The 576716-nt window shown below is 42.6% G+C and overlaps 17 protein-coding genes, 1 long non-coding RNA gene and 1 other non-coding gene across 39 annotated transcripts; 7 read left to right on the plus strand and 12 right to left on the minus strand.

The window, feature by feature from the left end:
- The first annotated feature begins 18167 nt into the window (after nt 1-18167).
- On the plus strand, nt 18168-90524 carry fbn2b (fibrillin 2b). The gene is made up of 65 exons (XM_030050163.1): nt 18168-18225; nt 21331-21666; nt 29222-29304; nt 29449-29550; nt 35952-36047; nt 37111-37206; nt 47503-47700; nt 51004-51129; nt 57411-57536; nt 61069-61221; nt 62592-62834; nt 63295-63438; nt 63775-63894; nt 64117-64242; nt 64404-64526; nt 65103-65378; nt 65586-65639; nt 65739-65864; nt 66053-66178; nt 67602-67721; nt 68610-68747; nt 69276-69326; nt 69558-69683; nt 70346-70573; nt 70666-70791; nt 70924-71052; nt 71265-71390; nt 71764-71889; nt 72062-72184; nt 72297-72422; nt 72675-72800; nt 73386-73508; nt 73701-73823; nt 73956-74081; nt 74243-74365; nt 74935-75057; nt 75533-75694; nt 76006-76074; nt 76318-76443; nt 76625-76750; nt 76903-77052; nt 77161-77232; nt 77390-77515; nt 78195-78320; nt 78657-78782; nt 79038-79154; nt 79528-79656; nt 79805-79924; nt 80139-80264; nt 80699-80851; nt 80988-81053; nt 81251-81376; nt 81938-82057; nt 82149-82271; nt 82423-82554; nt 82692-82817; nt 83322-83528; nt 84555-84680; nt 85172-85294; nt 85571-85687; nt 86048-86176; nt 86427-86546; nt 87254-87485; nt 87752-87905; nt 88235-90524. The coding sequence occupies exons 2-65, from the start codon at nt 21488-21490 to the stop codon at nt 88610-88612; spliced, it is 8667 nt and encodes a 2888-aa protein (XP_029906023.1). The 5' UTR covers nt 18168-18225; nt 21331-21487; the 3' UTR covers nt 88613-90524.
- A 980-nt stretch (nt 90525-91504) lies between these two features.
- LOC115357441 (cortexin-1-like) lies at nt 91505-108585 on the minus strand. Its single transcript, XM_030048869.1, has 2 exons — nt 108476-108585; nt 91505-94645 (listed from the first exon to the last, which is right to left on the minus strand). Exon 2 carries the CDS (start codon nt 93107-93109, stop codon nt 92729-92731), a length of 381 nt encoding a protein of 126 aa, XP_029904729.1. The 5' UTR covers nt 93110-94645; nt 108476-108585; the 3' UTR covers nt 91505-92728.
- Nucleotides 108586-126375: 17790 nt separating this feature from the next.
- On the minus strand, nt 126376-139535 carry timm44 (translocase of inner mitochondrial membrane 44 homolog (yeast)). Its single transcript, XM_030050066.1, has 13 exons — nt 139442-139535; nt 138745-138849; nt 137423-137596; nt 137215-137295; nt 136904-137053; nt 136140-136276; nt 135308-135393; nt 134045-134137; nt 131901-132025; nt 131223-131273; nt 130922-131011; nt 129998-130108; nt 126376-128471 (listed from the first exon to the last, which is right to left on the minus strand). The coding sequence occupies exons 1-13, from the start codon at nt 139469-139471 to the stop codon at nt 128352-128354; spliced, it is 1353 nt and encodes a 450-aa protein (XP_029905926.1). The 5' UTR covers nt 139472-139535; the 3' UTR covers nt 126376-128351.
- Nucleotides 139536-139893: 358 nt separating this feature from the next.
- hnrnpm (heterogeneous nuclear ribonucleoprotein M) lies at nt 139894-147313 on the minus strand. 3 transcript variants are annotated; one of them, XM_030049430.1, is made up of 16 exons: nt 147057-147312; nt 146286-146467; nt 144569-144621; nt 143806-143813; nt 143577-143670; nt 143151-143450; nt 142809-142962; nt 142595-142644; nt 142428-142488; nt 141804-141911; nt 141667-141711; nt 141519-141587; nt 141316-141417; nt 140595-141181; nt 140450-140501; nt 139894-140321 (listed from the first exon to the last, which is right to left on the minus strand). In XM_030049430.1, exons 1-16 carry the CDS (start codon nt 147125-147127, stop codon nt 140158-140160), a joined length of 2100 nt encoding a protein of 699 aa, XP_029905290.1. In that variant the 5' UTR covers nt 147128-147312; the 3' UTR covers nt 139894-140157. The 3 variants fall into 3 exon arrangements, with proteins under 3 accessions (XP_029905290.1, XP_029905292.1, XP_029905293.1); XM_030049432.1 differs by lacking the exon at nt 141316-141417 and having other exon boundaries at nt 147057-147313; XM_030049433.1 differs by lacking the exons at nt 144569-144621; nt 147057-147312 and having other exon boundaries at nt 146286-146415.
- Nucleotides 147314-149928: 2615 nt separating this feature from the next.
- Nucleotides 149929-170022, plus strand: LOC115357674 (uncharacterized). Its single transcript, XR_003928132.1, has 3 exons — nt 149929-149940; nt 159173-159180; nt 169953-170022. It is a non-coding gene; the product is annotated as an uncharacterized LOC115357674 (long non-coding RNA).
- LOC115357673 (ras-related protein Rab-11B) lies at nt 163505-167934 on the plus strand. Its single transcript, XM_030049281.1, has 5 exons — nt 163505-163662; nt 166120-166315; nt 166416-166609; nt 166759-166839; nt 167174-167934. The coding sequence occupies exons 1-5, from the start codon at nt 163623-163625 to the stop codon at nt 167317-167319; spliced, it is 657 nt and encodes a 218-aa protein (XP_029905141.1). The 5' UTR covers nt 163505-163622; the 3' UTR covers nt 167320-167934.
- Nucleotides 169683-177419, minus strand: marchf2 (membrane-associated ring finger (C3HC4) 2). Of its 2 annotated transcripts, none has more exons than XM_030049280.1 (5): nt 177270-177419; nt 175732-176034; nt 174727-174922; nt 174119-174328; nt 169683-173879 (listed from the first exon to the last, which is right to left on the minus strand). In XM_030049280.1, exons 2-5 carry the CDS (start codon nt 175911-175913, stop codon nt 173721-173723), a joined length of 747 nt encoding a protein of 248 aa, XP_029905140.1. In that variant the 5' UTR covers nt 175914-176034; nt 177270-177419; the 3' UTR covers nt 169683-173720. The 2 variants fall into 2 exon arrangements, with proteins under 2 accessions (XP_029905140.1, XP_029905139.1); XM_030049279.1 differs by having other exon boundaries at nt 174718-174922.
- Nucleotides 177420-178298: 879 nt separating this feature from the next.
- Nucleotides 178299-182497, minus strand: rab11ba (RAB11B, member RAS oncogene family, a). The gene is made up of 5 exons (XM_030049679.1): nt 182355-182497; nt 180668-180863; nt 180374-180567; nt 180171-180251; nt 178299-180045 (listed from the first exon to the last, which is right to left on the minus strand). Exons 1-5 carry the CDS (start codon nt 182392-182394, stop codon nt 179900-179902), a joined length of 657 nt encoding a protein of 218 aa, XP_029905539.1. The 5' UTR covers nt 182395-182497; the 3' UTR covers nt 178299-179899.
- Nucleotides 182498-185427: 2930 nt separating this feature from the next.
- Nucleotides 185428-235065, minus strand: pip5k1ca (phosphatidylinositol-4-phosphate 5-kinase, type I, gamma a). 5 transcript variants are annotated; one of them, XM_030049275.1, is made up of 19 exons: nt 234730-235065; nt 216140-216171; nt 214744-214830; nt 213964-214094; nt 213534-213651; nt 209591-209743; nt 206046-206345; nt 204924-205132; nt 204264-204347; nt 203219-203267; nt 200513-200597; nt 199628-199789; nt 199371-199512; nt 198802-198834; nt 198296-198415; nt 195326-195542; nt 191177-191245; nt 189622-189711; nt 185428-187757 (listed from the first exon to the last, which is right to left on the minus strand). In XM_030049275.1, the coding sequence occupies exons 1-19, from the start codon at nt 234860-234862 to the stop codon at nt 187755-187757; spliced, it is 2217 nt and encodes a 738-aa protein (XP_029905135.1). In that variant the 5' UTR covers nt 234863-235065; the 3' UTR covers nt 185428-187754. The 5 variants fall into 5 exon arrangements, with proteins under 5 accessions (XP_029905135.1, XP_029905132.1, XP_029905134.1 ...); XM_030049272.1 differs by having other exon boundaries at nt 195326-195671; XM_030049274.1 differs by lacking the exon at nt 189622-189711 and having other exon boundaries at nt 195326-195671.
- Nucleotides 235066-236977: 1912 nt separating this feature from the next.
- On the minus strand, nt 236978-242308 carry gpx4a (glutathione peroxidase 4a). Of its 3 annotated transcripts, none has more exons than XM_030049770.1 (7): nt 242152-242308; nt 239238-239332; nt 238989-239133; nt 238443-238594; nt 238176-238200; nt 237748-237807; nt 236978-237362 (listed from the first exon to the last, which is right to left on the minus strand). In XM_030049770.1, exons 1-7 carry the CDS (start codon nt 242215-242217, stop codon nt 237330-237332), a joined length of 576 nt encoding a protein of 191 aa, XP_029905630.1. In that variant the 5' UTR covers nt 242218-242308; the 3' UTR covers nt 236978-237329. The 3 variants fall into 3 exon arrangements, with proteins under 3 accessions (XP_029905630.1, XP_029905629.1, XP_029905631.1); XM_030049769.1 differs by having other exon boundaries at nt 242125-242292; XM_030049771.1 differs by lacking the exon at nt 242152-242308 and adding an exon at nt 239682-239889.
- A 31-nt stretch (nt 242309-242339) lies between these two features.
- Nucleotides 242340-245994, plus strand: polr2eb (RNA polymerase II, I and III subunit E, b). 2 transcript variants are annotated; one of them, XM_030049768.1, is made up of 8 exons: nt 242340-242531; nt 243236-243410; nt 244074-244189; nt 244289-244369; nt 244505-244563; nt 245024-245102; nt 245571-245643; nt 245810-245994. In XM_030049768.1, exons 1-7 carry the CDS (start codon nt 242475-242477, stop codon nt 245634-245636), a joined length of 633 nt encoding a protein of 210 aa, XP_029905628.1. In that variant the 5' UTR covers nt 242340-242474; the 3' UTR covers nt 245637-245643; nt 245810-245994. The 2 variants fall into 2 exon arrangements, with proteins under 2 accessions (XP_029905628.1, XP_029905627.1); XM_030049767.1 differs by having other exon boundaries at nt 242341-242531; nt 245571-245681.
- A 646-nt stretch (nt 245995-246640) lies between these two features.
- arhgap45b (Rho GTPase activating protein 45b) lies at nt 246641-265178 on the minus strand. 4 transcript variants are annotated; one of them, XM_030049937.1, is made up of 24 exons: nt 264613-265178; nt 263142-263391; nt 262585-262767; nt 260028-260171; nt 258608-258692; nt 257318-257390; nt 256621-256696; nt 255816-255947; nt 255182-255243; nt 254898-255008; nt 253347-253427; nt 252961-253128; nt 252417-252554; nt 252000-252199; nt 251653-251762; nt 251194-251280; nt 250945-251046; nt 250587-250750; nt 249588-249776; nt 249363-249500; nt 248541-248812; nt 248174-248417; nt 247683-247788; nt 246641-247487 (listed from the first exon to the last, which is right to left on the minus strand). In XM_030049937.1, the coding sequence occupies exons 1-24, from the start codon at nt 264886-264888 to the stop codon at nt 247018-247020; spliced, it is 3861 nt and encodes a 1286-aa protein (XP_029905797.1). In that variant the 5' UTR covers nt 264889-265178; the 3' UTR covers nt 246641-247017. The 4 variants fall into 4 exon arrangements, with proteins under 4 accessions (XP_029905797.1, XP_029905796.1, XP_029905798.1 ...); XM_030049936.1 differs by having other exon boundaries at nt 254898-255011; XM_030049938.1 differs by lacking the exon at nt 264613-265178 and adding an exon at nt 263965-264287 and having other exon boundaries at nt 254898-255011.
- Nucleotides 265179-266061: 883 nt separating this feature from the next.
- Nucleotides 266062-287687, minus strand: tjp3 (tight junction protein 3). Of its 3 annotated transcripts, none has more exons than XM_030048879.1 (30): nt 287504-287687; nt 280964-281020; nt 280342-280466; nt 279798-279900; nt 279252-279552; nt 278915-279018; nt 278147-278336; nt 277735-277816; nt 277085-277182; nt 276550-276646; nt 276229-276408; nt 275734-275837; nt 274752-274836; nt 273504-273592; nt 273076-273178; nt 272621-272709; nt 272406-272475; nt 272117-272190; nt 271974-272037; nt 271678-271834; nt 271477-271585; nt 271109-271328; nt 269876-270072; nt 269611-269706; nt 269368-269447; nt 268488-268698; nt 268202-268302; nt 267019-267669; nt 266793-266854; nt 266062-266702 (listed from the first exon to the last, which is right to left on the minus strand). In XM_030048879.1, the coding sequence occupies exons 2-30, from the start codon at nt 281009-281011 to the stop codon at nt 266588-266590; spliced, it is 4005 nt and encodes a 1334-aa protein (XP_029904739.1). In that variant the 5' UTR covers nt 281012-281020; nt 287504-287687; the 3' UTR covers nt 266062-266587. The 3 variants fall into 3 exon arrangements, with proteins under 3 accessions (XP_029904739.1, XP_029904740.1, XP_029904741.1); XM_030048880.1 differs by having other exon boundaries at nt 287485-287687; XM_030048881.1 differs by lacking the exon at nt 287504-287687 and adding an exon at nt 281200-281248.
- A 945-nt stretch (nt 287688-288632) lies between these two features.
- Nucleotides 288633-357017, minus strand: sbno2b (strawberry notch homolog 2b). Of its 5 annotated transcripts, none has more exons than XM_030048875.1 (32): nt 356881-357017; nt 340684-340910; nt 338103-338191; nt 328487-328601; nt 309328-309504; nt 308195-308281; nt 307238-307343; nt 306836-306996; nt 306577-306710; nt 306254-306344; nt 305898-306041; nt 305511-305628; nt 305265-305370; nt 304922-305075; nt 304618-304794; nt 304243-304340; nt 303138-303220; nt 302610-302792; nt 302175-302296; nt 301782-301913; nt 301328-301463; nt 299854-299966; nt 298364-298435; nt 297817-297925; nt 297621-297692; nt 297370-297513; nt 296883-296977; nt 295870-295962; nt 295527-295658; nt 294673-294749; nt 293929-294119; nt 292257-293467 (listed from the first exon to the last, which is right to left on the minus strand). In XM_030048875.1, the coding sequence occupies exons 2-32, from the start codon at nt 340789-340791 to the stop codon at nt 292257-292259; spliced, it is 4830 nt and encodes a 1609-aa protein (XP_029904735.1). In that variant the 5' UTR covers nt 340792-340910; nt 356881-357017. The 5 variants fall into 5 exon arrangements, with proteins under 5 accessions (XP_029904737.1, XP_029904736.1, XP_029904738.1 ...); XM_030048874.1 differs by having other exon boundaries at nt 356863-357006; XM_030048877.1 differs by lacking the exon at nt 308195-308281 and having other exon boundaries at nt 288633-293467; nt 356863-357006.
- Nucleotides 357018-360509: 3492 nt separating this feature from the next.
- Nucleotides 360510-376571, plus strand: tm6sf2b (transmembrane 6 superfamily member 2b). Of its 2 annotated transcripts, none has more exons than XM_030048762.1 (11): nt 360510-360645; nt 360889-361016; nt 362931-363034; nt 366984-367081; nt 367990-368093; nt 368849-368931; nt 369470-369594; nt 369898-369999; nt 370939-371031; nt 375173-375292; nt 376200-376571. In XM_030048762.1, the coding sequence occupies exons 2-11, from the start codon at nt 360937-360939 to the stop codon at nt 376434-376436; spliced, it is 1146 nt and encodes a 381-aa protein (XP_029904622.1). In that variant the 5' UTR covers nt 360510-360645; nt 360889-360936; the 3' UTR covers nt 376437-376571. The 2 variants fall into 2 exon arrangements, with proteins under 2 accessions (XP_029904622.1, XP_029904623.1); XM_030048763.1 differs by having other exon boundaries at nt 360514-360645; nt 360892-361016.
- A 3285-nt stretch (nt 376572-379856) lies between these two features.
- On the minus strand, nt 379857-379929 carry trnaa-agc (transfer RNA alanine (anticodon AGC)). Its single transcript has one exon. It is a non-coding gene; the product is annotated as a tRNA-Ala (tRNA).
- Nucleotides 379930-380448: 519 nt separating this feature from the next.
- On the plus strand, nt 380449-389523 carry hapln4 (hyaluronan and proteoglycan link protein 4). The gene is made up of 7 exons (XM_030048778.1): nt 380449-380564; nt 382952-383084; nt 384178-384367; nt 384808-384980; nt 385464-385579; nt 385964-386150; nt 387934-389523. Exons 1-7 carry the CDS (start codon nt 380562-380564, stop codon nt 388320-388322), a joined length of 1191 nt encoding a protein of 396 aa, XP_029904638.1. The 5' UTR covers nt 380449-380561; the 3' UTR covers nt 388323-389523.
- Nucleotides 389524-403927: 14404 nt separating this feature from the next.
- Nucleotides 403928-493519, minus strand: ncanb (neurocan b). Its single transcript, XM_030049711.1, has 17 exons — nt 493494-493519; nt 490917-491208; nt 490122-490290; nt 482058-482232; nt 478544-478671; nt 474718-475011; nt 472644-473531; nt 467153-467534; nt 466278-467116; nt 450645-450761; nt 429868-429981; nt 416084-416242; nt 412597-412679; nt 411887-412031; nt 405600-405782; nt 405203-405205; nt 403928-404064 (listed from the first exon to the last, which is right to left on the minus strand). The coding sequence occupies exons 1-17, from the start codon at nt 493517-493519 to the stop codon at nt 403928-403930; spliced, it is 4134 nt and encodes a 1377-aa protein (XP_029905571.1).
- A 17147-nt stretch (nt 493520-510666) lies between these two features.
- Nucleotides 510667-515708, plus strand: LOC115358124 (general transcription factor II-I repeat domain-containing protein 2-like). The gene is made up of 2 exons (XM_030049966.1): nt 510667-511487; nt 515698-515708. The coding sequence occupies exon 1, from the start codon at nt 510767-510769 to the stop codon at nt 511478-511480; it is 714 nt and encodes a 237-aa protein (XP_029905826.1). The 5' UTR covers nt 510667-510766; the 3' UTR covers nt 511481-511487; nt 515698-515708.
- The last annotated feature ends 61008 nt before the right edge of the window (nt 515709-576716 follow it).

Genomic DNA, 576716 nt, shown 5'->3' on the forward strand with positions numbered 1-576716 from the left:
CAATAGCGCATTAGCAGCTGGTGCCTATACTGACTATATGGCTGCAATATAGACCTACATATCTGTGCGCAGACACTGTTTAACTCTCCAGAGGACTGACCTTAAAGAGGAGCACCACTCGGTTCAGAAATCCTCAGCCCAGTAAATATTTGCAAACAGTCCCATTAGCGCTCCGTCGACTCAACAAAAACTGACAGCCATGAATTGTCTGTGTGTAATGGCATGTTATCTGTATGATTTTGTACACATAAAATATCTAATATGTGTTGTACGTCTGTTTTTAGTTCGTTTTTTTAACGACTGAGGTGAGAAAAAATACATTTCCAGCCTTAGTGTGACAGAAAGGTTCTGTTTTATTCAGCTCTAAACTAGAATCTATCCCAAATCCAGCAACCAGAGAGTTAAAACTCCAAATTGCTGCTGTGCATGCACATAATGTTGGTTGTAGTTTTAATTCCCTGATGAGATTCCTTTAAAAATGTTCCCTTATTTGGAGAAAATTCGATCCCAGTCACCTTTGTCATCTTTCCCCAACTCATTCTTTAACATTTCCCTCAACCGGTGGAAAATTTCTAATCTTTATACCTGATTACATTTTTTTTTACTACCTGGAATGACCACACACCATATGGAAAAAAAAAAAAAAAGCAGAAGAATGTGCAACTTGAATGGCGTTCCCCTTTAAGTCTCCCCGTCTCTGCACCTTGTGATTCCTCGCTCATCCCAGCTGCCCTCAGCGCTGTCCCTTCACTTTACAGGTTGGGACGCGCACAGCTGCCTCTCCTCACCTCAACTTCTCATTGTCTTCCAGTGACATCATTGAATTACTCACAGAGACACATCTTTCATCGTCTTTTCAGTAATGATTATCATTATCAGACGGCCATTAAGTTCTCTCCGTCTGCATCATATTTGGCTGATCTCCTCTGCAGCGATGAGAGGGAAAAAAAAAAAAAAAAAAAAAAAAAACCTTTGCGGGAGTAACAAGAAGTGAGGGGGCAAGGCTGGGCTGGGGAATGAGAGGTGTGTGTGTGTGTGTGTGTTTGTGTGTGTGTGTGTGTGTCAGAGGTGAGGGGATGGGATTGCACACCTCAGCCCAATGGACATACCCTGCTGCTGCTCCTTAGCTGTGCTCCTCTGAGGAAAGGGCGTGACTGCCACCTGGTTGAAACACTGCAGATGGCTCTTGTTTGAGGCCTCTGCTTTAATAACCGTATGACATCATCATCATCACCATCACTGCTTTGGCAATCATTATCACCCATCACAGCTTATCACCTTTGTCACCAGGCCCTGCTGCTTTGACTCGTCCCGCGGTCATTTGACTGCCTGGTTTCCAAGTGGCTCAGGGCAACTGCATACCACATCCTTTACATTATCTCACAAGGTACAAGCCAAACTCTTTTGTTGGGGCAGATAATGGCCGTGTCGTTTTTACAATGGGCGGTGTAATGGCTTGCTGACCGCTGCAATGATAGGAATGGTCACCCCGCTGCAGCAGCCTTATCTCGCATCGGTAATGACAGCCAGGAATGTGTGGGAATCACTGAAGCTGTTACCAGCCTGTTACATCGTTTTCCTACATGCTACATGTCAGAAAGAAGGCGGGGCTGCTTTCTTTTAGCTATAGTCATGGAATTAATTGATTTTTTTGTTTATTAGTATTTCAGCACATGGTCTACTAATGCGAATATCCAAATTAGAACATAATTACAGAGTGCAATTAATTTATTCAGATATGATAGTGCGGCTTCCTACTGCTAGATTAGCTGTTTCCATACTGTTTCTAGGACTTGTGTACAAGTGGTGTCTGTATGGCTCAGTGGGAAGAGCTTGGCACCAACATTGCTTGGGTTTGATTCCCACTGAGGCCACCCATGGTGAATATGTACTGTAAGCTGCTTTGGATTAAAGTGCCTGCCGCACGGCATAAATAAATGGCATATGTTACCTTCGTAGATGGTCGCCCATGCTCCCCTCAGCAGCAGCAGCGGCGGCGCAGCGCTCAGGCGGCTGTTTTGCCGTGCTGGCCCGCGCTCTCTGCTGAGGTCTTGTGTCAACAAGGTATAGGAGGTTTTGTAAAACTTCACACCTCTCGGAGAAAACCAATGGACTTGGAAGTGACTATCGCTCTGTTTAGCTTTTCTCTTGTTCTGTCTGAGTGGCTGCTAACCTGCCCTCAGCCTCCCCTGTAACGTCCTTAATTGTTGCCATAAAAAAGTCACATACCTCCTGTGGTTGCAAGTGTTAATCAGTCCCTCATTAAGATAAACGTCTAAGGCCAACCTGACATTCAGAGGGGAGCCATGTTGCCTGAAAATGACTGCAAAAAAGATCCATTACTTATTTCCTTGGTCCCACATTTATCTAACTAGTTTCACTTTCCTTTCCTTTCCTTTCCTTTCCTTTCCTTTCCTTTCCCTCTCATCTCTGTAAGGTTATTAAAGCTCTTTGGCTCGGTGTGGTTGGCTGATTGCAGCTTGTTATCTCCTTCTCTCCTCTCTCCTTACCTTCTAACGTCCCTCCTTTCTCCTTGGCTCCTGACCCCTGCTGTGTGCGAGGAACTTGACTGATCCCGGTCAGGAATTTGCCCTATATCTCCCGAGTCGGGGCCGGTGGCTGTAAATCACATGACCAGTATGTGGGAACTGCCATAATGGAGATGGACGGGGTAGAGAGCGGGCTGACAGTGGGAGTCGCATTCCTCATGCTAGCCCTCTGATTAGGGCCATCACATACACAAGCACACACACATACACATAGACACATACACACACATTGGTATTACTGTACTTGTGAGGACAGTACATTCCATAATGCATAAACAATGACCTTAACCCTTTAACCCGATGTTAAATCTAAATCTGATCCTACTCTTAACTCTAAACCAAAGCCCTAATCCTAAACAATCCCCGTGAAAAACTGAAAACCAGCTAAATGTTGGCTCACTCTGAACTGTGTGAACAAGACATGCACACACACACATAGACACACACAGAAAAGCACATTTGTGTGTGTTGGCAGCGTGCAGACCTGTGAGGAGGGGAAAGAGGCTGAGGGCAGGGATGCTCTTTCTCGCACTCAGCTCATTCTCATGACATCAACAGCTCTGAACGCCAAAAGGCGACCACACTTACATTCACATTTGCTGTCAGCAAATGTGTGAGGAAATGCATCACTCACTTGGCCTGCGCTCGAGCACCGAAATATTTTTCACAATCAAGAGTCCTTATTTGATTTAGTTTTCTGCAATCCAACGGAGCGCCATCCGCTAATGAAGTCACACACACACACGCGCGGCACTGACATGGCTGACGCTCTCGAGCTGAGCGGAGCACAATCAAACTGCCAGCCTTCAACTAGTACCAGATGCTGGAGACCACGCTGGAGAAAGGCTTACACACTTCCTCAGCGAGACCACACACCTCCACAATCACATTTCTGCTCTTTTTACTTCCAAGTAACATTATAAGAAGTCTTAGTGAACCAGTTGCCAGGTTTACACTCCCTCAGTGCTCCAAGAGTTTAAAGAAAAACATCAACTGGCACCTCAAAGACCTCAAACACCCTCTCAAGAGTTCACAGAGTCCATTCCCGACTCAACCAAGAGGATTAAATGACAAATATTGGCTATCTGATATTTTGTATCCTCCCTGGCCGCTGGGCAGAGCGGGCAAACAGCTGGAGTGCTGCAGCAAAGCCCCCCCATCCCTCTGTCAGCCCCGACACCCACTGCCCTCCTCTGTGTGGTGGGGCCTGGACACTTCAAAGCCCCCCATGTGGGAGACAACCAGCTAAGGGCCAGTTGAACAGGATCACACTTGTTAATGCCGAGTAAACACACGTTGGGTGTGAGTGAATCTAGCTAGGGTGATAAAATGGAGCTGTGTACACAAGGCACAGATTTACTCAAACTAATGTTCAGGAACAGCATGAAAGGGATGGTAAACTAAAATGTGTGATGCTTCATTGCAAATGTGAGTTACTGTCATCACTGGGTGGAGAGGCCATCATGAAACTGCAAGAATCTGAAGTCCTTTCTAACTGGGTAGATGCCTATCAGCTGATTTCTCCTGAGTCACAAAATGTGGTTTTGCTGGGGATTAAAAGCAACTTTCACATGTAAGAGTGAAGCGATCCAATGTGAACACAACCTCAGTATTTATTCTCCCCGCCTTCGTTTGATTGACTCTTCAGCTGACTCCTGAGCCTGTTATCCTCAGCAGGCCTCAGCAAAAGGTACCAAGTAATAGAAAGTGGCTGTGAGCTCGTTCACAAGGCACACTGAGGATTAGTTCACCAATCCAACATTATATCAATGGAGGTTAGGGCTAACAAAGCATTTCAATGTGATATGGAGCTTTAGGAATGGCTGCAGATGTAGACTTCCTCACATCATCTCTACGTCTACAAGGCTCCACAGGTTGAGTGTTAAGCAAGTGAGATCCACAGAAATATTAGCATTGAAAACATTTGCTATCATCGTTGCAGGACTAGTAAGACCCAAAGCTATTTCAATCACAACAAGTGAGATATTTCCACTTTGCTGTACAGCCAGTTGGTCTTACCAGGGTCCAGACAGTGTTACCCTATGTGAACTACCCAATGTGAGCCAAACCCCACCCAGCCCCGCTGGAGTGGGCAGCCCCTAAAACTCCATTTTACCACAGTTACTGACTTTTAAGAACACTCAAGTGTTGGTAGATGTTGAAGACAGTACTCAAAAATAATCATAAATTAGAAAAATCCCTCTTTTTCGCAGGGCTTAAAATCCATTTAAAACATGTCATTGGTGCAAGCCATTATAAACAATTGGGTTATGTCATTGGTTTGCACACATTAAAGGCTTTAGTAAATCGGGGCCTTGGCTGGGTAAATCTTTTTTTTTCCTGTTTTGGCCTCTGTCCACACTAAGCTGGCGTTTTCCATCCCTGAGAGTGAGGCTTTTTGAAAATTTGAAAATGTCACTCTGTTGCTGTGGTGTGGAGGGGAAAAACTGAGAGTTTTGAAAACACTGGTGTTGGACTGTCATGTGATCTAGGCTGATGCCAAGTATCGAGTGTGTCATGCCATGAGGACCTGGACGTGCTCGATAGGAGACTCGTTTGAGCGAAGATGGCCAGCTTTTGCAAAATGCTCTGAAATCGCGTGGTGCAGTGTGGATGGAAAACCAAAACATGTTTTTTAGATTTATCATGCTTAGTGTGGCTTGAGTGTGTGAGTGAGTGACTAAATGAAAGACTGGAAGTGATCAGCTGTATCTGAAGGACACTTTTGATGAATCCTGATAACCCATCTTGGTTCCTCTACTTTTCCTCAGTTTCCTACAAGAATGTACAAAAAGGAAAGCTCAAATGACCGGTCACTCATGTTGACTTAACCACTAAAGTCAGCAAATGACAAAGACCATCCCACAAACCTGACAACAGCAGATAAACAATACAATCAGAGCTTACTGTAAATTGGATTAACTGAATTAGAGTGTGAAAACAGTGTGTGTGTTTCTCTGTGTGTATGAGAAAGAGAGAGAGACACAGACAGACAGAGAGAGAGAGAGAGAGAAAGGGGAGGTAGCATCCTGACGCCCCAAACACAGCTGGCCACCTGATGCCCTCGACGTAAACTGGCCCTCAGAAACCAACGCCGGCAGTGACCACGCGGCCACGTGTTGTGATGCTAAGCAGCGTGCGCGCGCTTGTTTGTCTAAGAGTGTGGTTTCCGTGCGAGCGTGTGTGCGCAAAATGTGTGTGTGCCCGTGTGTGAGGGGACCATCTGTGTACATTAGCAGTTCAGAGCGTGAAAATTGACTCATAATCTCTTCAGATCTTCCCCCCTTGTCACTACGTGTGCTCCGCTCTCTGTCTCTAGACTAAATCCTCCGCCCTCCCTCTTTGGTTTGTGTAAAACTCCTGGGTGGTCCATTGATACGCGGCTTTAATAGGCTTCAGAGCATATGCGTGTCTTACAGCAATAGAGGTTTGACCCTAAACAAATGTGTCACAGACAGTCGCAGGGACGGGGGAATGCGGCTGATGAACAGCAGGATCTGTTTGTGTTGATAACAGGATGTGAATTCAGTTTCCCATAAAGCGGATCAGAGAGGCATTCTATCTGTTTGTTTTTCGGAGCTATACAGTGTATACATGCTGTCTCACTATTATTACACGAGAAGGAATTCGGGATTTCTTTGGATGATCCATCTTTTGATGATGTTCCTTCACTTTTTATCAGACTCCGCATCAGTTCCTGCGCTCGCACTCGGTCTTGTTTTCTTTGTTTCCCTCTGTCTTCCTCTCTCTCACCACATGTACACCTGCAATCGGGCAGATCTTCCTCTCCTCTTCTTTCCTCCTTCATCCCTGTGAAAACAGCTGCAGCCAAACAGGAAGAGTGTGCGTCGAAGGCAAGAAGGAAAGGGGGAAATGTGGATGGATGAAAGGTTGAAGGAATGCTGATGGGCAGGTAGGTTGAAAGGACGTTCCAAGTGTCTTAGCATCTGTTGTCCAAACCTCTAATGATCAGAGCCCGGCAGCGGGGCAGGCCAGGCTGGCCGGCCATCCCACTGCCCCATTTGTCCCGAGTACACCTGCTTTACAAGGGTTTCAAACTCATAAAAGGCTTTTTGTGGCTTTTCCAATGCACACGCTGACAACACAAATAGAAACGCACGCTCTTGCACCTACACGTTTATATGCAATCAAACGCACGCACCCACTTCTATGCACACATTCGCATATAAAGATAAATAGAAGCAGATGAGATTGATGGTGTGTTGTTGTGGTCAGACAAAAGTGAGGTCACACAGGATATTCATGTTATTTGGCCTGATTATAAATCATTAGATCACCTTGGTAGCTGGAATGATAATAAAACTGAGGACGGGGTTCAGACTTCTTGAAAGTAAAGCATATTATTTTCAGTCCTTTGGCTTTGATGATCAGAGTTTCCTACGTCTATCTTCACCTGTTCGGCAGACGGCAAGCTAACATTTACGGATAAACATTTATTCCTGGCTGACGGAGATTGAGACGTGTTTGTTATGGGCGAGCTCCAGTGTCCAGATGGAGGACGCTGGTCAATGTCCTGCTCTTACTACAAGGACCGGCCGCTCAGAGCGGTATTTCTCTTTGGTAGAGTATTTTCAAACACCTCCATGGGAGTTGTGGAGCGTCTGGCTTCTAACATTGAAAGCACAAGAGAGAAGACGTCACCACTGGCCATTCATTTATTCAGAAACTCATTAAAACAAGTCATAATGTGAATCTCCCGCGACCCTTGTGAGGATAGGCGGTTTAGAAGACGAATGAATGAATAATGTGAGTCTCTCTGTGTATGTTTGAGCCACATTCTCTCACAGATCTTTACTGTTTGTTCTTATCATCAATAATTTTGCTTGTTGATAATTAGGAACTATTTTTTATTATTATTTACGTTAGCTTTTGCAGCAGAAGAAGGGCTTGTCATGCCAAGATAGATAAAGAGAGTGCAAGGAAAAACAAGCAGCCATGGGAGCCCAGTGAGACTCCAGTCAGCTGGTTTATTATGACTGAGGGAGAAGATGTTGCCTTAAGGTCCATTCACTTAAGAACCTACTTCCTGCTCACTGCTTATTACCTTTTCGCCTTTCTTTCACCCAGGCAGGGCAAACGGCACAAGCAAATACAGAGGAAAATATAGGGAAAAATACATGGATATTGTCGGGGTTAAGCAAGATAGATCCATTTAAAAGAGGGAGATGAGATCATATTTACAGAATGAAAGACTATCTGACAAAAACACACAGTGCAGAAGAGTGTGACAAGCAAAGACAAAGAAAACTGATGGACACTGAGAACAGATTCGACAGAGTGATGAGCTATAGGTAACAAAAAGAAACAGAAACAAGTTGTTTACTTCAAGGAATGCTATGTCGAGGCTGATGCTCGGAGCAATCCACTGCGCTCCACCTCATTATTCATTCCTGCACTCTGGTTAGATCATGTCTACGAGAAATGGGAACGTGTGTGGAAACTGGAAATGAATAGGGATGAAATCTCTGAAGTATTGTTTGACTGGGATGCAGAAATCCACAGACACACACTTCATCATTCTTGAACTTTGCTTTGCTGATTTGCCTCAGCCCTGCTTCCCCCGGCAAACCCCCTACAGACAACAACAGGTCCTTTTCCCACTGCACTAAGCCACGGGTAACAGCATTGCAACGCCTTTCCCGGCCCCAGGTTAAATAGGCAGATAAATAAAAATCCATCCAAAAACACTTCTTGATGGTGCATTTTTCTTACTCCTGCAGATAACTGGCCAAACACAGATAGCCTTGAACAAGAAATCTATCACAGAGGAGCAGGACGCACCAATTTCTCCACCAACAGCACCCTCATTAGACCATTACAGCCACAAAATATGCTTTGAGTAAGGGGCTCGACTTTTCTTTTACTGCTCTCACCACTGATATCGCCATTATACGCCTCGCCTCCAGATATAACCCCTAGTTAAATGGGTTCTGACACAATCACTGGGGGGTTTGGAGAGGCACTCTGGGAAATGTAGGAAATGAATAAGTAACCTAGAAGCAGCCAAGCCACGAGGGACAGTATGTGTACCAAAAAGGATGAATTAGAGCACTTCAATAGAGCGTGACTCTTGGAATGAACATCATTCACTGATGAACTGCACAAGAGAAACTGCGAGCGAATATTTCTTTTAATTCTGGACTCTCTAAAGTACTAACCTAGTTTTGGCCCAAGAATTAACAGACCTTTTCTTGAGAATAGTCGGCTCTGAATTCCAACAAAGGTAAGCGATAAATTGTAGCGCTCAACTCCTGCCTAACAGTGTGAAAAGGGGCAAAGTCTTAAGCCAATACTTTGCTCGGGGATACGGATCCACTAAGGCAGAAACGTGCCATGTGAAATCCAATACGTCATCCCAGATAGGGTCAACAGGGACACGAGGGAGAGAGCATGCACCAGGACTGTAGAACTTTACAAGCCTATCTTTATACCTTGGGGAAACATAATCCCTACTGAGTGAATTTTGAACGTTTAAAATTTTAACATACAGCATATAGCCTTTAAAACATGAGACTACAGTAGAATTTAATGCGTACAGGTATATTATGTACCTCACCAGTGGGCAAATTACTGCACCACTGGAATGGAAATGACAATTTTATGGCACGCTAAAGTGCAAACATTTCAAGAGGAGGGGAGGGAGGAGGGACATATCAAAGTTGTTAAACTTGGGTTCTGCTTGACAGATTGTTCTAAAATCCAGACACCATTTCCTTTGTCGCTGCCCTGGCCCATCCCCCCTGTGCGCCAGGGAGAGGGGAAGACGGAGGATTAGGGTTCATTTTTCACCCTTTTCCTTTTTTACTCAACGGCATAAGTCAACCCAAGCAGACTGGAGGACCACACCTCAATACAGACAGTCCCACAAACTCAGCACAGATGCTCGCCTCAGGGGCAGGACTTGAAGGGTTTTGTGCTAAAATGGCATGCGTGCACTTTTTGTAAAAGTGCCCACATGTTTTGGCACAATAGAGCTTCATCATAAGTTTCTCTAATTCAGCGTCACTGTTTTTCTCATGTACCTGAATATAGCTTTTACAGAGGTGTGAGTACTTTTGCTCTTTACAACTCCTGAGTGGTGAAATGTAAAGACGATTCTATCAGTACAAGTGTTTGGTTTGCTATCACATAGCAGGTAACTCTAAGTATGTTTATCTTTCCAAAATGAGTTTTATTTTCACTTCAGCAGTTGTCTTTGATGAGTTATGCTTTTTAAAATGGGTTATGTTTTATTTTGGAAGCCTAACTGATGATAACTTACAGGGCTTGGCGCTCACAGAATATTAAAAAGCATTTCTTGGGATGGGGAAGCTTGATAAGGAGACAGGGAGGAGGTAATTCATGTTGAAAACAGTTTCATCCTTCAGTAAATACAGCAAGAAAAAAATCAGGATCAAGTGAGACAATTTGGATCTTGATAAAAGGTTCTTATGAACATGAGGACGGCAGATGACTCTGAGTAGATTTTTGTTTTTTACAGCAACAAATGGCCATTTTCCACTGCGTGGCATGGCCCAACTCGACTTTATTTGCTTTATTCGCTTTACTTTTGTGGATTTCTTTTCCACCTGCAGATAGCACCCCCTTCTCACCAGGTTTCACCATGTAAAAATGTATTTTTTTTACATGGATAGATTATCAACTACCATACAGGTTTGATGAGTCCCATTTTGGCATTCCCAGGTTGTACAGAGAGATGTCCAGTTTCTCTCTGACCTGTCATTGCTCTACAGTTTCACCTTTTAGTATCGGCTCGCTTGGAACCTCGTCAGAGATGATACCAAGAAAAGTATTGGGTACCATCTGCAACTTTTGCCCAATGGAAAACCAAAAAAGGTGAGTAGCATCAAGTCGACTTGAGTTGTACCATGTAGTGGAAAAGGGGCCAAAGCCAGAATTTCTATGTATATTTATTGGCCTGGCATAAGCTGACATGCCATTATTTTTTCACATGCCTTTATTTTCACTGCTCATGTTTCTGACACAGCTGACAATGGGAAAAAGCTGAACCCCTTGTCCCTCATGGGCAGCCTTCGTCTACACGTGCTGGCGGGTGGACAGGGAAACTATAACACTCCTCCGTCTCCCCCTTCTGCCGTTAGCTTTACAGTTGGAGAGAGAAATGACCTCACCACGTCCAGCAACCCCAGCACCCCCAAGGTTTGAACAGGAAATATAGAGAACACCCCAGCAGCTCCTTACACCCGTTAAAGCGCTGCAGATGAGAGAGCATTCGCATTACAGAGAAGCATGGAACCCAAAGGTTTGGATGACCAGGAAGAATAAGATATGGAGGCCAGCGCGCAAATACAAAACACAGAATACTCGTAATGTAAGTGAACATAAGATAAATATTTAGTTTCGACTGCTGTTATGACTTTTGGTCTGTGAATTCCAGCCATTATTTGGATTCCTCCGAGACGGAATGTTTTATGCTCCTTTGAAAATAAAAAGACGTCGCGCACATCTGAAAGCCATTAGCCCCTCAAACTGTTAGCAAGCAGTCTGAGGATTCTTTCCGCTCTCTTGGAATCTTGCAACATTTCTTTCTTTTGCTTCTTTTCTCTTCTCATTTCTTTCTTTCTTTTTTCGTGAAGGGGTCCAAGCTCTGTCTTCTGCAGTTACAAGGCTTATGGAATTTCTTATTTCTCATCCAGGAAGTCTTAGTGCATGGCCCACTGAAACCAAAGTCCTCCATAAGTCAGCTATAACCAAGCAAATCAACCACCCTCTCTCTCTCTCCCTCTCTCTCTCCCTCTATCTCTCATCCCTCTTCCCTCTGTATGTATGTACAGTCACTTAACCGTGGCCAAGAGGGCGGCACAGAGTGCAAGTTACATTGTGCCCTGTTGCTGAGGGAAAAAAACCTCACGTGTATACCCGCCTCTTCCTCATCTTGTTCTCACAAAGCAAAGACAACATGTGAGGCAGGTCTTCCTCCTCTTCCTCCTCCTCCTCCTCCTTCTCTGTAGCCTAACCTTGCATAAGTGGACCAATGTGTTTGTGTACTGTTTTATGAGATGACACATTCTCATCCCCCCCGAACACTGCCGTCCTTTGTCTCCTCTCATGTTGTACTTTGAAGTGCTGCATTCCTCTCCCACTGCATCACTGGGGCAGCACAGCTGCTCCGAGCCAAGGCTCACAGTGCAGGGGAGCGCTGCCCTGGGTAAGGTGAGGCAAGTGGAGATGCCTGTCTTGTAAGCAAAGGGATGGAGGGAGGATTTGAACAGGCGATGGAAAAAGAGGAGGAGACCAACAGCTGGGCAGTGCATCGTATCTGTGCATTAACAGCCAGATACAAAGGTGTGGTAATGGAGCTGTGAGGAAGAGTGGATCGCAGGAGGAGAAGGAAGAGAAAAAGGATGGTAAATATAAGGAATGGTGAGGATGAGAAGGAGGCGGGGAGGGGGGTAGGAGGATCTTCCTTTGCTCTGCACGTGAGGAGATGTCGAGGACTTTGTATTCCCCATGAGATCTTTAAAATCACAGAGCGGCTGCAGATACAATTAGGATGATGTCAGAGGCAGTGATGGGCCGAAAATACCCCCGTCAGGCCTGGGGACACAGCCGAGGACACGACACTCATCCAGCCAGCTATATTTGGCCCGTACTGTTTTGGTGTTTTTAGGAACCTGGACAGACAAAACAAGGTCAGGTGAATTGTTGGCGCACTGTGCACCAGTCAAAGCAAGTTGGAGGGCAGCAAGCTGGCCTTGGATTCTCATTCACAAAACTCTGCATATAAAATAAAGGTTAGACCAACAACTCAATAACTCTGTATCTATCTGTTGAAATAACAATTATATGAAATAAAATATCAGGGCGGGTTCAGGCATATCTATCTATCTATCTTTCTATCTATCTATCTCTCAAATAACTGTTAGGCTACAAATGGTTGTTATTTTTTCCCCAGTGAATGTGTTTTTTGCTCATATGAGTGTGTGTGTGTAAGTGTGTTAGTGTGTTAGTGTGTGTGTGTGTGTGTGTGTGTGTGTGGTGTAGTGATCGTATTTTCATCCACCCAGGAAAAAACCACCAGCAGACCACAAGATTCCCAGCTGGGATCATCTCTAGACCGGGCCACACTCCACCCTGACCCCACAGGCTCCAACCACAAACCCCAAGACCATGATGACACTACCAAGCCAACCTCCATTCCCTCAACCCTATCTTACCACACACACACACACACACACAGACACAAACACAAACACACACACACACTCTCATGTTTGTGCTCCGATGACCTTAAGGCTACCTCATCCTAACCGGACCAGGAGCGGTGTGAAAAATGCGAGCAAGAGTGTACAAACTACAGAGTCATCTGGTTTTCTTCTTTTGTTTTCTTTTGAGAACGTAAAGGCTGAAGTGAGTCTTACCGTTGCGTCATTTGATTTGTCTTGCTTTGGATAGATAGAATGAAAAACATGTAATTCCCCTCTTGTACCCAACCCTGTGAGCTACAGATTCAAACAACCCTTCCTCTTGTTCTGCAGCTTCTCTTTTCCTCATGACTTTGTGTGCTTCACCTCACGGTCCCCTCTCTTTCTTTACAGTAATGAATTGCAAAACTGTAGGACATATACTCAGTGATCCACTGGTAACTGATCTACCTTGTATCTTTGATGCAGAACAACTCCAGGCAAGCTCAAACATCATTTTCTGGGTGGGCATCCCATGTCAGGCGCTTGTCTAAAAATATGTGAATTACAGTAAGTCTATATAGAAAATTGAGTTTAACAGGGGTGGTACACTCAAAACATGTTCCCTGCACTCATATGACCTTTACATCTTTCTTGTGTTGTCAACCTTGCAGGCGAAAGACCTTTCTCAAAGGCAAGTTGGATTTCTCAGAAAACTTCCTCTGGGCAAATTTTTCCACGTGTATGTGTATCTATGCGTGGAAAGCTTTATGAGTTATGAGGTTTGGAGATTTACACTTCACATCACAAAGGAAAACAAAGTGGCGTGCATTTAATTCCTTTCTGTTGCCCCCCTAGGACGATCAGAACTATATTACACAGCTACATCAAGAAAACGCAAGCTGTAATATTTCCTCATGGAAACATCTAAATCATGGAAACATCTAAATCTTTTAACATAACTCTTCTGGTCCTCTCATACCTCTGATGACCCAGATATGTACCGGTTCACCCCTATGAGGAGCAGCAAAGTGTGACTAATGCTGGCTATGGATCCCTCCCTGCTGAGAAGCTGTCATGCAAGTGATTTGGCCAAGTGATGTATCTTCTGGCTGGACCAGAAACGGTCTGAAAGCCCCCTCAGGCTCCTGAAGGTCCCCAGTGGTCTCGATCTTGGTTCTTTCCATCAACACTGGGAGAGACTGGGCATCACATCAAGTATCCAGCGAATGTACAAGCACAAGAGTACACAAAGGAGCGCGCATACCTCCAGCATCACAATGTTTCTCCCATCGAGGAATAATACCGAGAACCAAAAGTGACATCAGTGGAATCCTTCTCGTGAGGCGTGGGATCGCAGTGGTGGGCGGGTTTTGTGTGGGTCTGCATGTGTAAATGCACATGTGTTTGAGAGTCTCGCACGGGGACAAAGGCGATCCTCATCTGGTTTTCGTACTAGCTTGTCATCCTTCATGTCATAAGCACGGCAAGAGGGACCCCAGCCTCCTCATAGCAGCAGCCACTCCCAAACCCCCCACTGCAGCTCCACGCCGGCCAGGAACATGTTATTTTGTCGTCTGGTCCATGTAAAACAAATAGCTTTTTTTTTAAATCCAGAGTGGGCTCTTGTAATCACTTCAGTGCTTTTCAGTCAGTAAGGGCATTATCCTGCAATGGAATAACAATCACTAAAACCACCATCTTGCAGAAACATAAGCACATAGGGTTTCGATTTATGTTTGCATTGTTTAGTTCTACTAAAACTTTAACAAAAAAAAATCAGTATACAAATAAAAAACAAACATCTGCTCATCTATTTAAAAAGTCAGTGATGTCACAAGCATACATCAGACTTGGGCCTGTTAGGCAGCACATGTTCCTCAAGCCTTATTGTATTTACGACCAGTAGACATATGGTGTATTTGTGTGTGTGCATGTTTATGTGTTTACATACATGCGCACATGTGTGTATGCTTGAAAATAAGATGGAAAGACGGAGGGAGAGAGAAATGAGGGCAAAAGAGAAAGAGGGGAAGGGAGGGGTAGCAAAAGTATTTCCCTGCATGGGCTCCGTGTGTACAATACACACACAGACAGTGGTGTGTTTTCACTGTAGTCCAGATCACTGCTGGCGAAATGTGGTTCTGTTTAGTGGGGAGAGGGAGGGACTGCTGGGAGAGGGAGAGAAAGAGAAAGGGGGGCACACGCACACACACACACATACACACACACACATACACACATAACCTAGAGACTCCTTAAGGGTCTAATTCTTTGTTCCCATCCATCCTGGTCTTTCATGGTGTCAGTGTGAGACTATGAGACTCCCAGGGAGCTTCTGCAGCACACCACAAATCATCCTCTGTGACTGTGCTGCATGTTCAAGGCTAATCCTACAGCATGCTCCATGTTCCACATTACAGCGAATTGCCATGTTCGATAGAATGAAGGGGTGGGGTGGGGTGCAAACATGCCGTTGGTCCCGCTCTGGTCTGTGTTCGGCGTTGCAGCGAGAATATGAGAGCGCTAAACTTGAATGGAAATTTCCCTGATTAGTGTGAGCATCGTCCAAACCAAGTAGTGGCACCAAAGCTGAACAGTGTGTTTTTTTTTCCCATAAAGAGAATCTGACAGTGGGCACCAACCAACTGAGTGCCAGCTTTACATCATTTCAGCTTTACACCCTACAAAGACAAACTGCATATGCAGGAGTGTGATTATCCAGCTTTGTTCATCTTTGCTCCAAAAAGTGGTCGATAGCTCCACATCCCAACATATCAAGCTGTAAAGGAACACCCCAGCATTTTGGGCAAAATATTCAAAATACTACAAAAAATTTCAGACTTATCTAGGCTGAGACACGATATTTGGTACTATTTTCACCTCTGTACGTCCAGTGGTTTGGTTCCTATTGTTAGCATGTCCTGATAGCTTAGCATAAAGACTTGAAGCCTATGGGAGTCGTTAGCCTAGCACTCTCAAAATGAAAAAAACAACCTCACAGCAGCTCTGAAGGTCTTTTATTTACATATTGTATCATGTGTATTTCAAATACACATCTTGGAATTAAACAAAAAAGAACAAGAATCATTTCAGAGGAAGTTAGATGGTGAAATACAACCGCTGAGCACATTTATCCTTCTGTCTATCGCAGTGATCTGTGCACCACTGAAGGTATGGGAAGATCCAGCACAAATTAACTTCTAAAACAACTCTGATTATTTTTTTCAGCATCTCAGTCCAGTCTGAGTTAGAAGGAAAAAGAGTATTTTGCCCAAAATGTGGGACGGATCTGCTGTGTTATGAGAAAGTTACAGAAAAAAATGAAGGAGGAAGATGTAGAACATTTTGAGATGGCTGTGCAGCGCCCAGGTGTGTGAAGCAGTTCAGTATTTATGACCGTGGTCCTTGCAAAACCTGTGTGTGTATGTGAACAGAAAGAGGACAGGGGACTATTTTAGCATTGCTGTCCCTGGCAAACACTCTGCTTGTTGTCCTCCAAACCTGTTTCCTAAGACAAACAGGGGCCCACCACTCTCAAAGCCAAGGATCCTTCAGAGGTCCTTGGTGGGGTGAACTGAACCTCTCAGTGCATTTTTACTTCTGTTGGCAGAAGCATTAGTGGTGCCGCATAAAGCCTGGTGGTTCCTCGTATAGTAAAATGGTCGTTCAGAGGTTTTGGCTTCAGTCGTTCTTAACACCAACCGACCGAAGTCACACTGACAGTTTAATAGTGAATTTCTCTAAACCTCTGCCCTCTGAGGACATTACAACCCAAGATCGAACCCAGCTTGAATTCAAACTGTTGGGTCTTTATAAAAAAAAAATGTTTTAACATGAAAACACACAAATCGGGATTAAGACCCACTTCTGGTATTTTAAAAAGTCTTTGTGCATCTGATTTGACTCCTTGAATCCTGATCTGAATTTGGGGTTTTTTTTCCATATTGGACAACAATGTCACATACATACTGTGTAGCTGCTGGTTTGCAACGCTTCACGGAAGCTACATCATGCTTATACCGAGTAAAATATTCAAACCCAAGACACCATTGTTTTATGGCTGCACCATTACATCATATAGAAAATATCTAGATGTCTTGTGCATTATTTTATGCACATGTCCCAATAATTTAGCATGACAGTTTAGCATGACATGTTTGGTATCTTTGGAAACCTTGGAATCTCCACTGCAAAATAACGTTCTGTGGGCTTGAACAAAGTTTGGCCACACAAACCCACTAATAGGCCCAGCAGCAAAATATTTTACATATTAACATGTTCATAACGCCATGCAGGATCTACAGTATATGTAACTTTTGGTATAGTTCTGCTGAGAACATCTGTAGCTGCAAATGTGTGTGTGTTTTTTATGGTAATGGTTTAATCTTACACATTCCTTAGAAAAATACTCTTCACCCACTGCCCTCCACAGGCAGACAAGAGAACACTCTGTTTCAAACCTGTAGCTGGTAGAGCTTCAGTGTTTTTGCTCCAGGACACTTCAGCAGGACAGAAGTTTCCAACATGGGCCTTTTAACCTCTGGTTTAAGGACAGTGGACCCACTCTGTGCACCCCTTCGCCGTCCCAGCTGTAATCTCCTTTGTAGTGCTACTCTGAAGCGCTTTTGTTGAGAGTGTGGGAGTCAGCTCGGTAGGTAGCAACATGTGAGATGTGCTCAGCTGTCCTCACCCATATACCACCCAGATGGCCTCTCGCTTAATGTTAACTTCCTATCAGCACTGGTGGCAACAAAAGCACAAGGATGCGTCAATCACAAGCCCCAGTGGGCCCGGGCAGTAAATAGCAGGACTATCTAAATAGTAAGCGTAAACTTGTCACACTGTGAAGGAGCAACACGCTCTTCAGGCTTTGCTTTTAACATTCATTTACAAATTGACTGACTGTCATTGGTCGATAATAGGTGTCAGCCACTTGCAAAGCCTCTGAAATTAGATTTAGAAGTTTAAATAATGGCTGTTATCAGGAACGTATGCCAGCATGTCACTTTCATTCTTTTTTTTTTCATTGTCATAATGAGCCATCATAACTTCGAAACATTCTTCATGATGCTATTTTTTTGTGCTGGTAGATGTTGTGGGCTTGATTTTACGGCTTGCTGGAAATGCTAATGCTGACACAGTCAATGGGATGAGTTACTTTGATGAGATCTTTATCCTCTCACATATCAGGTAGCCTGAAGAGCAGTGTTGCTGCAGGATAATGATAGTGAAGGCATGTAAGCCACAGTGTGAAGGTTTAGCTGCTTGGCCCCTGTTATAACAGCTCTGGGAGTCTTGAGGAATGTGGGTTTGTCCTGCAGTCCGTTACTACCCCCCTTCTCTCTCTCTTCTCCCTGTGTCCCCTCCCCTCTCCCAATCAGGGCAATTCCCTAACTTTTCTCTTTTTCTCACAAGGCTATAGTTCAATATTCCGTTCTCGGGCACATATCCTGTCTCAAATTCCGACTGTGGGCTCCTCGACGCCAAGGCACTCCAATTGTTGCAAGGTAGTGTGCATTGTTATTTTATGACAATAGTTATCAGATGCCTTGATAGCCACCACATAGGAATCTGCTCTTCCACGGGACATTAGCGCTTTGTGCACGTGAGATAGATAGATAGAATAGGTGTGTAATCTCGTGATTAACGCGCAGGAAAGTGGGAAAAAACAAAGTTTGGGCAAAATGGAAAATTAGTCCCCGTGCGGGTAAAGGCGCGGAAGTCGCATCTGTTTTTACCGGCTTTTAGAGAAACCTCAAGAAAAAAAAAAGCGTCAGGCTGGTCACGTTTTACAGTTTGATTGTTCGCTTTGTTGGATTTCCATACTTTGGGAAGCGGTTCCTGGCAAGTAGAATGGAATTTTTAAAAAAGGCGCACTAACCCAATTTCCCTTTTGGTTTAACTTGCGTTTCAGGGAGCAGGAGCTGATGTTGCGTTTTTTTTTTTCCCCATTCATAAAGTTGCGGTGACATGCAGAGCTCAAGTCAGTGCTGCAAAATTGGGGAAATACCATATTTGTCTTTCTGTCAACCTGCAACAAGCAATTGCCAAAGCCGCTTCATGCTATTCAAGTGTAATAGATGGGGACCGTTGCGGGAAAAAAATCCCTATAATATTCCTATAGGCACTAGTGTGTTTGTTTTTCTCAGTTTCTAGTGACCTTATCCTACTTTATATTACACATGGCATCTCAGCATTCCTCAGTTGCTGTTTCCCCTTGTAGCCGACAACTTTCAAAGAGTTTGATTTAAAGCACATGTGCCGCTGTGTCTCTCCGGTGTTGGGCGGACTGATCGATAATACAGGATGAAAACTTGAGCGGTGTTAGTTTGACAGCAGGAGGCTCAGCGGCACATCACTGCCCTGCCACCAGCCGCTAATTGATGAAGCCTTTCTTTTGTTCCGTATTGATCCCGTCCTCATCCACTGCAAACAGCTGAGGCCACAACTTTGCTCTTGGTCCTTGTGTTGGTGTTGAAAATCTGTGTTTTACTTTTTTTTCTTTACTGATGCCTCTACCTTAACAAATAAGCATCCTATAATACATATTTAGAAGGATGTTACATAGAAATTGCAGCCTATCTGCCAGAGAGAGGAAAAGTACCATTAAGTGTTCTAGGCTATAGGGCAGTGTAAAATTAAAAGAGTGCAGGCGCAGACAAATCTCTAACTAGGCTATAGAAATATTTGAGGATTTTATTGTTGGTCATATCTTCTGCCTTAATAACTTATGACAAGAGAAAAAAAAAGAAGGAATACATTTTTCAGTGGCTGGATTATCACAGTTGCTTAGGATTTACTCAAATCTTTGTTTCCTTCTGTCTTGCTCATTACAGTATTCTCTCTCTCTCTCTCTCTCTCTCTCTCTCTCTCTCTCTGTGTGTGTGTGTGTGTGTGTGTGTGTGTGTGTGTGTGTGTGTGCCTGCACGCTTGAGTGAGCCCACTCCTTATTCATCTCTCATCCTCCATTAAAATTAATCTGAGTCAGTGGGATGCGGGTCCATATTTCTTCCCTCCTCCTCGGTGTCTCTCCAGCCTAGATGGTGTGGTTGGACCAGCTCTGCTCTGTGGCTGGGAGGCAGGCTGGAGGGCTGCAGGCCTGGAGGCTGGCTCTGCTGAGGTTATATATCACCAGGGGCCCACAGCTCAGTCTTAAAGCTGGCCTGTAATGAGGCGGAGAAGAGAAAATAAACCTCATGGCTGGCCAGTTGGACTTTGGATGCTTTTCAATTTAATATGCCCTAATGCAGCCAGGGCAGGCTTGTAAGCCTATGTGTGTGTGGCGAGTAATCGCAAATTAATTAGATTTTCGAAATCTAGGCACTGCTAACTCACACAATAAGTAAATAATGCAATAATTAGATTTAGGTCTCTATATGGATGGTTCCTTGGCTTTTTTGTTTCTTTAAAACCAAGTCTCTCTGTCTTTCTCTGTCCATGTCTTTTACCCTCAATCTCTGTCTACTTTTCTGTGTGGATGTGTTTTGGGAGCATTATAAGTTTATTGTTGGCCCTCAGCTGTATTCTTCCTTGCATCCTCCCTGTGTTTTGTCTCTCTAGCTCCCTCTAGGCACAGCGCTGCCACATAGGGGCAGGAAATGTCAGGATGGATGGATAGAGGCATAAGAGTCAAATGACACTGGCAAATTTAGCCTGACAATGAGCTGTTCTGTTCTAAATAATGTCCATTTGGCCAAAATAATCCTTATTTTGAAAATGTTACCAGTAAAAAACAGCACATTTGGTTTTATATGACAAAGATTGTTATTAATATCCCTTGTACTGAGCGGTTTTGTTACATAACACTTTGGATGTTATTAAATATCCCTATCCTGCATCTAACACGCCTAACTTTTCATAAAACTGGTACTGAGATGTTTGGAGAATAGTAAATTAGTGTCTTTGTGTATTATATGGCTTCCTCCCAGCTTCATTTCTCCACACCAGTTACACTGTCATCAAAACAAGACTTCATCAGTTTTGCAAGATGCTCCTTTTAAAATTCAATCACACAAGTCATAAACAGAAACCATGTCAGGTCTGTTCAGTAGAGATCAGTGCAGGATAGTCAGGTACATGTACATAGTTAGTGTCACATGGATGTATTTGATGTTATCTGTGGATGCATGAGATCTCATGAGGCTACTTTGGATTTCATTAAAAGGAAAAGAGAGATCACAGGAGTCAACTGAAGTGGCCTTTCCATTTCCCTGCTTATTCGTCTGCATTCTCCCCTCAGTTATATTTTTATATTTATCATCATAACCACTAAGCATGTCACAAATCAAACTGTGGGATACTTCCAAGACAAACCATTTTATACAAGAATTACATTGTGTCATGGACACAAAGTTTTTTTGGGTCAGAAAATTTACGAGGAAGATCATCATTTTCACTTTTCTTCAAAAAGTAATTCCCTCAATATATCACTGCAGAAAAAATGACTCAGCCAATTCCCAGCTTTCTCAGTTGTTAGGAGAAGTTACTCTTAGTTCCTGGGTCATGAATTGGTGGACAAGAGTTCTGTGTTTGCGTTCCAGTGCAGGTTTGAAGGGAACTGCGTCTCACAACATGTGTTTCTGAGCTTTCATCTCCTCTCTTTCTCCGTCTAGCCCCTGCTCTGGAGTGCACACCAGGACTTGGTCTGGATCCAGGTCTAGATCCCTCAGCATTTGTGCCGTTCTGCTCACCCTGGGTCCCATACGGTGAACAGTCCGAGTCAGTGGTAACTGGAGGGTAACGTGGTCAGAGGGACAGCCAGACTGACCAATGGGATCAGGGAAGCTGGCCCAGGTGCTGCTGGGATGGGCGGCCATGTGTTTAGCGGCGGTCCACGTAGGGTGCGCTCAGACGGGGGACGGACCGTACCAGGCTAGCCGCTTCACTGGCGCTGTGGACCAGAGAGAGGTGCAGAGGGTTCGGCGCCGGGGTCAGGAAACACTGAGAGGGTGAGTTCAAATATCTGTGTGTCTGTGTGTCCTTCTGTTTTGTTGATGACGATTGTCAAAACGACACTCCCTGAATGCTGAGTGTGCACAGTATGATGCTTGTCTTTTGATTTCACCTGGATTATAATTGTACACAGGTCACGTGTAGCGATGACAGAGAGCTGCAGTAAATAGGATCTTTGTTGTTGTATCTGGAGTAGGTCTACAACATAAATGTCTTCCCCCTCTCTGCTTTCCTGGCAGCTCTCTTTCAACTGCTGTGCTTCCTGGGCTAAGGCCAAGCTAGCCTTATACCAAATTATGCTGCTGAATACTACCACATTGTTTTCTCAAAAACAGCACATGTTCGAAGTTAACAGGCTGCTTGCCACACTGAAAACTCCCAGCGTACTCTCAGCAAATTGACATTTTCATGGGAAAGGGAGGAAAATCCTTAAGTCTATACGTCTAATGAGGGGATGATGAGTGAAAAGCATGACCCAAATTCCCCTGGGTGTATTAGTTTGAGAAAGCGGTTCAGGACGGCCGTGGGGAGACTGCTGGCCCCGCTGTTGGTGTGTGTGTGTGTGTGTGTGAGTATGGATGTAAATGTACTCATGTATGTGTATTTAAAGGCTGTGTTTCTTTGAGTTCATGTGTGTGTGTGGGGGGGGGGGTCTGCTGAAATTAAGGTGACCTCATCACCTCTCATCAGCAGCACCTCGCCCACTCGCCCTCCCTCTCCTCGCTCTCCTCCCTCCTTCACCACTCCGTCCCGTCTCTCTCTGTCAGTGCAGCCCCTTCATTTTGATTCCAAACCACCACAAAAATGGGTGTGGGATGTATGTCAATGAAGCAAGGAGCTTTTTACAGTATATTTCCCCCCTTTTGAAAAAAAAAAAACAAAAAAAAAACAAAGGATGTTTTGTTGGGGCCCGTTTTGAGTGTCGGCATCAGTTATTCCAATCACACTCTCATGGCTCCCCTGGTGCCAAGCCACAGGAAATGAGGTATTCGTATCACCCGAGGGGGGTGTGACAAGGAGCGTTTGTTTCACTACTGTAGGTGACAAAGCAGGAGAAAGCATGACAGAGGACAGAAAGACAAAATATATGAAAGAGAGAGTATATGAAGAAATTGAAAGAGAGAGAGAGAGAGCACAAGAGAGGAATAACTAGCCTCCATGGAGAAATGAAGTCAGTAGTCTTCAATTATGGCTTAGTAATGGTGCAGGGTTAAGCCCACCGAAGTCATAGCACCGGTGTTTTCTCTGACAACATGTCCAGTGACGATTCCTGCTGCGTAATATAAATAGGCTTGTCTGTGCTGTCACTCATCTTGATTAATATGGCAGGCATTGGTGCACTTTAAATAAAGAAAATTATACTCTGTCTCCATTTAGGTGAGCCAGACGTATTTTAAAGGAGACATTTTGCACCAACACCTCAGTCCTGTGCCATTTCCACTCGTGTACATTGCACTCTTCAGGGTCAGCATGACAGGCTTATCCTGAGTGAAACATCCCAGGTGCCCTGTGAGCCACACATGTGGCGAGCGGCATTGGAATCAAAATGTTAAACAAGTGATCTGAACAAACAAGAATTCACATTCACAGCCCGTCTAATAATAGACAGTCAGAGGCTGGATGAGAGAGTCAAGGAGGCAGCAGAACTTGCACAATATCATATTGTTCCCATCAAATTGTGCATGGTTTCTCGGGAACAAGTAACAAAAGCCTGCAGACTTTTTCCATTACATTGTTAAGTTCTGGAAACACTACTGTGTAGGAAACGAACGCTCATTCAATGATAACTTTACATACTGACGTAAATAGGTGATTGGATTACATGGAAGGTCTGTCAGATTGCTGCAACTTAAAGGATAAGAAGCTATATTAAAGTTGAGTTAGAGCCTAAATATTAGTACTGCAAATTCGCCTATTTGACAAACTCTTTGAAATCTACTTGATTATTTTTATTGGAATTCTAGGTGTTGCCTGGTAACTGTCATTTGAATCGTCCCGAAACTCAAAGTGCCTCCCATGCGCTGCTGCAAGTTGGCCAAAGGAAATACGCCAAACGTGTTGAATTTATTTTCAGTCACTGTTTGACTGTTGTTGGCTGGAAACTATCATAGTTCTTCTGAACTCGGGCAAAGTTAGTCATCTCCTTACAAGCATGTTTCATCTGACCACCTCTGGAAGGAAGCCGTGGGGTGATCAGACCACATGTTTGCGATGAGTAACTCTGCTGCAGTATCACTCAAGTGTGCTTTGGCTGTGGATGAGGCTTTGCTTAATGTGAGCCCATTGTTTCTTACAAATAGATCTTGAATTTACTCCCGATCAGTCCCTCCAATCTGCAGTACAAGCATAGCCAAGATTGTATCTTAAGGTTTCCGTCAGAGCTAAACCAATCACAGTGGACTGTCCATAACACAGTATGGGTTTCAACGATTCTCTATGTGGGAGATGCAGGGAGTTTAGTTTAATGATGGTCATTACGCTGGCCTTGGGATTGGGAACAGTGTTTATTTGCTGGCTGGAGCTCCATATCCCCTGGTCTGTCTCTGGTAGCACTGGGTTTGATGCTTACTGACTCTGATTTATTGGCTCCCACAACACACTGCAGCCTGGCATCAGTCCACTCCGGGCCAGGATCTGATCAGACCCGAGGCTGAGTGGCTGGCAGGTCAACAGGATGGATGCTAGACTGTCTGGTTGGTAGCATGAGAGAGGAAAAGAAAGAAGTAGAAACATTTGTTTTCTCCCTCTCTCTCACATGCCCTACTTGCTCAGAGAGCTGAATATTTATAGTCTAATAAGATCTCTTGTATGTTATAGTTGAGGAATCCAGCCAGGGTCTTGTTTTTTTTTTTCTTTTCTTTTCTTTTCTTTTTTTTTCTTTTTTTTTTTTTTTTTTTTGCAGCCAGACCTGCTTTCAACCCACCCTATTAACTGAGCCCAGCTTGGCCCAGCTTCACCCAGCTCTGCTCAGGAGACGCCTTGGACACTGCCTAACTTGGCAGACAATCAGCCCCAAAGCAGAGAATTGCATTCAGCCACTGAAGTCCCCCTCCAGGATAATGTCAATACCACCCCCCGGGTCTGGATGGGGTCCTCAAACTCACAGTCCCCGGAGAGTCTGCCCTGGCATATGCCTAATTTGAAAGAAAATAAAAGAATTCTCCTGTCTCGGATGTCGCAAGCCTCTTTATGACAGGCCCGTTTGAGTGTTATGAAGACAGAGGGAAGAAAAAGGGGGAAGCTGGCAATTTTTTTTGTGGAAAAGAATGCATATGAGAGACGGGTAAAGGAAGGCCAGATTCCTTTTCTGTTTTATGCGCATTAGGTTTCCTTTCAGATTTTTATATTTGTCTGCATTTTATGCATATGTGCAGGCTTAGGCTAAGCAATAAAGACAGGATTATCTGGGACAGCTGATTGGCACGTGGTCTGTAAATAATGTGGTTCCTATTTCATGTCAGACTGTGTGAGAAGATATAGCCGTCATTTGATTAGCCTCATTTGACACAGTGGCACACATAACACTGCAACATGAGAGTATGTACACTCAAAAGTTACACACACACACACACACACACAACAAAGTACTGGCTTATTATTTATGCAAGAGTTGCATTTGATTTACAATTTATTCGGTAAAACTCTGCTCATGATTAGAGCTGATCACAAACAACAAGGGGTTTGGCAACAAAAACATCTGAGCTCAGAAAATAAAGAGCTTGGATGATGACATTTATTTTTACAGAAAACAGAAAAATAATGGTCAAATATTCCCTTCAGGGACCGTGAAATACTATGGCAGTGGATGACTGTTTAAAGTCATTGTGTTATGGAACTTTCTCTCTCTCTCTCTCTCTCTCTCTCTCTCTCTCTCTCTCTCTCTCTCTCTGTCTCTCTCTCTCTCTCTCTCTCTCTCTCTACCAGCTGGGGGGGTCCTGCTTCACATCAAAACACACAACACCACAGCATTCATGTTCTGTATGCCTGCTCACTGTTAACCTGCCAAAACTCTCTCTCTCTGTCTCTCTCTCTGTCTCTCTCTCTGCCTGTCTGTCTGTCTGTCTGTCTCTCTCATCATCATCTGCTTTACATTCCTTTATCACTCCTCCTCTGTTTTGACTTTAACATACCCCATTCCTGCATCTGATAGCAGAGCAGCAGGCCCAGGTGCTGCTGGGGGCAACGATACGTAACAGTCATCCGGAAGGGGTCAGATGCCAGGCAGATGACCTCTGACCTCTGACCGGTGCAGTGACAAACACACACACATGCACGCAAGCCTACACATACGCAGACACACACCTGACCTGCAGCCTTACCAACTGTGAACTTCTGGTCTGTGTCTTCATAGAAAGAGACTGAGCCGTAGTCATTTTTCCAGGCCTTGTGTCTCGGTGGCGGCCTGCTGCTGTGAACTGCCCTAACCTTTGACCCTCTGGAATCCCTCATGTGAAGTGGACCCTCTGGCCACAGCCGCATAACCCGTTGAGTTTGCACATTCTGTCAGAGAGGGCGTCTTGTGGTCGCCTGAAGGCACTCCTGCTGCGTGGTGGGACTGCTGTAAGACCTAAAAAAACTCAACGGCTTTCAGAGAATGAGAGAAAATAAAACCTATGGGCTTAAAATTGTTAATGTGGGCAATCACTTGGGGAACAGTAAAAAAAAAAATCGCATTCATGCAGTTATCTTGCCTATTATTTTACAGCATTGTGTGAATTTGTTTAGAAAAGTGCCGTGCCAATATTTATCTGGCAGTTATTTGGCTTCCTCCATATCCGAATATTGTCCCTTCATCTTTGTTTGTGAGACTGCTCCCACCCTGTCGCACTGTAGTTGGGTTCAGACTAAAATGGCCTTTTGTCTTCCAGTCTTCATATTTCTTCCTGGATGAGGTGGCAGCCATTTTCCTTTTATTGCTATTAATGGCAGTTAATGAGCAGGGAGGCAACTTCAAAGGCTGTGACACGGTCACAGAAGAGTTAATCTCCTTTAGATTGAGCCCCGAGAACAGTAGGACATTTCAATATTGAGGAAAACCCCTGGGGCTTAAACTCTCTTTTTTGTGTCTGTCTTTCGTTCTCTTTTAGTTCAGCTCTCTCACTCTGGCTCCTCCTCTCTCTGATAGGAGACCAAGCTTTGACCTGGAGGGAAGAGAGAGAGAGAGAGAGTGAGAGGGAGAAAGAATAACAAACCAGAGCACCTCAGGGTCAGAGCCCTAATCCTTCATATATTGACATCCTCCAGCTCCCTAACAGTGGAAAATCCTCAGCCCTTTGTGGAGAAATAGATCGCGGAAGAAGTTGGTTTCACCCCTCATTAAGTATTGGAATGCTGATCTCTTGCTCTGTGCATTTCAAAACTGCTTTTTGGACCCAGTCCCTTTAGATCTGTACAGTATGTTTGGCCCAGAAATGCAACCCCCCCCCCCCTCCTAAGGGTCTGGCCTCTTCTTGCTTATGCTGATCCCTCCTCTGTTTCCATATCTGTTGCTCTGTTTTCCGCTCCCACTCCTCCTCCTCCTCCTTCCTCCTCTTCTCAACATAAACTTGTTTAGCTTTCCCTCCCACTGATCCCCTGTTCCTTTCCCACCGTCCTGTCTTCCCTCATCCTAACCGTCATTCCTCTCTCTCTCTCTCTGTCTCTCTCTTTCTTCACACTCTCTCTCTAAAGCCAAACCTCACGTTTCAGTCAAAAAGGACCCAGCGCTCTTCCCTTTCCCAACCCTCCTCTTTTTTTTTTATTTATCATTCATTCCACAATCTCATATCTGCCTGCCCGCTTGCCTGTCTCTCTCTCTCTTTCGCTCTCTGTCCGTCTATCTTCTGTCCCCTTGTGCCATCTGGTAATGTGGTTGGAGGTGCACTCTGCTCTCCGTCCATCAGAGATCCAAACCCCAGCTGTTGTCTCCCCGGTGACAGCCGGGGGTTACTACGGTTACCGTCTGGTGAGGAGGAGAAGGAGGTTATCTTAAGTTTCACACAGGAAGAACTCGAGAAGGTCATCCGAGCTAGTGTTTAATTTCCCATTTGAACTCTGGAGCTCTAATCCAGTGTCCTCGGCTGAAATATCCCGCCAAAAGTTACAGATTTCTGTTGAAGCTTTTTCACAAACACAAATGTTTTTGTAAAAAAAAAAAAAAAAAAAAAATCGAATGTAATCCCTTGACATGCTGAATTGTAGTCTTGCATCTATCTATATCCCTTGGTTTCTGAATAATCAGAATAAAGCTAACAAGCAATTTTAGGGAAACCAAATGACATTTGTGGAAAGTTTTTCTTTTTTTCCCCACAATGTCACAATAACAAACCAAAATCCAACATGTCCAGGCTTCCTTTCAAAGGCTTGAGGGGTCACTGAACCAGATCTTTCTATGTTATGGCTATAGTCAAAACACTGGGTCGTCTAGATGTAGTTTAGCCTGTCTTCAATAATGTGCAAGGGGCAGAAATTGTCTAGACCAAAGAGATTCGATCCCTATGGTAAATGACTTTACCATGAACATCTGGATTGAGCTTTACTCCGTTTTACCAAGTTGTGGTCCCTCAGTCTTTACTCATACCATCATCAAACTCAAACAGCAAACCACCAACACAGATGACCATACATACCCGTCATTATATGCTTTGAAAGGTCACCAAGGATGTCATTATTGGAACCACATAAGTTGGAATATAAGGGGAGTCCCTTCAGCTTGTTAGACAGCTCCTGCCGTGACTTGGTTTATTTCACTTGAGTGAATTCCCTCACTCGCACACACAAACAGACACATTTCCTTGTAGCACAAGGATTTTGTGTCCTCGGATTGCTGTTTGCAGTGAAATTGACTTTAGTCTGATTTTAAATTAGCTAAGTTATAGCCAAGTATTGATTGGAAATGGAGAGATGATAAAAGCTGAAGTAGTCTTCCCATTTGCTTGTATGCCAGCAATAGACCTCACCTCCATTGTGTGTGTGTGTGTGTGTGTGTGTGTGTGTGTATGCATGTGTGAGAGAGCAGAGCCAGTCATCCCTAGATGTGGTTTAGCCATTTCCTCAGAGGAAAGCTTGTGGCTAACCTGTCAGGCCAATCAAGCGCTCCATAAGCTGTGATGACTCTTACATCTGTCAGAAGGGTTCAAAGGTCGCTGCAGGCTCTCCACCAGCAAGAATCAGACTTGACTGCGGAGTGCACAGCTATGGGGAATAAAGCTGGACATTTGCCAAGGCACAGCACAGCCAGGCATGGGATTTGGGGGCAAGCAGGGCTTTATACATCCTTTCTTGCATCGTTTGATTTTCAGCCATGACTAAAAACAAACTGCTACTCTTGACAGTGTAGCAACAACAGGCCCCCTTCCACTTTCCTGCTCGAAAATGCCTCCATCCATCATCCAAGGGGGCTTTTTATCAAAGTTAGTACTGTTTACACAGAAAGTAGAAGCTGTGCTGGTCTAAGAGTCCTCAGCAAATAACTCATAAGTCTGTGTATTTGTTTAGGGGTTTTGCTAAATGATTTTCGGGAGGTCTGGGTGAGCACTGAGTTTGCTTTTTCTGTCTCTCCGACTCTGGCAGGCCCAATGTGTGCGGCTCTCGCTTCCACTCCTACTGCTGTCCCGGCTGGAAGACCCTGCCTGGGGGGAACCAGTGTATCGTCCGTGAGTATCTCTGCCTTAAGTCATCTTTTATACATATAAAGTGGATAAGATAAGAATAATAAAGAGACGTGGGAATTAGTTTGTTCATTTAATCATGACATGAACACTCCATGACATTCCTCTCCTTTCCTCTCCTTTCTCTAGCCATCTGCAGGAACTCATGTGGCGAAGGTTTCTGTTCCAGACCCAACATGTGTACCTGCTCTAACGGCCAGCTCTCTCCCAGCTGTGGAGCAGGAGCAGGAGGTGAGTGCCAGTGGCAAACAGCAAACATACATCTTAAACCTCATCTTAAAGTTCATCATTATCACTTGCTAACTGCTAAGCCACATCCGATTCCCATCAAGTGATGTAGGCAGGGGAAAAAATCATGTAGATCCAATACGACAAGGCTATGCTTTTTAACAACTGAACCATGTAAGAAACTTTTTGAAACCTTGAGAGAAACTGGCAGAGGTGGGACCAAGTCATTGTTTTGCAAGTCCCAAGTAATTCTCAACTCCTGGATTTCAAGTCCCAAGTACAAATTATTGCACATAGTCCATTAGCAGACCCCATTTCAACATACCAGTGTGGTAATCAATTTAGGTATGAAAAAGGTCCTGAAGTGACAAGTTACCTCTGTATCTGGTGTATTCCAAAGAATGGCAGCGCCTACTTTTTATGCATATTTGTAGTCCTTATAGTGTTGTTTTTCTCACTTACTACTATGATTTTAGGGCCAATCCTCTCATCCCGTATTGTGTAAGGCGACTTATTATGGGCCAAACTTCTAAAAGGCCACCTTTACTTGTGCTGAGGTGTTCTTGAGAATTAACATTATTTTGTGATTATGCAAAATCCTGCTAAGTGGCCCAGGCTACTGACAAAGTGATACTGGTGTGTTGACTGAACATGTTTAGTTGCTCCTAACCCAAATGCCAGGCTACACTTCAGCCTCGATGCCCCTTGCCTTTCTGTCATGGGAGTGAGTGTGGCAGTGAAGCCAGTATGACAGCAGTGTAGAGGGTCCCAGGCCGGTGCTAAAGCATGTGGGTCACAGGGTTTGTCAGGATTAAAGCGGAGGGTCTGTCTGCCCGGGTCAGTCCACTGGGCCTAGTTACACACCACTCAGGATGTGGGCTAGTGTGCATGGAGAGGAGCGAGGTGTTTTCCTACAGAGTGTGTGAAATCATGTTTGTCGCTGTGCGATTAGTAGAGTGTGTGCGGGCTTAGAGAGTATGGGGCTAATATGTGTTGAGCAAGCAGAAAACATTGTAGTTAAGCACCACTTAGGGAGTGTGGAAAGTATGTGTGGAAGTGTGTATTAAGTAGCGTGCAATGTGTTCAGCTTCACTGCTTTAGTAGGCCAGAGTCATCTCGTCAGTCACGCCTGGCCCCTGCCAGAGCCTTTGCACACACCCGCATTCCGTTCAGCGCCCCAACACACACACTTGCACATGCACAGGCACACACACACACATCCAGAAACACACAGACACGTGCATATACAGAAACACTGAAATGTATGCAAACAGACAGACAGATACACAAAAACACATACACCAGAGCTGACACAGAGAGAGAGAGAGAGAGAGAGAGAGAGAGAGAGAGAGAGAGGGAGAGAGAGAGAGAGAGAGACAGAAGCTTTATGTGCAGAGAAAATAGCCTCTGACCTGTGAGAGTGTGAATATATGGCAGGATACAAGCAAATCTCCTGCAGTGTCAATACTTGGGAAAGAGCTATGAAGTCATGGTCCTTGGGGAGAAAGTGGGAGAGGGAAAGAGAGAGATGATAAATTGGAGTGAGCGCTTCCCAGAGCTGGAGCTAACTGATTGTCATACTCTGTGATTCCCAGCTCCACAGCGGGGATTTATGGTGGCTTTTTACAGTGTTGATTTACAGGCAGCAGTGAAGCAGGACAGGAACCTCTGGTCCGGAGATGGGTTCGGTTCCCCTCTCTGTTTGTTGTCACACGTGACTTTATTGTTCCGCAAAGCCCAATTAGTTAATGGGAAAGATGTTTTAGAGGTGTGTGTGTGTGTGTGTGTGTGTGTGTGTGTGTGTGTTGTTTAGTGCGGTGAGCATCACTGTGGAAGACCTTGCTCTGCCCTCTGTGGCAGCTTTATGATGGTCAGAGGTCAAACAGGTTTATGACCTGAGGTAAACAGGCATAGGTAAATATATGCCCGTCAGTGTACCAAATGACATGGAATGGCTTTGACTAACCATGACGATGACCTCTGTTGGTAAAGGTTAGCTATATTCTGTTACCTCATGTGTACTCGCCTAAAAAACTTGTGAATTCCAGCTAAGCCTTTGTTTGTGATTGATTCTCCAAGTGGGATGTATTTCCAGTGGCCTTTAGTCGATTTAATCTTTGGTCGTAAACTTTTGTTTTGATTTGACTTTGACTCCTATTCGCTGTGTAAGGTGTGTTAAACAAAATACTAACTTGAAAAACTGTATTTTCACAACATTATGCCTCTCCGAGGCTTTACACCATCCCAACAGAAAGGGAAACACTTTTCGCTGTAGATCTTGTCTTCCAAAATGTGCAACTCCCAAATGCTGCCTTTGGAGCGAGTCCACCATTTAACAGGATAATTCAGTGCAGTTGGAAACAAATTGCAGCTCTATGGAGATCTATTTGGAAACGCTAATTTCCTCTGCCTTAATTATACGGGATAATTCTGGCACCCTGGTCCGCCGGTTTGGGTTGTAGATAGCATCGTTATGTCTCGCATCTTGCCTTTGGAATGCAGAGGGTCGAATAAATCAGCAACACGTTTGTGATTATATTGTTTTGTGTATATAATCCACATGTCTGTGATTATTGTTATGGATCCACACAGATGGTTTTCTATGATAGTTTTTATGACTCTTCCTGGAATCCGTGCTCTTTGCCAGTGAACGATGCACATGTTTCTGTGGACGGACTGGCAGACCTTTAGAAACGTACGCATGTCCGCAAATAGAAAAAGTAAATCTTTGTCAAGTCAGTGAATGTCACTTTCTGCATGCTCATGGTGAGTCACACTGATTGATACCTGAAGACACATATTAGCTCTCAGACACAGTGTCCAGACACGGATGAGGGTTCAGACCACGCTTTAAGTCGCCCTTGTAATAAACTCACTGACAGTTCAGGGCAAAGCAGCTGTGCCGAGGATCATATAGGGTCATCTTTATAACCTCGTCTTCCCATAACCATAATTACCCAATGATTACCGTGGACATTCCCTCCCAAATGCCCAGAAACAGCTGTCGTTCGGCCAACAAGCTTCCACTGGCTGTAGACTTGGGGCACCGGTGAACCCTGGGAAACGCAGTCAGGAGAGGAGCCTGTTTAATTAGAAGCCACGTTGTTTCAGCGCCGTCCATCTGGACCTCAAAGCAATTTAATGCCACATTATGTTAGATTTGAGGTGTGTTACTCATAAGTGAGGAAATTGGTCTAATTTACAGGCAAAACTGATGATGTATGTGCAGCATAGAGTTAACTCAGCTAAAAACAAGGTACAGCACTGTGAGTCACCTGGAAAGGAGGAAAAAAAAAAACAACAACTTCTGAACATCAACCTGCCTTGACAGCATCTCAGCATGCAGTCTTGTATTTCCTTACACTGCCTATCCATGCTAAAGTGGTGGCTGGCTTGTCACTGGTCCCAGTGGTGTGTGTAAATCAGGAGGAAACACAGCTATAAAGCTCCTCAGTGTTCCATCAGACACATATGCACACACACACACACACACACACACAGAACACACAAGCCTGGACTTCCTGTGTTTCCCAGCCTCTCGTAAAAAACACCCAGATGTGAGCAGCTCACCGACAACACGACCAGAATACAGAGGTGCATTGTGGTGCCGTAAAGCTACACCCAACCCCTCGCTCACTCACGTGTGGAAGTCTCAAACACACACACACACACATGCACACATGCACACACACACACACACACTCCTCCCCACTCTGTTGCTCTGCACTTGCAGCTTTCGAGGCTTGGGTCATTGGGGCAAACCATCTCTCTCCACCTGTGGGGGATGGAGTGCCACGAGAATGGGGAGGGGGGGGGGGGGGGGGGGGGGGGGGGGGGGGGGGGACGAAGTTAGCCAGTGAGATCATCCCCCACTGTGTCCAAATACCCCTGTTTGCTTCCTCCCGTTCCTCCCTCTTCCCCTCCTCCTCCTCCTTCTCTCCTCCAGTTCCTGTTACAGAGAAAACACATGACATGAGTTGAATCTTGTCCCTCCATCTCTCTATCCCCTTATCCCTCCATCCGTCATTCCAGAGGGTAGAGAGTTCAGTCTATAAAGCAAACGGACAGAGAGGCTCTTATTGCTGCGTCTGATGTCCCTCCAGCCCCAGCTCTGCCTCCTCTCCCTCTATTCTGACCTATTTAGCAACAGGTTTTTTTTTTTTTTTTTTTTCATGGGTTGGGGAGAGGACCTGTTGAAAAATGGATGAGTTTACCCAAGTTGCCCTCGGCTTTGATGGAGTTCGCATTACGCCACGCTGGAACCGCTTCCTCCAATAGTTTGTTCCATGGCGGGGAAAACTGTAATCAGTCACTCCAGTCATTATTCATGTTTCGCATCTCCACTTCTATTGTTGGCTTAAGCAAAGAGAAAGAGAGAGCGGGGAATAGAGAGAGTCTCATCGGAGTCCAGTGTTAACTACAGTGTCTTGATCTAAGTTGACCTGTTGCTGGAACCTGAGAGAAAATCTGGCGTCGTCTCCCAAGTCCATGAGCGGAGAGAAAGAGAAAGAGAGAAGGAGCGAGTGTGTTAGTACACTAACCCATAAACTCTCCCCGAGTGTCCCAGAGTCCCAAACACATTTACTGTAATCCATCACGGTGTGTCGTCACGAGACGCAACTCAGACAATAACAAGTTTCTGCCAAATCTGTGCGTACCGCCTGCCAAGATGTCTTGCACATGAGAAAATTAGTTTGAATAACATAATCACATGGAGAGGCAGACGGATTTTCATGAGTTTCTAGACATTTGATTAAGTAAAAATACATACGCAGACAATGCGAGGCTTGTTGTCTGAGGATGAATAAATTATGCCGCTGCCTCGCGTTTACTGAAACTCCACTGGCACCAGAGCCAAGATTCAAGATGCTGTTGTGATTTGACTCATTGCTTGAGATGTGACTCAGGCCACTTCTGTTTGAGCGGCCAATAAAGTAATCACCTGAGAGTATACTCAATCATCCAGACTCATACAGTCGTACTTGCTGTGTTTGCGTACAGTCAGAATAAGTGGGTGGATTACAGTGGCTGAAATGCCTCCTGTTGGCAAGTGTGCAAACTCAGAAAATCTCATTAGACAAGCTCAGCTATGGGGAAGCTCAGTCATTTCCCCTCTGCAGCTCAGCTCTGCGTGCCAGAAATTTTAAAGAGAGAGGGAGAAAGTCAGAAACAGAGATAAAGAAAGAGAGAGAGAGAGCAAAAGAGAGAGGAAATTAACAAGAGGAAATTAATGTCTAATTGATGATTAGGAGAGATAAACAGGAAAGACTTAAAAGTTAAGGCTAGAACGTGCAAGAAAAGAGAGTAAAGAGGGGAAGGGGAAGAAGAAGGAATAATAAAAACAGATAAAAAGCTAACAGACAGTGAAAAAATCGAGGACGGAGGAGCAGTGAGTGAATGGAGTCCTCTAACACCTGGTGCTGTAGGCGTCATTTCTCCTCTTGTGCTCAGTCAGAGGCTGGCTCAGCAGAAATCTGAGTGTCTGCCAGGAGGGCCAATTAGTCGCTCTTATGAAAGCTGCTCTTACATGTTTGAAACAGTCAGATGGGCCTTCTCCCACTGTGCCATTGCAGTCTACCAGCCACAAGGGTCCTAATTCACATTAAATTGCCTGTAATTTGCCAACTATATGACCATCCAGAGTCCTTCCTCTTTCCCTTGCATTCATCCTCCATACATCTGTTATTTTTGGGGATTTCATTTTATTTTTTGTTTTCACCGAATCTGTCTGACTCCACAACTGTGCACTTATCTTTTCATCCCCCCACCCTGTCTCTCTCTCTCTTCTCAGCACATTCCTGACTGACTGTAGCATACAGCTGGCTCGACTTATAGCCTACCCCCCAGTCTGCTTGATTAGCTTTGGTTTTGTGGCCCGGGGGCCTTTGAGTCCTGTCTGTTGATCTAAGGCTTCAGCAGAAACACCAGTGTTGCAAAAACCAATTGAAGTGGAAGGAGCCTCTTTATGTGCTAAAGCGTCCAGGCAATCCCCAGCGCTCAGATGTCTGGAGACAAATCTTTATGTGCTTTTGGATTAGGTGCTGTGAGGCACACCAGCCAGCCATCCTATCCTCTGCCATGCGCCCTCTCATTCCTCATTGTTATTCCAGTAGAAGTGTAGCTTTCAGATGCCCATGCATTACCAATAAAACACCAAGCTGTAGTATATGATAAAACTTTGCATGTAAAGAACTAATTCAGTCAAGGCAGATCTTTGATGTTCAAAGTTCTTCCTTTTATTTATTGTGTGGTAACGGGATGGATTGTATTATTGAACAGATGGTGAAACGGGGGATCTGAAGGCCTCGTTTTCAGGTTTGAAGCGCATCTGTTGACTCTCCATCTGCCCCCTCTCCCTGTGCCCCCCCCACCCCACCCCTCTCTTCTCTTTGTCTCCCCAACAGTCCAGTCCTGTAATGTCAGGTGTATGAACGGAGGCAGCTGCCAGGAGGACTCATGCACCTGCCAGAAGGGCTACACAGGCAGTCACTGTGGACAGCGTGAGTGCAAGCTGCTGCAGAGTCAGCACACCTGGTTGTGAACGTGTGTGTGTGTGTGTGTGTGTGTGTGTGTGTGTGTGTGTGTGTGTGTGTGTGTGTGTTTTGTTGTATTTCTGTATTATTTTGTTGTATTTCTGTACTTATGAGAACCAAAAAGTCACCTTACAAACGTCGAAAATTGAGGAAAACCAACAACTAGCCTACAGAATAAAAAGGGCCTGTGTTTCAAACCAAGGATAGAATTAAGATTAAGGTTAGGGGATGAATTTAGCAGTAGTTCTCAACCTTTTTGGTGTTAAGGACCGCTCAAATTGATACACATCAGGCTACAGACCCATATTTGATAAAATCTCAGTGATTCCCACCTCATAAGATTTAGTTGTCCCATAATTGTTTGTACTGTAGATTGGCAGATAAACAGTGAGGAGTGTGAAATCTATGAACACAATAGTTATTCTTATATAGGCTAACTAATGAAATAACAGTGAAATTCAAATATTCCCCATTTTTCCGGGGACCACCCGTAACCCTCTCAAGGATCCCTGGAGGTCCTCGGACTCCAGGTTGAGAGCTGCTGATCTAAAGAATGACCAAAAGATCACAGAAAAAAAATAGTAGTATGAAAAAAATCAGAATTTTGCATATTAAAAAGTTTTGTTGATTGGCTTATGTCTCACTCATCTGGTGAGGCCCAAAAAGGATCTCATGACCCCCTGGAGGGTCCCGAACCCCAGTGTGAGAACTACTGGAATATAGTTGACGAAGGTCCTCACAAACACAGTAAAGCAAACGTGGATGTGGGTGTGTGTGTGTTAGTATGGAAGTGGTGTGTATTGTGGTATTGAAAGGTGCCTGTTTGAATTTTGTCGTGGATTTATGATTGTGTGCTTGTGAGAAAGTGAACCTGTAAGCTTGGGGATCAAAGTGTGTGTGTCCATGTGTGTGTGTGTGTGGAGAAAGAGAGAAGGGAGAAAGTGAGAGAGTTCGTGCTTGTCTGCTAAGTGTAATGTATACTTACCTGTGAATCTTCACCACGCTCTCTCTCTTCCCCCGTCTCCTATAGCTGTGTGTGAGAACGGCTGCCAGAACGGGGGGCGCTGCATCGGGCCAAACAGATGCGCCTGTGTCTACGGCTTCACTGGCCCACAGTGCGAGAGAGGTAGGACCCCCTCCTGACACCCATGCTGACACAGCGCAGCCTGCTTTTCCATTATTTTCATAACAGTTCAACACAGACCAGGATGTAGCAAGACACAGCTCAAAAAAAGTTCAAATGTCAAGGAGAGAGTGCAAAGATCAACAGAAACTGAAATAAACTACAAATCAAATGACATCCAAATGCACCAACTAATAGGTCTACAGTCGAGGTTTAGTCGCAAAGAATTGGCACAATAGCAAAGAAGCCTATAAAACATATCTGACACCAGTGTTCAAAACAGAGAAAGCCACTGATGCTGACATTGTGCCATAATCATTATAAGGCATTATATGTTTTAAAGCAAATATTGTCTGTCATATAGCATCTTATAGCCTTTACACTCAATGCACTGTTTTGTTGAAGAGTGTCCTGTGTGATGTCTGATGTGGGGTTTGTCAGGTGCCACGGCAACAGCGATGGCTTTGGCTATCTCAGCCTGGGAGTTAAAGCCCCAAACCAGCACATGTCCTGTTACAATGTGGCTAAGTCAGTGTCCGTCGGGAGTGCAGCCCACGGTGACTCAGCTGTTTTGTGGTGACCGGAGTGTCGCATGTATTGCAGACTGGGGCTTCATGGCATTTCTTAAGATGTTTATGATCTGCTTTACTCGATTCACCTGATTCACTTGTTGAACCTTCTCTGCCAGGCATTCACAATTGCAATAACTAAAATACAAAAAAATGAAACTCAAATAAAAAAAAAAAAAACAACTCAAACTTAAACTCACTTGATTTTTTTTTCTCTTTACAAATAACTTTATTACAGAACAACGAGCTAGGTACTCAGTTTTGTTCTAATATGCATTATTTGGTTTGGGATTTATCCACACCAGTTACTGTCTTCCGTTTGAGGTGAAGCAAGCAGAAATATATGCAAATAAATCAAATATTGGTCAACAACATATGTAGATGATCATTTTCCTCTCAGTAGTAGCCTGGTTCTACTTTCCCCGTCAGCTATTAATACTACTTGTACTTGATAAAGCAGAACATGTGTCTGCATTGTTTCAGTTTTCAGGAGGTGCACGACATGTGTTTTACGTCTTGTAAGACCTTAGAAATTACAGAAAATGAGAAATAAGCAACAGAAAATAAGTAGTACAACATTCGATCCTAAATTAGCAAATGGTGCCAGTGTGGTGGAAAAACCTTACAGTTAACCCCTGTGGTTGTATCGATCTTTACCCGTTTCCCTGGGAGTCGACCCACCAGTGATCTGACTGGGCAAGAGATGGACGCCATGCAGTCAGACTGGGGGTGGCTCGCCAGTCCTTTTCTCCACATACACACACACACACACACACACAGAGAGAGAGAGAAACACCCTCCCATGTGTTCTGGAAGATATCTCAACAGGAAGGCATTCAGGCTTTGATGTTTTGATGCAGTCACACAAGATGTTCCTATCAGTCCAGACTCGCTGTGTTAATTCATTATTTCAGCACTTAGAGAGTGTTCAGAGTGCAGAGGCTCTTCTATCTCAGATGACCTCACACCGTGTGTATGGTAAGCACAGACACACAGAGGGTGTTTGTCTTTGTGAGCCTTAAATAGAAGCTGTGATGCATGTGTGTATGAGTGTTTTTAGATGGTCAGGAGGCCCAGATGGGACCTGACAGTAGTGCATTGTGGGCGGCTGACACTCTCCTTTGGAAGAGTGTCTGGAAGCATGGATGGATGGATGGATGGATGGATGGATGGATGGAGCCTCTCAAACCTTTCCCATCACCTAACTCACCTTTCCCCTGACCCTTACCTTTCACCTTCCCTTGCTTCCTGGCTCCTCCCTCCCCTGAACTGCTTCATAAAGCTGAGGAAAGTTCCTGGCCTGCAGCTCCCCTCACCTCATTTGCCTCTGGCCTGACCTTTTGGCTTGGCTGCCCTTCTTCCTCATCCCCTTCCTGCTTGTTTAGAAAATGCCACAAACCCTCATCACTACTGCGACCCTTAGCATCCCTCTCTCCAGTCTTTCTTCTGCTCTTAACTTTGGCCACCAACTTCTAGAACGTCTTTCGCCCCCCTCTCTCTCCTGACCTTTCTCCTTTCTTCTCTCATACCCCCTCCCCTCCTTTTTTCCTCCATGCAACTCTGGGGTCTTGTTTTCTTGGAAAACACAACACCAGAAGGGGGGTTGAGTTTTTCAGAGGGAGTATTGCAGACATCTGGCAATAAATACCCCTCCACCCCGATCCCCAAAGGACCAACAGAATAGACTTTCTTTGTGGAGCAGTGGACATTTCCTGACGAGGAGTGGAGCAAGGTAGGGAGGCAGAGAGAAAAGGATGGAGGGATGGAAGGAGGGCGGGACAAAATGAAAATGGACTACCCAGCTGTGTACACACAGCCTGGCGGAGGCGAGCACAAACAATCTCATCTCCGTGTTAGAGAAGCGGGGAGACCGCTGGACCCCAGTAGCCACACGTGAAACACCCACTTTTGAATCCTCATGTGTGTGTGGTGCCGCTAGTTTCACTGTGGTCTGGGTAAAAATATGGTTAAAGACCACTTGTCACAGTCGTGTATAGATGCTACAACTGCCATCTTTTTCTTTTTCTTTTCTGAAGATGCCCCACCTATGTAAACATCAGAGCAGACTGCTGTAGTGTTGAATTTTTAGTTATATTTTTTCTTCTCATTTTCTTTGTTACATTGGGAAAAACTATTTCACCTTCAAATGTTCTTTCTCAAGGAGATGCATATTATTTGATGGCACATGTTTGAAATTATTTCAATGCCCTGCAAATTTCTAAAGTATGGGTTTTGGATTGAAAATATTCAAGAACCACCAGAGTGGCCTCCTGGTAACCTCACAGTTCTGTATGTAGATTGTGGTTTTAGAGTTTGTGTAACCGAAGCCATGAGTCAGGACTGAGTCAGTAGATTTACCGCGTGATTCAGAGAGAGAACTGTTGATCAACCCAGATAATTAAGGCAGTGAAAGTTAACCAGTATCGGTGAACCGGGTTTATGTGAGAGAGTCATGGGAAACTATTGCACGTGTGTGTGTGGGGGGGGATGTGCATGTGTGTCTGTGTGTGAATGCATATGCATGTGTCTGAGGCTTGCTGACTTTGGCAAACTTGGGAATGAGTTACAGTGTAGACTGACAGGCCCCTCACTGATCAATTACATTTTCAAACATCCAACACCAGCTCTCTTTAATTATGCAACATCCATGTGTGTGTGTGTGTTTGTGCACACACTCCGTGCATGCATGTGCCTGTGCATGCACATGCACAGACATTTGTGAATTTGAATTTGCGACACAGATACATGTGCAGCATATGTCAGTGCCTGTCCTAAAGCATGTGTTGGTGTGTGTGTGTGTAATGCATGTATTCACACCATTCCATTTCACATGCAGGCACAGTAACAGGGAGTTGTGCTAATGTGTGGGTAACACTTTTTAATAACCATCATTAATAAACAGTACATAGTAAATTAAACTTTAGTTAATAGTTATTTACATTAAACAAAAAAAATGAAATAATAATGAATAATTTGTTAAACCATCTATGAACATTATTTATATGGTTATTATAAAACTGAAAGGTAGATGAGAAGAAGTTATCATAAGGTGTTGCCTGTGTGTTTGCTGTGCTCTAAAAGTGCTCTGTCTAATCTTCCTCAGTCGGCCTGCTCAGCCTCTGTGGTCAGACCTAATCCCAGCTCACTGCCTAGTCCAGCCCAAATAAACCAAGACTCGCAGGGGAGCTATTCCGCCCCCTGCCAGTGACATCAGGGGCATGTTGAGATGCTGGAAATGCAGGAAGTGTTGCTATTTCTGCTCTGTTGACTCTGGATGAGAGTGGACAGAACATGGCTACACAGGAGCGGACATGGCTGCCCCCCCCCCCAAAAAAAGGGGGCAACCACGGGTCAATCTGTGTATCTCAGTGGAAAATATTCCCAGTGACAATTTGCTCCTCAGTCAGCCAATATGGAGCCCTGCTAAATTTGAACTACAGGAAAGATATAAATTTTACACAAATGCAGTAGGACATGCTCTCAGTAATATGGAAAAAGTTAATATGGAAAAAAATGTTGTTTAGCATACAGTGTGTGTGTGTTTCCCATGTGGAGAGAGCAACGGCGTCCAGCCACCCAGCAGCAAATGTGAACAGCAACAGAGAGAACAACTGTGAGTCCCACAGTACTACGTTTGAATCTGTGTCTTGAAAAGTGTCTCACCGGACTTTCTCCACAAAACGAGCCGCCCTGCTTCATCCAGATGTTGTCTCTGATTATGTTCTTCTAGCGACATCAACATGTTACTTTTAATGTGTGATTAGGAAACTCACATTTCACATGCTGCTTTTTATTCTCTGCTTTTTATGGGGCCACTAAATTTTAATTATTCATCTCATAAACAAAAACCCAAGGGGAATTATCCAAAGGTGCACAAGCCAAATGTAGAGACTCTCTTTTGTTCAAATCAATATCTGAGTGGTGTCTTGGGATCGCGGTGATGGCTGCCTTTGGTCTTGGCTGATGGAAAATCGGTTGATTTACTCTCACTACAGTGAAGACGGAACTACAAAGACTTCCCTTCACTGAATAGGGTCCTCCCTTGAGTAGTGGGTGTTGATGGAGACTGGAGCCCACTTGCCTGACTGTGTTTGCGCGGCCGTGTCTGCATTCAATAATGGATTATTGTTCCACTTCTCAGCACTGATTTGACAGAAGGTTTCTCAAAACAGACAAAAATAGCCACAGAAGTAGGAATAGACTTTAAAGCACAATGGGAGAGACATTATAGAAACAATGAAGACCTAGGCAAACTGTTAATGCCACTAAGATGTTGCTGTGACACCATAGTCCCAGTGTGGGTCAATACATGCACATTAGCAAAAGTATTGTGTTTAAATAGTCAGAAATGTTTTTTTAATTTTGCACTTTATTGCACTTTAGGGAAGGTCCTTAGAGCCTGTGTCGATTAAGTATAGTTTTTCCACATACGTGCATGTGGAAATGTATAATAACCCTCAGTGTTTTTATGTTTCACAATGCTCTCCGTTAACATCATGTTCAGTATAGCAGTCAGCCAAAGAGCCAGGCTGGTGCCAAAAGCATTTCAAATGGCTGCAGATTATGATCCACTATTGAGGGCTTATCTTTCCCACAGCCACTCTCCTACAGATCTTGCCCTTCCCGTGTGTGTGTGTGTGTGTGTGTGTGTTTTAAACATTTAGTCACGTTTGGGTGACTTCCTTTGGTGTGGGAGAAATGAATGGAGCCAAGACTTCTCCAGGGATGATTGGGGCTTAGGAAAAGAGAGATTTAAAGCCAGTTGATAATGGCTTTGATAACACTAACAAAGATGGCTATAGTTGGCCCAGATGAGAATACACACACACACACAGAGACACACACACAGGCATGCCCACGCATGTGCACACCTATACACATATGCACAAACAAACAAGCCCACGTGTTTGAATCATTTATTTATATCCACATCAGCAGAAGGACGCAGGGACACAAACAACTCGATGCAATCAGATGTTCCACCAGACCCGCCAGCTAGACATGTGCTCTGTGCTGAATACACACACACACACACACACAAACACACACACACACATGTACACACCGAGGATAATTAGAAAATTTGTTTCTCAACAGGTGAAGTAACGCAATGACTTGTGGTGAGGTGTAGATGCTTGTCTGTTTAGATCCGGAGTAAATCTTCCATCGTCCAGCTGTATAAAGTCTAGAGAGGACATCCGGTTAGGAAACACACACACACACACACACACACACACACACACACACAGACAGTGGCCAGAATATATTTCTTCTCTTTATTCATCTGACTAGTTGACCCCTTCAGACCAAAGTGTGTGTGAACAGCGCTGGCTCGGTTCCCATGTAATCAACTCATGTTTCATGAATTCCTTATCTTCGAAAACACTCCCATCGCGGGAATACTATAAATATATCACCCATTATTAATCTCTCCGAAATGGGATTTCTGTTCTCTTTCACACACACACACACACACACACACACACACACTCTCTCTTTCTCTCCTCGGTGCTCCTTCCCAGCTCAGGTCAGCGCTCCCTCCCGTCTCTCTGATCTCACAACTGGACAGGTTCGATGGGAAAGTGTTTTCCCCGAAGACTTTGCGTTCCAGACAGGATTAAAGACTTTCTCACTTTGGCCTTTACAGTATTTTATCTTCTTCCCGTCCAACTTTGATCAGAGCAGGAGGAAAAGTCAATAGGCTTTGAGGAACGATCACGTTTGTCTGCAGCACCAGACTCTTAGTGTATGGTTGGCTTGACTACAAAAACATTATTATACGCGACTGGCCTGATCACATTAACGGTGCCATACGTGATTGGCCGGCTAATATGGGAGGACTGATTTGGTTGAAAGGTCGCGGGGTGCATGTGTGACCTTTTTAACCATATTCTGGGCTGTGTTGCAGCTGGCCAGCGATTACTGGCAGCTTTTATTAGAACTGGCGATGATTATGAAATGAAAAGGCAACACAAACCCATAAGAATGAGGAGACTCCATTAGGTTTGACACAGGGGTGGACGCTGATGATTTTTCATTATGGGAAGAAGAGGATGTTGATTCATAGTGATGTATGCTGGATGTGCTGGGTGGTATAGAGCTTATGAATGAAACTGGAGACACCTGGATGGGAGACAGAGGTTGCTATTGCTAAATGTGGAGTTAAGTTGAGTGTGTTTTTTGGGGGGAGGAATAAGACGTAGAATGATTGAAAATAGAGGAGAAAAGGGAGGATCTGGTGAATGTTTTGATCTATTGAGCAATTTGAACTGTAATCAGACCAAATTGCTTCCGAATGTTGTCGACTTGACCGAGCCAGGCTGTTGGATCGCTCTCCTTTCCTAACCTGCACGCACACTGGATGTACATACATACATACATACATACATGTACACACACGAGTGCCCAGGTGTGCGTGGTCATGCCATCATGCACTGACACGTGTGTTAAAACACTGGCCAAAACTCATCAGGCGAAAATGTGTTTTTCTCCGCACATGATTTTACTCACTAGACAAGCCAAAGCCTGTACGATGCACACACTCTCATTCATTCACACAATTGCACGTGTGTGGACTCGTGGTCAGTGTGCCAGCTCTGTCAGTCAGGCGGTGAGAGCTCTTTGTGGGTGTCTGGGAGACAGAGAGGCAGGCGGCCCTTCCTCGCTGTTTGTTATTCAGTCCATTAAAAGAAAGCTGGGATTGCTGCTCCAGTCTTTTGTTTGGCCCGACGCTGCAGCACGGGCAGACGCTGTGTTTTCCTTCAGGCGCGTGTGTGTATGTGCGTGACACCGAGACAGAGAAAGAGAGTGTGTGAGCGATTGGGAGACGGCATGTGTGTTGCATACGTACTGAAACAAGCACACACACACACACACACACACACAACTTTGCTGAACTTGGCTGCTGCGATGGGTCGCCTTGTGTTGTTGGATGGTCAGAGTCCAGTCTTCTCTTCTCAGCATCAAAGACTGCAAGGCTGGCATAAATACTGAAATATCAATCTTTATCCTCTAATTTTCTTCCTTTTAAATTTCTTTTCTTGTCCTTTTCTTGCCTTATTTTTCTCTCAAGTTAATCATCTAGCACCAAAACATGACACGCTGTAGACTAAGTGTGTAGTAAATACCATATTAGCAGCTCTTATCAGGAGACCCAACAGCATTAGGTTTCAGCTGAGCGTAGCGTTATCTGTACATTTGCCAAAGACTGAAGGAAGAATGGAAGAAGAGTCACCGGGGTTGGGAGGGAAGGTGTGTGCATGTGTGTGTTTGTCTGTGTGTACGCAGGTGTGTGTGTGTGCATGTAACTTGGTGCATTGGTGTCTGGGATATGAATAGACACATCTGGCCTCGAGGTTGTCCCTCTGCTGTGCCGACCAGGCCGCATTAACCCGAGCCAGATGTGAGCGGCGGAAGACTCAGCAGTGGGTCTCAGCAGCTCAGAGGGGAAGCCACATTCCTTCACTCAAATTGTGCAGGAAAGATTGTCAGGTCACTCGTGAGTGAGAGAGAAAAGATTAGATAGTGGTAGGTAGACAGGCAGGGAAGGGAGAGAGGAAGACAGGCAGACAGAGAGAGAGGGAGAGAGAGAGCAGATATGGGCAGAGAGAAATAAAGACAGATGGACAAGAGAGACAGCTGGCGGGAGCTCCAAGCTTCACTCTGCATGATCAGTTTGACCTACTTTCTTCCCTTTTTCTCTCTCTCTCTCCCTCTCCCTCTCCCTCCAGTACCTTTCATGTAGTACAAGGAACCAATAAGGCCAATAAGAGAAGGAATCCCACCAGAAACCACCACTGATTCCTATCTGTCAGTGGATCCGTTCTGTCCTTCACAACCAAACACGGGACTCTCTCTCTCTGCACATCTCCGGTTCCCTCGCCCCTGTCAGAGCCTTGGCTAACCAACCATGCAGTTTCTCTTTCATCTCCACTGTGACAATCTAACAATCTACCTTTTTTAATGAGGGCTATATTAACTTTGGCGCCACTGCAGTGAACTTAATAAGGGTTTCACCCGTAAGGGAGGCCGTCATTAGGCACTTTGCTGAGATTGAAGGGACAGACATAGTATTGCTTAGATGATTCCAGCATGAGGTCATTGTGTCTGATTTGCGACGTGCAGTTAACAAGATTATGCCGCGGGTTTTTTCGCTGGCAAGCAGCAGTGCAGTAAGGAGGCAAGGTGGTCTCTGGACTAAAGGACATTTTGTTCTCATTAATGTGCTTGCACTTGCACAATACGAGTGTGACTGTACTGCTTTACAGTCAATAAACACTCATCAGCTTACTTGGAATTTCGTAGTGAACAAGCGGCTTTCCAGTAAGCGTCCACCTTACTGAAGTGTTTTTGAGCAAAACACTGAATTCCCACCAGCTCCAGACCCTGAACTCTGACCTCCCAGAGTGGTGGGACAAACAAAAAGAGAATTAAAAAAAATGAACTATCAAGTCATCAGTAAAAAAAATCTGTGATAAATCTAGTGGGGCTGAAAAAATTAATAGAAATATTATCAAAACTGGCGCTATCCACACCATTTTTTTAGACAGTTAAAATTTGTGACAAAGTGCCATTATAAATGAAGAATTGTGGTGATGTAGAAATGCCCAGGCCAACAAATTGTATACTCCACACGTTAAAAAACATGTTTGTTTGATACAGACCCCAGAAAAAAAAATATATTTTAACATTTTTTTAGGGATAATAAAAATTATAGTGTGAACATTAGCCTTCCCACTCAAATTGTGAATCATATCGAAATTCTATCTGTCTTCTATCTGGATTTTTTAGCACAGTGCAAAGCCCTAAATTTTACTAAGTTGGCGAAAGTACCTGAAGTTTAGCAGTTTTATTTGTATAGCTTTTGCTTGGTAAGTGGTGTGAAAATACCTTTGCTCTAGTGTCTTCACCAGGAATGACAGTCATGGGATAATTGTTATTGATGGGTAGCAGGACTTATACCCTGCCATTATCAGGCTATACGGTTACATGGGAACAGAAACCATCACTGTTCAGCTCACCACCAACCCATAGTTAATGCACTGGAATGTGCCTCAGTGTATGTCAAACCAACGGGTTCACTTCTTATCACACAGATTAAATTCATAGCAACCATTCCACTCCTGTCAGGAAATTCCTGCTGAAGGCCACTGTGTGGATGTGTGTTGCGGTTTAGTTTGACATTGTAGCTGAATAAATGAGAAAATGACTTAATTAAATCATGCCTCCTCACATGGCCTGTAAGGCTGCTTTCAGCTCTGTTTAAGTCCTGCTAAACCTGCTGTATGAAAATGCATCTCACCTCAGCCCAGCGCTTAATCCAGAGTTTAAAAACTCCAATAAAACTGTGTGGAAGTTCAATGTGTTTAACATTCCTGTGAGTCGTCACTCCTCATCTCACCCACTAATGGATTTTTTTTCCATTTCCATTCCTCCTTTTTTCTCTCTCAAGAGAAATAATTTCTCATACAATATATGTGCCCTGTGGAGTGCTATTGAATATTGCTCAGGAAATGTCAGACCAAATGAATTAATGGACTATTGAATCAGTCAGTTGGGTAATGAAGGAATCATGCCTCCTCCTTGAGGAACAACTACTCATTCATTCACACAGTTGCAGGTCTGTGGGCGAACAGTGTGCCAGCTCAGTCAATCAGGCGGTGAGAGGTCTTTGCAAGTGATCAAATAATCAATAAGTTAACAAAGGATTCATGCCTGTGTCCCACCCCAGACTACCGGACCGGGCCGTGCTTCACCCAGGTGCACAACCAGATGTGCCAGGGACAGCTCAGCGGCATCGTCTGCACCAAGACCCTCTGCTGCGCTACTATTGGCCGGGCTTGGGGCCACCCGTGTGAGCAGTGCCCCGCCCAGCCACACCCCTGCAGACGAGGCTTCATTCCCAACATCCGAACCGGAGCCTGCCAAGGTGGGAACAAAGCACACACACATACAACTTTCCGCCTTCCTGTCTTTCTCTTACGCACTGACACACGTGGCAGATCTTTTTTGTAACTTGATAGAAACACTCAGACACAAACACATGCATGCTCACACACACACCATCACCGCAATAAACCCTGTAACCATTACTTTGACTGTCATCAGCTCGACTGAAATTCCTGCCAGCAACATCCTGGACCTAATGTCAGCAACACCACGGGTGTTTACATGCACACAGAGTGCTGGTTGATGCTTGTGTAGCAGAAGCCACTTAAATGCAAGTGTTCCAGTCACAAATATTCCAGTGAACAGACATAAATATAACACTTTAATACGGGATGTGATATCGGTAAATAGGTCAAGGCATTATTTATATCAATCCCGGCTGGTATCAACATATTCCAGCTGTCATATTTGAGTGTCTCAAAGTCAAGATGTGAGCTCATCCCGGCTATTGTAAACAGGATACAGTGCAAACATGTATCACCTCTTAAAGGTGCATTGCGCAAAGTTGCTGAGGGTCATTTGAAGTGAGGACACTTTAGACTCAACTGACAAAAAAACTTGAAATAAGCATGCAATCTAATAGAGAGCATTTGTGACTCAGTTATCAAATGATGTGCTTATTCCATAGTTTTTCTCAGTTGAGCCATAAGGACGGCTCTTCATTATCGCATGGTGCACCTTTAAACGAAATACTTAGTATCCCAAATGATATCACAACATTAACGGCCATTTAAATGGAATTTTTATAAGAGAAATAGATACAGCTCACAGCACTATTATACATGTTTTTCACTCAAATGACATAGTTGCCAGTGTTTACGTGATTACAGTATACTTAAAGAAGAACCAAACATCAGAATGAGGCTAAGTGGGCACAAGAGGGAAGGAGAGACACATAAAGAGCGATGTGTGAGAGCAAATATGAACTGAGATTCACCTTCCTTCATCAACATTCCTCCTGCTGGTGTCCCAGAACCCCCCAGGCCAGGGTCTGTCTGTGTCAACTCTCTCTCTCTCTCTCTCTCTCGCTCTCTCTCTCTCTCTCTCACTGTGTGTGCATGCCTCTCTAATATCCTATGGGCTGACCAGACTAAGCCATAAGCCTGCATCAATAAATGACACATGTGGAGGTCATGTCCCCTGCTAGATGAGCCCAGCGAGGCGCTTTAGTTCCTCCTCTGGAGCGGACCCACCCAGTGTCCCCTTAGGGAGAGTTTAATGGTACGTGTCTAGCTGACGCCCCCGCAGAAGGCCATCGTGGTTTTGTCTAAAAGTGTTTTTGAAGCTCAAAGCACCTGGCCACGCTTAAAACACATCGCCAACAGTGCAATTATACCATACTTACATAGTATTTAGTGACACGGCCAGAGATATAATGTCACTTCCACATGTAAAACGAAGCTAAAGGAAACATTTTACAAATGCAGTTAATTTGTAATTTAACGTGTATTTTAATTCTACGGCATGTCAGTTTTTAATTTGATGTATTTCCAGTTGAGACGGGTTCTTGGGACCAGGCCTAACAAATGGAGGCATCTTTCAAAAGTGTAAACCAATGCTTGGCATGGAAATTAGCTAACAAGTTGGATAAAAATCATTTTTCATTTCACTGGGACTTAAACAATTATTATTAATGGAACACCATGGAGGGAGGATATTCAAATTTTCTGTCCATCAGTGATTAATGTCCACCTGGCAAACACGCTTAAATTCATTAGCAAAACACGCCAACGTGATGTCACACTTGGCTTTGTTTGAGATATAATAGCACAGCAATTGTACCTCGATATCACTTTAGGTCTGCACTCATTATTTATGACAGCAGTTCAAGAAGGTAGTACATCTGGCAGCAGGCGATGGTTCATATTTAGCCCTCTGACTTCCTTCCTTCTGGACATGGTTGCCAGGTTTCTCATCTGCTAAAGGTATGCCAGTATGAGACTTTTTTTTTTTTTCCGCCCTTTTCTTCTCCCATCAATCTCTCGCTCTCGTCCATCAATCACTCATTTCTCTCTGACTCACCCTCTCTCTCTCTTCCTCTCTCTCTCTCTCTGTGGTTCCCATTTTGCTCCTTTCTGTATCTATCACTTGCTTCCTCTCTCTCTCTCTCACTCTCTCTCTAACACACACACACACACACACACACACAGACTAAAGGACACCTAATCGCTTGAGAGCCTAGAGCAAAGTCTTGCTGGCAGCAGTACAAAGCACACATGACCATGAATCCAAATGTAAGGATTGCATTCCAGGCTCCGCATCAGGATGTTGGCCAGTACACACACACACACACACACACACACTCTCGCTCTCTCTTTCTGTCTCACTCCATGTCTCACTCTCTCAGCCTTTGGCATAGAGTGTTCCCCCACACCAGACCATATTTTCAGCATTTGTTAAAAAGGGAGCAGAGTTCGAAGGTATTCAGATGATTAGAAACAGCTTTGAGTGTGTCTTTGAGTGTGTGATTGTGTGTGTGTGTGTGTGTGTGTGTGTGTGTGTGTGCGCGCGCGTGTATGCACACGTCCGCATATGTGCATGCATTTTTTGTTTTTGGAGGCTTTGGCTGCACATCTGCAAGTCCTGCCAGCATCCCGCTCACTGACTGGCACAGAGGTGAACTATTATAAGCCCACTGTGTGTGTGTGTGTGTGTGTGTGTGTGTGTGTGTGTGTGTGTGTGTGTGTGTGTGTGTGTGTGTGAATGTATACTGGATCAGAAGTCTCCCAAGTCCCTCACTCACGATGACTAGTCCAGAACCCACCCTCTCACATATCCCCAGTACCGACAGGAGTGACTCACATTGAATGCTGGGAAATTCGTGCATTTATGAAGCCATTTCTTGTTCAAACAAGAGCTGTAGCTGCTCTGTCTGGTAGTGGTCTTACAAATCACAGCCAGTACCAAGTAATTCCACATTTTCCGCCCCACCCTCTTCACAGAATGGCTTAGTAGGTGAATAAAAGACAGTGTTTTGTCACAGAAAGGGAATCTTGGGTCATCTGTCACATTCATGACTGAATACAGCAACATGTCATAGTGTCCACAGGGACAAATGATGTAAATTTTGCATTTCATGGACTGGGGATTGTTTGGACTCAGTAGGCACTAAAGGTTTTAGTAGTTTTTAGTACATTAAGAGCATAGTATAAAGCATCTCCTCAACCAAAGTCCAGATGTCATTTATTATTTGAGCTAAGGGTCTTATTGCCCTATTTCTCCCTGTCGCTCGCCCGGGACTGTTCTCATCCTTTCTCTCTGTCTCTCCTCCTCCCTCTCTCAGATGTGGATGAGTGCCAGGCTGTGCCAGGCCTGTGCGCAGGAGGAAACTGTATCAATACAGTGGGATCCTACGAGTGCAAGTGTCCTGCGGGCCACCGTCAGAGTGACACCAGCCACAAATGTGAAGGTGAGTCTGTTCTGTCCGTCTCAAACACCTTTTGCACATGTTTGCACAGGAATAAGTGATTATGGAAAATGGATGGATGAATCAGTGTCTACAGGATATGCTAAACACATAAGTCAAGGTTAGCATACCCCATTTCACTCCCGTTCCTCCTCAAACATTTCCGAGTCTTTCATCAACTAGAGACAGAGGCGGTGTTTGCGATTCATATGTCTGGCTCAGGCAAAAACCTTGAGACGTTGGACGTTAAGAACAAGTGGACCCAAAGTCCTCTTCCAGCTTTGAGCACGGAAAACATTAATGAACATATTTCAAGTCATCATTAGAGCTAAATAGCAGTTTTAATGAACGTACATACAGTCCAAGTAGTCACAAGATGGAAAAACCTAAGAATAGTAACTCTGTCATGGTTTCATGGAACAGTTTGTCACATTTATTAAACATGAATGGGAGTGAATTGGAGTACTGTAAGTTGGCTTTGACTAATAAACCACCAAAGTATGATTTTGTACACCCTTAAGCAGACGATACTGACGGACAGATACACAGATACACACACAGCACAAGTCGAAATAGGACAGGTATCATCCTTTAAATGATAAAAAAAAAGGGCCCAAGATATTTTGTAATTATGGAGAATGTGTCATGCAGTATAGATATTGCTGTTGTTTGATGTTGGAGTATATAGCCTCTTTTAACAATGCTTTAACTGACCTTTTGGAGAAGTTTTTCATCTAACCTTTATTGTACAGCAAAATGTGCCTCACACGCAACAGTGGACAACATGCCGCACACGCACTGGTTAACAATCCCAGTTAAAGCATCAGTCATCATACAAAAGTCTCTTGTACTCTAATATGAAGCACATTAATGACCATGCTTGATGTATTATGTACATTATTATCTTTATTACAAAGTGAAGAATGATGAGAGAAACATACATGAGGTAGGTCCAGCAGCACAGCGTGATCTGGGGTTCAAACACATATTTCTTGGAAGAAAGAAAGTAGTAAGTCTCCATGTCCTGCTAAAGTGTCCTTGAGCAAGACACTGAATTCCTATCAGCTCCAAGATGCCGATCCTCCACTCATATGTCCGTATGGAAGGACACGCACAATGAGAACCGCCCCAAGGAACAAAGTGTCAATAAACTGTCACAGTGTTTATTATCACACCAGTGACTGGTCGTATTGTAGCGGGGCAGCTCACACATTACACAACATGTGAACTTTGCATATTTGAGAATGTTATTCCACTGCTAATTCAACACAATTTGAAGTAGGTTTAATGTAGTTTTTAATTAGATTGTGTTGAATAAATAACGAGACAGTGGTGGCGGTGGATTTTATGTCACATATAGGCCGCTGGCATCGGTTGACAATCCCCTGACGAGGCTCACGGTGTGATGATATGATCAGAGTTAAAGCACTCTGGACACACACACACACACATGTGAGCACACACAGCAGCATGGGTTCACATTACAATGTGTTGATTGGATGGAATTTAAACAATGCCCAGGCTAAACAGTCTGATAGTTTTCCAGGCAGGGGTTGTGGCTGTTGGACCGAGGCCTATGTGTTCTTAGTCTTTAGGGAGGATTACAGAGAGCTCTTAAACCGATTCAGCCAGATGACATCCATTCTGCTGAACAAGGCCAGCGTTGGACCGCCTGCTGTAGTTTTGTATCACTGTTGGAATGATTGGCTGTACACTCCCCTTGATTAACCTCTAGCATGGCTGCGAGCCGCACCAGATAACAGCGGGAGTGCGCCACACACACACATCCCGACCAGACTATGGCTGCGAACCGGCGTCGCCACCTCCTCAGTCATGACAAGCCGTTAGCGTGAGATGCACAAGGAATGATTTACATGTGAACGAGTCCAGGAGGAAACAGAGACGATGACTTCAGTTAATTCATCCGAGTCCCAGCTCAGTTGTGGCTTTGGGCACCAGCCATGATTCAGGACTTACAGTAAGAACAGTGCGAGAGCTTCCAGGGTTGCTCAACAACGCTGCTCTTGGTCGTGTGTTTGGGTGTGGGTCTTGTTGTCGCATTCCATCCGCTGACCGCAGCACCCAGAGGAGCCGCGCAAATTCGACAAGAGCCAAGGACACTTTGACTGATACAAGGTGGAAACACATCAGGGTCAGGAGCGGCACAGAAACCAGAGAAATGTGTCTGCGCTGACAACAAGACAGAGAGACGAACACACACACAAACACACACTTAAAACGAAACAGCGTGTCCAAGCAAATTGTAGACCTCTGTGCCCGCTCTGTCCTCCACAGGTCACCCGCCCCTCTCTAATCTCATTACCTCGTCATATAGTAAACAGAATTTGCAACTGATGATTATGTGATGAGTGACAAGAGAGAGACAGGCTAAAGAGAGAGAAAGAAAGAGAGAGAGAACAGCTGGTTGGGACGGGACCCTGAGGGTTACCCAGGGGTGAGCGGCTGTTCCTCCTCCACACTGAATGGCTGGATTGTGACTCTCATGTCGTCTGTAGGCTTTCTTCTCTTCAGACGTGGCCCTGGACTCTGAAGTCTGCGGGGTCACGGGCTGGTAGGCGGGATGAAGGGGGGTGGCGGGGCAGCAAGAGGACAATACTGCCCTTGAAAGTCACAATGAAACGAGAGCCTATTGCATCCCTCGTGTGATGCGCTTCCTGTTGAAACAGGTTGTCGGGGCAAGGCTTAACACAGAGGGGCATCTCTCAAAAGTTAAAACCAATGGAATATCAATTAACCCTATAAAGCCTGAACTATGAAAGAATTGGCAGAAAATTCCAATATTTTGAAACTGAACCCTTTATTTAGTCCTATAACAAAATGTAACAAAAAAAATATGTTATTACATATGGTTTTTCTGTTATATCATATCTGACAGTACTTGAAGTGCCAATGGTATGGTCCAGGGTGAACAGGGGATGTGTTCAAAGGTATACAACAGTATTTTGGTCAAGTATTGATTAAACTGAAACAGAATGTGTTATTTTATAACGTGTATCATATATGATACAAATGGCTTCATAGAGTTAAGGAGAGAAAAAAAAGAAAAGGTTTTTGTCCATGCCTACTAGTTCAGCATGATGTCACCAGATACACTGTGGTTGCCCAGGATGTGGAAATAATGGGATTTTGATACAAAAGTTAAAAAAACAAACAAGCAAAAACAGAACATTCTTTGGCATTATTGGTATGTGAAAATTCTGGCATGGCAAATCAGGTAACAAGTAGAAAAATGTCATTTGATAGTGACTTTAAAGGTCGAAACTCATGATATAAGTTTTCAATTTCATACATAACAAAATTATAGCCACATACTTACATCAGATTCCATGCCAACAATTTGTTTAGTGTGATCTTAGAAGACATTTTCAGCTTCATCGCTTGTGCAGTTGCCATGATTCGGTTTTGCTGGACAAAATGGAGACCGTCTCAGATCGACCCACACAGGCCTGGAAATTGCATCATTGTGCTTATTGTTTAGCGTCCACATCACTCGATTCAGGAAATGGATCCTCCGCAGGATTCTGGAAATCTTTTGCCTCAAAACGTTTCCCATGCTGGAGAGCACAAACATTATCTTGCCATTTCAATTTACATCTGGAACTGAATAAGTGCAAAGTGAGCTGAATCTAACCCTGATGTGGTAGTCGCTTTCAGGATTTATCATGTGATTGCTGCAAATGAGGCCTGCAGAATGAGAGCAGAAAGGGCGCTTTATGTCTTAAGGCTTGTAAAAAGAAAGCAGTTGTGACCTATATCTTAAATCACGGGATCTGCGGAAAAACCCACTTTCTATGAAATCTCACATACAATCAGCCCGCGTCCTATGGGAGAGGTTTTTTTTATGGAAGTGCCCTCCTAGTTGATGCACAAACACAGCCCCTCTGAGAGCGCTCCCAGTGAAATTAGTGAGGTTTTGGAGCAGTTAAGATAACGTGCTGTTAAGATGTCAAGGGTGTCTGATCGTTTAAGACACACATCAACCCACCTGGTTTCATAGCTCTCTCAACAGTCTCTCCTTTTTTCTTTTCTTCCTCCACCTCATTCTGCTTCTTTTTCTGCTTCTTCTATTTTCCTTCCATAAATACAGTCGTTTGGCTCCGAACCAGCTGTTACCACTGAACAAAGAAACACTTACGACATCTGGGAGACTTTCTCATTACATACAAGCAGCTCCTCGTTGCTTTGCGTTGACACTCACACACACACGATCTCATACAAAAGATTAAATTAAAAAAAAAAAAAATAGGACACTGGTGCACAAATTGGATACACAAATAAATACATTATCTACAACTTTGGTGCAATATTGCATGCTCACATAAACAAGCAGACACATTTTTGCAGCCATGACAGCTCAGAGGTGAACATTTATCCAGGTGACGGACTTTTCCCTCCACACACACACACTCACACACATACACACACACTCACACTCATACACACACACAGCCAGAGCCACAGCCCTGCCCTTGTGAGTGTAATGTCTGGCCTGCATTTGCTGCTGCTGACACAAGGTTTATTTTACCAGGCTTTTAAAGCTTCACCTCGGCCTTTTGCCATCGATGTCGCACAGGAGTCAGCGGGGGACGAGCAGCCTCTTAGCTTCCCACGGCAGGCGTCATCACACACCCGGAGACCCACCGAGACACACGCACAAACAGAGAAAGACGTACGATGATATACTGTCCGCGCTTTCTCTTTTGGTTGCCCCCAGAAACACAAACACGAGCACACCCTTCACTTTTCCACGCCAAACGGTGCTATGTGTACCACACTGACTGCACACACACACACACACACACACACCGCAATACGCCACACGCACCACGTCTACACTTATACTGCAATTATGCCCTGCAGTGGTACGGTAATTACGAATGCGTATAAATAAGTGTGACACGTCATAAAAACCCAATACCTTCTGGAACTTCACTTTGGGTTTCCCCGTCACGGCGCAGGGAGGCCCCTTCCTTCTGACTAACACGACTTCATGCTGTCATAAAGCGCACCACCCCGAGCGCTGTGGCCAGGTCCTCTCAGGCTGCTCTGCACGGCTTGGCACGCGGCCGCTGGTCACTTCACGTTACTCCCTTGGGTTTATGTTCCTCGTCTAGATTTATCTCCCTTTTTCTACACGGATTTGCCAACCCTCCCGAATTCCCTCCACAGAGTTAACTTTCTCTCTCTCCTCTGATTTTCTCCCGTACTTTAATGAAACTTCAATCTGCCCATTTGCTATACTTGTTATGAACAGTAACACAAAAAAAAAAATCTCACCCCTTCACTATCACTGTTGTTGACAAACAGCCATTTAAATCCGCTGCACCAAAAAATGCAGTCTCCATGGTTACCTCGCTGGCCTCATTACTGAAAACACCACAAGGCGGTGGACCGCCTCTGTTTTTTCCTGTGGCTTGATGACTGAATTTATTGCCTGCTTTAGACAAAATAAGGTTTAGGTTTTGGTCTTGGTGAGCTACAGATAGCAGCAGGAGGTCCAGACAGGACTTTAGAAGTAGAAAACAACTTTATTTGTTTAGCATCTGCTTCTGTTTGACACACGCATTGTCATTGTCATTTCTGAATTTGTATTTTTTTTGGATACATTAAGTTTTTAAAGGAAATTAAAAAAAAAAAAAAATGCCAATGCGGTTTTTGTACTGTGTTTTCACTTATATGTACTGCAGGTTGTCTTTATGCTTAAAATCGCACCAGAATGCAAGAAATCAACCCCAACATCCATCTCTCTATTTCTGGACTCCACTATATGCGACATTTGCACTGATAATGGGGACAAATGATCAGCAACACAGCACATTTGAGCACATGCTGCCGTGGTGGGAATCAAACCCCGGTTCCTTGCAGTGTTAGTGCCATATTTTCACCCACTGAGCCACACAGGACTGCACTTTTTGCCGATTACACGATACTACAGGGTGACTCACCGTCTTGAGTTTTGTGCTCACCACAACACAACAAAAGACGGCTCCGCATGAGGTAATTCCACACAGGAGGACTGCAGATTTCAGATCCTTTCAGTTTGCATCATTCTCCCGAAGGGCAGAAGTTTTGTTCGAAGTGCAGTAAACTTTTATTTTAGCCGTGCTACTGCATCAGGCACATCCGGAGCATTGTGAGATGTTTCATCAGTGGCGTAAAGTGCAATCAACAGATGCCAAGAACTTTGTGTCCTGTGATGTGAGGAACTGTGGAATTTATGATGCAGCTCTGCGTGTGTGTGTGTGTGTGTGTGTGTGTTTCAGATATTGATGAGTGCAGCACCATCTCGGGTGTGTGTGATGGAGGAGAATGCACCAACACTGCTGGCAGCTACGTCTGCACCTGTCCACGAGGCTACATCACCAGCACAGATGGTTCCAGATGTGTGGGTGAGTAACACACACACACACAGTCATACACACAGACATACACACAGACATACACTCATTTCCCCTGTTTCTCCATCTCAATCACATTCTTCCTCACCCCCTGGCTAGCTAAAACCCTCACATCTGGACCGTAACTTCTCTCCTTCCTGCGAATGGCGTTGTGATGAGTCAAGCTGGCCTACGGAGCTGCGGTCACCATGTGCAGGCACACACACGTGCGCTCACTATTTGGCCTTGACAACATTAATCTGCTCTAATGTAGTGCCCCTCTGTCTCATTCACACACACACGCACACGGACACAATTCACGGACATCCACCGTGAAACATTACCAGGTGTTAATGCGCTCCTGCAATCCTCACCCTGCAGTTTGAACCAAAATGGCTGCCACGGTGAAATACAACCAGGTGTTAATATATTATTTCAAGCCTTAGGCCCAAAATGGACAGCTCGGGGCGGCTCTGTTTCCCTCTATCAGCATCAGGGGTCTAACCCGGCTTGCCTCTCCTAAAGGCTATAGCAAAGCAGAACCATTTGATTGCTGTAATTGAAAATGCATGTGGCCAGAGCCGCTTTCAATCCCATCTTTCGTTACAAATATTTTTTTCTTTCCTCGGTTATTTTGTAGTTCTTCACGCAACGCATCCTTTCTCATCTGCGGGCTCGTCTGGTGATGCTTTGGGGAAAAGACGGGGTGGTGTGTGGTTGGAGATGCCAAAAGAACAAGCAGGCAGGGACACACAGTGTATACACAAACATGCACATGCACCCACACGTGTGTGTGTGTGTGTGTGTGTGTGTGTGTGTGCACCCACAAACCGGGTGGGAGCCGGTCTCGCAGGTAGTCTGGGTGCTCGCCCGTCATGTAGCAGATTCAAGCGTCAAGGTAACGATCATCTGGTAGTGTTTAGGCGAGCGAAGGAAAACAAAAGATGGCACCGCTAACCACAGTGAGGTGGAACCAATATAGACGAGAGAGAGGAGGAGGGGGTTCAGCGGCAGAGGGGAAATGACAAGAGGGAGAAAAGAAAATCAAAGCAGCAAATGAGAGGGCCTCAAGCCAACATATGGAGGGAGAGGAGGACAGAGATGAAGAAGGGGTGATGGAGGAGGCAAACTATTCCAGCTATTTGGGTTGTGTGCGCCTAAACAAAGCGACCCAAGTAGGGGCTGATTTTCGGAAATGAGCTGCTGGCTGGCTGCTGTGTCGGCGCCTGTGTGTGTGTGTGTGTGTGTGTGTGTGTTTGTGAAAGAGAAATGGGAGCATACCTTGACCCAGTGGTCTAATGACCCCCCTCCCTGAACCTCTCCATCTGTCTGTCTTTATGTGTGTCCATATTTTTCCTTTCTCTCCCTCTCCACTGTCCTACAACAGTATATCACGCTCAGTCACCCCCTCCTCCCCCCCTCTCTCTCTCTCTTTGCTTTCTGTTTAAAGAGTGGGTCACACCAGAGTTATTTCCCTTTGCTAACATTCCAGTGATCTACAGTAGAAATTCTCTGTTGACTCTGGCACATCTTCATCTCCGTTTGGCCCATGTCTCTCCCGCCTCTCTCTTTTTCTCTCTCTTTCTCTCTCTCTCTTTTCATTTTAACTCCTTATCTCCAACTCTCACTTGTCTCGCCGCCTCTGTCTCTCTTGTTCTCACTTTCTCGTCCTCCTTCTCTCTCCGCCGTTTCCTCCGCAGTTTCACGTTGTTCGCCTCCAGCCGAGGGGAAATAGTAGAGAGAGTGCAAATAAAACAGGTGCCAGACGCAAACCCCCATATATCCTTCCCCGTCTCTGTCCCGCTTCCAAAACGGACAAGTCCAGGTTGGACGAGACGGAGGTAAAGCAAACCCAAACCAACCCAGACTAGACCAGGATGGGTCCAAGCCGTCTCTGGATACTCCACAGTGGCCTAACCCCGACTGAAACCCAAACTCACACTAAAGAGCGAGGCTATGGTGGACTGTTTCTCTGTTATGACACCAGCTCCCATAGTTTTGTTTTCCACCATTATGAGCGAGAAGAGGACACTCTGCGTTTGGCTTAGCACTCTGGTGGATTTCCCTTAACATGACTCACATACTTTGATTAAATTCCCCTTCTATCCATCCTGTTTTTCTTTGCGTTTCCTTTTTTATGGGCGAACTTACGAGGGGAAAGAAAGGGAGAGTGAATTGCTTTTATGGGGCTGATTTCTTGGCTTTGCTCACGTGCGATTTTTTTTTTTTTGCGGCACCGCTGCACCAGGATGTATGGTGTTGGACCGGAGGCTATCCAGCTCCAGGTGTACCAGGCTGATAAAGTGTGTTTTGCGGGATGTAGCGTGGTAGAAATAGGCCAGTGGGAGCTGTTGGGGGGCTGACAGTAATCAGAGCCTAATGCCCTGTCACATAGTGAAAGTCAAAAAAAAAAAAAAAAAACCCCAACAACACCCCGTCCAGTCAGTCAGTCTGTAAAAACGTCTTAGCAAATGAAAGCATATGCTCGTGTATTAGGGCAGCGCTAGGGAGCAAGGCTCAGTCTGGATCCAATTTAAATCATCATCATCCCCATCAGCAACCCCCTCACTGCTCTCTCTCTCTCCCTCTTTCTCCCTCTCTCTCTCTCTCCGTCATTCCTGCCTTCTCCCCCTCTCTCCCTCCCCTCCATCATCCCCCCAACTGGGCCAGTCCTATGGGATGTTTTGTGTTTGTGCGCTCCTATGTGTGTTTGCACGTGTTTGTGTATTGGCTCATTTTTTGTGTATGTGCCTTTGTGTGTGTGTCTGTATGCATGTGTGCATGTAAGTGTGTATGCTGCGTGTGTGTGTGTGTGTGTGTGTGTGTGTGCAGCTCCCAGACACGGTGCAGCCTTTCGTGTTCTGTCTAATTGGCAGGGATTGCTCCACATGGAACTGATTAATTCCAGACTGCTGGCTCATTAGCGAGTTAATCGACTTGCAGTCCTCTCTCCGCCCCCCCGATTTACTTTTTTTTTTTTTTTTTTTTTTGTCTTTCCTCCCCCACTTTTTCTGTCTTACATGGTCAAAATTCTCTTTCGCATACGTCGTTCACTTTCTAAAACAACACACTGCGTTCTCTCCTTCTCACTGTCTCACTCTCTCTCTCACACACACACACACGGTCCAGATGCCCAGGGACCCCCTTTCCCCCTTCTTCACTTACCCCGTACACACGCTCTTTGAACCTCCAGCCCCCACGTCGCTCCACTGACCCTGACCTGGGAAACTGTAACAAATAGGACCCCTTTTAGGAGGCCCTTCAGATGCCTACCGTCAGCCGGTACCCCAGGCAACCTTTCCCATTTGTGGCCCATAAAGAAGCTTCCTTCCCAGCTACCATGGAAAGGGCAGGCCGCCCTCCTGACTCCCAACCTGGAACCTGTTCCCTGATTTACATGCAAATGTTTGTCATAAAAGACGCGCGAGGAGTAAACATGTTCCGCTTGGATTTGTCAGCCGTGTGTACGTTTGTTTTGATTGATTTATTGTTGACCTTTGGCTGTGATCTCACCCTCTCGCCGTGTGATGTCGTCTTTCATCAGACCAGCGTGTGGGGACGTGCTTCTCCGCCCTGGCGAACGGGCGCTGCGCTGCCGAGCTGACCGGCCAGTTTACCAAGATAAAGTGCTGCTGTGACACCGGCCGCTGCTGGGCTTTGGGACAGATCCCCGAGATGTGTCCTGTGAGAGGGTCTGGTGAGTTCAACACACACACACACACACACGAAACACACATTAGACACTAACATTTCATTTTTTGACAGCCACATACAGTCCAACAGTCTCTCCGTTAATTAATCCCACCACTGAACAAAGTGTTGCACATGAAGTCGAAATCTGGACACACTTCCCATCACCTTTTTCTTCCGATGATCAAAACAACTGACAATCTCCACGATGGATTCTCTGTGGTTTGGCACGAGCGAAGGCGCCGTAAATAAAGGCTTGACAGTGTAAACGGTCTGCAGACCAAATGCCTTTGACACAACAATGGTGAACTAGACAAGACTGACGCCGCTGAAGAGGGGCTCCTCTGTGTGTGTGTGAGTGTGTGTGTGTGTGTGTGTGTGTGCATGGCAGAGAGAGTGAGACCAAAAGGCAAGCACATCCACTCAAACTGATGAGAATGATGTCATGAGCGAAAACCAAACAGAGAAAGATGGAAAAGATTTGTGTGAAGATAATGACCCTCGTCTCTTCAATCAGGCTGGAATACGTTGAGCTCTTCCCCTGCGTGAGACTGTGTGATCCATATCTGATCCGTTACAGAATGTTTCTGCTTCCCCCACTGGCACATCTGAGCTACGCCGGTTTTGTGTTGTATGTGTATGTGTGTGTGTGTGTGTGTGTGTGTGTATGTGTGTGTGTGTTTTTGGTCTGTATCCACATGTCCATGAACATACTCACTCCCACTCGTTCTCATTATATTGGGTGGCCTTGCTTTGGCTCCAACTGGAGTCTTTTACATCCTCTGAGGTTTGTTCACTCAGTGTGTGTGTGTGTGTGTGTGTGTGTATCCCTAACTGTCTGCCTTTGTGCATGCATGTGTGTTTGCCTTTCTGAGGTGTTCAGCTGACATTTCGTATTTCAAGGCTGCCAAAGCAAGAGGAAAAAACACTCTCACGCGCAAACGCAAGCACAAGCGCACACAATCATGCACCAAGTCCATGCCTATCAATAAAAAAAAAACAACACACAGTAGACATAACATGAAATATATGTCAAAGCAAGGCAGGGGTTCTTGCATATTCATGCACATTTTTCAGCCATTACTGGTTCAGGCAGCGCTCCAGTCATAGCACATGTGAAACCTGTGAAACCCTCTCATAGAGAAAGGTCAGTTTTGCTACAGGCTTCAGCAAAAGAATCTAAAAATTCAATGCAAAGTGGACTAACATGAGAGAGTCAGAGGGAATATAGGAGAAAGGGAATAACATCAAGCTCCTGACCTGGATTCAAATTGACAAGCACAGTTTGCAGAACAGGACTGGCCAGCTTCCTCCAAATATACAAGTAGTTTGAACCATCCACTAACTCCTTCCCTGTGACTCCTGTTCTCCCTGCAGATGAGTACAGGCGTCTGTGTATTGCGGGCGTTCCTCAGGGACACGGTCTCCCTAACGGCTACCCCAATGGTCACCTCCCCAACGGGCACTTCCCCAATGGTAACGGCAACGGCTACGGCTACGGATACAAGTTCCCCAACGGAAACGGGAATGGTGGAGGTATTGGCGGGAACGGAGGTGGAGGAGTTGGGGGAGGAGGCTTTGGCGGCAATGGAGGAGGACTTTTGACCCCACCAAACATAGGTGAGTCAATCTGAGTGTGAATTATTAGTATGACGCTTATCTTCAATTTTAGTTTTTAACCCTATAAAGCCTGAACTATGAAAGAATTGACAGAAAATTCCAATTTTTTGAAATTGAACCCTTCATTTAGTCCTATAACAAAATATATATAAAAAATAAAAAAATATATGTTATAACACGACCTTTCTGGTGTATGAAATATGATATGTACTTGAAGTGCCAATGGTATGGTCCAGGGTGAACAGGGGAAGTGTTCAAGGGTATACAACAGTATTTTGGTCAAGTATTGATTAAACTGAAAACGAAAAACGGAATTGAAAATGTGTATCATATATGATTCGAATGGCTTTATAGGGTTAACTAAGTCGGCAACTTTAAAGGATTTGGCTCCTAGAGTGTCCAAGAAATATGCACGTGTTCTCTTGTAATGTGTTTATGGTGTGTTTTTGTCTGTTGTCAGGCACGGTCTCAGTGAACAGCACCATTGATGTGTGCAAACATTTCACCAACCTGTGTCTGAATGGGCGCTGCATTCCCACACCCACCAGCTACCGCTGTGAATGTAACATGGGCTACAAGCAGGACGTACGCGGGGAGTGTATCGGTGAGAAACACACTGCACACCAGCAAACGCACACACACTGTGCACACATTTGTCACAAACACTAAACTTTACACAGGTCTCACTGAGACGTCGAGGCAGAGAGTGTGACAGTGCCGTGGCAGATTACATGCACTGCACTGCCATCTCCTGCCTGCTTAAGGAACTAGAGACAAGTGCTGCATGAGGCTCAAAATGTTCACTATTTAAATCCACTAACCGTGATTGTTGGAGTTATGCTTGTGTCATATACATAATTAGCCGTATGTTGATGCGCGGTGTGGACAGTTTGTGTTTCTTCCTCTCAGTTCCATGTTTGCTCTCTCCTCCTGTCTCCAGATGTGGATGAGTGTGTCAGTAACCCGTGCATCAATGGAGACTGCGTCAACACACCTGGATCATACCACTGCAAGTGTCACGAGGGCTACCAGGGAACCCCAACCAAACAAGCCTGCATCGGTACGTTCTGCCTGTCAACTTCCCCTAAGAGAAAATGTGCCTCATAATGTGATTGTCATCAGCTCTCTAAAATGTTTTTGATAGTCATGCGTCGCCGAAGTGGCATAAGCGCGTTGCACTAAAGCATTTGTGCCAGGTTAGCATGATTAGTAGCTAAAAGGATGAACTGAATCAAATTAATTTCGACTCGTCCTTCTCCTCTTGTTGCTCTTTTCGGCTCAGATATTGACGAGTGCATTGTGAATGGAGTGATGTGCCGTAATGGACGCTGTGTCAACACGGAGGGAAGCTTTCAGTGTATCTGCAACGCCGGCTTTGAGCTCACCCCTGATGGGAAGAACTGCATTGGTAAGGAATGAAAACAAAAAATAAGACAGTGATGTTTCCACATGCTTGATTGCAAATAAACCCAGTAGATTTGACCATACATGTGGTAAAGGGATACAGTCACTTGGTGCTGAAAGCAACACCTCAAACCTGCCCCAAATTATTTTCCTGTCCCCCTCCAGACCACGACGAGTGTGCCACCACCAACATGTGCCTCAACGGCATGTGCATCAACGAGGACGGCAGCTTCAAGTGTATCTGCAAGCCCGGCTTCGCTCTGGCATCTAACGGACGCTACTGCACTGGTATTCATGATCCACAGTAAACACAGACCTCAGCTCTTGGACGAGCACCAAGCGGGTCAAGTGTTGGCAGACCTGTTTATTTAAAATCTACAGATGGTGTTTTAGATTAATCTCTACAGACTCATCAAAGAGCTGTAATTAACTTTTAAGCTGCAAAAGTATTTTCTAAAACGTATAAATATTTGTTCTTTTGTTTAATGAGGTTTGCTGGTCACTGAATTTGTAATCCTATGATATCACCAAGACAAATGTAATCCTATGACATCACCAAGTTGCATCGCCCGAGACAACTGAAATAGCCGCTTTAAATATAACTTCTGCAGTAATAAAAAAAAAAAAAAACATGAGGATGGTGTCATGGGGAGCATAAAATTGACTTTCCCATAAAACGTCCACTTTTTCATAGTTACAGTTATAAGTAATTTCAAGTGGTTTTATCCCTCAAATTAACAATCCAATTAATAGCACATTGGTAATTAAACAAACCACTCAGATGTGAAGCAGATGTGCTAACAGATCTGCTTCCTCTATTAAACAGAAATCAACCTTAGAAATGTTCTGCCCTCTCTCCATCAGACATCGATGAGTGCCAGACACCGGGCATCTGCATGAACGGCCGCTGCATCAACTCTGAGGGCTCGTTCCGCTGCGAGTGCCCGCCCGGCCTCGCCATTGATGTGGATGGGAGAGTGTGTGTGGACACACACATGAGGACCACCTGCTACGGTGCCATAAAGATGGGCACGTGCTCACGGCCGTTCCCCGGTGCAGTGACCAAGTCAGAGTGTTGCTGTGCCAACCCTGAACATGGCTTCGGAGAGCCGTGCCAGCCCTGCCCCTCTCGAAACTCAGGTAGCATCTGTGCTCTGTTTGTTTGAGTGATGGTTTGCTTTTTTTTTTTTTTTTTTTTTTTTTTTTTTGAAACCACGGTCATTAAAGCTTACAGTCTTTCACATTAGGCGAAAGTAATTCATTCTTCTAAATGAGAAGAAAATCTGCAGCTGTTATTCTCATCAGTTCAAGTGTGGCTGAGGCTTTTCTTCTCCATGTTTGTTCCAGCTGAGTTCCAGGCCGTGTGCAGCAGTGGCATTGGCATCACAGCTGATGGCAGAGGTGAGAAACATGTTGCTCATAATCATGTTCAACTCGAGTTTGGCGACTAACTCCGCTCATGTGACCGATAGTTGATGGCAAAACGTTTCTCCCCGATAGACATCAACGAGTGTGCCCTGGACCCAGACATCTGTCAGAACGGCATGTGTGAGAACCTGAGAGGAAGCTACCGCTGCATCTGCAACATCGGCTACGAGTCCGACTCCAGTGGCAAGAACTGTGTTGGTGAGTCTGTCGGGGACTGTGTGTGTGTGTGTGTGTGTGTGTGTCCACGATCTTAAATGACCCTCATTACATCCCATGGAGAAGTTAATTAAACCATGTATCACTTCATTTTGCCAGTGTAACAGTTGTAATGAAGCAACAGTGAATGATAATTGTTAGTTTGAGCCTCGTCTCTCCTCCTCCTGCAGACATCAACGAGTGTTTGGTGAACCGTCTGCTGTGTGACAACGGCCTGTGTAGAAACACCCCCGGCTCATACACCTGCTCCTGTCCTAAGGGCTTTGTCTTCAAGCCCGACTCAGAGACGTGCGAAGGTGACTCTCCCTTTCTCTCTCTTTCTCATGCGCGCACTCACGCAAGTATACACTTTCAAGGTAATTACGTTGACATCATTATTACCAGATGTGGCGCGGTTTATTTCCAGTAAACATGCGGCTCAAGGAGAGAAGACATGCATACGTAGTGCTTCTTGCTGCCAAATGATGATGACGATGATCCATTTATAACAGCCTCCCGGCCCTGACCTGAGGTGTGTTTGTGCAGTCAGGCAGTCAGTCAAGTGTTCATTGTCCCATGAGGAGAGATTCAGTGCCAGCAGGGTCAAAAAACAAACAGCTAACACTCTGGAAACAGCACAAGAACAATAGGACAGTGGAGCAGAACTGAACAAATAGCTGGATTCCTGAAATGCAAGTAAGATTAATAAGCCTCAGCTATTTTGACATGAAATAGCAGGTAAACACTAATGACATTTACATGCAGCCAAGCCTTTACAATGAACCTGAATACACAACACAAGGCCGTGTTAGACCTAAATGGAACAGAAACCTTCATTAATGTCATAAGTAAAATCTATGTTTACCTGCTATTTCATAAGACAAGTAAGATTATATAAAGAGCAGTAAAACTGGTTAGCAGCAACATCGGCGTGTTCAACTTCAGCAGCTCAGTGGCTTTGGAAATGAAGAAAATCCCAAGTCATTTCGTGCTTTTTTATTTATTTATTTATTTATTTTCACGTTTCGAACTCCAAACTGACTTTCATGAAGCTACAGACCACCACCTGAAATGATTTTTGCCCTCAGGACCCATATCACAAGATGTTTTAGGCTGTGTCGAGTATTTAATTGTTTTAAGATGTTGTACTTGAACATTCAAGTAGATTCAAAGAAGTGCAGTTGAAAACATAATGTTAAAATAATCACATTTTTGTAACTTCTCGTGAATTACAGTGAAAGTAAACTTTCTAATTGTGCTGATGACGCTCATGGAAGCCTCTCAAGGACACCTAGAGGTCCCTGGGCTCCTAACCCTAACCCTGTATCAAAGAGCACAGGGGAGTGACTCAGACTCCTTCAGGACTGTGTGGCCTGAACAGGACGATGTGAGCCTTCCTTAGCACAGGCTTTTTTTTTTTCTTTTTTCATTAATATCACTGAGCTGGAGCTGATTTGCCCCCAATCTTTTTGCTGGCCACATTGCCAAAGCTGGCAAGCCTTTTTTTTATAGGCCAGGGTCAAGTTTTCAAACCAGATAACAATCAAACAGGTTAAGAGTCGTCAAAGTATTTCACGCCTTACAAGAATTCATTTTTCTGGATTGAAGCACAGCTTGTCCACAGATTCAGGTGTGGGTGTCATCTTTCTAAGATGTCCTTGGTTTTTGTGACTATTCTGTTCAAGGCAAGATTCTCTGCACCATGTGATGAAATCACCCACCTCATACGTTGTGTTTTAGATATCAACGAGTGCGAGTCCAGCCCGTGCATCAACGGAGCGTGTCGAAACGTGGCCGGGTCCTTCAACTGTGAATGCTCCCACGGCAGCAAGCTGGACTCCACTAACACCATCTGCGTGGGTAAGACAAGACACAAATGACATCAGCACCGCAGGGCCCTGAGAAGAGCCTGAGTGAGATACTGATTACACACCGAGAGATAGGCGGCTAAAGGGAGGCGTGTCAGTGGGAAATTATTTGTGCCAGAGTCTTTTAGCCTAATTATTTTAATCAGAGTTTATTCCTCAGTATGATAAATAAACACTGAGGTCGTTCAGGTTTTCAGAAGCCATCCAGAGACATTATCAACTTCAGATGTTAGGCAAACCGGCATGTACGGATGTTTCATTAGATAAACACTTGCGTGCATGGCCTTGATTCACATGGGGATTGTTTTACTTCATAGAGATCCGCCGCAGATTCAAAATGACATATGGTATTTGTTTAGGATCTTTGACTAAGGTTAGAAATTCCACTTGTTTGGCGGTTTGTCAGGTTTTGTAAATCACTCCGAGATATCTATATGCTAATATATAATACAGATGTCTCTGTAACTGGAATGGAGTATGATTCATTGAATAAATAGTCATACATACTGCATGATCTGGCTCTGTCAGAGGCTGAGAAATTCCCCTGGTGTGGTTTGTTTCTGTTTTATGTTTAAAAGCCCATCAATCAGCAGTGGAAGAAAGAGAGAGTAAATTGTGGTCTTGTGTTTGGGTGGGCTTGTGGTTTTGGAGAAAAGGTGTCACTGTCATGACTGTGCACTCACTCAGCCCATTAGGAATGCAATAGCATGGGATCAGACCTAATGATGCATGGGCTTTAGTCAGCTTTACTCACAGATGGATTTTTATTGAACAAATTTGTAGGTGACTTGCTGATGTTTATGCACTCGTGTTGCCGTTATTACTTTCCCAAGTGTTCGGTTATGTCAATCGTTTCTCCCCCCCCTCTCCGGCTCCACAGACAGTATGAAGGGCACGTGCTGGCTGAACATCCAAGATGGCCGCTGCGAGGTCAACATCAACGGAGCTACGCTGAAGTCCGAGTGCTGCTCCACGCTGGGAGCCGCCTGGGGCAGCCCCTGTGAACGCTGCGAGATCGGTCAGTTCACAAACACACACACACATTCACCAGCGAGGACCACACCATCAGCAAGAGGCACTTAAGTTATTTGTTGATGAGATGATGATGATGATGATGATGATGATTGTTTGAGGCTTGAACTTGGATATGAGAGAGGAAGAGTAGGAGAGGGTTAGTTTGGTATTTATAGGAATGCCAAAAGAGGTGTGGTCTGCTAGAAAGCTTCAATACACATATTATCAGATATGAAAATTTAACAATTAAAAAAAAAACACAAGGATTCAGTGCTGCCCTCAGAAGAGTAATGACCCTGGGATACGTTGCAGCTTTTAAATGAAGAAATAATTTACAGCAAATGTTTAAAAGGATGCGTCAGATTTCATTGGAAGGAGTCACCATCGCATCATGGACAAAATGATGGGCCAGTGTCTGCTCCATGTATTTCCCAACCACTGTATTTGTCAATCACCAGTGCGTAAGAATACATTTATTTCGTGCACACAGTGTTTTTTTATCAGATCCCTGCTTCTCTTCGTCTCTCCTCAGACACCGCCTGCTCTCGAGGGTTTGCTCGTATGAAGGGAGTCAACTGTGAAGGTGAGACAACCCGACGACGTCACAGCATCTGAGCTGTGCAGTCAGCTGTGGCAGACCTGTGGGTTTTTGCCTTCACCCTGCACTCATGTCCTTTTTGTCCTTTACGTCCTTTTAACATGAGGATTTCAGTTCAGTGCACAGGTGTGTGTGTTTGCATGTACGGTGTGTGTGTGTGTGTGTGTTGAGGTTCACCTTGACACCGCGGTTGTCGTTATGCTCTCCTCCCTGCAGACATTAACGAGTGTGAGGTTTTCCCTGGAGTGTGTACAAACGGCCGGTGTGTGAACACCCAGGGCTCCTTCCGCTGCGAGTGTGCTGAAGGTCTCACCTTGGACGGCAGTGGGCGCACGTGTGTGGGTAAGAGGACAACAACAACAAAAAAAAAAACTGTATCAACTGGGGTTCAACTTGTATGGCTTTTTTAAGACCAATCTGACATTTTTAAAACTTTTTAAACCTTTCTTTTGACTATCGGCAGCAACAAAGCTACCAATAGATGATATTTTGCGCTGATATTCAATATCTTTAAATTTGACAATTGCTATGCAGGCAAATAAACAAGAAGGCTATTATTAGAGTAAGTTCCTTTTAATGAAATGTTCTAAATAAACAATGAACAAAGAGAGCAATGCAAATGAAAAATGAAAAGATGAGAGAGATACAGTCAAACATACTAAAAATTACTTTTTTAAAATGGCTGGAGAATAACCTCTTTCATAATGAAGAGGAAAGACATCGGCATGCTGATATCTGATATTCAAAAAAAGGCAGATATTGGTCTGATGTATCAATAAACCAATAAATCGGTCTAACCCTTTCAAGAGCTCTTATCAGCTAATGAAACATCAACTTCCAGTGGAGAAATGTGCAGCTGCGCACTGAACACTGGATATTGTGATGTAGTGCTACTTAAAGGACTCTCTAGCTCACTAGCTTCATCATCAGATCGTGTGTGTGTGTGTGTGTGTGTGTTTCTCCAATCTTTCATAACTTAACCTTCATGACGTCTCCATGCCTAGACATCCGCAGCGAGCAGTGCTACATGAAGTGGCACGAGGATGAGTGTGGCCAGCCCTTGCCGGGCCGATACCGCGTGGACATGTGCTGCTGCTCGGTGGGCGCCGCCTGGGGCATCGACTGTGAGGAGTGTCCCAAACCGGACACGCCGGAGTACCGGGCCATCTGCCCCCGAGGGCCCGGCTTCGCCAACAGGGGAGACATTCTGACCGGCAGGCCTTTCTACAAAGGTGAGAGCGGGGCCCGAAGGTTGTGAGGAAACAGATTACACCCGTGAACTTGGTGCATTTTCAGTGTTAACACTGCGTTTCGGTCTCCCCAGATGTGAATGAGTGTAAGGTGTTCCAGGGTCTGTGCACACATGGAACGTGCCGGAACACCATCGGCAGCTTCAAGTGTCGCTGCAGCAGTGGTTTCGCCCTGACCGCCGAAGAGAGGAACTGCACAGGTACGGGAGGAGAGAGAGAGAGAGAGAGTGACATTGATTTGAATTGAACTGATGCTGTGTTTAATTTCCCATGCGCTTATAGAAATAGTCCTTATGAGCTGTGTTATGAAACGTTCTCTGTTTGTGTTACAGACATTGACGAGTGCCGTATTTCCCCCGACCTGTGTGGTCACGGTACTTGTGTCAACACGCCTGGCAGCTTCGAGTGTGAGTGCTTTGAGGGCTACGAGAGTGGCTTCATGATGATGAAGAACTGCATGGGTAAGCTGGAAACACACACACACACACACACACACAGAGTCTTCCACTCGCACATACACAAGCACAGACCCAAACGACGCTATCTTAATGGCCTCTCACCTCTTCCCCCCCTTTTCTCCTGTCTCATCTCCTATTTCCACCTTGCACCCTTGAACCATCACGCACCTTTTCCTCCTCCTTTGTCTCTTTCCTCCCTTCCTCTCTGCTGACAGACATCGATGAGTGCGAGAGGAACCCCCTGTTGTGTCGCGGAGGAACCTGCCTGAACACAGAGGGGAGTTATGAGTGTGAATGTCCCCCTGGACACTCGCTCAGCAGCGATGGATCTGTCTGCGAAGGTGGGCCATACATCACAGGCACACACACACACACACACAAATACACTCACACTGGATGTTATACATCATCCTCTGCTCATCTGGAATCTATTTTAAAAGCTATACTAGTTGCATCAACAGGGTCTTGGAAAGCTACATGCTGGTGTTACATCTTTTGCCTTATAAGGAGCTGATTAGAAAAAAAAAAAGCTCTTTGGAGCGGCTCAAGATTTAGAAAGAAAATGTGGAAGTCTTGAGATAAATGTTTATAAACCTTTCCCCAACCATGAATATTAGTCTTCATTACCCTGACGCGCAATGTATATTTTGCATAAACATCTAGACAAAACATAGCTCCCGAATCGAGCCTCTGATTCTCTCTGCCTCCTCCCAGATGTGAACGAGTGCCAGCTGAGCGATAACTTGTGTAAGAACGGCCAGTGTGTCAACGTGGTGGGAACCTACCAGTGCTCCTGTGACACGGGCTACCAGGCCACACCCGACCGACTGGGCTGCGTCGGTGAGTGGGACGTGAAAATGTATAAAAACATGAAACTGAAATAGGGATTTGAAGTGCCTGCGAAACACTGGACAGATGGTTTTTTTATGCTTATGTGATGATTACTTATTTGCTTTGCTCATTTTTGCCATTATAAGAGTCCTCACGACTTTGCTGGAATTTCCCTTTGCAGATATCGATGAGTGCACCATTATGAACGGAGGCTGTGACACCCACTGCACCAACTCGGAGGGCAGCTACGAGTGCAGCTGCAGTGAGGGCTACGCTCTCATGCCTGACCTCAGGACCTGCGCAGGTAAGGACACGCAGGATATATCGCTGCCGTGCATGTTTGTATATTTCATTCAGCTCTCTGCTTGCAAATTCTATTCCTCATTTAAACAATTTGTCCACATTTAATCGTTTAGATATCGATGAGTGTGAGGAGAGCCCGGACATCTGTGATGGAGGGCAGTGCACCAACATCCCAGGGGAATACCGCTGCCTGTGCTACGATGGCTTCATGGCTTCCATGGACATGAGGACTTGCATTGGTGAGAGAACTTATGGTTTGATTGCATCGTTATGGGACTCAGTGTGTCTTCTTCTCTCCTGCCTTCCTCTGTCTCTTTTGTTTCTTCCTCGGCTTCATCCATATATTCATCCGGTGTCTCTGTGTGAATCTGTTCCTCCGTCCGTCTGGGTGTCGGCGGAGCTCCCTCTGTCACTCTCATTCTCTGTCACTCTGCTCTCTAAGGCCGAAACGTTCACATATTGTCTGCGTCTCCCCGTCTCTGTCTGCCCAGATGTGAACGAGTGTGACTTGAACCCAAACATCTGTCTCCACGGCGACTGCGAGAACACCAAAGGCTCCTTCATCTGCCACTGTCAGCTGGGATACTTTGTCAAGAAGGGCTCCACGGGCTGCACAGGTACGCAGACACACTGACACAGCGGGGGCTGAGATATTGCTGAGAGGTCTGGGTCTGCGTGTCCGTATCTGTGCCAGCTGTTGAGAGAGAAGGTTCATCCATGCATACAGTAGAGCCCCTGCTCTGGAGTTTTGGACCTGATTATTTATTTATGGCATATTGTATCTGGAGACTCAGCCACTGGCCTCTTTACAAACAGAATTAAAAACTCTTGGCAAGGATAGCTAGTTCACGGCAGTTTAAAAATGACTATCAAGAATAACAGTTCAAGTGTAGATGGAAAAGGGCTTTTCAAAACATTCACAGCTCATTGCATGTCATAAATAAAGGAGCATGTCACAACAAACAGTGAAATAAAAACCTCTCACTTAGAGAACTGTCATTTCTTTCAGCAAGCTCTGTCAGTCAGACGGAGAATAAAAGCCAATACCATCATTTGGAGCTCTTGGCAGGGCTACCCTATTATTAATATTGGGACCATAATCAGACTTTTAACTTTTTGTGTCTTGCAAACAGAAATCATTCGTGCAAAAGTCTGCAGTACTCTCTGTTAATTAATTGGCTAATTGATCCATATCGTTCCAGATGTTGATGAATGTGAGATTGGGGCTCATAACTGCGACATGCACGCCGCCTGTGTCAATGTTCCCGGAAGCTTTAAATGTCGCTGCCGAGACGGCTGGATTGGAGACGGCATCAAGTGCGTGGGTGAGTACATCTCCACATTACCACGCATGCAAAATTAAAATGCTTTAGCATGCAGAGCAGATTGTTTAATACTGTGAGACCAGTTTCACTGGTAAAATAAATGTCCAGAAATGTCTCTTGTGACCATTATTATTTGACTGTTTTTGACTGAGTTGGGATGTTTTCTTATACTTTTTGTGTCTCCGTCTGTAGACCAGGACGAGTGCTCTGCAGAGGACCATAACTGCAACCCCAACGCAGACTGTGTCAACACACCAGGGTCCTACCGCTGCACATGCAAGGAGGGATTCAACGGAGATGGCTTCTCCTGCTCAGGTAAGACAGCTCACACACTGACAGAGCAGTGCTCATACAACTGCATAACGACTGTAACGCTGAAGAATACTAGCTCTTATATACAGAATATATATGCACTCACTTGCAATCCACTCGTCCACTCCGTTTCAGATATGGATGAGTGTGCGGACAACGTGAACCTGTGTGAGAACGGCCAGTGTCTGAATGCTCCAGGTGGCTACCGGTGCGAGTGTGAGATGGGCTTCACTCCCACAGAGGACAGCAAGGCCTGTCAAGGTAAGAGATGAGCAAAGCATTATATTAGTCTAAGCTGAGAAGATACTGTATATGCAATGTGAAAATCCACTTTGTTTTTTTTGTCCTTATGTACTTTTTGGCTCCACCATGTCTCTCTTCTCAGCTGCTTAACATTTCCCCCTCTTTCCCCTCTGCCACAGACATTGATGAGTGTAATTTCCAGAACATCTGTGTGTTTGGAACGTGCCAGAACCTCCCGGGCATGTTCCGCTGTGTGTGTGACGACGGTTACGAACTGGACCGCAGCGGAGGAAACTGCACAGGTCAGGACGCCACTTCTGCAGCCAGAGCCGTGGAAATATTACACACTAGAGGGGGCTTGACGCTGTTTCATTGACTGTTCATGCAGTCATACATCACATTCCCATGCGAAATTCTAGTATTTACCTTCAATTTAGATAAAAAATGACTAAATAAGCAGGCATTTAAGTGACAAACAGTTTCATCTACTGAGTCAGCTGTGGATTTATATTAACTTCATAGTTACTTCCTTGAGTGAGACCGTGTCATTCATATTTATGTTTTATTTGGGCTGTAATTGACACTTTGCCAACTATCATATATTCATGCTGCAGTTTGGCAACCATTATGTATCTACTTTAGCCATCCGTTTATCCCCTTCATTTCTCAATCTCTCTGCAGCTCACCTTCAAATGTGCACCCTCAGCTAGTTTGTGGCATAAACAAGAGTCACTTGTGTGAATAATGGATAGTTGAAAAAGTATCTCCTCTTTCTCCTGTCGCAACAGCCTATCAACTAATGGCCTCACATAGTTCGGAGTATGTCTTTGCGTATTATGTTTGAGCTTGTGTGCGTCATTGCGTGTTGCAGACATCAACGAGTGCGCAGACCCGGTGAACTGCATCAACGGCCTGTGTGTAAACACCCCGGGGAACTACATGTGCAACTGCCCCCCTGACTTTGAGCTCAACCCCACTGGAGTGGGCTGCGTGGGTGAGTGGCGCCGTGAGCTGCCCAGTTTAGATTTATGGCAAAGCGGAGATGAGCCAAATAAGCAGAACAGGTTTTTAATTAACAAAGAAACATCAACAAGTAAACATGTTGTCCTCCATGAGCGATGCAGGCAAACCTTGGGCCAGTCAGTCACAAGATGCATCATCTGCCCAGCCACACTAGTGGTGTCTGGGATATTACATTTGACTTTCAAATTCTGGTCTTTAATTATAGTGCACTTTTTAGGTAAGTCAGTGTAATTGGGCGGTGTAGGAATTCCAGAGTTTAACATTTCAACCATAAATTAAAGTTTTTTTTTCAAAATCTGACCTAGTCCCAACCTTTCAAAGTTCGAAATTTTGATAACTTTCCCATTTAACCGCTGGTCATTTTGTTAACTCGCAAACACACAAAATCCTGTCAGACAAAAATGTAAACCTCCATGCACTGATGAATATGCATTTATGTATCTCAGATACTCGCGTTGGCAACTGTTTCCTGGACACGCTGGCTCGCGGTGACGGAGGAATCTCGTGCAGCGCGGAGATCGGAGTGGGCGTGACCAGAGCGTCCTGCTGCTGCTCCCTGGGAGGGGCCTGGGGAAACCCCTGTGAACTCTGCCCTGCCCCCAACTCCAGTATGTGCTGCATTCTGTAATATTAGTCGTTCTGTACAGTACAATAGAGACACAGTTATCCCTCATAACAAAATAAAAGCCTTTTCTAGCCTCACTGAAAGTCATATTCATATTCATATATACATGTTGTGTGTTCATTGTTGTTTACCCTTGTTCTTTTGCTGTTAGCCCATTTTTTCTTAGGTTTTAACTTGTTTTTTTATCTGATTTTTGTTTTATCTTGTTCATTGCTGCTGATCACCAAACATAATTTTGTTGTGTACCAACCATGAAATGTCTCATCTCATCTTTTCTACTTGTGATGTCTGTAGCTGAATATAAGACTCTTTGTCCTGGAGGAGAGGGATTCAGACCCAACCCCATCACTGTCATCCTGGAAGGTTAGTGACCAGTCTCTTTATTTTCCAGTTCTTCTATCATTGAATGAACAATGGCAACTGCAACTACAGATTTATGCAGAATTAACAGTTTGAAAGTAGTAGTGGTAGTAGTAGTAGTAGTAGTAGTAGTTTTATCTTTACTGTGTATCATGATTAAGGCAATACATAAGTCATACAATAAGCTATCAAATCAGCCTAATTATGGGCTTGTCGATCTGAATGATCCTCTCTTGTTTGCTCCAGATATTGATGAGTGCCAGGAGCTGCCAGGCCTGTGCCAGGGTGGAAACTGTGTCAACACCTTTGGCAGCTTCCAGTGTGAGTGCCCAGCAGGCTACTATCTCAACGAGGAGACTCGCATCTGTGAGGGTAAGGACTGAGAGAGAAACTTTGCAGCATGACTTCAATGTATGCTTTTTAGTTTTTATCAACTCCAAAATGTGCTCTCTATCTTTGGGTCATGTGACATTATAAAGCAGAGAAACCCTCGGTGCCCTCCTTTTGTTTAGCATCTGCCATCATCTCTTATGTCTTCTCTTTTTCTGTACAGATATTGATGAGTGCACAACACACATTGGCATCTGTGGGCCTGGTACCTGCTACAACACCCTGGGCAACTACACCTGTGTGTGTCCCCCTGAGTACATGCAGGTCAACGGAGGAAACAACTGCATGGGTGAGTGTGAGAGACACTGATCATAAAATCAGGCTTTTTAAGGATGCTGTCAGCACGTTTCTTAGGATAAAGGCCAAAACAGCATTTCTCAGAGGCACGCTAATGTCATCACCTGAATGTAGACTGACTGTGTTGTTTGCTTTGTAATGCAGACATGAGAAAGAGTGTGTGTTACCGCAACTTCAATGACACATGTGAGAATGAGTTGTCCTTCAACATGACTAAGAAGATGTGCTGCTGTGCCTACAATGTGGGCAAAGCCTGGAACAAGCCCTGCGAGGCCTGTCCCACACCTGCTACCTGTGAGTGCCACCACCAAACACTTCCAGCATCAGTTTACACTGAAACCCAAATGCATGCAGTACATTCTGCAACACACTCATCTCTCTCTCCTTTCCTTCCTGTGCCAGCGGAGTACCAGTTGCTTTGTGGGAACCAGGCTCCCGGCTTCATCATTGACATCCACACAGGCAAACCAATCGGTAAGTTTTGTAATCAGAGACCATACTTCAGTGTGTGCTAACCTGTGAAACATGACTTTGTTTTGATGCACAGTCTGTCTATTTGCACTTTAAGATCAGTATTTTCCAGGTTGCATTATATCATTCTCTGAGTGGTGTTTTTTTTTTTTTTGTGCAGATATTGATGAGTGCAGGGAGATCCCTGGTATCTGTGCCAATGGAGTGTGTATCAACCAGATAGGAAGCTTCCGCTGTGAATGTCCCATGGGTTTCAGCTACAACAACATACTGCTCATCTGTGAAGGTACGCCTCACACTTCTCTGTCACTCTCTCTCTCTCTCTCTCTCTCTCTCTCTCTCACACACACACACACACACACACACACACAGAATTCTTAATCTATTACTCATGCTTTCATGCTCTCTCATCTCCTCTCTTGACCCAGATGTTGAATCATTGTATGCACATATTTCTCTCCCAAACTTTCTGTTCCCATGTACGGCACTCAAGTGCAAACACTTAGAATTTCCATACTAATGTACACACACACACACACACACACACACACACACACACAAATTTGCACACAAAGAGGCATATACACACATAAATACAATCATATACTGTACACACACATTCACATTCACCCATGCTCATAAATCCAGTCACATTCTCTCTCTGGCAGGGAGGAAGTTTTACAAGCACTCCACTCAGTGGAGTTAATACTGCCCTTTCCCACATGAATTATCCCCTTGTAAAGACAAGTATATTGGCTCTGTATGGGAGCCCACAGTCGCCTGCCAGGGCCTTCAATCACCCAGATGCAGCCAGTGACTGGCGGCACTGTACCAAAGCCAAGATGGCGCCTCTGTTTGCTCTCCTGCTGCCCACTTCATACGCTTCCTCACGGCCTGCTCCGCGCAGACAGTTATAGACTCTGTGATTGATATCCATTGTTTCTCTCTTTCTTCTTCCCGCTCAGATATTGATGAGTGTAACAGCGGGGACAACCTGTGCCAGCGCAACGCCAACTGTATCAACATTCCAGGCAGCTACCGCTGCGAGTGCTCGCCGGGCTTCAAGCTGTCCCCCAGCGGGGCCTGTGTAGGTGAGTCCGGCCTCTCTGACAGGCCTAGCTGGGTTTTACCATCTCAAAACAACAGGGGGTGGACAGATAGAATTATTGTGTTGGTGATGTATGGGAAATATGACACGGGTAAACCCTATGGAGGCTAAATTATTAGAGTTTACCTTTACAGGCCAGCAGGAAAGCATACTGGGATGATATAGAGTGCTGAAGGGCATCAGTTTACATCACACTTTAACTAAATACTATTAAAAGAGTGGGATTAATGTTAAATACTGTAAATATTATAAAATATGTTAATCCTTTTCCATCTCTCTTTCTCTCTCTCTCTCTCTCTCTCTCTCACACACTCTCCAGACCGTAATGAGTGCCAGGAGATTCCTAACGTGTGTAGCCATGGAGAATGTGTCGACACCCAGGGAAGCTACCGCTGTGTCTGCCACAATGGCTTCAAGGCTACTGCTGACCAGACCATGTGCCTGGGTGAGAGGGACAGCATGACACCAAACACACCATGTTTCATATCATCTCGCAGAATGAATCACATAATGCACACAGTTAGCTATATCGCCATTTTGTTTGTCTTCTGATACTAAATCCAGGATTATGTGTCTTTTTGAATGAAGTACACAACCACAAACTGTGTCTGATTATGCCATTTACAATCCAGATGCAACGCGACTGTCTGATTTTCACTGCTTAACCCTCCGTCAATGTTGTTCTCTGTGTGTGTTTTAGACATTGATGAATGTGACAGGCCTCCATGTGGTAATGGCACCTGTAAAAACACAGTGGGATCCTACAACTGCCTCTGCTTCCCCGGTTTCGAGCTCACACACAACAACGACTGCATGGGTATGTATTCTCGATCATAAAATCCAGGCGTCAGTGAGTGCTGTGATGCAAAGATCAAAGGTTATGACAGGTTTACATTCTATGTCAACAAAAATGACATCTGCAAATTCTTTCCAACCAAACCCTGAACCAGTGATGCATCTGGCCAGACACAAGATAAACTTTAAAGTCATTTTTGCGCTATTTGTCTGCGCCTTGTAAGAATGTATATAGGAGTGATACAATGGGGCAATTTTTCAGAATCTCTTGATGCCAGGAAAAACAGGAATAATATGCTTGAATTTCTGCCTGTGTGTCTCAATTTATTTTCTGTTGCTGGCACTGTCGCCCAAAAATCAAAGGTGTGTTTGAATGTGTTGCGTTTTCCACACAGACATCGATGAATGCAGCGCCCTCCAAGGCCAAGTGTGCAGGAATGGACAGTGTATTAACGGCCTGGGCTCCTTCCAGTGTCTGTGCCAGGAGGGTTATGAGAATACTCCAGATGGAAAGAACTGTGTCGGTAAGGCCGTCATTACACATCCAGCGGTGCCGTTGGCAGGGTGCGCCGTTTCTGTTTCTGTTGCTATTTTTGCCGCTGCATCTGTCGTTCTTTCTTCCAGACAAACGCACACTCACAGACTTTCACATTTGCCCCTTTTTTTCATTAGATGTCAACGAGTGTGTGAGTCTGCCCGGCACTTGTTCTCCGGGGACTTGTCAGAACCTGGATGGGTCTTTCCGATGCATTTGCCCTCCTGGGTACGAGGTGCAAAACGACCAGTGTATAGGTACGACACACAAACACACATGTAAATGCGGCGATATACACCCACTGGACACGTGTTTTCCCTACATAACTCAAACACACCTGTTCAAACAGCTAGAGTCGTGATACACACCTACACTTGAACATCAGGGTGTCGGAGACATTAGTGACCCGGCCATCTGGTGCAGCACACACTCACACCTCACATTCCTCTCCTCTCCCCCCTCCCTTCCCAGATATCAACGAGTGTGAGGTGGAGCCCAACATCTGCCAGTATGGCACGTGCACCAACACCCCCGGCAGCTTCCAGTGCATCTGCCAGCCCGGCTTTGTGCTGTCTGACAACGGACGGCGCTGCTTCGGTGAGAGAGCCTGCACAAGCCGTTAACCACAGCGTCGACACGCTGCTGTGTGAATGATTGAGATGTGTGTTCTGTTTCTCTCCAACGTGGAGAAACAGGGTTTAAAAAACAAAACGGCATTTGCTTTTGTGGGTCCATGTCTGGCTTTCTCATTTGCAAGGAGGCTTTTTGTTTATTGTTGCACACATTATACAATGTTAAATACTATAAATTGATTTGTAATCCTTTAAGAAATTGTTTAGAATCATTACATAGCTGAATGGACCAGATATTTTATAACACTTTGTTACTGGGTAATAATTAGTTTATAGACTGTCTAAACAGTGTTGATTAGGTTACCATGGAAACCCGTGGCACCATGGTGCTAGTTATATGATACTGCCTTGTTAGATTGTTTCATTTTGTGTTTTGTTTTCTGACGCTTCTTCATGCAGACACCAGAGAGAGTTTCTGTTTCACCAAATTTGAGGCTGGGAAATGCTCCGTCCCAAAAGCCTTCAACACCACCAAGGCCAAGTGCTGCTGCAGCAAGATGCCTGGAGAGGGCTGGGGACTGCCCTGTGAGCTGTGCCCACGAGAGACCGAGGGTGAGGGAAACACACACACACACACACACACACACACACACACATTGACTGAGTTATAATTTAATTCAGACATATGTTCGCACACTAATGAAAATTGCAAATTAACTTAGCCAAAATGTTGTTGGTCTCGTTCCAGCTGCTTTTGACAGTCTGTGCCCCTACGGCCATGGAGCCTTGCCTGGACTGGGTGATGCCCGTGAAGGTGAGCGGTGGAGGAGTACGATGATTGGCTCATGCAGATCAGTGAAAACTGAGACAAAAACTGAGACAATCCTTTTTGTGTGTAACTGGGCTGCGTTTGAGACGTGGTCTTTGTTCCAAACTTCATCTAAAATAAACAATGCCCCTGGTGGAGATCTGTAGACTTGTTTGCAAAAAAGCTTCTCTGTCTCTCTGTAGATATGAATGAGTGTCTGGACAGCCCGGGCATCTGCCAGAACGGCATCTGTATCAACACAGACGGCTCGTTCCGCTGCGAGTGCCCCTTCGGCTACAACCTGGATTACACTGGAGTCAACTGTATCGGTGAGATGGCCTCTCCTGTTTAATGGAGGTGTAATGGTTTGTTCATCGCATCAGTATTGATCATAAAGTCTAACAGTTCAGCTGCTCAACCTGCTGGACAAATCAATAGAATGAATGGCTCTGACTTTGGCCTGAATTGATATAAAATGCTTTGCACTGATTTAATCATCACAGTTTGTTTGTCTGTTTCTGAAGGAATAGAATCTTTTCTTTTACTTTTCAGAAAATAGGGTGGTCTTATATTATTGCACATTTATATGACGGTTACAAATTTTTGGCTATCAGTGTTGAATCAAATTGTTGGCTCAAATAATTTTTTACACTCAAATAGAATTGAATCATTCAAAATAAAAAAAGAGAGAAGCCAGATTGTAAAGATCTTTCTAAACAAACAACAGTATCACACAGATTACCACTTTCAGCTTGGATGTTATTATCCTAGAACTAGAACTCAGCTTTTTCTCCATTGCTGCTTGCCTTATTTGTGGTCTAACACTTAACAAAGCTGATGACTGGTTCAGCTACATCACTGTCTGTCTCCTGTCTCTGCATCCTCTGCAGACACTGATGAGTGCTCCATAGGAAACCCCTGTGGAAATGGAACCTGCACCAACGTGGTGGGAGGATTCGAGTGTTCATGCCAGGAGGGCTTTGAGCCTGGACCAATGATGACCTGTGAAGGTTAGTCATACACACTCTAACGCACATTTGCATAAGTCATTTTAAATTAGAATTCACCTCATATTGAAACGACCACCCCCCCTCCTTCCAGACATCAATGAGTGCTCCCAGAACCCCCTGCTGTGTGCTTTCCGTTGCGTCAACACCTTTGGTTCCTACGAGTGCACGTGCCCCTCTGGCTACGTGCTGCGGGACGACCACCGCATGTGCAGAGGTGAGGGGACACGGCAGATGCGAAGGACTCACCTTTACCTGGCCATCTCGTTCTTCTCTTATGTCCCAGCATATTAATTAATTCTGATCATTCTGTCTTCAGTCTGGCTTTTCATTTCACTCACTGTCCATGTCTCAATGTCCCGCACCAGACCAGGATGAGTGCTCGGAGGGTCTGGATGACTGTGACTCCAAGGGCATGACCTGTAAGAACCTGATCGGTACCTTCATGTGTATCTGCCCCCCTGGAATGCAGCGCAGACCGGACGGGGAGGGATGTATGGGTGAGTCCGAGTGTTTGAACTAGAAGGGGAGAGGTTTCCCCTCAGTATTCACACAATACACACTGCTGTTCCGATTTCTGATTGCTTGCATGAATCCTTCTCTTCACCGTCCTTCCCTTCCCTCTGTTTACTGGCAGACCTGAACGAGTGTCGTGCCAAGCCTGGTATCTGCAAGAACGGCCGCTGTGTTAATACAGTGGGTAGCTACCGCTGCGAGTGCAACGACGGCTTCGAACCAAGTTCCACTGGCACTGAGTGTATCGGTAAGAGCACGGCTACTGAAGAACACACTACTGAGCAACAGCTTTGTAACTCTGGTTTTGGTGATATTCCTGTTTTAACTTCAGGAATACATGGTCCTTTATGGGTTGGAAAAATTATATAACTCACTGGTTTACTTAATTTTGTAGCATATGGTTTATACTCTATTTTATTGCTTTGTTTTACCAATTTAACTCTTTTTATTACATATTTTGTGCTCATACTTCCGTTGTATTCTTTTGTTCCTGGCTGAATCCTATTGCTTTTGCAGCTGCAACGATGTAATTTCCCCACAGGGATGAATAAAGTTTTATCTTACCTTGTTTTCTACATATTTTCACACACACACACAGATAAAAAAAAATACATAAAGAGTACAAACACACGGAACCAGTATTCCTCTTGGGATCTCCTGTGCATATTTACATTTTTATGTTGATTTATTCCTTCCTTTCTCTCCGTCCGCTCCCCCCAAACCCTCCTCGTCTCCTGCCTTCATCCTCCAGACAACCGACAGGGCTTCTGCTACACGGAGGTTCTCCAGACGATGTGCCAGCAGTCGTCCACCAACAGGAACAGTGTCACCAAGTCTGAGTGCTGCTGTAACACCGGCCGAGGCTGGGGGCCGCAGTGCGAGCTCTGCCCGCTGCCCGGCACCGTGCAGTACACCAAGATGTGCCCTGTTGGACCTGGCTACACCACCGATGGCAGAGGTTAGAAGCTCAGTAATATTGTTTAATTGATAGTGTGGAGTATAAGGTAATCTATACTATAAAATTAATTAAAATGAATGATGAAATCTCCATAGGAAGTGTGGTCACAATGAGATGAGGGCTGCGCTTTAAAGTGTAAGTCTAACATGGCTCAGTAGAGTTTTCGGTAGCACTTTACAATAAGACTACCCGTATACAGGGTTATGAATGGTTTATGATTAGGTTCATAAATCATTAATAAACAATTATAAACAGATTATAACACAGTTTCAACAGTGCAGGCTCATTATTTGGCAAGATCAAGTTACTGCTGTGCTGCATCTATTCAGTTAAATCTCAGATGTTGCCAGTTGCTTAGCTTACTCTATTTGGTCTTGCCAAATAGTGAGCTAGGATTTATGTATTGAAAACTGTTATAACTTGTGTGTAATTGTTTATTAATTATTTATAAAGTCTTTACAACCTAATTAATAACCTAATTGTAAACCATTCATAAACCCCTTTATAAGGGTAGTGTAATTGTGGTACTGGATTTTCTCATGGTGAATAATAGGACATAAAAAAAATAAATGAATAAATAAAATAAATGTGCAGGACAGAAACAATAAAAATGTTTGTTCTGGCCCATTGGCCGTCGTCAGACTCCATCAGTAGCTTAATAAACCATTTGCAGTTGATTTGCAGCTGTGCAGACGTTTTACACATGCTTTTTTGGCTCTATCTTTTTTGACTGGATTCCTCCTCCTTTAGGTACTGCTCATATCATAAGTTTAATGTCTATAGTTGAGAGCGCAAATGGACCTGCTATAATAGCCCTGAATTTATATACAGGAGTGCCGGGATGCACTGTGGTGCTCGGAGGAGCAGAGTTGAGTGGAGGAGGAGAGCACTTTTATCACTTTAAAGTTATTGACTCTCATAAAGGGGCTTAATGAGACTAAGAGCTCTTCACTGAATTATGTGTTTGGCAGTGGGAGAGCCCGTCTTCTCCAGATCGTTTTTTTAAAAATGTCTTTGTGCTTCCAGACATCAACGAGTGCCACGTGATGCCAGATCTGTGTAAGAACGGCCAGTGCATCAACACCATTGGATCTTTCCGCTGCCACTGCAACATCGGCTACAAAACGGACTTCACAGAAACGTCCTGTGTTGGTATGACTGATCTCAGTTCTGTTCTACCTAATGCAGTTCAATTACATCCTCATAAATACTACACTGCTTGTCTATGGGAAGCCCTTAACCTGAATTGATTCTGTCATGACATTAAATTCCCCACAAGTACGCTTTGATGTGTTTAGTATACCTCATAGTAGTTTTAACAGTAATATTGTCATCATCATCATCTTCTTCACAATGGTGGCTGTCAGAGGATAATTTTAGTGTCCCTTAATGCTTTTCTGTGGCTTTCCACCAACGATAAAATGGTGGAAACACTGAATCACTGAAAGTGTTTTGGCATAAAATGATCACATTGACAGATACTGAATACTGCCACAAAATGCCAGCCATCAGCAGCTTCAGTCCATAAAAATAAAAATTTAGTCCTTAAACATCCCATTTTTGGTCAAACCCTGTCTCAAACATTCCCTGCAGCATCCCTGCTTACATGCCTGGTTCTTTGTTTCCCTGTCTGCATTTTCCAGATATGGATGAGTGCTCCCAGTCTCCGAAACCCTGTAACTTCCTGTGTAAAAACACCGAGGGCAGCTACCTCTGCTCCTGCCCCAGAGGATACACCCTGCAGCCAGATGGAAAGACCTGCAAAGGTGGGTGGACTCTGGATCTAAGCAGAACTGGGCCTCAGCCAGGGAGTCAGTTGTGCCCCTGGGACTTGTTGTCTGCAATTCTGATGTTGGGAACAATTTGTCAAACTGAACTCTTCTTGTGTTTCTTGTAGGTCCATAAAACTCATGAGGTTATTTCATAGTCTTTTTAGTTATCTGTCCAAGTCATCCTGCTGCTTTAAACACCCATTAGTTTTGGTTCTACGCTTTGCTGTGCTTTCGCTTTATGGTACTAAGTGTTTTCTTCTGTTTCCCTAGATCTGGATGAGTGTTCAACCAAGCAGCATAACTGTCAGTTCCTCTGTGTCAACACCATTGGTGGCTTCACCTGCAAATGTCCGCCTGGCTTCACCCAGCATCAGACCGCCTGCATCGGTGAGCACCAGAGGACAAGAGCAGATCAGTAGTGTGGTATCTCGCAGCCAAGTGTCATCTGGAGCGAGCTGGAAAAAGGAAATGAATAAATAAATCAAATGACATAAAAACCTGCTTGCACCTGCCAGGAGATCTTCAGTACCTTCAGTTCCTGGGCCCAAAAATTGGGTGGGGTGGGCAATCACAATGTCACCCTTAGTGAAATAAAACCTTCCTCAAGATTTTGCAAGAAATGATTTGGACAAAATAATGTAGCTCTCTCTGGCTTTAAAATGAGCCGTGAGCTGGCTAAATATTGCTGTTTTGAAAAGAGAGAGGTTATAGTTGGATGAAAGTCTGAATGATCTGTGTCCCCTGCAGACAATAACGAGTGCACAGCCCAGAACTCTGTGTGTGGGTCCCGCGCCTCCTGTATCAACACGCCTGGAAGCTTCAACTGTGAATGCTCTAAAGGTTTCTCTCTGGACAGCACAGGCCTGGAGTGTGAGGGTAAGCAGATCTAACCAAAACACGGGGATGTTACAGCTTTAAGGTTCAAGGCTACACAGGCAGTGGAAGACTGCAGTTGTAGCAGGCAGCTCCAAGAGACGAATGTGTTGAAATGCCAGGATGCCAGAACTTTGTTATTTCTCTGTGTGAGACTTTGTAGATATTTAATGGACTATGGGCACAGTTGCATTCCCAACATTACAGTGTAAGAAATTTACCAGCCACTATTTGTTCATGTCATTTTCCCCAGATGTGGATGAGTGCAGCAGTAACCACCGCTGTCAGCACGGCTGTCAGAACATGCTGGGAGGCTTCCGCTGTGGCTGCCCTCAGGGCTACGTCCAGCACTACCAGTGGAACCAGTGTGTGGGTGAGTTACACTGACTCACACTGCACGTTTCACACACTGAAAGTTATAAAAAATGAAGGATCAGGCTCGTGTAGACAAGCTGGCAAATTCATTTTGAGTTCATGTGTCATTTTAAAGGACTTTTGGTTTCTATTATGGGGATGCAGCAGTGTGTTCAGACCATGATATAATTCGATATGCAGTGCAGGATATGTGTGGGAATGTTAGTGTAACAGAAATGTGGCTGAGGTGGATTCAAACACATTTGGTGGTTACAGCAAAGTTTTAAAGAGGCTGCTTATTCATATCAACTTTTTTGGCTCATTTTGATATCAATAATAGAATCATCTGTAAACATATGCAAAATCAGATCTTAAGTAATCAAATTAATATTCAATGCACTAAACTGAATGGTAATATTAATTATTGTGAAACTCAGTAATAATATTCCCAAAATGGTTATTTATGGCAAAATTTTGATTTGTATTGGCATCACAAAATGCTTAAAAACTAATTGTGATAAGATTCCATTGAGGGATGATAAGCATTAATAATTAATTATTGTCCAGCTGTACAAAACTGCAACTCTTCCATAATGTGGATGTGTCTGTCAATCTGTCATGATAGTACTGATACAGACTGTCACTAACCTTGAGTCACCCCTCCACCACCCCTCCACCACCCCTCTCCTGCTCAACCTCTCTCTCCTCTCTCCCCCTGCTCTTCAGATGAGAACGAGTGCCAGGCAGCGGCAGTGTGTGGCTCCGCGTCCTGCTACAACACACTGGGCAGCTACAAGTGTGTGTGTCCCTCTGGCTTTGACTTTGAGCAGAGTGCTGGCGGCTGCCAGGATGTGAACGAGTGTGCCATGGGCAGCAACCCCTGCAGCTACGGCTGCTCCAACACAGACGGAGGCTACCTGTGTGGCTGTCCTGGAGGTTACTATAGAGCTGGACAGGGGTGAGGCACAACACACACACTATGGCTTTCAGCAACTGGCACAGCTCGAGTGAAAAAAGGACAAAGGCCTGATACAGTCCTTATGACAGTGACACACTAAACAACTTTTTGGCTAATGCTGATGAGCCACTTGAATGTCCTTACTTTGACTGTGTTTCCCTTTGCTCGGACTATTGCCCGTGAATTTAAAATAAAATTAATTCTGTCCCCTCATACTGTATTTGGCAGACATTATGACCCCTCTCACTGTCTGTTTCTCCCTCCAGTCACTGTATAACCGGCCCAGGGTTCCCAGGCCAGTTTGGTGAGGGCGATCAGGATGACAGTCTGTCTCCTGAGGCCTGCTATGAGTGTAAGATCAACGGAGGAGGAAAGGCTGGACGACACAGACGCAATGCTGGTGCTAATGAGCTGAACCAGGTATTGTATTCACATAATGCTTTCTTTCTGCTCTTCCCTGTTCCTGTCAGTTTTGTGGTCAGGGGTGATTCACTTTAATTTCACTTAAATGTCAAATCAGAATGTTTCTGCAGAATTTGAAATAAAAAGGTTGTCTCAGTGAAAGTTTTATTATAATTACTGTATGTGAGCTGAAGTTTCAGTTCTCCTTAGCAACAGAGCACTTTTTTATTTCTTTCAGTTTCCAGTCCTGTAAATATGAGGGAAAACCATCAATCTGTCAAGGTCTATTTTTGAATGTTTTTCCTGTTGACTCATCTCTCCCCTCCTCTCCACCTGTCCCTCCTCAGGAGCCAGCAGTGAGTATGGCCAGCATGGACACACTGGCCTCCATCCCCATGAACCTCTCCCTGGCCTCGGTGCTCAACAAGGAGCCTCTGCTGGAGCTCCTGCCCGCCCTGCAGCCCCTGGAGCACCACGTACGCTATGTCATCACCCACGGCAACGCTGACGAGCACTTCCGCCTGCTGGAGCGTCGCGACGGGAAGAGCGTGCTGCGGCTCGGCAGGAGGCCGCCTCCACCGGGCGTTTACCGGCTGGAAATCGCCAGCCTGCCTCTGTTTGGGCCCCGAAAACTACACCAGCTGGAGGAGCAGCACGACAGCGACTACCTACTGGGAGAGATAGGAGAAGCCCTGCGCATCAAGCTCCACATCCACCTGCACTGAGCTGAGCATGCTCACACTCCTGCCCTGGACTGAACCCTGAACCCTGAACCCTGAACCCTGAACCCCTGACCTTTTATTCCCTAACTCCCCTCCCCACTCCTTCTGCAGGACCATCCCCACCAGCCAGGGGGAATCAAGGGCTATGAAAGACTGAGTCAACCAGCCCAACTCTACCACCACTTTGTTACTGTTTATTTTATTGTCTGTTGTTTCATGTTTGTTACCCTGCCTACACTTCCCCTTGTGCCCGTCCACTCTCACCCGACCCAGCACTCATGCTCCGCTGAGAGAGCCAGCGGAGGAGATGGCAGAGAGGTGCCCAGTGTACAGACCACAGCCCCTTCCAGACACACACACAAAAAAAAAACGTCTGACAGGTGGCCAACAGGTCCATGAAGCACTTCCAGAAAACAAATTACTCACAAAAGGGTTTTTATTCGAAACTGATAAAGTGCTGAGAGTGGCCAAAAACTGTCTTGATGCAACAATGTGTGGTAGTCTTAAAATTTCAGCACAGGAGCAACAGTGTCAAATCTTGTTTTAGCTGAGTGGAAATCAGGGGTCTGGCCTTACAGCAGGCCACCTGCGGTCCGAGCACTCTCACACCTCTCTGCGATCTAGGTGAAATCACAACACTGGGGAACAAGGTTTGTCACGTCCGCCCTACTCAGTATTGTAGCGTACCAATTAATGTATTTGTACTGTTCGAAAAATGTTCACACGAAGGACTGCGACATTTTACACAGCATTTCAGGTTCTTTAGTCCACAGCGGTCTGCTTAGCTTCACACCAAACAGTTCTCTTCAGATCAGAAATAACAAGCTGGATTCTGTTGACTTTTGTCATGCCCTCAGGCGATGACAAGCAGGGATTAGTGCGTTTGCGTGTGTGTGTGTGTGTGCTGTCATGTTTTGGTTACCTCGGTGCTTCTCACTAAAGTATACCCCATGATGGCAAATGGAAACTATGCTGTGATGCTGGCTTTATAACAAAAGAGGGTGCTATTATCCCTCAGCATCCATCATGTCCTAGAAGAACAGCAGTCAGTGGCTCATAGAATTAAAAGAAGATAGAGCAGGTCAGATTTGTATTTATCCTTTAGAGATTCAGACTTCAGGTGCACTGATTTTGGACCTGGGAGCCAGCTTCATCATTACGTTCTTCATTTAAGAGCCTTTTAGCTCCTCATGGTGCAGCAGTTTTACCACACACTTGACAAAGAGAATAAGCTGATTTTATACGACTTTACCATGAGCTAAAAGTCTGAGCGTTCAGCCTCGTTTACATGGGTGAACCATCTCCCACGCACGGAGAGAGACTCAACTGGAGACTGAAAACAGTAACGACCTCAAAGGTACATGACATCTTAACATTACCTAAGCTGTCACTAAAGCTAGAGTTTAGCTATTTGACACACAAGCACAAGGGCATGCACAGGTGAACACCAAACCTCACTCAAACCAAACGTACGTCAGGTCATCTTTCATTTCTCGTGATTTTTTTTTCTCCAAGAGAAAAAAAAAAGGTGCTAGAGTATACCATCTCTTACGCTGTACAAAGAAAATGCAGTCTTGAATCTGGATTGCAAAAGTGACATTTTTGCTAGGTTTTATTGTTGTGTGTGTCTGTCTTTTGTATTGTCTCAATGCTGAAAAACCAATATTATCAAACTTGCTTCTTGAAAATTAAATTGTATATTTTTAAGTGAAATGTAGATGGTTTTTTTATGTTTTGTTGTTGTTGTTATTTTTTTTTTTTAATGTCAAGGCTGCCAAACCAAATACTTATTGTCAACCCAAAATTGAAGGCCTTAAAGTGCTGGTGACTTGGTTTGCTCAGAAAAAAAAAAATAGAAATGCAGCATCCTTTTTGTTGATAACTGAAGGTGTCCTGTCAAACCACGGTTCACCAATCCAGTCGCTAATTAGTCTCTAAGCCTGGCTCCATTGGAATTCCACTGAAATAGAGGATTGCATGTCAGAACATAGGATTATAATTAACATTCCCATTGTGTATTATCTCAGAGCTGGGAAGCTGACACTGTCTTTACAATGCCAAAAGGATCAATGCAAACTTGACAATGCCATCTCACATGCTAGTATCTATGGTGCTATACTATAATCTTTTTTCTCTGAACATCCAAGGTTGCTGCACTGTCCCACAGCCTAGGCAATATTTATAATACATAACCATTTTTCTAACCTGGCAACCTTTGTATACTTTGTATCTTTTTTTATGTCAGTTTGTATTTGTTTTTTTTTTTCTCTTCCTTTTATTTTATTTGCCACATTTTAAAGAGAAGAATGTTGCGTGTGCATACTGTATCTCAGCTTCAATGTCAAACTTGAAACAATCGTGCTGTCGTCACCGTCGACTTTTGATCAAACTGTCAAATGCTTTTTGTATTGCAGAAAACAAGGAGCCTGAAGTTCTAGCTGTTCAAATGTTCTCGTGATTGTGAAGACAACAAGCCGTACACCTGTAGATACCAGAGTCCAACTGACCGTTGAAATGACAATCACCCAGTCACGCCATGTCTGCTAGCTGAGGATAAATTGATCAGCCTTCATGGAACATCTTGTAATATCCTGAATGATTCTTCTATGTGCAAGGACAAAACCAAAGATTTATGAAACCAAATGCCAATCTGTAAAATTAGAGTGATTCACATAATAATGTAAACTTTTGTCCAGTGACATAAATGGCAATAAAAGTATTGTGGGTTATATTTTTAAACGGTTCGTGTCTGAAGTCTCCTTTTTTCTTGGTCTTTTGAATATCCATGGACAATTAAAGTGATGAAAGGTGATCAGTAAGGAATAGTAAATGTTTTATTGATTTTCCAGGGTGGACAGGCCACCCGGCTCAGCTAACAACGGAAATTAGAAGGAGTAATTGAAGAAGAAAATCTTTTATTGTCACTGATTCAACCCAGCATAGCAAAAACAAAGCAGATAGTCAGAAAAATATCTACTTACAAAACACAAAAAGCAAAGCTATACCTGCTTTGCCTCCCAGTGTGGCCTCCCAGTACTTGGCTGCATGACTACCTCAAAAATCCACAGTCCAAAAATAAGACTGACTCAGAGATACAATAAGAGGGGGGACACTGAGAACAATAGCAAAAAGGGGACTCCCAAACTTGAGTCAAGAATAGAAAAATAAAGCTTTTTTTCCCTTTTCCATCACTAGAAGTTGCAGTTTAAACGGTACACACAACATCATCACCACACTTGGCAGGTTGACTAAAGCAAAGAGGGCAACCAAACTACTAGTCTACTTGCATTAATAAGAGATTATATAGTTTAGATATGGCTTCTGAGTTATACATAGACACAGTTAAAACACACAAAACACACGCTAACAAGATTTTATGGAGACACAAACTACCTGCCTGGGCCTTCATGAAGCATCTGGAGCTGGAGTGCTGCTCGAGGATCACTCTCAGAAATCGAATACAAATTGAGGATTTGCTCTCCTCGGTTAGCACTTCTCTCTGCGATGCTTCATAATGGACCCTGGTATCTTAAAGGGGCAGCTGCTCATGTGTAAACACCATCATTTAAGATCTGCCTGTATTTTCTTGCTCTGCATGTTGGGTGTGCTAGTCAACAATGTACATCAGATATCATTAATTAGATCATGACTGAAGATGGGTTTCCCAAAATCATTCTGTGAGTGTTTTACCATGTAAAAGCTCTGGAAATTTGGAAAACCTAGCCCTGGAAGTGATGGAGTGATGCGGTTGCATGTTAGACTAGTACAAAGATCGGGTTAAGGCAGCTGTGCAGCTCGATCGGATCCTCTTTTTCCCTCTCTCTTTCTCCGTCATGGTCCTATATTTGGGTTTGGGTGAGTGTGTGGCTCCGGTGTTCCATTGGTCTGCTGTTGTAATTTGAAAGGGTTCTCATATTTACACCAGTAAACAGACTCTAATACGGGCATATTTAACCAGGCTTACGCCAACCTCCACACCTCTTACAGTGCATTCTCTTTGTACATTTTTCATGCCTCATTATTGTCCAATTAAAATGGTCAAAACCATCCTCCCATGTTCAGATACACACCAGTGTGCAATTAAACCTTCCCTTCTATGCCCCCACTTCAACCTTCGCCCTATACCAGTGCATAATCAAACTGGCCCCTCTCTAGCCCCTCCTTGTGGTCGGTCCAGGATGATGCAGGCATACGGCTGTAGGGGTCCAGCAGGATCCTGAAGCACCTGACCAGCAGGAAGACCAGGAAGAGCATGAGGAGACCTACAAAGGCCAAGGCAGTGCGCTGCTCAGCGTCCACCCCACCCAGGGCCAGGGGAGGACTGCTGCTGCCGCCGCCGGGGCTCCCAGGCAGAGAGGACCCCGCCGGGGACAGCAGCAACTCATAGTCCAAGGTGGGGGCATCGTTCATCCTCCACGGGGCCCGAAGGCAAGGCTTGCACACTGACTGGATGGTTGGTGTGGTGGGTGGAGGTGCGGAAAAGGAAGGGAAGCTGTTCATGAGGCGTGCTGGGACACAACTGGTGTTTGGGAGTTTGGCTAAGCGGACAAGAACCCAGAGAGGAGTTGATGTATTATTAGCATACGCGCTGACTGAGCGGGAGCGATGAGGTGGAAATACAAAGAGCAGTTTGGAAAGTGCTTAAGACTCTAAGACCCTGTTTCTTGGGAGAAGCGCCGCTGATGGATTTCGATCCTTACAGAGCGACTGGCCTACGCAAGAAGGTAGGAAAGTATGTAGGTAGGTAGGTAGAGCAAATAAGAAGACAAGAGCACAATCCCCAGTGGAGAGACTGTGATGTTATTTGCCTCGGCAGTGTGTTTTCTCATCAGGGACAAATCTTGCGCATACAACTTCCAAGGCCGGCTAATTTATTTTTTCAGATCTAGGTCACCCAACGTGACATCACCAAGACAGGCCTGGCCCTAATCTGCTCTGACAACGTGATAGACACACCCAGGCACACACACCTTTCGATTTATACGCGTTACTTTTCGGCGTCACGCATTTTGAGCAGCCGACTAAGCGGTCCGATAAAGTGGCCAGCCCTTAGGCAGCTAATGCTATGCGTATTTATTGGAGCCAATCTGCCACATCAGGTTTCATTCTCAGTCTTAGTCAGAGCAGATAGGACATGACACTGCCACCTGCTAGCACCAACACACACACACGTGCAGAGATACACCGGCCCACATGCGTGCAACTCTAAACACCAGCCGACTAATCACAGTGGAGGTCAGTGTTCTCTATGGGAGATAATTGTGTGCAGATGGGCCTCTAACACCCAGGTGGGTATCGCTGAGTGTGTGTGTGTGTGTGAGTGAGTGTGTGAAACGCAGCTTGGCTAGAAGAGACGGGTGTTGTGTCAATGAACTGACAGCAAAACCCAAAGTGTTACAAACACAAGGCTATTTATAGCATCTGCTGAGCCCTGCAGCACCAAGTGAGTGTCTGCCTGCTTGGACCTATACGTGTGCGCGAGTGTGTGTGTGTGTGTGTGTGTGTATATATATGTCAGATCAGGAGGTCAGTGGATCAATGGCTCTGAATGTATAAAGGCTCACAGGTGTTGCCTGCTAAATAAGCTGTTTTCCCTCGGCCCGCCTTGGACTGTGGTAAGTGGGTCAGACTCTGCAGAGCTGTCAAGTGTTCAAATCAATCCTTTACTTTACCATCTCCCTTTGGGACGTGCTCTTCCAAAATAGCCTCTTTTGACAAGAGGAGAAGCAACAAGAGGTAGAAAAAAAATGAGGTGAGAGGGTATTGAGAAGGTGAGTTGTCCAGCAAGTTGAGTCCTGTGTTTTTGTCGTGTCAAGTTATTGTAAGTTGTCAGCTCTTAATGAAAACTGCCTGCAGTCGGCGTCGCCTTGCACAGAGAGCGCAGTCTAGTGACGAGAGAGAGTGGCTCGGTGCTGCTTTTCCAGCAGTCTTCAGCGGGCCCGACAGTGAGACTTGGACAGAGTTGTCGTCTTCAGAGGAGCCACGAGTGAGTCACCTCAGCTCCTGTTAACTCTTCAGGCTGTTTGTCTTCACCGCCTGAAAGCAAAAGAGGCACCAGGTTAGCACTGCCCCAAGTTACCTGCACAATGTGATTAAAAAAAAAAAAAAAATCATAAAATAATAAAAAAGAAAACAAGCCACATGAACAAACTCGTTGATTTCACTTGAGTGTGCATACTGAAGGGTGGAACAACTACTACATATTAACCATGATAAAATACCTCATAGTCTGTTCCATCGTTTCAGTTTTCAATTATCTTCTTGTGAATCATATTTTTTTAAATATGATTTTGCAGTACATTCTGACTAGCATCAACCAAAGTCATAATCATCAAGTCAAATCTGCTTAACACTACTGCTGTGTTACTCTTACTGTATATGTTCCATGCACTTTTGATTTGTTTTTTTGTTTTTTTTATGGCTGTGTTCTTTTAAAGCTGCTCCAGTGAACCTGTAAAGTCTTTTTGCTCGCTGTTTTGTGTTATCTGCTCTCGTAGCCGAGACACTTGTGTTGTGTGTTTCATATGGCAAAGGAAGAATGAGTAGGATTTCCCTAAAATCTTGGTGTGCAGCTCTCAGCCAATAACAGCACACGATGGCACGACATCCAATGGGAAGCTACGAAAATCGCAGTCTGTGGAAAAAAGGAAGGGATGGCTTTCACTCGTTGGCGAGCACTGAAGGAGAGGATGAGGATGAAGAAAATTTTACATTTCTTTCCATCGACGTCCTAGGAAACAAAAGCTCACCAATGGCAGTTAGCCGGGGAGGAGGGACCAGCTTTGAATGCTGCATTTACAAACTGACAAATCCTGCTCATTCTGCTTTAACATATAATATGTGGCATCAGTTAAATGCAAACAGTTCAAACTGCTGATAATGTGCGATTTCTAATACGAAACATGGCAACATGATTTTAATTTTTAGCATGCTTTAACAATAAAATACTGTCAATTTTCATTTTATCACTCAAAATGAATAACATAAATATTGCACAACTTTTCCTTCAGGCTTTGTTGTTTTCAGCTCATTCACCAGGAGAAGATTGAATCTTCTCTTCCACATCTCATGACATGATATAATTATTATGACCCGCCACTCGATGCATAACAGTGACACTGACATTTGCCATCTGCGGTGAGAACAGAGCACCAACATCTCATGTAATGACAGTCAATTAGTAAACTGATTACAGCGTCATTACGGCCGCATTAGAAGTAATGAATACATGATTATAAACACTGATGCGGCATTACAGCGCTCTCGGCTGTCAGTGCCGTGTTACCGAGGGCCATTTGTTCACATGTTGACCCCTTCATTCATTTGCTCACTTGACGGAAGGAAAGAAAGAAGCGTTGTGGAACCGAATGATGCCTCATGAATAATGTAAAGTCGCATGCCCCGTAGAAGACTAGGTTTCAAATCAAAGAGGAAATGTGATATGCAATCCATTTTTACCAGCTCACCCACCTGAAGAGCGCAGACAGACATGGTGCGGAGAGCAGGGTCGGAGGAGGGGGGGTTGTGGATAGACAGGAAGGCAAGAGGATGGGTAGAAAGAAAGAGGGAGGCAGGGGGGAAAGGGTAGAGAGAGGGGGATAGATTTATAGTAGCTTGTTTAAATTTGATTTTAATTTATTATAATAATTACTTTGTCATAAAACTGATTAATTCGCAAGAAAGTATTAGGCAGAACACTGCTGAGATAATTGAGAGACAAGATGATGGATAGAGAGTGAGGATGACAGAAAATGGACAGAGGTGCAGAGATTAATATTTACTGTTTTCTAAATTGGATTTGAATTTGGTATAATGATTCATTTACAATGACATTGTTACAGATGTTGTCCTGATAGGGAGAGTGCACTGGGATGACAAGAAATAAACAGAGAGAGAGAGAATGTGAGAAAGATTGGGGGACAAGGGATGTGGAGAGATGTATGGAGATTGATACCACCAAAGCAAAAAGGACAGGGAGAGGAGGAAGACGGAAAGAGAGTGATGAAGATCAATAGGTGAGAGAAAGATGGATGGACGGAGCAGAAGTGCCTGTGGTGAACGGGCAGGCACACAGAGGAGGGGAGAGGACTGAGCAGAGGCGAGCTGGCACAAACCGGACCCACTCTCCTCTGCACGACCATGGCAAAGTGCCTTTGCCATGGTCTGTTTCCCCCCCTGTCTCTCTCTCTCTCTTTCTCTCACTCTGTCTGTCTCTCTCCCCACTGATCAAAGGTTTCTGTGTGCCTCTTCATCAGCCAGCGTCCCCTGGGTGCTCCATGCACCAGACTCAGAGCGGTTGTTGCTCAGGCTGGCTGCAGTGTGACACACCTGGGAGGCGGCACTCGCAATGTGCCTGACCTGTGTGTGTGTGTCTGTGTGTGTGTGTGTGTGTGTGTGTGTGTGTGTGTGTGTGAATGTGATTCCATTTTGCTGCTGGCACTGACTGGGGTGAATTGCAAAACTCAAATTAGAACAGAAAAAAAATATACACTTTCAAGGTCACTATTATAACCGCCGTTGTCAGAGAGATCTGCGGCTGTTTTCCAGATCAGAAATACTTTCAACCTCTTGCTGGTCGGCTTTTAGGCTGATGATTTCCATACCTGACTTTCACAGCACTGATCTACCTCTTTGACTGTTTTTGTTGTAGCTACTATATGTTTTTCAACTCGCTAATGTCTGTTTTTTCCTCACATTATTTCATTATTCCAGTCGGAACGCAACCTCAGTTTTTATTCCCTCTACAGCAAAAGATAGAAAACATTTACAAACATATTTGTTGCAGGACTAGAAGGACCCGTAGCGAGTTCAGTTCCAAATAGCAGGATATTCTCACTTTGCTCTACAGCTGGTTGGTCTCACCAGAGTCCAGACAATATTGTTACCCTACAAGGGAAACTAAAGCAGCCCCTAAAACGCCATTTGACCTTCACAGAACTCTCAAATGTTAATGGATGTTGAAGACAATTCTCAAGAGTAAAGATTTTTTTTTAAATTTGTTCATCATCGCCTCAAGAAGTTGTATCAAGCTTGTCAAGAGACATGCAAAACAATTATTCAACTTATTAACATTTGCTACCAAGGAACAACAGTAGGGTTTTTTAATATAACAACAACAACAACAACAACAACAATAATAATAATAATTGTCAAGAGACATGCAAAACAATTATTAAACTTATTAATATTTGCTACCAAGGAACAACAGTAGGGTTTTTTAATATAACAACAGCAACAACAACAACAATAACAATAATAATAATAATAATAATAATTGTCAAGAGACATGCAAAACAATTATTAAACTTATTAATATTTGCTACCAAGGAACAACAGTAGGGTTTTTTATACAACAACAACAACAACAACAACAACAACAACAACAATAATAATAATAATATATGTTTTATATTTTTGTATTTTAATCAATTATCCTGTAAGAACTGGTAACCCCGATAGCCAGGGTCTCTGAGGAGCTGATTTTGATTAAAATTGTTCATTATCAGAATTATCTTTCATTCTCTTGTTTCTCCCTGTGATTGTTCTGTTCAAACTGTGAATGTGGACATGCCTAAACTATTTGTTGAGTTATTTTCCTTATCTCGCCGCAGGAATTGCAAAAAGCAATTGGCTATGTACTATATGTTGTATATTATGGAGCATATTTATAAAAACAAAAATTAAAATAAATTAATTAAAACAAAAAGTTCCTAACCACCATGTTACAACACACCGACCACCCAGCCCTACTGTGAGCTTGTCTCACTGCTGACTAATGAGCCACATAAATAACACAGATAGACATGAATTCACACACTTGACACACAAGCCTGAGCGGCAGCCCACATGCAGCACACCGGCTGAAACACACACACACAGGCGAAGGCAAACACTCACACTCTCTTGGCAAAACCCACGCACTGGGACCATATCCATTTTGAGTGTAGGAGGAGCGGCTTAAAGGTACAAACATAACCTTCTGATCTCATCTCATCCGCCCCCTAATTATGTAGTGGCAGCTTCTCTCCATTATCTCTCACTACCTCATCACAGAGAGAGGGAGAGAGAGGGAGAGAGAAAGACTATGATAAGTAGAAAGGCAAGAGAGGGGAGAATGGACTACTTAAATAAAGATGAGAGAGTAACCTCGTCCTATCCCATTGAAAGGAAGCGGGGAAATTTGTCATATGTTAAATAGCCGGGCTACTAATTTTGGGACGAGTGATGAGAGCGAACGAGTCGGGAAAGTCAGGAAAGAGTGTAAAACCACGGTGGACTATTTTGTCAAATGGAACCTGAAATAGGTGAGATAACTCCGACCTTGTAACACCACCTCACCGGTCAGATCACTCAATCACGCTGCAAGGCTCCTGTGTGTGTGTGTGTGTGTGTGTGTGTGTGTGTGTGTGTGTGTGTGTGTGTGTGCCTGCAACACAGTGTCATTCTAACTAGCTACCACTGAGCAGGATCCAAGTCACATTGAAACACCCATCTACTTGACTGTCTGTGTTCCAGTGAGCAGCAAAGTATTCACATGAGTACACACACCCTAAATCACACACACACACACACACACACACACGCATGCACGACCCTAACAAAAAATGGATTCAGTCAAATGAGACTCTTGTTGTGGGGGTGTGACAACAGATCATGTTTCACCTCATCTCTACGACTTTATTTTGAAACTTTCAATCTTTCAAAGTGCTTTTGGTTTAAGATTTATCTCTATTTTCAGATTATATACCACACCTGACTATGGCACACACCAGATACAGAGGAAAGAGAGGCAAAGGAATTACAGAATGACTGCTTGCTTGCCTACTTGAACAGAAAATTACTCAGATTTCGTGTTACTGCAGTAATTTGTTCTGTAGTTTTTGTTTTTTTTTTAGCTGCTGAAGTGATCTGAGTAAGTCTGGAGCAAACTTCTGCACCGCCGTCTACAGTATGTGTATTGATCTGTAGCGGTCAGCCGGCCAGTTACTCTGACTGTGTGTGTGTGTGTGTGTGTGTGTGTGTGTGTGTGTGTGTGTGTGTGTGAGAGAGAGAGAGAGAGTCTGTCTTTGTGCCAGTGTGAGTATGTATGTCTGTGTGTGTGTGTGTGTGTGTGTGTGTGGATGTCTACGTCTGTGAGTTCGTCAGTGGGAGGCAGAGGGAGGACAGACAGAGATTGCTCAGCTTATTTTCCTCCTCGTTAAGTCTCACTCCCACCACCACCCTCCATCAGCTTCACACGCACGCGCGCACACACACACATACACACAAACGCGCGCGCTGACGTCCATCAGCCTTGTCTCGTTGCGCTCGCATTAGTTCTCGCCCACTCCATTTCTGCTCCAGAACACTTCCTCGAAGCACCGCCGATCACAACGAGACCCCCGAGACGAGCGGAAGGGAGGCAGACACACATCAGTCTTCATAGAAGAGCCCTTACACAGACACCTCACACACACACACACACACACACACACACACACAAAGGCATGTATACTCATTCACATACAGCACAAACACATGCACACACACAGACAGAAACTCTCACACATACACATAAACAAATCTGCACACAGACATACACTTATGCCTAAAGCCACACTGCTCACACACACACACACACACACACACTCGTGCTCTCGCTGCAGGCTGTCTCTTCCTTTCAGAGCCATCGGTCAAACTAACATTGGCAGAACTCATCAGGATAAATGAGGAGACAGCTGAACATCATTTAGTTACCTGTCTGTGGCCCGCGGTGTTACCTTTCCCTTCTTTTTTCCCCTTCTCTTTTCATCTTGCTTCTCTCCCTCTCCTCCTCCTCCCACTCTCCTCCTCGGCGCTTTAACCCTTTCCTCTACAATAAAAAAAAATCAAACGCTACAGAGCTGCACCGTGGTTTAAAACACACCTTCACACACGCCAGCCCCAAATGGAAGTGGAAAGCAACAGACTTGGACTTGGAAGCTTTCGAAACCCAAGAAATCATCTAATGGGACGTCGTAAACGCCACTCTGCTCTGACCTGCACTTCTCCTTCTAAAATAGCTGGTTAAAGAGGACGCATTGGGAAAATTCAGCCGCTGTTGGTGAGGCCAGGTGTTTAGCGTGCTGCTGTTTAAGAGACAGTTTCGAATTTTTTCTCTGCAAACTGCAATTTGTCGCTTATTTTACACAGAGATGATTTTCTGCCAGTGATCGTATCCGACAGCAGAATCTGAATTGTGGAAACAGGCCAAATCAACAGCGTCGCATCCCATTTAGGCAGGATGGGATATTTTTCTCTGTTGCAGACCTACTTCATGATTTAGTCTGGTAAGGCAGTGTGTTTTTTCCATAAAAAAAAAATATATCGCCTGGTGGAGCTTAAAGGGCATTTACACAAATATAAAGCCCTGTCACGCAGCCTCACTGCCGATGACTGCAAGTTTTTCTAGATGTTTGGGAAATGTGTTTTTTTGGGGGGGAGTGTGTTCTCTCTCTCTCTCACACACGCATACAAACATATTTCTCGTCAAAACAGAGCCAAGCATTATCTTCTCATCAGGATGACCAAATACCACAGTTAATCCAATGTCCTCCGCCATCAAGCCCTGAGATGTCCAAGCAAGCCATTTTGCAAGGCTCAGTGGAAAAATAGCAATCGAGAGAGCGGCCTTGATTTGTCATTATTTATAGCTTGAGTAAAGCTATTCTCTAAAAGTAATTAGACTTCAGAAACAAAGGGAAAGGAATAAAAGAGAGCAAGAGAGAGAGAGAGAGAGAGAGAGTAAATGTTCCCTACTCTCAGCCACAGGCCTGCTGGGAATTGAATTAACCCTTTCCAACTGGCTGCTTATAAAGATAAAGTGGAAGCAAAGAAAAGGCACAGAGGAGCCATTTATCTGTGAAATCCACACACTCAGATGGGTATCCCCATTCGCATCACATTAAACGTAATGCTGTTTATAGTGCAAACACACAGCTAAGAGCACCTCTCTCTCTCACACACACACACACACACACAAACACACACAAGCACACATCCAAAGGTAGCAGGCCCCTGTGAGAACGTATTGATACCATCCATCATTGAGCCTTATTGATAGTGGCTGTTTGATTTTCTCCTTGTGGAGATTCGTGGGTGTTAGTCTGGTTTCATTCATCACCCCAGGGGCCGAGCCCTGCTGTGCGTCTGTGGCTAATGAGGACGACGGGGACCGGGTCACCTTGAGTCGTGCACAACAACAAGCATTCCCAAATACCGGCCTCACCTAACCTAACCTAACGCGCGGAGCTTAACCCGCGGTTCACAGTCACCGGGCTATTTTTAAACGAACGCTCTGAGGGGAAGATTCGCGTGCATACACACACACACACGTATGTAGGCATGCACTAACTCACAGGAGGAACACAACAGCCACCTCTTAGACATATTTTTAGGAGGTACAAAGACAAAGTGGCCGTAGAGTCATTTCTCTTTACACTTAGCAAGCAGCTTAGCTCGCCGTCAGCCTGTTCCTCATATAGCCCCAGTCATAATTAGGCTGGCAGACAGTCAAAAGCTACAGTAATGGTGATAAAGTTGGGCAATTAAATATTCTGCTGTTCCAACACAGCCAGCCGCTCAGCTCTACCGTACGCACTTGAATATATACAGCGAGAGGTGGGTGTTTGTGTGTGTGTGTGTGTGTGTGTGTGTGTAAGAGCGATAGACAGAGAGAAAGAGAGAGAGAGAGAGAGAAATCGCCCTGCTCTTTCACTGAGCGTCCATGTAAATGAGGCTGCAATGCTGTGAGAGTGGAAAGCACTCAAGACTGCTGACCTTTTAAAACAAAAAGGTACAGCGACAAAACAGCGAGGGCGGGATAAATTTTGTATTAATGCATTCTTCACGAAGCTGTCCGCCGTCATATACACATGTACTTTTCCACTGCTCGCTCCTCATCAGTTTGAAGTATCGACTTCGCGGCCCGGCGTTTTTGCAGAGAGCACAAGTGGCCGCCTGCGAGACCGTTCACATCCGTTCACAGGGAGGCTTCTATCACAGGGAACCAGGAGAAAAAAAACGGATAGGGAATGGAGACACAGAGAGAAAGACAGATGGAGCTGTAGAAAGATGAAGGAGCGATGGGGGGAAAACAAGCCCTCTGTGATTCTCAACAGCAGCAATACAGCTGAGCAATTCCATCTTCGAACCTGCCTACAATCTATCATTTTATCACCAACCCCCAATGAACACACAGTCTATTTTCTCTATCAGCATATTTAGGGATTTTCAAGGTCATTCCTGCATCGGCATGTGAGACATTCAAGATTCTGGATCAGTATTCATTTTGCTCAAGTGCTCTCCGGTTTACTTAAATACAGTGGAGCCTGATTAAAATACAGAGCAAAGCATTTCCAGCTGAGCGGAGCATGTTCTCTCCCTGATGGGGGGTCACCTGCTGCAAGGGGCACTGATTCCCCACAAAACCCCCGAACTAGAACATCAGACCTCCAGGCAGGACAGAGGAGGAGGACGCTCTCCTCTATTTAGTCTCCTATCTGCTTCCTTTTCCCTTTTGCCTGTTTATATCAGTCCCCTGACGGCCTCACGCTCCTGTGTGTCTGCCTGCCACAGGGGAACGTTTGGGGCAATCCTGAATCCCCACGAGAGGAGTAACAGAGCTGGATAATGGGCTTTCTATAAGAGCTGGACAATATATCCACATTACGTTTTGGTATTGTGACATGAGACTAGATATGTTTTTTTATAGTATAACACATTGATATGGCATAAGCATTGTCTTTGTGTGGTTTTAAAGGCTGCATTAAAGTAAAGGGGTGCAATTTTATCAACTTTTTAGACTGTGGCTGTTCTATTATTCGCCTCTACCTGCTCGGTCATCGTATCCTATTAAAGCTTATGAGAGCACCAATAGATATCCCTACAATGTCATAACAATGTCAACATATTAAGGATCGCAAAAATATTACCCTTGCTGATCAGGAATACTGGATGCAGACAGAAGTCACATATGGATACACAGATACTAATAGTGCAAAAAGTAATACAGACACAAATGTGGGCGTCAGTGTGTGTCAGAGGGCTTAGTTGCCGTGCATTCACTTGAAATGTAGCGGGTCTGAATCTGGGTCACGACCTGCGTCGCACAGCTTCCACTCCCTACCACTCCCACCTTTGTGGCTTTTCTCTGCCGTGTGATGCTCAACAAAGCAGACATGCCACGAAAAGAGATTAAACGCTATTAAAAATATATATTAAAAAAAAGAGCAAGGGCAGACACACTCGCATGGTGAATATATTTACGGATATCTCGCTTCTCATTTTACAGAGTCACGACTGTCTCTGAGCTCCAGCTCTGATTTTCCCTGTTATGAAGCACCTCGGGGCTGCCTCCAAGGCAAGAGAGAGCTGGAAATACACTCCTCACTTCAAGCCATCTAACTTGCCGAGGCTGGCAGGCTGACAGGCAGCCTGAGAAACCACCACTTTCTTCTCAGACACTCCTTTCTGTCCCGTTAAACCCCTCTACCTTAATCAAGTCTGTCATATCTGGCCATCACTTCTATCAATCCATCTTCTGTCTCTTATTCCTCTTTCAAAATTGGCTCCTCCACCCTCCCACTTTCTCCCTAAATCCCCCCTGTCTGACCAGTCAGGGTGAATAAGTGTCTGACCAATCAAATCCACCTACAACCCATCTTTAATTCACAGCCCAAATCATGGACATGAAATATTCACACATTGATGAAGGTGAAAGGAGACCTGTCCACGAATGGTAGCCGGCCAAGAGCGACTGGGTGGGTGAATGTGTGGATGAGTGAATGAGCGAGGGAGCAGGCGAGAAAGAGAGAGAAACAGATGCACAGCAAAGCTGTATGCAGGGGATTTTGTGTGGGACACCAACACAAGAGAGACAGAGAGTGCATGTGTGACAGAAAGAGGAAGATCGTATGAGACTATGAGGAGCCAGAGATCGTCTGACATGGTCAATCTCCCCAAAGACCCCTACAGGTCACTTTCAAAGACCTCCTGCTGCCAGGCTAACGGCAGAGGAACAGACCACCAGGAAGACCCATGCCTGGGCGGAAGGGTGAGAGGAGGATAGATGAGAGATGAGGTAAGCACAGACCGAGAAGATGCAGAGGCAAAGTGGTGAAACAGAGAGAAAAAGGACAGAACCACGGAGGAGAGGTGGAGGGCAGAATGTTAATCCCTATGATTCACGTCTGTATTCATACAGCGGAGAGGTCTGTGGCTACCCGGGGAGCACAGGGGGCGGCTGGCATCAATCAGATAGATCTGGAGCTAGAGGAGGGAGAGAATAAAAAGAGAGAGGTGAGAGAAAGAGAGATGAGATTCAGAGAGAGGCTGGGCTGGGCTGGGGTGGGGAGGGTGGGGGGAGGGGGATATGGAGATGTCAGCACTCCCAAAGTCAGAGGACAGCACTTTTCTTTCCATCAGCCCGGCCGTTCTGTCAGGTCCACTGGGACAGAACAGAGTCTGTGCCAGGCAGCCAGCCCACAATGGAGGCCATATGCGTATATTACATGCCCTGCCCACACAACACTTGTCCATACAGAGGCGGCAGGGCTCGGAGTCAGCATTTAAGTCAGAAACTTGGTGGAGACGTCAGGGGGGAATAATCTGAAAGGTTAGAGTAACTGCGAGCCAGGATACAAAACAATACCTATCAGTCAGTGATGCAGGAAAAAATAACATGCTGACAGATTCAAAGCGGATAGTCCACACCCATGAGCAAAATAAATAAAGGACCAGGCAACAATGGCCACGCAGTCCACACCACCTTTTCATCAAAAGTGGAGCAGTAAGTGGAGCATTTACTGAGACTGGAGCTGCAGAATTAACCACAATACAATGATATGGTTAAGAGGAGAGTCCGCATGGTCCCCATTCCCCGAATCTGCCGGACCGGCAAATTAAGTCCATATTTGACCTTAATTCGATCAAGTTTGATTCAACATGGTCCACACTGCAGTCTTAGTGAATGTAGCTTTGGCTACAGTATAGAAGGGTAAAATGCTGATTTGTACAATCAGTCTGAAATGACTTTGCTCTGCTGGGTGCTGCTGACTGCTCTGATCTCCACTGACAATTGGAGCTACAAGTTGGGCTCCTGAAGCACAGATTAAACCTCGAGTAAAAGTCATCACAAAGACACGGACGTATCACTTTGCTAAAGCGAGGTAGTCTGTTCAGCTGATTTGATTACTGAGCTATAGGAGGGAAAATCCTAAAGCCTCGAGGACCAGAAAAGGGCCACTTCTGATAGCGTCGGCCTATCAGAGGGCCGAACACATCTAAAGGATAGGGGAGAAGAAAGGAGAGCTTAACTGCACGCTTGACTTTTCAGTCCGTCAGCAGATTCCATTCCAGGAAGTCAATTGGCCTCACCTCTTTCTCTCCTCTAGTCCGTCCAGACAAGTTAATAGCTTTGGGCTGGGAGCTACCATGGGGTCCAGAGGGCTATCTCTAATGGCGCTCCACAAGCTGAGATGGAGCGGGATGATAATAAATCCCGGACTCTGTGTCAGTTACCAAAGCGCACCAGATTATGGGGATGATGAATATTTGACGAGCGATCTTCGACAGGAAATCAAAACCACTGCGTCCCACAGGATCAGCTCGCTCTCGCTGCCAGGGGTTGAAGCCCTGTGACAGCTTCACCACATCTCCTCTACACCGAGTCACAAGTCATTTGCCATATTGGGATCAGTTTCACCTTGTGGCAGCCCCTGTTTTGGTACAGCTAACCCAGGGGTTGCCCTATTTGAGTAAGCAAATAGGATGTGTATGATCCTGCAAGGACTGTTGCCACATTATACAGAGACAAACTGAATCATATTCAAAGCAACACACCCCCATTCCTATTCATGTCAGAAGCAACACACTCTAGTGCCAAAAAAGGTGATTTCTCTCACTCATTAACCCCATATTAAGTTTCCATGATTCCACTTGAAAAAGCAAATTCGTGACTGCAACTGAGCCCCTCTACTGCATGAAAGTTAAATAAGGTCTGTGGGAACAATGAAAAAAAAAAAAAATACAATATGGAATATGGTGACTTTTCTTTTCTTGCTCACTTGCTTTCCAAAAGGCTTATGGGCCTGAACAATGCAATAATGCAACAACCTATGTGAGCCACAGAGAATAAAGGATATTAAGTGTCTGAGCCAACAAGAGACAGAGGCAGTGACACAGTGAGACAGCTGTGTACCGCCTGATTTGCTAATGTATACTGTATATCCTGTGTAAGAAAGGCTTTGTCAATAAACCCATCCGGTTTACTCTTTCCTCTCCGTCTCTCCTTTCATTACAGGTATGTGATGACACTGACATCCCTCCATGCCGATCAGCATTACCGTGCCATCTCTGTCTTCGCTTGGGTACCACATAATTTTGTGATTTGAAAACTCAGAGCCGGTCTTGGCTCAGTGCCGGACCTCGGGTCTCTGCTCAAGAACCTCCATCATAATCCAAAAACTCAGATTACTCATTACTGTTAACAAGACACGGTTAATTATTCAGCGGTTGTTGCTGTAATGTGAGACAATGTGGATAGAGGGCAAAGAAGCCAGGAAGCCAGTGATGAGTCCAAGGCCTAGCACAGATTTCAGATAAGAGTCCAGTGGTGAGTAAATGATAAGACGTAGCATGAGCCAAAGCCCGCGCCTCCCCGGCCACCTCCAGCCGTATCTAATTACACAATATAACTGACAGGAGACCAGCAGAACAGGCAGAGTATACTGAACTGATAACGAGCTGCCTATGGACTTTTTCCGACCAGTATCAGTTACAAACCTGACAGAATAAATCAAATGCAAACTCTATGGTGAAGACCAAATTAGATTTTCACCCTGACTGACAGTTTTGAATTAAATTAAATTTCGCACTCTAGATGTTTGGTTTGCATGCACCTAATGAAACATATAGGGGTTTGGTGGGGGGCGGGGTGTCCTCATTTTTTCAGCAAATTAGTGCAATTCATATTTTCTGAGAGTGCGGCCTTGCTGGGGGCAAAGAGGAGAGGGCAGTATTGCCTTGCCACACAATCATAGTCATTATTATTTCATGGCATACTGGTCCATGCACCTTATATGGCAACCTGGTGCTTTTGTGATTTCCAATAAATCAAAGTAAACAGGTTTGGTAAAAGGAGCCACTGCCCCTCTGCTATAGGGCTCCCTGTTGCACTGCATATCCTTCAGGTTGTATTATTTCCTGCTGCTGACTTTCACGGCAGACTCATAAATCAACATAAAGCATAGGCTGTGTAAAAGTTAAAACAGGAAATTAATGCAGTTATACAAGCAAAAGGTTTATTCAAGTTTATGTCTACATATGAAAACTATTTGCTTCATGCCTTGCAGGAGCAAAAGCAGGAGAATCCACCCCCTTGTAGCTCATATTTTGCCTTTTTAAGACAGTCTCAACAAGCTCCCGTCCTCCACATCTCTCTCAGTCCAAACCGTTCACAGAAGCATTTATTTCTCCTCTTTGGCAAAGGGACTTGTGATTAGCTAATTGTAGCTTGGCATTTAGATGAAGTGACATGATACAGCCGACTGGAGAGGCTGCAAGAGAATATGGCATTTGGACGGAAAGGATAATTTCAAAAGTTGAATACAAATGACCATGGTAAGAAATGAAGTCGGCGACCGTAAAATTAATTCCACGGGGTTAGACACTAATCATAGACGCAATATTGATTAGCGCTGACAGACAAGCAAGTCGGATCTCGCAGTCTGATAAAGTCACACTGGATGCACATTTGCCTGTTTTTTACGCTCTGTGGTGAAAAAAAAAATAATGCAGTCATTATGGGTAATATGTTACATTATCCTGATATCGAGATATTGCACAAACCTGATTGCACATTCAGTAGGTTGTGTCCTTTTCCAGCGGACAGCTGCAGCTCTCAAACTTTCTGTGGCTGTGATGCGCTGCGCTCCCCTCCGCCGCTGCTGCTGCGCGTCGCTCTGCTCGGAGGTGGGCAGGCGGGCAGACACCGGCTCTTAAAGCTCCCCACCCACCCAGCACTGCCAGAGGCGCCCAGCCAATCAAAAAGGCCTCACAGAATACAATAATACATACATAATGCATGGAAGAAGTGCCTATTGTTATTAAAAACATGTGCACTTGGCTGAGAGCGCCCTGGCGGAAAAGATCTATTAATGCTTTAGTTGATTTTTGCACGAAACTGCACGGTTTCTATAAGGATATTATAAGAATATGTGGACCATAGTAAAGAAATAAGTTCTTATATGTATTCTATATGAATCTTACAGTGATTTTTGTCATGGTGATGATATAATAAATAACTGATATTAGCCTAAATGCGCACAATAAGCACCTGTTCTTGCCTGATCTCTCTGTCGGAAACTTCTGTGTTACAAAGTTCAGTCTGAGACTAGGACGTAAAATCCAAATGCTGTGGACAAATATGTAAATGCAAAGGCCATGTATGTTATGTGCTATGAAAATGTATCTTATTTGTTCGTGCCTATGCAAAAACTCTTGTGAGTGTGACACACAATAAATACAGGCTGCTGTAATCGTTCTGCCCTTCCACTCCTCTCTCCTCCGCATTCTGCTCTTTAACCTTTTCCAGCCTCCATGTAGTCTCCTCCTTCTCTGCACAACACTTCCTCTCCATTCGCTCCATCACCTCACATTAAAGGACTAATTGTTGCAAAGACTTGCCACATTACATACTGGACTGACTTGTTTTTTTTGTTTGTTTGTTGTTGTTTTTTTCAAACCCTTACTCGCACTTAACACAAGGAATGAGAGAATGGCAATAAACACGTGATTTGCATGTCGTCAATTTTAAGCCTGAAAAAACTCTGATGGCATTTATAACAAACATGAAAAAGCTTCAACTTGAACTGAGGCTTGATATCCACAGTAGCCAACATGTGTCCATAAAAAGCCATGACCTTCTCCAGCAAGACAACAAACTTATACCTATTAATTGTGAGTCAGAGCATATATATATATATATATATATATATATATATATAGATAGATAGATATAGATATATAGATAGATATAGATATAGATAGATATAGATATAGATATAGATAGATAGATAGATAGATAGATATGTATGTATGTGTATATATATGTATGTATATGTATATATATATATATAGATAGATAGATAGATAGATAGATAGATATGTATGTGTATATATGTGTATATATATATATATATATATATATATATATATATATATATATATATATACATATATATGTGTGTGTGTGTGTGTGTGTATAGAAGTGTTAAAGGCCTTCATCTGGGCTCTCCAACACATCCATACCCATTTACACGCCATCTCTCCTTCCATCTGCACAACTTCACTTCCACCTCTACCTCATTCCTCTTTTCCCTCATTTCTCAACCCTCATCCCACCCAGCCCTCCCTTTTGCTCCTCCAGGCCGAGGCCTCCATGTGGGGGTTAGCAGTGGCATCTGCACAATCTGTGCCACCTGCTGCCATCCCACTGCCAACCAGTTGTGATGCCAGTCACCTGGCCTGTGGCCCCAGTATGGCGGGTCAGGGCTCGAGCATAGCGGCAGGTGGGGGACGGGGGCCTGGTAGCAGTTGCAGACGGGTCCTGCATGTGGACAGGCCATAATTAGATTTATGACTGTAGCTCTCCTGCTCCTCAGACTCACCTCCACAGTACCAGTGAGAAGTTATGTAATAGGTGGAGATGTTTGCCAACTTGTTTCCTGGAGCTATTTTTTGCCAAGAAGTAAGAGCTTATTGGATACTCCATTTGTAAATATATGTTCAAAGCAGATTAACACCTCTTCTCTTCTTACCTAACTATTACCGACTCTCAGCACCTATGCCTTAATGCTATTATCTCTACCATAATTTATCAGCAATCAGCCAAAGGGCTGAATCTGAATGTGTTTAATGTGCCCAGTTGGAAAGGATTTGAGCAGCCAAAGCCCAGCTTTGGTTTAATGACATTTTGAGATTTGCTCTCATAAAAATTTTCTCTGTCTGATCCTAATTTTCATCTGTTTCAGAGCAGATGCTAACAAACTGTATGAAGGACAGGTTTCAGAACAATGTCAAATATTCCCACTGGCTCATTTCACGATGGGGAGAGTGTGTGCGTTTAGTGTGTAGTGCCTAGACCTTTAACAATCCAGCTGGACATACATGTATTATCACTGTGCTAGCTCTAATTAAAGCAATTTGCTCTGGGAACAAAATGGCAGCTTCACATTCAGGGCTGAAAATGTCTATGTATTTTAATGTGTGTGTGTGTGTGTGTTTGTGTGTTCATTCCCTCTGGAGTGACTGTGTGGGTGTGTGCAAGTACATTATGGTCGAGTGTGTCACTTTCCCAGGTGTGTTTGTTGAGGTTTGTGTGTGTATGTGTGTGTGTGTTGGGGGGTAGTCACTGGCAGGCTGGCTGGCATCTCCCACCTTGTTAACAAGAAAAGGATATCTGTATTTATGCGTTGAGAGAAAAAGTATTTGTTTGTCTCTCTCTCTCTCTCTCTCTCTCTGTGTGTGTGTGTGTGTGTGTGTGTGTGAGTGAGTGGTGGGAGGGTGGAGGGGCAGGTGGCCATGACCAATCAATAAGCCTGATAATGAGATCTGAGGGGTGTCATTATGACGGCCCCTCGGGCGTGCAAACGCCTCCTCTTCCGTAAAGAGCATCGTTGTCTCCTCTCCTCTGAGCGAACACACACCTCATTAACCTTTAGAGCCAACACAACACTGACCAGATGCCATTTACTTACCCAACATGCCATGTTGTTTGTTCTCACAATTAAGCAAATAAGCCTTTTCTCCCCTTTTGAAGTGTGTAATTTCTCAAAAAAAAAAAAGGTCTCAAAAACAGTAGGGGTTATGCACAGTTGGAGATATATTTATTTTCTTAGATAATCATTGTTTTCCAAGCATATACATCAGTCTGGAATGCACTATCCATTGCAACTTACTATCTCTTCATGTTGCAGCATGTCTCGGGAGAATTTACTAAATAAAGTGATTTTCTGTGTGTTATGTGGACAGAGGAACCTCAGAGTAGTGGGGTTGGGGGGTATTACTGTGACTGACAGCAGTGGAAATTACTTTCTGAAAATACTCCATAATAATCCAAGCATTCCAACCCTACAGCTCAATAAAGCTCATAGAATCTAATAATGTTCATATATAGACACAGGATTAGGCATTACATCATATAGACAAAATTTACAGTTGACATCTTTGAAGGGTTCTTCATTCTGAGCTTGAAAACTTTTCTCTTCCTCTTGGGAGTCAGCTGCCCCTCATGGCTGTAATCCCTCGCATGACCAGCACATGGATTATCAGAGTAATATGCTGAACACCAGTGGCTGTTTTCAATGTGAGACCAGGAAAGTGAACAGAGTGACTCAAAGTCATTAAAACCACTGGGAAGCATAGCTGTTTTGTAGCCAGTGACCTTCAGGGGCATGTCATTTCCCCTGTGGAGTGTGTGTGTGTGTGTGTGTGTGTGTGTGTTCCTGTGTGAGGGTTTGTCTCACAAAGTACCGCAGCAGAACCTTTGCTAAACCAGTAGTGTGGTCTTGTGGCCAGAGGGGCCGTCCTGCAACTGGAAGGACAAAGGTTTGAGTCCATTTGACTTCACTAACAGGTGTGTGTTCTGCTGAAGTGCTCTTGAGCAGGATGCCGCAGCCCCGCGTGCTCACTCATCATAAGATGCTCTGGATAAGAGTGACAGCTAAATGTAAATGCAAATCAAACTCATTGGGAATGGAAGCCATTACAGCCCACTAAATGCTTTGATGGCAGGGACACAGTGCTGGGTCAGCACGTTCTCCCAACATTGCATGCACATGCATTGAGCAGATTAGTTTTTTTTAATTACACGCAACTACCAGTGTGGAATTTTCCAACCAATGTGGTTTCACATTGCTGAATAATTTCATTACATATGCACATTTATTTAACCGGTCACTGTAGACATTTGATGCTTGAATCAATAAGGTTCGACAATTGAAAATTACTGTGTGTGTGTGTGTGTGTGTGTGTCCTCTGATGTCGTGACTGTTGAGAGCATAAGGTAAGTTTCCCTGGTGGATTCTTCCAGGCTGCAGGGGAGGTGATTGGTGCAAAGGTTTAATCGTTCCCTCTCAGCCTCGGTTATGGAGTAACATTCATCATACAGTATTGCAACTAGACCCCGGACTGCCCCAACCACACCACTCTGCCACTGCTCCTCCCCACCTCCGGCTCCCCTCCACCCGCCCCTCCTCCACTCTTCCTCTAGCTCCTCTTCGCTGATCTACACTTCATGGCCCATTTGCTATTCTATTTTTGTTTAATTACTCCAAAGTGGCTGGCCAGGTAGCTCCAAGGTCTTGGTGTGCAGTGTGTTCTCAGTGTGTGTGTGTGTGTGTGTGTGTGTGTGTGTGTGTGTGTGTGTGTGTGTGTGTGTCAGGCAGAAACCACTAGAACTTACTGTTTAAACCAATGTGGAAGTGCCTTATAGTGCAGTTCAGCCTAATGGCCACCAGATGGCAACTAGGCCGCCGTACAAAATCCACCGTAGTAGCTACTCTGTGCATGTGCAAGTCAAACACTAACTGTCAGTATTTTAATATGTAGTGGAAATGTTTCTTATAAGCATGAATGGACATAATCTACAGCTATAGGCCCAAGCAGAGCAGATGAAGAAGGTGAATTAACATTCTCGACATAGTTAACATGTAATTATTCCGTCAAGTCATTATTCCATAGTTTCAGTGTAGCAAATCATTGCCAACTTACTTTTTTAAAGCACATCATCTTAAAATGTGTTTGAAAAAATAATCAAATATAAATGAGTGTAATTTACGCTGTAGAACAAACTCTTCAGCTCATGTTGAGCATGGATGTTATTTTTTTGCAAACATTGAAAACACTACGGGGGAAAAAAAAGCACTGGGTAAGCAGTAGGACCATGAACTGCAGCAGTTTACCAGAATATGCAGGTATGGAAAATGTGTGTATGCACGGATGTAATAATTGTAACTTTAAGGTGAGAGGTACTGATCAGCTGTCAATTGTGCCATCAAGTCCTAGCCTGATTCCTTCCACTTCCTCAATACTCGCTTATGACTGGTTTATGAAATCCACATTTAAAAGCTAGTATTTTGTTATGATAAATGCATGAAAGCTACTGGTAGGCCTATTTAAAACTTGTCTTATTTTGCCTTAAACTGTGCTAACCAATGGTGGTCAGTAACAACATCACTTTACTTGAGTATTGTACATACATTTTTCCAAGTATCTGTATTTTACCTGAGTTTTTTTTTTTTTTTTTTGGAAACATGACTTTTACTGAAAATGAAGTCAGCTCTTCATTTTTTTTTTTTTCTGAAAGTGTGATGCACCACACACTGTGTTCCTCACAGGAGAAACACCAATCACAGCACCCGATCTCAACTGAGTTTGATGTTACTATGGAAATATGTCAACCAGCTCTGTGAAACAAGCACAGGCAAGACATCCACATTCAAAGCAAAATGCATCTGTTCAATTTTGTTCGCAAAGAGCAAACAACTAAACCAGTGGTGGTACCAGAGTGCTTCTACAAGCTAGTCAGTGCAATTTATTAGGTGGTTTCAGAGAGTTTTGAGGTTCTGTCAACGCACTGTGAAAATGATACAGCAATTCATTGACATTAAATAGAAATGTACTTTTGAGTACTTAAGATTTTTTTAAAGCAAGTACTCTAGTACTTTACCTCAAGTAAAAATCTGACTGAGCTGCTTTCACTTGTAGTAGAGTAATATCTGATGCAGACTATCTATACTCTCACTTTTGTTATTAGCATTATGAGCACTCCTCCTCCTCCTCACCTCTAACCCGTAGTCCAGACTTGGGTTTTCTGCATTTTCCGACTTCAGGAGACAATAAGCTGGCAACGACTGTAAAGGGAAACTTGTGGCTTCAAAAAGGCCATTTGGAAACGAGTGGGTGACCTTTCAGCAGCTATGTCCATTTATTTTACAGTCTGTGGTGTGTGTGTGTGTGTGTGTGTGTGTGTGTGTGTGTGTGTAGTCCACAGCAGGGCAACTTTGTGGCTCAGAATGATTGAATGTCGGATTATTGAAGAAGGTGGGCAACAATCGAGCTATTGTGGTATGATGTAATGTGATGCAATAGTGTGTGTGTGTGTGTGTGTGTGTGTGTGTGTGTGTGTGTGTGTGTGTGTGTGTGATTTCACATTCCCCGCCACATAACGGCCCCTGACTTCCATTGTCTCCATTTTTCAGCAGCTAAAAACTGCAGATCAATACCATGAAGCTGTCCATCAGTCCTCATTCTCCCTTGGCATGATGGGAAAATGAGTTTTTAATGACACATTAACTCAGCCCCTGACCTTGATAAGAGCATTCTGCAGATTTATTCTCTGCCCTGAAGGGGAGTGTAACGTGGTTAAAGTCATGGTCTTAGTTATTCATAAGATCTTTAATTATTCATGGCTGTTCAACAGTAGTAAACAATCTCTCTGTAGAGTGAGAAAACACTTTCTTCGGGGAAAGATTTTTTAACTGTTTGATGAGATCCTGAGCCAGGAGGTATTTATTACTCCAAAACTAAACAACAAAGTGATTAATGACCACTGGATAGCAGCTTTGGAAATGAAGTGTAAAACTGTAAAGGTCTGTTCGCATTAAAAAAATAGGCAGTGATTGGAGGAGTTTGTCAGACCAGGTTGCCAAAGTCATTTTGCACTGCTGCTCACAGTGTATCGCTCCTTCTAGGAAGCACGGAAGACAGAAGAAAGAGAGAGAGAGGGAGAGAGAGAGAGAGTGGGGAAGGAGGAGTGTGTGTGGAGAGGTGGGGCGGATGAGGGGATGAAATTAAAATGAGAGGACACTTGGTACAGATAACAGAGCCTGATGGAGCCAGTTGACTGATGATGCACCATTTCAAATTTTCTCCACACGATTAGCATCACCAGAGGATTAATTCTGGCTACATTTATAGTGACTGATCATTTTTATAAATTAATGAAACAAATAATAAATATGTTAATAAGGAATGAGGGGCTAAAGCCTTGCCAGAAAGGCAGCCAGCTATGCCCATGTGATGCATCACTTTCAAATTTGTTCTTTCCATTATTAATTTTTTTTTTTTTTTTTTTTTTTTTTTTTTTTTTTTTTTTTAACAAGAGTTGCCGGTCTAGGGAATTACACATCTCTCTCTCTCTCTCTCTCTCTCTCTTACACACACACACACACACACACACACATACATTTACAAACACATGTAGTATGACTCTCATCAACACTTGCTTCCTCATGGGGAATCTCTCAATAGGCCCTGACTCGACGTGCTCGCTTTAACCCTTCACCTCTCCACTTCAAAGCCAATCAGTCAATACCGTCGCTCTACCTGTGATTAAGTATTGGAGCGCAGCAATCAATTTCCTCTAATCCCTGAGATGACTCCGGATATTGAATTGAAAGTGTCAGACAGAGTTACTCCCATACTAATAAAGATATTGGAGTTTTGACTGGTTGAGTGATTGACTAATTGAGTCATTGACCCTTCAAGCCAATCGCACGCCGGATCCCTGCTGACCCAAGAGGGAAGAGCAGGATTTCCCAGGGAGCAACCAGCCAGGAAATTACATGTGCAGGTCCGCTTCACCATCCCATCACCATCAGCGCTCAGGATCAAGCCTGCATGAAACTTGTCCACTCATCACACTGGCATCACGTCGGCCCAGGAAAAAGTAATTATTGGGCTGCGTTTACGGTGACAGTTGAGAAATTAAAATGGGAATTTCCATGTTATTATGATCACTTGCAAAAATAAAGCAAAAATGAAAAATGAAGCACAAATGAAACACAATATGGCTTAAGACTCAGAATCCAGCTGCTGTGTGGAAATTACAGGATTGAAAAATTGATTCATAGATCTTCATGTATTTGCTTTATGTATTTATTTTTGCATTTATTTTTCAAAGTGGGGGTTGGATGGAAGTTTCCAGGGGATGGTGTGCCTCCAGTTTTTGTTTAAAACAAAGTCTGGGCCTGCTCTGATGTGCGGTTTGAGTCATTTGGACTGGTTCCTGTCAGGAGAGAGCTCCACCACTTGGAGGACACAGGTTGAGGAAACTCCATTAGCAGCAGTGGAAATGGTCTGGAACCTGGTCGAACTGAGTCCCAGTGTTATGTTTCAGAGAATGATTCACAGGGAGAGTAAAAAAAAAAAAAAAAATCTCACCATTAAGAACACATTCAGTCGACTAGCTCCAAACAGAAGAAAGGTAGACAAAATGTTAAATTATAACCCTGTCTATATTTAGGAAAAGATTAGGATTAGTAGTAGATAGGCACTGATATTTTTTGGGGGATCCTAAGATCAATAATTACAATTTCAGGAGTTACCTTGGCTCATTTGTTAGGAAATTTAATTGTTTTTTGAGATATGAGATACATATCATGAGCCCATTCTGGAAAGTGTTTCAGAGAGAAGTATGGGTTAAAGCATCGAAAGCCTTTCCTGAATTACCCATAATGTATCACATTTGCTCTATATTGGCTCCACTGTGTAGTAACCAAAGCCTGCCCTCGGCTCAGTCAAAGAAATGTTATTACATTGAGAAATAGTGCAATTTGGCTTAATTGAAATGGGGGAGAGATCATCTTAGAAGCGATATTGGCAAAGCTAAAGGACAGATTACTACTGCACTTTCCATAGAGAAAGCTATGTTAGTTGTTGTGTTTGCTGTTTTATTAATCAGCTGATAGAGAGCAGTTATATAGGTAAGCAGCTATACCTAGTTTGAGTAGTTTTAATGCAGTTTAGGAGTTGTTAAGCTGGACGTTTGAAGAGTTTTATTTCACTAAGGGACAAAAACTGCCTGTCACCTTGTAAATCTGTGAATGAAATGCATTCAGAGATTTACGGGTCACGGGTAAAATCTGAATATTGCCTTTGGGAGCACACCTGAACTGTGTGAAGTGAAGCAAGTGCACAAGAAACCCTCCGCTGAGGCTAAGCAGCATTTATAGAGTAGACGTTGGGCTGGGGCCTAAAGGGGACTTATTAAAAATTCAAAATTGCCTGTGCTCTCTTCATCAGTCACTAGAAATGGAAGGTAGCGGAGAGAGAGGGGCGGGGGGAGCTATGAAGAAGGTGGTACCAGTTTTGATATTTTTGTCTGGGATTTAATTTCCTCCCTTTACATATTTTATCAAAAGCCCTCTCCTCCGCCTCCTAAATCCTCCCCCCCCTCCTTCCTTCCTTTCCTCCTGTCCTCTCCCTGCTATCCATCATGCGATCTGACTTTAATATGCTTTACGGAGGGATATAAGCCATTCATCATGGTGTGGCGAGGCCCGGGACACTGCCATGCTGCACATTTCATACGCCAGTAAGCCTCAGCAGTAGCGTGGGCCAGCTGTAGAGCTGCTAATGCCTCTATTTATTCCACCAGGCAGACCTGGTACAATCCGTCACTCCCAGCCCGACTTCCCTGACTCTGTGCCACGCCTTTTATGGAGCCATGAGCTGCTCCTTAGTAAACATCTCTCTAGTCACCTGATTGGCCCATTGTAAGGATGGATGGAGGAGTAGATGGATGCAGAAAGAGAAAAAAATGGACCACAATGAGAGGGAGAGGAGTAAAAAAAAATAGAGGAGAAAGAGAGATAGAGGGAAATAGCGGCACCATGTACTAGGAAATTTCCAAAAGCTGCGCATAGCACCATTTCCTAATCTTACCTTCATCTTAGAAATACATAATCTCAGTACAGATATGCATAATCCTTGATTTCATATCATCAAGGTTAAACTCTGCCCACTGACAATCTGCGAAATCCAGACCACCACCGGCCTCCATACAGCAGTAACCATTCACTAACAATCTGTAGATCCCATGGAGAGTCCTTGCCGTGGGCAAAGAATAGGGCACAGAGGATCACTGGGAAATAGGAGTCTCTTGGGAAAATGAACTCATAATATCAAATAACATTCACACATCGCTTTTAAATGACTGCAATTAGTCTTTGAGGCGTGATTAGCGCACGGAGGCTCCTCATGGGAACAGTGCGGTGGATTAACTATGCCAGTATGACACTTATGTAATTTGGCAGGGGATTGCAAGGAAGTATTGAGAGGCTATTAAAAAAAGAGGTTTTAAAATATGGCACATGTGTGCAAGGTTCCATAGGATAATTCGAAATCATCAATCAATGAGGTGAATGGTGGGGGCGCCCCGGTGGCTCACCTGGTAGAGCGAGTACCACGTAACAAGGCTGAGTCCTTACTGCAGCCGAATCTCACCCAGGCCCTCTGTCACCCCCCCTCTCTCCCCTGACCTCCCCGTCTCTCTTCATTGCCACTGTCAAATAAAGCAGAAAAACCAAACAAATAATCTTGAAAAACAGAATGGTTAATGTTAAATAGAAAAACATGAAAGTGGAAAAGACATGAATCTTTGGACCTACTGCCTATGCTAAACTCCACAGTCCTCACATAATCTAACATCAGTAATCCTTAATGAGGTGAGGTGTGCTGCTTAATGAATACTGATCACCGGTGGACACCATCAACATACTTGATTAGGGGAGTCATCCAAACATTTGACTGTAAGTTTTTGATGACCAACTGCAATGAAAATCAAATTTACACCTAGACTGCACATGGGGAGTTGTTTAAGCCGCAGTATCTGAACTTACCTCAGCCGGCCTAACTTTTCACAGTTCACCATGTCACAATTAGGCACCTTTACTCCTTTGTCATTTGCACTGAAGGTAGGTCATTTCTCGGTTTGGTCCCTAATGTTCCTCCCCAGGCTTTATTCCTCCTTGTCGTGTGCCCTCACCCTTCCCCACTTTCCCTCTTTCACGCTCCACCCTCTGCCTCCAGTAATAAATCACCTTACCTGTCCGTCTCTGTGACCCTGACCTTGATAACTATTGATGAGAGGATGGAACTCTTTATTCACAGCCTCATCTACCTGTCACGCTGATGGAAAGAGAAGAGCAAACCAACCATAGAGTGTGGACACTCACACACACGCAGAGGCAAAGAGCCAGAGAAGGAAGTGGGAGCGACACGCAGGCTTGCACAGACGCCGCCTCCTTCTCCTGACCATCTCTGTGTGTTCTGTGTCCCGGGGTAACCCCTGATTTCTCCAAGGACGACCAGGGGAGCCTCTTTGTAATGATTAACAGTCTATCACTTCCCTTATGCTAATGCAACCCTTGACAAGTCAACATGCATTTCCCCCGCCCCGCCGGCCCCCCCTGACTGATCGGACATGCCATGTAGCAGTGTGGAAAGTTAATCTAACAGAGCCTCCATCATCATTAGAGTTATTGATAGGCTATGGAGAGCGGAGCAGGCAGGGTGGCAGGGCAGTCCCCGCGGCCCACCCCTGCTGTCCTTTAGCCTCAGCCCCGCACTGATTTACTCCTATAGATTAGCTGTCGCTGGACCACGGCAAACAATCACACAGGTGTGGGGGAGGTCGGATGTGAGGCAGCCTGTTACAGTGTCCGTTCACGGCGCCCCAGCAGGAGAGAGAGGCCATGAAGCAAAACACATGACTCATTTTCTACATCACAGGAAATGAGTCAGTTTATTTGTTCTCTGGACTGGTTCTAACATGCCCCTCTCTTCTCCTCTCTTTTCTTCTCTCCTTTCCTCTCCTCTCCTCTCCTCTCCTCTCCTCTCTTCTCTTCTCTTCTCTTCTCTTCTCTTCTCTTCTCTTCTCTTCTCTTCTCTCCTCTCCTCTCCTCCACAGATGTCTTGCACACAAGCCACTCCCTCACCACCACACACTGCAGAGTGTGATAAATTTCTTCAGCTTGTCCCCCATGTTGTCTGCACTGTGGGAGTCCAACTTTCAGCCAAAAGTTAACGGCCATGTTTGACGCCCCTCCAGACAACTTATGAAGCCGTTTGTGTCTGGATACAACAGGGATCTGTATTTACAGCCAGGGCTTGCCTTTGCTCTTGCTCTGAAATCCTCCCTGCAGAGGCTGATATGGGCAGCTGGGCCACTAAATCTTGTGACATATCAGGCCCCTGAGCAGGAGCAGCAAACACAGCAGGCTGAAGCGAGGGCAGAGACACCGGCTGATCAATAGAAACAGCATTTGCTTCCATTGTTTTCCTTCCTCTCAGCAGAATCGCAGATTCTCATAAAGAATCTACCCGCGCAATTAGAGTGGGCTGGCTGACTGTGTCTTCGGTGGATTCGATTTAGAAAGAAAGAGAGCGAGAGAGGTAGAAAGAAAAAGAGAAAGGTGATAAAGGAATAGAAAGAGTTGGAAACTGGCTCATTAATGAGACAATTTGTCACCTGATATAGAAGAAATGCATGCATATGTAAACACATTTAACAAACCTCTCTGCACTCACATTTCTCACATTTACATCCCAGGCATACACATGGAGGACATCCTAGTTCAGCTGAATGGATCAGCTGAATTGACTTGAACTGAAATGCATTTTTATAATTTGCTGCTGGCACTGACATTTATTGTTTTTCGTCTAATTACTACTTGTCATCCATGAATTTTATGATTTCATGAATTTTTCTTCTTACCGTCACACCAATAAAGCAGCATCGAATTTCAATTTTAGAGAGAGGGTGAGAGAGAGAGAGAGAGAGAGAGAGAGAGAGAGAGAGAGAAAGAGAGAGAGAGGTACATGGAGAGAAAGGAGGAGCAACAGTCAATAAAAGGTGGTGAGGTGGTGAAGCATTGTTTTGTGTCCTGAGGCGCCCTCACCAGGCTCAGGCTGCGTGAGAGGCTGTGTTGGTCAGTCTTGATGAGTGCCATCATATGCAGACACACAGCGCCCCGGCCGGCATAGCCATACTGTAAGAGCCCTTGCCCCATGTTTCAGCTCTAATGTGGGGCCGGGGAGCTCCAGCACGTCCACCATCTCCTCCTGGGCTCTGGATACACATGTTTGGGGGAGACAGGAGGCTGGTCAGGGCACTAACCCAGCCTATTACTGCTGAACAGACATGCCTGACCCTCCATAAATTTACCGCCTGCTTGCCACTCATTTACAATGCAAAACAAGGAGACATGGTGAATTCAAAGTGAGTCTGTCTGCCTGTCAGTCCTTCCATCTCTCTTTCCCTCTTTCTCTCTCTAACTTCCCCTTCTGTCTCTACATCTCCTCTCCTCTCAGTTTTATCAAAGGTAGCAGGATTTTTCATAACACATGTCCAAAATTAGCTCCTCCCTCCGAATCTGATATCACTGCCTGATCTTTCGGGATTGGTGCAATATATGAAAATGAGATAGTGATATATTGGCCACATGCTTTCATAGGGAGACAAAGAGCTCCTCAGTATTAGATCCTGGACATCAGAGTAGCAATAACTAGGAAGCTTTATGAAAAGATAAAAAGGATAACCTTTGGGAGAAAAATGCCATTTTAATGTGGAGCAATATCCCCAAACAAACCCGTCGGAGATCCATTATTGAACTCTTCTCCGGCCTAAAAAGTAATTGAGCTACTCCTCCATGGTGTCACTGTGTTTGAGAACAAAATAAGAAAATTGCATTTTTGAGAGAAACATAAAAATATTGTGTTCATCGCAGCATAGATCATTTGTAAGTAAAAACTGCTGTCATATAGTGTCGCGTGATTTATTAGTAGTGCTAGGTGATATATAAATATTACATTGATACTGTGATATGAGATAATGTGCGGGATATTAATTCACAAATTTAAGATGTTATATGACAGTTACATATTACTAAGGATTATTCGTGGAAAAAATCTCCCAAAAGCACCAATGGTCATCCCTAGAATATAACACAATTGGTCAAACATATTGTGATATTTGATTTTGCCCATATGGCTCAGCCTTAGGGGAAAGGAATGTAATTTAGATATATTTAACAAATTGGAAACTATTTTACGCGGACAAAGAAGCTGTGGACTACAGAAGGTGGCAACCGCCAGTGCAAACAGATCTGAGGAATATGAGACTGTAAAAGTCTTACAGACCAAGACTGGAGAAAGATGCAGGGCAACAATCCTCGGGTGATTAGCAGGTTGCCTGGGCACTGGGCCGTCGTATCTGATGGAGATGCAGAAAGAAACATCAAGAGAAAACAAAGGGATAAAAACACAGATGCACTACGCAGAAAACAAGAGTGTGGGAGTTTTAATATAACCCCCAGGCCCTCTACCCACCGTCAGTCTGTCTCCTCTATCTCAGACATACAGCAAAGGGGAAAAGGATCACCACAAAAACATCCCACCTTTCATTTGTTTTTGCACTCAAGCCAAACAAAGTGCTGCGGCGAGGCCCCCCTGGTACACCAGACTGCCCTCCAAGCTGCCTGAATAATCCATCTCACCTCCGGACACACCCCTGACCTTTCCCAAGCACTGGTGTCTGACTGCCTGTATGAAAACGAGTGTGTGTCTGTGCGTTTGCATGTGTCCATGCATTCACATTTTGACACAGTGGCCCTCTGCGCTGGTGAATTGGGATCGCGATCAGCACAAACATACACACACATGTACACAACACATTCACACACAGGCTTCGGTGACCTTCATCTCCTGTTCCTCCCAAAACACTTACTGTGCACCGGCGCACATCAGAGTTCCTTCAACAGCCAGCGCTCAACTTCAGATCAAGTATGGAAGATGTCACCTTCTATTTAGGCCATCTGGAAACATCTGATGCATGAACAAATATTTTCTTTGTCAGCCGAAGGAGTAAGATGGTTGGTGCTAATCATATTCATTCACAAATTATCCAGCAGGCTTACCTGTATAACTTTGCCAATCTACAAAAAAAAAAAAAAAAAAAAAAGAATAATCAGACGAAAGGAGGCATTAACGGAAAAGGGAGATGGTAGTAAAATCGCCTAACGGGGGACTGGGTGCCAGGGGAGCTCAAGGACAGCACACTTAATGGAGCATCATTCAGACGATCGGGAAGAGGGGGAACGGGGCAGATGTTGAATGAAAGGAGGGATGACAGGAGAGAAATGCTTTACATGTGTTGGAGAACTTCCATTTGTGAAATCAGGATGAATACTAAACGTAACTGCCATGAAATAATATAGCCTCAGTCATAAGTGGTCGGGAATTGAACTCCACAGTCCGTTTACTTTTACGGTATCACTCTGACAGCCTTCACTGTCGATCCGGCATTTACACTTTCTCCCCCCGTTTGTTTCGCGATGAATTCAAACAGGAAAGATGCAGGGGTCAAAAAACTCAAACACAGTGCGAAAGGTGTGTGTGTGTGTGGGGCGAGGGTGACCTTGAAGCTAATTCAGCGGCATCATCCTTTCCCCTTAGGGAGTTCCTCTAATGTGGCTACCAGTGCACATACAATACATCAGCTACATAGATGTCGACTAACTGTACATTCAAAGTGCAGCAGAGTGTGTATTTGCACCGTGAGTGGGTGGGATTTGAAGGTTGTGACTCCTTACTGAGCATGTTTCACAGCGTGTGTGATTTATTTGTGTGTATGACTTGGCTCTTTTTTGAGCTGTTGTCACTTAGCTTGTTAGTCCTGGTGCAGCTGCCAACCTGGATCCCTGACCATGATGATGTGTCAGCACTCAGCCGTCAAGTGACAGAGTCTATGTGACACTTGTGCCCTACTTCCTTGGGACATGACCCAGCACGGCACTGAAAGGGGATGGGGATAGGGAGGGGGGTGGCAGGGGGCATTTAAAAGTAGCCCTCAGTTGGCCAGTTGCATAGCTTTTAACTTTTTGGCTTCCAGACCAGTGTGGTTGTTATTCTGGGTGTGTGTTGAAGGAAATTTCACCATTCTGTGTATGTGCTGTATGTGTGCACCGGCCAACAGCCTGTGTGTACATGTGTGTGTCATCAGCATTAAAGTCTCCCTAGTGATTTCATGACCTCAGCAAGTCTCATATGAGCAGCCTGTTAATCAGGGGTTGTGGTTGAACACTCTTTTTTTTGCTTCAGAGGGTTCCTCCCTGAGTGAAATGACCCGGATGTATCTAAGTGGCAGCCATGGTAAGAGCTGGTCAAATTCTCGAAATGTTAAGGAAATTTGCTTCAATGCTTCCTCTCATATCTCCTTTTGCCTAGGATGCACTGGACCCTCATTTATGGAGGGAGTAACACTAAAAGACCAGCAGTTCACATTTCTAGGCATTTACTGAGTTTTGTTGTGGTTCATAAGCTCTTATATGCATAGGGTTGTAATCTTCATAACCAGAAAATTAACCATAACACAGAAATCTGTATCTCAAAACAATGGACATGAGACGTTTTTGGTCAGATGATATTTTGAATTCAACATGACTGAAACATGAGAATGCTGACATGCACAGTAGTAGATCTGTAGGCCTAACACGTTATAGCTATCTTGCAGGAATCTAGCAATTATTTTCACATCAAAAAGCAAAGCATTTGGGGACTAAGTAGATCAGACATAAATTTATGTTTGGAAATTTTAGCTGTGGATAAATGAGGCATATTTTCAGATTAAGTGCTTTATTACTCATAGAACACTGTGTGGTGTGGGCAGCCGTGTTGAAATGTCACGGCTGGCCATTTGGTGTTACATCTGAAATCCCAATTTACTGGACTTGATTGTATGACTTGGTCGGGTGTTCGTGCACACTTCCTGCTGGGAAACTGGAACAGGGCCTAAACAATAAACCCAGCACCGCATGAATGGGCGTGTACATCGGAGAACTGTTTATAAAGGAGGAGTGTTGAAAAGGACTGAGGTCATGAAAGAGGGCCTTTAAGCATACTTTGTGTGTGTGTGTGTGTGTGTGTGTGTGTGTGTGTGTGTGTGTGTGTGTGTGTGTGTGTCAGATCATAGAACATAGAATTTGAATTGATAAAATGATCCTTCCCATTCAAATCTAAGACTGTCACTGAATGGTCATTTGGCTGCTACACTTGACAGCTGCCACAGAATGTTTCACAGGGTTGCCATGGAAATTAAAATGTTTATTCGGTGCATGAGACTCAAAAAGCTGGCGTGTCTCCATGCCAACAGTATCATTTGGATGAGAATTCCATTTGCAGTTCTGATTCTAACTTGGTTTCTCGGTGTGCCTGTGTGTGCAAGTTGGTGTACAATGTGTGTGTGTGAGCATGCTCCAGACGACGTATGAAGGCCCAGTGTGTGCATGCTAATGACTGTGTGTGTTGTGGTTGAGCATCCTGAGTGATGAGGGGCTCCACTGGGGAGCTGCAGCCTCAGCATAGCTCACTAGGAAAGGGGATCCATCATCCACGACAGCCGTGGACCAGTGTGGCTGCTAACCAACATGTAGAGCCACACATACCTACACACACACACACACCTCCATGTATGAATCAGTGCAGGCTTGTTTGTAAGCCACCCTGCCTACGCTCCCAGGGCCGGTGTCATCAGTCCTGCTGTGTAAGAGCGAGCCAGTCCAAATGCACACAGCCCTGTCCTCAGCAGGCCCCGCTGCTCTGCCCTCTGTTCTGAGCTGCCTGTCCGACTGCTACTTAGCGACCACCAGCCACTGTGGTGTGATCACACCCTTTCATTTGTGCCGTATGCCCGAAAGCATCTTGACACATTGTAAGTGAATAGCATGTGTCCTGATTCATTCCACTGAGAGTCCCCAGGGGAAGCCAGCCCTGTGTGTTTGACAGTTTTCATTTGCTGTTTCATGAACACCACAGCCATATGGACGTATAAGAATTGCCTCTGATGATATGGAACGGTCATAACACGATGCAATGCACCAAAGCAATGGTATGCAAAGAAGAGTTGATTGAAATTCAGGCATTTTAATCAGAAGTCCATATTGTGCACCTTTAAAATGGGCAGTAGAAAAAAATAGTAGGCATAAAACTCACTGTTCACATACATTCACTACTGTCCAACAATGGCTTGACAGGAGAAAAATTGAATGTGCATGTGATGTACCTTTGTCTGCAACCTACATTCTGCGACCTTGTAAAAACTATTTTGGCAGCAACAAATCACAGCAGGGTGGGTTGCCAGCAAACAACGAACAATAACTCTCCAGCAGAAGACAGACTTGAACATAAACAGCTGTCTGTATTGTGGTGATGAACTCTGATTGGCCTTGTGTTATGAATTTAAACAACTTGTTCATGACTTATTTGTCACTGGAGGACACATGCAGAGACATGCACGTCATGTGGTAGCAGGAAACATTAGTCCTCACATCCAGCAGAGGGTTTTCAAAAATCTGTAATGTTGCAGGCCGTGTCCAGATGTGACCTCTACCCCCATCAGCCTGGACATGCAAGTAAAAAATGTGAGAGGACGGAGTTAATAATGTTAAGTTTGGGTGAACTGGGAAAAATCTAGCCTCTGCAACCTGATTACTCTCAATTAGATGAAAGGTCCAAGGGGCTGTGGTGGTTGATTGAGGACAAGGCCATATGGATCGGGTGTGGAGAGCAGCAACATGGTACATTTTACACATGTGGCAGTGACTTAAAACACTTCACATCAAAACATGTAATGTTGACAGAATATGAATAGCACAGCACCATAGCGTATACTGTCCATTTTAATTTTAACCGCATGTAACCAAGATTTTATTGCCATTTCATCGAGGAAAATTGGTTGTGGGTAAAACATGACTTAGGATCTGATTTGTTTCGTCACCGTGCAAAACAACCAACCAAAATGATCCCATCCCAATCCAGCACGTCTATGTGTGCTTCACTACAATCAAGTTTGGTAAATTTCACTCAAACAAAATGAGTGCTCGAGCTCTGCTCTGGAAAATGATCTGTAAAAGTCATCTCAAAAGTACCATTTTTTTCTACAAAGGAGATTATTTAGGAAACACTGAAATCCCACTCGAGGATTTAAAAATAAATAAAAGGGAAGATTTTCAGGTTCCCTATTTTTAAGGCAAGCTTTTTGATGGAAATGCATGTTTAAAAATGTCTGGAAAGGTGAAAAACAGGGGTAATCTTTATTTTTGTAATAAATATAGATTTTCTTGAGATTTAACAATTACAATTGGACTGATGTCATACAAACAAGGAACCAAGAGAGCACTGGTGGATAACCTCCACAAACATCCATGATGGTATCGCCATAGAAAGCAATAGAAAAATGAGAGCTTGATGGAGAGGAGAGAAGTCTGTGATTCTGTTGACAAACTGGTGCCATTATAACCTGCTAAACCAAGCCAGGAGGCTCAACAGGGGCAAAAGGACTTGCTTGATTTTGTACATCAGCTTTCTTCATCGTTTCAAGTAAACCAAAACGCTGAACCTCAGATATTTCTCTCCAAGCTACAGAAAGATGGGAAACCTTTGCGTTTCATCTCTTGGGTAAAAAGATAACGTCACCTTCCCTGAACCATTCAGGCAGAGCAAACAGTCAGACAGTGTGCAAGGTACTGTAGATTACGCGAGAGCTCTTAGTAGTCTACTGCCCCCTAGTGTAAGCCAGAGGAATGACCAGGATATCCAGAGAGGTCTGTGGGGGTCCAGCCTGTGGGGGACACTGTAGCATCTGTAGTGATCTAACCCAAAGCCAGAGCATCAAAAGGACACAGTGGAGCAGCTGATGTTTAGTCACCCTAATTGACAGTGTTTCTGTGGTGGGCATCTTGTCTGGCCCTCACGCCCACATGGCTTCCTCTTCTCCCCTTTTCCCCAACCTTCAATGTGTCTCTCTTCCCAGTCAGCTCCAGGGGTGTGCATGTTATGTTCTCTCCATGTTGTGTTGTGATGTGTGTGCGCATTTCAAAGAGTTTTAGAGGATCTGTTCGGTGCTAGAGGCAGAGATGTCCAGTAGTCTCCATGCAGCATACGGGTTGAGCTCCTCCTGGTCTCGACACAGAGCCCACACGTACATCATCCTCAACACTTTGTCCTAGGAAAGAAAAATCAGAGAAACACTCTTTAATTTATAAATAATTGTCCCACGCTAGCACAACAAATAATCTTAGATTGCCTATGAACTAATTCTAAACCTGTATTTTGTTTTTGCTAGCCTGATTTAAGTCATGTTGAGTTTCACATATTTTTTTTTGTCTCAAACTGGCAACAAATCAGTAAGCTGATATGAAGTAACTCTGAAATCCTAACCATAATTCTCACACTCACTTTAACATCAAAATGTAGGACCTTTCAGGGACATTCAAGGTTTTACTTAGCGAAATTCAAGGGCTCAACAGTATATATTTTTGCATATGCTATAACATTGGTCAAAATTAGCTATCATTTTATGACACATGATCTTCTGATGGTGATCCTTGTGAAATCCATTTTAAAACTGCTGCTGCATCAGCACAAATACCAATCATTTTCTCTCAGGATGTGAAGTGTTCGTCCTCAGACAGAGGTCCAGAATGCTGAAACATATCGATCAATCTGGGTGCTAGGATCAAGTACGTTTAAGGCCAAAAAAATATTTTCATAATGTTAAAGGATTTTCAAGGGCTGTGGGAACCCTGTCAAAGGGAATCAGTTATGTTAGGCTCTATCCAGCCAATATGATTTTAGATTGTCAATTAACCAAAACATCCAACCTATTTTAAGTTTTTGCTGATGATGATGTGAGCCACGTACAGTTTTACATAGTTAGCTGAATTTATATCTTTGCCCCAAACCCTTAAAGACTGCCTTCTTGCATTGTTATCGAGTTAGCTGTACCCTTCAATTACCCCGATGGCCCATGTGAATCTAAAACCAAAAGGATTTTAAACAAGGAGAATGATTTATGAGCCTGCGACCAGATGAGGAATAATAGAGAGGAGTGATACGCAGGAGACATGACTTAGTCCGTAAGGGCAGAGTCTGTGGTTGGATGTCCAGACATTAGGATTCAGCCCATCAAACACAAAAGAACAGTACATCCACCATTAATCCGCTGGCAGTAACCTTTCACTCTGATCACTGGGCAGATGCCAGCTGCATGGTGCTGAGTGCATACCTTGACCCCTTCACCAATCACAGGTGTCCCTGAGGTGCCCTGAGTGGACAATAAGGCTGATTTACAGCTCCAACAGCTTTTATCTGGACCCTGATTCTAAATGTTTAAAAAGAGCCACGGCCAAATAGTTAAAAATGGCTCCATCGTCTCATAAGCCTCATTTATGACATGCTCCTGCACACACATTTTGTGCTTACGGCCAAATATAAGACAAAGTCATTTTTTCCAGAAAATAATCTCTAGGAGGTTACACCAATATTCACTAATAAATCAAAAACTAAATATAAATTATGGAAACTTCCAAGGCACGAATCCCATTTAATTTTACTTTGTTGTGTTTCATCATGTTGTGTCAACTGATTGTTGGACAAAATCTGATGCTGATGTGAACGGAGAGATAATGTGAAGAGGAACGGAGCATGATGTATGTAACCACAGGTGTGTGTGTTTCCAGTGTGACCTACAGGGTCTCCTTCCACCACCTCTCCTTTGGTGTTACGGATCACCATGACCAGCTGAGCCTGGAAGGTAATGATCAGCACTGGACCCTGCTCCATTATTTTACCCATGGCCAGCTGGGGAGGGACACACACACACACACACACACACACACACACACACACACACACACACACACACACACACACATAGGAAAAAAAACTTTATATAACTTTATATTATAAAGAATTCAAAAATTACAGACAGCTCAAAAACATTTTAAGATATAAAACTTATGGTCTACAAAGATACTGGCACTGCAGGGAGTCCATAAGTAACATCAACCAGGAACCAGCAACACTAGCCACTAACTTTATTGGATTTTAACAGTTACCTTGGTTATTAATATGCAGCATTTGTTCTTTGAATAATCTCAAACTTCGTCCCTGCTGGTCACAGTGCACTCTTTTTGTCCATGAGCCAATTAAAAGCAGAACTATGACTGCATGTGTCAAACCAGCTCATGACTGGCTGTCTTTTACACCAGTTCTATATAACAAAATAGTGCTTTTCTCCGCTGTCCAGATGCTTAACTGAGCTAGAAGACAAATACAAAAACATTCGCTGTATAAATGAGCTAGTTTTAAATTAAAAATCTAAATCTACTCACACGTTACCTAATTCTGTACATAAATTAGCAGTGAAAGTGAGTATGAGTATGTGACAGATTAATTAATTTGGCCAGTAAAAATTATACCTGGCATGTTTTAGGATACCAGCTCTTGGCAGACAAGATAAAAAATTCATTTTGGACACTGGAGTCAAGTATTTTGGAAAACTGCACACCATTGAACTACTGGATTGCCAATACTCAGAGGTGGGAAACAGCAGCCTCTCATGATTAAGAATCCAGTCCTTATCCTTAGAATCCTTAACCTGGACTAACTTACATCAATATTGTCAATATCCAAGATCTTGGAGTGGAACTGTAGCCCCATAGCCTTTGCTTGCTGGATCGGGTGGGCCAACTGGCTGTATGTCTACACACCCAAAGGACAGAAAAAGAAGAGCAGGTTACACTTAATAATAGCATTAAAAATGGTGTATCTGAGAACAATATGCGCACTGTTGTACTGTGACCTATAACCGCGCTGTCTTGGGAGTCTAGTTTCCATCTTTGCAAGTCAATATCAAAACAAGCCTATTTGTTTATTGACACCGCAAGCACAGAAACAGTGTGACAGGTTTTACCGCTTCATAGCACCAGTCCTTCAGCACTTCCAGCTCCCCTCTGATCATGGCCTGCAGACAGACAGAACATTCACCGGCTTAAAAAAAAAAAAAAAAAAAAAAACACAATAGGAAAACAGATAGACTTGAAATAAAATCTTGACTCTTTGCTTGCTAGAGTAAAATGCCTTCAGTTATTCAAGAATCCAGGATTTTGGATAAAATTAATATTTATTTAAAGCTGACACTGCACAAGTTATCCTATTTAGGTGGGTTTGCACAGCCGGAACAATATATCCTCTTTTACACCTGTAACAATGAGACACTAACTGAGACCTAGAAGAAAGTGACCAATTATTTGTCTTTATCTCTCTTTCTACTGATTGAATGCACAACACTCAGAGTTACTTTAAAAAAACAACAACAGCTTAGCCATTAATTATCCAACTGTGGTATTTAGCTATGATCAGAAACACTACTACCAAAACACAATCACATAATCATTTCTATATGAAAATGCATGCTGTGGTCTTCAAAAAGCCTTGACTAGCTCTGGCTACAGTCTTGACTTTATCTCAGCAACCTCAGCTTTTGTCTGCAGCCCAGTTACACAAAGCTGAGAGGACAGACAGTATTCGGACTAGATGAATGACACCCTGAACAGATGTTAGCACCTGAGGAGTCTGCAGTCTAACGTACCTCCAGTATATTTGGGATAATGTCTCGTTCACACAGCTTGAGGAAGGAATCCTTGTCGAAGGACGGGTCCACCTTCAGAATCTCTGTTAAGACCTCGGACATCTCTGTCTTGGAGAACAGGCCGCCTGATCACACACACACACACACACACACACACACACACACACACACACACACACACACACACACACACACACACACACACACACACACGTATGTGGAAATGAAACACACATACATGAAGACAAATGGAGGTTACATTTTTTAAATTTTAATTTGAAAGACCGATAACATACAAAACACCTTGTCCTTATCTCTCCATAAGTAAGAATATTGTCACTGTTATTTAACAGAGAAAAAGAGAAAAAGTGAAATTAGAAAAGCGCATGGTGTCCTTATTTGAAAATCAAGCGATTCTAGAAGCTATTTGGATTTTGAGACTTTAATGACATCACCCACGGCAGACAATCTGCAACTGACCCCCTCTAAGGAGCATAACTAATCCCACGCACAGGAGCTCATGGTATAGCTCTTCTTGTCAGAGCTGAAAGCCCAGTGCCCCAGTGAGACGGTCAACAGAAGCAGTCATCATTAGCATAAAATCAAACACCCACAGAAAACAGCTTGTTCTTTATAACAGTGACACAGGGGCTGGAACACAAACTCTACTTAAGCTGTATATAGATACAGTCTAGACACAGCCCCCACCACAGGGAACTGTGTTGAATTGCTAACAAAAGAGTTAAACATGTGCAACATACGTAAAACACACAGAGGTAAGCCTATTTCTGAGGGAACACAACTAATGACAATTTTTTAAGACTATAAATTAAGAAAAGCACATACTTAAAAATGTTTTTTTAATTAAACCTTTGATTAACCAGGCGAGTCTCATTGAGATTATAATATCTCTTTTTCAGGGGAACCCTGGCCAAGATAGCAGCATAAAGTGTTTCAAACAACATACAAGCAAACATTAAAAACTCCTAAAGGAATACATACAGTAGCAACTCACACAATTATATGCCTAAATAGACAGATAAGAGGAAAAAGATCTAGCTAAGAAAGCAATTACAATTTCCAATAGAATTTGCCTCCAAACCCTTTACTATATTTTTTAATGCCCCAAATGGCATCAGCTGCAAATCTGTCTGCAAGGATGGACTTTTAAATAAAGATGTACCAGTGAGCGAGTCTGCTCAAGGCCAGTGAAGGCCACCGAACTCAGGTGCATTGGTGAATGAGGACTTTGCAGCCTTTGACAACCCTTAGAGCAATGTGGTACAAAGCCACAGTGGTGTCCAGCCAATGCAAGCACTGAGCAGAGGCGTGCATGTACAACAGCTCACTATGGTCAAGTATGTGAAGGTATTAAGCCTCAACCAGTTTTTTTTCCTGGCAGCACACGAAAGCCAGAATTTGTTTCTGAAGCAAAAACCTAGCTTGAGCTTCAGTTTCTTCACTACGTTTTCAATGTGGGATTAAAAGTTAAATTATCATCAGTTAAAATACCAAAATACTTGTACAGTGACACCAATTCAATCTGACTGCCCTGCAAAGTCACAATGCTAGGAAGAGAAGCTGATGTCTTCCTAGCAATAGAAATACCAATATCTGTGACTCTACAACACCAAAGGCAGACTGCAAACACCCAAGTGATTGAACAAGGGTTGCACCACAGCAGTAAATAACAGGATCATCAGCATTAAAATGAAACTGCGCATTAGGAACATCTTGACACAGGTTGCTAATACAGACGGTAAACAAAAGTGGACCCAAAACAGAACCACGGGGGACCCCAGACGCAGCACATAGTACACTGGAGGAAGTGCCATCAAATTTAACGTTGTGTCCATTCAGGGAGGTAATTTTTCAACCAACCAAGTTTACTATGATCAACTGACTTGACTGCTGCTCCTGTACACTTCACTGAGACTTCACTTGTCTTGCATTCAAACTCTCTGCCAATACTTCTATTCTAATACTTGCAACAGAATCATTCATGTTACATATATATTTTATATCAAATTTAAAAATGCTGTCTTTACATTATGAAAAAAATGAAACCTAAAAAACTATATTTAACATGTATTAACGTGTTAAATTTATATATATATACCTACAGAAACCCATTAGTCTCTTACCTATGAGGTCAGTCATTTTGTCAGTGACAGCACGAGATGCTCTGATGAAGGCGTTGTCACTCTCATCATACTTCATCTTCATCTCGAAAAACCCTGAGAGACAGACAGAGAATGAAGGAGACAATAAGCTCCTATTCAAAGAGGACACACTAAAGGGTAAAAAAGGTAATTCCCACAGATCAGCCCATCCAACTTTTTAGATCCATGGAAAGTGCCCAAACTGAAGTTAGACATGATTTTTCCTGTCAAACATCCATTCATTCCCAAAGGGCCTCCTGATTAGACAGTCAAAGTGAACGGTCTGAACACTGAGGCTCAGCAAAAGACTGCTGTATGTCTCTCCTGGGTGAAGATGGATGAATCGCAGTACGTTTTTGATATGTCCTAATAAATAAACATTAGAAAAATCCCTCTTCACACACACACACACACACACACACACACACACACACACACACACACACACACACACACACACACACACCTGGCAACTCACTGCAACTATATGTATTTAGGATAGACCAGTTGCTGATGGATCTCCATACAGCTGTAAATCTGTTGACTTTGCACAATGTCATAACTGTAACAGTGAATTTTTTTCACCTGCCCAAAAATGATTAATCATCACCACAGTTTCCCTACTAAGTAATGCATAATTGCTTATTGTGCTACACAGTATAACATTGCAGAGCAGAGCTGACCCACCAACAAAATCAGTGTGGGCCCCTGGTTAATACAAAACTTTCCTCCACTCCTCCTCAGTCCCAGGGGAGTCCCCCAAGCTGCCTCTTTTAAGCCAACACTTAATAGTTGAGCCTCATAAGCACTGAGGTTAACAAGTGTTTAATTGGACATAAGCAAAGCGCTCAATCATTTGGACAACTTAAAATGAGCTCATAACTCATCTTTCCAGACCCTTAAAAAAGCCTCAAAAATAGTGGTTCTTTGTTGCTCATGTTTGTCACCCTTTGACAACTGGGTCAAGGGTTTCCCTGTTTTCCCCGATAAAAAGACAGATTTCAAGTCATTGATTTACACTAGCTGACTCAACCACCAAATAACTTACATGGAGGGACAGCTCTATCTACTGGTCAAATCTGTAAGAGCAGTGATCAATGTCGGATACCATGTGACTGGAAATACCTGCGGTGTCACAATAAGGAAATCTCCCTGAATTAAAGGTGGAATGCTTCACAAATATGACCATGAGCATGCCAAGCATGCAAACAAAAACAAACAGACACATATAGAGTAAGTCCTTACTGTTGAAGACCACGTTGTTGTCTTTGAAGTCCTTCCACTGCTGGTACCATTTTGAATCTTTGTGAAGTACCACACCCATGGCTTCCCTGGTAAACAAACACACACACACACACACACACACACACACACACACACACACACACACACACACACACACAACAAATGACTATACATCATTGTTATTACTAGCAAGAAATATGAGGCAACAGTTTGCCTTTTTCCCATTACTGCCTGTAACACTAAGGTGGAGTTTGACAGAGTATATGTATAACACCACTCTAGACTCTAATCTGGAGGAAGGGGTAGAGACTAAATGAATTTTCCTTGGACAGCTATGTTATCACTAAAAAAAAAAAAAAAAAAAAAAAAACACAATCCTCAACTGGAGTTTTAACTTGCACTTATTTTAAGATACACTTAAGAGCATATAAGTATAAAAGTCTGTGTCTTTTCAACTATCAAGACAGACACTCCAGGACCTCACAGGTTAGTGTCTCAGCCCAGGCCACACTGTCACCTGACCAGTGCGTGTGTACCACAGATCCTCTTGATTTTTATTTCAACACCCATCTTAAGCACATCTCAACCACTGCTGTCTGTGCGGACACGTGTGTGTGAGCCACAGCAGCTCAGCAAGGCAGCTGTCACACAGAGGTAGAGGTAACCAGTCTGACCAGGGCATCAGGTTTGTTTTGCAGCTTTGGTCATATGTTGTTAATGATTATTAATACAGACTGGGATTGTGCGTGGCCACAAGAACACTACTTGTGATTTTATAAGCTGAATGGCATTGCTGTCTGACCAGTGTTAGGGAAAAGCAGTGCTCACATACTCATTGGCTTCGAAGACCTTTCTGTCATCTCCTGCTCCCTTGGAGGAGAACTCACTCCTTTTCCTGAGTCTTTTGGGGGGCCGATAGGGGCCAGTATGGCCCAGGTCATCAATCTCCTTCTTTACACTCTCCATACCCTGAGGGCAGACAGGTAAGTACATGACAACGAAGTTCCAATATTGAGGTTGCAGGTATAGTACTGACAAAATAACGCAAGGGATGGAAGGGTTTCATGCCATGCTTAAATTGAAAGTATTTGAAATAATTAAAAAAATTACATTAGTCTGTTTCCAGTATTTCCTACTTCACCATTTTAATTGTAGTTAAGTCTATACTGTTTTTATTTAGTGTATTTAATATTCTTGGGCAGCTGTTAAAATACCTGGGTGAGGCCCCCAATGTAACATTGTTATTTGACAAATTTTAATCTAACTTTTTTCAGTGGACTACGAATGTTTACTGACATCCCTGTGATACAGAGTGATGTAAATAAACCTGATTAGAGTTGTGATATGGAATTTTCAGAATTAAATTATTTTTGTTGTGTTGCACAAATGTGTTTTACTCATTTTTCGGGTGTGACGTATTGTATTAAGGTGATCTTAATGTGTGCTAAACAATTTTGGCAATTTTTTAAGTCCTATGATGTAATTTCCTTAGCATGTATATATAGATTCTGTTTTCATGTGTAAATCTACCTGTTACATTTACATTTGTAAAGCAGGAAAAACATCAATACTAGAGTAAAAGTAGAAACTTCCTACCTGTGATATTGCTTTGAATGCCCCCGTCTTCCCCAGTATCTCTCCACTCTTGGATACAGTCTCTGCTGAGGTCTTGGCTGTTTTGGCTGCTTCCTCCACGCCTTCTTTGATCTTCTTTCCGATGTCTGTACGACTGACCTCCTCAAGCCCCTGCATACAAACACACACATTGATTTAGTGGAAACGTGTGAGAGTGGATGGGTAAATTTGGACAAATACATGGATGAAAATCTGGCATATCTAATCTATCTAACAAAAGTCTGTCTGTCTGTCTGTTTGAGGTTGTATTATACAGCTCCCTGCGATTTTACCTCTTTAACTGTCTCCGAGATGGTCCCCAGCTTCTTCCTCAGAACTTCAGAGGTCTTGACTGTTTCAGATTCTATAGTTTTCTGGGAGAAAAACAACCAGGGTGGAGGAAACAGGGGTAAATAATGGACAAGTGATCTTTTAGAGCTAAAGCCATTTTTTAATGTGCCACAAAGCTACAGAACTTGAGAAATGTGTTTCAGTACTAACATATTTCCTTCGAGCTTGTTTAAGTGCATCTGACTCCTCTAGTTTCTTGGCCTCTTCCCGAAACTTCTTGATGTTCTCCTTCATCTCCTTGTTCTTGCTCAGCTCCTGCTTCAGGTTGTCCAGAAACTCCCCCAGGAAACCTTTTCTGCCACCGCCTCCTGACGAATACCTCACCTACAGAAATGGGAGATGAACTCATCTGTTCGGCTATCAAGTAAAACAGATACATAGGGAGCTCCTTAAAGAGGTTTGAATAATGCGACTTAAGCTGATCCTGTATGACTGCACCAAGACCTCAACAAAATGCACGTCTCAGCACCTTCCAAAGGAGTGAAGGAGTCTGTTAGGAGTGAGAGTATAAGGTTTATACTCTCACTCCTAACAAACTTGGTTTATACTATAAACCAAACCAATGTCAGGGAACAATCCAAAAACACAAGGCTTTACTGGTACAAGAAGACAGAGGAAATTCCTAACAAAAGAAAATGAATTAAGGGAGAAAAAAAATCATGGTGCGGACTTATGCTTAATTTTTTATTTTTTTTATTTATTTATTTATTTATTTTACCAGAAATACCAAATTACAGAAAAAAAATGTAAGGGCCAATGTGGTCACCCCAAAAACAAACATCTTTTTCTGATGTGTCACTCCTCAGTTGAGAAGCTTCAATCAAAACTTCTGTTAAGAAGACTTACCATAGCATCACCAGCACTTATAACCAGTGCAAACATGTGCCAGCTACCTTAATAAATATGTTCTGGATATGCCCTACTCTATGTGCATTTTGGCTAGCAATTTTCAATTTGCAGAGCTTTTAGCACAACTATTGACATCCACATCCCTTGACTGTTATGTTTCGCGTGAGACCTGAAGACTGTGAATGGTCACCAATGAATGGTCATGTATAATGTGGTGGCCTAATACTAATACTTTTAAACGAGAAGAGCTCAAAACCTCCATCACATATTCCATAAACAATAAATAAATAAAATAAAAAAAATACAATGAATTGCACTCAGGAAAATCTCTAATGTTGCACAATGAAAGAAATGAAATGTAGGCGTGATCACACCCTTACCATTCATATAGAACAGACTAAGTACTGGGTGCCAGAAGCATTTCTTGTAACTTTAAGACAGGTTAGTGAATCGCTGAATCGTGGTAACACTGTTTCTCAAAGCTACAAGTCTTGTTAAAATACAGTAACACTACTTGGGAAAGTTGTAACACAGTAACCGATAGGACTGACATCCACATCCAGATGCAGCAACACACCAGTGCACAGTGTGCCTCATGTGCGAAGGAGGCAACTAATGAATACCTGTGGGGATTTTGAGAGGGGCCCGCATATCCTGTAGACATGAGGTCTGTTGTGAAGGAGCAGGTAGGAGGAACAGGAGGCCAACAAGCCTCTTCTGACACACATCTGATGGAGAGAGACGTGCAAACACAGCCTTAATCAACTTCTGCATGCCCTTTAACAAACAAGTGTACACAGATTCAAAGATCTGGAGACAAAAACTACACAGTTATTTATGATACTGATATATAATTTACGTACGCAGCTCTACGACATTTAGATGACAATTAGAGCAACATTATAGGGGTTACATGGTATGCCATGCCTGCTATTGCAATGATATTACGCCGGCTGACAGTCGGCATACAAAGTACTCAAATTCACTGTAATGCTGTTCATTTCATTAAAACGCATTGCTCCAAGTTAGGACGAATACCTAGCATCATATTTTGAGGATTTGCCGTTTCACAAACTTTCTGTTGTACAGTAATGAGGCCGAAACAGCGGCTGTGGCTTCTCTCCATTCAGGCAGCTAACATTAGCTTAGCTGTCTAAAGCAGCGTTAGCGTCCCAGCCGTGAGAAAAACTCTGCTTAACAACGGCGGGGAAGCAGAGAGCTGACAAACCACGGAAATTATTTGTTCACCGTCACCTCCAACGAGTTATTACTCATGTTAGTCTGCAGAAAAAATGCTCCAAACAGTGTTTACGGACTCACCTGGTAACACTGACACAAGGAGGTCGCCATCTTAGTTATGTCGCCGGTGACCTTTTCCGGTGATGACCTTCGACGCACGCAGGGGGAGGGGCTTGACAGGTTCACGTATCATGCAGACGCAGACATGCAGACAATGTATACGTGTGTGTGAACGGCTCTAGCTACAGGTACCTGCACCCTCATTACTGGACCAGTCTCTGATTACTAGTATTGCAATCTATGTATTGTTCAGGTCTTGTATCATAGACTTGAATCCATCACTTAAAGATCTGCAAAATTACTAAGTGGTCTCAGACTTAGACCTTTGAAGAAAAAAAAGCATTCATATAAGCTTTAAAACTAATAATTGGAAGCTTGTCTTCATGACAATCAATTGGTCAGCAACTACCCCGCTCATATCTGTAATTATTTATCTATATCTAGAGAGATAAAGAGAGAGAACAAAAAACAAAGTATTTCAAAATGTTGAGGTTTATTTATCAAAACACCTTATAGAACAAAGGCAATGACAGGTGCAGCATGACAAATAAAAGAAAATAAAATTTTGGTCACTAAAAAAAAAAACCTAAAAATAAAGACTCCAAACAATAACTAAAATAACACATTTTCACTTTTAAAAATGTCTAACAAACTATGTGAATATGATGAGGTCATACAGATGTATACAAGGGGTTGAATAGTAGGGTTATAATGACGTAAAATAAGAGACAAATAACTTATGCATTCCTATCAATCCTAACATCAATCTCTCTTCCGTTCAGTCGATAGCCATTCATGCTCCGGCAGGCGCGCTCAGCGGTCTCAGGGCTATCAAAGCGGACCACGCCACAGCCCTTGGACTTGCCGTTCTCCATCTTAATATCAGCATATTGGACCATGCCTGTAAAGGAAAGATAAGAGTGTTGATGTTAGGAGCGCTCGTCCAAATATGCTGTAACAAACATGAGTGGATCTTATTACTCTGTTTGCACACAAACAAAAAAGGACAGGATGTATGACTGTTCTTACCGCATGTATTGAAGGTATCCTTCAGCATCTTCCATGTGAAATCAAAGGGGAGCTGAAAGACAAAATCCATTTCATTTAAATTCATGTATGAAAAGTTGAAAATAAACTGAATCAACCCTAACAGTACTGTAGAGTAAACACTCACATTTCTGACAAAGATCTGGCATCCCTTCCTGGCATTGCCTCCACCAGCTCCGGACCCTCCAGCTCCTCCAAAGGAATTGCCTCCAAAGCCTCCACGATCCATGTCAGCAGGACGATCAAACTGGCCACCAACGCCTCCAGTTCCCATCCGGTCCATGCTGGAGCCCATGCGGTCAAGTCCTCCGGTGGGGAAGCGGTCAAGACCTCCTGCAGATCCCATGCGATCGAAGTTGCTGGCCATTCTGTCAAGCCCGGTGTTGCCCATGCGATCCATGCCCATTGGGGAGCCAAAGTCCAGCCCGGCACTCATGCGCTCCAAACTGGACGGGCCTAGGCGGTCAAACCCAGCTGGGCCAAGGCGATCCATGCTGGAGCTCATACGGTCCAGGCCTGAACCAAGCCTGTCCATAGTGGGCCCCAGCCGGTCCAGCCCCGCACCCATCCGGTCAAAGCCTGAACCCAGCCTGTCCAGATCGGACACACGCTCCATCCGGTCCATCCCCATCCGGTCCATCCCTGCCAGGCGGTCCATGCCAGCACCCAGACGGTCCATGCCAGAACTCATGCGATCCATGCCCAAGGAGTTTCCTTTAAGATTGACAAAAAACAAAAGATGAAACCAAAAAGTAACATTCAAGCCCAAGATGTTATCACGAGCACACCTTATGAGACACAGCAGGGGAATTTTTTTTTTCTTTTAACAAAATCCTGAAAGTACTAACCCATTCCTCTTTCAAAGGAGTCTCCAAAATTATTGCGAGACATGCCCATTTCATTTCGACCAAACTCCCTGTCAAAAGCACCACCAATTCCACGGTCCATCTCTAACAATGCAAGAGATGAAACCATTAGAAAAGTCCAGCAAAACGTGAAGATGTTCCACGCTCGCTTTGGAATGGCTGACATGTCTCAAGTGAGTTCTTACCGTTCATTCTGCCCATTCCAGATGGTCCAAAGCGATCCATGTTGTTCATGCCTCCAAAGTTGTCCATTCCTAGAACAGGAGAGAGATTAAGTCTCAGATGCCACCAATAGAAATGAATGCCAACAGGGGCTGCACAGAACATACATACCTCCCATACGGCCTCCCATGCTGCCAAAGCCCATTCCATCCATTCCTGAAAGTGAAAGAGTGACAGTGTTAAGACTGAGACTTCACTGTGTTACTCCTGGGGTTGAGGGAAACAAACAACTATAGAGCAACTGTTACCTCCAGGGCCCATGTTGCCCATCCCAGCTCCTCCACCTCTGTTGAGTTGAGCAGCATCAATGGGCTGCCCACCAGGCCCCAAGCCCAGACCAATGCCACTCAGGCCACCTGGGCAAAGAACACAGGTATATGAAGGTCCATTCAATCCCTTAAAATCTTAAAAGCTCCTGAGCCATTTCAAATGTACCCGCTTTTGTATGAGATTTCAATTAGGGCTGTGCCAATTACCATAGAAACGAGTGATCACGATTATGTGACTTGTTATTTTACATATATATAGCCTTTGTCCAATTAAAGTGGAAAAATGATGGCTAGGATACAATATGGCCTGTTATAAACACAGTTATCAATTTATATTGGCTAAATTGGTAGGCAAGTATTGCTAATGCCACAACTGTACCATGTACCAGTTATTTTGGTTTACAAAGCAAATTCAGTCGTAGTAATGTTCATTACCAGTAAATTGATCTTGCTTAAATGTGGAAATAACAAGCTTATACTGTCATGTTAAAACAGAATTAAATAATTTATCAAGATTTTTTTGTTTGACAATTAAGTCAGCAGCTAATATTTTATAACAGTTAAAGCCCTAACCTTGATTAAGTAAAGCAGGTTAACACTTACGGGGAAGAGCAGCAGGTCTCTCAGGTGGTCCAAAATCACCTTTAGGCAGGGACTTCTCATCCTGAAAATGGCATGTAAACACTTTAACATATTCAAACAAAACCCTCATATCAAAGTGTAATTTGAGTATAGTCTCTCTTATGTATGGTGACATTTAAGCAACATACCAGTTTGACGTGCATGACCCTGTTGAACAACAGCTGCCCGTTGAACATAGCTGGGGAAAGTTAAGGAAAAGCACTGACAGAATCTAATTCTACATCAATACAAGAATGAACCCATGTGCATACTTCAGGCAGACCTGCACAAAGTGGCAGATTTAGTAAAATGTTTTTGTTGATTACTGTGTCATATCAAGGTAACCCTGCTTTTTAAGGATACAGACAGCTTGGACTGCTTCAATGGGCATGTCGAATGTGACCGTGCCCATGCCTCTGCTCTTCCCGTCCTTGTCCTCCAGGATGTCAGCCCTCACCACCATGCCTGCCATGCTGAACACCTCTTTCAGCTTCTTCCAGCCAACCTTGTAGTCCAGCTGCAGTCAAAAAGCAAGATTGGAGTTAGTATACAATCTCAATATGTGGCAATAACGTAGACTAGCGAAACACAAAGCTATAGGTTTTCTTGGCATCTTTCATATGGATAAAAATCTAGTTGGATGATTCCAGGAACCATTTTATACCAAGATGGAAAAATCTCATCTGAAATGTAAAGCACCCTTACATTGGCCACAAAGACGGTGCTGCCAATCTTGCCGGCCTGCAGACCATGGATGATCTCATTGGGGATGTTGGGGTTGTTCATCAGGCTGGGAGGAATATTGACCATGGAAGGGCCACTGGGTCCAGGGCCCATGCGGTCCATGTTCATGCGATCCATGTTCATGCCACCCATACGGTCCATTCCCCCCATGCCACCCATACCTCCCATTCCCCCCATGCCTCCATGGCCCCCAGGAGGGCCACCACCACCTCCACCCTGAGCCTTGTGGACTTCCCTCTGAGCAATCACACCATCAGGGTCCTGTGGAAAGACATGAGTAGGAGAAATGACTTGACAAAAACCCACAGCTGACAGTAATACAATTAAAATAACAGGCAAAGGGCACAGCAGAGGTTTCACAGGTTATGATGTCTTGCTGTAGCCTACCTCTTTGACTTTCAATGGACGACCATTCAGGTTGTGCTTGTTGACCTTCTCCACCGCTTTCTTCATCAGTTCTTCAGTCCTGAACTCAACAACACTAGGAGACAGAAATATCCACTTAGAATGTTGAATGCAAAACATTAAAACGGGATGCCAAGCATCTCCATAAATTTAGCAATCCGACACAAAAATGATAATACATTGAGATAATAAATGAACAAAGGCTACTTACGCACAACCCTTTGTTGATTGAAGACAACATATCAGCCCGGGAAAAAGTACACAAAAAGTAATCGTTAGTAAAAGCCATGGTTATAAAAAAAGATGGATATTTATTTGGTACAAGGAGTTAATACAAGGAAATTTCATGCACATTCATAAGTTTAATTTCACACAACTTACTTTTAAGGCCTTGGCCTCAACTCTTTACTTGTCAGTAAGATTACACATCTTAACACTTCACATTTCTCACCACCAGACACTAACACAATGCCAACAAGTCTGGTGCATCCTAAATCCTTAAAAAGTATTTTCCAACATCCAAAGGCAGAAAATCCACAATGAGATGGGATTCCCTACTGCAGAGATATTGGAAGTATCTATCCCGGTAAAGCAATTGAACAAAATGTGTTATGTTTAACAACCGTCTAACCACCTTGTTACAACCTCTTGCAGACTAGACCCCATTTATACTGAATTCATATTGAACGAATCCAACAACCAAAAAGGGACATTGTCAGCTACTGCAAACCCACGGGATTGACTACTGAGAAACCTGAACTCCTACTATAAAAGCATCAGCCCTCAAGATGACCTCAAAGTCAGTGCCACAGACGACACCAAAAAAACACCAACGTGTCACCGTTTGACGCACTCCATCAGGTTTCTGAATCTGAACAATCCCAATGAAAAGTAAAATAAAGAAACCCAGTCTGACAAACACGTTTGCCTAGTTTTATTCATATTTTTTTTAATTCATGTGTTTTTGCACTTACCCTCGATTTGCCTTCTGCGTCCATTAAGTGTTCCACGTACGTTACCTCACCCACTACAAATCAGATTCCAGAGACGACACACACCAAGGGGAGAGAAGCCGAGAGAACAATGGGGGTTTAGAGCAGACACACAAGCGGGGCAGCCGGTGACTGAGCTCAGACTGCCAGTCCTGAGCCTTCCCCCAGCACCTCAGCATCAGCAGCAGCACAATATGGTACAGGTCTACAAAAAGCAAGCTTGCGTCTTTAAAAAAAAAACAGACTTCTTAGCCCGTCCTTGTTGGAATCCCCCAAAACACCATAAGCAATGGATTGAGGACAACAACTATTTGAATAACTATAAGCCTTCCTGTTTGGATAGATTTCCCTAAAAACCACCTTCTCTGTGAGAATAATTGACCAAATAGCAATTTCAAGTCTGCAAAGCCCATTCAACGCCTCAGCCCATTTCATAGCAACCCTATTAATACTTTGCCAAATGTCTCCATTTGAAACCTCAGGCTAATGCAACAATATATTTGCCCATCTGCTACATCTAAGAAGAAACATACACTAGGAAAATAACCATTATCTTACGGACGGCATAAGTATGGGGGAGCAGAAACTGAAATATCTACAAACATCTGTTCTTGAAATAGACCTGTAACTGAAACACACAGAATCATAATTTTGATTCAGTGTTGACCACAGCCATGCCTTCATTCCGGTTACTGTGTCTGTTCGATTGGACATCAAGGACCAAACCTCTAGGGACAAGGACCGGGCATAAGAAGTTGCTTCATTTTGTAGACCTGTACCCCCAAATCCCCAACGCACATCTGTGTTTGGCACAACATGGAGATCTGCTGAGAAAACATTTGCTGTGTCAAGGTCAAACCTAAAAAAAGAAAATGCAATTTAACTCCACAGTGAATTGTAATACAACCAATCCTAGGTGCTCCTTCCTTTAAAAAGGATTTGTAACCTCTTTAAAACATGCTTTAACTTAATTAAAGCAAATGCCATTTGGTGCATTTCTTCTGATACACCTAAAACTTTCCAAAGCCATATAAATGAGCAACTACTTTCCAATAGGTCTGAGTAACAGCACATATTTTTAAGTCTGCATTGTTAAGAAATGGATCAGGAGATCTAGGAGAATCCAAGCTGAAATTCAAAAAAGTTGCATGACAAGAACATCACACTTAATTTGGAATATCTCCATATGATCAATAAATCATAATAGCACATGTTTTACCATGAATGCCGTTTTGCACCTGAGCTATTCATTCCTTGCCTCTGGGCAAAATCATGTCACCATTGCAATGTATAATCTTTCATGCATTTCTTTAAAAACTGCAGCTCATTGCACCATTCAGAATGCCAAGCCAATGAATTCGCACATTTCTGGCACATCTTTACACATGTGCCGCCCAACTTCCTGAGATCCACATGGGCTTTGGTAATCTCATTAGGGAATAACTTCTGTTTGAAACCCATGTTCACAGCAATTCTTCAAAATCTGCAGCTCAGTTAATTGACCGGACACATGCCTCTCCATTAAAAAAAGAACCTCTGCCAATCCTTTAACTCCAAATAACTCCGATACAAGAACTCAAGACACATTGTACAACTTGAGTCCCTGAACAAATTCCCCAAATCTCTTCAAAGCCACAGTGGCCCATCAAAATGACCTTGGAGAATGCATCTTTTGGGATCTCTAATTTGGACACCTTACCTTTCTCTTTCATCAGGTCTTTCAGTGCTTGCCATTTCACATCATACGGGATGTTGCTGACAAAAACACGGTATCTCTTGTTGGCGTTTCCGTAGGGCTCGAAGCGGCCGCCTCCTCCTCTCTTCTGGGGCCTCTCCTTTCGGCTCGGCGCGGGCTCATGCTTTGCTTTCCCATTCATCTCCCTGTGGAAACACATGCATTTGTTTCATTAATGCTCGCTCATCCTCCAAACTTAACAGACATAGTTGTTGCAATCCACACTATTTCTTCATCACAAGGATGCACCGCTGAACACTGAAATTAATAATGAAACTTTAACAGACACATTGCTGGACCCGACTGGGTTAACTTTAACCTACATTTAAGCTACTCAAGTTTTAGCTGTTAAATTTCAACTCGAGTAGAATGTCTGCGCGCAGTATTAAAGGGTTTATTCATCAGTAACGCGTGCTATGCTGAAGTGATTTTTAGTAATTATATAATTACAGCAAATAGCATCAGCCTAGTTAGGTCTATCCAGCAAATAGACGACGCCGCACACGCGCGGCCTTCTGTTGACGGTACCGATTAAGAAGGAAAAAAACGCCTGATACGGCTACATTGCCCGAGTTGTACAAAAATGCAGTTGTTTTCAATATTCATGGTTCAAGACTGGATTTAACTGTAAGAAAGTCAAATGTTAAGACAAGGTTAGCCACGGTCGTCGTCACACGGCTAAGCAGCTAGCAGGCGCTAACAAAGAGAGCCGGATGAATGAGACAAAGTGGTTACCCCTGCTGCGGCGGCGGCTGCTGCGGCTGGCCCGCTTTCTCTGCGGCGGCTTCGGCCTGCTCGGTCGACATCTTCCTGCGCTGTTTCACCGAGTTACGTCTCGTTAACCACCTGAATGGATATTAACCGGTCCCCCACACTGTTGAGCTTACTGTATCCGGGAAAAATAGCAGATGTGTGACTGATTCCGCGGCTCGACTCCTCACGACCCAAGCTAACGAAATGGCGGAGCGCGAGGGGCTGTGCCTATTTATTCACCGGCGCTGAACAGACGAGAGGATGCTGGGAGCCCGCGGGAGATTAACCTACATCCGTTTTACTTCAAAATAAAAGGCACCATGCTATAGTTTAACCCTTTAACGTCTCTAAATACATGACTAACATCGTTTTTAATAATGTAATGGTGACAGGTATATGGTTTCCGTACACATATTGCGTACATTGGTGTGTCTCTGGGGCCAATATGATCCCAGGCTGTTTTAGCTGTATAAAACACATAAAAAAAATTGCAACATTTTACACATATTTGTTTCAGTTGTTTTGGAGGACACTGAGGAATTATAACATACCATATATAATTGTGAAAAAAACTTCACAAAAACTTCATTATGCTTTAGGGCCCTAACAGAACACAAACACACCTGTAGTATTATAAGAACCACTGATGGCTGATGTGACATTTAGGGGGGAGAAACATGATTCCCACAAGAACACAAGCTTTGTAGGTAGTCAACAAGACACATTAGTACCTGACACATACACTTGGGTGAGTAATTATATTAAAATCATTAAAATTAAATAGCTGGGGTCAGTTGATAAAAAAAAAAAAAATGTAAAGTTGAAGGTAACAGGAGGTTTAAAGAATGGTAACATTTTTTTCTTTATTTGAATACAATTACAATTACAAGTCACGTTTGGCAGATGCTTTTATCCAAAGTGTCACACATATGAAATTTTATACACCACAAGCAAAGATCTATTCAGGAGAGAGCGACGACATCAGGTGCCATACAGCTCTGGTTCTGGTCCAAAGGGCATGCTGGTGCTACAAGGCAGTGCAAAGAGGGAATATATAGAGTGCATGAAGTGCGTGGAGGAAGGAGGAAAGCATTGAGGCAGATTTTTTTAATTCTTTTTTTTGGATTACACAATCCATTAGGTGAGCAGGTGTTCCCTGGTGTTTCACCTTTCTCTTAAAGATCGAGAGGGACTCTGCAGATTTAATGTTGTTTGGTTGCTCGTTCCACCACCGAGGAACCACAGAGGGGAAATGTTAAAAAAAAAAAAAAAAAATCAAGTTCATGAAGTACATATACATACTTTTTTTTTTTTTATTAGAAGACTTTTTGAAAATATACTTCAGTGTAAAAAGAATATGAAAATAAATGACAATGAACAACAAATTACAAAATGTACAGAAAGGAAAGGAAAAGAGAAACAAACATAAAACCCTCAGGGTCTGCTAAAAATTAGAATAATTCTGAAATGTCAAATAATGGAACAATTTTTTCCAATTTGTGATTTCTGAGTTACATTTTCAGTCATAATCAAATATGTTTTAAAATCTGAATCTTAAAAAATTATACAAGGAGGGTAATTTTTTAATCCAAACATCTATGGATATATTTTGCCAAAATAAAAACCAAGTTTCATCTGCCAAAAACTCAGGATTGTTAAACATGAGTCATTTATCAGTCTTTGTTTGCATGAAATCTTTGTCTAAAACTGTAGTCACTATCTATTTCCTCCCAGATATCCTCCAAGCAGACAAAATCTCCGATGCTCAACAAGCGCTGAGCTTGAGAGGCACTACAAAGTGTGTGTGTGTGTGTGTGTGTGGCTGTTATCATCACAGTAACAGCGGCCACAAGTTAATTGGCAAAGGTATTCAGAGCCTGGAAGAGGCCGTGTGGTTGATATTACCTGACAGTTACTATGTTATCGGACCAGCCCCGCAGCAGGTACGCTAGCCTGGTGGTCCAAATAAATGACTTTTAATATTTCCTTTAGATTTCACACCCAGTATCGAACCCCAGGTGGATACATTTTATTTTGAAGAAAATAAAGCAAAATATGGAGTAGATTTCTGATCCCACCGTTCACTAAACCGCATGAACCACCAACAAGATAAGTTAAGCAGATAGTTAGCCAAAGGGCTGTACTACGAAGGAGGCTCAACATAGCCAGGCTTTGTGTTAACTATCAGGCTCAACAAAACCTAAAGCTCCAGTCAAAGTTAAGTGGCTGATTGATTGATTGATTGTGTGGACTAGCTAGGCTACACTGATTGGATGAGAAAATGCGTCTTGGTAACTTTGCCTACTTATATGTCTTCATCCTGAACTAAATAGTCTTGAATGTCACCATTCACCACACCAGCAATAACAGTAGGCTAAGTCAGCATTTTAACTTCATCACCACACTATTATTACTATTATTTGTTTACTATTATTACTTATTATTTGTTTTTATGTAGGCTACCCCTGGTTTGGTACAATGTACAAAAATGAAAGAAAAACACTTTTTAAAATTAGGCTATATAATTTTGTCTGTTGCCTGTGCCAAATGCAACTGTATGCCTCTTTACAAGAGAGTCCAATAATTCTTGGGGTATTTGTAAATAGGCAGTAAGCCACCATTCACCGAAATGAAAAGTGAGTCAGCATTCTGATTTTGTGCTATTAATTGTTTGCCTTGCCTAGTAGGCCAAGGCAAAGCTACTTATTAGGCCAGAAAAAATGTTTTGGGTAGTTTTTATGTAACCTAGGTGGCCTAGGAGAATGTTAGCTATAAGAAAATAAATTTTTTTAAATGTGACATTAAAACAAAATTTAAAATGACATCATCATTTTGTTCATTGCTAGTGTCATGCCAATGTAGCTGTGTTTCTGTTTATCAGATAATTCAATGGTGCAATTCTGGAGCTGACTGCACGTTTATGTAAAAAAAAAAAAAAAAAAAAAAAAAAAAAAGAATTCCACATAACCCCACAGTCTCTGTTAATGTGTTGTTGAGCTAGGTTGAGAAAGCATCCCCAGGAGAAGAGAGTGTTAGTGAGAGAGAAGAGAGACTCGGCAAGAGAGAGAAATGTATCAGTGAGGGAGAGGAGAGTGTCTGCGCAAGAGAGGAGAGACATAGCGAGAGTGATGAGGAGAGACACAGCGAGAGAGAGGAGGAGAGACACAGCGTGGTGGTGGGCCGGTCTGGTCCAAAATGCCCGGGCCGATTTTTTTGCCCCAGTCTGCCCCGGTCAAAACGTTATAATCCTACCGGAGAAAATAGAAATAAAACGGCTCGTAATGACTACTAATGAAAATACCATAAAGTAAGTTATTATCATTTGAAGGCTTTCGTGAAATATCAAAGGAATATTCTGAAGAGTTTTAGAGAAATCTTATTTAAATTCTCTTAACGGTTTTGTAAGAGCAGCTGTAAGGTTATGGAGGTCTCATTTTCCAAACTCTGAAATGTTCCCTGTGCTAATCTCCGCCCAGAGCTCATTCCACAACAAGGTCTGCTTGCTGGCATTGGTCTTTGTGACGTCACAGAGGCTTGTTACGCTACGTCATCAATCGAGACTATTGAAGGGAGAAACATGCAGCGACTCCCGTGTAGTTTAGGGAGACTCTGCTCCCAAAACTAAAAGAAAATATAGGTAAGTATACCTTTCTTTCAGATTACCATATATACCGGTAAGTACTAGTGCTGCGCGGTATATACGGTATGACGGTAGAAACGATATAAATAGAGCCACAGTAGAGATTTGTGCTCTACCATGGTATCCTCAATTTATCGATCACGGAATTGCAGACGGAATCGCGGAATTAGCCAAATAAAACGGAATCTATTTTTAAGTCGGAATTTGACATAATAACAACTGCACCGGCACCGCACGAGCCAAAAGGCAGAGAAACTTTCCAGGCTGCAGCAGCGCACTGATAGATTGTGTAACAAAGTGAAGAGGTGCCACTCTGCTGTAGTTTCACTGGCTAACAGCAGCACACTGGCTTAGCTTGTCTATTTAGAGAAGAGGTATCACTTCGGCTTATTTTTCATATTCAATCTGTGTTATCACAGGCATACTCCTGCTCATTCATTGGTAGTTGAATTGTTAGGTCTGTTTGATAAGTAATTTGCATTTTTAAAACAAATAATAATTTAACATATTGTTAAATTATTGGAGTCAAGCTTACTGGTAAACATCTACTCCTTCAAGATAATTTATTATGTTCTACAACTCATAAACATAAACTAAGGGCCCACTCACATTGGCAAGTTTGAGCCCGTATCGTGCTAAAGCCAAAATCCCCCCCTCCCCAGTCCCCGGCTGGCCTGCACTCACATTACCTTTTTCCCAAACGCGCCCAAGCACGATTGCCCCCGGTGTGCACGTCATCACGTTGAAATACGACAACAACAGGCATGGCCCGACGTCATTATAAATAAATGTAGTTCAAATACATCATGTCTTCCTTTTAACTAAAAAACGTTTTTGGTCCTTTTAATCAGACATGGGATGTTTATTTACCTTGACAGTTTCGGAGGTAACTTCCTCCTTCTTCAGAAAGGTCCAACTGACAGCCGGAGCGGCACCTGGCAGATCCGGCAGATCCGGCAGACCGGGTGGCCGCACACCGCGCGGTGCCGCGGCCAGTGCCGCCCGGTGCCGACGCGGTGCCGGCCAGCACCAGGTCTGCCGGATCTCCGCACACAGACTGCTGTACTTTCATTATAAACCGACTTTTGTTTATAAGCGGTTGCAGCAGCACAACGGACAATGACACAGACAACATGGTTGATTATTGATTGCGCAACGCGGCCATTCGCCGGTAATCGCGCTGTGCACATTAAACAGTTTTGCAGAGGCAGGAGGAAAGTTGCATGATTTACATCCGCGCACTGCGTGCGTGACCGTGCATGTGCTCATGTACGCGCCCGTACCGTGCAGAAGCACACCCCTTCCAACCGTGCCAGAGCGGGGGAAGTGTACTGTATTCAAGCACGATACGGAGCGATCACACTGGTCAAAGAATCCGGATTTTAAGGGCAATCGTGCTTGGGCGCGGATCAAACTTGCCAGTGTGAGTGGCCTCTAATACTACATACCGAGTGTTTGAGCAACATACCTCCTCTGTGCTACAAAAGATCCGTCATAACCCCCCAAAGTCCTCTAGTCCAAAATTTTGCACTTTGGACTAGAGGAACCAAAGTTCAGTGTTTATGTTTGCAGCTAATTTTAAATATTAAACCAAATGTTCTGTGACACTTTTTGCACAAGAGAACTGTTCACAAAATTCACTTTATTTTTGTGAGAATTTTTGTACTTCTAAATCTGTACCTCTCTTGTTCTTTGGACAATAAATGCTCAAAAAATGATATCTTTGCTTTTTTTTTTTTTAGCCTTGCAAAGGGTCTAAAAAACCCATTTAGAAACACTTCCATGATAAGTTTTACACTGCAACATTTATACCGCGATATATACCGTTACCGTGAGGGATGCAATTTATACCGTGATATGAATTTTTGGTCATATCGCCCAGCACTAATAAGTACCTATATATAAGTACCGGTGTCTATCTATGTACAATGACTGCCACTGAGTCACTGAGCTCAACACACAGTTGCTTTCCACTGATATTTGAGGTTGTTGGGTCACTACAGTGCTGCCTACTCGCCAAGTACCACCAAAGTTGGCAAGTCATCGGAGCAGGTTAAACTCAAAATATTCATGATAATAAAAATGTCGGTGATAAATTTCCAGAAAAATTACACAACAGTCTTCTGTTGTCAGGTGTACCATCAAATATTTTGCTGACATTTGATCAGACATTGGATGAAACAGAAAGCAGGTAAACATAGTACAATTACATTATATTACAAGGCAAGACATTATCTAAAATACCATACAGTGCATAGCGTTCCATTACAAATAAATAAATAGACACTTTTAATACAAGATATAAAGGTTTTAAAAATACTGGTCAGGCTTTTAAAGGTTCAGGGAATTAATCTTTTGAAAGAATCTTTTTAATGAACTGATTGAAATGTTTCAGTATACTGAAAAGAAGTGTTTGGCCCATCACTAATGGTGCAGACCGCCTGCTGAAACTGAAGAAATTGAAGCAGCCAATCAGAAATGAGAGTTTTGAATACTGAGAACTGATTGGTGGGAAGTATAGAGTGAACTGTTACATCATCCTCTCTAGGCTGGGTGATGACATCATCATCATTTATGATGTCATCGTCATCGTCATCATCGAGATGGTGATGTCACCAACAATGATGAATGCAAGGTTATAAAATCCAGTAGCATCAGCCTGACCCCTGACCCTAACTCTACAACTTGAGCCATGGGTGGGAGTTTAATCTCAAAAGCCCCCAAACGGGAGAAGCCTCCCAAACCCCCCTCTGAACCCCCTCCCAAACCCCCTTCTGAACCCCCTCCCAAACCCCCCTCTGAATCCCCTTCTGAACCCCCTTCTGAACCCCCTCCCAAACCCCCTTCTGAACCCCCTTCTGAACCCCCTTCTGAACCCCCTCCCAAACCCTCCTCTGAACCCCCTCCCAAACCCCCCTCTGAACCCCCTCCCAAACCCCCTTCTGAATCCCCTCCTGAAACCCCCCAGGAGGTGAGCCAAACAGCAGCCATCATCTGCAGAAAAGGACATTTTGAGCTTAGTCAGGCCTCCCTTCATCCCATAATATTGCATTTAATAGATAGTCTGACCAAACAGCAATGGAGAGAAATATGTGTCGGCGACTATGACCAAGTCAAGCAGCAGCTGATTGCAACAAGTGGGGACCTGACTAAGTTTGTTTCCAAGGCAATGACTGAAGCTTTCATCCCTGCCATAGAGCAGCTTGGAAGGTCACAGAGCCACCTCACCCCAACAGGCACCAACTGCTCACTAAGCACCAGCACCACAGAAGTGTCAGGTGAAGAAGTTAGCCAGATGTCCTCAGAGCCTCTCAAAGAGTCCTTTGGCATCACAGAAGAAAAAATCCAAAAAAGCTTGGAAAGCTACTTTAGCCAGGCTCTCTGCCATGTAGTTGGCGAAGACAGCGCTGATGAAATGGCAGCTAATGAATTTGCAGAGGTCATGGTGGGAGAGGTTGTGAGACAGGTGAACTCCACCCTTTCCATGGCCATCCAGTCCTCTCTAGACAATGACCCTACCCATGTCATAGATCCCAACAGCAACCCTTTAACCCTTCAAATAGCTGAGCAGATGCTGGATGGAGTTACCACCACCATGATCTCCTTCCTGAAAAGCAAGTTTGCTGCAATGAAGACTGCTGGGATACACAAATTGTTAACTATGTGTCATCATGCCAAACCCTCAAAGGGTTTAAACACTGGCAAAGATGACCCTGTGAGGATGGAGCTGCCTCACAACAATCCTAGTCAGACACTTTTTCATCAGCACAGTTTCTCACATTCATCATCTTTAACACCTGTGGAGAGCCCAGATGTTGACTTACTTTATTCATCTTATTATGACAACCTCAGGATGGAGGGCACCAGTCACTCTGCTTTCAATGTGAAGCCAGCCACAGACTCTGCTCTCTGCATAGACAACAAATATCATGATGACCAAGAAATGGCAGACTTCATGGACAAAAGTCACAGTCCAACTTTTATGGTTACTTGCCGTCAGACCTGCAAAGATTTACTGGCACAGGTTCTGAAGTCAATTAAAAATATGGTTGGACAAAAAACAAGGTCAAAAAACAAGGACACAGCTTCGAGCAGAACAATAGCATCTGCTGTTGACTCCTTGGTATTGCTCAGTGAAAGAATGAACAGAAAACAGAAAGAGAAATCATTTTCACCGACTTTGGAGACATATTTGGCTCCAAACTCAGAGATAGAGGACACAGCTTCCATGGGGCGAATAGCATCTGCTGTTGACTCCTTGGTATTGCTCAGTGAAAGAATGAACAGAAAACAGAGAGAGAAATCATTTTCACCGACTTTGGAGACATATTTGGCTCCAAACTCAGAGATAGAGGACACAGCTTCCATGGGGCGAATAGCATCTGCTGTTGACTCCTTGATATTGCTCAGTGAAAGAATGAACAGAAAACAGGAAGAGAAATCATTTTCACCATCTTTGGAGTCATATTTGGCTTCAATCTCAGAGATAGAGGACACAGCTTCCATGGGGCAAATAGCATCTGCTGTTGACACCTTGGAATTGCTCCATGAAAGAATAAATGGAAAACAGGAAGAGAAATCGTTACCATCGACCTGTGAGTTATCTTTAGCTTCCGAATCAGAGACAGCAGACACATCTACCATGGGGCTGGAAACAGAACAGGCAGAGAGAGATATTTCAGAGATTTTTCTACCTGCATCTCGACATGAGAGTCCTCTGTCCTGTGCCATGTCTAAGCAGAATTTCAGTCAAATCAGAGATTACTGCACGGATATGGATGAGTTATGCACTTCATCGTGGTCCTCCGTTACGTCGGTACAAAAAACAATGTCCCAAATAGCAGACACCATCATGGCGGAGACCTTCACCAAGGACACCACCCAGGACATCCCAGCCACCCAGACTTCCTCAACACAGAAACCTCAAACGCTCCTGTCAACTGGAGTAACTCAGTGTTCACGCAGGCTCACTGACAGAATCTGCTCTGTGATTGAGGAACAGAACTACCAGACTCAGCAGATGTTCATTATGGCCAGAGGAGCATTTTCTGACTCTGCTTTGCTAGAAACCACAGGGATGGATGTCCCAGGGAAGGCCCGAGACTACTCTAAAGACATCATGTACACGTTTGTTGAAGAGATGGTAAAACGTCTCCTTCGACAGGTCGTCTCTCACAACCCATCCCAGAGCCTAGTTCATCACCTGACTGCCGGTCCTGTTGATGATGAAACAACTCAAAACAGCCCACCCCTGCCTACTGAGACTGAAGATGTCAAAGGGGAGGGGATGAGTTCTTGTGATGAGATGCAGGAAATTCCACTTGAGAACCACAGTGTTTCTACAGATCAGGCCTCTAGGTCCTACAGGAAAAGGCCTTCTGTGATGTCAAGAATTGGTAAGTTCCTTCGAAGTCTGTGCTGCATCAGCAAGCAGCAGCCAGATGAGGACGTGCACACCTACTCCACCAGGAGCCAGCTGACCAAAAAGAAGCACTCCTTCTTCTCCAAGATGTTCAGAAACAAACAGATAGCACCTGAGAGTTAGATCAACTCCTAACCCCAGGCCATCCACCCCCCCACCCCCCACCCCCATGCATAAAAAAAAATCAATTAAAAAAATCAACAATACACCAACAAAACTAAACAAAAATCTTTTTTTTTAGTCATTTTATCTTTTTAAGATCTGTTTTGTGTCCTGCAAAAGTTTAAAATGCCACATAAAAACTAGAGATATCACATGTATGTAATATATTATATAATATTATATGCACACACACACACACATACACACACACACACACACACACACACACACACACACACACTCACATATACCTATAGTACCTGTACCTGTGTCTATCTATGTGCAATGACTGTCACTGAGTCACTGAGGTCAATATACAGCTGCTGTTTCAGGGTTCAAGCACAATAAGCAGTCTTCAACTTAATGTGAACTTCAGGAGACTTTGAATTTGAAGGTTTCCTATTTTATAAGGTTTAACAATGCCTCAATCAGCTATATGCATAAATTCACCTATATGAATAAGTGTAAATATTATATGCACATACACACACCTACAAGTACCTGTGTCTATCTATGTACAATGACTGGCTCTCTCAGTCACTGAGCTCAACACACCATTGCTGTCCATTGATATTTGAAGTTGTTGTGTCACACCACGCTACAACACCGCCTTCTCGCTAAGTGCCACCAAAGTTGGCAAGACACCGGAGCAGGTTAAATTTAAAATATTTTGCTGACATTTGATCAAACATTGGACAAAACAGAAAATATGTATACAGCTTGCTGCTTTGTCGAAATTTGCTACCACCGCATAAACCGACAGGTTAATCTATTGATATCGGCATTAAGTGGGCAAAGTTATCTTGTCTCGTGTGTCTAGGTACAAACACACACACACACACACACACACACACACACACACACACACACACACACACACAGGCTCCCTCTGAAACGTTAACGTTAGCTCCAGCTGTAGTGTCCCCCGAAATATGGTCAAAAAGAGCCGCTTCGTAACACAGAGAAGGCGACTTTATGAACGGGAAAGTGAACATTATGTCAAAAAAAACATACTGATACGTATCTTTGCACATTTTTAAGTGGTTATACGGAAATGCGGGACCTTTTCTAGTGGGTATACGCCGTATACCTGTGTATCACGTAGACTACACCACTGGCTACCGCTACTTTATGCATTCATAGAAGACTACTGATCACCTCACTAACACTGTAGGATGAATGGCAGCATATTTAGACATACTGTTTTACTATACTGTTTATAATCAATATTTCAGGGGTAGCATATTTCGATAGTACAGTAACAGCGTATCAAATAATGCTACCGCTACTCTATGCATCGGCTTTGCGCACGCGCAGAAATGCAAGGCAGCATTTCTCGACAAGTAGCAGAAATCAACAGAACACCGGAACTTCGGGGTAATTTTACGGGGCCGTGGCCGTTGTCGCGTGTCTCCACCGCCGGAACTATCCCGAAGGAGAGAGTTCAGGAACCTTTACAGGGGTAACTGTAAAAAACGGCCCTGCCTTGGGGTAGGGACTCTGAGCAGCCCCGAAAAACTCCTGGGTTTACTCACGGCACAATGTGATAGAAAGCAGGCGTCCCTAGCAACACGGCCAACACTACCAAGCTAACGCTAACGTGCTAGCTAATGTTAACAACACACTTTTAGCCGGTATTTTTAGGGGTGCTAACGTTAGCTTTAGCGGACGTTAGCTAACGCTAACAACACACTTTTTAGCCGGCATTTTTAGGTGCGCTAACGTTAGTTTTAGCGGATGTTAGCTAACACTAACAACAGGCTTTTTTAACAACACGCATTTTGATGCCCCGGTCATGGTCGTGCAACCTCCTGGTAACTTTACTGGAAGCTTCCTCCTACTCGGCCCTCTCAGTGGAGACACGGCAGGTTAGAGGGCCGAGTGAGAGGACGTTCCTGTAGCAGCTCCTGCCCCCCAAATACTACCAGGAACATTTTGGTGGAAACGGGCCTATTATCTAAAATACCATACACTGCATAGCGTTCCATTACACTTTTAATGCAAGATATAAAGGTTTTAAAAAATACTGGTCAGGCTTCTAAAAGTTCAGGGAATTAATCTTTTGAAAGAATCTTTTTTATGAACTGATTGAAATGATTCAGTATACTGAAAAGAACTGAGCAGTCAGTACAGGTAGCTGACCATTATGGCATTAGTGTGAAACGCAAAGGTGAGATTAAAGATGAGATTTTAGCTTGTTTGTTTGAGCGAGGTGTGCTGAAGAAGGACTGGCAAGTGCCGACGCCTGGGCCTGGTCCATCGCGTAAGCCTGCATTTACTAGGTGACCTAAGGGTAAAGTGTGTAATTACTGCCACATGGAGGGTCACTGGAGGGATCAGTGTCCCCTGCGTCATTCACTGTTCCATGCTCTACTGTTTTGAAATGGAGGCCGGTATATGTTGACATTAGTGCCTGTTCTGGTTGTGAACCAGTCATCACGGATGCATTTGTGTCTCTGGTCGGTAGCTGCAACCTTTTTCACCTGCTACAGAAACAGGGGATTTTGCGCTGGTGTAGGGTATGGAGTTGGGCAGGGTTGCCAAGTCCGCGTTTTTTCCGCCAAATTGGGCTACATTTTAAGTGTTGCCGCGGGTAACAAATTTTGTCCGCGGGTTGGGCTTGGGCAGACGTGTGGCATACAGATGATGAATAATGCCTATGAATAAAGATTTATATTTTGAATGACTAATGAAATTTGATGCCACGAGTTTGAGCCCACCAGAGAGATGCTGGCCTTGTTCAATACAGTTCTGTATGACAGGGACCAGGGCGGGGGATCTCAACATGTCTAAAAAGAAACTGGACAACGCTGTAAATAGTTCAAGTTCATGGAGTTTTTTCCCGTTCTTTTTTATGTTGGAGACAACCAGCAGTTTAACAGGTGAGCTGAAATGATTTTCAATTGCCTTTGCCTGGGAAATTGCCTTTAATGTTTATGATGTTATTTTGTAGATATTATAGTGCATTTTGCAATTATAGCAATGCTGTTGGACTTTAAAAGTAACATATATGGATTTTTATGGGCATATTTTGAGTTCTGGTATTGGGCTGATTTTTGGGCCGTTTTTATACCTGGTTGGGCGGGTTTTGGGCTGGTTTTGAGTTGCTGTTTGGCTGCTTTTGTCTCACAGATCTGGCAACCCTGGAGTTGGGCTTGCTTCCAATGCCACCTCATTATATTGTGTTGGATTGTGAGCTGGTACTGGGTGTTGTTTCTGTCGCTTTGCGCCCTGCCTTGCCGCTCGATGATGTGGTTGTGATTTTGGGCAAGAACTTGACTGGCAGTGATGTGTGGGCTGATGTGCCTCCCTCTCCTGTGGTTATTTCTAAACCGATGGTATCTGGGGAGCCTGAAGAGAGTGGTCGGTTTTGTCTGGGGGTTTTTCCAGCCTGCCCCATTACGCGCCCACAGAGCCATAATGTGTCTGCTCCTGACCTGCATGTTTCATATAGTGTTAAATCTACAGTGCCTGTAGAACTTGATGAGGTCTTCAACTGCAGGCGTAATGCAAGCAGCAGCATCAGCAGTGTGTGTCTGATCCAACCTTTAAAAGTCAAGTCAAATATTTTTCTGAGTTTTCTGACTTAATAATCACTGAATTATCGAGTTTTTTCTTTACATACATTTCAGAAATTCTGATGTTTGGTCTTGTAATATTATGCCTCCTTAACAACTCTGTAATTCTTTTGTCTCTTGAAAAGATAGAGTTGGGGGCACCCTGGTGGCTCACCGGTAAAGCGTGCACACCATGTGCCAGGGCTTAGTCCCGATCACAGTGACCGGGGTTCAAATCCAACCTCAGGTCCTTTGCTGCATGTCATTCCCTCTATCTCCACTGTGACTGTCAAATAAAGCAGAAATGCCAAAAAAAATTGTCTTAAAAGAAAACTCCTATGGAGTTACTCCTTTCTAGTGCTTTTTCAACCACTGTTCACCTGTCTTCCACACATGCACTCAAGAAAGCACGCATGCACACACACACTTAAAGAATTGATTCACACTGACCCAACAAACTTGCACACTCACTGCATCGCAGTGAGTGAGCTCTCTCTCTCAGATGAAGCCTTTGTGGGACACCTGCCCATCATGGGAGCTGGAGGAAGGACCAGGTATTTGGTTCCAGCCTGATTGAGTGGCAGCTCACGGCCGCCAATCAATTGTTTAAGTGTGTGTGTGTGTGTGTGTGTGTGTGTGTGTGTGTGTGTGTGTCTTCGCACACACACACACACACTGTACCAGTAGACTGGTACTGAGTGAACGTGAAACCATGTGGCAACCTCTGATGCCCGGGACTGGGTGGCAGGAGCTGTCAGACTTGAGAATCACCTCATCATCTTAGTCTTTTTGCGTTGCAACAAATCAGACTCCTATGTCCTGTCAGATAAGCTACATGTATTGTCAGTAGGAAGATAGGGCCTGTGGTGAGGGTTCTGTGTGGATTATAAAACCCTACCTTGGTTAAGGTTATGGTCAGATTAAGTTGAGACTGTGTTATTTCAATCCAGTTTTGAAATGGCTATAGTTAGGGTTTCAATTGGTCTCGGTTTAGTTTGACAATTATAAAGATCTGAGTTCGGTTGAGGTTAGGGTCACATTATGGTTAGTCTAAAAATCTACCTTAAAAGGGTAAAGGTTAAGGTTTGGGCTGGTTTGGGCCTAGTTTAACAATAATTTAGGGTTAAGGTATGAGTTTTCATCCTATTTTGAAATGGTTAAAGGCAGAATAAGCAGGATTTTCCTTAAAAAAAAAAAAAGAACAAGAAAAAGAAAAAAAAAGAAACATTGTATAGATCCATAAAAAAACCCTCTCAGTTATCTCGTATGACCCACTAGAAGTGTTTACCAGATCCAATAGGACGCTACAAAAAGTAAAAAAGGAAACATAGTGAAACACAGTGAACCCTAAAATCACCAGGATTTCCTTGTTACTGAATCCCTTTGAGGAGTAGAACTTGATGATGTCTTACACTGCAGGTGTAACGAACAGCAAGCAGCAGCATCAGCAGTGTGTCTAATCCGACCTTTAAAAGTTATTTGATGCGTCTTTGACTAAAGGTAAATTAAAATTAGAATAATAATAATGATATTTTTCAGCGTTTTCTGACTTAATATAAATTTCCTATGGCCTTTTGAAAAATAAATATATGTATTTTTTAATTCCAGCATTGTTTAAAGTTTGTTGTTTACTGCATATATGATTTGCATTACCAAATCTTGGATATTAATTTTAATAGGCCAGTATAACCCAAATAATTTAAATGTTTACTTGGTATGTGTAGTCTATTGAAATAACATTTTTTACAGACTTTACTGTAAGGATATATGAAAATAATAATAACCTGTTTATGAGGTAGAATTAAGCCAACACTCAGGTGAACCAATACTTGGCCTTTAAAAGGCCAGCGCCAGAGGACCTGAATGATCTAGAGGGAGCTTACTTTAGAAGCATGTCTGACAAGTATTCAGGTGCTAGTCCATTGGGTGATTTGAACAGCAATGAAAGTATTTTCAAATCTCTTCTAAAACTGACAGGTAACCAGTGCAGAGGCTTTAGGACAGGTGTGCTATCATTCTGGTCTTGGTCAGTACTCGTGCTGCTGCATTCTGACTGGCCTGTAGCTTATTCATAGCTTTCTCAGGTAGACCAGAAAATAGAGCATTGTAGTAATCAAGCCTGCTGGTGATAAAAGCATGTGTAAGTCTGTCAGAATCTGTCTGAGAGAGAAACATTTGCACTTCAGAAATACTTGGTGGTAAAAAGCATTTTTAGTAACATTTTGGAAATGGGATTCAAACTTCAAATCAGGATCAGGAAGATTTTTTGCTACAGGCTTGATGTTTTGTGCCAGGGATTTTAAGTTAGTGCACAGTATCTTTCTCTGCACTTTTCTCAAATAATTAAAACTACAGTTCCACAAAGCACTGTGCCACAGCATCTAATATCATAATTATACTGATAAGAACAAGACACTTTTGATTTACACTGTTTGACACCAGACATACAAGCTGTGGACAACACCAACTAACATGAAGGTCTGGCCTTCACCAAGGGAATGGATGTCCATGCGGCTCTAGTGTCCTCAAATTACAGCCGCAACACTGGTAAATAAACACTCAGCTGCCTCTGTACGTATAAATAAAGGACATACATGGGGAAAACAAAGAACAAAAACGCATGATAAATCATATGTATATATGTAAAAATCTTTGCAAAATTTTTTTAGGCATTTATCCTTTCTTGAACAGTGACCCATACAAGCAGATGAAATTTTCATAAAGGTGTTCAGGTTGAGCCAGGGCCATTCCTAGGAATTTTGGCCCTGTTAAAGTACATTTCAGCGGGCCCCCACCCTGACACCTCACCCGCACCACAACCTTTTATCATCAAAAATCAGTTTTGCATGACTTTGTAGGCTATTAAAATGTTTTATATATTTTTCTATTCATCTAAAGTCTTGATATTGTCTTAAGTAGTACACCTAATTCGTTTTCTTTTTTAGTTTAGATTTTAGTTTCCAAAATCATCCAGGAACATATTCCATCACTGGATGGAGCAGAGCACCATGTGATGTGTACTGGCACAGGTACACAACTTGCATATGTAGGCATACATTCATGGAAAACACAAAACACAGAGACATGAAGAGGATAACTTAGTCACAGTTCTATTACAGCTGCTTGCTGGTGTTCTTGCCTTGAGTGATTTACAGTACGTGCAGCAGTGGCATAAGCTTGAAAATCCTAAAACACGGAAATAAAAAAAGAAAGTGGAAGGATCAGATCAGGATCACAGCCGCTCAGCCTCCTCCAGCAGGGCCCTGATGCTGCACCCGATCCAAACGTCATCACACCACTGAATGGACAATATCCATCATATTCACCTCCACATGTATGGCTTAGTAGGTCCCTGCTGCACCTTCTAGACTTGACTGTGAATGAATGACTGTGGCATCATTGGAATGGGTGGTGTGGGTGCGCACACACACACACACACACACACACACACACACACACACACACACACACACACACACATTCATCTATACATCTATATCTGTCTGTCTCTCTTTGGGCAAACTTCTAGAAATATTATCTCCTGGGGGTGCCGGACCCCAGTGGAGACCCTCTGCCCTGTACCGGAGTGTCCCCTGGGCCCTCTCCTCCCGGGGCTCCTCCCCTCTGCGGAGCCGGGATGCCTCCCCTCCTGCGGTCGCTGACAGCCCAGCGCATTGTCTTGTGTTGTTGGCGCAACAGCCTGGTCGGGGCAGGACAGGGACCTTTGTATCTCCACCGCAATCTCACACGGGAGATTGTCTGAAGCCATGGGAAACAGGGACGATGAGTACGATTTCTTGTTCAAAGGTAAGCGGGGAGAAAAAAAATCATTGTTAGACTGCACGGCTGCGTTTGTTAACTAGCTAGCTGGTTTATCTTGCTAACGTTAGGTCCGTTAACATTAGCCGCCGTGCTAGCAGCGGGCTAGCTCTGTCAGCTGGCGTTGGCAGCTAACGTTAGCCGTCGGCTGCTAAACTCCCAGCTAGCGCCCGTGCTATCGAGTGTGGACTTCGTTAAAACAACACCGCCATTTCCTTTGGATAAGTTCTGTTTCTAATTTGTTTGAGCCAGGGTTTACTAAGGAATTTTGTTTTGACGTGGTAATTTAAGCAGCTCAAACCCAGCTATCCTGATTGTAAGGCATAGCGCCAGTGTAACGTTATGACGGTTTGTTAGTAATGCAAGTTAAACACGCGTGGAGAGACTCCCTTTAATTCACTTTAGTTATGTTGGAAAATCCCTTTGGAGTGATGGGCATAATCGAGAGTAAACTACTGTGTCATGGACTAAGAGCATCGATGACACACAAGACACAGGTTAAATGAAACTGCACTAACTCTTGCCTAGCTCATGAGCATACACTAACCTAACAGCACAGGAAGTTAGAATCCCACCTCTGTTGGATTTGTCCTTTTTGTTTTCTGAGATTTGCTCAGTCTGCTTAAAGATATCAGGTAGCTGTGACATCAAAGATCCACATTGTATCCTGCGGTTTAGTTTTGTTGTCAGAGGGGACATTTCCCTGTGAAACACTTGTACCAAAGATGACAGCTGATTTGACCACTACCTGAGTCATAAAAAGTCACGAGCCCTCCACACCTTCAGTGAGTTCATCTTCCAGAGACAAAGTTGCTGACCTGTCATCTACACTGCAGTGATACTCTGATCAAATGTCAGCCTGTTATCAGTAAGGAACCACAGTATTTACAGCACACCACTGCCACCACCAGAAGCTTTTTGCTGAAGTACTTTTGGATGTGTTAGGTCTCTAACATGTGTTCTCCATTTTTTCTGTTAACCTCACAGCCTGTAGCTTGTAGAGCTAAGTAACCATCAGATACCTATCACTAATATGGAGTGGAAAACTAAAGACGATGCTTGCTTGGTAATGATTCAAAACAAATCGATTCACTACTGAGTCTTCACCCACACGTAAACCACTAGTACATGACAGGAAAGAAATCTTTTCCACCACCATTTCAAATGTCATGATATGCCAGATCCTCGACTGAACTCCCAAAGGACACAGTGTTTTAATACTTGAGGATTTGACAGTAAAGTTATCAGAAAGCTGCATCACATCCATCCAGCAAATCATAACAACCTTAAATGTCCAAGTCAGAGACAGATTGAATAATTGTACAGAGTAAAGCTGATGTGACAGTGTATGCAATATGAAAGAGACTGAGTGCCAGACTTTGGAGATACTAATGACTGTAAGTAGCAGGACAGGAAAGGAGGCCTTGAGAAACTGTTGAGTCAGATTTCCCAGTGAGCAGGTTGTTGGCAGCTTCCTGCTGCATGACTCCCAGTGGGGCAACGACGGAGAGAGCTCTCTTTACAGGCAGAAAGCAGCAATCCAGACAAGTCCACTGCTTCACTTTGACAGAAAAAATACTAAAATGATGACTGCTGTGTTCTCAGGGATCATTTAGTGATCTGTGTTTAAATGCACTTGGCTTACCGTAGTGGATAGTGGCAAAATAAACATACACACTGTCAAAAACAGCTCTTGATAGTGTATTTTGTGTTTTGCTCCCACTTGTTGTTTGGTGTATCATTCATATTCCCATAGATAACTCGCCAAATGTATAATTGTTGACAGTACAGTAGCTACAATGGAGTGTAAAAGCTAATTTACTTAATACATAAAATAGTCCACCATGCAATGCAGCCTCAAGACATGTTGCATTTTGTGTAGGACGACTTTCTGTTTCTCTGTAGTAAAATGTCACTCAACTATCAGTATGGGTCTCACCACCCATATGTGCTGTATGCCCTGCAGCTGAAATGATCAGAAATCACTAACACAAGTAGAAGTAGACTAGATGAAGAGGAGGAAAACTAGTGCAACAAAAAGTGAAGTTACAACACTTTATCACAAAATAATTTCAAAATGCTCAGTAACAAAGACTTTGTGGAGGATACAGAGCAGTTTGTTTTAACACAGATGTCATTAAAGTGTTATCTGGCATAGTTTAGAATAGCACAAACCACAACTTCATCAATTCATATCACTACTGAGGAACTTTGCTCTGTGCTGCATCTTCTCTCTGAGCTTCAGTGCACTTCACTGGGGTAATGTTTCATTTTCAGAAACAGGGAACTCAGTGTAGTCAAGCATGAAAAGTGTCCATTTGTTAGTTTTACCCACAGTAGTTTACTAGGTAAACAAACTTGCTGGGTTAAAAAAAAAGGGAACTGATCTTTTCAGTGCCATTGTCTGAATAAAAGCTGAAAATTCACTCTTTGTTTTGGCTCTAGTTGTACTAATAGGAGACTCCGGAGTGGGGAAGAGTAACCTGCTGTCCCGTTTCACAAGGAATGAGTTCAACCTGGAGAGCAAGAGCACCATCGGGGTGGAGTTCGCCACCCGCAGCATCCAGGTGGATGGCAAGACGATAAAGGCTCAGATCTGGGACACGGCTGGACAGGAGCGCTACAGAGCCATCACCTCAGCGTGAGCTTGTTATTTTGTGTTAGCGTGTCAGGCAGTGTGTGTTCATGTCATTATTGTGTTGGATGGAGACAGGGGATGATGATGGCTCTGCTGTCACCAGGTATTACCGGGGCGCGGTTGGGGCTCTCCTAGTTTATGACATTGCCAAGCACCTGACGTACGAGAACGTGGAGCGCTGGCTGAAGGAGCTGAGGGACCACGCCGACAACAACATCGTCATCATGCTGGTTGGCAACAAGAGCGACCTCCGCCACCTCAGAGCCGTGCCCACTGACGAGGCTCGAGCCTTTGCAGGTACTCCACCGTCTGCTGCCACAGGGGGGAAACACTTCACCATGAAGTGAAAATTTGAGAATTCAATTTAAGATAAGTTTGTCAATTTTTCATCTACCAAACTAGCCATATAGTCTGTGAAATGTATCTTACCTCTCTCCCTGCCTCAGAAAAAAACACACTGTCATTCATTGAGACATCGGCGCTGGACTCAACAAATGTAGAAGAGGCCTTCAAGAACATTTTAACAGGTAAGAAGAGCAAAACAAGTACACTACTATATCTGTAGCATCCTATCCACCTTCAATTAAGATAGTTTCAGCACTCAAAATACTAACAATAATCAAATCTATTTGTAAATGGATTTGATTATTTGGATTGAAATAAACGGCTGGTGGCTTAAACCAAGGAATAGCTATTTCTGGCAGATAATTTTCTTAGTATGAATCTCCAAAAAGTTCAAAAGCATTTAATTAACCGATTTAGCTGCATTAGAGTGTGTCAGGTTAGTCAGTTTCATGGGAATGCAAATCAAGAAACTTCTCCATAGATGAAATATATCTGCTGTTACCATTTCTCCCATAGAAATCTACCGCATCGTATCACAGAAGCAGATAGCAGACAGATCTGCACATGACGAGTCTCCAGGCAACAACGTAGTGGACATCAGCGTCCCCCCGACCACCGATGGCCAAAAAGGCAACAAACTCCAGTGCTGCCAAAGCCTGTGACACTCCACAATGCTGTGACCTCCCGCTGCTCCTCCTCATCCACCCTGACATCATGTCTCCCCTCATGACATCCACACGCTTTCTGTTCCTATAGCCTCTGTTCATGGGCCAGTGCTCACCTCACTCCTCTTTTCCTCTCATTTGTTCTTTCTTGTACAGTACTTTTACTATTGAACTCACTTGTGCTCTTCTCTTCTGCCATGAAAGAAACTTTAAAAAGCCTTTATGTCTCTTGGTCAGTCAAGTTATTAATGGAGTCAATGTGAAGGTTCCTGCAGTGTAGGAACAAGGCAATTGTTGCTGTCTGACTGAAGCCTGTGAAACTGAAATTGAACTCTACTGAGATGCTGTCATGCACGGGGGGGTTGTTGAACATTTCAACTGTTACCACTAGATGGTGCTGTGTAAATACAGTAAGTTCAGCGCCTACTGGTGAAGCAGTATTAATGCATTTGAAAGAGTGGTTCCTCTTGCTTTGTTTTTGCAACAGTTAAGTTATCATGCCAAAATCACACCGTCATTGTGTATTTATTAAAATATATTTGGCTTAAGTTGTCATTGTTTTACTTTCAATATAAGCACTGTAAAAAATTTACAATAAACTCCTTAACAAAAGTAGTATTTAGTTGGTATGTTCCTGGTGGGGAGGTGTTGCAGGGCTCTGCTGGAAGCCGGCGTTCTTGGAAGGTCTGTCTGGAAGGAGGTCCCAAAACGAAGCCTACGCACAAGTTTGACAATTTGAAGTGTCACGATATTAACCTAATGAATGTTACAGTCATATAAAAGTGTTTCATGTTTGTTCCTGGAGGAGGTGTAATGAGTTGGATGGCACATTTTTGAACAGATTCTTCAATTTATGATCACGTATCAGGTTTTCTCTTATCTTTATTGCAGAGCTGGTGTCTGGGAAACCAGCAGCAGACTAGTGATAGCACTTGGTAATAGCCATGGTAACAATTATTTACTGTGCTTACCATCCTATTGTTTAATTTCACTACTGTTTTGGGATTATTCTTTCATCATTATGTCTGAAATAAAGGCCCTGTCAATAACCATTTTTTGTTTAACAGTTTAAACCACTCGACAATCCTTCCAAAAGTAACAGTTAAAATTTGCTAAATTCTCAACATGGAATGGGTTTTGTGCAATAGGACTGGCCTTTGAAAATCAAGCATTCCCTTTAAATGTATAAAGGAGGATAAACAAAGGAACCTTTGACAGCTACTTTACTAGTTTTTTGTTTTTGTTTTTTTTTAAAGGCCCCAGCACCAGGTTTTTATATTGTTACCTGGAGGATGTCAGCTGTTTACCCCCATGCTGGGTGGCAAAGACCCGTCCCATCAGAGCTGACCCAGCTGTGACCTTTGCTGATGCAACATACAGAAATCTTGTGTTTACTGTAAGTAAGCCTCTTATGTTTGCCAGGGCTGTGGCTGGGCTGAGGAGATCCCCTGACTCTGCCCACCCGTCAGTGGCAAGCTGTTGGCAGGATTTTGATTCCAAATGTGCCCCTCCCAGCCTGCCTTACCTCATTTGTTTATTCCAGCATTTCTCTAATGGGTGTGTAGAGCCACGGTCAAAAACAAAGACTTATGACAGTGATACCTCATTCTCCAAGCTCCTAGTCCTAATCATGTCCCAGTTCTTGGATGATATACATATCAGAGCTCCCTCAATCTAACAGAGAAGATTCACATTGGCAAAATATATATATATATATATATATATATATATATATATATATATATTATATATATATATATATATATATATATATATATATATATATATATATATATATATATATATATATATTTATTTATTTATTTTATTATTTTTTTTTTTTAACCACAAAGTAGGCCCATCTGCAGTGGTCTCACATGAAAAATACAGCATCAGATCAGAGAAAGGACAAAGATAGCCATTATCGTCAAGTTACAGGTATTTAAGCAAGAAAATAAATGACCCAAATAATGTTCACATTTTATCCTCATTTTTTTTTTTTATTTGCTTTGCAAACAGTTCTTGGCAGATTTGCGGGTACTAGTACTTTGGTGAAAACATCTTTCTTTTTTCCACTGCACAACATAAACATTGTATTTAAAATGTGAATAATGAGGAATTGCAAACATAATTTACAAATGATATACAATAACATATTTTCCTTCAAAAGAGTGGTAAAATTCAAAGATTGAAAAAAAAAAAAAACAACAAAAACAGGTCTATATATGTTCCAACACAAAAACAACTCCATGTCATCCCTTTCTGGATTTGAACTGTAGAAGCTATAGAAAGAAACTATTCCTACTACATTATGGTCAAAGTGCCATGATGCCTTAAATACAAGATTTAATGCTTCTTTGGAGATTAGAGGACTGTTTTCAACAGCTCGAGTAACACTGAAAGCAGGTCAGAGCAGTGTTGCATATTTTGCAAGCAACTTTTACAGACTTCCTACTTAGAAGAAGAGCTCTCTTTGCCTGCCCGAGTCTGAACACCTGTCCATAGTCCTTGCTAAACAATCAATCTCCTATATTATCTTACAAATTCTGTTTTGCGTAAGGTTTACTGTTAGAAATAATTAACTAACTGCACACCGACGGGGTACACTCGTTGAGTGCAGCATCCCACAGATCTCAGCACTTCAAGGGGGTAAAGCCTAGCTTACAACAAACAGTAAACACATGGTTGGCAAAATGACTCATTAAGCTTGCAATGCAGACAAGCCCTCTGGGTGCATCTCAATACTGCAGTCTAGTCATCCTGTGATTCTTGTTCTTTTAAAACTCATCTCAGAACAAACAATTAGTGACAGAAGCATGTGGGACAACCCACGAGGAGCTAAATGTGCCCATCTAGCTTACAGTTTGTGAGGGAGGGGGAAATCCAGAAAATGTTTGATCCAGTGGATCCAAGAATTCAAATGTACAAATTATGGTCGGTCACCTGAAAATATTTACCATTATCTATGGCTGGTGTTAATTTCCTACCACTGAGCAGGACTACTGAAATGTAAAATCTGTTCCTCTGACTGACCAATAATGTTCATGATGGCCCAAAGCAGCCACACTGCTGACAGAAAAGATAACGACCAATTTCATCATACTTAGCTTGCATATTAATACTATTGCACAGGTTTTATCTTGTCTAGCCATGTCAAATCATTTTTACACCACAGGATTCATTTAGAGTGAAATCAACACTTTGCAGAAGGAGAGAAAAAATTATTTGTGTTGACACCTATCAGCCGGTTCGCCAAACTGGTCACTGAACTGCTCTCATTTGTCTGCTAATCAATATCCCATTTCTTCCCACTAGGAAAACACATTTATTTAAGATACAAGTAATTTTCTGACCAACACATCTCCCACTTTGTGGCTAGGAGCTCCTACTGTTGAGTTTGCAAAGCTATGCTGGCCACTACACACAGATTTAGGTAAAGAGTTGGGCATAACGATATAAAAATAGGTAAAATAACGTTCGAGCATGATTGCTGTAAAATAAAATATGAATAAAAATCATTCATTAGATTGTGCATAAAATCCCAACTTTTGGCCTCTGTACACCACAGGTATGAGTTTCCTGCTTAATATTTCTGTTTGCACTGATTCAGTATTGAATGCCGATGAGCGGTGGACCCAGGCCTAAACTTTGACACTAAGCAGAAACCTACAACGAACAGCACATCAGGAGAACAAACCAAGACCAGACTGTGAGAATCCAGAGCATGGTCACCCATGAGAGGTGCCATCTGTCCAATAACTACAGAGAAACCCAATCCAACTAGTCATGTTTTTCACCCAAGAACTAAAATGGTTAGTGTGTTTTGGCCTCGGTGGAGCTTTGGCATTTGCATAATGTGTCCACAATGAAAATCACTATTGGTGGGGTAAGTTCATAACGTGATTGGCAACGGCACCCAACACCAACACTGCCATATTCTAAAATCAACTTGTTTCTATCTATAAAAACAATACTTGACAATTCCTTACACAGTAAAAGCAGTGTAGTGGAATCAGAGCTGGCCTTGATGAGTTGTTTTTTTATTTTACATGAAGAATACAGATATTAAAGGCTCCATGCTGTACACTTTTCCAGGGTTTTATTTTAACTGCTGATATCCCTGCAAGAAGTATTTGTGGTTACCTGTGGACCGCTAATATAGTGTTACAGCTCCTTTCTCTTTCCTTTCTCCTGGAGCTCTGGCAGCACGGTTCGTTTAGCCAATCAGAAGAGAGAATCAGCATCTCCACTGATTGGCTGACTGTTTTCTGAGTGGCATATGGTTGGGCTAATCGCAGGCAAGTAACTGAAACCTGCGCTGCTAAACAGTGCTAACCGGTAAACAGGAATTATCATCTTATATAGATCTATAAGATTGTCATGGCTACCGCTGAGCGTGCTGTTGTACGACCGTACATGTTTGAGCCCGACTCTCATCTCGAGCCACAGACGGCAGGAAACACCGAACCACCTCAAATCCATTTATTACAGGATGTTTCAGAATGGTAAGTTATGTTTGTCAAACATGTTGTAACGTTAACAAGCAAATGTCACAGTACGGAGTAACGCTAATCAAAATAACAATGTCTGGTAAAAAGGTAACGTGTTTTTGCAAAAATGAATGTGAAAACTCCATTGACATAACGACAGTCTTAGTCACTATCCACTCAATAAGACACAAAGCTACTCTGTCTTCAACACTGCCTACTTAAAAATTTCGCAAACACCGATGGTTCAAAGTCTGGCGTTTTTAATTGTAACGAACATTTGTGTGTGAGCTTGTTGCCTGGGGAGCGGAGGCGGGCTGTGGGCGGAGTCACGGTCTTCATGACATCATGAAGTAACGAAATGCAATCCGCTTGTTTTACAGGGCGAGTTTCAAAAAGCGGGCCGTGTGCACTTCTCCATTTATCACAGGTTTAATGCATGGGACAGTATTTATGTGGCCCCAAGACCTTCCCTATCACGCAAAAATGAAGGAAATTGCGTTTTTCATGCCATGGGGCCTTTAAAATAAAGGTAAAGTATGTATCAAAACAGGTGCAACTGCTACTACAAAATATGAACTCAGAATTATATGAATTCTCTGTATGCCCAAATTCTTAATGGGACTGCTAAAACCAAACCACACACACACACACACACACACACACACACACACACACACACACACACACACACACACACACACACACACACACACACACACACACACACAGGTCTCATGTCATGATGGAAAAAAACATCCTGCTATGATTATGTACTTCATTTTGCCTTTAGAAATATGGTTTTAGTGCACTGCATCGGTCACTAAACTGAACATCTTCGGGCTTGTGGAAAGGCCATTTCTGACGGTTCTTACTTTTGATCTACAGTATGTTATGTATTCACAGATCTGCTTAAGTGCTGATAACATAGGAACCTCTATGAGGACACTGTTATGCTTTACTTCAGTGGGAATACTATGTCTGTCCGTTCTTCATTGGTTAGAAAAAAAGGCTTTTACAATACACTCAATAAAAAAAGTAAGAAAAGAAAAAAAGAAATGTCCGTTCCTAAGAAATTTTAACAGTGCATGCATTCAAAAACTGTGCGTGTTGGTTGAGGTCTCATCACATACTGTGAGGACCACAGTGTCCACAGTGTTTTATTGCACAATCTCTGGCTTTACAAATGTCACATCATCATCCCTTCTTGGATGAGAGATGGAAAAACAGAGGCAGAAAAACAATAGAAGTCCAATAGACTTCTGTTAAAAATGAAAGGTCTTTATCTCAGACCGCATACTGTCAGCTGGCTGGAGAAACTGAGACGACAGCTCTGAGCTTCTCATTTTTCCCTCACACGTTAATGTGGGACGACCCAAGAACTGACTTGAATTTTGCATTTTATACATCTGGGCTGCTGCAGCAAATGAATGAACCTGCTACACCTGGCAGTCCACTGTGGACCACCAGCAACACAAGTGGTATTTAAAGCAAAGCAGAACGATCATGAGAAGATTTCACAGTCCACTACACACTTCAGTTTGGTCATCTTTTTAACTATCATCATCACCATCATCATCATCACTGCCATAATGATGAGACTGTTCCCATGCCTCTGGACATTGCCGTGTGCTGTTCCACCCATCTCCGCTTTTGCATAAACTTGGCAAATGCCCTGGTAAGAGGCTAGACAAACTCCATTTGTATTTGCTCATTTCTGCAACCACAGGCTGCCACTGCTGGAGACATAATAAAAGACAGGATGTAGAAAAAATAAGTGCTGATGGGATAAGAACAAAAAAGAAAGAAAGAAAGAAACACAAGCGTTTCTTTGAAGTCTAGCTGGCAGGCGTGATGAATCAAGAATCAGCCCCCACACTTTAGCGATACCTTCACCGTCCCCTCCTGAGCTCATACTATGCTCTCATCTGCTGACTTCTTCATCAGTTTGGTGGATAGCAAGGAATGCTGGGTAGAGTGAGCCCCCTTGGCGTCAGGAATGAGCAGACGTACTTTCTGATTTGTTCTTCTCCATTCAGAGTACAGCTGACAGTGGTAGCGGAAAGACACCTGTGGACAAAAACCAGGGGAGATGAGAGGAGGAGAGAAGGATGAATTACATACAAACACATTTGAGACCAGTTGACTGGCAAAAACAATGTTTCTGAAGACGTACAGCAAAGTAGCAGACAATGTAGAAACACTGGATCATAATTCCTCTAAATAAATGCATTCAGCTGAAAAGGATGGTGGTTTTGTCATGCCATAGCTTTATTTAGTGTATATGTAATATTTATTTATGTTTTTACCAGGGTCCAAAGGACATAGATAGTGAAGAGGGCGATGGTGAGGGCTATGAGGCCCACAGCCTTCAGTCGGCTGTTCAGCTGAAGATGGTCCTGAGCCCCCCTTAAGCACAGCCAGCCTGAAATGGCTGCTAGGGGTGTGATGAACAGGAAACACACCATGTCACAGAACAGTGTCCTCTTCTCATTGCGAGGGCCAGGATCCCGCAACCACTGTGGAGAAGGAAGAGGATGCCAGAAAAACAGAGAAGAATGAGAATATATAAGGAGAAAGAGGGGAGTACAGAGACAAAGGCATAAAAACAAGAGAGAGGTAGAAAAATGTGGGAAAGAGACAGCAACAGACCCTGAAGTCAATCAGAATAATAAAAAGAAAACACTGCTGGGATTTTTAAGTGAGGTTCTCCTCCAAGAATAAGCAAGCAGGCAGAAAGACAACAAAATCCTGCCCTTACTCTCATATACTCGTACATGAAACACCCACTTTGTCACTAACGCACGCACGCACGCACGCACGCACGCACGCACGCACACACACACACACACAAGCAGACTAAAAGGTAAGCAAAAAGAAACATGCAGACAAGGCAAAGGGCATTGACCTTTGTTACCTCTGTGAGAGGCCTGGGCCGGCGCTCGATAGTGAACTCAGTGTGACAGAGTTCACAGTAGCTGGTGTTGGAGGACGACAGCCACTTCTCCAAGCAGCTCTTGTGCACCGTGCCCAAGGTGCCGGTGCAGTCGCACGGCGACAGCAGGCCCTCGCCATAGCCTCCTTCATGGCAAATACGGCAGATCGGGCCATCACTGAGACAAACACACAGAATGAGTAACCGCTTTTTAGGCAAATGGCACTGTACTGGCCCCAGTTATTCATTCTGAAGTATACGTCACTTTTCCAATATATTACATAATTGCAGGAATGTCATAGGAGTAGCTACTGCTATATATATATATATATATATACACACACACACACACACACACATGTATGTGTATGTATGTATGTATGTATGATGTATTTTTTTCCACACCCCAATTTCGTGTTGTACAGAATAATCCAATGTAATATAAGTTCCTGCTCTAATTTGGACATTAAATTCAAGGACTTTTCAAGGATTTTTAAACAAGTCCAAGTCCAAGTTCAAAATTGTTTTTATGACCACACTGAGTCAAGAAGTCATGGTGAGATTATTCATTTTATGACTGCTGCTTTGTCAACATGACTCTCCATCGAGGGCTTTCCTCTGAATGTGAAGTGTTGATGCAAGGAAGGATAGGCCCAGAGTACCACAGCATACTGGCATAGTAACAAATTTGGGTGATATATTTCAATCAATAAAAGCAAGTACTGAACAGCCATCTGTTGATTTTTCATGTACTTCCAACATCTTATATGATTTTCAAACTTTCAAGGAATTTCAAAGCCTGTGGGAAGCCTTTGATAGCAACACGAATAAGGCCTTCAACATGTGACCTGTACATTCAAACTGAACAATAATCTGTTGAGCACCTTCCCAGACATTTTTTGTGACATTAGCAATATTTTCCATTCTTTTCAGAGTTTTGTAAAACCCCTGAAATTCCTGTCAGATGAATCTCAGTGTGAGCCTTACCTCTGTGTGCCCAGGGGTTTGAGGACAGTGGACAGCAGCCGCCCATCTTTGGCTGTGACCTGGGTGACATACTGGGCCTGGCACCCATCACTGCCCGCCTCCTCCACACTTTTGGACAGGGCCGTGTTGCCGGCACAATCACACAGCGAACCGGGCAGGTGACAGCACTCCCCTGTTGTCATGGTTATGCTGTCCAGAGGCTGACCGGGGGTCCACGGGGGTGAAGGGTCAGAGGTGAGGGAAGAATGGGGGAGCAGAAAGCATAAACTCTGCTCTCCCACAGGTTGGAATGGTTAAGCCCAACTAGTGAAGAAAAGGAAAGAGAAACGGTCTAAGAGACAGAGAAGCTATGCAAATTACTGACACACTTCCCCTAAAATAAAAGATCTGTCACAGAGGGTAATTTTGTAAAAATGAAAAGTTAGACTTAGCATTAGGTCATGAAAGAATTTATACTAAATAAATAAGTGACCCAGTTAACCCAGCATACATTTAATGTCCTGTGATAATATCTAATAGTATCTGCTAGGGAAATTTTATCATTTACAAGAAAGCGCTTTATTTGGTGGTGTGCCAATTTGCCCCAAGCAGCTGTACTCATCCATCCTAAAAGCAGGTCTGACCGTCAGCGGCAGTCACAGTGATGTGCAGCAGAGCACAACAGGCTGATAAATGTCTGGCTCCCCTCAGATAACCCTCCATCAAGATAAAACACACACACACACACACACACACACACACACACACACACACACACACACACACACACACACACACACACACACAGCTGAGAGTGCCACGGCCGTTCCTTTGTTTTATCCCACTCCGTGCAATAAATAAATCACAACAAAACAAATAATCTATGGAAAACTGATATTGTCAAAGTGTTTTCATTTTGCTGAGGCTGTGGTTCGGATTAAAGTGACTAAATGAAACAAACAGTAGGCGTGTAGGTGCTCCAGTGTCTTTAAGGGCAGGGTGTTAACGATACTGCTTTGTTTTTAATTCAGTGTACAGCTGACCACATTCAACCACGATGATAACCACCAGAGTAAATTCATTTAAGTGTGTAATACTATAAACAGCGTGTGTACATCAGTGTGGTGGAGTATTGAATCGTCAAAATAAGGGAAAACACGGGCTGAAGGACAGACCTACACCACTGTCAGCTTCATTAACACCGCAGCCAGCTGTTAGGGCTTTGATTCAGACTATAGTCTGGAGTGGACAGAGGTGTGTTTGTGTGAGTGTAACATGTTACACACCACAGCACAGACGCTACAGGATTCAAAGTGAAACTGTGTGGCGTCGTACAACAACTAAAACGTATCATTTTCACAACACCACTTACGACTCTCAGGTTCTTTCTAATAACCAGATAATATATGATCTACGTCCAGCAAATACTCGCAGTCGATACGTGCCATTACTTCTCCCAGCTGTGTTGTTAGCTAGCAGGCTAGCTGTCTGTCTGCAGCTAGCCTGCTAGCCGAGCGGCTGCTCTGCTGAAAACTGGCTCAAAACCGTGCTCCACTCACCTCGTGTTTCTGTCCCCTTTCATTGTAGTGGTTGTTGTATCTATGTGGATGAAAAACATGGGTGAAAACAACAAGTGTAAGTCAGTAACACTCGCTGTCGCTGCACTGTCCAGCCTTTTCCGCTAGCTGCCAACACATTAGTTGCTCCCAGCTGACAACAAACAGGCGAGGTTTCCGCTTCGCCCGGACTCAATCACAGGGCTGCAAAAATACACACGGGGGTCATGATGGGCCGTGGGCAGGGGCCAGACGAGTGGAAAATAAAACCCCGACGAGTTCAAATGTAATTGTGACTAATATCGATGGCCATAAATCGGGAACTGACCTAAAATATCACATACGCAACACAGCCAGCCCACTCATAATTACAATAAAATTAAACTTCTCATAAAAACTGAGTAATGAAACACGGTGTTTGACCACGCAGTTATGACATTTTATTACTCATACATGAGCAGTGCAGGTCGAAACTTACAGGCGATTGCACGTTAAAAAAAAAAAAGTGGATATTCTTTCAGTATGTTGGTGTGGCTAACCGATTAATCGGTAATAGTCGTGTAGGTCGACTAACCTGCAAAGAAATACTATGACCATTTAGAAATTAGCAAGTGATATGTGACACTTGCGGTTTTAAATGTGAAATTGATAGATTTTTTTTACTTGCATTTAAAAAAAAAAAAAAAAAAATCAAGAGAAAAACAAACCGCATTCACTTTCAAAAAATTCGATGATGTTGGAGCAATTAGATCAGAGTATTCTTATTGAGACTGGAGTTTCCAATGCTGAATTGATCATCATCCAAGGAACAAGCATGCTGGTGTGATTTTAAATTCTCTCAAACTGAATCATGCTACAGGTTTTCAAGAGCAGCATGTCATCTGGTGGTGGTAGCTGTGAGAACAAACTACAGCGACAGGCCACTGGCTGTCACACACATCAGACTGTTAAACTACAGCAGAGGATACAGCATCATCTTATGAGCAGAATGGGACAGCAGGACTCCTAAAAATAAATCTGTTTTCCAACCGACCATGTGGATTAGGTTTATTTATGATTAGGTATTTCTGTATGTGACGTAAAGGCAGCAAAACGGATTTTAGTTATGTATTTTTGAACAAACAGGAAATGTCACAAAACATTAGGTATAGTATGAATCACACAGAAAAAAAGGCATTTTTACCACACAAGACACACAAGGCATTTCAGCCAAACCATAAACTGTTTTTTTTTTTTTTCTGCTCCTCAATCCAATAGCTGAACCAACAGCTGTTTATGTGGCTGGGTTTCTCAAAGTGTTAGGTAAAGCATATTTTCATTGTTCCAGTTTTGCATTGGAAATGCTCTTCTCTTGTAAATACCCATATCCATTCATTCCCCTTGCAACTATTAGATACAAATGACAGTGAGAGAAACTAAGAAAACCGTTTAACAGCAGCCAACAGGGAATTTCCAAACAAACACCCTTGCCTTCACAACCAACCACAAACTGTTAGGTATTAATGATACAGAGTGACTTGCTAAAACAGTGCGGTGATATGCTCTGTTGAAATTAATGGACATAAGTGCAAAAAATTACATAGGTTTTCTTTCCAAAAAAAAAAAAAAAAAAAAAAAAAAAATCCTAAAGAGGTCATGGCCTGAGCCAACACAAGAGGAACTAGAGCTTGTTGCAGGCTGACATAATTGCTTATCACATCACAATTTAACAAATTAATCATAACCTTGCTATATGGTGTGATGCATTTTTCCAAGTAACTGTGATGGTTTGTCAGGCAAGGTGAGCAGCCTGGAACAACTTCAGTGAGATAGCTGAGCACTGACAATGATTGCATTTTTATCTCCTTTGGTATCTTTATGCACTACGATTAACATAGATTAAAATAAATCAACAGAAACTGTTTCACACTTTTTCATATAAAGTTAGAAAGTTTCTATCGGTCAGGTCCCTGGCTCATGCTCGTTTCATGCCACACCGGGCACAGGGCTCAGAAAGGATCATTTAAGAGGCAACCGGAACTTCTAGACTAAGGGTGCACATCAATACTCCGAAGCTACCTCCTTCCCGTGTCTCCTCTTCTTCACTGGTCTCACACAGCGTGAGAATTAGATTAGCCAGAAATCAAATTAGGACTCCCCCTTGACAGAGTGTCAACAAGTCAGCATCAGTGCAGGTGGAGAAAAGGAGGCGAATGGAAACAACTTAGAGCAATGACACACAGCCCTACTGATCCCTCACCACTCCTTCAGCGGGAGTGGGTCACATGATCAAGGCCATATAGGCTAGTCAGTTAAAAAGAAAACAAGGTTGACTATAGCTCAGAGATCAGCCCCATAATAGTTGAGCTCTTTCTTCCTCTCCATGTCATCACGAGGCTGCATAGAAAAGTTACATAGAAACAGGCTCTTCTGGGATTGGAAGACAACTGAAACAAACAAACAAACAAACAAACAAACAAACAAACAAGAAAGGCAGAAAACAAAAAGGAATGTTGACTAGAAAAGTCCTGGCAACTGAGAGACTTCTAAACACGTGGAGGTATAAAGACAACAGCAACATGACACTTGGAGTAAAGCAGAGATGAAGGGAGGGGAGACTGGGAGGAGTAAGACGGGGAGCGCAAAGATGAGTGTCACAGGCTTTGGCAGCACTGGAGTTTGTTGCCCTTCAGCCCGTCGGAGGTCGGGGGGACGCTGATGTCCACTACATTGTTGCCTGGAGACTCGTCATGTGCAGATCTGTCAGCTATCTGCTTCTGTGATACAATGCGGTAGATTTCTGCAGGAGAAAAGTATGATAGATAAGTTGAATTGTAATGTAGCGCAGACTTACATTTGATTTTGTCCATATTGTCCGGGCCTAGTATATAGTGCAGTATCTGTCACCAGTTTTCCTCTTCCTACCTGTCAGAATGTTCTTAAAGGCTTCTTCTACATTTGTGGAGTCCAAGGCTGATGTTTCAATAAATGAGAGAGTGTTCTTTTCTGAGGAAGAGAAAAGAGACAGAAGTTGCATTTTTTTTTGCTTTTAAGCAATTTAAAAACATGGCTAAATCAAACATCTCTTTATTTTAACTGCCCCCCCATGGCAGCAGACGGTGGAGTACCTGCAAAGGCTCGAGCCTCGTCAGTGGGCACGGCTCTGAGGTGGCGGAGGTCGCTCTTGTTGCCAACCAGCATGATGACGATGTTGTTGTCGGCGTGGTCCCTCAGCTCCTTCAGCCAGCGCTCCACGTTCTCGTACGTCAGGTGCTTGGCAATGTCATAAACTAGGAGGGCCCCAACAGCGCCCCGGTAATACCTGGTGACAGCAGAGCCATCATCATCCCCTGTCTCTATCCAACACAATAATGACATGAACACACACTGCCTGACACGCTAACACAAAATAACAAGCTCACGCTGAGGTGATGGCTCTGTAGCGCTCCTGTCCAGCCGTGTCCCAGATCTGAGCCTTTATCGTCTTGCCATCCACCTGGATGCTGCGGGTGGCGAACTCCACCCCGATGGTGCTCTTGCTCTCCAGGTTGAACTCATTCCTTGTGAAACGGGACAGCAGGTTACTCTTCCCCACTCCGGAGTCTCCTATTAGGACAACTAGAACCAAAACACACATATTACAACAAAAGACACATTTATCCTGGAAAAGCTGTATAAAATGAGTGAATCAATGTTAATTTTGGATTGCTGCCCAGCCAATCAGCATTTGCACTGTACAAACAAGGTGAGCCAGTGAAAGAGATCAGTCCAGCTATTGGAGAATTTGAACAGCCATTTCCTACCTAACCTTTGCAGGAAGACACAGCAAAAACAACAACAGTCTTGTGTGGAAAATAAAGATAAGAAGAACAAATCTCCCTTTTCTTTCCTTTTATTAGAATCTCACGCTGTAACTAATGTTATAGTTAGGGTTGGAGTCGTTGTCTTAACTCTCCTGTTACCTTCAGATTTACTGACATTTTTTATCAATTGAGGTCAGTTTGACCCCGGTGATTAAAACCTCCAGAAACTGATTGTAATAAAAACTGATACCCAAGTTTATGTGTCTTGTCGACTACCTAAAGAGCCCTTTAAATAAAACTTAAAGCATAAACATAACTTCCCCACTCACACCTCCTTATACATCAGAGTTATTGTAGAGTCATCTTAGTATCACATTAACTATAAGTGGTTCTCACACAACTACAGCTGTGGTTATGGAGGTTAGGGCCTTAAAGCAGAGGGAAGTTTTTTTTGAGGATTATCAGTGGCATGTTATAGTTCCTCACTATCATCCATAACCACTAAAACAAATGTGTGTGTAAAATGTTGCCATTTCTTACATATTTTATGCAACTGAAACAGCCTGGGGTCAAATTAAACACTAAAGAAACACCAAATGCGTACAAATCGTGTGCATGACATTGAAAACATACCATGTTAATTTCATGTTTATCCACTTATCGCGATTAAATTAGATAAAGCCATTATATATGACGCAAAAATGATGTTAGTCATTTATTTAGAGGCACTGAATGGAGTCAAATTGACACCAAAGATCACAGGAGGGTTAGCAGCGGCAAACAGATCGTAAGGTTAAAAATGTCTCAACAAGTTCGCTGCAAGAAGTTGTCAAAGAGCTAACTTAATGTTATCCCATGGAAACAGCCATGACAGCGAGCCGGACATGATTTGCACCTCTTTATCAACTACCCCGTCAGGGCAGCGGCTCGTAAAGTCAACATCAGCTAACGTTAGCTCCTCTCATGTTTTCACGAAGCCAGGCTGCTAGTTTGTTAGCTGCTTACTCTTCACCAAACAGCATAACTAGCCTATCTGTTCGGCTAGCTTGTAAAGTAATGGTACAATCCCCTGGTTTAAAGTCTAAGCTACAGAAGCAGGGTGGGCGCAGCATTACGTAGACTACAGCAGAGTTACTCATTAACGTTACATCTGGGGTTTGGCTAGCCGGGCAGGTATCATGTTATCGATAACGGCAGCTAGCAGCGGAGCTAGCATTAGCCTCGCTGACTTCCTCCCTCTGTGTCAGCGAACTTTATCTACAGCAAAAACAACCTGTCACTCCTCCACATTTAACTAAGGCCTTACCTTTGAACAAATAATCGTACTCATCATCCCGGGTTCCCATTTTAGAGCACTATTTTTCTACTTTCAAAGAAAGTTTCCAACAAACGGCAGCCCTCTCCTCCCCTCTCCCTGTCCCTGTCTGCGGCCACCGGCGACGAGTGGCGTTAAAGGAAGGGAACGGGCACATGATATGACGGGCAGCTGCTTCAACCAATCGGAAACGTCTACTCATTGATTGACACATATGTTGACGAATCGTATGCTTCGCGATATAGCTCTGCCCAATCATCGTGCTTTGGCCGAGAACCGTGCACCTCCCACTTTGCGTATGGAAACTATTAAACATTTTGTCGCCCTAACTTTATGATACACGCTATCTTTTTGAGGCTTCTGAAACATCCTAATGACTTGACCTGCGAATATGGGCGCTGTTTAACTATGTTTTCGGAAAGGAGAGCATATTAGAAAAGAAAACCAACTATTTATTAAAACACTATTATTTATTCAATTGTTCAAGTCAACAAATTGTTTCTTGAACATTAAAGCTCCTACGGTGGCCCTTGATATCCCACTGGAAATCCACTGCAGAAAACCCAAATAAAATAATTTCAGTCCAGAGAAGGTCTTCTTTAACTTTACATTATACCCAGAAAATATATATCACAGACAAGATGGTGCATGATTTGCCATTTAAGTGATGTACATTTTTTAAAAGAACCTATGTGAAAATAAATACACAAAACATGGCAGACAGTAGGCTGATTGCCTCTGATTGCCCTTCACTATGCAGCCCATCCTACTGTTAATTAAGCAGGTTAGTATCTCCATAATGTGCCATTGTTGTTTTGCATTCCAGTGGACTCTGCTGTCTTTTGCAGACTGACAGGTTCCAGTCATCTCACTCGACTGGAAGTGATTCAGCTTCCTCTGGTCTGCTGCCGGATGTGGCATGCATTCAGTATCCAATACAGGGAACATATGGTTAGGGTTCAGGTTAACTTGAAATGCCTCTAAAGCAGTGAGGCTACCAACGTCCCCAGTGCAGTCACACATTCTGTACATTGTCCCCACCCAAAGTATTACATAACCACAATTTAGATTTCATTATTGCCCATTCTGATTTGCCTGATACTGTCAGATGCATGTCATTACCCATAAAGACTAATAAATTTACTTTTCACTGAAGAAAAGCTCCCAGTACACAGCCTTGGCTGCTCTTCAGCTGCTCTGCCTGTAGATGGCGCTGCAACATCTCCACCTCACTCTCAGATCTCCTCCATCTGTTTGTTTTCCATGTTTGACAACTCAGTTTCTGCCTGAAAAAGAAGCCATGAGAGATAAAGCTGGTCAGAGGGGTCAACACTGTGAATATTAGTTTGCTTTGACTGTTGTGGTCATGCAACAATTTGCCTGAGATTCTTGCAGCTCTTTCTCCTGCACCGTAGTTGTCTCAGGTTCTCTCTTTGCCCTTATTTGCAGCTCCATGTGGTTTTCAGGACTTACTGAGAGTGCAAGGAAAAAATATGCAAAATAGCTAAAAGTAGTTTTTCATCTCCATGGTGACTATTGCACTATTTCAGAGACCTGGATGAGGCTGTTATTCCTCCATGTAACGGTGAGATTAAGACATATTGACTTTACAAAGGTGTAACTGCTCAGTTTTAGCTCTTTTTCACGCTGGCCTTGTATCACTTGTGTCTTAGATGACCCATCTGTTTGGCGTGACTGGATTTCGTCTTGCTCACAATATTCTGTAAAATTTTGCAACTTCTCCCTGCCACTCTTCAGGTTATTCTCCAGGCTCTTTATTCTGCTGTGACGCTTGTCCACTGAGTCAATGAGTCTTGTATGGCTCCAGAGTCTGATGTCGAGCTGTAGCTGTGTGGATGTAACTCTCTCTGACCACCTGGGCATCCTGAGGGACCTGCTAATCCTCTTCCACACACAGGAGCCCATCCTCAACTGCTTTGGCTTTCTGCTGCTCAGATCTGGGGAGAATTTGGTGTCCTCTGCTCCTTTTTTTTTGGCAGAGATGACTCGCTGCTGCAGACTACAGGCTTTTTTCTTGGGTATCTTGTAGTTTTGTTAAAGGAAAATGACTCTCTCTCTCTTCTAAAGTGCTCAGAATCGCCCACGGTGATGACACCTTGTCCTCTGCAGCATTCAGCCTTTGTGTCAGAGTGTCTCTCCTTCAGCTGCCTCTGACATTCAGCAGGACATGTTTGGTATCTTTGGAAACGATCAAATGATGGGCTCGGCTATAAAGCTCCACATCTACATAATGACCTCGTATATGCAGAGAAAAAATGTCTGAGATCCTCTATAAGTGCAGCCTTTGTGGTAAGACGTCATACCAACCATATTTTGGTTGAAACTTAAACAGGAGCCCCTGCAGTGATGGGACAAGCAGGACTTCATGTTTGGTCTGCTGGTCAGTTTCCCTCATATCATTGTAGCTCAGCATGACTTGGATTATTCACTGATGTATTTCCCCCAACATAGGCTGAGGATATAAATGCAACCTTTTCATTAAAAAAACAAAAAACAAAAACCTAATCACATCAACACACATGAAGTGTAAAGTAGCATGAAATAAAAATGGGCAGTAAATGAAGATCAAGGAAGCTCTCTAGTTTCACTGTCGACTTTATCAGTGAAGTCTATTTCATCATACAATTGGGTGAATAAAAGACTTTCAGTTTCTGGAAGATGGTGGAAAATCATAATAATCATCAAAAAACATTTGACTTAGATGTCCCAGCACTTGCTTGGGGTCTCTTACTAGGAGACACAAATGCAGCACTCCGGCATTTGCTCTGACTTGGGGGTGACATTTAGTAAAATGCCACCTTTGTTACTTTGTCTGCTGTGTTATTTTTTTTTTTTTTCAAGCAGAAGCACTTCAGCGAATTTTACCAATGTACAATTTTCAATCCACTGATAAGAATTTACAAGGAGCACTTAAAGGCAGCGTTTAGTTTTTCCTCATAAGTCATTCTTTCAACTAATTGGGCCATCCTGGTGCAAAAGGTAGACCATTTCCCCAAAAGGGATGAATAAAAATATCACACCACAACATCTGCATGGACAACAATTCATAGACATAGAACTGCTTTATTTTGTATTCATTCTGATCGAGTCCAAACACACACACACACACGGCCATCTATTTATCTCCATGTATAAATAGATGAATATACACAGATATACATAAATACACATTTCTGATATGCATATTCATTTTTAAATCATGCTATGTCTCTGTAAAGGACTCTCCCTATAGGATGAGGGCACACGGCGATTTGAAAACACGTACACAACACAGCTGAACAGTCGGAAGAACCCCTACTGATTTGCATGTACAGTAAAATCGACAAATCTTTCAGTTTCGGATATCTTACAAAGAAACAGCTGCGATTTACAGACCATAAATATAGCTGCATCTCAATAAACACGCTGAAGGATATGGTACAGTAAATTATGTAGATCGCAATCATTTCTTGCCCAGCAGCAAAAAATAAAACCAAATAAAAATAATATTCTCCAATTCAAATGGAAAATATATTTATATATCTTTATATATGTATTTATAATTCTATGTACACATTCTCAGGAGCACGACTATTGGAAAGAAAAAATAAATACAACAGCACGAGTGAAAAAAAATATAAATCATAGGCCTACCTTTAAAATTTTCCCAATAAGGCAATTAAAATGAACTTAAAAGCTAAGACTGTACAAAATATTGCTGCTATGGTCTCCGGGTGATGAACGACAGCAAACTGATTACAACTGGCCACTGCACATCATGAGGATGAAATGATCTCTATTTTACAATGTCTGACACTGATGTGTTTCCCATGGCCGTACACACACAAACATACAAACATAGCAACCAACTGAAGCAACCTGCTACTTGTGGTGAAACAGAAGAAAGAAAAAAAAACAGGAGAAATAAAGTCAGTTTGTCAAACCTTAACGTATGTCTTAGTTGAGAGTCCTACCAAGTCAGCCACAGAGATACTACAGTAAACACTAATCCTATGATGATTGTGATCGACTTCACCTTTACACACTCTATAATCCTAAAATAAAGTGCTGTCTAAAAAAAAAAAAAAAAATCAGCCTGTGAGAGGAGAATTTCCATATTAAAAAAAAAAACAAAAAAAAAACACAACACAAAGTATGACTTTTGGAGAATGTGACAATGTGTGTTATTTGGCCTCTATCACTAGTTCATTTTCAGGTTTCTCTTCTTATGTGCAAACAACATTCAATCCACTTATAAACCGTCTCACCAAGTCAACACTGCAAAGCACTGTGTCCATCCAAAGATACTGGAATAGGTACGATATCGACTGCAAATACTACGACTGATGCTCTAAATCTACAAACGTTTTGTCCAGTCAGTGAGTTCCTGCGAGTGAGGAGGCGAGGGCAGCCAGATGTAGCAAATATTACTGATATGTTGATGTTATTCCACAAAAAAACCTCTGTGTATTTATATTCTTTAAAAAATTATTTCTGTGCATCTGTCCAAAAGCAGGTCAACATTGGAAGACATTGTAATGATGTGAAGATTGCTCTAATAATCGACAATGTCTACTGTCTAGTGTTGCGATTGATGCCGTCTGTTTAGAAGGCAAGAGACGACAGGCCTCGGGCATTTTCATGAGGGCGTGGTGGAAAAAAAAAAACGTGGTAACACTGAATTTACAAGATAAACACTTCAAAACAAAAAATGCTAAATTATTAAGGATAGTATTTAACAAGCCATCAACTGCAGGTAAACGATGAAAACACAAATGAAAAGATCTTCTGATTCACATCAGAAAAAATGTTTCAGCATAAAAGAGAGGAGCTCTTTCTTGGTAACAAAGTACCGTTGATAGTGAAGACAAACAAACAAACAAAATAAATAGGCGTTCACAGTAGTAAAATGGCTGGGAAAAAAGTGCCTGAATACAAAAATTGTAAAAACAAATGAACACAAAGAAAATGATTTGATATAAATAAATATGAACTAAAAAAAAAAAACCTTTCAATTGCTGTATGTATTCAGTAAATGTAATGTAAATGTGACAGTGGCAGAGATGTCTAGATGTTTTGTTTTGACTGGGCAAACATACAGCCTCATATGGGTGGCAAACATACAAGTGGCTCCTGTATCGCTTTTTTCCTGTTTGTTTGTCAAGGGTGAAAGGTGGGGATGGTTGGATATCAGTGATGTCATCACTGAGAGGATTTTTTTTTCTCCTTCTGGTAGCCAGTCACTTTTGTTCCTCGGTTTGTTCAGTTTTGTTGGTATTTATGTTTAAAATCCAGGTTTGGACCGGGATCCTGCTGCCACCGCTGAGGTGTGTGCGTCAGACCGCTGAGTCCTCTTCACTGGGGCGTTCCCTCTCTGCCACACACCAAGGTTTACTGTTAAAAACACAGACAGGGAGAGAGAGAGAGAGTGTGAGAGGGAGCGCACACAGCACCGAGTCTCCTCAGGATGACATGCAAAGTCTGTCCTTTCATGCATTGTAGGCTAATGAAAGTGAATACACTGATCTGGCCTATCAGACGCTCTTTGGGCAAGGAAGGAACATTACAATAAGCAAAGGAACAAACAATAAACGGAGTATATTTGTAAAAATGAGCGAGAAAATAAGAAAAGGTGAGCAGACGTCACATGAGCACAAGAGATAACACAGAGTACCTGAGGATCAGGAGGAAGACGATGTGACAATGCTTTCATGTATGTCACATCCGTGAGTGATAATAGAGTGAAAGGCTCTGATGCAGCTGGCAGCTTGTGTTCCCAGCGCTCTGTGGCATACTGATTGGTGTGATCTGCTGTTTTCATATGAGAGTGTGAGAGGAAGCACCAACACACTGCTGTCTTATAGGAATCACTGACAAGATGGTGTAAATTCAGTGGAAGATTTTGGATCAGGTAATGTTGTGAGGCTGTATCTTTGAGGAGGTGGATAACAAATGAGTTAAAAAAAAAAAAAAAAAAAAAAAAAAGGAAAAATCAATGGTCAATGACATCTTGTACAAATGGGTATAGTCTGGTGAGAAATGTGTTGTCTTATTGCACCGGTTTACCAAGCCACAACCGGCTGGATACCAGCCTTATGTAAAAGCTGTGGCAGAGACAGGTGTATTAATATGCCTTTAATTGTCTAATTTGTCAGATTCACTGAACAGAGGAAGCAGCTCCCTTATCACTTTGCCAACAGCTCTTTCTGAAGTGAGATCCCCATATCAAATATGTCTGCGCATGACGTGCAAGTCTGCTCGATAAAGCAGATAATGTGCATGCAGAACATTTGATGTGTGAATTTTAACACTGGAAGTCCCCACATAGTCTCAGCAATAAAGGTTTTGCATCAAACCAAGGCAGAACCCTCCTTGGTGCAATAACCAGTGTTTAAGACTCTAAAATGCTTTACATCAGTACAGAAGGAACTTCTAGAGAACTGCATTAGTTTTTTTTTTTTTTTTAAATGATTATTTGCTGGTTTTTAAATTTTTAACAAATAAGAGGGTTCTTTAACTCATGGTTTCATATTAACCACAACAAAACAAAAAGCCCTTTAGGAACTACGCTTTTTCCAAACCTTCATGTTTGTCATCTCTGGAATGCTTAAAGAAGGTATTTCCAGATAAATATACTGGAGAGCAAAAAGCAAAATCTATTTTCACAAGAAGAACACTAAAGCAACAGACTACCTACCTAGAATATTAAATGGATTCATTACTAGATAAACTGTCATTCACATTTGCAACCAATCACAGCAAACATTGGGAATCGACTCCAGGTGTAAAATATCACTTATCCTCAAGGAGAATGTAAGGGCGGTTCTGGCAGTGTGCGCGTGGGAGTCTGATGATGCATGAGGTGAGGACACGTGGAATGGCCTCATGCAGGCAGACAGCGGGACGCGGTGTAGTAAATATTGAGCATCTTGCTGTTGGAGGGATGCAGGACGGCTGGTGATGGACCAAATGGTCATACTGGCAGCCAGTGACCATAACCACCCACTTATATACAGTATGATGTCTGTGTATGGGTGGGTTCCTGGACACAGACCAAGCTTACTCATGGAGTAGTCACAGAGAATTCAGCTTATTCAGTGGAGAAAGTGGAGAGCCAAGTCCAGTCAGAGATGAGTCTTTCCACCCAGGCTGTCGTTAATAAAGAATCGCCACTAAACAATGGACAACATGGTCAGGGCCTGACTTTATTCCTCAGCTAGGGAATCTTCCTGACGTATGTTTTGGTCTTCTCACTTACTGTCTCACTTTCCCCATCCCCATCCGGCAGGGCCTTAGACTCTGAGCCATAGTGAAGCGGAGAGTACACCCAGGTCCTGTCCTCTGGAGGCTGTTTTTACACACCCATCACAGCAGAGGGGGCCAGAGGGGCAGAGGAAAGACCAGTGGCATAGAGAGAAGCAGCAGGGGCAGGCAGGAGACACACACAGAGCACAGGAGAAGAGAAGAGAAGACAGGAAATGAAAAAATTAGAGATGCATAAAGGAGGAAATGTTGCTGAGACACATTAGAAGGTGTGAATTTGTCATAACACTTAACTGTAGGAATGCGAAAGTGTTAAAATTGATGTGTGGGGTCCTTTTGGCCATAAGCAGAGTCGACTACATGTCTAGATAGACAAATATTGCCATGTAACTAGTTGTATTACTATAGAGACTGCTGCTCTTAACACTCAGAACTTACTACCGTTATTCAAGTAAATACTGAGATGAGTGAAGTCTGTATGAATCATATGCGTTAAGTGTTCTTGCACAATTTGGACTAGCTCCTAGAAAGAAAAGTAAAGTGGACAGAGTGAGGGATGACTCTATGCATCAGCCAAACATGGAGGAGGAAGAGCGGGAAGAGGGAGGAGGAGGGGGAGGAGGTTGCAATGGCAGTGGGTATGGGAAGAAAGCCAGGATTGCCAGCCGAGTCAATGGCACAGAGAGCATCCTCAACCAAGGCAAAGCACCAGAACAGGATGAGTTTCCTTTCCAGCAAGGGCACGTGCTCTTGCGTTACGTGGATGTGCAGAAGGGGCAGCATTCTGTTTTAACTCAGCGTTGCCCAGGCTCTCTTCAAGCTCCCGGTAAATTCCTCCTCGGTGTGGCACCAGCCCTTTAAGAGAGCAAAGCAGCTGCAACATGGTGTGCTGGCAATCATGATGGAGGTGGAGGCGCTGTGGGTTTATGTCACACACGATGCAGACACACAAACACACACGTGCTATCCACTCAGCAACTACTCAGGTGGAAAAAGGGACAACGCAAGCCGCAAGTGACTGAGGTCATAAATATAGATTGAAAAGAATGTGTGAGCGGGATGAATACGAGCGTAAAAAAAAAAAAAAAAGGAAAAAAGGCAGATGCTGTCAAATAAGGAGCTGAATATCATTTTAGTTAACCACCCTCCCACACTTGGTCCTTTTACGAGTGGGAGGCTGGGAGTGTAGACAGAGCGCAGACATGTTTTTGTCTTTCAACACACTCACTCAAAGACCTGTAGTCTTTAGGGTGTAGTGAATAAATCACACCAATTATGACAACCTACACAGGCTGTTATCACGGGGCACAGCCGAGCTACTGCAGACTGAAAATCCTGTTTCCTCTGAACACTGCTATCATATTGTGCTTGAAAATGAGCTTAGGAGTCACTACACGTACCATGAAGGCAGCGACAGACACGAGCTGGTAAGGGGTTGGCAGCAAAACTATGAACACATCAAACTAGCTGCTACAACTGAGAGCATTTATAAAACTACTTCTATCTAAATAAAGCGGGGGATTTACTACAGCTAGTCCGGGCGCACTTACTAGACAATAAGACTGAGATTTCCCCTTCCGTCGGACAGGAGAAACCACCCAGGTTCTCCCATCTGGAAACTGATGACGGCAGGTGGAGAAAGATGGAGAATGGATGGACACATGAGAAGAGAAAAGAATTAAGCAGGTGGAAAACAAAAAGGTAAGAACAATGAGACACAGAGACAGGGATGGAGGAGAGAAAAACACATAAGATGACAGGGTGAGCAACACAAAGGACGTGCATAAAGGTGAAAAGGCAGAAGTCTGCTATTATGGCCCCAAAATGGATTCAGTGGATGAGTCAGTGGTGATAAATAGATTCACAAGTCTGGTGGCCACTCTTTCGGTTCACCCTTCTTCCTCCTTTCTCCACAAAAAAAAAAAAAAAAAAAATCTCACCATCTTTTATTTTGACTCGAGAGATCAATCACAGGAGAGAGAAAAACAGAGAAAGATGGAGGGCATAGAAAAGGCAATGAGAGAAGACGGAGGAAGTGGACGAAAGCAAATTCACAACTGGAGAAATGGGGGCAGGTGCAAATGATTTAAGAGCCAGCAGAGTGAGTAGAATGAGAGGAGAGCAGAGGAAGACAGAGTTGAAGGTGAGTGAAAGCAGATGAGGGAGGGGAAAACAGATGGAGAGGACAGAGGTGAAGGAGAAGAGCGCTAGAAATCATGAAAAGTGAATGTAGTGGCTGTTGATAGCGGCTGAATAATTCAGGCAGCAGCCACTCAGAGGAACTTGTGAAGTGAGGAGAGCCACACACCCGTCTCCCTCTGAGCCTTCAGCAATCACTCCAGTCTCACAGCCTAATGACATGCTGCTATTTCCCTGGGGAGCGACGTGATACAGTATCTCACACACCGCCATCTTTTGGCTTTTGGCTGGTTCACAATCCAAAGTTACTCCTGCTTTTGCCTATTCATACTGCATAAATTCCAACTTGAAAACAGACGGTTTTTAAACCCAAACTGTATGCTTCAGCAGTTCGACTGAGGCATGCACAGAGACCTATAGGAAAGAATATGTCTGTTGTATAAAAATGTAACTACAGGAGTGAAATTCTACCAAATATATCTCTATAATTATTTAGTTGTACTGCATACTCTTAGGCAAAACCTCCAGACTGTGCTTGCCTCATGTACAGCACATCTGAGAGCAGACAGAAGTGGAGCAGAGATGACCCTTGGGCCACGTTCACACCAGGCATGTTTAAAATTGTTCATTCAAAGTGAATGTGAAAACAACAGTGTTCTAACTATGGTATACACTAAATAACCGCACCGAGACTGCCTAAAACTGAATTTCTGTCTTCTTCCCAGCAAATTGCAACACGGTACATTCGCAGAAAGAACATAATCCAAACCAAAAAGAAACAACCTCAAAATATGTTGTTCCCCGCAGCAAACACTAGAGAATTATAGCAAGAAGACTAGTCCATCAGGCTTATCTTAAACGTCACTGACTGGAATCTGATTAATTTTGCAATCAATATGTAAAAACAACTTCAAACAGTAGAACTGACGTCAATATGCAATTGTTTTCTCCCCTCAATACCGGTATAATCTGCTCTATTTGAGCTTGTTCTTCTCCACGATCAAAACAGGTTTTATGTTACATCTACAAGCAATCAATAATTACTTTTTCCGGGGAATTCTTTGTCTGGGGAAAAAACTGTGCTCCACAATGCCGAGAGATCCAGCGCTGTGATAGCTACAAGACAGGTCTGGTGACTGATGCTGAAACTACTTAAGCTCTTAATGCTACAATCAGTAGAGTGAAGAGGAGTCACAAATGAGATATCTGACAGAACAATGTCTTTTCTGTGTGACTACACTGAAAACGAGAAGATTGTGCACCATGCTTTTGCATAAAGTCTGACTTAGTTTGACACACAAAACACTCTGATCATAACTTAAATATGATGAAGATTTGTATGATCAAAATGTTCTGTACGTCAAAATAATTGCTTTTGACAACATGACAATATTTGGGACTTTCCTTTCATCCCATGTTTTTGATGTCCAGCACATGGTACCCTGAGACAGGATGTGTACATTTCAACCTTTTTTTCCTTTAATGAAGTAGACCAGCGCATGAAACATTTATCAATACACTGGATCTGTAGCTATCCCTTGAACAAGAAAGAGCACCAGACTTCAATGGGATGTCAGAGGAAAGGATCGACAATGCTTGAGGAAGCCTGAGGCACCAAGAAGAAACGTTGAGGCAGAAGAGAGGGTCACTAAATAGCAGGGACGTTCACTGACTGTTAGCAGCCGCAGTCTTCATTGTTCTCTGAGCCTCCATGCAAGAATAGAGATGCTGGAAGTTTAAAAATGTATGTGTCCACTTCCATATAGATATATGCCATGCAGGGCTTTTATACTCCACTTTGGGTCTTTGGCGCTGCATTTACAGTTGATTCAACAGACCACTTACTTTCACCTCACCACTCCCTAGATACCAGTGGTGGCTCTGCATCTCCTACAGTGCCTGTTGTGTAGTTACACTTTAGGACGTGTGTTACCCTCATACAGTTGCACAGAGGGTATGTTTGTCTCCTCTGAAGCATGAATTGGGCTTTGGCCGGAGCAGGGCAGGTGAGAGGGCTGTTAAATAAATGCCATGCCACATTAGATTCCTGATAGGAGACACCCATCTGGTGCAGAGCCAGGTGGGACACCTTGCTATCTGTGACTGGGATCACTGGCTCTACTGCCAATCCTCTACCTGACACTCATACATTCATTTATGGCTCACTTTTGGGCACATTTAGACCTGCCAACAGAACACCATCAAGACGATCTGATGGCAGCTAGCGCATTTAGGGGGCTAATTCAGACAGAACACACAAACTGACAAAACAAACAAACAAACAAACAAACAAAAAAGCTTTTTTCTAACTTTTATCACAACATGCCCTGCTGAGTGTAGTATATCTGTTGCCTTGATGATACACTTTTAAGATCTTATTAGACAGGTGGACATGCTATTATCACTCTGCAAACACTCCAAGCCAGAGCGTACACTGCAACACACTGTGTTGAATGCACTGCACACTGCAAGCAGCTGAGGTCGTCCCCATACCAGTCTCTATGTCTCCACTGCCTGTTTGTGGTCCTTCTGTCTCTGGAGGAGAGCATCACACAACTCAGCTCATAGGCAATAAAGCTATAAATACATACAGGGTGTCAACAGGTATCAAAAAGTTACACTTAATACTTCTTAAGAACTTTTAAGACCAATATTTATAAAATGTAAAACTGATTTTCGGACAGTCTCTGTGTCAGTCAAGTATGCACTGCAGTTACTAGAACAATAAGTACTATACAGTATTGTTGGTCCAGAGCATAGTGGGAATATGGTAGGTTATTAGCTAGATGATTTCATTAACTTTTATTATAACAGTTTCCTTTGGGTTCAGTGACAAGGTGCTGCTGTAATAAATGTATCCATTTGCTCCACAGAAACTGGGACAAGCAAGGATTTTATTTCTTTCTTTCCATGGGTACGTATAAAGTGAGCTGGATTACAGCAATCTAAAATAGGCATTTCCCAACAGGTAAGTGTATCAGGTAAGTATAAAAGCAATACTAGCTTTGGCAGCGGGTTTACATTTTATAACATCAAAGATGTTGACTCTGATGCAGAAGAACTTGATTAATTTTGACAAGAAGAAACTAATGGATCAACTGAATTAGACGAAATGTTTGTTGGAATTTAGACCTCATAAATTCAAATATAAGGTGATTTAAAAATGTTTGAGGCCTGGTACTTATAAAGTTTAATTTAAGACATTTTAAGACCCTGCAGGCACCCAGTACACAGTAAAATATAAACTGTGGTGTTAGTTATATTATGCATAGTTATGAAATATGTCCTACATTCATACCAAATTTCCCCCCTGGGGACAAATAAAGTATGATTGATTGATTGAATGTAAGAGTTGCATTCAGGACAAATGAATGGCTCAATAAAAATATCAAACTGAAAGAGATGAGAGATGGGGGGGAGCTAATTCTGTTCTGAGCTGTGCTAAGTTGCATCTTAACATGAGAACATACAAGCAGCTACGAGCAGCTAAGAGTGTCTATGTGTGTGTGTGTGTGTGTGTGTGTGTGTGTGTGTGTGTGAATGTTGAGGCTTTTGCTTACAAAGTAGATATCTGTGATTGGCACGTCATCGTCGTCGTCTACTGAAGCCTGACTTGTACACCCAGAGCCGGACACCTGGCTGGCCCTGTCCGCCTCCACCATCACCACCCTGGGGCTGGACGGAGCCTCCAGGGCATCAGAGGCCTCTTCTACCCCAGGAGAAGAGGAAGCAGCTTGACCGGGGTGTGAGGAACAGGCTTCAGGAGCTGGGGAAGAGCTGGAAGGGACAGCAGTGGCATTGGCATCATCATCATCATCATCAGCAGCAGCAGCAGCAGCAGCAGCAGCAGCAGCAGCAGGAGCAGCAGGAGCATCGGCATCGGCCTTCACTGGTTCCTTAACATCACTGGGGGAAAGAGGTTAAAAGCTGAGTATCATACTGAAAAATGTACAACATCTTAACTGTGTATTTGTGCACATGCAAAGAGATTTTATAGAGATTTTTTTGCACTATTGATTGCATTTCATTCATTTCACTACTGGTTACTAACACACACACACACACACTCACACATAACTGTGGACACTATTATGACCCATTAATTAGGTCACTTACCGTAAGCCACTTTGGTTTTACGGCAGAGGAACAGGACCAAGCAATTAGATTAGAGGAAACTGGCTCCAACTAAGATTTAGCAGCTGTGTGTGTCTGTGTGTGTGTGTGTGTGTGTGTGTGCATGTGCATGTGTGGGGGTGTTCATGGTCTAGCTGCCTAAGCTCTAAGATTTACCAGCTGGCTGTGCGTTGCCGCAATCCTTTATTGTTCCTGGCCAGATCATCAACTATTAGGAAGGACTTAAGCTTATCCAGATTGCTTTCTCAGCTTCTGTGTCTGAGCTTAGCTCCACCAGAGGAAAGGCCCAGCAGCTGGCTACTGAGGCAAAAAAGCAAAGTTGGCATCTCTCATGGAGAGAACTGATTGGCTGAAGCAATAATAGAGGGCATGGCGGGGTGGTTGCCATGCAGAGGGTCTCTCTTTCACTTCATCTCTCATTTCCTCTACTTATGTCTTCCTCAGACTCTTCATCATTCATTTGCTCCTGCTCTGTTTCGATTGGTCTCTCTCTCTGTCTGCTTGTCTGTCTCATTGACAACACTTCTGTTCCCCAGATCCCAGACTGTTCTCTCCTTCCTTCCCTCCCACTCTGCCTATCTTTATCCATCTCTCATTCTCCACACCTTCTTCAGACATCAACACACTCCTTGCTGCTTCTTTCCAATCATTTACCCCCCCCCCCCCTTCCTCCATCTATCTCCTTCCTGTCCACCATCATCCATCCATCAATCCACTCAGAGCTCCAGCACCAGGTGAGGTTGAGGCTGCTTGGAGGAGTGGGGCCATCCAGATGGCTAACTCAGTCGCTTGTCGCTGTTTCTGCCACTTTCACCGCCCCTTTCCCTCCTCCCCTCCCAGCTCCCTCCAGACCTCCAGGCCATATGTCTAGTCACTGCCCTCTCTCTCAGCATCAGACCCAATTACTCAGTCGCTCTCGCTCAGCAGCCACACCCTGATCCTCCAAACTCAACCCCAAAACTGATCTGAGCTCCACTGTCATGCTCATCAATTAGGCTAACTCCAATATGGCTCACTTCAATTTAGCTGAGTCAATTTCATTTCATTTCAATTCAGTTTGATCAACTGCATGAGTGATTACTCTTCAGCTTGTCTGGTGTTCTGATGCACCAAGTTTTTAGTTATTCCCCCCCCCCCCCCCCCCCCCCCCCTTTTTTTGCCTCACCTTTGTGATCTCCACACAGGTCACTTTCGACTAAAGCTGAAATGCCAAAAAAGCAATCTTTAAAAACCAGGTTGGGGATGCTTTGTGTGACCAGCCCCTGCCCTGCAGCCTCTCTGCCCCACTGCCCTACTTCTACTGGCTGGTTCCCCCATGTCAGGGCTCCTCTGAGCCCGTCTCTGCCTCATACTGCCGCCCTATAAAATACAGACACTGCACACACACGCATATACACACACCCCACAAATATTGATACATGCACACACGCTCTCTTAACCTAATTAGAAGCCTGCTCCAGATAGTTCCTGCAGTATTTATCTGCCCATAAAAGGGGACTTTGCCACCCCTGGACCTCAATAAATAAATGGGTTGAGCCGTGTGTGTGTATGTGTATGTGTATGTGTATGTGTATGTGTATGTGTATGTGTGTGTGAGTGTGTGTGAGTGCATCTGTCTGTCTGTGTGTACATAATGGATCTGTGCTTGTGTGTGTAAGCGTGTGCATGTTTATTCCACCAGTGTTTATCTGACTACAACAAGGAACACTGTGTGACTTCAAAAACTCAAAATGATTGGAAAGGTTGTGTGCGTGTGTGTGTGTATTTTTTGGGCCAACGGTGATGTGAGGTGTGCTAACCCAACAGCTGGCCTAGCCTAGGTGAGAGACTCACAGCAGGTTATTTATAGAGCCATCACACTGATGATTGGGGTCATGAAGTTCTCATTATGGCTCTACAGATTAGCTAACCCCTGTTCATTGTGTGTGTAGTGGGATCTCTTTGTAGTGCTGGCCTCTTTTTGTCACAGCTTACGACAGAAAAGACACACTGTTACACGGTTCTGATGGCACAGTGTGTCAGGGCGTGTGTGCTCTGTCTGATGTAGGGAGCAACACATATTTAACATCACAGAAAGCTGGTGTATTCCAAGGTGTGCCCAATCTGTTGAAATGTCATGAGACAGACTAGTGCACACACATTTTCATTTTGATGTATTTTCATCTATTCCAGAATATCCTTCTATGTGTGAATAAAGGTAAAGAGTGAGGGCGGCCGAATATTATTATTATCATCATTATCATTATTATTATTGCTTTTGTTGCTGGTATTATGGTATATGCTGGTATTATATGTAAAGTTAGCAGTCTAAGCAGTCTCACATTGTCAAGTAAAACTACATGTCTTGTTGACATGGAGACCATTTTAAACCATTCTTCACAGTGCCATTGGTGTACCTGGCCTCAGTTGAGGGCTGGGGTGCAGAGATGGTGGGTTCACTGTCATGTCTCTTCACCTCCACCTCCACTGTGATGGTCTGCTGATCCTCCTCACGTACACGCAGCTCCTCCTGGGTCCTGTTCACATACACACACACGCACACACACACACACACATACACACACACACACGTGCAAATGTACACAAGCGCACACATACACAAACGCACATAAAAGCATGCACAGCGGAAATGAAACACATCAAGCATGGAATAAAAAATGAGTGAAAAAACCCACACACATGGATCTCAGCAACAGGAAGGGTGGGACTACTCGTAAACACAGACCAACAGACTGACCTAAGAGTTTTCTCACACACACCCACCACACCCAGAAATGTTTAACGCTGTAAAAACATGGAGAGCAACCCTAAACTAAATTGTGGAAAAACAGCTGAGCTCATTGTGCTTCAACAGTAGAAGTATTATTATTAAGTGAAGGTAGCATTCATGGTCCAGATTTACCTTCCATCATGGCTGAGAGACTGGGTGTGCCTCCTGGGAACAGAGACAGAGAAAATAGTGTCAATACACACTTTATGGAGGTGTTGGCTACCTCATGTGGGACAGAACCTTAGGGAGGGGCTCTTTAAATTTCTTGTTAGCCATTACCATTGATGTAATCTGTATATTCTATGCTAAAAAGGATAAGTTCAATCATTTTATGTATATATATATATATATAGAGAGAGAGAGATATAGATAGATAGATAGATATAATTTATCTAATTTGTCTTTTTCATACTAATATCCCTGTGTGAATGACTACTAATTAAAATGTTTTTTTCAGGACTTATGCAATATCTACCCACCACATTTAGATAACATGGTGGGGTATCCATTCATCTCTCATGTCTCATGTTAACACCGTGGAGAAGTGCTGATTATCATGTTATATAATCCACGATACCCAACATGTTTTCATTGTGAAGTAGCAAAGCAGTAACAGGGTTCAAATTGCAATGGATGACTCAAGCGATTCTCAGTATGTGTGTGTGTGTGTGTGTGCGCGCGCACACGCGCTGTTTGAGCACCTGTAGCGTGGGTGCTCGGCTGTGTCGGAGGGGGATCTCTCAGGGATGGATAGTGAAGTGGTGGAAGAGAGAGTGGTGGCAATCGATGCGGTTGTAGCCTCTTCAAACGATGGAGGGGTGCAAGGGAGAAGATCTGGTCGTCCTGTTAGGGGGAGAAAGAAAGTAACACACACTTTTCTTCTGTGCTGTGTCTAACGCAACTTTTCCTGTGTTTTGTAGGCATGCACATCAACATGTGTGTGTATAGGTGTGTTTACCCTCATCCTCCAGCGTGGGGAAGCTGCGTGCTCCTCTCAGGTCGTAGATATTCTCGTCTCTCTCACAGGGCAGCTGACTGGCTGACCACGCTGCCCCCGGTCCGGGATACTTAGGCACCGTCAATGACACGCGACCTTTCTTGGATGGGGATGACTTCAAAGCTAGGGGAGGATGCACACTCTTAGACATAAGGGTTTGTAAAACCCCGATAAGCCCCTATACACCCATCTCTGGGAAACAGGAAACCAGCTAAATTAAGTAAAATTAAAGAGGCAAGTTGAGGAAAGTGGGTACTAAAAAAGGAAAATTACAACACTTCATTCCAAAATAACTTCCAAAATAACTAACACTGCAAATTAATAAAATTGATAAAATATAACATATAATATAATGCGGAAGATGTTTTTATTTCTTAAAATTGATGCCCTTGAATTTCCAAATGGTAATAAATATTTCTCAGTCATCTTTGGGTGTAGATCATAGAACTTCCGATAGTTATAAAAGATTTTAATTTTCAGTTCAAGGAAAAAATGTAATAAGTAAAGAGGGTTTTTACATTACACCAGTGATATTGCGGTCAATATGTCAAAATGGACACCACTCAATGAATGCCATTTCACTTGGCAATACGTGCTCTGGTATTGGAAATCTTTCTTTTCATGTGAAAATCAATTCATCACCCACAAAACTGTGCTAGGATCAAATCAAGGCATTTCTCACATGGCATCAAGCAGCACCTAATAAGGCAGTTAACAATCAAATTTTTCCTGTCAGGACTCGGCAGTAAAAGAGAGAAAAGCCTGGCATCTGACATTTGAGTCTGCGGCTCATCTCGGAGCTCTGCTTGACTATGTAAGGCAGTGTCTCAATGAGCGTGAACTCACAGGAACTCTTCTTGAAAACTGTGTTGCTCATGAACTTGAAGAACCTGTCTGCATAGAAACCTGGCCGGTGGACTGACACCGTGTCCTGAGAGAGACAGAGACAGAGAGACTTATGAGAAAAACTGCCAAAAATGATCAAACCAGTGCTTAGATTACTGTTCATCTGATAATGTCCCACTTCACTAATCTTTTTCTCTGAGGTCACACTAATAGATGTGGCAACAGATACAAACCAGGACAGGTGCAGGTAGACACAGAGACAGAAACACAGACTACAAACTATTGCAACCAATTCATTATTCATTATCATTACGATCACACTGCCAGTGACTGACAGACGACACTTGGTGTTTGGTTCAGGCTGTTACAAGGATGGACAGGAAGGACAGGAAAGGACTCGGCAACTCCTCCACACATGGCTCTATGCATCAGCAGCAGAAATAAAATATAAATAACATATTTGCGTATGAGCTGAATCTATTCAACGGAGCCTACTGTATCTAGTGTGTCACTCAACTTGTCTGAGCATGTCAGGGAGAGAGAGGGAGAGATAGAGAGAGAAAGAGAGAGAGAGAGAGAGAGAGAGAGAGAGAGAGAGAGAGACAGAGAGCATGCAGTGTGGCTCCTTATCTTCAGCAGCAGTGACGCACATAAGATTATTATGGGGTTGCTACAGCACGCATAGCTAGTATGTGTGTGTGTGTGTGTGTGTGTGTGTGTGTGTGTGTGTGTGTGTGTGTGTGTGAGAGTAGAAGAGTAGGAGAGTGGGATAGAGAGGAAAAAGACGGGGGAGAGGGAGTGATAGAGGGAGCGATTCTATCTTAGGAACAGTCTGGTGCTGATGTATGGTGTTAAAGGCTACAGGGATGAGGAAATGGGAGGTACATTAGAACCACTGAATCCGAAGGTGATGGAGACGAATGAGAGAAACAGCACTAATACCATCCCAGACTGTGTCTCTGTTGGTGAACAGAAATCACATATTTGCAAAAATCAACCTTCTCTTGAATGAAGAGAATTCTTATTAAGGTGCTTCATGTTGCATTAAAAACATAAACATAAAAACATAAACATATTACGCTCAGTACTGTAAATAAATGAGGCCATGGTTGAGACAACTGGTGGCCTCCATCTCATGTCAGTGGTACTGGTATTGCTAGTGACTCACTCAAAATCACATTTTTCATAAACCCTGATGTGTTCTGTGGCAAAGAGGATCTTTTCCTTTTCTGAAGAGGATTAAAATTGTAGAAATGATTTTTTTCATAAGCCTTTCGCTTGTTCTGCCATCTACTACTGGGAGAAACTCTGAAAGCTTTGGCTACATTTGTGCTGGAAAACAGCAACCCCCCAAAAAACATAGACATGTTTTGTGCTGTAAAGCAATCCATCAGATTTCCCACAAAGTCATAGTTGGTGGTGCACAGTGTCAAATACAGTGTAGAGACTGGAAGAGGTTGTCAATCTTCACAGCAATAGTCAAGTCAGCTTATTAATACACTAATGTCTAAAGTAATGCTATAATAATTTGTTGACATTAAAATGCTGTGCGAGACACCTTTAAAGAGAATGCCATGATCCTAGTATGGTTTTTATATTATACAATGGGGGCTTTAAATGTTTCACGAACCAAGAGCTCATGAAAGTTACTCAGTACATATAAAGGACTGTGTAAACTTCCACTTCAAATGAGGAAAAGAAAAAGTCTTATGTTTTTTCCATGCCAGCAGTGAAATTGGTAACAGATTCTCTGTGTGCTTGTACAATACCATATGTGTGCCTTTTTCACTCACACTGACATAAGTACTGTATGTTCCAGTTTACTGAGTCACAGTGAGGGCAAACCTTGACAACCATGACAGAAACAATAGAGATGAACTTGTCTGGGGTTGAAAGCAAGTTCAAAACACAATTAATGCACTGCAACTGATGCTAGGCAAAGGCATACTATGTAATTCACATTTTGATAATCCTTGGGTCTATCGAGATGTTCTAAACCTGGCCTAAAGCTGCGCTGTGATCAGGTTTAACACACAGAAACACAAACAAGCCCACAAATACAAATATCTCTAAACAATAATTGTATGAGGAGAGCGAAAGGAGTGGCAAGCTGCTGCAGCCTCAAGGCATCTTCAACTTTTCAGACCACAGAGGGACAGACACAGACAGAGACACACAGATGGAGGAAGAGAGGGGCTGACAGAGACAAGGCTATAGGCAGGCTCTTTAAAAAGGCAAGTCAAGTATGCTGAGCTTAAATCTAAGAAAAGTTCTCAAGGGCACAAAGAGCTCGAGGCTACAGTAAAATCAGATCCAGTACAAGGCAAATGATACACTAACTGTTGTTCCTTTGTCTAATCTCCCCAGAGACCAGGCTGTATCAGGCGGACCAGACTGTATGCAAACACAGCCTGTCATATGTCTGGGTAATATGATAATATGATAATACAGCATAAGATGGAGATTATGACATCCGCAGACAGCGTTGAGGAATAAACCTATTAAAATCATGCTGTTGTTCAAAGAGTGATCTGATTAGGAAGAGTCAGCATGTTGTGTTTACCTAAATACATACTGTATATGAGCCCCAGTGCCTGTGGATGTGGACTTATCTGCGTACATTTGTGTGCTACAGTGCGTGTGCATGTGTGCCAGTCTTCAACTGGCCATATTTCTAAGTAAAGCACTGCTAAAAATGGTGCTCACCCCGTCGTGAACCAACGCCTTCCACGTGTGCTCCAGTTTCTTGATTAGCCTGCAGATGCAAGAGTAACAGATTAACACAGTAATGTTAAATGTGTGTCAGGGTCATAGGGAAAGGGAAATAAACACTATATGCAACATGCGTGCAGGCTGATGGATTTGAAATGTGCTGTCTGAAATGATTGTGTCACTTCAGTATAAGTGCTATTATCTGTATTATTGTGTTAAATTATTAAAGGCAAACTATGCGGTTTCAAATGGAAGGGCATCCCACATTGTTATGATGTGGTAAAGAATGACGAATGGCATGCAATTCTTAAAATACCATAACTGAGAATTGCCTTTTTATCTATCATAACCCAAAATATAAGAGCATTTCACTCTGTTGTTTATGTTTTACGTACATATGACATCAAAACATTAGATTCAAGACAGGCATTTAAAAGTGTTAATCTTCACATGAACCTGAGGGGTTTTATCTTCCTCAGCCTCATCATTAACATTAGTGAACAAAGTGGTGTGCCTAGCCACTTCAAACTGCATACTCTGTCTTTAAATGATGGATTAAATTCAAAATATTTTAAACATCCCAACAAAGTTCCTTATGTTAGCCCTCACTCTCACCCTGAGTCATGGTATAATGTACAGTTACATTAGATTCTGTATGTCGGTGATAGTGATGATGGTTCAGCATGGCCAAATACCCACTGTTTTACTTGTTTGCCAAAAAAAAAAAAAACACTGCAAAACCTTTGTGATAAATTGAATTAAGCAACGAGTTAACACTTACAATACCATGCATACCCGAGGAACAGCTGGTACGGATATCTACAGAACATTTGATCGAAATGACACAAATAGCATTGATGGTGCTAACTATTTTGCTATTCACTGTGCTGTTGTGAGTTTATCAAAGCTGTCACAACTGGGTGATATGTGTGCACTTGCATGTGGCCTGCATGAAAACTTGTGTCACGTGAAGGTTACACGCAAAGCACAGCTGATGACCTGTAGTGACTTCCTGCAATTATGTTATTACTGTCATTACCTGTAGGATTGCAAGATGTCAATGATTCCGATGTACAGAAGAAGCCGCTCCCCTTTTCCATTGACCGCTGGGATACCTCCCATCCTGAAGAGAAAATAGACATAAAACAGCTGTTTCCTCTCTGTAATTAATACACAGTAAACCTAGTGGGACAGAAGGCTTCACTGTATATGTCATCTGTAAATTTGGTGGGCTATTGTGATATTGAATGATGCTCATGCCCTCATGCCCTTTTAGTTTTGGCCTATTTCATTTAAAAGAACTACTCTTTTATCTATAAATGTTTCATTTTGTTAATTAAATTTGAAGTTTTTTTGTGAATATAGAAACTCAGCTTAGTCATAATCTCTTTACCTCTTTACGTCTCCCAGTTCACTTCAGTTGCAATTTTAATCAGTTTAATCAAAAGTAAGCTGACGTGGCTGATACAGTAAATTATACAGTAAATAACCCTGAGACCAACACAATGTTTTTAGATAAATCCAACACAAATAAAACTGTGAAAATTTTGTTGTGAAAGTGCAGGTCTGCACAGGGGCTATCTTACTACCACGGTAAAGATACAGACATGGACACTTTCCTTTACTTGCCTGTATGAGCAGTCATATTTTTCAGCTGTTTCTTTTCCCATCACTCTCTCCTCTCTCTAGCCAAACTCACGTGTCATCAGTGTCGATGGACTCTCCGCAGGCAGCTCCCCCCTGGATGGACTCCATGGCTGTGGAGTAGAGGGCCTTCTGCTGGGCCACGGGTCTCTTCTCATCACTGGTGCCCTGAGAGCCTTCCATTTGCCTCTCCCTCTCTGCTTGATCCATGTTATGGACCCCGAGCAGCAGGCTGTAGTCCATGATCTTAAAGCTCTCCAGCACCTGGGGACAGGGCACAAACAGGCACATGCATTCGTGAGCTGATAGACACAAACAAAATACAGTATATGACTGGGTGAAAACTCCACTATAGAGTGCATTAAAGTACTATAAGTGCATGGGTTTTCAATACAGGCCGCCCCATTTGGGAATCAAAGCCATAACCCTGTTCTAGGCACTCAGCCATACAGGGCAACAAATTGCACCTATACACAGTAATGCACATGCATGCGTATAAACAGTAAGTGTGAGAGCAAGTGTGTGCACATACACTCTGGAGCACATACAAGAGTGCGTGTGTATGCATACACACACGAGGTGGAGATTTATGGGACCAGGGCAGGCCTGCTACGAGATCAGACACCTTGTTTCACTGCTTGCTCATAACAAAGAAGTAATTTATAGTGAGGGCTCCTGGTGGTGCCAAACACTCTCGTAAATTGTTGTTTCTCTCTCCCACCCTTTTTTTTTCCTGTCTCATTCCATCCACTCTCCCATTCTCAATTCTCTTTTCATCTAAGTTCTGTATGTCTGCTGGTTTCCCTGACTGTGGTCCATTTCTCCTCTGTCCATATATTTCTTTTCCTGCTTACTTTACTCTCTCTCTCTCTCTCTCTTTCTCTCTCTCTCTCTCTCATGGTATGCATTACCACTTTTTCCCTGATTCTTCCCTCTAACTACCACTGCCTTGCATCCTTCTCCTCCCTCCATCCCTCTTTCTCTCAACAGAGACTTTCTCTCTTCTCTGGTGCATCTTGATCTATATCCTCCTTCAGCATCAGTCAGTCCCTCTTCGTTCTGACATTTATCTCTCCATCTCTCTCGCTTGTCCACCTCTATAGAAAATGAAGTGGAGAGAGAGAAGAGTCGTGACCAAGCAGCTGTATGTATCCCCTCGTCTCTCCCTCCATCTCACCAGGCAGTCTCTCTGCAGGGTCTTGACCAGCGCATTGTAAGTGTCCTGATCCAGCATCAGCCCATCCTGCAAGTCCTGCATGAAGTCAAGGTCTTTGAAGGTGGGCCTGGCCTTCTCCCGCTCCTTCTTGGAGGCTCGCCTCTTGTAGGTGGAGCCCTTCAGGTCATATTTGAGGTGCATGCGAACCACACGGGGCAGGACATTGTTCATCACTACCACGCGGATGTTCTTCCCTCCTGACTGGACACAGTAGAGGCCGAAGAACTTGGGCAGCAGGGTGCGAGGGTTTTGATTCAAGTTCTGGAAGACAGTACATAAGAAAGACAGAAAAAAAAGATCTTTTAAGTCCTCATGAAATGAACTCTAGTTTACTTCCTGTGTCTTTAATCTTGTCATGCTACACTAGTAGGTGTAAACAGGTGTAAAACCTTCACAAATTTTTGACATACCCTAACATCCTGTTATAACAGAAAATACGTTAAATCAAGGAAGTACAATGTTAAATAATATTCAAGCATCAGGATAGACAAAACATGTTCTGCAAACAGTTCATTAATATACGAGATATGATTTGCATTAACAAAAACACCTTGGATACAAAAACATTTCTATACACAAGTCATATTTTTCTGTTACTGCTGTGGCATCACATTTTCTGTATCCTATTGTAGCTACCATATATGGACATAGTTAGGCTAGCATTGTGATCGTAATTCTGCCAAAATGTGTAAAACCAGTGTGAAGACTGGGAGAGGGAGTGCAAGAAAAAGTGATGCAGAGACAGATTTAAATGAACACAGATGCAGGACATGCATAAGTCAGAGCCAAATATGGACAGATAGCTGTGTGAACTCATAAAACCCAATCTTAAGAATCAGAAAAAACTCACACTGAAATAACAAGTGAAACTATAGCCTTCAACAAGCCACAAAACCGTTCTCTAGGAGCTGAGAAAACATTATATATGTGCACAGTGGGAGCAAGTAGCAGAAAAGCAGGTCACTCACAGCAGAACTCCAAATTCATGTGAGTCTGCCTTTAGCTGATACCAGGCACTCTCTTTATCACCAATCTCTGCTGAATATTTCTGCAGTTGGTCCAAACAAATGAGGTTAGCCAGGTTGGGTGTACGGTAAAAAAAAACCTGCTTTGACCTTGGGCCCTGGGCCAGCATGATCCCATTAGAGAAATGAAAGAAGAGAGCGAGCCCTGCTCCACTCAGTGATAAAGCAGACCATCCACAGTTAGAGATGACTTTAAGAGAAGAGAGAGAAACAGGGAGATAAATAGACGCAGAGGAAGAGACAGAAAGTGAAACAGACAAAGGGGAGATAACGAATAAAAGTAGAAAGTGAGAGGGGCTAAGAGGGGTGGCTTGGATCAATGAATGTGGGGCTAATGACCTTCAGATGAGAGAAACTGGTGGAGAGAGGAGTAAAGACTGAGTAAAATGATGGAGAAGTGAGAGAAAGAGAGAGATAGAGAAAGACAGAGGGAGAGAAAGAGACAGAAAGAGAGAGCATCCCCTGCCTTCAGCCACACATGACCCCGCCGTCAATGTGAAGAGGGCACAGCAGTGATGAGTCAACAACATGGACACGTGAGGAGTAGAGAGGGGGAGTGAGGACAGAGGAGAGGGATGGAGGGAAAAAATATGAGCATGGAGGAGAGGAAAGGCTGCAGAGGATGGATTTAAAAAACGGGGCTGAGCGGGAGATAAGAGAAAATAAATTAAACTGAGAAGAGGAGGAGGAGGAGCACCACAGCAGCAGGGACAATGATAAGACATTAAACCTCGGGTGGATGGAAAAACTCAGCCTATAATAAGAGGGGCAAATATACAGGAAAGAGGTTTTTGGAAAGAAATGGCAGCAATCGGAGTTGGTTACATCACTGTAATCTGTATGCTGCTCAGAGCCAGACTCTTCTGCCAGCCCATTACCATCAGCCAGTCAGCTGTGGAAGACATGTGTAGCTCCACCAATGACTAAAGGCTGCCTGCCTGCCTGCCTGCCTGCCTGCTGTCTGTTTGCTGTGAATATAGAGGAGTCTTTTACATTAGCGTTTTTGTTAGATTTTGTCTGACTGATTTTCAGTCTGTGTTTGACTTGCAAGTCTATCAGCGAACCTGTCTCCCTCTGTTAGCCCACCTACAATCTCTCCGTCTTTCTGTCTCAGTCTCGGCATCAGTCTCCTCTGGCCTCTGGCTACACATGAGCCTGAATCCCTCCACTTTCATTAGGGCACTTGCTCAGACCAATTAAACCAAGAAAAGTGCTTCAGACCACAACCAAAATGGTAGAAAAGGTCACAGAAAATGTGTTGAGACTTCCCTCAATGGTTAAATGAGTTCCTGCAGAGGACTTTGGCCATGACTGTCAGTACATGAATAAACACACGGCCATGAGCAGCAAACCTGAGAGACTGAAATAGCAACATGGACATACATGGAGCTGTTGCTGGTTAAGACCATTCAGAATGAGCCTGGAGAGAGAGAGAGAGAGAGAGAGAGAGAGAGAGTGTGTGTGTGTGTGTGTGTGTGTGTGTGTGTGTGTGTGTGTGTATGTGTGTGTGTGTGTGTGAAGAGGTATTGTTGGTACAAGCTATGCTCTGTTAGGCTTAACTACAGTACATCCTGCAACTGAAATACCCCGGCCAGTCTCTTATGAAACTGCATGGCCGGAGGCCTCAGCAGACATGATAGGGCTGTGATGTCGGCTTTATTTGGAAAGGATGTCGTGGCTGGAGGAGAGACTTTCCAGGTCTTATGTAAACCTGACATCTGAATGTATGACTCAAAACAAGAACATCAGGAGAGGTCAGCATTTAAATGAAATTTGTCAGTGATAAACACGTGCCGCGGCCTGTCTAGATCAAGCTATATGAACTCTGACAGGCTTCTTCACCTCCTATCCAGGCAGACTGACTGCTCTGTGTATACTACAGTGTATATGTGTATGTGTGTATTTGTGGTGTGCTGTGCACCTGTGTCTCACTAGCACCGTGGTATCCTGGCAGACTTATTGTTCTATATGTGTGTGTGAGTGCATGCACATTTCACATGTTAGCATGGCGCAAGGCTCAGCATGTAGTCTCCAGGCAAATCTGTTCCTAGCACGTGTGTGTCTGTGCGTGGGTGAAGGAGCACGACTGTGTGTGTTTGCATATGTGGGGTGATGCTTGCCAAGTAGTGAAAAATGTGGAAAACCACTGAATTTAAAGCAATGTTTGGTGAGAATTAGTTGAAAAAAACCCTTCCCTGATAAAGGCCTAGACAGCTGAAACAAAGTAACAGTATTATGATTTTCCAACTTGTTTTGACTAAACTGTGACATAAGACTCTGAGATAGAGTTTTCATGCTTCCTGTAAGACAGCCCTGATTTCTGGAAAAGCTGCACATTCTCTCGGGTATAGCGTTTTTTCTTGTTTTTGCCTTTTTCACATTGTAGATGCTCTGTCAAAGAGCACCCTGTCTACATTCCCGCTTTCACACATTCATCACACAGACAGAAAACAACCAAACATTTTTTTTGGCTTAGCTTACCATGTAGTATCCAGGCAGCAGCTTCTGTAGAAATTCAGCCTCCTTGTGCATGACAGTCTTGATGATGAATTCATCGTCCTTGGTCAGGTAGAAGACCGAGCCGCTTGCTCCAGGGTTGGAGAGCTCGATCAGGGGCTCGTTGCACAGCGAGTACTGTAGAGACACATCAAAGTGACAGTTTGAAAGTTAGCTGATACGATGTGGATTAGCCGGACGTCTTCAATGATGGAAGTCAGCAGGCCAAATTACTGCACCAACTAAAGGCTAATTCATCTGTGTAACTCAAATGACAACAAATGCCTCGTCTGATAAATCTCTGAAACGCCCTGAGAATACATTCATGAATCATGACTCTCTGACTGTAGCCCCCTTAGATCAATATTAGTGGATCAGGAGCTGTCTGTTGTCCTGACAATGAAATCCTTTCATAAACAGTGAAGATCAAACACAGAAACAACAGGCTGTTGAGACACACAGACAGTGGGATACAGTCACATGAGCCATAACAACAACACACAGGCATGCATGCACATGCCCACACAAATGCATGCATAAATACAAGATATGGTGAAATTATGAAAAGAAAAGCAGGGATGGAACAAGGCAAGTGTATGGGGTGGAGAGGTAGATACATGATGTTCTGCTCTGCAGACGTAGAGGCACAGAGGGGAAGAGAGAGCTCCACTGGCATCAAAGTACATAATGACTCACCGAAGCACACTTGACGTACACCCAAGGCCACACACCAAAACACACACACCCATACACACCCACACACACAAGCATGCATATACACACATACACAAACAACATCAGAGACACATATCTATGTATCAAGTAAATGCAGATGTTTAAAATACACTGCCTGCTGGTGTAATAGCTAGCTCAACCTATTACATGGACCCTGCCCTCTGTCTGTGTGGGTGTGTATGTGTTTCATGAGACAGACAGACAGACACACACACACACACACACACACACACATACACACACACAAAATACAGCTGGAAAGCAAGGGATGGCAGATGTAATTTGTGAAAGAGCTAAGACTGTCCCAGTCTAGCCTCTGCTAATGGCTCACTTTTCAGTTCCCCCTGTCATGGCCAAAAAAAATTATTTTTACATCACAAAATGTACAGGACTAGAGTGTCAAATGGAAAAAAATGGCTTTGCTGACAACAAATGGCAGTGCGGGAACAGTGACACAAAAATGTCTTCATACCAAGAAACCCCGTTTCACAGACATGGTTATAGAACTAATTCTACAAATACAGTGTGGCTTTCTAGGTGGGAACTGGTTATTTGCAGTGAGTGAAACTACTTTGTTTTACAGAACTGCACTTGTTAACACCAAAGTGCTGGGGTAGAGTGTTGTTGTAACTAAGAGAACAGCTGAACAAAATATTTAATTAATGCTTTGACTTGACTTAGCCACTAGTTAGAAAATCACTGAGTGACTTCCTGGTGTGTGTGGATGTACCACACACCAGCCTACAGTTGCTTGTTTGACTTCTGCTGTAACCACCTGCTGTACAGGAGCATGGAATGCGACACAAAATGACCCCACCTGAGAAACTGAAACCCTCTGGTGTGGAAAGCCAGGCTAAATAACAGGACTAGCATTTAGCCAAAGAAGAAATGCACAAAGTAAGGTAGAGATAGGCTAAGAAAGAATAAAGGAGAAACACACACACACACACACACACACACACACACACACACACACACACACACACACACACACATCTACCTCAGGGGTACACACAACCTGAGCTTCTAGTTTTCCATCCAAGACAAATACTGTGGTTTAGAGTTTTGGTGAATCACATTTTTACATAGTTTGCTCACACATATAATATACCTGTGCACCTCGCCCAAGTACTGCATATTGATGGCTGCCCAAGTGCATTTTGAATGCATTTGCATTTTCAATTTTAATTATTTTTATTGATCCTTCCAAGAAAACGACAGTATTTATTTGCCCAGTAAAGAAAACAACACACCCTGGGCCAATATGGCTGTGGTGTTTGGACATGTTTAAACAAGTCCAATTTCTACTGAATCTCTTGTCTGATTCCGGGTAAAAACCGAGTGAAAGTAAGAAGTTATTCACCCAAACACTTTGTTTATCCACTCCAAAACCACTTCCTCATAAAGCTGGGGCAAGCCAGTGCTATTGCAATAGGATAAATAGTGTTTGTGTGAACAACCGCAAACTTTGAGTTAGTTTGAGCTTTTATTCTTTGAGATCCTTAAAAATCCTTTATTTGCTACAGTTACAGTTTCTCTTTGCACACACATAATGTACAGCATGCAAATGCAAAGGAACTGGTATTACGCTACACAGAATACCTGTTCTGTGTTAACAGATATTCCATTGTTTATGTACAGAATTTAAGATGCAAGCAATCAGTATTTCAGATTATAGCAGTGCACCTCAAATAGCAATCTATCAGATATATTAAACCTTAATCCACCCTCCCAAAGTATATTTCAGCCTACCATCTACAGTATTTGCTTTTCTAGCTGTAATTTTGTTAGTCTGTCATTAGCTAGGTTAACTTTGACAAGTTTGGCTGACTCTTGGGTCAAATAAAAATGGTAAGAACACCACAGGCTGAGAGAGAGAGGGGAGAACTCTGGGCAGGGATGTGGTGTTGGCACGTGGTTTAAGGACCACTGCATTAAAGAAGATGAACATTCACTGACTAAGCAGTGATTTGTGTGTGTGTGTGTGTCTTTGTGTATATGTGCATGCGTGTCCTCCCAGACTGCTCAGGGCAGAGCAGTGATTCATGCAACACCCAATTCCTCTGTGCTGATGGGGAGTGACAAGCTGCAGACCTTCCTCCCCTCTCAATTCATCTGTCCTCTCTGCTGCCCTGCCCTCTCTTGTGCCATCTCATGGCCTCACTGCCTCACTCTACTCCTCTTGCAACTCTCCCTCCCTTCTCTCATCGTGGCTTCTCACAAACTAATATTGGTCATTTCTTCTTTCTGCATCTTTCTTGTCATCCACATTTTCACCCCCTTCTCTGGCCTTGTCTCCCTTTCACTGGCTCCCGGTCAAATTCAGAATAAACTTCAAAATCCTTCTGTATACTTTTAAGGCCATCCACAACCTCCCCCCCCCCCCCCCCCCCCCCCCCCCATCTGTCTGATCTCCTCCGTATCACCACCCCCTCTCGCCGCCTCAGGTCTTCCTCCTCCCTCCACCTCTCTGTACCCACCTCCCATCTCAGCACTATGGGGAGCAGAGCTTTCAGCCGTTCTGCTCCCCAACTCTGGAACTCACTCCCATCAGACATCCGTAACACTGACTCTCTTCCTTTGTTAAAATCCAGACTCAAAACTCACCTGTCCAAGATAGCCTACTCTCTGTAACTGCTTTGTTCCATTTTTTTTTTCCATCACAGAATCCTTTATTATCAGTGGTAGTGATCAAACATGGGTCTGCAAGTATGAATTAATAGTTGTTGTAGTTTATATTGTGGGGTGGGTGTCACAATGTTTAATTAAATATTTTTCTATGATGTTTTTATGCTATTTTCTATTATGTTTTTCTTATGCTGTGTTTTCTGTGTTGTTTTTATGCTGTGTTTTTTTCTGTTGTTGCTGTATTTTGTATTTATTTTTACTGTAAGGCGACCTTGAGCGCCATGAAAGGCGCCATAACAAATAAAATGTATCATTATTATTATTATTATTATTATTATTATTATTCCCTTTCTCCTTTTCATTATCCACATTGCCATTTCTTGCCCCTCACCTCTACAACACGGCACTGCTGAGTTTGGTAGTTGCACCCCCCCCACTGATAGCTACTTGATCCCATGCTTTCACTTATTGCCACAATTCAATTTGTGACCATGTTCTGCCATTTGGCATCCATCTTTTAAGAATAACTGGCGCCACAATGAGCGAGCGATAGGCTAAGTCTTACCAAGTAGTCGTCCGGCCTAATGCCAAACAGTTCTCTGAAATAGCGGAAGGCCACAGGAGCGTAGGTTTTGAAGCGGAAGTCTGGAAAATGGTGGGCTGGGGTCAGGTTGCTGCCTTCACTGGAAAAGGGAACAGAAACACAGTCAGGTAAAGAGTGGTAGAACAATAAATCAATACACCAATTTGACACAACAACATGTCCATATGAATTCACAATCCTTCAAATATCCATATTCACACTGGATTCTGACTACTACATTCTAACAGCACCAAATATATATATATATATATATATATATATATATATATATATATATATATATATTACATACATACTTATGTAAAATGGCAAGAATGACATATTTTCCTATTGCTAGCTAACATCAATATATGTTTATATATATATAAACATGCGTAGTTGCAGAAAAAACCTTGGGAAGAAGATGCTCTCCACCACGTAGAAGTCCTGCATCAACACGTCTCTCTCAGGCTTGGAGCTCAGGTTGCCCACTGTGTAGCCGATGCCAAGCTGGATGGCACCTTTCAAGGCAGAGGATGTTGTCTGCAGGGCAGTGAGGGAGGCAGAGACAGAGGCGCTGACTGAGATAATTGCCTTTTAGCAGCTTAACTGAACATGGTGTATATCATTTTGGAAAAAAAACATCATTTATTACATTTGTTACAGAGGCATTTTGTGCCTGGTATTTCAATGATTCTGGAATAAAATTCTTTGACAATTTCTCCATCTCCCTCAGACCCTCCCTCAAATGATCTAGTCTCTCTAGCTTATTGTGTTTCTTGTAAATGCGAATGAAAACCATCCACAGTTGGTTGGATCCACAGACACGGAAAACGAAGCAAGAAAACATAACACAATTGAACCCTGCTGATAAGCCTCACCCAAACCACACTGTCAGTGAACCAAATCTATAATTACACTTTGTGTTTTGTTAGCCTGTGATGATAGTCATGTCAACCCTTACATACTTACTATCTTACATACATACCGATATAAAATGGCAAGAATTACATATTTTCCTATTGCTAGCTAACATCAAAAAAGACCATTGATTTTGTTCTACCTTAAAGATACAGGTTTACTACCACTGACAATTTCTCAGATATATCTCTCTCTCTATGCAAATGGAACCATATGTCTTAGTGTGGTGAGACGCAGGCAGTCCATCATGGCACAGCCTTGTGCTGTGTACCTTTTTATAAGTTGTCTCGCCTGATGCATCCACCCCTCTGTGGCCAATCTTCTTACCCTGACCAGGCAGGCCTGATGATGAGGGCATCTGAAAGAGTCAGAAACAGTGAATTTGGTTTCTAAAAAAGACCTTTATTGTAACATTCTGTGGAACTAAAACATTTCCTGCTGAAAAACAAACACACTCTAAAGCATAAAGAGTAAAACAAAACAATCTAAAAGAAAGGCTACTTATATACTTAAAATGTCAGTGCCTCATATCACCCTTGTGCAGCAATAAACACAGCTGCATTTTTCACCGGCTTGTAATAGCCAGAGCCTCAGCCTGCAGATGAAGCCCCCTAAAACCTTGCCTACTGCCTCAACATCTTATTGTGACCTCTTAGTGGCAGTGGTGTCACCAGCATACACCAATAAGGACACCATCTCTCCCTTCACCGCCCCAGGCATGCTGTGACCCTGCAGCCTAATGCTCAGAGCACACAGCAGAGAAAGAACGAGAGACTGGCATTTACAGGGACAGGAGGTTTTGCACCTGTTCATAAATAAATATTTAAATATGAATAAATATTTAAAGATAAAAAGATTGTGGAGGAACACTGTATCAAAGCAGTGTGATCTCTACCTTTGATCTTATGTACTGAATTTCACTGATGAGTAGACTGAGTGCACATTTTGGAAAATGGCAGTATTTTTGGTAATCTGCCCTTTTACAAGCTGAACTTCACCCCCTTTGCTCAGACAAATTACTAAAAGTGTGCATAGGGTTTTTTTTTTTCTTTTATAAAATGTTTAAAAGGTGAGGCTGTTTTAAGTAATGTCTGTTAGGAACATACGAATCAAGAGTCAAGACTTCTATTACACTGCACAAAGATTTCACAATTTGGGAAGTTTTCATCTCCTTTTTGCTGCTTTTTTTTAAGTATCTCTTAATCTCCATTCTAGCTGTGGTGGCTTTAGTTTCTGAACCTTTGATCTCTATGAGCTAAGCAATTAAAACTTAGAGACAAATGTTAGAGTAAATGTTACAAAATATATAGTTTTTGGGTGAAGCATTCCTTTAAATGTGTAGTAGTGTTTCACCAGTTGGATGACGCTCCTCACACCACATCAGAACAGAGATAATATCAAGAAAGATGTCAATCACTGATAAGAATAGTCAACTTTTAAAGACTTTGATGTGTAAAAGGTCTATAAAAGGTGCTGGTACTATAATGTAATATCATTTGACCAGGGTCCTCAAATTAAGTGTTTTGGGAGGAGAGGTACTATTAGATTGTAGGAGTGTTCAATAAACATGTGGCCAAATTAGGGACAGCATTCAGAAGATGGTTGAAGTGTAGGATCAAAGACGAAGTGAGGAGAGTGGATCATCACAGGGACAGACGCCTGCTTACCTCTGTGATGAAGGCCTTCTTAGCAGCAGCATCTGAGAGAGACAGAGAGAGAGTGAGAGATAGAGACAGAGAGAGAGAGAGAGAGACAGAGAGACAGAGAAAGGGAGAGAGACATTACTCTGTTAGTAGCTCTCAGAGAGAAAGGCCCCGTTACTCACCATCATTAGTGTTGCCTGGAACACAAACGAATCCCAAAGGGTAGGCACAGCAGTCATTATGCAATAACAGTGTCAAACACATCTGCAGGCCTGCCAGCCAGCGGGGCTGCAGGAGAGACAAACATCAGCTGCAAGAGCACCAACTCTTATTTATGGCTCTGTGAATTATGTGTATTATTTCAATACATTTTTAATTCAAGATTTTATTTAAGTTCCTGGACACACTGAGATTTAGACCCATTTTTTCAGTGGGGAACTTGCCAAGAAAGCAGCATCAGACAATACTGCAAAGCCATCAAAAAGGTAGTAGTCCAATAGTTGACTATTACAGCAGGGTCAAGGGCTAAACCAATATTAACCTTGACTGAATAAAGCACAGACAGCTGCTCACTGAGTCAGCCTCATTCAATATCCATCTAAATTTACCAAGAAGACCAGCTCTGTTTTAAATTAATTTTGCTGTGAGTTCCTTAAAAAGGGAAAAGATAACATGGGATCACCTTCTACTGTCTGCAGGCTGTCTTCTTCAAGGCTTATATTATCACACTGAAATTTGAACAAAATGTGAAAACAAATCTTGGAGATTTGTCTTTTGGAAGCTATGTGATTATGACCATAACTCTACCAATAATACAGTAAAACAATCAACACTGCTTTCACTAGCAGGGCCTAAAACAGATCCATAATTATAGCTGTATAAAATAGCATAACAATGGAGAGAAGGGTGGGATGGAGAGAAGAAAAGAAAGACAAAAGGTTATAAAAGAGAAAGATGAAAAGAGCAAAAGAGCAAGAGAGAGGGAGGAAGACTAAGAGAGGGGATGAGAGAAGGGTTCAGGCAGCATGACAATGCGAAGCTGATTAATTCCTTCCCTGAGCATCATCATGTACATCGCACTCAACCTCCCAGATGGTGGATTTTATTGCAGAAACTACAGAAATGTTAACAGCCGAAACAATACAGTCTAAGTGTTGTGAACACACAAATAAATGAGTAAACACAATCAGGCACAAAATAAAAATTCTGGTAAATTCTCAGACATTTTGAGTAGCAAGTTTTATTGATGTGCCTGCTTCCAATTTTTCTGTTGCTTGTAGTTACCTGGCAGAGTAGCCTTGTTAAAGACAACCTCTCAATACTGGAAGGTCACACTTCCATGTCTTACATCTTTCGATGCCACGTTTCTGTCAAAGGGTCCCTGAGCAAGAACCCGTGGGGTAGAGTACAATTTACCTTTTTCTGACCTCCTGCGACATTTTGACAGCTACATTAAAATCAGTCAGTCACAACGGGCAAAACAGGCCGACAGGGGGATGATACATGACTTTTGATATTAGAGTTAAATGCCATTTTGAATAAATGAGCTCTAACCTCAGTACAAAATGATTCAGCCTATCCTTAAGCAGCTGAGACACAAAAGCCTAACCTCTATGTCAATGTCATTTTGGAGTGGGATGGCGTCTTCACAGCATGCTGTCTCAGTCTGCATTTTCTCCTTGAAGCTGCAATGATAGCCAGCCTCTCTCTCTCTCTCTCTCTCTCTCTCTCACTCTCTCTCTCTCACTATTTCTTTGAGCCTGTCTGCCTGCCTGCCTCTCGTGGAGACCCATGTGACTGAGCCAGAGAATAGCCTGTATGCCACCCCTCCTCCAGCTCCTTCTCTCTATCTCTCTCCCTCTGTCACACACAGATTCGCAGCGAGATGAGCAAGCCAGAACGTGCCAATGCAATCCCGGCAACACTGACTGCAGCCTGGAACATTAGGCCAAAAAAAAAAAAAAAACACAGTAAAGGGAATGTGGGAAATGCTGAAAATTAAAGAGGAAGCTCTCCTGCTTTTTACTATGCCTTATTATTATTGTTTATGTGTGTGTGTGTGTGTGTGTGTATTTGTGTGTTGGAGTGTGTGAGTGCATGTCATTGGCTGGCTAAGTGTGATTCATGTACAGCCCCTATACCATTTCCTCATGCTTTTTACCCCTGCATGTGCATGCATGTATGTGTGTGTAAGAGGGTGTGTGTGTTTGTGCGTGCTACCAGCGGTGGAGATGTTTCCCTCCAGTATCTCACTGCAGCCACATCCCCTCCTTTTTGCATGCCTGCACCTGTTAAGACTGTGTGTGTATGTGTGTGTGTGTATGTGTGTGTGTGTGTGAGTGTGTGACTGATAGCTCAGACTACAGGTTTCTAAGCTTTGTATGTGCAGTAAATGAGTGTATATATATATATATATGTACATAAGCATGTGTGTGTGGTCATGTGCTCAGCTTGGCTCAGAGCAAGCAGCCACCATAACGGTTTAAGCAGCAGTAGTCCCTTTATGGATTCATACAGCTGGATTCAGTAGCTGCCTTTTATCATGTATTCATTTAGAACAGAGCTCTAAGACTAGAGTCTTCTCTACTTCCTATACTACTGCCACTAATAATAAATGCTTCATTATAGCTGGGCAATATATCATATAATACCAATATTTTGGTATGAGACTAGATATCATCAGGGATTTTGGTTGTTGGAATAGACTTTTTCAAGCTGCAACAATAATAAACTTTGTGAAAATCAGGACTGTGTAAACAAAAATGTGGAATAGGCACTTATCGGTGAGTCAGTCTGATGATGTGGACCATGCAGAGCCAGGCATCATATTATCAAAAATTGTATTCCATGTTTTTGTTGGTTGAGTCTGACAGGTCTGCATCTCAGTAAAGTGATTTATTATTTTGTTGATGCTGCAAAAAATGAATTTTTGCCTTTAACTGATAATCATATTCACATTACTTATTACTGATTGCACATTACTGATTACTAATAGTCATTGCTAGGCCTATTTGTTCAATTATTCAATCATTATTTCTGGTAAACATCTTATGGCAGTGCAAATAATGATCCTCAAAATATTGTCATATGAACAATATCAAGGTATTCCGTCTAACATATTGTCATATTTGCGTTAATATCACGCAGATTTAACCTTCATCACCATCACATTGTTAGCATTTTTCCCAACATTTCCAACACCTCTGCTGCTGTCGGTGTTGTCAATGAAGAGCAGTGAAAACTGCTTATCCTTGGGTTAGGTTCCCCATTTGACCTTTATATAGAACAAGCCCTCTCAAGAAAAACATAAGCACTACTCAGACATTTCATGCACACAAGAGGTCTTAGGCATGTCTGAGATGATTCTGATCATTAATCAAAAATGGGGGGAAAAAATGAGAAGATGTTAAATGCTTACAAATTTTCGGTCGAACAACATTTAAGAGGCTGTTCAGTCCCTGCAGTAACAACCGCTGTGAGGTAGGGATTATGCTTTTTGCATCCTGAAATGTCTGTAAGCCATGTTGAATCTCTGTAATATTTTAACCTTGAACGCAAATATAATTTAACTCAGTGGTTTCGAACAGTGGATTCAAGAGGAGCTTTCTCCTAATGGAGCTACATGATATTTTTGTTAGCTGTCTTTCCTTTCTACTGCATTCAATCACAGCTGCGCTGAGAGGCTGGACCCTTCTCTGCTACTTCCATTATCCCCCATACACAACAGCATGAGTAAGGAAACCCAGAAAGCAATTCCAATACTGTGAAAAAACTGAAATATAGCAGTATGGCAATGGCTCTGGCAAGAGAGGTGTGAAGGATCGGGCAAATGTCCGAGCCTCCAAGGTACATTTACGCTCTAGGGATTTAACTGATGTTCATTTCCCTGGTGACTTACAAGTACATCAAAACAACCATTAGTGAGAGCAAACATCAGAACCACAGCACCCAGACAATATTCTTATGACCCTACAGTGATCATGCAAGAGAAAATTGCTGGTAAGAGCTCAGGAGAGAGATACAGAGTATTTTCTTTGATGAGAGAAAATTACAGCTAGAGGAGGAAGATAGGAGACATGATGTTCTTGTTGAAGGCATGAGCTTAAGTTTTAAGACACAAGATGTACAGTGGCCGATTTTTACATATTTTGATGGAAGTGAACGAAGTTGCATTAATGGTCTGACCCAACACTTAAATGCAAACTGAATACCGGTAAAAATCTAAGAGTGAGATTATCTGAACTCCACAGTAGCATTCTGTTCCAAAATTGCATCTATTGTGAATCATTTTTTTCAGTCTCCTAATCTAAAGGAAGCAGAGTTATTATTTGTCCATCACGTTACCCAGTATAATTTTTTTAAATCCCAAAATATTCTCAAAATTAGGCTACAGTCTTTTTGCCAGAGAGTGTCACTTTGTTGTGGTGGTATTTCCTTACTCACTATTTTAGAGGGCTTCAAGTGATCTCGCTTTGTGCCAAAATGAAACAAAACCCAAACAAAAACCAAAACAACATGATGACTGTTTCCTGTAACAACTGTTGTGTGAAAACCATCTTCATGAGTATCAGAGCTCAGAGTCTGGGGTGATGACCTGGTATCAGTTTTAATTTCACCCACATTACCTTTAAAAGATATTAAAGTCATTCCATCCATGGCAATAAGAGCCTGTGGAATGAAGCCACGAGAAAGTATAGGTCAGACTTTGACCCTATCAGTAGAGCCCAATCCCCTGACTACCACTGCCCTGCAGTTTATTTCATCCTGGAGAGCTGTTAAAGGGATGGAAGAACAAACAGACCCATCCACATAAATAGACCTAGCCGAGACTGTTGCCTGGCCAAGCTGTTATGTGTTGGTTTAATAGCCTTCTCTTGCAGCCCTTGCAAGAGTGGTCCATTACCAGTGGATGGTGTCATGAGGGGCAAGGAGAATGACAAGGGAATTCAGAGGGATTTTGGACTTTGCTTGCCACCTAACTCATCTCTTTTGATATGGTAGCTATCTCTGTCCTCACCTCCCTCACTTGCCCTCCTTCTATTCTATTCTTGTCTTTAGATTAATGTGGCCCCTGTATTTCATCTGATCTTCTCGGCTTGTGCATCTCTACATCTTGCCCAGTGAGGGTCATTCAGAGCCTCCATGTCAAGGATACTTTTGAAATAAGAGAATTTGTATAAAATGATGGCGGTGAATGAAGACAATGGCCTAATACAACTCTACACTGTCTGTAAATCAGAATGAAAATTTCTGTTAACATCATTTACTATGGATTTTGTAAGAGCAATCCAAATATAACAAAGTAATCAGATAATAGACGGATTTACATGGAGTATAATATTCCGTTATGAATTGGAATGAAAGTCAAGTCAGACACAGAGCCCAATGTCACCTCATGTCACCTCAAAATGAATAGACATTGTATTCATTTCCACAGCAAATACATTTCATTTATTATGAAAGAGGTACTGTATATAAACCTTGAATTATCTGTTCAACTGGCACAAAATTAAGGGAATACTATCAGCAAATGCCACTTCGAGGAAAATGTTGGCTATAAATAGGAAAATATAAGATTTTCTCAACTTCTTACTGGAAACAGTAAGAGCTGCAGAATGCCTCAATGGTCCCTATACTTTGAACATGAATCTGCTGTTAAATGAAAATAAAATGACATACACAACTTATGTCCACTTTGGTATGTTAAATTAGGGAATAATTCAACTGTGCATGTCAAAAATCTTATTTAGGCTACATGTTTGAAGCACACATAACTTTATTAAATCATATTAGCATTCAAGTCCATTTTTCATTTGGAATTTTCAAACAAGGATATGATTTGGAATTAAATAAAAACATAAACATAATATATATTCTGAAACACTAATAACATTACTGAGTTGGAGTCAGACAGTGGATTACTTTCCTAGATGCAGTTTTAACAAGGTGACTGGCAATGTGTCACTGATATCGCAGTGAACATACATGTACATTCTCAACAGTGCCTATAGCCTGCAGTCATCCTTTTAGCATCCATTTTCTTCCTCCCTCACTGCCTTTAGGTGTGTCAAAGTCACTGTCAAAGTGTTTTCACACTGCAGAGAATTTGAACTCTCAACACTGCTGAAGACTTAACCCGATACAATTCACTGCCTGTCTGCAGATATGGATTAAAAGTGCACAAACCAAACAAAGCCATATATAAGGAGACACACAAAGGTATGCACGAAGAAGGACTTAGACAGACACTATTCATGTTAAGACTTGCCTCAGGATTTGCATAACAGTACTTTTTCCTCCTGAACTCCTGCCCTGTCCCCTTACCAGATATTATGAGCTTCAATCAGTATGGAAACCTAATATACCGATGGACTACTGCCATAACTCAGGTCTGGAAATTTCCCCTTTCAAGGAGGGTTTTATTGGCCATGATTAACAATTTTAGTGAAGAATTTCATCAAAACCCTTAACAGAGCTGTGACATTGGTATATTTACTGTTGAAGGACAGCTCTTAAAGGAATATTCAAAGCACTGTTTAAACACAAATATGCCCAATTTACCTTGCGGTTGTGGTGCTGTGAGATGCATGCGAGAATTATTAAATTCTGTAGAAGTAGAATCGAAGAGACTACTACTAAATGGTTAGATTTTTGGCAGTCAGTGTATATGATTGCATCTACCTGAGCCTGCAAAGCTATCATGGTAAAAACTTCCTTTAATCCATAACCCTTCAACTAATGTTGATTCCCTACGCTGGTTATATGGCATCCTTATTTTTTCATTGTAATCATGTCTGCACTGGCCCTCCTCATTTGTATTCCCCCTGTGATCCCAATCAGATGCTATGCAGCCAACTGACTGCACACACAGATTTACACACAAACACACACACACACGCACGCACGCACGCACGCACGCACGCACGCACGCACGCACACACACACACAATTTTTTCTCTCCCACTTCCCTTGTTTCCATGGTGCCCCAATTGAGGTCAACCGGCTTTTTTATGAGTTATACACGTGTGCCTGGAATCAACAGACACATGCTGCCTTCCACACATACTCTCACGCTGCTGTTAAATAGAGCATTAGCACAACAGCATCGCAACATACGGTGCAACACACACATAAATAGGCATATAAGCTGCACCCAGTAACTCCCATGTAAACATGCACACTTCAAAGCACACAAGAGCGCAGACACACCAACAAAAATTTACAAAAGCATGCAAATAATCCATAACAGAAAGACTGAAGAAACAAAGGCAAAGCACAAACAGCAGCAGCCCAGATGAAGATACTTATTGACAACACACTGACAAAAAACACTTCCAAACCAATTCATGTTCTAGTACGGGCTTACGGGACTGCAAACTGTACTAAAGTAAAAAGAGATGTGACTGCAAAAAGTAAATACACTTATTTGGATGTTGTGAGTATATCTACAGTGTTTCCAACCCAGAGTGTGCAGTTCAGTGATCAGTGTTTGCCCACATGTATGTGTGCTCATTCTCATATTTTTCCAGTCATTTCAATCTCTAACTTTAACACACAATATGTAATTTCTACTGCTAATGGTCTCTCAATCAAAACAATAACAAAAGACTGAATTTGATGATGTTGTGAAGTAGTGTGGGATCATGGGAACTGTTGTCTTCACTGTTAAACAACCACCACTGTTGATGAAAATCTACCTCATGACTCAAGCAGAAGAACAAAGAAATAGAGGCAAAATCATGTTCACGGACAAAGTCATGTATTTAAGATTTATTCACGTTATGTCATTTCATTCTAATGAAACAGCCGCAAGTAAAAATAGCTAACGTAATGTTGACCTGCTTGTCCCGTAATCCTCTTTGGTCCTTTGGTTCATCCGTATGTTTTGTGAGCTTTATGGGTACAGCTTCGGCGTGAGAACGCACTGCAAAAAGCAATGAATAATCATGGCCATCACAAGTGAGCAATACAACAGTAAACAGTAACAGTAAACAACACAGTGGCTATCCAGCTAACTCGCCGAGTATCATCTGGTGTTTCCCCTGTTTTCCTCACAAGCTATAACACACTAGAGAGGGTAAAGGGGATATGATGCCAGAGACAGACGACCAATTGAAACGCACCATTACCTCGACTGAAATTACAGATGTCTCTGGGTTTGATTATGCATGAATACAATATATATAACCTAAGTCTAGTTGATTTAGACATTTTAATGTGGAAATGTTACATATTATGCCTTTGAGCCATTAAGGCTAGCATCAGTCAACTTGCCACCATTAGCTGACAACTATACTCCCATGTCACTACTGAAGCCAGTATATCATGCAGCCAGTTACAATTGCTTCATCTCTTGCACTACTTCATAGGTGCAAAAAAATGTAGTTCACTGTCTTGTTTTGAATACTACATTAACAAACTACATTAACTCAATGCATTACAGCACCCAAACTGAATTTAACACAGATAAGTATGGGCTTCAGTTATGTCTAATAATCAACAACTCAATTAGTGTTCAATTAAAGCCACCATAATAAATATCGGATGAAAAACAGTCAATTGTGTTCTCCATGTGTGTGTCTGCCTCTTGATATACTGGTCTTTTGAGCAGCATATGTTGTGCTGTCTGACCCACACTGGATCAATACATGAACTCCCTTGAGATGGGCTAAGTAAGAGACAGTTTCTGAGATGATTGTGTGCTATCTTGGCAGAAGCTAAATAATGGTGCTCTAGCTATTGATCCAGTCTTAATTTCCTATGCCACAACAAAGCAGCTTTTGCTTTATGTGTCAAAGTGCTCCTGACCTGACCTGCGGTGGGAGGAAATCTATTAACTGCCAAATGTAAAAAGCAGTAAAAATCAATGACGCTCACTAGTCAATATCCAGGGAAGTTTTGTGAAATAAAATATAATCAGCTGCTATGTCTGTGTTTTTCTAAGTACACAAGGCTATGAGATTGTAATGAAAAATCTAACAAAGACACTGGGAAGGAATGAGTGTGAGAGTCTCTTGTTCTCTTACTGAGAACGCCGTCTAGAGAGAAGCTCAGACACACAGACCTGTAGCCTTAACTTGGGGTTACATGGTGAGGGTTTCCAAGGCTATGCTCATTTATGGTTAGCTTCAGTCTACTTCACTTGGGTCAGGTCAGCTATGCTAGAGTAGTGACTACTGTTTAGACTGAGGAAACGCAAACTGATCTTAAATCAATGCCATTGGGCCACTTCACCACTTCACCCCTGAGCCCTTAGTGTCAGTATCCTGCAGCCTGTGTGTTTTTCCATGACCACAGCAGTCAGTCAGTCAGTGTAGCCCTCACCTCCTCTGTCCTTGGCCATGGCCCAGGATGGAAAGTGGAGGCACTGGAGAGGCCTGACTGACTTCTTCTATTCATGTGTGTAAGTATGTGTGTTCACTCAATAACTCCCTTGGTTGACCAATTCTTCAGAACAGAGCTACTTGGACGGCGACACTTATAATTAAGGAGCCATCAACTTCCTAATGCTAAGCCATTCAAAGAGGCTTTAAAACATTCCTCGCAATTACGGGAATCTGGCAGAATAATATCCTTACAACTGCGCTTAAGCATGCAACCACACACAGACAGACACTCGAAAACAGACATACAGTGGCAGACAAACACAGACACACACACACTTTACACAAACTGTAATTCCAACTAGCCGCAGACTAAGCAGCACAGTTAAACTCGGCTCTGAATAAATTATCACGCCTTAAACTGGCATGGTTGTGTCGGCACACGTCCACATCCTTATCCCTAAAATACATTTCACTCAGCATTTTTCTGGTTTTTCTGTGAAGAGCAGTCTGGCCAACATGTCTGTGCAGCAGGGGAAAGATGCTCTGTGCCTTGCTGTCAGCACATACCATACACTTTGTATAGTACAGCTAGAGCCTGGAGGGAGCAGAGGCTAGAGAGCACAGCTTTTCACCATGCCAAGTCATGCATTATGATCAATAGCATCAGACAAACAAACATGCTTAATAAAAAGCTTCCTGCCCTCAGTTATTTCAGCTAGCTCAAAAAACATTCCTTTGAGACATGTTGCCTAGTGCTTGATGATGAGGTATTCACAACACAGTCTGCCAATGGTAGGCATACAACTGCTGCTGAATTAAGCTCATAAGCAGGGAGCCTTTATGAGAAATACATCTTTTAATAGGAACTTGGCGTATAGAGAAAAAGTTACTAGGTGTTTGTCACTGAGCATATGAACAAATGCTATAAAAACAATAGTGAAAAACATGTTATATGATCAGTGAGTGCACATCTTTGCCTTTGCAAACAAGCTCAAAGTGGCATGTTCACGAGTGAAACTGCAACAGCAGCAGTTGTGTAGGAAAATACCCTGTTATTTGTTCCTCATCAGTTTAACAGATAAAATCAGAGCAAGTGGCAGTCTGCTACTAAGCCGTAAAACAGCAACCACAGCATTCCAAAACAACCAAAACAGCTACGCTTGCTCCCATAATTCCATCTGGCCAGGCTTGGCCCTGGTTCACCCAGACACAATCTGGACTCCGAGTGCATCGGGTTCTGAGGTTTTGTGACTGTCATGCACCAAACAGAGGAGTTGCACACGGGCAGTCCAAATGTCAGCCTAGCCAAGTCACAGTCACGATTACTTTACTGTCCGTAATCCCAATCCCATTCTCTCCAGGCGACTAGACTAGCTGGCTGGATTAAACTCTTGACAAGCTGGCCCCACTGCAAGGACAGGTGGAAGTCAACACACCGTCTGTCTGTTTTTCTGGCTTGCTGGCTGACTGTAACTAAGTGGATTTCTTCTGCTGTCTTCATTAGGGACTACGAAAACATGCTTAAAACATTAAATTTGTAGCACAATCATTAAAACATTAAATTTGTAGCACAATTTGGAGACTCTTACTAGTCAGTGGAGAAATGTTTGTGGGAGTGTGGGAGAACAACATTGATAAAGTCTCCGACAATGATAGGTGTCTGCAAATTTTGTTTACATTTCACAGCATGGCACATGATCTGCTAATGTAAAAGAGATTTTTTTCAGGGATTCTGCATGTACTGTCCCTCTTCAATGTCTGCCACATGAGCAATAAAAATCAGCTCCATTTTTGTACACAGGTACACCAACAATGAGCACTGCCTGAAATGACAGGCCTGTCACTTTTCTGGCATTAGTCTAATTTGACTCATCTTGAGTCCTGCAGTTCAGGTAGCTGCCAGTCACAACAGGCTGCAACAGTTAGATCTTCATTTCGCACTGTGGAAAAGGACTAACGGAACAGGTGGGTATGAAAGTGTAAATTTTCCTTGGAGAGGCCAGAAAGCTAAGCAGGCTTTGAAATGGAAATTGAAGTAGAGGTGATCCAGAAAGCAGCGTCTTTATTAAAGCCCAGGTCTGTCGGGTCTGCTTGGCTCTGCCATGACCTGATGGAACGCTATGAACACGTCCTGGCGATGGGGTCGGGTGGTTACTTACACACACACACACACACACACACACACACACACACACACACACACACACACACGCATGCACGCACGCACGCACGCACACACACACACACACACACACACAGACACACACACCACAAACAGTCAATAAAGCTGCAACTCCTGACTTGTTTTCTACAACATTTAGACGTCTGTGTCCTTGAGGCAGTATGATGCCTACCCACACTGTGAGTCAACATGTGGACTGAGCTAATATTTGAAACTGTCAGAGCAATAGGTAGGGTGTACACAAATCAGGAGCAGGGTTGTACTAATAAATGTCTCTCCATTCAGGGTTTCAGTTGACATTCTCACCCACAAGCTGTCCGGCGGGAATTGTCTATTTATATACAACTGGATTTATATGTCAAAAGTGTGCACATGAGTGTGTGTGTGTGTGTGTGTGTGTGTGTGTGTGTGTGTGTGTGTGTGAGCAAGAGAGAGAGAGAGAGAGAGAGAAAGAGAGAGTGTATAGAGTATGTGTGTGCGCCCGTTCCTCCCTCAGGGAGGTCTTGCTGCTCCTGGAGAGACTGGCAGGGCAGAGTAGCAGCAACCTGTTCCTTGGGCAAAGCTAAAAACAGCTCAGTCCTCTGACCTAAAGGATAGAGAGACACATGGGCACACACAGGCATGCACATACTTTTATGCAATTCCTGTATGTTTTTCATTACTGAGCTCCCAGAGCTTACTGATCCTTGCTGATCCCCAAAATACAGTAAATGCTGTGAGCAGAGAGAACAAGGTCCTTTCACAGGGAGAAGAGGAGAGGATAAGACCATGGAAATAGGAAAAAAACGGCAAGGGCAAAGGGTCCCCAGTTTGCAATGATATGGATATGTCATGACTGAAGAGTATTACTGACAGTGTGGTTAAGCTATTGTCATATTTAATTCCACATCAAATGAAAACTGCCAAAGTTATTCCAATGTACAAAAACAGAGACAGACATGTATTTCCTCATCATAGCTTCTGAGCCTATGAACTGCATAATATACACAATATTTTGCTCCTCAAGCACAGTAATAATTCTAGTCTGAGCAAGCGAAGGGCATTAAGCTAGGGCTTCAGCCTACACCTTTTCAGTCACAAATTATCTATTGGGGGCTTTCTATTTTATGTTTTTGGAGAACATCTGTAAAGCTATTTATTTTGTGGTTTTGCTGTTGAAAGAGAGGAGAGGAAAAGAAAGGAAATGATGTGGAGCGGATAGCATGAACAACCATGGTGGTGACATGCCTGGCTCCTGAGGCCGCGTTGTTGCTGAGAGCAGCATCTTCTCCCGGTGGTGACTCAGTAGAAGGTAATCTGCTCTACCTACAGAGAGAAAACAGTTGCACAACCAGCCGATGTGTCACTGTCGCTCCACTTGAACTCATACTCATTCAATTCAACATACGCAGAATTGCTTTAACATCTTGGTTTAGTATTAACTGAGCTCAAACATGAGCTTAAAGTTGAAGTGCTGTGTTAGCTAGCCACAGAGTTGGACTCAACAGTCAGTAACTGCATTCAGAAGCATTTTACTGCACGACGACCATTCATAAGATTCACCTGTAATAGGCCTACAGTTTGTACTCTGCCATAATCCAAATGATCTGCTGTGCTGCATTTTCCTTGGAAGGCTCAGTGAACAGATAAAACATGAGGTATGCTAAGCCACACAACCACAACTCTGTCAACACAGACCTAGCTCGGCAGGTTGAAATCCAAACAGACGCCTCCCTGAACATGATTCATATAGCAAGTTCACAAACATGTTTTTGAAACAACTGTAACCCGGACTGAAGATGATCAGACGCCACTGATCCACGTGACAGCCTCAGGTATACGATTAGTCACCAGGTGTACTTCACCACAGGAGTGGACTATTGAAAGCTGCCTCCATTTCTAGTGAGGTTACATTGCTTGTGCCCTCAAAGAGAAATCATTTCCAGAGCTCAAACCAGATGAATGCCCACAGAAAAAAAACTGTGAGACAGCAGCCTTGGCCCATGGAAAGATACAATAACAGTAGCCTAAATGACATAGCTTTAACAGCTGATGATCTAGCTCATTCTGTATAGAAAATTAAGCCTGTTCTGCCCACATAATAGCACAAAGAAAACACAACAGCCTCTGTGAAGAGAGACTGGAAAGAAATGGAGAAAAGCATTTTCTTCTCTGCAATGTAATGCAAGCAAATATCATACACTGGTGGGGCTTGGGAGTCAAATATAGGATATTTCAGGCACAACATAACCTGACAAAATGAGAGAAATCTGCCCATAGATCAATAAAAGGAGAGAAATTAATATATGAACAGTATCTTTTCATAATCATGAGCATCCTTGAGCAGCAGCTTGCACTAAACCAAATACACCATGCTCTAGGCAACACAGTTCCTTAGAGAAGGGGATGATGGGGCTGTTATCAATGAAGTCTAGTCTGTTCTCTGAGTCTATTGTAAATTCAGCATCACACAAGATGGGTGTAGACCATTGCTTAGAGCAGGGTCAGAGAGTCTGACTGCGCCAACTAGGCCCACGCTGTTTAATGAATGAATTTTCTCGCTGCTCACATACATTAAACTTGCATAAACCCTCCAGCATCTCTCTACTCCATTTTGCAAGTCTGTGGATGCCATTCACCATGGAGGGCAGTCGCCTGTAGGACCGCAGCAAATAACTCACTGATTAACCATCTGAATTTAAAATTAGAGTAAGAAGCTCAAGTCTGTGCAGCTCTGCTTTTTATGAAAGCAGCTCTGACTATTCATGGACCCTTAAAGGCGTTTTGGAAGGACTGATGGAAGCACAAAGAACAACCACTTAAGACTGGATGGCTTCTAAAAATGTAAAACTTTGAATAGCTTTACCTACCATAAAACAACTGCTGAAAATGAATCATCACAAGTTGTAATGTTATGTGTTTTTTTGTTTTTTTTTTTGTTTATGACTGTATTCAGTGTCCCAGTGCTGAATATGAAGGAAAAATTGTCTCCACAGCAGGCATAGTAACTTTTTAAATTAGAAAACAGCAGAAGTCTTTGCCTTATTTGCCCCCTGAGGGAAAATGGCAAGGCAGTATGACACTGCAGTCATGAGAGCAAAAACTGAACTGGAGTCTTGGTGGCAGGCTGGCACCCCCCAAAGCAAGTGATAATGACCCATGCATGGCTACTCCATGGCCTTTTACAACTCTAAAGTCACAGAAACTAATATTAAATATCTTTGCGTATCACTTCTCTCTCTCTCTTCCCTTTAATTACAAGTCCTTTGCCTCATAGTGCTTTAAATCCTCACCTCCTCTCTCCCTCAATAATCCACCAAGGTAGCTCTATGCCAAACACAAGGGCAAACAGCAACAAACACAACATTCTTGCCTCACTGCACCATCTATTTAATTTAGCTACTGTACCCTACATCCCCTGCCTACAGCTAGGGGGAAATGACAATATCAGCAGTATATAGGAGAAACGTAACTGAACTATGTCATCATCAACGTCATCATAATATGACGCCGACAAACCTGGGAGGCGACCCAAAATTCTATCCAATCTCTGTGGATGACCCAAAGGGATACAAAGCAGCACCCTGTGCCAGCCCAAGTGACACACCAGCCAGAGAGAGACTGATAAGGAGAGACCACACAACAGTGCAAGAAAGAGTACAGAGGCAGCAGATGGATCAATGGTAAATTACGCAGTAGGCAGCCACCCTTTGTGCCTCCGTCAGCAGTTCTGACAGGCCTTGCCACGAGCGGAGAACAGAGGGAGAGAGATAAGGAATGAGGGATAGTAACGAATGAGTGGCTGAGCCAAGGGAATCACTTGCAATAAACCAGAGGGGGATGAGTTGTAGCTCACGAATAAAAACAAGAGAGGAGAGGAGAGGAGAAGAGAAGAGAGGAGAGGAGAGTAAAGGAAAGGAAAGGAAAGGAAAGGAAAGGAAAAGAGAGGAAAAGAGAGGAGAGGAGAGGAGAGGAGAGGAGAGGAGAGGAGAGGAGAAGAGAAGAGAGTAAAGGAAAGGAAAGGAAAGGAAAGGAAAGGAGAGGAGAGGAGAGGAGAGGAGAGGAGAGGAGAGGAGAGGAGAGGAGAGGAGAGGAGAGGAGAGGAGAGGAGAGGAGACCAGCCAGTAAAAGCTGATGGTGACAAATGGTGAACATAGCCTAGGTGTGAGGAGAAGATAAGTGAGATTAATTTTGTCAGGCTGACAGAAGACTGTCTACTGATCTTAAGGAGAAATTATGACTGCCTGAGAGTGAGAAGGTTTGAATGGAGCTACACATTCAGATGATTAACAGCCAGCTGTGACACCTACATAACGTTTTCTTCACAAATTCGGGACAGTTGAGCTGAATGGCCTAGTCACCAATTACAAATATGCAGGATCTGATGTCAGCTCTCTTTGGGTGAACACCTTATGTTGAAGGAAAATGATGGGATGCAAGGCACTGATAGTACACCTCCCACCTCCAGTAAGCAGTTAGAATGATGAGCTTATTTTGCTTTCCCTACATGGGCCACATATGAACATCAAACTAATGCAAATCCAAACATGCACATCTGGACTTGCCAAATCACAAACAAGTAGAGAAGAGATAGCAACTTGTATATGTGCCATGTATCGTGGTAAGAGTTGCCTAGCTAAAGGGACTGAAAGGAGAGAATCCAGTAAGCCATCTGCATGCACCTGAACTTAGTAGAAAGTAGACTTTCATGCTGCAGCCTGCAGTCTTTAAATGAATTTGCCTAACTTTGCCAGGGGAATGAGAGCCAGTGTGTGTTTCTGCATGGAAGCATAACTGTCATGGTCTGCCTGGGGATGAGACTGTCACAGACACAGAGACATAAAGTACCAAAAGTCAGACTCCCCTCTACACAAAGGCATCCAAGTAAATCTAAGTAAACGTGACTAACATAACCCTGTTATCAGGCAGTGATGGAGTTGGACATAACATAACATAACATAACATGCATAAACTAAAACAATGTAGAAAAGCATTAATATATACCATCAAAGATTCTAACATAAATTAGCTTGACATTACTTATTATCATAAAGACTTACAGGTGCCAGAGGGTGGGTAAACTTGATTCTGCAGGTTAAAAAGGGAATAATGCATAAGGGATACACTGCTCAGTGAAGAAGTCAGCAGGGCGCACAACTGCATTGATTCATCCCTCATTCATTATAAATACCGAACCACGATTGAATTGCTAATATTATGCGAATCAAACACATGAAACATTGATGAGTAAAGTCAAATGAGCAAGGATAGGTGCACGCTGGAGCCTATATTTTATTTATTCTGTTGACAGTGTTTATCTGACAGACAGACCTTTGGGATCATTTATTTATTGAATAAAGGAGAAAGTTGGGTCTGTATCTTTGGAGGTGGAATAGGCCCATCAATCAACAAATAAGATCATGCTGTAAGTAAACATCCTTGAACACATCACATTTTGCAAGTCTGTGCATGTCTAAGCACTAAAAATACTGTACAAATTGGTGAATGCTTATTGTTTCAAAACAGACAAATTGAAAGCATTCGGTGAAGTAGAGATGTACTCAATAGTCCATCTGTTTATCTACACTGCACGTGCTAGGCTTTTCCCCAGTAAGACCTATATGTTCCATCGCATGTGAAGGTGTAATGAGCAGACGCACACTTGTGAAATTACCCTCAGTGCATGTGACACATTGCAAGCAAGCTGGGTAAGAGGAAAGGCCACAGCTTCCAAAGGCACTTTCATTTTCACCGTTCAACACAGCTGAGCCAAACTAACATTCATATTCCTCACTGGGCTGTCCTTTGATTCACGGGCCTGTTCTGTCTGGAGGTACTGGCTCTCCCTCTTGGCTCTATTGTCAGAGTCAGTGCTTTCCTCACCAGGGACATTACAAAATCTCCCAACCTGGACACATAATCCAAGGGACTGGTGAATACAGCATGACTGACAGGGGCACTCAAGAGCCCAACACAAGGGTTGACTACATGTACACAGACAAATACAAATGCTATTTCTTACTATCCCTTAAATTCTTCTCAGTGGACAGTATTTGCCTGCATGTTTTTCAACAAACAATGGCTGATAATGTGGGTGGTAAAAGAAAACAGCAGCCACAGCTAAAGCATTTGGCTGCTGTTTTGCCGATTTCCCACCCTGAATGAATTTCATACTGCTTGGCTCTCCCAGAGTAAATGCACTTGGGATCAGTCTACCATGTCGGCAGCAGATGAGAGGAGGGCTCCTACATCCCGCCATCCACTACTCATCTCTCATTACTGACAAACAGACACACAAATGTAGTTTAAGCCCCCTCTGGCACAAACACTTACAACACAGCAGTGACAGCGTAGTGAACATGTGATTATTAATGTTTGTTAATCTTGGTGAGGCTACTTCATTAACTAATTAAGAGCTAACTACCTGACCAGCAATAGGTCTGCTTTTAACCACTATAAGGTGGAATATCATCAGCTTCCTCTAGATTTTTTACATTGATTTACAGCTACCAATTCAAGTGCAGCATAGACTCTAGTGCCATTTCTCGTCATCAGATGCTGAATAGATCTCTTGTGGAGGGCTGTTAGTGGTTTGACAACCACTTGAGCCACCTATACTAAACTTGGAGCATAAATCCTCAGTGCCTCTTTTGGTATAGCATAGATGCTGCAGAGTATAGGTGCTGTATGCCCACGACCAAAGTCCCACTGCATCCTTTCAGCTACTCAGCTACCTGACGTTACCCCTCATCCCGAGGCAAGCCATTTAAAGCTAAAAGTATGAATTTTGGCCACCTGGCTAACCAGCTTTTCGTCTGCTCACTGTCTGCTTCTTTCAATGTGCCAAACTAGTTAAGTGTCACAGTTGTATTGCTCGTACGAACGCCGAGTGGTCGCCGTGCTGCTGACTGGCCACCACCTACCACACTAACGTTACCTGCCTGCTTCCACCATCTCTCCAGCTAGCTTGACGTTAAGTTAGCTAGCCTAGCTTACCAGTAGCTTGCTAGCAAAGATGAGTCGGGACTTTCTGGCCACGGTATCATCAAGAACACGGATGAAACTGGAGTACGAAACCTAAAATAAACACCACAGGTGAATCGACTTCATTAATAGATGTTAAATACCCATGTCTGCGGCGTCCATGCCATAGCTGACTCCAATGACAGTGTCCGCATCATCGGATGCTGTGGCCCCGGATAACGGACTCCCGTCCCTGGCCTCGGACAGCCCAACCGCTCCCTCGGCTGCTGCTTCCATTCAGACTCCCGGAGAAAAGGGCGAGTCCTCCGAATGAAAGACCCACAGCGACAGCGCGATCCCGACAGGAAAGGAGGGACGTGTTGTGATACGGAGTAAAAATCAAAACGGGAAATTTATGACAGCTATCCGCTGCGGTCCCTTCATCAGTGCGGTGGCTCTACACGACAGCAGTGCTGTACTGTCTCAGCTCCTCGCAGGTCGACGGCGCTGCACTTGCTGCTGCTGCCAGTAGGCAGCCTGGTTTTGTGCTGGACACTGTGGCTCCCCCTGACGGATGCGTAGGGAACTACAGACATTATTTGACTTGGCTGTTCTAAAATTAAAGATTCAGTTGTGTTTTTCTCTGTCGTTTAGACACAATCACAATATGTTTAACCTCATTCTCTACACGGTGCCTCAAAAGTCTACACCATTGACTATAACACTTTTGTGTTAACATAAACTGCCAATGCTAAAGCATATCTTACAAAACACTAAATGCAACTATCATTGTGTAGACACAATTCTCATTCAACTATGACATGCCAGTCAAAACAGGGCATTTTTTTCTCCATCAGTTATGTACATTTCCCACTTAGATTGACACAGTTGTTCATTGGGTAAATCATTGCATGCATAATACTGAGCAGCACTGAGCAAATGAGAGGACAGTGGTGAGGCCTGACTTTATGTGGTAATTTGGGACAATGTCAGTTTTCACCACTCCAGTCTTGCCAGGGAATGGTTTGCTGCCCACCAAACAAGGCTGATGGAGTTCCTACCATGTACCATTCCACAATCCAGGTGAGGAAATCTTCTCAGCACAGAGGTAGAAGTTGTATGACTGCCAGTCCCATAACTTGAGGCAAAGGATGCTGATTGTGAGGACATCACGGTTGAGGGTGCAGAGGGTGGCTGTGACATCCAAGGTTTTGCCATCTGTGTCTTGAAAGGCAAGACATCAGGTGTGATGTTGATGAAGTGTTGTGGCCTAACAGGAAGGAGACACTGGATTCCCAATAGACTGGTATATATTGTAATAAACTGTAAAACTGTAATAAACATGGTTGTTGTGGCAATGATCATAAGGTGCTATACATCTGGTGACAGTGTTACAGATTTTATCTATTGAAGCATGTGGTTAACACTTTAACTGAACAGATGCTTTTGCATGGGTGGCATAGTGTTATGAGAAATTGTTTTACTCTTTCAAATTGCACTTGGAGTTTTGAGAATGAAATTAGGGTTTGGTAAATGAATCTAAATGACTGGAAAAATGATGATGCAGTTAGGGTGGCTGTTTTCATTTGACATTCATACAATCATGTAATGCTTTTGATGAATCCACATTTATACAAAACATGTTTTCTTTTAACTGTGCTAAGACTATACTGTTGTTAGTATCTAACACAGAGCAGACAAAAAAAAAGAAAAAAAAAAAAAAAAAATCACTCCCACATTTGAGAGCCAATGATTGCACGTGACTTTTATACCTTAATATGCTTTGGTATACTTTCATCACACAATTACTGACATGGATGTTTTTCTGAGGAAAACACATCAGACATTAAGCACTGTCTTAGAAGTTAAAGTATGTGGATAATTTCTACTTACTGGAGTCAGTTTGGTTTAATTCTCAACTACTGCCAAAATCTGTTTTAACTGAGATGTCTGCCATTATAGATTTTCATTCTGTGCCAAGGTTCCTCTATGTGTATGAGAGACACACACTATTCCAGACAGTTTGCACTAGGTAGGTTGGAGGTTAATCCATGTCTGAACAGCTGTGCCTGACATCCACTGCTCAGCTGCACAGCCAATCTCTCCGATGTCCAACAGAGGGCAGTGTAGCATATTGCTGAGTGCAGGGAAATATGCCACAATTCATCTCAAGCTCTATCACACAATAATTTAAGATTGTCTGACAGAACAGAAGCACTTGAATTTCTGACTGTAATAGAGATGGAGTACCTGCCACTAAATATCACCATTACACACAGTGAAAAAAAATCACTGTAAACCATGAGGAAGCACCAACACAAATCTAATCCTCCAAGCAATCCACTAACATTCATACACACCCACAGAACATGAAAATGCAACTATTACAGACAATAAAAACAACAGACAACATTATTATTAGAACAAAATCTTTGTGAGTTTTATTATAAGATAATGCTACAAATTGGCTGTCTAAATCAGACTATAAGAACAGTTACTGATGGGTTCAGGGATTCCTCTTCCTTCTCTCCTGTGTACCAAATGAATACAAGGCTGGTAATCCTCCCAGGAGGTTTGCACGCCATTTTCATCAGGTCTGCCCTGTCCGCCAGACGGGTTTACAGACAGACCGTCACTGGTCTGGGGTGGACCCAACCATACCCACTGGTACTTGGAGAGACGGAGGAAGGAAGGACAAGGGGATGGAGCAACGCATCAGGGGACGGAGTATCAGAGAATGAGACATCAGTTGGTCATTTTGTAATTAAAGGTATGAGGAAAGATCCCTCTCCACCACCTAGAAAGACAGAAAGAGAATAAGCTGTAACCTACTGAATGTGCTGCTGAAAGTGTACTCTCTATAAATCTTGCATTTTCATTTTTATTTACTCTAACTGTCCCATATATATATATATATATATTCACCACACAGCACTCAGCCACTCTGCAGAATTTTATTCCTGGGCCATTTCCACAGAGTTAAAGCATATGACCAAGGATTTCTAGTCAGTATCAATGATAATCTAATAGCATGACTTATGACAAAGCTCTTCCTGTTGTCAGTGGTAATTTGAAGGTAACTGATCAAATCGCTGCACAGGAGGAAGAAGATAACAAAAGGTATGCCACAGACCAGCTATTTGCTGTCTTTGGTAAAGTAAATCATTGTTTTTTTTACGTACACTTGGATCATCCAGTGGTCCATATCTCTTCACCACCTGGCCCTCTCTGTTGATCAAAAACTACAAAGACAGGAAGATAGGCAGGGAAAAAAAGAATTAGATAATGAGAACATTCACTTACACAGACCTGAAAAAGCAATAGCAAATATATTGTTTTTGCTGTACTTAAAGAACTAATTATTGCCCCAGTTTGTAAAAAAAAAGACAATCTATATTGTCACGTATGTTGCTGATACATTTATATACACCTAATACATACAATTACATGGCTCGCAGGACTACACTGTACACATACCACTGCAGTACAGAGTGCTATAGCTCTCAATACAAATACATCTTGAGCACAAGAATCAATTATTAACTGTTAGCTCTTACAAATCTGAGGACAGTATAAATATCTAATAATAATAATACTTTTAAATATTTACCTTGGTGAAATTCCACTTGATGCTACTGCAAATGGTGAAAATAAATCACGTTACAAATAATGAACCATGTAGATGTCAATGTCATCTAAGTAATTAATACACTAACCAATAATTAATTGTCAAAAAAATATTAAAATGTGTAAAAATACCCTGTGTCATTGGGTTACACAAGCCATTTGTTCATGACTGCATTAACCACCCAATGTCCTTCTCCAGCAGACAGTCATTTATTTGTTCACTGGCTTGAGCATTTACAAAACCACTTACTTTCCCAGGAAGCCTCTCCCATTGGGCTGGTCCTTCAGCCACTTCCACAGTGGGTGAGCGTTGTCCCCGTTCACATCAATCTTACTGAACATATCAAACCGGGCATTGTAGGAACTGGCAAACTGCTTGATCTGAGCGTCAGTGCCAGGTTCCTTTAAAGTAAAATAAGTGAGAAATTATACAACTAGTCAGTGCTTTTCCACCTTAAGATGTTCAACTGTCCTGTGAGCAACATAAGAAACCGACCTGCACTGTGACAATAATCTCAAGTTCATGACAGTGGTTCTTCACTACATGTGCTAGGTTATAAGTACGTGTAGACAAAAATACATTTCATTCATAAATACTTTACACTGATATCCACCATTATCTGTTCTCATCAGTTAATGGACACACTGCACGGTCTCATCTAGAGTCTAGACCGTGTTGCGTAATTGGCCTTCGTTGGCTAACATTCCATGCCTGTGTTTGTCAGGCTATCATATCTTGCTGTATAGTGAAATATGAGTGCATGAGCCTGCAGTAAAACATTCAAGTGTCACCTACCTGGCCCCCAAACTGGTTGGAGGGGAAGGCAAGGATGCTTAAACCTCTCTCAGCGTACTTAGCGTGCATCTCGGCAAACTGAGAGTAGTTTACTGGGGTTTTGCCTCATTTAGAGGCAACATTGGTGATGATGACAACATTTCCCCTGAAAATACAAACACATACATACATGATGTTTTAATGACAGCTGGATTCTGATGGGATACTGCAATGTAGCACATTTGAAAAGACAATACTTCATAGCCTCACCTATATTTATCTAGGGAAACCACGTTGCCATCAATATCGTTTGCTGAGAAGTCATAAATAGATGTGGCCCTCTGCCAATCCTCTGTCGGGGCAGACTGAGGGAGAGAAGAAAGAGGAAAAGGGAAAAATAGAGGAGGTGAGTGACAAGTAAGAGTTTGGTAAGAGCTTCTTCCCAATGAGCATAATCCGACAGTGAGTCTAAACAGACTCAGCGTTCACATACCCCTTGCAGTCAGAATACCTTAAATAACAACGGATATCAACTAAAACACAGTTTAATCTATAAAAAAGAGAGCCTCCTGTTTTCTGGTCCTATGATCCCCCTCACAATGATCAAAATTATCCTGACGCCGCCTGAAGCTATTTCCGATACTGCAAAATAACAATTTGATGTGTTGATTCTAAAAGGACAGCATCATTCAGTTTAATTTCAATTGGTCTTACCATAGCCTGCAGCAGGACAGAAAAAAGGACAGTGGACCCTAGCAGATGCATGACTGCCTCTCAGTAAGGTCCCCTGAGAAGGCAGAAAGCCAATATGCCTCTAAACCCTGAGCAACTTCAGCAAAGCCCTCCTCTCTGTCGGACGGTGCTCCCAAACTGAAAGAGCCTCTGAGCTGTGGCACACATTTGACTCCCCTCATTTAAAGGGAGCAGCTGATCATTAACAGAAGTGATAGGTTGTACTTGTCTAATAGGTCCCTTTTCTGCTGACCAATAAACCTCTGGTGGAACTGCACGTGTACTGCAGTCCACAGTCCAGAACATTATCATAAAATCATGACTGCTGTCTGCAAACCATGAAGAGTTGAGCTCCATGTGGTCAGGGCAAAGGTGAAAAAGTACAAATAAGATAATTACGTGATATGCTGCTGTTACAGAATCTCATATGTAGATCGCTGTGGATAAAAGTATCTGCCAATTGTAATTGTAGCAATATCTGAATGGAAAAACAAAATATTGCATTGGTGAATCAGTACACCTGGCAACATTGCAACCTGCAGTAAAGACTTGTTTATGTTGTATAAAAGTAACACACAATTCTAATGCATAATCATCACCCATGACAAGTGCTACAAAGCTGACCTTTTGACCGACAAGTGTAAAATATTTTATCAGAGATGCCATATCATATGTATGATAATACAATAATATAAATGCTAAGTTCTGATATCAAGTAAACAGTAGTCTGTGTTTCTGTCTTGCCACTTTCCCCAGACACACACGTGAAAAGCCTCTGTGTCGTTACCAAGCGGTGCCTGGCACAGTGTTACACAACCAGGTGATTGTTTGGGCAATAATATGATCTGATTTAGGGTAGATTATTTCTCAATTTTCAGGCAAGTCTGTGTGCAAGTCATGCTTGTGGTTTGACCTGGCGCACTGCAACAATGTGCTGTTTTATAACAAGTATAACATCATCAATAACAGGTTACATAAAATCACTCATATTGAAAATATACACTTTACACACTTGCTATATGTTTAGAGATACTGCATGATTAAATATATATCGGGGAAAATGGCCTGAAATGATCTATACACAAAAACTAAATTAATGAGGTATAATTCAAGAGGCAAAAATATATTTTTGATACAGCTACTTGCAGGTATAACAATATAATAGTGCAGAAGAAGAAAATGGATTTAAGAAGTCTAAAATAAATTAAGGAATGTCATATAACAGTAACTTTGCCATGTTGTCACATTCTGAATTTCATTCATTTCACTTATTGGTTTATTTAAAAAAAAAAAAAAAAAAAGGACAGTGCACAAGAAATGCATTGCACCAGATATAGCACAATGCTAATTTCCATGTGTTGTTCCTGGGGTGTGTATACAATGCAAATACAGCAATAAAAAATGACATTTCCATATGATGGCAATAAACACACCTGTGAGGGAGTTACTATCAAACCCAAAAGACAACATGAATGTCTTTCAACCATGTTTAACATTAATCCTAGACTGATTAAAACTAACACACTCTCTAATATTTGTAGGAAAAGTATTCCACTATTTTGTTGCTGCAATTAAAAATAATAATAATAATAATAATAATAATAATAATAATAATAATAAAAATAAAAAGTTTGAGCAAATTTTGTCGAGCAATGCTTCATATAAGAGTCTCCCCTGGCTGATGATCTTGTATGTGGCATTTCACCGCAAGTATTGGAATAAATTTTAAAGTTTAAGGGGTGGGGGAGCTAATCCATGCAGAATCTTATGAAATAAACACACATCGCTCATTAAAAAAAAAAAAACAAAACAAAAAAAAAAAAACATTAAAGCTCAGTAAGTTGTATTTTTCAATAATATTGCAATAGTATTAGGATTTTTTGTAATAATATTCTGAAACACCTGTGAGAGATACATTAAGTTCATGATGGCATTCAAATGAAGCGCACAGGATGCTGGCTTGGTGAGATAGTAACAATGGCACATGACTGCGACAGACAACACATCAGCAGCACACAAGAGCCTGTGGCAGGTTATAATTAAAGCTCGGACATGAGCTTTGACTGTTTTACAGAATGATAAGCCTATCAGCTCACACCAGCTGGCACAGGAGGGAAGGAAAGGACTGCTGTTAGAAGAACATTTGGTTTAACAAATGGGACACATTTAGCCGCAGTACGCAGAGTTAGTGCTGCCTTTTCGGCTTCCACAGACAATAATTCAGTAAAGTATGGCTGTTTACACTCCGTCCACTGTGAGTGGTGGACAAAGTGTTTCTCCAGACACACAAAAACCCTGCCTGCACGAGTATTTATGGGTTAGAAGACACACAATTGTCGAAAAATGTTGTTACACAAGCCATAGCATCCACAGCGCACGTAACAGGCATGCCAAGGAGAGTAACGTTACCGTGCGTCTACGTTACCGTTGCGGATAAGAAATAGTACAATACCATCGCCAGTAGCACTCCGCTGCTCGCCAAAACCCCAGCTGACAACATTAAAAACACTGGCCTCATTTTGTTACGGGAGAGGTCACATAACGTAGCAGGAATAGTTACATGGCTACTGCAAACCCCGCCCTAGTTTGTTGTGAAACAGAGCGGTCCTCAGGTCTTCACGGTGCAGCAAATCACTCCGCCTACTACCTACTGCGTCATCAAACTGCGGCGGCAGTAGGAAACGTGCGCCGCTTCGGTAGTGGACAGGAGGGAGAGTATATCAACAAAAGTTCAATTTAACCCAACTTCGACGCGGAGTTATCATTTGAGAGGATATGGATGACGAAGAGGAAACATACAGGCTGTGGAAAATCCGTAAAACAATCATGCAGGTCGGTGAATGTTGAGTGAAACACTGACATTTGCTAGCGTAGCGACCGCGGAGGCTCCGTTTCTGTTTTTCGGTGTTTTCTGAACAACAGTGTTGATGTAGGTCCTCTGCCGCATTGTCGATCAGATATTTGTCCTCTGTCACGTTTTTTGACCTGGGGATTTAGCAGTTGACCGTGAGTATTCGTCACCAGTGGCGGACGGTGGTTGTTTTGCTTTTGCTACGTTAGTCGATGTTTTTCCCATCAAATAACTCATTAACAGGCTAACGCCAGTGTGGGTCAGTAGCAGTTACTCAAATTCTCAAGAGAATAGTACATTATAAGCATGATTGAGCGTATAAGACATATAAGAATATTTGCTTTAGAAATTTGCGAAAAGGTATATGCATTAAGTATAAATATGTGCATTAATCCAACACAAATATGATAACAGTAACAGTAAACACAGAAATAGAAATTGAGCATATGTAAAAAGTATGAGCATATGTAAAAAGTATGTACATCTCCACCATATATATATATAAAAATTCAGAGGGATTGCATTGTTGAATTGTTGTAAAGTCCAACACAGTTAATCCAGGCTCTATGAGCCTCCACATTAGGTGGTAAAAGTGTCTAATGTGAAGATTTTGTCTCCTGTATTGGTCCTGCCTGTGGTTTTATTATTGGTTCTGGAAAGTCTCATCTCTGTAACTTCCTTCCAGCTGTGCCACGACAGAGGCTACCTGGTGACCCAGGACGAGTTGGATCAGACTCTGGATGAGTTCAAGAGCCAGTTTGGAGACAAGCCCAGCGAGGGCCGGCCTAGACGTACAGACCTCACCGTGCTGGTGGCACACAACGATGACCCCACCGACCAGATGTTTGTTTTCTTTCCTGGTAGGTTCATGTTGAATTTGGCCAAAATGGTTTGGGCATATAGATACATTATTACAGTATACATACATTGTTATAGTTCTTTTGAAATCATTTAGTGACATTTCATTCACTGCAGATAGCAGAACTAGGCCTGGATGATACAGACAAAACCAAATACCACTTTTTTTTGACCAAATACCTTGATGTCGATATTGTAGGGGTGACTTTTGGTGCTTTCACAACATGTTTACACAATAGATTTTTTTTGATGTGCCATTATTAATGATGTGAATGTGATGACCAAACAGGAATTAAATATCAGAACAAATAGAACAGTCTAATAAATTCAGAAAATAGCATCCCTGAACTATTATGAAGCCTTAAAACTAGGAAATGGCAGCACATACTTCGTATCTCGATACGACGATAGCCAAATCCCCAGATGATAAGTAGGGTCACAGCACAGTATTGATATAGTATTGATATATTGCCCAGCCCCAAACATTCTCAGGGCCTGAGTGACAAATAATTTACAGCTATTTGTTATACAACACTCAGGGTTGTGTTTGCAACATGCCATTGATCACTCACCCAGAATCTTCCTTTTGATTTGTCACCTGTCTGTATATCAGTGTGGATGCTGATGATGAATCTGAGTAAGTTTTCCTTTTCCCTACCCATCAGAGGAGCCCAAGGTGGGAATCAAGACGATCAAGATGTACTGTCAGAGGATGCAGGAGGAGAACATCACACGCGCCATCATCGTGGTTCAGATGGGCATGACACCTTCAGCCAAACAGGTCGGTCCTCAGTAGCAGAAGCTGGATTTACTTTACGATGTTACTTTAAGATCAAGTTTCCATCATGAAGTTTATGCTCTTAACTGTGTCAATATTCAGTCTCTAGTTGACATGGCCCCCAAATACATCCTGGAACAGTTTCTCCAGCAGGAGCTGCTCATCAACATCACAGAGCATGAGGTAAGCATGGGGCCGAGGGGCTGGCTGATTTTGGCTCCAGCTGCCAGTATTTTTCTAAACAGCCTTGGTTTGAGTCGCACACTGTGGCTCACAGGTACATTTCTGTCTTTGACGTGTGTCTTGCTTGTCTTTCAGCTTGTCCCAGAGCACATTGTTATGACAAAAGAGGAGGTGACTGAACTACTGGCAAGATAGTATCCTTACACACTGTACACTGTTGATGGAGGTTCTTGATGGAGGAGGGAAACATTAAAACTGTTTTTTAAACTTGTAACAAGATTACGTGCACTGTAACAGGTTACTGTAATTCATACATAATTAGTCATATTATTCATATTGAAATTCTTCCAAAGGGGAGAAAATAATGTTTTTTTTTTTTATTTTGGCTTGTAGAAAATGCACGTGGTCGCCTATCAAGTAGTTACAAGCAACCTTTTTTGATCTAATTGCAGCATTGGTTTCAAAAGTTAGAATAGTTGCTTAAAATGCAGTCTGAAATATTTAGTCTAGCTAAATGTGAGAAAAAAAAAAAAGTTTGATAAGGAGGAGATGTCTGTGTGTGAAATGGAGCTAACTTTCACCAGCACCAGAGGAATACTCAAACTCAAATACTGCAAATACGTTTGTTGCCATTCCTTCACATTTCTACCTCAGTAAACTGAAGGAGAGCCAGCTGCCGAGGATCCAGGCTGGAGACCCCGTGGCTCGATACTTTGGCCTGAAAAGGGGACAGGTAGCACAGCCACACACCCTCTCTTATTTAAATAATGCATGCTGCTGCCACGTTCTTCCACGGTTATGTACCTAACACGGTTTATTTGGTCTGGAGCGAGCCGTGCAGTTTTTTTTTTTTCTTTTTTGCTGGTGGTGGTTAACTGATGAGAAGCTGAAACCTGAGCTGGAGTTGTTGGTAAACTGGGCTGTCTAGTTGCAACTGCAACTCATCCCAATGGATTTTCTGATTACCAGATAATCTATATGTGGGGGAAAAAGGAGTAAATAGTCAAATCTTCCTGTTGAACAGCGAAATTCGATTTGACTGACAAATTTGTGAGGCAAGTACAGCCCGCATGGCAACACAGTGTGAAGCAGCTTTTCCTTGTTTACAACACATTTGAAGCCCAGGAAAATGTGTGTGTGCATGTTTTTTTTTTTCATGACATTTATTTTGCATGTGAAAATGTGTTCTCAAATTTCCCAGGTGGTTAAGATCATCAGGCCTAGTGAGACAGCTGGAAGGTACATCACATACAGACTGGTGCAGTGACAGATAGGTACGCGTTAACCTGACCAAACACCTTGACCAATAAAGGTGAGAGGTCAGGGATTGTCAAACCTGTAATGACCAGTCATCATTTTAACTTGTAAAAGGGACATGTTTTTGTTAATGTTTGTTGTTATAAATACTAATTTAGCTGTCATGTTCCTCTTGTTCCCCAGATGCTCCTCTGGATCCATGTTTCAGAGGTGCAGTAAAGAAAAATGAAGGTGTAAACATCTTTGATCACCTGTCGATGGATCATTCTTTTGCTGTTGTTTTTTTTATTTTTTAAACTTTAGTTTCATTTTTCTGTTTACTTATGTAATAAATTTTGTACAATAAAGTCCTTAAAAATTAAATCAAATGTCACTAATGCATCTCCTCATTTTGGAACACGAGACACACTGAAGTCTGTAAATTAAAGCGGAGAACTCACAGGTTTATTGTTGCACCTTCCTGTCATAACTGAACATTAGTTTAAGCAAACGATGTCGTGTTATCACACAGATGTACGTTTTTTCCATGCCTACCTTCTTCTTCCTCCTTTTGAAAGCCATGCAGTAGCTGCTTTACTTCAGAGGTTTCACACAGGGTCGGTTTATTGTGCAGGTCCTTTGCAAATTTCCAGTCTCCTCAAGTTAATTTTTTTCCCCTTTAAACTGAAAAGCTCAATGTAGAAGTCAGGAGATGCACACTTATCGAAAAGTGTCTCGAAGCAGTTTCAAAGGAGGAAAACCACAACTTTACGATAGAGAAAGATCCCACACACTGGTAATCTGAAAAGTAAAAGTCTTGCCTGCAGATAGAATTCAGAACTAGGATTAAATTGCTCGTCAGTGCAGGTAACTTCCATGTGGAGGTACTGTTATGTGTGAGCTGTTTTGTTCCTCCTACTAAAACTACTTCCCTGTTTTCTGTGTTGACTCCAACCTGTAAAAAAAAAAAAAAAAAAAAAAAAAAAAACAGGACCAGTGAGTCATTGTACACTATGATAAGCAATGAAACTGGTGAGCTGTTTCAAACACAAAATTTATTAAAATCACAGAATATACATCGAAGGCAATACAGGTAACATATACACGAATAAAAGGCACGATTTATTTTTTAAAATTTTAGTGCTGAAATAAAACCAGCAGCACTTTAATAAGTGAAGATATTTGCTTAGAAATTAAAGAACCCTTTTCTACGGCACTAAATATTACTCAAGCTTTTAAGAGAAATGTATAAAATACTGCTTAGAACAACACAAAAATACATTGACTGGAATGACTGCTCACAACATCTACAGAGTAAAAAAAAAAAAAAAAATTGTGCTCAAAGCTAGATTCATGTCATCAAGTCTTCCTACTGTGGACCCGTTTAGGAAAACTTTGCAAATTGAACAATATCAGACAAACTCCGGCTCCTGATCCCTGTTCCTGGTCAGGGGGAGCTTCTTTCCGCACAGACGTGTCAGCGGCAGCCCGGCTAGGCTCAGAACCGGGGAGCAGGCGTAGTTGTTGGACTGGTTGACGTTGAGCTCCGCCAAAGAGGTGCTCAGGTCCTGCTCTTCTCCCCCTCCGCTCTCGTCCTCTGGGGGCTCACTGTCCGGCGGCGCAGGCGGGTCTCCTCCGTCGGACGTTTCAGATTTCTCCTGGTCCTGATCCGGCTCTGCTTCTGGGTCGGTGCTGGGAAAGGACTGGCTGGACAGATCCAGGCTGTCCCTGTAGCTCAGCTGGTCGTCCATGCTGATCTCACTCTCCTGCTTGATCAGGCTGTGAGACTGCTGGGAATGTGTGGTCCGCTGGCCGCTCTCGTCCGGCTCGGAGTCGGAGTCGGGAAGCTGCTCACTGGAGCCCAGGGAGCCCAGAGAGCTGCCTGAATGGATGAGAGACGGGCCAGAGGTGAGGAAGACGTCAAAAACTGGATTCACTGAAACATGATGACTGAACTTCAAGGAGAGGACATTTATTGAAATGATAGGAGGTGGAGAGTGTGTTCCCTGTGAGTCTATTGCTGAACTCAACTCCCTGTAAACCATATTGTGAAAACTTGGGCTTCGTCAAAACTTACCACATCCCTCCTCCATCTTGTCAGAGTCTGGTTTGCTCAGCTCCTCCCTGCCTCCCTCTTCCTCTCCATCAGCAGAGCTCTCTGTCCTCCCATCTGCAATACCACTCTTAACCAGCAGGGGGAGAGAGTCAAAGTTAGGAGATGAGGTGGAGGAAATGATTACACATACAAGGAACAACAAAGGCAATATCTACCTGTTCCTGTTTCTTTGGGCTGTTTTATCACTGACAGGATATGCAACATGCGCATGAAACAGGAACTAATGAACTCAAACAAATCACGACTGTAAAATTACAGGGGGGAACTCATGCTGACATTTCAGGGCTGTTTCTGCTCTTGCCTTTCTGCATAGCAGGTTAACCCTAATCTTGACATATGCAACCTCCACAAACCTTCCATTTGTGTGATGTAAAATTTAAAATTTAAGATTGTTCTGAAGAACTGTTTATTCCCTTCATCACACACTCACCCAAACAGACACACAGCCCTACCTGTTGAGTGGAGGTGGGTGTGGACACGGTGGACCCGGAAGTACCAGAGGGCGAGCTTTTGGACTGAAAGATGGTTGTGTAGAAGACTATGAGGGCCTCTACAATGCGTGCCTGGTGGGGGTAATCCACCAGAGAGGACAGGGACACCGTGGCCCCGGTCGGACGGGGACGCATCAGTGAGGGCCCAAACACAATCCCGAGGTTACTTGGACTCATCTTGTTGTCCTGTTCCAGCTCTGCGATCCTGGAAGGAGGTGAGAGCGGGGAGAGGGATGATTTATGTGGTTAAATGAGAAATACATCCACTGAAGTCTGATGGGGTAGAACTGGCAGTGAACTGGTGAGTGTAAAGTGTGCAGCTACTGACCTGCGGAGGTGCCGGATAATGTAGCGCAGCGTGGCGATGTTAGCCTTGGGCAGCTCCTTCAGAAGCTCCTTCAGCTTGTCCACCAGGACCAGCACCTCTGGGTCGGTGTCGGGGCCCTGGTCCACCAGCTCCGGCCCCCTGCTCACAGCTGGGCTGCTACCGGTCGACTCAGCCTCCTCTCCCTCTGGTGAGTCTCCCTCGCTGTGCAGGCTCTCCTTGGCCAGTCCCATCAGACTGTGGTACAGGCGGAACGGCATGATGGGCTCCGGCAACTGAGAGGACAGGGGAGGAGGGTTTATGGAAATGGCACAAGTGTGTCTAAGGGGTTTAATTAAGCATGAACCAAATGCAAGATATGAAGTGAAACTATCTGATTATGACACATCTCAATTGAACATAAAAGTAGAAAAAGTGGGAAACCATGTAATATACAAAACTAATTTTTGCTATCAGTAGGGCTAGAAAATACAAGTGCTTCAATGAAAGAACATAAACATCAACTTGGTTTGGCAGCTATTTAGTTGCTGCATGAAGAGTGCAAACATGTTGTAACTAACCGAACCCATGTTTGTGTCTGTTTATTGGCTTGAAGTATTTCTATTTGCTTGTGCTCTTGATAGCAAATAAATTACTTGTTTTATGCAGTAGACAGTCTGCAACCTTTTCTTCTTGATGTACTCTGACCCACAGGGAATTTTTTGCCTTTTTAACTGTGTTTTATGTAGGTCTCAACTGTAGCCAGGAACAAGACAACAATACTTTTAACCACGTAAATGCAAGTCTCTTCAACGTGTTTTGCTCATGCCTGGCTTGCGGGTGTACCTGTCTGAGGTAGAGCTTGAGGACATTGCTGATGTCGTGTGGTGAACACTGGGACAGCTCAACAAGCTCCTTGCCGTTCTCGAAGGCCTGGCACAGCTTCTCCACACGGGTCTTCACTCCATTCACCCTGTAGATCCCCTGGGAACATGCAAGGGAGCTGATATAAGACACCATAAGACACTGAGGCTCCCATTTGACAATAGGATGTCTGTGTGATGTGTGTACCTTCATCTTGAGCGCCCGTCTCTCTATCTCAGAGATGCACTTGGTGATGATGAAGGGGATGCCATCACTGGCACAGCTGGCCACCTGAGCAAAATCCCTTCCAAACAGCTGGAGCCGGCCCTGCAGCTTCTTATGGCCACACTGGATGGCCAGAGTCTCCAAGCAGCGCTTGTGGCACGACAGGAAACACTGAGCAGAGAAGAAGACACAGGTTGCTCCTCACTGAAAAACACTCTCAGAGATAATACTACCAGACCTGGATCAAACAGCATCTACAGATTAACAGTGTGTTTTAGCCTGTTTGAAGTGGGGTCTGACACACAGGGCAACAACTACAAAGTAGGACTGGGATGATCAGTTCATCTCCTGATTTGATACTGTCACGATACTTGAGTGCCAATTTGGTATGTATTGTGATTTGATATTATGATTTAGTATGATTTTTGCTTTTTGACTTATCTTCTAGTTTCTGATTGTAAAGTTGTGATTGTGACAGGTTATAATGCGCCATTTTGTACAGTGATTTCAAGTTTCAACAAATGATCTCACTACAATGAAATGGCTACTATAAGAGCTAACGTCATCACACATGAATCAAATGTGGCTCATTGAAACCACAAGAGTCTCAGCTTTCCAGTCAAACCCAAATTATGCAACTGCAAGACGGTTTGGCCAACAAACTGGCACAACATGTTACCACATGCTACCACCAGATTCCGTAGGCTGTCTAGTTTCATTAATACCAATATCTTGACATCAGTCAATAAATTGATTCAGTAATAATAAAAAAAAGAAATCATAAAGAAATTATTAAAAAAAAGAATTGTGATACTAAAGTGAATCAATTTTCTCCCCACACATACTAGGAAGTGTTTGAAAGTCATTATAGTATGCTTGTTGGTAACACTTTCTGAACTGTCCTGATGCAGGTTAAAATAAGAACTTTTCATCAAATTTTTGTCACCTCGCTAAGGACAAGATGACAAACAGTCCTCTCACCTCCTCACACTCGGCCCCCTGGAAGTACACATAGCTGTCACACTCCCGGCACTTAGCAGGGGTCCGCAGCTTCCTCATGCGGTGGGTCTGGGCTGCTTTGGACAGGCCGACGTTCCGGAAAGGTCCGGTGGAAACCACCACGTCTGGCTCCAAACCGTTGATATCTGGAGAGGATGAGCCCCATACACACACACACTCAGGCTATTTATAGAAGATACGGGGGCAGCAGTAACATGCCATTTACAGCTATTATTTTTGGAGACTTCCAATGTACTGAACACTGGACATTTCACTCTCACCATACAATTGCATTATCTGACATAATTAAGGAATAGAGAGCAGACGCTGTAGACCATACTTGGAGTTTCAAAGGAGGCCACATTCCCGTCCTTCTCATCTGCATCTTCATTGGACGACATGGTTCCAGTGGAGGACGTTCGTGGAATTTTACTGATGTCACCTAAGATATGGTTTTAAAATGTTTACACACACACACAGAAAAATGTCTTCCATAAGTTACACTGTAATTGAAGTAAATGCAGTGGGATATAGTTAAGAGAAGGTCAGGTAATTTGGGTGAGGTTGGTGTGAAATCTGTTCAGCTCACCTGTGCTGGCAGTAGGAGACTCCAGGCCTCCCTCTCCTCCTACACTGTCGTCACTCACTGTCGAACCCCACGACTTGTGGCCCAGTCCTGGGGAAAACAAAGACACCAAATTATGGGAAGTGGTCACGATATCAGAGGAGTATTAGAGGTCCTTGCAGGTGTTCTCATTTTCTAGCCCTATGCATCAAACATTTTAGGATCATGAACTGTAAAACATGCAGTGTAAATGTAAATCTTGACATGAATCCCTTCCCTAACCTGCACTGTTAGAGAGTGCAAGACCGTATCCCATGGCAACTATTCCATCTGTTTGCTCTTGAAATGTGCAGTGAAATGCATCATATAAACCACACTCCAAGCTCTGTATCAGCAGAGATGGCTCCATAACACAATATAAAATGTGTCTGGAAAACCACAATAAATAATAGCACAACAATAATAGCGTTAGGCATCACTTACTCTTCTGCTCTCTGCTGTCTCCGCTTCCTGTGTCCACAGTGACGGCAGCGCTGTCTGTGTGGCTGACCGGCTCTGTGTTGAAACTGTCATTCCTTGGCCTGTGACCCTGTCTGCAACAGTGTTGACTTTTAAGTAAAGGCAATGATTTCAAAGTGATACATTCATAATAAAATTATTTAAAGATTCCACCAAGATTTTATGCACCTACTGATTAAATGTGCAATGATTAAAATCATGACTTTTGATTGATTTGATTTCTTGATTTCTGCCCCAAACAATCAGTATAACTGCTTTCTATCAGTTGTTGGCTTGTGTTTTAACACAAAGCTGCGGTGGCTCTGACTTACTGTGAGGACCCCGTGCTGGAAGGGGAGTAGGCCTCAAACGTGTAGTGAACGCTGGGCTGCTCAGGCAGCTGCAGGTCTCGGACATGGGCGGCGTACTGCTGGCCGGGGTCATACAGCTTGCTGCTCTCACACAGAGTCTGGTAGTGCACGGGCAGAGCCACCGTCTGCATGTGCATGATCTGGTAGTAGGAGATGGTGGCCTGGTGGATGAACAGAGAAAGAGAAGAGTTAAAGGAGGATCAGCCATGTACTGACCATCACATGGCTAGGCAGTCACTTGTCAGTTTCCATCAATACATTTAAGAAGCATGTTGACACCTGTCTATAATAGTGATGAACACTACTGAGATAATAGCTTGTGTGTGTGCGTGTGTGTGTGTGTGTGTGTTGTGTGTGTGTGTGTGTGTGCGTGCTGACCGAGCGGAGGGTCTGGTCGCTCTGCTTGATGACCTCCTGCAGCTGCCGCAGCACTGTGACCTTTGTGTGCTCCAGCTCCAGCTGCTGAGTGGTGGCGTCTGCTATACAGGTCTTGTAGGTGGCCTCCGCCTCATCTGCCTGCACACACACACACAAACACATTTTTTCCCTAAACACCCCTTGAACAGGAAGTTTTCAGAATACAAGCATCCAAAGAAAAAAAGCAAATTCACATGACAAAAAAGTGAACAGATCCTAAAAAATATTAACTTGCGATAGTCAGTGTGATTTCTCTAGAATAGAGAAATACAGGCTAGTCAGGTAACCACAGGAGCATGTTCAAGTGTATCTCAGTTATGTATTTGATCACTTAATTAAAATACTAATAGATTGGTTTATGTTAAATAATTTCTAATTATTTAACATATTTGTTTGTTGTATATGGACTGCGGTGATTAAATCTCAGTAAAACCTGTACAAAATGCACAATTAAAGATGGACTGAGTTTGCTGAGCCGCTCAGAGCTGCAGGTAGTCATGGCGACCTTGTTGCGAGCCTCCTCCTCTAATCGTTTCTTCTTCTCCAGCGACTTGGCAGTGGACCCTCCTCCCTCCTCCTCGGCTCGACTGGCGGCGGTTTTGGCCTTGTCGTACTCCTCGCAGCGGACTATGTAGGCCTGCTTGGCCTTCCGCAGGTTCACCTCACATTCCATCTGCACGCGCGCACACACACACACACACACACACACACACACACACACAGAGTACAGAATATCATTTTTGATCATTACATTGCATTTCTTTTTAATATGAGGTAATAAACCCAAAAAGCTCAGTTTCATCAGTTCCTGCAGATGTTACGTGAGCCTCACAGTCGAGTGTTTAGGATCAGACAAAGAAACCTGTTGCGCCCACACAGAGGAAATCATACCAATTTTCTCTTCGCTCGAATCCAGTGCTCCTTGATTTCCTTGCGTCTCTTTTCATGCTCCTGTTTCCGCTGCATCAGAGGCTGCGCAGGCAAACACACACACACAGACAGACACTAGGAGTGAGGGGAGAATCTCAACTGAGGGTAAACCATTTTAAGGTCTGGTGAATGTCAGTTCAGCATGTATGTGCTCCGTTATGTCACCTCACACAAACCAACAGTGAAATTTCACAGGGCCTCGGTGCATTTCAAACAAGAGCAAACATAAGAAGAGCACAAACAGTACAAAGAGAAACACTGCAACAGTGGAAGGGGAGGTCAAGTGTTGCACACTGAAATTAATTTGAATGTAATTCCATACTAAAACTGCTCTTGCTGTTGAATGATCAGGTGATTTGTATGGATTTTCTTGGTTTTCTTAATCCTCATAGTGGGGCGGCATAGCTAAACTATCGTTCACTTTGTGATAAAAGCACCAAATTTGGTACACTCATTGCTGAATATATGTTGAATGAATCTGGATATTGGGCCACTGCAAATTTTTATTCTGATGACTGTGGCAGCCATTTTCAAAACTGGCCGCCAGTGGTTACTGGCATGGAATGCTTTGCCTACCCTACAGCTGCTGTTTCATGTTTTCAGCACCACAAATATAATTTAGAGACATTTTAAAGTGGGAAAAAGCTTTATTACAATGTAACACAACAGAACATAGCTACATACAACATAGCTACAGCTTTGCTACATACTTGCTACATTCCAATCTAGCTACATGTTCTTGCTAGCTTGAAAATTTACCTCTCCACTGTTCCCCACAGTAATTATTTTTCTCTTTAGCCTTTATCTATGCTGTTCAAAATGTATACATCCAAAAACTAACATATTTTATTCATAATTATTACAGATGAAATAAGATGTTTAGGCCTACCTTGATGGACTGTCCACTGCACTGCTTGTCGCAGGAAGCTTATTATATTATATGCTAGCTAGCTCGTTGGCTAGCTGGCTTGCAGTGGTGGTTGTGGTGGTGGGGCAGAAAGTGTTTGAGAAACTGAGTGTGCATAACTGTATTTTTTCTTAATTTAATGTGTATTAACATTTTTAAAATATTTTAATGAATCATTTTAATATTTTTATTCATTTTAACAAATCAAATGCCTGCTATGGCCACTAGGGGGCGATTTTGTGATGGCCCAATATCAAGATTTGTTTGAAATATATCCACCAACACATCTACCAAATTTTATGCTTTTATCACAAAATGAACGATTGTTGTGATATATTGAGCTAAGCTGCGTTGTAAATGAGGGTTCCTCCCTCAGCACACTCTGAGACTTAAATGAAGTTTTGAATGAATGAGTGAAATACAGTACAGCAATATTAACCGTAGCAGTGTGAGTAGCTGGCTACTGATAAATCAGAGAGGTCTATCAGGCGCACGGTACTAAAAGATGTGGGTATCGGATTTCAGAGAACAGACACAATTAAAAAAAAAAAAAAAAAGGTGCATTGGATAGAAATGATATTTTCATAAAGTTGAGTGACGTTCACCTGGATGAAGGTCTGGTTGTGCAGAGTGGAGTTGGCCTGCTGGAGGCCAAAGCTCTGCTCCTGGTCCTGCTCCAGAGCCAGAGAGTAGATGGAGAACAAGGGCATGTGGGGCTGCTGGGACACACACACACACACACACACACACAAGAGAGGAGAGGAGAGGGTATACATCCGAACAGAGCAAGGGTGAGGTTATTTTTTTTAGTGAATGCATCCTAGATATGACTGGTCCGACAGTCGGACGAGTTGTGAGGAAGGTGGAGGTGAAATGAGCGGTGCGTTACATGTGTGATGCTGTGTTTGCAGGACTGGTACAGTCTCTGGAGGCCCTTGGAGAACTCCATCTCTGGAAAACAGAACAAGAGCGACAATTAACAACTGAACGAGAAGAGAGAAGCACTAAGAGGCTGTTTTTACAGTCACCTGATGACTGAACAATACAAGAAAAAAAAAAAAAAAAAAAAAAAACAACTGCTGGCATGATTTTTGCTGGAGTCTGTACCAAACAGGTTTTCTCACATCGGGAGAAAATGATTTGAAGGCCAGGGCATCTCTGTAACGCCATAATACTTTACACAGGTTACAAATAAATAAATAAATAAAATGCAGCTCCTGTAATTTGGACATTGCTCTTGGCTACATTGTATTGTCATTTTTTCTCAAGTACTTTTACAAATTTTGTCAGCACACAACATTTGAGTTTGAGTTTAGTTTAATCCCTAAAAAAAAAAAAAGCCACAGCATTAACAAACAGCTCAGCACATCATTAGTCTACTCTTTCAACATGAATAATAGTGACTGAAATTTGTCATGGAGAAACATAAGAGCACAATTTGTAGATTGCTTTAAAAAATGTTTTGAAATTTTGACAATATTTTCATTATTTTTATTGATTAGCAGTTCAGCCGTGCTACCTACCCAGTGAGGTCCGCTTTTCCACATAGCTTATCAGGTCCTTCATGTACTTGGAGATGGTTTTGGCGTAGAGCAGAGCTGAGTCAACCCCGCCTTCACTGTGCTGGAGGATAATATCCACTTCCTCAGCCCTGCCTGCACAGCAACACACACACACACACACACACACACAGTTGCTGAATACGAGAGGAGGCCTGTAGGATGTGAAAATTTACAGCTGAGGTGTTATGATGAGCGCTAAAGTGGTAATCTGCAAGATCCTGTTTTTATTTTTGTGTTTTGTGATATTTTGTGATAACCCGTCGCTTGCCATACGGGCCATATTTCTCCACTGATATCACTCAGCGATCAAACGGTGTGGGCCGTACTGTGATGTGATTAATCTTTGATTGTTGTTGAAGTTTCCATCTCTGTAAATGCTGCTCTCTTCTTTGCCTGTTCATTGGTTAATCCTGCTCATGCCATCCACACAGCTCTTCTGTTTACACCAAACAAACTGCTGTCGCTGCTGCCATAAAGGTCAATGCATCTTTTTCTGTGTACTGAGGGATTTTTCCTGAGAAAGTACTGGGTGTTTAGAGCAGCTAATTTTAAAAGGCATTTCATGAACCGGGTAAAGGTTGAATTATTATTGTGTTATATCAGTCAGTGACAGAGTGGTAAAATGTCCATTTATATGAAGAAGTCCCAGAAAATTAGTTTAAATGCAGTGTTCTCACAATACTACAACTTTTACAAGAAGACAGAAAGTGAGGGGAGATGGGAGTTGGTTTCTTGTTAGGGACAGAGAGACTGACAGAGTCCTTACCCATGTCCTGCAGGTCACTCCTGTACTGGCCCCCGTCTGCTCCCTGGCCGGAGGCAGCGTACAAATTCTCCATAGACTGCAGAGCACAAACAGTCACATGAGTCACTGCTGACGCGAAAGCGCAAATAAAGACTCGTCATCTACTCACTTTGATCTGAGGCTTTGTTTTTTTAAGCGTAAATTTAGAAAATCTCTCTGTGAAACTGATATCTGTAGTTTTAGATGGTTAACAACAGCTTTTGTATTAGTTGACCCAACATTGTGAACTGGCAGATGGGACACGCTGGTGTGATATGGGTGTTTAAACTAATGCTACATCTGTATCTACACTGTTAAGAATGTGATTTACAAAATTTGATGCTGTACTGTTTGGTGGATGAATCGTGCACCACAACAGCCACACTGTGCAAGTCTGATGCCACTAGACTGTAGTGATGAACAGCCTCATAGGCACACACCTGTTATCGCAGAGTGTGTGTGTGTGCCTTGCCTGTGTGCACATTAGGGAGTTAAAACGTGTGTGTGTGTGTGTGTGTGTGTAAAGAACAGGCAGAGATAAAAGCACACAGTGTGGCAATATCAAGAAAATGGCCTGGCTTTCCTGGAAACAAACACTTTTCCACTCAGTTAGGCACATTTGTGTGTAAACACACACACACACACACACACACACACACACACACACACACACACTCACCCTGCTCTTCTCAGCAGGCAGTAGGGAGAGCAGAGTGCTGCTGTCCACCTCTCCCATGAGCAGCTCAGACACACTGGGTAAAGAAAACACAACATAGAGACCAATACAGCGACAATGACATCAGAAGCACAAATATAAAGTCATATTTTTTCCAATTATAATGATGTTCATTTGTGAAAACTGACAATTGTTTGTGAAAACAATGAAATAGTGAAGTGGAAAAAAAAACATGAAAAAAAGAGGAAGACACCCTGGTAGGAAATTAGTCCAAAGCACACATGAGGCAGGTAATATGATATTATGTGTCATCAGTATTGTCTTCTTTTTTATCTACCTTTTTTATGTGTGTTTTATCTCACCACCTAACCTCCATCTTGTCTCAAATGACCCGTTTCTATTTGTTTTTCCTCTCTACCCAGCCCCTTCCCGTCAAGAGGCTTTGGGCCATCTGTTTGGACTCAGTTATCTGACCCGTCGGCCAAAACACGGGTTCAATTAAAGAAAGGAGCTGTCCATCTCGGCCTTTCTGTTCGTATGAGAAAGGCGACAGAGAGGGGAAGAGTCGGTGAGAATGAGGAAACAGGTTTGCCTGGCAGGCCTCAACTGTCTCTCTGCCAGCTCACTTCCTCCTGAAGCTCTGCCAGTTACCTAAGCCCTAAAATGGCAGAGAGAAGCTTGTGATCGATTGGGAGGAAACTCACACTGGCAAAAAAAACATTCCATTTCGGTGTCTATTCCCATCAGGATATTCTTTACAAAGAGAGGGAAAAAAGTTCAGGTGCAAAGGTACAAAAGGCTGATGGCTGTTTTCTGGCCACAGTTTAACTTAAAGTCTCACAGATTCGGCCACACATGACTCATAGGCGCCTCAGTATCCAAGTGGAAGACAACATTTCATATTTTTCCTCTCAGTCAGTAGCAATCTGTTCACGTTAAGAGCCGGGCGGTGCACAGAATTTAAGTTTTGGTTTAGTGTCGTACGTGGTAGAACAAACCACTTCCTGTTTTCAGCTCTGCCTCATGCAAATGTGTCACCATCACTGCACTTCTCTCACATCTCCCAACAATAGTCAACTTTGTACACGCACGCACGCACACACACACACACACACACACACACACACACACCACACCACCTGACTCTGTAAAGGAAGCACTAACGGTGCAGCTATCACCGTCACTAACACATCGCTCCACTTAATTGCGTGTCATCACTGGTGTTAAGATACATTGTCTGTATCTATTACCACCGACTTGTGTTTTTTGATGAGTGCAGCACCAGATACTCACTTGCTGCTGAAAGCGACTGCGATGGTTTCAATGGCCTTCTCAAAATCCTTTTTATCTGCCTCGTTACAAACCTCATAGTGGAAACCTGAAAAAAAAAATCACGACCATACGTGTGTTTAGATTTCATTCGATGATGTCCTGATTTTAACAACAACAAAACACCTATCAGATGTCAGGAAGGATGACAACCCCCCTACTATTGTACAGTTAAAAAAAAAAAAAAAAAAAACATGATCTGATGGGGAAGTCCACAACTCTTCATTAATATTTGGCAGCTCTGACTCGATAACATGGATTCTAGCTGGGTGAATGTGCATTATGTTCAGATCACAGTTTAGCAGACAAGTGTTTGTGTTTTAGTAGGCACTTTTGCTTTGAGTGGATGATGGTTACTATGGTTCACTAAAACGAAAATAAAAACTAAAACTAGGGGTGGAAAAAACATTTTCGTTCATATTAGTAAAAACTAGACTTTTGACTTTGGAAAACAAACTGAAAAACTATTATTTACTTACAAAACTAACTAAAATAAAGTAAAAATATACGGAAAATGTCTTTAGTTTTTGTCTTTGTCAATTTCAGTCATTGTCATCGTTGGGATGTCAACATGATTGTTAGTCAACTGCCTTCACAAAGTGTTGATTTTGGATTGTGATAGATACTCTGAACTTCTTCAATCTGCCTCTGACAAAAACTGCTCATATTATAATAAAAACAACACACTAAAACTAATACTGCAACTAATAAAGGATAATTTTTAAACAACAAAAACTCAACTGAAATGAGCAAATCCACTCTGGAAACTAAACTGAAACTTACCTGCATTGAAAACAAAAATTAAAACTGAAATAAGAATAAGAGGTACTGAAAAATGCAACACTAGCAACTGGGGTGGATGCTTTGAACCTTTTGTGCCCTGACGGAAATGTGTCTCTTATTTCAGTATCTTATTCTTGAGTTATTTTATTATTGCTGTGTCTTTATTGTTTTAAATCGTTTCATATTGTTTTTTATATTTTATTCGGTATCTTATTCTTGAGTTATTTTATTATTGCTGTGTCTTTATTGTTTTAAATCGTTTCATATTGTTTTTTTATTTTATACAGTATCTTGTTCTTGAGTTTTTTGTTTTCTTGTATTGCTGTTTTTATTGTTTTTAAATCTTTTTATTCACTTTTTTTTAAACCATATTTTATGAGTGTGCATTGGTCTCCTAGTCCTTTCACTTCTTATTTTATGCTTATTTGTCAATCAAGATGTAAAGCACCTTGAATATCATGCATTTGTTTGAAAGGTGCTATATAAATTATTTCATCAAATTTTGAAAACACCATTTTCCAACACAGCCCGCTCTTGATGTGTGTTTCATGACAAACGTATGTGCACAGGCGAGGTCGTCCTGGGCGACCGACAGACTGACCTTTGACCTTGGATATGAGTTTGCCGGCGGCGGTCAGGATCTCCACGGTGTTGAGCAGAGGGTAGGTGTTGATGACCTGACGCAGCACCCGCAGGACCTCCCCTAAACACTCGTGGGCCACGGGACGCCGGCTCTCCTTCTTACCTGGGGCAGAGGAGGGGTGTGAGGGTGAGGTGACACATTAAGAGCTGGACATGTTGGCTGTTTGAAGACATGACTGACAGACCGGCGGCGAGACAGAAAGGCTGACCGCAGACATTCGGGACAGTGATAACGGGAGAACGAGACGGGCTGTCAGATGGGTCAAGTCAACACAGCGTCAGTGCAGCTCCAGCTCCTCTGCTTTGATGTGAGTAATGCCACATCTGCAGCTTACTTCCTCATTTCCTCCCTTGTGACGCGGATGCACAGACGCACACGGGCTTCTCAAACTTTTTCGGTCTGATGTGACGCCCTCACTCACCTCTTGCCTTTTTCTGACTGACCAGCTCATGAGGCCAGAGGGCAGCCGGTCCCCCATCCTCCCCGTCTGTGAATGTGTGTCAGAGTGTCTGCCGCAGCAGCACACAGAGACCTGAGGTTTGTATCACTGACAGGATGTGGTCTTTTCTATCGGATTAGAAACTAATTGTGCTGCGGCTCTGTCAGCTTTCTGGAGCTGATGACAATCGACAGCCTTATTGGGAGATAGAGCTGGAGAAGATCTGAGCGCTCATCACCACGGCTGTGCACTTTACACAAAATGTAAGTCGTGTTAAAGAAATAAAGGCAACTGAAAAGTGACTGTATTGGACAGAACAGGAGGAAGTGGATCCCAGTTGGGAGGAGACGAGGCGAAAGCTCTGATGTAATGGGTGGCGGGGTCACAGCGATGCAGCCAGCCTATCAGAGGAGGAAGTGTGAACGAGGGCTTTCTGTCAGAGGCTATCCATCATGGCTTCCTGTTTAGAAAGCTCGCTCTGGGTGGAGAGCACTGCAGAACACAGCCAGATAATGTCAGACAGACAGATAAACAAGAGGGCTCTCTCATCTTCACCACCAGAGCTCTGCTCTGAAACCAGCCCTCTGGTATAGAAACGTCCTGCTCTGAGGACGTACATCCAGCTGCAGGCACAGAGAGCCACAGCAGTCTCACACAAAGCAGAAAATACCCTGAGGCAGGTACAGATTCACACCCTGACCCTCATCCTAGGAAACCCCACGCCTAAACTTAACCAACTCTAGTCGGTTTTAAAAAGTTGGTTTAAAACTGTGGCTGGTACAAAAGTGATGGCCTAAAACTGTAGATGTGGCAGTCTCTGTGCCATATCATACTGGGCTCTAATACAAGGATACAAGGAAGTTTATTGGTCATTACACAAGAGGTTGTATAATGAAATTAAAGTGTGGTTCCCTTTTGATTGATTAATTGATTGTATAAAAAATAAAATTAATAAACATATAATACTTATACAACTTGAAGCTCAGTGAAAATACATGACCGCCTTTTCTTTTCAAGCCAAAAGACATCGTCTCTGTCCAGCACAAAACATTACGCCTGATGTGGGACTTGTTTTGCCGCTGTGGTCTTTGCTCCATGAAGCCTGCAGCCCTGGGGGAGCCTAGGTGTTTTGTCACTGTGAGCCTTGCTGCACAGTGCAGGAGGGGAAGAGAGTGTGTGAGAGGCTGCAGTAAACAAGAAGCTGGTTTCCTGCTGGAGACAAGAGTGTGGTCGGCGCCGTGGGTGCAGCGGAAACGCAGCCCTTCAGTTGGAGAGAGGAAGCTCACAGCCACTTGTTAGCTTGCCTGTGCAAAGTGGCTCCGCCCTTCCCCCCCCCCCTCCCCTCCCCCAACATGTCAACACACACGTGGTGCTGAGCAGGGGACATGTAGTAATCACTTGTCCTTGTGTCATCTTCCTCTAACCCCTGGTCAGAATGGATTGGAGCAGGCGGTGACCCCACGTGGCCCGCTGTCTCCCAGGGCCAAGAGGGGAAGGACGAGGCCAAACAGTATTGTTCTGGCCACATCATGCAGGACGGCTTCAAATTTGACACCACATGCACGGTCGCACACGTACACAAGACGATAACGCTCGAGAGAGAAACAATGACGTACTGTCACCCCCACCCTGCAGCTAAAAATCATAACGGGCCAAAACACAAAGGCACATTCATCACACACACGCACAAAACTATGTTTTGTCTCCACAGTTGTGAAAACAAGCCCTATTCATATCCCGAGTGCTGTGATCCCGAACACGGGAGGAGGCTCAGGTCTCGCTCTCCGGAGAGGGCCTGGTCTGAACCCAAACGGGCCTGCAGCACATGTCCCCAAACAAACTTGTGTTTCCATGACTTGTAATTTGGCAAAATTGCAGACAGCTTACAAGACAGACTGGAGCCAAACCGGTCCTTAAAGAGTTTAGGCAGCAAATATGGCATATGTCACCGTTCATAAAACACTCAATGCTTTTGTGTCTGGCTCTCCCATCTCATCCTTTTATGAACTGTGCCTAATGAAAGTTTATAGACAAAAAACAAGACCCTTTATACGTTCTGGTCCCCCCCATCCTCACCCTCGGCCAGCACCACATCCTTAAGTTTCTCCACGGCCTCGGCGAAGCGTGCCACGTCCCTCAGCAGGGCAGGGATGTCCTCCACCTCGATGGCTGTGCTCTCCGGACCTTCAGCCGGGGGCGTGGGGGTCAGAGCCCCTTTCCCCTGGCCTTTGGTGAACACCCACGACTGGAGCGGGAAGCCTGAGGAGACGCACAACACATCACTTAAGTGTGCAAACATTAATTGCCTCCAGATGTTATATATTGACACGTTTGCACTATCTGTGCCTCTAGTGTCTCAGGGCTGCTAAATCCTTCTTTCAACCGTCTCCTACTTTTTGTTTACATTGCTTCCTCATGACTGAAGTGAATTAAAAGGTGAAATTAATAAGTATCATACCTACGCCACGAGTTCACTTGCTATTTCATATAAACAGAGCGTGCTGCTAATATTTAGTCAACTCAGTAGATGTTGTATCTGCATGTGCTTTTGATCAGACTTGAATATGAAAACATTCCACTGTGTTTTGTCATCGTGACAAAGTGATCAGCAGACACGGATGCTGTGATCGGACCTGCAGCGCTGGCATGTCTGCTGAGGGCGGTCGGCCTCTTCAGGGTGGCCACAGGAGACGGGCAGCCCACCCCTTGCATGGCTGCCAGCTTGCCATGCTGGGCGCTAGGGGTGCCTGGGCAGGACAGGGAGGGGTCCTGCTGCCCCGCAGAGGTGGGGGTCAGAGTAGAGGAGGAGGAAGAGGAGGAGGGCGAAGAGGAGAGGGCGCCGTCGACAGCATCTCGACGAGGCTGCTCCTGGAGGATGGACAGCTGAGAGAGAGGAGGAGGTGCACAGACAGACAGAGGAAAAGGAGGAGGTGAAGAGACATCAGCGACAGACATGAGGAAGGACGCATCATTTATGACGTCTACTTTGACCCATGGAGAATCAAGGGCAGCATCGTGACCGTCTTTGCTCTGGTGGCCAGGGTAACTGGCGACCTCAAACACAGCACTGTTGTTGGTAAACACGCAAGCGAAGACTTTCACAAGATCCTGTGCTGGATTATGCAACACTTCCTGACTCCAAACTGCTTTAGGGTGTGGCAAACTGAGCAGTATCTAGAAACACAGAAATGTCAATTTCTGTTTGGAATAAGCACAGTGGTATTTCAGAGAGGGTATGGTGACCTTCTCATTGCCTGCCTGACAGGTGCACAGCTTCCAGCTACTTTTGTGGCTCCATCGGCCCCACAGAAGCAGGTGCAACTGGATCAAGTGCCTCTTCTGTTACAGGGAGTGTCACTACTACGAAGAATGCAAATCATTTTAGCTGGTGTCTCAACTTCACTTAGGCTACATCACTGTCTGGATGTGCATAATGATGTGGATGAGCAAACATACCTGCTTAAGCCATACGTCCAGCTTGTCCTTGCCTTTCGACTCCTTCTTGACTCTCTGACTTGTAGAGTAAGGGTTGTAACTAGTTTTGCTACCACGTTTCAGCATGTCCCTACCGCTGTGCCTCCATTCTAAGCAGACGTCACTTTTGAAACCTACATCGATCTCACAAAGCCATTCACAGGGCAGCCTGCCCCAGCTTAGTGGTGGAAACCCCACATACCTCCTATGAGCCAGAAATGAGTCAGTGTGCAGCTACTCTTCACCAGCATCTTCAAGAATAGCCTGTAGTCAAGCTGAAGCACGTCACTGCACTTCAGCTACATCGACACATAGATCTGTGACACTGCATGACAAAGTTCCTTAACATTTAGATCAGTTTCACACATCTCTCACATAGGTTTCTCACCCACAGAAGTGTCTAAAAGAAGTCAAGAGTTATTTAAGTTCACCATTCAAACTAACCGGCTGATTACACTCATCTGTGGATTCCCTACAGCTGTCACTCTGCGCACACACACACGCACTCAGCAGGTCAGCTCCTGTCCCAAGCAGCTTACTCTGCAGCCTGTCCTGTGCTGCTGTCCTGTCCTGCACACGGATAGTGCGAGTCAGCAGAGGAAACCAGAAGTGGAGTGATGCGCTACTTACTGGCGAGGCGCTGCTCTGCGGCCCGGGGCTTCCTGCTCGGCTCTTCTTCGAGATGGAGGGCGTCTTAATCAGTTCCCGTTTCTTCCTGGTGAACATCTTCAGGGTGCCTTTGCCGTCCATCCCGACTTCTCTGAGTTTCACGTACAGCCCCCCCACCCACCCCCCGACTCGCCACTTGGGTGCTCGGCCACTTACTGCCGCTGGTACCTCGGAGCCATCGAGCCCGACCTTCAGCCACGGTAACTGTCTGTCTGTCTTCCTCCTGCTGTCGCACATCGAGCCGCGCAGGCTCACTGACAGCGAGACAGACAGCTCACCGCAAACAGTCAGTGCGCCCCCGGCATCCGCTCTGAGCTTTTTTTCTCTCTCAAGGGGAAGAGGACAGGCGCATGGGTAACGACTCTTTTCCAAACTGTAGTGGATGCTTGGTCGATTGTTTAGGAGTCACACGTGAGGAACTAAAGGCAACAAAGTTAACATCCTCATTAATGCAAACGGACGGGGTGGAGAGTTGGAGCGGTGCCTGCCGAGATTCACACACAAAAAAATTTCCACCTTGTTGTTCTCACTCATCGCAATCAATCCATCCTGAAACACGTGTGTTTCCACCATGTGATGTGTGATCGCAACCCCCCCTCACCCTGCTGTGCACCTGCAGCAGGTCTCAAGTTTTCAGTCATTCAAACCAGAGGTACCAAAACTTTAGAAAAGCGCTTACATTTAATATTTGCACCTCGAAGCTTTGAAACTGGCATGAGGATTCGATATATTTTGGTAATTACTGATCGAAAATATGCTGTGCACAGGTACACATCTTATTAAACGTCCAAATAGCCTACTCCGTTCTCCCTTAGTTTTGCATTTTTATTTAATATGGCTTCCAGACAGATCAATGGTAATTACTGCCGATGGTGGAAAAACTGCAACATAATGCGAACTCAAATTCACATCCATGCCAACGGAGATTTCACTCTTCTCCACTGTGTATTCTGACTTGAGGTGGACTCACTGCTGCACTGATCAGATTAAAATGAAAAGAGAAACTGTTTGAGTCAGATTATGCAGTGGGAAAGACGGGGGAAATTCTCATAACAGTTTATGCACAGGTCTAATCCTAATCTCGCAATTTTACGCACAGGATCATCTGCTAAATTGCTTTTTTTTTTTTACGTCTTTGCGAGTTGCAAAATGTCATCATCCGTTTGTTTATCCATTTAAACTCTTTAGGTGAAGTGATTACACTGACTGATAAACGTGATCGAGGAGGTGTTTACTTTTTTTTTTTTCTTGAATTAGGCTCTAATAAAACAAAGAATACACGTTACATATTGACATGATCATATATGAGCACGTATGTTATCATATGATAATTTATGATCATGCAGTGCACTTGACAGAAGTCATACTGGAAATAAGGTAGCAGTTTAATGTAGAAAAACTGATACAGGATGCATATGCAATATATTTAATGTAAATCCTTGCACAGATTATATTAAGATGACAATAAAAAAAAAAAATCAATGGCAACATTGATCTTGTAGTATTTCAGATAAAACTAGAATTTGTTAAAATGTTACATACAGTAGCAATAACAGGTCAAGGTCAAAGCAACAGCATTGTTTTACAGTGGGTTATTTAAATAAAAAAAACCTGGAAAAAAAAAATCAGGAGTCATTTCAAAATTAGCATTTGTCTAAAAACCTCAGGGTATGCCAGGCTACAGCAAAATGGCATGGTCACTGTGGTGATCACTATAAACACACCATCTAAACTGTAAATATGACTGCTAGTAATAGCCCACAGCCCAAAGTGGCTGTGGGCTAAAACTTTTGTTCTGCAAAAAAAAATATAAAAGATAATCACAGAAAGAGTTTCATATTGCTTCAGAGGAGTGGGGAGTGAAATGGTGAGTGTGTCCCTCTCAGGTGGGTTAACTCCAGTTTTAACCCTGGATCAGAGAGAGCGAGGGGGGTGTCTAGAGCTCTGTGGCCGGGCCCCATTCAATGTCGTCAGTCTCGTCCTCTTCCTCGGAGCTATCGCTGCCTCGAATCTGCGTGCGTCTGTATTGAACTGCTTGGTGATGTGCCAGCCTATCAGAAAACAGGAGAGGGCCATCAAATTTACCACACAACACCACTCTCTTACCAGCTAAAACCAATGGACAGCAAAAGGAAACTTACACAATGAACTGAGGGGAAGCCTTCTTTTCCTCTGCCGCTGCCTGAGGCTCAGCCAGCCGAGCCTAGAAAAGAGGTCGAGAACAATGCTGAGCAAAGATGATGAGGAAACAGGGCATTCAATAAAACACCTGTATCAAGTGATACACAGCACAAAAATAATTTAGCCTAGTTTAAAAAACAGTTAAGAAAAGAGGTCAAAAAAAGTGCCTTAAAAAATGTTTTTTACCTGCTGTAGTTTCTCTTCAATAGCAGACAGCCTCGCAGGTTGTGGGTTCTCAGGTTGCGGGCTCTCCAGCTGAGCTTCAGCAAGTGGAGGTTCAGACACAGAGTTCAGAGTAGAAGGGTCAGGGGCTACAAAATCGGGGGGTCCGTCTGACGGAGTGGTGGGGGCAACCAGATCAGTGTTACTGAAATCTGAGTCTGAGAAACTCCGATACACAGGAGCCTCCTCTGCCGCAGCAGGTTCTCTAGTATCGGAGAAACTCTGGTATGAGGAAACCTCCTCCGCTTCAGCAGCACTATGAGGGGGGCTGTAATTCCCATGGCGGGATGACTTGGGCTCAGGTACGTGCATTAAGGGTGGGACTTCCCTGAGTGTGTAAGATTCAGGCTGGGGCTCTTCGTCCATGTCAGGGCTGTAGCGCCCTGAGGCGGGCTCAGAGGATCGGGCTAGAGCAGATCGAGAAGCCATGGAGCTGTGCTGGGGGCGGGCCACGTCCCGGCTGGGGAAAGCCTCGTCCAGGTCCTCGTTGTCAGTGTAGGCCTCTCCGTCGGTGAAGGCCTCGCCATCGGTGTCCTCCAGGTCACTGGCAGCACTGAGATAGTCGGAGTGGGTTCGGTCCAATGCATCAAGGTCCTGTTCTCCACCACTCTCCAACTGGACATAAACAGAAGTGCTGTTAGTTTTTCTATTCAGGTCAAGGGTCACTGAGTAGCAGCAAGACAGTAAACCAGGCAAACCTTCCACTATGGCCTTCCATTTCCCACAAGCTTATGAAATGATTCAACTATTATACATGTAGTAAGATGAAATATCTTGTTACATATTAAGGATTTCCACCAATTTATCAACTTATAGCTTGTACAACTGTAAGTCAAGTAATATTTTGAAGTGGCTCTAAAAAAGCCCCAGAACCTCAATTTTGTTGAATTTCAGTGGTTTACTTGACCTGAGGGATGATCTTTATTAGGGTGACAAAATTTTATGAACGTTGGAATCATGAAGTTCTTTCAAAGCATCATATACTTGCAAAAATGCATGGTGGTCAATTTAAAAAGGACACTGGTTTTCTTGATCCTTACTGTTGACATTTGAGCTGTTGGACATGCAAAGTTTTTTCTGTAATAAATGTATGTTTGTGTTTGTGTGTGTGTTTGTGTGTGAATGTGATGGAGGAAGTGTGTCTTACCGTGACCTCAGACACCCAGACTGGTTTGGCCTGTTGGTGGCGAATCTTGTCTTTAAGAATCTCATACCAAACATTGGAGCTGGGCTGCAGGTCAACACGAGCTGTGAGGGGCAGTGAGAAGAAAAACATTAAATCAACAGTAAACCAATGACCTGCTGGTGTCCAGATAAATGCTTGGTCAACAAGGCAGGCAGTATCAGACTATCTACTGAGTGAGAGTGTGCACAGTGAATCTGGACTGATACATCTTTTTATAAAATGTGATGGGGACAGTGTGTGTTATTACCTGAGAACAGGTGGCTGCAGTGTTTCCTCATCTTGAGGGCCTGGGCGTAAAGGCGTCTGGAGCTCTTGTTGGAGTTGGGGCTGTACCTCTGTCTCATGGCTTTCACATCCTTGCGGCTGTGAGGGTCCAGGAACAGCACCATCGGGTGATACTGGATGTAGTTCAGTCTTTCCACTGCAGTAGGAGTAATGTCCAGCAGGGGGTGCTTGTCCTAGGAATAAATAAAAAGAGACAGACAAAATGAAACAGGAGTGAGGGACAAGCTAAATTAACTACATTAAACTAAAACAAATACAAACCAAACTAATGTTTTTTCACAGACCATTTGAAAAAAACTAAAACTGAACTAAGACTATTTTGTCCACTTGTAAAACATACTATAATGAATGTAACTTTTTGTCTTTTTGTTTATGTATAGAGTAAAAAAAAAAAGAAGAAGAAGAAGACAAATTTTGAGCAAAGAATTCTTGGCTATTTTTACTGAATGAGAATTGAAAAAAATGTAATCCAAAACAACAACAACAACAACAAAAGAATTAATGAATTATTGCTTGTATTTCACAAAATGTGTTGCAAGCATTTATAAAATACCTGTTGTGAACTCATGTTGTACTTGTAAAAAAAATCCCTACAAAAAGATACTAAAAGGACAACTAAAACTTAATAAAAACTTGAAACATTTGTTTATAGAAAATACAACTACTTAACCCAGACTATACAAAAATAAAAATTAAAGATCCAAAACGGTAACACCCTCTGACTGTAAATATGAAGCTGTTGAACTGACAAAATCCTGCTCTAGATTAACAGCTTCCACTTGTTATGTTCACGTGAGACTCTCTTGATGTGTATAATCCAGTTTATGCCTGTTTCTGCTCACCTTCTCTGCGATCTTCCTCACTGTGTCCAGTTTGATGACTGTGGAGCCGCTGTCGCCCCCTCCGCTGCGGGGCACCATCGCTGCCATAACACAATAAGAACAAATTAGTTGTACAACATAAAAAGAGACCAAGAGGATACGTGGCAAAGATGGAGAAGAATGTGGTATAATTATCATTCAACACAAAAGAAAATAGTATTCCTTTATTTTACAAGTAACTGAATGACATGAAAGACCACCAACCTGCTATTTCATATTCATCAGGCATCTCTCTGACCAGCTTGTCCATGGCGATGTCATTAAGAGGACCCAGGATGACTATTGGCCGTTTGAAATTAGCTAGAGACAAACGAGTTTCAACAGTGTTAAAACCAGTTCAACGAGTTGGCTGCCAATAAACATGGGTTTGTCAGAGCATGTTCATTAAACGACAGGCACTACATGACACTATATAAACATGTGCTGTGTGTGAACATCAGCAGATGAACACAAATGAAGAAATACCAACCTTCTCTCAGCAAAACCTTTTCATAGGCGGGGAATTTGCCCTGAATGGTGAGCTGCAGGAGGTCGTCACGAGTCCGACGGACGTTCTTTTTGCCCCCTCTGAGCCCCCGTAGTTTCCAGAACTCGGCTCTGGGTCCCGACACCTGCTTCTCTCCGCTGGCCCTCTGCGCCTGCTCCATGCTGGCCAGGTTGTCCGCTCTGGAGAGGACGATGGAGCACTGGGTCAGTGAAGCTCACAAACAAGGAAATGCATCTTGGAGCACATCAGATCAATGTATTTAATAATGATGCACTCATTGCATTGACACATTGATTATAAATTTTGCCGATTCAAGTGGCTCATCTGCTAAAAGTAACAAATAGATTGAATCACTTTGATTTTGGCCAGAATTGATATGAAATGATTTGAACTGATGCATTCACAATTCTTAAAAAAAGGATTGAATGCATGATCTCAAAGAATACTATAAATTGCAATTGTTTTCTATTTTTTAGAGTAACTAATGTTTAAGTAAATCTTTTGCCTGAATCCTGTTACATGTCAGAGGAAAAATGTCAGGTTTTTCATTGTTGCACATCTTCATTTAATGTGGGGCTGAATGATATGGTAAAAAAAAAAAAAATCATATTGTATTAATTTGACATTGCAATCTGATTTTAACGGGAATGATCATTTTTGCATTCTGATTTTCATTGTCACTGAAAAAGTTATTAAAATTATGATGGTGTGATTTCTTTCTGGGGTCTGTACCACATAAACATGTTTTCTTAAATCTGGAAAACACCATTTGTAGGCCAGGGGATCTCTGTAGCACCATAATACTTTATTCACAACAATGTTTTACCTTTACCTTTATCAAAAAATTGCAGCTTCTGCCATTTGAATATTATATTTCCCCATATTGCCATTTTGATAATACTTCAATTAATTGTTCAGGCCTTATTTAATGGATATAATCATTGAATTGAATCATGATGCACACATTTGAATCGCATCATTTTAGAAAAGAAAATCGTGCTTGCAATTGCAAACTAGTGAATCATGAATCATGAACTGAACTGAACTGCTGTTAAGCCAAAAATTCACACTCCTGATACTTACGCTTATTTAAACACCTATTAGGATGAGGCAGGGTTAAGCTGCATGTCTGAATATAGTGACAGTGCATTTTACTCTCTGTGTACATCAACTTTAGGATTAATATATTCAAAATCAACATGTGCGCCATCTGACCTGGCCTGGTTGGGGATGGTGCCTTTATCCAGCTCGTGCAGATCGTTTCCCATGCGGATGGCCAGCCAGTTGCCGAGCTTGCCGCGGTGCATGGTGTCCACCACCCTGAACACTTCTCCTCTGGTGAAGCTCAGGCCGATGGGGCCGTCTGCCTCGTGGTCAAAGTGAGTCCGAATGTAGAAGTTGTCTCCCAGGTTTGACTTGAGGATTTTTTTGTAAACTAAGGACAGCGGAGAGAGAAACGGCAAAAAAAAAAAAAAAAAAAAAAAAATTTATAAATCCAGCATCAACCGTAGGAAGCATATTCATATTCAGGTAGCTGGAATCATAAATATGTTATCCTATCATGAGTTATGTACTGTACTTACGGTCTATCTTGTTCTGTGTGCAGATTTCCACCTGCTCTCCTCTCTTAATGTTGAGGAGGAAATTTGCAGCCTCTTCTCGTGTGAAATGACCAAAGTCTACTTTATTAACCTAAACAAAATGAGACAGAAAATTTAAACATTTGCCCTAAATTTAAATTGTTACACCTTAAGTGTTAACAATAACTAGCCTGTTTATCTCACCTTCATGATCTGGTCTCCCTCTTTCATGCCCTGTTCATATGCAGGACTTTTGGGCTGGACCCCCCCTACAAAGATCCCGACATCGTTGCCCCCAACAAGCCTCAGGCCCACGCTGCCCTCCTTCACAAATGACACTGTGTTCAGATCTGAGCTGTACCTGAGAATGTAAGAGAGTGGGGAGAGAGATGAGCGTAGAGGAGAAGGTTGAAATTTTAGTATTCTGTTACCAATCACAGAAATAGCTGCGTATATTTTTATCCATTTTAAAAAGACATTTTCACATGAAAGTTACTGACCCTGGATTAGGTGCGGGGTAGGAATCTGGAGGTAGGGAGTAGATAGGCTCTTCTGTTGGCTTGGCTGAAAGAGAGAAGCAACTGTGAGTCTCCCTTCTGTAGAAAAAGAGACTGAAAGCTTCCCAAACCAAACTGATACTTACAGTAGACTGGTAGGTTACTCTTCACTGAAATCCCAGACCTAAGTGTACCGGTTCCATTAGCTGCACGGGGAGCACTGCAAGAGGGAAGAAAACACAATCACTGCAGGTTCAATTTGCCATTAGTATATAAAACATATTTACACTTACAACATAGAAAGGATGGTAGACAGGGATAAACATAACAATGTGAAAAGGACACTTGAGCATGTCAGCTGATTTCAGTGTACCATAAATTCAACTAAGGGGGTATATTGTTTCTGGTTGATGGCATGGCATCACTTTGCCTTACTTGTGGTTGCTCTCCCGCTCGGAGCTCCCTGACCTCCTCAGATGTGCAAGTTGGTCTGACTCTGAGGAATCTGAATAAGGTAAATAAACAAACAGAGGCACAGTGGTCAGGACTGACTTAACATCCTCTGCTCTACACTTTCTCAGTAAAAAAAAGGAAATATTCAGTAGAGTAAGGGATGATGGGGGGGGCGACAGACAGATGGGTGCACTGACCATCAGGAGGTGGTCTCTGAGGCGTTGCAGCTCGACGAGGAGGCTCCTGTTTCACAGAAGCTGAAAAGGAGCCTGTCTCAGAAAGGACCCTGAGAAATAGAAGGATAGCAATTATGCAACTATGTTATCTAGCCTTTATTTCTTTTTCAAATATTCTATGATAACTGAAGAGAGAAAAAAGCTTAGATTTTATTATTATTTTTTTTTTACATCAACAATGAACTTCAAACATTATCACAAACAATCCTTGCAGAGAGTTTCATGTCACGAGCATTAGTGTGTGCAGGGCGTTTTACAATGATACAACACTTTAATATGTTTTTTATAAGGGAATGAAACAAAGGCTACAGACTCAGTGACATGTCACCCATAGTAGATTGATTAAACCATATTAGACCAAAGGATATGCTACTTCAATATCCTATCACACCAGCAGCTCTGTCTGTTTGCCTCACCTGTATCGGCCCTTAGGCTTGTTGGACTTGGAGTTTCCGCTGTCTGTCGAGTCCCTGCGAGGGACAGATGCGTAGCTGGCCTCTGACTCAGATTCTGAGGGAGCTGTAGGCATCAACAAAGGAAGGATTTCATTACAAAGCAATTCAGTTTGCCTGAAAATCAGCAGTTCATTTTGCCTGAAAGTCATATGTAAAAAATAGAGTCTGGTGTCGTCAAAAACACAAAATTGTAAGAAAACATCTTAAGATGGCTCACAACTTAAATAGTGAACCATGTGCTTTACTTTCAAGTGAGAAACCATTTCGCAAAAGGTGGTCAAAATAAAACTCTTTAAACAAACCCAAACACACTGATGCTCCCTCAGTTCTACAGATACAATAATTCTAAATACAGACCCATATCCATCCTCTGTAAACTATACACACACCTCTCTGTGGTGGGTTGCTGGCAGTGACACTGGGGGTGCTCCAACGTGGCGGCTCCACCTGGGGCGGCTGGGATAAATCTGGGAGGACTCTGGAAGAGAAGAAAGGGAGGTGGGAGTGAGGGAGGAGGAAGACAACAAATCTCAGTTACGTTTGGAGAGGGGGGCTGTGGCTAATACGATGATCATTGATGAGAGGATGAGACTGAAATATTTAATATTCACCTTAGCATCTGTGGGAGTACTTCTCTCTTTGATGGTTAACTGCTTTGTGAGTGATCACAAAATCAAGGAGTTAAGTATTCAATTGTGTCATTTGTCTTATAATTGATCTTGCTTAGTCATGCTTATTAGGCATTATGAATTTCAGCCATATGTAATCAAGTGTTGTGTAAACATGCAAAGAGCGAGAACTGATCAGTAAATAGGGAATGTATGATAAAGATGCCCGATTGGGTTATTTTCACATCGGTGATAAACGTGTCCTCTGTCTCATCAACAGCCACATACAGTAGAGGTACATGTTTAGTGCAGGTTATGTTTATTTAATTGTTAAACAGCTTCAACAGAAATACAGGCTGCATCATGGGGTACACAGTGAAAAACAGAAATCAAGTCCAATTAAAAACTATAATTCTAAAGACAAACATCAACAAATCAATAAAAAAAAAAAAATCACAACACAGAAAGGGGTCATTAAAGTAGTTATGATAAATGGTAACTCCAGAGTTCCCACACTATGTCAAATGTATTTTTGACTTTTCATGACTTAAATGTTGACTTTCCATGACCTATATAAATGTAACATGATGTTTCTCTCCTTGTCTAAAACTTTAAACACATTTCAGATTCAGAGGTTTTATTAAGGTCTATCATTCTGTTCTGTACTGTGGGGGAAGTGAACATAACATGAATACAATGGCAACAGGTATTACACTTGTTAAATAACTAGTTATTTTCCTTTTTTGTAAAGGCTTTAAATTGATACTGACAAAATTCCATGATACTCCATGACCTGACCTGTCCTAAGAATTTATCAAACTCCCTGACCTTCATTGTCTGAAACAGACTTTTCAAAATTACATGACTTTCCAGAAATTACATGACCTGTGAGAACCTTGTAACTGATCTAAATGTGGGAGGAGCTGTGCACGGCCTGCTCAGTGTCCCGGTCCGTGAACTCTTGTTGGGTTTCAGGAAGGGGGGAGGGGGGGGGGGGGGGGTTGTTCAGGGGCGGACCTTCATCAGTACCTGTATCTACTGAGGGAGTCCTGGTTGTAGGGGTTGCCCTGCCTCGGGGGAGGGCCGGAGCTACCGTCCGACTCGGACTCAGAGTCTGGGGAGAAAGAGAGAGGGACAGTTTCAACACAGGGCAGTTTTTAAGGTGCAATAATGAAGAATTTTACTGTGTTTTTTACAATTTTTTTTTACAATATTTTTTGTAAAATATTCATCGTTTTTTTTTGTGATTACCTACCTCATTTGTCTTTATTGTGAAAAAGTGACTTGATTATTTATGTCAGTATTGGTGCAATGTCCTCATCATCAATAAATGGCAATAAGGTTTAGAGATTATGTCATGGCCCTTTAAAGCTACTAAGTGTGCTATTTTTGCTGAAAGTGAAGAGACACTAGAGGACTGATTTATCAAGCATGCTGCAATTTAGCAGCTGGGATGCAAAGTTTTATGTTGCTGCAGTTTCTCAATTCAGTGAGTAATTTGCCAAAACAGATAATGTAAATGAGCAAAGCAACAGCTGACTTAATTTGAATGCACTGCTGGTAATACCTGTGCCTGGAAGAGGTGCCTGGTGCTTATTTGAAAAGCAACATGGCATTCAGACCAGAAGAAAGCAGCTTTGAAAAGGACACACCATTATCAATAAAAATCTGTTTGTAAAACAGGTTTTGCTGTTGTGTTTTCACATTTTTTGTGGTAGAACTCACGAGTTGTTGAGGACTGAACAGCACATGGTTTATCCACAAGTCATAGGTTGTTACTCAGCTGATGGTCCCAATGGAGAGGGAAACTTTCCAGGGACAGTTTCCCTGTGTATTGTGCAGTCACCATGTGCATTAAGCTTGGAGGCCTACACCAGCCTCTATGCTACAATTTGCATTGCCTGCACACATATAGTCATGGAAGCTTCAGGCAAAATCTTAGATGTGTATGGAAACAGTAAGGCTGGACTGCTCTGGGTGTGTGTATATGTGTGTGTGCGCGTGCGCTGACCTGGGGGTGGGACTCTGACAGGAGAGTTGATCCTCCGTGGGGACGGCTGGCGAACAGGGATGGGGGAGGCTCTCATTCCTGAGACAGGCAGGTCAGGAAGAACTCTAGAGGGAGACAGGGACATGAGAGTTTGGGAATAACAGGATGGCAGAAAAGGTCGAGAAGTTAAAGTAAGAGTAAGTGTAGACACTGATAGATGCCAAGGAAACCTGGATAGCTTTCCTCAGCATCCAGGATTCATCTATCCAGTGTCATCATAAGTTAACTGATTTCGTCTGTTCTTTTTGGGGTTTTTTAAATCAGAAAAAAATATGTATTTTTTTGTAAAACAACCTGGATTTATTATCATGCAGATAAGTTGAAATTTCAACACAGCACTTTCGTTCTTTTAGAGTGCTGGCTCAAGTTTTAAGTTTTAATTTAATTTGTACATGAAAAAAATGTTGAATGGACAGACAGTTTAGTTTAATCAAGTTATGTATTCTTGTCTCTTACTTGTATCTGTCTGGGCGGGGACTCTCTCTCCGTGGTGGGGGGGGACTGTTGCGGTCTGAATCTGACTCTGACACTGGCCTGCGGGGCCGTGAGGCAGAGGAAGTCGGGCGAGGGGCGTTCCAGTTATGATGTACAGGGGAGGCTCGCGGGTTGGGTAGGGTGGACACCCCTGACAGAGTTCTGCAGCGAGAGGAAAAATGTATTACGTATTAACAACAGATCAGACTGTTTAATATTGTGTGGTTCAAATGGTCAGAGTTGTAGTAAGATGATAAATGGCTGAGTGTATTGTTCTGGGTTCAGGAGCAGTACACTACAGACCTGTATTTATTAGACTGGTCCCTCAAGTCAGGACTGTCTCTGTCTCTCCTGGCAGGAGGAGGGGAGGCACTGCGGTCTGACTCAGAGTCTGAGGGAGCTGGAAAAACAATAAATGACAAGACAATGGCTTATTGTATTGTAGATATTATCCTAATGTGCCAACATTTGTCTTCCCTCTCTTTCATAAAGGCGTCTCATTGCTACCTGCCTCTCTTGCTAACATTTCTTTCTCAATGTGACTTCCAACAGCTACACAAAAACAAACAAGCTCTGTAAACACAGTAGTTCTCAGCGCTCAAGTTACACACTCACATCTCAAAGTGCTCTGAAAATAGACCTCTGCAGTATCAATGTTGTCGTTGGCAGTTGGGTGTCCATGTTAATATATCTAAGCTTCTGGGGGTGCCCCTGATTTAGCCATTTAAGAATTCCCTAAAATCCTATAATGTGTAATTCAATGAAGGTTTATCTGAGTTTATGATGAATGAATTGTGTCTAGTTCTGGTAGGAGAGAGCAATTCTCTGCAGGACTGACCTCGGCGAGAGGGGTAGGCCCTGGCAGGAGGCCGTGTCAAGGTGGAGCGCACGGGGGACGAATCACGGGACTTGGCTGGAGGAGGCTCAGCTCTGGTTCTGAGGTAAAAAGGCAAATCATCATTCAGCAGTCCTATTCTTAAAGTAGGAAATGGAACGGTTACCAAAAACATAAATTCACTTTGTGTTCTACCATCCTTTATACGATGAGCTCAGAGGTGAGTTTTACAAAAAAAAAAAAAAAAAACAACTTTTATTGTTGCTTTTATTGGTTTTTGGTTTGAAACTTGTGATTTTGAGATATGTCTCACTAAAGATGAATCCTGTGTGCTCTGAATGTAGGGAAAATACACATACATTGCAACATGATTTATGTGTTTGTTATAAAGGTACCTAGAGTGCAGGATACAGAAAATAAAATAAAAGAAAGAAAACAGATATCATAAAAAATATATATATCATAGTCAAATCAAGCTGTGTGATTTGCTATGTGATGTTGGCTCAGGTGCCAACATCAAATTGTTCTGTGAAAACAGATTACAGTATGAAATATTAACATGTTATTTCATGGTGAGATAGGTTTTGTGTCATTCAGAACTGACGTGAGTCCCTGGCAGATGGCAGTTATTATAAGTTAGGTGTTGTGCAAACCTCCGTGTCCGTCGTTCTCTGTTGGTGGGACGGGACATTCTGTCTCTGGGAGAGGGAATGTCTGTGTCGAGGTCTGAAATGTCTGGTGGGACAAATACAGGAGATATAATCAGTGAGAACAGAAATTTGGTGGATTTTAATCTCAACACATCTTCCTCCACCTTTTCAACCCTTCATTCTTCAACTGTTGTCCTCTTTCTATCCATTTTCTCCACCTGTGCTTTCTAGTTCAGAACTTTTTTCAGCCCACCATCCTCTCTCTTCGGACCCACACCCTACTTCCCTCACACTCCAGTTTGCAGATGCTCTCTTCCCACATTTTCCGTCTCTCCAGCCCACATCAACCTCCCTTTCTTCTCTCTTTTCTATTTCTCTTTCTATTTCTCTTTCTCTCTCTCTCTCTCTCTCTCACCCTCCAGTTCGGAGCTACTGTCGTGGCGACGGTCGTCCTCACTGTTGGGGGCGCTGTCCTCCACCTCAGGGATGCTGACCAGGAACTTGCGGTCATCTCTGAGGACCATCATGGTCAGTTTGCCTCTGCTTTTCTCCACCAGGTGCTTGGTCTCCAGCAGGGACAGGTTCTCTGTTGTCATGCCGTTAATCTGGACAAAGACAAAGCAGACAAACTGATTGACACAAAAAACAAAGATCACAGATCCTCATAGACTGCAACAGTAACTTTTTTGGTACACTTACTTTATAATGAGGGGCAAATTCTGAGTAATAATGATCAATTTGTAGTTAATCGGATAAAATTAGCATCTACACTTATGTGTTTAGTTAGACATGGATAGAGATGTTTAAGTCTTAGCACAGGAGAGAGAAACTACTCTTGTAGTTTTAATTAATAGTAATGTAGTTGTAATTAGTTCCTTACATGCCTCATACTGAGCAAATGAAACGCTTAATTCAGGTGTAACTACTTACTAACTGTTAGTAAGCATTAATTACGGGCTGACTGAGAGAGACCCCTAACTAATGGTTAATAGTATGTAGAATAAGTCACGCAACATGAGGAGCTAATGCACAGTTAATAATGACTAATACATAACTAATAAATGACTAATACACCAATAAACAAGTAATTCATGACATTAGTGTACCTTAAAATAGAGGTGTTACTTAAAAAAGAGACACTGAGCCTACAGTTTCAGGAAGCCAGTAATCTATGAAATCTCACCTTGAGAATTAGGTCTCCTTCCTGCAGAGTGCCTTCCTTAGCAGCGAGGCCTGTTTCTGTCATGTGCTTGATAAAGATCTGACTACCTAGTTTCAACCCATACTCTGCAGAAAGAGGAAGAACAAGACACCAGTACAAAATCAACATTTTGGATAAAAGAGAGTGATAGATTATCCCGTTGTCTAAAACACATTGCATACACTAGCACTGGAATGAATGAGTACTTTTGGGTAACACCTTGGTACCTGCATTTTTAAAATCTGCTTGGAAAGATATGTGTAAGCGGCAAGGTCAGGGAAAGAGTTGGACATCTTTCTCCAGTCCCTGAGGTCCTTACCATCTGTGAGTTTCTTCTTAACTAGAGTGGTTCTGATGGGTTTGTCAGCGACGTTCTGCTGAGGCAGCCTCTTGTATCCTGAGGACATCAGTGGCAGTGTGTTGCTGTGCCCGTTACGGTCGGGAGTGGAGCTGCGGCCGCGGGAATGGTAACGGTTGGCATCTCTGCCTTTGTCACTGCCATCAGAGTAGCGTCGCGGCCGTCGGCTTGGAGGGTCCTGGTCCAACAGGTTGGAGTGGGAGGCGGCTCGGGACGGCTTGTTTGTGACTGGGATCTGGATCTTACGAGGACGTTTCACTGTCTGGAAGGGAGAGAGAGAGAGACAGAGGTGTAGAAAGAGACAGAAGGGCCAGAGGTGCGACAGAGACAAAGAGAAAGGAGGAAGGTATCATATGGATGAGCAGTAATACACAAATAAAGTGAATGTTCCACAATTTGAAAGTCTGAGAAAAGCACGACACACAGTTAACTAATCTGCAATGCAGAAACAAAAGGCAAAGGTGTGGAAGTATTAAGGTATTTGTTTATTTTTTGGTCTGTACTCACTATGTTGGCCATCTTGCCACATGATTTAAGGCTCTGAATGGTGAAGTTAGAGTGGACGTTCTCCATAGACTCTCCATTGACCATGACAATGTGGTCTTTGGTGCTGCAAGGCAGAGGCACATTATAATCAGCGGAGAAACATGAGTCTGACTCTGCTGGTGGTTCACATTTTTGCACAGAATATTGCTTCAACCTCCAGGTAAACTCATATATTGCTGTGGCTGGATGTCTCTGAAATGTCAGTATTGAAGAAAAACAGCCCTGGTTTTAGGTGGACCATCATGCATTTTAAGTGTTAAACCAAAGCGCTGTAGAATTTCTTATCTTTTTGAGGAACACAGGATCCTTCAGTTGAATTTAAAACATCACCATTATCAGCTGAATAAAATCCCCAAAATTGGAGCTATGAGGTTTTCACCAAACAACAACGGCATCTGTGCAGGTCCGTGATCATGTCTTCTGTATGAAAACGCAGTCCCTACATATACCTACTGTCAGGCACAACAAACTGTCATGTCCCAAAATGCAGCAGAAGTCAACTTACAACAGCCGTCCCATGGCCGGACCATTTGGCAGCACATCGGACACCACTATAGCTGTATCCCCAGAGTCTGGGTGAGGTTTGTCCCGGCCTCCAGATATGGCAAAGCCAAACCCCAGCTTGGGATCCTGATGAGAGAGAGAGAGAGGGAGAGAGAGGGAGAGAGAGAGAGGGAGAGAGAGGGAGAGAGAGAGAGAGACAGACAGAGAGAGAGGCAGAGAGAGAGGAATGGGGAATACAAAAAAGAATGAGAACCATGAGGATGGTGTAATCAAAAGCATACACTAAATGGAAAGAAAGAGTGCAGGAAAGTGAGTTAGTAGCATGTGCTCATGTGCGGGAGATGGAGAGATAGAGAGAGAGAGTGCACATTCCATCAGCATTCAGTATGACCTGGACTAGCGAACACCTAGCTGCAGGGTGTGTCACACTGAATTCTTCCTGGAGTCTGCTCTGGGAAAGTGATAGGTCTGAAGCCGAGTCCCGCTCAACCCCAACAAGTGTTTGACAATACACTCGGAAACAATACTGAAAGTGCCTGTCTGCTATACACGGAGGCTCAGCTTTCAGCTCTGCATCGAAGGCTATTACACAATGAGAGTAAAACATATAAAATACTACTTACTTTGCTCAGTGTTATTGTATGCTGCTCCCATATCGTTAACTCCTCCATGCCTGGCTTCTGGAGAAAAACAACAACAACAGAATGACAATCATGAGACATTGGAAATGAACAACTACATACCATGACAAAGAAATACTTCACTCAGGCAATATTAAATCACAATACCGACAAAACAGTATACTGGAAAAGCACCGACAGCAGTATAAGCCTAATGAATATATAATCCAGGACCTTACAGTAAAAAAGCTCAGTCTGAGGTGAGCTTGAATCGTCTATGTGTGACTCGACCCTCTCCTAGCATGCTCTCACCTGTCTCATTCCTGCCTGACAGGTATGGGGGAGGGACTATCTGGCATGTGTGTGTGCCTTTATGTCCCTGAGGTGCTGGTGACATATGACACCCAGGGCTTGTAAGCATGGCAAAGTGTACACAGAGACACAGTGTACAGAGCCAAATTTATTTTCTCTGTCAGTGAAACATAGACATTTGTCCTGTTCTACACAATGCATCTCCATATGTAAACACTTCAGTTCAGGTGGTTGAATGCTGTCAGTTTACAGTCCTTCTGCTATTTTGAACGTTATATGTAAGCATTTTCCAGGTGAACACAATATATACTTATTTTCAAGTGGCAGTATTTAGCATGACCCACTTACATACACAATAAACCACCTCAAGACAGACTTGTAGTTGCTGCACCACAAGCATACCAATCATGACTGTCATTTTCCAGATACCAGCAAATTTCAAAACCAAACAACACGCAGGCAGGCATGCCATATGTCATTGTATTTCATTGAGTCAGGAATAGTCTTGCTGGGTCATACTAATTGGTACGAACGGATAAAGCCAGCTACTCTGAAACACAGAGGCAGCCTATTGTAGTCAAGTGGTGAAAGAGCCAATGGCTTCTTCAACTACCAAGGGGAGGGTAGGAAATGTGGACCAAATGAGAAGACAGTATGACATACTGACATGCATTTGGCATCCAGAAAGCCTTGACAGTGCTGAAGAATTCTCCAATTTGCTGTTACACTTACAAAGACTATCTCACCTCAAAAATCTAATCATTTTTCAATCTGCACAGGGCATATCTGTCCACCAAATTTAATGGACATTTGTTCACAAGTTTTGGAGATATCCTGATGACAGACAGCTGGCTTAAACTAGCCAACAGGAGTGTAAACATAACCACCTGGAGGTAAGGAATACTGTGTGTGACCTGTGAACAGTAGGCCTTTTGTTTGAACACGTTAATGATCAACCTGAGAAAGGAAGAAACAAATACAAACAACCAAAGAGATGAACCCTCAAATCAGAGCTGTCAATTTATTTTCCAAGTGCATGCCAAGCTGTTATTTACATCTATACTGTCCCTCAATCTGATGTTAGTGTTGTGTGATATTTGTTAGTTATTTGTAGCTTGTCAGTGCACAGAGCAGCGTGAACAATGCAAGCATACTCTGAGGAAAGTGAAAGTTGAAATGCATTGGACTGAATGTCTATGGATATTCTCATTTATCCAGGTCATCGTTCTCTTTGGGCAAAAATGAATCATAGGCAACTGGACTTGTATTAGTCTTAGGAAGACGTTTCGCCTCTTATCCAAGGGGCTTCATCAGTTCATGCGCATCGGTCTTTCTAGTCCGCACTAGTCTGACAAAGGACAGTGGGGTAAGGTCCAGGTATTTAACCTCTGTGGGAGTGTCCACCCTAATGCCTGTGGGTGGGGTTTCTGGTTTCACTTGACCATTGTGATGGTCTAGACCATCACAATGGTCAAGTGAAACCAGTGCCTGCATGAACACACCCACAGGCATTAGGGTGGACACTCCCACAGAGGTTAAATACCTGGACCTTACCCCACTGTCCTTTGTCAGACTAGTGCGGACTAGAAAGACCGATGCGCATGAACTGATGAAGCCCCTTGGATAAGAGGCGAAACGTCTTCCTAAGACTAATACAAGTCCAGTTGCCTATGATTCATTTTTGCCCAAAGAGAATTGGACTGAATGTAGCTCTCACACACAAGTGTGAACACCCCTTGACAGAACAAATGTCAGCTTGCATGTGTGTTGTGCTGAAAATGCAAGTCAATGAAAGGTCAAGTAGTTAGGCAGTAGATAATTAATGGAGAGCCCTTGAACATTGAAATGGAACACATCCAGACGAGACAAGTCAAATGACGATAATAGGCAACAATTGGCTGAAGTAATGATTGTATCAAATGGCTGCTAGAGCAAAGAGCGAACATGATTGTTAAACTGCTTTACAACTGTCTGACAAGACAGATAGGCCTGTCATACTACAGCAACACTTAGCTGCTCAGTGGATCAATACTCCAGCTGGTTGATGAATAGCTTAGCCTAATTGCAGCACACTATTGATCTCAGTTAAACTTTAAAAAAGCTTTAAATGTAATCAGTGATATTCACATAACAGCCATCCACCACTGGAGGAAAAGGAAGGAAGATAATGACATATGGAAATTGCAGAGATGCTATCTTTCTTCAGTCTAGGGACTTTCCTGAAAATAGGTTGATGTTGCTAACAACAAAGCAAGCCTCTAAACAATGTGAAGCAGAGCGAGTTAACACATAGCATATATGCACCACACATTAGATATCTTGGTCACAAAGATGACATGTTCAGAGTAAACAAAGTGTCCAGGAAGTTATCAGCCACACACACACTTTTCTATTTCAAACTATTCTGTAGAATCCAACAGACAGCTCTTTGAATCAGTTAGCAAGAATGACAACTGGTGAAACAAATGGCAGGAAGCTAACAAAGGTCGGTGAGTGTTACTGTCTCTCATGAAAGCCTGGTGACGCCCACAGCCCACTTCTGTGCTTTTAGTTTTCACCTTGCCATTTCTAAGGAATCTTTAGCTAGGGTCTAGTTCTAGTGTATAGTAAACACCATGTCACTAATAAGGTAAAGTAATTCTTTGCTCACTTTCAACATTTTGGGTACTCTCCAGCAGGTTGCACAATAGTTGACTACTAGTGTTTTTTTCTTGCTTCCTACTTACCACTTGTTCTTTGAACCTCACTTCCATTTCCCTCTGGGATCTCTGAAATAAGCACAACACCTGTGGCCTCCTATGCTCAACACACACCCAGCTCTTTATACTCCATATGGTACCAACAAATGCGGAAAAAAAAAAAAAAATCACAGATCCCACACTTTTCCAACTCCTATTACGTCCTCCTTAAACTGCCTCTGTGTGGATGGTGGCGTCTGTCCAGCAGATACCTGATCCTCCTGGAGAATTAATATCTAATGTGTCTGGCTGTGTTGTTTCTCTGTCAATGGGGACAGAAGGAGAAAAAAAAACACCTAGCAGAAACCCCACCTGGAGCGCTCCTCCCCCACCCAGACTTTGCCCACTCTCACAGCCACTCTGTATTGCCCTTTACTGCCAGGGATTTAAGGTGGAACCACAATGTCTTACACAAACTCATTCACCTATATTGGAAAGGTGAAGCATGAAAGGTGATTCTAGATATGCTGTGCTATATTGGGTCATTTCACATTAAAAAAAACAAACAAAAAAAAAACCTTGGAAATAGTAATCTGATTTCACTGAAGGACAGGTAATCCAAGTTATGTTATTACCACTCTTACTGTAACAATGATGTAGATACAGCATAAGAAATACATCCATTCCTCAGTTCCTCAGTGAATTACAGGACTAGTGTTACTTAATAAATGCAAACTGATTTGCAGCACTGCAAACTAATAAAGCTTCACAAGCAGTGCTCTGATAGCATACTCTCAGACCATACTGAAACTGGGCTAGCAGTAAGAAACATGAGAGACCAGAGATTGTTCTTATAATATGTATCCACTTACGGGCACAACCAGGAGCGGTGGCGGAGGCTCCGGAGGCAGAGAGCCAAAGTGTTTCATCAGTTTGATTCGCTGTGTCAGATTCATGATGATAACAGCAATGCGGCCTCCTTTTTGTTAAATCACTTGCTGATCAACTCAGTCACCTGTGTTCTGTCTGACACCGACACACAAACGTAAACTCCAGAGTTGAATGAGTCGGTACGTAGCTGTAAATATACTTCACAGCCACGCAGGGTCATTTATAAAAGTCTATGCAATCCTGAAAAGACACATAGTCCAAGAGGGGAGGCCACAACAAAGACAAACTTAAAATGTTTAACCTTTTTATAAAAAAAAAATCGTTAGACTCAAAAAATGTGACACAATCTGCCCTTCCTGCTCCAAACAGTGAGGTCATTCATTCATCATTCCTGGGCTGCGCTCAATATCCTCAATCATCCCCTTTTTGATGAGCTCATAAAGTCAAATACGTCCTCTCAATCCCAACGTTAGTCCTGCGTATGTGTCTCTGGGACCAGTTAGGTTAGCTTGTGGTCTTTCCCACAAAAGCAGATCCCAAGCTGCCTGGCTGAGTTTCATTCTGCTCGGCGCTATGGTTACACAGGGGGAATGAGAGCACTGGGCCGTTAATAATTGACGGGGATGTTTGCTGCACTGTGGGTTTGCTTGCCTTGAGTAAAGTTTCCTGGGCTGCTTTGCAGGCCCATGCTGTGCAATTGGCTCAGGAAATAGTTTTGATTGTATCTTGTCTACATGGTAAATGTCATTTAATATGACCCGAAGCATGGGCGCGCTTTGATTATCGGTGCCCTACCCTGTACAGTTTGGCATGTCACTTAACTCGTGCCCTACTTACTTGGGAGGAGGCGAGAGGTGTGGTGTCAGGCCTGGCATTTTTGTGACCCAAAATGGTAAACAGGGACTGATAACAATATTACAGCTTATCAGCGCATCAATAAGAGAACCTCCTCCCACAAACTGGTGTCCAGACTGAAAAAACTGACAGTTGCTACTTCTTGACATGTTCATACGGATGTTTGTGTTCAGCTGGGTGGAACAGCTGGCCTTGGGCCTTTAGCACTGAATTATTAATGAGAAACAGAGCAGAGCCAAAACACCATCAAACCACTGTGGTATCACACAAGCCTTCTGGAAAACAACACAAAACAAAAGGAAAAAACAAAACAAAACACTGTTACTGTTACTAAAGCAAACACTTGTCAGAAGCAGGGCATTGGACACTAAGGTGTGCCCCTTTCTACAGAAAGCAAACACTCCTGTCTAAGGACTTTCAGGAGCTGTTCTGCGCTCCTTTCAAGTTAAAGCCACTCCTGTTGGCCAACCAACATGCAAACAGCTACCAAGTCTCTGTTTTTGAGCACCTTGTTCCCTCCACAACCTGGCTAACACTTAAACCTATAGCTAATGTTTCACTCTGACAAGAGACCTTATTTGACAGGATTTCTTCACAGTGCATCACACAAAGTATCACTAGTCAATGTCAGTGGCCAGGACATGCTAGGCATCTTACATATCATCCAAATGTTACTGAACCACTTGCAACTGACACCAGCATACATACATCCTCTGCTAGTTAATCATAAACAGCCTTTGTGTAAACAGAGAGCTTTGGAGGACACACACTCCAGTGGTTGACAAAGCCCACAGCCTGATTGTAAAAGTACACCAACCAAGGCCCTTTAGCTTCCTCTCTCAAGTGGAATTACTGATGGCATGTACCATCAACACTGGTTAAATATCACAAATACCTCCTGTGCTGTACAACTTTACAACTCCCCTGACTTCAGTCATTACTGTGCCAGCCTGCAACAAAAAACAAATAATGCCATTTTGGGGGCATTATTTGTTTTTCTGGCAGGTGTGTGTGTGTGTTCTGGTGATGAATCCTTACAGTAAGCTTCAGTATTAATCATGAAAAGGCCATATCTGCCTGGAAAGACACACAACTGAGATCAGTACATCAATAACTCGAAAGGGATTTAGAGTTGTAAAGGCTGATGAACCAGCGGTCTTGGTGATTTGGGTCGTGATTATTCAAACATGATCTCTACAAATAGCCTAACCCAGCAGATGCAGCTGTTTCGGAATGCAGAGAGTCGAAACTGTTGTGAAACAGAGTGGCAGGCAGGCAGAAACCTGCATGTGTGGCAGAACCAGAAAGGCGAGGAGAAGGAAAGTGGGGCTAACAGCTGACAGGGCCCAGCCGTGGACGCGCACAAGCACACGCACACACACTCACTCTCATACACTCTCTCTCTCTCTCTCTCTCTCTCTCTCTCTCTCTCTCTCTCTCTCTCTCTCTCTCTCACACACACACACACACACACACACACACACACGGTAGGAGTGCTGTTATCCCATTATACACCCTCTCAATTTTGCCAGCAAGCTAAAGAGCCACAAAAGTAATTATGCTGTTTATCGTGACGCTATGAGAAGCCATAACTGACACGACTTTAACGTTGTTCTGCTCAAAGCCTGTAGCTATGACGTTATTCTGATTTAAAACGGCTGATTAACAAAAGAAAAAAGAGCTAGGCCGACACTACAATATGGCCCTTAATAGACACTATCTTTGCTTTGACAATAGTTGGGCTGCAGATGGGAGGACAGCCATGCTACACGTTTGGTTTTATAGTACCTGAGCTAGCTGGCTGTACCTGTAAACGTCTTCTTTGGCGCTGTAAACGTCTCTCTTCGTCACTTCAGGATGACTCCTCCGAATATAAATAGTAATAAAACAGTTAAAGCCTCTTGTAAACTTGCCACGCTTCGGCTAGGTACAAACAAATCTTTTAAACTGTTTGAAGTTCCTGTGGGCTTCCTGTAGACAGGTGAGGAGGCGTGGCGTTGACGGTTAGAAAAAAACAAAAAGACGTCCAGGTAAGTTTCAGTACGTCATCACGTAAACAGCGTCACGCCCAGGAGAAATCGCGCCCAGATTTTTTTTTTTTTTTTTTAGTTTTGGTTTAGGACTGAATTTATAGTGAAGTAGTTCTAAACAGTGGTGTAGTCTACGTGATACGCAGGTATACGGCGTATACCCACTAGAAAAGGTCCCGCATTTCCGTATAACCACTTAAAAAATAAAGTGGGCTCTTTTTGACCATATTTCGGGGGACACTACAGCTGGAGCTAACGTTAACGTTTCAGAAAGGGAGCCTGTGTGTGTGTGTGTGTGTACCCACTAGAATAAACTAGACTACACCACTGGTTCTAAATGTATGCTCCTGCGGTTAGATTAAGTTAATGAATATAAGATTAAGTTAATATATGTATATATATTGACTGAAAGTAGAGGAAACGCAGTTTATGTATGTAGCTTATGTATAAGTGAATGTATTTAATATAGACCTGATGCCAAGAAATGACATTGTAATTCTTACTTTATTTATTCTGATTAGTATTATTATTATATTGATTATTTGATTAAGTTCTGTCTTTTGTCCCTCATTGTGTTATTAACGTCATGGTAACTGGCAGTGCTGGAAAGAGTACTACAAAAAAAAAAAAGAAAAAAACGTTCAAGTGCACAAAAGCTACTCAGTTACAGTAACACGAGTAAATGTTAGTTATAGTTAGTTACTTCCACCTCTGGAAACTGATAGTCCTGATGTCCCATACAAGGACAAACTACACTTTGCATGGTCCTCATTTTAAATACTAACATGTCCAACATGAGGTGATTAGGACAATAATGAAAATCACAACAAATGGACCACTGGACAAGCATCTTTCTTCCTAATCACAGGAGACAAAAAGTCAGCTCAATTAAGAAATGAGGCCGGATTTCAGCAATCTTCAAGTTTTTATTTGTTTACAAAGTTAAGATTGCAATTTGATATAATCCTTCCTTTAAGGAGTAGAAAACCTTTTTAACGAATTAGTCGAAAGGCACAATTTTTTACAATATATACATGTCGATCTAAATTATAAATATATAGAAAACAAAAGCACAACCCAGAATAAAAGTGCTGAACACATTTTTGTTTTGTTTTTTTTTTACAGAAAAAATAGGCTTTGTTTAAAAATACATACAATCAGTAGCATGTTTTTTGTTTCATTTTTTTGTTAGCAATAAATTATTTAAATGTGATAACGTTTTTTGTAATATGCAAGAAGTGGGGAAACAAGGAAGATGGTTACAGTATACACAGAAATCCATCAAAAAGTTGGGAACAGAAACAGGTTTGCGACTCTATCATAACCAACAGGACAACAGTAACTTGATTATGCCATTCTTAGTGCAAAAGGATAAAAATGACAGAAGCCCTAACTAGACTAATCAACAGAGTAACATGGCTAAAACAAATGCAGATTTTTATTTTTGTTTTCCTCAAACTGCAGGTCCATATCCATTTCCCTCAGATGCATAAAGCTTTACTTGTGTGGCCATGTAAAACAAAGGGGAGACGCAAATCTTGTGTGTACTGTCTGACATCTTGGAATGTGCCTGACCAGGAATATTAGAAGCAAAATGAAAGAGGGTGAAAGGATCAACACGGAAAAAAAACAAAACATGCAATAATTGATTAAAAGAGAAGATGTGTCATCTGTCATGTCATAATGGAGGGGTAAAGACTTGGATAAACTGCACATCATCAGTATCACTTGGGTGCAAATCTACTCAAAATCTATGTCAGCCTTAACACAGTTTAACTCTCTACGAACTGCTGCATAACTTCAAAAATAAAACTGTCCAAGAGGAAAATGGTAATAATGTTCCATAAAAAGAAACAGCTTTTGATCTTTGCCCTAAGAAGGCATAAACATTTAAAATCACTGACATTTTCACAACAATGACAAATAACAAACCCATCACATTAAGTCTATAACATAAAAAAAAAAAAAAAAAAAAATACAGCAAAAGAGTCACAGCACAGAGTGAAGAAAACATAGCAATCAAATGTATCGGTTAGTTTCACCACTGTTAAAAAGGGAAAATGATAATATTTCTACCCCACCCTCCCCACCCCCCACCAATACACCTTTTAAGGTTTCTTCCTGAGATTGATAAAAGATCCGATATCTTAGAGCCAGTAACTTCAGGGGTGTCTGTGGAATACTTTGGTATCTCTCTGCGAACTGAAGGCCTGACACAGTCTGTACAAGTCGGAGAAACAATCCTACTTGAGAAAAGCAAAATCGAAATGAGCAGAAAAAAGACCAGACACTGTACAGCAGTACAGAACAGTGCAATCTTATTTGGTGGCAGGTTATAATAGACTTTTGTGTTTTTGTTTTATAGTAATCTTGAAAACTAGAAACTTCCCTGACCAAACTTTTTAACTACGTAATAAGCAGGATAACATATCTAAAATCTAAATATCCCTTAAATATAAATATCAATATCAATAATAATAACTTTTATAATAACAATGATGATGAAAACATCAACAACACATTGCTTTCATCCCATGACAATGTTCTATACAAAGGTTGTATGTATTTCAGCTCTTTTCAACTAATAAAACTAAGAAGCACAACAGAAATAACAAGAATCCAATTCATACCATGCAAAGGTAATCACAAAGCTTTGCTGTTGTTGAGCGTAAACAGTACTTAGGCTTTTCTATTTCATAACAAATGTAGAATCTGGTTTTATTGCTTTTTGATCATTTGAACTTATCCAGGCATTTTGTCATGAACCAACTACAGTGCATTATGTCACACACAGATGGCCAGATCTCACAGGTTTTCAAACACATACTATCTTATACAGTGGATATTAAAAATCTACACACGCCTGCATATCATCTAGATTTCATTACTATGAGGTTTGAAATGAAAACCTATTCAATTAGACTTTTATTTGATTTTGAATTCTTAGGGAAAAACATGGGGGAAATGCCTACATCCAGAAGTGTGTAGTCTGTAGAGGCTTAACCATAATTACTGCAGTTATCAAAGCAAAAAGTGCTTTGAGAATGTATTATTTGAAGATGTGATGATTTAATAATATTTATTTGAAGATTTAATGGGGTTTCTTCTCAGACCTCAAGAAAGTAAAAACTACAAGGTTTCAAAGTGTGTATCGATTTTAGATATCCACCGTAATGACGGACTGAAAACATTTTTTCATATCAATAACTGTCAAAACGATACAAAAAACAGACAAACGACACACTCCAGACTTTCCTGAGAACTTCAAAATCAAAGCAAACCAGGAGTCACATCACCAAATGTTGTTGGCTTTTTTTTTTTTCAAACTGGGTAATCATTTCTTTTTTTGACATAACTTTAACCCATTCTGCTCAATAGAGTTATCCATGCAACATCAGTCCCATACTGACCCCAGGCGCTCTGCCTATCAGTTGGGACAGAAGGGGAACAGACAGAGGAAAAGACTGCTGCTCTACTATAGGACAGGTATGGGCTCCACAGATAAACATACATATACATACAGGCTTAACAGGGTTTATTAGTTATTCCTAAAAACCCACACCAGCATATTACAACACCAACAACTACTGAATGAGGGGCTACAAGTTAAATACAAATATACCATAATAAATTAAGAATAAAACCAAAAGAAGCTCAAGAAGTACAAATCTATACATTAGGCCTATATGGGTTTTTAAAGACTGCATTTTAGTAGATATCTCCAAAGGCACTGTTTGCAACAGCAGACTGCTCTTTCTCTCCCTTCCTCCTCACACTAGTGTTCATACAAGCAGAAAGAGAAACAAGAGGGGCATGTAGAAGAAAATGAAAACTGAGGCATTTCATGGCTATCTAAGTGAACTCAACTGTTTCAATTCTGCCTTCCAGTTCAATCATCTTTTGAGTGAAAGCTTTCTTTTGTTCAAACCAAGCTATGTACACAGCCTTGAAATAATCAAGACGAATGGCCATCAAGGGAATTAACAGGACAACAGAGAAGCAAACTCACACAATATATGATTATAACCGCTGAAAGGCATTTAGGTTCCAGCAACTTCACCTATCATACCACATCCAACCAGCAGGGGGAGGTGTTTTCTCAGTAAAGTACTTCTACAAGAATTACCCCAATTAATGAGCTATATATTTTTTTACATGTCACAAAATCATATGGGTATTCCAAATGGCAAAAATCATACTTTTATTACAGCTGCCTTTCACTGTCAAGGGGACACTTTGGTGTAGAAATGTGATATCATTCAAGCCCCCTATCACCTTAACAGTCACTCAAACATCAGGACCAGTGACTGTGACCCTGGAAGGTGAATGCTACAGATGGAGAGAGAGAGGGGTGAGCTGAGTGCAGGACAAGACAGGACAGGCAGTGATGTGACTATAGGCCCTGAGGGGAGTGGGAGCAGGTCTAAGGGTGCGTTCACAGACAGCAGCGAACAAGACACAATCTGCTTTGATAAACAAAACAAAACAAAACAAAATAAAACCAAAGACAGAATCCAAATGAACTGTTGCTCAGTCTGGTTGCCGGTACTGAATGACAGACTTGCGGTCAGGACCCTGTAGCATGTTGTTCAGGACCTCACGAAAGTTGAGTGCGTCAGAGCTGCAGTGGCCATTGGGTAAGGACAGAGAGTCTGATGGGGAGAGGAGACAGGGGGAAGAGAAGAGAGAAGAGGAGGGTGTGTTTGCAAAAAGAGAGGGCGAGGAAGATGATGGGATGAGGGTAGATGTGGAGAGGAGGCCAGGAGAGACATGAGACACCAGGTTGTTTGAGACAGACGGGGTGGTAGGAGTGGAAGAGGAAGAGGAGGAGGTAGAGGATGAATGGTTGGCTCTCTGAGCTGACGGTTGGTAAGACGGGGGCAGTTGTTCTAAGAAGTCTAAAAAGTCTGGTTGGTGGTTGTTCACTAGTACGTTCTGGTTCTCCTGGTGCTGTCTGGCCTGTAGATGCTGCTGCTGCTGCTGTTGTGGCAAAAGAGACGGCGGCTGCTGGATTTGTGCAGTGTGCTGGGCCAACAAAGACTCTAGACCAAAGTCATCCGTGAACGCTCCAGAGGATCCGGTCAGGCTGTCCAGACTTAGCCCGCCCTCCGTGCTGTCTGGGGAGGGGGATGGTGAGCTCATCGTCAGATCCAAGATCTCAAGAGGATTTTTGGAGGAGGTGGCAGACGGTGTGGTTTGAGGGAGTGCATGGGAGGGGTTTTTAAAATGTGGCAATGAGAAGGGTGGGGGGGGGAACTGGGAGAAATGGGAGCTGAGGCTGGCCATGCTGGGCAGAGAGCCCTGGTTGGTGGTGGGAGTGGTGGTGCTGTTACTCGGCCGGTTGGTCTGAGTCCTTTGTTGGGTGAGGCTGTTCCCCTGTAAGGACATGAGGTTTAAGTTTTGGGAGGCCCGCTGTAAAGTGGACTGGGTTCTCTGGGCTCTCTGTAGCGTTATTTGGGAGAGGCTTGGGGTTTGAGTCCTTTGTAGAGGGTGTTGGTTCAGTTGCTGGACTAGGGACTGATTCTGGACCAGAGATAGGGTGAGTGACTGGTTGAGGATGGGGTTCTGGCTGAACAGATTGGCCCGGAGGTATTTGTTCTGCTCCAGTTCGCGCTTGCGCTCAGCCAGTCGCTGTTCCACAGCCTGCTGCTCCTTCTCCTTGCGCCTCCTCTTCACTTCCTCATCCATCAGCACCAGCTCCTCACGCACACGGGCCACACAGTTCTCTGGGATCTTGATACCTGGTAGACATGTAAAGGCAGGTTCATGCATCATTGTAGAAAATTTACAAACAAGTCTTTACACATCCCACACTAGCTGCGCTGTGATGGTTTCTAATACTTTCAGGAGTGTCATTTACCATCACCTGATGCACAAAGGGAAACACTGATTAACATGAATTCACAAGAGACATGAGGAAAGCAAACAACAATTTCATTTCCTCAATTTGTAATAAAGACACATCAGAATGTGTCACCACTGTCACATGATTTACCAGCAAAACACTTTGCTAGTAAATCATGACTTGTTTCCTCTTGGTTGATCTGAAAATATGAATTCAAATATAAGAGTTTTTTTGTGTAACATAACTATAGAATGTCACTATCATGGTCAAGTTGGGGAGATATTTTTTAAAAACCTGTACAAATTACATATTGTCTCAGATCACAGGAAATCCCTTGTTCCAACGGGCTGTACTGACCGACTTGTTTATTATGCTGTTTGGTTTTGAGGCGAACAATCTGCAGGATGCTGGAGCTGGTGATGTCAGAAACCACATCGGCCACGCGCTTCCACACACGTAACAGTGCGCCGCACAACATATGGTACTGACGGAGACGCATGCCCTGCAGACACTCCTGGCCTTCCTCAATTTTCTTACATTTTCCATTCCTAGGGAAGGGAGAGAGAAATAAATCAAAAAGGTAGAACAATCAAATTTTATGCTCATGAAAGAGCCATATAATCTACTGCACCTTTTCAACTTATGGCGACTTATTCAATTAAAAAAAAATAATAAAAAATCCTTCACCGAGATGTTGTATTATACCAACAGGGATCTTTTCAACTGTCCATTAGATCAGGCTGTCCGATCACAGTCAACTTAATCTCTGTCATTAACTGTACTTGTTTTGTCTTACAAGTTTAGTTAAATGCATAGAGTAGTTGGATTATAAAATTGTATGACAGGTTTTGAGACCGACCAGTCACCAATCTAGCACTTTGTCAGAGGTGCTCGATTCCAGCACTAGGCTTTTGAAACATTGTGTTCAATAGACATCCAAAGGTCTGTTGAAGGTATTTCTATGTGAAACTACTTCTCAAGTGGCCTGGAAATCTTTAAGAATGGCATCTGACCTAAAACCAACCCTGTTTGAATAAGTGCCAGTCTGAATGTATATATCTAAGCCATTAATCCCTGGGGAGAATGTGGATTTCTACTTACCAATTGGCATGGCTACACTTCTTGAAGGAGAATGTGAACTGGTTCTCCCAGCACTCCTGAGCTTCCTCAGGGGTCACCTGGACAAGGAGCAAACAACAGTGCAATCAGCAGGGGAGTCACTACACCCATAAAACATTGCAGCATCACAACATAACATTCAAGACTATGGACTTCCATAACTTACACAAGACCAGAATATACAATTCTGGGAATGCATATTTAATAGTACATCATCAGAAAAGTAAAAGAAAAAAAAGTGTCATTCTCACAATAAAAGGCTATTTGTTTGTTCCAAACCACAGGTGACACTATGTTTTATCATCACATTAACAATTGCTCATTGTATGTGGGGAGGATGTGAATATTGTGTTCATAGTGAAGGGACATTAATCATTACCCACTTTTTTATGTGGGAAGGCCAAAGAGGCAGAGTTTAAATCAACAGCATAAACAAAGGGGAATTTCAACAACCCCTTGAGCCATACTTTTAATCCTGAGTTATGTTGCTCATGCTCTTGCTAATGGGTTTAGGCGTCTATAATATATTGCCACATCTTACACTTCCAGAGTACCTTGAAGATTGTCTGGTTCATCACCTTTAATGTTGTCCATAAGGGGGCAGTGGACTCCATAAAATTTACAAACTCCCACCAACAATTACACACAACGCCACTTTGTGGGAACTGTATCAGTCTGAAAAATGTCCAGCTTGGTGTTTCTTCAGCCATTTCCAGTCATCATCAAAACAACTGGTTATTGTCTTCAAAGTGGGCAAATTAATATAATACACAGACACAAATATAGAGACCCATTACCCTGACTGCTTTCATCGGCACACAGAAACAGGTCCTCACCTTTCGGTAACGTTGCTGCAGGCTGTCCGGGCTCTCAGGGTGGGTTTGTTTGCCGATGTTAGGCTTGTAGACAATGAAATTTTTGCCTCGGCCTTGTTCAGCTAGTAGCACACATGGGTGGTTACCACGCAGCTGCAGGGAGAAGTACAACTTAGGACTACGAGGACACTCAGGTATGTTTCCAGACAGTCCGAGACTAAGACAATCCTTGAAATGGACTTTAATTTTACCAAATGGTCCAGACATTTACCAAATAAATCCTAAACTTATATTCCAGATTGGGTTTAGTTAGTTTAGTTTTAAACTAATTTTAAGTAGTTTAGTTTTTGGTACAAAAATTCACCTTGTGAGATAGATAGAATCCCTCTTCAGGATTGCTGAGCTTCTGTGCCTTCCCGTAGGCCTCTTCCCAGGGCATGCCTCTGTCCACACTGATCTACAGGGGAAAAAGGTAAAGGGGTCACACACTGCAGCAGATGTCTTATGAAAGACGGGGTGCTTCGCGGCCATGTAACAACATACTGTGAGCCTGATGGCGAGAACTTACACAGAGAGCCAAAATTATAATCTGAGGCATTATTTCATTTCATGATGACATTGATTTGAATAAAGCATTGTCTACCACAGGCACGCATGCCCCTTCTCTCTCCCTCTATACCTGCTAAACTGGTCCTGGCTGTGCAGCATTCTGTGTGCTTGCCAAGTTTGAAAAGTCAAATGTAGGTTAGCCTGCAGCAACAGCTAAAAGCCGGAGATACCAGTAATTATCCTGTTCCCACCTTCCTCTAGTGTCTCCATAGGCCCCTCGGCCTCAGGCTAAGCCTATATGATCACAGTCTCACCAATGGCAAGCTGACATCAATCAACTCATATATATAACTAGCTCCTCCAATCACCTCTGCAACAGTCTGGAGCTGGGGGTTCAGTTTATGTGGAGCAAACTCATAATTTCGCAGAAAATCTCATCTCTTGTTAATACATTTTTGTTTTATTTTTGGAACTAATATGTGGATTTTCCTTTGTTACCAAAGATAACCTTATATTGCTTTAATCAGCTTATATTTTTTGGCCCACAAGGACCCTACACATATAACATATCAACCATATGAACATCATATATTCACAGAGTGTGCTTTTGGGAAGAAAATATGACTTCTATATGATGCAATATGTAAGCTTGCTAAGCACAAAAACATACAGCAGTGCACATTCTGCTATACAATAAAGGCAGTCACAGGAACATAACGTAACATTGTGCGATGGCTGAAAGATCACCCAGAGGCTGTAAATGTGCAAGGCTATCAGACCTGCTGCCTGCCTTAAATAGTGCTATACGTGAGGTGAGGTGATGCCTACCTTATAAAGAACAACCTGTCCGTCCTGAGGGTTTCCAACTGTCAGGAAAGTCTCCTGCTTCTCCTCGTAGATCTCATCATTACCTGGGGCAAGGTCTGGCAAGGAAAAAACAACAAAATAAAATTTAAACTAGAGCAGAGCTGCAATAGATTATGGCAAGAAATACATTTGGAATAGAATAGAACCCAACAGAGAGATGGTTGTAATAGTTTAATATACAAAAACAACAACGTGTAGATACAATAAGCCATCTAACACAGCTTAATCAAATTATCTTTGTGACTTAATGTAAGTAATGAGATATCGGAAGACAGAATAGTTGTTTTAACCAATCATAATCATTCACTTTAGGTACCATCTGGGCAAAGTTTTAGCCCCCATAAACACTTGTGTGCTTCTATGAATTTTTGTTATCAACACCCGGCCTAAATGATACCACATGTTTAAAACTTAAACCCGATTGTGCTGAGTGACTCGAGCTCCATACCTAGGATTCCCATGTCGTATTTGCCCTCCTTCTTGTCCTTCTCGATTAGGTAGTCAAAGTTGTCGGTGAAGTACTGGAAGAGGCAGTTCTGCTTGTGGACCTCCAGGCCCAGAATGCGGTTTAGGAACTTGGTGATAGTGCAGTCTGAGGGAAAAAAGCAATACATGGTAAGGGAAAAAAGGATTATGTGAACAAATGAACACATCTGAATTCCATTTTAAGTGGTTTTACAGAATGACTCAGTGCTTTACCTTTCTCAGTACTGATCCCGAAACGAGGCTCCTTACAGAAGATGCCCACATCCATCATCCCGAGTTTCATGTCTGGAATAAAGAAAGCACTTGTTACACTGATGTGACTATATCATGCTACAGTTTGTAGTGGAAGAAACTGCCTTATGCCCAGAGATAGTGGCATGATCAGACTTGATCTCACAATCAAACATACCTCTGAAGAATATGGCCTCACCCCCAGGATAGCCTTTGGGAGGGGGGACCTTGTTCTCTATGTGGCCAAGGATAGCTTTGGTTATTTTATCCAGAGCCTTGGTACCATACTGCAGGGGAGAGGAGAAATGCAATTAGTAAAAATATATTTGTCCACACAGCTTATTCAACAACTCCACACTAGCAACCTGAAACCGTAATTCACTCAGGATCTCAAAAATAAATGTTTATAAAAGGTGTAGTGCGGACGTGTCCAGTTCAGATTGGTGCTGAGGGCAGGTGTAGGGAGGAAGTCAGTATTGATGTTGGAACCCATGGAAGCTTTGTGGGTTTAATGCAACATAACATCTGCAGTGGGTTTTGCCTACTTGATAACCCCAGCACCCCAATACCTATTTTCACCCAGCTGCTTCCTTTGACATCCAGCCAAGTTTCTATAAAAGCACATCCTTACTAGCATGAGAGATTAGTTGTGGCCGATCTTGTGCTGTGCTAGAAGTGACCTTAATTTGTTAAAATAGAAACACACTCTCTCACAATTTGCCTACCTTGTTCTCAAAGTTGTATTTGCTCAGGTCTCTGGATTCAGTGGCTCTTCTGTCCCCGTGGGTTAACGCACCCTGCAGAATATATCAGAGACAATATTAGTCTGATAGCCTTCAAAGCACCATTGATACACTGGTAGAACTACACACACATCAAATAACATAACTACACAGCCTACTCTCAGCCCGAGGTGTAAGAGTAAAGTGTGGAGGGTAAGTTTCACATCACAGCCACAAGTCTTTATAATTTCTTACTCTGACTACTGTTTCTGCCTGCTGACTTTATTTTATGTTTAGACAGCACTCCAGGCAACATTAAAAAAAAAAAAAAACAAAAAAAAAAAAACATAATAAGTGGCACAAAAAACTAAGAGACAGTCTAGATACATTGTTTATCTCCAATGAAATGTTAATGCCAGGCATTAACAAGATTTGGGGCTGAGTCACATTCTAGCCATTTTGCTTGTCTTTTGACCTTTTATTGACCTTTCAAATGAACCTCTGTTGGCGAGGTGAAGGACAATTTAGAGGGAGAAGATGGAGCTTGGCCAAGCTGACAGCAGACAAGCCTTGTAACCAGCTGCTGGCACTGCCTCCAGAGAGGAATGTCTGGAGACACCAAAACAAAGGGATATCTCAGCCACATATGACTTCACTGCTCATCTGAGGACAGCCAGTCACAAAGATATTCAGCGCTTTGGTGCGAACGTGTGTGTTTGTATTGGGTCCAGGCAGGCAGGAAGACTTAATGTGACCTATTCTCAAAAGGGATTACCGAACGTGGCTGGCAAACACAGGGATGACTTTCTGGAACTGCCACCCCTCCTTCTCGCCCTCCTTTCCCCTTTCTCCCAAAAGAACCATCACGCTGGGACAGCATGAAAATAAATGACTGGTGGTGCAGAAATGCAATAATAAATATGGAAAACCATTGAAGACTTAAACTATCCAGACACGGCACTTTTTTCCCCTGCTAACTACGTTTTCCAGTATTGAGCTGGAGAGGGGAATACCCAGGAATCTCTTGAGGCTTGAAATGTAGAGAAAAGCTGATATGACCTTACGTGAACCAAAAAGAAAGGAGAGTCTAAGCTCTGAAGAATACCACAGAAAACAGGAAAGGCAGAGGATGGGGGCAGGGTGAAGACACAAACAGTGGAGTCATGACAATCAATAAACACAAAAGACAGATCCTCCCTGTTTACAGTGAAACAAATTATTCCTCCAAAACTTCATGTAAGAACTTGATGAAGGGGATTATCATCTATTGAGAAAGACTGCACTAAAAGACTGCAGTAAAAGCAGCAGGAAATATGACACATGAAACTGTTGTAAAGATGACAGGCATGTGATCATGAACACAAAAAAACAGGAAATTTTGAGAAAATACTACGTAATGTTGCACTGGAAATGAATAGTTGTGTGTTAACTCCATCACACAAACCTATCCATCCCATCACTGAGTTTGGTATCTATAAAACTATGGGACGTACCAGGCTCTCAAGCCTCTTAGCCACAATGGAGGCGAAACGTCTCTCTCCAGCCAACTCTGAGATGAGGAAGATGTACTCGGGGGCTGTCACCTGGTTGGACCGATGGGTCCGACCTGAAAAGAGAACGACAAGAAAAAGGTAAGACAGGATCTGTATGCCTTTAACAAGACAACATTCAACAAAAACACTTTGACCTCAGTGATTCACCACTGTGTTGTTTAGTGAATGGACACATAATGAGGAAAAAGGAGAGTAAAAAGAGGAAGATTTTTTTTGATGAGATGACAGGTCGCTGCCATATCAAATAACAGTGAGATCTAATCAGTATAGTCTGAGACAAGATCCTCAATATGAACAGTCATCATCCACCCACAAAAATGTTTCCTGCCACACATTTTTGTCTATTCATTTCTGAGAACAATACTATTGGTACAGTCAAGGAAATTCAGCTCATATGTGAAACTAAGTAAATACTGTGTGTGCGTGTGTGCGCCTGTGTGTGTAAACACTGACTTGCCAAACAAGCCCACTTACACCGAGTTAGATTATGAGTTCAGCTCCCAGCAGGAAAGCTGCTGATGGAAAGAATTACTTACGTAGTTGGCTAATTACTGCAAACAATTCATTCATTCACTATCCTGTGAGCGTGTGTGTGTGTGTCTGTGTGTGTGTGTGTGTCTGTGTGTGTGTGTGTGTGTGTGTGAGTGGGATGCAGTACTGGAAAAATGATATCTAACAGAGAGAAGAGGCGGAGAGATTAATGCCAATAATGTTAGCCTAATTCATTTAACTAAATCCTTGTTCCCTACAGCAAAACAGAACAACAACCAAAACTGTTACATTCACTTCACGATTAGAACTATGGATTAAAAAGAACCACAACTGGTCCAAGTATGAAACAGACATGTTTACATACATACAGTTGGTATGGAATAAGTGAAGGCAACTACAGCTTAATTCTAACAGCAATGCTCCATGTGAGACAAAACCTTGATTTTAAAACTTCAAACTTGCTCTAGATTGTTTTAAGTGTGACCTTTAAGCTTGATGTTGTATTTTTGCTCAGTCACAAATAAACCACGGATTCACTGTGTACAAAACATCCTAACCCTTGTTCTAATTTGGTAATCTTTGACCCCAACCTTGACCCGAATCCTCACTGACAGATAAACTAGAGACGGCTCCCTAAAGTAACCCTTAAGACATTTCTCCTTCAAGATTTATTACTCTCTTTGACCAGAAGGCTGACTGCAGCCTCAGGCACGTGTGCAGAAACAAGAACAAGACAGAGCTGAAAAAACCTGAGAGGAGGAAGACCCAGCGAATATTTGTGAATACCAGTTGACTTCTCTAATACCATTACTTTTACTGGAACAGGAGACGCAATTTTTTTCTCAGTTTCTCTTCTCATGCAATTACTGTCTTTTGTCTTTGTGAGGCTCTTTGTAAGAATATTTCAGTTTCTTCAACTCACCAAATTGCTGAATGGCCCTGTCTGCACTCCAGGGCAGCTCCAGGGTCATGTGCACCCTGCGCCTCTGGTTCTTCACCCGCTTGTCTGCTTGCAGGGAGATACCGGAGCTGGCCGCCTCAGAGATGATGGCCACCAACTGGACAAGAACAAGAGGTAAGGGTAATTAGTTGATTACCACATCTGAAAACTGGTGTATGTCTGTATATACATTGTTCATCAGGGTAAGCTCCTATCAAGACACATTTGCTGCAGGTTTTTAAATTTTGTTGGTGAAAAAGAAAGTGTTGGTCTTCAATAGGCTCATTCAGTGGTGATCTCAGTGAAAGCTGTTGCACACAGCAGTGCAATACTGACTACATTTAGCAATCATGTGTGACCAAAGAGAGATATCAATTATAGGCGTTATGTGTGAACTATGTGTGAAGTTGATCTCTGATTTCTTGGTGTAGCTGACCTTCTCTCCATTCATAAAGCGGTCTTTCTCCTTGATGTTGATGTGGTCGATTGTGAGGCCCTGCTCAGCACGCGTCTCATAACGGACGCTGCCATCGGGACGCCGCACCACGCGACCCTTACGACCAGTCATCTACAGTACAAAAAAACAATGAAGGAGGAACAAAAACAAACAACACATTTTCACTTCTGAATAAAAAAATACTGCTTGGAAGATCACCGTGTATTTTCTGAGGTTACAGTTTTGAAGAAGTAAGATGTAGAGCAAAACAGTCACAGCAAAATTCAATCCTCAACCTGCAAGGGACACATGAAGCTCCCTAACAACTAACTCTAAGTCTTAAGCTTATTAACAACCATAGCCACTGAGAGTTTCTAGTTGAAGGACACACACCTCTGAGACTTTTTCTGGTCCTCCGAACTTATCAATGAGCTCGTCCAAGGTATTGAGAGGTAGTTCTTTTCCCAGCACGGATATCTTGTTGAGGAGGTCCTGCTTCATCTCCTCTATCCTGGCTGTAATAACAAGAGAACACAGAGGGAACATTACCTAATGTAGCACTAGTAGGTGATAGTCTTGAAAATAACAGGGCATGGCAAGCTACAGAGTGAGCTGATGAGTGGCATGTGATTTTACTGTCTAGACGAATGTGTGTGTGATGGAGAGAAGACACACTTCTCGAAGGGATGACATAACATGTTTTGGACTGTCATTTTTTTTTGTCAACTGTCACGGTGTGTGTTCGTCATGACTCGACATGCAGAGCCTCACTCTCATCAATCCTAATGATAGCACAAACTGAACAAAAGAAGTTCCTGGCTCCCCTACCTGTGTGGCAGCTAGTGTGGTTGACAAAAATGACGTCGTCGTTGTCTAGCAGAGAGTCTGGCGAAGAGTTAGAGTCTGTGTCCATGCCCTCAGAGTCGCTACTGGTGTCATCACTGATGTTGATCACACCGCCGCTGTCCACCGTGTGCTTTGGAAACTTGGGCTGCCGTCCCCGAGGCTTACCTGATTGGTTGCAACAACATGATATTAGAGTATGAGAACTAGAGCTTAACAACACTTTGAACAATTTAAACAATTTATTGAAATTGCAGTTTTGTATTATCATTCACTTGGATTAATTAGAGGGATAGATAGATTTGGAAAAACTACAAAACTCTTTCAGTGTAACAAGGATGCCAACTTGTACTTAAACAGCTAGATATACACAACTGCAGCAGATTAATAATTACGCTGTAACTTCAGCTCAGGTTTGGCTTCAAACAGTAATAATAAAAAGGGAGACTTTCATTTTCGCATTGCTCTTGGTGTCTATGTTTATTATGCGACAGGAGCATCTTCTTAACTTACGCTTTCTCTTATTCCCTGGGCCCTTCTCTCTCCGTTGTTTCTCTGACGGGAAATGTTTAAGCACTAAAGACTGGAACACTCCCCTAAAGGGATGAGGTGGAACAGACAGTGCAAGAAAAAAAAGAGAGAGAGAGAGAGAGAGAGAGAGGGAGAGAGAGAGAGAGAGAGAGAGAGATACTTTCATTCTGACAGGAAGGCAATCAGGGCAACACAGGACAGCTCTGACAGGTAAAGATATTGCGCTGATTGGCCTCATTATAGCTGTCAAAGTATTAACAGGCAGGCTGACAATTTTGTCCTCCTTCTGGCACATCCAGACACTCAGGTATGTCTGGTGAGAGAGGCTGAGGTCAAACAGAGAGAAACTCAGCTCCCTCAGAAAATGAGCACTTTCCTCTTCATTTTGTCAGATACTAATTAAACAGCTGCTGATAACTGCAAAGATGTTTGGTTTAATTAGGGAATGAATGGCATTAACTGAAACTGTATGGTCTGGGCAAGTATCATTTTACACAGCTTATGCAGTGAGAATACATTCTCCCTGGGCTTGGTAAAACATTCAGCTGTTTGCTGAAGTAACAGACTGGAATGCAAGATACCCGTAGACCACTATGACCCCTGGCTACAAATTAATAATAACCTTTAAAACACAGTGGTATCAGGAGGAAAAGCACAAAATATTGCAAATGAAAAATGAGTCTTAATTAAGGAGGGCTAATCAAACAGTTCACCAATTAGAGCTGGCAGATTTTCTGAGTGCCAAGAAAATAATAAGCCCAGCAGTGTTAATCTAAGTGTGATAAATTGTATTTTGTAAAGTACATTATCTGCTACTTGGAGTATAGTTCATTGCTCTCCATTTTCTGCTGACAAAAAATAGCTTCAACCATACATCATAAGATCTCATCTACTGAGGCACATATCCACTGAACACAGGCATTTAGCTCTTTAATGTTGCAAGTCAGTAAAAGACACCTTGGCATTTTTTGTGTGACGTCCTTTCTGATAAACGTATTTCGTCATTACCAAAACCTTACATGTCAATGACTCTATTTCTGGTAAACCATGCACAATTTCACATGCGCAAAGATTCTGTTTTACTCACTCTGCGGCAGAGACAAATCTGTCAAGATGCCCGTCGTTTTCATCCAGGACTTCTCTTGTGCGGGCCTCTCCTGTCGACTGCAAGCCAATAACGATGCACTACAGCAAGGAAAAACAAATGCAAAAAAGTGACCATAAGCAAACACATCTACTTTGGAGTTTGAAATAACCTTCTTCAGCCAACAAATAGCATTTGAAATTTGTTCTGATTCCTTTACTTAAAAAGAACATTTTTTTTCTGTCCTAGTACTCCTTCAATGGTTCTCCCTGTTTGAAACAACCCAAATAGAGTTTCAGTTACTATTTGGATCTTTGTCCAGCCATTTTTAGTCTTCTAGATTAAATATAACTCATTGGTAAAGTCTGTTGTGCTGACCTTCCCCGCCTCCAGCTCTTTTTGGGCCAGCTCCACCAGGCAGCGGACCTTGGCGGCGATGCAGAGGTATTTGAAGAAGCGCTGGTGAGACGACCAGAACTGCCCCCACAGAGACTTCCTGCTCACCAGGCCCAGCTCATCGGCCGCACGCATGAACACCTGCAGGGCCTCCGCCCACTGGAAACAGTTTTCACATGTGTACAGTCAGTTTAGAGAAAAGTGATCTCACATACAAAAATGAAAGCATACAAAAATACATGTACAGTAGGCTAGCTAAACCATATTTTTGGTGGATGAAGCTCACCAGTTTGGCAGCTTTGTTGTAGACCAGTTTAAAGTCATTGTCCAGTCCGATCTCCTCAATGCGGAACGATACCCCTGAGAAGCTCAGCTGCCTGGCAATGTACATCCCGCTCACTTTCATGTCCATGGCAACAATCTCCATGGCACCCACACCTCTGTAGAGAAAAATAATATAAATTATTCAACATAATTCAATCTAGGGTCACCCAGCCACAACCACAACCTGATTGCAAGGAATGATCCCATAAGCACAGCGATTTGAAGATATGTATCTACATCACTGAAATGATTTAAGAAAACTAAATACTTAATACTGATTGTTTTCAACATGTCACCCTACAAACCTTTTCTCGATGGCGTGCAGGAAGTCCTCAAAGGTTTTGAAGGGCGTGCCCTCGCCCCAGATCCCCAGGCGGCTCATATAGATCATGTTCTTTGGCTCAGAGGCACCTGGAGGAAACAGAGAGAGATACAATGGAGGTTTAGGAAGGTATCAAACAGAGACACTATAATGGAAATATATTTTTCATATCCTGCACTGAATGGCATTTTGTGTGCGTGTGTGTGTCTGTATGTGTGTGCTAACATACCTGTGGCACTGGCATACACCACTCTGGCATGTGGCAGCTTGTGCTGCAGGTCAAGCACTGCCTTACCCATCTTGGTAGATGTAGCGTTCTTGGCTTTGTGGCATTCATCAAAAACAATCTTTAGTGGGAAAGGGTCAAGGGCAAACAACGCGGACATGAAATTGCACAGGAAGAGTACAGTAAAATGGCTATTATAAATCCAGCTGTAACATTTAATATTAAATGCTATCCTAAATATAAAGGCAAGGCAGTTTCCTGCAAATGGGAATGAAAGACTGCAATTAAAATTTTGATTTCCCTACCATTGTGATATTTCCCATTACTTCATAAACCTCATATCTCGAGTTAGACTCTACTGGATGTGAGCTTGGTGAAAAGTAAGGATACGACCCCGTCAAAGTCTGACTTGCACCAGTCCAAGATCTGTTTGATTCTGGTGCGGTGCTGCCCTCCTGCCTGGCTTTCTCCAATGAGCGCAGAGTAGGTCGCAAATAGGACTCCTTCTGAGGTAGCTGTGTCTCCATACTTTATCTACAATAACAAAGCAAACACCAAACATCATGAAAATACACATTACACAAGATGGGGAAAAACAGGACGGGAATTCACTGATGTTTCTGTAGTGTGTATGAAAATATACAGAGCTGCATTTTATTTTCTCCATTGATGCAAATATGACATCGAACAGAAATTTTCTCTCTTTAATTTTCTCTGCTTGATATGCATGTTCCCTCTAGACTCACCTTGTTTAAGGCATGCACAGGAATATTGGGTGCATCTATGTCTTTGAGATCTCTCTCTGCGTCGAATTTCAGGTCATTGGATATACTGAACCTGAAAGCAGGAACAGCAAAGTTAGCAATGCAGTTAACCTGTGCACAAACTAGCTCCTACATGCACATCATATCATGGCAAACAACTGGTAAGGATATAAGAGTTTTACAACCATAGTGATCAAGGACCTCTGGCCTAATGCAACTGCAATCATTAGGTTTCAGGTTTACTGTACATCTAACAGTCATAGTCATAAATCTGTATTAATTAACCGGAGTATCTCCACTCTCACCATAGTGCTTTCTTCCTTCCCCTCAGGTAGTTTTCCAGGATGATTCCGGCCACAGTGCGTCCCTTCCCCACCCCTGCCCCGTCTCCAATAAGGAAGCCTGCCCTCTGGTTGTTCTGTAGGATCACTTCGTGTTGCTAAGAGCATGCCCAGAGAGGGAGTACATGAACAATGAGCATGCATAACACACACAGTGACAATTAATAGTTCCAAATGAGATGAACTGATTAAATTATTTGTGTGTATGCGCGCTTGTGTGTACCTGGCAGGCGTAGATGATGGCCTCTAGCTGCAACGCAGACAGCAGGCCATTGTTGATGGTCGATTTGGGGATGGACAGAGTGTATGTGATGTCAGGAGGTGGGACACTGGACAGTGTGTTGGTCTCAACAACTATGTCAGGGTGGGAAATTCCAATAGTGGCTGAGGAAGGGGAAAAAAAACAACAGAAGAGTGGTGTTAAGAAGGTACATCTTAAAAGCATTAATAATAATATATTGACCTGTCGACATGGTTTGGACAGTTGTAGTAATCTGCTTATAATACTCTGATAAATTACAGCATAATCTTATTTTTTTTAAGCAAAAGGCAGGATGACTTTGTGGATAACTGTGTCTGAAGGTTGTGTTTTCACAAGATGGGTGCAGACAGTCAAGTGTCCTACATTTGGAGGGTTTGTATTCAGCATATGTGTCTACATGTCCTAGCTCCTCTGTCTCTTCTTCCTCCGCATCCTCCTCCTCTTCTGGTGGTGACTGGGTTCTCTGAGCCTAGCAACGACAAAAATACATGAGTAATGTAATTCACATTAATACATATGTTTGGAGTTGTATTTCAAGTCTTTTTTCAGCCCAGATGAAGAGGAGTTAAGGAGGAAATTTTCAGCCCAAATGGCAAGGACTTAGGGAAGAGAGTGTAGCTGAAAGTCAGAAACAGATGGTTAAAGAGAAGACAGTACAGCAGATGCACAGCCCCCTGTTTATAGAGTTATAGAGTTATAGAGCAAAACAATAAATGACAAATGGAAGCTAGAAGCTTATGAAACCAAATAAAACAGACAGAAGGAGAGCTAACACCTTTGTTGAAAAAGGGTGTTACACACTGGTCCAAAGTCAGCGTCAAAGTCAGTTAGTCTCTTCAGAGAGAGGCAGAAATGCAAAGAGCCCCATTTTGAAAGGAATTCCTGTCAAATAATGCATGAATGCATTAATCCAAGCAAGAGGATAAGGTAATATATATGCTATTGCCTAAGCTGTGCAGCTGGTAACTGTAATGCTTTCGTAATCCATAACCTTAAGTAAGCATACATTTTGCAATTAAACTCAGTTTTTCCCACTTTTATCTACATGCTCCATGTTCTGTACTGTCAAAATGAGGCTCTTCTGTTGGAAAGCACAAATCAATATTAGTTTATGAGATGTTAACTGTTTCTTTGGCAAAAACTCTACCAAGCTTAGTTTTTGACTGCAAAACATGGCACATATGGCAGTCACGGGCGCTCAGCATCAGACACACAATCTGCATTTCTGTGCAGAAATGAGATTTATAATGCAAACAATAAGGCTGATCTTCCAGAGCCTGATCCCTTTTTGCCTCAGAATAAGGGGGTCAGTGTTGCTACCTGGAATCCTCCTAGAGGTGTGGTGCTGATAATGGCGGTTATATCCTCCAAACTTGCCAGGCCCTGAAACCTGTTGTCGCCCTTCAGCTATAAACAAAAACATAAAAACAAACAAGAGCAAACTCAAATAAACGTAATGCCAAATTTATGACAAGAAAGCCAAAGCAAAACATGATGAGTCATTCCTGTAAGTGTGTGTGTGTGTGTGTGTGTGTGTGTGTGTGTGTGTGTGTGTGTGTGTGTGTGTGTGTGTGTGTGTACTTGTGTGTAAGAGCACATGCACACTTGTGTACACACTCCATGGATGTCTGATGGAGCAGCACTCAACAAAATGCAATTTGTTGTCTGGTGGTGAAAAGCCAGCAACAACAACAAAGGGCAGATAAAGCCGGTGTGTGTCTGGGAAACATAATGGATGAAATGAGGACAGAATGAAAAGGAAAACATAAAAGGCTTTCAAAAGGCATGGAGAAATCAATGTAGCCTCTCTGATTCATATCAGAAAGACATATCCCCGCACACATCTAATTCATAGAGGACTCAACAGCGAAGCTGGCAAGGAGAGATGAACAAAACTTCAGTTGCTTTCCTCAGATCACTGACTCTGGGATCATGCCATCTTTCAGTTCAATTAACTTCTTTTTTCAAGAGACACTAAAGCAAAAACAAAGATCTACTTGTGACGTTGCATGTATATCTTGCAATTGGTTAACAGTGCTACACAAATTAAGCTGATTTGATAAGTGTTAAGAGTTAATCACTTTGAATTTGTCCTTTGGGATTGGACTGAAGCCTGGGTCAGCATGGCTGATGTATTTTTAGAAGAATAAAACGACTGAAGAATGAAATTACAAATCCTGTAGAAAGGGGCTTACATGAAGCAGGTCAAGTCTCATCCAAGTGTGAAACATATGGCAGCGTCCCAGAACAACACTAGAGTTTACAGAGCAATAGGGAATATTTTGGCCCCTGGTGTGAAGCTTGCTAATGTTTAGTAGGCTTTTTCCCCCCAAACAGATGTGTATGTGCAGACAAAAATATGTTTGTATTACATAAGTAACATAATGTGTTTTAATTGGTTTTGTGATGCAACATTTCTGATGATGCCATGTACGTGCATGTGTGCTACTGACCTCTAGCTGGCTCTGTGCTGGTGTTGTGGTGGTACTGGTGCTCACATCCCAGAGTGTGGGCACTGTGGCCAGGCTGTCTGTGCCGATGAAGGCCTGGGTGTCAGCATACTCCGACAGGGAGTCAGCCGGAGAGGAGAACAGGGAATTGTTGGAGAGGTCATCAATGCAGGACAGGTCCTGAAACAACAGGGAGGAAGGGTGGGTTACATTTCCGGTCTGAAAATCAGTATAGGTGAGCTCAGACACAAATGACCTTTCAAAATACACCATCGAAAATAATTCCTTATCATGGCTACAACTGTCAGATATACTTTCATAGCTTGGGATTGACAGACTAATTCTTGGTCTGTTGTGTTTGAAGGAGTTGAACAAAGAGGGTGAGAAACATGTGAGTGACAGTGAACCTGGGACGCTCACATTGGCACACTCACTCTGGTTCTGAGCCAATGCTGCACTCTCTTGAGGGCGATGTGAGCAGCCCGACAAAACCTAATCACACACAGACGTGTGACGGCGGGCACATAAAATAGAATGCAGGAGGTGGGCATGAGGAGAGTGAGGGTTTGTGTCTGTCTGTGTGTGTGTGTCATTTCAGGCATGGCTGCCTTCCAGTCGCTTCCTCTATTTGTGTCCTTTCCAACCCATTAGCATGCCATGTTCTTTAACTAGCCTTGCACAGGCAGCCGTGGGCCCCCTGAGACTTATAAACATGGATGTGGGGAGATAGGGAGTGAAAGAAGCAAGAGAGGGGGTGAGGGCTGGGGGGCGGAGAGAACGTGGCAGATGAGGACTCGCTGAATGGAGGATAAGCCATTTTTGGAAATGGGTGTATATATCTATCCATTTATCTGTGTCTGTATGTGTGTACTCATGCTCTTTGGGCTGTGTGCAGAGGTTCCCACACTCCCCTTATTCCAGCTGAACCACCCAGAGGACTATGAAGCTAGCTTGAATGCTACCAGAGGACAGAGCTTGCTAATTCAGTCATTTTCAGTTCAGTCGCTATATGGGCTAGCTGCTTGTCCTGAATGCTGCTGTATTACAGACATTTCAAATAAAGCTGAATTTCAGAATTACAGCATGATGTTGCTATCACTTCCAGATATAAGGCTTACACGGCTTTCATATGGCACCTCCACAGTTTCATACCATCAAGCACTCAGCTCAAACCACGAACAATTACATACAATGAAACAAATTACAAAATACAGAAGTAGCAGTCTGTACTTTCTGGACAGTGAGTCTGGTAACTTTTGTTTCCACAGCAGAGTACAGTCAGAGATAAATTTTGAATTCTGATAGTGACTTAATAGCGACAATACGTGGTGCTACTAAGAAGCTGTGGTGGTTTCTGTCATAGCTGGCTGCTAGCAATTACTCATAGTTCCAATGAAAATGTTTCACAGGCGTGAGAAGACAAGAGGCAGTGGTCTTAGTGTGAACATGACTACATCATGTGGGAATGGGGCCCAGTCAGGGTGGGAAACACCAGGCAGACAGACCTGGCTTGGCCCGAAGTGTGCTTACAGATGAGCACTTTTGCCTACTGACTGTAGACAAACAAAGCAACTTGTTGACCCTAGCCTGTGAATGTGTGTGTTTGTGTGTATTGGAAAGAGCTTTTCAAGGGCACAGCACTCAGCTTACTAGTGTACACTGGTGGCTCTGTGATAATGTCTCTCTCTCTCACCCTCCTTTTCTCTCTCCCTTTCTCCCTTTCCCCATCTGTGTGTTGTGTGGGTCTGTTCGCTCCTCTAGGGCAAGATCAGACATGAGCTCTGAAAGCGGGCTCTCCAAAGTTGTTCTTCCCTGCAGATAGCTGAGTGGAACAAATGCTTTGCTCTCTCCCTCTCCCTTGCTCATATGTCCTCCTTTCCACTCCACTACCTCTCCATTCTTCTCGTGGTTTATTCCACCTCTCTGCTGTGTGTCTTCCTCTCCTCTCCCTGTCCCCCCCCACTGGCTGTTTCGACTAAGGAGCAGTGAGTAAACAACAGGGCTCGGCAAGGAGACGCCATCTAACCAGAGGCACCATTCCATGCAAACATAAACATGAGCATGCACGCATGCACACACACTTATTTAGCTCCTTCCATTTTGTTGCAGCAGAGTAAACACAACAATTCAATAAACAGGATGCGTTAACAAGTTTTGTTCCAAAATTGTCATTGTTAAAAAAACAAAACAAAACAAACAAACAAAAAACAGAGTGACACTTCCTTGAGCAACATGTTTGCTGGTTTAAGTAAAACTCAAAATGAGTTATGATTTAAGTCACGATTTAAACTTTACTTAATATAGACAGATACATTTTAGGTGGAAAAATAACAAATTAACAAATAAATACATAGTATTTTTTGTGAAGAACAAACAAGGACAATTTCAGACTACAACAAAACTACAACCAAAAAGGACTGAGTGAGCTAGACAGCTTTATATTCACGATTACGATAATGGAACTAAAATCATCTTTTTGTGAGTGTTTTTTTTTTTTTTTTTTGTCGCTATCCACAATAAAATCCTATATCATCCCATCCCTACTGAGGAACCAAACAAACTGCAGCAGATTGGTCGGTGTTAACCAAGACAACATGGCGGACCATAGTGCCATGCTAATCGAGCTGCTGAGCAGAGCTTAAGTGAGGCAGAAGTGTTTGTTCCGCAGCAGACCCGTACCCAGGGCTTATTCATCTGCTGTTGCTGGGACTGGGCCCTGCCAAGCAGAGATAAGGCCTGAATTCCAACTGCTCTGATGGTAATCTGGCTCGTTCCACACAACTGTACAGCTCCTAATCCCGCCTCTCTCTCTGATGCACAATGAAACAAGTATGGATGTATGTGTATTTGAGTGTGTGGAAGCATGTTTTCAAAACTGCTTTCAGGGAATGAAATTCACATTGTAATTTGTGGACTGAGAGCTAGAAAAAGAAAATCAGAGTGCAGTGTTAAGAGTGCATGTACACAAGCATATGCAGCCTACAAGAAAGCTTGTGCATGCTTTACCCCCCCAACATTCTTCATTGGTCCATCATCCTGTTTTTAAACAAGCTGGCTTTCCACATCTTCCACTTCAGTCCCTCCCCTGCCTTGAATGCTGAAGCCGGCAGTATATCTTACTGTATACAGTGTGTGTAGGAAACCCACAACTATGACCAAATACAGGATTTCTTTTTAACAAGCCCACTATGACATGATACAATCTGAAACCCCTGTGAAGACAGTCAACCAGCCTACTCCATTATTGGAGCTGAACACGCACATGCACACACATCACACCGTGCATCCACAGAAGCAGTAAATTGTGTTTTAGTGTCTGGATGATGACAGTTGTCAGCCTGGCGCTGATTAATGGAAGCACACTGCAGTGAAAAATGGCTGAAGGAAGGCCATCCACTTCACATCAGCCTGCTGAGCTACTTCATGGGTCTGGGGCTATGGGGAATGCTTATCAAGCTCTAAGAATGAGAAAAGAAAAAAAAGGCTAAATATAAAGCACCCACAAACAGCTAGGCCCTATCATACTTTAGAGGTGATGTATTTACAATGTCATTTGAAACACTGTCACACAAAAACAACAAATATCCAGGAAATACCAAGGCACACCAGATAACTCTCCTATAGCTATGATCACTCGGAGTGAAACTGCTGCCAAGGAGATTCAGGCTTAAATAAATATTAGCAAATGTGAAATGGTGAAACAAACATTTATCTGCATTTAGCTGTAAGCTAGTCACGGTTTGTTGCCTTGGAAAGCAAGAGGAACAGCTGTTCTTGATATAATGAAAATAACTGTAATGACAGTGAGTATGACACAGGCCTTGTGATAAAACGAGGCGCCGCCATAGAAGGAAGTCTCGCAGGCCTATCTACTTATTGGCTTTATGGGCGATTATTTCCATAGGCTTGTAAGCCTCTCTCTGTCTGCAAATGCTAGCATCCTGTTCAAAGAAAACGTGTCAATAATCAATCAGTGATACATGGGTGTCAGCGACAGGGGGCACTGAGGAAATAAAAGATACGGCAGGTTTGTCAAATTGAACCTGTTCTTGATTTAAAGCTCTTAAAGGAATAACAACAAGAACTGATGATGCAGTTTCAGTTTCTCGGTGTGCTTCAAGCCATTCACTCCTAGGCTCTCAAATAACAGGACAGTTGCCGACACAGGGATATAATGTGATGTGTATTATGATTAATCAATAAAAACAAACAAACAAACAAAAAAAACCCTCATTTATGAGCAGAAAATGTTGATGATTAAACTAAGGGTTCCAACTTTTTAAGTAATTTTCCAGGATTTTCAGCAATTTTGTTTAGCTGTTGTTCACAGGCCTCCTTAGAATGAAAAAAGCTCAAAACTACATGTAACTGATGTCTCAAATAACATGTTGTCAACATGGTTTTGGGTTGTAAAACACGTTAATGTGTAATAAAAATATGAACATGCTCTCATCAGGCTAAAAATGCACAAATGTATTGATTTTGCAAAAACACCACATTGATCAAAGTGTCATTACACATGTTTTTTGCCTTCAAAACACATGGCACTGCGGTATGGTGAAAGACAACAGCTGGGTATCAACAGGCATGGAACGGAACGTCAGCGGCTAAAAATGTGCAATTTGAGGCCAGGAAAACATTCGAAAATGTAATCTCAGCCTGACTTTATAATTTTCTAGGATCTCATAACTATTTCAGGGACATTTTATATGTTTTACAGATTTCCGGGTGATTTCCATGACTGGAATATGAGTCCATAAATTTCCAGGTTTTCTGTTTTTTCCAGGCCACGTGGGAACCCTGACATTGCTGATAGACGATGGAATCAAATATGTCTGAAATATGTTTGCCTTTGACCCAAAAAACAGCTACAGAACATGGACTATATACTTCTGGGCTACATCCTGTTGAACTCAATAGCCCCTCTCCTCTTCCTTCCCTTTACCAGAGGCTGACTGTGTGCGAGGCCAGGCCGAGGCACCAGAGTGCGGCAGGCAGGCATGGCCCAGGGCTTCCCCCTCCCACGCACTGCCAGCTTGGCTGCTTCTCAAAGTTCAGGAAACAAAGTCACCCTCCTCTCCAACTTAACCCACACACCCGCACATATACAAACGCACACCTCAAATGACCTCTCCGTCTCCCCCGTACATTTCTTTCATCTGTCCCTCATTCGCTCTTCATCGTTTAGCCTCCCTCTCCGTTCTTTCCTTTCCCTCTGTCATCTCTTCTCTCCACCCCCTCCATTGCTCATTGTGTATTTATCCTGGTTTTGCTTTCCCACAGAAATCCACTGCAGGAAGAAGCTCTATTTTTTCATTTGCAATTTTACTGATTTTACCAACAGATAGAGAATGTCGGCATCTTCTTTCTCATATTCCATAACTGAGAACATAGTAAGAACAAAGAACAAAACAAACAAATGAGAGAAGACACTCTATTTAATGCATCCTTTATCAGTCATTGATGTTAACCTGAATGTGACTAAATATCTCTTTTTTCAAAGGAAAGAGACATCTATCAATACTGACAAATACTGTAATATTCACAAAAAGCATCATATGAGAGAAGCACATACATTGGAATAGATAGCTTTATTAATCCCCGAAGGAGAAACTCTACACCAGAAAATGTGTAGAGAAAGGAACTGTAAACTGGAATAGAATAAATGAAAATCTTCAGATAATACTGAGAAAGGCCATTGCGAGCATTTTCAAAAACAAATTAAGTCCCCTGGTTGTGGTCTTTTTAAACAACAAACCTGTCAATTCTAATGCCTTATCCACTGGGCCCTTTTTGAGTCTTCTCACATTAGGCTGTATGCCTACAGAAGGCTGAAAATATTGCTGCAACAAAAGTAGTATGGATAGGGGGAATCAAATCATAGTGAGGAATCCAAAGGCAATAAAACCTCCAGAGAATCTAGGCTAATAAAGGTGGTGTGACTCTGAAGACTATAGAGCACAGTGACCCAGGATGACCCTGTGCATAAGCCAGGGAGTTGCTCTGAAAGAAACCGTCTCTGTCAAGTTTTCTTGTTTGCGTGTTTGTGTGTGTGGGTGTGGGTGTGTGTGTGTGTGGAGAGGTACCAACCAAACTAGCCACCCCATAATCAGCTGCCTGAAACAATCCCGCCCCAGCCCTTCCCTCTGGGGTCTGACCCTGTCGCTACAGCAGCCTGATTGATGGCCCCTTTTTCATGTGATTCTATCTGTGTGTGTGTGTGTGTGTGTGTGTGTGTGTGTGTGTGTGTGTGTGTGTGTGTGTGTGTGTGTGTGTGTGTGTGTGTGTGTGTGGTGTGTGTGTGTGTTTTCATGAGGGCCGTCTGGTCCAGGGTCTGGACGGCCACCAGTGGTGTCTGTCTTTCTGTCTGGATTATGTTACCCCCAAACTGTCTGCATTTCCTGCATCCTTGACATATCCATTGGGCTGTGCCTTCAATAGAATGGCGCCAAGCTGTTCCTTTCACCAACCTTAACTCAGGCTCAAAGTAAAAAAAAAAAGACTTTTTGGCAAACCATTAAGTGCACCGTATGTATATTGTGGACAGCTCAAGCTAGCTTTGCAGCACCCTAGTAAATAGATCCTCAAAACACTGATGTAACACAGCACTCAATATTCTTGCAACCCAAGTTTGGTCAAAGAACCAACTTGCCAATGAAGTCACTATATTCCTAATAGTATGTATAGGCCTTGTTTTGATATGTAGAGCACACACCATATTCCCTAAATAATATGGTTATTTAGGTTAGGATAGGAGTCTTTCCAAGCTGTACTGTCCTGCTCAAGACACTTAGCTAGGGCAGGGTATTATTTAGATTTTAAGACCAAATTTGTTACAGAAACCAATAAGCAGAATAAATTCATTCATTCATTCATTTCTTAATGTATTGGTCCTTTTAAATTCTGAAACAGTTCCAACTCAGAGCCAGTTTTTGATACCCAGCCCTATGCCTAGCACACCACCACAAGTTCAAGCTTTCCATGAAAAAAAGAAAAACAGAAAACTGCATCTCTTTATAGTAATGCAGACTTTAAAAAGAGGAAGAGAACACTCATATCTGAAATTCCAGAAAATATCTCGTCACATAATATGTTCTTGATATAGTAATGAAATAACATGCAGCCCAATTCTGAGACCCAGGGCTGCTCAAGGACCTGGGTTGCTTCCTGGATATTTACATGAACTGTGCTATAAGTAAATAAGTAAGTAATTGTTTTGCTTTGTTTTTTGAGGGGATAGGCTGAGAAATAAGTCAACAAAACAAGTTACACTGTATTTGCATTTTTCTAACTGCGGGGCAATTTTTGCCCACTGCAGAGACCTCCACCAAGGCCTTCATGTCCTGCCCTGTCAGAGGAAACCAGGTCAGGGACAGCTGGCTGTTACCAAGGCCCCTGGAATTTTCCAGTGTTTTCATATGTTCTGGAAAATAAAAGGATGACATGTCGGGTGCCCTGTCTTCTAGGAGCAGAATAACAGAGCTGGTTGAGAGCAGCTGAGCTAGCTCTGAATAAAGAGGCTGAGCTCACACCGAGTTGACTACTGTGTCAGGAACTGAGGCAGCAAGGCTCCGCCATTTATAGAGGACTGTGACATCAACTCTATGTAAAGTAAAAGTTTGGCTTTTTGAAGATGATGAAAACAGAAATTGTTCTGGTAAATTCTGATTTGTCTTTCCTACATCTTATTCACAGCAGGAACAGTAGTTTAAAAAACCTACAGAAAAAAAAGTTCAATAAGCATGAAAGACAGCTAAGAGCATAGAGAAAAGGCATCCACAAATGAACAGAGAAAGAGAGAGAACAGATTTGAACTCTACTATGTCTTTGCGATGGTGCCAAGAGGAAGTCACCCCTGGCAGTGTGCCATGGGGATGAGCTGGCATTCACAAAGGGATGTCTCAATAGTTCAGACCTGCTTCTTTTAACCACCACATTTTTTCCACAATGTACATATAGTAAAAGGACTTGAGACTTAACTACCCAAAGCAAAAAAGGTGTTTCTGTAAGCGTTTATTATAAAGTGATTTGTGAAATTACGAAAAAACGCAAATAGATTGACTGGCATCAAATGTGTGCATGTGTGTGGTTGTGTGTGTGGGCATGTGTGTGTGTGTGTGTGTGTGTGTGTGTGTGTGTGTGTGTATGTGTGTGAGAGAGTGAGTGAGTGAGTGAGTGAGAGAGAGAGAGGGAGAGAGGGAGAGAGAGAGAGAGAGAGAAACAATGATGAAGAAAGAAAAAATGGGCACCGGTGTGAACGTGCATCTCCAGTGGTGATAAAAGTGGATATGAGGGGACGGCTGACGCAAGATGACGTCTCAACTCTGTTACAAAGAAATTACGACACAGCCTGCCACATAACGGTTGCAACATGTCTCTATAGTTGGGTAAATGCTGACATTTCTAACAATCACATGCATCTTGACCTGGACAACGGTTGAAAATACTGACAAAATTTAGGAAAGACAATCAACCAACAGAAAACATAAATGTGTTACTGTCATAATCTTGTCCAGACCCAGCTAAAATTAAAAATGAAGGTATTTGATGATATATAAATATGACTCCAGACAACAACCATAATATATCCTACCTACTAAGCATTATTTGTGTGACTTGGAGGACACACAGCAGGTGACAAGGAGGTTTGAAGGGAATCAGGTCGATGGCTGAAAATATAGTGGATATAAAAGTCTATGATCGAATGGCTTAATTACAAAGACTGCCCTGCTTTAGCATTCCAACAAGTATAATTTGCTGAAGGCTTGTTCACAGAGAAGCTTAATAGCTAAAATAAGCATCCTCTCTTTGTCTTGTGTGTGATAAAAACTCATGCACTCTGACCCACCTGTGGTCAGTGGGCCAGGACCCCGCTGTGATTCAGGATGGCGGGTTTAGTGCCAGTAAGGGTCTGTCTTGGCTCTCAGATCAGAATGAACCGTTACCACGGTGGAAAACTGACATTTTTTTCACCCCCCAGCTGCTATGGCTGGACACCCCAAATAAACAAAAAACAAGCCATTTTTACTATAATGGTGAGTCAACTATGCTTTTAAAATGCAGTGTGATTTCTGTGACAGCTTGCTGAGCAGACAAACTTACCAACCCCAGTGAAAATGTACAAGTATTTTGCTGATGGTTATTTCTTAAGCAGTCTGCCAGCATATTCAAGTGAAAAAAAAAATCTCCAAAAATACTATAACCAACATTTACTAACAGACGGATGGCAAGTGAGGGGAGCAAGATAGTGCGCTTCAAAATCAAATCATCTCATCAAAGGGGACTCATTAGCCACAATCCGAATTTTCATCAGAGAAAAGCATGACTTACCACAAATAAGGCAATACAGATGAATGACTTTGCACAAATTGGCATGTGCTTAGGAAGGCTTGATTTGCTAAAATGCATCAAAGGCACTGAAATTTGAAGTCTAAACCACTTTACCACAAATTAAATTATCTGCGTTTTACCATATTTGTGAGCTCTCCTACCCTTTTTCTCCTTGGATAATTCTATGGCTGGCAGACTATTTCATCTGCATTCAATATATAGCAAGTCAACTTAATGGAATTTATCTTACAGAGCTAATACACTATTACTGGCACACATGTTACAGTGGCTCATTCCCCCTCTCCCCTACTCATCATCAGTTCCCCCAGTGCTCTCATTCATCCTCTCCACTGTTGCTCATCCATTTCCCGTAAGCTCCACGCCAAGGCCTTGCTCTGGACCGAAAATAACACTATCCAGCCGACAATGGGCAGCCCACCGAGAGGCTGTCTTGCTGCATCCCTGGCCCTTTACTTTGGCATTACAGGGGGACTACAAATAAATGGCTATTTCACTGTGGAAAAAAATGTGTACGTATTTCACTGAGAAGATGGCAGCATATAACACCTCAGACCATAGGCTGTGTCATTCCCGCAAATTTGTCACGGAAAAAAATATCAATGCTGCAATGGTGAGATCAACCAATCAACTGTTAACAATAGACTTAACAAATTCAGTGGAAACAGGCTTAGGAAGCCTTACACGTATGAAGTCATCAGATAAATATAGGCTCCCATTCCATCTTCACTGTCCAATCTCATGAATTCTAACTCATATAAATCAATAAATCTATCAGCAAAGTAAGCAAAGTTGCATTAACAGTGCATCCTGACCATAATTAACAGCACAGAAAAGCTACAAGCCTGCTATTTGGCCTGGTCAAGTATCAGGTTGTAGAATTTACTGGAAGACAGCAAGGAGTGAGGCAGACAACCATTTGTCATACTTCCTGGCCAAGAATGCGAGCCTGAATGGCACACTGGCTCAGTGACTGGCATGCTAGATCGCCAGCCAATCAACCGAATAGCAAGCCAACTCTCAAACGGAAAGAAACCAGTTTGGATGCTTAAATGCACTTAAAACACTTGGCTGCCTTCTTTCAAAATTTTGTCTTACAACAATAAACAGATGAGTTAGTGCCTAAAACAAATAAATATTAAACACAGACACTTGGAATATATTATATACAATTATAGTTTGAAAAAATTTACACAATTTCACTTGTGTGCATTTTCGTGGTCAATTCCAGTAAATTAGAGGAGGTCATACAAGGCAATAAGCCAAGTGTGGCCGCAAGAAAGCCCCACATAGCGGATAAGAAAAGAAAGAAGACACAGAACTAACTTCTTCTCTGTAAGTATAAGAAAGTTGTTTCAAAATTCATTCCAGGAAGTAAAGACAGAAAAATCAGTCACAGGTAATTAAGGTAGTTAAAGTTAAGCCTAATCTAGTTTCACTGACAAAGGGAAAAGCTCTATTCACAAAAACATAGCTCTCTGTGAATGACACTTTTCAGTTGCTGGCCATATCTCAAATAAATATGTCTTTCCACAAAATAACAACAAGCCTTAACAGAACAAGCTTTAACATGAGATCTTGAGCTTCATACAGCTTGGTATAAGCAAAAGAAAAGCGAACAGTGCCAGTACCTTGGGAAGCGGTCGTCCCAGCTGTGAATAGAGCTTAGTCCAAAACTGCATGAGAGACATGGGTCCAAACGCTGCGGTGAGGGGGGAAATACACACACACATACACTCCTTTTTCACCTTGAATCCCTGAACGTGACCGCTCCTTCCATGTGTTGGTCAAAGTGCTGGTATTCACCTTACAGCTGGTGCGCGTCCACCCAACAGTGAACCCTCACTAGCCCTTTCACAGTTACTCTCTGGTCCACCGAATACATCTGCCTCTACCGCAGGTAAGCTCTGGGCAGTCAACTCTCTCTCTCACATACACACACACACACACACACACACATACACACACACCTCTGTCTTACACATACACACAGCCCTAAAACATGCTTCCTGCTATGCCAGGACAGTCAGGTATTTGCATAGAGAGTTTAGTCATAGTGATTGTGGACTAGTTCCTCAGAGCTCAAAAAGGTGCTTGGGAGAGTGAGTGAGAGAGCAGAGGAGGGGAGGGGAGGGGAGAGGTGGGGAGAAGAGGGAGGGAGGAGGGGAGGAGCTTTCAGGAAATGATGCTTTTGTTGGTAAGTGACTAGAGTTACTGGCAGTCAGGCCCATTTTACTGTACATGGTGTAACTCAACCGCATTTGTAGTGTAAACAGTGCTGCGCTGTGGACCTGGCTGCTCCTCACACCCTGCTGCTTACCGCTCTTTTTAATGGGCCTGGGCCACTATCTAATGATTATTATATTTAGAGACTGAGTCCATGCCTGGCTGCCGGCCTTATTTCAGCCTCTGCCTTTTGTCTTTCTATCTGTCTGTCTGACAGTATAGTGGGCTCAGTTTCAAGGCTACTGATCTGGTAATGATTACAGGCTGATGTAATGATCTACAAATTTTACTGATTCACTCTGCCTGGGACAGGCCGGTTAGTTTTGCGGTGTCTAAGATAATGGCAAGGATAACTAGCAAGATGACTAATTAGCCAATTGAGGAGTAAAAGTCACTTAAGAGAATCTAGATGCATATCCTGTTTGACCTGAGTGACCTTTCATTTCGCCTGTCTAAACATTTGTGATCATTTAGTTGTATTATACTGAATAAATCAGTAATGGATGTGAATTTGCTACTGAAGCAAAAAACTTATTTTCATTTTTCTCATGGTCCTCCAAGTAATCTTACAGTAAAAATGTCATAGCGCTTAAAAAAAAAAAAAGAACAATTCGCATCAGACACAATAAAGTGAATATGTCAAAGTGCACACCACAATTACAGATATTCCAAGTCTTTTAGCCTTCAGCTATTATTTTTATCTGTGCCCAAATCCACATAAATAACTCATCATAAATGGTGATTCCTGCTGCTTACTGGAACTAAGGGTGCGACAAGGGGGAAAAAAAAGAACATTCTGGGAATCTGATGGCAAACGGTTTATTTCAACAACTTCAAGACGCTGATCAGAGACAGTGTCGTAACAGCTTTTCTGACAGAGAAACAATGTTAACCGCTTCAGAGCCAGTCACGAATGAGGAAACTGTGGTGTTTAATAACAGAAATGATGTGATTTATCCGGTTTATCAGAAGAGAAGAGGGGTCCATTTGCACACCCTGCTTCCAGGAACACATAATATCGAGTCTATGATGGTAAGGTACTGTAATGTCCATCGCTGCTGGACTGAGGGGGAGATAGACTTGCAAAGACAGAGCGGCGCCTGTCCATGGTGTCATCATAGCATGAGTGGGAATCCTCAGTCAGTGTGAGCAGAATAGTGCGTGTGTGTATGTGTGTGTGTGTGTGTGTGTGTGTGTGTACATTCAGTGGGACACAGAAGGCCATCAGGGGATGAATCATTAATGAACTCCGTGGATGCAAAACGTATGCACAAACACACACCATTCATTATTACATCACACCCTACAAGAGAGAAGGACTCATGCCTCACTTTATGTCATATGTCACACAAATACCCCCCAAATGTGTAATTGCTATACAGCGTGACATGAAAGTTCTCTGTGACTGCAAGTAACACTAATGGGAAAAGACTGAACCACCCCAAACCAATCTAAAAATACACTGGATCAGGTTGACAACTCACTCTCAATGGAAAACAGTGCACCTGTAACAACCATTTTTCAGTTCCCCCTAAAAACTAGACCATCCACACAACAATCTGTAATCAGTCTTACAAGGAAGTAGCCTAAAAAACACCAAGTGTTCACTATCACTACGGTAAAAGGCTGAGATGGTAGTGATATCAAGGATGGCTTGAAACAACAAAAAAGGCAAGAAAAACAAGACAATCCTTAAAGTCAGTTAAACTGAACCAAGAGGCAGAGCACCTTTCACTTTATCGACACCTAAAGTGGTGACCTCAATACTATAGGGGGCCAATGAAATTTCAACAACAAAACTGCTGGACCTGGGTAGACTTTGAGAAAGAGGCAAACCTGACAAGAGCTGTGAGAAAAAAAAAAAAATCAGTGCAAAAATGAACCCACCAAACAGAGGACATTTTACATTTATAAAGCATGCATGTGAAAAAGAAAGAAACAAAAAACAATAAAATACAAAGAAAAGCAGAACATAAGTGTGAGTGAGGATGTACGTGTGTTCGCATGTGTGTGTGTAATTGTGCCTGTACATGTATGTGTGTATCATGGTGTATGTGTGTGCATGTGTATGTGTTAATGTGTGCGCTTGCAGAGCACTGTTCACTCTTTGTGGTTAGCCAGAGTGGTTAGTGAATGAGCTCTCCTGGTGTTTTCTCTTCCAGTAAGTCGTGTTTTTTGCATCGGGTTTCAGGCGCTTTAAACCCACAAATGACCCAACTCAAGTATGGGCAGGTGTGCAAGTGTGGTTCCATGTGTGATACTGTGTGGGTCCATTTGACTATGTGGGTGTGTCTGCACATGTTGTAGCTCTGACTGCCAACTCACTGTAACAAGGCGGACAGCCATGAACAGAGCAACTGAATTCATGTCCTCATTTACATAGTAATAATAATGATGAGAACAGTGTCAATACGGTTGTATCAATCGTCTTGGTTGCCCTTCTTTCATATTACTCCTGGTCTTGTGTGCACACAAACAGCATAGTTGGACAAATCAAGGCTTACTTCCCAGTGCCTACCATTAGAAAAAGCTATTTGCTCCCATTCATTTTATAAAGTATGAAATACTTCTGTGGACTGAAAAACTACCCAATTTATCCATTTATAATAATCCATAACGCACCTTGGTAAATATCAAGCCTTAAATTGATTTTGTCAGTCTCTTTTATATTAGAATTTATTATTTCATTTTGCCCCAGGGTTGAGTGAGTGAGAAAACAAACAAACAAACAAACAAACAAACAAACAAATAGTTTTGTGTGTGCCATGCACAGTGGCTCATCCCAAAAATCCTAACAGATAAACGAATGCATTTGGGCATTAATTTACACTCATCTTACTGTCAAGGACTTGACATGCACAGGGAGAAACGGAGGACTCTACCTGGAAATAATCCCCCAAAAATGTGTCATCTTGTGTATTAGCCAGCACTTAATTTCATTCATGCATGCAAATGTATTTTAAAAATAACAAAAACAATAATTAAGCTAAATTACATATACAGCAGACATTCCAAAATACTTGCAAGATAATACGGGGGAATGTGAACGAGACATAAACTGTGGTAAATGTGCTATGCCACTAAGTGACAACAGTATTACCAGAATAGCAGCACTTTGCCAATATTGTGGAGTAAGCTATGTGCACGGCGCCACTATAATGAACAGCACTGAGGGAGAGTTACAATTCTGAGTTAATCTTCTACATTACTGCTCTCAATACTAGATGCTGGTCCCTCCTCTTTTAAATCTGAACTCTGATCCTGCTACCCTGAATATCATAAATCAACAGATCATAAAAAAGTTTCAAGGGGAAACACTTACGATATATGATCTGGTGTTTCCTATTGGGATTTTTGGAAGTAGTAAGATTGTGGGTGGGTGGTGGGATATTTTGATGGGTTTGCCCCCAGCCCTGCTCCGTATATCATCTTTAATACCTTTTGTATCATGATTTCTGGAATAATTTTACTGTGATTACTGTCTAACCACAACTTCAACTGCTACCCTGCTAAGTCTGGCATCTACAGGATGTGAAGCTGTTAGTGACCTATTTGTCACTGGAACCTGCATATTTTTTTTGTTTATATAGCTGTACAGTTCAAATCAGTACTACAATATCATACATAATGAACTTGACACTTTAACTAAAACTCATAAAAAAAAATCAATTAGGAATTGTGATAATTCATAAACACAATCTAACTAATATCTTATAATGGACTAACTTTAATTAATATATAGACTTATAGTAATAATAATATAATATAATAATATATAATAATATAGTCTGATATAGTTAGAAAAGATTGTTATAAAACACACAGAGCTTATAAGACATTTGATGCTGTATGAGCAAAACAATTCCAGGATTCTAGGGACAAATACATAACAGCCTTATAGCCTGGTTAAGAGCACCATCATAATGCATTGTAAGATATTATTACATTTTCAGAAACCACTATGATGTAATTCAAATGTTCCTGTGATGGTAATTATAATGTGTTGAAAAAGTATATAGGCCACGCCCCTGGTGATTCATGGATTACTTATAACAGTCTCATAACCTGATCATACCAGACCCATGATGTGTTTAGTGCACTATAACATTTTGTGATGCAGTTATGAAGTAATGATGATATGCTTAAGATGCAGATGTGCTGACATATAATGTCTTATAATGAGGGTTGAGAGGATTACTCTATAAATATATGCGTTACAATTACAAATTATCTGATGAAAATTTTAATCAGTAACTTACTTAAAGCATGACAATATGAAAGTAATGTAATCTGATTACTTTCAGTTACTTTTAGACTACCTCAATGACAAAAGACAAAAAAAGATAGCAATAATGAGACCTCTGCATTAAATAATTATAAAATTAACTGCATTAAATTAACTTTCAAAGCACATAAAAAATGTGTGATATGAGCTCATCCTACTGATGCATAATGGTTAAAGACTGAATTTCAGCTATTAGAGTAAGCAATATCATATTGTAATATACTATAGTTGAAGAGGAGTCTATTAATCATGATGCAAACAAACATTAAGCTCTTTGTTTTAAGTTATCTGAGGTATAAAGCTGAGCATCCTGTCCACACAGTGCCACAACATTTCTTAACAATCTGAGGATATTCCAATAGAGCTCTAGTGAATTGAAAAAACAAACTTGCACACCGCAGGATGCCATGCAAATCAAAAACCCTTCTACAGCTATAACTGAAACAGGGAAGTGGCTGGGGTAAACACGGCAGGGTGAGCTGACAACTGCAAGATCAAATCAACAATTGGAGTTGGTCACATGTGCTCATGTGTCTCCTGTCCCACCTTGGTTCCACAACACAGACAGAAACAGAAACAACATAGGTTCCTACTTCTAACTGTGGGAAGACAGAGGGCGAGAGGTGCAAGACCAGCCTGTCATAGAGCGAGGGTGAACGAGGGGGAAAAGAAGACCACGGAGGGAGAAGTTGTGCTGAGTGTGAGGTGGAGGATTAGTCATGATGACCCCGTGACTTACATTTTCTCTGCATGCCTCACTGGGAGGGGAGTGACCTATGCTAGAAGGAACAGCTGAGAAAGCACAACACTTGCATGAATGTATGCATACAAAAACACACATGCTCTCTAACACACTCACACACACACAGGCTCACGCACCATAACATTCCATGTCTCCACTGCCAGGAAACCAAATTCACTGCTAATGAATGCACCAAGGATGAAAAAGCTAATTTAGACTAAGCCATATAAAAAGGACAAGTGCCAAGGCATACCAGTCTAAATATGTACAGTGATGTATCACAGTCTCGAACATTGCTTTTTATTTATAAAGAAGAAAACTATGGCCAGACACACAAGACACGTGCATGCATACACACAATCATCTTGGTGAACAGGCACATGGAAAATTAGGGAAACCCCACATGAATCACAAAAGCCATGGCAGTGCTACAACACACGTGATGGGAATGACACATCATTGTTCTGTATGAGCAAAACCTTTGGTGTAGCCTTTGCTCTTAAAATCCCCCCAGCTTAAAAAACTAATCCATAAAATGTTCATAAATGTCTGCATTTTCAGTTGATTGGCTCAAACATTTACAAGCTTATTAACAATATGACATGCTTACCAACACCAACACTAAAACTTTGGCACTAATTTGAGTAAGCAGGTAAATATGAGGAGGGGAAAACCAACCAGACTCACACTAGACCACACATTTTGTGCACTTCACAGCACCATTATTCACATACTCAGATTTACTCATCCTCACACCTGGACTCAAACCTGAAGTGAAACTTTTAAAGTGTGTGTGTCTAGTTGTCCTTTCTTTAAAATCTTTTAGTTAACCATCTTACTGTAGGCTGCATATTCACAAAGGCATGTGGAGATTTTATTAACATATGAAAAATCAGATTTTTTTAGTTTGCAAACATGACACATGTAAGCAATCCCATTCCAACCTTGAAATATGTCAAACTGTGTTCACACATGACTACCTGGGGAAATCCAATGATTTTTAATCACTGGATTGGAATGGATTAAAAATGCAATGTCTGTTATTTGTAATAAGAAAAATTCCACTGCCTATTATTTACTGTATTTTGGTGAAGACAAAGTTCCACTGATACTACTAATCCCATGTGAAACAACGCCCACCCCCCACCAATGTGTAATTTCTGTTTCCTCCAAAAAATGTAGACAGTGGTGGAATTTAAAATGGTAGGATCTGAATGCATTTTAAGTGCAAACCTCACCTTTTGCTTTGCTGGTGTGGGGACTAAAAAAATAGTAAAATACTGACATTATACAATTCTGTTTCAAACAACTTCATCGGCCAATCTGAATAAGCTTCATGAAACATACTGTTTGGAGGGGAAATTCAGTAGAATTACATTTAACAAGCTCCCCACGTAATAGCAGTCCTTAAAATGTGACACAGCTGATTCATTTGTAACACACTGTCAATCCCTGCATCAAAGTTGAGACAGTAACTTTTAGTCAACATTTCTGATTTTATAAGTCATGGTTTAAACAACCTCAGTACATGGGCAAAAGTGTGTCACTCATGGATAGCAGGCAGTACACTGCTCAGTTCTCTTAACTCAATAGCTACCCTGTCCACCTTGTGTCAGTCAGGCTAGGCATGAGAGGAATATTGTCAGGCTGCTTAGTAACCCATGGCTGCTCTTCTTTTAAACTACTTTATCAGAGTATGTGTGTGTTTTAATATGGTTCCATAATACCCAGACAACACCCAGACACTCAGCGGTTCAGCCCAAATAAGATTCAAATGAGAAATTCACTGGTCTGTGTCATTATAATTATCTCCTTTTCATATGATGCTCATTATGCAGAACTGTCTGGGTCGACGCAAAGGAGCACATGAATGGGAAATGCAAATGATGGAGGGTAGCTGTCTTTCACTGCAATGGCAGGCCAATTGTACAACGCAGAGTTTTTTTTTTTTTTTTTAAACTTCATTATTGAGACCAAGATATTACCCTTTCCTGAAATGAATGCCAACACTCTTAGTGTTATATCCCAAGAGTGTGAAAGCCACTTATACTGTTAAAACGAGGCAGAACTCGCCAAAAGGTCAAATCTTGCACCTCTACAACTCCCCACTCATGTAGCCAATTTCATGTATTCTATTGCAATTCCAGGCATTACTGAGAACTACAAAGAGATTATGGGTTTACGTAACAGTCTTCTCTGAAAAGGCAGCGTAGCGCAACTGGAAGGCTGTTAAATTACAGTGTGTTATTAATGACACGCCTTGACAGGAACAGGGCAGGTACTGTAGATGCTGTCTAGACAACACTGAGCTTTAATCAGGCTGCTCTATTGTACACTAAGCAGAGCTGAGAACACTCAGATGATGGGATGAAAGGAACAAGTAGGAGGTATGGTCTATCCTAAGAAAAGCAAGAGAGAGAGAGACAGAATGTGTGAAAATTTATGTGCTTGTGTTTGTGTGCTTGACTGAATGTGCATGTGCTCAAGCTGGCCCAGTGCAGTCAGTGAAGTGAACTCAATTTGCCCACTTTAATGTGAGCACACAGCCATGTCAAACCAACCTGGGAGAAGTCTCCGTTCCTGGGGAGGTTGAGACCGGCAAAGTCCACATCTGGGAATCCCGAGTACATGTCCATGTTCACATCCGGAGTGGGGGTGGTGCTGCTGTGGTATTGCCTGGGAAGAGTGAAGAAGTGCGATTTTTTTAAGCGCTATTTAACCAGGGAAACTTGACACATGCTCTTTTCCAGCAATGCCAGGCTTCTCACTCAGACAAATACACACGTTCACACCTTGGAACAGCCAAGTACAACAAGAGTCTTCTACTGATGGCCACTGAGCAACTCCACTGGAGCAAACGGGAGTTCAAGGATGTCAAAACATACGGTATTATTCACTTTCTCCAATGAGTCGTCCAAGCTGGTTAAAGGATTTAAACCAGCAGACAGTTAATAAACACCATTCTTGAAGTAATGAGAGAGAAATACCACTAAGCACAGCTCGCTCTAAGAGTAGTTATCCACAATTTATGCCTCTGCTAATTTGCACTGCTTCAAGGAGTAAAAAAAGTAGAGATGATAACTTTCTAAACAATTTTAAACAAAAAGCACACAAATCTGACATCAGTGTTCTCATCAGAAATATTTTGTTGTACAGCAACTTCTAGGTATCCTTACTTCAAATTTTTCTCTGCAAAGGGAATTCAATAGGTCAGGTTTAGTTCAAATGTTCCTTGTTTTTAAGGCAGAATTACAGCAATGTTCTGAACTTATTACACTGTTTCAGCTGTTCTGTTATTTGTCTCTACCTGCTTGGTTATCATATCCACATTATTTTTTATGATTTCTGATTTCAGCTCAAAGGACCAATCCACCTAAGAACCCAGACATATGTGGGCAACAGATCATGTCAAGACATTTCTAGCACAGCTGCAATGAAGTTAAACAGAAACATTTTCAGCTATCTAAAATGCCAACATGTTTGGCGCTATGTCCTCAGAATTAGCTCCTGAGATGCAATGGACATTACAAAGTGATATCTAACAATGCAGGAACATCCCAAGGAAGAAAGAAAGATAGAGAGATATAGATAAAGATAGAAAGATAGAAAGCCATAAGACCATTCATTAGATTTCAGAAGTAACCTTCCCATCATAATAGCTTTTACTGCAGAAGCCAAGGAAGCATATCAGATAGGTAAGATACACCCAAGGCATCAGGGAGTGACATGCAATTACATTACATTTTTCTGGTCAAAGGTCCCAGAAACAAAATGTCTGCCTGCCTCACTCTCAGTGCAAAGGCAAAACTGTTCTTAGTTTCTCTTGAGCCCATAATAATGGAGAAAAGACAGAATACAGCTGAAAAGTATACACAGCCAATCCAATGGGTAAATGTAAGTGACTGAACCATTAAATGTTTTGGTTTTGGTCTTCTCTGATTAAACAACAATGACGCACTGACCCACAGAAGAAGCTAAAACTGAAGATAAAACATCTAAAATGGAGTTGAGGCATTTTCAAGATAAAACATCTAAAATGCAGTTAAGGCATTTTCACATGACAGCAACAATATACAAATGAAATTATTTCAATGAAATAATTTTTAAAAAATGAAGGAAAACTTGCAAAACTTATTTTGTAAAAAAAATGATGTCTTTGTAATATAAATATATGAATAAATCTTTTGAGAAAAATGTCTTATTACCACATTTTGGAAACCAAGAATTTTGTTACCTGTTCAAGAATGGAGGAAATGTAACCTTTTCTAGACCTGTATCCAATGATTTCATCTTTCAGCTACACATCAGTGACAACAACAAAATAACTTGTCCCATAACTCAAAGCCAAGACTCTAAATAGCAGCAACAACACACTGTCAAAACCACATAAGAACCATAGATATCAAGTAAGACAGGCAAGAGAGTGGTTGAGGTATGAAAAAGGGACAGGGGGGGGGGATCAGGAGATTAAACAAGGAAAGCAAGTGAAGTTACAATCCTCTCTCTAGATACAAGAGGGCAAACCTGCCTCAATCCAGACCATGCGACCATTGTTGGTGTCTGACAGAAGGTCATCACTTCACCCACTCTGGGCTCTTGACTTCAAGTGACTGACTGGTCGTCCGTATTCCACAGAAATGTAGCTGTTCCTCTATTTTCGTCTGGTACTTGCTCCTCCAGCTCAAATGGAAAGTCACTCACATCAGCCCAAAGAATGGGAAATGACAATTTCTTAAGAACCACCTCTAGTGTTTACAGTTTCTTCCTGAGTCACAGCCCTTGTAAAACGATAAGCCATTATGGTGACACTCGTGTCAGCACAGTCAAAAAGAAAGCAAAACTAAACCTTGCAGTGGTGGAACCAGTACTAAAGCACAGTCTCACATTTCTCCCTTTCAATCCTCCGTGTTCCAGGCTTAGAGGGCTTGGCCAAAGCTATTCTAAAGACTCCATCAGGATGAAAGGGGCATGCTAATCTGGAGGTTAAAGCAGTGTATGAAAACATGCAATCTGTTCTTGTTTCATAACTTTTCAATGACTATTTCACACATGTATATGTAATTTGACATATAATGAAATTCAGCATTCGATTAAATATTAAATTTTACGTTGAATAGTTTGCCAAATACAAAAATACAAATTCATCTTTTTGTGTAACTACAATTTGAACAGCAGATTTTGTCTCTTACTCTCTCAAAGTTTGGTAGCCAAACTATTCTAATGATGATGAATGTTGAAAATAAATAAAACGAAGGTCATGTGATCATACACTGGTAGATAATCCGGTACTCCAGCTACAGGCAGAAAGGTCATAGTGTTGTGGCTGCTAAGAATCATGTACACTGGAAATCCCCTTCCTAGCCCTTCAGCCAGCACTGATATGACAGTGATATTATTACAGCAGAAGTCTTGGCAGGCCAGCATCAGCAGCTTTCCAGCAGCACAAAGCTGGTTAAGGGCTCCCTGCCAACAGAGCTGATTGACTTACTGTTTGTGTAGCCTTCCCCGACTACTCAGACTGTTTTCAGACTGTAGCCGTGCACAGAGCATGATCTGAACCTTGATACTGGTTTGCAATTTCTTTTTAAAGGCTTAATCATTTCAGCCAAGCATTTATCCAATATCATTTTCTAGTGTAGCTGGAAAGCTGGTTTCCATCAGTGGGAGTTTTTGTGTGATACCCAATTTGAATGTTAGGCTGGTGGTAAACCCTTGGCGGAGCCACTCAATCAATGCCGCTATTTAACATTTCTGAACAGTACGTAGGGTTTGGAAAATACAATAGGCTCTTGGAGAAAAATGCATATAATGGTGGAAGCGCAGATTCTCTTTGCATTTTCTCAAATATTGGTCCTGCAGTTTTACCAATAAAATTCTGCTTCAGTCTCCTTTTCAGGTGATTTGAGCCAAAGGGGTGGTCGGTTAATGTTGGGTAGGATATTGAATTTGATCTCCTTCACCTGATCAGTGTTTCCCACAGGTAGACAATTTATACCAATGTGTCCACTGGAATCCAGGTGTTTAAAAGGGCCATTAATCTAGTCTGTGCATGGCAATAATGTTCTAATTCTTAATTTTTCCCTGTAACATATTTAACAATGTAGTACAGGAGATGACTCTCAAACAGAGTTTGGAGTTGTGCTATGAGGAATCAATGCTCAAGTGTAAAAATGGAGAAACGGAACAACGTTCCAATGGCCAGTATCTAAAATTTTCTCTCCCAGTTGTGCACATTATGTTCCCATGCTCCTTAAGAACAAAAGTGAAACTTAAATTTCAGTTTGCTTTTACTGTCAACTATCTGAGGTGGGTAAAACTATCCAACACCCAGACAGACAATTAACATGAGTACAAATACAAATGCAAATTTTGGCATACTTCCCTGTTCAACTGAGAAACTGAGCTCACTCTAGCCAAGGAAAATAAATTCATTCATTACCCCTGAGAGGTGTTCAAATAGGTGGTGAAAAGTTGAACAACTGCTTTCCTATGAAACTTCACTGTAACTGTGCTGGAAATATTCCAGCATGTGTTTTGTCTGTGTTTTCAGACTGCAATTTATTCAAAATGGATTCTAATTGCGAATCCAATATGCGGTAAATGCAGTAGTGTAACTTTCCTAACAGCTCACAAAGAAACTGTAAGTAAATGAGCCATCTACTCTCAACTCTATGCTGACCTCTCTGTAATAGCTGTCTTGTCTCTGTATTCAAGACAGCAGCTGAGGCTGCTGTCTGGAAACAACTCCCATCAACATGGCTTACTAAAAGGCAAGTAATGGACTGAACCATAGCACACATTACGATAGCTACTTCCCCAAAAAGACAAAGTGTTTATCTTACTGTCATGAACTTCCAGGGAATAAGTAACTATGACACACCAGCTGATTAATTACCTTGGAATGGTATACAGGAATAGGAACGGTATACACCCACAGATGTTTGTGATTCAAGCCTATAATCACTGGCCGCTCAATAAATGGTTTTCCATTTTGACTCTAATCAGTGATGAAGTGATATACTGTCAAACAGTCAGTATTTGTTGATAACTTTAAAAAGCATTATCACCTCCATCTTATTTATACTGCCAATATTTGGGATTGGCATTTTTCTTACCTTTTTTTTGTTTTTTTTTTCCCCCAAAGAATGTGTCAAAGTTCAACTGTCAAAGTAGCAACAGATTAAAACAAAAATGGTATTTGTTTACAAAGAATTACACATTATACAAGAATTATACATGTCTATTTAAATAATTATTATAATAGACATGTCTGAAAATCTTCACCTCTTCACCATCTGCATTTGATTCTTACAAATCTGTATCAACAGACAGCCTCAAAAATATTTCAGCCCATCCCTATTCATAACACTGACAAACCTGACACTCTGGTCTGGCTGCAGTCATTATTATCAGCTGTGACTAAGGGAAAGTAGGGCAAGTAAGGCAAACCAACTTTTTGGAGTTTAAATATCAAAGTGCTTCCCTGTGTTCCATTTGTTGTCTCTCACTGCCTCAAAGACAGGCAAGCTGTAATTATTCAGCACTGATGTGGTTCAGAATAAAAAGCAATGTAACCGGGGCTTATTTTACCACTGCATTATCAATGAAATGTAGAGCGAGATTGATAACTTATCATTTATTACAGTCAATTAGATCTAAACAAGACACAAAAGAGCTTTGAGAGCGTTGTTGTTGAAGGAAGTAGGATGTGGGCTTATTATTAATTAACTGCCAGAAAAAAAACAAACCTGTGTAACGGGAAACACTGCATGTTATCAAAACCTAGTAACCACGAGCCAACTATTACCATTTCCTCAAAAGTAAATAGCAATTTCAACAACACAATGTGAACTTACACACACCCACACAAACACACACTAACATCCTATAGATTGATCCTATAGATCGAATCCACGGTTATGATCAAGAATTATGGCAGATAAACATTTCAGTGACATCCGCTGAGGTGAGGGAGTGAGCGAGCCAGTCAGCGCACTGGTTAATGTGAACACAACACTGGGCACAGGCCCATTCACATTTCCTCCTCACAGGTGTCATGTGATCCATTCACTCCTCGGCTTGTTCACTATGGCCACGTGAGGAGATAACTGAGGGCTCGCTAATGCAATAAATTATCTGCCAATTGCACCATGTAACCCAAATAGACTGAGCAGAGGAAGCTATGTCATCTGCTGGACCTGCAAGAAAAGACAAACGCAACACTGAGTCACATGAGAAAGCTCCTGACTGAGTGTGAGAATCCCAGAGCTGAATGAGGAGAATGCGCGCATCCACGAGGAGCAACCACCATTCCAAATCATTTGCAACATCTACATTTAGTACATCAAACAGAATACACCATCGTCCAGATTCTGATGCGTCAAACAGCATCTATGGATGCCTTGCCTGCCAGGTCAATAACACATATTAACACAGAGAGGAGAGTTTTCTTAAATTCTTATTATTCAAACCACAAGATACTGTTATGACAAAAAAATTGGACTTCACAGCACAACAAAGGAGTCTGGCTTAGTTCCAAAAGAGCATCCTGATCATCAGTCAAAGAGAGCATATATTTTAACAGTCATCTTGATCTTAACCTCAAAACATTCTCTAGATTTTGACTACCAGTATTTGAGATGGACTGCTCCACTTTATTCAGTTCTTATGTGATTCTAATACCTGCATTTGAATAGCTGCTGATACCGATACTGGTGCTGGTGGTCAGCTGATTAATCTGGCCAGTATCTGGCATATTGAGATGACTGGCATTATCTGATGCCTGTGCTCGTGAGGCTGATGCTGTTGTTAAGTGCACTAAAACTTTATTTTATTTATAGTTTCATTATTGCATATTTGTATTTCATAAAAACATCAGACTATAGAATCTGGACTGACACATGCATCAGTAATGTCAGCCTGATATCTGATGGATGAATTACGTCAGTATCGGCACCCAATAACGATAGTGGATCAGATCAGAGGGAAATCTAACAATTATGAGAAATGTCCTAAGAGGGACAGAGGGGTGAGGGGCTTAAAAAAAAAGCAGGCTTGATGCAAGCGAATACTACTCTGACTGAACCTGAAAACCACAGAGTGCGCTCTCACGTCATCCGTTGTGTAAACTTTCAAAGAAACACCACAAAGTAAGAACAGAACAGAACAGTACTTAGTAGAATAAACACATCCTGAGCTGATCTGAATATCACACCTAGCTTTGGTGAGAACTGAATACAGCAATCAAACATTTTTTTTCTTATTGCAGGTAGGCATACAGGAGTGCGCACACACACACACACAGAGAGAGAGAGAGAGAGAGAGAGAGAGAGAGAGAGTCACTCACACAAAGCGACAAAAACAAGATGCACCTCTTAAGCACCAGAGAAGTCGTGGAACATGGCCGTTTTGCCACATACTGAGATTAATCCCTCTAGCAAGGCTGACACCCAGCCACTAACTGCAGGAAATGAAGGAGCTCTAATAGAGAAACTTCAATACCACCCCCAGGTTTCAACAACTAAGACCAACGAAAGTGTGATGCCACAATACTAATACTAAGAACAGGAAATACAGGAAAATTTAGCTCTATGTGACAAGACAAAATTTACATTTTAATCATTTAGTCTAGGTGTGAATACTCCCTTGTTGCAATGTGTACTAATATTCTCTTCAATGGATCAAGTTGAAATTTACCTAAGTAGGATAACAAGAAGTGTTTAAACCAGTATGAACAAAATTAAACACATTTCATACACGCCAAAATTATTTCAGGAGGTTGAGAGGACTACTTCTCAAAACATTGTAAAAGCTCCACTCAGTCTGGCCATAGTGGTGCGGGCATGCTAAAAATGTGTTCCAGCAATAACTGGCTACAAGCAAAGCTTCAATTAATGTAGTGATTTAAAGAGAGCTCTGCAGCACTATTCACATTCCACTTCAAGCACTGACCCACACAGCTACACTTCTGTTGAACCTTGCAAGATATGACACGGCTCCCTGTGTCACAAATTGTTTTCACGTGTGCTTTGGTGTGACTCAAGTAAGTGCATGCTGACAAGTAAATAAACAAAGGTGAAAATGATGGGAGGTGATATGAACATTTGACCTATTCTTCTGAGTGAAGAACCAATCAAACCAGTGAAACACAGTCCGCACAGAAAGTTGACAGTAAAAGGCTGACTGTGGCGAGGTTACATAGCTAAAGTGGTCCTAAAGAGCAATAAGTGTGTGCTAAAATGCTGTCATTGCCATCACTTTATCTCTTTAGATGGTAACTTTAACAGTGAGGCTTTCAATAATCCTATGTATCTAATCTTTTCCCAATTAAAATCAAATCCTTGTTTACAATATAATGATTTTATGTTAATCTAGATAAGGGATGGCCAACTTGTTCTCTGGTTCTCAGGAACAGCATGTCACCTCACTCCATGGCACTGAAATTCACAAGCACAGGGTAAACACATTGAAATGTCAGCCAGAGAAGCCGAATAAGTTTTTTTTTTTTTTTTTTTTTTTTTTTTTTTTTAAATCAAGCACTTAAAGATGGTCACATTGGCATCATATCAAGTAGCAAAATTAGTCTGCTGTTGTGTGACTTCGAACGTCCTGCTGTAGTGTACAGGATTCTAGAAATGATCTGTGCATGTGACGGAGGAATGCACAATGCATGCAGGGGGCCTGCACTAAGTAGTGTGCTGTGTGGGTGAGATTGAGGAGTGCACAGTGCAGGGTAGAAATTCAACTGAATTTGCACTAAATATGGCTGATTTAACCAAGATTATGCTGCAGGATGTTTTTTTTTTTTTCCAAAGACATTTAAGTTTCCTGTTATAGACTAACCTGCAATTTTGCACATTTTCAGTTTATTCCCATTAATTCCCATGGAAAGTTTCAGACTTTTAAAAATCCCGAAATATTGCAACCCTACATGGAACATGGCTTGTGCTAAAAAGCCATTAAGTAAGAAGCGAATGTGTTAAGATGTGCCTCGAAGCATTCTGTGTCAGACCTGCAGCTGTCATGGCACCCCATTAAACAGAGAATATCAGATATTAACAACTCAAATGAAACACACTTACATGCGAATCACATTCCTCATCAACACTTGTGCTGTTGAAACGGATTGTTTGGAAGCCCCTTCAGTTGTAGATGCCGCAGCATCTCAGTTGGAGATGATTGTGAAAACATTGCTCTGTTCTTACGGAAACACATGAGAGAGCAGCTTCGAGTGGTCAAAACTGAGTGCAAGCCAGACCTGAATAGGACTGTGGAAAACAAACACTGCCAGGTGTCCCACTGTGTAAACTGAGGTAAGAAAAGACCTATGAAAACTGTGAGGCTGTGTGATTGGGCCTATAAGTCACTGTTGCTGTTGTTGTGTGGGCATGCTCTATATTGGCTCTATATGCTGGACTGGTTGGCCTCCCCTGTTCTAGATATTTCAGTTGCAATTAATTCGTTATGTTATCAACTGCCATCAACTCAACTCTGGAAATACTGAGTGACTCGTGGCAGATTTTTTAGGGCTGTACCACACTCACAATTTCCAGAGTCAACTCAGAGTCAGCATTTCAATGTGACAAGTCGACTCATCGTGTCAAGATGAGGGATTATGTCACTTTATCCTTTTTATTGAGCTGCAGAGGGCAGAATTGGACAAATGTGCCACATCCTATCAGTCAACAAGGGGCACTCAGTCAGTCCACTTTTCTAAGCAATGGCGTCAAGCAATAACTACACCAAATATCTCTAATTTTGTGCTCTCACATTGCAATCAGGGATGATGCATACACCAAATACGCCAGCTAAACTGTGAATCAGATTTTAACAAATGAGATAACACCACCATTAAACAACCTGGAAGACTGTATTGTTTTTCCTCAGTGCATTTAGTTTGGACCAAACCCTTTGTGTATAACGGTCGTTTGTCAAAATCTTATGGTACAGTGATGCATTAATGTAACAGTACTCCAAAAACTGCACTTTGACTACACCCCTAAATTTTCCAACTTAACTTTTCTATTGTGTCGGAAACAATTAAAACACTAAACTACTTTGTAAAAAAAATACGATGCATGACAAATACCTTAAAACTAATATAATGTAGCTTAAAGTCATTGTGTGTGTGTGTGTGTGTGTGTGTGTGTGTGTGTGTCCATGTTTGTATGAACTTACTGGTTTCCAGATTGCATAGGGCAGTGTATGCTGTATCCAGGCTGCTGAGAGAAGGATCCCCAGGAACCAGAGGAAGCATATATAGAACTCTAGAACAGAGAAGAAAATTAAAATATGTAAAGAAAAATGCATGGCAGTAAGTTAAAAGTGTGAATATTTGAAGTGCCTAGTCATGTTAGAAGATGGAAAACAAAGGGATCTTCATGCTCATCTCTCCTGTGATGAAAGTTTTGGCAAAAACTGAAGTGGAAATGGCTTTTTGTTAACTTATCTTCAACTTGAGTGTACAAAAATGCTAATGCCACCACCACACCAGTGCATTTTGCCACCTGATACAGTGAAAGTGAAGAATAATTTTTGGCTTAAATCAAACAATATATTTGCTCCACAGCCTCTCAGGACTACAACACAACTACAACTGATGACAGAAAGAAAGATGACTGAATCTAGATTCAGTGTCATTGTAAAATCTCTTTATTGTTGCTTATCTAAACTGTATTGCAAATGAATCATCTGTATTTATAAGCAGCTGCTCCAGGCTGTCATTATCAGAATGAATATCAGCCTGAGAAATGGCTTTTTTAATCAACACTGTCAACATCTCTAGATGACTATTCTGCGGCAAAGACATCACACATCAACCCTCAGATGTGAAATAGCAAATTAAATTAAAAAAAAATGTGTTAGGTCCAGGTAAATGACAGTCATGAGATAGCAGGCAAGAGTTACAGTAAAACCGTTCACAGTGCACTGTGGTACATTAGTGTTACATCCTGTAGTGCAAACCCACAAGAAGAATATACTTTAAAATAGTTATTTCACTTGAATAAACAGCTGAAGGACTAAGATCTCCCCTACAGTTTCTCAGAAAATGCAATGGTACTTTGATTTTTTATCTCCATCAAGCGGAACGCCGTGGGCAGAGATATCGTTTTCACTCCTGCGAGTGTGTGTGCATGTGTGTCTGTCTGTCTGTCCACGGCTGTTCTCGGAATCAGCCTAAAAAAATTTTGTTGACACTTAAACCTGTATTATGAAGAACCTCTTGCATTTGCTGTTAGTCAAAACCTTTGCAAAATGTTTGTTTTGGGTACTTCCGCTCTTCCTCCATTCAGTGTCTACCTTGCTTGGCAATCTCTTTCTCTCCCTCAGATTATGGTGGTCCCTCACTGGAATTTACTGTCTACCTCACTCTATCATGCAACTCTCCTGCCATCCCTCTCTGCTCACCTTGGGCCTCTATCTCACGTTCTTACCTGATTCACTATGTAGCTCACTTGTTCTATCTGTCTGTCTGTCTGTCGATCCTATTGTGTGTAATGCCATGTCTGCTCCGATCAAGGACGTACATTGTGGTTTTGGGCGACTTTATCACTGCTGACAAGCAGGCCGAGCATGAGAAACACAACACTATAAAAATGTCGGACCATCAGTTCAAACAGGTTAAACAGCCTGACTTCTCAGCACTTCAAAAATGAGGAGTAAAACAGCTGTTGCTGATTTATATTTCAGGGACTGTTTGCCTAATGCTTGCGGGTGTGAGCAAGAGAAAGAGAGAGACCAACATTAGTAATAATTTTGTTTTTTTAATGTGTGCTCTTTTTGAAACCGGTTTCTGTCAAAAGCCATATGGCTTCCTGGCAAAGAACTACAAATGGCTGGCAAGCTACTGCACTGTATGATGAGGTATACAATAATAAAATTTGTAATTACAAAAGCGTTTGATAGCGTTCCTGACGCAAGATCAGTACATAGGGTAGCCCAGAACCAGATAGCCTATGGTCAAGAAATGGGGAGATACGCATGGTGGAGATCTGCATTCTACTGAGTGCACTTCTGGTTAATTTAAGAGGAAAAGCCATTCCACAAATCATTAAGCAAGCACATGCCAAGTCACTGCAATTCTGCAACACCTGAGTTACCAATAATCAAAAGTATAGCCAAACTACATTGAGGGACTTGTCTCTTGTCAAGTTGTGGGCTGTTGTTCTTACACATCAATGGCCTTTATTAGGTCCACCTGTACAACCTAATGCAGTTCAGTTCTGCCATAAATTCTATTTTTAAAGAAAGTTTATAATGTGCAGTTTGTGTTGATGTTGTGGAGGGGGGTACTCATGTTCTGACAAAAAAAGGCTCAGGGGGTACACAAGACAAAAAAGGTTGGGAAGCACTGCTGTAGTGGACCACATTATATTGAGAGTTGTTTCTAATTTTTGTACTCCCAATTTATATACATGAGGGGGACAGAATATTAGAAAAAACTCTCAATAAAATGCAGTCAAGTACAACAACACCACTAACTACGACCTCAATGCCAAAAATATAATTAAATTAACACCTATATTACTGTGACAAAACGAAAACCTGAGCACTACAGGCATCATAAAGTAAACTTTATGGCAGAACATTTGTATTGGATTGTGTTAGACTGTACAGTTGTACCTAATAAAGTGGCCACTGAGTGTATGTTATCAGGCAGGCACTTGCAGAACATTCCATTAGAAGAAAATGCTGCATGCAAGGAGGCAAGTATGCATATTGGACCTAAATAAATGGAACTGCAAAGATGTCTTCATACCTCCATGTTAGGGGAGGCCACAGGGAACAAGCTGCTGTCCAGCTGAGGGCCTTCTGGATGAAGGTAGTTCTCCCCTTCCATGGCCAGCGCTGAGGGGAGGATGGGCATCAGACCACAGCTTAACACATGACCACCAGCTGACTGAGGCTATGCACCCTCCGACCACCACCCACGCGCTGGCTGTGTCCGAGTGAGTACTTCTAACAACGGCAAATGCTCTCCATGACCTGAGGTGGGCAGAAAGGTCGGGGGAGAAGGGGAAAAAAAGGGAGGGACGGAAACAGAGGCATCAGAATAGCAGCAGAATTTTTTTTCCAACCAAGATGTTAATCAGTATAATATGGGCAATGGTGTAAGAGCGGTATAAAAACCTGGGGGGGTGAGGAAAAATAACACTTAACAGCTACACTTCAAAGACTTGCTTATCATGATTGCAAATCAGCAAGAGGAACAACTATGAAGACAATAGTACCACAAACATCAGAGCATCCTACCTCACTTCATTTAGATAACATTTAAAGTAGGGGGGAATATGCCCCTAAAATGCCACTCATATAATGCCCTAAATAAGACATAAATTCAGATGAAAAAAAAAAAAAAAAAGCTGCAACAAAGGCCTATACTGCATAACTGATGATCTAGATGTAAGCAAGTCTATAAGAACAGATTGTTACAGACTGGAACAATTACTATTAACAAAGGAACCACCTTTGAGTGATGACTGGTTAATGTGTGAAAACAAAACTGATTCTAGAGGTCTCTGTCATCACACAGACCATGTGGTTGGGTTCAGAGATGATTTTTTTCCTGCAATGTGTGAGGTCATACTCATTGACTGACAGCCTTCATTAGCTGAGTGTCATTTGACATTACTGAGGGCTCCATATCCAGAGGACTTGTAACACTCACGATATGCTGACAAACAGAACCAGTTCCTGGGGCTGAAGAATTACTGTATAGGATTACTCCCAGGCAGAGCAGCTAAATATTAACTTGTAGTGGAACATTTTGTTTTTGACAGTCATCAGTGGTTCAACTTTGTCTTTGTTTCTGCAGACGCACCGAATCTGTGTTTCACTATGAAAGAAGCAGAAAAATGTACTGTCTGCACTTTCTGGTCCAAGTTAAAATACAACACACTATCAAGCACAAAGTAGTGCAATTGAGCTCCAAGACTTATGTTCATCGTGGTCGTTTTTAAACGTACCACACCAGTGACTTTGAATGTTTGGCCCATTTACTACAATTTACCCATATTTTACATTACAACAAACCATTTTGTAAATCAAGCGGGGGTAGTAAAGATTTCACAACATGTATTTAAAATCTCTCCATTTTAAACAAAGTTGTCTCCATTCATAAACCATGGAATCAATAAGTGGCTGTGAAGAGCAAACGTTTCCAGGGGGACTATTGGCCGGCAGACTGATTGTTTCACTCTGCCCAATTTCAAGTCATCAAAACATAACACTGCTGCTTTTAGGAAAACTAATGTGGATGACTTTATTATGGTGGTGGAATACTGGTGTGTAGAAAGTCGGAAGTCTGAATGTTAACTTTCATATTATAGTCATATGAATGGAAGGGATAACAGGTAGGAAAAATGATATTAGAATTAAAAAAAAAATACAAGTGCTTAGTTTGGAAAAAGATTAACAGAAATGTGAACAATACACATTTTGCAGGTATTATCCTAAATTGGAAAATCACTGGTATGCTCCTTTAAATCATTTGGCACACTGAAACAGAATGCGGCTGTTAATTTTCATAAAGGGTCATGATAACCGTCGTAATTAGGCTACACCAGGAAATTAATGATTATTTATTAAAGCACTAATGGACCCCAATTCACTATCCCAACACATAAATCAGTGACCACCAAATTAAAAAAGAAAGAAAAATGCTGAAACAGTGCTGGATATTTATTTATTTATTTATTTATTGCATTAGTAACTATTGAAGATGGAACTATTGAGAAAGTATTTACTTTAAAAACACAGTCACACATAAAGTTAGCGGTCACAAAACTTTTTCTGCAATTAGAGCTTCACGTTTGTGACGTGTTTCTTATGAAGTTCTTAAGGGATACTCAATTCATTCAGTAGATCTCAGGTACAATGACAAATACACAGTAGACACAGTGACTGACTCACAGTCCAGGCCCTGAGCCAGTGAAGCACATTCAAATCCTCGGCTTCTTATTACCATGCCTCAAGTAACAAAGGACCTCTTGAACAATGGGATTCCTCCTGGCTAATTTTCCTGCAGAGTTTGACTGGAAAATCAGCTTACAAGAGTGCAACACTGACCTCTTTGTAAGTGCACTTCAGTGACTGAAGCTCTCAGGTTTAGGGCCATATTTAGCCATATAAGTCAGAGCCTGGACGTTGTTTTAAGGCACATCCCATGTATTGCAAGCATACAGTGGAGTAGAAGCTATATGACAAATGAACTCTCATGTAAGGAAATGAAGAAGTAAGTGGTAGCTTTGGAGGCTTTGCGGGGCACAACCAACAAAGACTATACATTTTGGGGTAGGACCTTTCATGTAAAGATAATTATTAATCACACAAGTATGCAGATGACTTTATGTAAGCAAGTGTGTGTACCTGAGTAAACACAAAAACTACTTATGACATAAAAGCTGAATGGTCACAAGCTTGAAGTAGGTACTGTAGGTAATGATTTCAGATACAAATAAAGGAATAAAATATATCTACCTTTTGAAATAACAATAACACAAAATGAAAGCAATGAAGTTCTTGGCTGACAAAATAGCACTTGTACAGGCTGGCTCTACTATGGTTTAATAAAAATGAATGATGACTGCAGGGAATTCTTTAAAGATTAAGCTAACATGATTCTGAATTACTTAATTTTGTCTTGATAAATTACATAGGCTCTCTGTAATTGAGGAATTGACCACAATGACCTGCATTGCTCTGATATAGTTTCATAGAGACCAAATTAATCAAAATTAAATGCTGATAGTCTGTACTTTTACTGCCGAACACTCATAATTTGACAATACTACAAATACTACAAAACAAAACAAAAAAAGCACTACAAACAAGGTAGTTTCTGTTTCTCTTGAACATTTGGAGACAAATCTCTGAACTAGTTGCCCTACATGTACTTTATTAACACATATCTAAAATCATCACAAACTGCAGTTCCAGACTGGAAGCCATGTGTAACAATGCACGTCTGTGTTTTGTCAATCACACTCGCTCTCCCCACACTAATTAAACCGTTACTTCTCTTCCCCTCTCCCTGTCCTCCACCTCTCACCCAATCTGGAACACAGGCCAGACGCATTCACTGGGGACAAAGCCCAGGTAATAAATCCTAATAGAGTCCATGAGGGTCTAAATAAGAGGGCCTTCGTGTAGTCATGTGTGTGTGAGAGTGAGAGAGATGTCGGATATATTCACCACTCAGCAAAAACACACACACAGAAGGAGGCCATTTTACTGCCAGGCTACCAGTGTTATATTGTCTGGATAAGGTGCTTATAATGTGTTGTGAGGGGAAGCCTGGTCCAAGGAATCCACTAGCAAACTATCCAGCCATACAAGGCAGGAGGTCCTGTGGGTATCTATTATTGGGAGGGGGAAGCCAGTAGGATATTGGATATTGTCTGAATGTGTATGGGCAGCTTCAAGCCTCCATGGACCATATGAGGGCAGGGCCGGAAAGAAAGGTAGTTCAGGGCAGCCTGGGAGCATGAATAGAGGCCTTGTGAGGCTCCATATGTTTGTAAGTGTCGTCTTGCAGAACAGCACATACAGCAGCACCATGAAGACACTCCAGCCTTGGAAGCATTGGAGGTTCTTTGATGTCTTGCCATGTTAAGCTCATCTTTGCTCAATGCTCCAAGAGGCAAGACACATCTGTGGTGTTGGGAAAGCTCAATGCAGAAATGTGCTCATATGCATGCGAGCCCTCATGTGTGACTCCTCAGTGGTCATGGCTGCAGGTGAGGCAACTGATCATCAGCATAAGCCCTGAGGGGGCTCTAGCAAAGGCAAGATGACAGCTGATATATAGCCTGAGAGGGATGTATGTGTGTTTGCAGGGAGTGGGTGGTCTGGTGTTGAAGAGATTATAAATTCCTCAGGAGACAGGAATGATTTCATTGGTGTGACAACTGACAAAACACCACTTCTCCTTATTAGTCTCAGCACAAGCCTTTCTCACTCCATCATCTCTAGTGTAGTGCCCCTGAACCCCTCCTTCCCCCCACCCCCTAAACAAATACATTTTGCACACCTTGCCACAGTGCCCCTGATCCCCCTACAAGCTGTAGCCATGCCAACTACCAGCATCGTGGCAGCTTGTGTCTCCTAGCAACAACAAGGTGTCTGTCTTTCACTGTGCGCCCCTCAGACCCTGTGAAACTCTCTAAGGACAATCAATACTGATCATTATAAGAGCCGTCCCAGATGTCCCCTTCCTGTAAGGCGTCTCATTACCGGAAAACAGGAAAACTCCCTGCTACTCCTAACCTCCTCAGAGGGAGGCAGAGGGATGGATGGAGATGGGGTGATGGAGAAACTGACTGGTAGGGAGGAGAGGGTGATGAGAGACAGAGGAGATGGAAAGAGGAAAAATAAGAGCCTGATGGCACGCAATTAGTAAGAGAGTAAAAATGAAGGGGTTTTAGGTTTCAGTTAGAAGGGGTATTTTCTACCCCTGTTTGGATATTTAAAAAGCTTTGTTGACTGCTAACCTGATATCTAGATCTATTGTCTGTATCATGACTTACATGCAAAGTCTGTATGGCTATTAGTCTGGGGAGTACAGGAACCATTTGGAGATAAGCCAGCAACACTGAAATCCTGACCTTTTCGTTATTAAGCGGTTTAAAGCTTGCAGTGGCCAGAAGGTCTCTGAGAGAGAGAGAGAGAGAGAGAGAGAGGGAGAGAGGGAGAGAGAGAGAGAGAGAGAGAGAGAGAGAGAGAGAGAGAGAGAGAGAGAGAGAGAGAGAGAGAGAGATTTAAAGATACCAAGGGCATGTATGTCTCCCTCTTGCAGCATAATCTGTTAACTGCTTCAGAGGCTACTGCTAGTTTTGGTAGACCCTCCTCCCATGCATGGCTCTCTCCTCAGCTCTCTCTCTCTGGGTGGTCTGACGCAAAGGCAAAGGGTTAGGCTATTTCATGGACTTGCAAAATCCTAAAAAATAAATAAATGAAGTGTTAGCAGCAAGCTGTAATGTGATGTAGATGTATGCATTGAACAATGGTTGTCAAAACCAAACGGCTGTGCAATAAATCTAGGAAATAGGACAGCAAACATGGTGCAACTGGGAGGCATACATGTTGTTAGACAGTATTCCCTGTGTTGTGGCAGATTCTAGGCCAGTTCCTCCCCTTTGGCTGTGTGAGTCACTCTCTACAAGCAGCATGCTTCCATCAGTTCAAAAAAGCCCAAGATGTGTGTTTACCATGTTGTTAAGTTACAACAGCCAACATGTGCTTGCAAGCACATCAGGCAAGAGGTTAAGCATAGTCTGGTAGTGATGACTCCAGCTGTGTGGCGGTGGCCTCACTGACTGTCAGTGGCTGCCTGAGCACATGGAAATCATCCAAGGAAGTGTGACTTCCTTAAGCTGCTAAGTCACGACTAAACGCTCATGACGAGGACCACCATCCTGCCTCGAGCATGTGCCTTCCTGCTCCCAAATGCACACATATAAACATGTGGAGCATTTCTGTGTGGTCTCAAACTCCAGTGAAAAATTGCAAACATACATTTACATTTTAGGCTTTTTTTTTAATCCAGACTCACAAGAAGTGAAAAGTAAAATGTATATGACAGTGTCCCTACAACTCCAATGACCATGTATGACATACACAACAGCGAAGAGGGTGGGGGGGTGTTAAGTACTGTTTTACATTGGTTGATGTGTTATTGACATTGGAGGTGGGCAATTAGTCAATGACTAATTGTGGTAAATTATCATGAGCTTAATATTGACCAATACAAGCTTGATTATGATTTTGGCCATAATCACGCAGCCCTAATTGACTCTGCACTTTAAATTGTGGACTTTATCTATTGTTTTTTCATTTTACTCTAGTAATTTTAATTCTTCTGATTGTCAGTTTTGTTATTGTTACCTGATTCCACTTGCATTTTTGTCTTGTAATGTTTTGTTTTTGTTCTTTCATGTGCTCTCTTGTCAAGCCCTTGATAATAATATTATAAAAAATGTAGTGTCTTCATCTCCTCTGCTAGTGGTCTGGAGGGATGACTGTGAGATGGAAGTGTGCTCTGTGTTTATTCTGTGGCACAAAAAACAAAAGTATGTAGCCTTCGGTTTATTTTCTGGACCGAATTCCTCTATCCTGTTGATAAGCATGGCCTCGTCACTTCTCACTTGTATTCACTCATTCCCAGGCGCTCTCATCTCCTAATCGCTCTCTTTTTGGGCCTGCCATTAAATCCTTCTTAAGGTACGAAGAAAATCCTTCAACACACAGCTAAGCTTCATCTTCATAAACTACCTTCTAAGAATCAGTGCCTTGTGGCAGGGAATGGGAAGAACAAACACTCAGGCCAGGAAACACACAGAGGGAATAACAGATAAAGACAGAGGGGGTGGGATATACTGAGTCCAAAGCGACAGAGGTGGGGGGAAAAAAAAAAAAAAAAAAAAAAGATTCTCAGATGCATCACAATTTTAGTTTGACTCAGAGTCGATTCTTCAATTACTTTTGTCATTTGTTTTTGAAGTACTCTTGTATCACAATAAACTTAATGCGTCCACCTGATTCGACACTGTTCAGATGTTGCTAAATGTGGATCTGGAGCAGTCACAGCTTGATAAGGCCTTCACATGTCAGCTGTGATCTAATGCAGTCTGTGCACAGAAAGTAACAGGGGTGCTGTTCTTGTGCTCTACTCTGAAGTAGTACCAAGGAGGAAAAGTAAGTTAATCCACTATTAAAAGTAAATCCAATATACTTCTCATTCATATTTTTGTGATCACACGCATACATACATGATATATTCATTTATTCGGGCACGTATCCCCCTGTCATCTGCAGTCAAATGAACAAATAACGCGAAGTGGCATCTAGATTTAATATACTGAATCACATAGTGTAGATAATCGTGTTGTGGTGAAAATCCATTTTAAATCTAATCGTGACCCTGTGAGCTAAAAGTGAATCAAATCATGCGATTCCCAAAAATTCCCACACCTAGTATAATAGGCTTACACACATTTCACATGACTGAGCAAATGTTGGCGTCTGTTCCTGTCCTGTACTGGTCTTCAGCACAAACAAGCCGACTACAGATCGACAACAATCGTTCATTCCAGTGCACCGCAGTCACTCATTATCAGTCTGAGTCCATCAACATCTACTCTCATCATCAGTAATCAGGTTAGAAATGATCAGGGCCATGCTGCCTTATACCAGAGCAGCAGGGGGGCTGTTAGTTGGTTATGATTGCCTAGACTGGCTGGATTCATTAGCTACTGTGATTAAATATTCATAAAAGGAACAAGTTACTTCCATGGGAAACACAGGGCTTTGTCATTCAAAACAACCTGCATTATTAATGGGAACCTTTTTCGACACAAAAGGCCCAAGCTTGCCTGTGTACATACACATACATTCACCCACACACAGGCACAAATGGCATGAACGTGCACTCTTAAGCACATACATACATGAGACACAGACATTACTTATGTATCCATCAATGCCGCATTTTCCATTCAGTAATACAGACAGTAAAATAAAGGAACTGTGAACAACCTACTGACATGGCAAGACATCGTATAGAGAATAATGATCAAATGACTGTGTAACCAAATCTGCTGTCTTATCAAAAGCTGGGAAATGGAAACAAATTGGGTGTTAAGAGCCTGTTGTTATTGCATTTTGCCTGTTCAAATATTTATCAAACAGGGTCTTTGGTCTGGTGCAGCGTCCAGGAACACAATGAGGAAACGGGCTGTCATCTGAATTATTCCACCTAACTAAATGGCAAGGGTTTAAGATTTACATAGAGAAGAATGACAATTCATCTTAACTAGCTTCTCATCAGCCCACTCTGAGTGGTTATTGAGCACCATCTTGGCACTGATGATGAATATCATTGTGACCACAAACACCAGCTGATTGAGACATTAAAGTGATTTATCTACAGAGGGGAAACTTAATAGAGCCCTCGTGGCTCTGAGGATGCTTTTGTTGTGGTAAATACAGAGAGGCATGCAAGGAGAGAGGGTGAGAGAGGAAAGAATAGTTGAAGGAGGGCAAAGAAAAGTCAGACAATGCAGAACAGACCAAAATAGGGCTGAGATGATTCCTCGAGGAACTCCACTAATCTGATTTAAAAAATCGTCAATTTAAATTCACTGCCTCCAAACTTTGCTTCATGTATAGAAGTCTCTACAGCAGGCTGTGGAGTGCATGAACAATAATTAGTGACACAAACATGTGATTTGACACTGAGAATTGCAAACTATGGCAACGGAATGGAGAAAGGAAGAGGAAACATAAGGAAAAGCAAGAAGAGGCAGGCAGTACAGTGTATCTGTTGTTACACAAAACTTGTACACCACACTGACACAGGGTAATTAATGTGTGTATTTAGTGTAAATTGATATGATGGCCAGTTAAAGATGATGGCTAGCAAAGAATGCAACACCAATGACCTCAATCCAGGAGGTAAAGGTATTGCTATGTCTGTCTGTCTGTGGGCAAGATATCTCAAAATGTTTTGTGCGGAACTGCATGAAATTTTGTAGAAAGGCTGGTCCTGAGCCACCAAGGAAGAGTCGATTAAATGCTTCACGATTCACACCAAGTAGCCAAAAGATACAACAGGGATAAACATAAACACACCTATCAACATGTTACAATTCACCTCATTTACCTTACTTATGCGACGGATTAGACATGGAAGCGCAATAGACTCTGGTGTTAAAACCCTGCTATAAAAAATACTATTTCATTCATATTTAATTTATTTGCTTTTGTATTTCAGAAAATGTTTCCTGTAAAACTTTGAATATGAATGTTATATGGCACTTTATGCATTAAACGGATTTTTTCTGGAACGATAATGCTTTTGTATTGAGAAAGAAACAGAAGAAAGACATTACAAACAACAGTTTACAGTGGCTTGATGACACTCATCTCAGCACTAACCCATCCATCCCCACTCCTACCGCAACCTACCAGAAATAGATCAAAGGCCAACTAGATCAAAGACAGAAGGATCCACTTAACTGCCTGTTTGCCCCGCTTTCCTCTGTCATCTTATTTCCTCAGGACAGACAGAAGAATTATGACATATACCGGGTGAATGTGGCTCTATGTGCCGTCACTGCACCAACTCAACTGCTAGTTACATGAACAGACAATAGCTAGGTTTCCATCCAAGCCTTTTTTGATGAACAATGTATTAAATTACAAAGACTGAGCGGAAATAGCAATTTTTGAGAAAAATTTCTTGTTTGAAACTTTGCGTAGCTACAGCTTTAACACTCATTTGAGGGATAAAAGATGATGCAGCCTAAAGGTGCTCACTGGTTTTCCTGTAGATGGGGTTTCTCACATAGCAACAATTAGGAAACCTAAGTAACTGTTAACTGTCAACTTTACAAATGGAAACACACCTTTTTTGTGTTTTCATTTTTGACATTTTTTTATAAGTTTGCTGAAAGCCAACTGAATAGTTGGATGGAAAGATTGTTTTTGGGGTGGCAACAAAATTGAGTCAATGGAAAAGAACAACTGAAACCCCTTGAAATGTCAAGGATCTTTCCTCTCTGAATACATCGCAGCGCTTTAACACACAAGCATCAATTCAGAAGCATGCTGCTCCTCCACTTCCCACTTCTTTAGCAAAGTTTAGTCCATATCGCTCTGTATCAGGGACTTCCCAGCTTGTCTCTGTGGTTTACCCATGTTGGCACTTTCTGTTCTCCAAGTGTGGCCCAGTCTGTATCCATTTATCCCACTGTACATTCTCCCAGTGTTAGCCTAGGCATTCTCTCTTTCCATCATTACCCCTTTATTCTGTGAGTGATAGCGTACCCATTTCCTATTTCTGTCACATTCCCTTTCTCTGGTTGCCCAGTTTTGGCATACAACATGTCTATAAATCTATGCTTTGCCAAACCTACACTACTTTCCTTGTGCCCATCCCTATCTCTCTCTGTCTCCCTCCTGTCAGAGTGAGTCTGTGGCGTTGGCTGCTGCCTCTCACCCAGTTTGACCCCTAGACAGATTCTGCTGCTGATTTGAGGCTGGCTCCCTGCCTTCCAGAACCCAAAACCCCCACACAGCCACGGTTATTCACAGAGTCGGTCACAACGCCAGGCAAAAGCTATCAGATGCACATTTCAGCAAAACACAAAACACGGCAGCAGACAAAATCTAAGCTGCTGAATTAGACTGCCCCGTGCAGCTACAACTAAGTCTAGTTTGAAAACACACCATTACACAACAGCCTATAGCAAAGAAATGTAAACACTGAGAAAACTGAAGCAGAACTCCCTGTATATTTTGTTCTGAACAACCAAATAAGAGGAATTCTTAAACTGCAACACTTACTGGAAATGACCCTGGAATGGGGCTCGGATCCAAAATGACCTCCACCCCCCTACATCTGCCAAATAATTCACCAAGAAACACTGCTTTTTTATTGTTATTTTGAGTATTGTGAAAACATGCAGGAGAGAGCAATCTTGTGGTAAGTAAGTATGCATGATGACTAGTCCTATGCTTCCACTGTTCAGATCCACATACAGTAGTGCTCTACTCCACTCTGCTCAACATAACCTCACTGGCAGGAGTGAGAATAATATTGCACCACATGCTCACAGTCACGGGGGCTGTCTGTGTCTCTGTGTCTGTCTGTGCCAGCTCCACTTAGCTATGCTCAGCTCAGTTCAGTTCAACTGTGGGCTTTGGCTGGGGGCTGGCTGGCTGACTGGGTCAACTGAGGCTGCTGTCACACTCTTGAACAATAACACCACAACTAGTCAGTAAACCATGCACGAAAAAAGTCCGACATGAAGAACTTGTTCTAAAAAATTTGCCTATCTAGAAGCAGCTGGACATGCTGCACAACCTAGAAAATAAACAAAAAGGCGAAAACGCATTTTGGGTAAATACAAATCTGTGAACGCTCCTGGCCTCAAATGCACCGAGTTAAAATCTTTGAACCACACCACGTGTATACATGCAAGGAATTGTAGGGACGTGCTTCAAATGTGTGTGTGCGTGAGTGTGAGTGACAAGAAGCTGCTTTTTCTATCCTGTAGCTGATTTGTTGGAGCCATGCCTTAACGAAACATAAAAATGTAACCTCGTACAAATAGATAATGATAGGATAGAATAGGCAGAGTAGAGCTTGGTGATGTGATATATTAGGCTAATATATCAATATCATGATATGAAACTAGATATCATCTGGTATTTTGGATATTCTAATTCTATGATATGTGCTGTGTTTTCCTGGTTTTAAAGACTGCATTAGAGTAAAGGGACACAATTTTCTGAATTTATTAGATATTTGTGCATTGGTCATCATATGCACATTATTGATTGTTTTTCAAAAACCTCTTGCGTGGAAATATCTTATGAAAACACCAGTGCTCATACGTATAACACTTACAATATCAATAGAGATAATCAGTCAAAGATATCATAATATTTCATTTTATCTTGTCCAGCCCTAAAATATAATATTCAGTATAACAGTATGACCTCAAGTGCAATACTGTTTTTTACAGTACTTTACAAATGACACCTTTTGTCAGTTAACTGTAATAAGCAACAACAGATTAGGATTTACTTATTTAATCAACACAAACAGTAAAAAGCTTCAACTGAATGTAAAATAAACATTCTCTGACCGCAAGCTAGCTTGCCCGGAGGTATCCATCATAGTCGCCGCTCATGGTACTTTGCTGCTCAGAAAGCTGCCTGTAAGGCAGTGCTTCCTAATCTTAACCATAGTCTGGGAGACAGTGCTGCCTTACAATCACAAGTAGGATGAAAAAACACAGGAAGTAGCCGTATCCACGTTGTTCAGCTGTATCCGATGTTGTCAATGTATGTATGTCCATCCACGTGTCCACTGAATATCAGCACTCATATACACACATACAAGTGTGTGTGCGTGTGTGTGTGTGTGTCTGTGTGTGTGTGTGTGTGTGCATTTTCTTACTGCCCTTTCATAGGGAAACTGAATCTCAGTGTAGTCACACTGTTTCACACTAATCAGCCCACACTAAGGCAGTTTTTGCTTGCATCCATTCCCTTTAGGCTCAAATTCATTTAACCTTCTCACAGGTCCCATCTAGAGCATAGCTCCTGTGACTAAAAAAGATGAGCTGAAGACGAGAAAAAATTACACTGATGACATAATAGAAAAATAAACACATTTAAATCCAACTGAACCATGCAATATAATATAGGCTTCTCTGACTATTTTCAGTGCTCTTAGACCAGTCTAACGAGAATTAGTTATCTCCAACAAGAATTAGCCTGACTACAATATTGATTTATTGGAAGGCTCAGCCCACACAGGCTTTAGGAAAGCTGGGAACTCCTCTTTGATCAGGTTCATACTCATTAGTTACAATAAGGAATATGAATGATGACAGCTAGTTTGCAAAAATCCATTACAGTGGCCTCACTTGGGAGTGCTTAGAATACATGCTAAATGCCAATATTCCGACAGTTGCTTTTCCAGTAATGTTACTTCACACAGGTTTACACTCCAGATTGTATGGTATCCTTCAAAAGGTTTTCGCCCAGTTTTATCACATGGGGCCGATTATTAATCCAAGCTGAAACAAAGACACACATGGTAATCATAGTCATCCATCAATGTGGCTGCTAATATTTGTCTCGTATTTCCTTCCTGGATAAGTCCCATTTTGAAATCACAATGTTTGCTTTTCTCAGAAGGATGTTGACACACTTTTTCCACAGCAAACTGAAAGGCAGAGCATTGAGGAATGCCAGAGCATGGCATGCTCCCCTGCATTTCAATCATCTCTTACACAGCTCTTATGTGGCTTGGTAGGGATCCACGTAGCCTCCAGGTCTGGCTACTAGTTAAGGCAAGGGAGATGAAAGCAGCCCACCATAAAAGGTTAGTATGTGTCTTTTCATGGTGTAAAAGTGAACACAATGGCTGCATATTTCCAAAAACTGCCATTCCCTCGCACTCCCTTCTGACTGAGCTGTTACTAATGAAGGCCATATTCTGGGAAAAGCAGCAACCAAATCAACCCTATTACCTAGCCCCAACCCCCCTCCATATCACTACTACTAGCCCCACCCTCCTCCACTCCACATTTTTCACTCTCACTCCAATCAGCCCAGAGGCCATAAATGAGATTTATCACTGGTACAGATTGGAGAGGGCAGAGAAGCAGTGAGAGCAGAGGCGAGGGGAGACAGAGTGAGCCGAGCTGTACATCTAAACACCATGTCTCAGAGAGCAGAGGGCATGAGATGGGGGTGAGCCACGGATCAGGGCTGTTTGGGTGCATCTTGCCAGCGCTCCATCATCCTTACTACTCCTAAATACAACAGCATCAACAGATCCGTGTGTTGTGTTTCTCAGGGACTGAGCAGGGCAAGCAGGGATTGACACTGTAGGAGACTAAGGGCACAAGCCTGCATGTAATAAGCGATTTTTCCAAAGAAAATCTCACCCTGACTGTTAACATCATCTTGCTTTCCTGGGCCAGCAGTTTAACTTTACAGAAATTGTCAAAATGCATCAATTAATCTTGACATGCTCTAGTTAAGATTACTGTCATAATATCCAATATTTTCTATGTTACCGTAATTACAGACTTTTTCTCGTGGCCCTACTACTTCAGTTAAGCCAAACCACAGGATAAAGCAAAGAGGAAATCATAAGCTAAAAGCCATTTTTCTCTGCTTTTTCTTTTGCAACTGAGAGCACAGGCGTCTACTGATTAAACATTTCTGGTGCTCTGGGCTGTGGACAGGCTGGGAAAGAGGAAAGGAGAGGAAGAGAAAAGAGGAGGGGAGGGGACGAGAGAGGACAGAAGAGCAGGGGAAGGGAAGAGAGGAGAGGAGAGAAGAGGAGGACTGACTGCATTTCTGCCTGACACACCAGTACTTAAACAGCTTGTCTGTTGCTATTAGAGTCTATTACATGTCAGAGGGAGAGAGAGATCAGGCCGCAAGAAGAATTAGACAGCAAATGACACCAAGGCCATTGACCACGTCACCAGGGTTAAGAGCACTCAAACTAACAGGAAATGGGGGGAGAGAGATGGCATGTCATTCACTTCACAATCAGCAAATAGTATCCCTCAACAAAGGGAAAATGACATAATTGGAAATACAAGCAGCCACCATGGCAACCCATGTCAAGGCTCACATTAGGCTTGACTAGGCTTTGCTGCAGGCAAGAGGCACTGGAAACTAAACAGTGGAAAATGAAAGAGAAAAGAAACAAGAAGGGACAGCTCTGTAAGAGTTCTTACTCATCTCTGACTGGTCACCCATCCGCTCTTCTGCATCTCCTGAAAATATCTTCAAGATTTTTCAGGTGTGTACTTTGCCTGTATTACTAGAGTGAGGCATTTACACTGTATTTTGACTAACAAGTTGTCCGAAATTCAAACAAGCTCCAGTGGCATGTTTACCTTCTGCTCTCCTTGTTAAAGAAAATGTGTAACCAGACTCAGCTCAATGCTTCTGTCAGCTTCCCCCGACTACACAAGTACGGGCAGGCCTGAGACAGCACTGAGACCAAAGTGGCTAGCTTGCTGGTTACATGTCACTAAGCTGATGTATTCATATGGAAAGGTCAAAGAGTGCACTGAAGTACACAGAGACAAGTGGTGTGTGTAGAGCCGTGGCTGCAGTTGTGGTGCATGGACTGAACGAAGACCATTATACAAAGTTATCTTCGTTGTAGAAATCAGTGTTAGCTGGGATAGTTATAAATGACACGCAGGCCTTGGATAGTGATCCCTCCACTTTTCAATGACTAGATTCTTTCTTTGAGCACAAGGCTGAATAGCTGCAAACAAACAGCTGAATACATGCGTACACTCATACTTAGATTTATACATAAATTCGCTACAATGCACACATAATCAGTACAATCTTGGCAGCTGATTACAAAGAAAGCCTATAAGCTCCAAGCAAGTTTAACTACAGTGGCCCTCGACTACTGTTGCCTGAAGTGACTCGGGTGCGCTTTGGAGTTTTGTGAGAACGCTAGCTACAACTTTAGAGCAATTCAGCCAATTTACACCGAAAATATACCCGTATTTCCTGTTAGCGTGATGCCAAATGATCTCATTATGGGTTTTATATGACACTTCCACGTAATGAATAACTTGCTAAGACGTGGACTTTCGGCTTGTGTCGCATCTCCGAAAGGGCTCGGAGGCATACTGGTCTCCGCACAGCACAAAGGAAGGCAGGCTTAGGCTCCACTGCTCAATGCTACCACTGTTAGCTCGTCGGACGACAAAGGATAGCCTACGCCGGCATATCCAGCCACCTCGACGCTTACGTGCGACCAAATTATGGCACAATCAAGTGCATTTTTAACGAATACGTCCACAGACGGCGAAATGTCGTTCCCGTAGTTTGTTAGCCGATACGATATGTAATTGTGCTGGCTAGGTTAGCATAGCTCAGAGCTGTTTTCTGGCTAGGGTACGCTCGTTTTACATTCCACTGTCTGCCCGGGCTATGGGGTTTCATGGCTATCCGGTTTACTGAGCGAAAGCTTTGATAAATTTGACAAGTCGGACAGGACAATTGAATTTACAGAACACATATATCAGCATGTAAACTTTTCACGTATCAGCGACGTGATTAACATTATCTCAGATAGCCCAGCTACATCGTCGATAACGTCAAAAATATTAGTGAGTCGCCCGGTAGTCTTGTGTGTATTTCTATTTTTATTTCCAGTATGAAGGCTATCCTGGCTTTCTTTGATCTCGATATAGCTAATCCTGCATGTACACATCGTCTCATATGATACTACAGGGTAATAGCTCATGAACCGGCGTATCCCGTGGTACAAAACGTGTGCGCCTAGGAGAGGCTGCCTATAACGCATCTTGTAGAAGGTAACTGCCGATGTGTCGCTTGGTTTTGTAATATAACACTGAATTACACTCACCATTGACGTGTTACTTACTCTTAATCCAAATTCCGGGCGTACGGGGTGAAACTTAACGAATAGCGGCGTCAAATGAACAGAAATGGGGAATTTTATCCAACTTATTCTTCCTAGTTGTTTTCTCCACTTCCTGATTGAGACGCTGCCATTTTGAATAGCGAAAGCAGATATTTCCGCTGCTGTCGTCACGCAGAACCCCTTGTTGATAGCGAACCTCGAAAAGCCAGAAATAGCGCACCATAATAATCTGAGGCTCATATAGACCAACGCAACAAGTTACGCTGTGTTTAAAACAGATGACAAAGGGAAATCAAGGGGAATCAGATCCGGTTACTGTGCTTTTTGTCAACCCATTACATTTGTGGCTGGCTCTGAATAAACAGGCTAAACATGGCAAAAAAAAAAAAAAAAAAAAAAAAAAAATCTTCATGTATAGAACACGTTCCTGAGAGATTCATAAAGTGCTTCACAAGAAAAAAATAAATGTGAGCAATAAATAAACACCTGAATAAATATTGAACTAGAAAGGATAGAATGCTATATTTGATGTATAATTCTCGAATAAAAAAAAAAACAACAACAAAAAACAACAGATTATAGTCGAAGTAGCACAAAAACAAGCCTACAACTTGAGGTTGAAGTTTTGGTTAATGGATAAAAGTGATAATAAATTTGGCCTGTAAGCCTACCAATTGATTGATGAAACTGATAATAAATTTGGCCTTTGAGCCTGTCACCACCACATCTAATGAGAACAAAAGTGATTTATATTTTCAGAAAACTGTCCATTCTTGTCTGTTCCTGTGAAATACACTACATAAATAGTTTAATAACATTTACTAGGATGTATACTGAAGTGTGGATTTACAGTGTATTTTTTATCTCAAGAAGGTGGATGAACTTTATGTATTCTGCAAATAAAAAGGTGGAAAACTGAGTTTGTGCTGGTTATTCTCAATTATATCCCTGATCATGTGGCTCAGATAAACTGTTTAGTTCTGTTATTGACCATTTGAACCGATTTGAGGGTTACTGAGGGTTTGAACTTGTCTTTGAAGTGATACCAGTGATGTCACACCCCTTCATCATGTACTGATTGATTGATTGATTGATTTTTTTTATTAGTGTGTCATGCACACAGGTGCCCAGCCCATAAAGGCTTACAAGACACAACCACATAGAAAAACAAACAATAGTCAGAGTCATCAGATGTCAAAAATCAAATATCCAGAAAAACACGCCTAGCAAATAAGTAATAAGGTCATACAAATAATTCTATTTTTCTTAATGACCATGCATTTTTTATAAACCGTGCTAAAGCAAATACATCCTTCCTGAATAACCATTCTAGTTTACTTTCATCATTTAGCCAAAACAACTCAGGTTTAACATACTGCATTTTTTGAAAAAGAAACTGCCTCTCTTCATTATACAGAGGACAATGGAACACAAAATGCATTTCATCTTCTGTCACCTTTAAATTACATAATGAACAAGTTCTCTCTTCCTCTGGAATGGAATTGAATCTACCCGTTTCTAATGCCAGGGGGAAAATCCCAGCCCTCAACTGGGCACACAGGGATCTTTTACTTCTGTCCAGGGAAAGGGTTACATATGGTTCTGGGCAGTAAACATTTTTTAGTTGGCAATAAGTTCTGAGTTTTGGTTTAAACCATATGTCATTAGCCCATTTTTCTTTGTATGCCAGGAATAACTTATGCATCGCAAAATTAACATTACATTGCAGATTGTTAATAAAGATGTGTTGCTGATCCATCTCACTAAAAATACTTGCACACTTACACTTATATAGCTTAGTATAACTTAGGTACCACACACACAACACATAAAACATAGTAACATTATATCTGTGACTTTAATTCTTACTTTGGTGACTGGGAATTGACTCTGAGTGCTTCCCTCAGAAAGCAGACTTTGTCCTCAAAGGAACCATGGTTAACTTTGCTTTTGCATCTTAGTAGATAGCAAGAAGATTATTTAAAATGACTGTCTATTTACCTTTTGTTTCTATTCTCACGGTCACTGATATGTTTATTCAGATTTGCACAGTCTTGGTCTGCCTCTTCTATCACCTAAGATAAATGATCTTTGTCAGAAAAGCTAATGTTGATCTTAACATTACAAATACCCCATAAATACCCTAAGATTTGCAGGCTAAATTCCCCTGTATTTGTTCAGTAAAAAACAAGGAACCATGGGACTACAATGAGTTCAGGGCAAGTAGTGATGCATTTAAGACCCGTAAAGACGGTGTTTTTCATTACTTTAAAAACCGCTGCAGCTTTTCATTAATGAGTTTCACTCCATCATGTTTGTACATAAAAGATTTACCAATTGTCTTCCCTCTCATTTGATTATAGGCAAGAATTGCAGGCTACTTAGCTCATAATATGAAATACATATATGGTTTACATTCTTAGGTGCATAGCCTGCTTGTGTTATTGTTTGCTCGTGGCATGGTGCACTATATAACTGATAACAATTTATTTATTTATTTATTTTTTTATATATAGCCATTTATATGTGGCATTTCATTTTAGAGGTGAATTACAATGACTATTTCCCAGCGAAATCTATTTACTGTTCAATAAAAGCTTTACTCTTATTTTACTTTCGATGTTAAACAGAGTAGGCTATGCGTTTATCCTCCTCCAGGTCGCTGTCTCATTTTGGCATCCATCTGTCCACTCTGAGTTATTGAACGATGCAACTGGAAGAGGTCCAGTTGTTTCCAGTAAACACACACGGTCACTGCTTCCTGGTAAAACAGTCCCCATTTTTCCCAACAAAGGGGGGGAGATGGGAGGCAGGGGGTAGAGTGTGTGTGTGTGTGTGTGTGTGTGTGTGTGTGTATATGTGTGTGTGTGTGTGTGTGTGTGTGTGTGTGTGTGTGTCCAAGTTCAAGGTGGGGGCTCATGAAACATGAAGCTGACAGGGATTGTGCTTTGTCTTCCCTGTCTAGTGCTGTTGTATCATCCTGACTCAGCAATGTAGCGGCTGCTGATACTGAATATAAAAACATGATGAATGCATGGTGGCACCTTTTAGTTGCACTTTTGCAAGCCATGCACATAACCCCTCAGTTAGAACAGGTTCACCCTATCAGAGCTGCTTCAACACAATAACAGCAAATATGTGTTATATATGTCAGTGTAAGTTACTGATACCTAACACAGTGTAAGGTGGCAAGGCTGCTAACATTTGAAATTTTTTTCAGAATAAAACTTATCTTATGTTTATGTCTCTGGTGATTACACCCTTTACAATGTAAACCTTTATGTCTGGAGTTATCACACTTTCCATGCAAAGCTTCTTCCAATGGTGCGCAATCTATTCCTAAAGTTTGTATTTGGCGCACTCTACTGGAAGAAATCCGCAAGCACTTTGCGGTTTGAAACGAGCTCGATTTTGGCCCGTGGTAAAGGAGCAATACGATTTTATAGAATTATCACACAAAGCCACGTAACATATACAGTGCTTGTGAAAACATCATAGGCGGATGTGCATAAATTAGGTCAGAGATTATGTGCACACGTTTCATAAAACACGCTGCCGGTCACGAATCAATGTGACTTGAAAGTGATGTGCTCCATAAAGTGGGGCGCAATCTCTAATACGACTTATGTAAATCTCTGACAAAACCAAATTGCACAACTTTCCCCAAAAGCTTCTTTGTCTGCAGTTCATTATTTCCCCGGTAAAGGCTGAGTCTGCCTCGGACCACTCATAATTTGATTAATCCACCAAAAGGGTAGCCACACGGTAAGAGCATTCTCTTTGCTTTTCCAATTTATACAGAATTGCAGATAACATTTTGGATTTTACTTTATATTATACATATAACGTTGTTTCCCTAAAATATTACGTGCATTTTCCAGTTTATTTTAATTAATTATTTTTTTCCAGTTTATTTTGATAATTGACCTTATTTTGATTGAGTTTTACAAACACTAGCAGAGACTGGTGATCTGACTGCCTTCAAACTGATAACTGTTGTCTTTTCAGTAGTGCTTGGGATTCAACAGGGAGGGGGGTTGAAGAACTTTGGAAGAGATGGAGACCTTAGTCTTTTTATTTTCATTTTCTGCCCTCGGCATCCTCTATGCAATGAACACCATTCCAGAGCTTCAACAGTAAGTCAGACACCTTACTCATTTCTTACTGGTGTTAGTCAAAATCATTCAACCACATATACATTTATATTAACATATTTTGTAAGAAAAAAAAAAAAAAAAAAAAGAAACAGACTCCCTGAAGGGAAAGCTGTAAGTCACCTGGTCATTGCAAGTGTATTGTTTTAATATGATAACATTTTTTATGAATATATATATAGAATTTAATAACAAATTGGTGCACGTGATGCTTAGAAATATCATTAGATGACAGGTAATATACTTTACCACCACTTGAGGACACTACAAGCTCAAAACTGAATGCAAATTCCCACATACTATATTTGACTGTAAATACCTCACAGATCCTTGGCCGTGTTGAGATCTGTTCATTCCCTGAGTTCGTCTTGCAGATTGAAATGACCAACTCCATCGTTGGCTAAGTATGCCTTTGAAACAACGAAGACTGAGATCATGTGATTAGGCAAGAGAATGAGTAGGGAACAAAAGAGGCCATGGGAACAGAATTTGTGGAGTTAACCTCACATGCTATAGCAGAGTACTATTTTTTTTTTTTAAACTCTCAGTGCTCCTTTTCTTTGTAAAGGTTTATCTGTTATGCTTGTTTACAGTGGTATTACCTTTCATCATGACATATTGCCTGCAACTGATGATATGCATGTACTGCAACAATAACTGTGCTGTAGCTACAGACAGGGATGGTAATATATATTCTACTTCTCCCTGGCAGTTCGGAATACGAGATATTTCTCATTTCTGACAAACTTCTCTCCTCCTCCTTTGTGAATATCTCTGCTGGCACTCCTTTGAGTGCATGGACATTGACAATCAATAGAGACTCTGCAGAAGAGTTTGATAAATTGCTCCTGACATACAATATGCCTCGTGTTCTTCCCCTCTGCAAACAAACAGTATTGTGTGCATAAATCTTCCTGTACTGTTGAATTGGAGAGGTAGCGCGGGGAGTTTCCCTTTGGTCTTACAGCAGTTGTTTGGCTTCTGTGTGCACATATTGTGAGTTTGCAAGGAAGTAATTTTGTTTACTAGGAGACGCCTTGAGAACATTCATCTTTTCTATTGCGAGGCAGCAGTAACTTTGACCGGTAAAAATGGGGGACGGTGCTGAACTAACATGGCCTTAGCTTGATACTCCCCTCACCTTGACCAGTGACTGATTAGGTCTTGATAAAGCTGTGCCACGAGCAGACATATCAAATGGGCATTATGAGAAATGGAATATTGCAGGCCTTAAATTTAACAATGTAAACATGCTCATCAGCTGCTCCTGGAAACTTATAATAGAGGTCAATACTATCATTGGTACTATATTGATAACTTTGTCTTTAAGAGTGATAAAATTTGGATTCTCTGGTGGGACTAGTGAGTTAACTGGATGTTTTTAAATACTATATAACACTGTATAACACCAAGAAGAGAGCTCCTCCTATATTGAAAAGTGGATTTTTGGTTAGATTTTTAAAAATTAAAACCATAATTGCAAAGAACAATTACAAGTATCAAGACTTTGACAAAGCCACAGCTGTAACTGAAAAATCTATCCGTAAAAACTTGAAGAAATAAGAGCTTGATTCTTGGCTCCGTGCTCAGCATGTTTATCAGCAGCTTTCCCTAACACCTCTGCATTATTTCCTCTGTTATGTTACTCACTTGAGGTATGTTGCATAATCATCACTCTCTCTGTCTTCCCATTCCTCACTGTTCACTAATTTAGCATTGCAGAAGAGACTGGCACAACTTCCATGGGAGAAGCTAATTAGAAAAGAGAATGAGGCAGAAAATCAGAGGGAGATTGCTGTTTAAAAGTATAGAGTGCGTGCACTGAGGTTGTACTAAGTATATGGATAACATATTAATACTTTTCATAGATAACAGCTAATTCCTCTGGTTCCACAGGCCGTATGTGATCTTGGAGATTGGAGTTGCTGTGTTGGTGGTTGTTTTCCTGTTCTACTACCTCATCACTCGAGGCAACCCACCTAAAGACGCCTTATTCTTTGGTAACGTACATAATCATGCATATTTCTCAACATGCTTGAACCAGATTATGAAGCAACTGGCTATATTGAAAAGGTTAACAACCACTATGCATTGTTCAGGGTTTGATTCCAATACCCAAGAACAGATTTCCAGAACGTTCCCTCACTGCTGACTGTGTTGGGAGTGAAAACATGAATTGTGTTCATTGTGATTTCACCTGATACGTAGAAAGCTGCTTAAACTGATCTGGCTCAGAGCAAAGCTGAGGCCAGACGTGCTTTTCTGTGGCATGGGTGACCATGCCACACCATCCACATTAGCCCATATACCTTGGAGGGAGGGGGTGGGGGTGGGGGCAGAAAATGTATGCATTATCCTAGAGTATAGATACAGCAAGCTGAGGACCTTCACAGCTCCTGCACTTGACTTTTTAGGCATCAAGAACCTAAAGGCATAATCACTTGAAAATGGTTGTACAGGATCACTCAGTAATCACTTCTCCTGTCAGATACCATTCTAATCAACTGTATAGATTAGAATGGTATCTCATGTATGGACATAAGGGGGATTTCTGTATATACCATATATGAAGCTATATAGCCACTTAAGAAACATATGAGAAATTGGCACATTTTCAAATATGGACATATATATCTATCATATATTACAAATACATGTGTCCTTACCATTGTTTTCATGGATGCACATAAGGAAGTTGCACATGTATGTTCAACATATATGAACAACACATATAATCACCATATCCAGAGGGAGATGTAAATGTTTGGATCATATATGACCACAAATGTAACATATATGACAAGATTTCTCTGGTATTTTATTTATACTTCATTTATCCAGGAACATCCCATTGAGATGCAATATGCCTCTTCCAGGGAGTTCTGGTCAAGAAGGCAGCAAATGCTAAAAGTTACACATAAAAAAAAGTCACTTACACAAAACAAAAAAGAAGAGTGCAGATTGTTCTGTAACATCAAAGCCTGTAACACAGTTTCCATTAAGGCAGGTCAGGTTCAAGGCTATCTGAAACAAGAGCAAGTTTTCCTTTAAGACTGGGTAGTGTATGGTATAATAATACTAATAATGATGATGGATTACATTTATATAGCGCTTTATCTTGATACCAGTGGGCTTGTCAGTGAAAGGGGGAGGGGGGGGACTCATCTCAACCACCACCAATATATAGCACCTACTTGGGTGATGCATGGTCGCCATTTTGCACCACAAGGCTCACCACACATCAGTTGTTCATACATGTTCATATATTATCCCATATGCGTCTGCTCCTGTGAATATTCAACAAGAAAATTTTGTGCTCAGTTTGGCAACAAAGCGGATGTCTACTCTCCAGCTTTAGCAGCAAGCTTTAAAGCCTGTGCATCTGGGACCCAACTCATGCACCTCTAATTAAGCATTTCTACACTGGCTTCTCAAGCCCAGCACCTCACTTTCATCTGTGTATAGCTGTTGGTCAAACTATGTTCTGCATCTCTAGACAAGGGTGCCCTCACAAATTTATCCCTGTAACTGATGCCAGGGGCTATGCCAGTGGGACAAAAAGGAGGTATTATAGCTGGTGCCCAAGGCAATCCCAGCGCTGTAAGAGAGTGCTGCAGGGATGAAGTCAGTGGCTCTTCTCTATGACAGAGAACCATAACCCCAGCCCTATCTCACCTGGTAGATGTCAGCAATAAACCTGGCCCTCATGAGTATTACAGAGATGCTTGTACACAGGAGAAAAACAAAATGTATGCGTTGTGTGTGAAGGATGTGGTGGTTCCATGTGCAATATGTGTGTGAAGGACAGATAGGGGCAAATGTGATACAACAGTTTAAGCTGTGGTATCTGCAGCCCCCTGGTCACAATACACACACACACACACACACACACACACACACACACACACACACACACACACAAGATGCCTTTATAATGACATTCAGCAGTGTACAGACAGCAGGTCCTTGTAATGAGTTTTTACAGGCATTCCTTGTAAACCAATTCCAGGGTAAATGGTACTCTGTAAGCCTGTAGAACACCGTGTCTGCCACAATTTAACGATATGTAGCACATTTTTAGCAATAACAGATGTACATGGAAACACAGTCTGGTTGTCTGGCTTTCAGACTCTCAGTGTACAAGGCAGCGTCTGAATTACAGTACCTGTCAATTACATAGCATGTACAAGACACATTGCTCTTATTGTATACCTGACACACATGTCAGTTTCCCATATATAAAGTACATTAATTGAGCCAGACCTCGTGGCATACGCACAGGTACAGTGAGTAGGATGAAAAGCAAAGAGTGCATACATACAAGAATAAGAATACATAAATAGTAAGAATAAATGAGTTCTAACTAGCCCACAGACATATTTGATTTCTTGTTTTTTTCTATCAGTTATCCATTCCAACCAAAATCTTGTAAAACGTTTCACTACAAGCTACTCTGGGTGCATGATTCACCAATACAGACCTGTGGGGCCAATGGATACTTTCTGAAAATCATCGACAATCATGCCTCTCTTTGACAGTTTAGATGCTATGTTGGTGGTTGCTTTCACATTTCGTCATTTAATTTTCACTGTGTAGCTGCCTCCTCACATGCACCGCTGTGTAATGTAATGCAAAATAAATAGTGACAGATTTCAGGTCATGGATAAATTGAAAATTGAACATATACTTATCTCATTATAGACTGAGCCTCAGTATATTCATAAAAGCATACATTTGTTTATTTGTGTCCACACTAGCTGCTATTCTTGTAGCAGATACTCTTCTGGTTTACACACAATATAAGACAAAGCTTTCTGTCATGATTACAGATATGAGTATTTGCATAAATTAAATTGAGAAAGGACAATAAGAGCATTTGAGAGCTATACCCCCAGCCAGGAAATATTTAAGTAGCTCTATAGTAAAGCAATTGATTATAATGATGGTCCATTTTGAAAATAGCCACTGTTATACTTTAAGTGATACCACTAACTTTAGAGTTGGATAAATATCCAAATGCCACTGTCACATGCAATTGTATATTTTGAGCAATATGTAAGAAATAACATTTTTGGCTCTGAAACGTCTTGTGAAATACCCACAGGCAGAAAAACAGTTCAGAAAAGTGTCCATAGCTTTTTTTTTTTTTTTTTTTTTTTTTTTTTTTATTCTTGGGTATTAGTGGGGTCTATCTCTCCCAATTCCATGACACTTATTATCTGTCTGTGCGGTTCCACACTGGGAGCTAAACATTCTTGCTTGTGGACTTGGCCTTTCAGCTCAGCTGGGCTCCTAACCTGAGGATAAGCCTGTTCTCCTGGTTCCCAATATAAATCTGGCTCCAGCATATCTCACTGCTAGAAGACATCATTACCTACCCACACTGTCCCAGAAACCAATGGATACCTTGGTTAGAGTGAAATATTTTGACCTCAAGTAGATGGTAAATATAGAGGCTTTACAGATGGGAGAGAGAGGGGAGACAGAAGTTCAAGAGAATTTTTCAGCTCTTCCAGCCTTAATATTTTCTTTTAATTAGAAATGGAAGTGAATACAGTTTTATTCAGATTTCAAAAAAAGGGAGAAAAGGGAAATTGAGTAATTACATGGGAGAGAGAAAATCTTTCCATCACAATCACACTGACTACTGAATGACATTTGTTCCACTTACCAAGCTGCTTAACAACTCAACATTTTCTGTGCTGAATTCTGAAAGTAATTGAAAGTTGTTTTTGTTGGGTGTGAAGCTGGAAAATATTCTGCAGTTGCAGTCAGTGTATAATAAGCATAACAAAACAGTGAGGAATACATTAATTCAAGTCATTTTGTTGTGGGACAGAGACATTCATCTGAATTGAAATTGTTTTCAAAATAAAGGATTATATTATGCCCAGTTTCAGCCACACCATGTTTTTGTCTCTCTATAATGATGTGCCCTTTCCTTTGCAGTGTTTGCTGAATTTTGTTTTACTTGTATCATTGACCTGACAAGTGCCTTGGAATATGATGGCATTGTTTCTGGCTTTATGGAGTTCTACCAGAAAACAGTAAGTTTCTTAATGTCACAGCTTGAATACATTGTTAGAACATATTATGTGTGGTGCACCAGATGTGGAAGTCTGTGCCTGGACTCAACACCTGAAGAATAATAAAGAAAAGAAAGAATTTTCTTGAAAACTGCATCATGTGATGTAAAATTCATTTATATTTTGCCTTCAATCAAACTTAAGTAAATGATTTTGTTCTTGTTGAGATAAGACATGGAGTAATTTTTAGAAACCTGTGTAAGAATAATCACAATTATCTGAAGATATCCAAATAGCTTGAAAGGCTGGATGAAGCAACCACTGATGGAGAAGGTCTCAAAAACACATAACTCAGGTTAAACCTACATTAAGCAATATTATGTTTTTTTGTTTTGTTTTGTTTTGTTTTTTTCCCCAGTAAAACGACCCCTTGATTTGAGCTCTTTGAATTTCTGTATCGGCCCAACAATAAGCTCCTCTTCTGTCCTCCACGTCATCCCCTCACGGCTTCAACTTCATTCAAAGCTTCTCTGAAACTGCATATTCTGCAGATAAACACATCTAAATTTCAGATAAGTCATGCCTTCTGAATCTGCAATCCAAATAATCCTAGAAGACCCTTGTGAGAGTAAAATGTGTCTCTCATTTCCCTAATTTCCATTTAAAAACCCAGAATAAAACAGTTTTTTTTAATTTACTATTGGATTCTACAAGGGATCCACTGGGGAGAGGAGGGTCTTTGTGTATTTACAAATGGAGTGTGTGCTCTCAACACCCTCTAGTGGTTGGAAAACAGCTTTTTCATCTTTAAAAAAGAGAAGGCAAGCTGCAAGAGTGGGATCTGAATAGTGCATAGAAAAGCACTCAAAGCACCACAGTCATTAGCACCATGAACTGTACATCTGAACTCTATTATGTCTGTGTTACAGGGAGAGCCCTACCTGGGCACAGCTTATGGCATCATGATGTGTTACTGGGATGGAATAGCCCACTTTATCATGTACCTGGTGATGATCAGCAGAATAACAGACAGGTGGGTGCAAGCCATTCTTTCACTTCTTGGTTTTCTATAAGATATGAGCTATGGAGGGTAATTTTCATGTCAACTAAAACAAGAGTGACACTGAGATTCAAGACTCACAATTTTATTGCTATATCATTTGAGAAATGACAGGACTTTGGGTGCACACAGTATGTTAAACTGTGAACATTATCTATAAACCAGAAGTTGACCAAGCCCTGTGCACATAGCTGTACTGTCACAGGTGCTGATTTGACCAGGGATAGTTGTGTGTACCAACACAAAACTATTATTACCACTATTTTCACATCCTTAATGTTTTTTAAGAACAATAAAAAACAGTTATACAAAAAGTGCATTCACCTCTAGGTTTTATCAAGTTAATTTATCACACATAGTCTACCTAAATATAAAACTATATTATAAAAAAAGAGAGGGCTCCCTAGAGTGAGTTAGTCATGATGTGTATTCAGTGAGTTCAAGAGTTCAGAGCGTGCACTGCCTCAGGGTAGGTGCTACAATGGAAATAAGATCTTTTTTGAATTGCTGTCAGCCTTTTCCCACTGGGAGAAACTTTGCTAGGCTTTGCAGTACTTCACCATATGATAGATGTATATGAAGTTCTTGAATACCACATTTATGTTGTGCATGCGTGCTCTAACCAGTATATAAATATCCCTTCACCGATTCATATTATCTGTACCTTTCCAACTAAACAATAGTGCAACCTCTTTTGTTCTTTCCATCAATTTCGATTTCTCTCCTAGGAGGTCCTACCGTACCCTTGGTTTGTTCTGGGCTGGCTCTCTGACTGCCAACATGAGTGTTTTTATTGCTGGGATAGCGGCAGGTGAGCCTCATCATCTATTCCTCCTCTACCAGTCCCACGATGACAAGCTTTAATCAAGTGAACATCTGCACTGCCGTGTAGCATCAGTGTCACAGTTCAGCTTGCCAACACAATACACAAACACCGCACGCCTCGACTGCCATTGCAACCCACAGAACAAAGCAGAAAACAGACTTAAAGCATCTGTTGTTGGCATTTACACTGCATACATAAGTGTCAGAGGATCAAACTCATCTAGCAGCAATGTGTTTCTCCACAGAGGGTTTATTAAGAAGTTCATTGAAGTGAATTACATTAAGAGATAGGTGTACGTATGTGTGTCTTTGAGTGCATATGTTTGATTGTTGGTTACTGGAACTAAGTGATGAGATGATATAGTATATTTTGGCATAGACCCTATGGAATCATAATTTAAATATCATAGAAATAAGTCAGCATTTAACAGTTTAAAAATTTGCTCCTCCGCTTGATAAACACTCATTGATTTCCAGTGTACTTTGTAAAACACTCTTTCACTCGCTCTCTGGCTTTCTGGCAGGTAAATATGGGTCCGACATTCGCCCAGCCTTCTGGCTCAACTTTCTCTTTCTTCTGATGCCTGTATTTGGAGCCATTACATTGTTCACCAGGCCCAAGGACAGACCACTAATTGGTGGATACAATGTAAGTCTAGGGCAACAAAGACAAACAAAGACCTTGATAAACATGGGGGGAAAGGTTTGAAAAGTTAGTGTTTTAACTAGAGCAGTTTGTAATAAAGTGTAGCGCAGTGCATTCCCTTTTGGGTGACTTTTTTTTTTTTATCTGCACTGAGACTTCATTGGCAGCTTTTAGAGGTAAATAACAAGGACAGCTCAAGACAGAAACCTCATATTTGTTCATTAAATTAGAGAAGCACAGGAGTGAGTGTAAACCACTGATCGCATGACCTTGACCAAAGAGCTCTATATTGTCACCTTCCCACAGGCCCAGCATGCTCAAACCATGAAGCTGATCTGGCGCCCCCTGGACCTGATTCTGGTAGTACTCCTGCTAGCTGCCATGGCCTTCACCATCCTCAGAGGCTTGGTGAGTATAAAGCTGGCTGAATTGATGTTTATGGGCAGAATTTGGGGCATGACTGCAGCATTTACAACTGAGTGAGACATTTTTTTTTAAAGCAACATTTTGCTTAGTTTTAAATAGATGGGTTATTTGCACTTCAATGCCATGTAAACAAATCAAAATTACTCACCAAGATGGCATATTAGTCATAAATTTGTAGCATTTCCATTTTTTCATATCCTGTTCACTTGAATAAAGCCAACAAAACAGCCTTGAGAATTACTTTTCTTCTCCTCCTTTGAGGATTTTTTGGTGGAATATGGGTCTACATTTTTTGGAGCAAATTGTGCACCAAACAGTGGTATTGTTGATTGATAGTGTCTGGGTGACTGGATACACTTAGATTAGTCATTTTAATGGAAACCAAGAATAGAGATGTAAAATGAATGCAGACCCAAGACTGCTTCAATGTCTGAATAACAGGCTATATAGTTCACGAACAAGATCATGCTGATTTTGTTGGATTCATTCAAGTGAATGGGAAGTAAAAAATGCACAAATGTGTCACAGTGTCTTGGTGAGTGATGTGATGATGATTTGTGTTTTGTATAGCGGTAAAGTGCCAATAATCCATCTATTTAAAGCTAAGTGAAATACTGGTTTAATTCATTTATCCCACAATGGCATTCATGCTGAGTAGTTTATCCTGGCAGTTTGTGAGGGATTCAAATCTATGACTTTGCTTTCACCAGCAATATGTTCAACTAATTGAGCCACATGGGAGCATTAAGTCTGTTGCAACAATGTACAGATTTTGTATCTCGACATAATTACTATGTGCTGGACATATTGGATGATTCTAAGAGGGCATTCAACCATATCCAATGTCATCTTAATTAGCTTACAATATAAACAGAATTCTTGTGTGTGTGTGTATGTGTGTGTGTGTGTGTGCTCTCTTAGGTGGCTCTTGACTCTCCCCTGGAAGCCTGTTCTATCTATCTGAGGCAGTACGAACCCTATCTGAAGGATCCTGTGGGCTACCCTAGAGTTATGGTGGGTCCTCTTTTTCCCTCTATCTGTCTGTGTGGCTCTGTCTCTCTCTTTGTCTATCTCATTCCACTTCTCTATCTTGCTCACACACACTCCACACTCAGCCTCTCTGTCTGCTGCAGCAGCGCCTAAGGCTCTCCTAAATGGCCCTCTTCATTTTGTTTTAAATAACCAACCACATAATGGACCTAAATTTTCACAGATATCACTCTGAGTCGGCTGGAAGCTTGCCCCTATCTCCTGCTCTCTCTCTGTGTATCTCTCACAGCTGATTATGGAGCCATTTTTCATCATTACAGCAACAATGAGCGAGGGGTGAGAGGCCAGTGCATCCTCGTCTCTCTCTCATTTGTTTAAGCTGCGTAACAGACTGCAGTTGTGACGGGTAGAGGTATCGTTTTTCTGCTTTTTCTGACCCTGTGAGGCTGTGGGTTTTGTTGTGTTTTGTTGGGCTTACATAGCCTTGTCAATAGGTTATCCGAGGACCTTGTCAAGGCTGCAGTCCAGGCACAATGGCAAGTCATTGATCAGACAGACGAGCCGCATGCTGAGAACTTGATAAGCTAATCCTTCCCCCAAATCCTCCCATCAGCATCTCACCGGGTGGGATGTGTGTATGTGTAAAATGTGCTTTGGTCAGAAGTGTTTGTGATTCTTTGTATTCATGTGTATGCGTGTACATGTGTGCGTGTGTCCGGCTTTGGGTGATGGGTGAATGTGCATGTGTGGGTGTGAGGAGATGAAATGAGGATTGGTCTGTTGCACAGGGTTACACTGATCTTGCATTGACCGACCTTTTTAATCATTGATGATGATAAACCACATGTGACAGATGACCGTGGCGGCACTAGAAAGACACTCAAACAAAAGGCTGAAGGGCATATATGATTGGCTTTCACACCCTAGGCTCTACTCATTAGAATTCCTGTAGACCTCAGACCAAGAATGAAAAGACACCATTCAGTGGTGTAATCTGAAGCTATTAAAAAGTGGCAAACTTGCTTTCATGCACCAAATTTTTTAAGTTGAATGTCATGAGAAACACTGTAATGACCCTTGTATATGCCTTATAATTTGTGCTGAGGGTGCAAATGTATGTGTAAGGGAGCCGTTGACTATTAAATAAAGAGAAAAAAGAGAGAGGGAGGGAGAGGTGTATATTGTGCGACTTTGCTCGGAGGGTGTATGTGATTGTATTTCCAGCTTTAAGTAGCCCTTCTCAGTATTCAGCCTGAGTAGCCGAAGTGCTGTGTAGCCCATAGGAGAATGTGGATGTACTGTATTAATTGTCTGCTGGAGTACTGGTCATGGCCCCGCAATAACATGGATGGCCAATTGTGGAAAGGACAGCCTCTCTGCACTCTGTTCACTGTATCTGAAATCATGCACATCATATTCTATACACTATCAGCTACTCAAGTGCACAAGGATATAAAAGCACATAATTTAATTTAGGTATGTACACTAATATCAAAAGCCATGCGAGCCATCCAAGTCACTGAGGAAAAGGGATTTCAGTGTTGTTAATTCTCTTCTCAGCAGCTAGAGGGCACAAGTTGTTTTTGAGACATGACTCCAACATCAATCATTGTAATCCTGTTTGAAAATCCTGCACATTGACACTATGTGAATCAAGCAAAGTCTAAACTCAATTCTTTCATGAACAGTGGACGACAGCAGTTATCTATTTTGAGTTTCGGCTCCAAGTTGGTAGACCTTGGGCCTACTAGGCCTCTGACATACAGGCCCAGTTGGATCTGAACATTTATAGCCCTATTAAGCACTTCTTGGTGAATCATTATGCCTCCTAAACAGACTAAAGCAACACCATCTTAGGATGATTCAGTGGTTACAATGAGTATGCTGTCCCAGTTACTGGAACAGCAGAGAGACCTTCTTTTTAAAGGGGTGCTATATCAGCAGCAGCAAAACTTCAAATGTTAAGCTGTTTTTGGATGGGATTAATAACAAATTGGAAGGAGTTATCAGAGATGTTCAAGGTGTGAAGACCATCTTGGAATTCACACAAGATAAGGTGGAGGGTATGATCACTGGGCACAAGGAGTTGGAACTAAAGATAAAGCAAAGGACATAAACAAATGTAATGAGGAAGTGGATGCAATGTTTACAAAACTTCACTGAAAATTTGACATACATCTTGGTGGATGGGCTTGCTGACAATCCCTCAGGGTTTAGCAAATGCAGAAGGTTTAGCAAATTCTCACAAGCAACTTGGGATTAGATGGCTCAAGCATGGAGACTGAATGTGCCCAAGGGCTAGGCCAGTATTAGGAGGTGGATAAGCCCAGAAAGTTGTTGACAAACTTTTGCACTTCATAGACAAACAACCTATCCTCTCTTCTGCCAAGAAACTGAAGGGTACAGACATTTATCAATGAAGACTTTTCAGAGGCCCCACAGCTGAGGTGGATAGAGCTCTTGCCCATGAAAGAGGTGATAGAGTTGGTCTGAAATATGACATGCTAGTTCTCGTGCCAAGGACTGGAGATATCCAAACATCAGCCTAATTGAGCAATATGGCTGTAGTGTCCTTTTTAAAGAGTCTTTTCTATATCTATTTGACTGTGTGATCTTTTTATTTTATTTTGTAAATTCATGAAATTCATGAGGTTACCAGAATATGTCATTCAGATAATGTCTGGCAACCATGGATGATTCTGATTCTCAGGAAGTCCGCAATTTGCGTTTGAACGTCACGTTCTCGCCCAAAATTCCGCTTTGAACAAAATCTATCTCCTCCCAGGCCGTAAATGTCAGCGGCTTGAAAATTTAACAGATGATAGAGGACACAGTGCTGAACAAAAGTTGCTAAAGATTCCGTCATTACTCGATTCGTTTGGATTTTATAAGCCCTCAAAGTCAGAGTGGCCGGAGCTAAAACTTCATTTTTTCCCATGGAGTTTGGTGTGAAGAGGCTGACACTTGGCACTAATTAGGCCCCTGGAGTTTAAAGTAAAAGTCTGACAGCTTTGAAAACTATGCAGATGGAAAGAGGACAAAAATTCCTACAAAAATATGTAGTTTTGATGTGGATTGGACCAACTTTGTGGGAGCTGTGAAGAGTTTTCAAACGTTTTTGACTCTGGTGTGCTCTGCTCTGCACTCTGCCTGGACATGTGACTCACTCTAGCTGCCACAGGAATTCGCAATACACACCCATTGTAAGAGCTCAGAGGGAGCAGAAAACACTCTCAAACTAAAACTGCCATAACTCAAAAACGGTAAAAGATAGCAAAATCATGTAAATGGGAGATTTACAGATCCGAGTTTCGTGACTCGTTTATGCTTTGAATCAAGTCTGTCAAGTCTGGGGGGCTGCTTGCAGCTTTAATTAAAAGTTATTATATGAAGACATTATTTTAAATATACAGTACAGGGTTCCTGTTTGTTCAATACATTGCTGCCCATTCATAAATTTTTTTTCCACAGCTATTGCTTCTGTTCTTAGTTACTTGATAATTTATTATACTTTCTTTGAACAATTTATTATTTTACCTTTAAGTATAATTTTTATTCTTCACCTTAGGGAGTGTAAAATCAATTTACTTTACTAAATGTTGTTTATGTTCTGGTTGTAGCAGCAGCTTTATTTCTTGTCATTTTATACATTGCAAATTTTGTTTGTGCAGTAGCTGCTGCAGTAATGGAGCTTCACGTCTTCAGGCAGAGCACAGTAGTCGTCTGTCAGGTTCTCTAGATGACCTCCAATGACATATGACCAATAACTCCAATAACTAGTTGGCCCATATAAACAGATCTGGCACTCACTCATCCTACATATGCTGCTATATTGTCTGTTACCATGGTGGACTTCATAGTATGTTGGCTGAGTATTTATATTGTCAATAACAACAACTGTAAGTGATGTGCATCCTCAGGCCCTGTCATGTGCACATGGGGGGTTCATGTGCTCTGAGCCAAGTCTGTGTTATGTTTGCATAGTTTTGCTCTTGGAGCATTTTGGAGCAGAGCCACACTGCCAAAAGCAACTGTATTACCATTTGTTACAAAAAATAACCTTATCCTATGACGGGGGTGTTCACAATTCCACAAAAATAGGTGAAGGGGAAAGAAAGAACAGGAAGTGTTCTGACCTACCATGATGTTGTCCTTGTTTTTACAGATGCTGCACTTTTTCTTTTATGGGCTACCTGTCTTGGGTGCACTTGTCTATGGTCTCCTCAAGCCAGGGTGCACATGGATGTCAGACTGGAGTGTGTTCTTCGCCGGAGCTATGATCCAGGTGAGACCATGAGGAGAAATCGTCAGTGGGGGAAAACGGTTCAGACAGCATACAATGGTATACAAGAGTATATGAGTATGGGTTAGATCCAGAGTTTGGTGTAATACATAAAGTGATATTATTATCACTGGCCTACTTCTCTGATTGATTTCTCTCTTCATTAGAGGTCTGATACATGAAACTGCAATGAGACTCCCTGCACTGAGCTCTCTCCCTAATAACTAACATCCCGGAGTCCTCACTCCAAACAACCAACCACGGTTATCCTTGAGAGACATATTTTCTGTAATAAACAGGCTGGTGGCGTTTCCTATCCTTATTGATCTGTTGGAAGCAGTGGAGTCATGAGAATGGGAAGCCCTTGATCAAAGCCTTGTCTTAGATAAGAGGCTGCAGATTTCATCCCCTCTCTCCTCTTTAACATGAGGGCAGGACGGCCCTGGGATTCACTCATGGTTAATCAAAAGACTCCTGTGAACAGCCAGCTAACTCTGTGAGAGTGACGATATGTGTGCCCTGTTATGTGCCCAACATTTTATGTTCCCTGTGAGGCCCCTGTTCTGTATACTGCTATCTGTAGACTAATGACTGTGAAAGAGAGACTCAAAGTACCTCATTCAAAGTTATTCCTCTCGAGGGGTTGGGGAAAGAAATGTTGAATCCAATGACCTGCATTCTGTGTGAACACAGTATAGGACCAGGAAGTGCCAGTGATACCAGTTACAATATACAACGTAGAGTTACTGACAATGGTCTACTTTTAAGTGAGTTTTGTTTACATAGCATGTTTTTCTGCATTCATCAGTGTGACAGCTGGGAAAAACAACTTCAAGGAGTCCTTCAGCAGTCCTTAGTCATATCAGTCAAACCACTTTCTCACTGTCTATGTATCTCTTTCTCCTCACAGTGCCAGTGGGCCCACATTGGGGCGTCCCTCCATCCTCGTACCACAGCTCCGTATCGTATCCCAGATGAAGTCTTCTGGTCTGTGCTGGCAGCTAACCTGCTCTATGCAGCTACACCAATCGCAGTAGCCATGCGGGTTCAGAGTAACCCCTATTTCTTCCTGAAGATCGCCCCATTCCCTGGGCAGACAGGTCTGCCCAACAGTGAGGAGAAGGATACCAAGTACAAAGAGAAATGATAATTGTTAATGCTTTCAGGTTTCACAGTTAATGACATATCCAATGATTCTTGAAGAATGTAACTTGAGGATGCAATGTTGCTTTAATTCAAATGCCTTATTTCAAATGCCAAAATATAAGGTTATTTTACTCAATACCTTGGGATTTACTGTAGTGGTTATTTACATTTTTGCTTGCTACACTCCATTTCCTTATGTATATCCTTTATAAACTGCCAACTACTGTCATTCCATGCATTTTTAGTGCCACTGCAATTGAAGTTATTCTATTGACTCCCCTAGGGGGTGAGTAAAACAAGTGGAGCAGTGTTTACCTTTCACAAGTTAAGAGGAACGGTCTAATGTTACACCGGTTCAACACAGAACATAGAGAGAAGCTGAATGACCCTTAAAGCACACCATCCCCTCATTTCATTCAGAATACAAGGAGTTTTGATATTGAGCTCCCAATTAGTTCACAAGTAGGTGGGTTGGACTGTAAATGTAGAAAGTGACTCCACAAAAGTTGTCACATATTCTAAGTTCTTCCAAATGTATAGGCTATATTTCCAACCACCAGGATACAAAGATGGTGTCATGGGAGAATGAAACATCATTTTTGGGAATTAAAAATGCTCCCCTACTGCTGCCTGTATCACTTTTACAGATTTAAGTTTGCAGGTTTTATTTTTGTTCCAAAGAATCTGTGATGAAATTACTGGTTGGAAGTTTTATGTGCAACTATGGTAGTGGTGGGTTATGAACTAACTACTAAAAAGACATTTTCCAGGACATGCACTTATTCATTTCTTAACATCTAGCAGCAGGACTTCATCAGAAGTTTTTCAAATGCTTTACATTACCTATCTTTGGGGTACTGCAGTGCGTATCTTTTTGCGGTACTTAGTGTGCGGGAGTCTTTTCTTCATTTAATGTCATTATTCTTTTGCTGTGCCTAAATTTCACAGAGGTGCAAATACTTTTGCTCATTATAAAAACAGAGGATTTTGGAGGGCATTTTTGCTCAAGAAGTGGATATTATGGTATGGTTAAGAGGCAAAAACATTTTTCATTTCTTCTCTTTTCTGCCCTGGGATGAAAACACAGGCACTGGGGAATTAAGACAGGAGAGAGAAGGGAAGGAAAAGAAGAAATAGGAGGAAAGAGAGGAGGCAGAGAGAGAATCTTCTGCAGCTACCACATATCATTAACCAGAGCAGAGTGGAGAGGTAGTGGCAATGTGTGCTGTTGATGGTATACTTCAACAGCAGCTCTTGTCACTCACTTACTGCTCAGGGTGAACACATGCAGTAGTACCACTGCTGTTCACCTGCCAGCCTGTCTTACTTTTAAAAGGAGGGTTTATTTTCTCGGTTTAAGCAGGCAGACAAGACATGCTGTGCCTGCCTGTGTCTGCCATTCTCCATTCTCTCTATCTTTCACAGTGTACCCAAATTGCCGTCTTTTCATCTCTTCTCTATTTACATTCCTTGATCCTCTCCCTTTCGTTTCTACTGTGTGATGCTGCTGTACGCTTGCTCTGTGTGGGTGGCCCAGTAAATTGTCTCCCCCTGCACTCATCATTCACTTTTTTAAAAAGACATCAAATGAACACCTTCAGATCTGTATGTGGTTTGTTGTTTGGAAAAACAAACACACTCAAATAACCATCAAGGCAAGTAGACAAGAGCAGTTTCTTTCATGATAAAATATGAAATAATAGTCTCAACACAATTATAGACTGTACATTGACAGACTTTGGGTTGCTTGACCCTTAGTGAGAACGGTAGAGTATTTACATAACATTTTTGACAGAATAGCATCCTGTAAGGCAGTTGATAATAGCTGGATTTATCTATCCTGTATTTATATTCTTGATATGATGTTTTGGATGCAGTTCAGCCAGCATTTGGATAAATACACAGTGTTTGTGACAGAGACAGAGAGGGGGTTATTTAAGTGGATAGATAATGTGCTTTAAAACAGCTGTGTAACCCTTCTCTACACCATCAATAACAGAGTAGCCCACTCATAAGTAATTACCCCATGTACTTAGCTGAGCAATAGGCCAACAGAGAGAGACTCATTTAATTCATTCTCCCTCAGCAGCTTTTTCCCGCTGAAGTGTGGCAAAGCTCCTGCTTGCACATGCTAGCAGTGCACTCTGTGTGTGTGACAGAGGCTCTAAATCAAATGTGGCCTTTACAAACAGCTCTGTAATCCCATGATGGGAGTCGCAAGGGATCTCTGCTGCAGATGTCTGCTCAGCTGTGCGGTTGGCCGGCCCCGGAGAGAGCTGCGGCTCTGTTGGTAGCCTGCATTAGGAAGGAAAATATAACTAAACAGTTCACACTGCAGTCATGGCAGGAATTGCTTCACTGAAGCAGTTAAGATTTATCAGTGTGGATTTATAGATTGGTGGTGGTAAAGTCCATCCTAAATTATTCATTTTCTCTTCCTAATGCGGTCAGATTTCTTTGCCCTCAGAGATCTCAGTCCTTTGCAGTACTTGCTTGTGCAGAGTTGGTAGAATTAATTAATAAATTATGAAAAAAGGAAATTCTTATAATACGCAACTCAAGGGGTGTAAATATGGTCTAAAAGGTGGTGGTGGGGGAATTCTTTTGGCATTTAAAAGTAATTTGCTGAATTTTAACACTACCTCACATTACCCAGGATAGATCAACTAGCTACAGTGGCTGGAATATCATATATTTCAATGCTGATGTGGCTAGATGTCAACATTAAGATGTGGCTACAGTTTAATACAGATTACCATAATAACACCTTAATTATTGATATATATTTAAATGTGAGAAGATACAAAGCTTGTCTTCATGGTTCTGTAATGTTTAAAAGGTTTTACTATATTACAGGGGGGTTTCAATGCAATTTAAAACAAACAAACAAACACAAAAAGCCTTTTTGAGCTTGCATATTTGACTAATCACGGCCCTGATGATACTTGGCAACAGATCTTTTTCACAGCAGCTATTCTGACATGAAACAGCAGAGTAAACAAAGGTGTCGCTAATGACATTAATTAAGGTTCTGCTCCATTTAAGTATACCAGAGCCTCTCCAGTGTGCCAGCTACAACAACAGCAAAACATAGGGGGAACTTCATTAATTAACTTAATTAATATTGAATAAATATATGGAATTTGTGGGTGTTCCTGAGGACTGAATCAAAGCCCCCCTGTACTATTACATTGTTACAGTGACGCATATTCATGTGCATTCAATTCGGGCAGAACATAGAAACTTTTGACATGGTTACTACTCTGCTTAGTATCAGGCACAAAACACATTAACAAAGGGTGGCAAAAAAATTAGGGCAGACAAAATAGCGAACTTCGAATGCGTTTCAAGGGAACTTCCCTCCGTCCCCCGTGGTAATTGTACAAATAACTGAATCAGTGACTGATTAGGAAAAGCTCATTGGAGGATGCGGGCATCGATCCCGCTACCTCTCGCATGCTAAGCGAGCGCTCTACCATTTGAGCTAATCCCCCGGCTATCAGCACGCCGCACACAGGGGCCTATACAAGCCTGTTTGAACAAGCGAGGACAGCTTCAATAGCTACGGACAATTGGATCAGCATGGGGTTCACTCACACACGTTTATTTTTTCCGCAATATTCTTCTAAAACGTATTTAAGTTTATAAGTTTCCACAGCGCACACTGAGATAAACTGCATGCTCTGTGAAGTGTAAATAAATACAGTAACACTCTGTCCTGCCGCTGTGCACAGAATGATACACTGTAGCAATAAATCTGCGTGAAGTCGTGGCTCTAATTACATATAAATAAACTGACAGGGTGCAATCCATCATCTGCATTATCAAACGGCTGCTGCGTCATCGGCAGACTGCGGGACCCACCAGCACCGGTGGTTCCCCTGCATTGCGAGATCAGTAGTGGGACAAGACACGCCAATTGCAGGAGTGAATGAGAGAGAGAGAGGGAGAGAGAGAGAGAGAGAGAGAGAGAGAGAGAGAGAGAGAGAGAGAGAGAGAGAGAGAGAGAGAGAGTCGGGGGGAAGATGAGTCCCGCCGCAGAACAACATTAGCCTGGCTGGGGAGTTAACGACGCACCACGGCACATCCACTTCATTCATCAAGCAATAATCCTGTTGTGATAGTCATGGTAAGTTCATTGGTTTGGCTCGGTTCTGCGCATTATGCAGTCTCTGCACTGCATGAAAAGTGTGGGGATGCTCATTGGACTAACCTTGAATGAGTGAGGCCGAGGGGAAAATGATGCAGCAGGGTTGATTCAGTGTGCATGTAAACTATACTTGCTTTGGTAACTCTGCTTCACCAGGCCTCTCTTGAAATGATCAGATATACTGTACAGTAATGTGCTGCAGCAGTTCTTTAACATATGAAGTGGATGGGGACAAGTAACACTCTGCAGACAATGCAGACCTCTAGCAGTGCACATCAGTAGCATCACAGTTAATAAATAGGGCCCTTCTGACGCACATGTTTTGTTGTTATGATGATATTAATGCCTCCCACTATGCAGGCAAAAGCCAAGCTATGAATCTGTGCAAGAAAATTCAAAGGTAGAGCTGTTTTGGAGTATCTCCTCTTCCTCAGCCTTCACCCTGAGATTATGCAGCACTGTTAGAATTACTCTCACATACAAGTGCGCTGCATATGCAACCACTGCTCACTCCCATTCAAAATCCAGAGAGAGTCTGTCTGAGGATGTCAGGCTCTTGCCCAGGATTAACAGCACTATACTTTCACGAGGGATTCACTTTGAGCTGATTGTTCAAAGTTATGCTTCATGGATCACGACAAAGCTGATTTGTGACGTAATCAAACTGATTATGTGGCTGCTGCCTGTTAATTAATGACTGAGTCACATAATGTGGTGTTTTATGAATGGATTGTGTGGTGGGCCCTTTTCAAAAGCTGGTGTGGTCCTTTGCTTTTCCCTCTTCTCATGTCATTGAAATTTCATCTCCACAGACAGCAATACATGCACTCTCTACTGCTCTTCTGGGGCAATAAAGCAAAAAGCCAATAATGTAGTATACCTCATTATTAGTTTCCTTACAAGTTTCCTTGTAGTCTGTACCCTGTTCAGATTTACTGTTCACGTCCCTTTGTTAACTGTGGCGCCCCCTGCTGCTCACGGCCTATTTATCCAGGGTTATGCCCCTGGTCATGACAAAGTGTTCATTTTCTGTTAATTTCTAATTTACATTACATTATTTTCATCTTTAACAATGACAAAGGAAATTCATAGCAATACTGCTCTACTTTTGAAACTACCACTGTGCCTCCTATTTGTGCTGCTGTCAAATCCATTGTTTATGGTTCTATACAGCTTTTAATGAATAGTTTTGAATGAATGCTGGTTATTAACTGTCTGATGTTAGCTACATTACATCGTACTATGCATCTACTCACTAGAAAAGACTTAAAGCGTTTAAAAAAAATACACTGTCTCCTCCCCCTAATGATTGATACCCATAATTATTGTCGATTGCAACTGATTTCTTTGCTGTTGTACAGGAGTTATACCTGGATCTTAACATTTGATCTGGGCCACTACATTTGATTAAGATGCCTTTGGTGAATTCTCAATTTAGCTATGTGCTATCTGCAGCTAGCTAACTTTAGTTATCTATGTCTCCTGTCTTGTTTCCCACTCTTTCCAGCGGCACTACAGTAAAAATAAAAGCTTAACAAAGTTAAAACATGGACCAAAATATGACGATGCTATCTCCTAATGTGTTAGCTAGAGGGCCGGTAAGCTAACAGCTGAAACGGTAACATAACAGCTAGCTTGGTGACTGTATAGGTTAATTAAAAAAAAAAAAAAAAAAAAAAAAAACATAACTTGATATCAAACCAAATCCAGCATGAGTCAACTTACATTTCTTGATTTCAGGTCATTATCAGTTGTTCGCTGCCTTTTGGCTGTCTTGTTTAAGTTTTTAACAACATGAAGTCGAGCATCTAGCTGTGTGTGCAGCGGGGTCAGATGTGCAATTAGCCCCGGTGCACCAGATGGCTACATGGTTGATCAAATTCAAGTTCAAGTTCAGTTATTTATAAAGCTTGCCTTCTATCACAAGCATGTCTTCAAGGACTTTACAAAGAATGAGCTTTGATCTACATTTTATATTGGAAATCAGCTACACTGATCAACTACATTGATCCTAATTCATCAACAATCAAGCACAAAACACAGTGACTGAAACACAGAGAAGACACACACACACACACACACACACACACACACACACACACACACAACTGCAAGGTCTGTTCTGCAAATTCTGTCCTATCCTACAAAATGTAGCCAACCCTGTACCACCAGTCCCTCTGTGTGTAAGGAAAACTCCCAAGAAACCCTTTTGGGAAAACAAAACAAAACAGTAGGTAGTCAAACAGAGAACAGAGAGTTGCTGCTGATCAGTTTGCCACTGGGCTTGTTGACAGGTTTCTCCACTCTGAGCAAATATAACACTCCTAATATGACACTGCTAATTCTCTGATGTGACTTTCGTGTAGCTTTCAGCTAAGCCTCCTCCTCTGACCCTTGGAAAAATGTCCTTCATGGCTATGATCCTGACCTTCGTCCTGTCTGTGACCTCCCTGCCGGCCGATATAGAGAAGGGACGGAGAAAGGTGGTACATGTGCTGGGTAAGGTTTCTCCCAAAGTGCAGAGATCTTTATCGTCTTTGCATGACAATGTGACAAATGATATATGAGCCTTCCACTATTTGGCAGTGGACACCTTTCCACAGTTGTCAGATTACATGGTAACACATTGTTTCTGTCTGTAGTATGCCACTGCAGGCCCTCACGCTGGTGCAATAATGTGTTCCACATTTTGATTAAGCAGCACTTGGTGCCTTTGTGGCTGGTTGATGATCAACAACCTTGCTGAGAGCAGTAAGCAATGCAGCTGACAGGACTAATTGCTGGCTGCCATGGATAATTATAGGTGCCTTTATCTGGTCACAACATAGCAGAAAGCCTCTTAAAATCTTTCAATAAATGGCTGCACCGCACTTGTTGTGTGTGTACGCTTTGGTTGCCCAGGGAACAGATAAGCATGCACACACTCTCTCTCTTACACAGGCACACAAAAGTCTCACCAAATACAAACTAGGGCTTGTGAAGGCTCAGTTGGATGACAAAGCCTGTACTTACCATTGGTTTTGGGTCATTTAAATGAATGGATCTCTGCAGAGGTTGATTTGGACGGATCACAGATCTGGGTAGAGGAGAGAATGCACCCCATGCTGGACTCATCTAACATGAACAAAACAAAATGTTCTCTCCTATTGATATGCATGATGGCAAGGTACAAATGTGACAGCACAAGAAAACAGCAGTTTTTATTAGTTGACACTAATCCAATTTCCCCAACATCGCATTGTAATATTCCTCAGAAAAAAAAAAAAAAAAAAAATCACAGATTGAATTGTGTGATTATGCAGGCATTTTGGGTCTTTCATAGAGAATTCACCTACTTTCAACTATAGCCAGTGTCAGGGGCTGATTGCAAAACAGCAGTAGATAGACTTGATTGCACATTTTTGTGTAAGAGTGGAGAATTCACTATACATCCACATCAAAAATAAAACTGACTTATAACTGTATTTTTTAACCATTATTTAATCTGGTCATACAATTGAAAATATAGATAGGCTAAAATGTTATAGGCTTATCAGTCCCAGAAATATAGTATGATACTAAGTCACTCACATTTTTCTCGTCATGTCTGCAGAGGATGACACTGGTGCGGTGATTGTGCAGACAGCTCCTGGTAAGGTGGTGACACATCGCGGTGGCTCCATCACTCTGCCTTGTCGCTTCCACCATGAGCCAGAGAGCACCGACCCTTCCCGCATCAGAATCAAGTGGACCAAGGTGACAGACGCCCTGCAGTTTGAAGATGTCTTTGTGGCACTTGGAAGGTAAAGTCTGCATTTCACATAGCCTGCCTGACATTTGAAAGCAATTTGTTTTAATCAGTTTTTCCTGGCTGTCAGTAGGGCGCAACCAGATAACCTGCTGAGAAATGTGCAAATATGTTGATTTGATTACCTGAGATTGTTTCAGCGCCACATACTCTGCGTGCCTAGCATTCATGGGTTTGCAAAGACACACTCATACATCATGTTGCAAGTTTGAAGGTAGCCAACATTTTCCTGAACCAACTCAGAAACGATATAGCAAATGACACATACAGTGCACCTTCGCCGAGGCATTTCTCAAATTGATCTTAATCATTTAATTGAAACAAGTTAGGAGAAATGGAGGTCATTTCACTATTATGCACAGTTCTGAGCATGTAAAGGACAATAAATGATAAAGTGATAAAACTTTCTTTCTAAATTTTTTCAAATCACTCCAGGCAGCAGCGTGTGTTTGGATCGTATCGGGGCCGCGTGTCATTGGAGCAGGCGGGGCCGGGTGACGCTTCAGTGATAATCCACAACGTCACACTGCAGGACTACGGACGCTACGAGTGTGAAGTCACTAATGACATGGAAGATGATACAGGATTTGTCAACCTTGACCTAGAAGGTCAGGAATCAGGCACTGGGTTGTGTTGAAGCCCAGTATCAGTGTATCAAAGTCAGCCATGCCACTCTGAAAGCTTTATAAAGTGTAATTAATGATATCCATCGGGTCTAGTTCCCATCACATCAAATTTCACAGCACCACACACACACACACACAAAAAAAAAAAAAACAGAAGAGGATGGGTGCCCAGGTAGTTCATTGGATATGAGTGTGTACCATGCATTAAGTCTGAGTCCTGGGTCCTGGGTTCAAATCCGACCTCAAGCCCTTTGCTACATCTCATCCTCTCTCTCTCTCCCCTGCCTTAACCGTCTCTCTCCACTGTGACTGTCAAATAAAGCAGATATGCCCAAAAAAATCTTAAAAATACAGAAGAGGTAGAAATGAAAATGATACCAGAAAGTTCTTACAAGTAACAATAAAAGGGATTGAATACCACACAGACAAATGATAAGATGTAGGCTTGTTTCTGTCCTCCTGTAGGAGTGGTGTTTCCCTACTACCCCCGCACGGGGCGCTATAAGCTCAACTACCACCAGGCAGAGGACGCATGCAAACAGCAGGATGCCATCCTGGCCTCTCACTCCCAACTACACAAGGTGAGTTGATGCAGGTTTAAACATAGAAATTATACGTGTATTGTAGATTTACGAAGACAGCATTTTGTCCGTACTATCAAGGATTTCTCAACACCTTCCATAGGACATTTATCCACATATCCACTTTTAGTTGTAACCGTTCACTAACTGGCTGCAATCCTCAGGCTTAAACCGTTTCATAGCAGCAGTTCCTCAAGTTCAGATTATTTAACTGCATGACTGGGCCGGTGATCCCTCTACAGGTCACTTCTCCTATTTCAAGAGGCCTTATCGAGACCCAGAGTGATGGATTTATGTTGGACGAGATAAACCAAGTTCTACCTCCTCTTAATAACATCCTTAATCCTTCAGTATGGCCCTGATATTGTATCTGTCCCCCCGCAGGCCTGGCTGGAAGGTTTGGACTGGTGTAATGCAGGATGGCTGGAGGATGGCTCAGTCCAGTACCCCATCTCCCATCCCAGAGACCAGTGCGGACGAAAGGACAACCCTGCTGGCGTTCGCAACTACGGCTACAGGCACAAGGAGGACGAGCGCTACGATGCTTTCTGCTTCACCTCTAACCTCAATGGTGAGAGATAGACAGACAGAGAGAGAGAGAGAGGGAAAAAGAGAGAGAGAGAGGGAGAGATAGACAGAGATAGAGCGAGAGCGAGAGAGAGAGGGGGAGATAGACAAAGAGAGAGAGCGAGAGAGAGAGAGATGGGTGGGTGGGTGTACAGTGTGGGGGATGTTTGTTATGGTGAAGGAATGCCCTGCTTTTGATCTGTAAAGATCTAAAACCCCTCCCTAGTGTGTCTACCACCATACACCCAAATGAAGTTGCTCCTGTATAAATATCCAACTCAATATTGAGCATTTCTTGAATCTGACATGTGGACGGGGACAAGACAATGTGCTGTGCTATAGAATGAGGATGTGTTGGTTGCACTGGACCACAGGGAAACGAGAGCCTTGTCTCTGATCTCTGCCTGTGATCCTGCAGGCCTAGGGCCATTGGATTTAGATCAGGCTGTGTTGATCTGCCCTGCTAAGAGGACCACAGTGTCTTGTGGGTGCCAACCACAGCCTTTTATCTCCCGGCCCTTTGATTTACATCACATTCCCGCAGTGGGGCTGCGAGTGCCTCCGTCACACAAGCCACCTCCAGGTTCTTGAACTTGAAATAAACTTGGGAAAGTAGGAGGCCAACTTGTTTTTTGGGTCAGTAAAAGTTAGCTGCAGTCTTGGAGACAATCGATGGTAGTTTACACGTATAAACCTTCCTGACAGAATGATTCATTTGCTGCTGGAGGAATTTTAAACATTCAATTTGGAAAAACATCATTTATGACTTCAAGGCTGCATGTACCTCTGAAGTTTTGAGGGAGGGAATGAAAACTTCTTGTTCATTCCAAAAGAAAATAGATTTTCTTTTTTGTCATCTAGATAGAGAAACAACAGTGGAATTCATTTGAACAAGAAGCCATAATTGATGAATTTAAACTAAAAAAAAAAAAAAAAGAAGCACTGTCAGTGACTTTCCTCTGTAAAGAAGAAGGTAGAATGTCAGAGAGGCCTTAAACCACAGCTCATGGCTTCCCCTGTGTGTTAATTATTGTGGACAGTCTGTTGTGAGCAGGGGGCTTCAGCAGTGGTCGTCACCACTACTGTAGCTCGGTCCAGCTGGATCGTATTTGCTGAACGGCCCCTGGGGAAATATGAGACAATATTCTGCTTCTCTAACAGCCGCCAGTCACATAAACAAGCGGAAAATCGATAGCAGAGCCAAGTGCAAGGCTAAAGCTGTGGGCATGATTTTCATGATAGCTTCTGTTGTTAAAGGAGAAGCCAGCCACTCCTTATTCTTGGTTATGTTACTCAGCCTTCACCCTTCTCTTTGGAGGAACGACATTGTGGTTCAGTTCAGTTCAGTTCAGTTCAAACAATTCAAGCAATCAGGATACCAATTTCTGTAATGTTGCTGGGCGAGAAGTCTCCCCAGAGGTGAGATGAAAGTAAAAATGGAAGCGTTTTAAGAGTAATTTTGAGTGAGAGTGCTGTCCACTGATGGAGTATTGCCTTTCGATTTTGAGCAGCTGCCCAGACAGTTGCAGGATTGATTTGATATTCTGAACACATTCAGGCAGAGAGGCCAGGAAAACTGAGAATATCTACCCTCAGGGCTAGGCCAGTCTCAGGGGCCTCTCTTCCTCCGTCTCCTTCTCTCCTTTTGCTCTCTTATACAATTCACTTTCTCTTGCTCTGGCTCTTTTCCGCCACCTTTTGTCATGTTCCTAAAACAAACATCTACCTTTTCCCCTTTCTTCTTATCTCCTCTGCTCTCTGTGCCCTTTCCTCTGCCTCCCCCTCAGGCAAAGTGTACTTCCTGAAACGCTTTAAGAAGATGAACTATGCCGAGGCTGTGAAGGCGTGCGTTCGCGATGGTTCTGTGGTGGCCAAAGTGGGTCAGCTGTACGCCGCGTGGAAGATCCAGCTGTTTGACCGCTGTGAAGCCGGCTGGCTGGAGGACGGCAGCATCCGCTATCCAATAGTCAACCCCCGCTCCCGCTGTGGAGGGCCACAGCCAGGTGTCCGACACCTGGGCTTCCCTGATAAGAAGTTCCGCCTCTATGGTGTCTACTGTTTCCGCAAGAACAAGGAGGAGGGAGCAGGTGGTACTCCGACGAGACGCCCCGCTGAGAGCTCCACAAGGAGGAAGAGCAGCAACAGCATGCCCATGAATGCCACCAGAGTGATTTAAAGTGGGAAAAAACTGAGAGCAGGAGGGGGGGGAATGCAATTTTAGATTTTACTGCAACAACTGTCGCCTAGCAGCCAGACTCCATTCATCGCTTCTAAAGTAAAACAGTCACGGACAAGATGTGCTCATTTGCAGATTTGCCAGTGAGGAGAAGTGAGGCTGTGTAAAATTAAGGGTGACGTCTTTATTAGGTTGATTCTCCTTTTGTCTCCAGTCAGTCAATCACGTAAAGGAATGTGTGTGTGTGTGTGTGTGTGTGTGGGTCCGTGTATGTGTGTGTGTGTCTGTTGGCAATGGATGGAAGATTATACTACAGCTTGATCAGCACACATCAGAAAGTCTGCCATGACTGTCCTTGTTTACCTGTCTGTATGTGTGTATGTGTGTGTGTTTGTGTGTGTCTGCTTGGACCACATGGTGTGTTTGGCCCTCAGTGTTGTCCTCCTGTGGTCCCTGAGTGCAGAGCCAGCGACAGTGTGTAACAGTGCCAGGGTGAAAACATTCATTAGCGAGTGAAAATGAATGATCTGCCTGACTGTATGGGAAAAACTCCAAGATGTCCTGTAAGTTTTGACTGTTCCCAGTGCAAACGCCTGTGTCCCGATGCCATGCTTGGTTAACAGCCCTCTGGCACAATGTGGTATTTGAATATGACTCATTTTTCTCATTAACTAAGACCTGGCACCCGCATTATCAGAGCGAACAGGCCAAGTAGTAAATATTGCACTTGCTCTAAAATATTTGCACTTATTTATAGATAGCTATATTTTATAATAGCATCCTACGTTAGAGTCAAGCAAGCATGTTTTATTAGGCTGAGAACTGTCGCTGGGGCTGAATAAACAGAAATAGATAGCTACAATAACTGCTAAGTTAACTCACATACTTCATTTCTGTGCTATCCGGGCAACAAATTGCACTATACATATTATATTGTGATATATTGTAGTCTCACTGGAATGAAAGCATTGCGGTGACATTTATTGCAGAATGTGTTCACAGCTGCTGCTACTGGATGAATGAATCATATGGGGAAAAATAAAGTCTTGAGATTAGTTGCTGATTCAAAAAAACACAGCTGTGTGTGGCTGGGATGCTGTCCTTTTCTGTACGAAAAGTTCCATTCCAAAATGCTATATATCCATTTTGGGGGAACGTTAAATAAAAAAAGAAATTATCTAAAATTCATCATTCTGTGTATTTACAATACAGAAGATCCAGGCTGGCTTAACTATATACTTTTTTTTTTTTTTTTTTTTAACAAATGCCATGCTCTGTTTTAGCTCTGTAACTCATCATCTGTTTGAGTAAGAGTCACTTTGAATAAATGGTGAATGTCTACTTTTGGAACAAAACTCTTCATATTTTATCAGTGGTCTCCTGCACCTCTTGTCCTCAAGTGTCTGCCTGTTAGTGGTGTTGAGCAGCGTACCTGACTTTGAGTGGGGAATAAAAACAACATTTTGATGCTGCGCCAACACGGCAGAAATGACCATGAAATCGTCATAGCAACTGGCAGCCTGTAATGAAAGCCAAGTTTGTGGCAAATCGCACATCATCAAATAATCCTGCACGATAACGTTGAGCTGTGAGAACTGTGGTCATTGCAATCACATGTGTTGCACACTTTTTCGTTGAACAGGAGAAAACGGCCACTGAAATGACCTTGATTGCTAAAGTTGATTACTTTAATGATTCCATGAGTACACTCACCAATCCCATTAGTCTGGGCCACAGTGTGAATTTCAGAGTCACAGCCACTAAATTAATAAGCGAAGTCCTGCTTGATGCACTATGACATTTATAATTTATGGAGGATTATGTATTCCACATTTCAGTAGGGAAGTAATTTAGATGATTTTATGTGCATGGGGTTATAATGCTAACCCAATCGACATTCACGTTGCATGGCATTTAAGTGCCCTACTCTGTCTTGGTTTAACAGCAATAACATTATACATAGCACCCACTAATTCAGTTCTTGACTGCTGGTGGTGCTTTGCAAGCAGAAGCAAGCAGAACTGAGCTTTGCCTGCATGCAGCTGTTAACCAGAATAACAGCCACACTTCTCCAAATACCTACACTTGTGAGCTCAGCAGGCCAGGCAGATGAAACACCATATGTAGGGAACATGTCAGAGAGGTGTTGGCCTTGATTAGAGCTTCTTCACACTTCTTTTCCTCACTCACAACAGTAACATTTAAAAGCACATGAATGTAGAGACAGAGAGAAACAGACAGGTACAGGGAGTGGGTGCAAAGACAGAGGTGTTCCATTAAAGAGACTGGATCTTTAAACTTTTTTTTTCTTTCTTTTTTTTCTTTTTTTTACCCTCAGAAGATGAAAGTGCTATTCTCATTTCATCAAGCCTTCTTGCTTTTTTTTTTTTTTTCTTCTGAGCATGAAATGAAATTAGGTGACCCTGTAACAACTGAGTGCAGCCACAGAGTAAATACAAAGGGATGGGATAGCGCTGCCTTTCATTTGGCTCTCATTTATCAGCCTGTGACAGAGGTCAGGAACTCCGAACAAGACTGAGATGAGGGCAGAAAGCAGGGGCTGCCTCACAGAGCTGAGAAAAAAAAAAAAGACAGAATGGGACAGAATTAATGACATCAAACATATTTATCAAGCTGAATCTCTAATATTTAAAGGCTTAATTGCTATCGATTAAATTTGGATGTTGATTTTAGCGGGATGGCCCACTTAAATATTTACATATCAGTCCTGAATCAGTAAGCCTCTAATTGAAAATATATTATCTGAATTCTGGGCCCTCCTTTGAGATAAGGGACCATTCCCAAATTTTCCAGGGCAGAGGCCACTTCTACGATATGCAGTGAGCACACTTTGTTCTAAGGAGGTCAAGAGGTTCACTGGGCGAGATTAATATGTAAGAGAATAACACTGTAACCCTGATGGCTGCATCAGTCAGCGACTGCAGCAACTGATTGAACTTAGAGACACATGTGGTCCTCCATAACTGCAACTGACATCCATCTTTACTGGCCCAGGGTGAATATACAGGCTAATAATGGACAACCTGGGACATCTAAAGGGAGTTTGTGCACCCCTGGTTTGATGTTGTGAGGAAATCACAGCACACATGTGGCCTCAATGCAGATAGTATTTTTTATCCAGGGTATTAAAACCAACCCTTGGACCAAAAAAGTCCTCATTAGGAGGCGAAAGCTGATGAAATCTTTCCTCTCTCTTTCTCTAAAAATGACTAAGCACAGGGTTCACTCTCCATCTGTGTACATTGCAGCCTAAGCTTGGAAAATTGCAAGGCTTGGAGCTCGATCGTCACCGGAGGAATCCGCTTTTATTTTGCACCAGACCTCAACTTTGTTATGTCTGAGCACACAAACAAAGACGCCACATCCATACAGCATTAGCCCATGGGAAATAGCTTCTGAAATTACCCCAGTCTCCCTAAACAATCTCCCTTAATGCCTTATGCATTCTCTGCAGCCCAGTGTGTAATTCAGCCAGAGGATGCTGCTGATGCTACACATTATGCATTAGAAACAGTTGGTTAGCAGAGATGAGTAATTGACCAAATTGCAAGGAAGTTTCCCTGGAGCGCAAGGCATTTTAAACAGGCAGCAATGTTGAGATAATTGAAAGTGTTAACCATCTAATGGATTGCTGCGGCTAATGAATGGGAGATTAGAGATGGCGTTGGCCTTGTCATCTATAGAGGCCTCCAAATTAAAAAAAAAAAAAAAAAAAAAGTATGCTGTGCGTGTTTATCTTTTCATGAGCTCTGTTGTTTGGTCGTGGTTCTGCAGCACTCACAGATCAAGGGAGGGAGTCACGCTGGTTTTACTCACTGGGCTGTTTCGACAATCCCAGATTGGGTCAGAAAAGAATAGTGGGAGGTTAATGAAACAATTCAAACCTGTTTTGTGAGAACGAGTTTCTGTGTGCGTGTGTGCCTTTGAGTGTGTGTGTGTGGGGCTAGAAGATGAAGGAAGGCAGGCAGCCTCAGCAGAAACACCAAGTAGCAGGGAAGGAGAGAGTGGAAGGCGAGAGGGGGGGAAGAGAGAGATGTAAAGGAATGGAGAGAATAAGAGGTGTAAAGAAGGGATAGGTGAGGGAAAGGGGTGTGAGAGGATGAAAGAAAGACGGACATAAAAGAGGGAAGTGGGAGAGGATGGAAAGGAGGAACACGAAGTGTAGAGGAGGAAGACTCAAGGGTATGTGGCTGTGCACTGCGATGCAGAAATTGGCTGGTCAGCGAGCTATTGTGTTCCTGTTAGGGGGGACAAAAGGAATTGAGTGGCTCCAGAGGTACACAAACAGCTGAACCTTATCTCACCTTGGTCAAAAAACCCAATCCCACAACACCTACAATTCATCTGAAGGCCTGTGTGCACTTTGCCCCTTTTAAGGAACTTGGAGTGACTTCCCCGAGGAAGATAAAGAAGTGAACTCCTGACCTTACAAGCTGGTGAGATATTGCTGTGCTGCTGTTGCGGATGCAGCAATTACGTTGCCTGTTTAGCGATTCACAACGCTTAGTCTTAATAACACTGCGCATCCTTCTGATGTCATATTTCATAAGACCATTATCACACTCTGCCCTGCTCTGCCCTAATAAGCCTACAGTGCAATTTACCCCCTGTGGCCTTCAAGCACAGCACAGTGAGTGGCCTAGAACAGTCCGGAGCAGGAAAGCGTCTAAAAATGACTACAGCGAAATAAAGCTGCCTTCATCTATCCAGTCACCGCTTTCCCTGGCTCCCCGCTCTCAAGGCGTGGAAATCCGGTTGTAGAGAGATGTGTTATAAGCTGCTTAATGAAGCCAGATTTCTGGATCATCAGTCGTGGTCACACAACAAAGCATTTCACAGCATACACACAGCTGGTGGAGCCGAAGTGCGACAGTGGCGACAGGGTATGAAAGACCTGGCTCAGGGTGACGTTTTGCTGGATTTGCTCCTCCATCTCAGCCTTCTGACGCACACACACACACACACACACAGACACACAGACACATAGCTGCAAGGGAAGCTATTAGTGAGCCGATGCTCCACCATCTGCAGTCATGTCACTGGGATGGGTGTGAACGCAGATTCAGGGGTGAAGCTATTCAACAGCCGGGCTGCAATGAAGATAAGGAAGATAAATGAGTTTAAGATGCATGTTAATCTTTTTTGATTCGGATAAGCTGCTTGGTGCGCGTGAACGTGTGTGTGTTAGACAGACGGGCAGAGAGAGAGAGAGAGAGAGAGAGGGGAATAACAGGAACAAGTGAGTTTTTGCCTGCGAGCTTCTCTGTTTATGTGTTTGAGATAAAGACAGAGTTGTAGAGAGGGTGCAAGGTTGGTGTGTGAGAAACTGTCAGGTCTAAGAGCAAAAGATTATGCTAAACCCCTTGTTGGTTTTCGTAATCTGCCTGAACTTTGGCAGAGTCATTAGGAGATAAATGTAGGATGGTGTCAGAGATCCCCATTGATTCGCCATGCCTGCCAGAGAAGCCTGACATCGAAACAAGAACGAGGTTACAAGCGGTCAAGCTTTGCATGCCTGTAATTTATCTGCTGATCTCAAAGCTGAGTTATATTTAAAAGATCTGGGCAAATATGGAGGGGAGAATGCTATTTTTCCAGCTTTTTCAGGCTTTTAAGGGAAAGGTCATGGAGAGAGATGCTCATATGGGTCCATTTGCTCAAGTTATAAAACTCATCTTGCTCACAGCACTCGCACACAAACACACACAGGAAAACCAACAGTTAGGTAAGCCTCATTGGCACTCCGCTCACAGCACAGAGGAAGTGCATGTGGGTACTGCGTGCCAAATGTTTCAGGGCTTGATTCATAATATCGGTGATTGTTTGGAGTGCTGCTCCAAGTGGCTGTAACAAATCTCTCAGTGCTACAGCGGCGCTGCAGCAGGGGAGAGCTCAAGGTCACATTCAACGCCCGTGTTTAGGAGAGAAACTCTGGTAAGCGGGCCGTAATGAGCGCTGTCCTTGGAGCTCGCACAAACCGAACAAAACATTGCTCAGACAGGCCGAACGCAGGGAGAGGACGAGAACAAGACGATGGATTCAGCGCGATTGACTGTCAACACAAAATAGAGTCTTAAGGTGTTTGGGGATAATAATCTGAAACTGAAGAGGAGGTGAGAGAAGCGAAAGAGAGAAAGAAGACGGTGCTGTGTGAGCATAAAACCAGCCAAGATAAGAGCGGACTCTCATCCGGTGAACTGAAGGTCTGAGGGGTCAGCAGGTACAGAGGCTGTATTCACAAATTCCTCGCAGCCAAACAGAACCTCTCTTTCACTTACCGCTGACCCCTCTCACTTTTCTGTCTCCGCCTTCCTCCTCCTTCCTCTGCCTCTCTTTCCCCCCGCTCTCTGTTCAGTTGTACCGCCGAGGGATTTACCCTGGTCATCCTCCTCTGTAATTTTAACACCAACCGGTCAACCGAGCTGGAATTGAAAAAAGTATTTTATCAGTTTTGTGGATGTCTTTGCAGCAGAGAATATCTTTTCCCTAATCCGAAGAGATTTTAAAACACACTTCTCCCACCGTAGGGAGGTCAGAGAGGTCGAAGCGGTTCTCTGTATAGCCTATTTAATTAGAGAAAAAAATCTGTAACTTTCACCTTAACTGAATCTCTCATACTCACAGGTCTGATTTTTTTTTTTAAAAAATCGCAAGAGCAGGCCATGAGAAGGGAATCTTTGGACAGAAAATGAGTTTGCATTCACTCTGAATTTGCAGGCAGTTTAATAAATGGTGACAACACCGAAGAGATAGTAGCAAATGAGTCAGTTCACTCAGTGACTCAGAAAGGTGCAGGATGTGTGATGCCTCGTGGTGTGTTGTTGTGTTAGACTGCTGTGCTGAAGGCCTCCCAGCGTCCTTAGGCTTTATACCTAGACTTAATAGATAAATTTGAAAAACTTCCAAGGTTTTGTTTTCTCAGGATTCAAAGTGCAGTATGTTTTTTTTTTTTTTTTTCAGAAAGAGTTTACCTCAACTACAGTAGGCCTGGTAAAGGAACATAATATGTAAAAATACTATGCAAACTATAAAATACTTTGCATAGTATAACAACAACAACATTATTTATTTATTTATTTAGTCATTCATTAATTCATTCACTTTCCCCAGAAAGATTTGACTTCTACTAAGGTAGGTATGGTCAAGGAAGATATACAAAAATGAAATATTTCAAAGATATATAGTATGCAAAATATAAAGTGTATAAATGTTTGTAAAATATTTTTAGATATTCGTTGGCTATAGTTGCTTTGGTGGTGATAAAAGATAGAGTATGGATAGATGCCATGTTTACTGAACAGTAACTGCAGAAGATCATGCTGCTCTGCTGCCAAATCTTTTGCATCAAAGCTCACAGCTAAAAGATTGATGTTAGAGTGCAGCGTCCCACCGCTGATGCTCTGCTCCTGCATCACCTCCTGCCTCCCTGACTGGTGCATTTATCTTTGTTGTTTTAGTGACGCTCATCTAGTTTGGTTTGTAATACTTAAAAACATTGTTGCTGACATATTTCATGTTGCTGGACGGCCAAATACATGCAGCAAATGAAAAAAAAAAAAAAAAAAAAATCAAACCATCGAACCATAAAATATATGCATATATTTGTCAGGTGTAGTTTTTGTAAAGTGAGGAGAAAGTGTGGGCATTTGTTCTTGTTTTCTTGCACTATCTGCAGTTGCACTGCTGGCAGGGCAAATATTCCCATCATGTAAATACTGAGGAAGGCATTGTTATTCAGAGCCTCCTCACAACCAGTAGCATCTGCTCACAACTCGAGGCTGTGCATACACTTGTGCTAATACCTCAGTGATTTGTACTCATAGAACAAATGAAAAAGTGCTGCATAGACAAAAAACAATAATTTTGTTTATCTTACAAAGCAATGAATGCTTACAGCAATTCAATAATCAGAGTCAGGAGAGAATTGCAGCAGTGATCTGTCTATCTATCTATCTTCAGCAGCTGAAAAGCATGTAGAGAGTACATCAAGTACATCAACCTGAAAAATGCATAAAAGGAGTTTTATTTATTTATTTATTTAAAGCTCTTATTTGTTACTGCACTAAATCTCTCCCAGATGCTACACTTGCATTCATGAAGGCAATTTGTACAACATTTACACTTCAACCCAGACTAGACAATCTCTGGACATACAGAAAGATAGACAGATAACTAGTCATAAATATTCATAAAGTGCTTGCTCTTGTAATTCATTTTTAGCTCTTCTTTATGAGTGCTGATATAATTCATCAGTATGTATATACACTATGAATGTGGTAGTCAAGGTAAGCATTACCAAATCGATTTAATAAACTAAATGAAGTAAATGCAAATAACCACTCCAATAGAGGCAGATAACGGATCCAATCAAAGGTTTTCTTTAATGGTCATTTGTTTGTAAAGAATATAATACAATGACAGGACTGGAATTCATAAGAACATACATCAATAAATACGGATAAATACTTGAGGACCAGATTCACACAGCCGGAGACGGGCTCTGTTGCAGGATCTAGCATCTGCGCTCACAGTCGACATGAACACACAGTTGCAAACCGAGGTGCTGTGCAGGTGGCACAAGCCATAGAAGTGGTGTTTGTCTATATGGTAAAATATCACCTCACCTCTGGCTCTCCTGCAAAGTGTCTGTTGAGCTGAGCGTCTCTTTTTTTTTTTTCTGATGCAGCAGTATAAAACAGCAGTGTGTGCGTGAGAGGGCAAGAGGGAAGGAGGCTGAGGGTGAGACAGGGAGCCAGGTTTTGGATCTACTGAGGCTGTATGAATATGGTCCAAAGAGGCTAAGCAACAAACACACCCAGAGTTTAAATGGATAAAAAAAAAAAACTCCCACAGAGTATTTACATCACAAAGAAGAGAGGAGAAGGAGAAGCGCTTGTCATTGGTTTCTGCTCTGCGTCTGTCTCTTGTAGTTCTCATTCTCCCACGGTAACGTCTCTCATTCATCCATCCAGCCATCTCAAGGGAATCGGGCCGTTTTTCTTGACAGTGATAAAATGTCAACTCGACATCAGACGGAGATGCAGTGTTAAACAAATACCACTAGGGGTGTACAGCAGATGCATGAGAAATGATGGACAAAAAGGAAATGATGTAGCAGCCCAGAGAAGGGGAAAACAAACTGTTCTTCAAAGGTCTGGATACCTCGGTGAGATGGAGACAGCTGATGCACACTGATGCAAAATAGACAGAACTGATCTTCGACTAAAACCAATTACACAAATACAGCACACACACTGTTATGGGCTCTCATCGACATAAACAAAATGAATGACTAGGCTTGTAGACATACAGAGGATTTACAGTGTGCTATGACAGTCTGTTTTGTTGTCATTCAGCAAATACCCAGTGTCAGTCAATGCTATTGTACCATCGATGTCTTTGACAGGTGTAATGGGAACCCCACTCAGACAGCCTAATCATGAAATCAATAGCCTCTCTGTGTGGGGCTAAGGACAGATCCAACAGCCTCCGCCACTCCTATCAGTTTGTCATTGCCAGAAGGTTAAATGCAAATGAGCGCCGCGTTTCAACCTATAAAAAACAGATTCTTCTGAGCTTAGCATATTTTTTTTTTCCCATGCTATATGTAAATGGGGCCTACGCACAGGCAGGCATGCACTCATCAATCTACACACACACATGCAGAGGTACAGCGCAAACACACACATTAAGGATAAGGTCATTCTTTCTGATTAGATGGGGCTTGTATTAAAGGTGCACTATGCAAAAGGGTTAAGGGATGATTGAGGTAAGAACCATTAAGACTCAACTGACAAAAATGTGGAATAAAAAGTTATCACCCTTCAAATATTGTGCTTACTCCGCATTTTTCGAAAGGGTCCTCACAGCAGATCTGATGCGAACCACGTAGACTTGACCAGCAAATTTCGTGCTTATTCTCCTTTTTTTTTGTCAGTTGAGTCTAAAGGGTGCCCCCCTTCAGTGCAATTTTACATAATATACCTTTAAATATGCACTATGTCAATCTGCCACGGGGTGACTGAGGTGAGGACAGACCAAAAAACGCAGAGGCATCATTATCAGTGACTGCAGCTGACAAACAAAACTAAATTTGTTCACAAAAACCAAATTTCCTGCCTATTGCATGTTTTTTTGTCAGTTGAGTCAGTTCTCATCTTAATCAGCCTTCTGTTGTTTTGCGTGGTGCACATGTCACTCGTTTCCCCGTCTTGGTCACAGCAGGGAGGCTGACTTCCTCACTGAAGTGATGTTTAAGAATGCTAAGACAGTCTGCCACAGAAACCTGGAGCTGCCTGAGAGACACAAACATGCCTTGCATCAGTTTCCTCTCAACTGTCCGCATCATTTTTTTGGTGTCACACTGATTCTGACTCTTCATATGACAAATTTAACAGAGTTGCCCTCCCACAGCCGCCATTCAGACAAACCCAGTGACAAGCGCTCGGGGACGTGCTCGTATTCGCTCCGATCCCTCTCTCGTCTCATCTCGCCGGAGCTCCCAAGGCTCTGGCAGTGAGCTGTGAGCCGGTGTGCTGGGAATGACTCGGTCACGATTAGATGGGTGGCTTTGCCTGAGGAGAGGCCCGGCTCTATTGGCTGTGAAGATGTTCGATGGTTTGCCCGCTGCTTCCCCTCCGGTGTGGTGCTCAGCGCTTCTCGGTGCCGAGCCAAGAGACAGCTGGAAGCAACCTCTGTTAACCCACTCATTTTCATAATTAAGACTCACAATTAGAAGGCTCCGTTTCTGGCTGTCTGTCTGCCCTCAAGGCTCCGACTAGAAAGACCAAGGACGGCAGCGGAGAGGGGTGGAGGCGGACGGATAAAGAAAGAGAGACAAAGCGAAGAGAGACAGCGATTGCTCAGAGTGGAGATGAAAGTGTCTGAAATTGGAAAAGGAATTCAGTGGAGTAGGCCTGTGAGTGTGTGTATGTGTGTGTGTGTGTGTGTGTGTTTGCATGCAAAAAAAAAAGAAAAGTGAAGTCGTTACTGTGTGAGTGTGTGCTTATCTATGGAAGAGAGAGACTCAGAGGAAGTCTGACAGCTTCCATGGATACAGCACACAGAGCAAAATGGACCAGTCCCAGATGATGTGCCAAAAGCAAGTTGGCCAAGTACAGAGACATCACACACACACACACACACACACACACACACACACACACACACTGCCTGGGGGGTGACCACTATAAGGCAGAGAGAACGTGTACGTGGTGACTTTTTCTTTTCGGCTCTTAAGCTACGTACAAAATTTGGAGGAAAAAAAAATTCTCTGCAGAGCACGGTGGGAAAAGAGAGAGCAGAAGCCCAGCAAAAGTTAGAATAACATATTAAATATTAGTGCAGTGGAAAGTTTGTTTGATTGATTGAAACAATATTCGAACTAAGTGTGAACCTTCATGGACGATCAAAGTGATTCTGAGTTTACGGTTGCATCACTGTGGAAAAAAGTTGAGCTGCAATGAGAGAAAGCTGAAAATTGTAACACTGGCTAGCTTAGCATTCCCCTAGTTGACACTGACGTTAATGTCTCTGGATGGGATTCTGGTCTTGGTTTGATAGCAAATTCACATTTTAAGATAGTTTAAGGTGGTGACATGTAATGGATCCACCCTGTGGTTTTGGTTGAACATATCTGAAGGATAAAATCACTGACAACCGGGAACCAGAAACCCAATTAATTTTCGCCACAGACAAATAAATTAAGGAACTGGATGTGCCCTGGAAGCTCCGTCCACTTTGGGGGTCTATTTAATCTCATTTCACGCCATTTTGTCCCGTCTTCTCTCAGCAGGCTTTCTGTTTACCAGCCGGAATTTAGTTCCTTATCGCTCCATCACATTTGAGCAAGTTCATTGCTCCTGTCACAAACTCAGTCTTTCACATCGCTGAGAGACACAGATGCACGTGCAACACAACAGTAATCGCACACTGTCTGTGGGAATCAACTCAGATTTGACTTGCCCTGAGGAGACAATTGTCCTTTCATTCCTCCACCCACGGTCAATCCATTTTCCAGGACAGACAGACAGACAGACAGAAAGACGCCCGTGCCGGCCTGACATCTACAAGACGACGGGGGTTTGACGGCTGTGACAGGACTCGGGGCCTCCTGTCCATCACCCAAAAACCTTCCACTGGCTGTCCGTCAACCCAACCATTCCCCTGTCATCACGGCCCACCACCAGGGTTCTGTAGATAATGCAACTTATTAATTAGGCATGCCTTTGGAGAGATTAATTAAACTGATACTGAGGTGTGGGTTCACTTTCCCTCTGAGTGTTGAGGAGTGCTGTCACCACCAAGGTTGATAAAGACTAACAACAACTGGCTGAAGAATGGACAATGAGTGGTGTAAAGGTAAAATTAAAGTTGTAAACTACGATTCCCAGTTGGCAACTAAAGATATTTCAAAAACTTACCCATGAAGAAATGATATTTAAGGTGGAGCACGGAATTAATTGAGGTTGAACTTGCTTGGATGCATCATGACTTAATATGATTCTGATTTATACTATTTTTGATGTTCAATATCTGAGCAAATGTTTATTTAAGCTGTCATGAACAGTAATGAATATTTATGACTGTCGCTCAGTCAATTATGTCACTTTTCCGGCAAAGTTGACATTTGTCTTTGTCATGACAGCTTGACATTAGAAAAGCAAGTCAGCTTTGCAGAGAATGTGACAAAATCGACGCTTAATGACAACAGTCATTAATATTCATTCATAGTTATGACAGATAACATGTAATGGTTATGATGGTATTAAGCAAGCCTTATGAACACCACGTCAGATAAAGTGTTAATGTTAACTTAATAGTAGGGGGTAAAGTCTTTCGCAAATAAAGACAGTTAAATGAATTTTTGCAGAGAGGGTGGAAGGATGGTGCAGATTAAATGATGTTGAGAAAGACAATGGAAGGAAAAAGCGGGAAACAATGGAAAAACAAAAATGATCACGTATCGGAGGCAACTGTAAAGCTGCAACCCTCAGTGCTGGCTTTATAAACACGCCGATTTAGCCAAGAAGAAAGTTAGGATTAAAGGGGTAGGGAATGAGAACAAAGCCCTTATTCTATCCATCGCCATCCCCTGTTAGAAGGGATACACACAGGAAATGAGCACAGGTGTGAACAGCTGGGAGTGGAGTGAGACTGGGTCTGCCCCAGAAAAGGGAAGCCCCCTTAATCTCTGCTGACGCTCTCTGCTGTCATCCGCTGGGACGTCAGCCTCTGTCAACATCCTCAATCGCAATCTCCCGCTGACACACACTGGCACTGCCACCACATACACACAGACATCACACAAACGTGCACACACTGAGATAAGAGATGTCTCAACCCTGTGATGACACCTTGGTCTCCCCTGCCTTTTTGTATTTGTCCTCATGCCAATTTGCACCGCCTTGATCCACGATCCAACAGACACCACGGCTCGTCTCTGCTGGTTGCTTTCCACACTGCTTTAGCGGGGTAGCGATGGGCGAGAGCTGCAACCAAAGGCTGCACACGGAGTTGTCATATCGTGTGCTTGAAGTGACGTATGAAGGGCGCTGCCGCAATTAAGGATCTAGACAGATACCCTGCTCTCTCTCTCTCTCTCTCTCGCTGCCTGGCTGACAGCACGATTCCTCCTTATCGGGCCAGAGAAGCCCAATTCCATGATAAAAGGAAAAACTGACCATCAACAGCAAGATTTAATGAGTGTTTGATCCATGAGTGTAGTGAGAGGATCTGTCCTTAGCTGCATCGCTGTGATTCATTTACAGTGGAGGATCATTTGCAGTGCACCATCCTACAACAGAGGAGAGCGTACCAAGTCAAATCCCCATTTACATGTTCCAGAGAGCTGTAGTTTGCCACTGATTTCCGGATTACGTATTTTAATTCAATCTTACAATAAGCAGCGTCCTTCTGATAAAGGTTATTTTTATCTTCACATTCTTCGTTGCTCTGCTGGCTCAAGCACAATATAAAGACTTCACATTCCTACACAAGTACCCTTGGTGCTCCATAACTGAGCTAACAAGCAAGCTAACAGACTTTGTCCCACCACTTTGTCCCTTTGGGATACTGCAATATCCTCGGTTTCTGAGGAGGGGAGGTTCACTGGGAGCGAGAGGGAGAAGGACATATGAAGGAATTTAGTTGTTCTAGGGGTCACCAGATCACCAGCGTGGTGAGATGTCTGGGTAAGTAACCTACATGCTCTCTGATTCGTCCAAGTGACCATTGCAGTGCTCAAAGGGATATGCAGCGATGACAATGGACTACAAACAGGCCCAAAACCTTAAAGCATTACGTTTTTGAAACCATCAAAACACTTAATGAGTCCAGTGAGATTCATCCTCACATCACATAATTTAATCCAGGAGTGACTTTAGTGAAAAATAACTGATCTTGAGTTATGGTGTCCATTATGTCTGGATCCCGGTATATTTTGTCGTTGGACACTTACTTCCAGAGTCACTGGCTAACCAGAGATGACATACCCACTGTCCCACACATACCCACACTCTGTAAGACACAGTCACAATGCGAGAAAGGCAAAGCAAACATACAACGTGGAATCACACATTGCACGGCAAAGAGACAGCAAATGTTGGGGTTAACCCTTGACAATGACAACTGTGGATATGCAAGACAGTGAGAGCTGCTTGGGGTCCTTCGACACTTTTGGACAGTGACTGACTCTGGTGTATAATGTGATGTGATGGGATGTGATATGTTCTCCATTTTCCTCTGGGGGCCCAGCATCCAAACTAAAGTAACTGTCCTACACCGACAAGAGGATACAACGCTAACAGTTCAAATAATTCAGTTACAGCCATCTCTGATTCAAAGGAAATCAATTAAATCTGTTTCAGAATAACTCGATGTTGCTGAAAGTCAAGTAAAATTGTCTTACAAAGAGCAAACCAAAACCAGGAGAGTCAACAAATTCACAGAGTATCTGTAAAAATATGGTATGTTCAGCAGACAAAGGCTCAAGTCAACAACATGTACTCCATGTCTTCCTTGACTCATCTGATTTTGATACAGCATTTTCAATGATGTCATCCCTATTTACAGTTTGTACTAAACCACTTCTCTCCGAAGAATGTTCAGTCTGAAACTCAAAGAAGGTATTAAGGTATCTTTCCAAAAAACAGGTCAGTGAAGCCCCACATTTCGGGTCATCGCTGAACTTGAAGGTAAAATATGAAAAAGTAACTGGGTCAAGTGAGAGGTTAGGTGAAAGACAGACAAGAAACAAGTGAAAAGCAAAACAGAGAAAAGTAAAGTAAAAAGAGTACAAAGGGATTGTTATTGTCCCAGTAAGGCCTGGCAGAACTCAGGCAGGCCTCAGAGTCGACTATGATACAGACTGACTCGGAGAGCCAGGGGCGAAGCTAAGGGCAGGGCAGTACAGGGCAGGGTGAGGGGAGGGGGGAAAAGAGTTTTGGGCGGGAAGGCGAAGGTGAAATAGTGTTTAGGATAAGTGGACGAGAGCAAAGAGAGGCTAGGAAACAGGCAAACTGCAATGAGCAGCCAGGTAAGAGAGGGAGTGGAGAAGAGGAGGAGGTGGACGGATGTTTTTTGGTTCAGAAGTGGGCATGGTTGTGGCCTTGGCCCTGCTCTCCTCCGTGGTGCCCTCCCTCTCTGTGGCCGTGCTTCCTGTGCTTCCTGCGCTCCCTCCTGCCCTTGTGGTGGTGGCGCCGATAACGGTGGGACCGCCGGGCTGAGAGAGCGATAGAAAGAGAGAGAGAGAGAGACAGAGATTGTGACATAAAAGAGAGGAAAAAAGTAAGTAACAGGGCCAGGCAAAAGGCATGAGCAAAATAATGATGGAAGGGAGACGATGAATTGGTGACAAGCATCAAAGGAGCCATAATGAAAGAATGACAGCGCTTTGGAGTTGAGAAAAAGATGACAAGGAGGGAGGTAAAACAAGGTAAAGAGGCAGGAGAAAAGTGAGTGAAAAACCGGAAGGTCAAAAGCACACAGACTCAGAACAACTCTTAACAGCTTCAACCACTCCAGGCCAGAGAATCTATTTTATCTTACACTCAATAGAGCGGGTGCCTTTAGCATCGCACACTGAACTAGCCGCCTACTCAAAGCCTGAGTGTAAGCTTGTTCTTGGGGTGTACTGCCAAATTGGATCTCTTAGTCCTTTTCTGGATTTTGCCAACAGAGATATGTCTTCTGCAATGAATGATAACGATGCTATAACTCGGGGCTGTAAAAACAACGGTGCCCAAAGATAAAGTGACATAATAAAAAAAAAAAAAACAACCCAAAACTAATCTTTATCACTTTCAACAGAAGCCACATTATTTCAGTATTTCATCACAGCTGTCGTATTATGAGCAGAGTGAAATGAAATACAAAGCACATTGTGATATATCAGCCCCCCTCCCATATCTCCTCTGAAAGAGCAAATATAGAAATTATGCTAAAATATCATGACATCTTTTTCTGTCATGGTGAGAGAGTGAGCTCTTTGTTATTATACTGAGAGGAAATTAAGTTTGTTTTAAGGCTCAAGGGAGACAAAGTGTATAAAAGTCAAAGGATAAAAATATCCTATTAATGGAAGTTTTTGATTGTAGATGCTATACTAGTAAAACCTTAAAATAACTTGCAAGATTACCTTTAGGACTTCAATTCAGCTGTGAATAAAAACTTGCAGTGATACTGAATGATATACATACATATTTTTGGTTCCTGTGCTCTTAATCTAAACTGTACCTGTATATACTCGCATGTGCGTGTACGTCTTGTACGATATAGGGAGTGAATGTGATATTTCACTTAGGCTGAATATTTTAGTTTTTTAGCAAACGTTCCTGTGTAAGAATTCAACAACAGTCAACCCGCTGTGAAAATTTGTTTTGAAAACCGAGTTTTAAAATCATACCTCAAGCGTGTATAAAGCACATCAAAGGAGACCCTGTGCAGATAAGTAGACCCAAGAGATTCAATTCATTCTGCATCCTGGGCTATCCTGCTTTTCAAGAGCTTACTTTGCCTGTTTGCAATTACTAATAATGAGATGTTGGTGATGATAAGCCTGGAGTGCCAGTGGTGACAGCGGTTTCCCAGGGCAGCTCATATGGGAGCTTTACTGCTACTTAAAGGCTGTGTAAGTGCTGTGAATGCTGGAAATAAGAAAATGTAAAGGCAAAAACGATCAAACAAACAGAAACACTGCTTTAATTCTCAATATCTGCCATCCAGCTATATGAAAAAAGCCTGTGTTGTGTCACTCACACTTTGTGCAGATGATTTTGGGTCTGTCCCACTTGCCGTTGGCACGACATTTGGCAGTGGGTACATGGCGCTGGAGGAAGCCATCGGCACACTGGTAGCGCACCACAGAGTGGATATCGTAGTGAGAGCGCTTTCGACCAATCAGGAAGGCGTTATCCACATTGGGTGGAGCTCCGCAAAGCACTGCAGGGGAGAGGGAGAGACAGCACACATAATAGCATATTAAACATCAGATGGTCTCACAGTTTTGGCAAGCTTCAGGACTTACATATCTCAAAGACAGACTGACTGCACAAAACAATAGGAACATGCTCCTAATCTTGGGTTAACCCCCCCCCCCCCCCCCCCCCACACACACACACACACCCCCAAAAAAAAGCACAATCACATCTTAACTGCCTCAAAATCTGTTTCTCTTTACCTCCATCTCTTCCTTTGTATTTCTTAAAGATTTAAAAATCAATACAGGACAATGCCTGAAATCACCCCCTTCTTGTTGTTCATATAAAAAGTAAAAGTCTCTAACATGTTAAACATTTATTTTGTACTACTACCTCTGATTTTAAAGACAGGTCTGACATATAATAATAGCTGTCTTTTTGAGAACCACTTACATTGCAAGTACCAAAGTGTGGGTTCAGTGGTTACAAGACAGTGTGTGTGTATGTGTGTGTGTGTGTGTTTGTGTCCAAGTCTGTTGGTGCGTGGGCAGCTGTCAGAGGAGCATAGCATTTTAGGTATGTGAGGAGTCAAGGCAGGCTCCGAGGAATGTTCTCTACAAGCTGAGATGGATAGAGGACTTATGCTGTGCTCAGAGATAGACGGGCCGGCCAAGCGTCGGGGAAGCGCTCACACCACATCACAGATTTCTTTACTCTCTGTCAGGGGTGGCAATCTTTCCTGTGGAGTTGACAGTGGGGGTGTAGTAACTCTGTGTCTCCCTAGATGGCAGTCACGCTGCTGAAACCTAAGCTCCATGTGCCTGACTGCCTCTGGAATGTCTTCAGCTTTGCACCGAGCTCACCGCTGGACCTGAGAAGTCAGTGCTGTGTCAGCAGAGCTATAATCCCCAGTAACTGTCCTTTCCACCTGGTGGGAGTCCTGCAAACAATCAACCTGCAGTTTTGCTGGAAGTTAGCTAGGTGGGCAGTGAAGCCATTATGACTTTTTAACATCTGAAAAGCAGGGCTGCTGAAGTCATCCTATCATCATCAAATAATTAAAAACCAAGGGGATAAATGCTTATTCTAGAGGAACTGGAAGTTAATAACTTAATCGTGGGTAACGACATGGTTATATCATACTATCTTTATGCAAATTAGGCAATTTGTAGCTGTGTTACCTATGAACATGGGTGACAAAGTGTGCCACAAAGGTGGACTCTATCTAGTGCTGCTGAAAGACCTCTGTGCCAGCCAGAGACTACAAGGTTAGGGGCGACTCATGGGAGCTTATTTAAGTTGAAGAAAAAGTTACATGCCACCCTAAATTATAGGGTGCCCTGGGTACCAGTCTGTACCCTCAACAACTGCTGATTCTATGGCTGAAAGTGATTTACGCAGTTCACTGCTAAAAGCAGCAGTCAGGAGAGGACTTCATCAGCAACCGGAAAAGGTTTACAATCACTCCTAATTCTCTTGTCCTTCTCTCCCACCTCCGTCTATTACCTCTTAAATTCTTAATAAGGTAAACCGATGTCATTAGCTCTGATGAAAGGTTTAACGCCACATTTACAGTCTAATGTGTTGTGGAAAGAAAGGCTGATCAGCATTTCCCTCCTCTCGCTCGAGACAATCACTGACTCAACACAAATGAAAGGCTAAGAGGCTGTTTTCCATCAGCCCACACCTGTGAGCGAGTTATCTCAGTGGAAGTCTGTGAAGTCAGAATATACTCAAGTAGGGGGAAAGGACAAAGTCGCTAACCTTAGAAAAATTCAAATGCAGTCATGATCTTATATCTTATTGGGGAAGTCTGTAAATCCCTGCTTTAGGTTAGAAAAGGCCCCTCAGTGGAATACGGTGTGAAGGGCATGTCTTCTTAGCTTACCACGCATATAAAATGCCCATAAAAAATCTCTAAAATACTCCGAAGTCACTGCTGAATCTTTAAAACAGTGACATAAATCCTTAACACACGTTGAGAGTGCTTGTTGGATAACCAGTGACTGTCATGTTTCACACTTAATACTTAGTCAAACAGAAAATTCACACTTTGTATCCGCTGCAAAAGCACTGGCATCCCTGTGTTTGTGTTTGTGCGTGTGTGTGTTTGTGTGTGTGCATGTGTGTGTGTGTGTGCATGCGCTTGTGCTTGTGCATAATCATGGCTCCCCACTCTCAAGCATTTGGCATTAGACACGTACAATATGCTTTCGGGTGCCGTTGCGCACTCTCAAGCTCGCCAAACAAATCTCACACCACATTTTAAACGGTCAATTAAAATATCACAAACATCAACCTGCGCAAAGTGAATACAGTAAATACATCTGCGAGCAGACAATATTTTCCTTCTACGTCTTGTGCAGTAAGGAAAGGCTCCGCTCTCTCCGGTAGCACCTTTCTGTTGCTTTCTGTGCACATGCCACTTTTTTAAAAATTGAGACCAAGTAGACTCCCAAGACAGTGGTTAGAGGTAAGAACCTCGACTGCAAGTTACTACCTGAGATACAGAACACTGGCGCTTCAATTGTCAGACAGTGCTAAGTAATCTTTCTGACACTGTGTTAGCAAAACTGAGACAGAGTTGAATTGTGATGTGCCGCAAACATACCGCTGTTTTGACTGAATAAAATGATCAAGCGCGTTTTGCAGGTGACAAAACATGATATTCAGCTAAACTGTTGTGACCATAGCTTCTGTAACCCGGACTCCAAACGAGTTTTCTGAAATACCTTGAGAGGACGGGGAAAGGGAGGTGCAGAGAGAAATAACTCTTAATGAAGAGAGGGGAAGAGAGGACGGTTACAGGAGAAAACAGGAATACTAATGAAGAGAAGGTAAAAGGGAAAGGAAGAGGAGGAGAAAGAGACGAGTCCTAATGAAGAGAAGGAAATGGGTGGTGGAGGGGGAAAAAAAGGACAGATATCCAGAGGGAAAGGAAGGAGAGGAAAGAGGTTCTCGGGTAACCAATGCAAAAGAAGACGTTTGAAGTAGAGCTTTCTCATCAAAGAGGGTGTACTTACTAGTGATTAAAATCCAGAGTAAAACAATGAACGCAACACAAACCTGATATAATGGCTCAGCTCAGCTCAGACAAGGTATTTTAATCACTGAGCATTAGAGGTATGCCATACAAACAGATTTAAGAGGGGGAGAGCAGGAATGCCCATGCATTTTAGACAATAATTAGTTACATGTGATTTTTTTTTTTAGGCTAAATAAACAATAATTTATGTTAAGACATGCACATACCAAAGATTGAGGGCATTACATGAAAATCTCTCTCTTTCTTAAGCCAGCTGATCAAAGTTAAAAACCCTGCGTACATGTTGCATGCTCATTTGTGTGCACGTATGTTGTCGAGTGTGCGTACACTGCAAGCGGTCTCTAACACCTTCGTGGAGTTGAAGACATGACCAAAATTTACAGGAGATGGAGTAGCCAGTTACTCCTGCATGCACCTTTTACATGCGTCTTTACTGTGCAGGCTTTTGTGGTATCCTTGTGTTTGTAAGGCTATTTTTCTGTCTGTGCGCCTGTGCCTGGCTGGCAGGGGGTAGTCAGGGTGATTTAGTGGCACGGTGAGAGCTGCAGACAGTTAGATGCTGGCTCCGCTCAGCACTCGTAGGCCCTGTGGACTCCAAGCATCCCCACTTATACCTCCTGGCAATCATGTCAGAAAGGATTAGAGAGATAGGAAAGTGTGTGTATTCTCACCACAATGCCACTAAGAGGGTGTCTGAAGCGCACAATGGCTTTGGACAATAAAGTTGTGCTGTTTAAAGTCTAATGAGCTGCAGCAGTAATTGGGCAAAGTTATAATCAGGTCTTGGTCTAGAAAGGAGCACAGCAGATCATATGCTCATCTTATTGAATGTGTGTGTGTCATGTGTCTGAAGCACAAAGGATGAAGTGCCGATGACAGTAGCACCGATCAACAGGCAGATAGAAGGACAGACTTTGATTTAAAATATCACACATACTATGAAAATGCTACATGTTTGATTGATTATATGTGAGAGACTGGCGGAGGCTTTGTGTTAGTGGGTTGAACCAGACCTATATGTGATCAGTCTGCCTCCCTCTCTCCCTGTATCCTCCCATATATGAAACAGATCTCACCATCACATCACATCCATCTCATAGGGATGACAGGCTACCCTCCTCTGAGTTATAGGAAAAAAATACTCATCACCATCTGAATGACACATCATCCTGACTGGCCCCTGGGTGACTGATTAAGGTGTCTGATAGGCTGCCACGCTGCTGTTACCACCCAATCAAGCCCAGGGGCCGCTGATGAGCAGACAAACAGAGAACAAGGGCAGTGAGTATTAGAAATCAGGCGGAGAATACTCAGCATGGAGCTGCCAAACTCCACTGATAAGACAAGACATTACGTGGGGTTACTCGGAGTGAAAAAGGGAGGCTGACAGCAAAGTGGGGTAAGATGAAAAGCTGTGGGTGATTGTAACTGACTGATTAAGGTCAGAGGTGGGCTGGATGCTGGGGACTTGTGACAATGTGCATCAGAGGTGGTGCAACACCTTGCTCAAGAGGGAAATACTTCTCATGCAGGAGTGGAACGTGTTGGCAAATCTCTAGAGCGTCACCCCTTGGGTCCTAGAAGTAACTCGGTGACAATTAACATCAACCAAGACAAATTTATTGTGTAATGTACAAACCATCTGCTCTCCATTATTGGACAACAACTGCATAGCTTAACATGGGTGTTATCGTTTGGTTTGAAATAATCATAGATTCATTATTCAGTGATGTCTTAAACTCACCTCAACTCAACTTATCCCTCATGGGACAACTGAAAGCAACTTACAATATTACTTTAAAATAGACAGAATACATCGACAGTGCTAGTTGTTATAATAATAATAATAATGATAATACATTTTATTTATAAGCGCCTTTCAAAAACACTCAAGGACACTTTACAAAAGATGAAACAAACAGACAATAGACCTACTTTTGAAACTATGGTAATTTTATTAAGTTTTAAAAGGGGACTTTAGCTGTGGGTATATGCTGTATGCCTACTAATAACCTCAGCTACACCACTGCCAACATGTGTCTCTAGTTTAAAAGGCAATTATTAGTTTAATTCAGATCTACAACTCAAAACCAAAGCTAATCTACTTCATTTTTCCTGACGTAAGTTTTAGGTGTGCATTTTGTGGCCCACTATTTCAACAAACCATGCTCCAGTCTCCCACACAAGCCTGCTAATCTCCACCTAGCTATTACTGTCTGTGTGCTTGCTATTGGTCAGAAGTCTGACCTGTATGCAAATAAATGGCAAAAATAAGTTCTAATAGGGTCTCTGAGGAGCATGTTGTGGCCTAACTCCTGCGCCTTGCAGTAGCAAGATAGACACAGACAGCAGCACAGGGAGTTAAAACAACCAGTAAGTTTACTCACCTAATTTTGCTAAGTTTAAGTTTCCCAGACATAAAGTAGAAGTGCGTGATTTATGGAGTGGTGTTGGGGGGATTACGTAATCGAGTGGGAGGAAGGGATAAGCGTTGATAAGCTATAATGACCATGAATGTGAAGTAGACAGACTGATTGAAGAGGCTTGATGCTGTCTGGTCCACAGCACTCAGACATGTATAAAGTATGATATACAGTGGCAGTGATGCTCACAGTCTGTCGTTCCCTGTGTGCGCCGTGAATCTTTCTCTCTCCACTTGAACATTAAAAGACTGCATCACTTACGCGCTATTTTAGACAAAACCTGTGCTATCTAGAAATTTTCATTACAGTCTTTCTCTCTCTCTACTTTATGCATCTCCTTTGCTCATGACATTTAGGCCTGGATGTCGGATTTCAGTGAAATAATGACAGTAGAACAATGGTGTTCTTTCTCCTTTGCCCTTTTTCTCATTTTCGCCCCATCTCTTGATATCTGATTCCTCATTCTCTCGCTCCTTACACCAGTGTCTCTCTCTCTTTGCTGCCTCTCTCTCTTTTTCAGGATAATTTTTTTGTGTCCTGCGCCTCTCCACCTCCCTCCCTCTCTGTCAGTCATCTTAATCACCTGTTGTATTGGCAGTGTACATGATGCCACTCTCTCCTCCCCCTCGTCTCCCTCCATCCATCTCCTGCTCTCACCTGTTCCTTTCTTGCAGACGTAGGGCAGGTTGTAGTTGCAGGGCACGTCGTTCCATTTGCCATTCTCGTGAGCAATCATGACCACACAGTCCTCTCCTCCGGCGAAGAAGTTGTCTGGCTGGTTTTCACGCCAGTTCTCATATTGCTGTAGCATCAAATACAGAAGAAACACAGACACAGACAGATAGTTATACAATCGGATCTGGGGCATCAATACAGTAAACTATTAGATTTGCTGTACTGTCATTTTTTAAACACCAACAGGCTGCAAAAGTTATTTTATCCGCATTACTCTTGACATCAAGCCACAGGTCACTGATTTTACAAGAGTACTTTTTCACGATATCCAATTCTGTACAGACCAATACACAGCAAAAGTGTCACCTGTGTGTTTTGAAACACCCTGCCATGATCAGTGAATGCATCGGTGAGTTCTGTTGTGTTAACCTTTGAAACATGAAAGTTTCAAAGAAGAGGTAACAGATTTTTTTTGCTGTTGTGATCACAGTGGAGAGCATATCAATTCATTTTTCTTTTTCAACAAATTAAGGTTGTAATTCAAGAAAATTTCAGGATGTCTCTGATGATAAATGTCTCCAGGTTTTGTTTATGCTTTAAAAAAAAAAAAAAAAAAAAAACTCATGCACTTCTCAAACTCCTCTGGGACCATCAGATGTCTACAAAACAAAACAAAACAGCTGCAGTCTCACCAGGTCCATTTTGTCGGTCCACTGAAAGTCATCCTCCACCGTACGATCATTTAACCCAATCCAGGTGTTATCATGACTTATACCTGAAATGGGGGCAAAATACAGAAATATAGTCCATTAAAATACATATACATATCGGTTCCCACTGTTCTGATTCGTATATCATTGCACTGTATATGTCAGTGGATAGAGGATGAACTAATTGAGTCTGGTATAGGACCATGCATGTTAGAAATATAGGTATTCATGGCACAGCAATGCACTTTTGAGAATCCACCCGGTGGCATAGGTTATGATAGTATTACATACACTAAATACATCAAGACTGCCTTGGGACAGACTACTGATATCGCCACACATGAGGCCCGACACAAGTCTGAGCCTAAAAGCTAGCAGGCTGATCTTATCGCACTCTTCTCCCCAGGCAAAGCCAAGAGAGGAGCGGCCATCCCTGTGTGTGATGCACTGGTGATGAGATTTTTGGTGTGTGGGGGTGTTTGGGTGTGTGAAATGAATTTCAATAATGGCATTTCTGATTAACCTCATCTGTGCGTGTGTGCGTGTTTGCACGTGTATGTGCATGCCTATGCGCACTTGCACGTGCACACATGCACATATGTAACGGAATTTCAATCATGGTGTATCTGATTAACATCATTACCAGGCCCATTAATCTTCCTAATGGCCCTGGTCCCCTTATTACAGGGGTGGAGACGTCCATTTTCAAGACAATTAAACACACTTTTTGGTGGAAGGATGGGTGCTAGATGGGAGACACTGGCTTGGCATCTTTTAGAGACAGAAAGTGAGTCCAGTGCAGGATTTGCTGCTGTGCCATGGCCTTATTATGACACAAGTGGTGAGTGATGCCAAGGCGATGAAAACAAAAATATGAAGTAGTTCAGGGAGTTATATGTGGTTCCAAAGGCAGTCTGCATGGATATTAACGACAATACTGGTGAGCACTGCTGATAAATTGCTCTCAGTGGCCACACATTTAAGTTCATGACAAAAACAAATGAGGCAAACAAAAGAACTTGCAGAAAATCCTCAGTGTATTAATGCCACTTCTCTCAACACAATCAGTATCAAATGGTTTAGACAACCAGAGCAAGATACTTGAACAATAACAAATTTTTGGGCTCTATTTTCGCAGACCAGGTGAGGCGGAGGCGCAGCGCAGCTGCGCTGCGCCAACTGGGAGTGGCCAAGTGGATTTTGCTATTTTGGCACGCCGTGCGCCTTGGCGCAACTACTGCGCCGTTCCTCCTACCGGCGCAAGGGAGGAGAGAAGGCGTGGAGTGGGTTTGACACAGCCGATTCACTTTAAACCAATCAAATGAGCCCCTGTCCTCACCTTTAAAATGCGCTGCGCGAAGGCGTAATGAACGTTCACACAATTGACATGGAGAAAGAGAGCAGCCGCGACACACACGCAGTGAGGCCAGTCTTGGCTGCTGGAATGTCGCTGGAGCTACCTGCCATCCATCTGTCCATCCATCCATCCATCCATGCATCTATCCTTAAATTCGTCTTCCTGAGTCCCCTGTCTTTCCATTACCTACCTGCCTCGCATCTCTCTTTTTTCCAGCTCTGTCACCCTCTGTTAAAGTTATTGATTTTTACAAGCAAATATAAATTTAACTGTGAAGCCCCCATTTTTAATGAATGTTTTTACATCAAAGGATAATCCTCGCAGTATTCATATAAATACATGTTTGTTTTGCAACTTTTGACTCCCGTCACTTACTGATGCAACGACATACTAGAGATTAAAACAAAATCCGGTTCATGAAAGCTTTTACATTTGTTTGTTTGTTCTAAACGCCCAGAGTCTGGCAAGGAACCGATGCATTTTACATTTTCTATATGTGTGGAATCAGGGTTTCCCCTAGAAAAAAAATTGGCACCGGACAATGTGACCGGCAGGTTTTCAATTTACCGGACAAATGTTTGAAATTCCGGTCAAATATTATCTGAATTTATTGAGCTTAAAATTATATGCAGGCTACATAAGAATGATATCAAGGCATGTCAATTTATAGCATAATATTTTTATTGAAAAGTTGGCTATATCAAATAAAATGAGTGCCGTCAATTGACTCAAGTGCGTAACGTCTAAAATAAATAAATAAATAAATATTGCACAAGCCTGTGCTCTTTTAACGTGAACGCTGCATACAATTGCAAACAAATGCAACTACAATTTGCAAACAAAAAAACTGGCTCATACCATTTTAATAACGCTGCGTGCTGCCAACTTGAAATGAAATAGATGCAATAAAAACTAAATTCAGCAGCTGAATTAAAATCGAAAGTCTCAAGTGTCTCTCCGCAACTTGCAATGTGCATCAGTCTTGTGACCTTGTTCTCCCCCAGGCGACTTCGCTGCTGTTTTGATCCGGTTCTGCAGAGAAAAACCCTCTCTCTCTCTCTCTCTGGTACACTGGAGACAGGGATCACGCAGGCTATTTTTTTTTTTAAATAACTAAATAAATAAATAAAATTACGTGAAAATTGACTGTTTTAATAAAATTCAAATTGTGCTTAGAGGGAATATTTTCACCGGGCATTTAAAAATTACCGGACTGACAGGTGATCAGGTTGGGTTTCCATTGTGCATGCCAAACAGTACCAATCTCCTTTGATCTGACATCAGTTGTGTCGGGACAGTCGATATGGAGATACATTTATGTGCTGATTGAGATTATAGCATTGAATTGTGTTTTTTGTGGTTATTTATTGCATGCAATGCATTGTTACTGTGCCTGACAATCTGTGAGGTTTTGGAGACGTGTGCGCACTGCCCGCCTGCCAGCCAAAATTCCACTGCGCCGGTCCGCTGCGCCTTGCGCCGAAAGTAGACGTGGTTTCAGGAGGCGAGCTTTTGGCGCACCTCGGCGAAGCCTTTTGGCACGAAAATGTCACTGCGCCAGGTTGAATCTGTCGGCACCTACCCCTGCTGCGCCGCCACTCCCATCTCGGCGAACCTCGGTCTGGGAAAATAAGAAACTGTGCGCCCCACGGGTTGCGCTGGTCGAAAATAGCCTTGCGCGGGGTGCGCCTCACTGCGCCACCCTGCGCTGCGCCGGGAAAATAGAGCCCTTTCTGTTATTTACAACTATGCTGAGTAGTGCTCCAATAAGCACCACTAATGTAGTGCTCAACAATGTAAATATTCATCTAAACAAATCATTTAGTCTTGTAATGAGATTTTAAATCCACCAACAGGCTATAATAATTTAAACTCATTTCAATATAAATCAACTTGTCAATCAAAAATTTTCTTGAATCAAATGTTACTTCCAGCCGGTGGAATCACCATCACTTAAATGATCTTGCACCTGCTGTAAGAAAAATAGGACTCTATGAAAGACTATGAGAAAGAAGTAAGATTCTGTGCATTGCAAGCAGACAAAAAAAAAACAAATGCTAAGAGGTCTTCTGTCTCAAATGAATTTCTGTCCTACCAACTCCCCCTACCTACCGCTGATGAAGTCCTGCTCTGCCAGGCTGTGGATGCTCGCCAGATGGCCGCTGTGCTCCCTGCAGTCTTTTTCAGCATCCTCCCACGTGTGTCTCCGGCTGAAATACCTGTAGCAGTGGCCGTGGAACTTCCTCCATGTATGCTCACAACCCTCCGTGTCTGCAGGGGTATGTGGAATAGGGATGAAAAATCCACGTGTGATCAGAGAAATGCAGGTTTTTTTTTTATTGTTAAACAAACACAAAGAGTCGACAGATACAGAAGAATAATGGCATGGTCAAGAAAGGAGTAGGGGTTTTGGATGTCAACACCATAGAGTATTTCTCCTTTTGAATTCTTTCAGCCCACAAGCTCTACATACTGAAATACTCTCTGACTTTCTCCTCTCACTCTTTCCTGGTCCCCTCTCTCTCTCTTTGGTACAATCTCCATCCTTTAATCACTCTCTCTCTCGCTCTCTCCCACTCTGTCTCTCTCTCTCTCTCTGTTTCCTTCCCTTTTGATTGGACTTGGACTCCTAATCCACAGCAGAGGCAGACGGGCGGTGAGGCAGCTTAGTCCAGTGAAAGGCCCTTTTAATCCATTCAAATGACAACAATACCTAGAAATGTCTTTCAGCGTGCGGCGCTCACTTGGTAATTAAGCCCTGTCACAGTCCTGTCAGCACACTGACTGTTCCTCAACCCGTTCCTGCACTCCTCTCTCGCTCTTCTATCCCTTCATCTGTCTGGGGGTTAGCAGTGTGACTGTGAGCTGCACGTATCAAATGTGATGCACTGTGTGTGTGTGTGTGTGTGTGTGTGTGCGACGATGTGGGTATTTTTTCAATCAAGCCTGTATTGGACTGTGTATGTGTAGATTCCTCGGTGTGCTAATGTGTGCATGTGTGTATGTCTGCCTGTGTGTGTATTATTGCTGGCGTATGTACAGCTGATGCGGTTCAGAGTTTATCTGTCAGCCAAGCCACCTTCAATTTCCCCTCATCCTCCCATCCCTATGCCCTCTCCTTCCCTCCATCTCTACAGTGCAGGGACCAGGGGAAAGGCCTCAGCTTTTCCTCCAACAAATTTGAAGCGACACTAGTAAATTGGGGAGTGCAAATTGGGCTGCATGGGGCCCTGCTTAGCATGCATGCAGTCACAGACCGGCAAGGCAGAGGAGAGGAGGAAAGGAGAGCGGAGAAAAGAAGAGAAGAGAAGAGAAGAGGAGTGGAGAGGAGAAGAGAGGAGAGGAGAGAGAGTCATACACCATGAAAGCCTGTCTGTAAAACAGATTGATGTATTGTAATGTATTGCATATAGCAACAGTGAGGGCTGCCACACTGTTATGTTCATTTATTGGACTCCACCCAGGCTTCAGTACATTTCCACGACACGACACAAACTACACTCTACCAGGTCTCAGGATGACCCACTGCTGCTGCGGTTCAACCCTGAGGTGAGGGTGCATTACTTCTCTAAGCTCTCTCTCTGTCTATAAATCATTCTCCCTCTCTCTCTACTGTATCAATCCAGTTTTCTCTCTTGCAGATAGATGCATTAGTTGGCTCAGGAGTAGCACAAAACCACTATATGCATGTCTCCCTCCGGTGGGTCTGAAAGTGACAAACTGAGCTCTACAGCACATTTTGGCAGCATGTGGGCGAGCAGTATGTGAGGAAATTGTTCTTTGTCCCAAGCCCTACCTCCAGCTTGCAAACACACTTGTCTGTGCCGGGAATGTAATTTTAAAGGGGATCTCACAGGTAAATATACAGCAAAGGCATGTAAAACACAGTAATCTAACCCCCCCTCCAAAAAAAAAAAAAAAAAAAAAAAAAAATTGATGAATCACAAATGCATGTTGCAAGCACACACGTCTTTGCATGTGCTCACACACACACACACACACACACACACACACACACACACACACACACACACACGTGGGACCAGTGGAGTGGAGAGTGAGTACATCTGCATGGCTGCAGACATTAATCTTTCTGTCTTTCTTCTCCCTGCAGGGTTCAATGAAAGGGAGAGGGAGAGAAATATATGAACACATCTTGGGATGTATATGTGATTGAGGGAGGCAAGCGCTGCCTGTCCAGTTTTAACACTCCCTGATACTCTTTGGTACAATTCAGCACCCTCTTAAATTCATCGTTCACCCACCGGTCTGTTTGACATGCATTCACATATTTCTCGGCCGGTCCCATAGGTCTGAAGGAAATGGGAGTGCTGTAAAAAGACTATTCTCACCGGTACAATGACTCACAGCCAGGCTGACAGAGGTTTTAACCCTTATTAACTGAGCAGGATGACAGCTACCTCACAGCTGACTCACTTCTCAGTGGCTTAAGGGAAGAGTGGCAGAGGAAGGTAGTGCTTCATACCCACCAGGGTTAAATAATATTAATGATTAATTTATCTTAACAAAGTATTTACTTCACATATAAAATAGGTGGGATTTTATCACACAATTGAGGTGAGGTAACTCCTGGCCAGTCACAGAAGGCCATGTCAGAACTGGCTTTTACATTCATGTGTGAACCCACTGATGGACAAGTGACCTGTACAGGTTGTTCTCCTGCCTTTGCCCCTATGCATGCTGGGATAGGCTCCAATCCTCTGTGACTCTGACAAGGATTTAGTGGGTAAAGAATATGAATGAATAAAGCGGCCTGCTTTGTAATTTCTAAAAACCATTAATGGTAAATGAGTGAATGAGTGACATTTATGGGTCTGTTTGTCCTGCTCATATCTATAATACATTGGAATACCCAATCATTTCCGCAATTTAGACCATACACATACACATACACAGACTTCTGGCAAATGCACAATTCTCTGTTGGGGCATTTAGACATTACAGGAGACAGATTGCGTTTGAATCAGCATCTTGCAGCCATACTCTCCCAGTGGTACAGACAGAGAGCGTCTGACAAGCGTGCAGTAGAATGGCATTAGCCAGCATGATGTTACTGCTGTTATTGCTGGCATTGTGGGACCAAAGTCAGCATGCCTCTGTCTTTTTTAGCTGCTGACTGGTAACTCACTGCTCTCTCGCTCCGCTGTCAGTCCAGGTATCTTCCACTAACTTGCTAATACCACCTCAAACTGTTTGCCCACATTGCGGCTGGTACACTGTATTAGCTCTGGGAGTGGGTCCAACTTGGCTCATGAATGTGGAAAATGGGTTGTTATCTATGGGTACAGGGAGAGGAGAGCAAGTGGCGGTGTCACAGAAGCACACACACAAACACACACGTCTGTGCATTCAACATACATACCTTCGTTTCACCTTCTACTGTGGGGTGCAGACTGGCAGCCAGCCCAGACCATGTGTGTATATAAGCAGCACAGCCTTAGCCACCCATCCTGAAAGTGGTACTACATATTGCACACCTACAGGTGCAAACTTGCTGTGATTTCCACGGTCTCTGAGATACGAAGGTGGGCGAGTGAGAAGCAGAATAAGAGGGAATGAACAGGAGAGTGAAAGAGAAGTAAAGAGAGACAGAGTGAAAGAGAAACAAAGAGAGAGACGGAGAGAGAGAGCGAGCGAGGAAGACATAAACAGACATGTATTTTCTCCTCAGATCTTAAACCTAGTCTCTGCTGATTTCCTCCCCCTCTCCCTGCCAGTGAGGCTCAAAGCCCAACATCACATCAACCTCTTCAAATATTTAGACTTTATTCAAGTCGTCTTCTTTTGCCTGCTTTTCCTCTGGCATGCTGAGGGAGGCAGGGGGTACATTTCAGCGATTAATATTCCTAGAGACTGAATGAGCAGCAGTTAGGAAATAAAAGGCCATACACTTCCGGCTGACTGATTGGGTGATTTATCCACATCACCAAGTGATATTTCTACACCGTGGCTTTTCAGATCCCCTGGATGATGAAACAGTGTGTGTGTGTGTGTGTGTGTGTGTGTGCGCGCGCACACGTGTGCATGCGCTACCATTCTACTTTCTCACTGTGTGACTCTCTTTGAAGACTGACAGCTCAGCGTGCCATTTGCGAGAGGGCAGGCGACAGTAGGCCAGAGGGTGAGAGACAGAGAGAGGGAGGGTGGGAGATAGAGATGGACACGGGGAGAGGAGGGAGACTGTGCTGACAGTTAGAGGCAGAAGGTGTGAATGTGAGGAGAATGTGAGAGTGGTTTGCAAAATCATTAATGGCAATTACGAGTACAGCTCAGATTAATGGAACAGCCTAATAGTGTGATTCCTACAATTAGGTGTAATAGATGTTACAGTAAAACAGCAAGAGACTGTAACTTGAATGACTGATGCTAGTCTGAACGCTCATTCTGCATAATTAGCCAGTAAACCTGTCTTTGCAGAGTGATGCTGATGAAGGAAGCCAGGGTGAAGGTGAGGACAGCACATGCACCCGTAAATAGGTAAAATCCACACAGGAGTTCAAGCTCTGTTCCAGGTTGTTAGCTTCAGTGGCTAGTCTGGTAGCCTATTAATGCAAATGATGCAAAATTCTATTTACGACCTTTTCACTGATATACTTGAGCAAAGATAGTGTTGGAGTCATGACAGTCTTTTCTTCACAGTGGCAATTGTCTCCATTCTCAAAGTTTTATTTAAAAAGCACATATTAACATGAAAAATGCCGTTACCGCATTAAGAGCTGACATCACTTACTTGCGCAGATTTCCTCTAATTCACATTAGGCCTGCATTGTCCCAGACAGTTCAGGGTGTTACCACTGAAACTAAGGTGCCACGGTGCCATTGGTCTGATGGCCCATTATTCCAAAACCCCAGTAGTCTGAAAAATGCCTCACCGGACCGAAAGCCCATTAGTCTGATGGCCCAAAAACAAACACAAAAGTTTTGCATCCCTGCAAATGCATCCACCTCTGTTTCTGCCAACCTTAACCTGAGGAAACCATTGCCTAAATTACAGTTTTGTAATAATGGACCTTTAGATCTTTAGACCAAAGGGAAGTCCCCAAAACTAAAGCCCTGGAACAGAGCTACATTCAAGCATGCGCACAAGCAGTCCAGTCCGCCCAGTCAGGCAGGTCACAGGCTTTCATTATCTCATTATCCACACACATAAACAGACATAATATACATACATATTCATGCATGTCTGCATCCTTTCCAGTTTAATTTCTTTCTTTTTTTCCCCTAAGGACAGTGGGTAGGTCATGGTCCTTCAGTGTTTAGTTAATGTAAAAGGAGGACAGCATACTCAAGTAAGTATGATGCATGTATCCATGCGTTCATGTTTGCATCCTGTTCAGACAACACAGGTCACAGTCTCTCAGTATGTAATTAGTCTAAAGTGAGGACACTTTAGACAGTAGGTATTTACAGTAGTTAGTAGATATAGGTGCACACCAATTCATGCATGTTTGCAACCTGTCCACTTTTTAAAAGGGGGTTGAGCAGGCATTCAGTGTATAATTACCTACTGAGATAACAGTAAAGGCAGTACAAAGTGCAAGCCAGGATTCATATCTTTTCTGTCACAGTACTTGGACAGTTTCCATGAAAAGTACAAAAGTCCAATAAACAGTATTGTTTTACGCTTTCCATCAGAAAACAAGATTCTTACTGTTCATTAATGCACAAAAGAAGAACACAGTCCCCCCCCCTCCCTTTTTCTCGCTCTCTACTCTCTCTGTTCTATCTCTTTTCTTCACAGTTTCTAAGCTTTATTTCAGCAGGGGAAGAGAATGACAGTTGCTCCAGGAGTGCTAACTAATTAAGTGCCTTGAATGAGAATAAATCTACCTCTCATCTCTCCAGCCCTCCTCTCTGAGAGAACTGGCAAGTGGTGAGCACAATAGTATATGGACTGAGAGAGATGTCTTGCTGGTATTCTGTTTGATTAGCGCCTGCCAGATTTGGCCAGGATTGTGTGTGGACTCTTGGACCGCCGGAGAAAAACTGAGTGAAAGAGACAAACCAGGAAGCCCCATCTCCCTCTCTTCTCAGTCATGACACGCATCTCTCTCTACAAGTTATTACAAAGCATGAATCTTCATTAGCATTAATAGCCTCTGAGGACCAGGAGGATGCACAAAAATTAATTTGGCAGTGCCAAGCTTTCTGCTGAGTTGCCAGTGTGAATACAATAACGGTTCAGTCAGGACCCTGAGCAGAAAAGCATTACTACCGTCCCTGGAGATGCTTGGCTGATAAACAGCAAGTTGGTGAACTCGGATGCCTTTGTGACAACTGTGAAAGCCACCTCAGACTCACAAAACCACCTGCTCCAAAAAAATGAAATGAAGGAATAGGGACCAAGGAGTTCAATATACTGTAGGTTAATAAGAGACCAAGGCTGAGATAATCTAGGGTGCTTCATCTAACTGTCTAAATGGACGGCAAGAATGGGCACCAATGACAAGATGAGGCTAAAGTGACTGACAGCCACTGTTACCAATACCAATCTGAACCTGGACAGAACTGGGTCACAGAAAACCAGAAGCTGTATTTCAATCATGAGTGCCTATAATCAGTATGAAATGAAGTTGATCTCCATCATCACAGGTTACTAGCCCCCTACTTTCAGGCATCATCTGAAATGAGAAGGGGTTTGATGCTCAGACACAAAGAGGTGATGTCCAAAATGCTGCTACATACTTCCACTTTGACCTGCTGGCAGGCGGGACCTAAGGATGGCCCTATTGGTTGATCGGTCAGTCTGTCCATCTGTTCGTTCAACACTTTACAAGGCAGCATGGCTCGAAATCAGTTGGGTGACCTGCCATGAAACTTGATGAGCACATTCACACTCCCCACATGATGAACCCTGTCAGTTCATTTGGTGACCTTATGACCTTCTTTCTAGTGCCACCATCAGGCTAGAATGTGAAATTTGCACATAAGATGGTTGCCATGATATTGGTGAGTGCATTCATGTCCTCAAAACAAAGATTTTTTTTTTTTTGATTGTGGAGAACTTATGACCTTTCCTCTGGCACCACTCAGGCCAAACATTTGACTTGTACACAACACATCTCTAAATGTCATGGAGAGATTGCCAAGTCATTTGTTGAGCATGCTCATGTTTCCCAGGGAGTGAACCCTATTTATTTTGGCATCACCTTTTCTCTAGCACCACCCATAGGCCATAAAGATTTGATCAGATTTGATATCTCAAAAGCTGATGAAATTTGGAAAGGATATTAATGCTACCTAAAGGATGAATCAACATTGGTGACCGCATAAACTTTCCTTTAGAGCCACCCTCAGGCCAAAATGTACATATCCCATTTTCTCACTACTACATGCACCAAGCATGTCGGGGGAATGCAATTATGTGAAGCTTAGTATTGAAAATTCCCAAAAGATCTCTACTCAAAATTTAACATAATGTTGTGCTATCATTTATTTTGTGCAGTGTCATCTTTTTCAAATGGTGAGTATTTTGGAACAAATATATTCCCATCTAGAAATGTATACAGACTGAAGGCTTATATAAACTGAGTGGAGCAGATAATGAGCAAATGGAGGATTTTGTGCTTCAACGAAAACATCACCGAATGCAAACCAGTTCCCCTATTAATCACAAGGAAATTAGCTACACTGAAGGGGAGGGGGTGGGCAGGAAAGGGGGTAAGGAGAGTGGGAAAGTGTGAGATAGCGATAGAGAAGTCTGCAGTGAAAGAGTGCAGGTAGGGTTGCATCTGATACTTTCTAAATCACTTCCCATTGCTGTTACTTAGCTAAGTCTGCTCTCTTCCTCATTAGTCTCGGTGTGTAGGCTACACTACGTGTTCCCAATCTGTGGCGGCGGTGCTGCTGTTGGCATCAGCATGCTCAAAGTCTTCCTATCTGTCAGCCCCAGATACACCCAGCTTCCTCTTTTGGGGAAGTTGTGCTCTACTTTGCTATAGGTTCCCTGGCAAAGCTGTCTGGCTTTTGTTTTCCTGTCAAATGCAATCACCTCTCTATATTTATGTGTGTAAGTGTGTGGGTGTGCCTTTTTGTCTATGTGTGTCTATGTGTGTCTTTGTGTATCTATGTGTGAGAGATAATGCTCATGCCCAGTGTTGGCCGCGCTGCTGGAATGGGTGGGCCACCCATTAGGAGTTGCCACCCAGCCTGGAACAATTTAATTGATATTGGTGTCATGGGTGGCTGTTGTATCAGCTGGTCTCACTGCTGTTTCCGATGATGTTCCACCCCAACACCAAAGATTTCTGAGGGGAAACTTGTCCACGCGCGTGCCTGAGTGTTAGCCTCAGTAATCATACCCGCCAGTAACAGCTGAGCAGCCCACTGGGGATTTAGCGCTTCTCTCCTGCAAACAAACAGGATAAATATTTATAATCCGACGTATGGAAGCAGGAGGGGGAACAGAGGGGGCGGAGGAGAAGACGGATGAAACACGAGAGAGCTCCAAGCCGGCCTTCTTTGCAGCTTTAAAGCGGGAGAAAACACATTCTTCACAGATAAACCAACCAGCAGCCAGACACCTTGGGATTAATTAGCTACGCAATCCTTTTAAAACAGGCTTTTTAATTTCAATTTGTAGATTATTTGTTCTGGTAGGAAACAGAGAGACAGAGAGAGAGAGAGAAAAAAGGAGATAGAGAGAGAGAGAGAGAGATGATTAATTTATTTACTGTGGATTGGGGCTTTGTGTTTTATTAAGTTGGTTGTTTTGTTACTGAGAGTCATTGTTACCTACTGTAACTTCACTGCTGTCAACATAGTGAATAAAAAACACTTTGATTTCAGGAAGGGCACATGTGAGACTCAATCTGTCTACACATTAAGTGTGTGTGTGTGTGTGTGTGTGTGTGTGTGATAATGCGCATGGTGGGAAAAAATATGGTATCAGTATGTCTCACACAGGCACCTAGCACACATGCACACACACACATACACATGCACAGACACACAGACACACAGACACACAAACAGCGTGACAGAGCCTCCTGCAGTGCGCCAGAGATGAGAGGCACTGAAAGATGCAAGAAGTGCAAGAGTGACAACGGAAAGGTAGGGAGGGAAAAGAAGAGAAGAGGCACACATGAAGAAGAGGTGTCTACAGTCGTGGAACAGCACAGTCACAAAACCACACTTGTGCACGTACAAATTATCTTTTTTTTTCCTAGAAAGAATGAGGGAAAAGAGGATAGTATATAAGTGTATAAAAGATGGACGAAAACACTAGGAAGATGGTGAGATGAGAGCAATTAGCTCACTTCAGCCAGGCTGTGGTTTGTTTTCCATCTCTATTGATTAGGCAGCTGGCCAAAAAATAGCAGGATTTTAAAATAGCACGTAAACACTCAGGAGACAAGAGTGGATCAATTCACAGCCAACTGACTTTATTACTCTGATCTCAGCAAATATCCATTTATTACTGTCTATTATTTAAAAAAAAGAGAAAAAAGAGATTCTATTGTGTCTCAAATGCATAAAATATTCACCATGGTCGAGTGTGACATTCTTTTGAGGACATATTCTGTGTAAGGCTCAAACACGGGCTTATGTGAATCTCCAATATCTATCACCAAAGTGCTGATTATTACACTAAAACAAATGCTGCTCAAAACTTTGCTACATGAAATTAGCTGCATGAAAAACAATTCAGTTCAATCCAATGCAACTTCATTGTGTACTTTGTGTGCAAAAGTGCAATTGTCTTTAGAATGAATAATAATAATAAGTAGTAATAATCTGTATACACAATGACTACACATTTACAATCTGCTCTAGTAACATAAAGCAGTAATAAACTAGAGGCCAAAGAGGCAGATCTGGTATTTGCATTCATGCAGTAGTGAGGTCCGTCTCAGCTGGTTGGACCCCATACACACACATTAAAATCAGTTTAACCAAATGACCTGGTTGCAGCAACTAGGCAGATGTGAGATGGACGGTGTGCTCAGCAAAGCAGCGATTCAGCTCCCTTCATTTTATTTTATGTCATGAAAACCACGGCGATTAAATGTATGTGAAGTGTTTTAATAAGGGTTTTGAAATTTCGAAAGCGTGTCCTGTCATTTCATTCAGTGCGATTTAAATTATACTGTTGTGGTGTTTTAACATTGGAGTCTGGTTCCAAGACTAATCCCCCGCATGACGTCAGCTAAACAAACACAGCGCTGAGGTGAATGTAATGAACTGTAACACGCTGATAGTTGCATTTCTGTATCTTTTTGCCAGTAGGCATGACAATTTAAACAAATTCTACCTGGCTCAGGACTAACATTTCTACAAAGTTTCTTCATGTAAATCCGTTCAGAAGTTTTTGTGATATCTTACTGCCAGACACACAGACAGAAAGACAGATCATTTTCATAAACAATGAATGATGATTAAAGTTACAGAGGAATTAAGAACGCAAATGCAATGAAAATAAAACAAGCACATGAAATGGTTTAAATTCCATAAAAACAGTACGACTCTTCTCTCTCTCTCTCTCTCCCTCTCTCAGTATATTCACTCTCTCAGTATATGGAGGACTTCAGCCCTGGAAACTTACTATTATTGACTCTCAGATGGGATCACCATGGCAACAGGCCAAAGGGAGTCAGTGGACTGAGGCTACCTAGCATCTAAAGGCTTTCAGATTACAGCACATATACTCGAACACCAACCAACACTCACACACACACAAACACACACACACACACACACACACACACACACACACACATATACAAATACACACCATGAATTGTAGCAAATGAGACAGAGAGAACTGGACCGCTTTAGCGAGTAAGGCACCAATTGGATGACATTTAAATGGATAGCAGACTCGGTGGAACGAATGAGTTTGCTGAGTTCATTTCGGCTGTTCATGTCACAGATCAATCCTATGTCTGCATATCAAACTGAGATCACAAGGAAATGGCAGAGCGCTGGCTGTTGTGAATTGGGGAGGCAGAGGCTGCAGGCTTACACTCTCCATCCTGCTGCTCCTAATCAGCCATGAAGACACCGACGCAACAGAAGCCAGAGTGAAATTAATGTGTATATGCGGCTAAGGTGCATGTCAGTGGCCAAAGGTACTGTACATCTGTATGTGTGTGTATGAGAGAAGGAACGGTGTGTATGTCTGATATTCAAGGCCACTGAGTAAACAAGGTGGGAGTGTGTGTGTGTGAACAGGATGTATCCTTATATGACATAGAGCAATCAGGCATTTCTGCATCACGCTTTCATCTCCTGCTCCTTTTAAGTGGGCTGTATACTTAAAACAAAATCTAACTTATTGAAACAGAAACACAGTCAAACACAACAGTGAATACAAATTTTTGTGCATGCTCACAACAGTTTTATTTACATATCAACCAAATGAGGGTGCATTATGATTCAATATGGAGCTATAAGCTAGGAAACCCAGAGATAGCTGCGGCTTAGGACACCCCAAATCAACCTCAATCAACCCTCAACCTTAACAGTTGTCAGTGAACACACTGCAGGGAGGTGGGGGGGGCAGTAGTCTTAAATAAACCAGAAGCCTCAAGATTGCGCAAAAGATAAAGAAACAAGCTAGCACTAGTCCATCTTTTTACAGCACTCTCAATCTGTTTTGTTATATACATCAAGAATATGTCTGATGTAGGGATGGGAAGATTAACCGATTCATATCAATACATGGACATGATGCACGTGCATCGGTAGAGTAGCCCATCCATTTAATTATTAGATGTTCTATGCCTTGATTTAGAAACCTATCCAGTAATTTGATATTATGTACCTTTTCTCCTACCTTACATTATGGAGCAAATGCTGATTGCTGCTGAGCAGTGTGGGTTAAGGATGTCACAACAAACTCATATGTGTGAGAGATGGACGACTTGACAAATCAAATGCAATTTACAAAATGTGCCGTGCTGCTGTAAAGTACACACGCAGCACAACTAACCTTATTACACGCTTGAGACGGCAACATGGTGTGAAAGTGGAGGCACTGCCAGGGCCCTGGCCTCTCCTGCCTCATGTTCAGATTCATCCCAGGCTAATTGCCTCAAGAATGGTGAGCCTACTAGTGCCTGGCACTATGCCTCATTGTTGTTATAAATCTTGAGCATCCTTTATCGTGAGCCAGGTGTTATAAAAGTGTACTGTACTGTCAACTTGAAAAACACAGAAAACACATCATTCCTTTGCATTGGCATACCACACTGAATCACATCGAATGGCATTGTGTTGAATCAAATCATTAAATCGCACTGCATTGTGATTGGGGGGTGAACTGTATCGTATTGCATTGGCTGTTGCTGCTTATGTATCTTTAATGTAATCAGATCATTGGCAGTGTATCCAGTACATATTGTGTCAGCTGCAGACCAGAGATGCATGAACCTAGTTTGATGGGAAGCTGCAGCTTCCCTGATTTCCCTGATTCGCTGAACAACCAATCAGAAAGACGATGATGATGGTGATGACGCTGAGCTGGTCATTCAGCTGTGGATACAGTCCACAGTGCGGGACACACTGCACAAACTAGAGGTGATCATTAGGCCAAAGATGGAGCAAGGAGGAGTGCTGAGGGCCAACTGTTGTTTTGGTGTGTCAGAGGCTTTAAACTCAAAGATTAACGACAACAACAGTGTCTGCGGTGACAAAGGCGGAGACACTCTTTCATTATATCATGCAGTGGGATAAAAAAAGATGAAGAAAGATGATGGTTCCTTTGTCCACTAAATTAAATCAGAGGACAAGAGGGACAGTTTAGCACCGAGAGGGAAAAACCAAGACAATAAACTGTAAGAGTAAAGGAGAAGCTTTTCCTCAGGTCAGCTCAAGCAGATGGGTGTCCATGAAGCTGCCGAAACTAGTTTCCCCAGCAAGTGTACTTCCTCGTTTATGCTCCTTCATTCTCAACCTCTGTCTCCCTTCACTCCCACCAGTCTGTATTGATTACTCTGCCCTGAGAGACCAAGATCAGGCCAGACTAGAGCAGGAAAAAGCAAAGCACACTGGCAGCCAGACACACAGATGAAATATGGTTATTCAAAATCACAACTCAACAGAGAGATGAGGTTAAAGGTGGAGTTGAACTGACAGAGCTTGGCTTTCTGGTTTTATGTATTTCCGTGCAGGCCATATCATGCTTCCAATATATTCCTTCACTTGTCTCCTCTTTTCTTTTGTTCTCCCTCTCGCATATCTTCTCTACATTCTCAAGCTCTCTCGTCCCCACCCACTATCTGTTTTGTTTCCATTCTTTAAATTTTAATTGTGCTATTTTAAATCTTGTGTTTTAAGATGTGTACATCCTGCATAATTTAGTTGTGTTGCTAGTTAAAAAGGGAAAGTAAGCCAGACTCTAAACCCCAACTTTTATTCCGTCCCACCACATGGCTACAACTTAAATGTACACACAGGTCTGGGCATTCCTCAGTGTTGTACTGGACTGCCATGGAAAAATGTTGGCCATGTTTCCATGTGACACAGAGCTTCATTCTCACAAGGGAATTCCCTGAATGAGAGACAAAACCAGCTGGACACAGGTGTTCAGTCTAAAACTGATGCATTATTCCACAGTGCTTTCCTTGCTTCCCTCCTTCCCACAGCTGCCTTCTTCCCCTGCTCCTCCATCTTTTTGCACACAATCCCATCAAACTCCTCATCCTCATCCTCCACCGCTGCCTCCCCCTCTGTTCACCTCCATTTACACATACTCATCTATCTCCTCTTCTGACACATCCTCCCTCCATTCACTCCCTCCATTTTATCTTCCAGCTCCTCCACTTCTCCATCCATCCTCCTACTTCTTTTCTTCATCGCCAACATAAACCCCAAATTGTGGAGTGAGTTAATGTGTATTATAAGTACACAGCATTTGTTGTTCATGCTGTTACCTTTCTCACATGTAGCTCCACCATAGCTGGGCAGGCAAAGACACACGAAGGAATTGATCTCATCGATGCAGGTTCCCCCATTTTGGCACGGGTTGGACTGGCAGTCGTCAATGTCTGGAGAGAGAAAGAAGAGATTGAGTTAGGCAAGCTAGTGTGAAGACACACACACACACACACACACACACACACAGACACGCACGCACACAGGGCAATTTAAAAATGGCTACTCTTGAAACTACCTGCCACACTTAGTTACTGAACAAATGTAACAGAGGTCTGAATTCTGCAGAGATTAGAGGCATTTCTGAGAAAGTTATAATTAAAGTGAATTGATTGAGTTCCATCAATGAGTGGTTTGGGGATGCAGTGAAGCGCATGATACTAATTGCAATGTGTTTGCAGGACGTGCCTGAGTTCTGCTGTCATACCTGAGCTGCAAGAGCAAGAGAGGAAAAAGAGAGGGTGGTCTGGCGGTGCATCAGAGACAGAGAGAGTGGAGAGAGGAAGACATTCAGCAGGATGAGTTTCAATCTTCTAAATTGACTTCACTCACACAAACACCCCTGATGTTGTGCTCGTCGGTACAGAATATAAGATGATATGCAGAAGAATTTTAATACAGTGACCAACATGATGCACACAGTGAAAACCATCCGTTAGATATTAAAGCACAGATTCACTTTTTGTGCACAATATACACAGTTGCCACAATTACTCATGCAAACGCGCACACACACACACACACACATATGCATGCATGCACACACACACATTCATACACTCATTTTGTGGAGGCGTCGAAGGGGCGAGAGTTCTCATTCTGTTGAAAAATGGTAACTGTATTTCTCTGGCTGATCTGGGCCTGGGGGCAAAATCATTAAAACTGCAGCTGGTATCCCACAATCCTCCGCCATCACAACATCTGAGCGAGTCCCTGGGGCCTTGACAAGAGGTCAGGGGAGAGGAGGATGAATTGGAGGGAGGCAGAACAGGGTCTGAGGAGAGAGGAAAACATGCAGGGGTACATGGATGCTAAAAAACATCCAAGACAGAAATGGGAAGAGCTATCACGGAGATGTCATGAAAAGAAGGGTGGAGGAGAAGGAGGGGGATAAGGATGGGGTGGGGGTGACACTGTATGATTCTGTGAGTTGGGAAAGTTGGCAAGTCCCAGAGTTGGATTACAGGGGCTTTGCAGGCAGCCAGCGTTTGGGGCAGAAGAGTCTGTTTGGATAAAGCAGCATGACAGCTCCACTGCTGGTGCCCCGTTTGGGCTGGCTGATATCAAAGGCTGCATTAGATGCAGGAGGTAGAGCCCCAGCAAGAGCTGCCTGACATGCTATTGGTATTGATGTAGTTACTGCAGTATCATGTACATCCATGTATTACTGTCCATCTCTTCCAAAGTGAGCAAGTAAGTAAACCTTTTCTAAACAGTGATTGCAAAGTGCCTCACAATGAGATATCAGAAAAGTTAGCACAGCAAACCACAATAAAAGATTAAAGACAGAACGGCATATGTTCAACAGGTAGAGGTACAAATAAAATATCAGACACAATCAACGGTCAGAGTAAAAATATGTTTCAAGTCATTGTAAAAAAATATCAGTTGACTCAGATAATCTCATATTGAAGGTTTTTCCAGCAATAAGAAGAGCGCAATCCTTTAGCTTTAGCTATTCTGTGTAATGACCAAAAGCTCTTAGCTTGAGAAGTTAAGAAACTATTTACATTTTGTCCATTTCTTATACCCAGACACAATATATACACATTCCATTTACACTTGGCCACATCAATACATTTTCACTGGGTGACAGAAAATTTGATTGCATTTTCCCACACAAAATGCAGATGACCTGGTGTGCAAGTAGACCCAACAAACCTCAGCAATCTGACCCTTCCAGCAAGTAATATTTGGGATATGGACTGGGGGAACCTCATCTCAATGACTCTTGGAGTGGAGTTAACGCTCTGTTTAAATGCTGAAATTGCCCGGGTCACATGCCTCTAACTGTGCATGGAAGAGATGACAAGACTGGTTGATATATCTCAGTACAGCCAAACATAAAGCCCATGTAAAAACATAAACACGACCATAACCAGGCATGCTTCCATTTTCATATGCCATGAATGGAAATTTCTGAGCAGTTGGATTTCTTCTATGCTAGCACTATTACTGTCAGTTGAGATGTAATATTCTAGGTGGAGTACCACTGACGTATGTGGCTTGTGTAGTTGAATGCCTTTACACTTGATGGCTAGAATATGTCTCAAAGACTCCTGTGGTGGTTAGATAAATCAGATTTAAATTAAGCTCAAATGGATCTTGGATGCCTTGACACTCTTTAGTTATCGAATTATGATCCTGTCAGCTCATAACACAGGAAGCGGCGAAGTGTAAACAGGGTACAAGGAACTATGTGGCATTGGCAGTGAATTTTCATCAAAAAACAATAGCCAACATGTTCTCTTCTGTTGTTGATTGGTGGCCTTAACATATATGTACTGGCGTAATAATACAGAGATACACAGGTGCTTCCCAATGCAATGCCCTGGATGTAATTAAAAGAACTTAAAAACTGATTTAAATCAACCTCAGCCATTGAAGGAAAGCAATTGCATGAGTAATGTAAGACCAGCTTGCAGTTAGTTAAAAGACAAGCAGTGCCATTTTGGACCAACTGGCGTGAAGCCACAAAGGCTTGGCTAAGGCAAGTACAAAAAGCTCTGTAGTAGCTCTAGTGCCATGATAAAAAAGCCTGAGAGATTTCTTCTGTGGCTTGAAAAGACAAAACAGGTCTAATTTTAGCAATGCTTCTCAGTTGAAAAAAGCATGATTGAAGGATTGTTTTGCATGCTACTTGAAATTCAAAATTGGGTGAAAAATAACATCCAAATTCTTATTGATCAACTTAATATTGGATGCCAACTAATGCCAACTAATATTAGATGCCAAGAAATTGTTGGATTTCTCAAGAAATATTTCAGGGCTGATAAGAGGTCAGTTAGACAACAGGTCAGATGGATGACATCTAATCCTTACTAGTCAATAAACAGTCAATTAAAATAGATTACCTGATGAAATAATTGTCCTTGCCATAAATCTAAATTTATGTGTCAACATAACAAAGAAAGAGTTAACATAACAAAGGAAGGACTGAGAACAATACAGGCCCAAGAAAGGACACCTGAGGCACCCCATATGTCACTAAGCAAAATAATGAAACATTTTCACTTCTAGACACTGATTATCTTTCTGCACCATGAACCAACAGATGAGGAGGGGTGGATCAGGGCACCAATACAGCTGTTGAGAAAAAATATGGCCACTGGGCTTAATATCAGCTAGCATCTGGCCTCATTAAATACTATATCAGTGGAGAAAGAAGGAAATGAGGAACCAGCACAGTTACATTCTGGATTATAGGAGCAGAGGAATCAATATGGAAGTTCAGCTATTAGAGGGACCAACATAGCATTCTTGACATGAACTGGCAGTGGGCCTCAATTATATTCAATGTCACTAGACTGAGAAGGACAGGTTATTGACTATGTCTAGAATCTCAGCAATGTGTTTTGATTTGAATAATCTTATTATTACCTGATAGCTCATTATCTCAGCCATTCTACACCACCTCTCCTTATTCTTTTAATGATAAAGCAGAGATGCCATATGGCTGGACTGGCCCTATTTGTCCTCAGTACCTAGCAGTGTCTACCTTCCTCTCCTCTTCTCCAACAGAGCAGCGAGGGCCAGGACACAGCAGGCCTGTCCACTCAAAGTCTACTCACTGTCCACTCTGCCCAGCTGGCTAACTGAGAGAATCGTCCAACTTATACAGGTGGCAGTGTGTTTGTATGTGTGTGCATGTGGTCGCATTGTGTATTTGTCTGTGTGTGACTGTCCCTTTCTGGCTCACTCCCCAGGACAATAAAATCAGGCCCGGGCACGAGTACAGTCTCCAGGGACTCTCCAGAGGAGCAGGCAGTGCACCACTTATCTGCTGGCAAAGAAATGGACGGAATAGATAGGCACCAGCCCTCATGGTACAGTAATTGTGGGGTACAGCTAACACGATAGCAATGCTACCAGCCCGGCTTTGTGCTGAAATGATTAATTTGTGTCTGACAGCAGGGCCAGCAAATACAGGTGGGCATGAGGAAACAAAGCGACAGGGGCGAAAAAAAAAATATGGAAGGGATATTTAAACTTGGTTCACCAAACAGATACTTTAGATGTGAATTCATGACCACAGAATGAGTGTGTACCCTGCTCAAATTTGTTTTTCCTCTCCATGTGTGTCTGAGAATAGCTGGAGAGTTGTAAGGGTTTGGGAGGGGGGTGGGGTGGGGGTGCGTGGGGGGTATGAGAAAGGATAGTGAAAGAGGAGCCAGACAATCTAGGGGCGGTATGTGTTGACAGGATATGTGGAGGCTCAGTGCAGGCAGGTGCTGAAATCAGGGGATGAATAATTGACAAAGGACAAAGAGAGGGAGGGAGGGAGGGAGGGAGGGAGAGAGGAGAAATCAGGTTGGACAGGGGTCTTGGTCAGCCTTTTACCATTTCCCTATTGGGATTATTTGTGGTTCAACAGATCAGATTGTATTCCTATTACCTGTGTACTGAACCAGAGCTTTGCCCGCCCAAATATCAGCTCCATCACCCGCCCATCGTTCCCTTGATACCCCTGTCTTCCCTTTTCTGTGACTTTACCGGCTCTGAAGGTTTTTCTGCTTTACCACAGTGAGATTTATGCTTTCAATTCCAGCTGAAGCCAGGGCATTTGTGAACACTGAGGCCAAATAAAAAGTAAACAGCTCTCTCTGTTTTATAAATGAGTCCTCAACCGCAATCAACAATTTCACGGCTACGAATCCGTGTGGATTTAGCCAGCAAAAGTCGACCATGGGGAGGGAAGGAAGGAGAGAGAGAGAGAGAGAGAGAGAGAGAGAGAGAGAGAGAGAGAGAGAAGGAGAGTCCACTTACTAGGATGTAATAAAGGCTTGGAGAGAAAAATCAATATTTCAGCCAAGGTCTTTCGACGGGCGTGCATTAAAAAGTTCCGTGCCAGGTATATTATTTTATTTGTCTTCTGTTGTGGAGTTGATTTTTTTCTGGTACTGGTAAAAGATATTAGATTTACTGATCAAGAGTTTCTCACAAAAAAACACTAAACAAATAAACCTGAACTTGGTTTCATAAAACTAGCGCTACCAAAAGTCTGTCAGTTGTTTGCAAATGTCCTATTCTCCACTCTAAACACTCATAAATATTCACCAGCAACATCAAATGAACAAAAACTAAAATGTCAAAAGAGAAACACTCTGGGTATTTTTTTTTTTTTTACTTGGCATTTGTTGGCTTTGACACAAAAATAGCTACAATTTCCCGTGCCAGCGTCTTAAGAGGTTCATTTTAAACGCAATTCTGAATGATTGCTCTCTCTGTGTTTAAGTGCCTGGTTTTTGACTCGTTTATAGCAAAGAGGGCTTAGAGATACTGGCTGTCCATTTGAAATGCCACAACCACTACTAATATCTTTTGAGAGGGTCAGGATTGCAGCCATTTTCTAGTCAACCAAATGACTGTTTGAGAGAGTGGTGGCAGCATTGAAATTCACTACTGCATCTGACATTTTTTTTTTTTTTTTTTTTTTTAAATAGCTTTTTAACATTTGAAGCATAAATTGCCCATTCGAGGGAGGGAGAATACTGTTTCTGCTGATTGTCTCAAGCATAATTGCTTTGGCAAACTGTGAATAGTCCCAACAAAAAAGTGCTTCATTAAGTGAAAAGGGAAGTGGTACCATAAGGAGGAGGTGAGGAGGAGGGAAACAATGAAAAAAAGAAAGAATAGAGACCAATAAGGAAATATTGGGATAGAGGGAGAATGTGTTTGAGAATGAGTGTGAAAGAGGAAAAATTGGATGTTCTGAGCAAAGAATGACTGAGCGAGTCACATAGAGGACAAGTGGGAGAGTGAAAGGAGCAGACCTGTTACTGTTAATGGGATTACTGTCTGCGAAAAACCTTCCTATTGTTAATGTGTCTGCTCATTAATGTGCGTACATGTACAGTACCGTGTGTGTGTCAGTACCCTTGCATCATCTATCACACGTATTTATGGAGCAGCAGAGCATTCTGTTGATTCATTTTGCCATCAGCTAAATAAAACACTGGCTTAAAGAAAGAGGAAGATTTGCGGGATGTACAAATTATGCACACACACACACACACACACACACACACATGCACAGAGGAACACATACAAGCACTGGATGGAAGGTGATCGCAGACGCTCTCATTATGTGTCACACACAGCGCATGAGCACAAAACTCCTGTTGGTGACACGCACAGTAGTTTGAAAGTTGTCAGTTTGAAACAACAGAGCAGAGAAAAGCACAGTTTCCTCTGTAGACTAAATGCCAGGCGTCCAGTTCAAACAGCAGCCTGATCAATTACACAGAGACCCTTTGAACCGGCAAATGCCAGCCGGAGAATTCACTTCTGACAGGGAAGCAGGGAGGGCATTAAGGGGCAATATTAATGCGCTGCTTTGTCTGCTCCATGGAAGCAAATACATGGTCATGCATGCACACATGCATAAGCACAAGACCTCGCATGAACCCACAAACACATACCCAATCATTCTACTTTTCAAACACACACACACACACACACACAAACATGCACCCACACCCACACACTCTAACGAACACAGTGGGTGCCCCTTATCAGCCAACAGCAGTGACAGATCTGGTCACCCTTTTATACATTCTCCTAATTGCCTCTAAACTGCAGCCGACATTATGTTAAAATAAACTGACATGACATCCTGTAAAATGGGGGCTTTGAAATGGAAATGTTTGTTGCTGAAAGGCTCTGGGTGTCTGTCATATTTCATTGTGAAAAAGTCCACATGATTGACTTTCTTTAGGTTGCTGAGAGGCATCGATATTTCTCTCTCCTGCAAGCAAGATGGACAGCTTTCTACTGAGCCGCCACTTGTCTAGACAGCCTTGGTGTGCTGTATCAATAACTGTAATGTTGGTGTGCATTGTGCATGTGTCACTGAGTATATGGACATGGATGTTTATAGTGTAAGGCATTATCTGTTTTTGTGCACCTGAGAGGTGAGAGTGTCTGGCACCCACTCCAGACCGGACATGAGTGGGTGTCTATGTCAAATGAGCAAAAAAAAGTAAAATGTCAAAAGAGAAACCTGCCACCTGCAGGGAAAGGCACTGGGCCATAGACATAGTATGGTGTGACGCATACTTTTGTTAACGAAACATTAAAACTTTTTTTTTTTTCCCATTTCAGTGTCACAGTATCACCCCAAACTCCAAGATAAGAAAAATGTCCACTGCGCAACAAAAATTTAATAAAAATAACTGTTTACTTCCATGTTATTTTTTGTCAAAGCTCCAGGGAGCCACTGCAGAGGGTCTGAGGAGCCGCATGCAGCTCCAAAGTGTGTGTGAGACTACAACCATGCAAGTGTCTGCGGGTGCATGCTGTACCACTCTGTATGTCTGCCAACATGCATGTGTAAATGTGTGAGTATTTGTATCTGTATCTGTATTTGTGCACATGTACCTTATGGATGTGTGTGTCTGTGCATGTGTGTGAGAGCAAGTGTTGCGTGTACGTGTGTAGACGTGTCCTGAGCTGTCAGCTAGGTTTGGGTGAGGTTGGTTTTCAAGGCCATCAGTGATTGACAGGCAGATCGAAGAGAGAACAGACAGACGACATGTCAGCACAGCCACAGTAACGGGATCTGTGCTGTCCTCCAGGGATCTGAGTGCAGCACTGACCAACCCACCAGTGGACCCAGTGTCCTGAGACAAGACCTTTATTGGGTTTCTGTTGAAAATAGAGAACACCAAGTTTGTTTCTCGCCTACAGTTAATGGTTTGCAGTGTTAAATATAATATCTCATTTGGATATGGAGTAATCTGTTGCCTAGCCCTTGTTAGTGGCAGCTGAGAAATGTTGTACTTGCGGAACGATTCGATGCAACGTTCCCGAACAAGACATCAAGAAAGAAAAAGGCTTGTTTCTTTTGTTACAAGTTTGTCATAGAGTTGAAGCTGACCAAGCAATATAACGTAGGAAAAAAAACAAACTTGATTAACGTACAGAGCAAATTTTTACCAAAACAAAGTACTAGCCGGACGGGTGTGTGTGTGTGTGTGTGAGTGAGCTATGGAGCAAGCCCCCGACTTTGGAGAGGAGGGGGCTTCCACAGGGCTGGTTGTCATCAGAGGCAGGTGTGGTCATCAAACAGGCAGAAAAAGAGACCTCAGTACAACGGCAGATCTGTGTGGAAAATACTAAACAAACACTCGTGCACCTGACACACCTGCCTGTAACACTGCCTGTAACAATACTGTGTCCCTTTTACTTGGCAAAGGCTTTTGGAGAAAGAGGGATGTGTTACCTCACCACTGACCCCAGCCGCATTAACAGCTTGGAGCCCAGACGATAAACTGAGAGCCGCATACAGGCAGTGATCCAACTCGACGGGGTTTACCGCATTTTCTCATGTGTCTAAAGCAAATAGAGCCTAAAAGCACTCTTGTACACATTTCGAAACTCACACCGCTACATGAAATATAAAAGCAAGGGGAAAAGAAAAAAACAGATTAATCTTAATTCATGTGTCGCACTGCGTACACTGTATGTGAATGTGCATGGCACTGTATGTGTGTGAATGTGTGTGTCTACATTTGGAGACAGGTCTTCGCCGTGGCTGACAGGGCTGGTGCAACATTCATAACAGCCAGGGAAAATGTAATGAGGAAAAGTGTCACAACATCTCACATCGCTCCGCTAGCCCTCAGCTCTGACAGCCTGACTCTGCTCACTGACTGTGTGTGTGCATGTATATGTGAGTGTGTGTGTGTGTGTATTTGCTGGCTCCATTTTTGCTGTCTGTTTATATTTTGTGTGGGAGGGGGGCCAGTGGCCAGGGAAAGGAAGCCAGAGACAGGAAAAGCCAAGCAAGCCTGCCACAGTACCATCAATATAAAACAGCCTCATTCTCCATTTCCATCCTTCTGCAGATTCTAGTACAGGAAAGCTGGGGATATGGTGAATTTTAGAATGACAGGCAATACTAAACAGGCTACAGGAGCACCAGCATAGAAACCACTTGTTGTTTATTTGCTTTACATTCCCTTCCCTATGCTGTGATCTCCTCATATGGTATTTATCATTAAAGGAACCCAACGTTTTGGACAAAAAGCCCTTTTTCCAACATATCAAGACTGAGATAAGATGTTTGATAGCATTTTCACCTCTGTACGTTTTAGGAGAAGTTACATAGTATATAATTGCTGAACACATGTATCCTTCCACCTAATGCAGCGATCCATGCACAGGTCAAGATATAGCAAGATCCGTCATCTAACTTCTCCTTAAACAAGACATGGATTTCAAATACATGATACATTGTAAATAAGACAGATTCAGAACTGGTGTAAGGTTTATTTTTTCATGTTGATGGAGTGAAGCTGATGACTTCCATAGACTTCAAGTCTTTATGTTAAGCTAACACAACATAACAGTGACTTCATAACAGTCACACCCCATCATCAGAGGTAAACGTTCAGGCTATTTTCATCAAACGTGTTTTTTTTTTTTAGCCACAAAACATCTCTGCTAATAATAAAACTGGACAGATTTGTTATATTAGCAATTCGACAGTGTTTCTTTTTGATACAGACTTTAAGAATTATAAGTTGGCTGTGCTTTCTTGTTCACCTTTCCAGCAAGTCATAGTGATGGGAATACTAAATCTACCCAAGGAACAAATGAAAGAAGGAAGGAGATAAAATCACAGCTAAAGCATTCCTAATTTGTACTGGTGTCAAACTTTGGTGCTACTAAAATGTTGTAGAAAATCCCACTACAAACAACTATACCTGTGCCATTTGAACTTTGACAGGACAGAGATTCGACTGCATAACAAAACACACTTTACATAATGCAGGTGCTTTTTTAGGCAATGTGCAATCCAATGTTGTGCTTGTTATCGCTCTCAAAGCACTGGGAGTCTGTCCAGCAGCTGCATGTAACCCAGCGCAAAGCCAAGCCCGAGCTAAAGGTAACAACATGATGTTAATGTTAGGCACCAGCTGGGACTCCTCCACGGTGCAGTGACATGTCCTTTCCTTCTTTTACATGTTTGTTGCCTCAGTCTTTCTTCCTGTACAACACAAATTATTATACGAATTATTATCCTGTTTCTTGTCTTCATTTTTACCCCTTACCTTCCTCCATCTTCATTTGCCTTCTCTTTCCCTTCATTCCTTCGTTCCCACATTTGCATCCTCCCTTTTCATTAGTCACTTCCATGTCTCACCTTCACCTTCTATTTTCTCTCCTTCCCTCCCTCCGGAAATCTCTAAATGGCTAGTTTATCCTCCTTCACCCTGTGGGTCTTACCGGGCTAATTTCCTTTGAGTCAGGAGGTTTTACAGGTGTCCCTGTAGGGTGCCTGGTGTTAACAGCAGCCGTGTCCCTCTGGGCCATGAGGGTTTTGGCCTGTTCCCTGACAGCTTTATCTGCCCAAGACACCCAGGGTGCGATCATTAGCACACATCACCTCCGCTTACAAGAGCTACACATCTCCCTCTCAAAGAGGATCACTCATGTCATCATTTCCCTTCTCCTTCCTCACTTCCTCTCCTCACTCTTTCAGTCTTTGATCTGTCTTCATTCATTTCTTGCTTCTCTTGGTTCCTCCTTCCTTCCTTCCTTCCTTCCGTCCTTCCTTCCTTCCTTCTATCCCAAAGACCTTTTTTGTTCTTTTCCATCTCCCTTTGTTTCTTCCTCACTTCTGTCTTTCCTTCCTTCATCCTTTTCATGTCTTCTTTCATTCCTTCCATCATATCCTCTAATTTTCTTTCTTTATTGCTTGCTCTCTTACTCCCTTCCATCTTCATTATTTTCTCTCTCCCTACCTTGCCTTCCCTCGACTGTTTCTTCCAGCCTCCAATCTTCATTTCGACCCTCTTTACTTCCTTCCTTGTTTCCTTCTCTATTTGTCTTTACTTCTATGCAAGCACACCCTTAAGAAAATTTCATAACTCTACTCTTAAAGTAGAGCAGTTCCCTAGAGGGGTGAACGACAGGCTATTCTCTGCCTCCTGTCGCTATTCCTGACATACTTAAAGAGGAAATAGTAGAGTGAAATTATCTATTTTTTCCTTCGGCCTGTCAAAATCAATTAATCACTGACAGTGAAATTATGTAAGGAGATTTTTCTGAGTGGAGCGAGCTCTGATGTTGAATCCTTAAATCTATTTCTGTAAAGAAATGGCTGGTGAACCAACGCCATGTGCTCCAAATAAATTGTAAGGAACATTTATTTATTGCTTTTTTTTAGTCAGTTTCATTTTAACAGTCAACCACACACCGGGTTGAACCTGGTCAAACACGGACACTTTCTTCTTTCCTCTATTTCGACTTCTTCCTCCCTCTCCCTCTTCATCACCTCTTCATCTTCTCACTCTGTTTCTCCCTCTCTGGCATGACACCATGGAAATAAGAAAATTTCCCTCACACCATCAGAGCAACACATTATGTGTGTGTGTGTGTGTGTGTGTGTGTGTGTTTGTGTGTGTTCCTGTGTGTATTGTAACTGTGTAATACACACAGGACACACAACTCTACAGTATGTGTGTTTCAGTTTGTGTTTAGGTACATTTGTATTGCATGCCAGTGTATAATATCTGTATGCATCTTTTTGCCAAGACTATTGGACTATTAAGTAGTTTGTAGCCTTGCCTGCAGGGGTGTCTGCGTGTAGTTGTGAGTGCTGGTGAGTCTAAACAGCCGATACCCCCTCATGTAAAACCCAGGTCTTAGTCTTCATGGGAAATCAATTTGTCAAACCTTCTACGTGGCCAGCCTTAATATTCTTCCTTTCCTCCTCTGACTGTAACCTAGTGTATACAGATAGTCATAGCCTCCATCCAAATGGTGCAACACACCACACACACACACACACACACACACACACACTGAGGTAAATTCATACTCATATCACAGTCACACACATGTATATTCATCCACCAAACTCAACACTTGAGTTGAACTGTAAACAGCAAAGAAGAGCCATAAAGTTGGAGCAAGCTAAGGTGGCAAGAGTGTGAAACTTGAAACTGTGTGTGTGTGTGTGTGTGTGAGAGAGGGAGAGAGAGAGAGAGAGAGAGAGAGAGGGAGGGAGAGACAGCAGGAGAGAGAGACTTAGGTGAGTGCTCGCAACTTGGCCAGGAGCTCATTAATCTGCAGGACTGTTTATACCATAGTGAAGACATACAGCGTATTATGCAGTGGCACACACACACACACACACACACACAGACACACACACAGACACACACGCGTGCACGCACACATATACACACATGAGGAGCCCTGCAGCTCATTCTTATTCCTCTCTGCAGAGAGTATGTCCTTTGTTTCTCATTGTCCTTAACAGTTTGTGTGTCCATGCTGATTGGAAATTGGGAAATTATGCCATCTTCCCATCTCTCACCTTGTCTGAGTAATGTCTTTATCTTTTTGTGTGTGTGTGCGCGTGTGTGTGTGTGTGTGTCAGAGAGAGAGAGCTGCAGACTGAGCAGTTTGACTTCAGTTCAGAGCTTTGGGAGCACTAGTGGTTTTGGCGTTGATTGGTCAGTGCTGCAGCCAATCTGATTTCTGATGGAGGAAGCCAACAGTGTATAGGTGACTTAATGAGGCATGGGCAGACAAGTGGATCCAGCCAATCACAGCCCTTTAAGAGCTCCTCAGCTGCCCACAAACGGTGACAAAGCACTGGTCATCAATCACCAGAGAGGCACATATTCCCAGTCTGTCACCTCCAACTTCATATATGTGAACTTTAGCCGCACTGAAATGGTTTAACTGAGTCGGTGCTGGAGTAAAACAAGTAGCAGTAGCAGAAAAACAGTCAAGACAACATAAAACTCCACACCACATTGACTCAACCACCAGAATCTGGGGCCTGCTCCAAACTCATTGATCCATTTCATCATTATGAAGGACTGAATGGGACGTCCTGAGGGGAACAGTGTGGCAGCACCGGCTCTGCCAACTCTCCACAACCTTCTACCGTTCCTTCTCTATATTCCCATGGAACTCACTGAAAATCTTGCTGCTGCTCGTACTCTCTGTCTGTTTTTGTCCCTCATGATTTAAGGTCGGGAGTGGATTATGGATTCGACTCTGTCCCTGCATCTGTCTGTCTGTCCGGCAGGTTCTATTACTGACCCACTGCTGGTTTGTTTTGGATGAAATTAGGGGAACCATGGATTTTGACACTAGTGTATAGCATTTTGAATGTAAACCTGACTGGCCCACTACAGTGCCACCAACAAGCACATTACACATACATACATACATACATACATACATAAATAAATAAACAAACAAAAAACAAACAGCAATAATACCCAGGGGCATTTGCACCAATCGTAAGGGGAAGTCATGGTCACTGTAATAACAATACTCAGAGCAATGAACTCACCAGTTCTGACCGATGGATTGAGCACTGAATGATTGATGAAAGGATTCATACTTGTTTTCCATTTATCTTGTGCACCAATCTAAGGGGATATCACACTCTTTCTCTATGAGATTTCTCTAATGAGTCTCTTCTGCTTCCTCAGCATCGTAGCTCTCCCATGTTTACCACCTCTGTTGTGGTTACAGCTTTGTTTGTCACCCCTTGCTTTCATGCAGAAGAGAGACTGAACAATACTCGTGAGCTAGCTGTGCCTTGTGAATACCTGAATGGCCTGCATGTATCTATCTCAGCTACTCACCGCAGCCACAATCAAGCCCTTATTGAGTCCCTGTCCTTCCCGTTTGTCCCATCCTCTTTGACCTCATTGCTCAGATGCATAGCCACAGTGGTAAGGTGGGTTAGGGGCCATTGATATTAATAGCCTCAACCTCATTAATCTTTCAGGCTCAATCGTATGAGCTGATGTCAGAGGAAAAGGTCCCATTGGATGCATTAGTTAATACAGAAAGCCAGCAGGGGCATTTCACTCGGCCTTTTTAAACATGAGATATGCATTAGGACTTCGCAGAGTCTGGGGTGCACATTAGTTTTCTATATGATGGGGTCATAGGTCATACCTGTGTGTGTGTGTGTGCGTGAGTGTGTGAGGCTGGATGTGTGTAAAAAGGGGAGAGAAATAGTGTTCAAGACAAAGTGAGAAAGAATATTTTTTTGTGCACATCTGTGTGAGCATATTTGTCAATTCAAGTATGCAGGTAAGTGAGCTTGTGAGCATGAGCTTGAATATGTTTCATTTTATGCATGAGTTCGGAGGCATTACTGTATGAATGATTGCATTGGCCTTTGACAGGAAAATGCAACGCAAAGGAGGGGGAGACGGAAGTGAGAGAGAGGGGGGCGATGTTAGGGGGTGAGGAAGCCTGGCAGGAAATGAAATGTGTTATTGGGGAGAAGCGCTGGGGGACTACAGGCTTGTTTGCGCCCCCATCTCTGCACTGCGGACCAATTTCCATACAGCCCTTCTGCCAAAGAACAACATGCTGGAGGGGCAAGACGAAGAAGACATTCAGGGAGGTAGAGAGAGAGAGTGAAAAAACAGAGGAAAGAAAAATGACAGGCAGATACAAGACAGAGCGAGGACAGAAAACATGGTTGGGGGGTAAATAAGAGGCAAAAGGGCAGAAGATATTAAGATGTGGAGAAAAGAAATGAAACGAGGGAAAAGAGAATCATATCTGACGATAACTACAGTGGAGGAACGGAGCACAGTGGGACGAAAGAGGAAGAAAAGAGACAGAGGAAGGTAGAGGGAGAGAAAACTCAGATCTAATCATCATGGCTGGGCATATATACACACATATACATATACATGGGTGTACAGGAATGTTTCCTGTCAAGTAGGAAAAAAAACTCTTGAGGACATTGCTCTGCACTGAGATCGAAAAAAATTGCCATTCAATTTATTTTTCTGAAATTGACCTGGGAGTTCTTCAAACCACCTGTGAATCTTTTGGAATGTTAGTTTGTTAGATAGTGTAGGGACTGTGTGTGTGTATGTGTGTGTGTGTGTGTGTGTGTGTGTGTGTGTGTGTGTGTGTGTGTGTGTGTGTGTGTGTGTGTGTGTGTGTGTGGTGTGTTCTGCCCAGCTGCTCTCTGGCTGTTGTTTCTGACTTATGTGTTTGAGGAGTTATGTGTACTTATGTGTGTGTGGCAGGAGAAATTTTGCTACATGTACAAAGGAGAGAGAAGAAAAAGAAGAAGAATGCTGTTATGGGATGAGGACAACATGGAAGAATGTAAACAGAGAGGAGAGATGGCCATTGTGTCAGACTGCTGTGCCACTCTGAGGCGGCTCGGGTGCTGTTATCTTGTCTAATTTATCATGCAAAAGGCAGAGAAAATGGGAGAACAGGATCTGCAACAGGCTGTGAGAAAAATAGTTGAAGAGGAAGAGGGAAAGCGATCAAAAGATAGAGAGAACAGCCTGGTCTGAGTAATTTCCTCTTTTTAAGAGGACTGCTTACCTCCTTGACCCAACAACACAGACTGCATTTGAATTCCAAAAGGTGTGGTCTGCAGTGGCTTTTTGATTCTGCCATGAAAACACATACCTGCAGTTACACTCAGTGGTCACTTTCTGTAATACCAGAAAAGGCTGAATTCTTCATGGGATGACTTCAACAAGGTGCAGGTTATAGGGTTGGGTAGTAATACATTATACCATGTAATTAAAAATTACAGTAACTGAAAATACCAACGTATCATTTATTACCCTGACATCACCACTCCTCTTCAGATAGACAGAAAAAACCAGTTGCTACCTAAAATGAATGCACCTGCTGCAATTTGGCAACATTTCTGATTTGTACCTGTAATGACAGGAGGAGCCAGCCAAATCTGGATGGAGCTGTGAAAGAAGTTTGTTTGAGGAAACTTGCATCCAAACATGCAAAATAATTCCAATTTACATGGCCTTCTCTGAGTCAACCACCCACTTGCTGTGGGGACTTGTCCAGCTGAATGGCTTCCACTGAAGCTGCAGTTTAAGCAGAGCCTTCACAGCAATGTGTAACAATAGTGTTACCTCCAGAGAATGAAGCATTACTGCAACAGAAATATGCGTTCCCAAAGTTAGTTTGACTCTACAATATATTTGTTGTAAATGTGAACCCTAGCCAGCAGACTGTTCAGACAGAACAAAATCATGTTTTTCATAGAAAATGTGGACCCACCTATCTTAAAACCCTGAAGGCTCAGTGAAGCACTGTATGACCACCACCACAGCTACAAGACAGTAAATAGCAGTGAAAACATAAAGTTGTCATTTAACTTCTACTCCTTAGGATATTATTGTTTAAAATTGGTCACTAGTACTGAACACCCTGCTAAGGTGAGGATAAAAGGTTCTGATGGTGACGGAATTTGGATAATGTCCAATCTTGGACATGGTCCATGTTGATATGATAGCATCATACAGTTTCTGCAGATTTGTTGGATGAACTGTCGTGCTGTGAGTCTCCCATTCCAGCATGTCCCAAAGATGCTCTATTGTTCCATAGGTGACAGCACTGGAGGAGAATGAACTCATTGTCATGTTCATGGAACCAGCTTACCATTAGAAGACGGGTCACACAGAAATGCACATGGTCAGCAGCAATACACAGGTGGACTGTGGCATTTAAATAGTGCTCTGTTGATGTCTAATGTGTGCCAAGGAAACATTTCCTACACTAATACACCACCATCAGCAGCCTGAACCATTGACACAAGGCAGAATGGATTCATAGATTGATTTGGCTTATGGCAATTACTGACCCTACCATCAGCATTTTGCAGCAGAAATCCAGTTCAGTTCAGTTGAGCCTGTGCCCAGTCTAGCCTTAGGTTCCTGTTTTTCTCAAACTGGCTCCAAGAACATGACAGTGAATTCAGTCTACTCCACCAGCCTACATGTTCACCAGATCTCAGTCCAATAGCAGGAAGGAACAGGATATTTACAGCATGACCTTGCAGCCGGTAAATCTGCAACAAATGCATGATGCTATCATGTCGACATGGACCAGAATCTCTAAGGAATGTTTGCAGCACCCACTGTACCCAGTACAAGGAAATTGCATTGAATAAAGCGGGCATTAAATGTATATATCTGTGTCTCTCTGATGGCTAAAAACAGAGCAGATATGAATTGCTATGTATTGCGGGGTTTGCATTAAAGTCTACCTGTCGGGTCTCTTTCGTTCTCCTGATTGACTGACCAATGGGCTGATTGAGGCATTTTTGAAGAACAAACAGCCAGTGGACCAGAAATAATTCTCCTCTCTGACTCCGGATCCATTTAGGATCACAGTGATTTGTTGACCTGTGTTCAGAGATAGACCGAGACAGGCTAATATGTTTTTCCCAAAACAAACCACATTTGAACTGAGCAGAAATGGCAGTTGCTGTCAAAGGAGATGAGATTTCACTTTTAGAATCCGTAAGGGAAAACGTCAGAGACACAATATAAATGGAAAACAAGAATGTGCCTTAACCTTTAAAACAAATGAATCACTCAAGACTGCTGTGCCCATTGCTCTGTGTGTAGGTTTCTGCATCTAAATAACTAAAAATATTAAATATTAGAGTATTTGAAGTCATAACTGTCACTGTCTTTACTGTCAGCTCAGAACCAATCACACACAACTGAAACACCGTGGAATAGAGATGAGAGGACTTTCTTGTTGTCCAGTGGAGCTTGAGTGCTTTCATTGAGATGTCCACACCAGTTTCTCTGACTCCCTTTGTTTCTCCAACCCTCATAAATGTTAAAAACCCTCTGTAGAAACACAGGCCATCTATAATGCAAGTCTTGTAAACGCTTACTCCAAATAACTGCAGCTATAAGCCCGATCCCGGGGACTGCCTCTAAGGTGTGTTGCAGCTGTGGTGCCACTCCCTAGTTTGCCTAAATAATCATTACATATGGAGTGCAAAGCATTGCAGGATAATGAGGTTTATGTGCCTCTCTGACAACAATGGGGATGCACTGGCTATGCCCATGTAGTGCTAATGGATCATTTATTATAGTAAATTCCTTCAGCATTGAATAAGGGGAAATGTTGTCTACAGAAAATTGGCCAAGCATTGAGGACAGTCAAACACAAATGAGAGATTTAGTTAAATGAGACAGGCAGATGTAAATTGGGAAACTAAGGGAATGGTGTAAAACAGAAAATGAAACAAATTTTTATTTCTTTTCTTACCTTCCCCCTCTCCCGTTCTTATATACTAGCAATGAAGCCTACGTGTTAAGTTGGCCTACGTGTGGTCAAGGGTTTTCTGTTATATGCAATGAACCTCTTTGCCTTTGGCAGTAATTAATATCACAAACAACTGATATGCAGCTGGTCAGAGGCATAATCTACTTTAAAGCACTTGAGTATCACAGGGGAGGCCAATTAAACACTCTTCAAGGCAGAAAGCTGAAGGAAAGAAAAGCACAATGCTTGCAGAGAACAAACACATAATGTGCTTTTCCTCCACGGAAATCTTCTCATTCATCCCACCTGCTTCTAAAACACTTAAATCTTTATGTGACTCACACAAATTCACCCAAACCAAATATGCTCCAGCCAATAATTACAATCCATGTGTAATTCATGAGGTTAACATGCATTTGTCCTGCATTATTGACTGTAGAATACTGACTGATTTCCAATATGTTTAGCGCACACAGATGCACACACACAACCACACACCCACACACACCCACACACACACACACAAAATGTTGCATAATATGTATTTTTGGGTTTAAGTGGTAAAGATTATTGATAATTAGACCCAAGACAGTATGCCTCTCTTGACCCTTGACCCCTGATCTATGACCGCTTTCCATAAGTAATGATCTGTGAAACCCCTGTTGGTTTGGTAAACATGACTATGAAATGCAGATATAGGGCCAACATTTCTAATTCACTGTGTTGAGAAATGGGAGCACAAATGTCACATGCTGTAAAAAAATAAGCTTTGTTTAGAGTTTATCGATTTTTTCCATATTATATGATATTGTCAAATAGATTTTCTGTATCTGCTGGTTGCAGCGCTTCATGGGACCTACATCACTTTTATATTGAGTAAAATATTCAAATCCAAGATGCTATTGTTTTATGACTGCTCCATTACATCAAGCAGAAAATACCTACATGTCATGTGCATTATTTTATACACATTTCCCTGGAATGCAGCAGGACATTTTTGGGGTCTCTGGAATCCATGAAATCGCCACTAAAATATAAAATACTGTTCTGAGGGCGCCCAAATGGCTCACTGTATAAAACGTGTACTACACACTACTGTGGCGGACTTAAAAAAGGTTCTGTGGGTTTGAACAAGGCTGGACTGTGCAGCATGCATTTGTAATGACAAAACCAGCTGATGGGTTTGGCAGGGTTCAAGAAGTTAAGGTGACTTCACACTGAGATAAAACAGAAAATATTTAACAAGACTCACAGGCATGATCTCAGATTTACACCAAGTCTCTTAATACAGAAAACTCACTCATGCTGATGCTCAGAATGTGGTGTGGGAAAAAGAGAGAAAAGCAAAGTCAAGACAGGAAATGAAAACTGTGTGTCAAAGCCAAAAAGGCAAGTTCAGGCTAAGGAACTCAGAATTGGCCTCTGCATGACACTGTAACTATATAATCGAACCCTATATTTGCTCTGGTTCAAACAAAAGTGGCTTTAGCCAGGACGCAGAATCAATCAGATGTCTGACTCTGTGCTGTCTGCAATCTCTTTGTAAGAACCTCAATGTGTTAAAGCCACTGTCTGAGCTTTGTGTTGCTGAATTTGTTTTCCACAGGTCTCATTCAAAGCAACAAATTCACTTTGATATTTTTCTTTTAACACCAGGTCTTCAGAGTTCTGCTCCTCTCTGTTCTCTTTTCTTTATTTCCCTGTTTTTCCCATCCACAGCACCATGTGCCACTGCTCTAACCCTTTAATCAGCTGTCCCACCCCTCACTGAGCTCATAACTCCTCTGTGGCCCACGTGTCCTTGTGTGTCACACATCCTCACACACACACTCACACACACACACACACACACACACACACACACACACACACACACACACACACACACACACACACACACACACACACACACAAACACACACGCACACACACACACACACACACACGCACACACACACACACACACACACACACAGACCTACAGCACTGCACAGCTCATTTCTGACTGACACATTCTCCCATCACACAGCTGAGTGGGAAGATGTGTGAAACACACACACGCGTGCGCGCACACACACACACACACACACACACACACACACACACACACTCACACAGCTGAACAGCACACAATTTCACTAGTCTCTGTCACAACTGGCTGGTTTACAGTATACTATGTATATTCTCTGTTCTCTTTCACAGCCGGGGAGCTTGATCCTGCCCACAGCAAAACTACAGGACCCGACTGGTGAGGTGAGGTCCTTCTGGTTCTGAGTACAATAAAATTGGATCCACAGCGCCGCAAAAACTAAGGAAACAATAGAGAAATGTTTGCTGTTCCTTTCCTGCAGATTTTATTGTACGGAGCATCTGGAAAATGTTATCCAAACATATGCCTCTCTCTCTTCTCCTTATGCCACAGTGTCATAGTGTCTGTGTGCAGCTGCTGGCCCTTCAGGTCTCCTTGTTCAACTTTGACCTGGTAGTGACTCACCAATCTCACAGCTCTCTCCAGAGAAGCCTTGAGGGCAGTAGCAGCTGTAGCCGTCACCCTCCTGCAGGCAGCTCCCTCCGTGGAGACAGGGGTTGGTCTGGCATGGGTTATTCTCAACTGGAAAGAGACGAAGAGAGAGAGTGAGAGCAGGGAGGGTTATCTGACAGGATGAGTGGGTGTAAAAAAGTGTATTTATACTTTATTTTCCAAAGAGGACCATTATATGTGGTGGGAAAGTGCCTCAAATGTTGACAAACTATGACAGGCGGAGAACCAGCATTATTCCCCTCTCATTACATCCCGCTCCTCACCAAGCCCATCTTCCCCGCCGCTGTTCCAGTCTCTGACAGAAACAGAGGAAGAGTCTGCAGACAGTATGAGGAGGTCTGACGCCCCACCTGTCGCTGTCTCTGTGTGACTTTCCAAAAGGTGACGGATTGGCTGTTGTTGCGTCTGTCGCAACCCTGTTTATCATGACTGATGCTCGGCAGGCGAAGGACAATGTGGCGACTCCCTCCTGCCGTTCCCCTGCCTCTCACTCGCAGCCCAGGTCCTGCTGATGAGCCAAGGGCCTCATAAATTAGCTGATCATTGCCCAGGCAGGCACACTGGCGGGCACCTATTTTTATGGCACATTACTGCGTTGCAGAGAAGGTAATAAACACATTTTACTTCGCCAGGCTATAACTCCGCGGCTCTTCAAGGGAAATGTTTTGGGGGATGAACGGCAGAGATCGGGGAGATTAAGTCGTAATAATTGCTCTTACATTTTAGGAGGGGACGGAGGGAGGAGAGAATTTGACAAGGACGGTTAGAGCACGATGCAGGCATCAGGAATTTTTATTTTGTGTGCAGAGAAGTACCATGGGGAACTGGCTAGATTAAGTGTTTTTTTATTATCCAATCCTGATAGAATTCCAGCCTCTGACACAATCTGTCGAGCCATCTAATACACTGCATCTTCTCCATAATAACACCCAGTCTCACTTAATGATGTATGAGCAGAGAGATAAAAGCGTGCAGTTCCCCTTAAAGACTGGGAATACTGTCATTTGTGGATTTGTGGGCGTGTGTGTGTGTGTGTGTGTGTGTGTGTACATGTGTGTGTACATGTGTGTGTATATTCCTATTTTTTGTGTGACCCTGCCTCATTCTGAGCTGCTGAGATATAACGTGAGTGTGTGTTCAATTTCCGGTGAGGCAGAGTGATGGGTTCCCACCCCTACAGAGAGCCTGCTATTGATACTCTGGGCAGGGGAGATGATGGAAAGACTGCCTTTGAAAACATATCAAAGTGATTCACTGAATGAGAGAAACCATTAGAGACAGGCTCATTTCTTAAACCAACAGGAGAAAAAAAACAACTCTGTACGTGATTTGAAAACATACATTGCTTAAAGGTTAATGATGTACTGATGAAGGGTGGTAAAATCTGTAAGTACGGAGCAGAGAAACACGCATACAGAATGGCCGCTGCTGATGTGGTTCGGTTTGAAATTATCAGGTAATGGAGTAGAGGAAATGGAGAAACGAGAAGGAGGAGACCTGGCTTTCTATATATTTGTGTGTGTGTGTGTGTGTGTGTGTGTGTGTGTGTGTGTGTGGGAAGGGTGGGAGGGATCTGTGTGTGTGTGTCAAGTAAGTCAGGGGGTGTGCAGGGAAAGCTATTTTGATTCAAACTTGGAGTGCGCTCACTTTGGGTGGCACATCCAAAATATCAAAATCTGACATTTTTGGAGAATGGGGTTTTTCACGGTGGCTTGTGTGTTCTATTTAGAAAAGCACTTGCCTTTAATTCCAAGCGGTTGGTTTTCATAACCGAAAAGGTGTGTTTTAAAAGCTGAGAAAGTCTATATTTGCAATACCGCATATGAGCCTCTCTAAAACAAATGAGTATCAGGTACTGCATAAACCAAGGTAAGTTTTCATTTTTAATGCCAGTCAAAGCTGAAACAATACAATTTGCAATTGATTTGACCAGAAATGTGAACTGTGTTCACAACAAGCTGATGCATGAACACACACACAATGGAAATCCCACAGTGCCACCCCAATGCCCCAATCCTTTTAGCTGGCCAGTCACTTGATGCCGCTACACTGAGGTCACACTTCCATGACTCTTCCAAAATATTTGTAACATTATAATTTTGTACCTACAAATTGCATTTTACTCACTTTTCCAGGTTTTCATGACCAAATGAAGCATACATTTGGAACACATCAGACATCAGCTGAATGAAAATGTAAATGAATGAAATTGTAGTTATTAGGATTATTATTCAAAATGTGTATCCACAACTTGTTTTAGCTCAGTGCATCTACTGTATGTATTTAGGTTTTCTTCAAAACACCATTTAAGAACTGAAGTTTGAAGTCTGAACATTTCATCCCTCTGTACGTTCTCCAACCCGCACGCATGAATCTGCCTGTGACGAGCTTAATGCCTAAGATAAGTTTGATGCCTGACTACTGCTGCATGCCGCTGGGTAATAAATTCCCGTCGTGTAGGCTTCACTCAGCTCTGAATCGCAGCTCAAGTGGGTATGTGTCTGCTCCAATGGAAATGACAACGACGCACACAACATTAGTGACAGCTGAGTGTCAGGTCAGAGAGCAATATGTAATGTTTTCACTTTGCCTAAGCAGAGAGGGCCTCAGGAGCCACAGATGAACTTCTCGCACTCGTTCCCCTGGTGACTGTGACTGGAATGGAAAGTAATATTGTGGCTCAATTTTTTTTTTTTTTAATATCTAGAAGACAGCTTCCTCTGCCAGCATTAAAAATGATAGTGGTGAATGGTAAAAAGTAATCTTTTTGCTCTGTAGGATCACCAAAACTAATCGTTACGGTTGAGGTTAGGGAAAAAAGAAAGAGAGAGAACAGTACAGTACATGACGGTAATATGTGTGTGTGTGTGTGATAGAGACTGAGAGCTGAGCAGTAGAGGAATAGGACATTGATCCAATCTGCAGACAATTAGTAACGACTTATTACACACAAATGAGACAGTGTTCTTCACCATCTGTCCGCAAACAGCAGTCCGCTGACTGAGCGCTGAGGTAACATTATGTACAGTATTCAGAATAGGAGCTACATTTATGGAACAGAAGACAAGTACAGGCACATTTTCAGTACAAACATGCATATTGCATGGCTGGTATGCACGAGCGCACAACTGCAAGGACGGATGAGCACGCATGAACTCCACAGCACCCATTAACGAGTGACAGAAATTAAAGAGGAGATACAAGGTGTCGGGTTCAGTCATGTCTAATGTGAAACCTTTGCATCACTGCAGTTATTCCTTGGGGTGAAATCTGGTTTGTTGCCCTGGTTATGAATGCTTGTATGTGTGTGTAAAACTGAAAATGAATATGCAAGTGAAAAATAGATTTAAAGTGTAAGAAAGAGTGAGCGAGAGAGAGAATGCATAAGAGAGGAGGGAGCTGGTATGTGGGAAAGAGGGGAGGAATAGGCAGGACAGCATAGAAATTAAAATTTAGTATAGAAGGAGGAGGGATATGGGCGAGAGAGATGGACTGTAAGCATGAGAGAGAGAGAGAGAAATGTCATGAAGGGAGGGACAGAAAGACACAGAGGGAGCTATCATACATTTTCTCCTCTCTTAATGCTAGCTGCTGGCTTATGATTAATTACACACTGGTCTTAAAATAGGTCGCCTCTTCCTTTCCAACTGTGTGTCTGTGCATGCTTTACGACGGGGAAAGAGACAGACAGAGAGAGAGAGAGAGAGAGAGAGAGAAAGAGGGAAAGCCAGAGAGAAAGACAACTCTTAGAAAGGGAGTGTTTGTGCTGTGTGAGACTTAGTGAAAAGAGAGAGAGAAACATAGAGACAGAGGGTGATACACAGAGAGAGAGAGATGGAGAAAAAAGAGACAGAGAGAAATTAAATGGCACATTTAAGCTTTCTGGGATGAGCAATGTGGCGGAACCGAAAAGCTTGAGATACTGCAACATCTCTCCAGGCCTGTGCACTGTTTCATGAAACCTTACCGACTGTATGACATTTTACTGCACTTCGGGGGTCATCTTACCTTCTTTAAAATCCCCACAGAAGAGAGATTATCTTAGCGTTTAGCAGATTTGGGATTCTACTCCCTGATGTCAACTTTTATATACACATCCTTGACCGCAAAAAAAAAAAAAAAAAAAAAAACAACTGTAAGAGGCAGAAATGTGTGGCAAAGTATGAAATCTGACACTAAGTGGTTGGCAAACTCAACAAAAAGCAGGCTCACAGAAAGTGTGTACTGACACAGAAACAATGCGACGCACACACACCACCTATACACACACACGCACGCACATGTATACACCCACTTACCAGCCATCATGCCGTTCCGCTTAGATTTACTGAACCTTGTAATAGCTTTGCGTAGACAGGGATCATGCCTCAGCCTGTTCAAGGGTTGCCCCTCTATGAGCGTGATAAGCCACCACCTGGCCGTGGTGAGAGCTGCCCTTTTAAAATTTAATGTTACATCCCTAAAATGTACCATCGCACACAGAGCAGTTGCGGCCATATGGATCGCTGCACTAAACTGCAAAGCATGGGCTAAGTACAACAGACACCATCAGCTCAATGAATATGAAATGTGAAATATTCATATTGTCACTTGCAATGTGGCTGCAGTGAGCATGTATGCTATGCGTTTATTGATGTTAAGCAGCAATAAAGACATACATAATGAATTTTGTGCATCAGTGTATGTGTTCCAGACTATCTACAGTATCACTGCTCCAGGCCACCTAAATCACAGGTGACATGAGCAGCTCTCCCATCATGTTACTACAAGTATATTGATGCAAAAGCCAAGGTAAAACAATACAATCCCCACACCTCCAGTGTGTTTCAGTCAAGTACAGTTTGCAGATAATTCTTGAAATACAGAGCGCTAGCCGCATTGATAATTGAGACAGCGCTGAAGTAAAAAAAAAAAAAAAAAAAAAAAAAAAAAATCCAAGAAGTTCTTGTGATTGTACTGAACTGAACTCTCTGACATTCAGTATTGCCCTACATGGTAAATTACACCCATCTGGAACTCCCTGCAGGTTAAAACAAACATGAAGTTGCCAACACCATTTGGCCCAAGTCTGATCCTTGGTGAATCATCCGAGGTGTATGAGTCCAAGTTTCCACATCCTCTCTATGACCAGATGGACAGGCTGAGAGGCAGACGGACAGACACAAAGGTAGGCATATGATCCATGGATCACCGTGTCCCGAGACCGACAACTCACTCACTCCAGATGAGCTACAATTACTGCCACGGCCAGCTGAATGCGCGCTAGGGGAAATATGAAACCTATTTCTGTTGAAATATAGATAGCACTTCTCTCTAGCACAGCTTGGTGCGATTTAGACCCCAATGCAATCTCAGATTACTGCAATACGATTGATTTCCAGAGGTGTGCTGCGTGAGGGAGAGAGCAAGGAGATGGAAAGTGAGAGAGGAAATAAGAGAGAATTAAAAAGATGGAGGGAGACAGAGGTTATGTTTGCTTGCTGGTGGAGCTGCGTCCTCTCCACTGTAGTCTGTGCTGATGATGTCAGCACCCCAAAAGTGTGTCTGATAATCACACAGTCTAGTGTGTGTGGGGGGGTGGATATAAGTTTCAGCCTATTTCCTGCATTGTTTACAGCAAAGTAACAGACCTGTGAAGTCATGCAGCCACACTAAAGAGTTGTGCAGTGGGTACCCATGAATCTGTGGGTAGTCCCTTGATAAGTACAACAGAAATGGTACTTAGAACCACATTAAATTGTGAGTCAGAATTCAACAGTTTATTAGTTACTTAGCAAACATGAAACAAAACCTGCACAATTACCTGCATCACTTAATTTAAAAAAAAAAAAAAACAAGCATGGAAATGTCAGCCTATTTATCATACGTACCAATTGTGGCAATGAATCAATGAAAGGACAGTCGGTAGTCTGCTGTCTGAATTGAATTTCACTCAACTGACGTGGCTTAATTTAACAGGTATTGATGTGGGTGTCAGTGAGCCGGTGGGCCAGCTCACAGAACAGAATCTGTCCCAGTGATGGGTATCGGTTTGGTCTCACAACTGATGTGAGAGATGCAAGACAGTTGCAGAACAAAAATAAACTCTGTGGGACCACACACACTCCTCAGTCAGTAGCCTGTAGGCCTATTACATCAAACTTTCAGCTTTACAGTATGTGAGGTTATACACACAATGGGGAGGGTCAGTGCGTCCAGCCTCACTGGAACCACTCTCCTACCTCTAGCTTTTAACCCACAGCACCAGCTGCCAATCAAAACCATGGAGAAAATCACAGCATGGCCAAAGGATGACAGGAAACTCGCTGTGAGGTGTGCTGTGGCAGTTTACATTGAATTCTACAATTATGGAGCACATAAAAGAGATGAAATGATACTCTCGCTGTGCAGTGATGACATGAATCTCAGCATGTGTTTGTCAGGGCTACACAAGGTGCTGATAAAACTATTATTTCAGTGGCTGACTTACAAAATCAGTTGTCATGAAGGAAAATAATGTAATGCATTATTGATCCTGTTTTTGTTTGCCTCCCTCCACAGGGAGGTCCCAGCGTCTGGGCAGTGACTGTACAGATACAGAGCAGCACTGCAGTTTGTAAGGATACCTGACAAGGCAGATCCTTGCTGAAACGGGGCTTGAACACAAGTCATCCGGTTGAAGGGCTGCATACACCACCCTGCACCCTTTGGGTATGTGTTCATATCACACAGGAAGGGCCATGGATGGAGCAGGTGTAGCAGTGTGATTACTGTATCAGGCTACAGTGGAGTAGCCTCTGACAAACTACGATTGATGAGCACTGCAGGGGAGGGAGCAGCTATTTCTGTCTGTCTGACCAGCATTCTGTGCGCTGTGTGTGTCTGGGTGTGTGTGCAGTTTTAAAAAACCTGTGCAAGTCTGTGTGTGGCTGTGTCCAACACAGGCCTCCAATGTATTAAACTAATCCATTTGTTATTAATGAGCATGCATAGAGCTGGATTACTGGATTACTCAAATTCTGTGAAGTAACCTATTATTTACTTTTGAATTACCTTCCCAAATTTACTTGACATTTTAATAATAATAATAAAAAAACTTAAATAATGCTTTTAACATTTACAATGTATTTTAAAAGGTGCAAAATACTTGTATCAAACAAAACCCCTCTTCTCCTTCAAGGACTTTCAATAGATTTTAGTTTTTTTTTTTTTTTTTTTTTTTTTTTTGTACATAGCCCTCAAACAAGCATGTCTATGTGTAATATATAAAAAAGTGAAGTGTGGAAATGTAACCAGAGAAGCAGTTTTAATTCCACACTGCTTGTCCACAGTGGCAGAGCAAATTGTATAACAATTGTAGCAATCCTGGCACCACATGTATCATATGAGAGTGAGACCTTTTCCAGTCCTCATCATTGCAAATAAAGGCTTTCCATTTGCAACTTCACCTCCTTCACATTACATGAAATGTTCCCTCTTTCTGCCTCTCCCACATGCACAAACAAACCACACACACAACTGTTTTCCAACCTGCACGCACAAACTATTGAAAAGCATGACACTTGCAATTAGCTACAGCACCGGAAGCCTGAGACAGCAAAAAGCAGCCGATGCGCTCTGAGCGAGCACCTCGTGGACCTGGCGTCACACTGCATTAGCCTGGAGAGAAGTGGGGAGGAGTAGCATGTCGGCAACTCAATACAACCCAATTCCACAGCCATGAACAGCCAGACAGACGTAAAAACTGGGGGTCTATTGTTACAAGAGCGGCACTTGTGGTGTCTCCATTCGTCCAAAATAAATTGCATTATCTGAGCTGTCAGAGTCGCAGAAAAATAATCCATCCTGGCTTATCACCACAAACACATTCTATCCACTTTGGCTTTTTTTCTTTTCTCTTCATTGTGAGTGTCTTTGCTCTCAGTTTTACGGTTTCATGAGATGAGAATCCATTTAACTGTGCACCTCTCTTTTTAATTATCCAATGATATTGTATATGCAAATAAGATTTAAAGGAGGCAAAAAACGAGGTTAGGTTATATCAACACAAAGTTGGGTAAACTTGAAAACACACCTTTTTCTCTGTTTTGGCCTTCTGTCCCCACTAATCTTGTATTTTCCATCCCCAAAATCAAAGCTTTTTGAAAACTCTTGCTAAGGTGTGTAAATCTGTGAATGCCAGTCTGGCACTGTAGTGTGAATGCAAAAATTGAGCTTTTTGAAAATGCTGACTTGGGATTGTCACGTGATGTAGGTCCCAGCCTGGTATCGTGCATGTGCAGCTTATGTGCAGGCCATGCGTGTAAGAGTGCAACACTCGATAGAGTATTTTAAGCGTTCTGGGGCATTTTCACATTTACCCAACTTAGTATGGAGCCAGAGTGTGCAGTAGTCACTGTTACTGCTGAAGTATCTGAAATGCTGAAATATTCATGTAGTGACTTAGATGATGGCTGCAACAAGCACATATTGAACATTACTTTATGTCACAGTGCAACAAACATATGTGTGTGCATGATTAATATGCATTCAAATCTACTGAGATGTATGCATGAGGGTGTACGGCCTACATTTACACTGGACTTTCTCTATCTCTAGTAGATGTACTGTAGAGAGTGAAAGCAAATGACCTACAATACACACACATACACACCATCATGCACACAGATGCAATGCTATGAGACTAGTGCACCATCTCATATCCCCTGCCTGCATGTTCTTACTCCACTACAGTTACTATCAAGAAGTTGTTCTGACAGCAGCACTAATAGGAGAAGCAGGCTGAGGGCTGGAGGGTTTGCCTGGAGACTTGTTTAAAACTCAACAAAGCAGTACCACATCCTCCCATTTTACACAACCTCGCGGTGCCCTCCAGCTCCCAGGGCAGAGACTGTGGTGTTTTGGGTCTGAAAAGAAGCAGCCAAGCTTGTCCTTTCCCAAACTCTTTCCCGAGCTCACATCACACCTCATATTTCTTTCATGTGCCTTGCCACGCAACCACTCGCTTCCACCTTATAGCTTAGCAGATAATTCATACCTTCATACCCCCGCCCCCAACTTTTCCCCTTTCTCCACTTGACACTCTTCATTTCCCCCATCTTCTTGGTGAATCTTCCCTCCTGGGAAAGTTCTGGAGGTGTGTCTGACATGCCATACACATCGAGACTGATCCACCCTCACACCCACTGTGGGCTGGTAACCACATGATGCGTTGTGACTAATGCTGGAAGCTAAACATCCAAGCTAGTGTTTTGCTTTTCCTTGAACTGGAGAAACGAGAGGGACTGAAGTCAGTTAGGCAATCTGGCAGCCTGAAACCCCAGCTGGGTGCACTTGTCCTCTCCCCTGCCACTCCTCTGTGGCTAAAAAATACCTCGTTTTGAATTCATATGCTTCACTGTTAACCTCGATGGCAGCCAGCCCCATTTCAATGCTGTGTGCCTGCATGTCTGACTGGCTGAGTCACAGACTGACAGCGTTGCTGAGTGCAAATGGAGAATGAAAATGCAAGACTAATGTCTCATGGACGCTGCTATTCAAATCTCTCAGGGCATACTGCATGCATAATAAAGCCCCCTATTTCCTTCATGCCAATTGGTGAACAGGGGTTCCACATCATAATAATTCCCATCCCATATCCTTCTCATTTAGCGGTAAAAAAGACTGTGTTTGCCCACTGCGCTGTGAGGCAGAGAAACCGGTTTGAAAAGCCACATGGTTATGCAGTTTGTCTCCATTCTTTGTCCTCCAAGGGGACAGACCAGCCTGATAGAAAGAGTAGTGAAATAGTCTGTCGGTGAGGGGAAGCAGAATCCTGGTGTATAATCTGATATGCCTCAATGCTCCATTCTTATGTTTGCCCATATAACCCGACCACAGGTTAGTCTTTTCCATCCTACACATACACACAATGTGTCGATGGAGAGGATTATATTCCTTCTGACAGCACCCTGCCAGGCTCTCTGTCTTCATCCATCCTTTACACTATTTCCCAATTTGTGCACACAGAGGTGATGTTGTTCGTAGCCTTATAAAACTCTACACACCCTTAGGGGCCCCAAGGCTGTACCCAACAATAAAAAACCCACTGATAGGGATTCATCAGGGAAGAAATAAAAGAAAAACTCTTTCTCAGTGAATCGCTGTCTCTGTTTTTAGTAGGGTAGCATATGGCTCCGTAGAGGTCCTTTCTTATCTGGTTTACAGAGGCGACTAAATAGAAATGACAACAATAAAAAAAAGAGATGAAGACACTTGAATGTTTGAACAAAAAGTTGAGGGTTTCATTTTTTCTGTATGGTTGGATGTGTTTACCTAACAGTTTTATCCGTCATCGCGCCAACTGATATTTTCGCACCTTCTTCTGAGCCAACAGCAACAAATGTTCACCGCACTTGGCCAGTATGAGAACAGACTGGCAAGCACTGCCAACTGTAAACTTCCAATTCAAACATGCTAAGTTAAAGAAAGCTGGATGTTAGAGAAAGGCTACTCATTCTCTCACAATAATGCTTTATGAATATGCAGGCATAAGTTACTGTACTAACAATGGATCAAGGTTTTGGAATTTGGCAAACAGGGAAAAAAGAAAAACAAAGCAAATAAATGGTTATGAAGCGTATAATGTGCCCGTGTAAACAGAAAACTTGGAGCCAAGCCTTTAGTGAGGATTCAGTGGAAATTTTCCATTGTCATTACCTTGTTATTGAAGTTAAACTACAACACTTTGGCTGGCCATGAAACTGTTCTTTCAAGGGCTCTGAGAGGGGAAAATATTCATAAAAACATCAAAACTTTTTTGTGAGAACTATTGAAGATTGTCTACCAATAACAGTCAACAGATTCAGTCATTCATCCCTCATAATGGGAGCTCTGGGTCAAACAAGGAAGAAAATAAAATACAGCTGTCAGTGATAGGGCTCCTGGAGGCTGAGTAATCACTAGGTTTTGTTGTGGCAGCAAAGATAATAAAGCATTTTTATGAAGCCATAAAAATTCCCATTTAAGACAGCTTCAGTTTTCAGTTTTTTTTCCGAGGCCAACAGCAAATTATTAAGCCAAATTCTGATTATTCATGAGCTTTAGAAAAATAGTCTGTAGTTTACTGACATTTACAAGTATAAATCAACAACTTTCATTTCATCCTTACATGCTATCCAGAAAACCCCTCGTTAAATATTTAGTCACTGACTGTATATTTCAGTTAAACAGCTTATCTGCTGTGAACTAAACAGCTCTTCAGAGCAAATATTTGCCTTTCATATTACTGCTCATTGTGTTGTTCAGTGACCTTTCATGCCACAGCACTTGACTGGGCCCACTGACAGACTGGATATGAGGGGCTGCTGTCCTTACACAGAAGTGAAGTGGGCACCTGCTCAAGACAGAAGCTTTCAAAACATATTCAATATGCATCTAGATTAAGTACAATTTCTCTGTAACACAGTACATGTTTTCTAATATGTAATGTCATTCAAGGCATATTTTTGCATGAATAAGCAAAAGTAGGCTATTCAAACTATTATGCATGCAGTAATGTTTATCTCAGTAACATTTAAAACTGTTGTGTACTATCAAGCAAGTAGCAAGTGTATACAAAAGCCCCAGTGTGACTTCTTACCACAGTACACTTAAGCTCATTTTGAAGACTTTGGTTGCTCCGTTATTCCCTCAGTTAGTAGGACAGAAAAAAACCATGCTCAGTCAGCAACGACTGGTGTGCAACACTGATTAATCCCACCCCACAACGGAGCCCATGTGTCCCTCAAGGCTGCTCTTTAACAAATCCCATTCATTTAATAAGCAGCAGCCAATAGCATGGGATTAAATTCAGCGGGAGCATTTGATATGGAAAAATTGAGAAATTATACCATGAATAGAAAGAAGAGGCAAAACGGAGGGAGGAGAAATTAATAGGGGAGGCAGACAGATGAGAGATGAGGTATGGGATAGATTTAATGTAGGTGACTCTGCTTTAATGACAGCATTGAGTTTCTGAGTGATGAGATTCCTGCTGAGGTTAGGGGAATAGTACGGAGGCCAGGAGGGGATACGGTCGGACGACAAGCCCATTGAGTGCCATGTGTTAAAGCACATCGTGGGTTCAAGCAGCTCTCTAAACATTATGGCAGAGAGAGACATAACAATGACCAGAAGAGTAATAAAAGACATAAATTCAGAGAAAAGGGGATGAGAGAAAGTGAGATGGAGGTAGGCAGGGCGAGCGAGAGAGAAAAAACAAGTGAGACTATGATGGAGCAAGAGGACGACAGGAAGGGAGAGAGAGAAAAAGGAAGAGAACGGAAGAGAAGGAGAGGCGGCGAAATCAATATGACTTCTATATGCAGCATCAAGGCGATGCTCGCGTTCTCTGTTCTGCGCAGCATATCCAGGGACTGGAAGAACAACAAACAGACAAACTGAACATACATCGAGACATTCATACTGATAATGAACCAGCCTGTCTCTCTTTCCATCCATCTATTCTCTCTGTGTCTCCCTCACACACACACACACGCACACACAGACACACACACACACACACACACACACACACACAGACAGACACACACACACACACACACACACACACACACACACACACACACACACACACACACACACACACTTCAAAGTCCTGCCTCCTCTCGTCCAAATTTAACACTCTAATTTGGTTGAGGCTTGGCTGGTGGGTTATTGATGTGCCAGAAGTCTGATCCATCTTGGGCCGGGGACAAAGCTTTAGCCAAGATGGCTATAACTCAGAGGCATCCCATTCCTTGTTTGCCAGGCCTCCGACACTGTATCAGGCTGGCACTGGTGATTTAAAGGTTGGACAGACAGCCTACATTACTGGATCCACTTCCCACTCCATCACCTCACATGCCCACATACCAGTGTAGGAACTATTCGGTAAATTTCCATGCATGTTTACCTTGTGAGGAGTGGGGCAGATTATAAACTATTCAAATGCTGTTATGCATGGTGAACCAGAGAGGATATTTGAAAGACTTTGTGGGATTGCAAACTTGGTGTGCTTGTACTGAAGCCTTCCATTACATCCCGAATCATAAACTCACTTTGAATTTTGGGCTTTGGGATTATATGATATGGAAATGAGGATATGAGTGATTAAAAGAGAAATTTAAATGAAATGGGCTTACTTTGTGACTGTAAACAGTACGATACTGTTCACAGGGATGGATTAAGACATCCTTCGTGTGTTTGTGTGTGTATGAGTGCATGTGTGTGTGGGTGGGTGTGCTGAGGTGACATGTGGGATGGATTATCCAGGTTTACTCCTGTGTAAGCTTGGCATGCTGTGTGTGTGTGTGTGTGTGTGTGTGTGTGTGTGTGTGTGTGTGTGCGCGCGCACACTTGTTCATATATATTTTTCTTTTGTGTGTGTAAGTGTGTATGTATGCCCACCCATCTGTGTGTGTGTTTAGCTGGCAGGCAGGACTACAGAGAATTGGAATGCTGGATATGGCACCACACACACCGATGTCTGACCTTATCACTCTCTGATATATGGCCAAATAGGACACAGGAGGACTGAGACAGTTGTGATATCAAACAATGAATGAAGGTAGGAGGGAAGCACAAAAATGTAGTAAGAGAAAGAAAGAAAGAAAGAAAGAAAGAAAGAAAGAAACATTATATCGGTCAAACAGAACAATCATCTGGAGGTTCAGGTGACTACGTTAGTGTAGCCGCTGATCATTGATTAAAGAGTTTTATGAACTCCCACCTACACAACCTGGGGAGGACACACTCACCTCTCACTCCCTCCGCCCCTAACCTGCTTCCCATTTTCTTTACCCAGCACTCTCCATCCCTCTGCCCTTCCCTGTCTCTCTCTCCCCTCCTGTCTCTCTCTCTCTCTCTCTCTCTCTCTCTCTCTCTCTCTCTCTCTCTCTCTCTCTCTCTCTCTTTCTCTCTGCAGCAATAGGCACAGAAACATTGCTGTAATTTTCCCTGTACTATAAATGACAACTACAAAAGGTCACTCAAAGGGAGGGGTCTCATGCTTCTAATCACTCAGCAAGAGCAAGGCCACTTCACTGACAAAAGAGGTCATTGGATTTACTTTTTAAAAATTAGTTTCACATTATTGAAATGAGTTTAACCAGCGCAAATCAATCTTGCTTTGGATTAAATTAATCGTAACTAATTGTAAAGAATAGAAACGTGTGTAAATAGCATATGATTTTGTAAAACAAAAATGCTAATGAGTATAAAAACGTATATTCCCCCTGTGATAACATTTTCCCCCATATGCTCAATAAACAAAGTTAACATGGTGGTATACAGTAGTGGGTTTGAGGTGCTGCCCTTCAACTGGAAAACATGGGTTCAAGACCTTGTCAACAAGCCAGCATCACTATTTGTTCTACGACTGCCCGTGCAGAGAGAGGCTAATGAAAAAGAAATTCCTCTCTCAGTTAAGCATCATGTTATTATGATCATTACTATGATTAATAACAAACCACAATGAGGACCACTCACAGAGACACAGGATTTAACACAGTTTTGCTATTCATAATATCATGCTGCACCACAAACAGTCTCTGTGGTTATGTAGCAAATTTGAGCCGATTCCTCTCATGTAGCAGCTTTTCAAGGTCAAGCTTTAGAAATGCACTTTACTGCAGGATATTAAATGCTCTGCACCATAATTAGAAAATGTATCTTCAAAATCAAAATCCACACCACATATTTCAATCAATCTGTCCATGTAGAAGGACAGACAAGTGGTGTAAACTGTACATTTGCTATCCTCATTAACTCAGTGGCTTTCTCCCAAAGTGAAAGAAATGCAGGAATGGCTGTGAGTCCGCAGCCCATCAAAAGAAATCAACAAGCTGAGACAAAGGGTGAACATAAAGCTATTCTTATAAACATGGACAAAAAGTTTAGAAATTGAGAGACAGTACGAGACGAAAGTTGAGTCCAACAACAGAGAAAGTGCAAGTGAACAAGAAAGATCCAGAGAATGAGAAAAGAGAAGAGACCACATTCAATTACAAGTCCCATCTTGTAGTTTGTGTCTACATTGATTTGTTGGGGACTTGGATCTCTGCCTCTCTCCAGTTCACCTAATTGCACTCACTCTGACCCACTAATTACTTCTCTAAGACCTAGTTGGTTTCACCCCACTCTACTGCCTCGCTGTCTGGAGCTGTCTTCTAATCGGATGGAGAGAGAAAAAAAGGGAGGATGTAAATAAACAAACAAACAATCACAGAAACAATCAAACAAAACATGATTTCTCTATGTGAAAGAAAGAGACAGAAAGCATTCCAGTAAATCAGAGATGGATGGTTGTGGAGTAAAGCAACATGACAGCATAAGAAAAAAAAGCATGTATATTTCAGGTGGTTTGTGGCACATGCGGGAACAGCTGGGAGGCGTGCAGCAGTTTTAACATAATGATGTTACTATATGCCATCTCAAGTCAGAGAAGATGTGACTGATGTTCCAGGCTCTCGCTGAGCTGCATACATAATTAGATAAATAGCTGCTGATTAGATAATCACTCATAATCAGGGGGATAATGATGATGGTGAAGTCAATTCATCAGTAACACTTAGGGAGCCTACATACCTGATGGGTTCAGCCCAAAGCCCCAGTTGGGAATGATGATGCCAAAGGGATTCTTGTCAGTGTGGTCTGTTGTCACAGGGGCTTGGTCTTCCTTCTGCTTGGGGTTCACCCCCTTGAAAGGTGTCCAATGGCTGCCCACCACAAAGGACTCAGACACAGCTGACCTGGATTCCATTTCAGTGGCGCCACCCTTGGGGTATGAAGCCATGGTAGTCAACTGAACAACGGCTATAGTTGTTTGAGATCCGTCATTGGATACCAGAGAGGCCGAGAGGTGAGACTGTGGGTCAAAAGCATTTGCTGTTTTCTCTGTCTTTGTCTGAACCCATGCAACAGAAATGGGTGGTTCCTTGGTGGAATCAGGGCTTGGTGAGTCCTCTGTGGTAGTTGTTGTGGTGGTGGGATCTGTTCTCTGTGTGTCTCTTGTCACGAGAAGCTCTGCTGTGGTTGTCTCAGAGGTTGTCCGGGGCTCCATGAGGCCTTCAGGAGTGGAGGTCATGACCTCAGATGTGGTGACCTCCCCCCAGCTTGGTTTTCTACTTGTTCCCCTGGCTGGTTTCTTGCCCTGCTTCCTAAAAACAGGGGTAAATGCTGAATTAGAATTGCCATCTCTTCTGTTTAAGGGGGCAGAGGAGAGATGCTCTGTTGGCCGGTGGACATAGAGGATTTCTCCCCTGGCCTCTTCTGCTGTCTCTGGCCCTTTGGGCCCCTGTGGTGGAGTGGTAGGCTGTTCTACCAGCTGCCACTGGGATAGAGTTGTGAGCTCAGCCACAGTCACAGGATCAGTCTGACCTTGGGTGAATGAAGACTCTGTATCATTACTGAGTTTGACAATACTGCTGTCCAGGGTCTTGGTGTTGTCTTTTGATCCAAACCCACCTGGGAAGTTGGTTCCTTCACCACTTCCCTCTGTCTCCTTTACTTCCTCTGCGGTGGTTCTGGAGGATGGTGGGATGTTGCTCCCTTCTTCATCCTGGTCCCTCCCCTCACCAGAGTAGTTTTCTGGGACATCCTGCCGGAGGGAGGTGGGCAGGGTCATCACCTCCATGGGCCCTGCTTTGGCTTCCATAGGCTCCCAGGTGGAGCTTTTACCTACATATGCCACATTTCCAGGGGGACCTAGTTTGGTGCCACGCATAGACTTGATGGCCCACCGGAACTGGCTGTTTGGGGCCGGGGCTGAGGCCACGCCTCCTTTGGGGCCCTGAGGACTTGACATGTTGACAGGTTCACTTGGTGCAGTTCTCTCATTGGAGCCTAATGCAATGAATTCAACAGGGAACAGAGGGAGAAAATAGACAGATTAATATGATTTATGTTAATTTCTCTGATATGATTAATATGAACAAAATTAATTTAATAGACATAAAATTAACAATTCAAAACTCCTGTGTGCCCACAACGCTTCTCCCAAAACCTTCCCCTTAAGGAAAACCCACATGAATTCAACATGTGACAATGTGCTTCACATGGGATTTTATGTTATAGCATGTTATCACATATGAGGGTACCTTTTTGTATGTGACATGAAAATTACAAATGTGGATTTGTATAAGCACATGTGATGATGTCAAAATATTATGTGATAGCAATGTAATTATGTAAAATTACTCTAGTGCATGTGTAACTTTAAAATTCAATCCATTTCCAGGGATATTTGTGCAGTGAGAGTGTGCATCTATTTGACATGGTATTTCTAGGTGTTGTACATGTATTCCTTATGTGATTATGTTTAATTTGTTCCAAAAAATACATATTAACCAAAGTCCAATGTGCATAGGTAACCACATGGGGGTAATGTGAAGAGACATATTTCTTTACAGGCAGGCAGACATCAGTTGAACTCACACACAGACATGTGGGCAGTTCACATATGCGTGCATGTTCATTTTTACATACAAATGTTTCATGTATTTCATATATTTTTCCTAAGGGCTCCCACTATGTTTTATGTATTAATGCTGATATTTAGAATAATTTTCCCCAAAGCTTATATTTATCATATCTCATGTGCACACACATGCTATTTCGTGTGTAGTTCAATGAAGGTCTGCATGAATATGTATGCATAAATCAAAGCATTAAAATGTAATTGGGAGTTTAGCTCAATTTTCCCGGTTTGGGAAAAACGGTCTTCAAATGTTCCTCATTTGTAAGCTATATGCTAGTCCTTGGTGTAGGCAGCAGTTTACTGTAACTTGTACAGTATCAGGCTACTTTCTTCACCAGTGGTGCTGAACGATGTGGCTGCTAAAGCTACTGGAGGTTGTAGATAAAGATGGGAGACACCCATTATCGGGCTCCCTTAAGCACATACACACACAAACACACACTATCACAACCGCACACGCATGCATGCAAGGACGCACACATGCACATACCCCACACACAGACACAAAAAGGGTGCAGGGTATTCAAGGCAATTTCACACTTCTTTTCTCTGTCCCCTTTTTTCTCACTCCCTGCGGAATCTCCTACCCCAAACAACCTCCTGCTGTATTATGTTTGCCTGTGGTGAGACTAGCCATGTGGAAAAATGCAGGACCACTTGCAACACCGTAGGCAAACTAGTTCCTTTGTGCATCTACAAGAAGCTCCATCTAGATATGTTTATTTATATGAAGTGGACCACTGTACCTTATTTGCTTACTGTTTTAAACCAGACACTGTCTACACCATCAATAATTCATACTGCCTGTATATGTGACTCATGCCTGGTGTGTTTCTTTTTAGGGCAGTGGTGCAGTCGGGTTATTGAGAGCCCCAGCTAGTGTTGCTACCATCATCATTGCTCAGCTTGGCTTGGCTGTCCTCAGTTCAGTTCAGATGTCTGAAAAGTATAGCAATACAGCAGGGGGTATGCTACACAACCCAGTGCAACAAATTACCAAGCGAGAGAAAACATACACAAATATGTCGATGCATGAAATATTAAAACGCATGTGAATTATTCAGAAGGTCTGCTGTTGGCTCACGCCTAAATGAGCTTTATGAGCCTGAAGTTCATTTCCATAAGAGCTGTGTAGACCAGCATAATTGTCCTATTAATAATCTGAATAGCTAATTACACACTTTTACTACACACACTGATGAAAGTGAGAATAATTAAACACATTAATCTGGTTTGATCATCTATGTAATAGCTGATATAATAAATAAAACAAGACAATTACACATAGGTTTGGATGATTTCATGGTGCTGTTTGGAACACCAATTCTAGTTTTACTCCGCCACCATAAATCTGTTTGCAGAGAGCTTGTGCTAAGAGGATGCTGGGGAAAGGCAGTGACTCAACATTGGAATTCAGCAAAACAGACTTATAATAAACTCTATTCATATGGGTAAATAGGGTAAAATCAATTATGTGGCTCCATTGTGTGTCTCCAATGAGAGTAGTTCTGCTGTGTTGACTTCCCTTTACTGGAGTAAACGGGCTGAAAGAATCCCTTAGGTCAGGCAAACATGATATTAAAATGTGAGAGCGGAGGGTGACAGTGAAAGAGAGATGGGGAGAGAGAGAGAGAGACAGAGAGAGAGAGAGAGAGAGAGAGAGAGTCAGAGAGAGAGAGTGAGAGAACAAGAGAGAGTGAGAGTGAGAGAGAGAGAGAGTGAGAGAGAGGGAGATTGTCTCTGGTACACAGTGTACAGTGCCGCCTCATCCCATCAGCAGATATGGCATCTAATAAAGAAGACTGTTGAAAAGTTATTGCATGGCCATGAGAGTCATGTCAGTGCTCAAGTCCCACTGTATTTTATAACACAGATTTATTTCCTAGGGTCGATGAGACCGGTGTGAAGCAGATGTGTTTCTTTGACAGAGGATCAAGACTTGGCCATATAAATACTTTCGTCATGGCTAAAACTCCAAAGATATCAAAAAATAACACTTGATTCAAGATATTGTAAAGAAGACTGAATTGCTTTGGAAAAAGTGAAATCATCATTAACTTTTTTCCTACTTGCTTATAGAAACTAAAAAATACTTGGTATGATGGTTACTTTTCTGCTGTAAAGGTTAAATCTTGTTCACATGTTTGAACATCGTTTATGTTTGGGGTCAATTTGACCCCTGCAGTTTAAACTTCCACAAAATTATTATAACTAAAATTGTTATCAAAGTTTATGTGTCAAGTACTTTATGTTTCTTTGTTGATTACCTAAATAGCCCTTTAAATAAAACATAACTCCCCCCCACCCCAACTTATACATCCAGTATTCCTATTATGTGACAATGGAAAAATATTCAAATCACCATAAAATCTCACTGATTGATCTAAAATTGGAAAGAAATATTAATTTTTGGTGTTTTAATGGCTTTATATTATTTCTAAGTAATGATTTTTGTTATTTATAACCAATGCGTTACAAAGTGTGTACAGGACATTGAAAACATATCATCATGCCGATTTCATGTTTACCCGGTAGTGCCCATTAGGAACACTCATTAAATATGAAGCAAAAAAAAAAAAAAGATGTTAATCATTTATTTAGAGACGTTAAACATTGGCCTTGGTCAAATTGACCTGGAACATAATAGGAGGGTTAAGGCTTCCCTTCCCCTTCAATCAAAGAGCACGCCACCGTATATAGTACGTAGCTGGGGTTTGAATCTGGCCTTGTCCCTTTCCTGCATGCACCTCTCCTTCCTGTCTCTCTCCACTGTGACTGTCTAGTAAAGCAGAACTTCCCCCAAAAAATCATCTTGAGAAAAAAAAAAAAAAAAAAGAGGCAACATTGCCATGACCATTGATTACTCAATACATATCAAGATGCAAGGGGTACCCATTGGTGTTCAATAACAGTGTTAATTCCACCTTCTAATGCTAGTTTAAGAAGAGACATGTTTTCAGCACCTTTCCATCAAGACAGCATTAAAGACAGGAAGTGCCCCGCCCCGTTCCCTTTCCTCTCACTGTTGTCCCTCGACTCGTCCTTCTCCTGCTCTGCACATCCTCGCCTTGGTGATAATTACCACCTACCTTCAGAGAGCCAGGCCCTAATTGGCAGAGACGTAGATGGAGGTGAGAAAGAACAGTGCCACAGCCCAACCTCCGCATTAATTGGATATGGCTGTGAATAATGCATGCAGACTAAAGCTTAGGTTTTCAGCCAACGTGAAACATTAATACCTTGTGGGTGGCGTTAGATTTCAGGTAGCCTTGCTGTGAGTATTTATATTAATGAAGCAAGTGATTACTAGGTGAGAAAAGTCTATGGCATTTATTGAATAATTTTTCTAGCTGTCTCTATGTGAAAGTGCAGAGTTTTAGAGTCTTGCTTTATGTTTTTTTTCCCCTTCAATATGGCTGGCACCTTGGATATGTAATTCATATGTAGTAGCTATGAAAAGAAAACCTACCCTCTTCCCCACTTTTATCCATAGAAAGCTGACTGAGCATGTATATTTTTCCCCAGCAATTCTGTGCTCACATCCATTCAGTTACACACATTCACGCCTGGGAGCTCCGCAGTACATCCACATTCGTCTACTGCTAGCTAATGAGCAGCTCCAGTGGAGCAATTTGGGGCTAGCTGCCTTGCCCTAACACTAGGGCTGTGACGGTATGGATTTTTTCTTACCGTGGTGAAAAAACAATGTGGAAAAAAGGTCCCTTTTTATTGGACTTTACAGTCCATTTGTGCTATTTAAAAACATGTACAAGCATCATAGGATGAACTGTGACCAAAGCTGTTCACAAAATGGCATCCCCAACAACACTTCTGCCTAATCACGATATTACGATATCGAAAATTACAGATGGTATGCAGTTAAAATATTGATATATTAATATTTTCCATCACATAAAGTGCCCTGTCAATAATATAAAAGTGAAAGCAAAGTAGTTTCCATTTTCATCTCCATCCATATTTAAATATATGTGGTTAACTCCTTTTGTGTATGTTTACACTTACTGTTTAATTACATTTATAAGAATATTTTGAATTTCCCAGAGGAAGAATATACCGTAGCATACTCTGGGGATTAGATCAGAGAGTAGAATGGAGAAAAAGAGGTCTCCATTTGGATCTGCTCTGTAGGCCTCCCCTGTAAACACTACACTTTCAATTTCAACCTCAGATATTGCTTTTAAAAGTTTTAAAGGTTAGGCAATACTTTTCAATGAAGATAACATGAAAAGGGAGCAATTTCAAGATAATGTGAACCCTGGATAAAGACACTCAGGACATGTGCAGAAAACACAATGAGCATGTTCCTATGTGTGCATGCTAACACACACACAGACACACACAGACACACAAACAGATACACACACACACACACACACACACACACACACACACACACACACACACACACACACACACACACACACAACAAAACAGTGAGTCAGAGAGGCTCATACCATTAACAGTGGATGGTATATTGGTAAGAGATGTGCTTGGGTCCCTTTCTTCCGGCTGAATGGTGGTATCACTGTGCCCTGTTTTTTGGGCTGCAGGTATTAATGGAATAAGTGGCATCACCTCTTTCTCCTGCTCAGACAAACCCTCCTTTGGGGTCTGCAGTCCACCGGTGGGAGGCTTGAATGAAGACATTCCACTCCTGTGCTCTATGATAGCATTATCCATGCTGCCTTTGCCCGCCCCAGCTTTTGGTACACTAGAGATTCCTCCAGCTGCTTCACCTTGTGCCTGGTCCTCAGACACTAATGTCCCTGTGGTGGTGACAGGAGGACTTTCTGTCTCCCCCTCCACCTCATGTCCTGTCCAGTACCTAAAGGGCTTCATCAGAGTGCTAACAAACTCTGCCAACACACTGTTACTGCTGTATGACTGGGGAGTGAAAGATGATACCGATGATAATGGCGGCGGGTCAGAGTATCCTAAATGGACGTCTTCTCCTTCTTCTTCATGGGCAGAACCTCCTTGGCTCTCCAGTCTTTCCAAGGCAGAAAGGCCCAGAGTGTGGCTAACCTTGGGGTTTCCAGAGTCCTCCTGGCTAGATTGGCTGGTTTTGGGCTCAGCCTGGATGCCCTCCCAGTCCTGCAAGTTCTCCCCGGGACGCAAGTGGATGACGACATGCTCCTCAGAAATCTCAGAGGAGTTGCTGCTACCAGCAATGGAATGGACTCCTGCCTTCGCCAAGCTGACCAGGCCGGTCCATGTGGAAGACTTGGAGAAAGGTGCACCATGCTGGGCTTCAGTGACTGAGGGGATGGCCCCTGATGCTGGGTTTGTGGTCTGGTACTGACCTTGTGCCTCTGCAGCCTGGACCCCTGCCACCTGGTGAGCTGCAATGCACAACACAGCTACATTTTACTTAGAGCAAATGCACTGTTTTTAATTCACCTCTTTACCAGCAGCACAGTGCAGCACTGAACACAGCACTGAACCTCTGCTGCCAGTGCAAAGACAGGAGGGCTTTTATTCTATTGAATCAAGATTAAATTCAGTGCGCAACAGGGTATTATGGGATTTGCAAGGTTATATCACAAGGGATGCAAATTTTTCAAAATCCATTATTCCAAAAGCAAAATCCTATGACTAATGAATTGACAAATATGCATATAATTCTGTTCATGCAATATTAATGAGATGGTACAGGCAATATTATTTGCATGAACGTGTCATCCATTTCATGACATTAAACAGAACATATTACCACTTATATCTACTTTTCCTGGCTCCAAGACACAAGTCTTTTAAATATTCATGTAAATGTGCATAAAACACAGCTGGACAATGAAGTGACTCATCTATTGGCTGCATTTTTGAAAAATACACTGTTGAGCGGTTGTCCTCATGCTGTTCTTTTTTTACATAGACTGGTTATCTCATGCAGATGTTTTGCTTGAATTATAACTGTTCAAGCTGACACTATCATAAAACATCATTCTTACATCAAACTATTGACAGAAATATAATTTTCAAACAGCAGGCACGGTAGGCTGATATAACCTGCATACTTCAGAAAATGCAAAGGCACAGGATATAAAATCAAATCATGAAATGCACATTATCAGTATACAGACTATTTAGTGGGGTGTAAAGTCATTCAAAAGAGAAGATGAAACTAACTTATTCCAATCTCAGGTGGCACACAATGAAAGGACAAGGTCAGACACAGAGTCACTGCAAACCCCTATTGGACTTATTCACTCTCTCTTTCCATCTCTCTCTCTTTATACATTGCTTTTTGCTCCCTCTCCAATTCTCTCTTTGTCTCTTCGCTCTTTCTCTGGGTTGCTCTCTCTTTCAGGCTTCACTACACCACAACATACGAGCCTTCAAATTCACTAGGGGGGACAGAAATGCCACACAATTCCGTTGCTGCTACTTCATGCGTGACACAAACATCTCTTGCACTAATTAAAAACCAGAATGGAAAATAAGTCCCCGGATCCCCCCTGGTTACCATGGCAGTTACCAAGATGGTGTCACATCAACTTTATCATCACAGCATCCACAATGCACTACCTCTGTAGCAGTAGGCGTCAAACAGGGCGGTGGTGTCGGGGAAGCCAGTGCGGTTTGGGTTGTTGTAGACAGTCCGCACGCCAGGCTCATCCCCGCCACAGTTCCTTCGCGGGACATTGATGGGGTAGCGGACGCTGCCATCGGCCAGCCAGCCGGGGTCACACTGGTCCAGACCGGCCTGCCAGGCCAGGTAGAGCTGCCCGACAGTGGCCAGCTGGGCTCCAAGGGAGTGGCAGTGGGTGGATGCTGTTGCCAGGCTCAGCTTCTCTGGCAGAGAGGAGTGGAACACTTCGCCTGAGAGGAGAAAGAGGTGGGAGAGGAGAGATGAGGAGTTCAGCTCGGTGTATTACAGAGTGGGACGAGGAGCCTTAAAGTGTTGTAGCCTGTAGATTAACGTCCCTCTTGTTCATTTGGCTGACGATGGTGTGATTTTTTGTGGGGTGTGGTTTGTTTGTGCAGTTTGGTTAATTGTACTCTCCTCACTGTAACTGCGCAGGTAGAATTGCTGTGTGTGTGTGTGTGGTGTGGGTTACATGTTTATATTTGTCTGTTGTATTTTGTAATTTTCAAGGTCTGGAATGGAGAGTTGAAAGAATAGTTTTACTATCTGTGCATAATAATGGTAATAATTGTTTTACTATTAATTGTAGGTATATAATTACAGTAGGTAGGAATTTGTAGGTATTTGTGTGTATGTGTGTGTGTGTGTGTGTGTTTGTATGTATATGTGCATATATCTGCATGTGTAAACATATCTGCATGTAGAATTTGATTTTTCTTTCCTATGATTAACTTCCAAATGTATTTTCATGTACCTTTCTCTGGCAATATAGTACAAGTGCATTTCTTGTCATGTCAATAAAGGTGTTTTGAATTGAGCAGAATTGAACTGAAAATGTTTTATTAGCCATGTATGTAAATGCTCTGTATTTTCTGCAGGTTATTTCAGTACACAAGTACACAAAAAGTCCTGCAAAGTGAGAAGAAAGAGCAGAAGTGGAAGAAAGGTTGGGAAGTGGATAAAATAGTGATGTGAAAAGACGACTGGAGGGAGCAAGAGGACTGCAGTGACTGCAAAGCAGAAATAAAATTATATGATCAGATGAGCCACTGGCAATATAGTCAGTGATGAAAAAATATGAGGTGGGGGAGTGGACAAAGGTGGAGAAAGAAGATAGTTGTAGCACAGGTTTGATATGAGGATCCAGGGGATTTATGCACAGGGCAAGGTATGAAGTGGCTGATGAATAGATGGAGATAGTGGGGTGAAGGGTGGAGAATGAGGAAGGGACCAGCAGGAAAGGAGAATGAAGGGGAATGTGATTATGTGAGGAATGATGTGTGAGAAGACTGGCTAGGAAATGAGTGAAAAATGAATAGAAGACTTTTTAAAGGCCCTATAAAATGTAAAATATGGCACACCAGAGCCAAATAGAAATGGAAATACTTATGACCTGTTTCATCCTACTAAGTTGTCAGATAGTTTGCCAATATTAGATAGTCAAGTATTTGATAGTCATTTTAGTTCGTATTTAAAGCACTGATATTTACAGCACATGCAGCTCTGATGATACTTTATACCTAAACAATTTGGACTTTCAACCAAGTCAAAGAAAAGTTCAGGAATTACTTGACAATAGTTATACCAATACTGTTTGACTGGCAGTTTAAAATATGGATGGCTAGAGTTTATCATTTTTATCTTACTTTACAGACTTTATACAGTGTTTATATAAATTTAGAGAAAACCCCAGCTTTTTGTTAGTATGTAATTTCAGGTTTGATTAAATGCAATAATTTTATGATTATTTCAATTAGGCCATTTATTTCACAAAAGGATAGTTTTGTATAAGCATTTTGTGTTAAAACTATAGGTGGCTGCGATGGACTGGCGACCTGTCCAGGGTGTTTCCTTGCCTTCGCCCTATGAGTGCTGGGATAGGCTCCAGCACCCCCCCGCGACCCTAGTGAGGATAAGCGATTTAGAAGATGAATGAATGAATGAATGAACTATAGGTGGCCATGTAATCACGTCTGCTCAGAACCTCAATGTAAAGTGTTTATCCTTTCTGATTACTACTTCCTCCTGCTATTACAGTCAAGGTCTGTGTTACCATTTTGTAAAACGTGACCCAAATTCACTGACCCCTGTGTTGTCCCAAGGTTTGTTGTAAAGATGCCTGCTGTGTCTGTGATTGTTCTTTGGAATGCACAGAGGGTGAACAAAATAGAAAATAAACACCTGACAAAACAATATTGTAACGGCCTTCAGAGCAGCTTCAGTCCTGCTTGGAATTCCTGAGCAGCACATAGCAGCATGCTGGACCATTTTTTAAATAAGAGAGCCTCTAGCTCTTGGACAGAAGAAGGACTCTCTTGGAGCTTCAGAACTTCCCATAAAGATTCAAGGATGATTAGATCTGTTGACTGGGAATATATGGAAACATAATAAGAATTCACAAAACGTCTTAGCAGGATGTATGGAGGCATTATCATCTTGGTGTATGAAAACACCAAGAGGGAACAGCGTGTGAACCTGATGATTTACCCACTCTTGCAAAATGTCTGCATGTCCTGTAGCCACTACATAACCACACAGAGAAATCACTGGACCCAATGAGTCCCATGAGATGGCAGCTCATGTGACAACTGATCCACCAGCTTGTTTTAGACTTGTCAGTGAAAATTATGGACTGATGTAGGGCTGGGCCATATGGAAAATACTGAATATCAGGATAGTTTTGACCAAATAACTTGATATGAATATATGTGGCGATATTGAGGGCTGACTACTGGTGCTTTCCCAAAACGTTCAGATAATACGATTTTTGATAAACAATTAGTAATGTAGCGATGATAACCAAGCAGTTATAGGCAAATAGCAGAACAGCTAGGAGAGTAAAATAAGTTAAACAAAATTGCATCCCTTTACTGTAATGCAGCCTTAAAAAATCAGAAATGGGCAGCAAGTCATATTATATTACAATATCGTCACCCAAGACTGATGGACCTTTTTTTTCCCACCCCAAATGTAAACCTTGCAAGATTTTGAAAAAATACTGAAAGATGACTCCTTGATTGCCTATTCAGTGACCAAGGTTTTGTGTTTCTTCAACAGGATATGCATCTTTGTGCGTTGACCTTGAAGGAGCACTTTCTGAACGGCAGCCCTATTTTGTTGAGACTGTGTCACAGGGGTGGTGAATAAATTTTGTAATAATTCCCTCACTTTGTAACATCAGTAACCCTGTTACTGATGCAGTTTTTCATTGTTTGGCATACAGCATCATGATTTTCAATAGCATTTGCTGCATCACTTTAACTAATTTTGCAGTTTTTGTGACTGATAAACTTTCAGTTTTCACACAGACTCACAACCTCTTTGGAACTCCATTAGTCATCTAATGTTGCTTTGAAAATTTGCATGATAAAAGTAATGATTGTCAGACCTCTTTTATAACTGACACATGCTCCCAATTGTTAGTCAGCTCAGTATGACTCAACTGTGTAGAGGCCTTCCTAACTGTAATCTGGATACTTTTAAGTCCTTTTTCATGTAGTGTTTCTGTTGTTTTGCCCACTCAGTGTAGGTCTTCTTTAAGTTTGGATCTGGCATTTTAACTCAGAGTGAAGTTTGGGATGATGCTACTGACCCACTTAGGACTTCAGCCACTGCCTGCAGGAGGTTATAACATGAAACCTGGGCTCAACATTGTCTCGCTCCCTCTCACTTCCACCAGCTCCCCTCCCTCTCGCGGTTGCATACCGCTTAGTGGCTCCATGCATGACTAAACCCAAATTGATGGCTGCAGCTCTTGACTCCTACCTTGCAGCTGCTTAGCAAAGCAGTAGACATCAAACAGCTCATCAGGGGACCTATTGCCATAGTTACGGACCCCAGGTGAGTCCTCACGGTCACCATAGCAACCAGGTCGGGGTGACTGGATGGGATACCTGTGGCGAGGAGACAGAGATAGAGAAGTGGAGAGTGAGAGAGAAAATGAGAAAAGAGAGAGAATGAGAGAGGGGGATGAGTGAATAAAGCTTGGCCAAAGAAAAAGGAGGCTGAAGACAAACTCAGTTCCCCAGGGGGGAGTTTGTGCTCAATATGCATACAAAATTGGACAGAAACTGTGCTAGACTTAACGATATATCTAAATATACCAAAATATATTTGCCATAGAATGACAGAGAGAAATACACAAAATATCACCTTTCCTACTGGGAGAAGTGCCGAAGTCCGCTATAAAGCTACAGTAGCAAAATTCATTATTTATCACCATAACCTTGGGAACAGCTAGTGGACATCTTGGAGTGGAGTGGAGTTTCACTGAATAATTATACAAGCAATTGACTTTAAATTGTTTTTAAAAATGTGTTTTTATGTTCTGACACTGGTAAAATGCCAATAAAGCTGAATTGAGAGAGAAAAGAGAGAGAGAGAGAGAAAGCAGGAGAGAAGGAGGGAGGGAGTCAAGGAGAACCAGAAATTCCTTCAGTGGCTTGACATGCCTCTGGGGACTAAGAAAATAGGGATCTATTCTGACTCCAGCTGTGCAATTATTCCACAAGTGCATTGATTCCAGTGGCACCAGGGAACAGGCAAAGAGACTGATTAAAAGATTACACTGGGCACACAGAGACTTATGAGGGACTAGGGAAAGACACACATACTGTATGCATCAACACTCACACACTCACATAATAAAACATTTGGTTACATTTGCACATGCCCACACACACATGTACAAATGCCTGCACACACAAACACCAACACACACACACTTCCCTCATATTGCAACCTGTTTTTCAGAGTACAGAAAGAAAAGAACCAAGCATCCTCCTGCATTTCCCTGTTTCTCGTTCTCCCTCCCTCTCTCTGCTTGGTGGCTGATGAAGTGATGGCTGATGTCTGTATTTTTTCACACTGTTAATTGGACATTTTCCTCCCGGTTGATGTGCAGCAAGAGCCTCCTGGATCTGGACCAATTAGGTGGTTCCCCAGTGAGAACAACAGGAAGGTAGGAAGGAGGGAGAGAAAGGAATAGGGAAGGAAACTGCACCCCTGGAAGGTTGTGAGAAACTGACAGTGAGACAGCAGTCAATCTGCTTGGCTGCCTTTGTAAGAGTGATTTTAAATGAAAGCCTTGATATGAAGACCACCGTTGAAAGACATGCTCTGACTGGCCCTGTTAAGACAGCCTTAATAGAAGGTGGCAGGCTGAAACAGAGACAGCAGCCTGACAGGCAGTTCAGGGGGCGCAGACGTTGCCTTTCCAGTGTGCAAACAAGCAATTATATCCAATTATATCAGATAGTAGCGTGTTTACACAAACTCCCAAAATATCAAAATAATTTTCAACGCCTTATACTTCATACCCCTACTTCAGTATGCTTTCCTTTTTGGGCATATCTTGAGACAAGAGACATGTCGTAAGTAGCCAAGAGTGTTTATTTTTGTAATAACTTTTGATCATGTCACAAATAAATCAAAAATACCAGCCTGGAATAACTGTCTGATAGTGATTTCAAAATAGTAACCTGATCCTTCACACTTGGGCTGACAGCAAACTGAGACACTTACAGCCCCACTCTCTGCTAATTACCATTTAGCTGGCATACAAATGCAGCTGTTATAGAAATCCAACTTTTTACTGTATTGAACAATGAGTTGGAGTCTATGGTTGCACCTTTGCTCTGCCCTTGAATCCAATTTGTGTTCTCTTTTCAGCCATCATCATGTGCAATCATCTCACAGCAAAGTTGACTGTGAATCACTACTTTTGTGTTTTAGTATGGCCTGTTCATTTCTATATCACAAAGTTGCTTTAAATCGCTGCCCCGGTGCTACAGGATGATGAATGCAGGACAGAAGCAGGACTGGAGATTTCTCCAGTCGCTGGTGCTGCATACTATAGTATAGATAGTTTCATTATGCAAAGAAGACTTGGACAAATTAAACTCACTGCTGGATTTATATTTTCAAACATCATTCGATGTGTCACTTGTTTCCATGTCACTTATTCATAGAAATAAGTGACACACAAGTTGTCATTTATAACCATCATTCTACTGACATCGTGAATAGTGATTTTTGTGAAATTTTTGTCATAAAGAACCAAATTGCATATTTCATTACATATACATTAAAGTAATGTAGCTCTAACTGATTTTATAATTTTTGCATGATAATGTGCAAATATATACACTTCCCTTAAGAACTTCTTTGCCAGCACTTCTTCCACATTTTGTCTACCCGTGTTAAGGCCGAGGGTTGGGATTGGGATTGGCCAGGTACTGTATAGAGTCTTAGGGTGTATTCAGACCTGTCTCGTTTCGAGCAGTTGTTCCGAAACAGGGAGCATTTCCCCCCAAAGATTGTTTCGTTTGGACATATGTGAAAACAGCGAGATAAAACAAGCGGACCGAGATCGTCTAGAGTGGTCTCGGCTCCTTAGTTTTGAGCCCTGGAGCAGTTCGCTTGCAGTGAGAACATAACGGACACAGCAGCCGACACAATTGACTCATAACTGTGGTTCACCCTCCAATAGAGGGGGGCAGTAATGCACCCGGTTGCCAACCGTCAACCAAAAAAAAAAAAAAAAAAAAAAAAGAAACAGCAGAAAAAGAAGCCACAGAGGAAGAAGGGTTTTTTCCTTGCAGGATTTCTGACCAATGAGAGAACAGTTGGTCCGCGCATGACATTTGTTTACAACTTTGGACCGATACAGACTGTTGCCTTGTGAACACAAACAACCCAAAGGAAAAATGCAACAATGGTATCGATTTAGCCCCTGAATCGGAACAAAGCAAACGAGCCACAGGTCTGAATACACGCTTATTCTACTATTCATGGTACGCACTTGCAGGGTTAACTCCTTGTGTGTGTCCCATGCTCTGAGCATTATTTAAGAGTGACAATAGTGCAAAATATCTTCGTCTTATTCCTCATTGTTGTCAGAGAGGAATTTGAGATAACTGCCATGACATCAGCTGTGTTTTATTTGTTGCTCTGCAAATTGTCATGGCAACCACACAGCTAGTTAGAAATTTCTGAATTTTTCCTTATTTATACTACTTGGTAGCAAACCTTCCGGACAATACATGTGTTGGTAAACTATTGTACTGTATATAAGCCATCACCCCCTTGAGGATGTTCTTAATCACAAGGACTTTGGTGCTGCTGTGAATATGAGGCGCTGCATTGCATCATTTTTGTCATCATAATCACACTAAAGAGTGTTCTCTTGGGTTTATTTCCATGGAAACACTGACCTATAGGTGCAAAAGAGTTTTTAGGGGCTTTTGCGCTGCTTGCGGCTAGAGTTTGAAAACCCTACCGTACTGTCTGGTCAGACAGCCATCCAGCGTCACAGTTGTCATAGCCATCAGCGAAGGTGGCCTGCAGCTGGCCTGGTGTGGCTATGACTGCAGAGTTCTCCAGACACACCCTCTTGGCATCAGGGAAGGACAGGGCGTAGCGGTCATGAGGAGCCCTGTAGTGGAACACCACACCTAGAGCAGGGAGAGAGGGGACATGATAGAGGTATACACCACAGATTAATTTCCTGATTTTATGAACTGCAACCTTGTGTTTGAAACATGGAAATATACATGAACTGTGACCTTGAGCCATTAAAACATGAACATGGACATGCGCGCAGACACATAAACACCCTGCCCTTTAGACGATCAGATCATGTACTGACATTGTTCCATCTGTGCAGGAAAACACAACAGCATTCAGGTTCAACAACCTCTGTACGTGATTCTCATTTGCATCAGACAGACAGTCGGCTTATCATCAGAGAAAAGAGATGCTGCCCTTGGATACAGTGTATGACAAACAGTGGCAATGTTTATTTTACTGCTTTAACAGTATAAACACAATGTCACCCTGCTACACCCACAAAAAGTCTCTGTGCTTATGAGACCAAAAAAGAGAAGGAAAGAGGAGCCGGAAACAAAGATGCAACACACTGACGGAGATGCATAAGAAAGTGTTAAACTACAGAGAGACAGAGAGAGAGACATGAACACAAGAGATGTAAGGCAGAGGTTAGAAAAAGTAAGAGGTGGAATAATAAATAAACAAGGGACAAAGAGAACCCTGAACCGAGCAGATTCCACCAAAATGGGAAAAGAACAGCTTTCGAAGTGTCTACCTAATGTCTCTTCACCTCCCACCTCTGCCTGCCATTCACACTGCTCTCCCCTGAGAGGCAGCCAGCTACATGAAAGCCGGCAGACGTCTGGTCACTAACACAGTTCCTTTATCTTCCATGGTATTGTGTGGGAGAGTGACAGAGACTCCTCTGAGATGGAGGTGTGGGTAGTCGGGGGCAATTTCAGCATTAATGCCCCTGGCTATTGCTATAGACAGCAAGCAACGCCATGTGTTTTTCTTTGTACACATAAATGACACCTGTATACAAATGCACAAAGGTACAAATGCACGCATGATCCTTTTCCAAAGCCAAGAAGTCTGTCTAGCTTTTCTGTCAGCTTGGTCTCATCATCCATTTTTCAACTTCACAAGAATGTGGAGCAGGACTGCTTTCTTTCATTTTTGTTCCTTCTCTCTCTCTCTCTCTCTCTTTCTCTCTCTGTCTCTTTCTCTTTCTATTCTTCTTATTTCACTTTATTTGCATCTGTCTTTTTGAGGCCGTGGGATCCATTTCAATGCATACACTAAAGAGACAAATGGGTTTCCTCCCTATATGGGGGATCTAGTCCCATTGCACAGGAGGGCTGCATTCTCAATACCTCATCTTTTTATTTTCACAGCATCTTCATGCATTCTGCCACAGTCTCCAGGGAGAGAAACAGGAAGGCACCCATTTGCGGGAAGGCGCAAAGCTTTATAACTTAACAATGTCCTCAGAGTAATGCTGTATAAACAATACATGCAGTAATTGGTGCCGCTCATCTCTGTGGTCATACGTATTGCTTAGTACACCACTCTGCATTGTAATCTCTAGAATCCAACTTGTCTCAAAGAGAAAGCTGAAGTAAATGTGGGCATTATCTGTAGGAGAGCCCACTTTAATAATATTAAAAATCCTGGAGCACCAAAATTTGGGAATGTGTCTAAAAACTGCATATATTTTCACTCCAAGACCTCATCAGGAGCTTGCATACCTCTGAAACATCCTTATGTTGGCAATTAGGCAGAAACTAGCTGAAAGTCTTCCACACTGTGGAGCCAGTAAAAAGTGTTACAATACAATTTTCAGCATGTCAGAGTCTTTGATATATCTATTGTCCCCTCACCAGTTAACCGTAGCCAGCCATATCTCACCATGGACAACCGCTGACACACAAAATCAATGCCATCGCGTTCTAATTGGCGAGACACAGGCAATTGACCAGTCAATATGTGCCGAGAGAAAGAAAGAAGAGGGAGACAAGACGAGGAGAGAGAAAGTGACAGTGCGAGAGAGACAGAGAGAGAGAGAGAGAGAGAGAGAGAGAGAAAGGCAGTGAGAGAGAAACGAAAAGCGTGATAGAGAAAAAGGGGAATAAATCTCATTAGTGCTTAGTTACATATAAACACGTCTCAGAGAAGAGCCCTGTAGATAAATATGATATTGATATAGCTGAGTGGTATCAATACCTGCTAATTAATATGTTAAGCACTCAGGAGAATTAGAGCGAGGAGGGCTGCATTCTGCCATGTAGCGTGACTGCCAATTATGGCTAAGCCCTGGAGATGGCTACTCCTCGACGGACACGTAATTGGTTTCTTTCTGAAGGAGTGGTTTTCATAGCGTGTTAATCGATTGGCCAAGGGAGGGAGGAGGCAGGGGCTCCCAAGCATAGTGCCAGGGGTCTCACTCACTACCCATAAAGTGCTCTTATGGAGAAAGATGAGGTGCTTCGCTCGCCTGAGAAACCCAGATACCGTCCTCCTTGATGTAATTATAGAGACACAGTGGCACACATACAAATACACACATACAAACACCAACAAACACATGTACATGCTTGCACACAACACATGAGACCTGAGCCTATATCTAGGTAACGGAGTGGAGGCCATATCTGTGTTATTCTCAATGGGAGATGATGTAGCCAGTGTAGTGGATGGCATTGTGCTCTATCTGGGCAAGAGAATGAGGCTACTGGGTTTTTAGAGTGCAGTGGCGCTGACGTTAGCAACATTAGCATGGATTTGTGGCAAGCGGCAGCACAGTATACAGTGGCTAATGCAGTGTGTGAATCCCCAGTAGTCATTACGATAATAGCCAATTATTAACAATAGCTAGCGACCTGGAAAAAATCTGATGATAACTCTGCAGCTAAAATACTTTGACGTGGTAATTATGGTTATATGGCAGTTAACTACCTCTGGGTGGCCTGATAATATCGCAAAACCTGGCACCTAGGACAAATATGCTGGAGTAAATGGTTAGTCCATTCAGCCACACAGAGCTATACGGAGCCCTTGGAGTAGCACTATTGGATAATAGCAGGCACTGCTGGGTTCCAGTGCCTCATTGCTTTCATAAGGCTTTCATTGCATGAACAGCACCTGAGTGGCTAGGTCTATGATGTTTTATGCAGTCTGGCTCCTTCACCTTTTCCCCCTATCAGACATTTTACACAGACAGTAAACAACCCTGGGTGTAATGGCTGTATTAACCTGACACAGGAAACAGAGTCATTATTATTCATGGTGGTGAAATTGGAGCAACTAGGGAGCTCTATACAATCAAAGACTGGATTGTTGTATCCTTTGGACTATAATTTGAGTGGGTAAAAAGATGTATGGCAAATGCAATGATAGCAAGTGTTTGGTGTAATATCTTGGTATGCTACCAAATACCAGCATATGGTAAGAAGAAATTTTCAGTAAGATGATGCAGAATCAGTAAATACAGGCTTTCTCTTGCTTTTCTCTCTTGCTCTCTCTTTCTGCTTCTCTTCATCCCAGTAATGTTTACTGGCATGATTGTCCACAACTACTAAAGTACAGTAATGAAAAAGATACAAGAGGCTCCTCCACATTTATTGACTTTGCTAATATGTAACAAAAGCAAAAGTGAAGTACTGATGTAAAAATCCACTTAAGTAAAACATTTTGATTTGACATAATAGTGAATTTCCTCAAGTTCTCAAGTGTGTATCTCATTTGGGCAGCGTAATAATATTGTCTGAGATTTGGCAGTGCCGGGCCTCTATTTTCCTTGTCAAGTAGGAGTGTCTTAAATTTTACCCTTGGCCTTCCTGCTGTCCAGATAAACCGGGATATCTGTTTGTCCCATGTTATAAATTGAGCTTCAGGGATTCAGACAGGTAGTGATAAGGAAAGGTATAGCAACCTTAGCAGCACGTTCATTTTCACCACCTCAATTCTTGAGCCAAAGTCCAAACTTATTATATTGTAGTTTGTTTCGTACATTGTGCTAAGTTCCTGAGCAATTAGCAACTAGAAGGTATTTTATTGATTTTGCCTCCCACTTCCATTTATTTTTCTACTTAATTGCTTTACTTGGTATAGTTAAGAGGGAGTAGCTGTTTTTGAAATGTTCAGTTTGTAACCTGACATCTGACTGTAATTATTTAGGATTTTCATAAGCTTGGGAAGTGATGAGTTTGGGTTTTGGAGATTTGGAAAGGTTATAATATCGTCTGCCAAAGGCTGCCATAGGCCAGTGGCTCTATGAATACTGCTCTATGGATATTGCAAAAATGGAGGGGCCGGGGCAGCAGCCCTGGTAGGTGCCTCTAAACAGCTTAGCCATTGATCTTTAGCAGTTCGGTCTCTATATAACGACTGAATTCACCTAATGAACTGTTTATTAAAACTCAGCTTCTCTAGTACCTTGTACAGAAAAGACCAGCTAACATGATCAAATGCCTTTTTCATGTCAATACTGTAGTGCTGCGTTTAGATGTTGTTTATTAGCCAGTTCAATTATGTGCAGAGTTCGTCTGATATTATCCTGTGTTTGTCGACCTTTTACGAATCCTGTCTGATCTTCATTTATTAAAACGGGCAGGAAGTGCTCAATTCTTTTTGAGAGTACAGATGTAAATAATTTATAATCTACATTCAGTACAGAAATTGGTCGATAAGATTCACAATTTTCTTTATTTTTACCTCCTTTTGGGATGATTGATATCACAGCCGCTTTGCATGATGGTGGAACAGCAGCTTGTTAAGTGTCCAGTTTAAGGATTCTAGTAATACAGGGGAGAGATCTTCTTTGAAGATTTTATACCATTCATTTGGAAAACCATTGCTCCCTGGGCTTTAATTTTCTTTCAACTTACTAATCACTATATCTAATTCTTTTTTTGTTGTAGGAAAGCCCCCTCCAAGTTTGGAGGGGGCTCTAACTGCCCCTTTTGCTCCTCCTCAACTGTGACCCTGCTGGTGTATCCAGGGTAAAGCCTTTCGTAAGGAGAGGGTCCAGCGTTAAGGATGGCTAATAAGTCAAAAAGAAATAACTGTCATCCTGTAAGTCCAACATATACTGTACAGAAAATAAACCCACATAATGATCAATACAAGGTCAAAATCCAAAACTACACAGTTATCATGTCATTTTTAAGTCGTACTGGGTAGTTTAGTTTAAAATCACCATTCATATGTGCTCAATGTGTCCCCTATGAAACTCCTGGAGTTTATTCCTTGCTCTCTGGGTCACTGCCGGCTCTCTCTCATGGTGTCCCACTGCTTGCTGCCATCCCAACAACTCACAAAGCCGTGTTTCCATGCTGTGCTTTCCCTCGGTTTTCTCCGACTCTTCCATGGGGAATCTGCATCTCCTCAGCTCCCCCAGCGCCACCTGAGCACTGCTGTATGTCCGGAGTCCGGACACCCCTTTCCCAGTAGATCTGCCTATTTGTGTACGGTATTTGGAAGCGACTCTCCCTTTCCTTTAGGGCTTTCTTTATCCCACTGTGTTCTGAGGGCTCCTTTACTATCTCCGACACATAATCATGGTCGAGGTAGAGAGTTCTGTTGCCCAGCTAGATTTTTCCTTTTTTCCAAGCTTCTGTCAAAAACATCTCCCTGGGAGTGAACTCCTGAAAGGTGGTGGGGCTTTGGGTCAGGGTTTTTGCGGGAGGGATCAGTGAGTCTGCTGAATTTTCAGACCCAAGTATTGTGGTAACAACTGGTGACAATTCGCTTCTGAGGAGTTTTAGAATTAACTAACTCCTTCTGCCACTCTGAAGATGTGCATGTTGTTTCTCCTCGACTGAGATTCTTAGTATGTTAGTTTTTGCTGTATGGCTCTGTGTTGCTCCAGGCAGGTACCTTGGTTGCCTCTGTGGCCCATTTCTCTACCTGCTCCACGCAGGTCTCTCTGTCTCCAACTTGGCTGGGCAGACTCTGCATTACTATTGCGAGGTTGTCAAGTTTGCCATCAATTTCTTGTCCAACGAGTGTAATGTCCTATCTCAGACTGTCGTTATCTCCCTTGAGATCAGTTTTTAGCTCCTTTATCACCCTGAGTATATCTTTGGCATCTGTGGTCATTTTTTGGGGTTTATGGCTTTCCGCAGCTTCACCTTGATTGTTAGCTTGACCTGCTTTGCTGTTGCAAGCTTTCACAGACAAGATGCTTTTATCTTGAGTTTTTAGCATTTTTTCTTCTCTTTTAAGGTCTTATGTGTTTGTTTTTCCACTCATCTATCCCTTCCACTGATAAAAATTGAGATTTCAAGTTATTCTGTGGGTGAATTGCAGTGAGTCTGGCAGCGGGGTTTCACTATGCATCTGACTACTCCATCAGCAAACTGCAAGTCCGAGACAGGAACATTTTTACATTTAATCTTTCCCTTGCGGTTCTACAGGGACAAGGCAAAAGAGTTTCAAGGCAAAGAAGTTGATTCTTTTCACTGAAATATATGGAAAATGCAAAATACAGTGCAAAAACAAAGTGAAGTACTCTTTTCTTCTTAACTAAATGACTGTTCAACAGAAAGGGCTCTACAATTTGTCATTACAGTTGTCCAGTTTCTATTGCTTGTGAAAGCTCAGAGAACCTGCACTCTGTAAGGGAAGCCTGCAGAGAGCTGCTCCATTACAGTAACATGAGTAAATGTAATGAGTCAATCTGTCCTTCGCTAAAGTGGATTAATACACATTAGAGTACAGGGCCATCTGATCAGGGAACGATCATGGTGCAATTTTTATGTAAAATGCTTTGATAAGTTGATCATAATTATGATAACTGACAAAACAGGGGTATTTTATTAACTCACAACAACTCATGGTAATTGCTCAGGCACTGGCCCTCAGGCTATGGCATGCTGGTGCACAGAGCAGATTGGCCAGCAGTAGTTGGAAGCTTTAGATTTTCTCTTTATCTGATAGTAGGGACCAATTGGTTATTTTGTTTGAATCGCTTTAACAGTACTTATTTTTTATTATAGTAGCACCTTTGCTGACAAGCAGACATGGTTATCATGTTATTGGCACTACAGCTCACAGAGATAACTTTGTTATGGTGCTAAATAATAAAGAAAACAGTGCAGAACCTCACTTTCTAAATTCGATAGCAGGGCTTCAACTATGACCTTTTTCCAAAGGCAGCCATTTGGGCACTAACAACAACAAAGTACTGGCATTCATAAAAACTGTGTTACTTACACACATACAATACATGGAGAGCTCAGACAGCCCTAAAAGTTTTCAAATTCACTACACACTGCTACACTGCACAATCTCCCACATCAACATGGTGTACCTAGCTTCACCTTTCTACGATGCTTTGTACTGCAGATAAAAATTTTATTTTGACCTTGGGCGACCTTCATGCAAAATTGAACCAGCTCACCCTTCGTTCATTACTTCTAGCACCTTCCATGAGTTATCTTGCCAACAGACAAACACACAAACAGCGGCAAAAACATGACCTATTGTAACTACAGGCAACCTTAGCTAGCAAACTAGCTACTTACTACCTACACTAGATTTCGCTACCTAGCTGAAGAAAACCAAAACATATTACCTTAAAATGTGAACATATATCCTGCTGGATTGTTGAGATTCATTCCTATATTTGTCACTGGGGAATCGGCGAAACAGTAAATATCTGTCTGATTTGTGTTTGTATGATGTGCGTCTTGTTGCTTTGTCATAGCAGGCATTTTGACCTGAAATAGCAGAGTAAACACAGGTGTTATGAATGACATTAATTACAGTTTGGTCCCATTCAAGTGAGCCAGCATGACCAATAGCAGGAACAGAACCCTAATTAATGTCATTACGAACACCTGTGTTTATCTGCTATTCATGCCCAAATGCCTGCTGTGAAAAAGGGCTATAGGACATTGTTCTTATGGGCAGAGCTGCACACCCCCATTGTAGTCCAAAATGGCAGCTGTGGGGAAATAAGGTCTTTTATTTTTTATTTAATTTTTTTTTTTTTTTTTTTTTTTTTTACCTGTGACCTCCAGGGGCACTGTGTCCTGCTCATCATTAATGCCCACCACCACCTCGCAGCGGTACAGACCCGAGTCGCTGGAACGAAGGCCACTCAGAGCGAGGCTGGCATTGTAGCGGTTGTCGTGGTAGCCGGGCAGTGTCACACGACCCTGGAAGGCCTTCTTCACCTGAGCGAGGACAGCAAGGCAGGGAGTGAGGAAGAGGAGGGAGCGGAGGAAAACAGAAGCAAGCAGGAGAAGGAGGAAAGGAAGAGGATAGAAGGAGGGAAAGAAGGAAGGAAGGGAGGGAGGAAACACGGGAGGAAGGAAGGAGGATAAGTGAGGAGGAGGGAAGTAAGTAATTAGGATGGATGTGGAGTGAAAAAGGGAAAAAAGGAAGGTGGAAGAGAAAGGAGGACGGAATAAAGAAGAGGATGTAAGAAAGTAAGGAAGAATGGAAGACAGGGAGGGAAAAAGAAGGATTGAGGACGGCAGGTAGAACAAGAAAGAGGAGAGAGGGAAGGAACAAACAAGGAAGGAGTGGGGGAAGGAACAAGGTAGAGAAGGGAGGGAAAGGAGGAGGAGGGGAAGAAAGGAGGGAAGTAAGAAGAAGGACAAAGGAAGAAAGGAGGGAAAGAAGCAAAGTATAAAGAGGGAAAAGGGATAGTAGATAGTAGATTGTGAACACAGCTAAATCATGACACACAACAATAATTTTGGAACTGAGCAACAGTAATGTCGGTCAAGCTGAAATGTACATAGATACCTCCAGTATATTTACCTATTCATGCAAAATACTTTGAGCCTTACTGTACCTTGACCACGTTGTCTTTGGCCACCAGGACCGACTGCTCCTTCTGCAGGCCGTCGGAGCCTCTCTGGCCCCAGACCTTGGTCCACTTGATCCGCGGGGGCTCGTGGGAGGGACCGGTGCTGGGGCGCAGGGTGAAGAGGCAGGGAAGGAGGACAGTTTTGGACAGCTCCTCACTGATGGTCTGGTGGGTCACCTTCCGCATGTTCACCACAGTGTCTGCACGGGCCACGCGAGAGGAGAGGAGAGGAGAGGAGAGGAGAGGAGAGGAGAGACAAAGGTAAGATGAAAGAGGACTGTAAATAAAGCCTCAACAACAATCCACAGGATGCTGTTTCTCGTTGCACCCACAACACCTTAGTTAATTGCCTCTGCTACAAGAAATACGTGCCTCCCCTCCAGTTTCCTTTGTTCCACCATATACTCCTTTTTGTAGAGTAAAAGGCAAAGCACCAAGGCTCATTCAGTTTCACTGATTATTGGCCATTGATCTCCCAAACCATTACTGTGCTACCTGGACAGTGGGAGGCAGGGCGAGAAAGCAGAGGGGAGACATCAAAAGTCCTTTCATAAACTATAGATCAAACCTGGATATGCCTTATGGGATCAATATCATAGCTGAAAGCACCACCACCATGGATTAACGTTACAAATGGTACCATCCTTTAAAAATACAGGTGATAGAGAAAATGTCTGTATTTATAATGAATTCAACTTTCAGATTCTCAGTGCACTCAGGACACCGCTGGCATCAATGTTTTTGCTGAGCAATATTCTGCAGTGTTGCTTTCCGTCTTTCATCACTCGCTTATCTCCCTAGCAAGTTAAAAAGGAACCTGTATTTATTATGAAAACATTAACCTTACAAGTCGCAGGCATTGCACAACAGCCGCACCAGAGGCACATCATACATTAGCTGCTACTCTAATTCCATATAACCTTGATCCTTTCATCATTAAAAAGACTGAAGTGGCTCATTTACATTGCAGTGGAAAACTGCGATAGCCAACCCTCCACCTTCCTACAAAACATCAGCACAGTTATCATCTCAGCTGCCGTATTGAATGAGGTTTTACGTGTAAAGCCTCAGCCCTCATTTGACTCTTTTCTATCTCCCGACGCAGTCTCGCTTCCTCTAGTCGGGCGGTGAGAGCACTGCCAAGCAGAACTCATTAGGTCAGCGCAGGGTGAGAGAGAAGGAGAGAGAGCTGGGATTCAGTGGAGGAGATATTGACAAAATCAACCCTCCACTAGCGCCTGGAACTCATTAGGGGATCTCCAGAAGTCTCCTGAAATAACGAATCTCATTTTCCCTCAAACTTAAAAAGCCCAGGTTCATTGCATGCTCTTCCAATCATCTCGCCAATCTTTCTAGGAGTTACTTTATATATATATATAAAAACTAATTAAAAAAAAAAAAAAAAACACTAAGAGCTATACAGCTAAGAAATATCATGGAGCAGTATCAGGGGAGTACTGTAAGTTAAACTCCACTTGTTCTGTTGAGGCAGAGGAAATGTAATGCCAACCTGTTACGAATGAATGAGAGCAAGACAGAGGAAAAACAAGAAAGAGGAAATAATGAAAGAAGAGAAAAGGCACCACTTGCTCGGATGGAGGAGACTGAGCCTGTGGCTGAGCGGTGGAGAAAATGAGCTCATTGATTTCTTTTCATTAACGTCAGTTTCCTCTGCACACCTTCTGCGGGTCCTCTTCCAATTCCGTCTGATTGGATCTCATGTTAAAGCATGCGCGATGGGAGCGGCCCCTCCTATCTGCACAGTAATTAAATGGCAGATTGGAGGAACGCCGTTTCTCCCTGTGATCACAGACACACTGTGGCGCGAGTCGCTAAATCTCTCCACCCCTCTTGCAATTCTGTCTTTTCTATCTCCTGCTGCTCTCGCCACGTCTCCCCTTCTCCTTCTCCTTCTCCTTCACATTATGACCACCAGCCAGGATTTCATCTGAGGATTTCATTTTGGTTCTGTGCTTATCTGTTTATTTTTCATCTTGAAATAATCCCATATGTGCAGTATATAGGTTTTTGGCAATCCCATGCTTTGCTTTTTCCTCAGCCCTGGTGAGCAAATTCACTTCATTCAGTTTTCACTTCATTCGTGATTCTGATTTGATTTTACCCCAGTTGCTTCCTCTTCGATTGTCACTGAGTTTTGCCTACCAGAGAATGGGTGAAACGTGTGTGTGTGTGTGTGTGTATGTATATGTGTGCACCCTGGAATGCACTTACTGCGAGCCACTGAGTGAAAACATCTAATCTCTCATTCACTGTTTTCATGCTGTTGATGGACTATTGATGGAAAACTGAAAGCACACCTTCTGCAGGCACACGTGTACACACACACACACACACACACACACACACACACAGCCATTTTCCATTCCTTGCTAGGCTTGTGCACACACAAATAGTAGACATGTGAACAGCTGTCACTGCTCATTGCTGCAGCCCTTTTGTTGTCATAAAAGTAAGAAGCTGAGTGCCTCTTCCCATAGCTTAACATCAGCACTCCCTCCTCATCCTCCCCTCCCTACATACACACACACTGCACATACATACCACCTCTCTGCTCCTGCCTGCGACATCCTCTTAAACAAGTGCTACATGCCTAACTCCCCCACCACCTGATCTATTCTAAACCATGTTGCCCTGTTTGGCAGCTTCAAACAGGATTCGTGCTCTGAAATGGCCCCTCGCTTCACACTCAAGAGAAGTTCAATCCACTGAGAGAGGTGACCTGTGAAATAAAATGCATGAGCCCTTAAAAGGCTGAGGGGTAAGAGGAGAGGAGAGGAAAAGAGCAGAATAAATAAGCAAAAGCAGTTTGGGTCACTAACAACGATTAGCCCGGTCCCGACCACTGTTGGTGAGAACATTTTCTGGTGTGGGAAAACAAATCGGAAGAGTTTCTATCCATTTTGGGGAAACAAGTCTGGTGATTGCACAGTATTTCTAAAATGAAGACATTTCAACCTATAAACAAGTCAGTAAGCTGTCAATAAAGGACAAATTACTTTAAAATACATTTTTGTTTCAATATTTTGCTGTCACTAATAATTAGGTATAGTCAGTGTATCTCTCCCTTTTTCTCATTGGATCTCTCTCCTTTACTCTGACACTTTCAAGGATGCTGTTCAAACAGAAAAGAGAGGTGTGTGTGAGAGAGAGAGACACCTAGGCTATAAAAAGTTAAAAGCGCATCTTTTATTTTGCCAGGCATTCCATCCACATTAGTATGGCTAACTAATACACTGGAATGTGTCCACCAAACTAGATAGATTTGAATATGCCAGTCTGTCATTGTGGACTGGATTGAAAACACCAAGGCTGTGTATGTTTGTCATGTAATCAGCCTTCAATGACTCAAACTTGATAGTTACTTTTAAAAGCAGTTGCTGAGTTGTGGTTCATTATAACCGTAAATACGAGCTTCCTATGTGGAAAAAAATTGTTCCCATCCTCTCCCTAGACCTACTTACTACTTGGAAACTCAGCATTTTGTGCGTCTGCATGATTTCACCCACTTTGCCACATAAGTGATTTTAACTGGCATGGGGTTCATTATGAAAACACTACTTGTTACACAGTAGGTTCCTTGGCAGTTTATATACCGTATTTCCCCAATTAATCGCCCGGGCGTTTAATACGCAAAATCAACTTGGACCCCGGGCGTTTAAAAGAACCAGGCGGCTATTCGCTGCAGGCCTTTATTTATTTTTGCACAGACCTGCACCAGGCCATTATTGTGATCACAGTTACTGTCCAACATATTTACAGTCTGTCGATTTAAGATTACGGTACACCCTTTTTTCTAGCGTTAGCTGGCTGTCTTATTTTGACAGAAAACGGAAGTGCCGCACAGTTATTGTGTGGCTAACTGTTTACTTCTGCAAAAATAAGGTGAATAGCCTTATTTTGGGTTACCTCAATATAATGCAAATAATCGCCCCGGTGGTTATTCGGGTGTGCGTTTAATACGCAAAATGGGTGCAGACCCCAGGCGTTTAAAAGAACCAGGTGGCTATTTGCGGCTGGGCGATTAATTGGGGAAATACGGTAAGCTTCTTTACACTTTTATACAGATTTTTACAGTTCGCTCATATGATAGGCAAGTGTGAGGTTTAGTATTTCCTAATAGCTTGTGAGACTGTGTCGTCATTAGCTGTATCGGTTTTGCAAGGATCTGAATGACATGTGAACACTCGGCCTCCTGATCTCGCCTACACTGCAGAAACGTGGCAACAGTATACATTTTTTATATCACAGTATATCAATATCTCAAAAAGTACCACACATGTGAAAAAGTTGAAGACAAGCGATTACCAAAGCTGGTGACCTGTTTGAATAAAGTCCATAGCTCAAAGTATGACAGAGTAGTATGAGTTCAAAAAGGGCTGGGTTTGAAGATTCTGCCCATAGAGATCCACTGACAAAAAATGTGATAAATTTCAGTCACTTAGAGAAGCCACCACATTCAGAGTGAAGCAGCTCCAAATACTTTGGGGTGCACAACGACAATTGACATTTTTGAGGGGGTAAAAAAGTGTTATGTGAGGCAGGACAAAATACATCTGAAGCTGACTGTGTGTAAAGTTCTCCACTGCCAGCACGTTAATGCGCTCTCTGAGAGGGGATGTAAAGGAAAATGGAAGCACTTTCGAATCTGATTTACTTGATAGCAGCAGCAAAGTGCTTTTCTGTTTCACTGACAGAGGGAAAAAAGCACTATGGAGAAGATGAACAAGAGCAATTTACCCCAAACATAACATGGCAAGGGGTGGAAACTAGCAAGCGAGTAAGGCAAGAGAGGTAAATATGTAAACAAAAAATTAGAAATTGAAAAACACACAAAAACATCGGAAGTGGAAAAGCTGGTGTTATAGTATTTGTAACAGGGTCGGTGGAGAGAGTGATGTGGAAATGAGTCATGGGGGGATTTGATGGAAAAAGTGAAGATGGTACTTTGAGGCTCAGCGAGTCAGCAGAAGATGCACCAAGATTGACATACTGGTACACACACACACACACACTCACAACACACAGACACACACACACAGACATTATCTCAGTCAAACAACACATCTTTCAGGAGAGACTATCAGCATTCACTCTCTGCTATTCTCTTTACTTTATCCCACTTGAGTATGTGACACTCATCTTTGTTTACCACACACTCACCAACTCACCAGCCCACACACACTCACACACATACTCCTGCAGTCCCAAAAGACTATCAAAACCACAACTTCTGAGCCACCTTGCTGAAAGCTGCAGACACTAATGCGGCCAAATTTATTCTTCAGCTAAGAAGCATCAATAATGTTTAATCTGTTTGCCTGTTTGCTGCCAGGTTCCACCTGGATAAGCACCCGTTTGGTACCGTTGTGCGACTTATGTTCCCAGTGGCGAGGAAACTGTGCCATGAATGAAGCCGACCGTGCTATCCAATCACACCCTCATTCACACTTTCCCTCCCCTTTCACTCTTTCTGTCAAGTTTATTTGGACAAATGTGCACTTTAGTTTCCTCCCACATTCACTCAAACGCACTTGGATTTGGCCTGTGCTGCAATTTGCTCCACCAATTCAAATGAAATCAATGGCAAATACCTTCTTGGAAAACCTAAATTACATCTTGAAGGAGACCTGGTGAAACAAAGAAAAAGAAAAAAAAAAACATGGCTCTATTCCCTCATGAGTAGGGTAATGAATGTAAACCTGCAAGGGCCCTATTGCCAAAGATATATCAAATCTGCATTTAGATGGAAATGTTTTCACAAGCATAACCCCTCTGAGACACTCCTTTGTTTGGATATCCCTGTGTTTTTCCACCTTGCTCTTTGTTCCCTGAGTTTCAAAGAGGCCCAGTCAGTCAGCCTAACCTGCCTTGCGGATGAGAGAGAGGAGAGGAAATACCTGAATGTCAATGCTCTTTACTTTCCTCTATTTCTGAACATAATTTCTGGGCACAAAACAGGGAGGTGAAAAAGGAGCATGTGTGCTCAGCAAAATCCTTGTCTTCTTTGCTGTATGTGAAGGCCTGTTGTGGCGTGATAGACGTAGTTAAATGTTAACAGGCCATCTTTCATGTGCCCTGTCCTGCGTGTTTGTAAGTCTGACTGAGGCGACGAGACACCCTGGACCTTCCTCAGGAACCTCATCATCCAATGGCTCAGATTTTCTCATTTTCTTTCTGCTGTTTCACAGTGGCATCTATGTGATCATCACTGTTGGCCCATCTGTCATCACTTCGGAGGTGCTCTCAAATTATTAAACACAGTCGGAGAGCCTTTATGTGCCTGGCACAGCACTGTACACCGACACAGGGTGGGCGGTAATGGTATTTTCACTGTAATGGGAACACAATGGCTAACATCGCTCTCTGTTCGCTCGCACTCTTTGTCTTTCTCCCTCTCTCTCTGCTCTCTCTGCAGCGCCTGCAATGGGTTTCCCAATGATAAAGACCCCATTGTCTTCTATTAGCCCACATCAAACCAGTCAGCCTGCCAGTCAAGAGCCATTGGAGCCGATTGAGTGCATCCTCTCCTGTCGTTGCCACTCCACGGACTCTCTCTGTGGCAGGTGATTCTGTGCATGTGTCTGTGTGTGTGTGTGTGTGTGTGAGTGCGTGAATGTCATAAATCAGGATAGATGAGCTGTCTGAGAGAGGCTCGCTGCTATCAGCTGATCACTGTGTTAAGAACTGACAGCTGATACTAAACAAATGAGTGGACTGCAGTGGGCTTGTATGTATAAATTCTTCTTCACGTTGGTTTTAATCTGCATGGAGTGTGAGACGGATGGGGTTTATCCTGTCAGGAGGAATAGAGAAGCATCAAAATAAATTTAAAATATTTTCCGGTGACAGTGCCTTGTGTGGCATAACCCATTCATCTGGAATGTGATAAGGCTGCAACAAACCATAAAACTGTTTACATGCATACTAATTTACAAATTCTTTACAGTCACACTGGAAAGTGTCACCAGACCAAACTACAAGCCATAAGCCAAAGACAAAAGTGAAATAAAGTTCCCACCAGGGTGCAATTCTGGTTACAGAAACACAGAGAAAAAACATGCACTCAAGGGGAAGGGGAGGGTGGAACTTTTGAGATGAGGTGGGAAGAATTGTTTTTTTTATCTTTTGATATGAATAAAACATTTCAAGGACAGTGGCTGCGAGTGTGAGTTTGTTTTTGTGCTGGTGAAGCCGCTGTAAAAACCTGTTCATTCTTTGCTTTTTTTGTTGAGAGTTTTTCCACAATGCATCCGCAATGTCTGATTTTAAAAAGAACTTGGATGAAACATGAAGACATAAAAGACACAGAGAGAACAGAATAAGACTGATGGGTTGGGATATTGACTGTATCTTGCTTCCCTAATTTGATATATTTCCTGTTGAAATAGGATATTGAGGTAGGACATAATGTGGTACCTGATCCAGCTATGACTTTTGTGACCTTTTTCTGAAATTTACCTGATTTAGTTGGAGGGGTAGAGGGCAGGGATTGTTGAACAATCTGTTATTATTGGTTGGAAATTTTTTTATTGCCTACTGATACATGAGGAGGGAATCATACTTCTTTAGTAAAATGAATGGGATTTTGCTATATAGAAATTAGAAGATAAAAATGTAATTTTTTTGGCATGAATTAATGTTAACATGGAAAAAAATAGTTAAGTGAAAAAGAAAAACCATGTTTGATTTTATTGTGACTTTGAGCACTGAGAGAGAGAGAGAGAGAGAGAGAGAGAGAGAGAAAGAGAGAGAGAGAGAGAGAGAGAGAGAGAGAGAGAAAGAGAAAGAGAGAGAGAGAGAGAGAGAGAGAGAGAGAGAGAGAGAGAGAGATACTCATCTGACCCAGCCCAAAAATGATAACCATGGCAACAGGGGCATCGCAACCGGAAAGGGTGAAAAGCTTCTGATCAGTGGAGGAAGCACCCACACACACATTTAACTATGTGCTTTGGGGGTGGTCTGTTCAAAGAACAGATCTGAGGCTATGTATAATGTAAATTGAATGAGGGGGGACTGGTTTCTTCCTGCTTCTAGTGTGTGTTTGATCGCTGGGCTATTTTCCAAAACAGCGCAGAAGCCTTTCCCCCTTCAGGAAGTATACAGACACACACAGACACACACAGACACACACACACACACACACACACACACACATACACACACAATCCCGAACAAGACAATCCTCAGGAGTGATGAAGAAATGACTAAATACCAAATGTATTAAAATATGTCTGTCTGTGTGTTTTCTCTCTGTCTGTCTCGCTCTCTCTCCTGTTGTCTCTCTCTGTGTGAGTGTGTGTGTGTGTGTGTGTGTGTGTGTGAGTGTGTGTGTGTGTGTTGCTAGTCTCGGCACAGCAGGCCTTCCACACATCCCACGCAGGGCTTTGGAATGACGTTCCCATGCTGGCATTCTTTCGCATGAGATCCTCTCCCCGGGCCAACCCTCCCTTCTTTCCCCTCTCCTCTCTCCTCCTCCTCCTCCTCTCACCTTCCCTTTCTCCCAACCTGCATATCCTTCTCATCTTCTCTCCCATTGTCTACCCTATCCAACTTCCGTGTCTCCCCTCCCCTCCTGTGCTCTCCTCCATCTTTTTCTCACTGCCCTCCTCCTTCCTCACTCCCCCTCCTCATTGCACACCTCTCTCACACCCTCATCCTTTCCCTTATCTCCATCTTCCTGCTCTACCCCTGCTCTTCTCATCTGTTTATTTAGGTAAATTCTCCTCACACCTCCCTTATTTCTATCTCACCATGCCTCCATCCCCCATCCTTTTTGCTCCTTTCCTCACCGTCTTTCTCCCTCCAACCCTAATTTCCTCCCTGACCCAGACTATCTCCCCTTGTCTGCACCTCCTCCGCCTCCTCCACTCCACGTAATGAATATTAACCATCTCGCTGCAGCTTTTTGTCTCTCTGCGCTGGCCCCTACCGGGCCACGCCACGCCATACAGGAAGTCCCCAGAGGCGGCTACTGTTGCCGTGACTAATTTTGAACCCTGCAAGGCATAATGATACATTTATCTTGTGTGGCACACATCCACAGCTTTATACACATGCACACATAGCCAAACACACACTGTATAGCCATATTGGTAGACACACACACACACACACACACACACACACATACAAGTGCTCAGACAAAAACCACAGGCATGCTCACACCATCAGCACACACATGCATGCAAACAGCTCACCCATAATCTGGCCTCCTCCCTACATCCCACTCTCTTTTCACTCTCTGGTCTGTCAAACAAAGCATCATGGGGCGAGCTTCAGTGCCAACCCTCCCCGCACCAGTGCTGTGCCTCCCATCGACCATTTCCATATTCACTCACCCGAAAAAGAGGACAAAAAGCAGGGAGAGAGAAAGAGGAAGAGCAGGAGATGTCAGCGCTTTTGAATACTAAGCCCGTCAAAAGCAGAGGCGGAGAGCGTCTATTTGCACAACTTATACGCTCTGAAAGGCACATGTGAGCGCCCAGTGTGTTATCAGGCCACTCAGGGATGCTGCCTACTGTGTTCTGTTGGGTAAGTTAGCCTCGTAAACTTCATGGCAGATGTATCCTGAGGGTTTTACACACACATCCACACACAGTTTTTATCCGTGTGCTGAGTCACAGAACGCCAGGCCCGTGACCCTTTGATTTTCCCTGTATATAAGAAGGAAACAATGCAATACAAAAGAAACCAGACAGTTTTGTAGGCGGACGGTCGCCACAGGGCACAGGAGGTCATCTGTCTCGCATACACACACATACACACACATACACACATAGCAGGGGGTACAAGGAGGGCACCGGGAGGGCAAAGGAAGATGCTGGGATGTGAATTCATGCACGCATACTCCACACCGAAAAACTTTGTGTACCAGAGAAGATAAAACTGTCAAACAGACAGACAGACAGACAGACAGATAGGCGGGTGGCCAGACAGGCATACAGATGACTCAGAATTTCAAAGTTTTTAAGGCTCTAGACCAGCCTCTCTCAGCCGGGGTACCACAGCATCCCGGGGTGCCGTCTGGCTTCATCAGGGGTGCCGTCAAAAAATATTCTGACATTGCTGACATAATGGATTTAAAATGGATTAAAATTCCATAATTATGAAACTTATCATGAAAATGTAGATCACCTGCTGCCTCATACAAAAACAAATTGGACCAAATTAGTCTCACATGACCGTTTCCCCATCACATGTCACAGTGTCAACGCTGTGGTCAACATCCTACAGTATTTTTTTTTTTTTTTTTTTTTTTTTTTTATTGGGCGATGCATTACGAGAGTGGAGTGTGGAATGGTTTTTGAAAAGAAAGCCTCCAGAATCAGATAACTCTGAATTTGAGCCATCAACTTCATCCTCCAGTGGCAGCTTAGCAGCCAAGATGGTAGAGGCCGGCAGCAAGACAAAGGGAAGACAGTGCGATGACAGCTACTTGTCGTATGGTTTCGTCTGTACTGGGGATCCATCATGCCCTTTCCCTGTGTGCCTGGTTTGTGGTATGAAACTGTCAAACCAAGCAATGGTTCCGAGCAAAGTTAAAAGACACCTGACAACAAATCATCCGTCACCAGCCAGCGAGGATGCAGAGTATTATTTTCTTTCGTTTGAAAAATCAACACAGCCGACCAGAGCAAGTGATGATGAAGTGTCAGAGAAGGCGCTGAAGGCGAGCTATCTCGTGGCCGAGATAGTCGCTGAGGCTAAGAGCGACTGAGGGCTGTGGACCAGGAGCTCTGTCTCTGCCTCTCATCCCTGCCAGAAAGGGGAGGTTGTGTGCATCTCCCCAGGCTCATGTTTCCCATTGATTCCCATTGATGCAGAGTGTACGTTTTTTAATACGTTTTACACTGGGGTGACTCGAGATTTTGCATACTTTTAAAGGGTGCTATGACTGAAAAAAAGTTGTGAAACGCTGATCTACATGTCACTGAACCCTGCATTGCTTTCTTTCCCTGGGATGACACCCCTTTGTGTGTCTCCCTGTCCAGCTCTGCTTTCAGCCAGTAAAAAAATAACTATTTAAAAAGTGAGAGGATATGCAAACAAATGCAAAATATTAAGTCTCCCTCCAAAGTTTGGATAACATGCTGACACAAAATAAGGGTACTTAGACTCTAAACTGCAGCTGAGTTTGCTTTTCAATTGAATCAAAGTGAATTTTAATGAGTGACTAAATAAATATATATATGTGTGTACATTATATTAAAAGAAAATCTCTCAGAGATTTACGAAACTATCAAAATCATTCCTCTCCTTTAGAACTGGCTGCGGCAGCGTGGCAAAGAGGGGGGATAAATGTGAGTTTTAGAGATCTGAGATTTGCTTTTCTTCCTCTGCCCTACATGTCTCATCTTTTTGCTTCGCCTTAGAAATGGTGTTGGGGTAATTATGACTAGATGAAACGAGGAGAATAAGCCTCCTAGTAGCTAAGCTGTGAATGTCTGCCAAGTGTCCAATACATGCAAACCTTTAGAGAGAGTAGAAGAGAGAGGAATGGACACGCCGAATAGCTGGCTGGGTATGTAAAGGGAGGCATTTGTTATTTTAAGGAGAGATTGAAGCAAACAACCTTGGACAGATTTTAACCCTATTCACTGACTGGTGTCTCGTGTGTGTGTATCCATCAACCATGCCTCTGGCTACAGGCCAGCGAAATCATTGTTTGTAAATAATCACACAAAGAACTCGGTAATTATGATTCGTTAACATTGTTACCATTGTTATTACTGGTGAGGCACAAAAAAGTGTAGCTATTCTCCAGTTTTTGGACGCAAAAAAAACATTCATTTTTGTGTTCAAAAAGCTGCATGACCTTGAAACACACAAATCAACCTGTGGACACATGGACATGATTGTGTAATGTGGCTGTGGAGGGGTAAATGAAACAGGTACTGCTCCACTGTCCACCAATTACAGTGCTCAGGTAATGTAATTTTTTTTCTTCTGTTTATCTCAGTCATCTTGTCAGGTGGGAGGGACAAGAACAGCTAGAGCTGCTCATACTAGATAGACGTAATATTACAAGACAAAAAGGCCCATTGTTTGGTACCAGATTGCAACCATCAGTCATTGGTACAGACCTGCACTCTCCATCACTTTAAATCATCTCAGTCAGCCAAGGAGCGGTGGATCTGACTCATTAAGTAAGCTCTACACAGTTTAACTCTGCAGACAGCACACATATGTTCTGTAAGTCTGTGTCTGCGTGATTGGCCATGGGCAGTTAATTCTTGAATCTGATTGGCAGGAGGGTGTCTCAGCTAAAGCTGCAGGGAACTACACTGGAACAAGCATCGTCCCTGTCAACAGATAAATCATTTTATATCATTGTTTTATAACAGTGTTCATGAGAGAGCTCATATGAAACTTAGTGTAGTGAACTGTAACAACAAGAAACCAAAGGCTACACTGACTAGATGCATTGCATGAAACCACATATGTCAAATAATTGTGCCACCGGTCAGGTCAGGCCAAATTATATCCAGCCCTGAGATTATATTTATTATTCTATTAATTCTGGCCTGGTTCCATATTTTCCATGACAGATAGTACAAACCTCTACATGCACTGCAACTTCTTGCCCTATAAGTATCCCGAAACACCTGTGTGCACCTGCCCCCTCCCCATCAGCTCATCAGCTTGCGTCAAGACACTTAGGCTATTAGGCTGATGTAAAAACAAAAAGTTGGCGCTGAAAACAGGTGTTTTCAACACAGGTGGGAGGTGGATTACCTGTTTGCTTGCAACAACAATAAACCTGTCTGTCTCATATGTGGAGCTTATGTGGGCGTAATGAAAGACTATAACCTGAGGAGACATTATGATACAGTTATTGTTATGTGCTGTTATGTCTTTTTCTTTTGTTTTTGCATTTGCTTTTCGTAATCACAAGTCAACCTGCCAGTACAGAATTTTGATGTTAGTTTGCTTTGATGTTACTTTTATTCCTAGTTGGATTTGTGTGCCAGTGATGTGCATGTATAAGGAAAAAAAAAAAAAAAAAGTATGACTGCAGTTTTCTCCTCAGCAAAACACCGGTTATCTGGTTATTTTTGATTCCATGTGATGAAACTATTTGTCATTTGGAAGGATTCAGGGTCGGCTTGCTGACACAATATGCCAGAAAAACAAATGATGCAGTGGTTTTAGATGTCCTTGTTTTGTTTTATCCAAAGACGTTTTTGGGGAGGAATGTAAAGTTCATAATTGTGTGTGAATCATTATTTTTACATAGGACATATTTTGATAGAAAAAATTACCACTTAGGGCCAAAAGCATTAAATATCGCCCCTTGAATTTGACACCCCTGCTAAAAAAAGGTGCGCTAGACCAGCGCACCTTTTTTTAAAATCCCATGTCCCTTAACCCCTTCCTGCCTGAATTTATTTACAATTATCTACAAAAACAAATTGTTTGTGTTTTTGCCTTCAAGCAAATGCTAAATTATTGGTAGTAGAGTGCTTCCAATACAATTCTTGGTATGTGTGAAATATGCATCAACAGCATCAGTGGGATACATACACCACCACTGATGTAATATTAACACCAATACTGAGACAGTCAAGCTATTTTTGTGTAGATTCATAACGTATTTAATCCATTTTTGCAAATCCGCAATGTCTTACTTGTGTGTGGCTCAAGTTAGCCAAACCAGCTGGTATCGCTGTTGTTGGTTGTATATTTGTCTGACCCATATGAAAACGAGGACGGCAGAAACTTTTTTATTTTCAGAGCATACTGCTCCCTAAATTAATTAACACTCACAAAGTGGAAACACCGTAACCATGGTTCCTTATTGCAACCTTGAGTAATAGTATTTTCTAAAATCCAAATCAATCATAAATAGATAACAGGTTTTCTGTTGTGTGATGTGGTTACTTTTCATAAAAGCGACTAAAATACTTTACCAGTTACTGCATATAAAAGTAATGTAATGTAGTTATTGGGAAAACTAACCTCTGTGCCACTTTTAAATGCATGTGTCAAATCTCTTATTAATGCACACATAACAATGTTATTTTAGTGTTGCTGTGGCACAGTATGGGACCAGATGACGGTCAAATTTTATCTATCATTGTACACTTTATCACTATGATGAGAAATAAGCAGTGGAACAATAAAACACAATTTATGTTTTGATAGGCCAATTAGCACTGGGGTCTTTTGTGATTAGCTGTGTAGACGCGTGTTGTTGCGCTAGGTGCTTCAGATGATTAGAATTACTATTCTTTGATGTGCATTCTTTGATCCTGCACAACTCACCACTATGTTTTTGTACTTGAGCTCAAGGAAGGAAAATTAATGTCCATATTTCCAGGACAGAAAGCTCACATTGCCTGAACATTGTGTGCAGTCTAATGCACATTGATTGATTCGCTCATTCACTGACCCACTGTAAAGGTCGGGGGATGTTGGATCAAAAATGAGAAAATAAGCTGTGTTTTTCTACTGTCAGGTGACAAATAGTGAGCCTGTTTAAATTTCAGTAATTGTGTTACTTACTACTTACTTGAAAAAGTAATTAGTTACATTTCTAGTTATCGGCAAATGTAGTGCAATTACTTCTAAACCTGCTCAAAATTGATTCTATAACTGATTCAATCAACTGTATTCACATGCCATTTCAACTGATGAGAAATTGTGGCCTGGTCTAGCCGTGGCCTGCTGCTCGCAACAGTTCATACGGTGTCTGCAAACAGGATTAGCTCAGGTGTTTTTGGCCAGGTGACGGAGACCGACCACACTGTCATATCTGTGAGAGACGATGACTCACCACAGCTGATGGACTGAAGCAGAAGGAGGGCCAGCAGGGCCTGCAGTCCACACACAGACAACACACCCTGCATCCTGCTGCACCTGCAGAGAGAGATGGAGAGAGGAAGGTGGAAGGGAGCATAAGTCCATAAAGAGAACAGATATGCATCATACTGGCCTCATACAGTTCTTCCTACGCATACGCTTCAAGTTTTTCCTCGTTCTAAGAGTCTGTGACTGGCGTGTCATTTTTGCAGCTCATTTTCATGAATTTTTTGGTAATGTAGGTGTTGTGACACCTGTTATGATAATGGCTGTGATTACCCTCTTCGACTCTGCCACCTCCGTGGTAGAGTTTGTCACAGTTGTGCGGCAGAGCGTCGTTCAAATCCACCGATTTTTATTTTAAATTCTACTACAGATCCAAAGATTTTAAAAGATAATGATGCACAAGACATCTAGATATTTTCTGTTTGATGTAATGGTGCAGCCATTAAACATAATATTTCACTCAGTATAAGTGTGATGTAGCTTCATTGAAGCAATGCAACCAGCAGATACAGAATACGTATATGTCATACAACGTGGAAAAAAATGTTTTGTTTTTTTTTTAACTCCAAGGCTAGTTGAGGGGAAATTTAAGGGAAAATGAGTCATAGTATTTTCTAATATTCAAATTAATCATAGGTTTTCTGTTGTGTGATGATCTCTTGATGATCTCTTGTACTTTACAAAGTTTCTGGAATTTAATTTGGCAATTTGATTTAATTGGCAATTAGAATTTTACATTGATTATTTTGTTTTAATTAATTCATTTATTTTTCTTTATTTTTCCTATTAACACATGTTGTACCTGTCACAATCGTGACTACTGTTATTATTCTGGAAGGGGGATGGAAGAATTGATATATGATTGCACTGTATTATATCTGCCTTTGTGGGGAAGAAAAATTAAAACCTAAATAAACATATTTAAAAAGATGTTTTGTTTGAATGTAAAAATTTAATTTTGTCCGAGACCAGAAATAAGTACTTGCCTAAATATTTTTTAAATCGCCCATCTATGTTTAAATGTATAGCTTTATTGAAGACTGATAATTTACAAACAATATGTAAATTGGGTGCTTTCTTGAATAAGGTTTTGCCACTCTTTAAATGATCAAGTGCAGGCTTGTTTTTTCTTTTTACTTCGACCTGTGATGACTCATTATGACTATTTATTTTGTATTGTTTGTACTCCATACCACAATTGTGGTGAAGAGTTAATAAATATGACTATGACTATGACTATGAAAAAAATGAGTTTCACTAAAATAATGCCAATGTGACTGAACCCAGCCCAAACCCATGCATAAATTCTAAAGTTTTGTCCAAACCCAGCCCATCGGGTTCTGACGGGTCCCGACTGGTCCCGATGGGTCCCAACGGGCTAGGGTCAGGCATCTACACTCGAGTCTGGACTCTTTACCCAGGCGGGCGGAGTTCTTGGTACTGATCAGGAAAAGAGCAGAGAAGAAGAAGGTGTATACCTTGATCCTGTTAGGAAGACCTGCTAAAAGTTTGTTCCCTGTGGCAACTGAACAGAACTGACAGGCCAGAGATTCAATTCAGTGAGATTCACCCGCTGCAGGGATGCTGACAGAGAGACAAGCTGGTCTTGTTTCTCTTTCCCCTGACGGCGCCCCTCTTCCTGCTGAAGCACACGTCCTGTTGCATAGCTGACCAACAAATAAACAGCTCCATTGCCAGAGCCACGGTGAAACAACAGCTCAACTCTGTGATGTGGATTTGTCCAAGACTGCCGTCCACATCCTTGTCACTTGCATCCAAAACCAACAGAACATCATGAACTCAACCGAGCTGCCAAAGTCAGCTCCACAACACTGAAGCTGCCGACCTGCATGTATAATAAATATACTTTGCATGAGAGAAGTTGTTTGTCTTGTGCATATTAACTTTTTTTTTTTTTTTTTTTTTAATATAAAGGTCAATAAAGGTCCCAAAAGTCACAGGGTGGTGAATGTCTGTTTGGTAATATGAATTCCCAAACCCATATTCACTACAAAGCCTATCCCAGCATGCACTGGACAGAGTGCAGGGAAACATTCTGGAAAGGATGCCAGGCCTAACACAAACAGCCTCTCACATTCATACCTGCTGTCTCAATCCACCTGATTGCCTGACTGGGGAAGTCTTCACTAACACAAGGAGAACATGTAAGCTCCATATAGTGTTGTACGTTTTGAAAGCTGACAAGGTACAGTCAGTGGTTTACTTAGTGAGTTTGTACCTACCATATCTGAGACAAAATCTTTGTGGGCAAAATGAAATCAGCAAGGAGTTTCCCATAAGTCAGTCTGTATGGCAAGATAACAACTTCAATCAAACAATTCAACCTACAACTTTCTTTGTAAATAAAAGATATGATTTGGTAGTCTGCGGGGTGAGAGCAACATAGAATACCAAGTCAGCTGTGTGCAGAAAAGCAAGTGATTATTTTTGCAACACAACAGCCTCCACTGTTCATGCCAGACAACGATATTTACACATTTCAACATTAAAAAGTGCCAAATGAATACTAGAGGCAAACATAACATGATGGACGCTTGCGTTCCCTCAGTAACTGCTGCACATGGCACGGCGGAAACTCTGCACTGCAGAAAAAATATCATAGCGGCATAGATTCTGTCACATTAGAAAAATGTTGTATTTGAGCACCAGGATGACAGGAAGCTTCTATGGTATGTCTGAAAATGTTTGTTTGTACAATGAATTTTTCCCTTCTCAGTGGAACGGCGAAACAGCCGGAGGGTTACATTCACATCTTATACACAACCTGGCTTGGTTTTCACTCCAATTCTTCAAGTGAAGCAGCTTGTTTTGATGTAGAGCGTAGAAATAGGCTCTGAAGTGACTATTTCAGTGAGAAGCTTTGGAGCCAAAATGTCTCCACTGTAACACAACCTGCAGTTTTATCTACTTAGCTGTCTCGGTGCTTACAGCAACCAAAGGCAAGTGAACAAGCGAGAGAAAGAGAGAGTGAGTGAGAGAGAGAGAGAGAGAGAGAGAGAGAGAGAGAGAGAGAGAGAGAGAGAGAGAGAGAGAGAGAGAGAGAGAGAGAGAGAGAGAGTTAGAGAGAGAGAGAGAGAGAGTGAATTCAACAAAGTCTGAATTAATTTTCTTGCACCTGTTTGTGAGTGTGCATGTACCTATTGATTTGAATAAGCTCATGCATTATATGTGTACATCTGACCAGTATAAATAATGTGTGTGTATCCTCTTGGTCACAGACTCGGAGGAAAAGGTCTATATGAGATGGGTCTGCCTGTGCACTGGGGGCCAGGAGGCAGTGAGTGTATATAATGAAGGCGTCTCTGGGGATGTGGCGGGCTGAGCAGGGCCCGAGGGGTGCATGTGTGTGTGTGTGTACTTGTGTGTGTATATGTGTACGGGGAGGGTGTCGGTGAGGGGAGGGCAGCCCGGCAGTGGCGATACAGTAGACTCAGCCAACCCCAATTAGCGGCCCGCGGGCCAGATGCGGCCCGCGAGAGCCCTATGTATGGCCCGCAGTGATCCAGTGACACTGTTTCATCATCTGTCATAAAGTGAAATAATGTGGGTGATTGATGCTCCACTGATTTTTCGACCTCAACTCGCACCAAACATTTGACCCTTGTGCGCCCGCTTGGCCACGACTGCGCGCGCTCCATGATTTTTTGACCTCATCCCACACCATACACTTGACACGTATGCGCCCGCTTGGCCGTGATGCGTTCCGTAGCCACATGCTTAACACCAGGGGTCAGTCTCCCGCCAGCCGGCCGCCCGCCACTGAAACTAATGAGCCCGAGTAGGTAGGCGAGATTCAGCAAACAAAACGCAACATGGCCTTCGCGAAGAAGCGAAAGGTGGACCAGGAGAATCGCCAGTTCAAGTCAGACTGGATAGAACAATTTTGTTTTATTTTACCGGATCGGGCCAACGCCAAGCCGACATGCTTAATATGCATGAAGACTGTAGCTGTCAGCAAGGCAGAGAACCTCAGGAGGCACTTCAACGCTGTGCATGCTGCCAGCTTCAATGCCAGCTACCCTTCCAAATCAGATCAACGTAAGCACAAAATAGCAAGCATGCTAACGTCATACCAGCAGTCCGTTTCTACCATGACAAAATCAACATCGGCACAAGAAAACGCAACAGTCGCATCACTGCATGTTTCGTGGACCCTTGCTAAAGCTAAGAAGCCATTCGCTGATGCTGATTTAATTAAAAAGTGTGCAATTGATATGACTGGCACAGTTTTAAGTCATGATGAGAAAAACAAGAAAACTGTTGTGGAGCTATTACAGCAGGTGCCGCTGTCGGCTAACACAGCAACGAGAAGAATAGAAGTTTTGGCAGAGGAGTGTTTCTCCAGTCTGCTCGCAGATTTGAAGAATGCGGATTCCATATCACTCGCCATTGACTCTTCCTGTGACCGAACCGATATGGAACAGCTGGCTGTGTTCGTGAGATTTTTCGATGGGAAGACATTTCGGGAAGAGCTGCTTTGTTTACTCCCTCTGCCCGGGCGCGCAACCGGGGAAGTCATCTTTAATGAGCTGACACAGTTCTTTGAGAAGCATGGCTTGAATGTACGCAAAATTGTGTCGGTGGTCACGGATGGTGCTCCGTCGATGGTGGGACGTCACAAGGGATTGGTGAGCAGGCTTTCCGCCGTTAACCCCGCACTCCAGTCATTTCACTGCATTATTCATAAATCAGTGCTGTGCGCCAAACTGAGTGAAGAAATGAGAGAGGTGATGGATACTGTGACAAGACTAGTGAACTTTGTTCGTGAGAGCTCTAGTCTGCAACATCGCCTTTTCAGAGCATTGCTTGAGGACGTGTCAGCTGAGCACAAGGATCTTTTGCTGCATAACAATGTTCGCTGGCTAAGTAAAGGCCGCGTGTTGGAGAGGGTGTGCGACCTGCGTGATGAGCTTCTGTCATTTTTATCCAGCCTCCAGAGCAAAAAAGCACAAGACTTTCACAGCTTTTTAAGTGACAACAAGGTGATGGCAGATGTGATTTTTTTGTGCGACATCATGTCTCATCTAAATCACCTTAACCTGCAACTACAAGGCAAGAACCACACTGTTGCTGACATGTACGAGGCGGTTGATGCTTTCCGGTCAAAGCTGACCCTGCTGGAGAAAGACATTCAGGGAAGAAAGTTGCACTTTCCACGTCTACGGGAGCATTGTGAGAAGAACGAAATGCAGGAAGATCCAGCAATGAGGGATTTTGTGTTGAGCCTGGCAGAAAACTTCAGGGAACGATTTGAAAGCTCCCCTAAACTCTCATGTGACATCCTCCTCTTCCTGAGACAGCCGTTCTCTGTTTCGGCTGATGGCGAGTGGACTGCGGAAGCCAAAAGACTGGTGCCTTCTCTAGATGAGGCAGCTCTTCAGATGGAGGTCTTGGAGATGGCAGCAACGGATTTGCTCAAAGCACAACACAAGGATGTCGGGGTGAGTGACTTTTGGATCAACGTGGTTCCCCAACCTCGATTCCAAAACACCAGAGCTTTTGCAGTGCTCCTACTCACCATGTTCCCCTCCACATACATATGTGAGTCCTCATTTTCTTCAATGAACGCTATCAAGAGCCAGGACAGAAACAGACTCTCCAATACACATCTAGGACAGTGCCTCAGGATTGCCACAACAGAGTACAAGCCTGACATCAGAAAGATTGCCTCGTCCCGCCGCTCTCACTTCTCTCATTGATTGGTGAGTGAACATCATTTATTTTGGTGCATTTGTAGCTTATTGTGGTGCAATAATAATTACAACAACATTTATTTCATTTAAGGCACTTTGCTACATCACTCAATCAAAAACAGTAAATGAATGAAGTGAACAAACAGTGGATAAGGCAGTGCTATCAACAACAACAAACTAGTTGGTAAAAATTTATACTACAATAAAATAATTGAATAACTTAAAAAATGAAAGATAAAACAATACAAAATTAAAAGCAAATTATATTGTTTTCTACAAGAAAAGCAAATAATACTATTTGGTGTTTACAGCCTGATAGTTGGTAAACACATATTTTAAAGGTGCAAAACTTGTGTTATTGTTGTATCATATTTTGAAAGAGACAAACTGAAAATCTCTCTGTCTTTCTTTCTGTTTCCCTCAGTGAGAGAGAGAGAGTGTGTGTGTGTGTGTGTGTGTGTGTGTGTGTGTGTGTGAGTGTGAGTGAGTGTGTGTGAGTGAGTGAGTGAGTGAGAATAAGGTGTGCATGTAAACGTGCTCACAGAGAGAGAGAGAGAGAGAGTGAGAGAGAGTGAGTGAGTATGTGTGAGTGTGAATGGGTTTGCTGGTTCTGATGTCCTCCACCCTGACTGATGTCCTCCACCCTGACTGATGTCCTCCACCCTGACTGTTGGCACACAGTATCACTTGTTCCCTTCAGGTGGACATGGTTGTAGAAATGCTGCTGACAGCTGTCTCTGTGTAAAGCTGTTTGGACATTTTGCAGATGAGTTCACTGCTTAACAGTCAGTATTAGTGATGTTGGTATACAAAAATATTTCAGGTCTGTGTTGAAAAGGTGACAGTTATCTTTGCATCAGAATAACCTTTTTCTGTTTTGCACTATGTGCTGATGAGCGGTTGATGAGCAGTTGTTGCCCACTGGTTCCTATGTTGAACAGAGTATTGTCCAGAGGTATTTAAGCAATTAAATTGTTGATGTCAGACCTACTTTGCTTTAAGACTGTGTTTTATTTGTTTTTTTTTTTTTATCTTGTGTGACCCACAGCACAGGCTATGATTAATGAGAGTGCTACTGCTACTATACAAGTAATATCACTGATAATAATGCTAGAAGCAACATTTTCTGCACATAACAAACAACGGTTGCTGGTCCAATGGAGAAAAAAAAGAAATGGAAAATTTGGCCCTTGACTTGGTATCCTTGACATAATTTGGCCCCCAAGGAAAACTAATTGGGGAACCCTGCAGTAGACAGATAACTGGTGTCAGTTACAGCGGCGCTGCTCCCTCTGACTGAAAGGTACAGGCAAGGACAAACACACTGACCTCATACCAAACAACTCTGCTGCGCCAGGGACTCTAACAGCCTGAATGCAAACTGATCTGTCAGTGGATTCACACACATTAGCCGTTACAGGTCCAGATTCACGGCGTACCTGTTAACAGCTCAGTACACACCAAATGACAATGTTGAACTGTGTTTGGAATAGAATTAGTTTGGAGAATGCTTTCTGAAAAAAAGAGAAAATTTTCCAAAAGCATTCTTTCCTTTCCACATCTTGTCCTCTCTGCTTTGACAAATGTATTGTCACGGAGATTGATTTTCATCGTGTTACCCACTGCATCTTACATTTTCTGTACAAGTGACTGTTACAGCGATTGATCCTGTGACCGTCTAGTTACTGGTCCGTCTAAACGCTACACCACTCTATGTCCTCATTTTCATGTTTTGACTTATTTCAGTTACTGAAAAGTGGAAAAGAGGAAAGCTGTGCAATGCCTGGTAATGTCACAATCATGCAGAATTAGTTCACAGAAGAACATATTCTATCCATATTGCCATAGATATTGTCTGATAGATCTCTACATCTCTAGAAATGGACACAGCAGTGTAGCAACCCAAACTATATTCATAATGTGATGATTGTACTCTCCATCTGTGTTTTTTTTTTTCATAAACTCAAGCCAAAGAGTCCCTGATGCTATTTTCGTCTGTTTTTATTCAGATTGCAGCCAAATTCTGACTGCCACACATACTGGAAACTAAGTGTGGAGGCAACAGTAAAGTGCAGAATATAAAGGCCGGTGCCATGGCTTGTAAAACTCCTTCTCGTAAAATATATGCGATGACACAAACAATCATAAAGACAAACAAACAAATAAACCCAGGAAGATAGGACTGTAAACCCATCCATGCCAAGTGTGTGTATACACCAGCAAACGGGCAGTGTAGCACAAGCACAGGCCTTGAATCTACTGTGATTATTAATATAAATGCAATATCATATTAGCTGGACAGTCTCTTTATTTATTCAACACCAACACTATATCATCAAATTGCTGCAGTAAACTCTGTTATTATTGCAATTATTCACATTAAAACAACTGGGATTACAAAGCAACATGAGTGTATATTGTCACGTTTTTAACATAATTTTAATTAATTAAATACTCTATATTTTTTATGTTTACCTCACATACAATATTTATCATTATTTGAGTGTGATCTCAACAGCTTATATGATATGACATTTTGCTGTGAGTGCCCTATTGAATCATTTCGCTTTTGGCCGTGGTTGAATCTGTGCCGTCTTGACACAAAAAGAGAGTTTAATAACTGATCAATAGTCTGTCTGTCTGTCTCTTTCTCTCTCCGGCTCATCAATAGCGCCACTTATGTGTGTTGCGCGGGTCAGAGCTACATTTGTGGTGACCTTGCTATTATATTCTATTTCTCTCTTCTTTTAAAACCTCTCTATTATTTCCTCCTCGCTCCCTCCCTCCCGCTCTCTCTGACACACTTTCTTGGCTATTGATCGCTCCCTCTCTTTTGCCCATCGCTTTCTTCTCCCTTCCCTTACATTTTATATTTAGCCATTTACCGTAGCTGACACGCTTATCCAGAGTGACGTATGTGTGCAACAGCAGGAGCTTTTCTTGTTTTTCTTTCTTATCTTTTTATCATCTCTCTTGACCTCCTTTCTCTTCCCTCTCATCTCCCTCTCCTCACGTTTTTTTCTTTTTCCTGAAGCACAGCAGTTGTTCCTTTTCATGCCTTTGACCTCTGTGTTGCCAGTTGTGCGCCCTCCCATCCCTCTTTGCCATCGCAATGAAAGGACTCACAAGGCTATCTCTTAATTGTATCTCCACAACAGGACTCATGCTGCTCCTGGAGGCCTAGGAGAGAGCACTATTTGTGTGTGTGTGTGTGTGTGTGTGTGTGTGTGTGTTCAAGCAGGCAGGGGACAGGCGACATGCTGTGAGTGTCCTTTCAAAACTTCAGCTCACTCACACTAGACCTGATGTTACAAAAGGTCTGTATGCCATTACAGTGTTTAGCATCCCCATTTGCATTCCATGTGCGCACTCACTGCAACATTACAGAAGTTTTATTCAAGCTGTTTACAGACTTCAGCCCCTTAGTGCTGCCTGATGAAGTAACTCCACTAACTCAAGCGGAGTGATCTCATACTGAGAGGCAGCATGATCACTTCTGCGGGGCGTGTGTGTGTGTGTGTGCGTGTGTGTGTGTGATGGCAGGCTGAAAGATCCAGCTGAGATCTCAAGATGTCAGACCAGTGCACTGTTCCCTATCCAGCCTGTCACCGAGAGATGTGACAGACAGATAGATCTCGAGACAGCCAGACAGACGCAGACAGACACACAGACAGAAATAGACTGAGAAATGTACAGAGCCAAGCTGTCATATTATGTTTTCTGCCCGTGTCAAGGACCTTTACAGGGCTGCCTCCATCAGCCCCGATCAGGCAGGAGCCCACCTTGGCCCTTCATGGAGAATGACTCATCCTCTCCACCTGTCATCCCATCTTAATCCCATCTTATACCTGACGCTATCTCTTTCTCTCTCTCTCTCTCTCGCCGTCTGCTTAAAGTTTCTGTCCTTTCTCTCGCACGTCTCTTTGTTCTGCTGTTTCTCTTTGGTCTGTTCTCTCAGCTTGTCTCCTTTTTTGTTCTTTGTTTGTTTCTTTGTTTCCTTTTCTTTCTGTCTTTCTTTCTTCCCCTCTTTCCAAATTGTCCGCTCTCTCTTTCTGTATCACGGTGCATTATTAACAAGGCTCATTAATCACTCAGGCTACCTGTCTGTCACTCCATCACCACACACTGCTATTGTTCATGCAGCCCACACACACTTACACACACACACACACACACACACACACACACACACACTCACACACGCTAATGTTGTTTCCAAAGAGGGAGCTGGTCCTATCAATGTCTGTGTATAAGTCTCCTGGAGTGAAAAATGAGGCTCCCCTTCGAGAGACAAAAGACTGCTTTCTTTCCTGGATGATATTACCGAGGTCTCACCGAGGCCCCGTCATATTGTCTTGTACATAAATGTCTTTGGCGCTCGCATTTTCTGGAAAAACACGGGCACCTGTGTGTTTGCACCTGTCTTGAATGCGTCATCCCTGGGTGACTTCTTTTGTTGCCTGCATGGGAGTTAAAAATGCAAGTAGATGAAAACAATGGCAGCAAGCAGATGAAAACACGCCGGCTTATAAAAGCTGTATGAGGAGGGGGAAAAACAGCAGGGTGCCATGGTTCTTCAGCGAGGAGAGGAAAGGGAGCGTTCTCATGGCCAGAACAGAACACAGTGTGCGAGGCAGACTATTCAGATGAGTCACTGACAACCCAACCCATTGAGCTCCTCAACTAGCATTCATCGAGAGAGAGAGGGGGAGAGAAAGAGAGAGAGAAGAAGAGAGAGAGAGGGAGAGAGCAAGAGGAGAGAAAGTGTGGAGGAAGTGAAAGAGGGAGAGAAAGCCGGAGTTGATGAGAGAGAGGGAGAGAGAGAGAAAAAAGACTTTGACTTTTGATGTCCTTTAATAAAAATGCGGGCACTTAAAAAAATAACACCACATACAGCTCCTACCCATTGAGAAAACTGCAAAAAAAAAAAACTTAAAGTGATGGCGATGGAGACAGAGAAGGAGGGACAGAAAGAATGAGGGTGGCAAGCCGAAGATTATTTCAGTTCCACTCAAATGCCAAGCCTGAGCGGATGGGCGGCGGGCTGGGAGGGGGGTGTGGTGTGTGGGGGGGCTTGAATCTTAAGCAGCCATAAATTTCCCCAGATGCTTCACTGGGCTTCCACTGCACTATGTGTGTGTGTGTGTGTGTGTGTGTGTGTGTGTGTGTGTGTGCACGTGGAAGAGAACGAGAGCCGGTAGACTTGTGTGAGAGAATATGGCAGGGCTCCCAAAAACAAAAATCGCCATCAGATGAACAGCCCACCATATGGGCTTATACACATAGTGCACACCGGAGACAGTTTCATTCCATCTCCTACTACGCACGCACACACACACACACACATACTCATACACACACACCGAACAATAAAGCAATAATGTTTTCCGTGCTGAAGAAGATGCAGGTTATGAAGGAGGACCATTTGCATTTCAACAGCTCTGCATGATAATGAAGCCTGCGATATGATGAAAATCCAATATGCAATGCACACATACATATGGGAATGCAAATGTACCTGTGCACTTATGAGAGTCTGAATGGAGTTTGAATGACATGCCAACAGTAGATGCTTGTAGGAGTGTCGAGCCCACAGACACCCACATGCCAGTCATTACTGGCTGTGTGTCTGTCAGCATATGCTCTGTTGTACGCGAGCGACGAGCTACTCATGCCCACATGAAAAGGTGCAATTAATCACGAGCATGGGCACAGAGGGATGGAGAGAAGAACAAAAAACAAACAAAAAAGACAATAAAGACTTATGGCAGGAACAAGGCTGTATTTGTTCTAGTGTTATCACTATGGTGCTGAAAAGCCCTGTCAATTACAGTGAAGTGTCTCACTGCACAGCTATGCACACAAGCACCCACACAAACACTCACACACACACACACACACACACACACACACACACACGCACACACTTATGTGGTCGGATGTGTTTGGGGAGGATGCACCGCATTGAGCAGTTCTATTTGGTGTTCATGTTGCTCCGTGTGAGCCTTTTTAGATGTTTTCCTGTGCTAATGATTTATTTTGTTTATTTGATAGGGACAGAGCACATTAATGAACATCGCTATAAAGTACAAGATGTAAACATGGCAAAGTTAGCAAGAGGGCTAATTTACATCCGTAATCCCTTGACGGGTAACAAAAAACACAAACATACATAACAATATGCAAATGCAAATATACAAATACACAAATAAAAAAGGACAATATACATTAGAAAACAACAAAATACCTTGTTCTGTTTTACATTATTCCGCTGTGATTCTGTTTTCAGAAACGAATCAGGAGCAACTGACCAGTAGGGGGCCCTATTTCATATTTTTAAATATTTGAACTTAATTACGTAAACACTGTTAATTTTTTTTAAATGTTGCAATAACATGAAACTAACAGCAAAATATTTTGATGAACAACACTGTATTTCCTTTTTTTCTGGCTTGGTTAGTTTCCATTATCTTCCAGTTGGGTCTGGGTCTGTTCATTTTGTCTGTTTTGTACATGATCTGTTGAGGGTGATGTGCTTCATTCTGAGTTTTCAGGTTTTTCTGGATTTATTTCTTCTTTTTTGTGTGTGTGCTTGTTTGATTTCTGTGTGACAGTGGAATATTTTGAGAGCGCAAAACAGGGAAGCATCTACTATTTTTTAAGTTTTTTTTTTTTTTTTTTTTTTTTTCCCATTGTTGTAGTCAATGACTTGTGTCAGTTTTTTCATTCCTGTCAAGTCAAGCTGATTGCCAACTACTGCTAATGTTGGCTCTGCAATTTCCCCAGGCCAGGTGTCTGAAAAACAGCCTTAATCTGGAGAGTCAAACGATTTTCCCCATCAACTCTCTGCTGCCACCCCTTTCATTCTCCGCGTTAACACGAATCTTGATGCTGAGTGCTGCTCTCACCAAACAAATTTAAGCTGAAATGGACAATTATCTATTTCTGACGTCTGTCACTGGCTCATCATCGGCACTTGGCACATCTGAATTACACATTGTTAATGTTAACTGCAGCTGTGTGTGTTAGTTCTGTGAAAAGGCTCACTCATGTTTTTGAACTCAGGTTGCTGACTTGGATTGACGATGATATGAAAGAGCAAAGGCCCAAAAAAACAATGTGGTCTGCAAAATGTGGAGACAATATTCAATCATGCGATCATTTAGACAATTTACAAGTTGTGCATCTTTGTTCAAATTCAGATGGACGACTCGGGGCCTTAATAGCTCCCCCCTGCTCCCAGAGTAACTCAGGACATTTTTACAGGCTTTTTACTCTGTACACAGAAGAAAGCTGGTGAACAAGCATAGAGAGAGGAAAGAGAGATGGGTGGGTGAGATGGGGAGGTTGCAGTGTTGCGTTGAGGGCGAGAGGGAGGTGTATTGCACTGTGCAGACCAGGCCGGACATCTCCAACCTTATAAAACAGGATTGAAAATGCTGAGAACATTGATGGTGCAGAATGGGAATAAGCTTCAGGGCTGCCCAGAACTATACAGAAACCTATTACTTACAGCTGAAAGCCGCCCAGGTCTTATGTGCCTTCTCCTCCATTCACACTACACACCCGGCCACCAGCCAACACAGCCTGTTAAGGACTTGGCTAGAGGAGGAATATCACCCATTTCTTTTCTGTAAAACATATTACCTCACTCCCTCTCTGTAGCAAGCGAGGAGCGGTCATCCTACATGTTAAGAATAGGGAGCGAGAGGGAGAGAAAGAAAGACGGGATGAGGTAGGTAAAGGAGGGAAGAGATAGCAGAAAAGGAGAGAGAGATAGAGTGAGCGAGAGCAAGCGAGAGATTCTCATGAAAAATGAGGTGACAGAAAGCTTTTTCTGCGCAGGGAGGGTGGCCAGGCAATTTTCAAACGTCTGAGACTTCTCATTTGCCGGGCTCCAAAGCCACTTTATACGGTGGCAAATGTTAAACTTGTTCTGGGCACATCAAGGTCCCCTTGGCCGCCTGCTTGTCACTGCATAGAATTTAAATGTGGCTTGAGAGGAGAGTCAAAGGAAAAAATGGTTTCGACACCCCGTACACAAGTGTCATGTCAAGGTTTAAGAGTTTAAAGGCACGGTGGCTAGTACCTTGGGCTCCAGAGTGTATGTATGTATGTATGAAGAGCAAGTCTGTGGAGGACGCTCTGTGCGTTACTGCTCCCTCTTAGTGCTGCAGGTTTTTGCATGACTGAATGCTACAAGACTATTCAAAATAACTGAAAGGAAATTGCTGCCCCAGTTGTTTTTTAAATCAGCGCACAGCGAGACGCCTTTGAGAAAATCCATCATGTAGGACTGTCATTATGATTCTCTAAATTCATGTGGGATGGTGTAAAGTAATTGTACTTAAATCTTGTCAAATCTTGTCTTGCGCATTCACACTAACCAGCCCACCCACCACTGTTCACGCTGGATCGATACAGCAATTACAGCAGGCGTGACGACGCTGAGATGTATCCGCAGCCGTGATTCTCCCTCTTGGTTGTTTCTGTCTTTATTGATATCTTTCTTACAAAACGCACACACAAGCACGCACACTAATACACACACAAGCGCGCGCGCATATGCCTAGATACACAGCCAAAGCATCAAAGAGATTATAAAATCATCCTGTCTCATTTTTGTCCCCGTTTGTTTGCTCCCATACTTCTCAAGGCGTTGATCCAGTTAGTCCACCAGATGGGTGCCTGTCAGATGGAAGCTCTGTTAGTCACAGTGACTCCTTCTGGGATTAAGTGACCAGCTATGACCCCCCACCACTACCACTACACGCACACACACACACACACACACACACACACGCACTAGCATACACATAGCTGAACTCAACTGTGGTGAAAAAAGTCATCAGTGTATTATAGGAAGTCTGGGAGCAGGGCATAATTCACAGGGAGCTGCTGAGTTCCTGTTATCTTTTTTTTTCCCTTGCATCTCTCTTTGCTCTCTTTATGCCCTTTCTGTCGTCTACTCTTTGCTCTACCCTGTACATTTCTGTCTTTCTCTGCCACCCCCGCCCCTCGCTTATCCAGGGAGGCAGGGGATAAATCCAGGCTGTTGACTGCAGGCTGTTAAGACTCCTCAGTTAATCAAAGTTACAGGCGCAGGGCCACTGAATCATGTTGGGGCAGAGGCTGGGGAGCTGGACAGTAAACACTCACAATCATGCCTGCACCGGATCCCATATTAAAATAACTTCACAGGCTCTCTGTGGATCAATGAGCAAAGATATGTACCATGTGCTTAAATTGTTGTGAGTTGGCGAAACTCTGGCTTTTGACCTCTTGCCACTTTAATGTCTTTAGCTCTGCCATTATACAGAAAAGGAATGTTTTAAATGAAAAATCTGTCATTTGCACTCACCTCTGAGCTATTTGAAACACAGGTTAAGTCTCTGTGCCCAAACAGTAAAGGGAGGTAGCAGCCTTCACCAAAAACACCTGAGGTCAGTAGGTTTTTTTTTTAAGAGACCCAAAAAGGGCAATATAATGACAACAAAATGACTCTATACAGCTTTAGCATGATCCAGTTCTTCTCAAGCCAAACAATCTCTTCCTCAATGCAAAGAAACAATGTTTATAGAGTTATGTTGTGCATATGTTTACTGTAGCCTTTGATAGCAAAGCAGCTCATGCATGTGTTCACCTAACCCTCGCCAGCCCACAGTCGGCTCGGTGAGAGAGGAGTTCTCTTACAGTGCGAGAAAACAACAAACTCCACGATGGGATGCAGAGCCTAACTACCCACGAAGTGAACACTGAACTGTTTTGTAGCATGATGGTGCAGTGGTTTGCACTGTTGCCTCACAGCAAGAAGGTCCTGGGTTTGATTCCCAGCCAGCCGGCCGCGCTCCCCTCTGTGAGGAGTTTACATGTTCGCCGTGTGGGTTTCTTTCCAAAGACACACACAGGTCAGGTGGAGTGGACACTTTAAATTACCCTGAGGTGTGAAAGTGAGTGTGTTTGTCTGCCCTGTGATGACCTTGCGACCTGCCCAGGGTGTCCCCCCCGCCTTCCGCCCGATGTGCCAAATGTGGGATAGGCTCGAGCACGCTGTAAACCTTATAAAGATAAATGGCTTGAAAACTCTAAAAAGTGCATCGTCAATGTCATCCACTGACATTGTTGTATAGACAAAGACATTTCATCATCTTTTTCACAGCCATTTCATCTGCTTTTCAACTAGTTAGAGGGTGAACAGATAAGGACAAAATGTTCCTTTTTTTCTCTTTCAGTGATGAGTTTAACAGCCGTGATGTTACTTGAAAAGATCAAAGGATAATATACTGAGCTTTGTTATGTACAGCTTTCTCTCGTAGGGTTTGTGTTTTCATGGGGTCGTTGACCTTACCTTTTCTGCAGAGATATAGTCTGAAATGACATTTTCATCCTTTAACACACACACACACACACACACACACACACACACGGGATTATGACTCACAATAAAAATCATTCAGCTGGTGCCGGTAATCAATCAAAATCACCTGCACCCAATACAATGTCATGACCACCATACAGAGCAGACGGATTACATCTATCACAGTCGTTTCCCATGTGTCAGGTTACAGATACACAGCACATCTAGAGGGAATATACGGAGCATGCAGTGAAAACCACAAATGAGCAATTATCTGCACTCCACTTCCCCTTTCCCCTCCCTACACTTTCGTTATTTCTTCCCACAGTTGCCCTCCCTTTCTTGGCTCCTCCGCCTCCCTCGTCGCGCTACCCTGCCACAGTCAAACACTGGGCTAATTAACAGCGGGATAAGAGCTGTCTGTCGTTTAGGGAAGTCATCTAATCCCCTCCTGTCTTTTCCCAGGGAAGTTGTGTACCGGCCTGGGAAAGAGAGCGAAGGAGGGCAAAGAAGGACAGAAGAGGAAGAGGGAAAGGGTGGGGATGTGAGTAAAGGGTAAGAGATTGCAGCCAGTCGGTGTGTGTGTGTGAGTGTGTGTGTGTGTGTGTGTGTGTGTGTGTGTGTGTGTGTGTTGGTTAGCACCAGCTGCACTAAGTCCATACCTACACTGTAGGAGGCAGCAGAGAAGAATGCACAGCTTCTCCTCCACTTTCTATCCCTCCACTAATCCTCTTTCTTTCCTCAGCAGTCCTTCCCTTTCCTTTCCTTTCCTTTCCTTTCCTTTCCTTTCCTTGCCTCTCTGCTGACAGCGATGATATGAAAGTCTCAAATCAATACCTGTCCTGTGTGTGTGTGTGTGTGTGTGTGTGTGTGTGTGTGTGTGCACGCGTTTGAAAGTGTGCCTGTTAGAAATAAAAATTGTTAGCTTTGTGCAATATATCTCAGCTGTTCAATCAAAATTCCATTCGAACTCAAAAGACCTCACATACCCATACACCCACACACCCACACACCCACACACACACACCCAAACACACACATAACAGGTATCTATGGACCCAACATAGACCATTTAATCAAATCCCCTTTTATATTGCTCATTAAATCATCTCACAAACAGACTACATCTGTGGCCTCTGCGTCCTTGCCCACACACACAGACAGACACACAGACACACACACAGACACACACACACACACACAAACATACACACACACACACACACACACAGGCCCAGTGGTGGGGTAATCTTACACTTTGATGGGGAGTTGAGACAGTCTGCATCTCATCACAACTGCAGCGTCAGAGACTGCCAGATATAGTCATCCATCTGAGGCACCTTGGGGAGAGCTGTGTTCTGATATGTGCGGACACACAACACACACACACACACACACACACACAAATCATCAAGTCACAGGGACGCAGACAGACAGATGGTGTGTTCGTATCTTGGTTCGTAGAGGGGGTAGGGATGGGTGGGGGTGCACATGCTGGGGTCCCATCCACTGCTGGGGTCCCATCCACCGCTGGGGTCCCCTGAGAGGGGGTGGCTGAGCTAATGAGGGCCCAGACAGGCCTCATGTGTCCCGTCTCACAGCTAGTGGGTGACACACAGCTAGCTGCTAAATGCTCTGGCTTCCAGGTGTACACAAGACGGACAGACACAATGGGAAGCTCCCATTGTGTCTAAACTCCAAATTAAACTCCAAAAGAATTGGGTGATAAACTAATTTCAAAAGAGAGAATAAAGTGCAAAAAGCTCAAAAACCTGCATAGCAAAAAAAAAAAAAAAAAAAAAAAAAGCAAGCAAGATGGAAGCAAACCCAGTAGGCCACTGTTGAAAAATAAATGAGGTGTGGCTGTGACTGCCGAATTAAGATACTGCCCATTCCTTTTCAGAGCGCCGTGGCTTCTCTTCCACTTTCAATGTTGAAAAGCTAATTTCTTAATGGGCTTTAAAACAAACGGTCATTGTGAAAATAATTGAATCTCAAACAGCCAACGTGGATGTTTGACAAATGTTATAATATGTTCTATAAGAAAGTGACTCATCTTAATTTTCTGTCATTAGGTTTATTATCCAAGATGATAATATTAGCAGTAAAAAGTGCTTCACCAGTGTGCCATTCTGTTTTAAAGCAACTATAATCTCTACGAGCAAATTCAGATTGGTTTTATCTTTTTACACAAGAAATAAAAGAGTGAATTATGGGAAATATGTGCAGAAAGATGTGACTGAAGGACTTAAGAAGTGGAAGGGCTGGGCAGAGATAATCTCAATATAATGATGGAGCCGAGAAGGGGGGAATTGTAAGAATGAGACAGAGGAGAAGTAGGGGCACTGATTAAACAAGCATAAAGATAGTAGATATATATATATAGAGAGATAGAGCGAGAGGGAGAGAGAGAGAGAGAGAGAGAGAGAGAGAGAGAGAGAGAGAGAGAGAGAGAGAGTCAGAGATCAGACAGCCTCATGTTGACAATGGATCAGCTCTTTGACAAAACGTGACAGAGAGTGAATATAAGGGACTGACATGGAAAGAAATTGAAGGTGGGGGAGATGGTGAGAAAAAAGGGGTGTGTGACAGAGACAGGGCGAGGAGAGGAGAGGATGAAGTATGCTGAATAAATTGAGCAGAAATTGGAACATATTGGAGTCGGAAGAAGAAAAGCCCAAATTTGACAGCAGAGATGGAGAAGGTGTGAGGGGAAAAACAGTGTGAAGGAGAGAGAAAAACTGTGCAGCGATAACCGTTCTGGAGAAGAATAGAAGTGCGAGAGCGGCAGCGGGAGGAAGAGGTGGAAATGAAACTTTCAAACACCGAGGAAAGAGAAGCAGGGGAAAGGGAGGGGGAAAACAGAAAAGGACAGGGAGCAGTGGGATGATGATGGCAGTCGCTTCACTGTGCTCTGTACTTATTAAATAATCACACTTGGAACAGCTAATGAGTCATGAAAGCCTGCAGATGTTTTCAGGCTCCTGTTAGTAGCAGCAACACAGCACCGACATGAGTGTTGTTGAAGTGTGAAAAAGGAGAGTGAGGGCGAAGGTGTGAGCTGCGGCAGGTGGGGGTATTGCCACTGGGAAGAGGAATGGCTGCACGCTAAAGTTAGATACGTAAGGCGAAAAAGTTGGAGAGAAAAATAACATGAGGGAAAAGTGGAAAAAGGGGCCACATCTAGAGAAAAAAAGAGACTGAAAGTGGATGGATATTGCAGCCCAGCTATCTCCAGGCTTTTTTTTTTTTTTTTTTTTTTTTTTTTTCCTGCGGTCCAGTCTCAGACAGGCCGGGTTCCACCGGGCATATCGATTCTCAACTCACATACTCATTTGGGACAATCAAAATTGATGAGACCTGCCTCCAGCCAGGAGTTTATTTACTTATTTATCTGGTGGCTGCCCTGGCTCTGGCCTATCTGTCTGATAGTGTGCCGGGGCACGGCAACTGACAGTGTCGAGGCACGACAACTAATTTGGGGCATGAGTGAGACAGGGGTAAAGATGACGGTCATGCAGTGGGTGTGCTGATGGGCAGGGCCGTCTAAACTGCGCCAAAGCTTCATAAATCAAGACGAGGCCGGCGACACAAATCGGCATTTCACAGAGGGGCGTAGCGTCGTTCCGAGTAAACTCCATTTGTTTGGGGCTGCGCTGAGTTTGCCGTGTCATTACGAGTCAGTCGGTTCGCTACCAGAGGGATCAATTTAAAACAAGCCGTCTGTATGTGTTTATACTGCAAAGTCTACAGTAGTTTTAAATGACTGCCCGTCGTCACTGCGGTTCTTTATTGACTGTGGAAAGATACTGTCTTGGGATGTTGGGATGCTTACTCATGAACCCTTTCACCTTTCCGAGGCAAACAAATAGCTTGAGATTCCAAAGCTCACCCCCAAACTAAAGAGGATTTCTAAGCCTCTTGTATCCTTCAATGAGATGCTCCATGTCCTACAGTCAGAGTTTGTGACTCTCTCTCTCTCTCTCTCTCTCTCTTTCTCTGTGTTGTTCTTCATGTCTCCCTGTCACCCCCCACCCCCTTACAGCCCTACCTCCCCTCTTACCCGGCCCCATTTTGTAAGCTACACAGACGGCTGGGTAATTGGATTTCAACAGGCAGCATAAACCGGCAGCATAAAATAATTAGTGACAAAACTGCGATGCAATCTCAGGCACGTTGATCGTCGTTCTGGCCGAGCGAGTCTCTCTGGGAGCGAGACAGGGAGGTGGTGGGCGGCAGCGCAGGGGAGGAAGTTCTCGGCCTTATATTTTTCCCCCAGCGTACATACATGATGTCCAAATGGCACTGCTGAAATTGTTTTCCGTGCCTGCACATATGCACAGCTGTGATGTGTTTATAATGCGAAGCGCCAGTGCACACTTTCATGTCTGGGTGAGCGTGTCTGTACGTACGTGTGAATTTGTACATATTGCGTGTGTTTAAGTGCAATGTGTTTGCACGCGTGTGTGCAGCCATGTGCATACACGTGGAAGCGTGCTCATCTGGACGCGTGTATGTGTGTGTTTCTGTGTGTGTCGGCTGGGACGAGCAGCCGATACAGTATGAAACCAGATGCAGCGGAGCACACACACACACACACACACACACGCAGACACACAGACTCACTCCATCTCCTCCCCTGGAGACAGGAACAAAGAGGCCAGACTACATCAGGCAGGCCTTTGATCAGCTCAGCTCTATCGTGTTTCTATCTGTAATTGGCAGCCCTCGCGTCGCGGCGGCTTCCTACACAACACACAACACACACACATATACGCATGCATGGACACACAAGCGCATGCATACCCCCACGGATTCACACACAAGAGCATCTATGTAATATTTCATCTGTGGCGTGGCGTTGCATGCTTGCAGACTGTGCCGACTGAAGTTATTTGGTTGGCTGTTCACCATTTACAGCACACAGCTGATACCACACTTACATTTGAAGTCGTCCTATAGGGTCCTATAGGGTCTTTGTGCTTCATGTACAGAACAGACATTGGCAGCAACATGTCCTTGCAATTTATTTGTCCTTATATAAAAATAGCACCAACAATACCGGTCCGTGATGTAATGAAAATGTGAAGGTTTCTTCTGCTAGTTGGTTAAATAACAGTCCATATTTTATGTCATCTAAACTAATTTAAATGTTGTTTTCCATATAGCGTGCTGCACAATAAGAGCTAAATATAAGGGTATGGTAAAATGTTGTACGCCTTCCTTCCAACAGTATCCCCACACTGGCCTTATCACCTGAAATAATGTAATGACACAGATTAATACCTGCAGCATAACGCACGACCAGGGAAAATTAAAGCCAGCCATAAAGTAGCTATTCATCTCCGCTGAATCCACTTTGTAAAAAAAAAAAGAAAAAACCCATCCAGTCAAATTTAGGGAGCTCCGGCATGAATATAAAGCAATGAAGTGATTTAGTTTCTACCGCTGCTTTATTGGAAGCAAATTAACCTGCTTTACAGTGGAGAACAGTGTGAGCAGCCCATAAATTTGATCACATTTATTACATTTCATCCTGCTCAAAGAGAAGAAGCAGAAAAATGGGACTTCTAAAATTTTATTCTGTGAGCCGACTAAATGAGAACGATTCCGAGCCAGTTCACTTAGAAATGCTGTTTCTTGTTTAAGGGTCAATAACATCGATCCATATTCCCAGACACACTTCGCGCCGTATGAACGCATACACAGCTCATCAGAGGAAGCACCGCTGAGTTCTTAATTTACAGCACTGTAAATGATCAAACAAATAAATAAGGCATCTAGGGGTGATAATTATGCTTTACAGTGCCCTTTTTTAATTCAGTGTCTCCTTGCTGACAAGCTCTCCCTTTCATACCATTTATGTTGAAACATAACTTCTTCTTCTAATCTAGTGATGATAATGGCTTAATGGCCCTTGTTGTTATTACACAGCATTGGTGTTTGAGCACTCGGCTATTAGCTCATCATATATCAGCCTCTCAGCATGATGTGTAGTGGCTAAGTGTTTTGAACCAACATGCTCATGGCAGCGTGAATCTGACTGAAGCCTGGTGATTATTGATGACAGTGGCAGGGCAGAGCAGGCACCTCCAGTCACATCACAGGTAAATTCTGCTCCCACAACAAGTGAGATGCCAGTGAAGAGCCCTTTAAATCCCTTTTGTTTGGAATTAATCAATCCCCGGTTCTAATTTTTAACGCTGCCAATGTTAATGCCCTTCCTGTGCGGCGCTCTAAATAAAATATTAACCACTACGCGCAGGCACATAGGCACGCAGACGCAAACACACACCATTGAACTAATGACAAATGAGTGAGCAAAGGCTCATCTGAATGTCAGAGAAGAGAGCGCGCCGGCATGCCAACGTAACCTTCGTCAGCTTGTAATTACTCAGCACTAGAGCAGAGGAGAAACTGCACAAACAGTGAAGAAGTCGATGAGGCAGAAATAAAGACGAGGAGAGGAGGTGAAAAAGCTTGCAGCGCAGGGAGAGGAGCAGCAGAAGAAGAACAAGAGGAGGAAGGAAGTAGCAGAATGATTGGAGAGCCTACAGAGACGGAGAGGGTTGAGAAGAGTAGTAGAAGAAAATTGGGAGAAAGAAGAGAAGTTTGGGAGAGTCGGAGAGCAGTGAGGAGGTGAGGTAGTGTAAAGTTAAGAGCACCATCTTTCTCCTCTTTATCAGGTCTTCCTGATGGGACAGAGATGCTGGGACCATCCGTTACAAGAGAACCTGATTACACACACAACAGCCAGAGACAGAAAACCCAGAAACGAGCCATTCCTCTGGGTAACGCTGCACTGATTGGGTTCCTTGAATCAGCCTCTTTCTCTCCCTCCTGCTCTCTATCTGTGTCTCCACCTACTGTGTTGCTGCCTATCTGTCGTTCCTGTAGTCTGCCCGTAGCGCGGTGGCCTAAAATGCCCCTACCTTGTCTCAAACTTTATGTCTTCTTGCCTTCGTTTCTTTGCTTCTACAAACATCTACCACCAGAGTACATTTGCTCTGCTTCTTATCTCTCTGCATGCTATAGGACTGGGCGACATCTTTCTTATTCATGATAGTGTAAAGACATTCAACACTATTTGGTTTTCTACAAAGTTACACTTCCCGGAAATAAGATCTCCCTGGGATGCCAGCCATTTGATTGACTTTTCTTCCCATCAGATTGTTCGTCAGTGCTTAAAAAGTGGGCAACACTGGGAAATACAGCAGATTTAAACAAAAAGAATGACTCATATTTTACACTCTGTATAGGTACTCTGTATTCAAACAACACATACACTGTCATACCTGTAATTGTACATTCAGCATCCGTATATGATTATTTTTCTTATATTCTTGCTGTTCTTTCACATTAAGCTGACTTACGGTTCTGCTGTTGCAGCTGCCCTATAATTTTCCACGCCACTGTGAGCGTTGATAGTTCTGGGTTTGTGGGACTTTGCATAGACTAGGGGTTACCAGCCTTTTCAAAATCATAACCCACTTGAAAATCTCAAAAATATTTCCAGCCCACATTCAATCACCTGTACCGCAGGAGACAGGCACGTTCTCAGGGCATGTTTGGTTTAGCACCAAAGGACCACCGGAGCACCTCACAACGAACAAGTGCAGACATTGGCAGCAGCCCGTAATACCCACTGGTTTGCCACATAGGAGTCTGACACTGACATACAAGCACAGTACTTTGACCGAACAATCATAACCCAAAACATCGTATCCCAATCACAGCCCAATAAATCTATTTATACGAAGTGAATCTGAGCTGTCCATCAGCATTACAGCAAGCACCAATAGTGAGCTACAGCCTATTTAAATAAAAGCACCATGAAATAATTATTTTTTTGTTTGAACCAACATTTTAATTAAAATCTGTATTTTATTTTATTTTGCCTGGCAGCCCACTTACGGTACCCCCAGGCACTGCAATTGGTCCACAGCCCATAGTTTGCTAAACGCTAGCATGGACCATGGAAATGGTAGATGGCAGCGTCATGTTTTTATTGCTGATACAACACAGATTAAAAAGGAGAAGGCCATATCTGCAGTATCATTTAACACATTCAATGATGTCCAAACCAATTTTTAAGGGTATTTCTTGATATGAATTTAGTAACATTGGACCATCTTATAATATGGGATGAAATGCTGTACAAATGAGCATATTGCAAACCTCATTAGCTTATCCACACTTTGAGAGGAAATAAACCATAAACCCCTGAAAAGACACACAAAGCAGCCAAGCAGACCACTCACAGCTCTCATGGTTTTGTGTCAGCCTAAATGCTGTCAGGGCTTTGAAGGTGCAGCAACAGCCTCTGCGGGCAACGCCAGCACCACGGACACCCATACAGCATACCTATGGCAACATTTTGATGCAGAACACAAACTGGCCTCGACCCTGACCATCTCCGTTTACCATCATTTACTCTCTATCAATTTCCTCCCCTGTTTCTCCTCTCTGCGGGGCTCTGAACAGAGTCTTGGAAGAAGCAGACGATGCAGGTCTCGCTCCAGGAGCCTGTCAAAACTCCTCTATTTGGCCACACTCACACAAACACACACAAACACACACACACACACACACACACACACACACACACACACGCGCACACACGCACACACACACACGCACACACACGCACACACACACACACACACACACACACACACACACACACACACACACACACACACACACACTGTCTGGAAGGAGATCAACAAAAATAACATCACTACTATCTATTCATGAAAGTAAAGGAATGCAACAAATTGATTGCACTTGGCTTGGCTTAAATCAATCTATTTTTTTCTTAAACTTAGTACACGTTGAGTATAATTAAATTGTGAGCCACGACATGTCGGTACTGATAAAAATGACACAGTCAGTACTTTGCTGATTTCCTGCCTCTCAGGGCTCTATTTTCATGAATCAAGATCCACACGCAGGTGGTGGAGCAAGGTCACACTGCTAACTCACTTGGGTGTGACCAACAGATTTTTGGTAATTTCATGAGCAGAGATGCGCACACGGTGAAGGCACAGAGATGTCGCAATAGTAAAAAGGGGCTGGATAAGAAGGAGCACATTATCAGAAGGTGTGTTAGAAGCTGAAATCACAGCTCTGTAATAGAGACGGGAGTCCAGTTTCTTCCAAAAGAAATTGATGTTCTTGTCTGGGAGATGGTGTCCCTGCAGAATATATGGCACTTAAAATATGAAAAAACAGCAACCGAAATATCAATATTAAGATGATTTATATGTATGTTAATTTATGATTTCTGTCTATAATGATGCTGATGCAATATTTTGTAAAATAAAGATTCACATAATATCAACATGTGCAGTTGCAAACTTTCTTTCTGTCATACAGGAAAACTTATTTTCATTATTTTTTTGCCTGTAGTTTGTTTTCCCGAGGTGATTTTCCTTAAATTAAAGCTTTCCTCTCAGTTTGTCATACTTGGCTACATTTAAATGTGCACAACTGCCAAAACTGTGAGATAAAGCAATAGTCTGTTTAAGCTATTTACATGATTGTACAAACCGACAACTCCCCATAATAATCCTGATTGAAATAGCCTACTTTTTTCAATTTCCAGACAGAACTGTGGAGAGTGGAGTTGTCTTACACACACATGCACGCACGCACGCACGCACGCACGCACGCACGCACGCACGCACGCACGTTATTTCACACACACACCGTTTCCCGTTGCGCCTCAAGTGTGACAGGAAACAGTGACAAGCTACTTTTGTGAGACTTGTTGGAAAGGAGAAAACTTATGCAGTTGCACTCTGGCAACCCAGCACTTTTAGGTGAGGACATGGAGTGAGGACCGGTGATGATTTGCTCTGTATCAACATAGACGGTACGTGGAATAGCCTGCCAGGTTGGAGCCAACCATTATAGTGTGTATAAAAGCAAAATAAAAACCATTTGTCTACTTTTGCAAAAGCCTGGTGCTGGTTGCACAAGATTTAATCTAGGTACTTTCACTGGCTAGCTCATGGATAATTTAAAAATGTGCACCACATCCATCAAATTAGAGGCTACAGATGGAACAACATATTGGACCTGCTGCTGATGGTTATCAACCAATGCGGAGGGTCCCTCATACATCCTCCACGCACCACAGAACTGGACTGGTGTAGAACGGTCATGGAACTGCTTGCTGTGGTCATTTGGCTACTATAGAATAACATGACAGTTGCTGTTAGTTGTTACAGAGACAACACAGATATGAGGAAATATGTTGTACTGTGGCTGCTTCCCACCCATTGGTTAAACAATGCTCAATTCCTCATCTAGCAGCAAGGCAACCGAGATGGCATCCAAGATGCCTCTCTGTGCTCTTTACTCAGTAGTCAGTTTGAGGGGTTTACCATCCCACTTTTTAGCAAAATGACTAAAATGCAGCCCCTTTGTTAACCTGCCATCCCCCCTCTCCATCCCCTATAGCAGAGACAGTGCAAAAGTCACAGAAGAGCAAGAGGATCATAGAGACACACTGCTGCCTGTTGTAGTCCCATAATATTCCTTTAATATTTCTATGATTATTCAGTAGTGTCTGCTGAAAATACATCCCCGACCAAGCTAATTGTATAACAAAATACAAAATATAGGAGAAATGACTACAGATGTAGTTTTTGCTATAGATGTTTGTTCCCACTGGGCCATGCGCCCTGTTAAAAAATAACAAATCTCCTACTGTTCATACTCCACTGCTTGTTTGGTCGTTGCTGCAAAACCTCTCATCTCGGTGAGTCAGCAATTTGGTCCAAGTTAGATTATACACAAGTTAGCTGCAACAATGACCCCAGTTCTTTGCAATGGCAAAGACACACATAAAAATGCCCTATTTAGCCCTAAACCCAGTCTTACCAGTATGTACAAGTTAACGACTGAACAATTTATATCAATGTGAAACAGGGAGGCACAATATAACGTGACAGCTTAAGTCATGAAAATAGCATAGAACGCCTGTGTCTGAGCTGAAAGGTGGTCCTAAAAGATAGAGGAAGATTTTTGGACACCAAAATTATACTGCACCACCAGATTTGTACAGACACCCCCCTCTGTTGTGCTCCCCATGCATTTCAATGCAAGCAGTGTCACAAATTTACCAAACCAAATGGGTGCAAGCTGAGAAAACAAAATCTGTGCCCAACAAAATGACTGCTTAGCTGGTGCAAAGTCACAAAAATAGGGCCCTCTCTAACTCTCAAGCTCCCTTCCGTTGTTACTCTCAGCAAGCCTGCAGGTGTCAGCTCTCAGTTCCAACTCAGCACTTAATGACTAAATTGGAGCAATTAATTACCCTGATGGTGATGTTAACCTCCATCTCTACCACCTGGAGGCCTGGCTGTGCAAACTGGTCGATACATACAGTAGCCTTACGCTCAACTTGATATTTATCCTTTGAAACCGCAGCACGCTCTGAAACACTGCCTAGCCTGGCTTGAGAAACACACTGGATCACCTCAAAGGAAGCTCAGTATTGTTTTCTCCTCCACAGAGCTATGGCCTGCAGAAAGGGAGCGATAGATGCATGGAGAGCCTGCATGTGTTAAAACCAGCTACTTCAGGGTAAAGCTCAGGCATGAAGTTCTGAACTTGGCATTGAGATAAAGATAAAACAATGAAACATGATTGCCTCGCTGCACAAAACAAAGAATCCACCATGAATTTTGGGCAAAACACAAATTTCACTTCTGTTTGCTTCTCCTCTTTGCTCCGCTGCTGCTCCCCGCAACTCTGACTCTACTCCCTGACCTCTCTCTTGCCTCATTTCCCTTCACATCTCATGCACCTGCAGCAGTTTGTCATACTGCTTTGGCTAATTACACATCCCATCACAACCACACAGCCAAAGGCTCTCAGCTGTCCGCATGCATTACAACTGTGGCGGGACTTAATAGGCGTGATCTGTGATTTAGACAGGAAGTCATGCATCGAATAATAGGTCCCACTACAATAGCGGTGGGAAATTAAAGGCAGGGTGTATAATTACCTCTAGGAACAAACAACCTGCTATTCATTTTTTGCGAGCAGTGGTGGGTCGAATATTAGGACAGTATTTGTGAGTGTGTCTTTGTCGGTATGCCGTGCCCTCTTGCTAGATTCAAACCTGGTTACCTGCCTCGGCTCATCTGGCCCTGATGGATGCTGTCCTGTCAGTGAAGCCAACTGTTCTCATCCTCACCCTCCCCTCCTTCCTCCATCCTGTGCCAGCCCAGGGACGAGTTTGATTTTAACGGATGCTTCACACATGCTCAATTAATTCCTAATAATGTTTTCTTTCCATATCTTTCTCCCTCTGCTCAAAGCACTGACTCGTCTGTTCAGGAGGGAGGATGAAGGCGGGGGAGAGGGAGGGGAAGCGCGAGGAGTGAGGGGTGCCGTCAAAGACAAAACAAGAGTGAAAGGAAAGATTTGCCAGCCTGTGGAGCAGGTAATGCAGCTCTATCAGCAGTTCAAGCTCAGTACTTTTTTCTTTTTTCAGACTACTTAGCCACACAGCGACACACACAATAACAACAAGAGCACGGTAAGTCTCCGAATCCAGCTCAAAACATGTTGTAATAGCGTAACAGTTGGACTCTCTTAATCTTGCTAAACACACTTCCTAAAAACACATTAGCATAAACAAGCTGCAGTTGTAAGAGCACTCAAAGTTCCTGCTCAATTTGCATTTTGAGTCAATAGGCTAGGAAAACAAAGGCGAGATATAAAGTCATTTGTCGAGCATGTACGAGAGAGAGAGAGTGAGAGAAAGAGAGAACAGCAGACCTGAGGACCACAGGGGTCCCGTGTTATCTTCATAAGCAACTAACATGCTAATTATTTATGTATAATGCCGCTATCGGACAGGCATTGTATAATTAATGACACAGAGCATGAAAGCCTTGGCTGCTTGCACGTAATTAGTCACAGTGGAAGATAACTCCAACCCAAGGCTAGATCTGAACCAAGAGAGATTTAAAAGTAACCTGAGGAAATGGATCAAATCAGCTAATATGGAACTGATCCTTAGTATGTATCGTCTACCAGGGCAAATAAATCCAGAGTGGCCACTGAGTGAGCAAAGCCACCGAGGGCAGCGGAGCATGATCGCTTCCATAATGACTAACCGAGCTTCATTATTCTCCACCTACAAGCTAATCAAACTTGAGAGCCTGACCACGAGCTCCAGCAGAATGACTCAATCTAAGGACTTGGTGAACAAGCTGTGCGTCATTGTGTTTTTATTTTTATTTTTTTTTAATTTTACCAGACCCATTCAGCTACACCGTCATTCTACACTCTGCCTCCCCTCTGAGCAAGGACGCATCGGAGAAGGTAATTTAACTCATCAAACAATGTTTACTCAGGGAGGAAAAACAAACACCTGGCGCTAATTCAAAATGCTCTTCCATTCACAGGCTGAGAGGAGCGACGGAAGGCCTGGGGGGAGCTTTGTTTGGTAAACTATCAGCTGGAAGGATTAATTGAAAGGAACAGAAGAGGGAGGGAAAGATGGAGGAGTGGATGGATGGATGGATGAGTGGAGGGTTGATGTAGCAAGGCCGAGACTGCAAGGCATCTGTTTATTGAGGGAGAACTGTGGATGGAGGATTGAAATTCAGAATTGACACAGTGGAGAGAGAGATCCTTCGCAATCCTCAGAGGAAGAAGCAAGTCAGGTTCTCGGTGTATATACAGGCTAAATCTAAGAGCAGAGGAGGAAAGTAGCTAAGGACATTTACTCAAGGACTGTACAGATGGGGACGGTAAACTAAAACATTTAAAATTTTCATTATTTATTGCCATCATTGGCTGCAGAAAAAATCATGGAACTGTGAGAACCTTGAGACGATATCATGGGGAATAACAAGGGAACATGTAGGGTACTTGTTACTGACTTTTATAAATGCTGAAATCTTGATGGATGATGAAGATAGTACTCAAGTGTAATATTAAATTTAAAAAATCATCCTTTTCAAACTGGGTTTATTATCCCTTTGAGTACAATTTTTAGACACTGGCACTTTACTTGACTACTTCCATTTTGTGTTTTTGAGCTTTTCTACTTTTACTTCAATACATTTAATTGACCTGATAGTTACTTTTAGGGTCAGGCTAGATGGAAATAAATCAAAAAATATCTTTGACTGAATAGCTAAATATTGATATTATAACAGTATTATAAGGATGGGAAATGGTGCTTTTATAAGATAAATACACATGATTTTTGATGGTCATCACTAATGTGGCCAAACACTCACTCGATGGAGTAGCTAGACTTATGACCTACAGGTTAATGCATTAATAATTAAAGTCCACATTACAGCAGAATAGTTTTACTAATTTTGAATGCAGGAGACTTGTACTGGCTTGTAGTGGTCAACTTCTTTAAAATTAATTACTTACCTATCCTGTTTCCTCCACCCATCATCCTTCATAAAACAAAAAACATCTTGTTTTGCATCATATCATAAATTGCTCATTTGCATCAATATATGAATATATTGCATCATATATTGCTGCAATAATATATTACAAATGTGCATGCATGATATGTAGCCAACAGGAGATTTTTTTGTTTCTGTTGAGGAATTTCCTTCACGCACTGCTCTGAACGAACATGGAATACGACAAGGATCAAATTTAGGACCTATTTTGTTCACGCTGTACATGTTACCCTTGGGACAGATAATCCTTCACCACAACATCTCGTTCCGCAGCTACGCAGATGATACACAGCTGTACCTGTCATTTAAACTCCCAGACACCAGGAAACTCGCCTCATTATATAGCTGCTTACTTGACATAAACAGTTGGGTGTCCCAACACTTCTTAAAATTGAAGTCTTCATCAGCCCTGCACGTCTCACAACAAATTCAACCACTCCTTACCCCCCTCACTCCCAAATAAGGTCAGCAACAAAAATTTGGGGTGTTATCCTGGACTGTAACTTGCACCTGGAGCAGCATGGACGAAAAGTAGTGCAGTCATCTGAAATATTCAGTTGAGGAATATTTCCAAAATTAGTTCAGTTTTTTTTTTTTTTTTTTTCCAACAGCAACACAGAGAAAATTATACATGCTCTTATATCCTCCCACCTCAATTACTGTAATGCCTTGTTTACTTGCCTGAACACTCGAGCCACGGAGCAGCTCCAACTAGTCCAAAATCCGGCAGCCAGACTTTTGACAAAACAAAGAATTTTTCAGATAATGCTCCAATCCTGGCCTCACTGCTTTGACTTCCAGTCTCTTTAAGATGACATTTTAAAGTGTGTTTGATTGCATACAAGGCTGTGAATGATCTGGTGCCGGAGTGTATACCTGAGCTCCTTATACTTTACAGTCTGAACAGGCCCCTCAGGTCTGAAGTCCAGGTTAAAAGCAATTTTCATTACTCTTAAAATAAATTACATTTCTCAGAAAAACCCTTCTGTCTGTCTCTTCTTCCTGGGTGTCCCTCTACCTCTCCCGTCTCTCTATCTGACCCCTGCCCAGCCCTCGACATCAGCCTTATTTAAAAGCAGCTGAATGGTGAGTGGCATCATCAGAGCGACAGGCACATTTTTCCCAGAGAAGCCAGCCCTGCTGACCTTCTGAAAGGTAGCGCTCTGCCAAAGAAAAGCAAACACCTCATTTATCTGGCCGCCAATGCAAAGAGCAGATCCCACAGGAGGCCCGGGGAGCTGGCAGTCAGGTCCGCTGCTGTGACATGATGAGCAGCCTGAGCCCCTGGCAGTACGCGAGGCTGCAGCCGCTCGGACATACATTGCTGCTGGACGACACGCAGACAGACAGTTTAAATAGCCAGGGTCAACACAAAGCAAACCATCCAACATCACCGCTCACTGTAGCCATTTATAAATTGAAAGAACCAAATTAGGAGCTCAAGAATTCACTCGCAGCCCCCATTTTAAAACCGTGCATTTCAGGAAAAGTGTTATTAATCCTCAACAGCTGTTTCAATAACAGTGCCAGTGCGGATGAGGCAGAGAGAGCAACCAATTAAGACTTTGTAGTTGTACATGAGAAATGACAAACGCTGTGATTGCTGCAGTGATGGCTTGTTGAAGATGCTGTCCTGCCTGGTATCGCTGATTAAGAATAAACAGTGCAATCACGGAACTTGATTGCGAGATCGGCCTCATAAGTGATGCTCCACTCTGACCTTGATGCCTCTCGTTCAGGCCGAAGCGACAGTAAAAGAGAGGGGGGCGAGGGGGAAAGGGAGGAAAGGAGAATAGATGCTTTCATCTTGTCATATTGCTAATTAATAATGTTTGCAGCATGTGAAATGCACAAACACACAGCAAACATACTTGCATACATGCACACATACAGCGCTGGGCTCAGTGAAGAGATCACTGAGAATGACCCGCTAAAAGTACATTGTCCACTTTTCTTGCTCTTAAACGCACTCCAAATTGAACTCCTGCTATCTCAGCCTATCCATAGGTTCCACAGCTGTACTTTTAAGTAGAGTGAAGGTGGCCTAAAGCAATGTTTTCCTAATAAATCACAAGGGAGCTTTTAGAATCAGTGTGCAGTGCAGTGGGGAGTATTTCTTTCTCCATTCCCTCTGAGAAAACCTGAAGCATACACAGCTTGACTGCTAATGGCCCAGCGGTAAATCACATCACGCACTGTGGAGCCGACTCGCTGTTTGGAACATCGCGCAGCTCTCGTGCACTTGTCCTGCGCTATACAGCCACGAGACAAACACACACATGTGCACGTAGTCTCGCGCAAGGCTCACAGACTACCCACTGGGATGACTGCTAAAACACCGCAGCACAGTTTCAGACAGCTCTGACCCTTCCCGAAGGCTGTTGAAGGCCGGTAATGGTTGCTTCTAACATCCTTCCCGCTACATTCAGCCTGGCGGTTTTGACGAGGAGAGGAGAGGAAAGGAAGGAAGAGGAGAGGAAACAACCTCAGCTGTATACTGCCTGCCTCTGATCCCCTCTCTGCCAAAACAAGGAAGGTCATGCTAAGATGAGGCCCAATTAGAACATCTTGTAAGGCGCATGAGGTTCCCTACAGCCCTGGCTAGTTAGACAAACGCGTGTGTGTCCTTTATGTGTTTGCGGATGCAGAACTGTTTTTTTTTTTTTGTACTTACTCACATGCATGTATGCAAATGTAATGCGCATGTGACAAAATCAGCTGAGGGACACAGACAGGAGCAGGGGAGGCGGGCAATCGAGCAGCATGAGGGCACACGTCTTGGTGTGCATTAAAGGAGAGAAAGGGCATCGGCGGAGGAAAACAAGGACGCATTTTACCACAACTAAGCTTTTCAGAAGCTTTTCCACTCTCTCATCTCTTAGCGCTAAGCCGATGGGACACTAATGTAACTGCTGGTCAGAGCAAGTAAACACTGATAAGAAGACGCAGAGTGAAAAACTGATTATTTATTAACAGATGCACATACAGAAAGAGAAGGAGAAGAAGTTCAGATGCTCAAATGCCGCTCCACTAACTCCTGCACAGACGGACAGTGGGCAGTGATCAACAGCTTAGCCAATAGTCCAGTGCAGAGAGGCATCAATCACAGAAAGCGCTCACCAATCAATCTGAGCACAGAGCTGGGCACACGAGGATGGCCTGTGATGCTCTCATGGGACGCTCTCTATCAGACATATATACACAAAAACACACATATACACACCAAGTCAGAGAAATTCACCCTGGCAACAGTTCTGTGAGCAGCTGCCAAATTTATCAAGGGGGTCCTGGGGCAAAGCGAGGCCTGCGGCACTACTGACCAAGGGTAATTAGCAGGACAGACAGAGGATGCCTTTAATTACTGCTGAGGGGAAAAAGGCCAAACTGTAAAGGGAGGGGAAGTATTTTATTGTGAAACACACCCACGTTATCAAAGGGTACAGGGAAAAGACAGGGGTGTAGGGACATGCAAAGATGAAAACAGATGTATGTGGGGCAAAATCACACACACACACACACACACACACACACACACACACACACACACACACACACACACACACACCTAACCCTAATTCTAATCTCAACCATAACCTTAACAAATGAGCCAAAGTGAGCCCTTTTCCTTTGAGTGGGCCACCCAAAATGTCCTCACAACCCAAACTGTCTTCACAATAGTTGGTCCTCACAATATATACCAAAACACTGACAGACACACACACACACACACACACACACACACACACACACACACACACACACAGACCCGTTGGTTTCTATCACATATTGATTGCTGCCATCCTTGCCTGATGCATGATTGAGGAGCTGCAACAAATGCTCTTCTTTTTCAGCATTTTCTATTTTTTTCTCTATTACATTTCTATTTTTCTGCAGTGTGACAGTTAATCTCAGAAAGCAACTGGTTACCACTCCAGCACTTTATTTTAACCGTGGCACAGCAAAATGGAAAAGCTGGTCTAGCTAAAGAGAATAATTTGTCTGCTTATGTTTTACAGACAACCATAAAGTGGTAATTGTGTGTGCCTTGTGCATTAAAATCAGTGAGAGGTCAATTTATCAGCTGGAGAAAACCACTCTGACCATGAAAGGTGAATTCCTTATTCAGTGGGTCTATTGGCTAGCTGGGTTATTGACTTGTGTTTCTGCCCTCGACTTGTAAAGCAGCAAGAACAATGTTTTTTTGTTTTTTTTTCTGCCAGTTTGTTCTGTGTTGACAAGACACAATAAAAGCAATTTGAGAGGAAATTACATTTTCAGTATGCAATTTTCTTGCAAGCAATGTGAGAACCATTGGAAAAATAAATGCTCTCCCTGCTGTCTTTCCCTTTTGGGGAACAGAGTTGGCTCCTTAACAAACTAAGCCCCACATTAAGTAGTGCTTCAGTAAAAGGTAGAAGTCTCTTTCTTTCCCTCTCTCTCTCTCTCACACACACACACGTACACACACCCCTGAGCATCTGTTCACCCTCTTTCCTCACCTTTCAATGCTCCACTTCTATCATTGACTCTAATGCCTCAGAGCTTTGAAGACAGCATGCTTCATAGCCCCATGTAAAAGCCACTGTGGTGGACCATCGGCAATCTCATTACCGATGGCCGAATGACTGGCAATTCTACTGGCGGGACATCTGACCCGCTAAAAACCTCACAAATTGAGAGAATTATTTATTAAAAATGAGTTTCTGTGGAATCTCCAGTTTTTCATTCACCAACCTGAGAAGCTGCAAGGATAGGTGAAGGAAAATATCGGCAAGAAAACAAAGTGTGGTCAAGACTTTCTGAGAATTCGACTGCCACTTCTTATTCAGAGACCGAAACGATAGACAGATAGATAGATAGACAGATAGATAGATAGACAGATAGACAGACAAATAGATAGATTGAGGCAGTAACCTGTGTGTAATAGCAGTGAATGTGCTGGCAAGAGGATGAACACTGTCTTGATAAAGCTAGGTTTCACGCTGGCCTTTTCACCTCTGTCTAAGCTGTCCTGGCTCATTCTGTTCAGCTCAGCACATTTCTGGATACTGGATCCCACTGACCCATCCACCCACCCACCCACACACACACACATACACACACACAGCAAAACCTCTGAAGAAGAAGATTTGCTGATATCTTGTCAGGTAGCTAAACCTACTCAGCTCACAAATCCACCTCGAGTCACCTCAAGCCTGAGTTTGAGCACAACAGACTAAATCCACCTGGTAAAGGCTGCGGGTCAGCCAGCTGCCACTGCACAAGCTGGCTCCTTCTCCATCTATTTGTGTCTCCATCTCCATCTGTCTGTCACCTGGCTCAATCTCCACCGACCACAGCGCATCTCCGGCTCATACGTAAAATATAATTGGCGATTCTAGCAGAAATCAACCTGCTAAACCCTGGCAATGTTGGTGCCATGCTCTACGCCGTGAGCCACACAAGTTTAATTATTTACAAATGTAAATGTGCCAGATGTAGCCATTTAGGCTAATTTTCATCTGCAGTCCTTGTCTCTGGGTGTAAAAGAACATAAAATGCAAGACAGCACATGCAAAACACATAAAAACACAACACTACCAAGTAAACAGCAACAATTCCAAGACAGTGATTGCAGATGCATTACAATAGAAGAAATCCAAGAGCACATTTTCCTCTCATCTGCCTGTTTGATTGTCTGTTTCCCGCTGTCTTTGTGCATCTGTATGTGCCTACACCTGTCTGTCTCTCCTTCTCTCTCGTGTCTCTCATCTGTCAGCCGATGTTGGTCTCTCTGTCCATATCATGGGTGTCAGCTGACACTTGTCATACCTGAGTGCAAATTTGATTTTCTAAGTTTATCATTATATTGGGGGAGAAAACATTGAGGAAAAATCCTTTGTTAATTTCAAGCCCTATTTAACTGAAAAACATTTAGGACAAATACTGTGCAAATCTTTGCTGGACAGGTTGGTGACTAGCATCCATGAATTTATCACATTGATCACATACCAAAAACACATCAGCCACTGGTCACTGCTCAACATGTCAATATTTATTCATTCGATTTAAATAGGTTTGTAAGTTTTGTTGGCAAATTAGAAGGAGACTTTGGCACACCTTGAGGTTTAGTGAATTGACGCCCCTGGCCTGTGCCCCTCTCAGTCATGCCTATTTGTCCACGTCAGCGCCTGCCAAATTCTGCGTTTCTATTTATTTGTCTTAATCTGTCTCTGTGTCTGCTTCACTGTAGGTGTCTGTCTTTGTCTGTGCATCAGTGTGTGTAGAGGCCTCGTCTGAAAACAAAAACCAGGGTGATATGAAGGCATAAAAAGGCTGTATTACCACAGACAAAAAAAAAAAATCTAAGAAAAATATGATTTGGAGCTCTGCGCCTACAGCAAAGCAGACGGAAGGATTACAGGAACAGCTTTTTTTCTGGATGGCTTGGAATATTGAATTGAACTGAATTTCTTCATAACAACAAAAACACCAGCAACAAACCTTTTGAAGCCATAATATTTAAAAGAAACTATTCACTAAAGCATCCCACACATAATGCTCTGGTATCTTTTCAGCGCTCAGCATTCAACATTTGTTTGCCTCACACAAAGGACACAAATTCTCATTGAGTCTTATTTTGTGCGACTGAAAAATTAATAACTCATATCAATACAAGCAAAAGACAGATAATGCAGTCACACACACACACACACACACACACACACACACACACACACACACGCCCACACATAGAAATGGCATGCATCGTCTTCATGCACACAAAGCCTTCAAATAAAAATGAAAAGTCATCATGGATCAGCCCGACCTGGGTGCAGGGAATTTGAATGAAATTAATTAGACTACTTTCCTATTCTCTCCCATAAATCCCTGTGATTGGTCTCAGCAACCCCTGAGCTAGATCTCTGATTAGTGAAGAGAGCTCAATAAGCATCACACTGATGCCTCTGCTTCATAAATAGCCCTGCTCTGTGTTGTCCACACAGGCAGGCTTAGGGGGAGAAAGACAGACAGAAATCATTATCAGCAACAAGGGCTCTCCTTCCATGACTTATGTTTCTCTTCCTGCATCCACTTATGTTTCGCTTTCTTCTTGCCGTAGCTACCATTTCTCCTCTGGAAACACACGATTGTATCCCCAGACTTTGTTTGCACTTCTACAAATTACAATCAAACGCTCGCTCACACGCTCCAAAACATGCTTCACCTGTGGGAATGGCTGCACTAGCGAGTGGAAAACACTGGCCATCTGTAGCCCTCTCAAGTACTCTCTTGTTTATCATCTCATCACTGTCTGTTAGATACAGTCTGCACGACAGTGATGCCATAATCATACACTCCTTCAGTCCTTCAGTCGTGCATCTTTCAAGTCAAGCACTGAATGTGAGTGTGTGAGAGAGAAAAGGACAGAGCGAGAGGCAGACAGAAAGAGCCAGAGAGAGGCATGTGTGTGTGTGTGTGTGTGTGTGTGTGTGTGTGTGTGTGTGTGTGTGTGTGTGTGTGTGTGTGTGTGTGTGTGAACGTTTTGTATCATGCCCTGTCCAATTTATGGAAACCAGGGAAACACTGGGCACACAATAGGCGGTGCTACAGGAGCTGTCCAGTGCTGAAACCACACTAAAGAAGACAGCGCACTGAGGTTCCACAGGGAGCCTTTCTCTGTCTGAAGATTAACACAAACAGATAGGACGCTCCTGGCATAATGGTGAAATAAACAGCTAGCTAGAATTTGCTACTCCTCTGGGGTGTTTTAGTAAGTGAACGACAGAGGAGCAATCCAATTCAGACCTGCAGGCGTGCCACCTGAGCCGGAACAAAGGAAGCATTGCACCCAACTGGTCAGACAAAGAAAAGACCAGCTCAGGAAGGGAAACCAAACCCCCCCTCCCGCCACTTCTTCCAACCAATGGAAGATATTCGATTTTGCTCCTGTCATTAATTCAGCAGACAAAAACTGTTACCAGATGTCATTATTTATTTATAGTATTTAATAGGCAAAATGCTTGCTTTGAATAATACATTCAGCAGGAGTGGAGTGCAGGAGGGGGGGCTCTTTGATGAATATGCAAGAGCTGTGTCTGGGGGGATTCTGGTAAACTCTCTTTCTTTCTGCCTGCCTGCCTCCTGGGCTTTGTCTGCTCTGCCACTGGCTGCCATGGCACAGCTGTGTCGCTCATTAGCCTGGCGCGAGGTACAGTGGCTAGTTCAGTACGGCTAATGCCAGAATATCGTTATTAGCCAAAGGAAAGCTAGCAGTAGCCCACTGGGGCTCTGCTCTGTCTGCTCTGTTGTGCCGGGTCAGGGGAGTACAAGAAAGTCGAGATTCTCCTGAGCTGTCAATCAAGCAGACGGACGTCCTCTGGTGGGCAGAGGTATAACCTTCATTAAGCTGATGAAACTACCCTCTGATTATGGTAACAGAGGCACCAAGTGAATTAGGGCCATGGAAAATGACACTAGCCGTATGTGTGAGCACATGTGCACGTCCACACAGGCGCACACATGAACAGACAAACATGAATGAATGCACAAACTATACAATGCATGCTCACTCATGATCATTCATACAAGCTGAATTTAGCGTGCGTAGGCTGCTGTGAGTGTTTGCACTATTTAATTGGATCAGGGTTCTCTGAATCTGTAAATTAGTCTCTCTGCAGGAACCCTCCAGTGTCACTTATGCCCCCCTACTACCACCGCCAAAAAATCAACATCAATTTGTAAGACGAACAATTGGCCTAAAGCGCTCAGCTTTCAGAAAAAACAAAAACATCTCAATAATAGATATCACTCTTTGCAATTAGAAATGTATGTCTGCACAGCAAGAGGGGATTAGAGATAGCTGTTAGCCACAAAAAACCCCCTAACTGAATCATGATGGTGGTCATGTTAACCCCACTCTCTTCCAGAACTTGTGGCGCTCATTAGTCTGACAGCTTCAAGCCAGAGATCCTCTGATACCATGTAGTTGCTCGTTTGCTCCTCTTTGCTTCATCGTGTGCCAGGGTGGCTTTGTTTAAGACATGGCATCTGGTTCATTGTATGAATGTTAATGTCTTACATGAATGAAATCTCCTTAAAAATTCAGTTTTCCATTCATCAGCTTGGACACTACTCAAGTGCAAAATTGAATTCTCGCCCGTTCATGTCTTCTGCTACAAGTGTCAGCACTAAGCTGTGGGCATCCAGGCAGAAAGACGCATTACTGAAATATGTGACAAGTCTACCTCATGCAAAAAGCAGATAATGCTGTGAAATTTCCCCAGTTTTTCTCTGCTTTTTGCTTTCCCCCTCTCTGTCTGTCTCCCTCTTGAGGTGTGATGACAATGTCTCTGAGTAGCTTTTGGCTCTGGCCACAGTTGGAGTGGAGCCACTGAGGAGCAATGAGGCTCTCTCTGAAGGGATAATGTTCCTCCATTGTAATACCTCATCACAGAGAAAATGTGAAAATGAGGGCAGTGAACTGGCTAAACCACAGAAAGGAACACCTCTGCTGAGAACAATGCTACTAATGATATAGCCTCTGAACAAGAGAGTGTCCAAAGTGAGTAAGAGAGGAAGACAGAAAGAGAGAGAGAAAGAAATGTCAAGACAGACAGAGAGACCAGGGCAAAGAATATACTGAGAGACCGAAAGAGACCAAAGACAGTGACAGGTTCAAAGAGGGGGGAAAATGTGTGGCCAGACCCTGCACTATTAGTGCAACAATAGCTCATCTGCTCAACAGAAAACTCCGCAGGTGCAAGAGATCCCTGACTGAACACAGCTCAGGAACTGGCAACAGTGGTGGACATTGGACACACACACACACACACACACATACAAATATCACACACACACACACGCACACACACACACACGCACACACACAATGTAACAGAGACCAACACATGGCTGCTCAACCAGCGAGGGGGGTGCATTTCATCTACTGTCAGAGAATGAATAATGAATCTGGCTGTTTTTTGATCTCTGTGGTGTCGCTCTGCATCAGCTGGGAAACAGCAGCCGGCTGCTGCTGATCCATCCTGATCCATCAGCCTGCCTGTCTCCACGTATTGGCTCGGCCACACACATATAGGCTCACAGATACTAAGGTGGGCACATACGCGTACAGGTGGGCAGAACTGTTGCTGCAAATTTCAGGGCTGAACACGCGTTCACACTTGTGAAGAAGTGAGTGTGGGAAGGATCAAATATCAGAGATATGAGAGAGGAGTGAGAGATGAAGGATGGACTGATTCAGGCTGCACATCTGCCTTTGTAAGCTCCTCAATAAGCTTGCAGATTGGTAAGGCTGTATGTGTGGATGTGGGTCTCTGTGTGCATGCATGTGAATGTAAGTACACAGGTGTGTGTGTGCAAATTCTGGAGACATAAACTGAGAGTGAGAGATGAGAAAGAGAGAGACAGACTGAAACTTCCTCTAGCAAACTGCTCGCTTAAATGTAGGCTAAATTTCCCCAAGGTTCATGAACAACTCCTCTTCTTGCTGCCACTCTCTATCTGCCACGTTGTCACACTCTTAAAAAGAAGACAAACAGAAAAAAAGCAAAGTGCAATGCTGTTTTTTTTTCTACCCTCAACATCATCCCTCATTGTCAGATAGCCTACTAAAGGCATGTTGCAGTGCACTACCGTGGCAGCAGTAACCCATCCACACTCAGACATTTGCTGCTTTCATCAATTTGTAGCCTAGAGGAGTTGTTGTGCGACAGCAAAGTTTCCTCGAACTGAAATAATCTAGAGACCCGTTTGACGAAGTAAGTGCCATCCAAGATAATGTTTCAGGTTCCCCTCCTTGCTTTACTGACAGCCCTGACAGTCCTGGCTGCGCTGCCTATCGACTTTCACCCATCCAACAGCTCCCTCTATCCCTATCTCCTCTACCTGAAGGCTCACAGCGGGAACAAGAAAAGAGAGATTTTAGTTTTTTTATGCCAAGAGGCGGAATGATGGTTGTTGAGACTCCAATCCTGCGGCAGCCCTGTCATGCTCCATGTCTTTTTAATTAGCTCAACATAAGCAGCTTTTAAAAGAGCCAGCAAGAGACGTAATGACACTCTTCCTGGCACTGACTGCTACATTTGTAACTCATTAATATGTTAACAGATATAGCACCCTTGCAATACCTTTATTTATTATAATTATCACGCAGGCATGTAGAAAATTGATGATTCACAAAGGGCTATAGTACCATAAAACAGTCATACAGTGGCATGTTTGTGATCAAAATTGATCCTTATTAACCAAAGTCAAGTGGTAAAATGGATTGGGTTGCAAGGGGAGAACAACCATTATGAGGCTAAGCAGTGGAAACCAAGGGCTCCTTTAAAATTAAAATAAATCTCCAAATAAAACACTAAATACTGATAAATACATCCTGATCAGCTACAGGCTATTACCAGTGGGATCTAGAGTGAAATACTGAATAAATCAAATTATCTAGTCCTCTTACAGTGGCCTGTAGGCAGTTTTTGTATACCAACAGCAATCAACCAATCAGCTAATTCTGATTACAACAACTCGTAAATCTTCTCATTTGTATTATTTTAATTGTATTAACAGGCTATTCCCCAATTCATCACCGACTGTGCAGAAGAAGCTGGACATTCTTGTGTTTAGTCTAGCATCTGGAAGTGGAAAAAAGGACTCTAAAACGACTTAATCTGCTATTTCGATGTCAAATGAATTAGAACGTATAAAGCAACTAAGACAACTCCTGTTCACCTTTTGAAGGGGGTGAGGTCCGGTCCACAGGAATGTAGAGCGATGCTGCAGCCGTACAGGAGCGCCGGTCAGATCCGATGCAGGTGGTAGCGCCACAGTCAGGGAGCTGAACCATCCAACGACGCGTAAAACCTCTGCAAGTGTGGATAAAAATGAGCCAGCTGCGGGTTTTGACAAGGGGGTGTGAACAACCAAAATGTGCAGTATCGTTTGCCTGTTATGAGTCTCTGTGTCAAGCTGCGTCCGCGTCTTCCAGAGACAAGCAGAGGCAGCCGCCGAGAAGTGGATGAGCGCCAGAGTGATGCTCACCTCTCCAGCAGCTGAGCGCTACTGAACAAAAGAGCGCTCCGCAGGCTTTCTATTCAAATAGCAGGAGAGAGATGGAGGGGGAAGAGGAGCCGGGCCGGGGGTAGACAAATGGGGACTGTCGTGCAGGGGCGTCACTTCGCTAAAATCCCGAGGTTTACGTGCAACCCCAAGTCTCTGCATCTAAAATCCTTCGATTGCAAAACTTCACAACCCGCTAGTATTGAATAAATGTGCGGGGGCATCTGCAGCAATAACTCATGACTGACGAAATTTCTTGGCCAGTGCAACAAATTATTAAATGTGAGACACAAAACGCACACGGCTATTGGCGGTGAATCCCTTGGTGATGGAGGAAGGGAGGGAGGGTGCTGGGTTGGAAAGACGCGATTTGGCACCTCTGCCCCGCTGCTGCTGGCCATATAATCCCGTTTTGCTCCTCTCTGAGCGGTGTAATTAATAGCCTGAGAGACAGAATTACCTTGTTTGGCAGACTAGCGGTGACCTCGACCTGAGCTTTAGCTGCAGTGGGTTAGCCTTTCAAATTAGATTAATGCACAAATTCGCCTGGATTTAGTTGGCAGGCTTTTGCAGATAACGTTAAATCAACATTTTTACGGGCTGCCGAACATTTCACCTCAATAAGGTTATGGCGTAAAACATGCATTAAGGCATCTTTTTCATTCAGGCCTTGACGCCAGGTCTGTGTCCAGAGAGGGTGAAGTCTAGGCACCATGGCAATTAACTTAAAGATAACTATTATTCCAATAAAAGAACACACACAATTGGAAATGGGTGTCGGTAGTTTCTCCAGTCCATAGAGCTGAAGTGGTGTCGGTAGATATCCATAGCCAGTGAGCAACCCATCGCTTTGCTGCACAAAGAATAATGATACCCCAAGAGACCATACATACTGCCGTGCGGGGGAGATTAACGCTATGTTCAGCAGAGTAGCATAATTTAAGAGTGGCTTGAGCCGCTTTCATTATTTTTTTTTGTTAGTTTAATAAAAAAAAAAAAAAAAAAAAAAAAAAAATCAAATAACATTTCCATAGGCACAGCTGTTTTGTGTCATTATGCCTGCCATACTCGTTTGAATTTCTACTACAGATAATGTGCACTGCAAAATGGATTTTTACCGTGAAGTAAGGTAAACCGCAGTGGGCAGACCTCGCTGAAAAGCAGAAAATGGTTTATTGGCCTGCTACACGCCGCGCCCCAGGAGCTGTCCGCGGTGCTGAAGACGTTCACTGTGCATTTTAGCAAAATTTCCCTGAACTCCTTGAACTCTGACTTCCCCATAAATCTCCCTATAAGCAGCTCCAAGGTTAGGAAAAACTTTGTTTTTCATAATGTACGACAATGTCACACATATATTTTGTGTCTGCTGCTGCAACGCTTCACTGAAGTTTCATCACATTTATACCGAGTGAAATATTGCAGCCCGAGATGCCATTGTTTTATGGCGCCATTGCATCAAAAAGAAAATATCGACATATTTTGTGCATCATTTTATACACATTTCTCTGTAATTCAGCAGGAAGTATTTGATATCTGCTGAAACCCTTTTAAAATAAAGTTCTGTGCATGGCCCTGCAGCAATCATTTGTAATAATAATGAACCAGCTGAAGGGGCAGCCAAGGCTAGGAGTCTTGGAATACAGTAAACACACACAACTGCACACACACACACGCACACACACACACACACACACACACACACACACACACACACACACACACACACACACACACACACTTAAAACATAGTCTGTGCAAACCAAATCATGATGCACACTCCAGTATAGCTGTATAGCAGGATTATAGGCTGCAATACGCATGTCCTTGAATACCATTTGATTTAAGACATGATTAAACTTTAATGATTCCCCCTGGGGAAATGATTTGAAAAGAGATCTACACTGATCATCACTTACTGTAAAACAAATCTGCTGATGCCGTCGCACGATTTATTGATGACATAACTATGGTGCCAGCATCAGTGGGACCTCTTCATGTTCAAAGCCATAACACCTGATAGTCCCATTTACATGGAAACATCAGCATCTGCATGAGTGCATGCTTGAATCTGTGTGTACAAGAGAGCAGCAAGTCACAGCCAGGCAGCCTCTCCAGTGGCTTTGAACACCAAAAGAACTCCAGCGCCACAAGCTCTAAGCCTGTGCTTATCAGATCACTTCATACAGACACTTCAAAAGGGCAAGACCTTATGATGATGACGATGACGATGACGAGGATGAGGATGAAGAGTAGTTTGGCACTGGTCTCTCTCTCTGTCTGTCTGTCTGTCTGTCTCTCTCTGTCTGCCTGTCTGTCTGTCTCCCTGCTCTCTTTATCTCTCCACTTCCCAGAATGACTTGGGGGCAATCAAACTACAAACAAGAGAGTCAACACAGAAACAGCTTATATCGATCTCAGGGTTTTATAGCCAAGAGTAAATGTGTTTATCTAGCGTAGCCACTACATTATGCTAGGACAAAATACATATTTGATGTGGTGGCTTGAGCCATAAGAAACTTAGAGCAAGGAAACATCCTCTGGCTTTATTTTGTTAATACCTTAATTAGAAAAACCACAAAGGAAATGAATCCCCAGAGACTTGGCTTTAAAAAATGTCGTCCAGCCACCCCTGAAACCCAAAGGAATAATTAGACAGTGCCGAAGAATGTGTTTGTCCCTGAGAGGATTTTGGAATCAAGTTTTCTCCTACCTCCCCTTTTGAGACAGTATAAAGAAGAATTAGGAGGCTGTGCTTTTGTCAGTACAAACACTCCATTCTGAAGGCATAACAATCATCTGCCTAAGCCAGCTTCCATGACAACAAAAAAGCATTTTCATATCCTCAAAACTCACTGTAAAAATCTGAAATTATGTGGGTGAGCATCTTGATTACACATGAGCAAAATAAACAAGCCAATCCACAACAAACTCATAACACCCATTCCTACTGACCATGCAAGACATATTTGCATTTTCAATGACAGCCTCTTGTTTTTGTGTCTGTGAGTGAGCCAATATGAACGAAAAGGTCAGCAGACATATAGATGCCCAGCCAGACCCCTGCTGTTCCAGCTTCATATTCACTTTTATTTTCTTATCTAAAATGGTCCATCTTCCCTCGTGTATCCCATCAAACAGAGCAAACTGTTAAAAATTCAGAGTTGTGCACATTGATCTCATCGCACATTGATGCAGAATAAAAGATAACCCGATGAATAAGCCTCATCTTCTGACGGATTACTTGAAAGCATAGATGACTGCATTTAGTGACTATGAAATAAGATCAATCAGAGACTCTTATTGTGGCACGTGGGCTTTTTGAATAGTAAAATGTATACCTGTTTGTTTTTATTCTGCATGATAATGGCCCTGTGATATTTAAATCACATTTACTCTTCTGTGTGGTCCAAAGTTGTGTGACATGGGGTTTATATTTTTGCAACAGCATGAAATAAAAACACTAGACGCAGTCAATCAAGGCACTTTCCTGCTCCCAATTAGCCTAAGAAATCCTTGAATTCACACTGTCATGGAGATGGAAGTTATGTAATCATGTAGCAGAAGCAATCCTAATCTTTTTCAAGGCATTTCAAAATGTTTCTCACCAGTGTCCTTCGTTTAAAAAGGGTCTGTAAAGAAAATATCAAGGTGTACTACAGTCAGGCTGTGGACCAAAACTAATGAATAGTTAAAAATACAGGTTATAATAGCAGTAGCACAGTGGAGTATGTATCTATTTAAAAACAAAATGAGAGAATGGCCTTGGCATTGAGGCGATGTGTGTATGCGCAGGAGAATTGAAAACATTTTTACTACTATGATACAAAACAGACACAATGGTATTTGTTACATCTAGTACTTTGACACTCTTGGCACAAGTTACCTTGTCAGTGACACAGGCATTTAAGCTTATTCTTCTAAACTGCAACTAGACACAACAAAACTAAATTAAAAATGAAAAGAAAGAGTGAGCATATAGAAGATGCCAATCAGTTTAAAAAAAAAAAAAAAAAAAAAGGTACAAGGTTTTGGCCACCCTTTGTAAGAATTTATAAGAGTGACAAACACAACATTTTGGGCTGTAATTTATGCTTTCTTGTGGGCATGTTTTTGTGAAACTTGTGACCTTTGTCAGTTTCTCGGAGAACCTTATGGGTAGCAACACTGCTGAACAACTTGAGATTATGTAAGAAAAAGCGCCACTGGATTGAAGCTTGAAGCAGTGTGTGTGTGTGTGTGTGTATGTGAATGTTTGTGTGTGTTTGACAAAGAGGAGTGCAGGAATGGGATATGTGTGCGTGTGTCTGGGGGTCACTCTTGGTTGTGCTCCAGACTCTGCAGCTCACTGACCCAGAAAAAACTGACACAAGCACTAAAAGGCAATCAACAAAGCACACTTGGTTGGTCTCATCACTGAGAATGGCCGCCTGCAAGAAGCGGGTTAAATTACCAAATGGTGGAAATGAGAGCAGGATGGAGATAGTGAGGATGGAGCTGGGAGCAGGGGGAGCACAGAAGGGAGGGAGGGAGGGAGGGAGGGAGGGAGAGGACAGACAAAGCGTGGGTGATGACGCTGGTGGGGTTTGTCTGGCCAGTGACAGGCATTGTGGGAGCACCAGGGGGGCTGTGAAGCGCCACAGAAAAGAGAGGAGTCAGCAGACCAGAGAGGCTGTAAATGAGGGTGTAATGAAGCTGTGCAGGTGGGGGCAGGTGATCCATAATGAATGAAGGTGAAGAGGGGAGGAGGCAAGTGGCCCCTAGTTGGGCTTTGCTTGGTCTGTAATAAACACATGACCAATCAGAGAGTCTCTAGCTGAGTCAGTGGACAGGCAGAGGGGCTGAGATGGTTTTGTCTGATGTTTAATGACGTTCCTGGCCGGGCTAAGTGGATCTGCCTGATGCGAAGCCATTACTGGTTCTCTGGAACAGAGCGCAGGGCAGGCAGTGTGTTACTGTCACCTAAATTCATGGGCTTTCAAGCAGATCTCTCCAAACAAAGCATTCATTCACTCTGACGAGAAAGTCAATTTCTGAAGTGGCATGGAAAATGCAACACTAAACAGAAGATACTTAAGGATGTAGATAGTCAGCCATTCAGTTGGTCTACTAGCATCATATGATATTTTATGATTTTATATGATATAACATGATATATGATATTTCTATATTTATTTAGCAGTGCCAGCAGTTGTAGCAGTAATAGCAGGAGTAGTTGTAGAAGCAACAGTGGTAATAGTAGGAGCTGTATTGGTAGTAAGCACACTAATAGCAACAGAAACACTATATAAAACAAGCTAAAAACAACTGCATACATCTCAGAGCGTTCAGTGCCTCAGTTTAATGACTCAAGTCCTCACTAGTGGCCTTGAACACATTTGCAAAACAAACAAGTGCTGTAAAATGGGACAGGTTTTGCTTTTTTGTGTCCAAAATATCTTCTGACAAACCAAAAGCCAGCAATTTTGTCGACAGAAAAAAATCATGTTTTGGGGTATTCAGTCACAGAGCAGACTTGCCAGAATTGTTCTTATGGAACAAAAACAGTAACACGTGTTTTCTTCAATTTTCAGGCCATTATTTTGGAACCTTCCCTTGGATGGCTTTCTTCCGGCAGCCTCTTTCCAGAAATGATGACAGTTCTCTCCCGTCTGTCTTGTCGGCTGACAGATGGAATGTGTGATCAAAGAAATCACACCCTCCGCATAAATAATCGCAATATATTCAGTTGCAACAGAGTCACAACTGAATGTCGTCTGTGTCATTGGAAAAGAAACTCAAAGGATGAGAGACCGCCATGCAAATTCTCTGCTTATTTTGCCCAACTGAAGGCCAGTGAAAGACATATTCTGTGCCCTTGTCAAAGCAGTGGCATGCTAATGAGGTTTACAAGAGCGTGATATCAAAAGAAGGATAGCACACTGATGTTGGCTGCACTGAGACAGAAAGATTGGGAATACATTCCCCTCAGAAATCCTTTGGATCTATTCTCCATCGTAACTAAAAGTGATGTAGCTGAGTTCTCGGGCTACGATGCCCTGCCCACTCTGGCCAAAACTGAAGTACAAACTATAATTGACCGACCTCTGCTTGTTGCTGCAGTGAAAATGTAACTGCAAACAATAGCTGTGGGCAGAGACCATGTCAGGATCAAAGACGGTGTATAACAAAGCAGAGAATGGGATATTTAGAGTCAACAGCCCCATCAGCGCTGACACCTCAGACCCACAGGGAAGCCGCTGTTGTTACTCAGCTGCACACGGAAAGAGACAGGGAGAGAGAGAATATTATTTTAATATGACACACTTGACTGTGAGAGAAGTCTCTCCTCTCCTGAGAGCCGGTAAGAATATAATTGAAGGGGTGTTCACAAGACTGACATAACACTGTCATACCATGTCAAGACAGCTGTCATGAACATAAAACAGTCATAAAACAGTTTGACAGTGTAATGACATTTAATGACACCTTTACAGAGGCCAAAATGAACCACTGTAGCTGAGGTCAAGGAAAGGGCTCATGACCTGTAAGACAGTTTGACAGAGTAATAACATGTGATGACCTTTAGGTGTCATTGGTTGGTTGATTGGCCGTGCACTAGTTACCTATCAGTTGGAGAACTGATCTACAGATCTTATTTACAAATCACTCAGTGGTTTTGGGCCCAAATATATCTCAGACATGTTTGTGTGATATGAACCTTCCAGGACTCTTAAGTCATCTTTGACTCTTCTGGCAGTCCAAAGAGCTAGAACAAAACACGGTGAAGCAGCGTTTTGTTATCATGCAACACAGGCTTGGAATAACCTCCCAGATGATATCAGACAAGCCAACACTGACTACTTTTAAATCTAAATTTAAACTTGTATGGTCTGCACCACCTAGTCCGCGTTGTAATGAAACTTTTGCTGTTAATTTTACTGTATTTTTGTTTTATTTGTAAAGCACTTTGAACTGCCTATGTGTATGAAATGCCATATAAATAAAGCTGCCTTGCCTTGTTAAAAGCTCGGGACTCTTCTGTAGCCCCCAGCCAATCACAGCGCGCGGTGCCAGATCAATAGCACAGCATTCAGTAGGAAGCTACAAAAATCTCTGAAGTGCACTGGGGAAAAAACTAAATATACCACTAAAGAAAAAAAAAAAAAAAAAAAAAAAAAAAAAGCCAAGTAGCCAAAGTTTTTATTCCTAGGACAGTGAAGGAATGTTTTACATTTTGAGTGGTCATTTCATTCCGTGGCCATCCTAGGAAACAAAACATGCTACCAGTGGATAACTTAGCCATGGAGGTGGGGCCAACTTCGAATGTTGTGTTTAAAATCTGCAACAGACAAATCGCACTCTTTCTGCCTTTATGCTGTCATAACCATGACATGCCAAACATCAAGCTTTAATTCAAAGTGACACACGAGATCCCTTACAACAACTGTCATAACCTTGACTAACGTCATGTTGTCATGACAGATACATCCCAGACAATGCTGCCTTGGCAAGGAAAGTGACGTGATCCACCAAATGACACTTTATGACAACAGTTATAAATATTCATTAATGTTCATGACAGCTATCATGGCATGGTGATAACAGTCGTATGTCAGTCTTGTGAACAGGCCTTCAAATAAAGTGTTTCCAAATCACCTTGTGTGATTTAATTTTTCTTGACCTTTGCAGCCTGTGCTATAGTCTGAGTATTACCATAAACCATAAAGAGGGTAGTTCAGTGAAAAGCGAGCTGTAGAGGTGTCTGTCACAGCCCAGAGTGCTAAGATTGGGTGTTAGCCAATCTCTTAAGTCATAAATCCAGGAAACATGGTGACAGACAGTAGCAGGGGTTTGAGTCCACTTTGCTAAAAACATACCAGCCCCTTAACAGCTTTGACACCTTTTGATTTCATCTGTTGCCCAAAATCTTCACTTTAAAATGGCAATTTTGCGCAAAAGTGCAATGGGGAGGCTGGATGAGTTAGAATATGTATTAGAATAGTATTTCTGTCATTTAGTTGTGCTTAAAGAAAATAAACTATTCCAGAAAGTATTTACAAAGTAACAGTTGTCATAGAACTCAGCTTTACAGATTAGTTAATGGTACTTTGACTACTTAGTGTCAACACTGTGTAGGTGTCAGTTATTCCAAAGTCATTACACTGTCAATTTACAGATGCATCTTGTTAACAACAAAAATGTATATATAGGCAGAATTTTCTTTGATTGCAATGAAACAAACCACTGAGCAATCCTGAAAACAGTAAGAGAAAGGGAACAACGTTAACATGTCTCTATAGTCAGTCAACAGCACTCTTTTAGCCTGTATTGTAAATCAGCATAATGAGGCATAAATCAGCATTAATCAGCATATGGGTTGGGGGCACACAGTGAGATACATCATGGCACATAATGCATATACGCTATTACCACACAGAGTGGCAGCAATCACCACCTCATCTCTCCCTCTCCCGCTCTTAGCTGGCTCGTCATCATTAGCAATTACTGTACTGTGTGACTTCTAAAAATGCCAAGGGCCAATGTTGAGAGCCAGATGGACGATGCATGTCATTCTTTTCTGTTGCAGACGACTCATTTACAGAAATGCCCACGACCCTGACGAGGGAGGGTAGAAAAGTGATGACAAACCCAATCTGATAAATGGCCTAGTTAAGGAAGTCAACACAAGGCATTATGGTGTGTTGCTCATTACTCGAGGAGCTGGAGACAGTCCACTGGATCCCAATGAACTGGAGAAACACGGGGTTTGCAGAAGAAGACAAGCTACTGGATGGATATGACCGAAAGCTTTGGACAGGCTTGGCTGTGTCTACATTTCCATCAGCATCTATCACAAAGACGGGGGATCATACAGTAGTTCTGTATAATGAGCTCCAGGAGAATTTGAAAGGCCTTTCCAAATTGTGTGCAGGAGGGCAAAGAGGAGGGTTAGTGTGCCTGGATACCTCTAAAGCCCTACCATTCTTCTTCCATGTGCTCCTCTCCTTTCTTTCTCTATCTGTCCGTCTCTTCTTCTAACCTTATATCTAAGTTGTTTCTCTCCAGCACACGCTTGTCCAATTTCCCTCCTTTTCTTTCCTCTCTCCCCACAGAGACTTCAGTAAATCCAGGGAGTGTTTTGAGTGTAGCCAGTCAACAAGGAAGCACTTCTGTCAGTGATGCTTGGCTGCTGGAAAGCAAACACACAACCGTAGAGCCCCAGCAGTGATCTGTCCGCTGAAGCTGCTCCAAACGCCCCTCTCAATCTGCCACTCGGCATAATCAAGCCTCAAAACGCAGCACGCCACCCCAGCCCCCCTGGCTTGGTTTTATCTGAAAAGACAGCATGTGTAGATAGACTAGTGCAGAGAACAATTTGTACGATCACTGGCCAGAAAAACAGTGGACACTTTTCAACCCAAAGGCTTAGTGTCTAGCTGTGGGCCACTTACTCATTAGGGAGAGGAAGGCCGTTTTCCCTCTATTTATCTTTCATTTCAGAGTCCATCATTATCATATGCATATCATTTCACCCCTGCCCTCTCTTTCCCTTTTCTCTTGCCACACTTCCTATCAAAATCAGTATCTTAGGTTTCTTACATCTCAATTTTACATTTATTCACTGATAGCTTTAGGCCAAACCAGCTGTACTATTACTCTGGAGAGAAATAATGCCATTACAAATAGTTGCACCTTCACAGGAAACAGCCCTACAAATCTATGTACTTTAAGATAAATTATTTTATAAAAAACACTGCTGTTTTGGAGGAAAGGGGCTTACTTATCACTTTTCACCATAAAAAAGAGATTTCACAACGTCCAAGTCACAGAACTACATGGATAACCTACACCCACAGCTGCACTTTAAATGAAATAAGACGTAATAATCACAGCTTCCTACGCATATTTTAGCATTTGAAAGCATGCCTGGAGCAATCTGAAAGTGTTTCTTTCTAACGTTGGTCTTTCTCTTGTCTTACGGAAAGAAAAGAAAAAAAAAACAAGACAAAAGAGGGCCCATGTTGTTGTTTTAGTGCCTCCATTATGGTGATGCCATTGTTAAAGAAACCAGGCTGTTATAGTGTCCTTCTGTTTTTCTGCTTGTAAAACCTGACATCCCTCTCGTGAAGTCAAGTGTGATGAATAGATCCAAATAATGGTCTATATTTGAACGCTTGAAAACATCTGCTCCAATTAGCCGGTTCTCCATGATCCAAGCCATCAAATGGTTTATTCGCATTTTCTGAGGGTAAAAGGAAAGCCTCTGATCAATAGACATTTCATTTAAAAGCTAATGACTGAAGAAGAAACAAAGGGAAAACTGGCTAATGTAAACAACAGCAAAGTTTCAGAATGTTCTCTTTTGGGAGAGCTCTCGCTTTCTTTCATTCAGCTGAACCTATCTAGTTATATGACATTTCCAATAAAGATGATATTTCCACCACTATTGCACGCCATTATTATTCAAGTCATACATCTTGCTTTGAAGTGCCGTCTATCGGCAAAATATGCTCCATGCTGACAGTCAAAGTGATTCACCATCATGCACAAAATAGTCATGTGTAACTGGATTTAATGCCGCCAGTCCCCAATATTAAGCCAAAATTCTGCTATAACATTATCATTTGCCTTGAGTATGTTCCAGACAAAAATTACACTCTTATATAGTGCCATCCACACAGTGTGTCATTATGCTTGTCCCACAGGTATGTTCCTGTGCTTGTGCCAACACATGCGGCGAGCCTACTGCAGGCTATGAGGATCTTTATTTAAATAATGGACTGAGCCGAGCAGCCGTCATGTCCATATGGTCACCTCCAGTTCTTACTCCCCTAATGATCTCATTGGAGAATAGCTATCAGATTCAGAAGCTTGCTGAACTGGTGGAGAGGCTCATAAACAGAGCTGTGCACGCTGTATTGTCTGGGGAGAGGCATTCTCACCACCACAGAGCCATACGGATGCAAGAGGCAGCATCATTAAATATGTAAAATGTGTAAACTGCTTCAGCAAGGCAGGATGACGCACCTTGAACACGAGTCAGGCTCCAAGAAGGAATCAGACATGGATTTTTTTTTTTTTTTTTTTTTTGCTGTCATGAAGTCTCCATGCAGGTTTAGAGGCATTTGTCCTCGACTGAGGCAAAAGTCTTCGTAAACATACCACTGTGGATTCTATAGAAAGTCCTGTTTGTAGCAGTTGATGCATATGGTTGACCTAGCTGAGACAGCTCTACTTATTTCTTTCCCTATCTCTCTCTCTCTCTCTCTCTCTCACACACATACACACACACATACACACGCACACACACACACACACACACACCATCAAATTTACATATATGTAGCATTCCACTGACACGCTGTAATGTATTAAAGAGGTGATGTGTTCCTTCTTCATGGTGCTAGTCACAAGGCTTTTGATAACCTGTCACTTTCCCTTACGCGTAGCCTTTGAAGCTTTCTAAGCATTAGTCACATGCACACACACATGCACATACACACACTGCTGTGATCTACATGATGAATGACTGTGCACACTATGCCCAGATGTACGGCATGTATAGATATGAGTGTGTCAGACTATCAAGACCGACATTGTCAAGGAGTGACACTGTTGCTTGCAAGGAGGATTGAGGGGGTGTTTTTAAAGGAAGCATAATATATATATTTGACTGTGGCTGTGACTTTGAGGACTAAACTCTATGCTGATAGCATTATAATTTTGTCCTTGGGTGACATCATGCTGAACATTACACAAAAAAGCCTGATTAGTTAAACTGCCTAAATGCAAGCATCTAGACTTTGGATTCAGTGGTGCTGCCTCATAGTGTTCCTTCAGATCCAATGACTATTAATAGAAATATCTGTGATGTAAGAGTTGCTCATGTTTGAGAAACATGAGATAAGTTATGTTAAAATGAAGAAAAAAAGAAAATTAGGGACAAGAGAGTGTGGAATCAATAGGTGGACAGGCAAACATGCAAACATCAAGGACAGCGTGGGATGATAGAGGAACAAATTAAGTGATGAGGTTATTTGAGGAGTGAGAGGATCAAGAGAAACAAAAGGCAAGGCAGAAAGAAGGATAAGGAGAGAGGAGGCTTGAGGGGAGGCTGAGAAGGTAAAAGGGAAAAAGGACCGCAGGCAGCTGAGACTAGCAGGCAGAGAGAAGAGTAAAAAGGGGGAAGGAAGATGAGAGATGTAGGTGGAGCTGCAGAAGGCAAAAAGGCAAAAAGACAGAGAACAATGGAGGAGAATTCACAACTGATATCCACTGGGATGAGCACTTTCTCTTTGGAGCTGGGTCCTGAAAGAGCCCTTCGGTCTACTCATTGTGTGTGTGTGTATGTGTGTGCGTGTGTGTGAATGTGTGTGTGACTGGAGAGAAGGGGACAGAGCAGGTTCCCACACATGCAGATGTGAGGGTGTAAATGAGTGCTGTCACTGCAAGTGCCCCACACCAAGCCTCCCTGACTTGACTGGTTAAACTCCAAACAAACTCAACTCACTGTTGAATCAACACAGCTGTGATTTTGCATGCACAGCCTTCTCTTCACACTGTAGTTCACCTTATTGTAGAATTGTGTAATTATCAGGAGAGAGGCCTGGCATGAGCTGTTTGTCAAGGAGAATTAAAATAAGCTTTTATCCAGCGCAGCTTACAATGAGGGCTTTTTCACATAGCTGTTGAGGGATTAGACTGGTATGTGTGGCCTTTGAGATACCCCGTTCACACTTGGTTTAACATGCATTTCAGGTGGTGTGATCAAATGTGGACCACGCTGTTAGCACAGGTGTGAACAGGGCGCAATGCATCTGGGAGACATATCGTGATCTGATCACTCAAACCAGCTTTGAGGTGGTCAGGGACACATGGGCCATAGAGTAATTGTAGTATTAATGCTAATGTATCCAAATGCATTTTTGACAATTTGACATTTTAGACCGCCTAGCTGCCTTGTGGAAGGACTGTTTGACTAAGCAGACTGTTGTTGTGACATTCAAATTTGAATGAGGTTAGTTTTTATGGTGAGATGGCAGTGTCTTATTCAGGTTATCCAAAAAATAGAGAAGCTGGACCCAACTGCTTCCTAAATGGGCCAGAGGTAAGGGGAAGATGGTGAAACTACTAAATTTAGAAGAGAGGAGGAAGAATGGATAGGAGGAAGTTCAAGTTTACAAAAGTAAAAAAAAAAAGAAAAAAAAGAAAAAGGAATCACCTCTTACAGGTCTGAGATGATCAAAAAGCAATTAGGGAAACATCTGAGTCACATGATGTTGGGTGTGAACAGCATTGTTGTCGCTTGTGATCAGAGCCATTGAAACAACAGTTAAAACAAAGTCTAAACAGGGTCCAAATTTTAGGCCATAATGTCACCTGAAAACATCCACCAGGTGCTTCCTCAACATTATATATTAATCTAGGGCTGTAGATAAACCAAAGGAGGCTTATTAGAGTGGCCCTGCCAGCTGCCCTTACCATATGCATACACAGTGTAACTCCAAGTCACGACAAGTCCATCAATCTTGAACAAGTAAAATGGACTCTTTTGTTAACAAAGAAAAGTTTACTCTAGCTGAACTTTTGGGCCACATCACCCATCAGCTTCCACACATTAGCAGTGCTATATATCTCATGTATTACTGCAACCCTTAGTGAACAAACTGATTGCTATCACTAGCAATCAGCTGGTTGAAATTACCATCAGCAGAATGGCAGAGTGATTCCTGGCAGTGCAAGTGCAGAATCAACCTGCTGTTGTCACCACATGGAGCAGTATTCATCAGCCAGGTTCAGACAAGGACTGGGACAATAACTTGTGAGTTAACGTCAGTCAGATACACATAGTTTTGATTTTCCATTGTATAAACTGTCTCTATGTTGTTTGGCAGCTGAGCTGTGATTTAGGGACAATCACTTGTCTAATTGTCAAGCTTGTTTGATGTCTTGTTGAACACTTAGTCACAGTTGGAGATCTTGTCAGCTTCAATCCTCTGTGCAACAAATGGTGCAGATTAGACACTGCATAGTTTGATGCACGTGCATGCATACATGGACACACACACGCACGCACGCACGCACGCACGCACGCACGCACGCACGCACGCACGCACGCACGCACGCACGCACGCACGCACGCACGCACACACAAAATAATAGAAAAGCAGGAAAGGGCTTTCAAGGTGATGCTGTCAGGAGTAATTTCATTGTTTGAAAATGTTCAAATTCTGGTTTTAGTAATTATTACTTTTCTTTATCTTTTCAGGAGAATGTCTATCTAGCTGATGTTTGCTTTGAAACTGAAGACTGTCATGTTAGTCATGTCAGCTTCATAAACAAATGGGGAGCAATGTCTATACACTTAGATCTATTAATTGTCTTATTTAATGAGTCTTTCACAAGCTTTTGGTGTCTTTCAGTTTTTTCACTTTGGAAGTTTAACTGAGTTAAAAGTTAGGCATCTTTATAATGAGAAGGTTGCAATCTTCTCTTTTAATGAGCTTTTTGTACACCCACCCACCCCACCCCCCACACACTTTTGAAAGTTTAATTGAGTTAAAAATTAGGCACCTTTATATAATGAGAGGGTTTCATGATACTTTCAAAGTCCATGCATTTAATCTCAAAAATAAAAGGGCTTCTGTTTGAAAATCAAGCTGTTTCCTGAACATACAAATTCCTGAGCAACTGAACAACTGTTCAGAGAGATGAGGTTTCATCCAGCAGCATTATGTATGTGGGCAAAAAGCCATAGAGAGTAATTATTAGAGAAATAAGCAATCCTCCTCAGAGCAGAATGACTGTGCTCACCACAGGGGCTCCTGTCTGGGCCACATCATCATTAGACTTCAATGCAGAAAATCAAACTTAAGGCTTAATTGAGTTTAAATTCTTAATTGGTTGTACCACTGGGGGTAATTAAACAAATTGTTTCTTTAAACAACAGGTTTCCATCGGCTGAGAGAGAGGGGAACTGTACAGCATTTGTTTGAGCGATAGGAAATACTACAAGGAGTGCTGCACTATATTGCTTAGTTGTGAGTGTGGAGTAGAGTGGGAGAGGAGTGAAGAGTGTACAATGAAATTGATTGCTTCCATCCATCATTAGTTTACCACTTGGCACTGACTTGCATGGTTGCACTAATGGCGACCAGCCCTGGCACGCCGTGAGCAGATAGGCAAAGCTCAATCAATCAATCAATCAACCTATATTTATATAGCACATGTCATACAGTGGCTGTAGGCCAATGTGCTGCACAAGACCAAATGACAAAACAAAAGCAAACAGAGGTCAGCAACAGTACAAAAAGGCAAAGCAACAAAGAAAAGAATGAGGCAACAATAGATGAATAGAACAAATGATGAGGCACCTTAATTAAAAGCCAGGCTAAAAAGATATATATTACATTTTCTTTTAACTATGTCCAAAGAGGTGGAGTCCCCCAGATTCTCCAGCAGACTGCTACAGTGACTATAGGGTCACAGTGGCTGAGTGAGAGCTGTCTCCTTTTTGCTGAGATCCTTGGGATGATTCAGAGGTCAGCTGCAGAGGATCTGAGGGAACTATGAGGTACATGTCTTAAAAGCAGGTCTGAGAGATAGGCTGGTGTCAGGCCATTTGGTGAATTAAAAACTAGTAATAAAATCTTAAAATCAGTTCTAAAACTGTTAGGTAACCAATTCAGTGACTTTATATTAATATTATGTTATATCTGCTCTGTGTCTGGTCTTCATCAGTATTTGGGCTGAAAATGTTGAAGTCGGCCAACAGCTTTTTTGGGTAGACCAGACAAGAGAGCATTGCAACAGTCAAATCTAGAGGTCATAAGAGAGCAATTGTCTAATCTTAGCAATGTTTCTAAGATGATAAAAGGACACTCTGGTTACATTTCTAATGTAGAACTAAGGTGAGAATCAAACATAACCCCAAGGTTTTTTACCAAGTCCTTGGTATGAAGAGCTGATGAGTGAAGGTGCAGGGAAAAATTGTTCTCTCTGGGCTTTTGCCCCCAAAATCATCTGTATCTTGCCTTGATTCAGCTGTAGGAAAATGTTTGACATCCTTTTTTGACACTGAACTAACCTATCAATGGGGCTATGTATTGCAATCGTGGTGATAAAACCACACTTTGATATTGATTTTGCTCTTGTTTTAGATTAATTAAATATTTTTTGATCAGGGCACTGCCTTCTATTATTAGAAAATAATTAATCAGAATTAATCATTCATAGATCTGAAAGTTGTGAAAGTTCTCATTTCAGGAATTTCTTATTTTGACCTAAGAAAGACAAGACAAATAAAGAAAGTAATTCCATCAAAGTAGATAAAGAGACACAAACAACAACTGGCTCTGTATAGGACTATCTATAGAACCAAGTAATAGGATAAATACAGATATCCAATGAACTAGTTCACTAGGGGGTCTACCTGCAGAGAAAACAGTCATTAATTTTAACACGTGTCCAACCTAATGAATTCCTTTTTGGAGGGAAGATGGGCTCCAAGGTCTTCTTTGACATCTTTATGCCTAGGAGTGAGGAGAGTTCATGATATGTGTGTATGTGTGTGTGTGTGTGTGTTTGTGTGTGTGTGTGGTATTTCTGGGTTAGTCCACTACAGGATGCATAAATGTATATTTAGGTGTCATCTGCATAGCTATGAAACTCAAATTTATGCTTTGCGATGACATTACCAAGAGGTAGCATATAGAGGCTAAAAGGACTGGACCTAAATAGAGCCTTGCGGGACTCCACAGGTTATGTCTTTTTTATGTTAGGAGTAGTAACTTGGCAAAACAAAAAACTCCCAGCCAGTCAAAAATGATCTACACCAACTTAGAACCATTCCCTAGAGACCAACCCAGTTTTCAAGTTGGTGCAGCAGGATTTTGTAGTCAGTGGTATTAAAGGCTACACTAAGATCCTGGAGAACCAGGACTGGAAGCTCTTTTGAATCAGTGCTAATTATTATATCGTTTAGGACTTTAACCAATGTGGTCTCTATACTGTGGTGGGCACTGAAAGCTGACTGAACAGATACTGTTGTCTTGTTTGTTTTTTGTTGGTTGTTGGTCTCAAAGATATTGATTTTAAATTTTAAATTTGAATTAAATTTTAAATGATTTTAAAGTATCAACCTGTTCAAGAACAACTTTTTCTAAAATCTTACATAAGACAGGGAGGTTTGATGTGGGTCAGTAGTTCATAAGAACTGATGAATCTATTTTATTTATTTGTTTATTTACTTATTTATTTATTTTTAGAGGGGGTCTCACCATGGCAGTGTTTAATGCATCAGGGAAGGTGCCTGTGAATAAAGAGCGGCTTACAATACTTAATGATTCCTCTAAAAGGCAATTCAAAACAATTTTTAAACACAAGGCAGGTATAAAGGCAAGCAAGACCATGGAGAGGTTTAACTCAGAGACCACCTTTCTAATCGCCTCTGGATCCACCAGAGTGAAAGAATGCTAAGTATATTGACAATGCTTAGTGCTTCATAAAACATTATCCGACTGATTAATATTCATCCTAACTGTTGTGATCTTATCTCTGAAGTAGGCTGAAAATTCACTGCACTGTATCTGAGAGAAAATCACTGGGGCATGTTGAAGTGGGATTCATCAGCCTGTCGATGGTTGTAAAAAAGACCCTAGAATTGTTTTGGTTCTTATTTATGAGTTCAGAGAAGTGAGCCTGTCTGGCATTTCTAAGCGCTTTATTATATTCTGAAAGGTGATCATGTCAAATATTACAGTGAATCTGGAGTTTACTTTTCCTCCATCCATGCTTGGCTTTTTGACAGTTTCTTTTAAATCTGTTAACAGGCTCATTTTTATTCTTTTTAGTTTTAGTGTCGCAACAAGGTCAATTGTTGTCCACTTTGCATTAAACTCATTTATTAGAGAATCAACAGATGAAAGCAGAATTTGTAAGCCCTCCCTCCAATATAATACAACAGTAGAAGTCATATTTTGAGGGGCCCATTTTGATGAGGACATCAGAGTTCAGCCAAGGTTCAGATAAGACAATACAATCCAGGTGGTGTTCCACCATAGGCTCATTTACCATGAAAGTTTTGTTTGCTTGGGACCTAATATTTAAAAGTGGCATTTGCAGTTTCTGTGGCTTCTGCTGCTGTGCACTGAGTTTTAATAGAATAAGACTGTTGTTTGTCAAGACGGGTCTAGCCACTGTTCCCTCCCTTTGTCTCCCTCCTCTTATCAGCTTATCTCCTGCTGATTTATTTCTTTATTTATTCATTTGTACACAGCTCATTGTTGGAAAGCATTTGAAGTTATGGATGAATTCTCTTTCAAGAAACCATCTCACATGCCGTTCACTGCTCTGTTTGATGTTGGGAGAGGAAGATGATTAAGGATGTATAAGACTTGGTTTCTCCTCTCTCAGGCTGATTCAGAACAACTGGCTAATTAACCTGGCATCATGACACAGGTCCTCCTGTGTCTTTTAGCTGTTGCAAGAAATGCACAAGGTCACAGGCTGACCCACGGTCTCCACGTCACAACTGGACACTCATGTGGATGTGAATAACCGCTGATTGAAATGGCCAAAATTTACAAGTGTCTTAGTGTGTTAAAAAGATACACCGAAGACTACGTAGTCATATCAAACTGCATTTATACATCCCTGATCAAGCTCCTGTAACATATATCCTTCAACACATCAAGCATGTCATACATATAGAAAATACTTCAAGAGAATAGCTGACAGAAAAAGAAAGAAAGAAAGAAAGAAAGAAAGAAAGAAAGAAAGAAAAAGAAAGAAAGACGACCAATGACAGATTTCAACCAGCATGCCTATCCCTAGCTCAGTGGTTATATGCTCTTCCTATAGCGGTTGCCATAGGAAGAGCATCATAACTACATAACTGATAACTGTTGGGAGAATAATTCATGTTAGTTGGCAGCCCTTGGAATCACATTTAAGCTTCATTAATTTGAACTACATAGAAGCATCTAGAGTAGTTGAGACTACTAAACCAGCCTTGGTGGGAAAGGACAGGACATGCAACTGAGCTGAAGTCAAGTGAACTGTACAGTACTGAGTGGTGTGTGTTATGTGTATCGCTTTCTCTCCATACACAGATTGGACACAGGAGCATGAAATATGGTCTGATGGAGGAGCATAATAGTAAAAGCTAATCCATTGATGGCCAAGCAATCTACATGCTCAATGTGTGTTTACACAAGGATCCAGTGAACTAACAAGGACCTGACACTTGATACTGTTAGGACAGCAAATGTATAACAACTTGATGATAATGGAGAGGAAACAATCCTCTCATATACTGGGTTTAACCAGTTGGAAATCTTTGTACTCAGAGATTTTCCTCAAAGAGGAAAGAGAGGAAAAGAAGAGAAAGCAAACAAAAGAGAGACATGAGATCTTGAGAGCCCTCTCTCACAGTGGGAAACTAAAAGCAATTATCTAAGATAACTGTGATAAATGCAGAGGTGGCAAAGGTACACACATTCTTCACTCAAGTAGAAGTACAGATACTTGTGTAAAAAAAAAAAAAAGACTGGTAAAAATAGAACTTCTGCTTCAATTTCAACTGAAATGCAATTAAAGTAAAAAAAAAAAAAAAGGTGAAAGTGAAAAAGTAGCCTTCTGAAGGACAACCCTTTTTCAGCAACTGCTGTTGTTTTTCTTCTGTTATTTATTAATGAGGTAATCGCATAAGTGCAAAGCTGAATGAAAGCGGATCCCTTGGTGTATCCATCAGTGCATATCACACAACAGACGTAGCGAGACTAAAGAGACGAGACGGAGACTTGACCGTGGAGAAATGCCCGCAAAGTTAATTATTTTCAACATACATATATATTTTTTTAAATTTAACTTGAAGTTAGAATGATTTAACAGTCTTCAAATTGCATTAATATGATGTGAGGTTCGGTGTCATTTTTGGCATAAAATTGGCATAAAATGGTCAGTTATGAAAATAATTGGCTCTATTTTTGCAGACCGCAGCTGCACTGCGCCCCCACCTCGCAAATTCTAGCTTTAATCCATCCATATCAGCTCATGCAAGATTCGATTAATCAAAGAAATCTCACTAGTTTCACTCCATATTTACTGCAGTTATTCCTCTGAGTACTTAATGTGACCTTTGTTATCATGTATATGCCACTCACTTCAACTTATTCACTACAGCTTTTATAATAATCCTACATTTTCACCTTTGGGTCAATGCCCAGTCCTCTCTGACCAGATGAGTGCAAATTCATCCGGCACAACATGAAATATACTTTTTCAAGTGTGACTCCTTAACCCAGGACTAAATAAGCACTAGAGTGAATTGAGACAGACAGCCTTGGGCCAAGGAGTCCACATGTGGAAAGGGTTCAACTGTCCTACTTTCCCAGTTAATGAGTGACTGGCTAACGTTCAGGTGACAAGTAGTCCCCCATTTGACATTCATCAATATCAATTATAAACATATTCCAAGAACATTTCAGAGAGAGGGGGGTGTGACACTACGACCCAGAGCTGCAGAGCACTGACAATTACGGTCTAAGTATTTCTCCAGTATGCAAAGATCTGCAGTGCAGTATGTCTGGGTCTGTCAGTTAATTCACCAGTTATTTATGAATTAATAAATATAATCATTTAATTTGTTGAGTATCAAAAATAATGGTGAATGCTCATGGGAAGTTAGCAGAGCCCAAAGTAATGTGCAAACGTGCTTCCTTTGTTAACAAACAAACAAAAAAAAAAAGTATGAATACAGAAAATAGAGAAAATGAAGACAATCTCAGTGAAGCTGGACTCTGCAAAATGTTCTGCATTTTACTTGCAAAATGTTCTGCATTTCACTCAAACAATTAACTGATTATCAAAATTAGAATCAGTTTATAATTAACTAATTGTTTTAGAACAAAAGAAGTATTGTCAGTTATGCGGCATTCATGTTGCATTCATTTAACAAACTTTAACAACAAACTTATCGTTGTCATCATCATCATCACCAATGCTCTATTTAAATCTCATGAGAGCATTGAGGCAAACACCCTCATGTACAGTGTTGCTGAGATTTGTATTGTGAAACAAAAAGCTGCAAAAGCTTTAAAAGAACAGAAATGTAAGAGAACAAACTGTATAAAAAATAACAGAAGAACAATGTTAAAGAAGATGAACACTGGGAATAGAAATGAAACAAGCATCCACATTAAGGAACTAGTCAGACGAAACACTTCCAATAAACCGCAAAAAGATTATCTTAAAATGATATAGAGAGGGTAAAATGGCAACTTTCAAAGTAGAGTTAACAATGTTTCAGGTATGAGGAGTGCAGATCCTAACAAGTTTTCGAAGTCGCCTCTGAACAAGTGTGGCCGTGGTTAACACACTTGGGCAAGTGGTGGGAGGAGAGCGAGAGTTGAAGGTGGGGGCAAACGGTTTGAATGCTGATGCATCCCAATCACTAGGGGGCACTATTTCACCAGAAATCACATGGTGTTCCTTTAAATAAGAATATGCTTGTTTCTCCGTTCATCTTGCATTTCTCTGCTGATTCTGACCAATCTGGTCTACTGCCCCTGACCCAGTGAATATTGTGACCTGCTTAATCCTCATAATGCTCAAACTTACGCTGCCTCATGAGACTCCAACCCGAACACATCTTACTGAATGAGCGATGAAGAACTGTTCAAGACGCGACAATAACGTGTAGGGTTTTAAAAGCAAAGTGCCATATGTTGTAGCAAGGGAGCTCCATTAAGCTTACGGGCCCGATGGTTTTTACAAGGTGTATCTGAAAAAAAAAAGTGAAATGGTCTGTGGCTATAAGGAAATATGGAGATGTGTGAGAGAAACGAGCCAAAAAGTGAAAAACACCATAACTTTCCTTTAAGATTCAATTATACGACAACGTTCATCAAACATCAGTGTGATAAAATGTCTGCAATTCCATAGTTACTGTTTTTATGACATTTCTGTACTGTTTGATGGTGCAGAATGTGATAAAATACAGGGAAGTGAAAGTGAGAGAGAGAGAGAGAGAGTGAGAGAGAGTCACAAAACTAATTCTATCATCAGTGCAGTACAAAACATCTCCCCCTGTTGCCGCAAAACTATTTAAGTGTTGGTCAGCTGGTTTTAATAACATAACACATTCAACTCGCCTCTTGGTCACAAGAGAGATGAAATAAATTGCAAATCCTATTCCTTGCTGTAATCTCATTCACTCACAGGGAACACAGAGGAGTCCCAAGGCTTAGTCCATCTCTAGCATATTTACTTTGCTGTGGCTTCCAGACATATTCCTCACTGCTTCATGTGAGATGTAAGGTACATCAAGTTGTATTATTATTTATTATTTTCTTTCCTTTTTTTCTTACAAATTATTCACCATCTGCTAACGTCTGGTAAATGGACCGAAGCTGCCCAGTGTAATGGTTTATTTTCATTTTATCCGGTGGTTACCTTATTTCTACAGATACAGAGAAAATCATACTTTACCAGCAGATCTCAGTCCTGGTTGACAGTGATGTATTGTGGTCACATTCGCCTCTGAGGTAATTGCATTTCGATACCACCACTGGTTTACTGAAGGAAGAATCAGAAATGTAAATGAACCACAAAAAAACAATTATCCAGTTTTGAAAATACTGCTGAGAGTGTTCATACAAGATAACAATGTTTGGGACAATAACATGGGATTGGCTGCACTGGAGTGAAACAAATACTGTTCATATCAAAACAGATTTTTCATTGCAAACTGTGCAAACACACCAAATACGTTTACAAGACTCTAATCTTCAACAAGACAACCTCCCATTACAAATGAGTGAGCATGCCAAGATAATTCAAACACAGCAGTATCATAGAAGTCTTTTCATTATCTGGAAAACATTAACTGGACACGGAGGAAGAATCAAACCATTGTATCATGTAAACCCGGGCAAATTTGTATCCATACAAATACATCAAAAGACAATGAGGACGGAATGTTGCAAAAAAGCTTTCTCCAGTACCTTAGAAAAGTGTGAGCACAGTGTACACGCTACAGAAAACAAAAAACACCAATAAATACCAAGACAAGAGTCTCAAGAAACCACTACCACTTCCACCAAAAGGTTTTGAGGCCAAAGTTCCTGACTTTTGCTCTTGGAAGAGGGTCCGAGGCAAAACAAGTACCCTAAGTTCTTTGGTGTTTGCCTCTCCACCACACAGAGAACTACTGTAGATGCAAATAAGAGGAAGGTTTCTAGTCTATCTGTGTGCAGGTGATAACAGCTAAACAGTGAACATAAGATGCTGAGGTTGTTGTCATGTTCATGATTATTTACTACTGTGCTGCTGTGATGTTGCAATTGGTTTTGGAGAACAGACGTGTGGAGGTCGAAAATTAGATTGAGGACACTAGAAAAGTAAGAGCTGAAACGAGGTAATTGCTTTTCCCCAGCATGGTGATGTGGGTGAACAAAAGGGGCCTGGGTCCACCCACTTGCACAACTGGCTCATGCAAAATGACCAGGAGAACATATATTTTCTTAACCTTTATTGTTAATTAACATTAATTGAAATTTATAAAATATGATATTAAAAAAAATATTATTTAAATTTAGGTGAGACGGTTCAAATCTGTAATTCTGGAAATGTAATCACGGAATGCCGTCCTCACTGGGAGGAGATATTAATCAACTTTAACTAGTTTTGATGCAATTACGCCATGTCCTGATTGGTGGAAAATGTTGTCCCCATGCTTGTATGAAGAAACGGCTTCCCTTCATAAAAGTCAGGAATTCATTTCAGCCTCACCCAAGCTACTGCTATGTGACAAGCAGTGAAGCAAGCGCAGCTTTGTGAGCACATCAGTGCCACCATGAAGGTGTGTGAGCTGCAGGTGAGGGGCGGGGACCCACCTCTCTCCAGCACGGTCTTTAAACACCTGCAGTGAGTTGCACCAGCTATGCGTACGTTGAAACGTAGCCTAGTTTGAACGTAAATTCTTACTTAGGCAGGAGTTTACGCACTACTAACATTTTAACGGTTGCACCAGCTGAAATAGTTGCAACGTAGGCATAAGTTATAACTTAAATATTACACCTAGCCCTTAGTAGGTGTAAAGTCCTCCGTAAAGTAGCGGTTGGCTCAGTTGGCACGGCGCATCGCTTTGAGAGGTGGGACAACTTGGCGGAGGAGCAGCATTATGCAGCTGTTTTGCGGCGGCAACACGTTCTCCGTGATCGATTACATCTGTAGGACAATTATGATAATCTTGATTTGTACTCACGCTTTCGTTTTCCACGAGCGGAGATACAACGGATTAGCGACCTGCTGGCAGCTGACCTGCAACACCACAGTGCCCTCAGGCCCTCCCTACAGGTGTGTCTGGCTCTACGGTATTTTGCCACGGGGTCGTTTCAAAACTCGGTGGGTGACTCCATTCAAGTTCATAAATCTACAGTATGTAGAGCCATAAGATCAGTCGCACTCTCGTTGTGTCAGCGCTTTAACGAATACGTTAAGTTTCCAACTCAGCCTGAGCAACAGAATGTGACGCGAATAACGTTACAGAAAAAACAATAAACACAGCGATTGGCGACACAAGTAGCCTACTTTATTTTCTAAGACGATCGTAATTTGGTAAATTACAAAGCAATGACAATGAAAAAAACTCACCACAGATGTAACGTGACAAAATGACAGTCTATGAAACTAACGAATAGCGATAATGTTATTATTTGGTTAGTGTTAATGAAATATGAAAGCTTTTATCCCAGATTGTCAGCCCCACTGTCATTATGTTTACGTACTTTGACAGCACGGTAATAAACACTGAATCAAGGATGACACTTTTCCCTGATTGGTCACAGAAAGTGAAAACGTCATTTTCTGCGACAATATTTCAGTTAGTGTGGACTTTACGCCAGTGTAGATAAGATGAACACTACGTCTGCGTGGTGCAACCAAACATCGACACAGATTTAAGATCAAACTATCTAGTTTCAACGTATCGTTTAGTGTGGACTTTACACCCTAACTTAAGAGAGAACTTACACACAGCTGGTGCAACAGGCTGCTGTTCTTGTCTTAGGCTTACACTGGCAAGGTCCTCAACAGTACCAAAGCTGCAACTGTGTCATTACCCACAACCACTACGCACTGCTCTGCCTGTTTATAGTACTGAGGACTATTAATTGATATTTTAATATTAATTGTTCACACATATGACTCTAAGTCAGTCCACAATCACACCTGTATTATGACACAGTGCAACATATTTTCACTCACAATATAAAACAGATAAACAGGGTTGGAGAAAAAATCATACACAATGAACTGGATATTAAGGACAATTAGTTTATTGAAATAATAAAGTCCACAGCATGATACAAGTCATTTCTGTTTTAGCAAAACTACCGGTTGGAAACCATCAAACAAAGCAAACAGTATTAACTTCTGTAATTAAAAGGCCCAGCCGAAATTACTTTGGTGCATCCAAAATTGAAATCCTGGCGCCGCGCCTGGTTTTTACGTAGTGTAATGGTGATCAGCTGTGACACTGTGTGCAGTCACAAATGGAGACCAATGGCATGATTTTCACTCAATTGCAAGCCGGAGGATCTCTACATGGAACAATCTTTTAATAATTTGTGTTTGCATTGTTCGCAACTGCTTTTAAAAAAAGGCCGGGTGTGGTATTTTCATACTGTTTGTGTCATACATTTAACCAATCACACTGACTGCAGCCCAGGAACTCAAACCCCAGGGCAAAAAGAGAGACTGGTTCCTCTGTTATAAACAGGAGCAAGGGTTCCTGGTTCCTCTAAAAGGTTCCTGTGTTCTAGGGGACAGTTTGTCTGGTGGAAAAGGGTAAGTAAAAGAACTGTGATATAATACATTACACTAATGCAGACTGGGGCATGTCTGAACACTCACTGATGAAAGTCCCAGACAAGTATGTAGCCACTTACTTGCTTACAGCGCTGATTAATGGCTGGCCTTACATCTCATTTTCCTTAAATTCCAGGTCATAGTTTTGCAGTCCTGACCTTTCATTGTCAGCACTTGTAAATCCTCTTCCAACCAACTTTAAACCCTCTAAAATGGCCACTATCACTTGGTGAGAGGCACTGAATCACATCAAATAAAAGAATCATGCAGAGCCAGTGAATGTTGTAGCGTTTTAGTGTAATTAGTTCATGTAAAGCGTTATCACAATACTGACATTTACTGAAATTTTATTTGATTACGATGTCAAAAGAAAAATAAATATAAAAAACACACTTTGAAGAATTCCAAAATGGTATCTATTCGGTGTTGAAGAATGCAGAGAAAAAACAAGACTTCAGTCAAAGTATGAGGAAGTTTTTAAACTGCACTGGCTATGGTAAATAAATAAATAAATAAACACACACACACACACACACACACACACACACACACACACACACACACACACACATATATATATATATATATATATATATATATATATATATATATATGTATACACACTGATGCTACAAAATGCACAGCCTGCTCTGCTGACGATGAATGGATGACTTACTGTGGACACATAAAGTGACTGTTTGAGCTGATAGCACTATCAGTTCTGAACCAGAAAATGCACTCTTACCCCCTTGAGAATATTATCCTGAGTACTGTCACAAATGCCATTTCCATTTCCATATTTCCCAAATCATCCCTGGTGCAGCTGTGAGTTAGTATGATCACAGATTACAGGGCAGAATAAACTCTCTGCTCTCGCTGATAATGAGTGACAGCAGTGAAAGTTCAGTATAAAACCTGACCTGTCAAAAAGGACAGTTCCAGTGTGACAGGAGTTTTAGCTCACCTCCTGCAATCCCTTACTGTTTTACCTCACTGTGAATCATTTTCAAGTTCCTTTAATGCTTAATGACATATTTACTATTTTTCTCATCTAAGTTTTGTTCCAGTGTAAATATTATTTTTTTGGTATTGCCGGCAAGGAAGACCAATGCACCAATTTTATACTAGAACTGTGTAAATCAGTCAATATTTATTTTGTGGCATCACTGTTTACAATCACAAAGTGGAAACAAAATCCCCCCTCTGTCTTGACTCTCATTGTGTTAAATAATGCACAAATTAATATGAAACAGTGAAAACAGGTTCATAGCCTGCTATTAGCATTCTGATGTAACTTTGCAAAATGCCCTTTATTCACAGTGATAGATTACCTTTACCTAGCAAATTAGTAGGCAGTCTTTGGAGTTGTTTTCAGTGCCATTTGGAATTGAGTGAGAGTGAATGAGTCAGAGATGTTTGGCAAAACCATTTTTGAAAAATGTTTTGCCATGGTTTATTCATGCAGAAACTGCCAGAATTAACAGTAAAGGGATGGAAAATATGAAAGAAATGAGCAAAACTAAATCATGCTGGAACTATCCTTTAACAAATGGAGATACAAAGCCTTTAATGTGGCATCTAATAGCCATATTAATTATATCTTGTACTGTTAATCTGTCATTGCTTTGTAATGTGACAAGGAAAGAATACAAGATACTTTTATCCCTGCAGCTGCATTTACAGCCATTGCAGCACTGCTGTATGTCTCACTGCAACAGTGACTAGGTTAGCTGGGAGACCTGTGCGGTACAGTGCGATTACAGCCGAGGCCGCAGCAGAATGACCTGGAATGGATGGATCTCCTCTAACCACTTCTCCTGATGGATTACTCATTTGCTTTTTGACGTAGTAGTTAATTAGGCTTGCCCGAGAACCCTTTCTCTTTCAGCCAACTAGCACATCTCTCCACACTGCATGACCCGCTCATAAATAATGTCTCAGATTTACTGTTCATCGGCTCTGCAGGGAACATAGGAGCAAGGCGCATGATTTAGGAGACATGAGGTTACCCTGTTATTTCAGTTACAGACTGCACAGTTTGGGGGCTTTATTCTTTCAAATGCTGCAGGGAGCGGGATAATAGATGTGATGTCATTCTATGTACTTCATGTAGAAGGAAGGCTATTGGTAATTTTGTCAGGTATACCTGCCTCTCTGGCATTATATAACAATGCACAATGTGACCACAGTTGTACAGTTTGTAGCTACATAAAACATGGATAGGGATGCTTGGCCCTGCATTTTTCTGTCATTGCAACTATGATAAACATCTCGCTAACTGTTCCATGATATGCAATAAATACTTTTCCAATTTCATATATGCCCCGACTGTGAAAAGGTTGAAATGGAGGCAGTCTCCTCCACTCACATTACTAGTTAAAAGACCTGACAGAGAGAGAGAGAGAGAGAGAAGGGGGGAGGGGGCTGTTGAGGGTCTGCTGATGTCCTAACTCAATTTCATAGGACACAATGGAGCCAGAGGCTGATTTCCAAAAGGCAAATTGTCATTCTGAGCAGTATG

The sequence above is a fragment of the Myripristis murdjan genome, chromosome 4 (assembly GCF_902150065.1).
Source record: "Myripristis murdjan chromosome 4, fMyrMur1.1, whole genome shotgun sequence".
Lineage (NCBI taxonomy): Eukaryota > Metazoa > Chordata > Actinopteri > Holocentriformes > Holocentridae > Myripristis > Myripristis murdjan.

What these genes read in the sequence shown, in the direction of transcription:
- fbn2b (XM_030050163.1), top strand. Translation starts at nt 21,488, where the DNA reads ATGGGATCAGGGAAGCTGGCCCAGGTGCTGCTGGGATGGGCGGCCATG. An exon ending in GGGCTCCACGGGCTGCACAG is followed by an intron (nt 72,801 to 73,385) that starts GTACGCAGACAC and finishes ATATCGTTCCAG; the next exon opens with ATGTTGATGAATGTGAGATT. An exon ending in ACCAATGATGACCTGTGAAG is followed by an intron (nt 82,058 to 82,148) that starts GTTAGTCATACA and finishes CCCTCCTTCCAG; the next exon opens with ACATCAATGAGTGCTCCCAG.
- LOC115357441 (XM_030048869.1), bottom strand. Translation starts at nt 93,109, where the DNA reads ATGAACAGCTTCCCTTCCTTTTCCGCACCTCCACCCACCACACCAACC.
- timm44 (XM_030050066.1), bottom strand. Translation starts at nt 139,471, where the DNA reads ATGGCGACCTCCTTGTGTCAGTGTTACCAG. An exon ending in CCCTCTCAAAATCCCCACAG is followed by an intron (nt 137,597 to 138,744) that starts GTATTCATTAGT and finishes CCATTTCTGTAG; the next exon opens with GTGAGGTATTCGTCAGGAGG. An exon ending in TCTCGGAGACAGTTAAAGAG is followed by an intron (nt 137,054 to 137,214) that starts GTAAAATCGCAG and finishes GTTTGTATGCAG; the next exon opens with GGGCTTGAGGAGGTCAGTCG.
- hnrnpm (XM_030049430.1), bottom strand. Translation starts at nt 147,127, where the DNA reads ATGTCGACCGAGCAGGCCGAAGCCGCCGCAGAGAAAGCGGGCCAGCCG. An exon ending in GGGCAACATGGGCCCTGGAG is followed by an intron (nt 141,712 to 141,803) that starts GTAACAGTTGCT and finishes TTTCACTTTCAG; the next exon opens with GAATGGATGGAATGGGCTTT. An exon ending in TGGAATGGGCAGAATGAACG is followed by an intron (nt 141,418 to 141,518) that starts GTAAGAACTCAC and finishes TTGCATTGTTAG; the next exon opens with AGATGGACCGTGGAATTGGT.
- LOC115357673 (XM_030049281.1), top strand. Translation starts at nt 163,623, where the DNA reads ATGGGAAACAGGGACGATGAGTACGATTTCTTGTTCAAAG. An exon ending in TACAGAGCCATCACCTCAGC is followed by an intron (nt 166,316 to 166,415) that starts GTGAGCTTGTTA and finishes TGCTGTCACCAG; the next exon opens with GTATTACCGGGGCGCGGTTG. An exon ending in CGAGGCTCGAGCCTTTGCAG is followed by an intron (nt 166,610 to 166,758) that starts GTACTCCACCGT and finishes TCCCTGCCTCAG; the next exon opens with AAAAAAACACACTGTCATTC.
- marchf2 (XM_030049279.1), bottom strand. Translation starts at nt 175,913, where the DNA reads ATGACAACAGGGGAGTGCTGTCACCTGCCCGGTTCGCTGTGTGATTGT. An exon ending in AAACCCCTGGGCACACAGAG is followed by an intron (nt 174,923 to 175,731) that starts GTAAGGCTCACA and finishes TGTTTGTCTCAG; the next exon opens with TGATGGCCCGATCTGCCGTA. An exon ending in CTCTCACAGAGGTAACAAAG is followed by an intron (nt 174,329 to 174,717) that starts GTCAATGCCCTT and finishes CCTTCTCCACAG; the next exon opens with TGGTTGCGGGATCCTGGCCC.
- rab11ba (XM_030049679.1), bottom strand. Translation starts at nt 182,394, where the DNA reads ATGGGAACCCGGGATGATGAGTACGATTATTTGTTCAAAG. An exon ending in GTACGATTATTTGTTCAAAG is followed by an intron (nt 180,864 to 182,354) that starts GTAAGGCCTTAG and finishes TTTTGGTTCTAG; the next exon opens with TTGTCCTAATAGGAGACTCC. An exon ending in CGAGGCTCGAGCCTTTGCAG is followed by an intron (nt 180,252 to 180,373) that starts GTACTCCACCGT and finishes TCTCTTCCTCAG; the next exon opens with AAAAGAACACTCTCTCATTT.
- pip5k1ca (XM_030049272.1), bottom strand. Translation starts at nt 234,862, where the DNA reads ATGGAAGCAGCAGCCGAGGGAGCGGTTGGGCTGTCCGAGGCCAGGGAC. An exon ending in GCGAGACAACTTATAAAAAG is followed by an intron (nt 214,095 to 214,743) that starts GTACACAGCACA and finishes ACTGCCCTGCAG; the next exon opens with ACAACATCCTCTGCCTTGAA. An exon ending in GCCGAGCACCCACGCTACAG is followed by an intron (nt 198,835 to 199,370) that starts GTGCTCAAACAG and finishes CTCTGTTCCCAG; the next exon opens with GAGGCACACCCAGTCTCTCA.
- polr2eb (XM_030049768.1), top strand. Translation starts at nt 242,475, where the DNA reads ATGGATGACGAAGAGGAAACATACAGGCTGTGGAAAATCCGTAAAACA. An exon ending in TCAACATCACAGAGCATGAG is followed by an intron (nt 244,370 to 244,504) that starts GTAAGCATGGGG and finishes CTTGTCTTTCAG; the next exon opens with CTTGTCCCAGAGCACATTGT. An exon ending in ACTGAACTACTGGCAAGATA is followed by an intron (nt 244,564 to 245,023) that starts GTATCCTTACAC and finishes TTTCTACCTCAG; the next exon opens with TAAACTGAAGGAGAGCCAGC.
- arhgap45b (XM_030049936.1), bottom strand. Translation starts at nt 264,888, where the DNA reads ATGTGCGACAGCAGGAGGAAGACAGACAGACAGTTACCGTGGCTGAAG. An exon ending in TTCGAGCGAAGAGAAAATTG is followed by an intron (nt 253,129 to 253,346) that starts GTATGATTTCCT and finishes GCGCGCGTGCAG; the next exon opens with ATGGAATGTGAGGTGAACCT. An exon ending in CAAGATGGAGGAGGGATGTG is followed by an intron (nt 247,488 to 247,682) that starts GTAAGTTTTGAC and finishes TCATCCATTCAG; the next exon opens with GCAGCTCTCTGGGCTCCCTG.
- tjp3 (XM_030048879.1), bottom strand. Translation starts at nt 281,011, where the DNA reads ATGGAGGAGTTAACGATATGGGAGCAGCATACAATAACACTGAGCAAA. An exon ending in GGCCTACCCCTCTCGCCGAG is followed by an intron (nt 276,647 to 277,084) that starts GTCAGTCCTGCA and finishes TTGTTTTTCCAG; the next exon opens with CTCCCTCAGACTCTGAGTCA. An exon ending in TTGAAGAGAAACTACAGCAG is followed by an intron (nt 266,855 to 267,018) that starts GTAAAAAACATT and finishes CCTCTTTTCTAG; the next exon opens with GCTCGGCTGGCTGAGCCTCA.
- sbno2b (XM_030048876.1), bottom strand. Translation starts at nt 340,791, where the DNA reads ATGCCCATCCTCCCCTCAGCGCTGGCCATGGAAGGGGAGAACTACCTT. An exon ending in AAGAGCTGGAGGCGGGGAAG is followed by an intron (nt 304,341 to 304,617) that starts GTCAGCACAACA and finishes TCCTTGCTGTAG; the next exon opens with TGCATCGTTATTGGCTTGCA. An exon ending in GACCAGAAAAAGTCTCAGAG is followed by an intron (nt 301,914 to 302,174) that starts GTGTGTGTCCTT and finishes TTTGTACTGTAG; the next exon opens with ATGACTGGTCGTAAGGGTCG.
- tm6sf2b (XM_030048762.1), top strand. Translation starts at nt 360,937, where the DNA reads ATGGAGACCTTAGTCTTTTTATTTTCATTTTCTGCCCTCGGCATCCTC. An exon ending in ACCATTCCAGAGCTTCAACA is followed by an intron (nt 361,017 to 362,930) that starts GTAAGTCAGACA and finishes CTGGTTCCACAG; the next exon opens with GCCGTATGTGATCTTGGAGA. An exon ending in CACTAATTGGTGGATACAAT is followed by an intron (nt 369,595 to 369,897) that starts GTAAGTCTAGGG and finishes ACCTTCCCACAG; the next exon opens with GCCCAGCATGCTCAAACCAT.
- hapln4 (XM_030048778.1), top strand. An exon ending in GTCTTTGTGGCACTTGGAAG is followed by an intron (nt 384,368 to 384,807) that starts GTAAAGTCTGCA and finishes AAATCACTCCAG; the next exon opens with GCAGCAGCGTGTGTTTGGAT. An exon ending in CTCACTCCCAACTACACAAG is followed by an intron (nt 385,580 to 385,963) that starts GTGAGTTGATGC and finishes GTCCCCCCGCAG; the next exon opens with GCCTGGCTGGAAGGTTTGGA.
- ncanb (XM_030049711.1), bottom strand. Translation starts at nt 493,519, where the DNA reads ATGTCGCAGGCAGGAGCAGAGAGGTG. An exon ending in CAGGCAGGAGCAGAGAGGTG is followed by an intron (nt 491,209 to 493,493) that starts GTATGTATGTGC and finishes CTTTATTTACAG; the next exon opens with TCCTCTTTCATCTTACCTTT. An exon ending in CTTTGCTAAGCAGCTGCAAG is followed by an intron (nt 475,012 to 478,543) that starts GTAGGAGTCAAG and finishes TTCTCCTCTCAG; the next exon opens with GCGAAGTGTTCCACTCCTCT.
- LOC115358124 (XM_030049966.1), top strand. Translation starts at nt 510,767, where the DNA reads ATGGCAGATGTGATTTTTTTGTGCGACATCATGTCTCATCTAAATCAC.